General features: G+C 40.2%; 1 protein-coding gene and 3 long non-coding RNA genes across 31 annotated transcripts; 2 read left to right on the forward strand and 2 right to left on the reverse strand.

The window, feature by feature from the left end:
• Nucleotides 1–64,245: 64,245 nt before the first annotated feature.
• On the forward strand, nucleotides 64,246–418,159 carry LOC125451135 (uncharacterized). Of its 17 annotated transcripts, none has more exons than XR_009445587.1 (15): nucleotides 68,026–68,104; nucleotides 68,766–68,867; nucleotides 70,700–70,893; nucleotides 72,013–72,309; nucleotides 73,284–73,364; nucleotides 75,809–75,996; nucleotides 77,924–77,977; nucleotides 152,052–152,158; nucleotides 192,241–192,356; nucleotides 208,161–208,271; nucleotides 247,291–247,409; nucleotides 271,562–271,662; nucleotides 366,007–366,106; nucleotides 389,644–389,838; nucleotides 415,181–418,159. It is a non-coding gene; the product is annotated as an uncharacterized LOC125451135 (long non-coding RNA). The 17 variants fall into 17 exon arrangements; XR_009445589.1 differs by lacking the exon at nucleotides 415,181–418,159 and adding an exon at nucleotides 394,650–394,728; XR_009445581.1 differs by lacking the exons at nucleotides 366,007–366,106; nucleotides 389,644–389,838; nucleotides 415,181–418,159 and adding exons at nucleotides 297,031–298,626; nucleotides 300,876–301,753.
• On the reverse strand, nucleotides 71,133–75,392 carry LOC125451138 (uncharacterized). The gene is made up of 3 exons (XR_007247237.2): nucleotides 74,101–75,392; nucleotides 73,499–73,632; nucleotides 71,133–71,231 (listed from the first exon to the last, which is right to left on the reverse strand). It is a non-coding gene; the product is annotated as an uncharacterized LOC125451138 (long non-coding RNA).
• LOC125451137 (uncharacterized) lies at nucleotides 77,827–82,863 on the reverse strand. Of its 2 annotated transcripts, none has more exons than XR_007247236.2 (3): nucleotides 82,243–82,863; nucleotides 81,430–81,573; nucleotides 77,827–78,662 (listed from the first exon to the last, which is right to left on the reverse strand). It is a non-coding gene; the product is annotated as an uncharacterized LOC125451137 (long non-coding RNA). The 2 variants fall into 2 exon arrangements; XR_009445590.1 differs by lacking the exon at nucleotides 82,243–82,863 and adding an exon at nucleotides 81,868–82,116.
• Nucleotides 418,160–489,735: 71,576 nt separating the features above from the next.
• Nucleotides 489,736–565,558, forward strand: tmem161b (transmembrane protein 161B). Of its 11 annotated transcripts, none has more exons than XM_048527218.2 (12): nucleotides 489,771–489,905; nucleotides 492,709–492,812; nucleotides 514,549–514,632; nucleotides 521,813–521,910; nucleotides 528,990–529,146; nucleotides 534,841–534,992; nucleotides 539,143–539,203; nucleotides 539,828–539,968; nucleotides 553,418–553,531; nucleotides 554,559–554,733; nucleotides 559,277–559,373; nucleotides 561,974–565,558. In XM_048527218.2, exons 1-12 carry the CDS (start codon nucleotides 489,903–489,905, stop codon nucleotides 562,249–562,251), a joined length of 1,464 nt encoding a protein of 487 aa, XP_048383175.1. In that variant the 5' UTR covers nucleotides 489,771–489,902; the 3' UTR covers nucleotides 562,252–565,558. The 11 variants fall into 11 exon arrangements, with proteins under 11 accessions (XP_048383176.1, XP_048383175.1, XP_048383179.1 ...); XM_048527222.2 differs by having other exon boundaries at nucleotides 529,065–529,146; XM_048527220.2 differs by lacking the exon at nucleotides 528,990–529,146 and adding an exon at nucleotides 531,631–531,733.
• Nucleotides 565,559–576,716: the final 11,158 nt, after the last annotated feature.

Consider the following 576,716-nt stretch of genomic DNA (forward strand, 5'->3'; position numbering starts at 1 on the left):
TAAGAAAACAAATTCTCTTTTCATCTTTGTCTTAAATAAATGACGCCTTGTTTTTAAAGAGGGATGGTGATAATACACTGATGATATACTAGCAGTGATGTTGCAAATTGTAATTGAGTACAATTCTGCTGCTATACCGTGCCTCATGGATGCCCACTTTTGAACTTCTAGAATTGTTTTCTATCATGGGACATTTGTGTTGTACAGCACAATGCATGGTATTTTTCGTGTGAAGATATGGTTTCTGTCTCCACAAGGAAAATGTAATAGGTGTTCTTACAAATGCTGACATAGACAGTTGCCTCTGCAACAGCGAGATTGTTGAGGATGAGGCTAAGTATGTCTTTCGCTCTAAATTCTCCCTCACCATCTGCAGTTTGGCAGATTTGGCCTAGAAGACATGGTTAGTTTGGTCAGTATTAGGGCTAATAAGCTATGTTCAGAAATTGACACTGCCTAACAGAATACTTTTTGTGCCTCTGCTACCCTCAGTTGCTTCATCCAAATTATGTTCAACACAGAGGAGTAACGGTCCATCAGCTAAGGGTGTGGTGGAGGGGTTGTCGCATTGGAGGCGGGATGTGGTTGCCAGTGGTTGGTAATCAGCAGGTTGTTCCCTTGTCCATCTAATGGCATAAGACTTTGTGAGATTCAGATTCGATATGGGGACTTTCTAGAGAAACGCCATCAACATTCCTCATCTCTGTTCCATTGTCTTACAATGGAACAAGACGTACCTAGCAACAGTGGTAGAAGAAAATGGAACATTAGTTGAATGATGAGCATAATAGTAAGAGTAGGTCATTTAGCCCTGGAGCATAATCCAACATTCTAGATCATGCTTAATCATCTACCGGAATGCCATAATTCTGCACTGTTCCCGAACCCTTAGATATAAATTAGTAACTACATATCTATTAATTTTCATATTAACTTAGTTTAGTGACGCTTTCTACAGTTCTCTGAGGTAGTGAAATCCTAAAATTCACCATCCTTAGGGTGAAGAGACTTCTCCTCATCTCAGTGCTTTTATTCTGAAACTGTGTCACTTGATTTCAAACCCCACATCCAGGGGATCTTGATCTGGGTGTCAACTCTCAGGCTTTTATCAAGAAGCTGCTCTGCTGCAGATCATCCTCAGGTTCACTCCCTCTGTTCTGTACCTTCCTGCTATCCTTTCTCCTTTTAAATAATATTCAGTTCCTTTTTAGTTCCTGCCAAAGTGCTTAGCCACAAGATCTCCCACATTGTATTCCATCTACCAACTATTTTTGTCCTTTCACTTAATCTGTATATATCTCTCTGCAGATACTTTGTGTCAACCTCATCACTAGCCTTCTGAGCTATTTTTATGTTATCCAAAAACTTGGCTATTCTGTATTCATTTTCCTCACCCAAGTCATTACATATTGTAATTAATCATAATTGCAGCACTGACTCCTGTAGCACAAAACTAATTGCAGGTTGACATCCTGAAAATGCCTACCTTATCCCAACTCTCCATCTTCTATTAGTTAGCTAATTCTCTGTCCATGCTGGTATACTTCTTCTAATACCATAGGCTATTATCATATTAAGTAACCTAACATGTGGTGTTTTATCAAGTCCCTTCTGAAAATCCAAATATATTACATCCACTGCTTTCCTTTGTCTATCCTGCTTGTTACTTCTTCAAAGAATTCTATTAATATTTTCAGGCATGATTTTCCATTCAGAAAGCCATGCCGACTTTGCTTGATCATATTGTGTCTACTTTGCTATATTCCATCTACTATATTCTTGCCCACTTCAAATTCCCTTGAAGCCTCTTTATATCTTCAGAAAATACATTTCTACAAAGTTTTATATCACCCTTAAACTAGGAAATATGACAGTTGACCCACATATCCAAAGCATTGATGTAGATTGTAAACAGCTAATGCACTAATACACAGGTCGCAGCCTGAAAATTACTGGCTAATTCTTTATGCTTTCTGCCTGTTAACGAATCCTCAACCCATACTCGTATATTACCCCATTTTCAGATGTCCTAGTTTTTTTACAAACCTTTTTCATAAGCCTTCTGAAAATCCAAAATGCACCATATCCACTGGATTCCTCTTATTGTTTCTACTAGTAAATCCTTAATAAATCTCATCAGTTTTGTCAAACATGATTTTTGCTTTATAATTTCATGTTGAATCTGGCCAATCAATTATTTGTGAATATCCAGTGATCACATCATACTCATATGAACCCTAATACTGACATCAGTTTAAAAGACCTGCAGTTCCCTATTTTTCTCTCCTCTTCATTTCTAAACAGTGGAGTTACCTGTGCAATTTTCCAACATGCAAGTCCCTTTTCAGAATTATTAGAGTTTCTGCATTTCTGCATTTCTCCATTTCATTATTTCTCTTTCAATGCTGTAGGGTGAAAGTCTTTGGGATCACAGAAATTTTTGAACTTTCAGACCTATTAATTTCTCCCATTCACATTTTCTCAGTATTAATTTCTTTCAGTTCCAGACTATCATTCAACCCTCGGATCTTGAATACATCAGGGAGATCTTCCTCAATGAGGACAGACACAAAATGCTTACTTAGGCTATTTTCATTCCTATATTTCACATCTTAAATTCTCCCATCTCTGCCTGTAATGGATACATAGTTGACTTTGAAAATCTTTTTTGCATACCTTTCAAAGCTTTGACAATCCGTTTTGCTGTTTCTTGTAATTTTAGTTATGTTCTGTTCTCTCTTACTTTGTCAATTTCTTGATTGTTTTTCATCAAATTCTAAAATTCTCCAGTTCTCATGCATACAACTTCTGGCTATTTTATTAGCCTCTCCCTTCGATTTACTATGAGCTTCAAGTTCCTTTGTTCGCCAAGGCTTTCTTTCTTTTCCTGTTGGGTATTTTGCCAATTATTTTTTTCTTTTGAAAACCATGTGTTAATTCTTTAGCTATTAGCCATTTTTTGTCTATCATCAAACTTTTAATTTTTTTTCCAATCTACCACTGCTGGTGTCATGTCTGTGTCTTCATAATTGACCTTGTTTAGATTTAAGACCCTGGTTTCAGATTCAAATGCATAGTTTTCAGACTAATGGAAAATGCTATCATTCCATGGTCCCTATTTCCTAAAGGTTCTTTTAAACTTAAATTGTTAATTAGCCCTTTCTCATTGCATAGTATCGGATCTAAGATGGCCTATGCCGTGGTTGAATATATAGCTTTGGAAATCTTTATAAGTACTTTCTAGGAGTTCTTCCTCTACTATATTTTAGCAGTGTAGGTGAGCAGAGAGATCTCGGCGTCCATGTACACAGACCCTTGAAAGTTGCCACCCAGATTGACAGGGCTGTTAAGAAGGCATACAGTGTTTTAGCTTTTATTAATAGAGGGATCGAGCTCTGGAACCAAGATGTTATGGTGAAGCTGTACAAAACTCTGGTGCGGCCGCACTTGGAGTATTGTGTACAGTTCTGGTCACCGCATTATAAGAAGGATGTGGAAGCTTTGGAAAGGGTGCAGAGGAGATTTACTAGGATGTTGCCTGGTATGGAGGGAAGGTCTTACGAGGAAAGACTGAGGGACTTGAGGCTGTTTTCGTTAGAGAGAAGAAGGTTGAGAGGTGACTTAAAATAATCAGAGGGTTAAATAGGGTGAATAGGGAGAGCCTTTTTCCTAGGATGGTGACGGCGAGCACGAGGGGGCATAACTTTAAATTGAGGGGTGAAAGATATAGGACAGATGTCAGAGGTAATTTCTTTACTCAGAGAGTAGTAAGGGAATGGAACGCTTTGCCTGCAACGGTGGTAGATTCGCCAACTTTAGGTACATTTAAGTCGTCATTGCACAAGCATATGGACGTACGTGGAATAGTGTAGGTTAGATGGGCTTGAGATCGGTATGATAGGTTGGCAAAACATCGAGGGCCAAAGGGCCTGTACTGTGCTGTAATGTTCTATGGTCTATGTTCTATATTGGTGCTCTTAGATTTACCAAGACTAGGTAGGTTGAAGTCACACATGATTACTTCCCTCTCTTTCCCCGCAAGGGTCACAAGACCCAAAACATTAACTCTGATTTCTCTCCACATACTTCCTGAGGTTTTTCCAGCAATTCCTACTGATTTCCGGTGTCTGCAGTTCTTTTGGTTTTTATCCCCTGTTGGAGAAGAAGCTGGGCCATCATCTTGGGGAGGCAAGATGGATTCACTACCTACCTTCAGAGGAAAATGAGAGGCAGCAATGGAGACGGGCAGTAGTGGGGCAGGCAAGTTATAAAGTTCACCTCCATTAGCTGAGACATTGGACCAGTTGCTCACTTCTCCTCATCACCCCTACGTACTCCAATGTACTTTCATTTTTCTATGCATGCTGTATGCCCCCTATTAATCAAATGCCCTTCCATTACCACCCCATGCATAATCCATACTCACTCTGTCATAATTCTATCCTAATTTCATAATAAAACATTGGCAAATTTTGAAATTTTTCTGAAATAGACACAATTATGAAAAAAAGTTTTGAAAACCTCCCTTGGAGAAACTGCTCATCTTACAAATCCTTATTAGCATCGCTGACATGCAGCTATTTATAGTATAAGTGACAGAAAGTTTTAAATCATTTCATATCTCATAATCTTGAATAAATAGACAAGCATTCAAATAATCTTCAAAGAATGATTAGGTTATTATAAGGTATAACTATCAATCAAACAAAGCAACATTCCTCCTTAATATCACCCATTATTGCCTACGGCATTGAAATAATTAGCCATTCTTGGATCTCAACCAAAGAGATTGCCTGTCAACCATATCAACAGAAACAGTTTAAACGGTGTGGGGAGACATGATGGGGCTCTTACGCTTCATGTAGTTCATCCTTTCTGCGATCAAACTTCAAACCTTATGTGGATTCCACTTCTGCCACTCCGAAAGCTATTCATGCGACTTCTCTCATCATGTATCAGTTAACCAAAAATTCCCAGGCCATTGTAAAAGAAACTGCTATTGTAGGACTTTCCTCCCTGTACCAAAGCTGCTGGAGCATAGAGAAAGCAGCTGGAAATTTTGCCCTTATCAGGCCCCAGGGAAATTCTTAAGAACCTGAAGTAGCAATAGGCTAATTTAGAAGAAACGGGAAGATATTCACTTTTATAAGCCCAATCACAACCTCAAGGTGCACAAATCACAATAAAGCCAAGAAATTACTTTTGAAGCATCGTCTTTGTTCTGATGGAGGAAGGGCAGAAGCCAAATTGCACATTGTAATCTCCCACAAATAACAATGTGATTATAGTTGTAATCAATCACATGTGCATTTGTGATTTTGATTGAGGTATAAATATTAACTGGGAATAACTCATATGCTCTTTTTAAAATAGTGTGGTGGAATATTTCCCTTTCAACTGAGAAAGCCAGCAAGGCCTCTTTTTTTAGCTTTTCATCCAAAAGACATGATCTTTGACAATTCAGCCCTCCATCAGAATCTTTTGTGCATAACCTCTGGAGTAGGACTTGAACCCAAATCTCCATCTATACTTCTCACTGTCTCAGGAAGGCAGCCAACATAATCAAAAACTTCTCCCACCCTCGTTATAATCTCTTCCAACCTCTCCCATCGGGCAGAAAATGCAAAAGTTTAAACACATGTACCAGCAGATTCAACAACAACTTCTGCCCCACTGTTATTAGATTTCTGAATGACATCACAAATTTTAAATTCCATGTTTATTTTCTCAGCAGCCATAACATTGCATTCTTTGCTCTATTTGATTACCCTAATGCACATCGTATGTTATGATCTGCCTGTAGTATATACAAAACACAACTTTTCACTATAACTAGGTATATGTGGCAATAATAAATCAAATTAAATCAAAATCTTTGTGCCAAAAATGCCTTTGATGTTTACTGATTCACCTTTGCAATTATGGTACTTTCTTTGTGCCATGTTTAGACTTTTATTAACTACAATTACAGAATTGTGTTGGCAAAATATTGGAGGCCTTTTGTCATTTCTTTAGTTATATTTGTTTTTAAAGCAGGTTGGATACAATATTTCACACTTGAAAGAATGCATGAATAGAGAGAGAGAGTGTCAAGATTGGCATACAGTTTGCTAGTCTACAGCACCTGATACACTGACTTAAAGTGACTCAACTTGCTGTACAAATCAGAAGGGCAAAGCTTTGCTGCAAAGTCTATAAAGATAAAATGCAAAACTCTACAAATGTAACTCGCGTTTTCCTGTAGCCAAGTGACTTCTATCATCAGACACTGACTCAGGGCATCCATCTGGCAGCCAGACTCAATAAAGTCAAATTACAGGCCAGACTGTTGTGTCGAGAATTGGTCGTAAAGATCATGCACAGCAAACTTTTGACATCAAGTCACAGGGCAAATGTTTGGAATGATTGCCATTTGATCTGGTTATAGTTCACTATCATGTACCAAGCTGCACACATGTACATGAGAAAGTTGGCTAATGTATTACTCACAATGACTTCATTTTCATTTCATTCCTTTTGTCAACAACCTAAAGTCCACAACCGATATCACCTGTCTGATACATTTCCTACAGAGCAGGGATCATTGAGTGCTGCCAGAATAAGATTCTGACAAAGGATCATGTCTGAAGTGTTAATTACACTTTTTCGCTAAGTGTCTTCTGTTTCTGGGCTTTTACATCTAACAGAACTATTCAGCTGGAGGACACCATTCATTATAATTAGTTCAGTTCCACACAACTATACCAAATACTAACTTCAGACTTTCAGTGTGTGAAATGTATCTCGTGAGCCTCAAATCTGTATTTAAAGTTGTTTTCCAATGTATTAATAATGTCCCATTAAAGCTAATGAAGCAATTTTCCTCAAAACTGCAATGTTTAATGCACAACAAACTGTTTTAATTGCAAGTCAAACCCCTCTTCTACAGACCCCTTCTCCCACCTCCAACACACCCCATCCTCCTGCATACCACCCCAAGGCCCCCTGCCCTCCCGCGACCTCTCCATCTCCAACTGCCGTTGCGATGTTGATTGCCTCAATCTCTCTAACCCTCTCACTCACTCCAACCTCTCCCCCATGGAATGTGCAGCTCTCCGTTCCCTCCACTCCAACCGGAACCTCACTATGAAACCCGCGGACAAGGAAGACACAGTTGTGGTATGGGGCACTGACCTTTACATCGCCGAGGCCAGGCATCAACTCTCTAACACCTCTTCCTACTGCCCCCTTGATCATGACCTCACCCCTACCCACCAAAACATTCTTTCTCAGGCTATCCATAACCTCATCACTTCAGGTGACCTCCCACCCACAGCCTCTAACTTCATTGTTCCCCAACCCTGCACCACCTGTTTCTATCTCCTTCCCAAAATCCATAAACCCGACCTCCCTGGCTGACCTATTGTCCCTGCCTGCTCCTGCTCCACTGAATTTATCTCCGCTTATCTCAACTCTATTTTCTCCCCCGCACCAGGAACTCCCCACCTACGTCCGGGATACTACCCACACCCTCCACCTCCTCCAAAACGTCCAAGTCCCTGGTCCCCAACACCTCATCTTCATCATGGATGTCCAATCCCTGTGCACTTGTACCCTTAACAACTTCTATGTCAACTTCTACCTCTTCCTACAGACTAAGCAGGTGGCCATGGGCTCCTGCATGGGCCAAAGCTAAGCCTGCCTCTTTGTAGCTACATTGGCACTATACCCCACCTCTTCCTCTGCTACATCAATGACTGTATCGGCGCCGCCTCATGCTCCCACGAGGAGCTTGAACAGTTCATCACCTTTACTAACACCTTCCACCCCAACCTCAAATTCACCCGGACCATCTCTCATACCTCTCTCTCCTCCCTGGACCTCTCTGTTTCCATCTCTGGTGACCATCTCGAAACTGATATCTATTTCAAGCCTAATGACTTCCACAGCTACCTAGGCTACACCTCCTCTCACACAAATTCCTGCAAGAATATGATACTCCACTCCCAAATCCTCCACCTCCACCACATCTGCTCCCAAGATGAGGTGTTCCACTCCCGGACATCCCAGATGTCCTCGTATTTCAAGGAACACAACTTACCCCTCTACCCAGTGGTCAAAAAATGTCCTTGGCCGCACCTCTTGTGTTTCCCGCACCTCAGCCCTCAGACCCCCTCCCGCAATAAAAACAAATGCAGAATTCCCCTTGCCCTCATTTACAACTCCATTAACCTCCGGATTCAACAGATCATTCTCCACCACTTCCGCAACCTGCAATCTGGCCCCACTACGAAGGATATATTTCCCTCCCCACCCTTAGCTGCCTTCCAGAGGGACCAGTCTCTCCGCGACTCCCTGGTCTAATCCACACGACCCACTAGCTCCACCACCCCTGGCACCCTTCCCTGCAACCATAGGAAGTGCTACACCTGCCCCAACACCTCCCCCACAACTCCATCCCAAGCCTCAAATAAACGTTCCACATCAAACAGATGTTCATCCGCTACATTAGTACATCCTTTAATGTGGTCTATTGTATCCGTTGTTTCCGATGTGGCCTCCTCTACATCAGTGATACCAAGCAGAGGCTCGAAGACTGCTTTGTGGAGCACCTACGCTTGGGTCGTGAGCAACAACACCTCCCAGATGCAAACCACTTCAACTGCCCCTCCCACTCCCTGGATGACATGTCCATCCTGGGCCTCCTCCAGTGTTACAACGATGCCACTTGGAATCTGGAGGAACAGCACCTTGTATTCCGCCTTGGAAGCGTACAACCCAATGGTCTCAATGTGGACTTCACTAGCTTCAAGATCTCCCCATCCCCAACCTCATCACAAGACCAGCGTTCCCCCTCAACCCCGCCTCATTGACCTGTCTGTCTTCACTCCTCACTGACCAATCCCCACCAGTGCCTACCTACACTCACCTTTACTAGTTTCATCACTGCCCCTTTGACCTGTCTCCCATCCCACCCTGTCCACTCCACTATCTACCTGCTATCACCACACCCCCATCTCTATTTATTTCAGACACCCCTTCCCATCTGCCGTTTCTGAAGAAGGGTCCCAACCCAAAATGTCAGCTTTCCTGCTCCTCTGATGTTGCCTGGCCTGCTGTGTTCCTACAGCTCATTACTGTGTTTTCTTAGACTCCAGCATCGGCAGTTCTTACTATCTTTAAACTCTTTTAACCAGCAGCTTATGAACCAGCTCTCTTGATAAACCAGCAAAAATTGTATCCCTGAAATACCACAAAGTTTGCTGTATTATTCAGTCCAATTATTATAGTTCTTTTGTTTCAAAATTTATTTACCTCAATGTGTGTGGAGATAATACGTATTTGTTGTTCAATTGAATAGCCACACAAAATATCAAAAGTTGCTTCAATTTTGAGTCAATTTTCCTCAAATACCGTGATCTACCATAATGTCCAAGTAGTCAGTTGAGGGTGAGAGTGAGAAGGTCACTTCCAGTAAGTTTCACTTAAGGCAAAGATGCATGATTATTTAACCGATTTATGCTGTAAATTAAGACTAACGGTGATGTGTATACCCCCCTGCATTATGTTTCAATTACACCCTATGTCTATTTACATTGATTATGTGGGCCTTTTGATTATCCAGAATATTGGATCAACCAGCACACTCCTCATCCCCTACGTGCTGGTTAATAAAAAATTTGCTGCATATGTGTTACTAATTCAAAAAATAATAATCAAATGCTTCAGTCTTTCTCCATTTAAATAATATTCAGTTCCTCAGTGCTTCCTGACAAAGTGCCTCACATTTTCCAAAACTCTCTTCCACCTTCTAAATTTTGACCACATATTTAACCTGTCTATATCCCTCTGAAGACTTTTCGTGTAATCCTCATTACGTGCCTTCCCACTTAACTTTCATGTCATCTGCAAACCTGGCAATAGTACATTCATTTTCCTTATCCAAATCTTTAATATATATTGTAAGTAATTGTTTCCACAGGACTGATCACTGTGGTGCTCCACGAGTTACACAGTGCCACCCTGAAAATGGCCTCCCTCTATTCCAACAGTTAGCCAACCCTCTATCCACGCTAATAAGACTACGTCTAACACCTTGTGCCTCTTATTAAATCAACTAATGTGCAGTACACCATCAAGTGCTTTCTGGAAACAGTATTTGTGACATCCTGTGGTCATAAAACACATTCATATAAAATATAAATCTTACTTTGAAATTTTGTCTTTGATCTGTTCATTATGAAATTGCTCAATGACATGAAGCATGATAAAAACAGCACTGATGAGAAAATGAACTTCAATTGACTGATTGCTGTCTATAGTTTTTGCAGATTAAAAAAAGTGTTCTTGTCAGTTGCTACTTTCAGTCACTATGCAATGAAAGGAATCTTAAAGACAATGAGGAATATGCGATTTAATTTGATAAGGTATTGTTTCACTGTCTGTACAGTCATCAAATCATCATTAAAAATAGTGGCCCTAAATTTCCACTATTTTTCTAATGTTCAGACTCTGTGAGCTAGTGCAGGAACAATGGCAAAACCCAATCATGTTGCCATGCTGCCCATATCTTAGCACTTATATAGAGCTGATCAAACTCACAATAACATTCCCCATGAGTATGACTATGAATCATCTGCCCTCACTATTCTTTATTCTTTAATGTTGGAAAAAAATATTATGGTCTGTCCTATAAACATGACTCCAAAGAAAGTTTCAGCTTTAAAATTTGTTCAGAAATGTTGCTTGAGTCTGGCTGCATTTTAGAATATCAAAGAGTAAGTGGTGATTAAAACCTTAAATGCTTACATAAGCAAAATTTGTCATACAAAAGAGCAAAACTAGATCATGAATGGGCTGTCAAAATCAACAAACAGAGTTCAAAGCTTGCAGATTGTCTGGAGAGGGAAAGAAAGAGAGAGAAAGTACACTTAGGACTCACAATGTCTTGGTCACTTGTTCTGTTCTGTAGAGAAAACAATTCCTTCAGCATACAAAGGACCATTTGGATGGAAAACAGTCTTACCTCTCCAATTGATCCATGAATCAAATATGGCCACTAATAGTGTATATAGCAGTGCATTGCCTTTCTTACATAAGATTATGTCTGAGCACATTCCTCTCATGACCAAAATCTCACTGTTCAAATGAACATTACTAATGATCTATCTCCCCCAAGTGCATCACACAACCAGCCCAGCTCCCCCACTGCATCACACAATCAGCCCAGCTCCCCCCACTGCATCACACAACCAGCCCAGCTCGTCCCCTCCCCCCACTACATCCCAAAACCAGCCCAGCCTGTTTCTGCCTCCTTAACCTGTTCTTCCTCTCAGCCACCCCCTCCTCCCACCTCAAGCCGCACCTCCATTTCCTACCTACTAACCTCATCCCACCTCCTTGACCTGTCCATCTTCCCTGGACTGACCTATCCCCTCCCTACCTCCCCACCTATACTCTCCTCTCCACCTATCTTCTTTTCTCTCCCTATTTATTCCAGAACCCTCTCCCCATCCCCCTCTCTGATGAAGGGTCTAGGCCCGAAACGTCAGCTTTTGTGCTCCTGAGATGCTGCTTGGCCTGCTGTGTTCATCCAGCTTCACACTTTATTATCTAATAATCTATCCCTATCCAGTTGAGTACTTGGGTGATCTTCCTGATGCTTTGCTTATGCTGTGGAACATCACACAATCACAAATTTGTTATAGTTTAATGGAGGTCATTTGGCCCATTGTGTCTGCACCGGCTGTCAGTCCATTTTGGTTTGGTGACAATCTCCTGCTATTTCCCCATAACCCTGAAAATTGTTTTGATTTAAACAATCATCTAATGCCTTCTTTAATTCATCAATTCAATCTTCCTCAATCACATTTCAAGTAGTTGTCTCATTGTGTGGAAAAATGTTTTCTTTCTCATGTCATCTTTGCTTCTTTCACAAAACACTTTAAGCCTGTGTCTATTAGTTCTCAATCCTCTTACCAGCAAGAACAGTTTCTCACTTTCTTTCTGTCTTGACCCCTCAGGAATTTTAATAATTATATCAAATCTCCTCTTGCCTTCTCCTCTCCAAAGATAATAGTCCTGATTTCTCCAATCTATCCTCGTTACTGAAGTTTCTCATCACTGGAACCATTCTTGGAAACCTCTTTTGCATGTATCCTCCCTGAAGTGTAGATCTCAGAAGTATTCACAGTACCCTCGCTGAGGTCTAAACAATGTTCAACATAAATTAACCAAATCTTCCTTCTCTTGTACTCTATGCCCATATTTACAAATCCAAATATGCTGAATACTTTATTTACTGGCCTCTCTACGATTCCCTCCACCTTGAATAACTCATGCACTCATACACCCAGGTATCTCCATTCCTGTGCATCCCTTAGAATTATACTTTTTAAGATCAGTCCTGCTTCATAAGGTAACTGTTTGCTATAAAGAAGAAATCCCATGGCCCTATGAGGACTAGGAGACCCTCAAAGACTACTCAGAAGGCAATAGAGTTAATCATCCAGGGAAATCCTGGCATGTGGGTTTGAAGACCTGGACACTGTGACACATGAAGCTAAATGACCACATGTCAGCATTCAAGCTCAGTAAATGCTCCACGATATTTCATCCTTTATCTATTTTCTAATATCTCATGCTTTATGCATCACAAACTTGTCACACACTCTGTGGCACTCTCCCTGGCAGTCATGACAAATCAGATACCACATCTCCTGTTCACACACCCACCAGTATTGCCAGCCTGATTGATTTCGGGATTTGTGATCACAGTTACCTGATATGGGCAGTCAACAATTTGTGGCAAGTTTCTGATAGTTTCTTAAGCTGCAGTTTAGATATTGTACTTTAGTTAATTTGTTAAAAAAAATCACAAATGAGAATGCTTTACCGATCTCAGAGCCATTTTGTGCAATCAAGGAGTGGAGGCAGTGCACTCCCATGTCACAGTGGTCCTTTGGCCTTTTGTGGTGGTCATCTGTAGCCTTTGGTAGTCTTGGTGCCAAAGCCTTTGTTCTTTCCTGGGGCTGTTGTAGGTGAATTTCTGGCCTTTTCCCTAAAGATATGGCTTGTCTTCCTGGATCTTCTTGCACCTTCCTCCCCTCTTATCCCTCTTAACATACCATATTTTGGGAGTTTGCCTTTAATACTATGTTCATATCATGTCTAACCTTGTTTAGCCAACAGCCATGGGACAGCTCGGCATGACATCAGATGACCATTGTCCCCTTGCCAAACTCCATCTGAAGCTTAATTTTCATTCCTTCAATGACCAAAACATTCGGATTTTTGATACATTGTATTGATAATGGAGTAGGGTGGGATTGATAGATCTTTGACACGAGTCAAGACTTTGATGGTGCTTATGACCTCTCATTGGTTGTCATACAGACATTTGTTTACATTTGCAGAAAGCCAGTTACTCGTGTGGCACAGTTAGATTAAGCTTCATGGTAAACAGGAAATGCCAAATATGGAATGCTGAGTTAGCACAAATTTAAGTAGGAACCAATACTCAACAATGCCCACCTCCAGTTGCCTATAAGTCCCTCCAGCTATTCATTCAACTACAGAGACAAATTGCTCAAACATTGCCACTTACGATTTCTGATATTATTCCTTCTCCCTTGTGGGACAGGGATGCACACAATAAAAGGGAGCAGAGCAGAGCCAGTAGGGAATAAGGACACCTACATCCCCAGAACCATAGAAAGGAAATGCTTCTCCATACTTCAGTATTAGCAGCAACAAAACCCGATTCAGTATTGCAGAGATCAGCAAGAATAGCAAGATGTTTCTACTATTTTCCCCTTCTCAACTTCTAGCTCATCTTCTTGCCTGAAGCAGGAAATCAGAAGAAACAATTGGAGTCAGAGATGGAGTTTGAGTTGGGAAGGAGGGGCCATCGCTTCTCGGCCCATAACATACTTCCTGGATTACTTTATCATGATGTTACAAGAAAATGTTAATTCATTCTCACAGCAACGTATCTGTCTCCTCACTGAAAACTGCAAAATCACACAGACAGCTTGTGGAACCAAATGTGAGCATTGATCACTCCTATGCATAGACCAATGAATGCTTACTGAGTATTTTATGAATTCATTTGGTGTCTTTCTGGTACTCGTGTCCTTTCAGACTATTAATGCAAATGCAATCAATGCATCCCCAAAATTGACTGTTTTTTTCCTGTTGTGATGAACATTTCAGCATTCTACAAGGTTTTAACTTGGACCCTCCATTTTCCCTTATTCGTTTGCTGTAAGTAAGTAATGTTATCTATAGACATCTGACAAATTTGCAGGACAGGTTCAATTTGCTTATATATGCAACTCTTCAAATCAATACAACCATTCAACTCTTCAACTATAGCAACATGCTTCATAGTGCCCACCACAAAATAGTATCTCGGACATGTTTCACGTACTCCAGCCATATTCTCCCTTATATGAAGACAATGGCATCCTCATGACCATCATGATACCTTTCTGATACCTTGCAGGCCGTGTATGAAGCTCAAGCTTGGATTCCAAGTACACTAGCAACTAGGATTGAAAAAGCCAAAAGAAGTAAAAGTGGAAGTGATGTACAATTCCAATTATGGCTTTGGGAATGACTATGGTGAACAATTTCCAACAATCGATTTTGGTGCAATGCAATATGTTGAGAAGTATCTTGAAGGTATCTTTGTTCATTTTTGTCACTGTTGACTGATTTTGACAACTTATCACCGCTTCAAACGTCCTGAAAGTTTAGAGAGCTTTCTGGAATGACACTGTTTAAAGTAAAGGGTACAATACTGACATCAACAAACCCTTCTAATTTGTGAAATGCAACTGTTTGTTAAGGAGTAATAATTTCGTGCCACTCAGTGAGAAACAAGATTAAGGTATTTTCCATGCTGACTAGTACATATAACTATCTTTAATACATATGGAGGCAACACATTAACTGTTATTGCAGTGTAAGCTGGGAATGAGCGGAGCCACAATAATTCGGGGTGCCAGCGATGATGTCCATAGGTCAGAGGTCCACGTTTTATTAATTTACAAGATGTACCATCCAACCTGGCTTCAATATGTTCCATCTACAAGATGCATGCCATAATCCAAATAATAACATCTTCCAAACTTACAGCCAGTAACATCAAGAAGGGCAATGGCAACAGGCACAGGGTGCTACAGACACTGGGAACACTACCACCTGCAAGCTGTCCTCCAAGTCACATATTATTGTGACATTGAATTATGCCACGACTAGACAACTCCTCTAGCTCAGCTAGCTGGTACAATGCAACACTGGTATCTAACTCAAGATATGGATTTCACCTCATGAGGCTCTGTGCGGAGAAAATATGATAAAATCAGCCATTCTGATTTTGGCCTCATTAGTTTACTCATCAGTAAATAAATGAAAGATACCATCTATAGCACTATCAAGCATCACTTGCTTATTAATAACCTGCTCAATGATTCTCGGTTAGCATTCTGCCAGGACCACTTACTACCCTGGAATACACTGTAGCCTTGGTCCAAATATGGAGACAACTGTTTATATAATGATAGCATTTGACCAAACATGGAGGTCTTCATAAAAATGAAGTGAATCATAATTGGGGGTAAACAGTCCACCAGTTAGAGTCAACTCCAGTAGTGAGAAAGATGGTTATGTTCCTTGAAGACCAATCATATTTTAGCTCTAGAACAAAAGTGCAGGAGTTCTTAAGTGCAATATCCTAGGATAATTGCCTTCAATTGCTTCATTAACGCCCTTCCCACCATCAGAATATCAGAAGTGAAGTTCTACAATAATCAGTTCATTATCAACTCCTCAGACAGTAAAGTGGTCTATGCTCTCATACATTATGACCTGCTGATATGTGGAAAGTAACTTAAGCATTCCAAAACTGCTGTCATCTCTAACATAGGATGTTAAACAAACTCATATTCAATATGCTACCATCAACATTATGGAGATCTTCGTTAACCAGAAACCTATTGACTTCAACCACCTATGTACTTTGAGTACAACAGCAGTACTAAGGCTGGGTATTCTGCATTTTGTATTACATAAGACACAAGAAATAGTAGCAAAAGTAAACCATATGTTTCCTTGAGCCTACTCCGCTATTCAATACAAATAACCGCTCTACTGCTTTGATTCTACTTTCCTGCTCACTCACCATATCCCTTGTTTCCTGAGAGAATAGAACTCTGTTAAACTCAATCTTTAGTATATACAATGGTGAAACATCTACAAGTCACTGAAGTAGAGAATTCAAAGATTTATAATCCTTTGAGTGAAGAAATTTCCACTTATCTCAGTCTTAAATGATTGACTTCTTATATTAGAAAAATATCCTTATATTATGGATTCTCATGCCAGGTGAAGCAATCTATAAATGAGGTTAAATCCCTTCAGAATTTTGTATTTTTCTATGAGATCACCTTTTACTATTCTAAACCCCTGAAAAGAGAGGCTCAATTTACATAACTACTCAACACAGGACAACCCTCTCATCCCGGGGTCCAACCTAGTGAACCTTTGCTGCAACATCTCATGAAAGGATTTACTCCCTTTCACAGTCAGACTAAATTGTTAACAGATGTGGTCTTACTGAAGCCTTGGACAATTATATCATGAATTATTTTCCATATATTCTAGACTTCTTGCAAAAAAAGCCAACATGCCATATGCCTTTCTAATTGCTTGCTAAAAGCTAACTTTCCTCTATAAATGCATCTAATAATTTCTGAGCAGTATTAATTAAAAGTCTTAAACTTTATTTTTAAATTGTCCTTTTAATTTTTTGTTGCTAAGCTGAATAATCTCATGCATTCTCACTTCCTACTCCAGTTGCCAACTTGCTCCCCACTCACTTACTCTGTCAATATCTCTTTGCAGCTTTTTTCCTATCCTTCTCACAATTTACTTTTCACCCCACCTGTCTATTTTTCATCAGCAAACTTGGATAAATTACCCTCAGTTGCTTCGACTGAGTCATTAGTAAAGAGTGCAAACAGCTGAGGACGCAGCTTTGCTCTTTGCAACACTCCTTTAGTTACAGCATGTCAGCTTGACATGCCCTACTTATCTCTACCCTCTGCTTCCAGTCAACTACCCAACCTAATATATTACATCCACTACCATAATCCATTATCTTGTCTTTTGTCTGCTACCTTACTGAATTCCTTTTGGAATGTATATTGCATGTACTGACTTACCAATATCTACTCCATTAATCGCATTCTGAAAAAATCCTAATAAATTTGCCAGAGACAATATTCCTTAATAAAACACTAATGATTTAATCTGATAATTCTAGGGTTTTCTGTCTGAATTGTCATTCTTCAGGTAACATTGTTTATTATTTTAAGCTCGCCAGACAATTGTTCATACAGTGATTTTATTGAGGGGGAGGCCAAGCCCCAAGCCTACCTCAGCCTCAGGGGTTTGAATCTGTCTGAACAGTGCAATACCTACAGGCATTGTTAGTACTACCTTTATAATAGGTTCCACATTTTCTCATCAACTGATGCAAGATTATTGAGCCTAAGGTCCCTGTTTCACTCTTCCTCCCTTATCGAACAGCAGTGTTACTTTGCTTATAATCTACTGGGGCTATGCCAGAATTTGGGACATTTTGGAAAAATCAGAACCAGCACATCCAGTAACTCTGTAGCTTTCTCTTTTAAAGCCCTAGGATGTACACTGCCAATTCCTGAGGATTTGTCATTTTTAATCATTAAAATGTTATTTCTTTTAACCTCTGGTAATATTAATTACTTCAACTTCCTCACTCTTATTAGCTTCTTGATTACCAGAGTTCAAGTTTTAATATCTTTCTTCTGGCATGAAGACAGACACAAAACTCACCAGGTTATTCCTTAAAATATTTCATATGTCAGTAGTGTAATGGATTACTTTGCACTTGGTTGTGTATGAATAAAGCTCCCATATCACTCAAGAAGTTCAAGACCATCCAGGAAAATATAGCTCACTTAATTTGGCTGAAATAGACAGACTTTAAATCAGTTATGGAATCAAGAGTGATGAGGAAAGGGCAAGAAAGTTGGGTTACCAAGGTGTAGAGCTGGATGAGCACAGCAGGTCAAGCAGCATCAGAGGAGCAGGAAGGCTGATGTTTCAGGCCTAGACCCTTCTTCAGAAATGTCTAGGCCCGAAAAGCCAGCCTTCCTGCTCCTCTGATGCTGCTTGGCCTGCTGTGTTCATCCAGCTCTACACCTTGTTATCTCAGATTCTCCAGCACCTGCAGTTCCTACTATCTCAGGAAAATTGAGTTGATGATTTCCAGATCAGCCATGATGTTATTAAATGATGGAGCAGAGTGGATGGGTAGAATGACCTGTTCCTGCTCCTATGTCTTATAGTCTTATGGTTTTAAACATTTTATCTACCATCCATCCTGATCATCAGTATGTTGGATCTTCAAGACGCGTGCCATGATCCTTATGACTTCCAACCCTACAGCCAGTAACACCAACAAGGACAAGAACAACAGATACTGTGTGCTACAGATACTTACAACACTACTACCTACAAACTCTCCTCCAACTTACAAATTATGCTTAGGTGGATGTGTGCCACCTTTCCCGCATGATCACTGGGCCAAAATTCTGGAACTGCCTCTTTTACAACATTGTGGTAAAATTGCACCACATGGACTAAAATAGTAAAAGAAGGTAGTTCACCATTGCCTTCCAAAGAAAATTAGAATTTATAAATAAATACTGGTCTTACAAAAAGTGTCTCTCGGATTCCATTAATAAATAAAGTGTTGACCTCTAACCTAGATACACCACTGCTGGCACCCTCAATTATTTTGGCTCCACTCATTCCCGGCCTACACTGTAATAATAGCTAATGTATTGCTTCCATATGTATTAACAGATGGTTATATGTACTGGTAAGCCTGGAAAATACTTTAATCTTGTATGCCTATATCCTAGTATGAGTTTTCAGTACTGCAGCTGAGATTTTGTTGGGTCCATGGTCTTCCCAATGCATTCATCAATCTCGTTGACCGAATCAAGTGAATCAAGGGATCTGAAGTTTAACATCTATGAAGCTGTTACCTCAGGAGTGGACCAATGCATTCAGCTCTTCTGGCTGAAGATGGTACAAGCATTTTTGACTTGACTTTCAAACTGATTGGCTTCCATCATTGTGTCTCCATCACTTTCTGTTTTTCTGAGGAAGGGTCACTGAACCCAAAAAGTTAACTCTGATTTTTTATTTTCTTCACATATGCTACCAGACCTGCTGAGCTTTTACAGCAACTTCTGTTTTTGAATTGAATTTTTTTTAATTTAAGTTAGGAAGGTATGTTGGCCTTATTTGCAAGAAGCTTCAAGTATAGAGCAAGGATGCCATTCTGTAGTCATGCTCTGGTGAGACAACACCTGGAGTATTGTGTGCAGTTGTCGCATCTTTTCTTAAGAAAAATATATACTTGCCATTGATGGTTTGCAGAAAATCGTCACCATTTTGATTACTGAGTTGACAGGTTGGCCTTAAAGAAAATAATGCATCAACTATGCCTAGATTTACAAATGTTTAGAAGAATAAGAACAGATCTCTCATGACCGGATGCAGGCATGATGTTTCTCCTGGCTTGTGACTCCAAAACAAGGAGTCATGGTTTTCCAATACAAGCTAGACTGTTTTGACTAAGGCAAGGAAAAAAAACCGTCATCCAGAGTGTGGTGAACCTGTGAAATTCTCTGCCATAGAAGGCGATGGAGGTCAACTAGCTAAATAAATTTAAAAATGAAATAATTGGATTTCTAAAGATTTCTCAAGGGACATAGGAAGAGAGCAGGTGAATGATGTTGAGATAAAGCATCAGCCGTGATCATGTTGAATGCAGAGCGGGCTTGATGGCCTAAAAGGCCTACTCTACTGTCTTCTGTGATTCTACATTTCTATGAAAGTACTGGCTTGTTTCAATGAGAGGAACAGGTCATTTGGAGGGAAAAGACCCATAACATTAGCAGTGTAGTTTAGCTGTCTTCAAAACAGGCAAGGCTGATGGAATGACTCTTGAATGGCTATGTGTCAGTAAGATAAAAGTTACAGAAACAGAAGATTCAGAAAGACGAATCCAAGGAACTCATGTTAAGAAGTAAGAGCTGTGTAGGCAGCTTAAAGGTCTCAAGAAGAAACATTAAGTAAATATAGAGTATTGTCAAATAGAAAACAAATACAACAGTACCCATTGAACAAGTTACTTTAATGTGAAAACAAGGTGGTCCTTCACTGAAGTTTGAGTGCCTGTAAGGTTGTTGTTGAGGGTAAAAGAGTTGGATCTTTATTTTTGATATTTGTAAAGTTAGATCACATGAGATTCAGGGAGATCTGACCAATTGGATACCAAATTGATGGTAGCAGACAAAGGATGGCCGTGGAAGGTTGTTTTGTGGTATTGGTGCTGGATCCACTGTTGTTTGTCATTTGTATGAACAATTTGGATAAGAATATAGGAGGCATGGTTAGTAAATTTGTGGTTGATGCCAAAATTGATGGTTTAGTACACAGTGAAGAAGGTTATTTAAGAACACTAAGGGATCTGATCGATTGGGCCAATGGACTAAGGAGTGACAATGTAGAGTTTAATTTGGATAAATGTGAAGTGTTGCTTTCTCTTAAGATGAGCAAGAACAGGGCTTACACAGTTAATTCTAGGGCCTTGGGGGGAGTTACCAAACAGAGGGACTGAGGGGTTCAGATGAATAGTTCCTTGAATGTTATGTCAAAGGTCGACAGAGTGGTAAAGAAAGTAATTGGCACGCTTGCCTTCATTGCTCAGACTACTGAATATAGGAGTAGGGTCTCTATGTTGCAGTTGTCCAGGACATTGTTGAGACCACTTTTGGAGTACTGTGTAATGTTCTGGTTGCTCTGCTATTGGGAGGATATTATTAAATTCGAGAGGGTCCAGAAAAGATTTACAAGAATGTTATCGGGACCAGAGAAGTTGAGTTATAAGAAAAGGCTGGATAGATTGGGATTTTTATCACTGGAGTATAAAAGGTTGAGGGGTGCCTTTATAGATGTCTATAAAATCATGATGGGCATAGATAAGGTAAATTGTAAAAGTCTTTTCTCTAGGGTAGGATAGGTCAAAACTAGAGAGTATAACTTAAATGTGAGAAGAGAAAGATTTAAAAGTGATCCGAGGGATTACGTTTTCATGCAAAAGATGGTTTGTATGTGGAATGAACTGTCAGAGGAAGTGTTAGATACAAGTACAGTTAAAACATTTAAGAGACAGCTGGACAGGTGCATGAATAGAAAAGGTTTAGAGGGAAATGGGCCAAACACAGCCAAATGGGTTTTGTTTAGGGAAACCCAGTTGGCATGGATGAGTTGGACTGAAGGGTCAGTTTCCATGCTGTATAACTGTAAACCTGTGACTCTAAGACCATTGCAAATCAGCATTGTGGAGCTTTTTTTTCTTTTGCTTACAGTTAACTTCAGTGTTATTTTGTTTAAAGTATATTGGCAGTATCTTCTGAATATGTTCAGTCAATGATCACCATAAACAAATTCTACAAATATCATTTATGACCTATAAAGCCAGGTTTCACTCTCATATCTGACTTGTCTGGCATTACCATCAGCTGGGACCCAAACACCACTGTATTCAATATGATTCCACTTTATGTCTGCATTGTAGAGAACACTGTTTGGACAGTGCTATCTTAGCATTGCAACCAGTTAGATGATGGGAATGCTCGCTTACTGACTAATAAATGTTATTGAATAGTGATCTTCCCGACTTTAATTGTGTGTTTTGCTTTCCAGTTCTGGGAGTGAATTCTAGAAGTTTCAGTGGAATTTCCTGAAAAATTCCCATCATCAGCAATTTCAATGCTGCTAGTCAATTTGCAGCTGTTGGCAAGATTGTGTGAAAAGATATTCGGGAAAATTGTCATAGCCAAAAGCTTCAGAGCTATGGAACTATAGGTTAAGCATCTCACTGGCTCATGTTTAGCCTTTCAGAGGAACATTTCCACTCCAGTATGAGTGTGTCAGCAAATTTTAATATAAGTTTTAAAAGTGAACGTTTTTATTTGGTACAGGAACTAAGAAGGATATTGTGCAACATTCAGTTGCCAGATAAGTTGGAAAGTAAACATTTCACTCAGGTCAGAACTGACACAAATGAATGAAAAGGGAATAGTATGAAATTTTACCATAAGAATAGGCAAAATTCAGGAACAATGTTTTGGATAAATTCACTCAATCCAGCGTAGAGTTCCACTTAAGTAGACTAGCATGGGAATACAGGTTTTAAACTATCATTTCCTTTGGACTTGATCCTCTATTTGGAAATACAGGATCACTGAATCCATTTTGCATGTTCTTTTCTGTGTCTGAGATTAGACAAGGAACGTATCTTGGGAAAGAGAAAAATAAAAATACACTTTTGAATTTAGTAATATAGATGTTGTGGACTCTTTCCATTTGTTTGAAGCCAACACTAAATTGATTGCTTCTTATTCAATATTTAATGCATTACAATAGTTGAACAGCAGATTGTAAGGTACAATTGAGTTACATTATCCAATGCTCCTTGGTAAAAACTTGAATCTGCTGTTCCACATTCCATCTACAATGTATCCTTCCGCACCCTCCAAATGCTTGCTATTGATCTTTTTACACTGGAAGTGGTTCCAAGTCCACTGAAAGACATTAATTTACCAACTTCACAATAATCTCACCACCACATCTGCATTTTACTGATCAAACCCGTCTTATTTGAATTTGCCTTATCTGTTTTACTGAATCAACATCACAATGGTACATTACTATAACCCTAACATTTGGAACATTTTCCTTAGGAGATGGTGGAAATAAATAGTACTGGAAATATCTAGAAAGTTGGTAGTTTGAGATGAGAAACATGAGAAGAAAGAAGGAGAAGAATGAATTGTTCTAGCAGTATGCACAGAGTGTTATGCAGAGTGCATTGTTTCCCAAGAAAGTAGAATGGTCTGAGCAGTTTTCCCCACTGACATCTAAAATGCTGTTTGCTCTGTAAAATTTATGTCATCAGTGTAGCACACTCGCTTGAAGCTTGAAATGGTGCTTTACAAAGAGATATTGGTGTATTTTTGAATTTTAGAATTGACTAGCATTTTTCCTGCATTTGGGCAACTTCTAAAATATTTCAAAAGTACTTCTTTTGGCTGCAAAGTGCCTTAACGAATTGCAAAAGGTAAAAGGCAGTTTGTCTCGTAGCAAATATGAGGCACTGCATGACTGGGGAAAGGACAGCCAGCCCAGTCAGGGTCACGGCTACCTGAGCACAAGGAAGGCGACCGTTCACAGTGAAAATGTGACTCTTAGACTTTGAGTCCTGTGACAATGATGATAAACACCGTCCACAGGAAAGGTATAGTCCCAGGCATAAAAAGGCCAAGGAAGGGAGGATAGGATCTTCAGGTGAAGAAGGAGCTATATTAAGATGTTCATGAAATATTGCTTTACAGGCAGATGTTCAAAAAGATGTGAGTCCTCATCGCTAGTGACTTCTCATCTTGTAGCTCTGTCTGCTATGTCCTGCCAGTATCCACCAAAGTTACTCTGACCTCTAACTTCCTCCCTTTTGGCCTTGTCCCACAATCTGTTGAGGGAATTTGTGGCATTTTGCAAAAAGCACTACACCATTCACTAATCACTGTTACCCTATTTGCCAGAAATACACAGTACAATCATTTGCATTTGGATGCAGTCTCATACACACAGAATTGTTTTTGTTCACATTGCTGGAATCCTTCAGGCTCAGAACAATACAAATTACATCCATGTGGTAAGCAAAGCATCGGCTGACCATCCAGTGAGAATCATCATCAATAAGGGATTCCATCCCATTGATATCCAGTTAGTCAGTGACAACCACGAGACCTTTCTCCATTGTTGCTCACTTTCGGTGCAACTCAAATGGCTCATTTATCCTTCATCAGGATAGTCTGCCTCAGCACTTCACTCCAGAACTCTCTTTCAGTCACTATAAAGGGAGAAGGGATATCCATTGAAGGAATGACTTCTTACTCCTCCGAGAGTCAAAGGCAGAGGTTAGCAAGTAATACAACTGGAGCCATCTGGTCTCCAGCAAAACTGTTAAGCAGACCATTGGGCTTCTGAAGATTTGATTCTGGTGCCTCAACATTATTATATTCCATGTATTTATGGTCAGGCAAGTGTACCATTTAAAGAGTTAAGGGAAGACATAATACCATATAATATTCTTGGATAAAGGCATCAACTCCAAATGGAAAAGCTACCACTTACTGTGTCATCAGTCAAGAAAGCCAGTTAGTCCAACAGCTTGAGCCCAGATTATCGAGCTGTAATTTGTATTATATTTGCTCACTGGATGTAGACATTGCTGGCTGGGCCAGCATGTATTGCCCTTCCCTTGTTGCTGTTGAGAAGCAGGTCATGTGCTCTACATAGATCAACAATGCTGTCAAGGAGGGAGTTTCAGGTTTTTGACCCAGCAACACTGAAACAATGGTAATATATTTCTGAGACTTGGAGGAGAACTTAGAGGCAGTGCTATTTCCATATATCTTCTGCCTCAATCTTCTCGGTGGAAGTGGTAAGGTATTTTGAAAAAGCAGTCTAAGGAATGTTGGTAAATTTCTGTAATGCATCTTGTAGGTTGTACACACTGCTGTCAGTGAGCATTGATGGCTAATCAAGCAACTTTGTCCCTGATGTGTGAAATTTCAAATATTGGTGGAATTGCACTGATCCAATCCAGTGGGGAACATTGCATCACACTCCTGACTTGTGCCTCATTGAGACCAGACAAACTTTGGCAAGTTGTGAGATGAGTTACATGCTACAATATGCCTAGCCTCTGGCCCGGTCTTGTAGCCACTGTATCTACATGGATAATCAAGTTCAATTGCCGGTCCATGGTAACGGTCAAGCTGTTAATAGTAAGGATTCAGTGACAGTAATGCTGGTAAATGTCAAGGGACAGTGATTAAATTGGCTCTTATGGAGATATTCATTGCATGGCATTTGTGTGGTATGAATCTTATTTGCCAAATTTTACTCCAAGCCAAGATACTGGGCATGAACTTTTTGAAATGGAGGGCTGTGACTGGTAGCGTTCCACAGGGATCAGTGTCGGGGTCTCTGCTGTTCATGATCTACATAAGTAATTTGGGGGACAACATAGCTGGTCTATTTATTAAGTTTGGGTATGAAACAAAGATTAGTAGAGTTGCAGATAGTGAAGATTGTCAGAGGATACAACAATCAGTTGGAGACATGGACAAAAAAATAGCAGATGGAGTTTATTCCAGACAAATGTGAGGTGATGCATTATGGAAGGTCAAGTGCAAGTGGAAATTATACAGTGAGTGGAAAAACCCTTAGGAACACAGATGAGTGCAAATCCACAAATGACTGAAGGTGGCAGCGCAGGTAGATAAAGTAGTAAAAAAATGCCAATGGCATGCTTGTTTCATTGGAAGGAGCATTCAGTATAACGATAGACAAGTTATGCTGCAGCTTTATGGAACTTTAGTTAGGCCACACTTGGAATATTGTGTATAGTTCTGGCCACCACACTACCAGAAGGATGTGGATGCTTTGGAGAGGATACAGAAAATGTTTATCAGGATGTTATCTGGTACAGACATTTAAGATACAAAGCAAGTTTGGATAGACTGGGTTTGTTTTCACTAGAATGCAGAAGGTTGAGAAGGGACCTATTAGAAGATTATAAGATTGTGAATGGCATGGATAGAGTGAAAATTATGAGGCTTCTCCCAGGATGAGGGTGCCAATTACTTGGGGATATGGGTTCAAAGTACAAGGGAGGATGTTTAAAGAGATGTGTGAGGCACATTCTTCACATGAAGAGTGGTGAGTGCCGAGAATGCACTGCCAGAGGAGGTGGTAGCAGCAGACACAATAGGATCTTTCAAGAAACACCTGAACGAATACATGAATAAGAAGGGAATAGGGGGATATGGATCCTGTAAATGAAGACAGTTTTAATGCGGTCAGGCAAAATATGATGGCACAGGCTTGGAGGGCCAAAGAGCCTGTTCCTGTGCTATATTGTTCTTTGTTCTTTGTTCTATGAACTGCTTCAGTATCAGAGAAGTTGAGACTGGTGCTGAACATGGTGTAATCATTGGCAAACATCCTCACTTCTTACCTTATGATGGAGGATAGGTCATTGATGAACCTGTTGAAGACGTTGGGCCTAGGACACAACCCTGAAGAATACCTGCAGGATGGTCTGGATGACTGACTGTTAGAAAACTGGCCTCCAACAATCACAACCATCTTCCTATGTGCCGGCTATGACTCCAATCAACTGAGAGTTTTCTTCCTCATTCCAACTGACTCTGGTTTTCCTAGGGCTCATTGAGCTCACATTCAGTCAAATGCAGCCTTGACATCACCTCAATTCTGAAATTCTGTTTTTCTGTCCATGTTTGAACCAAGGTTGTGATGACATCATGAGCTGACTGGTCCTGGTGGATCCCAAACTGGGCCTTACTGAGCAGGGTATTGTCGAGCAGGTGCTGATTGATAGCACAGTTAATGACACCTTCCATTATTTTAATTCCAGAGTAGACTGATGGGGCAGTAATTGGTCCAGTTGGATTTGTCCTGTTTATTGAGTAAACTACATACCTATAGAGAAGGGAATTGGCTGACAATAGGCATGTATGATGCTGGAAACTTCGGGAGGAGGCAGAGATGGATCATCCACAAGGCTCTTTTGGAAATTAAATATATTACGTCCACTAGATCCCCATTAACAACTCTGCCATTTCTATCATCAAAAAAATTCCGATAGATTTGTTAACTAAGGGCTTCCCTTTCATAAACTCATACTTACCCATCTGATCCTGTCACTGTTTTCCAAGTCCTATGCTATTATGTATTTAAAATCTATAAAAAGCAGCAAATGACACAATGAGTGAGATCTGTGTGAACTCTAGTGCCAGGGTCACTCAAATTGTTCTCTTGTGTTCTTTATACTTAGTGCAATTACTCTGATAACATGAACATAGGGACAAGGTCCTTACTAAGAAGTATCAAAAGATTAATCAGTTGCTGTAAGAATAAATCTTTTGATATGTGAATGGGATGAGCTGCCAGAGGAAGTGTTGAAGGCAGGCACAATTGCAACATTTAAAAGACATCTGGATGGATTCATGAGTAGGAAGTGTTTAAAGAGATTTGGGCCAATTGCTGGCAAATGGGACAAGGTCAGATTGGGAGGTCTGGTTGGCACAGATGAATCATACTAGAGGGCCTGTGTCTGTGCTGTATGAGGCTATGACTCTATGATATTGTTTCTGCTCATAAAAGAAAAATGAATGAGAGAGCATAGAAAATAAGGGTGATGTGAGGATAAGTTTTTTTGACACAGCAAGCAGTTAGTTTATGGAATGCGCTGCCTGGAAATGTGGTGAAGGCAGGTTCAGTTAAGGTATTCAGAGAGTCATAGAGATGTACAGTGCAGAAGCAGACCCCTCAGTGCAACTAGGTCATGCCAACCAGATATCCTAAATTAATCTTGTTCCATTTGTCAGCCTTTGGCCCATATCCCTCTAAACTGTTCCAATCATATACCATCCAGTTGCCTTTTAAATGTAGTAAATGTACCAGCTTCCACCACTTTCTCCGACAGCTCATTCCACATACGTGCCATTCTCTGCATGAAAAAATTATCCCTTCGGTCCCTTCTAAATCTTTTGCCTCTCATCTTAAACCCATACTCTCTAGTTTTTGACTTCATTATCCTGGGGAAAAGGCCTTGTCTATTCATCCTATCCATACCCCTCATGATTTGATGAACCTTTATAAGTCAACCCGCAATCTCCAATGCTCAAGGGAAAATAGCCCAGTCTATTTAGCCTCTCCCTATAACCTTAAACCCTGAAACCCTGGCAACATCCTTGTAAATCTTTTCTGAACCTTTCAAGTTCCACAACATCCTGACTTATAGCAGTGAGACTAAAATTGTGTGGAGTATTCCAATAGTAGCCTAAACGATGTCCTGTACAATCACAACATGACCTCCCAAATCCTATACTTAATGCACTGACCAATAAAGGCAAGCATACCAAATAAAAACCAAAAGAATTGCGAATGCTGTAAATCAGGAACAAAAACAAAGTTACTGGAAAAGCTCAGCAGGTCTGGCAGCATCTGTGGAGGAGAAAACAGAGTTAATATTTCGGGTCCGGTGACCCTTCCTCAGAACACTCAGACCCTTCCTTCTTCACTAGCCTATCTACCTGTGACTCCACTTTCAAGGAACTATGAACCTGTACTCCAAGGTCTCTTTGTTCAGCAATACTCGCCAGGACCTTACCGTTAAGTGTATAGGTCCTGCCCTGATTTGCCTTTCCAAAATGCATTTCACATTTATTGAAATTAAACTCCACCTGCCATACCTCGGCCCATTGGCTCATTTGATCAAGATCCCATTGTACTCTCCGCTGGCTACTACACCTCCAATTTTGGTGTCATCCGCAAACTTGTGAACAATACTTCCTATGTTCACATCCAAATCATTTATATAAATGATGAAAAACAGCAACCCAGCACAAATCCTTGTGGCACACTTCTGGTCACATGCCTCCAGCCTGAAAAACAACCTTCCACCACCACCCTCTGCCTTCTACCTTTGAGCTAATTCTGTATCCAAATGGCTAGCTCTTCCTGTATTCCCTGTGATCTAACCTGGCTAACTAGTCTACCATGAGGAACCTTATCAAATGCCTTACTGAAGTTCATATACACGACATCCACCAATCTGCCCACAACAAGCCTCTTTGTTACTTAGAGTCATAGAGCTCTACAGCATGGAGACAGGCCCTTCAGCCCAAACCGGCCCATGCTAACCAAATTGCCCCTCCACAATAACTTTATTTCCCTGCACTTGGCCCACATCTTTCCAAACCTTTCTTATCCACACATTTGTCCAAATGGCTTTTAAATGTTGTTAATGGACGCGTCTCAACAAATTCCACTGGCAGTTTATTCCATATGCATACCACCCTTTGTGTAAGAAAACTTACCCCTCCAGTTCCCATTATTCTTTCCCCTCTTACCTTAAACTGATGCTCTTTGGTCCTTGATTCTCCAACCCCCGGGGAAAAGACTGAGTGCATTTAAGCTATCCATGCCTCTCATGATCTTCTACACTTCATTCAGATTCTCCCTCAGTTTCCCACGCTCTAAAGATAAAGGTCCAAACTTGTCCAACATCCCCCTATAGCTCAATCCCTTGAGTCCTGACAACATCCTTGTAATTTTTTTCTGCACTCTTTCCAGTTTAATAACATTCTTCCAATAGCAAGATGACCAAAACTAAACACAATGCTGCAAGCGCAGCCACATCAACATCCTGTACATCTGCAAGATAACTTCCCAACTGCGATACTCAGTGTCCTCAATGATGAACGCCAGTGTGCCAAATGCCTTCTTCACTGCCCTGTCTACCTGTGACTCCACTCTCAGAAACTGTGCACCTGCAGTCTGAGGTCCCTCTATTCCATTACACTCCTTAAAGCCCTACCATTCACCATGAAACTCCCACCTTGATTTGACATTCCAAAATGCAACACCTCACACTTCTCTGTAAAAAACTCAATTTGCCATTTCTCAGCCCACTTCCCCAATTGATCAAGATCTTGCTGCAATTTCTGATAACCTTCCTCACTGCACATGATACCACCTATTTTAGTGTCATCTACAAACTTACTAATCACACCTTGTACATTTTCATTGAATCATTGATATAGATGACAAACAGCAATGGGCCCAGCACCAACCCCTGAGGGACTCCACTAGTCACAGGCCTCCAGTCCAACAAGCATCCTTCCACTAATACTGTCTGCTTCCAAGCCAATTGTGTGCCCAATTTGCCAGCTCTCCCTGGATTCCATGTGATCTAACCTTCCAGAGCAGCCTACCATGTCGAACATTATCAAAAGCCTTACTGAAATCCACACAGACTATGAATACTGCCTTGCCCTCATCAACCTTCATGGTCACTTCATCAAAGAACCCTGACAAATTTGTGAGGCATGATCTTCCAAACGCAAAGCCATGCTGACTACACCTAATCAAATGTTGTCTTTCTAAATGCATGTATATCTTATCCCGTGAGTCTTTTTGAGTAACTTACTAACCACAGATGTTAAGCTTACTGGTCTATCCCAGGTTATTTTTTGCAGCCCTTCTTTGCTACCCGTGAGCCTTCCAGGACCTCACCTGTGGCTAGTGATGATGCAAATATATCCGCCAGGGCCCCTACAATTTCTTCCCGAGCCTCTTCTCAGACAAAGTTATCTTGTGCCCCCTTTTCACCCTCCTGGAGAGGCACCAGCCTAGTGGTATTATCGCTGGGATATTAACCCAAAGACCCGGATAACATTCTGTGGATCCGGGTTGAATCCCATTACAGCAGATAGTGACAATTGAATTCAATAAAATATCTGGAATTAAGAATATAATTATGACCATGAATCCATTGTTGATTGTTGGAAAAACCCACCTGGTTCATTAATGTCCTTTAGGGAAGGAAGCTTCCATTCTTACCTGGTCTGGCCTACCTGTGACTCCCGACCCACAGCATTGTGGTTAACTCTGAGCTGACCTCTTGGCAATTAGGACTGGGTAATGAATGCTGCCTAACCAGTGACGTCCTCATCCTGTTAATGAAGTAAAAAAATCCTTCCTCAGTGAACAGTTTTATCCCTTATAAACCTCCAGGGATTCTTTGATCCCAGCTGCTTATACCTGAGCCATGCCTCCTTCTTTCTTGTCAAAGCCTCAATATCTCTTGTCACCCAGGGTTACGAACTCCTGCCAACCTCACCCTTTACTCTCACAGGAAATGTAGACTTGCCAACTGCTGCCTCGTTACCGGCCCCCTCCACCTCCAAACTGGCCCCCTCTCACCTCTGAACTAGCCCCCTCTCACCTCCGAACCGGCCACCACTCACCTCCGAATCATTCCCCTCTCACCTCCGAATCAGCCCGTCCTCACCACCGAACCGGCCCCCTCTCACTGCCGAACCTGCACCCCCTCACCGCCAAACTGGCCCCCTCTCACCTCCAATACGGCCCCCCTCACCTCCAAACTGGCCCCCTCTCACCTCCAATACGGCCCCCCTCACCTCCAAACTGGCCCCCTCTCACCTCCAATACGGCCCCCCTCACCTCCAAACTGGCCCCCTCTCACCTCTGAACCAGCCCCCACTCACCTCCGAATCAGCACCTCCTCATCACCAAACCAGCCTCATCTCACTGCCGAACTGGCCTTTCCGCACCGCCGAACCAGCCCTTTCTCACCGCCAAACAGGCTCACTCTCACCTCTGAACTGGGCACCCCTCACTGCCAAACCAGTCCCTCCTCACTGCTGAACCGGCCACCTCTCACCATCGAACTGGCTCACTCTCATCTCTGAACTGGGCACCCCTCACCGCTGAATCGGCCCCCTCTCACCTGATACAGACCCCTCACTGCCGAACCGGCCGCCTCGCACCGTCGAACCAGCTCATTCTCACCGCCAAACTGGCTCGCTCTTGATCCACTGCCATTGCTCCGGCTAGTGTTCAGTTCCCGGTTCCTGGTTGTGACCCCAACTCTTTCTTGACACCTCAGTCAGGTAATTAAAAAGCGTGGGGAGAAGGGGTGGGATAGAATTACTACAGAGAGGAGGGAAAAAAAAGAGAAAAATCATATAGCCTCAGCAGTACATCTTTGTTCTTATATTGTAGTCTTCTTGAAGGAAATGCCAATATTGCACTTGCCACCCTAACAGCTGACTGAAATTGCATGTTATCCTTAAGAGAATACTGAAACAGGACTCCTAGGACCCTTTCTTGTGACTCCTGAGACTCTGAATTTATGCCCTGCTGAGCAGGGCACTGTCTATCCTCCATCCTCTGAGGGGAACTTCTCACAGCTGCCTCTGCCCCTCGTAATTCTCCTGAGCAATAAAAGCATGATCATCCCCATTCCCCCCATCTACTTGAGCACTATGTCTCACTGAGGTGATTGGGTCTGCACTGAACGAGATGTACTTGTGATGGCACTTCTACCAGTTCTGCTGCTGCTATGTTTGCCCCAGTGATGGTGCCAGTCAGGGTTAGTCTTCTTGCCTCGACATCTGCAATTCTGGGAGACACAAGAGCTAGCTTGGTCAGTTAAAGTCTCTGCAGTGCTGAGGCAACTCAATCTTTGGCATATTGCTATTGGGATGGAGTGTGATTCACGCTCCTCCTAATGTAATTCACTCTCTAATCACCTGGACACTGTGAACCACTTTCATTAAAAATGACAAAAGTAAGAGAGATCAGGCATGCCTATGGCCACCGGCAGCTGCACCTATTCATTAGATGCATATTTCAGTTTTCAGCAGCACTATGGCATTGAGAGGTCAGTAAGTGCTCTTGACATACATTTCTCCCATGTTCAGGAGCTGCAGGTGTTCTCAGGCTCCTCAGGTGATATATTCTGGAGAGTGAATACAAAAAGCCTTGTCCTGAGGGATTGATTCTCCATGCACCTTGGTATCAGGTCTTTCAACCTCTTCCTACACAGACCACAGTTTCTATAGCCACATTCTTTTTCTACTGATAGCTATCTAGGCCTTCATGTTCTGGTTAGGTGGCTTCCTTTTGCACACCATAGACGATCTTCCTTGTGCATTCATGAAGGCCAACCAGGAACACAACGGCAAACCAAGAGTCCTGCTTAACCTAGGTTTCAAGCCTCCTTTTTCCCTAAGACATTGTTTAACTTAGAACTTACATGCTCTTTCCAAATGAGGTTACAGCAATGAATAACTACTGTTGGAGGTAATAAGAACTGCCAATGCTGGACAGAGATAACACAGTGTGGGGCTGGCGGAACCCAGCAGGCCAGGCAGCATGCGAGGATTAGGAAAGTTGGCATTTCAGGCTGGGACCCTTCTTCAGAAATGGGCCATTTTTGAAGAAGGGTCCCGACCCGAATCATCAACTTTCCTACACCTCGGATGCTGCCTGGCCTGCTGTGTTTCTCCAGCTCCACACTGTGTTACCAATGACTACAGTTACCTGTTTCAAATATTCATTTTTTTAATTCACTATGGGATGTGGGTCTCACTGGCTGGTCATCATTTATTGCCCATTTCTAGTTGCCAATGAGAAGGTGGTGGAAAACTGCCTTCCTGAGCCACTGTCAGTCAATATGTTATGGGTTGATCCACAATGCCTTTAGGCAGGGAATTGATTTTCTGAAGAAGGGTCCTGACCCAAAACATCAGCATTTGTGCTCCTCTGATGCTGCCTGGCCTACTGTGTTCTTCCAGCTCCACACTGCGTTATCTGTGAGAAAAGACTGGGAGCCAAAATAAAGGGAATCCCAAAGGTATATAACAGTAAGAAAGAGATTAAAGGAGAAGTAGAACTGATTCAAGTTCACAAAGGAGATTTTCATAAGTAAGTAGGGGCATATCTGAGGTGATAATTAAGTACTTTGCATCTGTCTTTACAATAACAGGAGGATGCTACCTAGGCCATGGTGACAGTGGAGAAAACTGTCACTAGATGAGCTTAAAATCAATCAGGAATAAATTTTGGATAGATTGTTGACAAGGCATGGGCACCACATGAGACACATCCAAGATATTTGAAAGATGTTAGGGCAGAAGTTATGGGCATATTGGCATCTTTCAATCTTCCCAAGACCCTGGGGAGGTGCCAGAAACTGGAGAATTGTAAATACTATGACCATGTTCAACAAAGGTTATAAGGATAATGCCAGCAATTCTAGACCAGTCAGTTTGACTTCAGTCATGTGGAAACTTTCAGAAGCAATCAGGATAGAATTAGTAATCACATGGGAAAAGATGTATTGATTAGCAAGAGTCAGTATGAATTCCTGAATGGGAAATTGCATTTAACTTATACCACAAGAGGTTTTTTTTGAAGGCGTATTGGAAAGTCTCAGTGAGGGTAACACTGTTGATGTGGTATACAAAGATTTCCAGAAAACTTTTGATATAGTGCCACACAACAGACTTGTGAGGAACGTTATATGTTAGGGACAGTATAAAAGGGACAGTAAAATTTTGAACACAACATTAGCTAAGTGATAGAAAACAGAAAATAATAGTCAATAGATACCTTCAGGCGAGAGGAAGGTTCAAGGTGTCGTTCCACAGCTTTTCCAAATGTATAATAATGACCTGGATTATGATGTGTAGGCGACAATTTCAAAATTTACAGGTAGCTTGAAAGAATTGTAAACTGTGAGGAGGATAGTGTAGAACTCCGAAAGGACGTTGTCAAGTTGGTGGTGGATAGGCGGCAGATAAGGTTCAATGTAGAAGTGTGAAGTGCACTTTGCTCAGAAAGGCATTTAAAGACAACAGACTTAGGGGTACAATTTTAAACGGGGTGCAGGAGTAGAAGGACCTTGTTTTTTATGCACATTAACAGTATGGGGACAAAACAGGAGATTCACTCTCGATAATGATGCTCATTTGAAGAGCCATGCAGTCTGAATGGCCTCCACTATAATTCAGTGATTCTGAGTGGTGAGTTGCTTTGGGAATCATGAACGATAAGGTGGTGTGGAAATTGGCTCAAATATTCTCCATATGGGCTGAAGTGCTAACTGTTGTGGTAAATTTGGTTAGATACAATATGAAAACCTGCTCAAACTTGAAGCAAGAATTAATTCATCAAACACAATGTGACAAGCATGTGACATCAATAAGCCATAAGATTCAGCACCTGTCTAACATTTAACCAATAGCCAGTACAGTCGATCTCACAAATGAAACATGAATATTATTTTGCATTTTCAAATCCGTTCATAATATTATTAAATGGATTTATGATATCCCAAAATGAACCTATTAGTAATAACATCAGTCTGTGCAGCTCATTTATTCATCACTTGGAACGTTTTCCATTTGGTAGCAGTTTTTAAAGAAAGATTTATTGTTATCGTGAGTAGACTATACAGTTTTGGTGTTTACAAAATTGCTTGACACTAGGGTAAATGTTGTGAGGCCCTGTGTCACCAGTGGGCCTTACAAAAACTAATTCCCTGTTCTTCGCAATAGAAACATGTATTGATAGAATTGCAGTTTGAAATAAACTCTGTACGGATAGAAAATGATTCAATGGACTCGAAAAAAAATTGGCAACAAATTTTAAAATGGATGTGAAATGTAGTGGGGATATGATGGATTACAGCTTCACTTCACTGCAAAATCACTTAATAGGATGGTAAAGCTCTCCAAAATGGGTTGACATTGGCAAGTGGCAAAAACTGACTATTGTGCATTTTTAGACCACTGAAATAGACAGTTGCAAAATCAGTGAAGTCTGAATTATGCTGGCAGACTTCACTACATGAACAGATAATGGACAGCTAACACTCATGATGAACTGTCTGCTGAACGTTTATTAAAAAAAAAACGGACTCTTAATGCTTTCCAACATCTGTCATAGTGGCTAAGTCATCACACAGAGGACAACTGGGCAAATTGTCCCATTGAAATCCTATATCAGCTGTTGTAAAGGCTTTATAGCATTTTGTTTCGTTTCTGTTATCATTTTGCTTTTGTGCTTGGGGATAAGAGTAAAGGTACAGTTTTAAAGGAGATGCAGAGGCTTCCTAATGCCGAGCCTCAGAAGGTGACAGGACAGATTAATAAAGCAAATGATGAAAAATAATAGACCCTGCGACTTATAAATACCGATGTAGAAATGAATCTCATCAACTCCAAGGTGGTGGATTTGATTACTAGAAGATGTTGAAATTTTGAACAGTGCAGCTTGCGTTAACACCTTGATATGTTCCTAATTCCAGAATTTCTACCCAGAGATGAGCTCTTTGCAGCAGCACACCCCCTTAACACAGGAGAAAATCAAAAGGACAATTAACTGTCAATTGTGCACACCAATGTGATCATACACAAGCTGCAGGGGACCACACAGCTTGAAGCAGCTTCATAGTGAATGGGACCTTAAAAGTTGCTGTGTTTGTCACAATCAAGGAATCTTGAGGCCAGAATCAGAGGCTAAAATCAATCTTGTGAAGGCCAGTAAATTTCTGGGATTTCATCTTTCATAAATCCTGAGAGATCAATCAACAGTGCCTCTACTTTGAGGCACTCTTTTGCACTCTCCCACTTTGTGAGCATTGCTTGCTTCTCCCAATGGGATTGTCTGTGCTGCAGATGCTCCCAACAAGCCTTTTCCATCCATATCCCATCAATTCTCCATTAAAAATACAGAGGTAATCTGACCTTCTGCCACAGCCATTGCATGGTTGCATTGACCCACACTGACTTTGAACTCATAAGTGGTCCTGACACCTTAGAATTTTCGGAATGGATAAAATTTTACCCACGGAGTTCGAGGATCAGGAAGCTATTCCAACTTACAAAGAGCACTAACTGAGCCCCAGATGGGATATTATGTTAAGTTCTGGCCTCACATTTTAAAAACAGGCATAAAAGGAACAGATACTGCGTGTCCTTGATGGGTGTGTCCCTGTCAGGCAAGGAGGAAGCGATAAGGTAAGGGAACCGTGGTTTACTGAAGAAATTGTATCTCTTGTTAAGGAAAAGAGGGAGGCTTATGTGACGATGAGACGAGATGGTTCAGATGAGGCGATGGAGAGTTACAGATTAGCTAGGAAGGATTTAAAGAGAGAGTTAAGAAGACCAAGGAGGGGACATGAGCTGACATTAGCAGGTAGAATAAAGAAGAACCCTAAAGCTTTCTAAAGGTAAGTGAGGAATAAGAGGATGACTAGGGTAGAAATAGGGACAGTCAAAGACAGAAGTGGGAAGTTGTGTGTGGACCCTGTGGAGATCGGAGAGGTGCTAAATGATTATTTCGGATCTGTTTTCACTGAGGAGCAGGAGAATATTGTAGAGGAGATGACTGAGATACAGGCTACTAGAATTGAAAGGATTAAGGTTAGTAAGGAGGAGGTATTATCAATTCTGGAAGGTGTGAAGGTAAATAAATCCCCTGGGCCGGATGAGATTTTTCCGAGGATTCTCTGGGAAGCTAAGGAGGAGGTGGCAGAGCCTTTGTCCTTGATCTTTGAGTCCTCATTGTCTACAGGTTTAGTACCAGAGGACTGGAGGATTGCAAATGTTGTGCCCTTGTTCAAGAAGGGCAGTAGGGATGACCCAGGTAATTATAGATCTGTGAGCCTTACGTCTGTTGTAGGAAAAGCTTTGGAAAGGATTATAAGAGATGGGGTTTATAATCATCTTGCAAGCAACAATTTGATTGGAGATAGTCAGCATGGATTCGTCAAGGGCAGGCCGTGTCTCACAAATGTCATTGAGTTTTTTGAGAAGGTGACCAAGCATGTGGGTGAGGGAAGGGCAGTTGATGTGGTGTACATGAACTTCAGTAAAGCCTTTGATAAGGTTCCACATGGTAGGCTATTGGAGAAAATACAGAGGCACGAGATTGAGGGAGATTTAGCAGTTTGGATTAGAAACTGGTTTTCTATAAGAAGGCAATGAGTAGTGGTTGATGGAAAATATTCAGCCTGGAGTCAGGTCACTAGTGGTGTGCTTCAATGATCTGTTTTGGGTCAATGGAAAGATTCTTGGTAGTGTGGATGTGCAGAGGGATCTTGGTGTCCATGTACATAGATCCCTGAAAGTTGCCACCCAGGTTGATAGTGCTGTTAAGAAGGCTTACGGTGTGTTAGGTTTTATTGGTTGAGGGATTGAGTTCCGGAGCCGTGATGTCATGCTGCAACTGTACAAAACGCTAGTGCGGTCTCATTTGGAATATTGCGTGCAGTTCTGGTCGCCCCATTACAGGAAGGATGTGGAAGCATTGGAAAAGGTGCAGAGGAGATTTACCAGGATGTTGCCTGGCCTAGAGCGCAGGGCCTATGAAGAAAGGCTGAGGGACTTGGGTCTGTTCTTATTGGAGAGAAGGAGGCTAAGAGGGGATTTAATAGAGACATACAAGATGATCAGAGAATTAGATAGGGTGGACAGTGAGAGTCTTTTTCCGGGGATGATGACTTCAGCTTGTACAAGGGGGCATAGCTACAAATTGAGGGGTGATAGATTTAAGACAGATATCAGAGACAGGTTCTTTACTCAGAGAGTGGTAAGGGCATGGAATGGCCTGCCTGCCAATGTAGTTAACTCAGCCATATTAGGGGCATTTAAACAGCTCTTGGGTAAACATTTGGATAATGATGGGATAGTGTAGGGGGAGGGGCTTAGATTAGTTCGCAGGTCGGTGCAACATCGAGGGCCAAAGGGCCTGTTCTGCGCTGTATTGTTCTATGTTCTAAAGCTTCAGAGAGAGTATAAAAGAGGTTTATTGGATTGGCCCTAGAGTTAGGAATTACATTACATTGAAGTTTTCTGTTTTAATGCGTATTCTTAACTTCTATCTTTCTATTTTACTCCCAAAAAATGTATTTAATTCCCATGAAAGGTGGATGAGTGTAAAGTGGTTGTTGTGGTGGATATGGATTTCAGTGAAGCATTTGATAAGATTCCTCACGATAGGCTATTGCATAAAATACAGAATCATGGAATTGAGCGTGATTTAGCGGCTTGAATCAAAAATTAGCTAGTTGAAAGGAGACAGAGGGTGACGATTGATGGGAAATGTTCATCCTGGAGTTCAGTTACAAGTGGTGTACTGCTAGGATCTGTTTTGGACCCACTGCCGTTTGTCATTTTTATAAATGATCTGGATGAGGCCTCATTTTGTCTTTCATTTTCCAGTCTAATTAGTTAATTTGTACTGCTATTTTAAAGATTAGCTTAATGAGTGTCTGCAAATATTTTCCTCATAATGTTAAACAATCCTAACAATATTGGTTTTATTAAAAGCAATGTGGGCCTTTTGTTAGCTTCTCCTTTTTGAATTTTTCAGACATTACAGAATACGTTTAACGTTATTCATGACCAGTATTGAGATTTCAAAGAAAAGCAGTCTATAAGCACTCTGGAAGTTCTTTTTTGTTACTTATTTTTCCATTTTTGTTAATGGGGTACTATGAAAATGCTCAAGTGGAGAGAAACAAAAATTCTAATAGGAGATCTATGGGGGTATCTGATATTAGGCCATACTACTTCACCATGTCACTGATAGATTTCAATGAGAAATTAACCACTAATTTTCTGCTCTTGATCATTGCTGTGATGAAATGTCTGCTTCACCAGTTTAGGACAACAAATTGGAATGGAATTAACAGGAAAGATAATGGCAAGTTAATAATGTATTCCTTTATTAATGTACACATTGTACAAAGAATTGAATTGAGTCAGAGATTAGCCATTCATCATGAATACCCAGAAATCCCCGAAACGTCAGCTTTTGTGCTCCTGAGATGCTGCTTGGCCTGCAGTGTTCAAACAGCTTCACACTTTGTTACCCAGAAATTGTTTTTTGATTTACTCTGTTTCCTTAGTACAAGAAGCATCTTGCCCTTAATTGCTCAGGCCTTTGTAAGAATTTGATGAATTTTGCGCATAAATTGCCATTAAACTTGCCTTAGACAATTAAATCTGGCAACTAACTGCACAAGATCCTTTGAACATTGTGATAATTGTCATATTCTGATAATGAACCTCTGTTTAAATTGTACAATTTGAGCTCTGGAGTCCCATTTCTTCAGGGAGTAAATTATTTATAGGGGTTTTAAAGATGCTAGGTTTAACTTTATACATCTTTTCTTTCTTTTATCTGTCTGTCTTAATAGAATCTTTCTTCTCTATTTTTTCTTCTGTATCTGATTTGACTTTAACTCATCATACTTCTCAGTCATTGCCCTTTTCTTTCTCAATCCCTAAATCTTGCTGATTAAGGAGACACACTAAATTCCCGCTCTTCAGTGAGATCTCTGATGCTCCAATGCCCGTGCCATAACACACACTATGTTGTGGCATATAATGACACAGTAATTTTTTCAACTAAGGAATTCAGAAAAATATCTGATGCATGGACGTGCAGTGAAATGCCCATTTCACCAAAATTTGACCCAAAATGCTCAAGAATAGCATCTGTTCATAGTTTCCATGTTTCGTAGCTTTTCCTAAAATGTTTGCTTTAAATTACAAAATAGAGTTTACTTCATTTGGTATTTATTAGTTTTGGATTACTGGAGCTGCACTGAAGTCAGATCTTATCGGTAGTTCATTCTTATATGAATATGAGACCAATGCATATGTTTTATAAAACACAGAAAATGTTGAGGAAACACAGCATGCTTCCAGACCTGCTGAGTTTCTCCAGAATTTTCTGTGTTTGTTTCAGATTTCTAGAAAAATCAGTATTTTGCATCCATTTGCATGTTTAGTATTTCAATCCAGGTATATTTGCATAATACTGTGCTGCAACATTAAAATTGATGTATAAGCAGAATGTGACGCGAGTGAACTCAGAACAGAGCGTCATACATTCTACAAATGAAATGCCACTGAGTATTTAAATTTTGGACATCAATCTGAGCATACAATCCAAGAGTACTACAGATTCTAAGATACTGCTGGAATTGTGCCAGTAATATTGAACATTTTGCAAAAATATCTTACATGATTCTTCCTAAAGTTGGAAATGCCTTTCAGTGCTGGTGGAGTTTGCATACTGTCATATGAATGAACCTTGAATAACATGATATTATAACATTCTTTATAATGTACGAACATGAAAATACTTCCTGGAAGTAAATCTCTGGAAAAAGGTTTTTGCACTTTGCACATGTCTATATGGATTGTCTCTGCGAGCTTAAATTAAACATGAAAGTGATTGTCTCATTGTATTGTTGAAGCAATCTATTTTTCATGTCAGAGAAATCATTATCCAATATATCTTGCGAAATGGAGTTGTAGAATGATTCATATTTATGTTTGAGAAAATTTGGCTAAGTGTGGAACTATGCAGGTTTAGTGGTAATTTCAAACTGTAAATATAAGGACTGTGGCTTATTGTGAATTCGTGCCTGTGTTCTGCCCTTCTCTTACCTGTGCAACCTCACATTCTCTTAGGAAGTTAAAATTACCATTGGTAACTTTTTTTGTGAAAAACATGAAATACTGAGAAAACTCAGCAAGCTTGACAGGATCTGTGAAGAGATCTTTGAAGGTTAATTGGCTGAATGTAAGGTAGCCCATCACAACGGGAACAAAAACAGAAGTCGAAGGAAAAGGTCAGCAGATCTGGCAGCACCTGTAGAGGAAAAAAAAGAATCAGAATTAACATTTCGGGTCCAGTGACCCTTCCTCAGAATAGGGAATGGGAGCGTGGCTGCCTGGGCTACTTAATCAGGGAGTTGTACCATGTCAACCTGCACCACAAGCAAAACCTGCTCATGATTAATTCGAGGGCAGAAGGGGCTGACCCCAGATTCCCAGGTGCCGATGACAGGATGTCAGAAAGGTTTGTCATGTAAGTTCTAAATTCAAATCTTGATGTTAATTTGTTCATTATAGATTTTAATCAATAAGGTAACAGGAGACAGTTTAGTGCAGTAATTAATGGGCCTTCTTCAAACTGGATGCAGGATTCTTCACCTTCAAACTTCTTGTATACCTTGAGGGCTAAAAGTTATTGCTTCTTTTCCATTAACCTATTTCTCTAATGAAAATTTTCAGAGATGTGATTACATTTCTTTGGAGTAGGTAGGACTTGAGCCTGAATCTCTTGAGCTAAGGATAGGCTTCTGCACCAGAAGAGGGCGCCCACACTTAATAACACTTTCCAAGGCATATCCCATAGCATGACCAATTACATCATTACATCTGATTGGATTAGCTGAGCATGTTTTATTGCTAATTGGTTTAAGGGACATACGATTGATCACAAATTAACTCTTTACACAAAGGTGCCAGAGTTGGACTGGGGTGGACAGGGCCAGAAATCACACAACACCCAGGGTATTGTACAACAGGTTTATTTGAAAACACAAGCTTTTGGAGCCTCACTCCTTTTTCAGGTGTTAGTGAGAGAGGTAGTATCAGACACAGAGTTTATAAGTAAACGATCAAAGGGTTGCGCCACTGATGACGATATATTAAACAGACACCAGATGCTGTTAAATCATTAATCAGTTAGAAGGTTTGAATTGACAATGCAATTCAGGATGAGAATCTTTATCTCCTTTCTCATCACCCATAGCCAAAACACACACCTTTGCTTTCAGGCCCAATGCTCACATCAGGTTTCCTATATTTAACACCTCAGTGGTTTTAAGTCACCTGCAACTTAAATGTTTGGACTAGAACTACAGGCAACTTCTTTCTGGTGATATCATACACCTGCTTAAATGTATTCAGTTTTAAGCAACCTCTTCAGAGTTTTATCCAAAACACCTCCAGTCTAGGACTAACACAGATTCTTCACTGTAATGTAGACTAGCTCAATATAGATGCTTCCTTTCTAAGGAGTACAGATCTATACAGCCATCCTATTCCAACACTTCAAAGAACTGTCAAAAACTCAAAGTAAAAACTGAAATCCAAAGTCTCCCGTACTTATCTATAGGTGTTTCCCTTAAACTTAAAAGATAACATGTTCCTGAAGTCTCTAACATGTTGAGCCCCCATTATTTATCTTGCTGGGCGACAAAACAATACAAAATAAACAAAAGTCCATTTGCGCAAAGTCCCATCAACTCCAAAATTAGGCCTGTTTTAAAAATCACCATAATCAGATAAATATTTATAAATTAATTATTAACTGCAGACACACAGAAAACACAAAACCAAAATGTCTAATAAATAATACTAAAAATATAAAAAATAAACCCCACAGTTTACCCACAGTACACTGCGATCATTCCTCAAGATTCAGCCTCCTCTGTATTGGTGAGACAAAATCCAGATTAGGTAATTGCTTTGAAGAACATCATTGTACCACCCATAAACATAACAGTGAACATCCAGTGCCCTGTCTTTTTAATTCACACACTGACCTGTTTGACCATGGCTCCCTGAATTGGTTCAATTAAGCTTAACACAAATTGAGGAATACCCTTGTTTTTCTATTTGGCACAGTCTAACCTTCCAGACGAAATTTTGCAGGCCTTATGAGCAATCAGAGAAGCATAACAAATGCCAGTGATATTCACATCTCATGAAAGAATAAAACATTGGGTAAAACTTTCCCAGACCCTGAATGATATGGACAATGAAGAGATACTTGAGGAAAATATGGTGAGAGTGAAAAAATGTGTTTCTTGCCATCATGGGGAACTGGGGCAGGGCATATACAGTGTCTTTATGCCTAATTTTGCCTCATTTCTCTGCAAGTTGCTATTTTTTTCAGGCAACAGAAAGAAACTAAATGATGCCAATACCAGACATGAATGTCAGAGCAATTACATGTTGGCTGCCTCTCATCGGCCTCTTCTCCAGGAATTCATTTTGGTCATCTTTCCCCAATATCTCAAGGCATGCTCCATAATCAGCAACTGCCTGCACCATCCGTCCATGGATGTTGGCATTGGCAAAACACCAACCTCATCCCATCATCATGGAACATCTCAGACCCCCTATCAGCACTTTGGAGGTCACCTACACCTTACATTGTAATGATGCTGCTCAGCTACTCCAGTATATGCATTCATCTTATTCATTGGAGCAGGGTACATCTCAGGGCTCATAGTTTGCTTTCTAGGTTCTTGTTTCATGCTGTGCTGACTTGAATGCTCACAGCATCATGGCCTTGCCTTTTTGCATATTGTCACTTCTTTCAAAACATACAGGTTCAAAGAGTTTCTGTCTTGCCTAATCTTATAGCACAGATAGAAAGTCAGGCAGTTTGTCATGTTTATGTGCAATTAACAGTCAAAGAAATAGAAATGTAATTGTATACCATTGTGCTCTGTCAAAGCCACATCTACACATGATACTCAGCAAATATACCTCATGTGCTTCAACCTAATGGCCACATTTCAAGATCTAAAGGATGTAGCCCTTAATCCTATCAAATGTGTTTGAATCAGTCAGGGGCATAGTCAGATGTAAGTCTTTGGGGATTTATACATGGTCAGTAAATCATTTGGGATGATCAGCATCAAGGGATCTGTCATATTAGAATCCAAAGTGTGGTCATATTCAATCGTGCAGGTCCCAATGGTAAATCTGTTGGACATCAATCAGGGGTATCGCCTGTCATCAGTTGGACTGGTCATCCCAAGTCAGTGGGAGAGTGTGTGTGTGTGTGTGTGTGTGTGTGTGTGTGTGTGTGTGTGTGTGTGTGGCTGGGGGTGGGGGGGGGCGTGGGGCATTAGTAGGGTGGAGTGGTGTTGTCCATGGTCAGGCTTGGGACTGTATGCATTAAAAGCCAAAGAGAGTTCTCACCAGCCACTGCTGTAATGGGAATTTGGAAAGCTAAGTGTGAGAATTGGAAGCAGCATGTGAGGATACAGATGGGACATTAATTACTAAGAGTTGCAACTCAACGTGTAAGGATGGGAGACAATGGACCACGGGAAGGGGTAGTATTGCTGGAGAGAGGCTGAATGGTAGGTCAACTATGGTAGCCACCATAGTTCAATGGGGGGGGGGGGGGGGGGGGGGCAACACATACCAACGTTTGACAATAACTAAGCTATCAGCCTGAAGTTCAGGGGGTAACACAAAGACATGAATAGATAAAGTTAGGTGGGAACAAATTGGAGATTCAAACCTGATGGGATTGACAAGAAAGGCAAAGCAGAAGGGAGAATGAAGGTTTTGAAAGTTGCCTTGATTAAAAGACTGATCCTCAAACTCACTCTGTGCAGCATTAGTTGGGTGGCCTGCACCATAACGCAAACCACAAATTTGCAATGAAAATGTAAAATAGCTGCCAGCGCATCTGAAATAGGTGCAATAAGTGTGCTTTTTTTGTCAAGGGAGCAGGTTCCATTTGTTATTTTTGTAAAGCCCTTCATGTGTTAACTGCATGGGTCAGGTACTTGATTATTATCAGTTAAAAATATTTGTGATTACAAACTTCTGCATGTAAAACTTGTGCAGTGATCAACTGTATCAATAAAAAATCCTAGCCATAAGCAATTGCAAGAATGACATTAATCATTACAAAGTAATCCTGGCAATGTCCGTGAAGCAGAAATAATCAGAAGTTACCAATGAAGTGTCACCTGTGGTCCACAACTGATAGACTTTTCCAAAGTTCCAAAGGCTGCAAGGGTTTGAAGCTACTCCTTTCACCAACTCCTAACACCCAACACCTAAACCACCCATCCACCCAACCACTCCAACATGCTGTAGATCTTTCACAATGTGTTCCTACAATGATGCTTTTCTTGGGTCATCTGGAGTGGGACAACTGGTGAAAGGTGTCTTGACCCTAACACCATTACAAGCTCCCTGTATACGTGCAACATAGCTAATGCGGTATACATCTGAATAAAACCATATAGGTCCATGTTATGGCATGCTATTGCCCTCTCTGTTTGATGCCTGTATATCCCAATGTCACAGTTAGAATTGTTAACAGCATAGATAGACATCCATTGTGTCTGTGCTTGTCATCAAGAATTCATCTATTCTATTCCCATTTTTAGAACTTGGCCTGTAACCTTGAATGTAATGGTGTTTCAGATTTCATCTAAATAGTTCTTAAATGTTTTGAGAGTTCATACATCTAAACAGTGAGTTGCAGATATATACAACCCTCTGAATGAAAAACATTTTTCTCAAATTCCATCTAAAGCTTGTGCTCCTTACCTTAACACTGTGTTCCTTGTTTATTAACCCCTTCACTAAAGGAAAAACCAGTTCAACCAGTTTCCCCCTACCCACTCAGCTTTCTCTGTTCTAAGGAAAACAACCCCAGACTATCTAGTCTCTCTCCACAGTTGAATCGCTCCAATCCAGGAAACATCCTGGTGAATCTCTTCTGCACAATCTCCACTGCAATTGTATCCTCCCAATAGTGTGGTAATCAGAACCGCATGCGGTTGTGGTCTAACCAAGGCTATATATGGCTGTATCATAACCTCCTTGCTTTTGCATTTAATGCCTTGATTAATGAAGGTATGTGTTTCATGTGCTGCTTTAACTACCTTATCTAGCTGTCCTGCTACCTATAAGTATCTATGGACCTTCACACCATTGTCCCTTTGATCCTCTGTATTTCTGAGAGGACTGTCATTCAATGTGACTTCCATCCTCACTATTTATCACATCATCAATTTTTGTCATGAAGATTTACTGATCACAGATCCTACATTAATGTCTTGATCATGAATGTACATAAACAGCAGGGACCTAGCGCTGAACATTGTGGTATGCCACTGGACACAGGCTTCAATTTGTGGAAGTGACACCCTGAAAAAGCATTACTAAAGTCCACGTAGATTACATCAACTGCACTTTTGTCATCTATCCAACGTGTTAATTCTGTGGAGAAGTTAACCAAATTCGTTAGACACAATCTTCCACCTTACAAATGTTTGAATGATTGTTAAACTCTCATTTGTGTGCGCTGCAACTGCTGACCATTATGACATTATGAAGGCGCAGCTTGCTCAATCATCACATTCCCTCCTTTGCCTTCTCCAGTTACACGTTTCTTTGTCCCACATTTAAGATACACTGGCATTGGAGGCAGTTCAAAGGAGTTTCACAAGATTGACTCCTGGATGAAGGGGTTAATCCAGAGCAGCTAAGCGTTTATTCATTGGGCTTTAGAAAAATAACCTCATTGAAAAATTAGAAACATGAGAAATCATGAAGGTGGATAAATCTCCTGGTTCAGACCAGAAATATCCAAGAACCCTACAGGAGGCTAGAAAAGAAATTGCGGGGGCCCTGGCTAATATATTCTTTCTTCTGGGCGAGGTTCTGGAAGACGGGTTGGTAACAAATACTATTCATGAAGGGATGCAAAGAAAAACCTGGGAACTATAGACCTGTAAGCCTGACATCTGTGGTGGGTAAGTTACTTGAGAAGATTCTCATGGATAGGATATACTTGTGTGGGAGATCATGCCTCACAAATTTGTTAGAGTTCTTTAGTGAAGTGACCGGGATGTTTGATGAGGGTAGGGTGGTAGACGTAGTCTTTATGGATTTCAGTAAGGCCTTTGATAAGGTAGACATGGTGGGCTGCTAATGGAGGTTGGTTGGGCAAAGTCATCATTCATTGACTGTGATAGTTTTGATGCTAGAAAAGCAAGAAACCCCTGGTTATTAGCAAGTTCATATTTTTGGTTTGTTTGTTCTCTCTTCTTGTCGTGCAATAAGTGAACCTTAACTGTTGGAAGGCTTCACAATGATTGATACCTACACATTCAAACATGACAAGAAGTTATACTGTAACCGGCACTGGGGAAAGAGTTGCACCCTATCAGGCAGGTCTATAACATAATTTGATGTTGGAAAGGTAGCCTGTCTAATTTTAGTCTTGTAGCTGCAGGTAAAATGACAAAAAATCAAGTACATAATGAGGCAAAGTGATAATATATTTTAAAATGTGATATTTTGTTTACGTTGAGGTGTCACCCATGCTACCCATACGGTCTGGAAGGTTTCCCTTTTCCCATTACTTCCCATTATGTCTGGATATAGTCACAGGGCCTGTAACAGAGGTGGAAGCATCCAGCCACCTTGGCATTTTGGATGGTTGACTCTGGGGGTGTTTGTGGATAGAGGGCCCAGACTTGCTGAGAGTGTCCTGGCCAAAGGCAGGTTCACCTTCCTATGCTTCAACTCCTCTGAAATATCTGGGGAACATGTATGTGGTTTCTGCAGTCACTTTGCTGTTAATGCTGAACACCAGTAGATTCAGCAATAGTGCAGGTCTATGTGCATCTTCAGCAGCCAGTGAGCATTCTACTGAAAGGCAGTTTCTGCTGACACTGTGTGTGCGCTCACTTGGAAATGTGCTGTTCATGGTTACAAACTGATTCACATTGTATCATGAACAAAATTGGCACTGAGCGTATGCACAGAACATTGAAACGGAGCCCTGCCGCTGAAAAAAAATGACAAAAATTTGTCGAAAGGGCCTTCAGACACGGGGAGGTAGAAGACTGAGTGGGGGCGATCGTGATTCATTCCTTAACAAATTCCATCTGAAAATCCAAATATCTGCCCCTTCATGAAACCATGCTGAATCTACCTGATCACATTATACATGTGCTCTGCTATTACAACCTTTTATAGTAGACTCTAACATTTCCCAATATCACACAATAAGTTAGTTGGTCTGTAGTTACCTTTTCTTTTCTCTTCTCTTTTCAAATAAAGGTTTGACATTGGCATTTTTCCAATCCTCTGAGGCTGCTCCAGAATCTAAGGATTCTTGCAAGATTGCACCAGTATACCCACTATCTGCGTAGCTATTTCTGCTAATATCCCAGGATGCATTCCATCAGATCCGAGGGATGTGTTCTTCTTCATCCACATTAGTTTCTTTAGCAGCTTTTCTCAGGCGATAGTTATTTTGTTTATTTTCCTCTCCTTTTGTTCCTTGAATATTTAGTTATTTTGGAATTCTATTAGCGTCTTCTAATGTGAAGACTGATATGAAGTGTTTATTCAACTCCTCTGATGTTTCCCAGTGCCCCATTATTATTTCTTCAGATTTGTTTTCTCAGAGGCCTATGTTCATTTGGACTTCTCTTTTTTATATATATTTGAAGAAGTTCTTGCAATTTTTATTTCAAAGTTTATCATCTCCCTCTTTGTTATTGATTTTGGTCATGTTTTGTTGATTTTTAAAACTTTCACAAACCTCTATCTTAATCTTTGCCAAATATTTTGTGTTTTTATTTCAAATTTGGACATATCCTTAACTTTCTGGTTAACCATAGTTGTCTTATCCCCTTTCTGGTATCTTCTTTCTCACTGTGAGCCATAAACTATTTTCTTAAATGTCTACAATTGATCCTCAACTGAATTGTTGCTCAAGTCCTTTCTGAGTCCACTTCAGCCAGCTCTGCCCTCGTTCCCTTGTAATTACATTTATTTAAGCTTAGCACAACAGTTTCTGAGCAAGTTCCTCCCTTTCAGAGTGAATGCTAAACTCTACTGTGTTATGGTCGCTGTTTCTTCTATGAATTTTTTCTTAAGGCTGCCTGTCCCGAATTGATTTTCACAATCTACATGAAGATTAAAAGTCACCCATGATTAATGTAAATGCCTTTGTTACCTGACATCATTATCTCTTGATTTATTCTCTGTCCCACTGAACAGTGACCATTAGGGGTCCTATAGACCTTGTCTAAATGTGTCTTCCTTTCATTTTTTTATGTCTTACCTCCAACCCATGTAGATTCTCTCTTCTAAACCAAGATCATTTCTTGTTATCAAATTTATATCATCTTGTACCATCAATGCTACGCACCAACATTTCTTGCCATTCCTTTCAAAAAGGAATATATCCATGAGTATTTCTCAGTTTTCTAATAAAATGTATTTACCAGATGAGGGTGTTTCTGGCTGGATCAGCATTTATTGTCCATCCACATTTGCCCAGAGGATAGTTAAGCAATAGCCATGTTGTTCTGGATCTGGATTCACATGTAGTCCAGACCATGTAATGATGGCAGTTTTCTTCGCAAAGGAGATTAGTGAACTAGATGGATTTTTGCTGAACTCTGTGATTAATCACACTCTGTTGCTCCTTCCACTTGGCCCCATTTTTTATTTCCAGATACTTTGCCTATTCTTCTGTTGAAAGTGTAAGATTGTGTCTGCCCCAGCAGCTTGATCAGGGCCACAACAACTCATTGGCTGAAAATATTCTCCTCATCTCATCCTTTGGATCATTTACAATTATTTTAAATCTGTGACCATCTGGTTACTCGCCCACCTGCCACTGGGAATAGTTTGTCATTATTCACTGTATTAAGACTCTTAGTATAATCTGAAAACCTCCACTTACTTCCTCCTGAACTTAATTCCTGACTTTGTAGCATTGCTGCCTATGCCCAAAGTAACTCACTCTCTCTCTGAGATAATAGGAACTGCAGATGCTGGAGAATCTGAGATAACAAGGTGTAGAGCTGGATGAACACAGCAGGCCAAGCAGCATCATAGGAGCAGGAAAGCTAATGTTCAGGGCCTAAAACCATTTCTAAAGAAGGGTCTAGGCCTGAAACATCAGCTTTCCTGTTCCTATGATGTTGCTTGGCCTGCTGTGTTCATCCAGCTCTATGCCTTGTTGTCCCACTTTCTGTCTCTCTCTTTCCCTCTCGCCCTCTTTCTCTGTAAGCTGTAAACTGACAGGCATATTCCCCAGTATCCATCTGATAAATCATATCTAATTCCTTTTGAAGGCATTAATTAAGTTATCAGGAGTACAAATGCAATATTGGTCAACTTGTTTAAGGAAAGGTGTAAATGCATTGGAAGTCATCCAGAGAATGTTTTCCAGACTAATCTCTGGAATGGAGTGAACTGTTTTATGAGAAAAGGTTGGATAGGCTGGGCCGATGTCTGGTGGAGGTTAGAAAAGTCAGAGATGACTTGATTAAAATACAGTAGATTCTGAGAAGACTTGATTGGGTGGATGTGGAGAGGATAATTCCTCTTTGGGTGAATAGAGAATCAGGGATCACTGTTTAAAAATTAGAACTGGCCCCATTTAAAGTAGAATCTAAATGAATTATTTTCTCACAGAGGGTCATGAATCTTTGGAACTTTCTTTGTCACATGATAGGAGACCAGAGTCCTTGAATATTTTTAAGGAAGAGACTAGATAGATTCTGAAGAAGGAACGCTGGACTTGAAACATTGGCTCTGCTTTATACCCACAGATGCTGCCAGACCTGATGAGTTTCTCCAGTAATTTCTGTTTTTTTTGTCTCAGATTTCCAGGATTTGCAGTTCTTTGTTTTATTGAAAATAGATTCTTGTTAAGTAAATGTTAAAGATTATGAGGAAACGGCAAGGCTGTGAATGTGAGGATTTTTTTTATTCATTTGTGGGATGTGGGCACCATTGGCTGGACCAGCATTTATTACTCATCCTTAGTTTCCCAGTGTGCTGTGGGCCTCGAATCACATGTAGACCAGGCCAGGTAAGGATGGCAGTTTCCTTCCATGAAGGACTTTAGGGAACCAAATGGGATTTTCCCTAACAATTAGCAATGGTCACGACTAAACTCTTATTTCCAGAACTTTATTGAATTCACATTGTACCATCTGCCATGGTGGGATTTGAACTCTGGTCCTCAGAACATTACCTGGGTCTTTGGATAATGCCACTGGGCCATCTCCTCGTCTGATAAATTGCCTGGTAACCGTGTCTCCCTACAAGACCATGACTGTTAAACTCTATTTGTGCTATTAATTCATTTATTTTCTTCAAAATATTATGTGCATTCAAGTACCAAGCCTTTTAACTATGTTTTACCCCTTTGGGCCTATTTACTGCTGTTTTTCTATGTTTGTATATGCTATCCTTTCTTGTCCTACTCTGGGTATTGTTTTACAAATAACTGCCCTGTAATGCTGCCATAGCTTCTTGTTTTTTTAGCCTACATTTCCCAACTCCCAAACCTTCAAAGAGCAGATGGCTCAAATAGAGTTGACGCATAGTCCCTCAATTTGAAATAGTGGCACAAATAAATCCAGAACTCCCTGGGTGTCATAGGAGGTGCATGAGAAAGAAAAAGAGAGCTTATAACAGGTGTAATCCAGAAAATATAATTTAACACCAACCGGAATACTGAAGAGAAGGTGAAAAGACAAATAAGAGAAGCAAAAATGAATTATGAGAAAGGGACTAGCAACTAACAAAAAGGGGAATCTCAACACTTTCTATAGGGAATTAAACAATAGGAGAGTATTTAAAGGAGGAGTCGGACCAATCAGAAACCAAAAAGGTGTTTACAGGAGACTTATGTCAGATGTTGAATGAATACTTTACATCTGCCTTCACAGAAGATGAGGATGCTGCAGAGGTGCTGCATGGTGACAGAGGAGGAAGCTGACACTAGTTGGGCTCAAAATTAATAAGGAATAAGTCTTAGGCAGATTTATTGACATCTAATTTTGACAAGGCACTGAATCCAGATGAGATGCATCCAAGGATTTTGAAGGAAGTGAGAATCAAATTTGTGGGGCACAGGGTGTAATCTTTCAGTCTTCTCTGAATTCAGGGGAGGTGCCAGAGAGTAGAGAATTGCAACATAATAGTTTTGTTCATCAAAGCTTGTCAGTACAATCTCAGCAATTGCAAACTAGATAGTTTAACTTTGTTGGTGGGAAAGCTTCTAGAAAAGATTATTCAGGATAGAATTATTTGTTACATAAAAAAAGGTGGGTTGATTAAAGAGAGTCACGTTGGATTTCTAAAGGGAAAATCACGTTTGGCTCACTTGCTGGAACTTTTTGAAAACGTAACAGAAAGGATTGATGAGGGTAATGCTGTTGTCATGACATACATGAATTTCCAGAAGGTGTTGGACAAAATACCACATAACAAACCTGTGAAGAAAGTGATAGATTATGATATAAATTGATATTATCAATGTGGATACAAAATGGTGGAATGATAGGAGCCAGAGTAATATGGAATGGATTTGCTTTAGGCTAGAGGAAAGTTTGTAGTGGAGTGCTCCAGATATTGATATTGTGAACCTTGTTTTTCCGAGTTTATATCAGTGGTCTGAACCTTGGGATACAGGTGGTAATTTCAAAGTTTGCAGATGACATAAAACTTGGGAGAATTCTAAACTGTAAGAAGAATTGTATGGAACTCCAAAAGGACATTGACAAGTTGGTAGAGTGTGAAAGTAGGTAACTGATGAGGTTCAGTGCAGAGAAGTGTGAGGTGATTCATTTTGGCCAGAAGAACATTGAAAGAAGATATAAAAAAGAGGGTTGACCTCTAAAGTGGACTCAGGAGAAGAAGGGATAATAGGAACTGCCAATGCTGGAGTCAGAGAATACAGTGTAGATCTGGAGGAACACAGCAGGCCAGTCAGCATCAGAGGAGGAGGAAAGTTGACATTTTGGGTCGAGACCCTTCTTCAGATTTCCTGTCCTTTGATGCTGGCTGTCCTGCTATGCTCCTCCACCTGTGCCATGCTGCTCCAGATCTACACTGTGTTATCACAGGAGCAGGAGGTCCTGACGGTATATTGCACAGATGACTAAAGATGGCAGGACAGGTGGAGAACAGTTAATATAGCATACAGTGTTCTTCACTTTCTCGATTAGGGCAGAGGTATTAAGATCAGGGAGATGATGTTAAACTTGTGCATGATACTTGTTAGATCTCAGCTATGTCCGTTTGAGGTGCTATGTTATAGTAATGATGTGAATGCATTGGAGAGGGTGCAGAAGTGAATTACAAGAATGTTTCCAGGAATTATAAAGTTCATTTAAAAAGACAATTATAATCGGGATGGATCAAGTAGATAGGAAGAAGCTGTTCCCACTCATGAAAGAGAAAAGAATGAAAGGGCATAGATTTGAAGTGATAGACAAATAAAGGGTGATCTGAGAAAAATCTCTTTTATGTGGCCTTGCAATGCACAGACGGCCATTAACCTTCTTCCTGCATGGTTCTCCATTCTTCCAGGACCATGGATATTGCAGTTGCCTGGCTGGCAACCTCGAGTCAGGCTAGCAGGATTTTGTTTTATAGTCACCTCCAGCCTTCCTGAAGAAAGAGGGTGGTGCCCCTCTCCTCCACCTAGTCCATGGACAGGAGTACCAATTTGCTTCTATCAGCCATATCTCTTGCATATCCTTACACACAGCAACTGTTGACACCTATTTCTGGTCTGAAGTATTTGAGCTGGTGTGAAGTTGAGCATTTTATCGGGCCTTCTTGTGATGCAGAAGTAGTGTCCCTACCTCGGACCAGGAGGCACAGGTTCATGTCCCATCTGTACCAGAGGTGCACAATGACATCTCTGAGCATGTTGGTTTGAAAAATGTGCTAAATATGGCACCAGTAGTGTGAGCACCAGAAAGTCCTAATAGCAGCAAGCTCTTACAATACTTCTGAATACGAGGTAGGACGGGGGTGGTATTATAGAGTTGTGGTGCATACTTAATAGCCTGAAAACCATAAAATTGTACAGGAGAACTTGCTAGAGCTCATGGATAGTTTACCTCCATTAAACTCTCCAAAATCAACATTTAGCTGAATTTTGGGAAAATTCAGCCCATTGTGTTGAACCACTACACAGCATAATGCCTGCTTCATTGCATTTAATTTGTTTTTACTAGTTTTAAAATTGCTGCCAGTTTCGTTTTTTAACATTTGCACAGCAGCTGTTCATAATGTACCATTCACACTTCCTCCAGACACACATTATTTCCTTCCTTGACCTATTACCACTTCCTCGGGCTTTACACCCTTTTACTACTTTAATCTTTCTTGTCTTCCACCCTACCAACTGCCTTTCTTTTTCCCCATCTATTTCCTAGACATTAGCCCCATAACCTCCCACCCAATTCCCTTTCATTTGATTCATGTCTATTGCACCTCTAACTTTTCCCAGACTTAGCATACTTTCATTGGCCTGAAATATTACTCAAAATTTCCCCATGAATATTTTACAGCATATCCTGTTTTTATTACAGTTTTCCAACTTTTGGTTTGCTCATGAATTCCTCCATGTGCATTGTTCAAATATGCAGTTACAGTTTCAGAGCGTTTTCAACATATATTTTCAAAAACACATAGCCTAACATTTCTACAAATACAGCACAATCATTCCTGTTCAAATTGTACACTTTCGTTTGAATGTTCAGAGCAGACTTAGAATTGATAGAAAACAAGTTCAGCTATTCAGGCAATGTAAATCAGAGGGAAACTTCAGGGTATAAGAAAAATGGTAGAAAGAGAGGAGTGGGTCCTGGTGTTTTTAGGAAGCTGATAAAATACATCCTTAGTGAGAGCATGAAATGTGCAACAAAGGTTTATGGGCTCATCTTCCTAATTCCTTGGATGTATACAATACAGGCTGCTGATTTGCATTTGCCTGTTTTGCATATTTACCAAAGATCACTTTTACAGCTGCCCCCAAGCACGTTTTTTAAATCTTAAGACTCCAGGTCCTTCATAATTTTATTTGACTTTACATATTTATATAGGTACTTTAATTATACATCCATTTTCTAAATACTTAAATTTCAATCTTTGAGGGGTGAGCTCCGTCATAGTCCTTGATAAGCATGCAGCATAATTATTGTTTCAGGTGGCCAGGAGCCAAGCAATCAGAACATCTTTTTGCCTAGGTGAAAGTCCCAATTAGGGCTGCCAAATCAAGAATGAGTAACTTGTGTGAAAGTGCAATATTTCCCTTTGAGTTTGGATACGGAGCCTAGATCAAATAATAAAATGACAAATTGCTTACTTGAATGTAGGATTCCTAAAACATCTCCTTTCAACAAAGAAGGTAGAAAATATTAAATAAATGAAAGGAATTAGGCAGGTCTGTGGAGAGAAATAGTAAACAGTTCAAGTCCGATATGAATTTTCTTCAGGAATGAACCACTCCAAACTCAAAACATTAACTTTGTCATCTCTCCATAGATCATGCCAGGCCTGATGAATTTCTCCAGAACTTTATTTTATTACATAAGGAAATAACTCCATTCTTCTTCTTTGAAATATTGCTATGGGATTTGTAACAGAGCAGAACATTGCTTGGTTTAATATTTATCTGAAGGACAGTATGTCTTACAAGGCTGTGCTCCATAACAACAAAAACAGAAATTGCTGAAGAAACGTTAAAAAATAGACTGGCCTCAGTTAACACTGCATTACTGGAGGTGTCAGCCTTGACTTTAGTTCTGGAATGGGACTTGAACAAGCCATGACTTAAAGGAGAGAGTGCTACCAACAGGACCTAGCTAACACCTCTACACCGCATGGTCCTGACTGTATTCAGACCAATACAAAACCTGAAAACTAGCAATCAACCTTGTCAGCTTAACATCTTAGATTTCTTTGTTGCAAAATTAGTAGCTTTGAGATTTTTTTTGTAACTTTGACGTGGCCACATGAATCCAGGATATCAAAGAATGAGGTAATTTTCTGAAAAGTCAGATTTCTCAGATACAACTTTTGTAAATGGGATTCATATTGCATTAAAAAAGCCTTGTCAAATTTGGATTGTAGCCGTGTCACGTTAGGAAATTTTCTACTCAGAAGGAGGAATTGATATTTTTCAGAGCCGATAAACAACTTTTGCTAATTGTTTGTGTCCCTTTGAAATGTGATCACAAAGTCTGCTAAGTGTTGGTAGTGACTTATTTATTGTATTCAAATTAAACTGGCATGTGACTTAAATTTTTGATGCAATAAAAGCATAAATCTTTATCTTTTGACCTAAAACTTCCCAAAGTGTGCCAACCAAATTCTTTGTTGGAGTTGGTCAAAAGTATTGAAACAGCAGAGTGAACAAATAGCTAGATTGCTGTTTATTTGAGCATCCAATCCACCCCAGTAAACTTTAAACAGACATGATTTTCTTTCTTGCAATTTGCTTGGTTACTTCAGAGGAAATTCAGCCATTTTAATATTAATCTAGAATCACTTGAAATCCAAAAAAAAGCTTCCCTCATTTTGCAAACCTTGGGGAAATTCATATTTTGACTTCTGATTTTTTTTAAAATGATGGGACAGGATTGAAGTAATATCTAGTGTACTTCTGCCTCTATTTTCCTTATAGAGATCTGTTGAACATGTACATCATTTTCATCATTTTCATTGCAGGTCCCCAGCATCGGCAGTTTTGCATACTTTTTATCTTATTAAATGGTTTTAATGAATAAGCACAGAGCTGCAGCTTTGATGCCATATTTCTCTCTCCACAATGCATTCTGACTCCTGAGTATTTCTAGCATTACAACCTGTGATAATTTGCATTTGTTCTGTGCATTTGTTTGGCAGTACAAAGAATGGTGGGTTGGAAGGGGCATTCACAATGCAACCACAGGTGGTGCTACATATGCCCCTGCATCTCCCCTGTCATTTCCGTCCGAGGCCCAAGACAAACTTTCCATATCTGGCAGGGGTTCACCTGTACATCCTCCAACCTGGTCAATTGTATCTGCCTCCACATCGATGAGTCCAAAAGTAGACTTGGTGACAGATTCGCAGAGCACCTGCACTCTGTATGCTATAATCAATAGCACCTTCCAGTTGCTAACCATTTTTAAACCTCCCCACCTACTCTTTTGGCAGCATGTCCATCTGGGCCCTGTCCAGTGCCACAATGATGCCATATGCAAACTGGAAGAACAACACCTCACATTCTGTTTTGGGAACCTACAGCCTGATGGCCTAAACATAGAATTGACCAGTTTCAAAATCTCCAACTGCACCCCCCCCACCCCACCCCGACCTCATCCCATGTCCAACTCTCCCTCTCATTGCCACCTCCATGATCTGCCAAGTGTCCATCTCCTACCCCACCCATCCACCACACCCTTCCCACTGACCAATCCCAACCATCCCTACTTGCATCTACCTATTGCCATCACACCTACTGCACCCCATCTGCCAAGCCCATCCCTCTTCTTTCTATTTATTTCCCAGCTCCCTTCCCATTGTCCAGTCCTGATGAAGGGTCTAGGCCTGAAACATCAACTCCCCTGCTCCTCTGGTGTTGCTTAACCTACTGTGTAGCTCCAGCTCCACACTATATCAACTCTGATTCCAGAATCTGCAGTTCTTGCTATCTCTGACTGCCTGACCATCCCTGCCTGGCCTCTGTGTATACATGTGTACATGAACACATTAACTTCAGTTACGTGGAGAGTGGAGAAGCTGGAGTCGTTCTTGGAGAGGGAAGGTTAAAGATAGATGTGTGTGTTTAATATGCAGGATTTTAGTTAGGAAGAGAGACTGGAAAGGTGGGATTGTTTTGCATGGAGCAAAGAAGGACTTATGCTAGCCAAATTCAAAGTTTGGAAGTGTTTGATCTAATAAATGAGGAGAAATATTTTCCTGTGACGGGATAGTTGGTAACCAGTTTAATGCAAAGTGGTGGGGAAGAAGTTGGTGATGTACTGGTAGTGGAGGCAGGGAACTGAAACCGCATAGAAAGCAGTAAGTGTTTCAAAAGGTTAGAAAGCTGATGATTGTTTGAAGGCGAATGGGGCTCCCCTCCAGGCACAGGACAAAGAATTCAAATCTCAGACTGAAAGGGGAAGAGGGATGAATAGGGATGTCCGTGCAAAACCAAACACTCTGAAAGTGGTAGGACAGGCTAACAAAATAGGCCATCAATCATAAAGGACTAATGCTTTATTAATAAAGGTATTGGGTGAAATTTTACCACCTCCTAGGGCACACAGGGAGGTGTGGGAGCCGGAAAAAATCAAGGAGCTGTGGTAGATCAGTGCCATAAAGCTATTGCTTCATCGGGGCTTTTTAATGGATGACAAAATTAAGAGCGGGCAGGTGGAAAGACATGGAAAGGCCCTACACAGTCAGCATTTTGCCAATGCTGGGGCAACTTTCTCATGAGAAGACCATCAGCTAAATCATTAGCAGCTAAGAGTTGGGGGATGGTGGTGCTGTTGGTTTCCCATGAATGAAAGATAGGTCCAGAGAGGGGATGAGCCATGGGCATAAGCCCAACACCATTCCCCTACCCAAATGGGTTTCCCAAAGTTCTTACATCCCAAGAATTGCTTTCTTCACCAAAGGCCTATGATCTCCTGCATTCCTCAGGGCTGCTGCCTCTGCAATTGGGCTGGCAATATCTCAACCCAGTTCACTGTCCTTAATTGGTTGATGAGCTCACAAGCAGTGAATTAGAAGGACACATTTGTCAATATCACTAACCCTCTGGTGGTGAATGTAGTTTCAGCACTCACTCATTACACCAACATTGGGACTCCACTAACCTGACGACATTTAATCCATTAGCACAAAGCCAGGAGGTTATGTCAAAAGTTTATTCTTAGAGGGATTCACTTGTAAAGCCACAGTTTATGTTCAAATTGTATCAAATCTTAGCTAGACTACACTTGGCATTCTGAGTACAGTTCTCAATCTCCATATTATTGTAAGGGTCTGAAGAGACTGAAGAGAGTACACACAGAAGATTTCTAAATGTGATACCAGGACCATCAAGTTATGCCCAAGGAAAGGTGAACAAGCTGGACTTTTTTAATCTAGAAAAGAAAAGCCCAAGGGCTAATCTTGCACAGGTCTTTTAAAATTATGGACGTGTTTGGTTGAGTAGATAAAGAGGTGTTTCCGCTTGTATTGAAGAAAAAGCGAGAGAAATTGGCATGAAATTGAGAAGAAATGTAATTACCCAAAAAGTGAAGAGAATCTGAATCATGTTGTCATAGGGAGTGCTAGAGGCAAATGGTATAGATGCATTTAAGGGAAAACTAAACAAAAGTATGAGGGAGAAGGAAATAAAGGATGGCAATTGTAAATTTGAATGAAGAAATGTAGGAGGAGGCTTAAGTGGAACATAAACACTGGTATGAACTGGATGGGGTGGTTGATTTCTTTCTGTGTTGTGTATTGAATTTAGTCACTAATAGATAACATTGTGCTGTAGCATTGTTGGTAAGGTTAACAGAACTCACTGTTATTAAAGTGTAAATTGGTCAGCAACTTACAGCAACTGCAATTTGCAGTTAAACTTGGAAATAGGAAGTTGCTTTCCAAATGATCTTGTTTCTCCTGGATTCTCATTAAACTGTTACCTCATGGAGAAATTCAGCATTGAAATAAATTAATATGAAGTTTCTGTACTAATTTAACAGGTGCCCAATAAACTTGCCAGGAGAAGTGAGGACTCATTCATTGCAGTGTAAGTAAATTTTTAGCTGTGTGATGGATCTTATTTTTGCCAAACAGCCTTGCCAGCTCTGAAAATTTCTTTTCCATTCTAATTATTATTGGAAATTTTAACAAGAGGCAAAAATATTTTTAATAAAAACCAAAAGAATTGTGGATGCCAAAAATCACAAACAAAAACAGAAATTATTGAAAAGCTCAGCAGGTCTGGCAGCATCTGTGAAAAGAAATCAGAGTTAATGTTTTGGGTTGAGTCGCCCTTCCTCAGAGATCTTCTGAACTTTTCTGTCTCTTTTTAATCCTCCTCTTATTCAATTTTCTCTTCTGATTTTTGTTTTGCTTTCTGTGTGACACTGGAATAAATATTCTGCTATTTCTTGCTTTAGACTTCATAATGCTCATTTACAGTTTTTCAATGTGACTGACTAAGGAGAATACAGTTGATTACCTTGTTCACACTACTCCTAAGAGCTCTAAAATGGCTTCCCATTGTTTTGACCCAAATGTTTAGTTATTGCAATACATAATCTTATGGGGCATGTAGTAGCTGCTGAGAGCATAATCCCAGACAATCCTTTTTTCTGAAAATATAAAATGAGCAGACAGTTATCTTGAGGAAAAAGAAAACTTAGATTAACCTAATATCTTTCAGAATCTTAGACAATTGCAATAAAATATCTTTGAAATATTGTTGCTGTACTGTAGGGAAAATGCATCAACCCAACTGGGTCACGTAAGCATCAATTTAGCGATGGTCAGTGTTGGTGCATGTGGCACAATGGTGGTGTCCCTGAATAAGAGGCTATATGTTCAAGACCCACCTCCTCTGGAGTTGATTAGAAAATATCCAGTGGTCAGTACTCTGTGAATAGTTTCAGAGATAGTAGGAAATGCAGATGCTGGAGCATCTGAGATAACAAGGTGTAGAGCTGGATGAACACGGGCAGGCCCAGCAGCATATTTCTTAAGAAGGGTCTAGGCCCAAAATGTCAGCTTTCCTGCTCTTTTGATGCTGCTTGGCCTGCTGTGTTCATCCAGCTGTACACCTTCTTATCTCTGTGAATAGTGTTAGTTGAAAGATGAATATTAGTGACTGCAATGGGCAGACTCCCTTGCTCTTCTCTGGAATAATGCAGCTGGATCTTTAACATCCACCTGAGAAAGTAGATGTTACCCTGGATTAAACCCAAACGATGGCACAATAGGTTCTAAGCATTATCCTGCAGTTTGTTTAGGTTTCTGAACCATGGAATGTCATTACTATTAATCTGTTTTTCACTACCTGAGCTATTGGCTCATTAGCACACCTTTCATTACACTTTAATATCCATTGCTTTGGCCAATGTACAATCCATTTTTACAGTACTGTTTTTGTATACTGGGCAGGAGTCTAGTGAATGGGTATAGCATATTCTAAAGTCCCAGGACACTTTCAGGAGTTTGAAGCACACCATTTACACAAGGTACAATATCCTAACAGAAGCAGTGTTAATGTTTCACATCAGCGCACCATCATCAGTTGACCTTCCCGATTTCGCATCTAAAAAATACAAGTGAAGTCTGTTGAAACAATTTTTCTTGTATTTTTGGGGGTAAGCGGATGAGTAATCTCTGTCGAATTGTATTTCTCATAACCTATGATTTATTATGAATCAATACGTATTCAGTACTGTTTATTTACAAATCCTCGACTAATCACCGAAGTTTGAAATGGGTCGCAGGACCCGAAACTGTAACTCTACTTTCGCTCCGCAGAGGCTGCCGGACTTTTTCAGCGAATTCTGCTTTTGTTTCTCAAAAGTTTACAACTGCCGAAAGAAAACTTTCGGCGCGGAGCTTATTATTACTGAGATTAAGTCCATTATTAATTAAGCAAGTTCAAGCCGGTGGTTTCATGTTATCTTTGTTTTGATACCTATCTCATATTTTCATTTTCGATTCCTCTCCTTTCCGATTAACAGCAATAATCTGCTGGGAGAGTTTGCTGTAGATCACTATCCTTTGCATCCAGGAATATTGCGTCTAACCCCTCATAATATTTCTATGTAAACTATTTCAAACATATTCCATATTCGCAACAGTCGTTTGGCATACTGATCACTAAATATTTCCAATTTAAGGAAAGCGTTGCGCACCCGTGTTACGACTTGGTGTTCAGTTCTACAGGCGTTTTCTTAAAACCGCTCTGGCTGTCTAATTACATATTGCAGCGACGCTGTACATACTCAATTTAAAAACTAGTGTAATAGAAGAAAAACAAAGGACAAAGTAACCCAAAACTGTATTTGAGACAATGGGAACTGCAGATGCTAGAGAATCAAGACAACAAAATGTGAGGCTGGATGAACACAGCAGGCCAAGCAGCAGCTCAGGAGCACAAAAGCTGACGTTTCGGGCCTAGACCCTTCATCAGAGAGGGGGACAGGGTGAGGGTTCTGGAATAAATAGGGAGAGAGGGGGAGGCGGACCGAAGATGGGGAGGTAGAGAGGGGATAGGTCAGTCCAGGGAAGACGGACAGGTCAAGGAGGTGGGATGAGGTTAGTAGGTAGATGGCGGTGCGGCTTGGGGTGGGAGGAAGGGATGGGTGAGAGGAAGAACAGGTTAGGGAGGCAGAGACAGGTTGGACTGGTTTTGGGATGCAGTGGGTGGAGGGGAAGAGCTAGGCTGGTTGTGTGGTGCAGTGGGGGGAGGGGACGAACTGGGCTGGTTTAGGGATGTGGTGGGGGAAGGGGAGATTTTGAAACTGGCAAAGTCCACATTGATACCATTAGGCTGCAGGGTTCCCAGGCGGAATATGAGTTGCTGTTCCTGCAACCTTCGGGTGGCATCATTGTGGCACTGCAGGAGGCCCATGATGGACATGTCATCTAAAGAATGGGAGGGGGAGTGGAAATGGTTTGCGACTGGGAGGTGCAGTTGTTTGCTGCGAACTGAGCGGAGGTGTTCTGCAAAGCGGTCCCCAAGCCTCCGCTTGGTTTCCCCAATGTAGAGGATGCCACACCGGGTACAGTGGATGCAGTACCTTCCTCTACATTGGGGAAACCAAGCGGAGGCTTGGGGACTGCTTTGCAGAACACCTCCGCTCAGTTCGCAACAAACAACTGCACCTCCCAGTCGCAAACCATTTCCACTCCCCCTCCCATTCTTTAGATGACATGTCCATCATGGGCCTCCTGCTGTGCCACAATGATGCCACCCGAAGGTTGCAGGAACAGCAACTCATATTCCGCCTGGGAACCCTGCAGGAGGCCCATGATGGACATGTCATCTAAAGAATGGGAGGGGGAGTGGAAATCGTTTGCGACTGGGAGGTGCAGTTGTTTGTTGCGAACTGAGCGGAGGTGTTCTGCAAAGCGGTCCCCAAGCCTCCGCTTGGTTTCCCCAATTTAGAGGAAGGTACTGCATCCACTGTACCCGGTGTGGCACCCTCTACATTGGGGAAACCAAGCGGAGACTTGGGGACCGCTTTGCAGAACACCTCCACTCAGTCCGCAACAAACTACTGCACCTCCCAGTCGCAAACCATTTCCACTCCCCCTCCCATTCTTTAGATGACATGTCCATCATGGGCCTCCTGCAGTGCCACAATGATGCCACCCGAAGGTTGCAGGAACAGCAACTCATATTCCGCCTGGGAACCCTGCAGCCATATGGTATCAATGTGAACTTCGCCAGTTTCAAAATCTCCCCTTCCCCCACCGCATCCCTAAACCAGCCCAGTTCGTCCCCTCCCCCCACTGCACCACACAACCAGCCCAGCTCTTCCCCTCCACCCACTGCATCCCAAAACCAGTCCAACCTGTCTCTGCCTCCCTAACCTGTTCTTCCTCTCACCCATCCCTTCCTCCCACACCAAGCCGCACCCCCATCTACCTACTAACCTCATCCCACCTCCTTGACCTGTCCGTCTTCCCTGGACTGACCTATCCCCTCCCTACCTCTCCACCTATACTCTCCTCTCCACCTATCTTCTTTTCTCCATCTTCGGTCCGCCTCCGCCTCCCTCCCTATTTATTCCAGAACCCTCACCCCATCCCCCTCTCTGATGAAGGGTCTAGGCCCGAAACGTCAGCTTTTGTGCTCCTGAGATGCTGCTTGGCCTGCTGTGTTCATCCAGCCTCACATTTTGTTGTCCAAAACTGTATTTGTCTCGATGTCGCACATTGTTAAGCTAATCAGGCTACTGCGCCCGCCTGCATGCAGTTTGTGTAATGTACGTCACTTTCCGTGTTTGCTCCACCCTGCCACTAGAGAGCGCTGTATAATCGGTTTGGACTTCTTACAAGATAACAAAGTGTGAAGCTGGATGAACACAGCAGGCCAAGCAGCATCTTCGGAGCACAAAAGCTGAAGTTTCGGGCCTAGACCCTTCTATGTCAGCTTTCGTGCTCCTAAGATACTGCTTGGCCTGCTGCGTTCATCCAGCTCCACACCTTGTTATCTCGAATTCTCCAGTATTTGCAGTTCCTATTAACTCTGGACTTCTTACAAATTATAATTTGTATTTCTTCCACCAATGTTCAAAATGAACTTGAAAACTCCTGTAGTTGCATTGGGTTATCTCACTCCATGATAAAATGCTATAATGCCCCTGAATAAAACACAGAAACGGTTCCAGTGATTGAAAAGAGCTTCCCTCCGGCAATGAAAACTATCCTCCTTTTGCAACATTTCTGTTTAAACTGGATATTTATTTCACACGCCCAAACAGGCAAACAAAAGGTAAATGTGATACTTTTGGGACAGATATGGACATTTAAAAATAAAAGTGAAACAACCTGCCGATCGCGTTTTCTGATTTCTGGCATAAAAGCTAACTAAATTATGGGAGTGGAATATTCCACAATTCGCATTAATTTTTCCCGTAGTTCCTGAGGATGTCCGTCCCTGGGCGTAATCGCTGAAACAATGTTGAAGGTGAATGCGACACTTTTCAAATTGTGTATAGCCTTTCGAAGGGTCACTTTTGACTTCACACTTGCAACTAACATTATAGAAATGCTGTGAATAATTGTTTAGTGTTGAGTTTTAAAGCCGTGCCTGGTTTACGTGTGAAAAGGAAAGTACCAAACATGTTGAGCGCTTAGGAGAGTATCCGTTGCTAATTCCGCCTTACAGTTTCCTTCTGTCCTTTTCACTCTTGTTTGTCATTTCTGTCCCTCTTATGATTTTACCCAAAAGCGAGGTGTGAACAGAAACACGAACGTCAAGCTAGCATCCTTGACATTAATGCTCATGACTGCCATTGCCCATTACTGTTCAACTATTATTTTAGCGCGGCGGATACACCCATCAGTAACTGCATCAACTAGCTGCAAAGATGTTACTGATCATGTGTGTAGGCATCGGTTTCACATTTCATTCTCCAAAGGACGTTGTGCTACAACTTTTATTAATGATGAAACATTTGTTGAATTACTACATGCTTTAATTTATGTTGATTATATTTCGATTTTCCATGTTGCGGAGGGCACTAGTATTCGCGTGAAACCAATAAGCATGTAATCTTTTAACTATGTCTGCGTTGGCAACTTTTCTAAACGCTTATGTCGCGTTTTTTTGGCTATTCCTCACGTGACACTTTTACAGTCCATGACCTATAATGCAACCTCCTGTATAGATTTTGACTTCTTTAAGATATAATTTATTTTGCATATGTGTCGATTTACCCAGGATGACGTCTATTAATGATCTACAAATCTGTAATTATTATGGAGATCTAGATCTTTTCCTCTTCTGGCGTATCTTTCTCAAAATTTCCAAGTTGCGGAGATTCACACTTGACCGGTCTTCGCTCTCTGTATCAATTTAGCAAAGTTTAAATTTAGTATAATCACTACTTCATTTGTCCCATCATTCCTCTTGCAATTTTTAAAACTCGTGCAGTTCTTTCCGGTATGGTTCACTCAGGTTTCTGGATTAAAAAAAAAATTCTTCTAGCTCATTGTCGAATCATGTCGGGTATAATCTGAATAATACCTACAATTTGCGCTATACCTTTGTAATATAAAAATGTTTCTCTCTCTCTGGTAATAGACCCTATGCAATGTTTGTAAACGTCTGTATCCTATTGTATTGATCTGCTAATCTAAAGATATATTGATTGTCGTTGAACATGTAAAATCCTGTGTGATTTTTTAAGACATAGAAACAATATCAGAAGAAGCCGTCTCATAAGCTTCAGTATTTCGATAAATCATTACCCAGGGAGCATTAATCCGTTTGTTACATTTGTAAAGGTTTGAGATAAACTGTCCACATCGTTGATGCTGTTTTGCATTTCTTATGCATTTCCTTCACGTGCTTAAATTTCTGTTCAAAGTCCAGTGTACACTTAACTCCAAGAAACAACTATATCTCCAAGAAACAACTATATCTCCATTCACTGTCTTGAGCCATGTTACAGAGTTTGAGTATCGTACTTTCAAGGATCGGAAAAGCTTTGATGGCGTCATATATTACGTTTAACCGACAAAGGAAGTTTTTTTCTGAAACAAAAAGCAAAGCAATCTGGTTAAATTTCTGATGCAGCAGTTACTTTCTTTTTGAGATCTTTTTTGTTTGAGATGCGTTAGTATTGTGCATAGGTTATAGCTTTGTTTAACTGTATTTCATTCATCTTTTTGTACTAAAAAATACACTCTTCAAGTGGTCCAAATTGGGGAGCAACTGCCTATGTCAAAGTACTTGTAAGTAGGAAGTCAGAAAACAGGGCATCAACTTAGACATTATTCGTGCAATATTAGTTTGATAACAGTTACATTAATCTGGCGATGTGGACTGAAAGTATACAAATTCTAAAACATTGGCATTTTAAATGAATAATTATGAGCATATCCATTTTGAAATTGCATTTTACCTTAAAGAAAAATTAGTTCATTTTAAATTAGTCAGATTCACAAAGCAATAAAAGAGTTGTTCGTACTGGGTCTCAAACAGAACGAATATTTGAAATTTTCTGCTCAAAGGTTAAAAAATATTCTCATAGTACTGCTGTTCTTTTGAGTGTGGATACATGATGTACCCTGAGTAATAAACACGTTAAATGTTCAACATCAACATTCGATGAATCAGTAACATCGAGGAGTTGTTCCCTGAACGCGCACACTACACTGTTGTATGTTATTGGGGCAGTGGTATATTTTTGAAATGGAAACAATGAATAATGGCCCAGCTTGTTCGATTGTTTCAAACATCTCAAAGGGATGCGGTCCCAAAGTTGCGTTCAATGTTCCCTACACTCCGTGTTCTATTAAAGACAACATCGATGTCGTTTATAGTTGTGATGTGGCGTATATCAAAACATGCAATGTTTTTAAAAAAACAACTAATCAAAACATGTTTTCTTGTCCCAGTTTAGAAAGCTGTTCAGTTGTGTGAATATCGTCGTCGTTAAAAAGGCAACTGAAATCATCAACAATGTGCACGAAAAATCTCAAAATATGAGATGAATGAAATGAACTGAGCAATTAAAACGAGTTCCGACAAGTCCCAAAGTCCTCATGACATTTGGCTTTTGTCTCCCCTATAAGTTAATTTCCTCTCATCTACGCATTTAGTTTATTCTTGTTAAATAAAACACAAAGTTCAATGACGAATTTGGTGTAACTCTCAAGTGTGATGTTGATGTTTTACATACAATCATCGGTTAAGTTTTACATTGAGGTGGTGGCGAATTTATTTTTTTCCTAAGTTACAAAGTCGCATTGGCGACCAAACAAATGTCCGATATTTCAAAGCTAGAAAGCCTGGAATATTGGTGTTGAATGCGTTCCCTACAAAGTAGTAGTGCAAATAATACGCAAATACTGTTCTGATGTGTTAGAAATAGTACACATATATTTCAGAAGAAGCACTAAAGGGCATTATCTTCTCAAGTAGAGGTATCTTTTTGACACCGGGATGTATTTATTACTATGAAGTGGTATCGCATTGGATTGTATTAAACTGAAGGAGAAATTTTGCAAAGCGTTTAATAATGGTTTCGTCCTGTTTCTTGACCTCGACGCCCTTTCCATTGACCCAAATCGTATAGTTTTTACGATTGTTTGCCATACTGAAAAACAATCACTTTGGCCAAAGTGATTTAACAAAAGTTCATTTGACCATAAATTGCCCAAATCATTTATTATTCAGTCAGGCAATATATAACTGATGTTCACATGCGGAATAATATCTAAATATGGCTGTAGGTACGCAAGGTTATAATACAACACTCGTCTTTTGAGCGCAGATTGTACTCATTTGAAAAGGTGTGTCTTCCGGCACTTAGTGCACACGTGGAGTTTTTATACATTTAATCCCAGAGACAACTGGAAATCTGCTACAGGTAACAGCAACTCATAAAAAGCATTGCCTTGGATTTTTTTCTGACTTAAAATGCGAACCAAGTTTTACATCCGTACGGTTTTCAATTTTAGCGATAAAAAGGTGACATTAATTTAAGACTATTTTGTCGAAGTTCCACCTGACCCTATCCATGCAGCTCTGCAAAACTCAATGCTTTGTAGATTCTTAAAGTTCAGTCTTGTGTACCTGTAACACTTCCATTAAAAAAACCCGCACAAATTAACTAGAATGTCTTGTACAAAATCGCTAAAATGATGTCTAATGGTACATATTTTCATGTGCGGCATTTCAGAAGTGACACGCAAATTGTAAATTTTATTTGAGTGCTGTTAAGAAAGGCCTTTACTGCAATGGGAAACGTTTTCGCCTACGTTTTGTGGTTCTCGAATGCTAAACAGGAAAGTAAATTGTACAAAAATTCCATCAATTTTCCCACCGTTTAGCATGTCTGCATTACTAATAAGTCTAACAGTAAGGGGACGATTTCAAACAGATAGTCTTTTGTATTTTGGGAACCGTTGGTCAACTTTCAGACCTGTGCAGAATTAAATAGCCAAAAGTAGCGAGCGTCACGTTTTAGTGAGTTGCTGGTGAAATTGTCTTTTGGCTAACGTTCAAATTATTTGTCGTTGTCTCTGCAGATTACGAATATGTGATCCCAGACAGGGGATCGGGCAGGATTTTAGTTACTTGCAGTGTTCTGAGACTGAGGTTAGAACCCAGGGGTCGCTTTGCATTGCACAGTAAGTAAAGGGTCTGGTGCTCGACGTTTTGTCTTATTCGCACTTGGGCATGAATATTTAGTATGCTGTAACAGTGGCGAACTGACTCCTGCATTACGGGACATGGCCTGAATTACTCTGTGTAAACCTGGCAGGGACATTTTTTTTATATTTATAAAATAATGAAGACATATCTGGCAAAGAGAGCACAATTCTCAACAATATTTAGTAGTTTCTGTAAGGGAAAATTACAATGCAAGTAAGTTAAATTTTTGCTGGAAATTCAATTTACTGCAAATCCCAGAGCCTTAATTGGAGTAAATATTAGCATTTAATTATACACTGTCGTTTTAACGTCTTTTTAATCTCGAGTTCCTTTTTGAATTTCTCTGCGCAATTTTGATGGAATCGAGTGTACTAATGAAAATTGAGGCTTACCGTAACAAGGAAAGTAATTCTGGAAATTCCTAAACATAACTGTAAGCGTATAACTTTACCCTTCAGTGGGCATTTTAAACGCAATAACATTTCAATTTAGGATACAGAATAGAACCAGGCCTTTCATATTGCCTGGACTATGCAAACTGATGAATGTTTATTGTAAAACGTGAAACTTTTTTTATGTTAATAGGATAGTCGCGTGTTCACAAGTTACCATTCTTATGTATACAATATTGGTTTCATCTCATTAAGAGCGTTCGCTCTAATTCCAATCACACAACACAGTGGTAATTTTAAGAGCCAATATTTCGACACTGAAATAACCTCTGTGTTAAAGATAACATGTATAAAATAAAATATTCTGCTAGCATTTCTTAAGCCCTGAGGCTTACAAAACCAGCCACTTGGCAACTTACAGATTTTGTTTTGTTTTCAATAATATAGTATCACAATTCATGTCGACCGTTACAGTCGGTCTAGTCAATTTGCAATGGGAAAATTAACAGTAATAGCTCAATATGTCATTTGTTACTTTACAGAGAACGTTTATACTTTTATGCACGTTTTAGCAAGATGCTTTAAAAATTATGAATTTTGACTGTAATTTTTATTTTTTACTGCACAACTAATTTTGCCCACTTCTAATGCCGTAGTTTTGAGGCATACAAGAGGTATATTTGCTTCTAATTGTCATTTATATTGCAATAGAATATTGCAATATAAATAGAATAATGCAATAGTATTGCCAAAGAAACTACGCAAATTGTTATATGCTGCCGACGGAAACATTCGGTCTGTTTTGTGGTTTGACAAATTAATGATACGGTCAATATTTGCTGGGCCATAGTCTATTACTTCTTTTAGCGAGTTTTCCTTCAATACCTAGAAACACCCCTCTACGTAAACACACTGGAAAATGATATTTCGAAAATACAGCTTGTGTCATGATTTTGAAAATCAGAGCTGATAAATGTTTGCGTTGGTCAGTTAAAATCTCAGTTACATAATGAGAAAGTACAATCCTGGTTATGTATTACTAATACATTATTATATGAATGTAATATACAAATGAAACAGATTTCATTGTAACAGCAGCGGACAGTAACGTCAAGTATAATTCTTACGTTTTTCTTCTCGTATTGTGTGCTTCAGCTTCCTTAATGGGCTGAGCGTTTTATTGCTCACATTCTGAATTAATAACGTCGAAGTCACTTAAGTTGACACGTTGCAAATATATGCGCAATGCATGCAAATTTTAAACGAAAGTATCACATGGCGAGATATGTTGTGTTTATGGTTCGTTGTAACTCGTATAGCTCCTTTAGTGACAGCATCATCCCTATCAAAATTATACATAGAGAGCTGTTGATTCTTCACTGTGAAGGCATTTGCTTTGTTCTCTTTACTTTTAGTTTTGCAAGCTGTTTAGAAAACACCTTTTGTCACTACTGGCTTTTCGGGGTGAAAAGCAAAACCGCTGCATTTGTTTGCTGCAAAAATGGACCTGAGATACTGCCAGAAGATGTCGCCCTTCCACTGCTGGCGCCGCCCATTCGCTCCACAAATCATATCAAGGTGATACCAGTATTTCATGTCAGTGTGTAAGGTGTGTTTCTTTTTAAATTTACTCTCTTAAATTAGGCTCCACTGCCGCATTTACAGTTTTATTTAAAACATTTTTTAAAAAGCCCATCATGTTGACTGTCAAATGCAAGTTATGACTTGACTGACTTTTGTTCACGCATGTGCAATTAACACATTTTGGTAAACACATATGTATATAATCATTCTTGTATCCAGAAAACGATATAATATCTATTATTTCAAATGGAAAATGAGACTTGCTCTGCACACGTTTCCACAACGATGTTCCCCCAGCAAAGTGAATACTTCTTTCCAATACGTTCTTCATTTGGCAATGCATTGCTTGAAATTTGGTCCAATCTACTTTAAAAAATAAAGTACATAATACATATTTGTTATTTGTATGGAACTGACTTTATCAGTGGATTTTGTAAACATATGAAGTGATTCAACGTATTTAGCGTCTCTCCAATTTACGGTTTGGAGAATCCATATTTTCATAATGCAGTCATTCTAAGAAGTACAAAGATAAAATAAATAAAATATTTTTTCTGTTACCGTATAATAAGTAAGATGTTGGTAGAATCCAATCCGTGTATTGAAGCTCCCATACATTGCGATTTATATCTACTAATTCCATAAGTTAAGGCAGAAAGATTTTGGTAAAAACCGAGGCTCATATGTTTATTGTCGTATAATGCCAAAATTTTGGTGGCAGCTTAGTCTCAGTTTTGTTTAAATGTGCGAGGAAACTTTTTCAGAAAATAACGGTTAGACAGCTGTCCTAATGCTATCTTGTAAGTCACAGCCCTTTTTTTTCTAAAATCTTGGTGTTTAGCTTGAATCTAAAATAATAATATGAGCTACTCTTTTGCCTTGGTTGTTTACAACACATTCATCATTATTTTAATACAGTGAAATGAAACCTCAGACGGTTTACATATTAACGTCAATCAATTTCCGAGTTGCAAAGTTGGTATCAAAAGTGCAGAGTCTCAATGCGCCCCCCCCCCCACCCAAAAAAAGAAAATCAGCGTCTATCTATTAAATTGGATTGGAGTTTGTTGTGTATCGTTGGTTTGTGAAAATTGCATTGAAGTTCGAGTTCTGATTTAAATGACCGTTATTGTTTGCAATGCAGGTAATTAGCGCCGGCTAAAACTAAGGTCTCAACGTGCAATCTGTTCGTGGCGATTAAAGACGAGTCCGGGAGATTGCGCAAGTTAAAATAAAACTCACCGCCGGGAAAGTATAATATATCTTCAAACAAATCATAAAGACTCTTTTCTGTCATTGTGGATGTGAAGAACTTGGAATGTTTCCTGGTAATTTTGCAGTGCTTTAAAATACATGCTACATCAGCATCATCATTTAACTGGTAACTAGCTCTCATTGGGAAAGAAAACAAAGCGGTATGGAACGTCACAGTTTGTACAAGGTATATATGCAAAAAAGTTGTTTTATTTGCATGATAGAATAATAATTTGTCAATAGTGAAAAGTTGCAGTATATCCAGTATGAGTTGAAGTGTGTTGCTCTTTGTACGAACTTATGATTCCACGTTATGACTCAGCTCAACCACCCCTTGTATCCACCGAATATATGGAGCAGTTGAGTAAACTGCAGTTGTCTAGTAGAATACATCAATGTAGTGATGTAATTAATTTACACACTACATTGAAACACATTACAAGTCAAAACATTAAGTGGACTATTGGTTTCCAGTTTGGTGGTGTAGAATTACAGATTAGTTCGAAATGTACAGGTAAGGCGGGCTATGCACAAAAGTCCATGATGTGGACATTTGATGAATGTATTCAATATAAGGATGTGATTAAATGCACACAACCCAGTGTTTATTAAATAATTGATTGTGGTGTAGAACTGTAATACTAATACGGCCATACTTTCTATTTAAATAATTCTACTGCGAAATAAAGTTGGAGAATGTGAACATGGTCACATAGAGCATATATTGCTTAAAACGCATGTGGTTTTTTTTAAATTTCGCCGTGGCCTTCCGAATACTACATCAAAAGATTAATCACAATAAGACAAAAGAAATTATTTTAAATATACACTACTACAAACCAACCCGTGAAGTGATAATGGAGCAAGCACACGCAGAATTGAACAATTATTCAAATTGCTTTAACGTACCGCGCTAAAAAAAACTCGAATGAAAATTGTTGGCTAAAGTGTAGTGATAACACTAAAAAGCACAGCAACCAATTGTCAGCACAGGTCCTTGTTCTAGAACAGTCTAGTAATTCTGCTAAAGTTTCAATCGTGTATTTTAAGCAACAGTAAGAAACGCTGCAAAACCGATTTATGATAAATGTGCAATGCGATTACTGTATTAGCAGCTTCGGTTTATTAAAACACATTTGTTTTCAATGCCAATTGCTACAGATTCTGCAAATACCGTTTCATTAAGAAAAGGAAAGACGAAGAATATGTAAGAATTGTGTGACAGCTGCGAGACCCACGACGGTGAGTAATGAGTTAATATTCGCGAGGCATAATTGCTACCACAAACGAATTATATTTTACTTGAAAATAAACACTGCTATCGTTTGTCTCGTGGATATTACAAGCGCGAGGAAACGCCACTTTATCCAACGCACCTCTAAAAAATGTAACGTTTGCCTTTAACATATCATCTCTTAATCTGAATCGTCCTTGTATAATCAGAAGGGCAAGATTATCAGACGTATTGTGGATTATGAGTTGAGGCTCATTTATTGTACAAGATGCATTTCTTTTAAACAAAGAAAAAACATTTAAATTAATCAAACTACACGCTAAAGGAAAAGCAACATATTATTGACATATACAAAAAAATCCGAAAGGCCGTTACAAATATGGACATTGATGTTATAAGGCAATAACTGTTATATAACCAGAACTAGATTTCCATCTGGATCCTTCTAACTGCTTAGGCAAATGATCTACTCTGCGTTATGTAAAATCGGGATACCTGGAATAAAAGTGTCTACATGCATATCTAAATATCTTTGAAGCAGTTACTGCTGAAATCATACATATTTATGCAGGATTCCAACGGGCTAATTTTAACGTGAGCTATAACCTATTTAACTACAAAAGCCGTTGTATACGTAGAGGTATTTTTAATGAGCCCTGATACTTTGGAATAATTATATGGAAACAAACTCTTTCAGCCAATAGCTTCGGTAATTTTTTTTTAAAAAACTGAGTAAACACTTACAGAGATATACATATTAAAAATAACGCACACGTACAGCCAACAGCAGGGGTGATGGCGCATCAGCGGCGTTATTACGCAGGGATATTTTTTCCAGTCTCCCTTTATACATAAAAAATCCAGCACACTCAAGTTTTATAGTCTTCTAATTGAAAAATACAGACATATAGCCCAGAGAGAGATTTTTTGAAAAATGAAAAATAAGAAGACGCTTTCAATTCAGTTGCAGTCCCACAATAAAGTGCCAATTTGCATATTTTCCTTGTTGCTAATAATTTCATTGAGGTGTTGCCAGACGTACACTTAACGTGACGTAAGCAGACGTGACCTCGCTAATACACCGAGCGTACTGTTAAAAAAAAGCAGACGCTTGGAAAATCCTTCAGTCAAGCATCTCCAAGATATTTCACTGAGCTTCGGTTCCTGCTACGTGTATATCGTATAGAAGAGGGGGATGGGTGAAAGAGAGAAAAAAGCAAAAGCTGAAGAAAATCCTTTCTTTTTGGGTTTTTTAAAAATGAAATGCCTGCTTGCTCCGAGGTGGAGAGTGAGAAGCTGTTCCCGCCACAGGAATGAATGGCTGGCGGTGGCGGGAAAATCCGGCCTGTCTTTTATTTCACCGACTCGGGCTGGCGAGGGGAGAACGGCAGAGCCGCGCTTCCCGTCATAGGAATCTGTCTCTCCTACTGCTCACACACTTTCTCCAGGAGGAGGGGGCCTATGGGCGAGAGAGAGGGGGGTGTCATAAGTGTCAGTCGGGAGTTTGCAGATTTCTCGTTTCTAAAAATAAAAATAAGAAGGAATGGGAGGGTTGGTTCTTTTCCCGTTTTCAGTTCTGGTTTCTCCATTTGACCGTGAAGAGAGCCGGGGAGAGGGAGAACCGGGCGAACTCAGAGTGAATAAACAATTAAGTACATACAAACGGGGTAAAAAAAACTGTAAACAGCAAAAAAAGACAAACAAAGCGACTGAAAAGCGCCAAGTGCGAGTTTTCAGCTTCTCGGCTGGTCACAACAACATAAGACGAACCGCAGTCAAGGTCTGGAGTTCTTGTCTGTGGAAGAAAAAATATGAGCGCTCTTTGAAAGAGGGGAGAAAAGTTCGGCAATTAAAAGCCTCATAATAGGGGCATAAACACGAGAAGTTGCCGACAGACATTCCCCACCCCCATCAAACACCACACACAAACACACACACTAAAATATATATATTTTTAAAGAAAACAAGGGAGTTTCTTGTCAGCTCGGGTCTATTCAAGTAAATTCTCATTTGTTGTGTCTGTCAGACAGGGTCTGTGTGTGGGGAGGGGGTGGCGTGGCGCGGGGAGGGGGGTGTGTAGTGGAGGTAGGTTAGTGTTGGGTGAAGAAATACACTATTCGCCAAATGAGAGAAGGCACAGCGTATTCTGGGAATGGCCCTTCCAGAGTGAGAGCAAAAAAAAACAGATCATGCAAGGAATGAACAATAGGGCTTCAGTTCATCAGCAACAAAAGAAATAGGGAAGTAATTTGATTTTCAGACCACGTCCCCGCCAGAGGGGCTGGCCAATCTTCATCCCGGCCTCCAACCTCACTCCCCCCACCACCCCCCAAAAAAACTTGCAGACAGTACCGACACTTTTTTACTTCTTGGGCTTGGGATAGCAAAATGTTTTGGGATTTTAAAAAAAGTTACATACCTTGAAGAGTAGTAGTTTTCCTCTCTATTTCAGTGTCATTTCAACTAGAATAATGTGGAAATAAGCGGCTGTTTTGAATGAAATTGACGAGGAATTGCATTGGTTGCTCGTGGGGCCGGTGGCGAAGTCAAAACTTGCCAGGAGGACCTTTCAGCTGCAGGGTTTTGTACATGAAGATTTTTTGAAATGAAAGCACCTGGAAGTTTGCGTGCAACCAGTCTGTAAGTATCCATCTCCTTGCATCTAGTGTATAATATGGCATTCCCTGCCAGTAGCAATTTTAACGTTAGTTATAGTTTAATCTTAAATCAATGCCTCTGTTTTAATTTTGTGAATGATTTAGCTGATTATCCTGCGACTTATTTCAGTGTAATAAATTGTGAATGCACTGTATTAACGTTGGCATTTTTGTCGGTCCGAGGCAAAAGGTGAGTTTGGTTTGCCAACTAGAAGATCCAAATCAATAATGTAGAATTATCATACTTTTTCTGTAAAATATAGAGTATGCCCATTTCAATTTGCACGTGAAGAAGTGGTGTGTTGAATGGATGCTCATTGAAATTGTTTTAGTAATTATTTGCATGATGTTGAACTTGATTTTGACTGTTTATACGTACCCGATTGCAAGGTGAAAAAGCACGATTCAGTTGATCATTTCGAAATGCATCTGAAAAAAAAATTACATTGCATTCTACAGTTGTACAGCATTTTGACATTTGACCATAGAAAACTTCATCAGATGGGTATTTTGGTCAGATATGTGCCCTCCATTCACTCGATTCCATAACGTCGTTCTGAATCTACGTTTCCATTCGATCTTGTTGCGTCTCACTTTTTTCTGTGAATCTGGCTGCTATTTATCGGTTTGGATAGGGTCACTGCATTTAGCTGACTCTGGTTGTTTTAATTATGGTTCCAAAGTATTTCGTCATACGCTGTGGCTGGAACTCTGCTAATGTATTGTATGAAGTTTCTGGAGTTGTTGCCAGTCTAGATTACTGACAGGCAAGTACAGAGACAGGGTTCTATTTGCAGATCTCCACTCAAAATGCAGCTTTACCCGATATAGCAATGTATTTTCAGGAGTGAATCTCACTATTTATGTTCAAGTAGTATTTTATCAGGGTAACGTTTTCAGGTAGTAGGCTCAAAATAATCCAATGTTGTTGTCAGTGGGTGTGTTTATATTATTGACATAGCTATTAAGTTGCTTATTTCATCAGAATTGCCACGTTCTGTTTCGGAGAGAGCTACACAATCTCCGCTGACCGAGTTGAATTGAGGCTCATGGCCACGGTCAGTGGCACTGAGAGAGGCTCCAGGCTCTGACAATAGGGCAGAGAGCAGGGAGCGTTTTACAGCAAACAATCCTGTCTTTCAACGGAAATCCAGAACTAGGGCATGCATTTGTATTTTAATATGTGCGGCGAACTGAGCCTGTATTGGGTTTCTTTTGTCTGCAGAAGATCACATATATCGCCCATAGTGCATTTTAATTGTGTTTTTATCGCTTTTAAAACAAGCCTACCAGCCAATCATTTAAAATATATGTAAATATAGGGGCAAATGTGAAGATTTGAATTATTTGAAATGAAGTCCTGGTTTTAGTAGACGTAAAAGGTGGAAATCTTATAATAAGAACACCTCACAGATTTCATAAAACGGTGGATTGCATTCATTTCTTGCTGTTGACTCGTCTTCTCTTCAATTCAAACCTCATACCTTAATCTTATTTGAAGATGGATGTAGAAACTACTTCCAAATGTTAATGTCGACAATGTAGCATTTAAACCATTTCATACGTGGTTCTCTTACACCTTAGCAAGTATTTAATGTCTTTTTTATATGAAATCACTGCTGTGCAATTACAGCAAACCTCTTAAAACCGCCTTGTTGATTGCAAATTCGCGATATGTAATGCACAAATGAATATTCATGAATTTATTACACAACAGGGTAAGTGGCCAAGGTGGAACTGAATGGAACTATTTATATTTCAAACATTTCCCATGTCACAAATAACGTTACCAAAAGACTAAACGTCGACGTAGTAATTTTAAGCACTTTATTACGTATTGAATCATTTGTCAAAATTGCCGACATTCTAATAGCATCAACTAATCTTTTTAATTCGTGAATATTTTACAGGTTGAAAGTAAACCGGATACATTCATGTTCTGAAACATAGTACCGACGAAAACGGTAAAAACCAAACATATTCAGTACTTCATGTGTACAAATGCATGTGAATTGTGTACCATATTCACCGTATAAAAATTCATTTAGTTAATGACGCACTGGTCTTGTTTTTGTGTTATGTAGGGTGGTATTGACAGATTGTGTTTCCTAAAACAATTGACTTTACAATGCACAAATAGTTATAGTGAAGAATACGGCTGCTCGTCTCAAAATGCATTTGACACTAATCAGCTGTAAAAATAAGATAAAAATGCAAATTCTGCGTATAGAAAAATACAGATCAGCACAGAATGCAAGTCAAATGTTTTGCAAAAGCATTACAGATAGCTATAATTAAATGGCCCTTTATCATACAAGATGGCTGTTTTGACTAGTAGGATCTCGTTTTAGTGGTCTGCGACTTATTCAAAAGCATGACACACAGCTCCAATGAGATAGGTGATTCCTAGAATGACTCAGTACTGTTCCCTTTAATTACATCCATTTATCTAATCCAAAATTAGGGCGGCAAAATGTCGAATACAAGTTTATGTATCCCCTGCAGTGTATCATAAAGCTCATGTGCACGCGTACTTTCGCCGCCAATTATGAAAACTGAATATTAACATATGTAGTCGTTACATTATTTTAAGATCACGAGGAAGCTTCAGATCCATGCCATACAGTGTCGCTGAATCCATCTGGAAACCTATAAAAAGATTACAACAGTGACATGTAACCACGTCCCAAACTGCAAACCACGAATGATATTTTCATTTAAAATTTGACTCAACCAGCCTCTGTGCTGTGGCGACATCTTTAAAACGTGTTTTAACCAATGTTTTGCTGCATGTATATAGTTAAATTCATCTTTAAAACAATGGATATCCACACCGTAACCCAGTTATGATGTATTCGGTTTATAATACCTGTGATCATTTGGTGTTTTGAGGTGGGATGTGAGTTATCAGATTTCTGGTTAAAATAGTCCCTCTACATCAACCGCTGTGAACCAGTTTTATGGGGCGATTGCATAAGTATTGTCTCAATACACATACAAAAAGTGACCTCAAGGCAAAGTTGATCAACATTTCTGTGTTTTAAGACTTCACCATGAATTTCGAAATTCTTAATTAAATTATAAATTCAATCGAAAAGTGGCTAAAATAACCAATTAATAAAATAATCTTAAAACTCTTATTTTGTGCTAAAGGCGTATATATAGCAATAAGGCAACTAAAAGAAGATTGGCAGATTTGAAATTGGGAATATCAGTAATAGGACACGAATGTATAATCGTAACGTTCACTATTGCCACTGCCATTGCCTTTAATTATTATGCCTATTAAAACACACTGCTGCAAGTAAAAGCCAAACCATGTGACAGGTAGTCATTATTGCTGCAATCATTTTTGCCAACTAGTATATTTCAGTGACGTTGGTGCTGAAGGACTTTCCCCCCCTAAAATGGTGCTGCACATCGGTTAGGATTACATTTGCCGAAATGATTTCTTCGCGCACACACACAAAAAAACGAACAGCACATAGTTGGACTAATTCAAATTCCGACAAAAATACATTTGCATTAGAACATTGATACCTATTTAAGCTAATGGAATCGCGAAATTATTCAGTCTTAGTTTACAATGTGCTGCAGTCTTTGGGGTAGATATGGAGGTTGATATTTACACCAAATGCAGTCCTCTGCAGAACTGTGTATCGACATCAATCCACAGTTGATTTTATTGAAAACATCATGTCAGTGGTTTTTAGTAGCACTTACAGTATTCTATTATTTTGAATAGTAATGTACACCTATACATTTAAAATCGTATGACAAGTGCTCTTCGTGAATTATTTATTTTGGGAGGATGCCGCACAATGCATGTTAGTATTGCCTCTAGTTTATAGCACTATCTTCTGTGTCATCCAAGATACACAAAATTTTCAGTTTTGCTATTCAGTTTTCATCTTCCATGATTGTAAGAAAACGGTAAATTGTAATCTGTTACGCGCATGTAATAGGCCCTCTGCGACTGCCAAGTGGAAAATAAAAACAGAAGGGTTTCTGTCTGTCTGTTTGCACGTCAGTCTGCCATGCCTTATATATTTCAATAATTGGACACATTGTCATTCGCTTAAGAGCATAGTTAAGCAAATCCAAGAACATGTCAAATGGATTGAGATATTTGTATACAATTCGGTTCATCATATTTTAAATCTCTTTAAATACTACAGTATTTTGGGGTCTTCACATGTCTCAATCTCCAATCTATTAGTTGCTTTCAATGTTCAGTGTTGCATTTTACAGCGACAATGTTGTCATTTCATGAAAATGACCCTTATGATAGAAAAATTCTTTCCGTTGTGTTGTCTGGTTACTGAGCCAGCACTTAATTCAAAATGGACCTATCTGCTGCGCACTAACGTTAACGTCACAGCTTGAGTCATTTAAAGCCTTTCGTACGTTTTGATAAAACGAGTAATTGTCTCATTCTTTGGATGCAGTGATATTTTATGGGGGTTTAGGACTGGAAATTGGACTACAGTCTGTTGTACAATTTCTAACGCTTATACTTTAGTTTCATTAACCGACTGTTTTTTTTTATTTTTGTGTTTATTCATTTCTCAATTTGTTGCATTTTTTCCTGGTGTCAAAACTGTAGTGGATATCCCGAAAAGAAACTAAAATACAATTAAACGTTGGCTTAGTCTTGTTATTGCAAAATTAAGACCAACAAAGCACATTGTGTTACTATGCCAATCCTAAATTGGCTATTTCAATAGTAATAAATCCACAATAGCATTGTTTTAAAGGAGATAATTGCCATTTGAAATGTAGAGTTTGTACTGATTGAGCAATAGTTAAAATATAATGTTTGCACTTGTGTAAGTGTAAATCAGAGAGGACAATGAACAATCATAACACAAATATTAATTTAAAAGCCTGGTCAAAGCAGATAGCTTAGTCTACGAGAAGCTTGTCTTGTTGCTTGTATCGTTTAATTAAGATTTAATGCTGTCATATTACAAAGAAACATTATAACCGATGTATGAACGTAAAATAAACTGGCGCCGTTTGATTCTACGTGGGAAATTACAACCTCCTCTGTCTCTGAATAAACCCATATGCTGAACACAGCTAATTAATCTGCAAATCTAAGGGCTGTTGTAGTGTATAGTGGAAGGGAACATTGCACCCGATCAGCTACTTCAACTAACCTATCACATTTTATCTCTTCGTATCCAGACATACTCATGTGCATATCATGTTAATACTTTCTAGCTGAACAAAGTAACCAGGCCAACATCAGGCATAAATAGGAGCGGAAATCCTGCATGTCCTTCTTTTAGCCCCATTTTCTCCTGTGAGTCGATTATGACGCAAATGAATTATATATATATATTATAACGCAAATGAATTATATATATTATATAAGTATATATTTAGAGAGAGAGAGAAATAAATGTGAGACCAGTGCATGTCCTGTAACTCTAGCTGCAGGTTTCTGAATGACGGATTGTCTCCCTTTGGAAAATAATTCCTCGAATATTCCAAGTGGCATTTTTTGGCACTTACAGTCGTAGGAATAATACGGTTCATAAGGCATTCCTCTGATCTGAGAAATAAAATGACACAGAAGACTTGCAGTAAAGATCTTATGTCATATTTTACTACAAATACTAATGGAACAGGAGAACGCGGCCGCGCGTTCCGCGAGTCGCCTGACACTCAGCATTCAGCCGTTCGGTGAACTTTCCATCTCTGGTCTCATTGCACCCTGGCGATTATCCAATGCGTTTTAATCGAAGAATCCCGGTGCCAGACAGTATTTGACTACGATGGGAAGCGATTAAAAAATAACAAACAAACCGCCCGAGCAAATTCTTTGCGTATTCATACATGGACTCACTGCGTAGCGAGCTCTGATCTCCAGTTCCCCGAACAGCAAGGCCCTGTTTTTGTTAAGCAATGGCCAAATGCCTCGTAGCAACCGAGCGAGGGAACAGAAATTGAAGGAAAAGGCACGTCACCCCGTGCAGAGAAGCTCTAATCTATCCAAGAGGGAAAGACTCCTCCAGAGCTAGGATGGGCCACACATTATTTGCAGGAAGGAGAGCAAAAGGGCCGCAGCTATTTTAGGTCTGGCGACAAAATAAAGGTGTTGAAGGGGGTGGCGGGCGGGGGGGGGGGGATGGAGTCCTTTGTTTGCGGCGGGAGCTGACGGCTGATCGGCCATGCATATCAATAAACGTGTACTTGAAATTTCTCATGACATCATCATTACCTTGGTCTCCCGCGGTCCGGGACCTTTGACCTCGCCGGGTTGGTCCAGATTTCGGCACCGCAAACCCAATGATGGCCCTGATCCGTCTTCAGACCCCTAGTAGCAGCGGCGAACGGTGTGGCGGCATCTGGCTTTCCCAGCTCCGCCAGCTATGACGGGGGAAACCGCTTTCCAAATCTCTCAGCAGCCGCCCGCCGCTGCCATTAGAACAGATCGGGATCGGCAGCAGCTTTGGGGGGGGGGGGGGGCTGGCGTGCGACCGCATTGCCCGCTCTCCCGGCTTGCTGTGCCCGTTTCCACCACGGAATTAGCCAAGGGAAAATGTTGACGCGCTGTGGCCGCTTTGGATAAGTGCTGTGGGCTCAACGTCTTCATGCAGCCTTTGTGAGAATGAAGCGATTTACAATGCAAATAGAGGCCTGTGGACGGATGGATTAACCTCACTCTTAACTCTGTTCAGATCATATCGAGACTAATCCGCTGAAGGTTGTTGCTACCCACTCCCCCCCTTGATGTTAATACCTGGAGTGCTAATGTTGAATATTAAGTTCTGTGGAAGTTGAGCAAAAACTTCGAGGGACGATGCACCCTCTCAGTGCCAGTGTGCAGATAAGTACTTCTGGATCGAGAAGTAATTTGTGGGAAAAAAAGGATGAGGATGTGAACATGGCGAGATCTACTGCAGAATTCAAATACTGCGAGTGTAAACAGAATGGAAGGCACCGGCAAACGCAAGGATTGAGGAAGTTAGTTGTTATCTTTGGTTATCTAGCTGTATGAGTGTATTTGACCGTCATAAAGCTAGATAACCGAAAGTAAAAACTGCTTCTAGGATCTTCGTGGCGCTTCTGAGAGAAGGACGAATCATGGAATCGTACCGCTATCCCCCCCGCCCCACCTCCCGACCCCAAAACACCGTCGGATGCTAAACACTCAGAAAGTTAAACGATGGGATGTCTGCAGAGTTTCAATATAACACATACTTAATAAAGGTATTAGTGCTGATTGTGACAAAAGTCTTAGTGAATGCAAGTTAACTCGAACGTAAGGGTTAAATATGTGCCCTGTGGCACGCGTGGTCTGAACGTTTTGCAATAATTAGACTTGCAATAGTTATTAAAAGGAATGTGACTGAAATTGGTGTCTCCACTTCGTAGATGAAATATTAAACTGTCCCAGAGAAAATGGAAATTATTTTCGATCAAGAATTGCCTGTCCAGTATTTATTTCGCTATCTCGCAGCGTGAATATCGGAGGGTTTTGTTTTAGAATTAGGAAAGCGAATTGGATTTAAAGTTTTGTATCGGAATAAAAGGGTCTCGGGGGAGATTTTAGTCGATCAGTTGTGAAAATATCACCAGGCGAGCAGTTTACTTTGGAACATGTGGCAGAACTTTATAATTTGCTTTCCATGAGGGCGTTTGTAGTCACATGTCTTCCCAAGAAAGAAAGCCAAATACGTTTTAATGGGCTCGCCAGAAGTGTTTACGTAAATAAACCAGTCTGCCTATAGGCGACGGCATAGAGGCGAGCCGAGTTTCAATCGCTAGGTGCAGATCTGATCGCTTTTATTTTAAAATTAAGAAAGCAAAGAAGGTTTGCTCTTCCAGTACGGTTTCCTTGAGATAGGCAATAAAGCAGAAAGACACGACGGGAACGACATCACGTCCCACTTGTCAAACTGTAAAAAAAAGCGTCTTACTCCGCGTCTATCCTTGGAAATTAAACTGACATTTAATGAAGGAGACGAAAGGACGTCGTCCTGATGACTACCCACGTGGCCGCTTTTTGTTTCTTTTTTCGGGATTATCGGATATATCCAGGAAACAGTGTTGGCATCCCAGACTGAAATAATTAGGACGTGTGCAGACGTGAAAGGGCGGGGGCTGGGAGTTGGAGAGAGAGCAGAGACTGCACCTTGCGCCTAATTGCTTCCGTTAAACGGAGTTCAGGAGATGTGAACGGCCGGCCGCTCCGCTTCCCACGCTCGGGGGCGGGGGCGGGGGAACGAGTAGCAATGTCGTGCCCGAGCCCAACCGCTGACAGGCAGCTGGGATGGGAGGGGTGGGCTGGTGCTGGGGGAGAGATGTTGTAGAGGAGCGAGAAACTGTCAAGTGCACCTCTCTCTCTCTCCAAAACAAATGTGATGGCATTTCCCACCCACATCCCTCAGCACGTCAGCCTGTGCCTCCCTCTTGGGATCACCGCATCTTCTGGCCCCTGGAATTTAAGGAGTGTGATCTTACAGAGTGGACAATAGTTTCACTTAATAGCGGCCTATTATATCCCACAGGCCAACCGGGTTTGGGGACTGGCAAGCTATGAACCTTGCTACTGTCTTTTATTTACTCAATTCCCGTTAGATGTTGTTTAGTGGCGAGCTGTCTGGCACACGCCTGCTTAACTTTTATTACTGTAATAGCCATCCATGACACTTGCCTGTTTGCTTAAATTCATTGTTTGGGACAAACAACGTTTGCATTGTAAAAGTGTAAATGAGTGCGGTGTTTACTGTATGCTTCAATGGTGCTGTAATCACTAACTGCTGTTAACCTAAAGTCTTTGTTTGTTTAAAAAATTAGCATTACAAAGTACACATTTCTTTCCTTTTGAGAATAAGGAAGATTCAGTGTAAACAATAAGGTGGTATGCGAAATTGCACTTTAAATGTTCTTCCAAATGGTTAGTGTATTTCAAAGAATTTACGGCTAAATTGAAAACGATTGAATTCCGATTTTAAGGCATAATAATGGTTTCTGCAAGTTTCTCCGCAGTAAAGAATGTTCACTGTTAGTGAACTGTTCACCCTGAATGCTTTGCTTTTACGTGATGGCTTTATGAAAAATATTTTAATGAACAGCTTTTTTGTAACTTGGCATACGGGAATGAGAAACAATGGCCTTCAACTATTGAAACGCACAAAATGAAATATACAAGGCACCTTTAGGCTAATTTATCCATAAAATTGTTTCTGTTGTTATTACTAAGTGGCTTGTGGTTATAATTTCTGGAATATACTCAAGGTAATATAAGGTTTGCAATGAGTGAACCATCAGGACAAAGTTGACCAAATACGATGTGGTGTTACATTTGTATTTTAGAACGCAATCTACAAAAGCGTATATCAATACTCAGTGAAAACAAGCCGGACAAAGTTTGAAGGCTGCGTGAGTGTGCATGTTAACTAGTGGGAACCAGAGATCTTCTTTTGTGGCAAGGGAGCAGCAGATTGCTGTGCAAGGCCAATGTTAAAAAGGCAGCTGAATTTAACACCATCTGGAAGAAAGGATCCCTTCACGACTTTCTCACACCGTCAGACAAAACTAGTGTCTCTTGTTCGGAGCCCTTGTCTAAGTACCCATACAATACCGAGTCATTATACTTCGGCTGAGAGAAAATTTGAGAACACAATATGGGTAACCATTGAATGACCACATCTCATTGTGCCTGCTTAAGTCGATTGAAATCTACGTCTAGTGCTCTGAATGGTGGCATTGTTTCCCTACTGGGTCACTAAATGTCAGCACACGAAAAAAAAATGCAGTCTACAAATATCTGCCCTAAATTTAGTTTTGATATTTCCACAAACTCCTACCAGAAGAAATCAAGAATGTTACACTTCCCAGTAAATGAGATTTGGGGTGGGGGCCGTTGTTTTGACGTCTATTTAATGATACATAAAATTCGAATGTAGTAGTAGTGTTTCTGCTCTTTAGAGACTTGGTTATTGAATTTATAATTCCGATACTTTGCCTTGAAAGACAGAGTTAGATACGGTGGTGAGGATGGATTTGCATATTTTGTGTTAAAATCCAATTATTGTATTTTTTGGCAACCACAATTTTTAAAAAATCGTATATTCACACTTTTTTTAATTGCATGAACTTTCTGATGGAGACGGACCCCCCCCCACCCCACCCTATCCCTCCGTTTTGCACAGATAAGGACCAACAGGCACTAGGCAGAAAAAAAACGTAAATTATCTTCTGAAGGGTCCAAAATATCTTGTTTAATTTGAAGAACCTGATTGGTACCATGCTGCAGTAGATTTGCGCAAGGAGAATATAATGGTAGAACTTTTTTAAAAAAACGGCCTATTTTAAGACGTTTTGTCTTTTTTCCCATGCCAGGTGAAAATTAGAACCGGACCTTCTGGCCCAAAAGTAGAGACATCACCGTTGCGTGAGAAGACCCCTATGATAAAGTTCATGTGCTGGCAAATATTTGCTGCCCGTTAAAACGTAGTGACGTGAATCATGAGCCATTCTAAAGTCAGATGCCAGTCTTACAGAGGAGTTGCTTTTAACCTTTGGAGACATTTTAGACGTCGCTTCTATGGTTTCGCTTCTATTATGTCTGGTGTGCTGAAACTCTGAATAAGTTTATAATTAAATTGGTCTTGGTAGTGGACAGGATGACAATGGTTTCAAGTAGGTGCAACAATATCCATGGACCTTATGTTCTGTAAGTGTACGTTAAACGAGCATAATATGACATTGGCTAAGTATGGAGTCCCGCTAGATCATTATTTTGGAAAGTTGCTTTCTGACCATAAGAATTGAGCCTTACATGTTTTGCTGGATTAGAAAGCATTGTGTCGTTTAAGGGTGATAATGAAAAATGGGGAGATACATTTAATGAGAAATATGTCTTATAGGGATTCCTGTAGCTTTTAGTTGAAAGTGAACCATTTATTTTCAAGGAATGATGCAGTTTCACGTGCTGGCAGGCAAGAAGTGCTCTAATCTGGCTTCAGGAGGTAGATGCTTCTCTGTTTTATGAATATCTGAAATGGCATAAATGTTTATTATTCGCAAAAAGTAGGCAGTCTTTAGTGTCATTATTTTCGTTTCTACCTAGAAGCAAATCGTATCGTTGTGCAATCATTGCATTTCAACAAATATGTAGACAAATCAATAAATATGAGACGAAGGAGGAGTATATTGAACATTTTTCAAGGGTTCTTTAGATTATGTTTTAATTGGAGTTGGAATATCCCACCCACCCCCGCAAATGTGTGAAGCTCTCGTCATGGATTCTCTGGTCGTGAATTTGAACTTGTTTAACTGTTAATAACGTGCCGTCGGCTCAGTGGTTGTGAGTGAAGGATGACAGCTTGCTGCTGCTGCTGCTCTCTCTTTAATTGCTGTTGCCTGGGCCTGATGTGTGCACAGCTGCATTGCTCCGGTTAATTAGTCCTGCATTCAGCCCCGCGCCGCCGCTCTCATGCCACTGGCGCGGGAACAGCCGGCGGGCCGTCGCCGCTGCTCATTGGCTGATCCCTTGGCGACGCCCCGTGAGTCAAGCAAGGACGCGCGCGCGATAGTTTGTGCCCACGAAGTAGCGCGAGCGCCGGTGCGGTGCAAGTACTTCAAGGATCGGGAGGCGCCCATTGCAAAGTATCCGATTGCACTCTGTTGTTTGCAATTCGTTTTTTTCAAGTTACTATAATTGACATTGATACTTAAAATCAAGTCACGAAATCATTTCTTAAAAGGAGCCTCGCTTGTTTCTTTGAATTTTATGTAGCTGGCTGTCTCTCAGTACTTTGATATATAAACATCTAGTATTGGTATGGAACACCCTTAGTAATGTGTTTGGCTGACACGTTTCCAACCCCCTTCCAAACGTTAAAGAACTTAAATCAACAGTTGTCTTTTAGGTCAATTGTAGAATGTGTTTGGGAAGCGCCAGAATTTGATAGATTTGTCTAAGTAGTCAAAACAAAAACTGATAAAAAGAAGCACGTTCATTCACTAGATATAACAAGGTGTGGAGCTGGATGAACACAGCAAGCCAAGCAGTATCAGAGGAACAGGAAGGTTGACGTTATTACGTTACATTCCCGAAACATCAGCCTTCCTGCTCCTCTGATGCTGCTTGGCCTGCTGTCTTCATCCAGCTCCACACCTTGTTATCTCAGATTCTCCAGCACCTGCAGTTCCTACTATCTCTGAAACACGTTCATTCACTATGTGTGTACATCGTGTGAATATTTTTGTGGTGGGGAAGTGTGCGTAGAGTGTGAATGGAAGTCGCTGACCCTTGTGAAATCTGTAGCTCCCAGCTTCACTTTCTGTTTTTTGGGGGGAAAAATATATGCTTTAGCGGAGCTTTGCAGTTTCACAAGCACACATAATATTCAAATATCTTTGTCAAGCATTTGAACTTCTTGGAAAATCCTATTGCGAATGAAATGTGTGATTTGCTGTAGTTGACCAGTAGTAACACCTTAAACATTTAAACATTGGGCAATTCTTTATAATAAATCAGTTTTGTGTAATTCCCATGATTTGTAGCTAGTGTAATTACGTCACAGCAAACAATCTTGCTCCCTGTGTTTAGAAAGGAGAAGTGTGAGGCTGAATATTCAGGTACATCCAAAACAGCACATATTGTATCCTGGAAGATGACACAAGTCAAACTGTAATACTACTGGTAAAATAAACACGCCCCGCACTGTGGAGACACAATGGTTGGGTTTATTTATATGCTGAGTTAGTCTTTCTTGATGTGCATGTGTACAAATATGTATGCATGTAAATATAAATACATCCATATAAACTCCAAATTCAAATGAGAGAATCATTAAATAGATAGAAGTATTTCATAAGTTATTCCAATATAAGGATCCAAAATATTAGAAATGAAGTATGAATTAAATCATCCAAATATTCAATGTTGGCTGCGATATTTCCATAACTGAAATGGTACCACCATGCTACATATTTTTTTCTTTTTAAATGAATAGATCAAATGACGTTTAGAAAAATAGTTGAAAGTTAAAACACTCAAGCAGTGCATCTGCGCATTCCTGAGCACTATGCCATTTTAAAGTAAAGGTTAATCTCTACGTGTTAGTATGATACAGCACGTGACATTAGACGAGTAATGTAATAAGTCGAACATCAAAATATTATAATACCATAGTTATTTCTAAAACATATACAACTTAGCACAGTCCTACAATATGTTTCGAATATTGCATACTGATCATTGATACATATTTTACTGGAGTATCACTTTTATTTAGCAGATTTGGGATTTGTTTGAAAAATATCTCTCGATTATTTCCAACAGATCAACAGATGTTGAATGTTAAATGTGTTAAGTTGCATTTAAGGATGGCAACTGTAGAATTGTCAATTGTATGGAAGTCAACTAAAATGTTAAAAAAAAGTTTTATTGCGATAAAAGTGTAACGCCTTGTTCGCACTTTCTTACAACAGACTTTAATACGGCGCAACAATTAATTTAGACGGTCTGAGCTTGGACCTAACCTATGTCTCTCAACCAAAGATTTTACAAAACGAAATAGGACGTGAAGAATCAGAAATGTGTTTCCGTGATGACAGTTGTAAACAAAAACAACATTCTGCGAGCTATTTTAAACATAGGTTTGATTGCGTGCAACACCCGCACTTTTTTATTGTAAGAAGATCATGTAATACATTGTTAAATAAGTTAGATGTTAATACGTGCTAATTGTTTCGTTACTTTACAAATTGGGTTCAATTGGTAGTATTAGACAACGTTAAATGTAGTACAAAGTGCAGTTATGATTACTCTGACATCTGACAATATAGATATGTGCAAAACATTTATGTAATTTGTCACTAAACATAACCCAAAATATCAAAGAAAACAAAATACTCCAGATGCTGGAAACTTAAAAACAAGAACATACCGAAAGCACACAGCAAGACAACCAGCAAATGTGAAGAAAACATACAGTTGGCGTTTTGGAAGTGTTCACTATTTTCAGTTCTAAAAAAGAACATGCACTCACAAGGGGACTTGAGAACTTTGTTGATATAAATTACTAAATGTTCAGCTGCTGAAGTAACCTTAGCAGATTTAGACTAGTTGTAATCAATGAATTCCAAGGCTTTGTTTTGTCGAAGTATAGATTGACTGCAATTATTTGAGTCCAACAAATGTCTGCCTAAAATAAATTATTGTTGAAATGGGATTAACTAATTTGTAATGCTATCCTAAGTTAACATTTGAAAGAAATGTTTCTTTAGTAGGAATGTGTGTGAAAACAGATTTGTAAATGACATCAGAGAACACATGACACATCCTGTCAGTTATGCACATTCGAACAACAGTCAAAATCATCACGATAATTGAAAAAAAAGTATATATCCAAAAGAATAGGATTTGTAAATTCATTAGGAGGTATTTGCAAAATAATAGTACGATCAGGAATGTCAGACTTTATAACAATTCTTGAGAGCTGTTCCAACAGGTTATTTCTTATTTAACAATTCTTGAGAGCTGTTCCAACAGGTTATTTCTTATTTAATATTTTATAATGATCCAATTTACCTGTTTGCAAACAAATAAAACATGAATGGATTAATCTGTCAGGAGCCATACTTTTCAAAGTTAGTAGCATTCAAAGCTATCCAAACATTATTATGACGTAACATCACATCTATGAAGTTTTATGACCTGTTTGTGAATTCTATGTAACAACAAAATTATACAAATTAAACGCAGAGGCGTGTACTATACTAGCTCCTCAAATTTGATATTTTAAATTTCACGGGTTTGTAGCGAAGGCCATGTTAGAAGTCACTTTATACTTAGCATGAAAGACGCCTACAGTCAACTTTTTTATGATGAATGACTAAAGTTTAGTGCCACATAGAGTAAATATCAATAAAACCAGCAGTGCCAAGTAAATTGATTTTTAGGAAATACACAACACAAATGAAGCCTCTGAAATTTATTGGAAAATTTATAAAGAAAAACAATTACATTTCAATATATTTATATAAAATTGACCTTGTTATACTTCATAGTTCAATGAGCCATTTGAATATATAATTGTAGACTGAAGTGAATAAATTATGGATTAAAAGTACTTGACAATTCTAAAGATTGGGACCAAGTCTTGAAGCTGCAGAAAATATTCCATGGGCACCTAATATCAGTAAATTAAAATGGCAGATAATTCTTAGACAACTTATGAAAAGAAAAGCCCAACAAAAATCAGCTGACTAAATAGAAAGTGAAATAAATTTAAAGAACGCATTAAGTTAGAAACAATAAAATCAATTAATTGGGAAAAAATGACATAAGAAAATACCTGGGGTGAAAGTACATAATTCTTTGAAGTTTGTGTCACATATACACAGGGTGGTTAAAGAGGCATTTGGCATGCTTGCCTTTATTGCTCAGTCCTTTAAGTATAGGAGTTGGCATGTCATGTTGAGGCTGTACAGTACATTTATGAGGCCTTTTCTGGATACTGTGTCTAGTTCAGGTTGCCAAATTACAGGAAGGATATTGTTAAGATGGAAGGAGTTCAGAAGAGATTTACCAGGGTATTGCTAGATATGAAAGTTTTTCAGTGCTCAACAAGGCTGGATAGGCTTGAAATTTTTTCAATAGAGCGCAGGAGTTTGAGAGGTGATCTGATAGAAGTTTGTAAAATAATGAGGGATATCAATATAGTTAATGGTAATTGTCTTTTCCCTAAATTTCAAGGGGCACATTTTTAAGATGAGAGGAGAGAGATTTAAAAAAAGACATGGGGACAATTTTTTTACACTGAGGGTAGATTGTGTGTGGAATGAACTTCCTGAGCAAGTGGTCAATGTGGATATAATTACAATGTTTAAAAGACATTTGGCTATGTACATGAATAGGAAAGGTTTGAAGGTATTAGAGCCAGAAAAAGCCAGGTGGGACTAGTTTAATTTGGGATTATGTTTAGCATGGACTTGTTGCATTGAAGGTCTATTTTTGTATAGTATGACTCTCTGACTCTATGACTTAATGTAACAATAAGAGAATCCATAAAGGTGATGTAATTATGTAGTAAATTTTATGACTTCAGGATATAAAAAATGTTACTTCAGTTTATAAAGTACTTTTGAATGGCATTCACAATTGAAAAGTACCAGTGAAGCCACATACAGTAAGGTTCTTAGAAATCCAAGGACAGTTAATCTCTTTCTTAGTATGCTGTGTGAGGGGTGAATATTGTCTAAGATACCAGGATAACTCATGTTCAAAGATATCCATATGATATTCTCTGTCCATTTGAAAGAGTGGATGAGATCTTAGTCCAAAGTTTCATCCAGAACATAGCAGCTCTGACTGTGCTTTGCTTCTTCAATCTTCAACTTCTTCAACTTCTGCACTGAAGTTACAGCCTAGACATTTTTTTTTGCACAGGAATGTATCATTGAGTTGGGAGCATAATATTTGTCATATCTTGCTTGCAGTTTTATGTGATTCAAAAAGCACATTTACATATTTGCTTAGGAATGTTGCTGAAATTTCTGTAAAAATTTTCACAAGAATACACATTCCTAAAAGAAAAAAGTCTTATGCTGATCATGCACTTTTTAAAATATGCAAACAAGTTAATGATGAATGAGAATGTACATTTGTTTAAACTGACCTTGTTGATAATTGTTGACAACCCATTGACCATTAATTTAGACATAGGTTTGAAAGACCAATAATGCAAATTTTAACTGATAAATAAATTAGTGTAATTATATTTAAATACTGCTTAGTCCCTTAAGACTAAAGTACTTGAATAATGTATCACACAGTCCTAAATTATTTATCAAGAATAATTTAAAATATCTGTATGAAAGATTATATACAACTTCTTAAATTGGCATCAGAGCAAATATATTAAGATATTTTTACATTTACACCCTTCAATTTTTATGTAAATTGGGCATTACCTCTGAAATTAATATTTCTGCTGTATAGCTTTTCTGTCCTGAAGTGTATAGGTCTCTTTTTTCTATTTGCCTTATCTTTTCTTTAATTTTACTCATATCTAACTGGCCATACTTGAAATAAAAGGGTAATGTTGTTCAAAGAGCTAATTAGAGTTAATAGAGAGATTTCAAACCATAAAGATGTCACAAAATTATTGTGTTTAGGTTATCTTTTCAAACACTCAAAGTCATACTGGGCCCAAGAGCTTTATTTGGATTGAAACATGTAACAGTAGTCAGAGAACTGTTAAACAATATCAAATAATGCTTGTTACAAAAATAATTGACCTGAAACAAAATGGGAAAAGCAAAATAATTTATTGTTGTTTAAAATTGCTTATCTTACAAGTATTTTTGAATAATGTTAGTTCTTCTGTAAAATGAGGCATGCAAATATGGAAAGCTATTATCCAGAGAATCATGCAAATATTGTACATCTCCATGCCACACATACATAAACATAAATAAAGATAAAAGGCATGATTTTCTTTCTCTATACACGAAGCATTCCTGAATAAAGATATTATGAAATACAAAATATAATACATAATAGTAATATTTGGAATGGTATATTTAACACATGGTAGGAATAATGCAAATGATTTTTATTTTATGCAAATGATATAGCTGATGGTTAAAACATGTATGGTTCAAGAATTGGAGGGAATTCATAACATTCTTCTTAGCTCAAATTAATGTTTGATTAGAATGCTATATGCATATTTCTGTATGTTAATAGTGTTAGGAAGGAGTGTTTTAATCTATTGCCGAGTACTGGGCTTTTTGTGGTGCCACCATTTTATGACAATGGCTATAGTGAGCATAACGTTCGACTTAAAATGTCCGCTTATTCACATTCTTGAACTTGCGTGTGCCAATAAAAAATAAGCAAGCGTTGTCTTGAATATCAATTATTTAATTAACACCTTTAAGAAGCATGTCTTGCAAATGGCAAATTTACAACGCATAATGTCAGTGACAATTTTCATGCACGTTTTGTTCTGTTATTTCCTTAGAAGAATAGAACAGGTTTTAAAAAAAATAAAAATAAAGCAGATCTCTTGTGTGCACAAAATTGTATCCCTTCCATATTTTCAAATCTTTTCCTAGTTATGGGCATATAAATCCTTTGGAAGAAGCCTGTTATGTCAAGACATTATTTAAGTTGAACTAAAATATTATTGCATTAGGTGGAAACATAAACCTATCCTACAATTCATAGTAACTTGTTGTATTTTATGTTACACAAGAAGAGCTTATGAAATTATATAACATTACTAATCATAAATATTTGAAAATCCACAGAACATAAATTTGTTCATATGTTATATATTATTCGAAATCATTTGATGGAACTGACGTGCTATTTATTTTGCTGCCATTCTATGTTCACCTGGTGCATTTTTTGCATTGGTTAAATATAATATACTTTCTCAAGGTAATTGGATAATTACCGAGACTACACATGCAAATATAAAAGGTTAGCTATATTTATCAAAATCCAAATTTATATCCATGTTTATATAAATTAGGCATCATTGTAAATTCAGTTAGAAAGCCAAACATACAAGCATTTTAGATTCAGGTATATATGAACATCTGTGAGAAACTATATATATAATATATATGTAAGTATGTATATGATGAAACTTCAGTTTAAGGAATTAACATTTTGAATGTGTATCACAGCTTATAACAGATTCTTAAAAACAGGATAATTAATATGAATCAGTTTGACTATATTGTAATGCACTTGCAGTCCAAGTTAGGACGTATGCTCACTTTTAAACTTGCTGCCACAGCAAATAATGGACAGATAACCAAAAATAAACAATCAGACCTCTTTGGCACCAATGTTAGGCCTTAAGAAATATTAGTGTTCAGTTGTATTTTTCCCATGTTGTATAAATTGGTAATGCTTGCACAAGCTATTGAAGGTAAGGTTGACAAGATAGTTTTATAGTTCGACAGAATACTGGACTTTATAAAAATTGACATTGTATGCAAAAGCAAGTGAGCTCTTTGTCAAGAGTCATTGTAAAGCATTGGTTTGGCATCAATTGGCATATTGCATCCAATATTGAGCATCAGGAAGGATGTGAAGGTTTTAGGGAGAATGCAGGAAAGATATATGAACATGGTTCTAGGAATGAGTGACTTAAATTATGATGAGAGAGTTAGAGAAACTGGGGTTGTTTTCCTGAGAAAAGATTGGAGTAGATTTGATCAAAGTGTTAATAATTATGAGGTATCTAGACAGAGCAACTAGGGATAAACTGTTCCCATTAGCAGAAGTGTTAAGAACTAGAAGACATAAATCTATATACAAACCTACAACATTAATCATCATATCAGCATACCTTTGCTTTCCTAGGTGAAATTTTTGGCAGTCCCTTTCAAAAAGCACTGTGGGTATCCCTACACTGCAAGGACTATAATGGTTCAAAAAGATGGATTAGCACTACTTTCTCAAGGACAGTTTAGGATGAGTATTAAGCACTGGTCTAGCCAGTCAATCCCACATTCCACGCATAACTGAAAAGAAAAGTGGTCAAAGAATCAATAGACGTTTCTGAGAGAACCTCTTTATACTGCAGATGTTAGGATCAGGTTGTGAGTGTGGTGAAGGAAGATTGAATTGAGGATTTCAAAAGATAATTCGGAAAGCTCTTGAAAAGTAAAAATAAATAAGCAGCTGAGGGGACGTTGGCAAATGCTCAGCAAATGAGATATCAAGATTGTGATCACTCCAATGAAGCCTCAGACAGTTACCAAGGAACAGGATGGGGTCAGTGGTTAGGGAATAGAATTTGTGGTGGTGACTGAAGATATGAGTTTTGGTTTTGCAATAATTGATTGAAATGACTTTATGCTCATTTGTTCTTCAGTCTCACCGGTAGGAGAGTACAGAGGGTGAAGAGAGAGGGTGAAGTAGAATTGGATATCATCAACATATATTAGTGGAAACCGAATATTTGCTTTCAGATGATATCACCAAAAGTCAGCATGTAGATGAGAAAAAGAAGGGACCAAGGAAAGATCCTTGGTTGACACTACATGCAAGAAAAGGAAACAAAGTTGTTGTAGATAATTGTTCGGCTACAACTGATAAAGATAAAAACAAGCAATTACAGCCTGACCAAACTGGATTGTGAAAAAGCATTGGAGGAGGATGATTAATTGCAAAGGATAAAACTTCTCCCCCAGCTTAAGTGAAACCGTTGCTCAATCTAATTGTCTGCAGCTCTTTAGCCCCAGAAGTACCATATTTGAGAGGTAGTGCCAGGTTTGAGTCGTGGTCAAAGCTGGCAGTATACACAATCCTTGAACAGGAGGAGGTTATGTTTTTCAGACTTTGTCAGCATTGGTGGGCTAGACTGGCAGCCCCCTATAATGGATTGGGGGTTGCTGGGTTTGAGAGGTTGCTAGGTTTGGGGAGGGTAGAAAGGAAAATATGACACTGGGGAAGATCGCCACAGAAGAACAGCAAAAGGGCACCCTCACCACCTCTCATGTACCACATCAGCTCACACAGTGAGACTTTCTGGGCTACCCATTTGGCCAATGTTGTCATAATCTCAGGGGATAGCTCACAACCACTTACTCCAGGGGAATTAAAAAGAGGGGGTAAATGCTGGTCTAGCCAATGGCACTGAAACCATAAATGAATTAGAAAAAAAACAGCTTTATTCGTATGAAGCACAGATTAATGCTTATGTTCTTTTATACAGAAAAGTTGTCTGTGTGTGCAAATTTGTGTGTGAGTGTGGAGCAAGAAAGGATAGGAAATTTCAAAGAAGTAACAATCATATCCATTTACAAATATCTCAAATTTTGAGCTGCTGTTCGAATAATAGCCTATGAAGGTCAGATTGAGTTGAGAGTAAAAGGAATAAATGTTTGACAATGCACAAACAGTTCAGTTCACTTTCACAATATCTTAGGCAGGAATTCAATGGGAGGCTTAGAAAAAGGTTTGAAGTTGGATGCACCAAGTCTGAGATAACATGAATTATTTCCTTCGTCTTTCTCGGGATTCAGACTTCCTTCTACATAGATTCATTCAGTATAAATAAGATTTCAATGCTGGGCAATTAGGAACATAGAAGTGCAGCAGCAGGGTAGGCCTTTAAGCCCCTGAATCAGTTCTGAAGAGGAATCTTCTGAAGAAGAAACTGGATTTGAATCACAAACTCTGTTTCTCTCTCCACAGATGCTATCAAAGCTGCCGAGTTTCTTGAGCATTTTCTGTTTAAGTTTGTCCGCATCCACAGTATTTTGCTTTCATTTATTCTTCTTTCTTGTCTATTAATCAATTCTCAATCCAAAATAGTAAATTACTTTCTATCCTATGCACTTTAATATTGTTTGGTAACCTCCTGTGTGAAACTTTGATTAAAAACCTTCTGAAAATACAAATGCATCCCAAAACCAGTCCAACGTGTCTCTGCCTCCCTAGCCTGTTCTTCCTCTCACCCATCCCTTCCTCCCACCCCAAGCCGCACCTCCATCTCCTACCTACTAACCTCATCCCACCTCCTTGACCTGTCCGTCTTCCCTGGACTGACCTATCCCCTCCCTACCTCCCCACCTATACTCTCCTCTCCACCTATCTTCTTTTCTCTCCATCTTCGGTCCGCCTCCCCCTCTCTCCCTATTTATTCCAGAACCCTCACCCCATCCCCCTCTCTGATGAAGGGTCTAGGGCCGAAACGTCAGCTTTTGTACTCCTGAGATGCTGCTTGGCCTGCTGTGTTCATCCAGCCTCACATTTTATCACCTCATTTACTGTTTTCTAATTTTTGACTCTATTAGTAAAAGAACTCTATCAGATTTGTCAAGCACGATTTTCACTTCAAAATTCACGTTGCTCCATTCAAATAATTATTTTCTAAATATCCATAATCACACTGTTCATACTGGATGTTAATATTTCCCCTACTAGGGGCATCAGGCTTATAGACTGCAGTTCCTTCTTTTATCCTCTCTCTCTTAAATGTTTGGATTACATTTACAACTTCCATTCTACAGATATAATTGCAGAACTGATAAAATTTTGACCGATGAGAACCAACTCTGTGGCTGACTCTTTCGATACTCTAGGCAAAGCCATTGGGTCAAGGGATTTATTAAGTTTCAGTTGAATTAATTTCAGCAAGAATTTTTTTAACTAAAACCAACTTATGTAAGTTCAAATCCTCACTAAACTACTGAATCTTACTTTGTTCAGGGAGACTACTCTTGTCTTCCACTGTAAAAACAGATACAAAATACTTACTTAACTTTTCTGTCATTTTAGTATTTCCTGTTACAAATTTTCCTGTCTCTGCCTGTAATGGTTTCATATTTTTCTTTACTAATTATTTCCTTTCTACATACCTATTAAATCTTTTGTAATCTCTTCTATGTTTCTTGATATTTTACATTTGTATTCTTTCCGCGTCAATTTTCTGGTCAAGGACAGAAGTCAAACAACACCATGTTGTAGTCCAAGATAACAAAGTGTGAAGTCGGATGAACACAGCAGGCCAAGCAGCATCCCAGGAGCACAAAAGCTGACGTTTCGGACCTAGACCCTCTGATGAAGTGTCTAAGCCCGAAACGTCAGCTTTTGTGCTCCTGGGATGCTGCTTGGCCTGCTGTGTTCATCCAGCTCCATGCTTTGTTATCTTGGATTCTCCAGCATCTGCAGTTCCCATTATCTGATACCATGTTGTAGTCAAACAGGTTTATTTGAAATCACAAGCTTTCAAAGCACTGCTCCTTTGCCAGGTGAAATCCTTTCTGGTCCACTTCTGCTGAATTCAAAAATTTTCTCAATCTTGAGGCTTACAAAATTTTCTGGCAACTTTATGAGTCTCTTTCTTTAATATAACACTGTTATTACTTTGTCTTATTGGATGATAGCTCCCTCTTCACTTGCCTTATAAGAATCTTTGTTTTTATTTGTAAAAGCTAATCATTACTTATTTAAATAATAACCATTACCTATCTTCTGTCAAGCCTAGTAATGTATTTTTCAAATCCACCACAGAGAATTACCTCCTAATAACTTCATAATTGAAATTATTACAATTTATGACTGTAGTTTCAAATTGAACTACATATTTTCAAACTTATTGAGAAATGCTATCATGCAATAATGATGATTCTGTTAAGGTTCTTTTACAACAAGACTATTACTAACCCCTTTCTCATTGCATGATACTAGAACATAAGTAAAATCCACCCTAGTTTTTTCCTCAGCATATTGCTCCAGAAAAATATCTTAAGCAGATTCCAGTACTTATTTCTCCATAGCATTGGAACTCATTGGATTTACCAGTAGGTATACATAGATTGAAGTCATCCATGATTATTGCCTTCCCTTTGTCAAATAAACCTCTAATTTCATGATTCCCCAGAAGAAAGAAAACAGTAAAGCAGATGAATGTTATACATCTTATGTACTTCAAAATGGAGATCTAGTATAATTAATGCCTCTATTTTCAAGTATTGCAGACTTTTTTTTAAAAAAGCTGATCTTCTCCCTGGATTATGGATTCCTACTACTTTTTGTTGTCTCATAAACTGTATCTACTAACATTTGCTGATCCTTGCCATTTTTCAGTTCTGCTCAGACAGATTCTACATCCTGTTCTTGCAATAGGAGATCCTCCTTTTCTAGTGAACTGATCTCATCCCTTATTATCATCACCACCCTAACTGCCTTTCTTTTTTGCCTATCCCTCTTAGACATAATTGTTGAATATTGTTTAATATTCAGTAGCCAGTTTTTGTCACCCTGCAGCATGTCTTCATAATGGCAATTAAATAAGACTGTTTAACTTCTACTAGCACCAACAATTCACCTAACTTGTTTTGAAACCTGCAAGCATTCAGATGGAGTGCTGATTATTCTGTATTTGACTCTAGTGATATCAGGACATATTTCTGCTTGCAACTTTTTTACTTCCCATAAAAAAAACATGATTTTTAGTTTATCTGAATTCCCTCTTAGGTTGGCTTCCCTCTCACGAGCTATTTTAAACCGTCCCCCAACAACACTAACAAGTCTCTCCACAAACATACTTGCCTCAGTCCTACAAATGTGTGACATGTCCTCCTGTACACGTGTCACTTATCCCAGAAACAGTCCCAATGTCCAGGAAGCTAAAGTTCGACATCATTTTTTCTAGCCAAGTGTTAATTCTTTCAATCTTCCCATTTCTGTACTTATTAACATGTTGTGCTGGGAATAATTGTGTGATTTCTGCTTGGAGGCCCTGCATTTAAGATTTGCAGGTACACTGCGGTCCCAAGTAGACAAGATAGTGAAGAAGGTTGTTGGTATGCTTGTCATAATTGGTCAGTGCATTGAATATAGAGGTTAGAATGTCATGTTGAGGCTGTAAAGGACATCAGTAAGGCCACTTTTGGAATGCTGTATTCAATTCTGGTCTCCCTTCTATAGGAAAGATATTGAAACTTGAAAGGATTCTAAACAAAAGATTTACAAAAATTTTGCCAGGGTTAGAGGGTTTTATCTATAGGGAGAGGCTGAATAGGTTGGGGCTGTTTTCCCTGGAGCATCGGAGCTGTAGGGTGACCTTAGAGAGGTTTATAAAATCAAGCGGGGCATGGATGGTGTGACTAGCTTAGGTCTTTTTCCAAGGAGAGAGGAGCGAAAATCTAGAAGGCATAGGTTTAAGGTGAAAGGGGAGAAAATTTCATGCAGTGGTACTTGCATGGAATGAGCTGCCAGAGGAAGTGATGAAGTTGGATATAATTACAACATCTAAAAGATATTTGGATGGGTGCAAGAATAGGAAGGGTTTAAAGGGATACGTGTCAAATGCTGGTAAATGGAACTAGATATTCGGTTGGAATGAATGAGTTGGACCACAGGGTCAGTTTCCCTGCTGTATGACACTATGACTCTATAACTCTTAGATTCTCGCCTGGCTCCTTACATTCTGCTTTCTGAACTTCATCTCTCTTTCTGCCTGTGTCATTGGTGCCAATGTGAATGATGATTTCTGGCTCTTCATCCTCAAAAAAATTGATCTACAGTTACTTGACTCTAGTAGCTGTGAAGCAACATATTATTTTTGAGGGATGTTTTGGATACAGAAATACCAATCTTTCTCATAACTATTGAATCTAAGACCTCAAATTCCAAAGACCAGAGGTTAAAACTTTGCAGTTGGAGGTACTTCCTATATATGTGATCCTTGTCATGACGCCTCCACAACTCCTCACTGCACAATTGGGTTGAACAGCGATGCTGTAAGTACACTGTAGACTGTTTCATTTAAACTGGACAAGAGAAATCAGAAAGCATAATTAATCAATAATTAACTTTAATGAGCTCTATCGCCGACTAAATAGCTTGTGGTCGTTTTCTTGCCCATTCATTAATGTGCAACTGATTACCTGTCTGTGTCTCTCTATTACCCACTGCTCTTTGCACTGCTGGCATTCTATCTCAGGGTCCTCCCATCACATGCTCCACTCAACACTGCTCATTGCCTAACTCAATGACTCTTCTCCCCTGCTCCTCACAAATACTTCTCCATGTTACAAAAATGCCACTTCCAGCAGCTTCTAAGTTTTACCCCGCAGATTTCGGTAGTGTTGCAGTGTATTGCTATAACATCTGTAATTTCACCCCCTTGGATTTTCAGGCCAGGATAACGTTCCTCAAACCAATTTGATTTTTTACACACATGAGCTGAATCTTGGAAGAAAACTTAAAACCTTTATCATCATCGTTTCTTTAAGAATTCTTGTTTCTGACAATCGTGAAATAGAGACTGAGAGATGCATAAATAAACAAGCAGATGGACCAATATTAATCCCTTTGCAAACCAATTTTCTGGTGAGCTGGCAGCAGTATGAAATTGGTAAGGCATATAGCCTGCTAAGTTCTGGCGAGAGGTACACCCAATGCAATATTTGGATAGACTTTGAAACAGACTCTAACACAGGGCTCTCAAAGTGAGATTTGGGATTCCAAGTGAAGTTATGATCTGAAATTATAAAGTCATGAAAACTAAGGCAGAGATAACAATCAAGAGCTTCTTCCCCTTCCTTATTCTCACAAGCCTTCTTTCCTCCATCATCCCCTGATTTTGTATGTCATCTCCAGACTCTCTCAATCTCACTCTCACTGTTTTCTCCTAGGAATCATGACTTCCAGGTGTGAAAGAATTCGGAAGCACAGGTCTAGCAGATTTGCAATAGATGGAGCCTTGTTAAAATATTTCAAGCAATTCTATGCTCTTGCAGTACTTCAATGTCATTTAAGAGAGACAATTGTTCTGCCTTGGAGCATCCAAACCAAAAACTGCATATCTCTCAAAAAATAGCTATTTTTGTACTTTTGTTCTGTTTTCATTTGCTCCAACATGGCCCACAGTACTCTAGGCCACTGTCAGTTACTGTGTACCAAATCTGGACCATCAGTCAGTTTGGTGGGCCAACCAACTTCCTGAGCAGGGGACTGTGTTATATTACTGGTAAATATAAGAAATCTAATTTCTGACACTTGTGATTAATAGAATGTGGCATAAACATAGAGGTTGAATTTTAACAGCCCCATGTTGGCTGGAAAAGAGGCAGGTGGGGGTGGAGGAGAAATTGTGATGAAATGACTTCACATCATGTAAGGATGACTCTCTGATGTCAAGCAAATTTAAAAGGTTCAGGCATGCATTAGCCTAATGGCTGATTTATAGATCATAGATGGGCAAGTTATTTATGGTATTAAAGACCCAATTGGTTGAATTTTTAAAGACCTTTGGCATTTTGTCACATGTCTTCATATGGATTTTTTTTTTAAGAGATTCAGTATTTCACTTTCTCAAAAGACATGAAATTTATATCACAGCTCAGTGTCTGAGGGATGCAGCAGGCACTGTTTCCATCTTGCTTCTGAGATAGGTGGTCTGTGTATTGAGGCTGTAAGGCCTATCAAGTTTTGTTCTGCTGCAGATAATGAATCCAAATTTAAGTGCTTTTAGTATAACGGCATCTGTCACGTCTACAGCGGGCAATGGAAAAAGGGCAAAGTTCTTGAGAGATTTATCGGTGCAATGGGTTTATTTTTTGTGGGGGATCAATGCATTCATGTTTTGATTCCTCCAATGATGAGGGGAGTGAAGTAGATGTAGTCCTATAGAGTGGCTGTACAGCAGCTATTAAAGAAAGTCATTGTAATTAGACTAGGAGGATGTTTTGAGCAATAAAGTAGGCCATTACCCAGCTCAAAGGATATAATGTCAGAGGTTCAGCTTCATGGAAATGACTGCATCTTAATGTGTATGAAGGCTGTGACTTTCTAGGGAATTTGTAATGGAGCGGTGCAGTATATTTGGAGCAGGAGTTGATGTCAATGGAAAGTGGTGGACATGATATGTCTGTTGCTTTAAAATTTACAACAGCATTTAGCTATCTTGTGTATGGCTCACTCCAGGGATTGTCAGGAGATAAATGTGGCATCTATTGGTCAGCAGCTCACCACTGTATAAACAATGTTATGAATGCCATGCATGTTTGGGCTGGGAAATATATCATGTTCACAATAAATCAGGCCATTCAAGCCTAAAGGAAATCAGCATCAGAGTCACAACTGGATTCTTCTTGTGCAAGGAATCATTAGCCATAGTTGTGCAGCTGTCAAGGCTGCCTCAGAGCGTGCAGATGCCTTTGTGAATCGGAAAGGGTTCCATTTCATCAATGGTTAGGTTGACAACCAGTCTAAGTGGTTTTTCAAATATGTGGGAAGCTTCCAGGAAACTGTCATGATTTCTACTTTCTTAAACAGACCAAGTTCTTTATCTATTCAAGCCATCCAAAAGACTTTGTGACCCGATTCTGGGGACGAAGGTCATCCACTGAATGCATGATTTCTGACCAAATAAAGAAGCTGAACCACAGCCAGAGGACACATGCAACTCCTGCCATATAACTACAAGCAACAGCATTGAATAGGCCAATATTTTCATGAAGATGGGGACAGGAAGAAGACTTCAGATAGCCAGGAGGTTGTCTTTCTCATTGTCCCTTTGGTCGCTAATTCAAGTTGAGGTGCCTTCCGTAAGGAATTGAGTGCATAGCCAGTCGTACATAGCCTTCTCCTTTGTCCTGAAATTTCATGAAATCCAACTGTCTTTATAACTTGGAGGAAGCCCTCGGAAATTAATGGCCACTGCGACTGATACAGAACAGAAAGCCACAACACGGTGCAACTATTTCTTTATGATGCTTCAAAAGTTGAAGAAGAGGATGATCTAACAAGAGCTGGTACCAATTATTTCTCTTCACAGCACTGGACCCAGCAGCAAGTCCAGAGCAGTGAGCCCTCGTGTCCTGGAACACCTTGAGCAATGAGCCTGTGAGCCCCACAACAGTGTGGGGAAGAGCCCTGCAGCAGCACATGGGGAGCATTGTGCAGACAACCCAAAGTGAGCAGGGGAAGACAGGCAGCTGATGGTGAATGAAGGAGGATGCAGCCTGAGGTGGCGATGGAGTGGCCGCATCCCTGGAGCATCGCAGAGGCTGAGTCCCTGGAGTGACAGGGAGCTGAATCCTGGAGTAATTGAGAGCCTAAGGTACAAATGCCAGTACAGTGCAACTTACCGGGATACTGCAGAGTGCCGGTGAGGAGTGGACTTGGAGGCTGGAGAGATGCGAGACAATTGCAGGACGTTGGCCTGGTGCTACATACTGAGCTGCTATGACCAGACTGTAATTTAAAACCTTTTCATGATATTTTAACTACCTCTGTAAGTAATGCTTATGCTTTCCTTAAATTCTGTTTATGTAAGACCACTCTTTTCTTTGAATCTGTAAGATTTGTACCTAGGTGCTTGTCCCTAAGATGGCACCTTTAAAAGGCAGTCATTGTGAAAACTTTTTACTGTACTCCTGTGCTTCTGTATTGTAGCACGAGCGACAGTAAAGGATATTCTATTCTATCCTATTCCATTTTGAATTTCTCACTCAATCTTAAGGAATCCAATAATATGTCTCTACAAGGTTATTGTACGTCATCTTCATCATTGTCATTGTACAAACTGAAACTCCCGATAGCAGTAAAACTAAAGCCAGAGGAAGACTTTGAGTTGACAGAATCACATCTTTGGACAATAACATTGAGCACCAAGTGCCTCAATAACTGTCAGCCAATGAAGATGGTTCTCCAACATTCAGCTCTCTGGACAGGGTCATGTGTCGCTAGAGATTAATGACCTCTAATCAGCAGATGCTTCACTTACGGCGAGAGCAAGGAACAACCAAAACATAAAGTTCTCTTCAGTAAAGGCCTTGTTGACCTTTAATAACAGGTCCTGACTACGTCTTTATACCTGTTAATACGGGTGCTTACAGATGCTGACCTTTATAAATCATCCATATAGCTATATCTCACCATAGCCAACATCAGCACAAAAATAAATGTGAGTCATTAAATATCACGTCACAAAAACTTAAACGCTTGTAAGTCATTAAAGGCTTCTGCATTGAATAAATAACATTTGTCCTGTAAAACCCAAGGGATAATCTAGATATATACTTGCTGGCTTACAATTACTTCTACTGGGTGCTCTTGCTCTGTGCCTGTGATTGAATTGGAGATACATAAATAGCTTTCTTGTTTATTTATATTGGATAGGCGTGATCTGTATCCTCTAGGTGCCTGAGGCCTACTAGGCCCACACATTCCAGAGTATTTACATTTACACTGGAGCTGCCTCAGTTATTAGATGAGCAAGTAGCTTTGAATTCACTGCCATTGGCTGGTTTCAAAGTTAAGAGCACCTTGAAAGGAGACTCCATTCCCTTGAATGCTTCTCAGCTCTTTCAAGATCCATATGTCTTCCTCAAGTCTCTCCTGTCTCCATTCATGCTTACCAGCCTCATTAAGCCTTCTGATACCCACCCCAATGTCCTGGAAAAAGGATATATTTCCATTGCTTTGCTGCCCACAGGACCATGTCAAGAGTGGTGTCTCTGAATTCTGGAGCAACGCATACTCATGACAACATTATTCCCTGTGGCATTCAGTGATAATAACACGTAACTGTAACCTGTGTTTGTTGTGTGCCTGAATGCTGCAGATTTGCCTTAAAATGCGGTTTCCTACCGTGAACTGCCAATACTATAATTTGGCATTCTTAATTGGCTTGTGTCCCCTTCTACTGGCCTTTAATTGTCTCCTCTTCATAAAATTGTCAAAGCCTTGCAATGTCCTGTGTGCCAATTTGAACAAGCTTTCAATTTCAGTTCATCCACCAGATTGATAAAATTCAACTCCTTGAGAGAGAGAGAGAGAAGTAGGGGAAAGAGAAAATGAGAGGATCTGAGACAGACAAACAGATACAGTTAGCTTTCGAGCAAGCAATCACAAAGCACCAGATTGCGTATTTGCAGAGACTTATTCGAAAATTAAACACCAATGGTGTGACTAGTGTCATCCTGATCCTTGCACTACTCTTTCCTACCAGGACCTTACCTGTGAACATACCCCATCCTTCAGTTCTTCGACGCCAAAAGGATCTTTTTTCAGAGTTCTGATAACCATTTGTTCTCTCCACAAAGCTGCCTGATTAAAAGTGCCTTCCCGATGCTGCTAATCCCAAATATACAGTATTGCCAAATTCCAGAACATTTAGCCCAATTTTGTCAAAAGCAAAGATAATTCACCAGTATTTCTATGATCCAAGATTATTACCAGTGAAACCAAAAGGCAGAACTGTCCCTATAGATAAAAACCTTTCTTCAGAGGTCCATGCTGCTTCTGGTTGAGACTTTCTGGGAATTCTTTTTCCTTACATAAGTACTACCTTGTCACCTTGATAACTTATTTGCATCAATAGCCCATGTAAGGGAGAGTGAAAGATCTAGCATTTAGAAGGTCTGATGGATGTTCCCACCATGGGTCACATCTGGGACATTCAGTTTGGGCATTTCTGCCAGAGATGCAATGGGAGCATGAAATACATTCAGTCCTTCATATTTAATTTTTTTATCAAATACACCCTGCAAAGTATTGTATGTATTCTCAGCAGCAACACTGATAAAAAGATTTAACTCAACACATTTGTAAAGGAATATGTAGGATAGCCATTAATATTTTTACTAACTGATGAACAGAGTGTGGATGTCTGAATCTCCAGAAAATTCCCTGATTTTGATTTATTACAACTGAGATCTGACTTATTCAGTCACTGTCAATTAACAGTTTGATTTTATCATCTACACATTATAAACATGCATACTGACATAAAACTGTGATATTAAAAAATCCATGACTCACTGTAAGCGATGCCGTGTGAAAACTGCTAATCTCTGAAACATTTTGATGAAGTTTAAGCTTATGAAGTCTGTAATCTTAATGATAGAGAATGGAACCTTCATATATACAGAGGCAGCATTAAGCATTCTCAGCTCTGATGCAGCATGTTAGTCATAGAATAAAATTTCTAAACTGCCTAAGCCTCAAACCTGGATTCCTTACATCACTCCAGTGCAAGTTTACTCATTTCTGTTTCCCACACCAAACATGCTATATTCTTTCTGGCTAAGATTCTTGGCTTATTGTCTAGTTAAGAACAGTTTTGTACTGTCTACATTTGAAACTGGGTTCAGATAATTATGGACTAATGTAAAGCTGATTGTACTGTTTTATTCACCTGGTAAATTCAATATGAATTCAATTTCTACCAGAGCAAATGTGAAATTTAATTTCAATAAGTTTGTAAATTAACAAAAGATTAGTCTGAAAATCGGAACAGGAGGAAGACATTTAGTGCTTTGAATCTGTTCCATCATTTAGTTAGAATACGACAAATGTGTAAATGACATTTAACTGTTTTGGGTCAATATTCCTTAATAATCTTAAACAATGACAATTTTCAACTGACTGATTCTCAACAGTGTTTTGCGGGGTAGAGAAATTCAGGTTACCTATATCCTTTGTGTATAGAAATGTTTCCTGGCAATATCTCTTAATGGCTTATTTAGGATTATGCCCCATTATTCTGGGCTGCCCCACCAGAGAAAATAGTTTCCCTGCAGATAATTTATAAAAGTATTTTATCAACACAAACATTTCATGAGATCCCCCCTCATTTTTCTTTATTGAAGGCAATGTAATGGAACTTGAACACATAAGTTAATCCTTTAAACGTTGATGTAATTTTGATGAATCTGCATTTCACTTCCTGCAAGCCATTGTATACTTCTTGAAATTGAGCATGAGACTCCAGATGTAGCCCCACATGAACTTAAATATTTCTTAACTTTCAGCCTCTTTATTTAAGCTTTCTTTTGATGAAAACTACGAATGAATTAGCCTTTTTTAAAAGATGCTTGTACCTGTCCACAAACTTTTAGTGATTTATGAACTTGGCTGCCTTAATCATTCTGCACCTCCACAGTTCTTGACTTTCTGTCACTTAGAAAATAATCTCATTTCCATATTGGTTGGCCTCACTCTTTTCAACATTGAACATCATCTACCATAGTTATGCCCATTACTTTATCTATCAATGTACCAAGCTAATGCATAGTTGTAAATACCTATTTTGCTTACTTCAAGCCCTTCAGGGAAGTGAATCAACCCGTGACTTCATTATGGGGTTGAAATGTTATCTGAAGTAACCTAGCAAATCACTCAACTGTGAAAACAATTTTTATGTTGAAGAAGCAAACTCAACACCTTCTTAGGGCAACTATGGATAGACAAGAAATACGGCATTATCCACCTCCCTAAAGCAAGTACTTTCATTTCTCATGGGATCAGCATAGCCAGCAGACAGACAAAACATTTGTCCCACTGGTCTGGAACTGAGTGCAGTTTTTCACGTGAACATATTTTTTATTATAAGGCACTCAAATATAATGCTGTCTGTACTTTATCATGCTCCATTGAATGCTATTTAATGGGACATAAAACACATTAGCTAACTTTTGACAGATGGGAATGGGAGGAGGGGTTATGTATTACATTTACATAATCTTACCTTGAACAAGTTTAACAGGTTTGGAAGAAGAATATATTTCTATCTGGTGTTAAGATGTCATCATCATCAAACTGTACAGCGTCCTGATTTTTGTTTGCAATTTTGTATTTTTTCTGTGAAAATGAATTGGAACTTTTCACACAAGAAGATCATTGAACCCAACCAAGATACCAGATCAAAATATTTTTGGGATACTTTGACTAAAATTCTCAAGCATGCCTTGGTCTCACTCAAAAGATTGGCATTAAAAATTTATTCCATTCAGGCGCTCATTATATCATTTTATCCAGCAGTTCATAAAGTGTTCTTAGTAATTTTATGAAAGACTGTGGAAAGTGCAGAAAGAAATTCAACTACATTAGTTGGCATAATATGCATAACATTGAGAAATATTTAATGTTTGTGCAGTATGCAGCAAAGCATAATTAGCAAAGTCATAAGTAAATGGGTGTTGAATTATTATTCATTTAATAAGGGTAAATTACGTATGAATCTTTGATTCCAAAATTTTGTAGTAACTTTATTAAGTGTCACACAAGTGGAGAACAATCAAATGTATTCATGGACTATTCTGGTACTCTTCATATATTTGTCCATGAACCCGTTCAGGTATTACACTAAAGGTTAAGCATCGCAGCCCATTACAAACTAATGAGTTCCATCTAAGTCCCTTTTCTCCCCTATTGGCTTATTTTTGTCATAAGATCTCATATTATGCATCCCTTTCAGTAATTTTACTTCATGCCTGGACTTGCCTTTCATCATGTTTAAATTCATGTCTTTGGATCACAATTAATTTAATCTGTTGATGACTTAACTCTTCCAAACCTTTCTTTCTGTCATCTAAGTTTCAACAGCCCATTGCCTTTTTTCTCCTTTTGAATGTTGAATTCATCAGCAATTATATCCTCTCCTTTTGTTTGCAGTTCCTTTTTGTTTACTTTTTTTCCATTCTGACTTTCATTTTTCTACGCTTTTGGTTCTCAACATTCTTGTGAAGAATGCAAATCATCGTAGATGCAACTGCTAGTACTGTGATTTGAGTAACCACTAGTCCAATTTGGACCACTCTATCCTACGAATAGAACTTATTTCCTCCCATATCCATTCATGATTTTCAGATTCTGCAATTGGCCAATTCAGGGGTGAAACCAACATTTATACTGCATGAAAGGAGACTGCTGATTTGGTCTCTTGTAAAGCTGCAAGGAAGTAGTAAAAGAGTGCAATAAGATACATTTCAACAAAGCTCCTGTTTCATATACAGTGGTTTCTGCTATGATGCAATAAATGCATTCGTATGAAACGATGCATTATGGAAAATCATGCTATAGAAATAGCAGGCCCTATGGGAAAAGGGGAGTTAGGGGCAGACTAACAAAAAAAGTCACTCAAAATGACTCAAAAATCACTCAAAAATGTAATACAAAGCATTGCAGTTTGAACAGATGTGTTAATTCACATGTAATAATGAATTAACAGTAAATTTATCACTCTAAATGTAATCTTCTTCATCAAATAATTTTTTTACTATGGGAGAAAATGCTCCCCATCACATGCTCCTCATCTGTACTGGCAGCTTTGTCACATAACTTTACATTATGACGATCGTAGTGGTTCTTAAAACGAGAAAACCAGCCATTGCTAGCACTAAAGGGAAGCACATCTCCAGGATTTTCGGCTTATTTTGTTAGCTCTGCATAAATTGCTAAGGCTTTCTCTTTTATGGTGAGAAGCATGGTCCCAGATCATTTCTTTACTTTCTCTTCTAATCCACACACTTAGAAGCTGCTCCATATTTTCAAGTTCCTTTGTCCATGGCCTTACAGACTTGCTAGCACTCAGACTTGTTCCAACAATACAGCTTGCTTTAGTATTTTCTGCATTGCCTCTAATGGTATGTAAGGTAGACTCCTTCATTCCTGTTGCACGGGCAATATCACATGTTCTCAATACACTTTACAACACTTAGCTTCTCTTCCAGCATTATAACCTTTAGTTTACATACACCACCTGCAATTTTATCACCAGGATGCTTCTTGTTATCATTCTTGCCACTTTGCCCTTGCATTTTGTGGGTAACGCAGAATTGTACAGTGCCTATCACAGTGCGGGCATTGTTAGATTAGATTAGATTCCCTACAGTATGGAAACAGGCCCTTCAGCCCAACAAGTCCACACCGACCCACACAGCATCCCACCCAGACCCATCTCCCTATAGCCCATACGCCCCGAACACTACGGGCAATTTAGCATGGCCGATCCGGCTAGCCTGCACATCTTTGGACTGTGGGAGGAAACTGGAGCACCCGGAGGAAACCCACGCAGACATGGAGAGAATGTGCAAACTCCACAGGCAGTCGCCCAAGGCTGAAATTGAACCCAGGTCCCTGGTGCTGTGAGGCTGCAGTGCTAACCACTGAGCCACCGTGTCACCCCTAACATGTGTTTCGACACATGTTCAGGACAATGTCCACGAACAGATCATGTGATGTCAATGTTGGAATCGTATTACAGTCAACGCAAAGTTTGGATTTTACAAGTACCATTCCCCTATTCGTCAATCATGCTAGTTAATTTACATTGTCAGAACTTGCATTATAGGAGAACCCCCTGTACTTATGCAGACTCATGAGGTATATTGCATTAATTTAACAAAGCCAAAAAAATTGTATGGTGGCAGTGTGCGAAAAATAGTGATAGGAATGCCTCTACTATTTACAGAAAGCTTAAGTATGGCTGCAATTGGTTTCAGAGATTTGCTACACATTACATGACATTGGGCCTCACCGTGAAGGCAATCAGTGAACAGATCAGAACACTGTTAAATCTGTTATCTTCTTTGTGTCTACCTTCATGAAAAGATACAGAAAACTCCCCAGAAATATTCGGTTACCAAGGGACTTATGAAACTTAAAACCTAAAAGGAATTAATATTATGAAAGAGGTGGTGATTGAAAAGTTAATTGGGTTGAAAGTTGATAAATTCACTGGACGAGATGAACTTCATCCCAGAGAATTGAAACATGGGAACATAGAAGACAGAGGCAGGAGGATGCCATTTGGCCCTTCAAGCCTGCTCCGCCATTCATCACAATCATGACTGATCGTCTAACTCAGTAGCCTAATCCTGCTTTCTCCTCATAATCTTTGATCCTATTTACCCAAAGTGCTATATGTAGTTGCGTCTTGAATACATTCAATGTTTTGGTATTAACTACTTCTTGTGGTAATGAATTCCCTGGGCTCACCACTCTTTAAGTGAAGAAATATCTCCTCCTCTCCATCCTAGATCATCTACCCCAAATCCTCATACTGTAACCCCAGTTCTGGACACCCCCACCATCGGGAAAACCCTCTCTGTATCCACTCTGCTCAACTGTGTTAGAATTTTATAAGTCTCTATGAGATACCTCCTCATCCATCTGAGCTTTAGTGAAAACAATCACAACCTAATCAAGACAACAAAGTGTGGAGCTGGATGAACACAGCAGGCCAAGCAGCATTTCAGGAGCACAAAATCTGACGTTTCGGGCCTAGACCCTTCAACAGAGAGGGGGATGGGGAGAGGGTTCTGGAATAAATAGGGAGAGAGGGGGAGGTGGACCGAAGATGGAGAGAAAAGACGATAGGTGGAGAGGAGAGTATAGGTGGGGAGGTGGGGAGGGGATAGGTCAGTCCAGGGAAGACAGACAGGTCAAGGCGGTGAAATGAGGTTAGTAGGTAGGAAATGGAGGTGTGGCTTGAGGTGGGAGGAAGGGATGGGTGAGAGGAAGAACAGGTTAGGGAGGCAGAGACAGGCTGGGCTAGTTTTGGGATGCAGTGGGGGGAGGGGATGAGCTGGGCTAGTTTTGGGATGCGGTGGTGTAAGGGGAGATTTTGAAGCTGGTGAAGTCCACATTGATAACATTGGGCTGCAGGGCTCCCAAGCGGAATATGAGTTGCTGTTCCTGCAACCTTCGGGTGGCATCATTGTGGCACTGCAGGAGGCCCATGATGGACATGCCATTGAAAGAATGGGAGGAGGAGTTAAAATGGTTGGCGACTGGGAGGTGCAGTTGTTTATTGCGAACCGAGCGGAGGTGTTCTGCAAAGCGGTCCCCAAGCCTCCGCTTGGTTTCCCCAATGTAGAGGAAGCCACACCGGGTACAATGGATCCAGTATACCACATTGGCAGATGTGCAGGTGAACCTCTGCTTACTATGGAAAGTCATCTTGGGGCCTGGGATGGGGGTGAGGGAGGAGGTGTGGGGGCAAGTGTAGCATTTCCTGCGGTTGCAGGGGAAGGTGCTGGGTGTGGTGGGGTTGGAGGGCAGTGTGGAGCGAACAAGGGAGTCACGGAGAGAGTGGTCTCTCCGGAAAGCAGACAAGGGTGGGGATGGAAAAATGTCTTGGGTGGTGGGGTCAGATTGTAGATGGCGGAAGTGTTGGAGGATGATGCGTTGTATCCGGAGGTTGGTGGGGTGGTGTGTGAGAACGAGGGGGATCCTCTTTAGGCAGTTGTGGCGGGGGCGGGGTGTGAGGGATGTGTTGCGGGAAATGCGGGAGACGCGGTCAAGGGCGTTCTCGAGCCTAGCCGAACTTGTCCTCACCCTCAACAACTTCTCTTTCGATTCCTCCCACTTCCTACAGACAAAGGGGGAGGCCATGGGCACCTGCATGGGCCCAGCTATGCCTGCCTCTTTGTAGGTTACGTGGAACAGTCCCTCTTCTGCACCTACACAGGGCCCAAACCCCACCTCTTCCTCCGTTACATTGATAACTTATCAGCGCCGCCTCTTGCTCCCCAGAGGAGCTCGAACAGTTCATCCACCCAAACCTCAAGTTCACCTGGGCCATCTCCAACACATCCCACACCTTCCTGGACCTCTCAGTCTCCATCTCAGGCAACCAGCTAGTAACTGATGTCCATTTCAAGCCCACCAACTCCCACAGCTACTGAGAATACACCTCCTCCCACCCACCCTCCTGCAAAAATTCCATCCCCTATTCCCAATTCCTCTGCCTCCGCCGCATCTGCTCCCATGATGAGGCATTCCACTCCCGCACATCCCAGATGTCCAAGTTCTGCAAGGACCACAACTTTCCCCCTGCAGTGGTCGAGAACGCCCTTGACCGCGTCTCCCGCATTTCCCGCAACACATCCCTCACACCTCGCCCCCGCCACAACCGCCCAGAGAGGATCCCCCTCGTTCTCACACACCACCCCACCAACCTCCGGATACAACGCATCATCCTCCAACACTTCCGCCATCTACAATCCGACCCCACCACCCAAGACATTTTTCCATCCCCACCCTTGCCTGCCTTCTGGAGAGACCACTCTCTCCGTGACTCCCTTGTTCGCTCCACACTCCCCTTCAACCCCAGTACACCCGGCACCTTCCCCTGCAACCGCGGGAAGTGTGACACTTGCCCCCACAACTCCTCCCTCAACCCCATCCCAGGGCCCAAGATGACTTTCCATAGTAAGCAGAGGTTCACCTGCACATCTGCCAATGTGGTATACTGGATCCATTGTACCCAGTGTGGCTTCCTCTACATTGGGGAAACCCAAGCGGAGGCTTGGGGACCGCTTTGCAGAACACCTCCGCTCGGTGCTCAATAAACAACTGTACCTCCCAGTCGCCAACCATTTTAACTCCTCCTCCCATTCTTTCAATGACACGTCCATCATGGGCCTCCTGCTGTGCCACAATGATGCCACCCGAAGGTTGCAGGAACAGCAACTCATATTCCGCTTGGGAGCCCTGCAGCCCAATGGTATCAATGTGGACTTCACCAGCTTCAAAATCTCCCCTTACACCACCGCATCCCAAAACTAGCCCAGCTCATCCCCTCCCCCCACTGCATCCCAAAACTAGCCCAGCCTGTCTCTGTCTCCCTAACCTGTTCTTCCTCTCACCCATCCCTTCCTCCCACCTCAAGCCACACCTCCATTTCCTACCTACTAACCTCATTTCACCGCCTTGACCTGTCCGTCTTCCCTGGACTGACCTATCCCCTCCCCACCTCCCCACCTATACTTTCCTCTCCACATATCTTCTTTTCACTCCATCTTCGGTCCACCTCCCCCTTTCTCCCTATTTATTCCAGAACCCTCTCCCCATCCCCCTCTCTGTTGAAGGGTCTAGGCCTGAAACGTCAGCTTTTGTGCTCCTGAAATGCTGCTTGGCCTGCTGTGTTCATCCAGCTCCACACTTTGTTGTCTTGGTTTCTCCAGCATCTGCAGTTCCCATTATCTCTGATACAACCTAATCAATCTCTCCTCATATATCGGACTCGCCACCCATGGAATCAGCCTGGTAAACCTTCGCTACATTCCCTCAAAAGCAACAGCGTTGTTCCTCAATAGAGGAGACCAAAACAGCACACAATATTCTAAGTGTGGGCTCCCTAAGGCCCTGTATAACTGCAACAACACATCTCTGCAACTGTACTCAAAACCTCTCGCAATGAAGGCCAACATACCATTTGCCTTCTTTACCGCACTCTATATTTCTCTCCATAGTTATTGACAGACTACTGGGTTTCTCCAGCAAATTCTGTTGTTATATCAGATTTCCAACGTGCACAGTAATTTGCTTTTTTGTGAGGTGGAGAAGAGTCTATTTTGGTTATAATTTAAAAAAGATGAGTGGCAAACTCATTGAACTTATAAAATTCTTACAGACCATCATACCATGAAAGTAGAAAAATATGTTTCTCCTGGCAGGTGAATCTAAAACTTGGGAACATAATCACATGATAATGTATAGATCAGTTAAGATTATATTATGATCCAACTGATGATAATACTGGACAAGTGAGGCCAAAGAATTAAATCTTACCTGATAGATCATATGTTTATGCAGTTGTTTATTGTGGTATTGATTGCAGTATTCATTGAAACATATTCAGATGAGGCTGTAGATATTCTTTCACAACAGAATGTAAGTCTGTTATAGAAATGAAAAAAGAAACAAAGCTATAGGTTTTAAAATTAGAAAAGAATATTAGCACAAATAGCAACATAAAGTTTCAACTTGTTTCTATCACTGAACTTTTATAAAATCTTAATTCTAAAGAAATAGCACTCTTATCTCAACTCTTCAATTTTTCACTTAAGTGACTCTTCATGGTTTCTTTTCCTTGGATTGCTCAAGGTAGTTTTACAGTTCCTTTCTAAGCACTATCATGAGCCCTTCATAATTCTGATGACCTAAACCCTTTTAGTACTAGCAAGTGTAAAACTGTTGTAAAACCTACCCAGCTTTTAAGCTGCACTAAAGCTATTTGATGGGGTGATTGGTTCCCCTAAGTCCAAAACTTTACTCTCCCGACAGGAGAAAACTGTTCTGTTTCTCTCCTGAACTCATGATTCTTCTGAACTGAAGTCATAACCCCTAAGGGAAGAGTAACCATAATATGATGGAATTTTTCATGAAGATGGAGATTGACGTAATTGTTTCTAAAAATGGGGTCCAGAATCTAAATAAAAGAAAATAAGATGAAATAAAGGGAGACCTGATTCGGATAACCTGAGCTACATTAATTGAAGGAATGATGGTGGATAGGCAATGGCAAAAATGTAAAGAGCTCATGCAGATATTGTGATAATTGTTCATTCCTGTCAAGCACAAAAATAAAATGGGAAAGGTGGCCAGGCTGTGTCTAACAAGGAAAACTATAGATACTATCAAATCTATGGAAGGGACATACAAATTGACCAAAGGATGCAGCAGACTAGAGGATTGAGAGCAGTTTAGATTTCAGCAGATGAAGTCAAAGGAATTGATTAAGATGGGGAAAATAGAGTACAAAAACTGTTTGTAAAGCTTTTACAAGTATATAATGAGAAAATGAATAGTGAAGACAAATGCAGGTCCCTAATCGACTGAAACAGGTGAACGTGTAATGGGGATCAAAGAAAGCCGCACTAATTAAATCCATACTTTGGATCTGTCTTCACAAAGGATAACACAAATAACTTGCCAAAAATGTTGGGGAAACAGGCTCCAGCAAGAGAGAAGAACTGAAGGAAATCAGCATTTGTAGGGAAATGGTGCTGGGAAATTGATGTGTCCAAGGCCCCAAAAACCACATACCAAACTCCTTCAGAACATGGGGTCTAGAAATAATGAATGTAAGAGTGGTCATCTTTCCAGATTCGATAGATTCTGGAACAACTTCATGGATTCAAGGATAGCTAATGTAACTGCACTCTTTAAAAAGGGAGGCAGTAAGAAAACAGGAAATTATAGACTAGCTATCCTGACATCAACAGTGGGGAATATATTAGAGTTCATTTTAAAAGAATAAAAGACAAAGATTAGATTCCCTACAATGTGGAAATAGGCCCTTTGGCCCAACAATTCCACACTGCCCCTTGAATCTTCCCACCCAGACACATTCCCCTATAACCAACACACCACTGAACACTATTGGCAATTTAGCATGGCTGATCCAACTAGTCTGCACATCTTCGGACTGTGGAAGGAAACTAGAGGATCCAGAGGAAACCCACACAGACATGGGGAGAATGTGCAAACTCCACACAGACAGTCACCTGAGAATGGAATCGAACCTGGGTCCCTGGTGCTGTGAGGCTGCAGTGCTAACCACTGAGCCACCGTGCCGCCATTTTTCAAAGCACCTTGAAAACAGTGACACAATTAGAAAGAATCAGTGGAGTCAGATTTACTAAGGATAACCTTGCTTAACGAATCTACGAGAATGTTTCTAGAACGTAATTAATCGAGCTTTATTTTGTTCATTCGTGAGATCTAGCACCATTGGCTGAGCCAACATTTACTGCCCTTCCCTAATTGCCCAGAAGATAGTTAAGAGCAAACCACATTGTGTGGGTCTGAAGTCACATGTAAGCCAGACCAGATAATGACAGCAAATTTATCCCCTCAAGGGCATTAGTAATAGTTGATAAGGATGTTCCAGCTGATGTGGTTGACTAGGATTTTCAAAAGATTTTCAGTGAGGCACCATTTATGAGATTAGCATGTAAAATTAAAGCACATGGATTGGAGATAGTGCACTAATGTGGACTGAGAATTTTTTGGCAAACTGGAAATGAAAAATAGGAAAGGGTGGGTCTTTTTCCGAATGGCAGGCTTATATCATTGCTTGGACTACAATTACACAATATATAAATGATTTATATGATGGAGTTACATGAAATATCTCTCTGTCTGCAAATAAGTGTAAGCTGGAGTGAACTATAAAGACTTTGCAGAGAGACCAGCATGCAGTGTGATTTAGACAAATTGAGTGATTCGGCAAATGTGTAGCAGAAAAAGTATAATGTAGATAAATATGATGTTATCCAATTTGGCAGCAAAAACAAGAATGCAGATTATTATCGGGATGGTGATAGATTGGAAAAAGTGGAAATGCAATAAGACCTGTGTGTCCTTGCACAGCCACTGTAAATAAGCATGAAGGTGTAGCAGGCAGTGATGAAGGGAAATGTTGGCCTTTACAAGAGAATTTGAGTACATGATATGGGCTATCTTGCTACAATTGTACAAGACTATGGAGTATTGTATGCAGTTTTAGTCTCTTTGTATGAGTAAAGATGTTTTGGTTATGAAAGAAATGAAATAAAGGTTTATCAAACTAATTCCTAAGATGGCAGGACTGACATATGAAGGGAAGAAGAAAGATTGGATCAGTAAGGACTATATTCATTCGAGTTTAGAAGATGAGGGGATCGCATAGACACCAATAGAATTCTAACAAGACTAGATAGTGTAAAAATAGAAAGGATGCTCTTGATGAGTGGGGAATCCTGGATCGGGGTCAAAATTAATAGATGTGGAGGAGGGGGTTTAGGACTGAGTTGCGGGGAAAAATCTTCATCCAGAGAGTCATGAACTTGTGGAATTCTCAGTCATGGAAAGTAGTTGAGCCTAAAATATGGACTGTTATCAAGAATGAATTAGATATAGTTCTTAGGCCAAATACTTGACTGAAGTCACAAGCATCCTTGGAATTGATGTATTTAGGTGACATTTCCAAATGACTTTCCCACCTTGTAAGGTGGGAAAATTACTTTCATATAAATAACCAACAATTCATCTGCCTCTATTTTAAAATCCAAATCTCAAATAATAAATTTATATCTGTAAATGAGAGAGCATAGATTTGAAGTGCTGTGCAAAAGAAGCCAAGACAAAAAGTCTTTTACTCAGTGAGTATTTAGGGTGTGTAATACACTACTTGGAAGTGTGGTGGATGTCGGTTTAATTGAGGTGATCAAGAGGTTATTGGACAATTATTTGAATAGAAATAATGTGGTAGAGTACGGCGGAAAATCAAGAAATTGACACAATGTAATAATGCTCGTTCGAAGACCCTGTGCAGGGATGATGGTCCAAGTGCCATGTAACGACTTTGTGATTTAAAAAAAAATTACAACTGAAATGAGGAGGAATTTCTTTCTTCAGAGGATAGTGGATCTTCTGGAATTCTCTACTCCAGGGGGCTGCAGAAGCTCAATCATTAAGCACGTTCAATTCCAAAATCAATGTATGTCTGCAAAGTAATGACATTAAGAGAGAAGGGCATTGAGGTTGAGAATCAGCCATAATCGAATTGAACTGTGGCACCAGCTCAAAAGGCTGAATGGCTGACTTCTAATCTTTTATTCCCATGTTCCTGTATGTGATGAGTGACTGTTCAGATCATATCCTCATCCTAAGGGGCATTGATGAGGGGAAAACAACATACAATAACGTAATTAAAGAAGCAGGTGTTGACCCCAATCTGAGAAAGAATACTACTACAGATCAGCCTAAATTTAGTAAATATTCCCAACTTTAGGGGAAGAAGTGTTAGTGCATTCATAAATAATCTACGTAGACTTACAACAGGCAGAAAAATGAGCAACTTCCAAGTTCTTAACCATTGTCAAGAATATCTACAGAATGGACACAAAAGGAGACCTTCAAAAAGTGACAAAATCCATGAAGTAGATGATATCCATGATATTGAGGTACCTTTCCTTGGAGAAATCCAGAAACTAAATGATTGTTGCTGATACTGATATCCTAGGAGAGGGAAATAAAATGTAGTTGAAGTTAGATGCAGATGCAGAAGTTTTGATTCTGTTGCTGAACCATATTGGCAAGAAAAGCTCTCTTTAATCGTAACCTAAAAATATGGACTAGGAGGAATTTAACTCTAAGTCATAGGACAACCTAACACATCCCTGTAATAGTAGGAGAAACAAACCACGGAAACATTGAATGTTATTCAGGACCGAAGTTGCTCAGTGTTGAGTAGGAAGGTCTACGTTGAATTGAGCTGACTTCAGACCAGGGGGACTGAAAATGTGAGAAGATCAGTCAAAACTCTTCAGACTAAAATTTCCTCAACTGTTTGCAGGACTTAAAAACATACCTTGATGTATAAGTGATAATGGGAACTGCAGATGCTGGAGAATCCAAGATAATGAAATGTGAGGCTGGATGAACACAGCAGGCCCAGCAGCATCTCAGGAGCACAAAAGTTGATGTTTCGGGCTGAGACCCTTCATCTGATGAAAGGTCTAGGCCCGAAACATCAGCTTTTGTGCTCCTGAGATGCTGCTGGGCCTGCTGTGTTCATCCAGCCTCACATTTCATTACCTTGATGTATATATCACTTATCTCTACTACCAGAGGTAGCACACTTGTGTGCCTGTTTACACCTGGAAAAGTTCCTTATCCACACTTGTGAAGAAGATAATTGATTGTTGAAATAAATATTGTTTCACCTGTATCAGAACCAAGAAGGTGGTGCTCCAGAATGATCCCTGTGCTAAAGACCAGAGGTCTATTGGAATTTTTGTAGATCTTACACGGCTGAACAATTCTATGGAATGTGAAGTTCATCCTATATTGCCTTGCATGAACATTTAGATAAATTGAGCAAGAGTTCAACCTTCACAGAACTAGGTACAAATAGTGGCTTTGACAGCTATCCTTTTAGGAAGATTCTAAGTTGTTCACAACTTCATTACTCCATTATTTCCTTCTTTGTTAAAGGTTTTACTTCAGCAAAGTACCCTTTTCTATCACATAAACACCAGAAATCTTTAAGATGACAACATCAAGCTCCTTGTAGGATTGTGAATGTATCTGGTGTCAGATTTGATCCTCAAAACGAAATAACGATCTGGTCCCATAAAACATGACTGAGCTTGAGAGATATACAGATAGCACATAGAACATAGAACAGTGCAGCACAGTACAGGCCCTTCGGACCACGATGTTGTGCCGAACTTTTACCCTAAACCTGAGGTCTATCTAACCTCCACCCCCACCTTACACTATCATCCATATGCCTGTCCAATACCTGCTTAAATGCCCCTAATGAGGCCGACCCCACTGCCATCTCCGGTAATGCATTCTACACCCATACCACTCTGAGTAAAGAACCTACCTCTGATGTCTCCCCTATATCTACCACTACTCACTTTAAAACTGTGCCCGTTCATAATAGGTACCTCCACCCGAGGAAAAAGTCTCTGGCTGTCCACTCTATCTATACCTCTAATCATTTTGTACACCTCTATCAAGTCACCTCTCATCCTTTGTCATTCTAAAGAGAAAAGCCCTAGCTCTCTCAAACTTTCTTTGTAAGATAGGGCAAACAAAGTTACAAACGAACTGCTATCAGTGAACCAATATATCATCTTGTGCAACAGGGCAATATATAGTCCTGGGAAGAAGCAGCGTGTGAACTCATGAGAGAAAGATTGAAAACTCCCTGTCCATCACACACACTCAACCACAGGTACAAGATGATCTACTGGACAAAGTGTGATAGAAAGTGAAATTAAATGTGAAACCGTAACAAACATCACTGGGCACACAACCTGCCAGGTCTCCAACAAGGAGGTGTAGTTTAGATCCAAAAAAAGGTTCACTATGGACAAATAGCTAAACAGACAACATATCCACAGGCATACCTTATTGCCAAAGCTCACATTCCAGCAAGACAGAGCTGACATGCACAAGTTGCCACACAAAAGCAGCTCCTATTCTTTGGAAGCAGTCATGTACCCAAACAGAGATGCTGAATTCATCCACTGATCCAAAAGATAACTTGACTAGTAAATCTGAGACATCTAGTAATTCCATTCCTATCCATCAGACGCTGAGAGATCACCACATGAATCCAATCCCTAGTCTCTCCAAATGAGGACAGATTTTGTTCTAATAAATGCATGAAATCACAACTACAGTTGTCCATATAAGGAGAATTGCGAAAAAAGAACAAGGATCTAAGAAACGAGTAAAACAAGGTTAAAGACTGTAAACAGGGTGGCCAACTCTAGTGTAAAAGCTAGGGTTGTTTGGCATGACCATTGGAGGTGATGGAATTGTGGGTGGTTTGGGTTGAGGACCTGTAGGAGTGTGCACTGGGAGGAGAGCACTGTGTGCCTTCTTGAGTACATTGTGCCTATGCAGTAATCATCAGGCAATTGGCATAGTTTCTAAGTGTCTCCTATTAATATGGGGGAGGAAGTCAAACAATCCAGCGTATTGGCCAACTGCCCCTATTATTGGACCGCAGTAAAAAATTTGGGATTGTTGGTTAACCTGACTGCAATATATCAGAGTTTAAAGTTGTAATTTGTTTGATTTTCACATTGTGAAAATATGAATCAGAGACTTATTGGACGATGGAGGAGATTAAATGTAATGTGTTACAGCAGATGTTGCGTGTTAACAGGTTACTTTTAATTATACATCATCACAGGACATGATGCAACATCACATGATTTGTCTCTTGTACAGTCTCTTAGATGATATAAGGCAGAGCAGTGAGGTCTGCAGACTGATCAAGTATTTTGTAGTAGCCTAACAATGCCAAGAATATTGTGCTCATTTGCAATTTAAAATCTGTGAAGCTAATTTTCCTTTTTATCTTTCCCATTCCTGGTACCACAATCTTAAATTAAATACAAAAGCAAAACATTTTACCATTCAAAGCCAAAAGATTTCAAGGGCAAATAGAAATGGGTAGTAAATGCTAGTTCAAAAATGATGCCCCTTGTCCATTAATGAATAAATGTTTTAAAAATCACACTATCATGTATCTTAAAAATGTTGATTCTGACAATGGGCTATGAATTCTGAAATGAGATGTTTCTTTCTGAAAGATCCAAATTGCGCACTTCAGGACTGTTTGTATAATTTGCATACTAGCCACCTGCACTGTAAATATGTATAAAACTAAGTCTATAATTTAAGCAACCACTCTTGTGAATTATTCCAAAACAACACAAAACTAAAAACATTAAACTACAGTTACTGCTAAACAACTTCTGTTGATAACATCAATATTACCTTTAAGGATTATAGCAGCAGCTGCAACCTATCACACATTCACACACAGTTTCAGTGGAGGTGTCTAAGGCCATATGGAGTGCTGATCCCTGCACTGCTACCCCACTGGATCTGGGAACCTGGGGCCAACTGAAAAATCCTGTCTCCAGGAAAATGGCTGAGAGGCAGATGTAGCTGAGGCACGGACATACTGTACTATTTTCAGTTCTCACAAATCTATGTTGTAGGCCCAGGGAGGAGGATCAAAATCCAACTCCTGTTGTCCAAAATAAGGCTGTATTTGAGGAGGATAAATGACAATGGGTTGTTGTATAATTTTGCTATTTTTAGCTGGGTACAGGTTTCCCAGCACCATCCCATGAAAGTCAGATGGAGGCCAGATTGAAAGTATGCAAGCTAAGTTAAACAGAAGATCTATTAAGACCAACTTGAGTTTTCCAGATGGACTACTGTGACTTCAAGATTACATCTGCTGCCTGGATGCATTTTCCTGGAAGTGGGCTGGACAGTCAGGAACTTCTTACCTACCTGCCCACAGGGGCATCTTCAAGAAATGGTAGCCTGACAGCTGGGGTCATTCTTTAGTTCAATTCTAAAATGTTGAGAGGATGCAACCATCTTGAGGCATCCTCTGTCACCTTTATCTGGAATGACAGGCTGCAGCTTACATGCTGGAGGGCCTTGTGTGACCTACCAGCTTTGACAACTTGTCCACCATCCTTTTCTGGTTTGTGAACATGGCCTTTGGCTGCTAATTAGCTAATTCATGGAAAAATCACTACAGGGTGACAATGCAATACAGTGTTGAGAGTGTATATTTGATCTTGACACCAGGTTTCCTACGAAAACCTAAAATCCTACCATGGCAGATGACTGAAATTTTGGTGCAAGTCCTGCCACACACCATTTCAGTTTGTGAGGGTATTGGCATATTCAATGAATAGTAGTCAAAGAGTGAGGCGTGGATAGACTATGACAGAAATCCACATGCAGTGCTAATTTGGACACCAGCAATCCCATTTTAGAGTTCAAGCCTCTGCAGTTCATGTTTTTTTGTTTTTGTCAGCCCCACAAAGTTAAGAGAACATTCTCTGCAGTGTACAGGCCTTGGCAAAAAATCAGTCTTTACCATTGAAAGTCTTTCACTACAGCAGCTACTGCTCGGTTCTGGTTGACCATGAAATGCTCCTATTCTTCCACATTGGCATGTTAGAAGGATTCACACTTTGATAATGAACCTGTTTGACCAGGTTAGGAACCTGCTTTCTATAGCCATCAAGTCCTGGAATGGGACTTGAATCCAAATCATTTTGTTCAGCATCTACCTATTGTGAGGCCTCCCCAGTTCATCATTTCTGGGTTTAGCAGCAGGAAAGATCTCTCCTTCCATCAGTGCTATTTTAATACACACAATGGACAACTATTATAGAACACTTTTTTGTGAGTGCCTAAAAACATCATGCGTTGAAACCCAACAAGACACTACAGGCTAAAGGAGTGCTCTAGTTACTTGTTTGGTTGAGATGGCTTATGTGTATTTTGATTTTACAATGCATTATTGCCTCACGGGCTTTCCAAGCAAGGAATGCAGAACCAACAGATAGATACAGTTGGGTTCCTGTGAACAGCTAGTTGTTCGTGGGCCAAACTCAGAAACAACATCTTATGCTTCGTTTCAAATCAACAGTTATCTTCATCCTCATAATAAAGAATGGTCTGGTGTAGGAGTACTGGTGTGTCAGTCATAAATTCTATTTCCAAGCATTGGCACTCTAATGTTACATCAGCAGTAAATTATTGGGTAGCATTGTCTCTATAATTCCTCAAGGGGTGCTTTCCTGAATGTTCATTTCGCTGGAAAACCTCTTTGTAATCAAAGTTGGAGACCTACTCAGGATTATGCAATTTGGCAGACTGCTAAATTTTCATGTGATCTTATTCCATCTTTTCCTCCATCCGGGCCTTCATTGACAGAAGCTCATGGTAGCAAAGTGAAGTCAAACAAATGTTTTATTTAAACCTTTCCTGGTTTGAATACCTGACTGCTCCAAAAACAAAACATTTTTTCAAATAGACAGGTTTTTACTTTCCAGTGGAAGAATGATGTATTAGATTATTTCTGAGTGCTCCAGCCAGTCCATATATATGTTGTTCCATAGCTGTGGGCATTCACTCTGAGTGAAAGCTCAAAAGAGGACCATAACTACATTAATTAACTCATGATAGCTGTTATAAAATAATTGTAGATAGTCCACAACTGTCTCCAGTTTTGTGGGCATTTCCGTCATGTGAAGGTCATTCAACTTAGCTAGTCACAGCTGAGCTCATTAAGTTTTGTTTTTCATTTGTTGGGTGTGGGCATCACTAGCTGGCCACCATTTATTGCCTCCAACTACTTGCCCTTCAGCAGATTGTGGTGAACTGCCTTCTTGAACTGTTGCAGTTCATGGGCTGTAGGTGGACGCACAATGCCCGTAGGCAGGGAATTCCAGAGTTTTGACTCAGTGATACTGAAGAAATGGCATGGAGAACATGCAGGTGGTGGTGGTACTATTGGCAAACATCCCCACTTCTGACCTTATGATGAAAGGAAGCTCATTGAAGAAACAGCTGAAGACTGTTAGGCCCAGGACACTACCCTAAGGAACTTCTGCAGGGATGTCCTGAAGCCAAGATGACTGACCTCCACCAACCGCAATCACCATCCAATGTGCCAAGTATGACTTCAACCAGTAGGGAGTTTGACCCCTGATACCCATTGATTCCAGTTTTGTTGGGCTCCTTAATGCCATTCTCGGTCAAATGCAGATTTGATGTTTGGGGCTGTCACTCTTAACTCGCCTCTGGAATTCAGCTCTTTTGTCTATGTTTGAAAAAAGGCTGTAATGAGATCAGGATCTGAGGGGCCTTGGCAAAGCCAAAACTGGGCGTCAGCAGGTTATTGATGTGCAGGGGCTGCTTGATAGCACTACTGATGATATTTTCCATCATTTTAGTGATCATCGGTGGTAATTGGTTGAGTCAGATTTATCCTTTTTTTGTGTACAGGACATACCTGGGCAATTTTCCACATTGTTAGGTAAATGCCAGTGTTGTAACTGTACCGGAAGAACTTGGCATGGGGAGCAACAAGTTCCAAAGCACGCATCTTCAGTACTATAGCCAAATTTTATCAGGGCCCATAGCCTTTGCACTGTCTAGTGCCTCCAAAGGTCTCTTCTATCATGTGAAGTAAATTGAACTGGTGGAGCCTGGTATAGTGGGATCACTTAGCTGCGTCTATCACTTGCTGTTTATGCTCTCTGGCATGGAAGAAGTCCCGTTTGGTAGCTTCATCAGGTTGACATCTCATTTTTAAGCATTCGTCGTCCTGCTCCTAGCATGGGGTGGCACGGTCGCTCAGTGGTTAGCACTGCAGCCTCACAGCACCAGGGGCCCGGGTTTGATTCCAGCCTTGGAAAACTGTCTGTGTGGAGTTTGCACATTCTCCCCATGTCTGCGACGGTTTCCTCTGGGTGCTCCGGTTTCCTCCCACTGTCCAAATATGTGCAGGCTAGGTGGATTGGCCATGCTAAACTGCCCATTGTGTTCAGGAGTGTGTGGGTTATAGGGGGACGTGTCTGGGTACAATGCTCCAAGGGGCAGTGTGGACTTGTTGGGCCAAAGGGCCTGTTTCCACACTGTAGGGAATCTAATATAATCAAAAAATGCCCTTCTGCACTTTCTGTTGAACCAGGGTTGATCCCCTAGCTTAATGGTAATCGGGAATCGGAGATTTGCTGGGCCCTGAGTTTGCAGATTGTGCTAGAGAATAATTCTGCTGCTGTTGATGGTCCACAGCACCTCATGAATGACCAGACTGAGTTACAAGATCTGATTGAAGTCTTTCCCATTTTGAATGGTGTTATTGGCACACGACATGATGGAGGGTATTCTCATTGTGAAGGCAGGCCTTATCTCCACAAGGACTGTGCATTGGGCACTCTTACTGAAACTGTCATGGACAGATGCATCTGTAGCCAGCAGATATTGGTAAACATCTTTTCTCTCTTGATGGTTCCTTCATCACGTGCCATGGACACAGTCTAGAAGCTATGTCCTTTAGCATCCAACTAGTCCAACCAGCTCAATCAGTAATGCTGTTGCTATGCCACCCTTGGTGATGGGCATTGAAATTCCCTACCTAGTGTATATTTTGTGCCCTTGCCACATGTTGCTCAACATAGGGGAATGCTGATTCATCAGTCAAGGGATGTGGAATTCAGCAAGAGGTTTCCTTGTTCATGCTTAGCCTGAAGCCATGAGACTTTATAGGGTCCGGAGCTAATGTTGAACACTCTCAGGGCAACTGTCCCTTGACTGTGTATCATTGTGTTGCCAACTCTGCTGGGTTTTTACTTCCAGTAGGATAGAATGTATCCATGGATGGTGATGATGGTGTCTGGGACATTGTCTCTCTGCTTTGATTCCATGAGTATGACCACGTCAGGCTGTCGCTTGACTAGTCTGTGAGACATTTTTGGTTCCAGTCCCCAGATGTTAGTAAGGAGGGCTTTGCAGGCTTGACAGGCCTGTTTCTGCTGTCCCCAGAACATTAGCTGAGTTTTTGAAATAAAATAGTGTAGTGGTTCGACCACTAGGCCATTACCTCCCCTTTCAGTTGAACGTTTGGGCTTATATTTATGGACCACACTGAAGGGTGATGACTAATGCAATCAATACAGATCTCAGATTTCAAAGAATAGGGATACATTTAATATATACAGCAAATATCAATATGGCACAATTGATGCTAATGTTCATATATGACTAATAAAACAGCAGATTACTTCCCTTATATTTTATTGAACTAAGGTTCCGTAACTGATAGTCATTAAACTTGCTTAAGGTTTGGTTGGGAGATGTAGGGGAAATTTCCACATGATGTTGGATTTAATATTATGCAAACTATGGATGAACCACTTACCCTGTCCTATCTTTTCTGGTCAAAGTCCTTGGGGCTGTACTTGGCCCTTGAGGTATGCGACATCCTTTGTTCTTAAATGTAGAAACAGTGGGAGAGAGAAAGAGAGAGAGAGAGAGAGATGCTGCTGTGATGCTCTGATTTTGTACAGCCAAATGCTTCATGCTTCTTTCTTTCCTCCCCATTTAATGCCTTCCTTTCTGAGGCTGTCCCAGTTATACCATTTTCTGACTGCTTTATTCAGATGATGAAAACAAGCAAAAATTGCCTCAATTGGTTCTCTTTGCTTTGGTTGAATGCCTATTGATCTCCTGTCCCTCAGTATAGTGGAACAATGTGAACTCATGATCTTGAGTATTGCACAATACCTTCTGATGGGCTCTTGTCTCAATGGGTATATCATAGTCTCTTGGCCAATTTGGAGCCAGTGTCTCTGTTGGTTGGGTGGGTTTTTTGTTTAATGCTTGTAAAACTTAGTCCTCTCTGCTCTTGGGACCAACAGCATAAGTTTTAATCAGGGACACTTTTCCCAAAATCTGGATACTCCCTTGCAAAATCTTGCATTAAAATGATCCTCATTCATATTTTTATTGTTGATTTCTTCCGACAGTTTTTTTTTGATTCTATGAATGTCTGGTGCTTTCTATAGCCATTTCAATTTGCCAAAAATGACAAAGTTTACCAAGTACCCAATAAATTGTTGCTGATGCCAAAGCAGGTGCTTCCAAAATTGCATACACTGTCACCATGTCACTTCGAATACAGTATGACTTGGAGAATGTGCAGAGAGCAGGATAAGTTCTTGGAAGATGGAGGAGGATGAATGGTGAAAGGTTATCAATGAGAGGCCATACTCACACAGAATATGTGCTCAGGGAACAATTTTCCTACCTGAGCCTCCTGCAAGCTCAGAGCAATGCTGGCACTTCCATTACCAATGACTGTGAAGATGATCATATTGACGTTCTTCAATATGGGTTTTGTTCTTTCCTGGTTAGAATTGCAGGCGATTGTAATATCTCACAGTTTGCTGTTGACTGTTCTGTAAGGGATGTTCTCTGCACATTGTCATCTATCTCTATTTTATTTTCACTTGTCAGAAAGGAGTAGGTAGGCTGGCCATACACCTTTACAAAGATCACAGACTTCCCCTAAATGCTGAGAGCCATTCACTACACATGCACCATTTTGTGGGTGACATATGTCAAGTGAAAGGTATTTTATTTCTTCAACATTTGTCTGATGTATAACTATAGTGGAGAATCAAACAGGCCAATGCCTGGTGCCCTGGCATCAGTCATGTCTCCAGTATGGGCCAGTTTGCTCCATCAACTATACTTGAGTCATCATGTCAAATGAAAGGCTGAAATCTGGATATTAATGGTTTCAACTACCCCCATAGTGAGCAGGCTAATTATTATATTTGGTGACCAGGGAGGGCTTCAATTTTGGGCAATTTAAGGTGCTTCAATGGGTGACAGCATTACACAGACACCTGTACATTGAAGCTGAAACACACCTGTGGACATTACATGCAATATGAACCCTGGAAATTAACCTACAGTGTACAGATCAAATCCTTCCCCTAAACACTCTTGACTATGTCATGTAACATAACAAGTGAATCCCACATATGGCTGCGATGATGTAGCAATATTTTGCCACCTGGATCCTAGTTGCCAAAGTAGCAATAATCTGTTATTTACCCATTGCCTATACGCAATGCAGAAGCTTCTCACTTTACACCTTGACCAATAAAACATTGCCAATTGTGAAAGATGGACAGGTTCTGTATCTTCTATTTTGTAGTTATGACTAATAGACATTTGCCAACCCAGGTGATCAAGAAAACTGAACATAAATTTTTAAATAAACGCATATATTTATAATGACATGTCACCCATGTCACCGATGTAGCTTCAGAAGGTTTCTTCTCATTCTTTCCCTCTCACTGTATCTCTGTGCAGACCTGGATTCTGCAGTTCAGAGACAGCCTACACTACATTGGGGGCTCTTGACTTGAAAGTTTTGATCAGCCGTGTCTGCAGCCTTTGCATCTAGGGAGCCCAGATATGCTGTGTGTGTCATGCGCAGATGTTTGAACTTCCACAGGGCTGAGGTGGGAAGTAGAGTTGAGGTGGAAGGCGTTGATACCTCAGGGGTATGTCCTAAGAGGAAACTTCTGGTAGCAAGTGTGTGGTTCCTTCTTCAGCCGGTAGCATCCTGTTTGCTTCTGAAGAAGACACACATTTTCAAGGTCCCTAATCCACCTCTGGTCTTTCCACTGGTGATGAAGATCTAAAGCTGGAGTGATGGAGATTAATATGTGTGTGTATTCAGCAGACCCTGAGATGGCTGGAATTGATTCTCCTTGGCATCAGTCAACCAGAGACAACCAGATGCTCATGTGCCCAAAGGGACATGCCCAAGCACATTTCTGACCTTTGACAACAGAGACTGCAGCAATGCTGCTGGCATCTGCATGGAGACATAAAAGAAAATGTGCTCTGGACAAGGGTTGTTAACATGCTGTGGCATATTAAGAGTTCATTGAGAGTGGGGTAATGGGAGAGTAACACAGTAAAAGACAGTTATTTCTTATTTGCAAAGACATAGATGTTTCAGAATCAAACTAGGAGTGGTCTGGTCACTACCAGTGAAGACCAAGATCCTCTTCTCATAGGGGCCGAGCCATTCAGCCCACCAAAACTGTGCTGACATATGATTCCTTTATAAATTAAAAGACTTTTGCCTCTACATGTATCCCTCAATCTCTCCCTATTCATGGATATTTCAAGGTCCCTCTTAAACATTACTATTGTATCTACCTCCACCACCTTCTCTGGCAGTGCATTCCAGGCACTTAGCACTCTCTGCACAAAAAGGTCATCTCTCATAAGCCTTCAAATGTATGCCCTTTTACCTTAAATCTATGTCCCAATTTTACCGTGGGCAAAAGACTGCAACTCTCCATTATATCCAGCCTCTCATATTTTTGTAAACTGCAATCAGGTCATCCTTTATCCTTCCATGTTTAACTGAAAACAAACCAAGTCTGGCCAATCAGTTCCCATAGTTAATACTCTCCAAACTAACAACGTCCTCATAAATTGTTTCTGCATACTCTGCAAAGTCTCCACATGCTTCTGGTACAGTGGTAATCAGAAGTTTTTGCACTAATCCTGACCAAAGTGGCCTAACTAAAGTTCTATGCAGCTGCATCATGACTTGTCAATAATTATACTGTATGCCTAGACCAATGAAGGCAAGCATGCTGAATTTCCCTGAAACACCTTATTTACTTATGTTTCTACTTTCAAGAAACTATGCACCTATATGCGTAGATTCCTCTGACTTGAGGGTCCTGCCACTTACTGTATTCTTCCCTCTTGCATTAGATCTTCCAAAATGCATCACTTTGCATTTGCCCAGATTAAACTTCATCTGCCATTTCTCCGCCCAAGTCTTCCACCTATATATATCATGCTGCATCCTCTGGAAATCCTCTTCACTATCCAAAACTCTGTCAATCTTTTTTGTTGTCTGCAAAATTTCTAATCAGGCCACACACATTGTCCTCCAAATCATTTATATTTGTTATAAACAACAGAGGTCGCAGCACTGATTCCTGGAGAACACCACTGCCCCGGATCTCCAATCAGAAAAGCTCCCTTCCACAGCTACTCACTGTCTTCTAAGACTAAGCTAGTTTTGTATCCATCTTACAAGCTCACCATGGATTCTATGTAGTTTCACCTTTTGTATCAGCTTGCCACAAGGGACCTTGTCAAAGGCTTTGGTAAAGTTGACATAGACAACATCTACTGCCCTGTCCTAGTCAATCATATTTGTCACTTCCTCAAAAGTCTTAGTCAAGTTTGTGAGACACAACCTTTCCCACGCAAAGCCATGCTGCCTAATGCTAATAAGTTCTATGTTTTTCCAGATATGAGTGTTTCTTATCTGTAAGAATCTTCTCAAATAATTTCCCTACCACTGATGTAAGAGCCACTGGCCTATAATTTCCTGGTTTATCACTGCTTCTCTTCTTAAACAAAGGAACAGTATTGACTATTCTCCTGTCCCCTGGGGCCTATCCTGTGACTAAAGAGGATGCAAAGACTTTGTACAAGGCCCCAGAAATTTCCTTACCCTGCCTACCTCATCATTCTGAGATATGGGGATTTTTACCTGAATAACATCCAACACGTCCTTTTCCTATTGATATGTCCTAGAATATCTACACAGCACCGTCGCCCCCTCCCCAAGCCCATCCCCCCCCCCCAACTCATATGGCCACACTGGATGAGTCCTCCAAAATGCCATCCCTCAGTACAACTGTGGTATTCTCCTTTATCGGCAACACAGCTCCCTCTCCATCTTGCTTGATATATCTAAATTCTGGAAAAATCAGCTGCCAATCTCAACGGAGAAGCTGAATATTGAGCACCCCACTACCTGTCCTAGATCCATCAGCCCTATTACAAACTATTTTCCCTTGGAATGGAGGCAAAATGAGGGATTGAATGAGACCTAAATGAATGGTACTGCTGTTAACGCTGTTAAAAGTGGGAAGAAAATTGATGAGGAGCCCCGAATAAATGAGCAGGCCGCATAGTGGCCATGAAGAGCTATGAGTGTGTGTGTGTGTGTGTGTGTGTGTGTGTGTGTGTGTGTGTGTGTGTGTGTGTGTGTGTGTGTGTGTGTGTGTGTAGGGTTGGGAGGGAAGAGCGGGGAGGTGGATGGGCGTGGTTAGGCTTTGTAAGATTGTTTGAGGGAAGATGCTGCATGCAAAAATGAGAGTGATGGAGAATGGGGCTTAATAGGAAGTGAGTGCAGCCACAGACACAGAATGAATGTGAAATAGCAGAAAGAAGATAATAATACTCATCCTAGTGGAGCAAAGAAAGTAATTTTTTATCATATGGTACTGCTTTGCAATCTCTGAACAGCTGATACTACACTGACTCAGGATGAGGCTGGAAGCGTCTGCTGTTGTGGCCTTCCCTGCTAATTCTGTGGAAAAAGGACGGACTTCCTCTGCACAACTGCCTACCAGGTCTCTGTTTGAAAAGTCGGTGCCAATCTTTTCTTGTCTGCCATATCTGTGACAATTGTTTGAACTGCATAAGTGAGCTCTGGACAGCCAGTACTTGTCTGCATGCAGAATGGTCTTTGAATATCGTGCTGGTGCAGGGATTTCAGGATATTCCACCATCAGAGAGTACTTCCAACTGAGAGGAATGGGAAAATTAGTTGAGCATCACAATAAGTGGAAAGCAATAGGGGGATAGTAGCTAGTTAATGAGGTGAGTTTGGGGTGATAGCTTGAGAAAACTCATCAGGTCTTGCAAGAGAATCACACAACAAAACCTGCCAAAATGACATTTTCTGATTTTCTGGTGAAATTAAACCTAACTTATTTTCACAACTGTATGTAATTAACCTGGGTACAAAAGAAATATTGGAGATGCATGTACAATTGTATCATAAAATCCCTATAGTGTGCAAACAGGTGCTTCAATCCAACAAGTCCACACCAACCTTCAGAGCATCCCACCTAATCTACACATCCCTGAACACTATGGGCAATTTAGTATGTCCAATCCACCTTGCCTGCACATCTTTGGACTATGGGAAGAAACCAAAGTGCCCAGACACAGGGAGAATGTGCAAATTCCACATGGACAGTTACCTGAGGGTAGAATTGAACCTAGGCCCTTAGTGCTGTGAGGCAGCAGTGCTAACCACTGAGCCACAGTGCTGTCCCTAATGAGCAGAATTTACAAAGAGGGTGAACAAGAAAATACTTTTCTGAAGAAGGGTCACAGGACTCGAAATGTGACCTCTGCTTTCTCTCCACAGACTAGATGTGCTTAGTTTCTCAAGCAGTTTCTGTTTCTTGTTTCAGATTTCCAGCAGTTCTTTGTTTTACTTAAGAAAATATTGTTAGTGGCCAAAGACAAGTCAGCTCTTGAGTATCTTAGTTGCTGATGCATTCAATTATGCTGTGTTGGATTGTGGCTGTACCTTAACAACGTGAGGCATCGATGAGGTGAACGGCTATATCGAAGTCTACCAATCAGGCAAAAATAACATCAAAAAAGACAAAAGCTTTGAAACAAAATCAGAAAATGCTGGAGAAACTCAGTAGGTCTGGGAGGATCTATAGAGGGAGAAATAGAGTTAATGTTTCAAATTCAGTCAACTTTCGGATAAAGGATCTCTGGACACAAACATTAACTCCATTTAAGACAAGAACTCTATCCGCTTTCAATTCGGGGATGATAATTTGTTACTATCTTGAAAGACAATGGTTATCACCAGTGAAATTGCAGGACTGCATCTTTTCATAAGCACTCTTGCCATTCGGAGTGACATACCATTATTACTGAGTATGTCTTTGACTGAAAAATTAAATATGCATTTCTGCGTGGAAAATCACGAGACATTTCTATTTGGTAAAGTAGTAAGCTTGCAAGTGGTGGGACCCAGATATTACTGTGTTCCATTTAGGAAACCTGGAGTTACTCATCATGAGGACCAAGAGTGTTAATGACCTCTGCAAATAGGAGCCTGGTTGATAAGAGGATTATATGGAAATTGCAAAACAATTTGCTCATCCCTCCTCACAATAAAAATGAAGCTACTTTTAAAGGATACCAGAATTGTGGATAAAGAATATGAATCTCTTGTAGAAAAGATTGCATCATCATGCATTAAATATTGTATGACACAAACATGTCAAGTTGTAAATATTTGTTTAGTTGGAACTGTGGATCTGAAGATATGGGACAAAGATCACAACGTCTATCTGTTAACATTTGTAGAAATGTCGAGCAGGTTTAGAATGTCCATAGTGAAAAACAATAAAGTCAGTGCTTTTTTAGTGAACAAAGTCATGGACAAGTGGGTCTTGGGGCATCGACTAAACTCTTAATGGATAATGAAAGTGAATTTGTGAATGATGAATTTTGGGACATGACAGAACTTAAGTATTACAGTAATGTATGCTGCGACAGAAAGTCCATTCAGCAATGGCTCGTGTGAAAGAAACCATGCAAGAATTAATGAGATATTACACAAAATATTGACAGATCAGCTCAGCTGTGAGTTAAAAATGACACTGATATGAGCAATCCATGCAAAAAATTTCCTTGACATGTTATTAGACATGATGGGAAAACTTTCAGAACTCAATATGTGGTTTAGAAAAGCTTATTCCTCGTGAGTACAATGGTGAGTTATGAACTTTTGGATTTTGAGAATGTAGTAGAGGCTATTTAGGATGAGGCCCCTCTAATTTGCAAATCCATGAGTACTACAATTTGGAAACCGAATATAATAGATATAATAGCTCAAGAAATACATGCTGATATATGCACTGATCATGAAGAACACAAGAAGGAATTTCGTATGGAGATCATTTGCTCACAGTAGGCTCGTGGATAGTTTACAGATAGTAGAGTCGGATGACTGGAGTGTGGCCACAATAGTGGGATGTACAGTAAAGTCTACATGAGAATATGAAAATTGGCTAAATGCTCAAGATGTGGTTCAAGAATTGACAGCCATGAATTGGCAGCAGGAAGTACAAAGTGGGAACTAGAAATCGGAGCTCTGGTACTGGTTCAGGGATTACATTTAGGAGGTGAAGGTCAGGTACAGTATAAAGGATTTCTAGCAGATATCCTGACTGCAATAATGTAGAGTGATCTTAACACGTGAACAGAGAGCACCATTAGACAAGGTGACCTAACATCATGAGTCATGAAGAGCCTTCTTGGACAATGGATAAGAATAGAAGTCCCCGTGATTGAGAGGTTTTCATGAGTATGAGTAGGATGGAAGTAGGATTGTAAAAGAGGTTCAACTAAGTGAGTTACATCATTGAAAAGAAGTCAGGGTTAATTTAGAAGCTGATGATAAAGGCCAACCCGCTTTGTCACACAGGCAGAGCAGTGTGGAATAGGTCCTGCCAGATGGAAACTACAAGGCTAAATCAAAGTTGATAGCCAGAGAACTCAAGCCATTTGAGAGGAAAGAGAGATTAGGGTAGTTTGTCCTCAGCTGGGAAGGTTATTTTGAAAATCATTTTTTATCCATTCGATGAACTTTTGTTTTGGAAGCGTAATTCTGTAGATATCAAAACAGAATTCCATCTGCTTGAGGGGGAAGCATTTTTGCCACCCCAAAGGAATTGTGGAGAATGGAGGCAAAGCTCTGGAAATTGCATAAATACATTTATTGGTAAAATGACCCCTCTTAGGTGTGGTATTTTTCAGTAAAGGCTGTTCTGTCAACTTTGGGGCGTTAACTGAAGGCAGACTTGGTGATGTTGTATTGCATTATAGTGGAAACTTTTCTGGGATCATTGTGAAACATTGTTGATGAATTTGTATGTTTGATACCACTGACTTTGATAAAATGGTGATCTATTGTATTAGGAAGGAATTCAAACTTGACAGTCAAATTTCTGAAGTTTATAAATAATTGGGGTTAGAAAGTAAGAACCTGCACCAACAGCATAACTTAGAAAACATTGATCCTATTCCAATTAATTGAACCAGATCTGGCCAGAAAGATGAGGCTGCCAATGATGATGAGATAGAACAGTTAAAGAGTCTTTTCAGACAGCTCAATTAAATAAGACCAAATTTTGTGCTGCAACTTAAAATCTAGCCAACAAACCAAAAGTGGAGGTCTTCTCATGATTGAATAAAACTTTTAAAATATTGAAAATAGAGAAGTGATATGGGTTGATATGGGCTTGTTAGGCTGAATGGCTTGCTTCTACACTGTAGAGAATCTATAAGATTTGAATATTGGCATCACTAGCAATGCTAAATATATTGCTGGGATCATCCAAAGCTGACATGTACATTTAGTCTTTAGGATGAGGCACTATGTACTTTGCAAACCCATGAGTACTACAATTGGCTCTTGTTGATACTGTTAACATAGTGTTCTATTTGTTTAAGATCTTGGAGGGAATGCGATAATAAAGAGACTGGAAGAACAACACAAATAGAATGTTAGATAATTAATCAGTCTTTGTGGGATAACGTACATTCTACAAAAAGCATAACTTATAAAAGGCTTGGGATATATACAGCCAGTTTAAAGCAGATACAGGAGAGGAAAGAAGGCACTAAGCTAAGATGGACATTTACTAGTCAACAATCAGATCATTTCAATAATGGAATGCCTTTAAAGAAAAATTGCTGAAGGTTCTGGAAGAAGAATGTCTCACTATGTAAAAGTGGGAATATGATTCTGTTTATATCAATGTAACAGTGTGTAAATATGTTTTCTTTTCTTAAAGGAAAAGGAATCTATCAGAATTAGAAACACATGTCCCTTTAAGTTCAACAGATTGGACTCAGAGTTGACTGAGAGAAGGTGTTGCTCATTGGACTTTTATATTTAAGAGCTGAGTTTGTCCATTTTAATTTAGACTATTTTGAGTTAGTCCCTTTCTGCTTTCCCCAACTCTCCACCACCTTTGATGGTTTGCGTTGCCCACAATGGGCTTTTTCATTGCAAATACTCAATTGGATACATAGATGTTTTTACTGGTGGTGGTTGCTAGCTTAAAAAAGAAACAAAAAGAAGTCACAGTGATTTTGATGGTGGAAATGTGCCCATTTGTGAATGATAATACTTCTGGACAGATAAAAACACTAAATAAGGGACAAGTTCTTGGTGGGGGTGGGGGGTGTCTTGCAGTGCTTTGGTAGTATCTCTACCTTTGAGCCAGCAGAGTCAGGTTCAAGACCCACCTTTTCTAGAGGTGTGTAATTACATCTCTGAAAATGTTGGTTGCAAAATAGGTTAAGAAAAAGCTTAATTTTCACTGAAAGGTTTAGAGTGCATTTTCTACCCCTCCCTTGGTTACCTTGACATTTTTTTTGTCATTGTTGCACTGCCTCTAAGCACACAGTACTTGCTGTTTGTTAATTAGTTAATTGTGTGATTTGGTGGTAGGTCTTCCCTACCACCGGGTAAGAAGGCCAGGATTCACGTCTCCCCTGCTGCAAGCATTTTTCAAAAAAAATTTGAACAAGTTGATTTATTTTTAAGCAAAAAGAGCTGGGTTTTTGATTGTGGGTGGTTTTCAGGAAGGAAGACGGTACAGAGGGGAAGTTGGAAGCCTATGTTTATTCTTTACTACAGAGTTACAATATAACAAGACAAGGAAGTACTAAAGGAATGGTAAGACACTAGGAAGCTCGGAGGAAAAAGGGATCATGGAGTGCTTGTCCACAAGTCCCTGAAGGTGACAGAATGGGTTAATAGGGCAGTTAAGAAGGCATACAGGAAGCTTGCTTTTATCAGTTTTGGCCTAAATTGTAAGAGCAGGGAGATCATATTGGAGCTGTACAGAATTTTGGTCAGGCCATAACTGGAATACTATGTTCAGATCTGTTCTCTGCACTGTAGGAAGGATGTGATTGCACTGGAGGTGGAGAAAAGAAGACTCAACAGGACATTAAATAAAAACTAAAAGAGCTGCAGATGCTATAAATCAGGAACAAAAACAGAAGGTGCTGGAAAAGCTCTGCAGGTCTGGCAGCATCTGTGAAGAAAAATCAGAGTTAATGTTTCGGATCTGGTGACCCCTCCTTGGAACAGGGAAAGGACACCGCACCTGAAACGTTAATTCAGATGTTTTCTTCACTGCTGCCAGACCTGCTGAACTTTTCCACAAACTTCTGTTTTTGTTCTCATCAAGATATTTTCTGATTTAGAGCATTTCAGCTGAAGGGAAGTTTGTTTCATTTGGAGCACAGAATGTTGAGGGGGGAACGTGACTGAGGTAAATAAGATTATGAAGGGCATGGACAGGGTGAATACAACACAGCTGTTCCCCTTGGTTGAAGGGTCAATAACAAGGGGGCATGATTTTAAAGTGAAAGGCAAGAGGTTTAGAATGGATTTGAGGAAAAAGCTTTTCACCCAGAAGGTGGCAGAGGTCTGGAATGCACTGCCTGGGAGGATTGTTGAGACAGAAAAGCTCAACCTTAAAAAGTGAATGAACATTTGAAGTATCATAACATTCAAGGCCAAAGGCCTACTGTGGGAAAGTGGGACAACTGTAAGTAGTACATACAGACTCAATGGGTTGGAGGGCCTCTACTGCACAGTATGCATCCTTGATTCTATGAGAAACTTTGTAAATATACAAAAGTATGAATAAAGAACAGGAGTAAACACCTGATGTAATTTTAACCTCAATTTTATATTCCTAATCTGCGATAATCTTACGTTCATATGGTAGTCAAGAATCTATTAACCTTTATCTTAAAAATATTTAACGGCTCTATATCCACTTTTGAGGAACAGAATTCAAAAGACTTATGACTCCCTGAGAGAAAAGAATGGTTCCTTATCACTGTTTTAAATGGGCAACACCTTTTTTTGAACCTTTGACTCCAAGTTTTGGTTCTCCCACAATAGGAAACATCCTTTCCATCTCCAACCTGTGTGGATCATATATTAAAACACCTCGGGCTCTTCTAAACTCCAAACGGTATATATTTAGCCTGTCTAGCTCATTCCTCATCTCTGAATCGTGACCTTTTGCTTCCTAATTCAACATGTGAATATTGGTGAAGAAAATATCAGAGTTAACATTTTGGGTCTGGTGCCAGACCTTTCTCTTTAAGTTGTCTCTCTTGAGTTCTCTGCCGTGGAGCCTGGGTGGGAACATGCTCTCTGGCTGATTGGCACATGTGCTATTCTTGGTTTTTGGCTAGGTTACAGGCCAACTGCTTGTCTCATCTCATGCAAATCCCACCCTCAATGTCTTTTAATGACAAACAGTGTCAGTACCTGAATAGGAGACTCTGAGCCTGAAAATATTGCTGTTGCTGTTTTTTTTCCATACTTCTTCAGTAGGTTGCACTTGTTGATGCCAGAAAAGGAAAAGAAACAGGCTTACAGGAGTGGTGTGGAGATGGATGGAAAATGAAAAATGCTTGCTGAAAGCAGCTGCAGTTTTTGAATCAAACAGAATGGAAGGATAAATAGTTGGCATGTGAAAAGGAGGATTAAACCATGGTACTGGAAATAGATGGTTCAATTATAACCAAGTTCATCTTTTAGATGGGTGTCAGCACATGGAAATGTACATTCTTCTTCTGAGTACTTCTGTTTTTTGGTGACCTATCCTTCAAGTGAGAGGACGCATGTCAGATAATGTCAAGCAATCTGTCAAAATTGAATGGTGTATACAAATATTGAGATGTGGGTGTGAGGCTTGCAGCAGAACTTTATTATGGGAGTTAAGTGAGGAACATGCAGGTTAGGTATGATTCTGAACTGATGGAAATTGCTGGTAGGCAAATTGCTGGGTGTGGTGAATTGTTAAGTGACTCAGACTGGTAACATTGTTGGTAGGAAATTGAAGATGTTTTCACTGATCTTGATTGCTCATGCGGTGTCAGTACACCTCTTTTGAAGCTGCAACCTGATTGTCTGGTATTGATTTCTATGTTTGCACTGCCTTTTCATGTCATAGAGATATACGAATTGGAAAGAGGAATTGGCCACTCAGCCATCAAACTTGCTCCATCATTTGATTAGATCATGTCTGATATGATTACTCCTCCTTTCCACCTGTCCCAAATAACCTTCCATCTCCTTCAAGGATCTATTTTCTGGCATCTTAAAAAATATTCAAATACTCCATTTCCACTGCCATTTGAGGAAGAACATTCTAAAGTTTCACAGTCCTCTGGGAGAAAACATTCTTCTTGTCATTATATTAAATGGACAATATCATTGTTTAAACAGTTGCCCCTAGTTCTAGATTCTCCTACAAGAGAACATAATTTCTACATACGCCCTGCCAGACTCCTCAGGATATTTCATCTTTCCAGAAAGTCACATTTTGCTTTTCTAAACTCCAAACTTAGCCTGTCCAACATTTATTCATGAGGCATGCTGCCATTCCATGTACTAGTCTTGCAAACCTTCTCGGAACTGTTTCTAATGTATTCATATTCTTCCTTAAATAAGGAGACCAATATTGTATGCAGTGTTGCTGAAGCTTAACCTCCCTGCTTTTGTATTCAATTCTCCATGCAATAAATAATAACATTTTATGTGTTTTCCTAATTACTTGCTGTTCCTTGAATACTAAACATCTGTGAATCATGCACTAGGATGGCCAGATCCATCTGCTTCTCAGAGCTCTGCAATCTCTCTCCATTTAGATACTGTTCTTTTTCATTCTTCCTTCCAAAACGGCCATTTCTTACTTTCCCAGTTATCCTCCCTTTGCTAGAGCTTTGTCCAATCAGTTAACCTATCCACATTCCTTTGTAGCCTCGTCAGATTCTTTTAGCAATGTGCTTTCCGACCTATCTTTGTGTCATCAGCAGATTCAACAATCATATTGTTGGTCCTTTAATCAAAGACTTTTACATAAATTGTGAAAGCTAAGTCCTCAGTATTGATCCATGTGATACACCATCGGTACACCTTACTAGTCTGAAAACAAACAGTTTGTGTCTAGTCTTTTTCCTGTTAAAGAGCTCAACATCTAATCCATGACAATATGTTACCCTTATACCATAAGCTTTTATTGTCCACAATAAAGTTTGTGATGCAATCCAGCACTAACTTAGCATGGAGCTTCATATGGTACTTGGTACACATTCTTTCCATCCATCCATATACTTCTACACGCAACCATGGTCCAGGGTCTGTTATCTATTGTCTTCACTGTTTTTTTACAGCATGAGACAATGCCACCATAAGTGTGACTGTTGCAGTGGAAGCTCAAATTAGCTCTCATTGACTTACTGTAAACACATGCATGAGATTTTCACCGGAGCCATTAGTCATTTGGTCAGTGACTAACTATGTTTACCCTGGCTAGACAATATCGCTTCTCCTTTCCGCCTCCTCTGTCAAGCCTTCTCGCACCATTTTAGGTAACATTAGTGCCATGTCCCGAGGTCAGTTATTCTTCAGTCATTCTCTGGTCAATTTTAGCTTCCACACGATTCCCACCATGTACTTTCCTTTGTAAAACCATAGGATAACTTCAACTAGTGCTGGCATTCTGTTCATGCATCCAACTTATCACCAAGGCATTCCTGCACTCAAATTCAGCAGCAATCACATTTAGCTTCTGACTGCTTTCTATTCTTAGTTGATTTAATTTTTGTTGTGAGCTTTGGACTTCTTTTACTTTACCTGAACTCAGTTATTACATTTCGATATCCAACCTTGGTTTCTTTTAAAGAAATTCTTTCACAATGTCTATCTGCTGCCAAAAGCCTGGTGTTAATTTTGCTGGCACGAACACTGCTTTCGCCTGCATAACTTCTTTCTCTGAAGTTCGTAGGGGGAGTAACTGTCATTGACAGCATCTGAGCCACTTTGTTCCAACAGTATTTTAATTTATTTATAATCACCATGCCACATATCTGAGGTATGTTTGACTTAAGCCCAGACATTCTGGCCCAGAGGTAGGGACATTGCCACCACCACAAAAGCCCCTTTTTAATTTACAAGACCAGAGGAGAAAGTGAATGCAGTTCACCAATTCTACAAATTTGATTCGAGTCCCCTACATTTGGATACATTATAGGCACAATCACATCTTCAGTACAAAGAGGCAGACATGTTCTGAGAAGATCATTTTCATGATCATGGTCTCTCTGCTGTCAGAACATGATTTTACACCATTACAAGTGTTTTAATTATCTTCTGGCACTGAAAACAAATTAATGGTTGTTTATCTGAATATATGAAGTATCTGCAATATATTGGATGAACTGGTGGTGCAAATATATAAATAAGTGATTAATTACCTTTCCAGAGACGTGATGTGGAATCTTGTAAGTGACTGAATGATATTGTCTATTGTGTGATTTATGGCATATCAGGTACAATGGTTGTCTCAATGTTGAGATCAACTTCCTGTAGCTTCCCCACTTTGCTCAAGTGGCATGGCATGGCAAGTTCCCAATCAACACGCTATACTACTCATTAAATGCTTGTTAACAGACCAAATGACCCTGGTTGGCAATCTTATCAAATGTACCATACAAACTAGGCATCAGGAAAACGTAAAAAGAAATCAGAGTAGGTGGATGATGAGTTCAGCTTGACATTTCTCCACATGACCTGCATGTTGCCTATGGCCAACCCTTAAACCAGACCATGACCCACAAGCACTAGACATGAACACAATTTTACTAACAGTACTGGACTTGCGCATATCCATCACTGTAGGTATGTTGGGCGTGGGGGCGGAGGGGAGTGAGGCAGGTGTAGGCATATTTGACTTGACCTGGATGAAGTTTGTGGGGGTTGATGGAATGAGCACCCAGAATGGAGAGGATGGCGTTGCAGGTTACAGCAATGCATTCACTTTGTTTCCAACTTGGAGCAGATCAACATTATGCAATTGCAGTGGGAGGTTTAAGTGAGCCGAGGTGTGAGGGAGGGGACTGCATCTAGACTGCATTCCTTCACAAAGGAAAAGCATCGGCATCACATTTGTGACATGTTGTTGATGCAGGCACACAGGCTATCTGATCCATCGTACAGCATCGACACTCACCGTGTGTTATACCTTCCTGGTACCATCACTGCTGGAGATCTGCCTGAAAATAGACACTCTTATGCTCACAGCCAGCCAAACAGTGGGCAATGTTTAAGGGTAGAAGTTTAACGTATTAGAATGAGTCAATGGCATGTGCACATATTGCTAATTTTGCTCCCACATGATGTTATTGGTACCCATTGTTTACTCCAACATTGTACATCCTGAGGGAGTAAGGAGAGATGCCACAGAGTGCAACAAAGCATCTAGGCCCTACCAGAGATGCAGACATGAACCATGAGAAACGAACATTTATTGTAAATTCAAACTATAGACATGTGTCCACCATGGGCCCCATGTGCCCTCACAAAACCTTTCTTGTCTTCTCCCTCTACTATGCATCATTGAGCATTTGGGATGGAGAAAGCCTACGCTATTGTGGAGCACTTTGCTTCTAAAGAATTTGTAGGGTGACTCAATGGGCGTTTTTGTCTGGATGAGCACGATTCATAGACGGTCTTCGTGCATGAGGCAAGTTGACTCTTCCTAGCCTAAGCATCTGAGGATCAGACTAGGGGGAAGACAGAGTAAAGGTGGAATGTCAGGCCATTTCTGCAGCCTCCTGAGTGTGCTTTGCCAAGGTAACTGTGTGTGGTTCTTCCTGCAGTTGGGTGCCACCTGGCACTTCCCTGTCTCCATGTGAGGATGCATCACCCAGATTGCGGTCAAGGCTTCCTTCAGTACCCCCCAAAACCCCTCCCCATCCCTGGCTTTGACCATGAGCAATGCCTGCCGCAATGGAGCAGAGGTGTACGTGTTAACATGTTTCACTCCATCGTCCTTTGAGGTTGCTGGGCCAGACTGTCATGTAATCACCAACTTGTTGATGGAACAAAAACAGAAATTGTTTTCCTTCTGTTAATGCTGCCAGATCTGCTGAGTTTCTCCAGCACTTGCTGTTTTTGTTTCAGACTTCCAGTATTCACAGTTCTTCAGCTTAATTTGTAACCTGTTGATGGAGGCAGCCAAAACGTCACTGGAATGGTTGCAATGCTTCAACTCCTCAGCCAGGACAGCCATTGTGTCCTAAATGGCTGCATGCCATACTTGCTCATCTTTGAACAAGCCCAAGAAGATCCTCACCACAAGACCAACTGACATGGACAAAGCAGCTTCCCAGTCACCAGGACTCCTGGCACATTTATCCCTCACTCATCTTAGTAACTGTGGGCTTAAGGCCAACAACAGGGTCCCAACCAATGCACATTGCCTATCAGGTTAACCAACGTTTGTTGTCAGTGTCCTCACAAAACATCTAGGTTAGCCTTGCCACTGGTTTATCCATGTTTGCAGCTGCTCCTGGGATTGCAGGCTTAGTTGAAGATTTATTATAGTCTTTTTTTAATAGTTATTATAGCCATTATATCTTACGAATATAAGATTTTTATTCATTTTGTTTCATTAACATCAAAAAAACCCCAAAAAATGATTTTTTTAAACATTTTTTTTTAAAACAAGCTTTTAAGGATCTACAGTAAATGGCTAAGGTCCTTTATTCTAAATTCAGAAATTAAAAATTCTGAATGTGTTTTAGAGGGTTTTTTCATATTACCAAGGTTTTTATTTGAAAAGCCAAACAGGTTTAGTTTTAAAATAAGAATTTGTGTTTTTGTTTCAGGGAGTCCAAAGCGACGTTGGCTTTGGGGAAGATTTTTTTTCCTTCAAGGAATTTATTGAAGGGGAATTTTTTTAAATTCAGTTAATCAGCTAAGTGGTTGCTTTTATTTAAGTTTTATATATATTTAATTTTTCCCATTTTAACATTATTTTCTGGAGGTAATGAAAGGTAGTTTAGTTTTTACATAAGGTGTGATTTTTTAGGCTTAATGTTATTAAGGGCATGTATGAGGTATGGAGTGAGATGGCTAGTAGATTTAGAAAAGTTATTACACAACAGGATCAGCCAGATAGATTGGTGACTGTCAGGAAAGTTAAGGTAGTTCAACAGACTCAGGTGGCTATTCCTAGATATTCAGCTTTTGGAACTGTAGAAGTGGATAGTCTCTTTGAGGAAAATGGAAGGGCCAATCAGTTAATGGACATTTGGAATGATACTTATGTAAGGCAGCGTTTGACAAGATTTAATAGAATTATTGAAATAGGAAAATCTCCTGTCAGGGGCAGGGGCATAGATAGGAGATTCTGTGGCAGTCAGTGTGAATTTAGAATGATTTGTTGCTCTCCTGGTGCTCGGATTAAGCACATCTCTAAATGCTACAAGCATATTGTTCAATGTGAGATTGAGAAGCCAGAAATTATTGTACACTTTGGTAGGAGTGACATTTTTAGCGAAAAGATTAAAGCAATACACAGTGAATTTAAGAGGTTAAGTAGAGGATTAAAAAATGGAACCTTGAAAGGGAAGGAACCAAAGGTTAAAGGAAATAAATCAATGGCTGAAGAGCTTGTGTATTATCCATGGATTCAGGTTTTTGGACATTTGGAGTTTCTTTTGGGATAGAAACGACCCATTCAAAATGGTTGGTCTAACCTAAGTTGGAAAGGGACCAATATCTTAGCAGGGAGAATTGCTCATTCCATTAAGGGAAGCTTTATTATGATAGAGAGGGGGAGTGGAGGAATTCTCAAGTAGTAGCATAATCAGAAGGATTGATGAGGAAGGTTCTGAAAATGAGGAGAACACATCAATTCAACAAGAAAGGCAAGAGAGATTCAGAGTATATAGTAACTCTGAAGAAGTAAATTGCATTCATTTCAATGCAAGGGGTCTCATAGGTAAGGCTGATGAACTCATGCCATGTTTACGAAGATGGGGCTGGGATGCCATAGCTATTACAGAAATTTGGCTGAGAAATGAACAAGATTGAGTTTTAGATGCTATTGGAAGGATAAAAAAGGAAGCAAGAAAGGAATGGTGGTGGGTTTGGGGGGGCCGCGCGGTGCAGTGGTGGTTTGGCATTTTTGATTAAGGAATACATTACTGCTGCGACCAGGTAAGATATTTCTAAAAGACTGTCCAGTGAAAATATATGCATACAAATTACAAATAAGAAAGGAACGAATACTTTGATAGGATTGGATTATAGGCTCCCTAATATTAAGAGGGAAATTAGGGAGATCTCAGATATATGTAAGTATAATTAGGGAGATTTTAATTTTCCAACACTGACTGGGGTTACCATAGTGTTAAGGGTTTGGATGGTGAAGAATTTATCAAATGTGTTCAAGAAAATTTTCTTTGTCAATTTCTGGATGCTCCTACTGGAGGAGAGTTGAGGTATAAGTCAGGGCAGGTAACTGAATTAAAAGTGGGGAAACATTTTGGGCCTAATATTCATAATCCAATAGTTTCAAAATGGTTATGGGAAAGGATAAGCCTTCCATAACAGTTAGAGTTTTTAACTGGAGTAAGGCAAATTTTAACAGTATGAGACAAAACTTTCAAAAGTTGACAGGAGTAGACTGCTTGCAGGTAAAAAGATGTTTGACAAGTGGGAGGTGTTCAAGAGTCTGATGATGAGAGTTCAGAGGCATTTTGTGCCTGTTAGAGTGAAGGGTAGGCTGGTAAAATTAAGGAACAATGGACGAATAAAGATATTGAGGTTCTATTGAAAAATAAAAGAGAATCCTATTTTAGATATAGACAATTTGGTTCACTTGAATCTCTTCATGGATATAAAAAGTGTAGGGATTTTCTTAAAAGAGAAGTCAGAAAACCAAAGAGGGGATATGAGATAGCATTGGCAGATAAGGTTAAGGATAGTCCAAAGAGATTGTGCAAATCCATTGTACAAGATTGTACAAGAGGGTAACTAGACAGAGGGTCAAGCCTCTTAAAGATCAAGGAGGCCATCTTTGTGTTGAACTCCGGGAGATGGGAGATACTAAATAAATATATCGCCATCAGTTTTTACTGTGGAGAAAGAAATGAAGTCAAGAGAACGCAGAAAAATTAACTTGGATGTTTCGAAAATAGTCAACATGACAGAAAACGTTCAGGAGATCTTAGAGAAGATAAAGGTGGATAAACTTCTGGAACCTGATCTAATGTATTCCAGAACATTGTGGGAAGTAGGGGAAGAAATTACGAGACACCTTGCGGAAATATTTGCGTAATCTAGAACTATTTATGAGGTGCCTGATGACTGGAGGGTGGCGAATGTTGTACCTTTGTTTAAGAAAAGTTGGAAGGAGAAACTGGTGAACCATAGACCTGTGAGTCTTACTTTTGCTGTGGGTAAATTGTCAGAGATGATTATACAAGATAGGATTTTTGGACATTTAGACAGGCAAAAGTTGATTAGAGATAGTCAGAATAGTTTTGTGTGAGCAAAATCGTGTCTCACCAACTTGTAGTAAGCAAACTATGGGAAACATTTAAAGAAGCAGTTTGAAATATTCACCAGAATATATTTTCTTACAACAGAGCAACGTCCTGTTGGGGCATGCTTAGGAAGTCAATACTACTGTTGTGTCAAAAGAAGAGTTCCGCAATTTTGCGAAAAACAAGGAAGCCAACCTGATAATTTGGAATGTTTTAGAATATAAGAATAAGGCGAAAGCAAAAAGCAAGAAGACCACAGCTAAATAAGCATCAGCCCACTAGAAGCAGAGTCAGGAGAAATTATCGTGTGGAATAAAATAATGACAAATGCATTAAATAAATTGCCTCTTCGCTCTTGGGATGTGGGCAATTTTGTCTAGGCATCACCCCTATTGGCCAAGGTTGCTGGTGATGATCTGATTTCTTGGCAGTGGAGATACTCCAGTGGTTTTAGGGAGGGAGTTCCAGGATTTTGACACCATAACACTGAAGGAATGGTAATAATGTTCCAAGTCAGGCTGGTGTGTTTCTTCAAGGGTGACTTGCAGGTGGTGGTATTAGGGACATCTTCATCCCTTGCCTTTATAGTTAGTAGAGGTGACTGTCCAAAGAGTCTTGGTGAGTTACTGCAGTTAATATGTAGATAGAACAAACTGATGCCACTGTGGATCAGTAGTAATGGAAATGTTGAAGATGATGGATGAGGTGCCAATCAAGTGGGCTGCTTTTTGAGTGTTGTTGAAGCTGCACTTGTCCAGGGAAATGAAGAGTATTCCATCACACTCCTGACTTATGCCTTGTAGATGCTCAATAGGCAATGTTGGGTGTGGGGAAGGAAATGAGTTACTCATTGCAAAAGAGATAAATGGAATACGCAAGTGGAAGATCAAAAGTACATGAGGAGATGATGGCCTAGTGGCATTATCGCTGGACAGCTTATCTAGATAACTCACACCCGGACTTGAATCCCACCATGGCTGATGGTGGAATTTCAATTCAATAAAATATCTGGAATTAATAATCTAATGATGACCATGAATCCATTTCCAATTGTCAGAAAAACCCATCTGTTTCACTAATGTTCTTTCGGAAAGGAAACTACTATCCTTACCTGGTCTGGCTTACACGTGACTCCAGACCCACAGCAATGTGGGTGACTCTGAACTGCCCACTGGGCAATTGAAGATAGGCATTAAATGCTGCCTAGCCAGTGACACCCTCATCTCGTTAAGGAATAAAGGAAACAAACAAATTTGGTAGCTGAAACAGGTGAGGATTTTAGAGTAGATTTGTAGCTCTAGTTGTGGATGTTGTGGCTGGTTGGCTCACCGAGCTGGTTCGTTGTCCTGCAGGTTTCATTACCCTGCTGGGTAACATCATCAGCGCAACCTCTGATGAAGGTTGAAATGTCTCCAGAACAATGAACCAGCTTGGCGAGCCAACCAACCACAAAGAGTGAGGAAATTAAGAAAATTATTATCAGCAGAGGAAAAGTATTGCAGAAACTGAAGAAACTAAATCTGCCACATCCCCAGGACCTGATGACCTACACCTTAAGGTTGGCTAAGGAGATAACAGCAGACAGTTGGTGTGCTTGTAATGATTTCCCAGGATTCCATAAATGTGGGAACAGTCCCATTTGGTTAGACATGAGAAAATCTTGTACTGCCTTTCAAGAAGGAAGTGAGAGAGAAAACATTGAATAGATCAGTTAGTCATTGGAAAAAGCTAGAATCTACTATTAAAGAAGACTTAGGAGGATGAGAGTAATTGAATATAGTTTTACTAAGAAGAAATTCTTTTTGACAAACTTATCAGATTTCTTTGGGCATGTAGCTCATAGGGTTAGTAGGTGGAGTATACCTGTGCTTTCAAAAGGCACTCAAAAAGGTGCACATAAAAAAGTTAATAGTCTGAGAATCAGGGTCAGACTATTCAGGAGAGATGTTAGGAAGCACTTCAACACACAAAGGGTGGTAGCTGTTTGGAACTCTTTTCCATAAATGGATTAGATGCAGGATCAGTTGTTAATTTTAAATCTGAGACACATAAATTTTTGTTAAGCAAAATTATTAAGGGATTTATCAACCATGATTTCATTGAATGGTGGAACAGCCTCAAGGGGCTGAATGTCCTACTCCTGTTCCTATGCCCTTTCGTCAAGATAAGTGCTCATAGAATTGGGAGCAATATCTCAACACGCACAAGAGATTTGTAAATAGATAGAAAGCAGAAAATGGGCATAAATAGACAGGCTACAAGGGTCAGTACTGAGACTTCAGCTTTTAAAATCTATATTAATGAATTGAACAAAGAGAGAAAAAGTAATGCATCTATGTTTGCTGATGGTACAAAATTAAAAGGAAAGGACGAGCTGTGAGGAGGAAATTGTGAGGCTAAAAAAGATTAGAAAGCTTAAGTGAGTGGGCAACAAAATGACAAATATTGTAATATTGTAAATAAGGTGTAAAATTGTTTGCATTGGTTGTAAAAATAGAAAAGCAGATTTTTTTAAAGTTGTGGAAGTTTGAATTGATGATGTTCGAAGAGATTTTTGTATACTCATGCAAAGAATGCAATAAGTCAATATGACAGTGTAACAAGCAATTAGGAAGGCAAATGGCATGTTGGCCTTTATTATAAACTGAATTAGAGCACCAGCATCAAGTAGTCTTGGTAAGGTTATACAGGGTTTAGTTGAGACTGCACCTGAAGTACTATGCATAGCTCTGGTCTCCATTTTTGCAAAAAGAATTTCCTTACATTGGAAATGACACAGCAAAATTCACAAAATTGGTCCTTGAGATGACGTGTAGTCCTATGTTGAAAGTGGAATGAATTAGGCCTTTATTTCTCCCACATTAACTTGTTTTCCTTCATTTTTCATTCCATAGTTCACTTGTTATCATCCCCATCATGGGCCTATCATGTACTGCAGCATTCATTGACGTATTCCTCATCTGACTAAAAGAGAAACCTATCAGTCAGTCTGGATTGGAAACTGATTACTGATGCTGTTGGTAAAGCCCTAAATGCTGTGCTCTCAATGCCTTTCTGATGCTAAATGCTTATCTTCCCATGCTCTAGGAGGCCAGTTAAGTGAAAAAAGACATAATCCTTGATCAACAATCAAATTTACTCAATGATTTTTGAAATCTAGTCATTGTGTTCAAATTCTCCAAACATTTATCTCCCTTTTTCAAGCTCATCCAATTCTTCAAACCTTGACTTCCCCCAATTCTAGCTGTTTGTAGACCTCCAATTTCTTTCACACCATTATTGGCCACTATGCCTGTACCTACTCGAGTCCTACAGTCTAGAAATGCCCTTCCACAACCACCCCAAAGTACATACATAGCTTAAGTGCTCATTCCCCTTTTAAATTGAGTCCTTTAACTCTCTTCTTAAAGCCATACCTTCATTGGCCAAGGCCTTCATCACCTTGAACAATTTGAATCTGTCAGATTTTGTTTGATAGTTCTCCCGTAAAACACCTTGAGACAATTTACCACATTAAAAGTACCAAATAATTACAAGTATTTGTTGCTGTGCCCCGTAGGTATAATAGATCAATCACATTTATTTTATTTATATTTTCAACTTGTAAAGTTGTTTAAGTTGCAAAGTTAAAGTTGTTTCTTTTATATGTTAGCAGTTATGCATTGTGCTTTGCTAAATCATAACTAGATCAATCATATTAACTTTATTGCGTTAGCACACATATTATAAAGAATAGAACTAACTTGTTTAATTTGCAGACTATAAAAGGTGCGTCAGATTAACAAGTAGTGATTGAATTATAAATAGTGCATCACCTTTTAATTTTTGATTGTTTGTTTCAGCATGGAAGATAACTAGTAAGACTGAAGTATTACAAGAGTCTCAAATCTGGCTGTTCAGTTTTCTTCCTGGAATTAGAACAGCATGAGGCCTGGTCTGCCGATCTAAGGTAACAGTGCTGCATGTAAGAAATATGAAGTAATGTATGTCCAACCCAGTGTATTTGAAACTGTCAAACCCATCAAATTTCCACATACCTGCAGTCAAAGCTGTGTGCAGAATGGGCAGCTCTGAGTGTGTAAACATGGCATGAGGCATGGTAAATCAAAGTTGTGTGTTTATATAGTTTTGATGCAAAGTAAACCAACACAAATGCAAAATGTCCTCTGACCTCTTTTGTGGGTAATGTTAGCATTGGGACACTTCATATTAAAGCAACTTATTGATTGTGAATTCAATTTAATTGACATGGTGGTAAAGGATTTATAGCAAAATTGTCATTTTGTCAGTGAATTGACATTACTGTAGCTTATACAGATCAAGCTTAACAGTGAATTTGATTGAGTTTAAACAGTGACTGTACTTCTGACTGCAGTAACTTAGAAAACCCATAAAAGTGGGTTTTAACAGACACCCAAGTAACCCTAGTCTTGTGCTGTGCAGCAAACTTAAAGTTAATACACTAATCCTTTAGCAGAGCTGAAATACCATGTAATAAATAATTTAGGCTTGCAATAAAAATGAATTCAAGGCACAAAACAAAATTTAAGAACTTAAGTGGGCAGCAATAACACCAGTGAGCCCTGACCTGCCAACTATATTCACTGTGAATCATGCATAACATTGTTTCCTTTTTTCATGCACTTGAATTTATTCTGTATCAAAAAATTACAGTATCTTCAATACATGTTGTAGCTGTGTTTGATAGTGTTGTGGTTAATTTGTTTATTATAATAAAAATTTGTTTTTGTTCCTAAAGCAATTATCAGTAAAATAGTGTATTACAATATTCCTATGTGATTTATTGCAATAATTGATTTATTACATTTTCATGTTGTAAAGGAATGATATACAATCACGGTTTATTAAGGACTAAAATAAACCTGGAATTTTTTTTATTGTTTCCAGTGAGCATGAACAAGATAAAACATCATATAACATTATACATTCTTATTATCTTTACATTTTAGTTAATTGTGAGTATACCTTTTCCACTTAGCATTACAATCATTTAATTTTAAGGCTCTCGTTTTATTTTAAACATTTAGCATTCCTGTACTCCATTAGCACATTGTAGTTACAATAATTTCAGCTTCAAATGAAAGTGAAGGTTTCATAGATTCCAACACAGTAATGAAGAATATGTGGTAATGGAAAGTGGGCAGAATGTGATTATCACAGTGTACAGTTCAATTCCCAACTGCGTATAGTTTCTACCAATAATATTACAGTAGCATGAATTTAAGCCACACCCCCTAGAACAAAGGTTATCACCATAACAAATGCATGCCACTACTTATATGTAGTAACGTAAGTTGCAAATGGCACATTGTGATTTTACTTCAATAAAATCTATCAAACAACCAGAAAACCAGCACTGAAAACAGCATGTGGCCTGATGCTAAGAAGATGATTTCTTTAGATTTATCTTTATGTTGACCATTTTTTATTGTTATTTTTAACCACTTCAGTCTGGTTATTGTGGAACCTATGAATACAATATTCTGTAAGGCATTGATATGAATTGCAAATATGTTTGACTGCAAAACCTTCTTTTATTAACTTCATATAAAAATCAAAATCAGCAAGAAGAGTTTTGACCATGTGATGTATTTACTACTGATACTAGCCCTGCTACTAATACCTTCACATCAGGATTTTAATGTGTAATAATAATGAATAAGAAGATGACAGGATTATAGAAGGTGTGGTCTTCCAGTACTCCCAAGCTTCCCCTTACATTAACAATGTATTTGTCAAACCAAAAATACCCCTTCAATTAAAGATATAAAATGATGAATGCTTTCATTCAATTTGTCAGCAGGGCAGTATTAATTCCTTTGTTGGTTTAACCTGAAGTTAGCAGACTGCTCAGTGTTTTAACATTTTTTTTTCAACTTATAGCTCCAATGCCCATGTTATCTAATCAAAAGACATTTTTGCATATTAAAAAAAAGGATATTGAGGTACAATGGAAAATTGTTAACATAATAAAACATGGCCTTCAGCCTGTCAAAATTCACCTATTAATCATCTCTAAAATATTCAAACAAATCAGAAACAATTAAAAATAAGTTTTTTTAAACTGAAATGTAATGTGCAGACCTCTATTGTTTGTATACGGCAAACAATTGTTTTATTTTATTTGGAAAAGCAAACTGAAATATGGAAATTTGAAGAATATTGTAGCAATATTTGCGTGTTAAATCTTGATTTATCAAAAGTCTTATTGAAGATTCCCGCAGGAATATGGACATGACAGTAATACAAAACACAGAAATACACTAGCATGTGAGATTTGCAATATGGAAAACTGTAAATAAACCTGTGAATATCAAGCAGTGCAGGTGCCAAGAATGCATATTTTACCAATCTAATGTATTTATTTTAGAAACACAGAAAATGAGAGCAAGTTGTAAGATATGATACAATGAGTACTGGAACCATTTTTAAGACAAAAAGAAAATTGTACACTCTCAATTCTTGGTGCTTTAGGTGATTACGACACAAAATATCCACATATTATGCAAGAACACATTAAGAATGAGCCTTCACAGCATAATGTACTCAACAATTTATGAATTGTGCATCTTATTAACGCCTAAATATTCAGCCTACCATATGATGTCCATTCAAAAAGAACTGCATGTAATGCTATTCAGCGGCTGGATTTTTTGAAGAGTTCTGCAAAGACAAATGTATGGTGATTTCATATGTTAGCTTGATATGTTTAATCCACAGTATATGCAATACTGAAAATGAATGGTATTGTTATTTGCTCTCCTAGTCTGGCCATAGTTCTTTTTCTGCATCAAATGTCGAGTTAATTTACAGCACACAATATATGATATGTTACCTTGGTTTGTGATTTTGCCTGTAACATATGCAGCTGGGATCAAGTTCAGAGATGGGGGTGGTGCAGAAAGGGAGCTCATAGCACATAATTCAGTATCTGTAAATTGGCTGCATCTATGATGGCAGGCTGAGGGCCTTGGCACTTATTTGCATGCTGCAGAATGTAGAGGATTAAACTGAAATGATTTTCAGAGAGGATTTAGGCCTGACATTTATTATCCGGTTCATAGACCTCTCAAGGAAAGTTTGTTTTTTCTTTGTAGATTAAAAAAAATGTTAGAATACAGTACGCCTGATTTTGGGATTTGGTAAACAAATATCTGGAACATGTTCCTTAGATACTTTTTCAAAGATATGTAATGCTTAAAAAATGGTTGAATTTCAGAGTGTTTTTAATCATAGCATGGGTTTACTTTCAAACTGCTATTTAAATAACCACCGATAAAAGAGACTTTACTAGCGATTGTTCAGCTACCAAATTTGATTTAGTTTCAGAGCAACTCTTCTCCACATTAGAAATTTTCATATTTGTACTACTTTTATAAAGGAAGTGATTTAGCAGTAAACATGGGAAAAATTCTGACGTTTTAACTGCATGTCTGTATTTTAAGAAATGCCTTTTAATTTGGCTGGTATACATTGGGAACCTGAAATCAATTTTTAAACATTTCTGTAACTGATGTTTAAAAAAAAATTGATTCATTGTGTGAAAACTGATTTTGTAAAACTGGAACAAGTTATTCTTCAATTCAAAAAATGTTTTAATGATAAATTTGCATTCCCGAGAACCGAATTTAAAATTTATTTCAACTGACATTACCATTGACTTGTGTAAATGTAACTTGTTGGAAACATAACATTGTAATGGAGACTTCAGGTTTATTTTGTACATATGTAGAAAGAGTGAGTGTGAAATATTTTGTTTGATATGATGAGATAAAACAAAAAGAAAGAAAACTATTAATGTAAATGTCATAATCAAGGTTTGATTGTGATTTTGTAAATGATAACCTAGATATTAAGACCTATTACTTGTGTTGATCTGTATGAAATAATGGACAGAAGTTTGTATTACCATTCCATATGAGATTTTTGGAAGATCAAAATGATATTGTTTATTGGATTTCTGTTCAAAAACAAGGATTAGAGGACAAAATAATTTAAGTTTGAACTTTTCTTGCCCGCTATCCAATTTAACACCAAATGATCCCTGACAATATTTTATTATAGTGTTGTTTTGGTATCATGTTCAGACAACATAAATTTAATTACTCCAATATATCTTCAGTTGATTTTAGAAAAGCCGTGATTTCTTTCACGTGTGTTATCATGCAAAGCTTCACATTTTTCCTAATTTTATGGCCATTTTGAATTCTATCTAAAATATCTGCATTAAAATGATTTATACTTTGAAATAAACCCTAAGTGGTTCAATCAGGCGCTTAGTCCCGTTGTGGTCAAGTCAGATTTCATATGTAAAGAATTTAACTGACATATAACTAGACAAGAAGCACAGTTTTGCTGATTTCTTGTTGTGTCTCCATGAATTTTTAATACTGTTGATGCCAAAAAAGATGTAGAAAATTCATATGGTAGTCAGGGATTGTTCGGAATAAAGATGTGCTCATTTTCTATTTAGTACAACTTTTGATATCTGTGGAAGTAATCAACAACACTATTTGAGTAGAATTTATCATGAAATACTGTACAGATCTCTGCTTTATTTTATTAATAAAAACTTGATCCAAAAATTATACAGCGCTTGTACTTAATTTTCATGCTATATTGCACACATGAGCTATTTAATCTGACATAGATCAAGTTTTATTACCGATAGCCTCTGTTATAAGAAAGACTAAGGAGAAATATATAGGTTGTAAAAGAGGAGCTTACCTTGTAAGTCTTGAATCAGCCTAGTCAAGAATAAAATGCATTTCTTCAGAGGGAATTATTTTTTACACATTGGCTTCGCTATTTTCCTGAAAAAAATGGTAAAAGATGAATCCATTATATTGCATTCTAATCCGAAACTTAATAGGAATTTAACTCCATGAGCACTGAAGTTTATTTACTAGTTTTCAAAATAAACATGTCGTCTTTAAAATATGTATCTTGATAGCATTAAATGAGCATTTAATCTATATGCCAGTTATAAAATAAATTGTGGCTCGTCGTTTTACATAGTTTATAACTGCTACTGTTAAAGTTGTTTACTGTAAACATTGCAAAGTTTTTTGAGTGTAATCCAAGATAGTTGTTTTAGCATTATGTGTGCACTCCTACAGGAAATGGCGTTACTAGAACTATTACAGAATTTTGATTTCAAAACATTGTGTTTTTGACAAGACTTTATTTTAATAATTTATTGAAATACACTGTCCCCTTGTAGGTATTTTAAACATTATACTATTAATGAATTAATATGAATTAATTCATTGGAAACAGTCAGACCAAATGGTAGAATATTACTGTTACAATATCCAATTTCCAGGATGCCTTTGTGTTGCATGTGAAGTTGAGCATCTTTGGTCTCCATCATACTGATGCATATCCTCGTTTATTATTACTCCATTATCATCATGTCTTCTCAGCAGGCCTCACTAATTATAATCGAAATATTCATGCCAGCATGGAAGTTCTGTGATATTGAGGTTTGGCCAATTATGTAGGTGTGACCCAGGACTTGAGAGAAGAAATTCAGCATCTGTTTTCAAAGGTGGTATCATATTTTGTGGGCGATATAAATTTTATTTAACCCATACTGCTGCCTTAAATAATGTACAGAAATAAAAGTCAGTGGAGATTTAAGCACTCTCTGTGGTTGAAATAAATTTTGTTCCTTCAAGTGTAAGCTTCATGCAGAATAACTGCATGCATTAAAATGCAAGGAGGCAGCATATATTGTGCTTTTTACAAAAGTAATGTGCTAGCACTGTACGATGGCTAATTAAGTTTTTGATAAAACATGTTAATTAAAATATTGAAATATAAATAGCTACACATTTACTTTATTCCATTTAGCAGATTAATGGTATTTTATCAGTATCTCAGGACAAAATCTGGCCCATGTTTATGTTATCTTGTATGATGTTGTAAAAACCCCAATTAAAGTGATCTGCAGGTTAAAAACAAATGCACAAAGAAATGGCATTACATTTTTATTAACAGCGCTTCAGGATATTAACTCCATTTGTAAATGTATCTACTGGAAAATTTTTAAAAAGTTATAGCATGTTCTCATAAATTATTAATTGTCTCAGACTCTGAAAAATTACTATTCAGTCTAGTTAACAATGGTGCTGTTTGGAAAATTAAATAATCTGGATGCTAAAACTACTGAAATACAGATCCAGACACTTCAATTTCATTTTTGATTTTTTTAACTGCTTGGTATTGTCTTACATAAAAATATCAGCCATCATCTACTGTGTTATTTGTAGATTAATAATAATGTACTCCTCTTTGTTTTAGAATAAATCTGATAGCCCATCATATTAAACAACAGAAATGACAAACCTACCTACTTCAATGCTTGCGATATAGATATCAGTCTATGTGTAGGGATGGGGATATGGAGGGGTTTCTTTACACGAGAGGTCTCAACTGTTACTTAATATAAAGACTTTTTGAAAATGTTAGTTCAGAAAATGTTTAAGCATTTTTTATGTTTTAAAATGCTTAATGCAAACATGCAAAAAATGTTTATCATGGTTGGTTAAATCATTATGTTGTTGTCCCACAAATGTCATATCGATAACCCAGAAAAATTATAACAAATCCCCATAATTATGTGTATTCATGATACTATTTTGCATAATGCTAGCCATGCATTTGATAGGGATGAGAAATATGTATTTATCAATGCAAAGTTATTTAAATGGCAAGATGCAGATATACACCGTGAATGTCCTATTATTCTTTCATTAACAATAACACAGAAGTATTAGTCACTTGACAACTTCTGTAAATAGGGGTTGGATGTGCCAATCTTTTAATGGAAGTAGATGAATTGTCATTGTTTGGAATTATCAAGGTCAATTAAAATACTTGATTTCTTTAGTATACATTTTTCCCTACAGACTTCTGTCATAGTTGTAATGACACTAGTATTTGTTATTATTTTATCATGCTGCAGCAATATGAGGATTTGTCATACATAAACATTCTACATATGGTTGATGAGTCATGTGTAAATTGTTTTGGTAACAGTTTTGCATGCATGATTAAAATGAAGACTAAGCAATACAGTAGACTTAGAAACTGTCCAATGGCTGGTTCAATAGCTCTTTGTGTTGGAGTGCAGAACAGTTAATCAGGAGCTCAAGAAGTAATTAACAACCAAGTTTGGGTAGGGTAAATGCTTGGGTAAACAGCAATTGTTCTTAGCAAAAGATTCCAAACAGAAGCAACAATGCTGGCATTGTCCTTTATGTCTCATTAAGAGGACTCGAGCATAAGAGCTGAGTGCTCAGAGGCGGGTGGGAACCTAGCAGGCAAACTGTGTGCTGAACGAGTCTCCCATGATCCCATTACAACAATCTCTGGCTTTTGGCATCAGCAATGCCAGCTGCATTGAGAGAAGCCAAGCCTGTCATAGTGTCTTCACATCAAATTTTGTAGTATGGAGGCAAAAGCATGGTTGGAGCTTAACGACGGCCAAAATACAACAGCATCCATTAGAATTTGTTTTTGAACAAGACTGTGTTTATCAATGTATCAGACATTGTAAAAATAAAGCTTCTCCTAACTGAGAAAAATAATGCTGCTTAATGCAAGAATGAAGTATCTTTTTGAAAGTTTTCGTGATTTTTGTCAGTTCAACTGTAGAGTCTGTGATATCTATCCTTTCTGTTTCTGGTATATTGAATGAACTCATGCCAAAGTAATATACAGAGTACATGAAAATGCTGTTTGATTGTATATTGTTCTACTTTTTGCGCAATTTCAGTTATTAGTATAGTTATCACCCAATCATGCTATATATCATTTTTCTCATTTGCTTCTGCATGTTCATCGGTAAATTGACAAAGTCCCATGAATATATTCAGTTTCTAAAACTCAGTAGAAAATGGGTCTGTTAATTTTGGTGGAAATTTGTCTTTATCACTTTAAAACTCCTTCGAACAAAGGATGCAAATTCAGTGGTGAAAACAGCCAATGAACAATGATGGTCATAAACAAACAAATTTGCTCCATTCTTTAAGCAGTGGATCAAATACAAGATGGCCCATTTTTTGTTTATGCTACATTGTAGTTATATGATTCAAGTAGCTTATACTGCACGTATGACAATCAGATATTACGGGGGGAGGTTTTGACATACAAACACACTAGTTCAAAGGATTACATTGAAATTGTTGCATTTTATTGCTGTAGAATGTTTACATTTCTTAAAATACAGGACAAAATGACAATCTGCACAATGATTTGACTGTCTTAATTTGATTACTACATGAGTTTAGTTTCAATATGGGACTTCAGTCAGCAGCAGGCAAAGGAATATTCCACAATTAATATTGTAGGCACTGACAAAAAAATAAACTATTTGTGTTGCAGAATGAGGCTAATACATTCAGATGTTCTCAAACATTCCAACAAAATGCCAGATTAATTGAAAATGGCTTTGCAGTTAAAAATCTGGAGACAGTTGCTATTTTTTTTTCAAAATGGGATTTAAATTAGGTTTAGCTTATCTAAGTGCATCAGGTTTATCACAGAACAGTTTCTGTACCAGCAGGAGTTTAAGCAAAGAAGCGTTCATTTCCTTTATGTGATCTGCATAAGATGATGTCTACTACTGCTCTGTCACTGCTAGAATTCATAGCTTTAGGAATTCATCAATATGCTGGAGCAGGCAAAATAATTTTTTTCTTTCTACGTCTTATTAGTTATATGAGTAATTCCTACATTTAAAAATACAATGTACTTCAAAATCATATATAAACATATATATATCATTATATTTGAAATCAATATTCAAAAATCATGTGTGTACATATATTAACTGAACTATAAAATATTGATATCCAAAAGTGAATTAAATCTTTGAAATGAAACACATTGGGTAGAATCTTTGGCTATGCAATTAGGATGAAATTTCACCTCCCTTGGGGTGAGAGAGGTGGAAAGAAGGGGACATAACTGAGCAGGTTTGCCTTGGAGAGAAACCCATCCAAATTTTCACCACCCCTGCAATTAAATGTTGAGTGAAAATGTCCATGGGCACCTTTCTCAATTCACCACAAATTATAGCCCTTATGTTATCAATTAGTGGTCATTTAAGAGTGTGAACACATCACTTCTCCAATCACCTGCCTTCCTGCAAGGCAAGATAGGTGACTTAATTCCTCACTGGGAAACCAGGGTGAACAGACTGCCGATTTGTTGGCCCAATTTTTGATGGCAATTGGAACGTGGTAGGCAAGCAGGGCATGGACTCTGAAAGCCACTCCTGGCCTTGCTGCTGATTTTGCCCCCCACAGGCCCCACAATGACCCATACATTGTGGACAAGAAAATACAAATCACTTGCTTTCCTTTGCTGGATGCACCATGGAGTAGGCCCTGACTGGTGGACTTGAGGACCCAGAGGCCGTCAACCTTTGATTAACCAGTTACTTTTGGTGCCTTGATCATCAATGTTGAGGCCTGTGATATGGCAAGATACTCACCTCTGCTTTACCTGAGATCTCCTAAAAATCTGATTGACAAATGATCAGATAAGTTACCTCACGTATGAGGACATTTTATTAGTCATCATCTAAGTAGCCTGTCCCTATACTTTGAAAAGAAAGGGCAAGTCTGAAAGGTCATGGATGTGAATATAGAACATAGTACAATACAGCGCAGAACAGGCCCTTCGGCCCCCGATGTTGCACCAGCCTGTGAACTAATCTAAGCCCATCCCCCTACACTATCCTAACACTTCTGTTCAGAGACATGTCAGGTATTATACAGTTCTCAACTCAGTATGTATGAGAAACCTTGTGCGAAGGCAGCAGGAAGTCAATTACACCACTGTTATCTTAGAGATGCAAATCTTCTGACTTCATTGTTAGAGGGCACCCAAAAAGGCATTCATTCCTTCTCAGCCTGCACCATCAATTAACCTTTTGGAATGAATACCAACAGCTAAACATACTGGCCCTTTAGCCGTTCCCCTGTCAGCCTGCACCTTTCTTTATTCAGCCTGTCATCCTTAGCCAGACAAATTTTCATCCTTGGTTGTAAGTCCATTACACTTCCTTTCGTCATCCATTGTGCAACTTAGTCAAACACCACGCAATCTCAATTACAGAGAAATGGTCCCCAAAGAGCAGATGCTAGCTCCAAAGTGCAACAAGTACTGTACTTTGCCTGATACACATTTCACAAATGCAAGGTTCACATTTGTGCAGAACTTATTTGGGGAGGAGAACTTAATTCTGGCAAGCTTGCATTTGAATAAGTGTGTATGGCAGGTAAATGCATACAAAAGGTTTCCTGACACTTGTCATTGGGGAAACTTGACCCATCTTTACTGTTCTGAGAATTTCATTACAAAAGGAAACTGATTTTTGGATTCTTGCAAAATTAGGTTTCTCACACACCAATGCTTTCCAATCCTAGAAGCACCACAGAGGATGACAGAAGATCAAAACGCACAATGGTGATTTTTTTTTGTTTTATGCTCTTAACCATTAAGCTACACATAATTTAAATTTTGTTGCATTTAAAACAGCAAATTTAACCCAGTATAGATAACAAAATAACGGTGCTTGCATTTTTATTTAATAAAGAAATATAATTGCCACATTTTTCAGTGTTTTATTTTCCTCCAGTATTTTCTAAACCTGAATAATAAATTGATCTTCATGTTGATAATGTTATGACACTTTGGATCAGATACTATAGCTTTGGGTAACCATTGTGAACTCGGTGCAGAGATAATGCATCAAGATTTCATCTGTCTAGGTAGGGAAGTGAATAAAGAACATAGAACATTACAGCACAATCCAGGCCCTTCAGCCCTTGATGTTGTGCTGACCTGCCATACCAATCTGAAGCCCATCTAACCTACACTATTTAATGTACGTCCATATGCTTGTCCAATGACAACTTAAATGTACTTAAAGTTGGTGAATCTACTACAGTTGCAGGCAAAGCGTTCTATACCCTTACTACTTTCTGAGTAAAGAAACTACCTCTGACATCTGTCCTATATCTTTCACCCCTCAATTTAAAGCTATGCCCTCTCATGCTCGCGGTCACCATCCTAGGAAAAAGGCTTTCCCTATCCACCCTATCTAACCCTCTGATTATCTTATATGTCTCAATTAAGTCACCTCTCAACCTTTTTCTCTCTAACGAAAACAGCCTCAAGTCCCTCAGCCTTTCCTCATAAGACCTTCCCTCCATACCAGGCAACATCCTAGTAAATCTCCTCTGCACCCTTTCCAAAGCTTCCACATCCGTCTTATAATGTGGTGACCAGAACTGTGCGCAATACTCGAAGTGCGGCCGCAAGAGAGTTTTGTACAGCTGCAGCATAATCTCTTGGTTCCGGAACTCAAACACTCTATTAATAAAAGCTAAAACACTGTATGCTTTCTTAACAGCCCTGTCAACCTGGGTGGCAACTTTCAAGGATCTGTGTACATGGACACCGGAGATCTCTCTGCTTATCTACACTACCAAGAATCTTACCATTATCGCCATTCCAACGTATAAACATTTTTTACATTGTAATAATTGTTACTTTGGCACACTCTTCATGAAGCTGCCACTTTCTAATCGCATAATTACAACACAAAGGACCATCATCATAACTTATGTTTATGTTTCTTTCCATCTCTCATTACTGGGCAATAGTTTGGAGCTCCTTGACACCATTGTGGGAACACTCGCAGTACAAAATCTGTAATTGTTCAAACAGATGGCATACCACTACTGTTTTCAAGGCATCTAGAGATGGGTGGTAAATGTGGTCTTTCTATCATCAAGCACATTCTGACAAAAAATAGAAATATATCCACACAGTCATGGTATTTTGGAGAAAAATATTTTAAATTCTATTTTTTGTTCTATAAGACCTACATTAGAAGTGTTGCTTTGAGAAACATCTCCAATTATGTGACATTTATTCATTGTAAATCATTTTAACCAACATTAAAAAAAGTTACAAGTGTGCTTGAAATAACTCCACAGAGGCTGGTATCATGTTGCCAAGTCACCCCTTATTTACATGTGCATAGTACTTGACACTGGTCCAACTTCTCAGAGCCTGCTGTCAGACTAAGCTGAACCTCTGACATTCCTGTTTATATCTGTCAGCCAGGGCTCTCTCATTGAATCGGATTAACAGCCCCAATCAGCTCCACGTGGCTTACCCCACTAGAATAATCACATCCATCCCATTCCATGTCCAGGGACATAGGCCTGTTGTTTCTCTTGTAGTCTCCCCTGGGGTTGCATCAGGTTTGGTTCTTCCAACTCAGCCTCAGATACAGGTGGTGTGCATTGAAATATAGCCTACCTCTTGCACCCAGAGTGTCTCAGAAGAAACTTACCCTCTTCTTCAAGTAGTAAAGGCATTGAGGCTGTGATGTCGGCTGCATCCATCTCAAACTCTGAGGTTTCTTCAATGCTAGACAGAGGGGGAGAACCCTCTGGCTGTTCTGAGGGACAGGTATGTTTTGCTCCTGCCCTGTTTGTGAGTTTGCAACTTTCATGTGGTCCACATGCTTGTTCAGGATCACCTCACCTACCCAAACTTTGTATGTTATGGGACCTGACCTCATGTCAAGCATCCCCCTAACCCTTGTAGGGCCATTTTTGAGTTTTTGGCACCAGATTTTGTTCCCTAAAATAAACTGTCTCTCTCACTTCAGGGAATCATGTAGTTGGAATTGGGGCTCCTGATGCTGGCAAACCACCCACAACTGCCACATCTGGAAAGATCAGACTTAACCTGAATCAGAGTCTTCTCCCCATTAGCAACTCTGCTGGAGCTATCCTTGTGGTTGCAAGAGGGGTGGTTCAATAATCAAACAGGAACCAGGACAGGTATTGGTATTGAGTGATGCTGTAAGCTGTTTCTTTAAGCCTGCCTTCAACATTTGGATGATATTGAATTGTCCTTATATGCTGAATGCCATTTGACTTTAGGAAACTCATGAATTCCTTGCTGGTAAATGATAGCCCGTTGCTTGTCACCAATACTTCTGGAATCCTGTATATTGCAAAAGATAGTTACAGCTTTTCTATCATCATCCTGGTGTTTGGCGAATGAACTTTATGTACATCAACTCACTTTTGTTGGGTATCCACAATGACTAACCACATTGAGCCCGAGAGAGGACTGGCATAATCAATGTTTAATTGAGTTCAGGGTTTACCCAGCCATTCTCATGAATCTAGGAGAACTGCTGGCAGTAATTTTAGTCCTTGTTAGCACTCTGGGCACTGCCCCACCAATGTGGTTATTGGTTACCAGATATAACTTTATGCTAACATCTTCCTTTCAGACACCCCTGGATGACACTGGTGGCATTCAGTTAATATCTGGTAGCGACCTTTTCTTGGGATGATCACTCTTGCTCCCCATAATAAAATGCCACCCTCTACCGTGATCTGGTCCTTTTGCTCCCCCCATCACCACCAACTATTTTAGTTTTGCCAGGATCGGATCTCCTTGTGTCCACTGTCTGATATTATCAGCGGTGACCAGAAGGGTGTCCAAAAAGTTTAAGATCAGAATGGAGTCTTCCAGTGACAGCACCATTGGCAGTGTTTCTGCTGGCAGGAGGTAGCTCAATGCATCCGCATTTGCTACTTGGCCTCCTGGACAGTCTTCCAACTTATAATTGCATGCACTTAGATTGAGACTCTTGCACTAGCTGGGGTTTGTGGTCTGCCACCATATCAAATTTATATCCGTAAATATATTGGTGGAACTTTCTCATACCACAGATGACTGCCAAACCTTGCTTCTCTATCTCAGTGTATTTGCACTCTGGATCAGTCAAAGTCTGGGAAGCACATGGTATTGGACATTCCTCTCCATTGGGCTATCTGTGAGCCAACACTACCCAAATACCAAATGGAGACGGACTGCAAGTCAGCACCAGATCTCACTTGGGATCATAGTGTACCAACACCTTTCACGGTAGCTGCTTCTTCACTTCCCTGAAGGCTATGTCTTGACTATGAGACCATTTCCAAGGCTGACCCTTTTTCAGAAGTAGATGTTCCAGGATGGAGGCCAGGTTACACACGAACTTTCCATAATAATTCACCAAGCCAAAGAAAAACCGAAGTTCTTGTATAGATATGGGAACCGAAGCACCTTTGATCACCCTTGTTTTGTGTTTCAATGGGTGTAACCCAATCTTGTCGACTCTGTAGCCCAAGTAGGTCACTTGGAGTCTTGGAACACACATTTTTCCCTTCTGAAATGAATGCCCTCTAGAGAAAAAACATCTAAGGACTATGCCAAAGTTCGCTAAGTGCTTTTTATTGGGCTTCCCTATTATTAGCAAGCCATCCAGATAAATGGCGACGGGGGATTGACCTTGTAAAATGTTCTCCATCATCTGCTGCAAAATGGCACAGATTGATGATACCTCAAACGGCAGTCTTGTATATTAGTACAAATCCTCATGGGTATTTATTGCAGCATATGTCTGGGAAATGTCATCTGACCGCAATTGCAGGTAAGTATGGCTCATGTCCAGCTTTGTGAAGGACAGACCCAAAAATGCTTTGCATACAAGTCCTTTTATGCAAGGGATTGGATATTTATCCAGACGTGAGAAGCAGTTTACTATTTTCTTAAAATCCCCACAAAGGTGAACTGACTGTTGGGCTTCTCAATCAGTACGAACAGTGCAAGCAGTACTGGTTTGATGATTCTCTCACTTTCCAGCCTCTACAGATTTCAGCCTCTACTTTTACACATAAGGCAAATGGCACTGGGCAGGATTTGTAATGTTGTGGAATTACTTCCTGGTGAACGTGCAAAATGGCCTTATCTCCTTTGATAGCCCCTAGACCTTTCTGAAAAACACTTCCAGGTATTTAATTAGGACTTCACTCAAGCAGCCATTTTCAAATCAAAAAATATTAGTCCACTCAAGGTGATTCTCTCTCATCCAATTTCACCCAATCAGGTTTGGATCAGAACCTTTTACTACAAACTTTTACTTACTGAACCAACTGCTTCTCAAGTGAAACTGGGACCGAAGTTGTACCCTTAATCTGTAAAGGTTCCCCACTATAGGTTCTCAGTCTAGCCGAGGTCTTATGCAGACTTAAGGTTTGGAGCCCAGAGTGAATTTTGTTCAAGACCGCTTCTGCAGTCACAGATATAGCCACTCTAGTATCAACCTCCATTAGAACTGGGTAGCCACTTATTTTGATTGATTCTGATTTGGATGTTGCTAAGCAATTTAACTGTTCCAAACAAACTGAAACACCCATGTAATTCTTATTCTATTTCCTCTTTAAGGTTATATGAAGAAAAACGAGGCAAAATGACATACTATACTGAAAGCTGTAACATTGGCAAATTTACATTATTGAGCTATCGCTTTGAAACCAGGTCTAGCTATGTAACAATGTACAAAACCCACGAATGTTATGTTACCATCATTGAGTTTTTTTACAGTAATCAGTAACTTGCTAGACCAACATGGGGTTCAATGTAAAGATGATGATTGGATAAATTTAGAACAACAGCTAAGTGCTGTTACATTTTTCTATTTTAAAATTTTCAAATTTGAAACAAATGTATGTTTACACGTAATTCATTCAGAATCTCTTTCTCCAACTTCTCTGGAGTTGAAATGCCCATCAGCCATGATTAAATGGCTGATGGGCATTTAAATGGCAGAGTGGACTCGATGGGCCGAATGGCCTTACTTCCACTCCTATGTCTTATGGTCTAACATTTTCAGGGAAATCAGTTGGTACAAGTATATATTTGTATAATATTAATGAATGCTGCTGTTCTTTACTAACTGTTATTCATGAAGCCAGGAATTCTTTGAGATATTCTTCCAAATCAAAAAGACAAAAAAATCTCAAAAGCCGATTTCATTTACTTTTTTTTCTTATTTCTGTAACATGTTTTAACTGTTAATTTTAAAACAGGGAAAGAAATTGTAAGCTTCTATTATCATTTCATACAAACAAAAATATTTCATAATATTTGTTGTCATTTTTTGAGCAAACATCTTAATTTGTTCCATTAAGTAAAATGCCACATGTGCAAGGAAACAAGTTTAAACGGACAGTAAATTTTCTGTGACAGGTTTTCAGATTGAATGTGTTGAACAGAAATCAATTGTGCATTATGTTTGATATGTGGTGGTTATCTTAAAATTCATTAGCTTTCTTTAGTGGAACTTTAGGAGATAGATTTTGAAATTTGCTTGTCCCTTTTGCTTTGTTATATGTTGCACAGGATGCTCTCGCAAAGAATAATCCTGGTTGCTAATGTGATATCTCAGGTTAAGAGAATGAAAGGAATGGCTGAGTGTCAAAAAGGTAAGCAAAATTTACCAGGGTAAGAGAGCGATGGCAACACTAACCTTCTGAAGTCTGGTAAACAGAAGAGGGAGTTACCATGTCATGAAGAAGCTTAGGCCACATCTATTATTTTTTCATTCCTTCAAGAGTTGTGGGGATCATTTGACTGAGCCAGCATTTATCGCCCACCCCTAGCCTGCTCTTGACAATGTGGTGAGCTGTCACCTTGAACCACTGCAGTCCATTTGTTGTAGGTAGATCCACAGTGCTGTTATGGATGGGGTTCCAGGATTTTGACCCAGCAGCACTGAAGGAACGCTGATGTATTCCAAGTCAGGGTGATGAGAAGTTTGGACAGGAACTTGCAGGTGATGTATTTGCTGCAGTTGTCCTTCTAGATAGTAGTGTTTGTGGATTCAGAATATGCTGAATAATGAGCCTTGAAGAATTTTTGTATATTCTAAGCCACTTACAATTTCAATCGATAATGGATGGAATTTTTTTAAAGTCTCAGTATGAAGGTGGGCTTAAAAGTGGGAGGTACTTCTGCTTGGGGGCAGGGCACTCCATTTTGACTTTTCAGCACATAACATCTGAATGCATGGGTTACAAAGCAAATTTATGGACAGTTAGATTGGAGGTATTGCCCCTTGTTGAGACTTTTCAGGCCCCGATATGTGGATGCCATGGTTAAAAGGGATCTATGCTACACTTCACTCTCTGCAACCCAGGAGCATTATTTAATTCTGCTTATCACTTCCACCCACCCAGGTGGTGTGAGAGACCAGACAAAAAGTGGCACAACACTTTAGCAACACTTTGCTAGAGGTTCTCTTGAAGGGTGCCCAGAAAAGAAGCAAAGTAGAAGCAAAAGCCTGCACAGCGGTGGCTGTGGAGTTCAGCCCCCATAGATGGCTTGTGAACCTGGCCTCAGTGCTGCAAACACTTGATTGAACTGCTGTGTTCAAAAGGGTGTGTGCCACTCTCTAATCAAGACTTCACACCCCTGTGTGTGTGAGTTAGCGTTGTGAGGTTACCACTGCAGAGGACTATCACACACAAGATTGGGTGCCAGATATCTTGATCAGAAATCTCATGTGTAATCAATGTCTGTCTACCAATGTGTAAGTATATACATTACATTAGCCCTGCTTCTGACACATCTGGCCGTCTTACCACTTAAAACATAAAAGGAACTACAACAGTAAGCATCTGTTACACCATCAGCTCAATGATCTTTCTTCAAAACTGGGAGAACATGCACGTTTGATCGCTTTGCATTAAAAGCTTGCATGGGACAAGTACACTACCACAAAAGATGACTTTGGGATAATTTCCTCACAGGTATCTCAATTACTCACAGCATATGAAGCTTTTTTTTCTATAAAACTAGATCTCTTTGATTTTAGTTTGCATTTTTGTTTCATTCAGGACTCTTTCACAAGTAACTTTTCCCAAACCACAACACTCTTGTCACTAATGTACTCTACGGACAATCTGGAGATTGACATCTCTAACTGCCAACTTGGCATCTATATGGCTTGCAGTACCAAAATGAAGATCAAACACATTGATTCCACTATTGATTATATAGGGTTCAACCTTCCATATAACCTGAGGCTTAACCCAAATATAACACTTTGTGCACAAAGCCCTGAGGTCTCTATCAATTTGCTAAGGTATCCGACGATACACGATTTGTATATCTGTATACTGCTTTGATGGGAGGCTGATCATATGGTGCAGGACAAAGAACACTGAAACTGAAACTGTTGTTCCCTACTGTTCTGTGCATGGAGAGACATTTAGCTAGACATTTGGGGTTTGGAAGTAAGTTAGAATTGTCTGGACCCTTTACATCTTTATGACAGATGAATGCCTCTTGCAAACTGAGATTTGAGCCAGATGAACCAGGTCTCCATGTCATGCTGCAAAATGCCTTATTGATGCTCTAGCCAGGTGACTGGGCAGAGTGTATTGCTGGAAAATGAACTTATAATTAAGGGTAAATTAAATACCTTAACAGTTCCAAGGTTTAAAGTAAACATTCCCATTGAGGGTAAGCATATGCTCTGCACCATAATTGGCTCATACTCCTGATTGCCTACATATATTAATATAAAGTTATGTGCCCACAAATCTAGTCTTTATCAGGCTCTCTTAAAATTGTCTGCCTTGTTGTGTTGGCTTCTTCAGAATCTGCATCATCACTGTTGATTCCATCAGAATCTCCATCAGATTCTCCTCCCTCCTCATCTGAGGTGGCTGGTCTAGCTCCCTCTCTTCTAGTTCCTCCCTGCTGCCCCTTCACTGAACCAGGTTATGGAGGCCTCATCAAACCATTGCTCTTCTGGAGACTCTGTCCCATGATTACTGGAGTTCTCCTCCTGAGTGATCAAGACGACAACAGTACATCTTCAGAAAATTAATTGTCACTTCTGTGATGGCCCTAGCGATTGCACGAACAGTTTTGTAGTTGTCGTTTGGCATTCTCTGTAAGGCCATCTTTTTCTCTAAGGATTAAGTTAGAGGAGGTTGTAAATTTTTCATTTGACTTATTTACACCCCAGCTCCTATGCAACCCTTTCCTCCCATTACTGTAGATAGTCTTCTCATTTGCTCTGACGTCTGCTCTGTCCTTGTTCAATCTCCCGCTATGACCATCAGCTCTTTAACTATCTCCCTTGACATTCCTGCTCTTCCCCCAAGCTCATTACTGTCCAAAACCCAATGCACAGCCTTAGCTTTACACTGACATTTATTGAATTCATTTGCTCTTTCTCCCTCCCCAGCAAATCTAATTATTCCAACATGGCTTCTGCCCTAAATATGCAGCTCCCACTCTTCCTTGTTCTTTTTGCCCCTTGTAATTCTCCCCCCCCACATCCTAGTTTCTCTTTCCATTAGCCAGCATCCTTCCAATGTCTCCAAAAACCATTTATTTTAAGTTCCATTCCTGGACATTCCTCACAACTGAATCCACCTTTTCCTGAGTTCCATTTCTATTTGATTCTCCTTTTGAGTTAAGCCTCGCTTGTCTGTACCTGTCAGTTTTGGCATCAGCCAATGCGGAAGCATCACTTGGGCAGGCTTGTCAATCCAGGGGGGCCTCACCCTTTACACTATAAGCATTTAAGAACTACAAGCAAGACTGCATACGACAAGGACTTCTGTTGAACTGGTTGACCTGGTGAGACCCCGATCCATCAGGTTCAGAATTCTTTATAGCGCAATGGTGGCATGCTGTTGGGAAATTAGGTCTTTTTTCGCTTCCTGCCCAAAAACATTCCCTACCTGCACTTCTTAAGCCCGTGAATGGGCTCAAAACAAATTACAGCCAGTGTTAGTTTTACCCCCTGACAAACAGCAATGGATTCATGGTCATCATTAAGATTCTTAATTCCAGATATTTATGGAACTCAATTTCCACTATCTGCTATGGCGGAATTTGAACTTAGGTCCCCAGAACATTATCAGGGTCTCTGGATTAACAGTCCAGCGATTATACCACTAGGCCATTGCCTCCCCAGCCCTGTATATTCATTAGTTTCAGACAATAATTCAATTCCCTCTTAAATGCCTCAATTAAACCTGCCTCCACCACAATCTTAAGCATTCCAGGTCCAGACTACTCAGTGTGTGAGTAGTCTCCTCATGTCTGCATTGTTTCTTCGGTAAATGCCTGAAATCTGTTCCATCTTATTCTTGAGCCTGCCATCCAGCATCCTTTCTGCTTCCATCAGTTTTGTAACTAGATTTCAATGCAATTGACACAAACAATTATAAAGATTGGGGAATTTTAAGTGTCTATAAGTCACACATAAAATCACTTGAATTCATGTTTTTATGTTACTTTGTTCTGGTTCGAGATTCAATTTGCCTGAATCATGCTCTGCAGATTTAGCTCCGTATTAAATTTGTGCGGTTCCAATGATACCTTTGGTTCAGGAACACCCTTTAAAGCACATACATTTCACAGGTAGCAGTCACTAGTATTAACCTTGTTTTAAACGCCTTCACGTATCAAAAAAAATGTTCAATTTGCTTCTTGTCTATAAAAAAATTAACGTGGTTTAGCTCATTCATTTTGTGGTCATTGTCAACAATTTTAACTCACAGTGGTGGATTAGCTAATCTTATTAAGGATGCTAATTTTTGGTGATAAACATACTTCAGCCAAACTATTAAAATTGCATCAGTTTATCATTCTTAAATCAAGGAATACTTTTTAATGGAAAGTAAAACTAAATAATTGGGATGAAACCTACTTGAAGTTGGCTGCATCATTTTTAGTAAGTTCCATAGAGGGTTTATACCAGAGACATCCAGAGAGTTTTCTCAACTGACTGCTATGTTTGAAGCCCAGCCATTTCCCAGTCAAATTTTGGCCGTCCACAACTTTCCTTCCCAGTCTTTATGATGGGAGATCAACCACAAAACAGTGCCTTGCAAGGCACAAAGATGGCACCACAACACTTCATTGCACATACAATTTATGACTATTTAAGAGCCATGATACACAGGTTACTTGTCCTTAACCAATTCCCATCTTACAACCCTGTTAATGTGAGTGCTATTCTTTTCCCAGTGTAGCCCAGCATCTTATCATGACTCAACTTGTGACCATCACACACAGGGAAGCTTTTAAATGCTTCAAAATATTCACTTTTAGCAACATCAAAAGAAAAAAAATAAACAAATGTAGCTACATTTGCCGCTCAAAACAAAAATATACACTTGCCTTTCAAGAAACAATAAATTCATGGTAAATGAGCTTGCTCTTGCCACCTGGATCTAGGTGTCAATTGATGCCTGCCAACTCTTCAGAATCCATCACATCCCCTCTCTGCCTGATTCTGGCTTGTAGAGTGCAGCATGTGTCACACTCTGGATTTTATTAGAAGGCTAAACTCAGATTTATCCAAGCATCAGAATCCCATCTTTAGAAGACTTATCTGCTCCATGATAGCTCTGGTTGGAGAATGGTTGTATTATATTAATACTCTGCTTCAAGGGATTACACAACAGAGTCATTTGCTATGATTGCAGTGGTAGCTTTTGTTTCCCAATAACCATTCTTGCAAGACATCCAGCCCTTGAAACTGACCAGGAACTTGAGAGTTCCCAGGGAAACAGACATTATGGCAGTGCCTGAGCTACGTAGTGCAGACTTCTAAAATGTGATAGTGATGATCAGAGCTGACTTGCTCCTGAATTAATTCAGCTGTCTTACTATATGGCACTCTCAATGTAATGCACACGCTGTCTAAGATGCCCTGCACCTGGGGTAAACCAGCTATGTTGATATAGCCAGCCTGTAGTTCTTGGATCAAGTGAAAAGAATATTCTCTGTCAAAATCCCAGTCAGAGGTTTGCAGAGCTTAGGGTCTAAGCAGCAGGAAATGATTACCAGGAGCAAATTGTGATGAGTGAGCATCAGTTTCACAACTTTGATAATTTAAAGCTAATGTTCTTGTTATTGCAGCAACAGTTGAGTTTTAGCACATATTATGCTTGATGCAAAGGATTTTCAGTTTTACACCTATGTATGTATTGTTTAAGTTGCAAATGATACAATCCAATTTAAGTTTTGGTAAGCCTTGACAGCTGATTAATAGTCATATTGTGCCTGTGGTGATTAGACGGCAGTCACCTCCGCTCCAGCACAATGTCTTCAGGCATTCCTCAGGATAGTGTCCTATGCTCAACCATCTTAAGTTGACTCTTCATTGACCTTCCCTCCACCCTAAGGTCAGAAATGGGGATTTTTGTGAATGATTACATCATACTCAGCAACATTCGTGACTCCTCAGATGCTAAAGCAATCCTTGCCTAATTCAACAACACTTGAAAAATATCCAGGTTTGGACTGACTGGGCAGGTAACATCCATGTCACACAAATACCAAACAATGACTGTCTCCAACAAAAGGAATTTAACCATTGCTTTCTGATATTTAATTGTTGTACCCTCCTCCCAACCTCATCAACATCATGAGGGGTTATCATTGACCAGAAACTCAACTGGACTGACCAGATAAATACTACAAGAACAGGTCACAGGCTAAGAATACTGCAGTGAATAATTTACCTCCTCACTCCCCAAAATCTGTCTATCATCGACAAGGCACAAATCAGGAGTGTGATCGAATACTTCCCATTTGCCTGGATGAGAGCTGTTCCAACAGAACTCAAATGCTTGTCGTCATCATCCAGGACAAAGCAGCACACTTGATTGTCACCGCATCCACAAATATTCACTCCCTTCATCACAGCAACTCAGTAGCAGCAGTGTGTACCATCTACAAGATGCACTGCAGATATTCACCAACACTCCTTGGGCAACACCTTTCAATTCCATGACCACTATCATCTAGAAGGACAAAGACAGCTGATATTTTTGAACACTATTGCTTGGAAGTTCTTTTTCAAGCCAATTAGTATACTGACATGGAAATATATCACTGTTCCTTCACGGTCGTCCCATCAGAACCCTGGAACTCCCTCTCCAAGGCCTTTGTGGCAGAACCCACTCAAAAAGGACTGCAGCGGTTCAAGTGCAACATGGATGAGCAATAAACACTGGCCTAGACAGTGATACCCACTTTTCAGGAATGAATTTTAAAAAGTCTTTTTGCAATGCCTGCTGTAAAATTACAAACGGTGCAAAGAAAACTTAGAAAATAAGCTGCCAAGCAACCGTTTAAACCTAACCATTCATCATTTTAATAGAATGAAATTATTAACCATCCTGTTCACTCTTAGTTAACATTGGAATAAATCTGATATTCAGATGCTGGTGAAAAACTTCTACATCTATGTGTGGATATACACAACTCAGTACCCTTTGATAGAAACTGGTACAAGAACCAGTCTCAATGATTGCAAAGCTTCATAAGCATTTATGGTTCTACCCTGTTTGTGGAGAATTAATATAAATAAACACTGTTGTGAGGATAAAGAAGCAAAATTCATCCCCTCGGTTTTCCAAGAGCGCGAGGAATGTTAAATCAAGCACAACACTGCCCTAAATTATAATGCTTATAATGTTGTATTCTGATATTTTATTAACTTTTTCAGGTACTATCATAATTATTTAAAAGTTTGTAAACAGCTTCCGTGAAAATGTATTAACGCTAACTGAGGAAATCTTAAATTCCACCAATTGTACTGTACACTACAAGACAAGTCTATTAAAATAGGAGCACAAGTCAGTACTAATAACTATATTTTTGGAATGAAAATGTGATTTTTCGATGTAAAACCTTGCATGTGAAGATCTGTTACTTCAATAAGTACAAATGCTTCTGCTTACAACAAGCTATTGAAGGAAATGTAACTTTAGTGTCAGTTTTAATCATCAAGGAGAAGTCTTGATACATCCTGTTTAACTACTTAAAGAATTTATCTAAAATTTGAAAAATTGCATGTCTCATCACAAGAAAATGTATGAAATTAAGTAAAGTTGAGAATGTAGCTCTGCCCTCTGCTGTGGGTTGAGAGTAAACTAATGTCAATGCTGCTTCAATCGAATCTCTGTTGTAGGATGTCTAAATGTTTAATCTACTGCTGCAATATTTGAATAAACTATTTTATATCCCAAATATGGCAAATGTAATGTCATATGAGTTACATGTATAACTGTTATTTAGTCACAAGACCAATTGGTGAAGGCCAAATTGAACACATACAGAATGCATTTTTATTTCTTTTCAAAGAAACAGTCCATCCCTTTAATATGCCTATTCAAAAGAAATTTGTTTGTGTAATGTAAGAAATGCAGCATAGCATTATAAAGGTGATAAAGGCTGTCCTGTATGTACAATAGTTCTTTGCTTGAAAGAATTCACATTGATTGTATTGCTAGTAGCTATATAAACATAGATCATTTGAAAGCAAGCAAAAAAAATCCTTGAGTAGAACATGCCATCATACTGCACAATACCATGGTTACCTTTCATTGAAATGCTTGTGTGAAGCTTAATACAAAACACAATGGCTGACTGTGTTCTTTAATGCTGTCTTTGTTTTTCTTTTTCTTTTTAGTCACTGCTTGGACAATTTGCAATGGTGACTTAAAGAAATTAATAAAACCTTGTCCAATTAAAAAGCAAACATTCATTTTATGACCATTAGAAGTGTTCTGGATAACAAATGAAGGTATACCAGTTGGGTACTTTAGGGATGGGAGGACAGTGCCAAGACACAGCAAGGAAGCTACAAGTGATGTTGAGAATCCAGCAGCGATGTAGGTCTTTACTGTTACCGGAGTCATGGCAATGGTGAAAATGGTTGAGGTTCAAGGTCATCACTGATATACAGCTGTTAGGAGTTGTATTGTTTGTCAGTCTTCACTGGTATTTTAAGATTTTTGACAATAACAAGGCAGCGATGGAGTCATAGCATTCCATTTCTTGCGCATGGAGAGTGGTTCATAGGAAACGTCACAATCTTGGAATGGCCTAGTATGTATTCATTCAAGTTAATCAGAATTAAACCCTCCCTGAAGTATTTAATCCAATTTTGAATTTTGGAGAAGCATGATAGCAATGTAACTGCCCAGTAATGTGTTTGAGTAAACCATTACGTTTGTGACATTTGGGAATGAGTCTAAAAACTACCAGCAGTAACTCTTAATAACAATAAAGTGAAGTAAAGTGCAGTTTGAACACATAAAGCAAAGCAAAGAGAACTATGCATAAAACAGCAAAGTAAAATGAAAATTATCTGCTCACAATTTCTAAGAGACTTAATAGTGTCAAAATGCTAAGAAATGATCATAAGGTTATGCAAAGAAGAAAGGTAGAAATCTAGATCAGAGCACCAACTGTGATTAGCTCCATTGTTGAACACCGTTTGAGTTTCATTGGTCCCTAAGAAAACACCACAAATGAATCTATCTTTGCTTGGTCAAACTTCGTATTGAAGGAAAGATTTTTCACAGTGTTCTGTTCTGCCATAAATACAGGGCAAATTTGTGTACAGTCCTATTCAAGCTTAGTGACATGCTGACTCCCTTTTACTCCATTTTCACAAGATATTTTTACTGTAATTTAATCAAACAATATTGAAATTGGTGCAGTGAAAGAAAAAAACAAATAACCAATGCTAAACAGACAATAGAAACAGTTTTGCAAATTTATTTCTTAAATTAAAGATAAGATCAGAATGCACAGTTGGTAAATCAGCATCTGACAGAGAATGACTAATAATTCAGCTGCTTTTCCGATTAGTAGATTTAGTGAAGAATTTTAGTCTGAGATATTAATATTTTGTTCCTCTGAAATTCTCACAGATCTACTATAAATTTGCAATTTTTGTTTTTGTTTCACATTTCTAGTATAAGAATTATCGTCTTACTTCTAAGCTACTAATTTCATGCTCCACTTTTATTGTCAATATATTTGTTTGTCTGAATATTGTGATGGCTCTTGTCTAGTGATCCTAACTAATAATGTTAAGAATTAGTGTTGTAAAATTGTTAGAATCATGGATCTTTATTTGTAGAAGTAACATCTATATGTAAAATCATATCTCAGAATTGAATAATTTGTAATTTCAGCTCTGTTAAATCAAAAGGAATCAAGTAAAACTTGAATAACTTTGATTTTCATTTAATTGATTAAACCACAAAAAAAATCACATCTTCAATCATTAAAAAGAACAACATATTTATATGTTCCAGAAATGAAAATTTATCAAAGTTAAGCTGTTGTTTTGAAGCTATATCATATTTTATCTTTATTGAAGCAAGTAGTCTTTAAATAAAACTTGGAGAGTGAACTCATATCCTCGGCCTGGTTCTGTGAATGTCGACTATTTAGTTGGTCTTTGACATTTAGCAGAAGAGACATTTTCTCGGAAATCTGTAAGAAAACCTTTGGGCAGTGTTCTAGGGAGCAGAGTCTCATGCAATCAAGGCTGACATGTCACAACTTTTTCTCCTCCCATCCCCCCCCTCCACCAACAAAATAGTAAACCAGCAATTCTAATTTCTGGTCTAACTCTTTACTCATGTCTAAACTAAAACTTTTTAATATTCTACTAAACATCTGCAAATAAAGCCACGAAACGAAGAGTACAACAAGATAAATCAACTTGAATTTGAAATACACTGCAGCATATTAAGTGGCGCAGCCTCATTGTCAGAGAGGGTCACCCCGTGGCTTCTTGCAGTTTGAAGCTAATTGTTTTCGTCAGGATGGGAACGTCTGGAAGTCCATTGCAGTGTCCCACCAGCACAGCTTCAGTAACTGAGCTGGCCTGCAGAGAATGAGCCCACTTTGTAACGACACAGCGGGCTCAAACACCACCTATTCTGCTCTCCAAACTGTCATGCATAACAACTTTATTGTGCTAAATTGAACTTGAAAGCACCCAAAGGCTATGAGAAGGAGAGGCTATGAGAAAAGCGTGCTGTCAGCATTGGCAAAGGCTGACCTGGAAAGAAGATTCGGAGACAGGAGAATAAAAGACCAGGCCCCATGAACACAACATATTGTTTCATTTTAAAGTATGATTCCCATACAAGAGAAACAGAAAATGTGATGTAAATTTATTTAAATGGATTCTGCTGTTCCAAAGTTTGCCAGTCACTCTTGCTTAACTTTCCCAGCTCCCTGATTCGTTGCTTACAGTGGGAATATAATGACATATAGTCATCATTGTAACAGCTTCTTTGCAGGGGCACAATAATGATTAATAGCCAGCAGCAAATTTTCACATGGGTTTGAGGCATTGTGGCACTAAGCATACCAAACAATCCCAAATCCCTTTTTCTGTTCCAATCAAAAGTGCTCTCCTTGTACCTTGCAGTTATGGACAAAGCTTATCTTAATTCCAATCAGCTTTCCTTAATTCAAAGTAGATCTCCTTTTCTGATGGATTCATGTGCTGTTTTTTTTCTCTTTCAGTTCTTTTCACTTCTGTGCTTCAGAAGCACAGTGACATTTCTTTCTTGTTTTTAACGTTTGTTCCCATACAAAATGTTTCTTTTAAAAAAAACCTGAAAGTGATAAACTGTTAACTGCTGTAGAAAAGCAGGCAGCTTGTAAACAAAAAAAACTCTCTCCTCATTTCAAATGCTTCGACCATCACAAAGTTTCAAAAAACATAAAGAGGTGCAAGCCTGTTAGACATAAATCTGGGTTTGTCCAGCGTATGCAGAATCACAACAATAGGTTGGCTTTATTCATTGTATCACAGCTGGTTCCCATGAGAGACTAACAACTAAGAATAGAATAGATCAGTTTTCCTGACGGGGATGTTTATTCATTTTACGATGGTAGTCACTTCCAAATGAAAAGATTTACATTAGATTTGATATGTATGACATACATTCATAATGAATCCCAACTCAGAATGAAGTTAAATGTAAGTGTTCATACACCAGATATACTTCAAACATCCTTCATTTTAACCCTTGGAAAAGGAGGGCAATGAAATATCTGTACTTAACATCTTCATGTAGGTAATTTTATACAGTTGTCCATCAATAATTTTCTGGTACAGACCATACATCTGTGACTTACATATTTCCTTGTCAGTTTATTAGCCTGTCTATAAATGTCGAGGACAGATAAAGTTTACATAATTTAAAGATAAAGCTTTTTAATGTAATTATAGAGGAAATCCTATACAATATTAACTAGTTGCCCAAGGGACAAATAGACTATGGATGTTTGAAACAGGTGGCTGTTTAATGTGTGTAGAATCCTCGCACAGCTGAGCTCCTCTTCAGGTGAGATAATGCAGTTAACTAATAGTCTCAACATGTAATTTTTTTGTCATATGTATTTCCATTTTATTCTGTCTTTCACTTTTGCATTTTTCTTTTTCAAATTTCTTATGTTTGTAGCATTTGTGTTTTTCTCTTTACCTTATCTTTGTTTTGAAGATTATTTCTTTCTCTCTCTTACCCTCTCTCCTCACTTACTGCTCTTACAACACTCTTTCTTTTTCACTGAAAACATTGCAACAAAGCAAAGAAACATATTTGGTCCTGCAATCTATCATGAACTATCAGTGGGTAGAGTGACTGTTATAATTTCACCATGTCTTGTAAAATATATGATCTGTACAAAATCAGAAAATATGATTGCATAAGTCAACAGTCAATCATCAATATTAAAAAAGGATTCTTTAAGTGAACCTCACATTCCTGGTGGGAAAATGCATGGCTTCACCCTGTCTCAACACAAGAGTATTGTTAAGATTCAAGATGACAGTAACATTGGATAAGTCCAGTTCCAGAATGAAACCTGGCTTGGTTGATCATAAATTTTATTCTTGTAATTTGTTTACCATGGTGACCTGTTACTGATTATACTCATAAAAGTCTGGTCATATAGCTGAATAAAATGCCATAAATGCTTATTACAGACAAAAGGAATTAAAAACGAGAACTACTTGACGTGAGATAACAATGTGCGAAGCTGGATGAACACAGCAGGCCAAGCAGCATCTCAGGAGCACAAAAGCTGACGTTTTGGGCCTAGACTCTTCTTAAGAGACGGGGATGGGGAGAGGATTCTGAAATAAATAGGGAGAGAGGGGGAGGCGGAACGAAGATGGATAGAGGAGAAGATAGGTGGAGAGGAGAGTATAGGTGGGGAGGTAGGGAGGGGACAGGTCAGTCCAGGGAGGATGGACAGGTCAAGGAGGTGGGATGAGGTTAGGTGGTGGGAAATGGTGGTGCGGCTTGACATGGGAGGAGGGAGTAGGTGAGAGGAAGAACAGGTTAGGGAGGCGGGGACAAGCTGGGCTGGTTTTGGGATGCAGTGGGGGAAGGGGGGCGAGCTGGGCTGGTTTACATTGATGACTGTATCGGTGCCGCCTCTTGCTCCCCAGAGGAGCTCGAATAGTTCATCCACTTTACCAACACCTTCCACCCCAACCTCAAGTTCACCTGGGCCATCTCCAACACATCCCTCACCTTCCTGGACCTCTCTGTCCCCATCTCAGGCAACCAGCCAGAGACTGATGTCCATTTCAAGCCCACCAACTCCCACAGCTACTTAGAACACACCTCCTCCCACCCACCCTCCTGCAAAAATTCCATCCCCTATTCCCAATTCCTCCGCCTCCTCCGCATCTGCTCCCACGATGAGGTATTCCAGTCTTGCGCATCCCAGGTGTCCGCATTCTTCAACGACCGCAACATTCCCCCCGCAGTGGTCGAGAACGCCCTTGACCGTGTCTCCCGCATTTCCCGCAACACATCCCTCACACCCAGCCCCCTCAATAACCGCCAAAAGAGAATCCCCCTAGTCCTCACATACCTCCCCTCCAACCTCTGGATACAATGCATCATCCTCCAACACTTCCGCCATCTACAATCCGACCCCACCACCCAAGACATTTTACATTCCCACCCTTGTCTGCTTTCCGGAGAGACCACTCTCTCCATGACTCCCTTGTCCGCTCCACACTCCCCTCCAACCCCACCACACCCAGCACCTTCCCCTGCAGGAAGTTCTACACTTGCCCCCACACCTCCTCCCTCACCCCCATCCCAAACCCCAAGATGACTTTCCATATCAAACAGATGTTAACCTGCACATCTGCCAATGTGGTATACTGTATCCACTGTACCCGTTGTGGCTTCCTCTACATTGGGGAAACCAAGCGGAGGCTTGGGGACCACTTTGCAGAACACCCCTGCTTGGTTTGCTATAAACAACTGCACCTCCCAGTCGCAAACCATTTTAACTCCACCTCCCATTCCTTAGACGACATGTCCATTCTGGGCCTCCTGCAGTGCCACAATGATGCCACCCGAAGGTTGCAGGAGCAGCAACACAAATTCCGCTTGGGAACCCTGCAGCCCAATGGTTTCAATGTAGACTTCACAAGCTTCAAAATCTCCCCTTCCCCCACTGCATCCCAAAACCAGCCCAGCTCATCCCCGCCTCCCAAATCTGTTCTTCCTCTCACCTATCCCCTCCTCCCACCTTAAGCCGCACCTCCATTTCCCACCTACTAACCTCATCCCGCCTCCTTGAACTGTCCGTCCTCCCCGGGCTAACCTATCCCCTCCCTACGTCCCCACCCATACTCTCCTCTCCACCTATCTTCTCCTCTATCCATCTTCGGTCCGCCTCCCCCTCTTGCCCTATTTATTTCAAAACCCTCTCCCCATCCCCCTCTCTGATGAAGGGTCTAGGCCCAAAACGTCAGCTTTTGTGCTCCTAAGATACTGCTTGGCCTGCTGTGTTCATCCAGTTTCATACTTTGTTTTCTCGGATTCCCCAGCATCTGCAGTTCCCATTATCTCTGAACCTCTTGAAGTGGCTTACTTTCTCTTTTACTCTAAACAACAACTTTACAAATGCTTAAACCTCAGTAAAAAATCATTCCGTTTCCAGTTTAAAATTCCTTATTTTGTGGGCATGGCGGCGCTTTGTTCTTTCCTGCAAACCTTTGCATTCACTTGTAGCTATTGTATCTTCTTAAGATAATGTGTCTTCATGAAATACTTACACACAATAACATAGCTAACAGAACTCCTCTACTCCTTAACATTTGATCTAAAATTCCATGCATTCAACAGCTTTGTAAGAAGTGTTCCTCTCTGACAGCTTAAAGTTTTCTGTTTCTGGTCCCTGACTGCCCTGGAGATGACTAAACTGCGTTGTTATCCCTATGGGTCTATTTTCTATGAATGGCCTGCTTCTCTCTCTGAAATAAACCTTCTGAATTGTTCTATGTACTTAAATGAGAGAAAACCTGTTTCCGCCCTGTCACCTTGGCGAAAGGGGACACCTTGTTGTGAGACAACAGCCCATTTTTCTCTCTCTTTTTATTTTGGTTTCCACAGCATTAAATTTTTCACCTCAAGTTTATTTAGAAGTCTCACTTAAGTTCATGTAAAACTAGATCTCCCCTTCTTCACCAAAACAATATCGGGCTATAATTTAACATAAAACTGCACATGGCTTTATCCACTTTAGAACCCAAGTTTTCCTGTAGAGGAACAAAAATATACTTTAATCGTCATATATATTTTCCTACAACAATTTACTTTTATCACATACCTATTCCATTTATAGGGATTACATTTTGACTGTAATACCATTGACAGTAAATACATAAGGACACTTCATATATTCTACACAAGTCTGTTTTACTCACCACATTCTTTTATTGCCCTTGATAAGCCATTTCTTGTGAAGTAATTGATTTTCAAGTTGTATGGTTTTATCTTTCAACACTAATAGGATGGCAAGTTGGTTGAATGGTTAGTGCTGCTCCCGTGCAACACCAGTGACCCAGGTTCAATTCTACCCTTAGGTGACTGTCTGTGTTGAGTTTGTATATTTTCCCTGTGAATGTATAGGTTTCCTCCTATGCTCCAAAGATATGCAAGTTAGGTGGATTGACCATGATAAATCGCTCATAGCATCCAGTGATGGGCAGACCAGATGAATTAGATATGGTAAATGTAGGTTTACAGGGGAAGTGTGAGGACATGAGGGCTGAATGGCCTGCTCCCAACAATGTAGGGATTCTATGAAAAAAATCTCAAATTCTTGATATGAAACTTGGATAGAAAAGTGGAAGGTTTGTGATCTGTATAAGCAATGGATCCCACAGAGTTATTGGATACATAGATTTCAAACTCAAATGCAAAGTCCTTTTTTCCACAATTGAATTTTTTTGCGAGCATGTATTTAACTTCCAAGAAAAATTTGATATTTGATCCCCACCTCATCCTTCTGTAATAACATTGCATCATGATGACACTAGCAGTAACAGCCACTTTAAATGGCTTTGCATGATTTGGTGCTGCTAAAACTGGTGTAGGGCTTAGCACAACTTTCACTTTATCAAATGTACTCTGGCTTTTTTTTTGTCTAATAACAATTGTTGCGTTGGTTTAACAAACCTTTCAAAAGAGCCAAGATAATGCTGTGATTTGGAACAAATGTCCAATAAAATCCACTCATACTGACATATCACAAAATTTTGAGCTTTGGCAAAGGCACAGGTAATTCCAAGTTAGCCCTTATTTTTTGTTTCTGTGTTAGCTGCTCGGCCTTGTCCAGTAGTGTGACCTAAATAAGTCACTTTTCATTTGGCAATCTCATTTTTGGCCAAGTAATGACAAAAGTGCCTCTTTACAATCAGCCAAAAACTTGCTTCAAGGACTTTAAATATTTCTCTCATGTTTGGCTGATCACAACCAAGTTGGCGATATATATAACACAGTTGCATAATCCTTCAATGACCTTCTTAGTTAATCATAGAAGCATTGTTGCTGTATTAATCATTCCAGCCTGCATGACTTTACATTGATAAATTCCACCCGGAGTTACAAAAGCTGATATTTCTTTCTCTGCACCAGTCAAGGAAACTTGCTATTTCTTTATTTAAAAATGAAATTTTACAACAAGTTGCACTTGTCCTAACCACTTAATACAATATTTCTTTTACCACTGCAATTACATGTCTGTTCTGACTATCCTTCCTGTCATAGTATCCCTTTCACATATTAACATGACACATTCACTAATTTTGCATGCTGTCTGGCGTTTTCAAAACATAATTCACAGCATTGAGATAACAAGGGGTAGAGCTGGATGAACACAGCAGGCCAGGCAGCATCAGAGGAGCAGGAAAGCTGACATTTTGGGTCTGGACCCTTCTTCAGAAATGGGGGTGGGGAAGGGGATTCTGAAATAAATAGAGAGAAGGCGGAGATGGATGGAAGGTAGATAAAGTAGCAGATAGATGGAGAGGAGACGGACAGGTTAAGGAGTTTCTTTTTTATTTGATAAGGCCCAATGAGCCTTATTTTTGTGTTTCCCCACAAGCAGGCAAAGGTACTAACACCTTGACTCCAGTAACAAAATTCAGAACTTTTTAATCAGTTCCAACTTTTATTGTTTGTTGAGAATATTTCAACCTTTTCAGCCAATTGTACACTTGGGATAGTTTGTCTCAGAAACTTGACACACAGTTCAGAAGTGTAGCCTCGGAGATTTTTGTTTTATTTAATGGTGATGTCACCTTACGATATGCATCAGGTCAGAAGGACCGAATCCTGTGTACCGAGCGAAAGGAACCCAAATAGCAAGCAGTAAAAAGAAGACTTAAAGTAATAGGACATTTTGACAATAATCTTTAACTAAAATCTTAGAAGTTTGTCATTTTAACAATGCTAATTGAGACTGCGGATAATAAACTGGAGATGTGAATTGTTTTTTAAACTGATGACTATTAGATAATGACTACTCTTTTCTTAACTTGTGGCTTAAAGCTTGAAGTTTGATTTGATTATATTTATTTGAGTAATGCATAAAAATGCAAAAACCCCTAAGTCTTTCTATTACCATTTTTACTGTTTTATTCCCAAAGACACATCCTTAGGAATTCTTGTTAAAACGTCCATAATTTTAGAAGATACTGATTCCCACTTCTGGTTTTAGATGGTGGTATTACACAAGCTATTAAGACTCTGCTAAATGGTTCTAGAACATAGAACATACAGGCCCTTCGGCCCAAAATGTTGTGCTGAACTTTTACCCTAAACCTGAGGTCTATCTAACCTCCACCCCTACGTTATACTACCATCCATATGCCTATTTAATAACTGCTTAAATGCCCCTAATGAGGCCAACTCCACTACCTTCTTCAGCAATGCATTCCACGCCCCTACCACTCTCTGAGTAAAGAGCCTACCTCTGACGTCTCCCCGATATCTACCTCCTTTCACTTTAAAACTATGCCCCCAAGTAATAGCTACCTCCACCCTAGGAAAAAGTCTCTGGCTGTCTACTTTATCTATACCTCTGATCATTTTGTATACCTCTATCAAGTCATCTCATTTGTGCTCCTGAGATGCTGCTTGGCCTGCTGTGTTCATTCAGCTTCACACTTTGTTATCTCATCCTTTGATAATGGGAACCTCTCATCCTTTGTTGTTCTAAAGAGAAAAGCCGAAGCTATCTCAACTTTTCTCGTAAGGCCTTTCCTCCATTCCAGGCAACATCCTGGTAAATCTCCTCTGCACCTTTTCTAACGCTTCCACATCTTTCCTATAATGAGTGACCAGAACTGAACACAATACTCCAGATGTGGTTGAACCAGGCTTTTGTATAGTTGGAGCATAACATCATGGCTCTTGAACTCAATCCCTCTGTTAATGAAAGCTAACACACCATACGCCTTCTTAACAACTCTATGCACCTGGGTAGCAGCTTTCAGGGAACTGTGAACATGAACCCCAAGATCCCTCTGCTCCTTCACACTGCCTAGAAACTTTCCATTAACCCTATGTTCTGCTTTCAAGTTTTTCCTTCCAAAATGAATCACCTCACACTTTTCAGAGTTACACTCCATCTGCCAATTCTCAGCCCAGCCCCGCATCCTATCAATGTCCCTTTGTAATCTAGAACATCCCTCTGCACTATCTACAACATGGTCCACCTTTGTATTGTCCACAAACTTACTAATCCATCCTTCCATTCCTTCATCCACATCATTTACAAAAATCACAAATAGAAAAGGACCTAGAACAGATCCTTGTGGTACATCACTTGTAACTGTGCACTACCACCCTTTGTCTTCTAAGGGTCAGCCAATTCTGAATCCAATCTGCCACATTTTCCCCATCCCATGCCTCCTTCCATTCTGCATGAGCCTACCATGGGGAATCTTATCAAATGCCTTACTTAAAGCTATGTATTCCACATGCACTGCTCCACCTTCATCCACGTGTTTAGTCACCTCTTCAAAGCATTCCATAAGGCTAGTGAGGTATGATCTACCCCTCACAAATCCATGCTGACTGTCACGAGTCAAACTGTGCCTTTCCAAGTGATCATAAATCCTATCTTTCAGAGCCCTTTCCAATAATTTGCCCACCATAATTTGGGTGGCACAGTGGCTCAGTGGTTAGCCTACTGCCTCACAGTGCCAGGAACCCAGGTTTGATTCCACCCTTGGACAATTGTCTGCATGGAGTTTGCATATTCTCTGTGTGGGTTTCCTCCAGGTGCTCTGGTTTCCTTATGCAACCCAAAAACATGCAGGCTAGGTGGATTAGTCATACTAAATTGCCCATTGTGTCCAGGGATGTGTAGAGTAGGTGGTTTATCGGGGGGGGTGTTGGGTGGGATGCTCTAAGTGTTGATATGGACTTTGGTGAACTTCTGCAATGCATTTTGTAAATGTTACATACTGCTATTGCTTTGTGTCAGCAGTGAAAGGAGTGAACATGTCAAATTCCATCAAGGCAGGTTGCCTTCATGGGATGTGGGCATCCCCGGCTAGGTCAGCATTTATTGCCCATCCCTAATAGCACAGAGGGCAGTTATGAATGAACCACATTGTTGTGGGTATAGAGGTGCATCTCAGCCAGATCAGGTATGGCCTGCGTGTTTCCTTCCCTAAGGACATTAGTGAACCAGATGGATTTTTCCTGACAGTCAGCAGTGGTTTCATAATCAACGTTAGATTATTTTTGAATACAAACCCGGATCCCCAGAATATAACCTGGGCCACTAATCCAGTCTAGTGATAATGCCACTAAACCTTCGTCTCCTGTATGCTGTACTTATCCAGGGAACTGGAGAATATTTCATCACATCTCTGACTTGTGCTTTGTTGATCATTATCAGGCTTGGAATGGCAGGGGATGAGTTACTTGCTGCTTGTTTAACCACAGTAATTATATGTTGAGTCCACTTCAGCTTCTGGTCTTTGGTAAACCCTGGGCTGTAGATAGAGGGAGATTCAGCAATGGTAATACTACTGAATATCAAGAGGCAATTGAAAGATTTTCATTTGCCGCAGATGGTTCAAATGTTACTTGATAACCCAAGCATGAATAATACTTAGGTCTTACTTTATTTTGCCATGGACTAATTCAGTATTTTTGGAGCTGCAAATGGTGCTGAACATTGTGCAATCACGAGTGAACATCCCTACTTATGTCCTTGATATGTAGGGACAGTCATTGATGAAACAGTTATGGTCGGTGGGGCCAAGGGAAATCCTGCTATGTTGTCCTGGAACTAAGATGACTGACTTCCAGCAAAACCAACCATTTTTCTTTATGCTAGTTATGATTCCAACTACTAGAGAATTTTGCACTGATTACAATTGACTCTACTTTTGCTTGGGCTCCTTGATGCCACAGTCTTAAATACTGTCTTGATGTCATGTGCTCTTACTTTCACTTGTATGGATCAGTGACACATTGGATGGTTCCTTTACCAATTGAGACCAGGCAGTCCTGATATACCTCAAAAGGCATACACAGTATTGAAACTCAACAATTGATATATTTGATCCTTAAAAAAAACAAAATAATAATCTGCTTATAGAAAATAAGTAAAAGTTATTATTAATTATTGAAACTAAGGTTTCATCAATGACCTTCCCTCCATATTAACGGCAGAGGTGGAGACGTTCGCTGATGATTGAAATATGTTCACCACTATTTGTTAAAATAAGATGTGCAGAAAATTCAAGTTTGTGCCTTTGTGAATATGTTGGATGTGATTGTTGCACAATTTAGGTCTACATGAATACAAAAACCTATATTCATTTAAATCAGCTTGGTTTAAAGTAAATATATAAAATTCTAACTTAATTACCGGAATAGAATTGAAATAACCCAATTGCTGGAAATTGTTGTTAGTGAGTAAATGACAATCCTGTTATTGCTCTTCCATGTATAACAACTGGGTAGAATTCTCATCTTTGTGTGGCATAGCAAGTCAAAACATGCTGAATCCTGTTGCTTATAATGCGAATTGTGATTTTGCCATCTCACAACACAGACCAGTATAAATAGCACAACACTGAGCATGACGTAAGCCAAATGTGTGTGGATTGCAGGCACAGGAATTTAGAGACAAGCACAAAGGAATTTCCTGAAGAATTCACAGGCATAGTCTTGCAATATGCTTGTGGAATAAAATGAAAACGAGAGGATGGCAGTCATTATGTCTTGTTAAAGTTCCAAATTAAAGCTTTGAAGGATTTCAAAACCTCCAAACTCTTGACTATTTTCAGAGAAACAAGTTATAAAGCTCCTTTTGAAGACTATATTAATTGATTTTTTTTCCTGGCCTTTGTAAATTTGGCTATTGTTCTGCAATAATTAATTTGCTGCAATTTTGCAACATCTTTGTTTCTGATATGTGTATTTTATCACGTTACTGCCTTTCTGTGTTCTGTCAGTAACTAATATAAACCATAGTCCCAAATAATTAATTTATAGTTGCTGTGGTGATTTACAGAATAATGGAAACTGCTCATTATGAGTTCAGATTTTAATAAATCATAATTATGTTAGTCAATTTTTGTTTGCAAATTTAATTGTTTTATTTTTTTAAAAATGCATTTAATGGATGTTTAGGGTTACATCTTTATTTGAAAAAAAAACTCCAATTGATTTGAATTTAAGAAGAAATAGTTCCTAAGCTGAGTGTTGAGACTTCTGGTCAAGGCTAGTCAGTCAGCAAGGGCATGCCAGTGAAAGTTTCATTCATAGAACATATTATAATAATCGATATATATTATATTATATATTATAGTCATCTGAATTTCAGTTTTTTTGGGGAAATTTCAGCTGAATTTGGTACAGTTTTTCACTATGTGCAAGGAAATACACTTCCTCTGAAACATAGTTTGAAATAAAACTAAATGTCACTGCCGTTGAAATTACTGAATACAATGGCACTTCAGCATGAATGACAGACTTCAGTCATGAGAAACTGGTGTCCATCTTAAATCAGTCTAAATAGTTTATTATTTCACATACATTTAGATGAACAACTCAGTAAAGACGAAATACATATCCTGTAAATGAATATAAGAAGAGTATCTTTTTCATAAAGCAAAATAATACAAATGTTAGAAATCTGAATGAAAAAGGAATAAAAATCCTGAATATACACATCAGGGTCAGACACTATTTGTGTGGAAAAACACAGTTAATAGGCCAGATTTGTAGCTGAATAAGGTTGAAAATAGCAGCTAGGGACTGATTCTGTGATTCCTAATCCCATTCCTGAGGTTTCTAATTTTCAGGAGTACCTTTGAAGTGTGCAGGCTGGTTTATGTCGTGAACCCATACCCAGCCCTCTTGATCTGGCTGAGTCCATTGCAAAGATAGGCTTGACATATGCCTCTGTAATTCTCTCAAAGTTAAACCAAATTTTTAAACAATCGTGATTCATAACACCTCAGAGGTGTCTGCATAGGGAACATTTTGAAAAGAAAGCTCAGGAGGTTGTCTACTTACTCTCCATTCCAAGTTATACTGCCGGAAACACCCCATAGCCACCTGCGTATCAATGATTCTTTGTGCTGATTTGGTGTATGCTATATACATACCTTGCAGTTCTTGTTGATGTCACTGCTGATGCTCAGTCAATGTATTGATTTTCTACTGAGTCTTTTTGTTTGATATGTCCCAAATGTGAGTGATAAAGTTATTGAAGAAGATCAGGTCACAAATGTTCTGGTATAATGATCTGCCTTCTTTCAACAATGACACCTTGGGACGACTCATTCAAAACAGGCCAGTGTGATCTCATATGTTCACAGAGATGCTGCATTGAATCAAGCCATTCATCAATGATGTTTTTTTTCCAAAGTTTCTGTTGTGTAGATTTTTATGTTGTTTCTTCTTGTAGCTGGTAAGTGCACAAATCTTCACTGAAAAAGCAGTTTAACTCATTTGCGAAAAGTAGGTGACTGGGGTGTGAGTTCTGATCAATTGCAAACAAAGGAAGGTTAAAGGCATATTGTGAAAGTGTACTGCAGCGTCATGCTGGACTCAAAACATTAACTGCTTCTCCATCCCTAGATGCTGCCACATACTGCTGAGTTTCTCCATCAGTGTTTTACTGTGTTTATTCCACACATAGGATACCAGGTATGTGAGGTTGGTACCATGGCCTTTTAACCACTTATCATCCCACTGCGCACAATTCTATCAACCTCACCCACCTGGTATCTTGTGCACATAGCACTCCATACATACTCTCCCTCACCGACCTGACACACAACTGTTTTACCCACCTGCCACCCTAAACTCTACATTTATGAGAAATACTTACCCTCTCACAGGAGCTATCGATATGGTTGGCTGTGCTGCTTGACAGTCAAAAGAAAGTGTGGATTCTATGAAAACTTTCTTAACTGTAAATTGCTGGACAGCTTCATTGCAGTTGGCCTCTGCCTGGGAACCTTTAGCACAGACAACATCTAAAGGTAAGTGAATAATTGTTAATCCGATCAATGCTAGCAATGGAATTTCAGATCCTGATTGGAAATTCTGGGCTGTAGTTTCCCACTCAATAATTGAGTAATTAGACCGTCCTATGTACAGAGTTTCTGAACTAAGTGTGACCTCATTCTTTCAGTGATGAAGCTTTGCAGTGAGCTTCGGACAACCAGACAACTAGAACTTAAAGAGACCTAGACAAGAGACAAAAGATAATTGTTGTCTTGAAGAATCAGCATGGCTTTAATATCCACTATTTCACTTGCATCGCTGTGCCTGCATTGAAACGAATAGAATCAAAAAGTTCATCTGTGACACGTTGATGTGACATTTATGACTCTTGAATACCAATCTTTTGTTGTGTCCTGCTTGCATCAGTGTGTATAGATTTGGTCACGCTCTTGTTTTATCCATCTTACTACAGCAATGCCGTTGGAGACACAGATGCATCCTGGTACAGTGGATGTAATGCGATGAAAGATATCCTGGCTAACAAATAGTACGATGGAAACTAATTGAAAACAATATAGCCCAAACAAGGTAAGGAATGTTGAGATTCCTATGCAAGATGTGTGGATCAACCTTTGAGATGAATTCCACACTTTAAAATCTCAAGTTTTGCTCTTCCAAAATGAATCTTTTATATGATGATCAAAACTGCCTTTAACCTTCATAGATCAAGACACAGGCAGAGTTTTTCCATTTTCACTTGAAGTGTTCCATCAAATTAGATTTATGGCACATGGTCTATTTGGCTCAGCATATTTTCTCAGATAATTTTCAGCTCTTTATTTCATTCATTATGCAACCAGGTGTTGGGAACTGTGGCTTTTGGGCAAATCTCACACCTGGAGAGGCAGAAGTGCTCACTATCGCAAGGACTTTCTGGTATTCACATCACTGACAATTATTTAAAGTTTAGCTCCACACCACATCAGATGCTGCAAGCTGGGAATGATGCCTTACATTGTGGTGTTTGATTCGCTACATTCAGGACATGGTCCAGAGGAAAGGGAATATCCTCAATGCACAGACAGGGACCTGGTGCTCTTCGTGGATGTATGGTGAGAGAAGGCCAGTTCCTTTCTAGCTAACTTGGTGCAGGGTGGTTATGCCACCCGACCAAACTATCACAGACACGAAATACGGCTTATGTCAGTACTGTGCCCCAAGTGAAACAGGACACCTATCAGCTTGGGAAGAAAGTCAATGACCTGTGTACTAAAAGGTTGAGTGCCATCATCTGCCCTCTGTGCTTTCTATTCACTCACTGGGGAAACCTCGCCATCTCTCCTGCTCATGCATCAGCACTAAATGCTCTTCAATTCACTTCCATCATATTCAACCTCTCGCTTGTCTCTCAGGAAAAATTGACTTAGCCAAGAAATATGTCTCAACAGCGCTTCAAACAACCCACCATTGATCCCCACACTATTTGCGTTTGACTTGCAGAATAACTCTGAATTGCAGAATTGCAGAACTGTGGTCAAATTCCTGAACTCCAACGACAGAAATTCCTGGATTCTGGTGGAAAAATTGTCTGAAGGACCTGGACGAGAACTGGACGTGTCCTACAACTAAGTGTGGTGGTATCCCCGACTGCCAGTACTCCCCACTCACAACACTAAGAACTGTTCCCCTTTGACTTTCACACAGGGCCATTTGCTTGCAGCATGCTGCAGTGTGTTTGCTGCATAAACTCCTGGCTGATTCTGTCAATGTGGAATTGACGAAGCACTGTGCTGTATAGTGACATGTCCACCCTTTTGACTTCACATTGCTCTGCACCGTCACAAACTGACTGCATCTCCTTCTGCACTAAAAGAAACTGAGAGCCACAGAAGCTGGCAGGCTGAAACTGAGCACTAATGATTACGGATACAGAAAAAGCAATGCAAGCCAAATGGAGCCTGATAACCTGTATGTCAATGTTGCAATCACTAAGTGTACACTAAGAAAACAATGTGAACTGCACAGAGGCTAGCAGCCTCCAAGTAAGCACAAAGTGAGTGAATGCTAAGAAAGCAAGCTAAGAGCCGTAAAATGCATCTTGGTAGGGACATGAGATGCATGTGTGTTCCAGCACGCTCGGTGATCTGGCAGAAGCGTGAAAGTTGTAGGTGTTCCTGAGCCACAAAATAAAGTGCTGAATGGACTGAAGTGATGCCTGAGTTGGTCTGAGAGCAGGCTTGATGATACAATGAGACATGTGAGCTACTGATGCTATGAATGAAGGGTCCAGAAATATGCTGGCCACGGAATATGCAGGGACATTTGAGGAAGCAGCTGCATGATGTTTGGGAGAAGCATTTGGCAAGCTGCACCCACCAAGCACATGCTCCTTTTTATGTGTCAGGAATTTGCGCATCTAGTTTCTCAGAGAGGGAGAGGATAATGGAAAATGGAGTATGCTAAGACAAGTTGAGGCTTTTAATGAAATGCAACTACTTGGAAATCTGAAATTAATGCTGAGATTCAGAAGTTCCCATTTAAGGGTTGTTGGTTAAAAAAAGTCAGAAAGATGGTCGCAACATCAAGACCTTGCATGATTTTTATTTTCCTCATCACTGTATTTCCCACCTCTCCCAACATGACCATGCCACACCAAGGAGGGGCAAGTTCTGGTCTTATTCTCAAAAATCCATCCAACTTTATAGTGCATGTTATGGGGCTACACCACCCTTAGTGCTCCTGTATTCTTTTATGACTCTATTTCACTTCATCTAGTCTAATTTGATCTTCAATTTGTCTTTTTGTTAAATCACTCATTGGACTTGGGAGTGGCTGTCTGAGTCAGCATTATTGCCCTTTCCCAGTTGCCCTTGAGAAGGTGGACACTAGTCTTATGTGGTGGATAAATGGATGGGTCTAAGTCCTCTTTCAATTATAATGTTGAAGCTCCCATGAAACTGACAAATTTATCAAAGTATTCTGGATATTTCAGTGGCAAGTCATGAATTGAATTGATAGGTGAAGTTTCTGAGCTTGATTTGCTGTCTGATGTCTGACTGATTCCATATCTACTGCTAGGTCACAGCATTCTGGTAGATCTGCAATAGCAGCGTCTGATTTAGAAGACCTGTCACTTTCAGGTGAATTAATTATACTTGCACTGTACTTTGAGTTAGTGAACCATTGTATGCTGAAACTTTTACATTAGTAGGTTTTGGTATGGCTTCCTGTGTTTGGGAGTGCATTTTTTTTTAGAATTTGCAGGGATAGTATATTGGCATTTACTTGTATAACCATCTCAGCCTAACTTTGGAGGTTCTCTAAGGAATAAATAATTTGAATTTTTGCCAACATTTTAGATAGTGTAGCGACGTTGGCGTTTTCCACAAGATAGATAGTGTGAAATGTGTTAATCACTCACAATGTACTTTGTCAGATTCTACCTTCAAGTACAGGTAGTTCTCCGACAACCTGATAGTTGCATTCTTGTGTGGCCTCACGCTATAGAAAATCGTTGTAGAAAATTGTGTTATAGGAAAATCACTGTACCTGCACAGCAGTAAGTTCACATTATTCAAACAGCATCCACTATTTATCAATCACATTATAACCAATTCGTGTTGATGGAACACGTGTTATAGCAGAAATACGTGTAGATGCCTTTGGCAGGATACCAGATAATACTTATTGTAGTTTCAAAATACTTCTTGTGCATGATTTTTTGTGGCGGGGGGGGGATGTTGTGCCAGCTTTTATTTAAACTGCCCTCATAATTGCCCCGGTGCACTGCCTCTGCCAAAGGTACATGCTTTGTGAAATTTATTGAAAAGTGGGTATTTATTTCGTGCATAACGGCAAAACCTTTGACAAGTCTTGACATATTGAATGTCCTAGTGATTGTGTCAATTGTCGTTTTTTTTTTGCTTAGGACCTTCAAGTTTCATTGACCTTTGAGGATCGCTTTATAATTATGTTCATCCTACAGTAGCTCCTTAATGCTATAAATCTTTGTTACGTCTAGCAAGTCTTTTTGGAGAACCTTCATTAAGTTGGCTTTGATTACTAAATTCAAAAATTCTGTTTACTAGCTCTCCATATGAGGAGTCCTTTCTATACATCTGATTGCAAAATGATCTATGGATTCTGTCGGCATCTGTCTAAGTTACAGAAATTCTAGTTGATGAATTCAGAAGGCTATTATCTGACTCTAAATTGGTCTTCTAACCTGATCCATATATTTTAGACCGTTTAACTCTTCAGCTGTTGTTCTTGGATTTTTGCATTGGACACCTCAAGTCCAGAAAAAATAGCTTTTGAACGCTATTTAAACATTTTAAGTTCTGCCAGAAAGCTATTCAAACTGGAGAATTTTGTGGATATTTTGGCAATATGCTTTTGACTTTGCCTTGTTTGCTTTTGCTTTACACCCCAATCACCTACCTTTCTTGAGTGAGCTAAATGCGCCTCTTGATAGAGATTTATGCGCTTACTAGCAAGTTATGTTTTTAAAACTCTCTAACACTGTAATGAACAAACACATCAAGGGTTGGCTCATGAAGTTTAGGACAATGTAAAGCTGTCAACCATGTGATTTACCTGTAGATTATATTGTTTGTTGACTGTTCATGCACAAGAGGCCTCATCAGTATGATGTTTTTCACCACAATTCACCATGTCTTGTTATGGTAATGGTCAGGATTACTAAACTCTTTCGGTGCGTTTATTTAAAACAGCAAGGCATTACAAGTTATATAGTAAACATCACAGCAAACCAGAATCCCAACTTTTTATAAACATGGAAAATTCTCAAGGATAACAAGGTGTAGAGCTGGATGAACACAGCAGGCCAAGCAGCATCAGAGGAGCAGGAAGGCTGACGTTTCGGGCCCAGACACTTCTTCAGAAAAGAAAAAAAAATTCTAAAGCAGGGTCTAGCCCGAAACATCAGCTTTCCTGCCGCTCTGATGCTGCTTGGCCTGCTGTGTTCATCCAGCTCTGCACCTTGTCATCTCAGATTCTTCAGCACCTGCAGTTTCTACTATCTCTGAAACATTCTCAAGGATGTTATTTTTCAAGAAAACATGCATTTAAAACAAAAGCAACAACAGTGACAGAAGTGGTCTTCTACTCATTATCGGTTTATTTGTTTTGCTTTGAATAGTATGTGTATTCATATATAGAATCTTGAGTTTTATACATTTATTGTTTTTCTGCCACCAGCCTTGTTTATTGACTTACTCTTAGATTTTACTCACCATCCCTTCCTGTAATGGTCTGTTTATCATTTTTTGAGTAGATGTTGACTCTTTGATGTACTAAATCTTCCTAAAGTTAATCTCTTCTTCCCACTTTTAGTTTAAACATTTTCTACTTCTTATTTATGCAGCTCTCTAGAATACTAGTCACAACATTGTTCATACAATAGGCTTGTGAAAAAATTCATAGTTCATGGAATGAAAGAAACAGTAGTGACATGGACACAAAATTGGCTAAGTGATAGAAAAGCAAATAACTCAGAGCATTTAAGTATTGGCTTCTCAGTGTGGCTGAGTTAGCTCAGATTTAGGTACAGAAAAACAATTTCAATCTAGTTTCCCTGTCTAATTAATTTCAGTTGCTCTTTAGCTTATATATCTCTGCTTAAACCTGGATGAAATTTAGGATTTAGTTATAAATTTCAGATACATGTTAAATGTGAAATACAACAAAATTAGGTTTTTAGAAAGAGACTAAGATTCTCCTCACATCCCCGGCTTCTCGCACTCTATTCAACGTTGCCCTCAGTGAAAAATTCACATTTTTCTTCCATTATCAGGAATATTCAAATCTCCTCAGTCCCTCAGATCCTGCAGCGAGGTCTCCAGATAATAGAGAATTCATATTGACAAAGGCATACCCAGTCCAGTCAACCATGCAAAGCCTGGCTTACTAATGTTTGAGAACTTCTTTCAAATTTTGGAGAGCTGCCCAACCCCTCAGATTCATATCTTTCAGTCAATTTTCCAAATTCCTTCATCACCAAACTTTGTTGTAGCATGATATGGAGCTACAGTGGAGTGGTCTTCAAGTTTCTCAATACTGACAATGGACCATATGAAGTATCATGCCACACATCAAAGGTTACATAAAATTGCCTGCTAATTGCCACTTACCATGATAATTCAGTTGATGAATCAGTTCTCTTCTATGTTGAACACCCTCTAGAAGAAGTACTGAGGGTAAAAATGGATAGGGACGCCAACGTTCATTCTAAAAAACTGACTCATTAACACAATCTCTGGCCGAACTGTGTGTGTAAATATAACACATGAACTGCAATGTTTCAGTTAGGTTGTTCACAATCTCTTTCTTACAGGCAATAAATGCTGGCCGAGTCAGTGACGTTCACATCCAGTGTATGAATAATACATAAACAAGCTGAGTTCTGACAGACATACATAGCATACTTGGTGTATCGCAGGTGGTGAGAAAACCAATGAGAGGGAAAAACCTGTATCAGAGCTAATGGGAACTGCAGATGCTGGAGAATCCGAGAGAACAAAGTGTGGAGCTGGATGAACACAGCAGGCCAAGCAGCATCTTAGGAGCACAAAAGATGACATTTCAAGCCTAGACCCTTCATCAGGAAAGGGGGAGGGGGAGAGGGTTCTGAAATAAATAGGGAGAGGTGGGGAGGTGGATCGAAGATGGATAGAGGAGAAGATAGGTGGAGAGGAGACAGACAAGACAGGGATGGAGCCAGTAGAGGTGAGTGTGGGTGGGAAGGTGGGGAGGTGATAGGTCAGTCCAGGGAGGACAGACAGGTCAAGGGGGTGGTATGAGGTTAGTGGGAAGGAAATGGGGGTGTGGCTTGAGGTGGGAGGAGGGGATAGGTGAGAGGAAGAACAGGTCAGGGAGGTGGGAATGAGCTGGGCTGGTTGTGGATGCAGTGGGGGGAGGGGACGAGCTGGGCTGGTTAAGTGATACAGTGGGGGAAGGGGAGATTTTGAAGCTTGTGAAATCCACATTGATACCATTGGGCTGCAGGGTTCCCAAGCAGAATATGAGTTGCTGTTCCTGTAGTGGGAAAAATCTAGTTCTCCTCACCTTTTCCAATCCAACAGAGCTATGTCTGCCTCTGATTGTAATAGTTCAAGTGAACAGCACACAGTCATCAAGGAGACAAAGTCCCATTTTCACACTGAGGACAGTCTCTATCATGTTGTATAACTATTGTTGTGCTAAAATTGTTATCACTGTGCATTGTCCTCTGGTTTGGCTATCAACAGAAATATGTCACCAATCTCTGTCGACTTAATTATGACAGGCAAACTGTGACACCAAGAAGACTGCCTCAAGCTCTTTTTCAGTGAATTCTGGATTCAAAGAAAGATGTGTCATTACAGCAAGCCTCTTCTCCATTTTTCTCTCTGCGATACTGCAATTCACCTCAAATGTGTTACTCACAGGCAAGAAGAAAATTTACAGAACAGAGGATAAACTGATCAACCTTCATCTTCAATTTGAGACCAAAACCATTCCAACCTTGGTAATGGAGTTTCATTGTGTAGATGACACATAGGTGTTTGATCATTCTGACACTGAGCCTTAGGTCATTGTCAACCTCTTTTTCAATATACAATTGAAAATCAGCCTTTCATTAAACTTCTGGAAAATGAGCATTATCTTCCAAACAACTCCTACAATCTTCCTACTGATTAAGAGCAGCAGTGAGACACTGGAAAATTTCAATGAATTTCTGTACCTTTAACTTCTTCTCAAAGCCAAACATAGATTAAGAAAGTTATCTTCACCTCGAATATGCCAACTCAGCATTTGGAAAAACTGAGGAAAAGAGTACTTGAGGATCAGGATTTCAAACCTGAGACAAAACTTTGGGTTTCCAGGGCAGCAGTGATTCCCTCACTTTTATGTTTAGAACACTTGGCCAATCTACAGCAGATGTCTCAAACAGTGGGTATTTACAGTCAGTGGTGCACATGTAGGATCCTCCACCTCCAGTGATAATGAAGGCAGCCCAACAGTCACATCCTCTCCCAAAACAACTTGTCCATCATTGAAGTGCTATGTACTTAACACTGGCTGCAATAGGCAGGACCTGTTCTTCCTACATCTGACACCAAACTCCCATTGCAACTGTTTGACTTGGAACACAGTGATAAAAGCATAGAAAATAGGAGTAGGAATCAAGGTCAGGCCATCCAACCCTTCGGGTTTGTTCCAGCATTCAACATGATCATGGCTAATCATCTGACAACATACATAGTTGTGTTTTCTTTTCATGCACTTTGATCCCTTTAACCTTAAGTACTATAAACATTCAATGTTATGGCCTCAGCCATTTCCTGTGGCAGAAAGTTCCACAGTTTCACCACTATTTGGGTGAAGAAATTCCACCTCATCTCAGTCCTAAATCGTTTACCCCATATGTGACTGCATGGTCTCGACTCCTTGACCTTTGAGAACATCCTTCCTGAATTTACTTTGTCTTGACCTTAACTTTCCCAATATTGATTGGAACCTCCTTCGAGCAGAAGATTTGAATGGAGCTTTTTTTTAAGGTGTGTTCAGGAGGGTTTCCTAACACAGTACATTGACAGGCCGATGAGGGGAGAGGCCATTCTAGACTTAGTGCTCGGAAACGAGCCGGGGCAGCTATCAGATCTTGTGGTGGGAGAGCATTTTGTTGATAGTGACCATAACTGCCTCACATTCTACATAGCTAAGGAGAAGGAGAGGATTAGGCAAAATGGGAGGATATTTAATTTGGGAAGAGGAAACTATAATGCAATTAGACATGAGTTAGGAAGCATGGACTGGGAGCAATTGTTTCATGGTAAAGGCACTATAGACATGTGGAGACTGTTTAAGGAACAGTTGTTGCGAGTGATGAATAAATATGTCCCTCTGAGACAGGCAAGAAGGGGTAAGATAAAGGAACCTTGGATGACGAGAGCGGTGGAGCTTCTCGTCAAAAGGAAGAAGGTAGCTTACATAAGGTGGAGGAAGCTAGGGTCAAGCTCAGCTCTAGAGGATTACAGGCAGGCGAGGAAGGAGCTCAAAAATGGTCTGAGGAGAGCCAGGAAGGGGCACGAGAAAGGCTTGGCAGAACGGATTAGGGAGATCACAAAGGCATTTTACACTTATGTGAGGAATAAGAGAATGGTCAAAGAAAGAGTAGGGCCGATCAGGGATAGCATAGGGAACTTGTGTGTGGAGTCTGAGGAGGTAGGGGAAGCCCTAAATGAGTTTTTTGCTTCTGTCTTTACGAAAGAAACGAACTTTGTAGTGAATGAAACCTTTGAAGAGCAGGTGTGCATGCTGGAATGGATAGAGATAGAGGAAGCTGATGTGCTGATAATTTTGTCAAACAGTAAGATTGACAACTCGCCAGGCCTGGACCAGAATTGTCCTTGGCTGCTTTGGGAAACGAGAAATGCAATTGCTTCGGCACTTGCGAAGATCTTTGCATCCTCGCTCTCCACTGGAGTCGTACCTGAGGACTGGAGAGAGGCAAATGTAATTCCTCTCTTCAAGAAAGGAAATAGGGAAATCCCCGGCAATTACAGACCAGTAAGTCTCACGTCTGTCGTCTGCAAGGTGTTAGAAAGGATTCTGAGGGATAGGATTTATGACCATCTGGAACAGCATGGCTTGATCAAATGCAGTCAACACGGCTTTGTGAGGGGCAGGTCATGCCTCACAAACCTTATCGAGTTCTTTGAGGATGTGACTAGAAAAGTTGATGAGGGTCGAGCTGTGGATGTGGTGTATATGGACTTCAGTAAGGCATTTGATAAGGTTCCCCATGGTAGGCTCATTCAGAAGGTCAGGAGGAATGGGATACAGGGGAACTTAGCTGTCTGGATACAGAATTGGCTGGCCAACAGAAGACTGCGAGTGGTAATAGAAGGAAAATATTCTGCCTGGAAGTCAGTGGTGAGTGGTGTTCCACAGGGCTCTGTCCTTGTGCCTCTACTGTTTGTAATTTTTATTAATGACTTGGATGAGGGGATTGATGGATGGGTTAGCAAGTTTGCAGATGACACGAAGGTTGGAGGTGTCGTTGACAGTATAGAGGGCTGTTGTAGGCTGCAGCGGGACATTGACAGGATGCAGAGATGGGCTGAGAGGTGGCAGATGGAGTTCAACCTAGATAAATGCGAGGTGATGCATTTTGGAAGGTCGAATTTGAAAGCTGAGTACAGGATTAAAGATAGGATTCTTGGCAGTGTGGAGGAACAGAGGAATATTGGTGTGCAGATACATAGATCCCTTAAAATGGCCACCCAAGTGGACAAGGTTGTTAAGAAAGCTTATGGTGTTTTGGCTTTCATTAGCAGGGGGATTGAGTTTAAGAGTCGTGAGATCTTGTTGCAGCTCTATAAAACTTTGGTTAGACCGCACTTGGAATACTGCGTCCAGTTCTGGTCACCCTATTATAGGAAAAATGTGGATGCTTTGGAGAGGGTTCAGAGGAGGTTTACCAGGATGCTGCCTGGACTGGAGGGCTTATCTTATGAAGAGAGGTTGACTGAGCTCGGACTTTTTTCATTGGAGAAAAGGAGGAGGAGAGGGGACCTAATTGAGGTATACAAGATAATGAGAGGCATAGATAGAGTTGATAGCCAGAGACTATTTCCCAGGGCAGAAGTGGCTAGCACGAGGGGTCATAGTTTTAAGCTGGTTGGAGGAAAGTATAGAGGGGATTTCAGAGGCGGGTTCTTTACATTGAGAGTTGTGAGAGCATGGAATGCGTTGCCAGCAGCAGTTGTGGAAGCAAGGTCATTGGGGTCATTTAAGAGACTGCTGGACATGCATATGGTCACAGAAATTTGAGGGTGCATACATGAGGATCAATGGTCGGCACAACATCGTGGGCTGAAGGGCCTGTTCTGTGCTGTACTGTTCTATGTTCTATCCTGTTCAAATTTTATAGGATTCTATGAGATCTTCCCTCATTCTTCTAAACTATGGTGAATGTAGTCCTAACCGATCCAGTGTCTGTTCATAGTCATGTCATCCTACGAATCAGACTGGTAAATATTCACTGCATTCCCTCACAACCAGAACATGGTTCTTTGGATAATGAAACCCTTCCACTGCACACAATACTTCATGTATCATCTCAGCAACAGTCATGGCATGTGGCTCCCTGGACATCAGCAGAAACACATTAGGGATGTCCTCACAATATTTCTAAAGAGGCCAAACATCCCTGGAGGCTCTTTGGAGTTGTTGGCTCATGATGAACTAAAATGGAAAAGATTCATCAGGAAGACATTGAATGTTTTGAGAGACTTTACAAGGAATATGCAAAAATTGGAGTTCAGTCATAAGTGGAAGTGGGAAAAATTGAAACAACCCCTCTGTCCTGATAGTTACACCTCCCTTGCAACAGGGAGAGTGTATAGGGTATGCATTACCAACTATCTCAGAACACATTAAAACAGAGTGGAACCAAGTGACCCTAGATACTGAGGGACAATCTAAGAGGAGAAGATGCTAAATAGAGAGATTTTGAACAGATCCAGTAAAGATTTTGGCCTCAATAAGTGCCAACTTTACTGCTGAACATTTGTACTTCTAAATTGTTCTGTCTTAAACTTATCTGTTGCAATGCAATTTTACAGTCAATCTCAAAAAGTGGGAAATTACCACAGTACGCACTACTCCCAAATTTGCCCATGTGCCCACCCTAAATTATCAGAAAATTGATGGAATTCAGTGCTATCAGAGGCAGAAATTGTTCAACAAAAAATTGTACAATTCTCAGATTGTGTTCTGCCATGACCACTCTGCGATAGACCTAACCACAACTTGGATTCAAGCATAGAAAAAGAAGCTCAATTCCAGACTAAGGAATGGCTGCCCTTGAATACCAGGGTATATTTAACTAATTGTGACATCAAAGAGTTCAAGTACAAATTAAGTCAACAGGAATCAGGGGAAAGCTCTTCACTGGCAGGAGTCATATGCTTCATTTATCTCTGAGTGAAGTAAACAAACGTGTCTGGAACAAAGGCCCGAGAAGCTAAAGCTGTGAACATGTATAGAAATCTTGTGATTGCAAAGATATTGTAAAACATTGCAAACAAACATATTGCAGATTTAGAGCTAGGGCCATTTCTACACTCCCCTGAGCTCAATCAGATATATAAAATATTCAACCAACCTGTAGATAGCATCAATATCCTTCATCATTGCTGGGTCAAATCCTAGAACTTCTTAGTCAACAGCACTGCTAGTATTTTTCAGTGACTAGAAAATAGAAAGGACTTCAGATGCAGGAAGTTAGAATCGATAAAATGTGGAGCTGGAGCACCTTAGCAAGTCAGACAGAATCTGAGGAGCAAGAAAGACAATGTTTCAGGTCTGGACTCTTTGTCAGTCCTGCTCCTCAGATGCTGTCTGACCTGCTGAGCGCCTCCAGGTCCACATTTCATTTGAGCACTGCTTGTGCATTGACATCTCAGAAATTGCAGTGCTTTAAAGATCAAGCTCATTACCATTTTCTCAACGTATTTAGAAATGCTGATCTTACCAAAGACTCTCATATTCAATGAAAAATAAAAAAGAAAATTTCTTTAGCATGTTTTCTGTGTCTCAATGAATGGAAACTTCTCATTATAATCGTCAAGTATCACTTGAGAAAAGGTAGGGTATTATTGAAGCTGTTTTCATATTTATCATGGCTTCCACCAAGACTGAATACATATTTTAAAAATAATTTCTTTAGGTAAAGATAGTGACTTTTTAAAATAAAAATAGAATACTATAATGTTGAAACTGAAAATTTCATTTCAAGCATAGCAAAATTCTATGCAAGGCGCTTACAACTTTGTCATAAGAACTTCAAAAGTAGGTGCAAGGTTGGCTGCATAGCTCCTCAGCCTTGCCTTGTCATTTTGTTTATTATACTGAACTCCACTTTGTTGCTAGATTCGTATATCCTTTCATTCCCACAGCATTCCGAAAGGTTATTAAATTCCGCCTCAAATGATCTCAGCAGTGAGCTCTCACAGGTTTTTTGGGGCAGAAACTTCCAAATATTCACGACGCTCTGAGTGACTAAGTTTCTTTTAAAATTGGTAATGAAGAAAGAAACATTATCCTGAGAGTATGCCCCTACTCTGCAGCCAGGAGAAACAAATATCTAAGAACCTCAACTCTCAAATTCTCTCAGAAACTAAGGTTTCAATTGGATCACCTCTTACTCTTCTAAATGCCAAACAATATCAGCCAATTCCACTCAATCTCTCCTACTGAAGCAACCCTCACATTCCAGGGATCAATTTTGAGAGTTTTCATTACATCCCCTATAAGGCAAAGATATTTTCCCTTTGATACACGGAACAAAAGTGCACGTGGTATTCCAGGCATGCAACCCATGTAGGATTGTAGCAAGACTTTTATATTATAAGATTCCTGGCCTCTTACAGTACTTATATGACTAGTCCGTGTCAGCTTCTAGTCAATGGTAATCCCCAGGATGTTGATAGTGAATAGTTTAGTGATGGTGATTCCATTGAATTTCAAGGAGTGATGGATTAGATTCTTGTTGGCGATGCTCATTGCCTGGCACTTGTTTGACACGAATGCTACTTGTCACCTGTTAGCTCAAGCCTATGATCTGGATAGTTCCCAATCCTTTCCCTTCCAGATTTTCCTGTGTTACTGACAGCCCTATGGGGTATAGCAATTTGGTTAATCATCCTTCAAAGCAACCATTTGTCAGGGGAATTGAAGGATGATAACCCAACAGCAATAATCATCCTTAATTGACATTTCACCACAGCTAAAAACTAGAAATACACCTCGCCTCTCTGCAGATGCATAAGAAGTGCAATAAGTTGCTTCCAATGTCGAGATAAGCTTTGCCTGATTTTCAGCCTGACTCTACCATAAATTTTGGCGAAGATCACATGGCTGAGACTTGGAGGAGCACAGCAGGTCAAACAGCATCTGAAGAGCAGGACTGACAAAGGGTCCAGACCTGAAACATCAACTTTCCTGCTCCACAGATGCTGTCTGATTTGCTGTGCTCCTCCAGCTCCACATTTTATCGATTCTGACTTCCTACATCTGCAGTCCTTTCTATTTCCTAGTCACATGGCTAAGACTTGAATTTACATTTTTTTTCCTTCTAAATTATTCTTGAGGCTTAAAGATTCATTGTATAGAAAAACTAGAAAAGTGTGTAAGTGGTCAACTTCTGAGCTTTTCATGGCATAGCAAATGTCCAATAACCGTACTCATAATATGTTCTGTAAAAAAACGAGAGCTATGTCATGAGTTATCAGAGGTAGAATTATATATATTGAAGGTAGTTCTAAAACATATTCAGCTGAGAATGGAGCCAAAGTGTTGTTTGTTCTAAGATTTAGTCTTGGAGACATATAATATTTTGAATTGGGAGGTGTTTGTGGGTGTGGAAGTGGCAGGATACGTGGTCCCAAGATCTGGCATCACTAGGAGTGGTAATCTCGGGACTCCAGGAACATTGAGAAGAATGACTTAGGGTCACTTGTTCTGGTATTGAGGAACATGAAAACAGTCCACAGGCTTGTGAGTACTGAAATTAGGCTCCAGGAATTGAGAATGGAAAACATGTACCTCGACTTGGTGGGTCTGGGCAGAAGATGGCATACAAATGTTGCCTCATCAGGTACAAATGCTTTGCTGGAAGCAAAAGCCCACATCACAGTGACGGATTAGAGTGGGCCCAGAAAATAAGCTTCAATCTTTGCAGGTTTTAGTCCTCCACGTCTCTGAGTTTCAACTATCACCATCTTTCTCAACCTGCTTCCAGCCCCTGTTCAATTTACATTCTCCACATCATTAATCAGTTCATGTTTATCTGTTTCTAACCTAAAACATGTTAGCTACATAAACAGAGAACTGTGGGTGTGCAATTTTCTGATGTGCATTCCCAGCATGTTACCCAAGAAGAAAAGGAACAGAAATCACTCTTTACTATTCTATTAGAGCATTTTCTGACTTCAGCAATCTTTAATAAATGTAAATTGCTTCACATAAGCAAAGATTACCTCTTAATGTTCAAAATTTTGACTGTTTTACAACGTTTTCAAGGTTTGTGTAAAGGTTTGTGTGTAAAAATAAATTCTTTAAACTTTAAAATAGGTCAGAAGAGAGGAAAAAATTAATTCAATTTTCAACCACAATAGACAGCAGTGACAACAACAGAAATCCAGTCTCCATGAACAATCCCTTTGTTTTCTTTTCTGATGCTCAACAAAGAAACCAGACCTGCTCTAATCAGAGGCGTTGTCTGTCTGTCTGTGAGCAGCTCAGAACAGCCACACAGCTTTGGTAATAAATTTAAGTGCCATCACATGTCTGAAATAAAGCTAACAGAATTCATGCTTCAGTTTGCATTCAAAGATAATACTTTGGGCTCTTTTCCAACCTGTTTTTAAGCTCCAGAAAATATTCTTTCTCATCTTCATAAGCAAAGCTTTCCTAATTCCATTTTTCTGAGTGGTTCCCGAAATTAGCAGGCATGACTTCCATTGATATTAGGCCTGGGCTCCATTCTTATATGCTCATCGGGATTTTATGATCTAGATAGAACCTTGATGTCATTTGTTCACCCAAATGTACAGTGACACTGTTTCACAAGCCTTATTCATTAACTCTAAGTGGAAAGCAGCTCGCCCAGAAGCAGAAGTTGAATGATTGCTCTTCTTGCGCCATCACAAAAATCCTCTTGATCGTTGTCCTACCTCCCACTACAGCATCCTGCTCCATCTTCACAATCAGCCTGCACCATAACCTTCAATGCTTTTCTGTTGCTAAAGGTCTGCAGGTGGGCCATTGAAATTTCCACCAGCCAGGCAACTTGTTAATTGACATTCTGTGCTTGTTTAGCACTGGCAGCCTGCTGCTTTCAGTCGAAGAAGGTCTAAGCATGAAAAAACTATGGTGAGCTACACCAGGCAGGCATTAAAATTAGAGATAATGGGAACTGCAGATGCTGCAGAATCCAAGATAACAAAGTGTGGAGCTGGATGAACACAGCAGGCCAAGCAGCATCTCAGGAGCACAAAAGATGACGTTTCAAAGGGTCTAGGCCTGAAACGTCAGCTTTTGTGCTCCTGAGATGCTGCCTGGCCTGCTGTGTTCATCCAGCTCCACACTTTGTTATCAGGCATTCAAATTATTCTATCTACTGACTAACATATACTTGATACCAAAATTGTCTCCTATGTCTTTTGGAAAAGAAAAGAACATTTTCAAAGAATGGAAATAAACTTGCATTTTTAATATTTTTGCAAATTTTGTTTGCTCAAAATGTTAGAAGTTTGTTGTAAGATAAAGAAAAATTCAGTTAAAGACAACTTATATTTACATAGCACTTTTCTCATACAGAAGTCTCTCAAAAGGCTTCAACAGCTATAACACAATTGAAAAAGAACGGATATGGAGTCAAAAAAGCTATAAGAAACAGACATACCGAAGAGTGGCTGAATGTCTGGAGAAGTAAGTGTGCTTTAAGGATAGTCTTTAAGGAGGATAGGGTGGCAGAAAGGTAAAAATGTTTAAGGAAATGTCCCAGAGCTTGTGAGTGCATGGAAAATTCAAAACTAACAGTAAGGGTGCTCATGTTTTAACGGTAGAATAAAGTTAACTTTAAAACTTCAGTTTAGAAATCTCTAAAACAAATGATTTATTTAATCATGTTGATTTACATCATTTTAAAATTTTGTTTAATAACTTTAGACTTAGAAAGTTTAAATGTAGTAAAAAAAAGTAGAGAAGGTTTGAGAAATCATTTTAAATAATTCGGTGTATTTAGCAACATGTTATGGCAAAACGATTTGCTTTTCTTTCAATTATAAATGCAAGGGCAGGTTTACAATGCACCAATATAAATACACAAAGTGGTGTTAATACACAAAAAGGATGGGTGAGGTACGAGCACAAATAGCCATGTGGAAATATAATTTTGTGGAATATAGAACGAATAGAAGTGTGGCTTGAAAAGGTGAGGACTCAGTGCTGAACAGTCAAAGATTTAAAGTGTTCAGAAATAATAGGAAAGGGTAAATGGAACAGAACAAGTTGAAAATGGTCAACAAATCAGTCAGTATCTATAGAGAGAAACTGAGTTAATGTTTCTTATCAAGTGACACTTCTTCAGAATTCAGAGATGGATTTGTTTATGAGGGACAGGGAGGGTAATATATGCTTCAAGTTGCAGGGCAAGACAGAATACTTAATGATTGCTTAGACTGGTCTCTAGCAAGGAAGGAATGTATGATAAAAGCTCAGCTGACAGAGGTAATAAATAAGGTGAGAATTGATGAATAGGATGTGCTGGAAAGACTGCCTATGCTTAGAGTGGATAATTAATCCAGATGGCTCCATGCAAAAGGCTGTATATTAAAAGACACCCAGGTGGAACTAACAGGTGGCCATGCTCCTACTACAATGTCACTCCTGCGGTGCAACGGTACTGCTCCTATCTCTGAGTTAGGATGTCCAGATTTAAGTTCCACCTGCCCCAGAGGTGTATATAAGAATACGTCTGAACATGTTGATTAAAAAAATGTATTTTTTTTAATATTCACTAGATATGGGGCAACTGCCAGAAGTTTGGAGAGTGCCAAATGTGACACCCTTATTTAATTAAAGCTGTAAGGACATCCTACGAACTGCAGGCTGGTCAGTTTAATACCAGTGGTGGTAATGTTCTGGAAAGAAAAATCAGGGGAAGAAATTAGTGCATACTTGGAGAGATCAATATTACCAGGGAGTACCAGCACTGATTTGTAAAAGGCAGGCTGATAAAGAGACCACAAGGAATATTTTCGATACGGAGTTTCAGAAAACATTTTGCACAACTCCACATAAAAGAATGATTCACAAAACTGAGGTTATAGGATCGGTGCGTGATGATGATGATGTAGTGGTAATGATGCTAAGCTTGTAAATTAGTAAGCCCTGTCAATTGATCTGGGGTGAGGCTTTCAAATCGCATTATATTTGGTAATAATTAAATTCTTAAAATTAATTTTAGTCTTGGTAACCATACTTGTATGATGGCTGTAAAAACTCACCTTGTTCATTAATGTTTTTTAACAAAGGAAATCTCCCATCCTTACCTGACTTACATGTGACAAAAGATCAACAGCAATGTAGTTGACTCTTAAATGACGTAGCAAGCCAATCAGTTCATGGCCAATTATGGATGGATGACAAATTCTGGCTTTTCCTGCTGGGCCCTCATCCCACCTAAAAAACAAGATCAGTGCTAGAATAGTAACTTTAACATGGAAAATCACAAGTCCTGGTAGACAGTGTGTTCCCCAAGGCTCAGACCTAGTTCTGCTGCTTTTTAACAAGTGTATATATAAATGACTCAGCTTTTGGAATGCAAAGTGCAATTTTGAAATTTACTGATAATAGCAAATTTGGAGATTTATGCAACTGTGAGAATAGAGTTATGCAGAAAAGAAGGGGCCCTTTGGCTCATCTAATCTGCAACAACCTATCTCAGATTCCAGCACTAAATACTGTGACATTTCAATTGTACATCTGTGTACTGTTTAAAGGATGTCAGATTTCTCACCTCTGCTACCTTCCCATGGAGTGCATTCCAGATTCTCACCATCCTCTGGTTGGGAAAGGTTTTCCTCAAGTCACCTCAAAACCTTACCCCTATCAATCTAAAACTACGCCTTGTCGCTATTACCCTTTGATGAAGGGGAGATGCAGCTTCCTATCAACACTATGCATGCCTTTCATAATCTTACACACCTCAATCAGGACACCGCTTCAGCCTTCTTAGCCTCAAGGAAAACAATCCAAGCCTACCCAGCCCCTTTTTATAGCTAAGACATTCCATCTCAGGCAACAGCCCAGTGAATCACTTTTGTAGTCCGTCAACTTCAATCACATCATTCCTATATTGAGGCAACTAGAACTGCACACAATACTCCAGCTGTGGCCTAAACATAGTTTAGTACAGTCCCGACATAACTTCCCTGCTCTTAATCTATGCCACAACGATAAAGGCAATGATTGCGTATGCCTTCTTAACTTACCCTATTAACTTGTCCAGTAGCCTTCAGGGATCTATGGAGAAGCACCCCAAGATCTCTCTGTTGCTGGTATCCTGCAATTCATTAAGTACTCCCTTGGTTTATTACTTCTTACAAAGTGCTTCAGGTCACATTTTTCTGCATTAAATTCCATCTGCCTCTTATCTGCCCATCTGGCCAACCATCTATATTCTTCTGTAACTTATGAACTTCCTCTTCACTATTAACCACCTAGCCAATCTCTGCGTCATCCGCAAACTTATGTATCATCCCTCCTGCATTATGATGATACTAAACTATTGCATGGATAGATTAGCAGATTTGACAGACAGGTAATAGATGGAATTAACTACAGAGACATATAAGGTGATGCATCTTGCTAGAAAGAATATGGCAAGACAATATAAACTAAATGACACCATTCTAGATATGTGCTGGAATAGAGGGAGCTCTTTTGCCATGTTCATGGATCTTTGAAGGCAGCAGGACATTTTGAGAGAGTAATTAGCAAAACACATGGGTCTTGAGCTTCTTACATTCTCATCCCAATCATCTTAGCCCTGGGACATCACTTCAGGAATTTCTAAGCTTAATTGCCTGGAGTCAAATATTGTTGGTGCTCTGAAGCATCAGGCCAGAACTGAGGATTTTCACTGATGTTTACAACGAGGACTGTGTGCACAATCACAAGTAGCCAAATAACCTATCCTGCCATTTGCAAATCTGGATTACATTCAGACTTAGGCTGTAAAGGGACATATAATATTTGAGTCACGTAAGTGTCAGTTAATGGCCCTCTCCAATGAGAAATTACGTAGATGTCCAATAACATTAAGATCACTTAATCCTCCATCATCGACAAGTTATTATTCAGAAACTTAATTGGCCCAGCCATGTGTATACAGTGGCCACAAGAGTAAGCTAGAAACTGAAAAATCTGCATTGCATGAATTGCTTCTTGATTCTCTTAAACTATCCAAAATGCAAAGGTCAGAAGTATGATACCTGGATGAGAGCAGCTCCAACAACATTCAAGAGTCCTGCCATACAAAACAAAGCAGCCCCTTGAATAGCACCCTTCCTCACTTCTTAAATGTCTTTCCTCTTCCAGCATAGTGGTGGTATATGAGCTTAAAAATACACTGCAACAACTTAGCAAGGTTCTGTCATCAACACTTTTCAAAGTGGTGAACCTACAGCCAGAAGAACAAGGACAGTATTCACATGAGAAGACTGCCATATGATTTGATACTATATCATCATTCTGTCACTATTGCTGGTGAAAGCCTGGAACTCCCTTTCCAGCAGCATTGTGGGAGTGACTGCACCATATAGTCTGCAGCAGTTCAAGAAAGCTGTTCACTATCACCTTCTCAAAGGTAATATTGAAATATTCCTGGCATGAATACACATAAAATGTCAGATTATTTTTCAGGAAAGACTTTCTTTCGCAACCATTTTTGCATTGTAAATAAGTTATGTGCTCTCTCAGACAGATTTCAGTATAAAATAAGACCATACATCTTATGCAATTCCTTAAGATTGGGATTTTTTGCTTCTGTTCTAGTTCAATGGGGTTTGAGATGGTCAAAAAAGTCTAATGTGTGATCTGCAGACTCTGCCATAATCAGGTGAGGTGAGATGGTGCTGTCAAAAGCTCGCAGTTATGGCATTTGGAGGTCTGCCCTATCTCCAGCTTTGTCTCTGTATGCATCTGATAAAGTCTACTGATCTGTTTGATGTTTTCCCGATTAAATCTTCTCTGTTTTTTCAGCTACAGGCTAGGAACTCCCTTGAATTGACCAGTACATTTGATCCTTTCAGGAATGCTTTGGGGATATCCCTAATACATTTCTGCTCTCCTCCTATTTGACTCCTGCTATGATCAAATTTCAAGTAGAACAGATGCATTGGTAGTTGTGTTAAGCATAAATTACGACCCATCCAGCAGCAGAGCTAGTTTTGAATAATTAGTGCCTTGATGCTAAGCAGGTTGGTTTGGGAGAGGATGCTGCTGTTGGAAATCATTTCTTATCAACTTAGAGGATTGTGTGAAGACACTGTTGAAAGCAATTCTCCAATACTTTGATATTTCTACTGCTGATTATCCAACTCTTCAAAGCACGCAGGGGCATGGGGTTACTTCTGCTCAGTAAAGTCTTGGTCTTCGGTTTGAGAACCTGGTCTACAAATACTCTTTTCTCTAGTTTGCAGAAGACTGTTGACCTTTTGGAAACAATGTAAAATTTCATCATCCATCTCTACCTTCATTAAAAGAAAGTTTCTCAGGTACTGAAATTGGTCCATATTTTTCAATATCTCGTTATTGATAGTAATCAATAAGATGAAGTGTTTGGAAAAGATTCAACAATGGCCTGGAGTGCAGCTTCTGCATAATGAAGTTCAATGTTTGAGATTGCAGTCAATTTGCTTTCAACTAGAGGTGATATTGATTAACAGTTTCCCATCTTATTGATCATTCCATGCCTGTGGATAATTTGTCAGAAGTGTAGTATTGAAGTGAGGAAAGTGAAGAGGGTGTTGCCATGACACAACATTGTGGGACCACAATTTTTACCAGTGTTTGTGGTGATACTGTCTGTGTGGATTATGGCTTACATGTTGTCATGAAGTAAGCAGAAGTTAGTGGTAAATTTTGGATTACAGCAAAATTTGAGCAGTATCCTTCACATTCTTTGAGATCAACAGAGTTACAAGCTTTGGTGAGGTTGAAAAGAGTTCAACAGTAGTTCACATTTTCTTTGCACATTTCCCACATTTCATGTGCAATGGGAGTCCTGCACAGTCTTTTTACTCAGATTTCTATGAATTAGTATGGCCCCAGCCCTTTCTTTTGAGTTAACTCATGTTGCACATGATGTTTGGATGTGAAAGATGGGAAGAATGGGAATGACAAGTGACATTTTGCGATAAACATGAAAGGCTGGTGTTTTATACTGCTTTGGCACAAGAACAGAATTTCTTTTCCAATCTGGAATTGTATTTAGACCTGGCACAAAAATGGTCAAACAAGATCCACATTAAAAGTAATGTGGACTGGCAGTAAGATATTGCATTCAATGTTCATTGTTGGCTTTAAACTTTAAATGGTGAGGCTAAAATTATAAAGAAAAATGTGATGTATTGTTTGGATATTATGATAGCTCTTTGTAGCTTTTAGAAATTTCACTGGCATTTGCTTTGGTAGTTAGCATACCTCCTATGCATTTGCAGTGATTTCTAATCATAGTGTTGCCAAAATATAATTTATTTAGGGCAGTAATGTTAATTTAACAACAATGTACATGCATTTTGTACCTTCAATATTGAAAAACATCCAAAGGTTCTTCACAGAAGTGAATTAGGAAAATAAATACTGGACCAAGGAACGGGGTATTAGCCATTTTGAAAACTTTTCACAGGCAGTGGGCATTGCTGTTTAGGCTAGCATTTATGGTCCATCCCTAATTGCCATTGTGAGGGTGATGATGAATATTTCGTTGTATGCCTGCAGTCCATATCAGGCCCAAATTCTTGGGTGAAGAGTTTAGTTTGAGAAGGGGGGTGGGAGGGTTGGGCAAATGTAAGGAGTTAGGAGAGCAATCTAATTTTGATTCCAGCCAGCTAAGTACTATTTGCCCCTCATGATGTGCATGGAGGTCAGCATAGGAGGCTCAAACTTCTAGGAGGGCATGAAAGGTGGTGACTTTAGGACTTGACAATTCTGCAGGGATACAGGCAGAAAGCCCCTAGAGAAATTTAAACTAAGAATGAGATTTTAACTTTGTGTCATTTGCAGTCCTGAGCAGGTTTGGCAGTGAGTGTAAAGTATGATCTAATGGACTTATTGTGGAAATATTGTCAGCAAAAACAAATATCAGGAATTGGCCTCTATTTTAAGCAAGAGTAGTGGGTGGCAGCTGTACTGGAAATCTTTGGGATAGTCAAGTCTGCCAGTGATAAAGGTATAGAAGAGGATTTCAGCGGTAATGGGCTGAGGTAGGGAGGCCGTATGCAATGCTATTGAGATTGAAGTAAATAGTATTTTTCTTGGGGGTGCTATATATTTATAAGCACTGCTGAAACTTGTATAGGACCCCAAGGGTTACAACAGAGAAACTGACAATACATCAATAACCAGGAATGGAGGGTTTGAGTTATGGGGAGAGACTGGCTAGGCTGGCACTTTTTTCACTGAAGCGTAGGAGGTTGACATGTGACCTTATAGAAGCTTATAAAATCATGAAGAGTATATATTAGGTGAATGACAGGTATCTTTTCCCTTGGGTAGTAGATTTCAAGGCTGGGGGATAATTTTAGGATGGAAGACAAGAAAGATTTTAAAAAGGCACTAGAAGCAATATTTTTAACACAGAAAATGGTTCATGTGTGAAAAGACCTTCCAGAGAAAGTGGTGTATACAGGTACAGTTACAACATTTAAAAGACATTTAGATGCGTACATGAATAAGAAATATTTGGAGGGATATGGGCCAAGTGCATGCAAGTAGGATTAGTTTAGTTTGGGATTATGGTTGGGCTGAAGGGTCTGTTTCTATGCCATATGACTCTATGGCTGAACCAGTTCCAATCTGATGTCATCAGCATTTAATCTTTGAGTGCAAGTGTGGCAGAGACAGGTTGTCAATTTCAGTATATATTTACACAATGACAGTGTTATTAATATAGATTTTGCAATTTAAAAATTTTATGATGCATGAGTTTCCTCAAACTTGCCAACTCATAGAGTCAGGCAGAAGCTAAGATTTTACATCCTCTGTGACAGGATGCCAGGCAGTAATGGGTAAGGGAGGTATATAATTGTGTGTCATGCTAATAATGCCATGACTGTGGTAGGGGAAGAAACATGCAGCCCCACATGACAATAAACCAATTGCAGCCCTCATGAGACAAATTATTGGTTGCTTAATGACCTGTTCCTGCTCCTCTTGGAATTTGCCAGCAACTGGTCTTCGCCAGCAGCTGGTCTTCAGGTGAAATCTGGAATGCCAGACTGGGGATGATACCCCCTTGCTGGACATGCTATAAACGTTGGATGCCATCCCTATGGTGCAAAACGCTTCCCTCATATTATCTCCCTTCGCCTTTCCAACCGTGATCCCAATAGAAACCCCTGCTCACCATCGGTTCCTCCTGGTGAGCCACAAATTCATGCTACATCCCAGATTCATCACTGAATCTTTTCAATGAATGAGGAATTGGCTAGACAGAGGTAAGCTTGCTCCTGATTTTTATGTAAGGAGGAGGAACCCTCACCCCCAGCATAAAATTTACTCCGTAGAATCAATACAGCACAGAAAGAAAATTTTAGCTGAGTCCAAGCCAGGTCTCTTTAGAACAATCTGGATGGTCCCAGTGCAGCTTTTTTTACTGTCACCCTTCTCTAAATCTGTTATGAACTAGTGTATCTCTGTCAAATCTCCCATCAATCTCTTATGCTCGAAAGAGAACAATCCTAAAGTCTCCAGTTTATTCAAATAGCTAAATTCCAGGATGTGTTATGGTAAATCCTCTGCACCATCTCAATTACACGTAAATTGTGGTGACTTGAACTGAACTCAATGCTCTAATTGTGGCTTAACAAGTAGTTTATAAAAGTTCATCATAATGTCTGTGGTTTTAAATTCAATGCTTCACTTCATTAAGCCAAAGATTCCATATTCATTGCGAATTACTTTCACAGTATGTCCTGCCAGCTTCAATAGTCTATGCTCACGAGCACATCCCATTATTCAGTATATTTTGCCTCACCCTATCCCTTCTGGCAAAATGTGCTCCTTTGTATAATATTCCAGCTGCCCTTTGTATACTTGTTCGGCTCACCTGTTTATGTCTATTTCAGCTGGCTGAAAAAAAACATGTTGGCCTACCACTCTATTTTCAGAACACTACAGCCTGAGAAACAATTATTTACCACAACTCATATTTCCATCCTCAAGAAAATTTTTAATCAGAACTGACTCTGATGCCCCATTCTGTGAGCACAGATTTCATGAAACATTCTTTTATGTAATATTTTCTCAAATGATTTCTTAAAATCCATAGAAACAACATCCTTCATTTTCCCTTTATCAACTTTCTCTGTGATCGTGAAAAATTCAATTGGATTAATCAAATACAATCTTTCCATGAAAATATATGCTGGCACTATTTAAATTGCTGAAATTTCTTCAAGTTGTTGTGAATCTTTTAGCTGACAACAATTTCTAAAAACTCAGTCACTGCTGATATTAAGCTCAATGAATGTGGTGCTGGAAAAGTACAGCCAGTCAAACATCATTTAAGGAGCAGGCAAGTCAATGTTTTGGGCCAAAAACCTTTGTCAGACCCACATAATATTCTGGGGACCTGGGTTCAAATCCCACCATGGCAGATGGTGGAATTTGAATTCAAGTAATATCTAGAATTAAGAGTCTAATAATGACTGTGAATCCACTGTCAATTGTTGGGAAAACCCATCTGGTTCTCTCATGCCCTCTAAGGAGGGAAACTGCCATCCTTCCTGTTCTGGCCTACATGTGACTCCAGACCCACAACAATGTGATTGACTCTTAACTACTCTGTGAGCAATTAGGGATGGACAATAAATGTTGCCTGGTCAGTGACGCCCTCATCCAGTGAATGAATAAAACAAAACGCAGAGCTTCAACTACTTTTCTAGCACCACACTTATTCCACCATGTCAAATTCCAGCATTTGCAGTCCTTGCTGTCTCCTGGTTGCTAATATTAAACTGCTGAGTCTGCAATTACTAAGAATACCCTTATGTCCTTCCTTGAATAAAGCAATCACTTTTGCTTGTTTTAAATCTCTAGCACCTACACTGAACCTTGGGAATATTGGAAGATTATGGAAAACCCTTCAATTATTTCCATCCTGCTTTCCTTAGTAACCTGATCTGAGATTGACACTTCTCCCCTTAGAACTGAATGTTAAAATTGTATATTGTCATGATCACTGTCACCGATAGGCTCCTTTACCATGCGGTTGATTTTATTCTGTTTCTGGCTCATTAGAAGGTCCAGAAAAAGATTGCTTCCTGGTTGGCTCTAGAATGTTCTGCTCTAAAAAATTGTCACAAGTACACTCTATGAACTCATTTTGTAGTCTACCTTTTTATCTGTTTCACCCAGTCTACATATAGTTTGAATCATTCATAATAATTGCTATGACTTTCTTACATGGACCTCCATCTGGGGCTCACAATGATGCCTGCAGGAAAATGTGCCTGTCCTCCTAACTATGGAATACCCTGTAACAATCAGATTTCTATGTAATTCTGTGCCTCCCCGACCCCTCAACTGTACAGCCCACTGTCCAGTAGTGCCATAGCCCAGACTGCACTCTTTCAAGTCATCATCACTCCCAGTAGTCAACAATGCCGAGAACCTATTTGAGATCGAGACACAATCTGAAGTCACATGCGACTCTTGCCTCTTCCTATTCATCCAATTGGCTACTGTCTCCTGTACTGAACTCTCTCTGTTTGTGGGCTACCCACCTTCTGGAAAGTATGATCAAGGAAACTCTCAGCCTCTACAATAATTCGTAGTGAATTAGTGTCCCATAGTCAGAAACCCTGACCTCTTATCAAACAGCTGGAGACAATTTTCTCACCCACATGATTCCCAGACCATGAGGTTTTCTGAAGTTCTGAGTGGCAATGCCAGAGGATCATTGGTGGTTCCTGCCATTATGACACCCACCCTCCTGTTTGAATACATGTATAGGAAGGGAATACAGATCCTGTAAGTGAAGATAGTTTTAATATGGAAGGGCAAAATGTGATGGCACAGGCTTGGAGGATGAAAGGGCCTGTTCCTGTGCTGTACTATTCTTTGTTCTTGTTCATTGTTGTTAATTCTCAGCTCAAAGTTGAGTGATAATGCGAGGAGTCTGTGAGGGTGGGTTGCGGGGCATGTGAGTTGGCCACGAGGGGGGATTGACTTTCAGTACTGAATGGCTTTAATAAGGGATTTGATTATGATAATTTGTTTAGTATTACATGTCACTTTGTTTCCAAATCTTCCACAATGCTTTCAGTTAACTCTCTAGCTTGGAAACCCTGAGCTTGAGTTTAAACAGCTAGAAATATGTCTTGCATTTATGATTTCCCAGGATGCTGTATGCTTTATTAACTGCAGTCAACTTGCCCTGCCACCTTAAATGATTAATACACCCTGTACCCTTTGCTCCTGCATTCCCTTTAGAAATGCATATTTTGTTTTATGTGCTGTTTTTATACAGTCCACACTGCTCCTACCAAATTTAATTAGTTCATCTTTTTCACTTTAACTTTCATCTGTTACTCATCCACCCAATCCACTGATCTGCCCATAACCTTTAGAAGTTCAGAATTAACTTCTCAGTACTCACATTAATTCCAAATTTTGTTATCATCTACAAAGTTTTGTCCTGCAAACCAAGTCAATTCATTACCATACATTAGGAAGAACAGGAGGACTAATACTGATCCTAATGAACTTCACTCTAAACTTTCCCCTAGTGTGAAGAACAGCCTTAGACTATTGCTTTTAGTTTCCTGTCAATCCAGCACTTCCATTTCTGTTTGTTCTGTGTATCCTGTGAACTTTAATATTCCTCAAAACCTATTCTGCAACACTTTACTAAAAGTCTTTTAGAGTCCATGTGTGTACAGCAGCCCCTCAGAAAGAGTATGATGTATGCTCATGATCATAACAATATTTTGATGCTTTGCACTTCAGTTACCAGATGTTTTCAGCTGACCAGAAAACTCTCTTACCAACAGTTATAGGTGTATTGGAATGATTTACAGACAGACAAGTATTTGCAACTGTGACATACCATCAATGGCCATCAGGTCCTAAGGTAGGACTTGAACCCTGAGTTTCTGGCCCAGAGACATGAAAGTCCAACTGTGCCACAAGATCTCCATAAAGTTCATGTATTTGACATCAACAGTATTATCCTCACCAACTCTCTTCGCTACCTCATCAAAACTCTCAAGCAATTAAGATATATTCAAACTTGCTCTGAATAAATCCATTTCAACTTTCCTTAATCACCTGCATTTGTAGAAGTGATGATTAATTTTCGCCTGAAGCATCATTTTAATGGCTTCCCCACCATTGAATCAAACTAATTGGCCAATTGTTGCTGAGCTTATCTTTCTTTATACTAATTTTTGAAGTATGGTACAACACTATATTTCTCCAAGATAACAAATTGTAGAGCTGGATGAACACAGCAAGCCAAGCAGCATCTTAGGAGCAGAAAAGCTGACGTTTCAGACCTAGACCCTTCAACAGGTTTTCGGATTCTCCAGCATCTGCAGTTCCTATTGTCTCTGATTGTATTTCTCCAGTTCTTTGGCATCACCCATGAATGTTAGGAAAATAGAAAACATATAGAAAACTAATGCCTCTGCAATTTGCGCTGTCACTGCCTCCAGTCTGTTGCAAAGCTCAGTCAAGCACTTGTGCTGTGGATGGCAGGAAATTAGAATTTGGTGTTTTTAAAATACTGGGGGGAGAACGATATGTGGTCCCTTTAAAAGATGATGTGGGTTTTTCTATGCTTAGGGGCTGAGAAAGGATATCTATGGGCAGCAGCTTGCACCGACAGCACCAGAATTAAAACATTTATATCAAATAGCAGTACAGTTCACAGGCCAAGCAACAATTTTGTTTTGTTATCAAGACAACAAACTTTGAAATTAGACAATCAATTTGAACCAGGCACTTAGATGCAAGAGAAAATTAAATTTAAATCTGATGGTTTTGACAACATAGGACCAATCCTATTGTAAGAAATATTGATATGTCATCATGTGGATAAAAGAAGGGGCAGCTGGGCAAAGATAGGTCAGTGAACTGCCATCTGCTAGAAATAACAGTTCTCAGCTCTTATAGTAAATGCCATCCCTTCACAATGATACCACAGCACTCCTAGATAAGATTCCTGACAGAAGAATTCAGAGAGAAAGTGTTCCTAACAGGACATTCATCAGAGAAGGCACAGAGCATTTCAGAAGACACGTAATCTGGCTGTAATTTCTAGAAACTACTTTTTTTAAAAGTTATTTTATATAAGTGGGATTTATATTTATTGGAACAGCATAGTATTAGAATCTTGTTTTATTCAGGGTTAGTGGTTAGAAGGGGTTTATTTGGCTTGTTAATAGTTTAGTTAATTTATTCACCGTTAGAATTAGATAATTAAATTGTTGCTTGTAAAGTGAATGTCAAGGATTTATTTTATTTTACCACTGGAAGTTGCTAAAAGACAGGTTACATCACTTTTCACACTCCTTTTACAAATTATAGAGTGAGGTGCTCCTCTTTGGGTGTTTCAGTTATAGTTTTCAGAGTGGAGGGTGTTCAATCTCCATTTTATAACAAGTCTCATTGGAGGCATTCCATTTGGCCCCTGTATCTGGTTAGCTTTAAGTAGACTCAGCTTAAGTAATATGTTCTTGTCATCAGTTTGAACCTTTCAAGTATCTGAATAAACTCCCATGCCCAATCAGTCTTTTCCCATGACCTCTGCAGCGTCTTTTTCTATGTTAAAGACAAATGCAAAGAACCTATTTAATATCTCAGTCATACTTCCTGCCTCCATGCATAAATTCCCTTTTTGGCACCTCATCAGGCCCACTCCTCCCTTTAGCTCCCTCTTATAATTCTGCTTTTCGAGGATTTTAGGATTCCCTTCAATGTTAGCTATTCATCTCATCTCATGTTCTCTCTTTGATTCCCTTCTTTGAATTATCACTGTCCCTCTGAATCAACTAGATTTGGACTGAGTCAGAATTGTATTATCCGCCTGATATGTGGCATGAACACATGCTTTCTGATTTGCCTCGATTCCCATCTCTTTCATCAGTTAGGGAGCTCCAGATCTGTTTGCCCTACTTTTCCCTTTCATGTGAATACACGCTGACTGTACCAAAACTACCTCTTTAAGGCAGAGCATTGTTCAGTTAGTTTCATATGCTAATCTTTGTTTTAAGTTTCTCTGGGTTCATGTCCATTTTACATCACTGAAGTTGTCTCTCTCCCATTAATTATTCTTACTTTATGTTTCTCCTTGTCCTTTGCTTTAGCCTGTTTAAACCTGATGATAAAATTGTCATTCTCCAGTGACTGTTTCCCTCCATAGACATGATCTGCTTCATTCCCAAGAATTAGAACAAGCAATTCATGTTTTTGGTTGACTGAAAACATACTGCTGTATGATATTCTTCTGAACATATGTTAGGAACTCTTAGCTCTCTGCCTTTTGCACTATTTCAATTGCAGTCTATGTTCAGATAATGGAAGCCCTCTATTGTAACTGTTCTATACTTTTTGCTCTTTGCAATTTTCTTCAAATTTGTTCTTCTACATCTTTCACATTATTTGGTGACTTAACAGATTACATTGGGCAGTGTAATTACACCTTTGTTGTCCCATAATTACAGACAAATAGATTTTGCCCTTCAGCCCTCTGGAATGCTGTATCTCTCCGGCACTACAATGTCCTCCATTATCAAAACTGCTACTCCTCCTTTCCTTCCCCACCTATCTTTCCTTATATATCCTGGAATATTTACAATTTTTTTCTTCAATGAACCAGATTATTGTTATCTCTCAAAGCATATTTCCACATTGGCCATCAGTGCCTGTCACCCATTTATATTAAATTTACTGTGTGTACTCACATCTTCCAACGATAGTCCTAATGTAGACTTTATTACTCTCACTCTCTTACTGAACCACCTTTTGGCTTACCATTTTCTATTCTAGCATTATCTGCCGCTATCAAAATCTGATGCATGAGAAACAGGTTTGAATTCATGGGACATAGACATTGGTCCTGCCAAGAAATTGCGCTGTTTTGATAGGATGGGTTTCACCTGAATCATGCTGGGGACAGGGTCTTGGTGAATTACATAACTAGAGTTGTAGGTAGGACTTTAAGCTTAAACCGCAAATGAGAAAAGACTCTGATGGGAGTTGTGTACGTGTCCTGGGAGTAATCAGCCTGTGGGGAAGAAAATAAATCGGGAGATAAAAAAAGGCATGTAAGAAAGGCACTAATGTAATAATTATGGGGGACTTCAATATACAGGTGGACTGGGAAAATCAGCTTGGTAGCGGATCTCAAGTAAAGGAATTCACAAAATGTCTAGGAGACGGTTTTTTTGGAGTGGTTGTGATAGGACCCACGAGAGAATAGGCAATTCTGGATTTAGAGACGTGTAATGAGACAGACTTGATTAGAGAGTTTAAGGTGAAGGAACTCCTAGAAGCCATTGACTATAATATGAAGGAATTCACCTTGTAGTTTGAGATGGAGAAGTTGGAATCAGATGTAACAGTATTGTAACAAAGTAAAGGTAACTACAAAGACATGAAGGAGCTGACAGAATCAAGGGGCAGAGGTGAGTGTAGTGGCCATCAGTAAGGAGATAGTGCTGATAAAGCTGAAAAGTTGGAAGATGGATAAGTCACCAGGGTCAGATAGATTACATGCCAGAGTTCTGAAAAAGATAGCTGAGGAGATTGTAGAGGCATTGGTGGCGATATTTCAGGAATCACAAGTAAGGAACAGACCCAGGAGGCTGTAAAATTATTAATTTAATACCCCTGTTTAAGTAGAGAGGGAGACAGAAGACGCAAAATTGTAGGTCAGTTCGACTGATCTTGGTCATTGGTAAGTTCATTATTAACGATGAGAATGTAGAGTACTAGGACACATATGGTAAAATAGAGCTGTGTCAGATCAGCTTCATCAAGGCAAGGTCATGCTTGACACATGTTAGAATTCTTTGAGAAGGTAACAGAAAGTTAGATAAAGGAGACCTAGTGGACATAATCTATTTAGATTTCCAGAAGGACTTCAACAAGGCACTGCACAGGAGGCTGCTAAATAAGATAAGATCCCGTGGTGGTAGGGGCAAGGTAGTGGCATGAATAGAGGGATTGGCTGATTGGCAGAGACAGAGAGTAGGCGTTAGGGTGTCATTTTCAGGATGATAGCCTGTGACTAGTGGAGTTCTGCAGGGACCAAAATTATTCACATTACACTTTAACAATCTGGATGAAGGGACTGAGGGCATTGTTGCTACATTTGCAGATGACGCAGAGATAGGTGGAGGATCAGTTAGTGTTGAGAAAGTGGGGAGACTGTAGAAGGACAGGCAAGGAAAGTGGGTAAAGAAGTGTCAGATGGGATACAATGTTGTAAAGTGTGAGGTTATGCATTTTAGTAGGAAGAATAGAGGTATAGGCAATTTTCTAAACAGGAAAGGCCTTAAAAATCTGAAGCACCAGGGGACTTGGAAGTCCTAGTTCAGGATTCTTTTAAGGTTAACATGCAGGTTCAGTTGGCAATTAGGAAGGCAAATGCAATGTGTCATTCATTTCGAGCCAGCAAGTATATAAGATCAGAGATGTACTACTGTGGCTCTATAAGGTTCTGGTCAGACCGCACTTAGAATATTGTGAGCAGTTTTGGTCCCCATATCTAAGGAAGCATGTGATGGCATTGGAGGAGGTCCAGAGGAGGTTTACATGAAAGATCCTGGGGCTGAGGGACTTGTCAAAAGAGGAGTGGTGGAGGAGTCTGGGCCTGTACTCAATGGTGCTTAGAAGGATGAGGGGAAAACGTCATTGAAACTTACTAAGTGTCTCTCTTCCCTGCTGTTGGAAAGGTCTTTCATCTGTTCACTGTCTCTCAAAATGAGTCGCTAAATGTGAGCTTGTCCCTGCAGGGAACTAAAGGACATGAATTAATTGTGCAAAATTAAAGTAAAATTAAGCATGTAAACATTTTAAATTTCAGTCCTTATAGGTCTGAATGTAGAAAAGGGTAAGGTTTTACAACTAAATAAAAAGTCACTTGAACTGTGCTGTCTTTTGTTTATGGAGAAAGCATAGATTCTATTTCCATTTTTCAGCGTATGCTTTCTTCTAATATCCAACCTGTGTTTATCATAGGCAAAAAAAAATGCTTGTTACGCTAGCCTCCTCTCAAAACTTGTCTCAATACATCTCATTGTTCGGATGTAACCAGATGCTTAACGAAAATACTTGATCTTTTCTCAAGAGAAAGCTTTTTCTGCACAAAGATACAAGGTGTTCAGGGCAGAATTGGTGCCTCTTTTTAGGAGGCATGAAACACAGAAAAATCACTTGATGTATGGGGTATCTTAATTCACACACATGAACATGGTTATGTCCAAAGCTGGTTTCAAGTTTAACGTCTTCAATTTAACAGGGGACTACCTGAAATTCTATGCCAGTCTCTGCTGACAAGTAAAATTCCTAATAACTTGTATAAATTTGTGCGAGACTAATTGTACAATTCAGTTAAACTTTATCTCTAGGAACAAACCTTTTGGCTACTGCAGCTGAAATTGCCATAACATACCAGTACAAGCTTCATGAGTATTGTTCATAAGTTTAAATCTGTTGTAAATTAACTTTACTACAGTTAATGCAATTTATACAAATCAAAAGGAAACTAGAAAATCCATCATTTAGTCTAGTTTGGAGGGAAATTGGACATTAAATGATATTGATGACAGGATGAATAGTAGTAGCTTTATTGCAAGCAGTGTTGTTCGAACACAATAGTGGTTCTGTTGCATTTTATAATGGTGACAATGTCTATTTTCTTTGCAGATAGTTGCGACATAGTACAGCTTTTATGTACTTTTCGTTTAGTGCAAAAACAGGGGGCATTCATTGTGCAAGCCAACATTTATAGGCACATTACAAAAAAATGTTCCAGTTTTGTTTTGTATAGTCAGCATGATCCTTTGAGTATATTTCGATTGTTAGAAACAGAAACTTAAACAGTTTTTTGACTCAATGCAAATAATTGCTTTTTTGTACTCATTCATAATGTTTTCATTGGTACAATGGGGAAACAAAATATCAAGCAGTTCTTTGTGTAGTTATCACATTTCTACAAAAAGACAATGAGTGAGTAATTGAGATGAATGCCAAAGGCATTTTTATGCCTTTTGGAGTTCTCAAAAGTAGGAGGCAATGGAGCAGGTTTCATTTATTGGAAAAAAGATCCCTCCCAATTTTGACATATAATTCAGCATTAAATGAGAATTGTGTCCCACTACCCTGGTCTCACTAAGTACAGATCATTTTAGAAACCTTTACTGTATTAGCATGAATTTTTTCTGATTGTGGATATATAATTATGTTGAAGATGTATACATGTAGTTTGGGTCACTGTGAAACACATGTTTAATGTAACACTAAACTAACATATGAAAACAGCAAATCACCTTCTTAGCTAATAAGTAATATAGAGCAGTCAACTACATCTCCTTGCATGTTGTCAGTGAGATTTGTTTTATTTTACGATAATGAAATAATTGCTTTATTTTGCAAGATCAATGTATTTTACATGAAGAACACAATTGCAGGACATGTAATCCTTGAATGTTGAGTGCCCCCTAATTTTAATTAGGTAACAACTTGGAAAATCACTTGGCGGACCTGGTTAGTTTTAAATACTGTATAATTGTCATAAAAATATGAAAATAAATTATTGTGATGCAGTGTATTGAAAGAAGAAACCATTGCACCATTGGAACAATTGAATATACATCCATGGTCATAATTAATGCATTCTGAGTTCCTTTCTTTAGTCATTCTAAGGATGTGGACATTGCTGACAATGCCATCATTTATTGTTTATCCTTATTGTTTTTGAGAAGATTCTCATCAGCCTCCTCTTGAAACACTGCAGTCTATGAAAATACCTCCACAATGCTGTTAGTGAGGAAGTTCCAGGGTTTTGACCCATGATGATGAAGGAACAGAGATATGTTTCTAATTAACTTCCTGATTTCAGCAATGCTGCTGCAGAGTAGGACCGTAAATGGTGACCATGTGTCTCCACACAGTACAGGAAGAAAATTCATTCAGGCATCCTAGACTTCTCTCATTATTTCTATGCAGATTTGACTGCAATAAAGAAGGTTGTCCCACAGTCACCTCAGTCATCAGTAAATACAATAAGAAAGAATTAAGGAAGGGAAAAATAAAGGAGATTCCTGCTCAATGAAAATCTATAAAATTCATTTAAAGCAAGAATTCCGGAAGTGCAAAGAAGACACTTTAGCGTCAATGCAGAGAAAGTTTCATTAATGTATAAAGATGCATGCACTTTTGTCAGAACCAGAAAGTGGAACATGCAGGAACTCCTTTACAGGGCTAAAGAGGTTTTATTTGTCATTCAAATAGAGCTTGCTTATCTTCCAGTTTCCTGTCTCTACAAGACACTTACATTTCAAACATTAATGATCCTTTGTATTTTCAAGTAGTCAGGGATCTTCAACTTCTCAGAATTTTAAAATTTGTACATTTAATTTATACTGCTAATTTTCTAAGTTGTATTGCTGCTGGGAAGCTTCACCTGCCATCTAGCTCCATGAGTAATTGACCACTCTTTGCCATTATGGCAGAAACTCTCATGCCATTTACCTGCAATTGCCGAAATGCAAAGCTGATGAAAATAGATATTAGTTATTTTATCTATTTAAAAAAAAAGACTTTGGACATGTCATATTATTTGAAGAACAGTGTGTAGTCTTCTTGTATTTAGGTCAGCAAACTTAACACTTTTTTTTGGCAAAAAGCACAATGCCTATCACAATGTATCTATTTGATATCTCATAAAAGAGCATTCTATTGAGTCCTCATGCTGCAGTTCACTACCTGTATCTAAAGAGTACAATTCACAGCCAGCAATGCCCTAGTTGTTGCAAATCATACACTATCTACTAAATGGAAATTATACGCATACATGGTTAAAAGCTTTCACAGGGTTGCATGTACAGTGAAGCTTTTAATTTGGGAAATTGTAGATGAAAACAGAGATTTTCTCAAAATATTACAATTTGCTTTTCTTCTGTGAATAAAATGGTCAGAAATGAACAAATTATCTCAGAACTTTTGCATACATAATGTTTGTATAAACTGGAGTAACTCTCAACATCACACCAGGCCCAAACAATATGAGTCATCTTTCACAAAGACCAAACAGAACTGATTTCTGGCAATGCAGAAGTGACAGTATAATTTTATCATTAAATTAACATATCACAAATTATTTAATTGGGACCTTTGAGTTAGAAAGTGTGATATTAAAATGGAAACCTTTAAAACATTCATAACAAATATATGCTATACTAAAACTTTTATTCTTCTACTATTTTAACACCTCCATCAGAATGAAAAACAATATATTGCAAGTGGACATGTAAAGGATTAGATGTTCACAATGTCAGCACTGACTGCACAGAAATTTACACTGACTACATATTGGGAAGACTCAAAGCGTTGCCTTTACTCTGAATGACAGTATCTCCTAGCCATGAATTTCATCCTATTTGGCAATTATCTGAAGTTAAACCAAACTGTTTGAAAATTTGGTGTCATATCAGACCCTAAAAATGAGCTGCTAACTCCACATCCATGCCATCATGACAAGTACTTATTTCTGCCTGCATAACATCAGCCATGTCTGGTTCTGAGTCTACTTATCTGCTGTTGAAACTGACATCCACATCTGCTAATTCTGAACTTGATTTTTGCAATGTGCTCTTCGAGGCTACACAAACCTATACTTGCAAACTTAATGTCATCCAAACTCTGCTGCTTATGTTCTAATGCACGCCAAATTATGAATGTTGATAATACGCTAAGAAAATAATTCTTCAGATAACTTCCACTAGCACCATTTTAGCAGGACTCTTGATGACTACAAGGAAGATTTTCTGCCACCATCTTCCTTTTAGTTTAAGATCTACAGAAAGTGCTTTGTCAAGGGTCCTAAAGGGAAACCACGAGATAGTCTATTGAGAAGGAGCCTTTATCTTAAATAAGATGTAGTTTATTGCATGGTGCCAATTAGGTACAATGATATGATTGACATTGTTACACAATCTAGGACTATCTCCTTTGAGACTCAAAACTATCCTGCATTTCCAAAATTGTTATGACATCATCAGGTTAATTGGAGCTGATGGCAATCTTCAACATTAATTCCTACAGAACAATTACTTCATGCATCATAAATATCTTTCAGCTGTCATTCCCGTGCCTGTTGGCCTACATTGACTTCTGGTTAAGCAGTGCCTCAATTTTATATTGCATTTGCACTGTCCACCACTTCACAAACCATGCATGCCGGTATCCCTGGCAAACAGCTTCTATTACAATGTACACAGTGTACAGATTTTTACACATGTCTGCTACCCTTTTTGTACGCGCGTGCAAGGAAGCTTCTTCTGGGTGCATGCAAGTTGCCCCTGTTGCTGGGAGTCAGCAAGCAGTCTGTTCCTTCAAGTCACTTCTGGCTTTGCCTTTTCTTCATTTTGGTATATTGCATAGTCCGACACCCTGCTGAGAGATGAGCAATAAAAGGGAAAAAGTCACTTATGGAAGTAGGTGTACAGTTGGCATTATCCACAAGGTAGCATAAAGCATAAAGGAAAAAATAATGGGAGCTTGTGAGAAAGGCATGATGATAATCATGGGGGATTTTAATCGACACGATGACTGGAAAAATCAGAAAGGTAAAGATGGTCTAGAGAAAAGTTCAGAGGATGTTTTTCAATAGTTTCTGCACCCAATCAGGGATTAGGCTATACTAGACCTAGTACCATGGAAGGAGAAAGGATTAATTAATGATCTCGTAGTGAAGGTATCCCTAGGTAGCAATGATCATTATGCGTCAATTTTACATTCAGTCTCAGAAAGAGTGGCCCAAGTACAATATTTTAAATTTAATTAAAGGCAATTATGAGGCATGAAACCAGAGTTAGATAAAATGAACTGGCAAATTAGGACGGGGATACATTGACAAAGATGTAGTTACAGGCATTTGTTCGGATATTTCAGAATGCATAAGATAGACACGTTGCAATGAGAATGGAAAATTCCAGTATGAGTAATCACCATCTGTTGAATTAAGGTAGTTAAATATAACATTAAACTTAATGAAAAGGCATATACTGAGCAGTGATGACCTGTGGTCAGAAGATGGGACAAAATGCATAAAAGAGCAAAGATTGACAAAAGGATTACTAAGGGGAAAAAGACAATAAGAGAAAGCTAACTAGAAATATAAAAACAGATAATAAGATTTGCTGCTGATATTTGAAAATGAAGAGTTAACAAGTTCAGTGTTGGTCTTATAAGAAGTGCAGCCGAACAATTAATAGTGGAAAATAAAAGGATGACAGATTAATTGAACTGCTAATTTGCACCATTCTTCACTTTAAAGCATACAAGTGAAACCACAGAATTAGCAATAAATCAGGAAGTGGAAGGGAAGCATGAACAAGAGAATTACATTCATCACCAAAATGATACTTAGCAAATTGTCAGAGGTATAAGCTGACGTGTCCTTGATTCTGATGGACCTCATTGTCGTATCTTCGAAGAAGTGGTTAATGTGATAGTTGAAGAATAGCTTTAATTTTCTGAAATTCCTGGAATTTGGGGAAGGTGCCATAACATTGGAAAACAGTGAACATAACAGAAGGAAGACAGAAAGCTGGAAACTGACAGCCAGCTATTGTAGGGAAATATAGCTATTATTGTTGATGGCATAGCATGGTACTTAGAAAATTTCAAGATAAATAGACAGAGTCAATATGGTGTTTATGGAAGGGCAATCATGATTAACCAACTTATGGGGATTCTTTGAAGGAGTGACAAATAATGTGGATGAAGGAGAGCCAGCGGATGTACTGTATTAAAATTTTCAGGAAGCATTTGGTAAAGAGTCAGATCAAAGATTATTGCAGAAAACAAATATTCTATGGTGGAAGCAATAGCAAAAAGGCATGGATGGAAAATTATTTAGATAACAGAAAACAGAGGCTAGGTATTACTGTTATTTTCTAGTTTGAAAAGGCACAGGGCTCATTGCTGAAGCCATGTCATTTACTATTTATATAAATGATCTGGATGTATAGACCAATAAAGGATTGCTTAATATACTGATGATACAAAGATAGAGTCATACAGTGATAGAGATGTACAGCACTGAAACAGACTATTTGATCCAACTCATTCATGCTAACCAGATATCCGAAATTAATTCGGTCCCATTTTTCAGCATTTATCCCACATCCCCCTGGAACCTTTCTGTTCATATAACTATCCAGTTGCTTTTTAAATGTTGTAAATGTACCAAGCTCCACCAATTCATCTGGATGCTCATTCCAAACAAACACTACCCTCTGCATGAAAATGTTACTCCTTAGGTCCCTCTTAAATCTTTCCTCTCTCACCTTAAACCTATGTTTTATAGTTTCGAACTTCCCTCCCATGGGGAAAAAAAACCCTTGACCATTCATCCTATCCATGCTCCTCATGATTTTATAAACTTCTATTAGGTTACCCCTCAGCCTCCGATGGTCCATGGAAAACATGCCCAGCCTATTTCAGCCTCTCCCTATAGTTCAAACCATCCAACTTTGGCAATATCCTTGTAAATTTCTTTTGAACCCTTTCAAGTTTCACAACATCTTTCCTATAGTATTGAGACCAGAATTGAATGCAGTATTCCAAAAGTGGCCTAACCAATGTCCTGTAGAGCCACAACATTACCTCCCAATTCCTATACACATTGTGCTGACCAAGTGTAGCAAAAGCCTTCTTTATTAACCTGCCTACCTGTGGCTCCAGACTGCAAGTTATGTGAAGGACATAATGGGACCACGTTGGATATGGATAGGTCCAGAGTATAGTTAAAGATCTAGCAAATCGAGGATAATGTGTAAAGTTTAAAATTGTTCAGTTGGGCTGGAAGAATGAAAAAGAAGCACACTATGTAATGATTAATGAGCTCTAAGGTATAGGGGTTTCTGGGTTCCCCAGTACATGAATCACAAATGGTTATTATGCAGGTACAGACTTGGACTGTCAGGCCACTTGAGTTGCTCCACCATTCAATAAAGAAAATGTCTGCTGACATGCCCAAAACTGAGCTCCTGTGCAAAATATGCATGTGCATTATCCTTTACAATGACATCTTTCCACCCCATTCCATCAAATTTACTGGAATTATTTGGATGCCTTGTGTTTCCCACTGAAGGGCGTTTCATAAAGTTTGCATGAACTTTCCATATGCAGCACAGCCTTCAGTAAAATAAAAGCTAATCTGTTTGTGCTTTGCAACCCACATTCCCATCAAATGATTCACTCGCCTATCGAGAAACTATCACCGCTGTCTTAAAATATTCAAAGGTCACACTTCCGTAGCCTTCTGCGGCAGAGAATTCCAACATTGCACAGACCTCACAGAAAAAAAATACTTACCTCTGTCTTGAAAGAGAAACACACAATTTTAACACAGAGTCCATAGTTCTGGACTCATCCAAAAGAGCAAGCATCCTTATCCTTTCCTCTTGCAACTTGTCAAGACCATTCAAGATCTAATACACTTCAATCGAGTCATCCATCTTTCCTCTATAGCCCAGTTGATTCAAACCAACTCTTTCCAACCTATCCTCATAAGATAATACATTCATTCCAGTTATGAGTCTACACCTTTCCCTAAATAAGGACATCTAGACTGCATCCCATATTTATGATGTGGGACTGAAGCTTATCAGAAACTGGCTAAGTGTTAATTTTGGCAAATTTGATTAATTGTTTCTCTCCACAAGCTCTAGTGAGCCCTTTCTTCCCAAAACATCTTCATCACCAATGCACCACACCCTAATGTCACCACACTCATTGTATTCAGCCAATTGCCGCAGGAGGAACTACTGACCATTGCTAGGAACTTGGGATCCCAGGGTTTGTGGCATGTGGTGCCATCTTTGAAACCCTGCCACGGTCCCCAATAAGTATTGACAAACCTCAGATGCCCCTGCACAGTTTGCATTATTTGCCTCAAAAGTCAATGCCTGTGCAAAATATGCATGTGCATTATCCCTGATGGTGATATCTATCAATTTTATTTACTAGAATTATTTGTGTGCCTCATGTTTTTCACCAAAGGCCATTTCATAAAGTTTGCACAAACCTTCCACATACAGCACAGCCTTCAGTAAAATCATAGCTAATCTATTTGTGTTTTCAACAGAGGGTCATTGGCACCCTAATTTTCTCGGTAGACCTGGAGGTCATGCTGGATGGAGGGTGCATGTGGTCACTGCCTATGGGGCATGTACTGAGATGTGGTCTAACAAGAATCTCATTTTGCTGGTCAACATTTGGTTGAAAAATGGGACATTTTACAAAGCCCTTTACCGTCTATCTCAAGAGATTCTGCTAACTTTCATACCAATGCCCATGCCATATTGTATCTGGGAAGATTCCGCCCATGGCCTCACCAATGTCTCATTATAAGTGTGCCCTTCTTCCTCAGAAAAGCAAAATTTTTGAATACTTTTAAGACAGAGGTACCTTCTTGTTAAGGATGGCCTACACTTGATCCAAATTCATATATTTCTATATATTAGCTACACTCTCCTAACTGTCACTTCTTAAGCATAATAATTTTTATTATTCCACCATTGGAAGCTGTGCCTTCAGACGTTCAAAGACTTAAACCATGGAATTCCCTCTTCACACTTCTCCACTTATCAAACTTTCATCACTCCATTGAAATTTTCCTTCAAACTTATCACTTTTTTAATGATCAGTCTAGGGATGTGGGTATTGCTGCCTGGTCCAGAATATATTACCCATCTCTGGTTGTCGTAAAGAAGATGGTAGTGAGCTAACACCTTGAACCACTGAAGTCCACGTGGTACAGATAAACCCCCAATGCTACAAGGGAGAGAAATCCAGGATTTTGACCCAGTGACAATGAAGGATAATGGAAGGGAAGGGAACTTGCAGGTGGTAATGTTTTAATATAACTATTGCCCTTGTATTTCTAGGTGTTAGACGTTGCTGATTTGAAAGGTGTTATTGCAGTTTTGCTGAGTTGTTGCTCTGCTTCCTGTAGATGTTAAAGGCTACTATTGCTGCATGTTGGTAGCTGAAGTTCTGGATATTGAAGGTGTTGGAGGTGGTGCCAATCAAGCAGACTGCTTTGTCCTGGATGGCATCAAGCTTCTTGAGCGATTTTGGAGGCATCGAGGCATGAGAAAAGTATTACACCTCACTCCTGACTTGGGACATCAGTTATGTTTCACATGGTAGAATAATTTAACTTCCCAAATTAGACTGCTTTTGCAGACTGAGATAGGAAACAGTGATTCTTTTGCAAAAAAAATGTCCGGCATCATTTTGTTTATGATTATTGGACTGAATTTAAGATTTTTGACATCACCTCCAATTACTTGATGGGAGCATTTTTAGATAATGGATGGGTTTGGAGGAGTCAGCTGGTGAGTTACTATTACAACAGGGAATCGCCGAAGCCTTCTGATAATTAAACTAAAACACAAGGCTCAAAGCTGCTCAATCTGCTGTGGCAGGATTCGATGTTCCCTTCTAATAAATACCTCCCAAACGGCCAGAAAAAGATCATCTTTTCCCTCATAATTTGTTAAAAGAAAAAAGTCCCTGATATCCACTTTATAAGTAACAAAAAAAATGTATTTATTTAACCCAAGAATGAACAAATTAACAAAATTATCCAAAAAATGACAATTCCCCCTTAGACTACTCTCTAACTGGTCAATATTCTACTAGAATGCTGTTTAAATAAAGACAAGTTCCACTAATATAAATCCAATCGATAAGAAGCAATAAATTATAACTTAATCTCTCCAAATTCACACAGACTGTCTGCTGGAATATTCTGTCATCTCTGGTCTCTTCACAAACTCCTTTCTTCTGTTAATTCTGTTGCAGAGATGGGTTATTTATATAACTTCTTCAATGAGGACATTGGACTAAAATGCCATGTTATGTTTGATAAGTTAGATGGGCTATCTCTGAGAGCTGTATGGTCCTAATTCTGACAGGCAGCAGTTGTCTCTCTCTTTCAGGTGGTAATTGGTTCTCCCAGATTTTCCAAATGTCCTTGTCTTACATACCAATAATGACATGAACAAATTCTTATAATATGATTGGTTTCAGTTTGTCAACATCATTAGATTTAAATTCAATTGGTTTTCTGCATCTAGGTACTTCTTTTAAATAATTGGCCAAATTCAAACTCGTCACAGCATCAAATCAAGACTGTGCTGTTCTGCCTGCCACCTGTAAGGCTTTTTTTGATACATTTGTTTCACTTTTTGAGGCTCTGTGTACTGGGAACTTCAGCTGCTGCTCACAGACAGACTTTTTTAAAAATTTCTAAATAGAAAGCACAAATCTCTGAAAGGAACCACACATTTTAGCTTCCTGCCTTCCACCTCACAATTACTCTAACCAACTTTGTAACATTACTCAGCACAGGATTCCTAGCTCTGAACTGGTCTTGTAGTTACAGTATTTATTGATTATTCCAGTTCAGTCTCTGGCTAATGGTAACCCCCAGAATATTGACTGTGGGAATTCAATTATGATAACACCAGTGAATATCAAGGGGTGTTGGTTAAATTCTCTCTTGTTGGGGAACACAATTGCCTAACACATGAATGTCACTTTTTATTTATTCGCCCAAGTCTGAATATTGTCTCGGTCTTGTTGCATTGACGTGTACTGCTTCAGTATCTGAGGAGTTATGAAAAGCTCTGAACCTTGTACAATCAACAAGGATGAAGAGAATGCTATAATGAAGCACCCAAATGTATTCAAATCTAGGGCACTAGCCTGATGGGCTCCTGCAGTGCTGTCAAAGAGTCGAGGTGATTGAGCCATTTTCCTTTATGCTGGGTATAACAGCAACCAGCAGACAGCTTTCCCCCAGTTCCCATTGACTTAGAGTTTTGCTAGGACTCTCTTATGCTGCACTTGGTCAAATGCAGTCTTGATGTCAAGTACTGTCATGGTCAGCTCACATTGTGATTTGAGCTGTTTTGTCTATATTTAGATATAAGTTGCCTGGTGGAACCCAGCTGACCATCAGTGAGAAGGTAATGTTGTTTCAACATTATATGAATGTGCTGTCAATGACATTTTCATTCACTTTATCAATGACCGAGAGTAGATTGATGAGGCAGTAGTTGGCTTTTTCGACAGAGGAAACACCTGAGCAATTTTTCTTATAGATGGCTACAATGGATTTCTATTCTATTCTATTGAAAAAGCTTGGTTTATGTTGCAGTCAGTTGTGGGGTACAGATCTTCACTGTTATTGTAGAATTTTGTCAGGGCCTGGACATTTGCAGTATCCAGTAACATCAGCCATTGTTTTGATTTTACATGGGGTGAATCGAATTCTCTGAAATACTGGTCATCAGAAGGAGTTCAAAATGGACCATCCACCTGGCACTTCTGATTTATCTGATTATTATTGAATTTTAAATTAATATGCTCCTTGAGGAGCCTAAGAATTTCTTATTACTTTAGAGCTAAGCAGCTGAACTGAAAGTAGAAAGTTCAGAGGGGAAGTTAAATAATAAATGAAAAACCTAGAGAGACAGTGTATTACACTACATCCAAAATAAAAGAAATCCAAAAATATCCAGTCAGCATATAAAAGGGTAAGTAAAAGTGTAAAGACAAGAAGGACCTTGGCCCACAGGGGACCAGAAAATACATTTACAGATGGAGGCAGATGGCAAGGCTAAAGTACCTAATGAATACATTGTATCTGTCTTTCCCAAAGAAGATGTTGCCAAGAAATGGCCAAGATTCCAGGTGGTTAAAAGTGATAAAGGGGGGATATTAGAAATGTTGGCCATATTTTAAGTTGGTAAGTCACCACGAAGGATGACATATCTGAGGATAACGAGGGAAGGAAATGTAGAAATTGCAGTGATGCGAGTCATAGTTTTCCAATCATCTTGAGATTGAGGATGATGACTGGAGACTGAGAAAATGTGTAAAGGTAAAGCCGTCAACTACAGGCCAATATGCTTAACCTCAGGAGTGGGAATATACCTTTGCAAATGACAGTACTGGACCAAATTAACAGAGAATCCTCAGCCAATAAATTTCATATTGTTGTCTCTATGGAAATTCATTTTGTACACATTGTTTGTTCATTTACAAAATTAGTAATAACCAAAGCATAACCTTCAAAAAGGATAACACTCTAAAATACAGATATGTAAGGAGTTTTATAACTGTGGGATCTACACAGAAGGATATTGGTGGCAATTGGACAAATATCAGTTAATTATAGTAAATTAACCAGAATTCATTTGCTCAGGACAATTTGCATTTAAGTAATTCCGTTGAGGATTTCGATAAAAGAAATAATTTTTGATGAAGGTACTGCTATTGATGTGATATCCAAAAAACAATTGATAAAAATTCCTCATAACAGGCTTATCAATGAGATACAAGTTTCTTGGACTGGTGGACAGTTTATATTTGTGTTCCCTAAGGCTTTATTTTAAACTACTAACATTCTTAATCTATGTTAATGACTAAAACTTGGCATATAGGCTATAATTTCAAAATTTATGGATGACACAAAACCTGCAATTATGTTGATTTGTGAGCAGGATAGTGATGGATTTTAAAAGGACATAGACGAGCGGAATGCATGAATGTAAAGCAGATGAAAGTCAATGCTTTGGTAGAAAAAATGAGAAGAGTAACATAAAAAAATGGATGCTGTTCTAAAATGAGAGCAGGAGCTAAGGGATATGGAGGTAAATATGCACAAATTGTTAAAGGTAGCAGAGTAGATTGAGAAAATCTATTATAATTGCTTATGGAATCTCAGGCTTTATAAATAGAGGTATAGAGTACGAAAATAATCATTCATTGATTTGGCCTGAACTGCAGCATCGCACGTGGTTGTGGGCACCATACTCTACGATGGATGCAAAGGCATGAAAATGGGTAAGGAAAATATTTACAGAATTATTCCAGTTATGAAGGACTTTAGTTATGTATGTAGCTTGGAAAAGTTTTAAAAGAGAGTTTACAGAATTGTTCAAAATCATAAATAACAAGATGTAGAGCTGGATGAACACAGCAGGCCAAGCAGCATCAGAGGAGCAGGAAAGCTGATGTTTCATAAGTTGCTTGCACTGAGGCGATTGAGAAAAATAATTTTCATTGCGGCAGTAGAGTCAATAGTCAAATGATAATTTAAGGTGAATCTAAAGAACTAGCGTTAATGTGAAGAAAAACATATTTTATACAGCTAATCGTTCAGATCTGGAATATACTTATTCGTGGCTGTCCCTACATCAGTTTGACTGCTGAGGATCAGAAGACAGTTCACCACCTACTTGTCAGGAGCATCTAAGGACATGCAATAATCGCTGGCTCAGCTAGCAACACCCACGCTCATGTCTGACTGAAGAAAGATATTGCCTAAAAGTGCAGAAATGGCAGATTCAAACTATATTTAGATTATTATCTGAAGAGAAAGAAAAGCAGGGATATGGGAAAAGGTAGGAGAGCAAATGTTGTTGGACTCCTCTTCCAGAGAGCTGGGCAGAGCATGGCAGGCCAAACAGCTCCTTTCTGGTCTATGATTTCAGGTTCTAGATTCTATATTATTACAAATGGTTGTAAATGTTCTTAGACAGTGTATTACAGATATGGTCAATGGATGAGTCGTTCATACCTAGAATTACAATATTTACAACACAGAGAAAAGCCACTTGACTTGACTTACCTGTCACCTTTTAACCACACACAAGAAATTATTCCTAATAACATTCAATTGCCCTATTCCAACATTCATTTACCCACTTTTCCTTTATACAGATGATATCTTGAATGTTGAGAGTTTGCGCCTCAGGCATTAACCCTCGAAATGAATTCCAATACCCCACAATGCTTTGTGTTAAGAAGTTTCCTCTCTACTCTGTTCGAAATAACTTATACTGCAGTTGTAACTATAGCCCTAGGTCAGCATCTGTCAAGAAAACACAAGTCACTTAATGCTGAAAGTATAGACTCTTCAACAGAATTGAGCTTCATTCAAATAAAAGGAATTTAAGATGACAAGTGAGAGGAAGGAGGAGAAAATATTCTTTTGATGTTTTTATAATTTTCAATAATTCTATTATATGCTCATATAATCGGCATGTTTTTAACCAAATAAGCCTTAATTTATCAAATATTTAGTTGTATTTTATCATACATATCAACAACCTACTGAGTATCCTTCCTGTTTTGTGACACCTAATTTTGATAAAGTGCTCTAACTGAGGCATGATCAAGATTTGATATGGCCTTGTTTTTCCTTATTTCTGCTTCATCCTCCAGCCCTATAACACTTCTAGATCTCTGCACTATTCCAGATCTAACCATAGAATAAAAGAATCATATCAGACAGAAAGACACCATTCAGGACTTCATGTGCATGCTGATTGTTTGCGAGAGCAAATCTGCTCATCCCATTTCCCCGCACTTTCCCTGTAGCCCAGGAACTCTTATCTTCAGGTAATTATCAAATGCCACAGGTGAATTTGCTTTCACCACACTTTCAAGCAGTGCATTATGAAAAGGTTTTTCCTCATCTCAGCTTTGTGTCTTTAGTTAACCGCTTTAATCTGATGCCCCATGTTTCTCAAATCTTCTGCTGTTGGGAACAATTTCTCCCTATTTACTTCTCAGATTCCTCATGATTTTGAACACCTTTATTAAATCTGTCAACCCCAATTTCAATAAGGGAAATTGCCTCAGTTTTGCCCAGTCTGTCCATATGACTTAATTCTCTCATCAGTGAACAAAAGTACCCTCTCCAATGCATTCACAATTGCCCTATAGTTGGAATTGAATCTGTACGCCAGTGGAAGCTAAACTAGTGACTGTCCTGTAAATGTTCACTATAAACTTTTTGCTTTCGTACTCCATTGCTTATATTTATACATCCTGGAATCCTGTATGCTGTTATTAAGCAGTTACTCACTTTCCCCTGCTATTTTAACAATTTGTGCATAAGTATCCCAGGTCCCTCTGTTCCTACAATACCTTTAGAATTGTAAGCATTTGATATTATCTGTCCCCGTTAGTTCTTCCAAAATGTATCACTTTACATTTACCTGCATTAGAATTAGCCTGCTACATGTTCACCCACTCCTCTGGACAGCCTACATCCTCTTGAAGGTTATTATTATCCTCTTCACAATACTTACATGTTTTGTGTCATTTGACCATTAAACCAACCTCTGGGATAGTCCACTATGTATTGTGGTCCAGTCTGACAACAATTGTTTACTATTATTTGCTACTTCCTGTTACTCTGAAAACTTTGTATCCTAAGGTTTTGGAGTAGACCTGTAGCTCGGGTTGTGGGTGTTGAGGTTGGTTGGCTCGCCGAGCTGGTTTGTTACTTTGCATCTGTTGTTCCTTTATTCCCAAGCCCTGAACTGTGCTAATAAATTTTATATGGCACTTTGTTAAATGCCTTTTGGAGTTAATGGACACCATACTATCGTCTTCAATTCTTTCAATTACGACATGAATATCTCAATTGGATTAATTATACAAAATTTTCCCTGAATAAAATCCATGCTGCATTTCATTAAATAATACAAATTTATCCTAATAATTGTTAAATTTTTTCTTGTCTTTTTGTTGCTTAAATCTTTCCCACCACTAAGATTGAACTATCTGGCCTTTAGATCTTTGGTTTATCCATTCAGCCTTTTCTGAACCAATGTACAACATTTGCAGTTCTCAGGTCGCAGAACAAAGAGCAGTGCAGAAATAGATCCTACAGCACACCAAGAATGTGCCAATACATGATGCTTTTCTAAACTAAAAGCCTTTTGCCTTTACATGGTCCGTATCCCTCTGTTCCCTGCCTATTCATATATTTGTCAAGATGCCTCTTAAACAGTGCTGTTATATCCACTCCCACCACCTCCACTGGCAGTACATTCTAGGCACTTACCACCCTCTGTATAGAAAATCTGCCTCTCACATCGCATTTACACTTACCCCCTCTTACCTTAAACCTATGTCTCCTAGCAATTCGACATTTCCACCCTGGGAAAAAAGATTATGACTATCCATCCTATCCAAGATTTTCGTGAAACTAAAAATTTTCAAAATTTTTCATAACTTCCATCAGGTCACCCCTCATTCTTCAATGTTCGAGTAAAAACAAACCAAGTTTTTCCAATCTCTCCACATATCTAACAGCCGCCAAAACAGGCAATATCTCAGCATAACATTTTTGCACCCTCTCCAAAGTGTCCACTTCCTTCTGGTAGTCTGGTGACCAGAACCGTACACTATATTCCAAATGAGGCCTAACTAAACATGACTTGGCCCCAATTAATGATGGCAAGAACACTATTTGCCTTCATGACCACTTTAGCCACTTGCCCCTTCTAGGAAACTGTGGACCTCTATGCCTGGATCCCTCTGTAAGTTGATGCTTCTAAGGGTTCTGCTATTTACTATATACTTCCCTCCTGTATCAGACCTTCCAAAGTGCATCACCTCACATAAGTACAGATTAAATTCCCCCATCTTCCATTTCTCTGCCCAAGTCTCCAGCCTGTGTATAACCTGCTGTATCCTCTGACAATCCTCCTCACTATTCGCAGTTTCACCAATCTTTGTGTTCTATAAGCTTAATAATCAAGTCATCTACAGTCTCCTTCAATTCAGTCATAGATATTGTAAATGGCAGGAGTCACAAGCTGAGGAAGTTCTGAGGAAGGGCCACTGGACCCAAAATATTAACTCTGTTTTTTGCTTCATGGAAGCTAACAGATCTGCTGAGCTTTTCCAGCAACTTTGTCTTTGACCGTACTTCCACTACTCTCTGTCTTCAATGACAAAGCCAGCTCTGTATCCATCTTACCAGCTCACTGTGGATGCCTTTTGACTTCAGCTTTTATATCAGCCTGCAATGAGGGACCTTGTCAAAGGCCTCACTGAAGTCCAGATAGATAACATCTACCACCCAGCCTTCATCAAACATCTTTGTCATTTCCTCAAAAAAACTCCATCCAGTTTGTAAGGCACAACATTCCCTGCACAAAGCAGTTACCTATCACTAGTACGTCTGTGTTTTGCCTAATGTGAGTAAACCCAATTCCCATGAATCTTCTCCTATAATTTCTCTATCACTGACGTAATGCTCACAAGCCTGTAATATCCCAGTTTATCTCAGTTTCTCTTCTTCAAGAAAGAAACAACGGTGGCTACTCTCCAGTCTTCTAGGGCCTCTCCTGCATAAATAGGACACAAAGATTTCATACAAGGCCCAGGCAATTTCATGACCTACCTCCCTCAGCATTCTAGGATAGATCCCACCAGGTCCCGTGGACTTGTCTATCTTAATACCTTTTAAAACACTCAACACTTTCTCCTTTTCCACATTGACATGCTCTAGAATTTCAATATACCTTTCCTGAAACTCACCATCCACCATTTCCTTCTCCTTGATGAACACTGATATGAAGCATTCATTAAGGATCTCAACCACTTCTTCTAGCTCCATGCATGAATTCCCACCTTTGCCCTTGGGTTGTCCTACCCTTTCCCTAGCAATACTCTAGCCCCTTAAATATGTATAAAACAACCTGGGATTTCCCTTAATCCTGTTTGTCAAAGACATTCCATCATTCCTTTTAGCCCTCTTCATTTCTTGTTTGAGTTCTTTTCTGCTGTCTTTCTATTCTTTGAGGGCTTTATCTGTCTACGCATTCCTAAACCTTAAATATGCCTCCTCTGGCATCACCCTTATCTAAGGGGAATTGAAAGATAATGACCCATTCTTCACTAATTTCTATCTTTACTTACTTCAGCACCTCAGATGCATCTGATTTGGTCCTGATCTTTTATCAACTATAAGTACAACGAATCATTCTAACATCTCTTCATAAAATTTTGTCCTATCCAGTTTTCGAACTAACTCCTCATTCATTACAACTTTGACAGCTTCATGTTCCTTGAAAAGATAATTATAAAGAGTTCAGTTACTATCTCAACCATGCTATTTCCCTCCATGTTTGAAACCTCTCTCTAATTCCTAGTTGGGCCTGTGCCTTCTTGCTGGTACCCAGTCTTTTCTCATATTGTCACTTTGCTTCTTTTTTTCACTTTCCCTCTTCTGAATCTTCCATATTCAGCCTGTTTATCACACAAACCTAACATTTACAAACCCTTTTTGTGCTTACATTACACTCTAATCTTTTTTCGCCCAGGAAGCATGGATTTTGTTTGCCCTGTCATAGTAATGTACTTTGACTGTACCAAAACTATCCTTTCTTTAAAGGCATTCATTGTTTCCTTTCAAACTTCCCTATCAATCTTTGACTTAAGTTTACCATTGTCAAATCTGTTACACCTCATTAAAAGTGGCCTTCATCCAATTATTTATTCTTACTCTGCATTATTTTTGTCTTCATTTTCCACAGAAAGCAGCAGAGGGTGGATTATTGGATATAATCAAGATTTTGTCAGGTAGCAGTTTGATTGAAAGTTGATACATTGGTTATGAGAAACAAGCCATTAAGTGTTGTTATGGCCACAATCAGAGCAACCATGATCTTACTGGGAAAGAAATCTTACGAGGAAAGAAATTGAAGTACAGGTCCTCAAGGGTCATAATCTTTGGATTACTGCCCGATTGGCATAGGGATAAGAAAGTTAGGGAAGTAAACACGTGGCTGAGGGATCGGTGTGGGAAAGAGGGATTCCATTTCATGGGGCATTGGCATCAGTTTTGGAACCAGGAGGATCTGTACCATTGGGACGGTCTCCACCTGAATCGATCTGGAACCAGTGTTCCAGCGAAAAGGATAAATAGAGTGGTCAGTAGGACTTTAAACTAATGAGTTGGGGGGAAGGGAAAGCAAAAGAGACAGGGAGTATGGAGTTAAATGGAAAGATAAGCAGCAGGATAGCATGTGTACAGGTGGATTTAAGCTTGAGGCAGACTAGGAATATAGCAAAAAGGAAGGATAACTTAAGGCATCTTGGGATTTCCAACCTCTCTAATAATGATAAGCATTTATCTAAATGCTAACTCTCTTAGACACTTTATCTAAATGCTCGTAGTATTCGCAAAAAGTAGATGAATTAACAGCACAAATCCTCTTGAATGATTATGATGTGGTAGGCATCACAGAGACATGGTTGCAGGGAGCTCAGGACTGGCAGTTAATCATCCAAGGATTCACAACATATTGAAAAGACAGGGAGGTGGGCAGAGGGGGTGGGGTTGCCTTGTTAGTTAAGAATGAAATTAAATCTACGGCACTAAATGACATAGGGTCAGTGGATGTGGAGTCTGTGTGGGTGGAATTGAGGAACCACAAAAGCAAAAAAACTATAATGGGAGTTATGTACAGACCTCCTAACAGTGATCAGGGCCAGGGGCGCAAGATGCACTGAGAAATAAATAGGGCATGTCAGAAAGGCAAGGTCACGGTGATCATGGGGGACTTCAATATGCAGGTGGATTGGGTGAATAATGTTGCTGGTGGATCAAAGAAAGAGAATTCATGGAATGTTTGCAGGATGGCTTTTTGGAACAGCTTGTGATAGAGCACGCAAGGGAGCAGGCTATTCTGGACTTGGTGCTATGTAATGAGCAAGACTTTATAAAAGACCTTAAAGTAAGGGAACACTTAGGAGGCAGCGATCATAATATAGTAGAGTTCAGTCTGCAGTTTGAAAGAGAGAAGGCAAAATCGGATGTAATGGTGTTACAGTTAAATAAAGGTAATTACAGGGGCATGAGAGAGGAATTGACGAAAATCGACTGGAAGCAGAACCTAGTGGGGAAGACAGTAGACCAACAATGGCAGGAGTTTCTGGGTGTAATTGAGGACACAGTACAGAGGTTCATCCCAAAGAAAAGAAAGATTATCTGGGGTGGGATTAGACAGCCATGGCTGACAAAGAAGTCGGGAAATGTATCAAAGAAAAAGAGACAGCCTATAAAGTGGCCAAGAGCACTGGGAAATCAGAAGATTGGGAAGGCTACAAAAACAGACAGAGGATAACAAAGAGAGCAATAAGGAAGGAGAAGATCAAATATGAGGGTAGGCTAGCTAGTAATATTAGAAATGATAGTAAAAGCTTCTTTCAATACATAAGAACCAAACGAGAGGCAAAAGTAGATATTGGGCCGTTCCAAATTGATGCTGGAAGGCTAGTGATGGGAGATAAGGAAATAGCTGAAGAACTTAATAAGTACTTTGCGTCAGTCTTCACAGTGGAAGACATGAGTAGTATGCCAACAATTAGGGAGAGCCAGGGGGCAGAGTTGAGTACGGTAGGTATTACAAAAGAGAAAGTGCTAGAAAAGCTAAAGGGTCTAAAAATTGATAAATCTCCTGGCCCCGATGGGCTACATCCTAGAGTTCTGAGGGAGGTGGCTGAGGAAATAGCGGAGGCTTTGGTTGTGATCTTTCAAAAGTCACTGGAGTCAGGGAAAGTCCCAGATGATTGGAAAATTGCTGTTGTAACTCCTTTGTTTAAGAAAGGATCAAGGCAAAAGTTGGAAAATTATAGGCCGATTAGCCTAACCTCGGTAGTTGGTAAAATTTTAGAATCCATTGTCAAGGATGAGATTTCTAAATTCCTGGAAGTGCAGGGTCAGATTAAAACAAGTCAGCATGGTTTTAGTAAGGGGAGGTCGTGCCTGACAAACCTGTTAGAATTCTTTGAAGAGGTAACAAGTATGTTAGACCAGGGAAACCCAGTACATGTTATCTGTCTAGACTTCCAAAAGGCCTTTGATACAGTGCCTCACGAGAGGCTGCTGAGCAAGGTGAGGGCCCATGGTGCTCGAGGTGAGCTACTGGCTTGGATTGAGGATTGGCTGTCTGACAGAAGGCAGAGAGTTGGGATAAAAGGCTCCTTTTCGGAATGGCAACTGGTGATGAGTGGTGTCCTGTAGGGTTCAGTGTTGGGGCCACAGCTGTTCACCTTGTATATTAATGATCTGGATGAAGGGACTGGGGGCATTCTGGTGAAGTTTGCTGATGATACGAAGATAGGTGGACTGGCAGGTAGTACTGAGGAGGTGGGGAAGCTGCAGAAAGATTGAGACAGTTTAGGAGAGTGGTCCAGAAAATGGCTGATGAAATTCAATGTGAGTAAATGTGAGGCTTTGCACTTTGGAAAAAAGAATACAGGCATGGAATATTTTCTAAACAGTGAGAAAATTCGCAAATCAGAAGTGCAAAGGGATCTGGGAGTGTTGGTCCAGGATTCTCTAAAGGTTAACTTGCAGGTAGAGTCTGTAATTAAGAAAGCGAATGTAATGTCGTTTGTCTGAAGAGGGTTGGAATATAAAAGCAGCGATGTGCTTCTGAGGTTTTATAAGGCTCTAGTTAGGCCCCATGTAGAATACTGTGTCCAATTTTGGGCCCCACACCTCAGGAAGGACATACTAGCCCTGGAGCGTGTCCAGCAGAGATTCACACGGATGATCCCTGGAATAGTAGGTTTAACGTATGATGAACGGCTAAGGATCCTGGGATTGTACTCATTAGAGTTTAGAAGGTTGAGGGGAGATCTACTAGAAACTTACAAGATAATGTATGGTTTAGAAGGGGTGGATGCTAGGAAGTTGTTTCCGTTAGGCGGGTAGACTAGGACCTGTGGGCACAGCCTTAAAATTAGAGGGGGTAAATTTAAAACTGAAATGAGACGACATTTCTTCAGCCAGAGAGTGGTGGGCTTGTGGAATTCATTGCCGCAGAGTGCAGTGGAGGCTGGGACGTTGGATGCCTTCAAGGCAGAGATCGACAAATTCTTGATCTTAGAAGGAATCAAGGGCTACGGGGAGAGTGCAGGGAAGTGGTGTTGAAATGCCCATCAGCCATGATTAAAATGGCGGAGTGGACTTGATGGGCCAAATGGCCTTCCTTCCACTCCTATGTCTTACGGTCTTATGGTCTTACTGAATAAGAGATGCAGTTTTTTTTGGATAAATAAACTCCCATTTATTCTGATGTTATAGTTAATCTGAACTTTATGATAGACTGATCACTGTCCCCTAAATTATTCCCTACTGATATGTGATGCTTTTATCACATCTCATTGAAGTGGCAGATCCGCCAATGTCTCTTGCCTTGCTGGAATGGAAGTATGCTAATATAAAACATTTTTATGAACACAATTTAGAAACCCATGCCTCCCACCTTCCCCTTTATGTCATTATTATTGTTGCTTATATCAAGATAAGTGATCTCTCCATTATAACTACCTTATAGTTTTTGGGCTGCACTACAATTTCCTTTCCAATCTGCCTCCTATTACCTTTCCAAGAATTGGATGGCTGCATTGAATACAGCAAATAACGTTATTGTATCGCTATTGTTTCTTAGCTCTTATCAAACATATTCTGTCAATACCCTCTTTAAAACATAATTTCCCTCTCCCATATTGCAATTGGAGGTGAAATTTATTTTTATGACATCAAGGCCCTATCCTTAATTTTGTTTCTGGTTTTCATGTCTAGGTCAGCAAATCTGCCTTTCAAAAATAGTCTTGGACACTACCTTGAGGAAGCCCAGCTGTGATACCCTAGAATGGAGATATTTGACCCCCAGTCAACACAACCATTTTAATTCGTACTGGGTATGATTCCTTACCTCTGTATTAGCACGAACACTAAACATCACTAAACATCAAGCCAAAGTGTATATTCCTCAGATTGCTGCTTGGTTATAAGGAGCCTAGTGACTGGAGAAGTTTGTACTCATGACAGCATGAGACAAGAAGTCTATCCAGCCAGATACATGCCTCATACAGAGAATCAGATCTTTGAACATGTTTCCCACTTTTGAATGATTGTGCCTGTGAATGTAATTCCAGAAACCAGAATGTGTGACATGCTAATTATGTCAAAACAGATTCTCAACCATGAAAGCTAGGAGCACCAATCCACCTGAAAGGCTCTAATAACTTAATAGCCAAGCATTAACTTGCCACTGGGAAATTGCACTTTTGCTTCCCATCCAATTAAGCTCCCTCCACCAGCATTTCAAACAAAAATCTAGTCAGGCCCAGAAAAGTCCTTTATAACCCTTTATCCTTTCCTTCCTTCTCTCATTTTCCTGAATACGATGTGCCCCGGAATACTTAACAGCAAATCTTCTTTATCTATGAGCCATGTCTCTATTGTCACCATGACATTAAATTCCCACATGATTACTTGAGCCTGTACTTGTCACACACCATGAGCGCAATTTCCCTTCTTTCTTTAAAGTGTGGCAGCAAGCATGTTAGATGGTGACTAGCACACCAGCCTTACTCCTGAAACACAACTTATTGCATTCCAATGAGCTTATTAAGAGCTGATAAGCAGAACAGAGGTGAGTTTCTCAATTAATCACAAACTTTACACTTGTGACCAGCAATCTCTAGATTCCAAAGACGACCAGTTGGGTCTACTACTCTGGGGATTCAGTGACAAGAAGATAAATCTTTTTTATATTGTTGTCATGTGATGAATATCTTGAAAGAGGAGGTCCCAGATTAGGGCAATTTGAGGCTCCTCCCCATCCTGGCAGACCTGATTTCTTGGTCAGCCATATTTTGGATTCACCAGGAAGGGAGGTTACCAAGGAGATAGGGCGTTCGGGTTCTCAAGTAGTTATTAATTCATTACTTAAGTCACTTAATTGGTGGTGGGTGGAAAACGTCCCATTGGACTTTCTTGCCCAGAGCTTAATTGATGAGGGGGTGAGAAGGAGGTAAGTATCTCACCAGGGCCAAATCTGAATATCACCTCTCTTTCTGATTACCCCTTTTTCTATCTCTAGGGAAGGGGCAATTGTGATTCATGTGTTCCCATTTATATAACTTTAATTTCCATCTTTCCACTGTGTATTAATCCACCTAAACCTTGTTTTGACAGTCCCCATTTAAACTTCCCTGCCTCTCTACCTTGTTCTCTTCTATTAACATGTCACATAAAAGTTACTTCTTCAATGAAGCTTTTAGGCACCAGTTCTAATTTATCCTAATGTGGCTGAGTGAACCTGCACATATTTCATAGGAACACATCTCTACAGAGTTTCTGTGAATTTCCATAGAGATGTGTTCCTACATAATACATGCCTTATGAATGTGCTTGTGTTTTTGGTAAATTTCAGGCATCACATTATAGCATATTGTAATCAATATCCTTACACAAAATCCTTTAATTTTGTAAAGAATTAATCATACCTCCTCATTTTGCTGTCTACTGAATATTTGATTGGAGGTAGAAGCTGTGGTCAACAATTTTCAGGCTGCAGAGATATTGACAGTGATAGTGCACCATAAACTGTTGCAGAAAATGTCATTCACAACTTAGGCTAATGTTGTTCTGGTATTGTGACATGGATTTCGACAGAATTTTGTGTGAGAGGTGGTCACAGATATGGAAAGCAAAAACACATTCAAGGACCTTGGATAAGAAAAACAATTTGGAGGTAATGATAATTAGCTGGCCAGAGTAATTAAGAATTTCTTGTTTCACTTTTGAAAGGAGCTAAGTACAAAATGGTGCTTGGGAATAATTGAATTATATATAGCTTATCACAATCAAAGATAGGAAAACCAGCTCAAGTTCAATATTCTCTACAATCTGCCAACAGTTTTATTTTAAGAAAAGATCTTCAGTTGTTACAATTGGCAAGCCACAAATGAAACAGCAATTTTAACCAAGTTGCAAATACCACTGAACCCGAGATTTCATATGAAATCAGAAGTTTGATCCCTTCCTGAATCACGTCGCCAAATATTAATTTATGGAATTTCTTGGCATTGCTTTGTGTTAAGGCCATCCCTGAGAGAGAGTTCCCAGTTCATTATGATCCCAGGATGGAGGAATTGGCTTCCCTTCTTTATACAACTCCCTGCTTTTGTTGATTACAACAAGGCTAACTTAAAACAAAAGATCCCTTGTGGATAACATTTCCATTTCAGATGTTTTAAAAATAACCAGTTTAACCAGGATTCCTTAAGAGCGAGTTTATCAGTTACTAAAACGTGAGGAAAAAATTAAAATGCAACACACATATACACAGATCAGCAGTTAGAAATTAGTAAAAATATAATCATTAAACAAGATATATGACTCAGTCTTCGGTTGGCCTGTATAGGGTAGATGGTGAAATGTCAAAGTTGTTAAGTTGAATGATTTCAGTAACGTTGGCTCTGGTGATTGTTTTGGAGATTCTGGATTCTGCAGATTTGCTGAGAGTTTGTTGTCCAATTTCTTGTGGCTTTTGATAAGCATCTTGATTCGATAAATCAGAGAACAAAAGTGAGAGAAAGAGACTTCCCATCTTTTCCTTTAGACTTGCAAAAGAAGGGGTGTCCAGTCGTGTACTTCAACTGTGACCTTCACAGCACACTCTAGCATAGCAGCCCTAGAACATGAGATTAGTGCACTGGCACAAGAGCTCCAGACTAGCAGAGGTACAATTAGTTTTTAATCCCCTCTCTTGTGAAAATAAAGGCATGACTTTTGCCCAGTCTTTTTGGCAGTATGTTTTGCGACTCCTTGACATGCCAAAGAGTTGTGAAAAATTAACAAAGAAATTCAGACTCTGTGAGGTGGCTAAGTCAGTGTTTATTATCAACAGTTGACTTCCCAACAGGTAAGTATCATATGATTATAAGATGGGGCTTTTGGAACATTCCCTTTAGGCCAACAAATTGTTTAAAATATGTTTTCCTTGAGGCATTGAGGTTACACACTTTTCTAGAAACCTGAAACATGTGCTTAGCAATCCAGGGTTAACTGAGTTCTAAATCTCACTTGTGCCCAGAACAATTGAGGAAGTATCTTCAGCAAATTGTGTACACTTCCCAATAACCAGTTACGTAGAAGGTATAATCAATATAAATAATACTAAGTTACTTTTATTAAGATGGTCTTGCCAGGCTAAAATATCAATAAGAGTGATATTGAATCTTTTTCTGACATTGGAAAATTGCATACCTTATTCATTAAGAATTCAATTTGAGTTTGCATTCATAAACAAAAATGCATGAATAGTGCAAAGATAAATATGCTTATAATGCTGTTTTTACCCAGCATATAACTGCTGAGTTAGTGAATGAAAATACTATCTTGTATAATGACTTTGACCCATTGAGCAACAACCTTGTAATGCCAATGTCAAATTATATAAAATACCATGACCATAATTGGGGAATTAAAGTCAGTCAGTTTGAATAATCTGAAGATATAATTTAGAGTCAATTTTACCTTTCTATTGATGAATAGATTATAAGGTTTAACTGATGGCTAAGCTTAGACGAAAAGGTTACAGTACAATTAAGGGTTAGGGTAGCATTATAATGTAAAAGCCAAAGAGTTTATAATTATCCAGGACCCAAATCTGTCAGTCCACCAAGCACATTCACAGTCATGTTTTAATTTTTTAATATCAGATATATGTTGCTTCATTTTGATTTTAATTAACCTCTCTGAAAGAATTAACCGTGACACAAGTATGTAAGGGTGTGAAAATATATATGCGAAGGAGTGCACTAAGTGTCATTCAATCTGATGATGTCGTACAGACTCATGCTTTGGACCTTGACGGAATAAGACTTAACACTACGGTCTCCTTCATTGTCTTAAACAAGACACAGCACATAAATCTAACTTCTTCCCTATTGCTATCATATGAAAATCTGCATTTTGTTTAAGACGATTGCCTCTTCTGATTAGACTAACAAGTGTTTCCTTTACAATACTAATCTAAGTGGCCTTGTTGATCTCTGCCAGAGAAGATGATGATGGCAGAAAATCTACCAGATGTAAAATTTACCAGGATTAGTTGATAGAGACTTGATATTACAGGTCTGAGGGCGGGAGATTGAATCCCACCATAGGAGATGATGATTCCTGAATTCAAAAAAAATCTGTAATTATAAAAGGAACTGCTCTAACAGTGATCATTGTTGATTACCATAAATGTTTGTCTGGTTGACTAATGTCCTGTATGAAAGGAAATCTGCCATCTTTATCTGGTCTGGCCTACATGTGAATTTGGATCCACAGCAATGTGGTTGACTCTAACTGCCTGCTGCAATGGTCTACCATGGCATTCAGTTCAATGGCATAAATACCAGCTCATCTAATGTTCCATGAATGAGTTTTTCTTTAGAATAACAACACTAATTTGTGCTGGTATTTGACTAGATTAGTACCAAATATCTGACTAATGTTTCATTGAAGCAGTGTTTCCTCGAGTTTGCTTCTGAATTATGACTACTTTTGGACAATTCAAGCATAGTAAACAACACAGTCAAGCCAATGTCCATTCAATTTAAATTTTTCAACAGAAATTATTCAGAGCCATAAGGAGCTAGAACCATGGGGTTCTTTTTTATATTGTTTGGCAGACAGACATGAGTTCTTTGCGATGGTCTTACCTGCATTTTGGCTCAGGTCAGGTGGCTCAGCACAGACTGGGGGCTGATTCTGAGACTTTGCTGATATGAATGACCAGCATTGTGGTTGTGTAATGTATTTATCCGATGAACCATCAGGATGCAGACACAGCAATTTTGTTGACAAAACTACTGCTTTACTAAAATAAAAGCAAAATACTGCAAATGTTAGAGAACTGAAGTCAAAACTGAAAGTGTTGGGAGAAATTCAGCAGGTTCATCAGCATCAGTGTTGAGAAAGGGAAAATAAACATTTCAGTTTTGAAAAAGAATCATATTGGACTTGAAAAGTTAACTCAATTTCTCTCTCCACAGATGCTGCAAGACCTGCTGAGTTTCTGCAGCATTCTCTGTTTTTACATCTTTACTAAGTTATACAACTGTTATACCTAATCATAGAAGAATATTTGATGCTGTTCTGCTCATGATTTTAGATGTGGTTGTTAATAGGTTTTCTGAACTTGACAGAGCATGAGCTTATGGATGTGTGTTAGAAGATAAAGCAAATGCTACAGACACTAAAATACAATTTGCATATCCTGCATAGCCAATTTATCTTTGCAACATACTTTGATACATCTATCACATTGGATAAAGAATAATTTTGTTAAGTACACAGTTCAATATGTTATACGGTATTTCAGAATTGTTTTCAAATAAAAATCTTGCATAAAAATCTTGAAACAATAAATCGAAACTAGCCTGCTAGATGCAATTTATTACATTTGTTAAAAAAAAGCAGCCTCCTTAAAAAACACGGACTATTAAACAGCGTTATAGACTGCTGAAAATAGATTGGCAAAAAGTGCTGGATACTGTGTCTGAATTTGCATATAAATAATCAAGTGACTCTCAGGATTCACAGTGCCATGTGAAAACTGAGGAAAGCCATTTGCTGGCACATACAAGATGCCACCGCCATTTTGTGAGAACAAACAAAAGCAGCAGCGCCACTAAAAGAAATATGAAGCTATTGAATGAACGACATTTACAAAGAAGGAACATATGTACAATACTGCCACTGACTACAATACACTAAGTCTTAGGCTTGGTAAGCGTAAAACTATTTCTCACATTCTCTACATACTTAATTGAGACCCTAAGAGAACTTCCCAGTACAGATCATTTAACTGAATTAGGTTTACCTCTGCCTTTGTTTCAAAAACTATTTCATAAAAGATACAAAGAAAATCCCATAAAGTAATATTACTGAACAAAAATGACCACATAGCTTAATAAAAGTTTATAAAAATGGCAATGTTGATCCTGTCTGTTCAGGAATGTGCCAAATGCCACATTTTAAAAATGTATGTACACAAATTTGTATAAACATGTTAAAACTTAATTGAATGCACAATTGAAAACTGGGTTTAACCAAAAGGAATTTTTCACTTCAGAACAAAATGAAAGACACCCTTCACTTTTTTAATTTTTTTTCAAGATTATTATTGAGTTCCTTCTTTTTTGTTTTAGTGCTGCGCAGATATATGACAACTATTTACCCATGTCCTTAAAACAATTTCTTACATTATTAAAAATTCTGAGTACAGAGTCTTCAGTCATTCTCTCCCATGAGGTCCAGCTGTCACAGTACACCAGTGACATTATTATGTAAATTATTATGGAGCTTTCTCTTTCATTGAGTTAACCTTTTGCAGACTGAACTTGATTCGAAGCTGGAAGCAGTAACATGCTTGGCATGATAAATAGAAAACTTTTGTTCTCACAATCAATGATTAACTGTTAGAACAGTAAGGATATTTTAAAATAAAACATAAATTATTAATTATAAGTTTACAGGTTTTATAAAACACCACAATAGCAACTTTGTCATTAAAAATGTTTCTAGATGACTTAGCGTGCCCACATAGACAGTCGTATTTACACCTAAAAATTGATCATACACTTAACTAAAATGCAAATTGGCATCAGAAAAGCCATTTGTGTGCATATATATAGTTAGTTGTCATTACCTCATTAGTTTACATTTGGAACTTCAATAAAAACTCAGTGATAAATTTAATCAACTCATAAATGTGGATTGTTTCTTTAACCTTTTTTACATCACCTTGTTAAATGTTTGTTTTTTTTATTAATGTTAGTTACATTTTTTATTTGTATGATTGAATACTATTAATAATTGTGTAGAAAGCATCTGCACTATTGCACTGCAGGCACGTTTCTTTTAATTTTAAATATTGGCAGTTAAACGATGTAGAAGATAGCTGAGAAACTGAAAGCACAGAAATGATTTCAAGATTTCAGTCAATCCAATAATTCAAGAATATCAATGTTTCAAGCTTCTTTCACATGTGGATTAAATTCTGCAGTATACTTTGTGTTTTCCTCACATTCCCACACTTAATAGAAATAATTAATATAAATTTAACTTAAAATGAGAATGATTATAATTTAATCTGCATGCCTCAGTAGGTCAGGTGACCTGCGTCTTAATTTGGTCCAGCATCAAGCAGCTGCCACTTTCCCTTGTAGAGATGTTCAGAAACAAAATTTGTGAGATTACTTAAATCAGAAACAAAATATAATACAAACCCAAGCAAGATTGGTTTTGGCATTTAGTTTTGTGACTCAGTGTAATTTTTTTTTCGAAAATAATTAAAAATATGTTTTAGAATCAGAATTTGATCCTTATCTCTTGGGAATTAAAATGAATTTTTACATCTCAAAACAAAGCTTCATATTTTCACTTGCTGGAATAAAAACACCGAAAAAAGATTGCTTGGCTAGAGCAGCAGTAGGTAGACAACCATTGGACTCAGTCCCACTGGAAGAGGGGTAAAAGTGAGGTTGTTGACTTGCTCACCAACCTGGCTGGTTCTAGTTCAACCGGCCAGCTCAGTTAGCAAGTCAACAACCTCACCCACAACCTGAGCTAGGAATCATCCCAAGAACCTTCAAGGGGTATAACCTTTTCAAATCAATATTGGCACAACTAATTGCTCATCTCTGACACATTTGAATCACAATGAAACCTTATTAGTCTATTCAAATCAAGGCACTATTGATCTTTGTAGGACTTTGGTACAATTCTTCTGACTGACTGTGTGGAACTGTAGTTGTGAATATTCTCTTCAGTAGAAGATTGTGAAGTCAGGAGAAGCAGAACCATTCCTGTGGGCTTCGTCACCATAAGTCAGGCTGTTATTCTCCTAGGCAATCCTCCAAGACCCTGTCAACCCCTTTCACAACAGATCTATTTCATCATTCACCAGATTGACCTCTGGCTTCCCTTTACCAAACTTCCAATATAGCCTTGGATTCTTCATGAATAAAAAAAAACTAACCTCCAACTCTGTGAACAACACAGAACAAAAGAAAGGTGCATTTGTAAGATTTATTTTAATGAAGATTTTGTTTATTAGCCATTAAAAATTAGAATGGGCATAACAGTTCTCTGATTAACTGAAGAATCATCCAATCTGATGACGGTGAGTCAATTTGATTGGTGTAGCAAGGTGGCACATAAAGAGGTTGGACACATCAGGTCACCAATGGTGGAAAACTATGGTAATGGGAGAATTGAAGAAAAGATGTCAATTTATGAGATCTCCAACAGCATGCCCAATTGGCCTTGAAAACACCAGAGCTGTCTGCTATTATGCCAGCCAGCAATGGTGAGTGGCAGGGAAATTGGCATTTTGGTCCTCACATCCAGTTAGCAGAGGGGAAATCAAGCCAAGTATATCAAAATAAACTGAGCCTCCCACTGGCACTTTTGGATGGCCAGCCACCATGTGATGGTTAGAGACAGTAGGAACTGCAGATGCTGGAGAATCTGAGACAACCAGATGCAGAGCTGGATGAATACAGCAGGCCAAGCAGCATCAGAGGAGCAGGCAGAGTCTAGGCCCGAAACGTCAGCCTTCCTGCTCCTCTGATACTGCTTGGCTTGCTGTGTTCATTCAGCTCTGCCCCATGTGATGGTTAGAATCCACCTGTGTCCAACAGCCACCAACATCAAATCTTACTTTTGTTTTTGTCTTATTCTCTTGGCTTCTCCCATTTAAATTGTAGTTGTCAAAATTCTAGTTGTTTGCCCTTTTCTGTCACCTCCTATCAATTAACAACTCCTCTCCTAATCCCATTGAGTTTAAGGTCTATAAACAACATGGTCTTTCATCTGAGATAATAAAGTGTGAAGCTGGATGAATACAGCAGGCCAAGCAGCATCTCAGGAGCACAAAACCTGACGTTTTGGGCCTAGACCCTTCATCAGACAGGGGGATGGGGAGAGGGTTCTGGAATAAATAGGGAGAGAGGGGGAGGCGGACCGAAGATGGAGAGAAAAGAAGATAGGTGGAGAGGAGAGTATAGGTGGGGAGGTAGGGAGAGGATACATCAGTCCAGGGAAGACGGACAGGTCAAGGAGGTGGCCTGTTCTTCCTCTCACCCATCCCTTCCTCCCACCTCAAGCCGTACCTCCATTTCCTACCTACTAACCTCATCCCACCTCCTTGAACTGTCCGTCTTCCCTGGGCTGACCTATCCCCTCCCTACCTCCCCACCTATACTCTCCTCTCCACCTATCTTCTTTTCTCTCCATCTTCGGTCCGCCTCCCCCTCTCTCCCTATTTATTCCAGAACCCTCTCCCCATCCCCCTGTCTGATGAAGGGTCTAGGCCCGAAACGTCAGCTATTGTGCTCCTGAGATGCTGCTTGGCCTGCTGTGTTCATCCAGCTTCACACTTTATTATCTTGGATTCTCCAGCATCTGCAGTTCCCATTATCTCTGGTCTTTCGTCTGATGTTAGTTCTTCTTTTCTTCCTTCCTGGCAGTTCCAGCTCATTTTTTTTGTCTCACCACATTTCCTCTTTCTCTGCAACAGATGGCCATTGCATATCAATCCCTCCTTAACTATTTTTATCGGTGCTTCCAGAAAATACGTTGACCCTCCTGATGTGCTGGTTTCTGGTATTCTCCTTGTTCATCCTTCCAAACATCTATCTCAGCTTCCACATCACATTAGTATCGAGTGATTGTTCTTCTTTGTTCCATGTACCCATGTTTCTACACTATATAACAAGACTAGTCTCACAACTGTCTTGTAGATTCTACTTGCAGTTTCCAGTGATATTTTTCTGTGACCTGTTATTCTACTGTACGTCTTCCAATTACTTGAACCAGAGCCAATATGTTGCTTCAGTTCCAGTTTTGTATTTCTATCATCTGACACCAATGACCCCAGACACTTGAAACAACTCAGTTTCTCCAAACCTTAACTCATAATCAATACAGCTCCACTCCTTTCTTCTCCCTTAGACTCAAATGAACAGCGTTTCTCTCGTTCTCAAGATACTCAGTCTATTTCTCATCATCCCCAGCGCATAGCTCAATGATATTTGCAAACATCATTGTCTGTGAAAATTCCTTACTAATTTGCAGAGTTAGAGCATCCAATGTCATGAGGAAAAGAAAGGAGCTTATTGCTGGTCCTTGGTGTAACTCAAGTTTGACTAGGAAAGTCTCGCTCTCCCTCATATATTTCCTTACTCTAGTAGCAGTCATTCATGTACAATGGTGCAAATTTTTTGGATGGACAGTATGCAGGTGGCCTTGTTGATCTTCCATAAGGTCAGGAATAATGCCATCAGTTCATATCTCTGATATCAAAATGCCAAAGTATCATGGAAGGTGAGTGTGGCAATAAGTTGGAAACCTGCTCACCTTAAGATTAAGACCATTTTTGAGTTATTTATGGTAATCAAATTAATAATTTGCTATTATTTTTCAAAGCCTGCACAATTTACACTAACCTGGGCTGCACAATGAGTAGGAATCACAACTCGCCATCCAATGTACTGTGCACACCCATCCCAAATCCCATCCCGTCACCAATTCCCACCCTCCATTGATGAGAGGCACTGCTTAGGAAATTTACAGACCCAGCATAACTCGCACCCTTGACTTCCAACCGACCTCATACTCACACTTGAGATGTTCACTAGGAAAATGTCGGTATATATGCAGAAGATAGGATTGGGGGAGGGCTTATGGAATAACTGACAGATGGGGATATGTTATAGAGAGAAGAACAGTTGGGCAGACAAAAGAATGGATGACGAGCTGGCTGGGAGGGTAAACACCTATTAATAGAGACTGTTAGTGGCTAAAAATAGCTATTGTGTAATGACAGATTGTGATAACAAGGCCTGATGTATGGGGACAGGGGCGTGGTCGTGGGACAGTTCAGGCCCCAAAATTATTAAGCTCAACATTGAGTCCAGAGGGCTGCAGGGTCCCCAAGTGGAAAACTGAGGTGGTTTTCTTCCAGCTTGCACTGAGCCTCACTGGAACACTGCAGCAAGCCTGAGGCAGAGATGTCAGCCAGGGAACAGGGTGGTACATTAAAGTGGCAGGCAATAATTAGTTCAGGGTCTTTTTTGTGAGCAGAACATGGATGCTCTGTGAAGTGGCCACCCAGTCCATGCTTCGTTTCTCCAATGTAGGGGAGACCACATTGTGAGCAGTGAATGCAGTAGCCTAGATTGTGTGAGGTGCAGTTCCTAGCTACCATCAGTTCTGCGGAAGGGCCACCAAACCTAAAACTTTAATTCTGATTCCTCTTCACAGATGCTGCCAGATTTGCTGAGCTTTTCCAGCAACTTCTGGTTTGGTTTCTGATTTACAACGTCTGCAGTTCTTTTATTTAAGGTGCCCACCTCCAACATCTTCAGCTCTGACAGGTTTGACACTGCCACAACTATTCTCAACGTTTAATGGGTGAATTGGGCCATTTTCTCTTTTAAGTCAGTGGGAGAATGAAAAGTTCCATACCTGGATTGACCAATTCCTCAATTATATACCTACAATCTCTGGTGCTGATCCTTTGCATTGTATGGCATGTCCCCTGAAATGTAACCTTCCCCATTCCCACATTTACCTGTAGTATGTGCACTACCTACAGCACGTAATTGTATTTAATCCCCATTCCTCATTGCCCAGATGGCAGTTAAGAGTCAACAACATTGTTGTGGGTCTGGAGTCACATGTAGGTCTGACCAGATGGAAACAGCAGATTTCTTTCCCTATAGACATTAGTGAAACGTTGAATCATAGACATGTACAGCAGAGAGGCAGACCCTTCAGTCCAACTCATCCATGCCAACCAGTATCCTAAACTAATCTTGTCCCATTTGCCAGCATTTTGCCCATATCCCTCTAAACCCTTCCTATTCATGTACCCATCCAGATGCCTTTTAGATGTTGTCATGGTACCAGCCTCTACTGCTTCCTCTAGCAGCTCATTCTATACACCCAACACACTCTGCATAAAAAAAGTTGCCCCTTTGGCTCCTTTTATATCTTTTCCCTCTCACCTTAAACCTATGCCCTCTAGTTTAGGACTCCTCCATCCTAGGGAAAAGACCTTGGCTATTCATGTGGACTGGAGTGGTTCAAAAAGTTTGCTCAGTGTCATCTTCTCAAGGACAACTAGAGACGTGTGATAGGTGCTGGCCCAGCCAGAAACACCTACATCTCATGAATGAATTTAAAAAATAAAGTCAACCAAGAATGTGGCAAAATGACAGGGCTTCTTGAACTATTACTGTAAACAATTATCACACACTCCGTGATAATCCCCTGCTAAATACAAAACATGCATTCCTTGCCATAAACGTGAGCCAACATTGAGAGTTTGGATTTTCACTCACACTTACAACTTAGAGAAGTCAATCAATATTTTCTATACCGTAGCCAGGTCCCAATGATGACCCCATAGCTAGTGGCCTCCTCTGATATTTCCAACAAGGCTTACTTTATCAGATGAGGACGTCTCAACTCGCCATTCTACGAGAGGAGAACCTTTCATGTTTCAGTGACATCAGCTGGACAACACGTTGTGAGTCTTCATTAATCTAGGGGGCTGTTTGTGAGCATTCCTCTGCCATGGCTGATGATCGGATGTTTTGGTTGATCTTCCTCAAGCTCCTGGTTTTTCCTCAGTGTCTAATGGTTTTCAGTGCTTCAGAAATGCTGGGATTAACAATATCCCCACTGCCTGCAGCTGAACTTACAATGCCTTCCCCTGAATTACAATATCTTCCCCTGAACTGCACTCTACCCATCTCCTGCAGGCTCTTATTTCTGCTCATGCACACTGTAACATAACTTTTACCCCACTATCCCATCACCAGCTGCTTCTGCAATGTGTGTCCACTTCCATTGCAGTCTTTCAGCACATTCTGGGTCTTTCACTCACCAGAGGCCTTGTTCGCCAGCTGACGTGTGATAACTACACAATCTTTGAGTCTGGCAGGAGAGGCTGAGTTCTGCTTCCATCCACATCTCCCACTGGATCAATGTGAGATGCTGTCCATGGTGTTTAGTCAGTTGGTCAAGATACCACAAGTCTGCCAGTCCATGTGAAATATTTTAACATTATAAGAATAAGTGCTTTGAGGAAAGTAGTAACTCAAGCCTAATTAGTGAAGCAGAATTATCTTTGAGCTCTATCATTCTACATTGTGAACAATTTTATTTTAGCCTGAGACAATCTCCATGAAATTATGTTCTCATCCCCAAAAAAGAGATGACAGCCCACCAGCTGTTAATCGGTGTCAAGGGTCAATTGTAAAAGTAGATCCATTTGTGATATGGCAAGTAGTGCTTTATGGTAGTTTTCTACAAGATTGAAAGAGAACAGATTAATTTTTTAAAAATTTATCCACAGTTTAGTCGATATCCAATTTACATTTCCATTAAGCCCTGTCCCATACATTGTAGCAAAGTGCTCAGATATATGTTCGCACAATGATTTCTCACAGACTTCTTGATCTGATTACAAAAATATTTCCCAGAGAGGGAGCCTTGTATTGGGTCGTGTTTAGGAGCTTATCCATGAACAATGATAGAGTAATTTTTGGAGAGATTTTCGGTGAGGTCCCCAAGTGATCCCATCAATTGAAAATGTTGGGTATACGATAACAAAATAGAAACAGAAACAAAAGGAATCCAGCATCTAGATAGTTGTTTCAATACAGAAAATAAACAGATGTATTTGCTGGAATTATCGGAGGGTGCGCTTTCAATTATTCTTACTATTAGATAGCAGTGATCATTTAGCAATATAAGAACTTGAAGCAAATTTAGAATGTGTGGCATTTGTAGCACAATGATTTTTCCAAGTTGACTGTCATTGCTTCTTTACTTATAACTTCAGATTTATAAAGTAAAAAGTTATTTTCAAGTTTTTCATGTTTTTAACTATCAAAACAATATTTGTATATAATACAAAATATGTCACGAGTGAAGTATAATGTTATTGTTTTAATGGAGTAATTAATTAGTGTCTGAGGAATTCTATTACCAGTACACAGCCACTAAGCAATCACAAACAAATAAAAAACCCAAGATCTGAAGAAGGATCACTAAACTTGAAACATTGACTCTGTTTTCCCTTTACTGGTGCTGCCAGATCTGCTGAGCTTCCTCCGGCAATTTCTGTTTCTTGTTGGTTCCAGATCTTCAGCATTGTTATTTTGTTTCACATTAAGTAATCATAACTTATCTTTATGAAACAAGTAAATGTTTAGACATTTTCAAGGCACTTCACAGGAGTTGAACATTTGAAATAGTCAGCAGAGATATGTGAAATGATGCTCCAATTTGACACTAGGTTGATCTTGTAATAATTTTCTCAATGTAACCAATAAGAACCTTATTACAACACCTCAAAGCTAATGTCTGGCAAACCCAGCCATTGTAAATCTTTTGTACTTCAATAGAAGTTCCTATTTCTTTCTCTGGAGCTCCAGAAAGTGTCTTTGTAAGGGTGCCTTCTGAAAACCATATTTCATACTTCATATAATTGGTGAGGAAGAGTGAGAGGAGATGAAGGCATTACAGAGGTCAAACTTGAACGTGAATAGTACATCTAGTATATCTGATCCATGCTATTGTTACCTCTAGACTTGACTATTCTGACGTTTTCCTAACATGAATGTCCTTTTCCACCCTGGAAATAATTGTGCTCATTTAAAATTCTCCTGCCTGCACCCTAAACCACTATTACCCTGTCCATGGACTTAAATTTGCTCTGTTCTGGCAGCACCTCAATTTTAAGGCTCCCAACGTATTTTCAAATACCTTCTAATTCCCACTCCTCCGCGTATCTCCAATCTCTTGCGGACCCACAACCTTCCAAGAATTTTATCCTCTTCTACATTGAGCTTCCTCAGCATGGTTTATTTTAAGCTCTACACCACAAGTGGCTATGGCTTCAATTGCCATCATTCTAATCTCTGTATCTCCTTGAAGCATCCAACCAATCCAACATTCTCTTCCTCTTAAGACACTGCTTAACAGTCAGCTCTTTGGCCAAATTTTAATGTGTGCACTGCTGGTACAGCCTACTCCTGAACCATGCTAAGACTTATATTCCCAGCAGCTGTATATATAGGGAATTAATGAGTGCTTTAAACTAAACAAGTTGGAAGAGGGCGGCAGGGTGAGAGATCGAGCTTGAGAAAATCTAATAAATCAAGAGATAGAGTTGAGGCAGGAACACAAAATACTATTGCAGAAATAGTACAACGAGAATGGTAAGAATGGTCAGAAAATTAAAACAAGAATCTATCAGCAGTCAAGACTGTATGATATAAAGGTAGCAAAAAGAAACAAAATTTCTGTATCTGAATGTGGATTCTTAACAGAATAAATGAATCGATATCACGCATTGAAGTGAATAAATGTAATCTGACAGACAATAAGGAGATGTGGCTGCAAGCCATTAAGGATTGTGTCCTAAATATTGAGTGTATATGACATTCAAGATGAACAGGAAGCTAAGTAAAGGTGGAGGCGTGGTCAAAGATGGTAATCAATTGGTTCAGTTGTTAGAAATGGTTCAGGAGATCAGAATGTAGAATTGATGGGAGTGAACTTCAGGCCCCATGAACTATAACCATGATGTCAGATGAGTTATAAAGGAATAAGTGTTTGATAAGGGGATGGCAGTATATATGGATGATTTTAATTAATATATAAACTGGAAAAATCAGGTTGGTATTGGAAGCCTTGATGAAGGGTTCATAGATTACTTTTGAGACAGTTTCTTAGAGCAATGTGTTCTGGAACTGGCCACAGCACACTCTAGTAGACTTAGTATTGTGTAATGTGACTGCTTTATTTAATGACCTGTGAGTAAAGGTAGCAATCATAATTTAATTGCATTTTACATACAGATTGAAATGGAAGAATGCGTCTAAAAGTAGTATTTTACGCTCTAAAATGGGCAACTAAGGGAACATGAAAGCTATGTTAGCTCAACTGGAAGGTTAGACTAGAAGATAGAGAATCAGTGACAGCTATCTAAAGTAATATTTCAGATGCATGTGACATACTTACTATTATTAGACAAAGCATTGAATATGAGAACAAGGTTGATATAGTGGAGGTGTGTATGATGTTATTTAGGACACAACTGGACTCCTGCATGCAGTTCTATCACCACATTATAGGAAAGATGTGATTGCAGTCCAGAGGGTGAGGAAGACATTCACCTAAAATTTCCTAGGTTGGACAATTTAACTATGAAAGGAGGCCAACAGGCTGCAATTGTTTCCCTGAGAATAAAGAAGGTCAACTGGGTGTCTGTTTGAGATGTATAAAATTCTGTGGAGCATAGATAGGGAGAAACACTTCCCCTGAATAAAGAGTTCAACTTTGCAGTTTGCAGTTTTAAGGCAAGTAGCAGGCTTTTAGAGGGGGTTTGAGGGAACAAAAAAATTCACACAGAGTGTTGTGGGAATATAGAACGCAATACCTGAAGCATGGCACAGATAAAAATGCTCAGGATGTTTGAAATTATTTAGATGAAGACTTGATGTACCTGAGCATGCAAGGCCAAGTGATGGAAAATGAGATTAGAATAGTTGGATGTTTGATAACCAACACAAGCACAGTTAGCTGAAGGGCCAGTTTCTATATCGTAAAACTTCTATGACTCTATTACACAAAATAAATATATTTCAGCAAAAAAGAAAGATTCCACCCACCATCCATGATTAACTAATGAAGGAGAGCACAAACTTGCAGAAAAAGTATATCATTGTGCAAGTTTGATTACTGGCCAAAGAATACGAGAGAATAACTATATGATTAATGTAGAGAAATGAATAAGATCATGTGAGGAAGTAAATTGAGTGTTAGCCTTCTAAAAGGTGAGAATAGGGAGTTAATATTAATGGTTAATAGAGTAATAGTTAATAAATTAATGGTGTGTGATGAATCAATATTTTATTTTTCTCTTCACTGTGGACAATCTAAAAAGGTCCCAGAAATATTTTTAAGTCAGGAAGTTGAAAGAACAGAGAAACTTGGTGAAATTATAATCACTGAGGAAGGGGTACTGAACAAATGGACAGAGATCTGCAGGTGGATCCCCATAGACTTTATCCCAGGCCCCTAAACAAGGTAGCTAATAAAGTACTAAATGTGTCAGTGTTAATTTTCTGAAATATGCTAGATTCTATAAAGATATCATTAAACTGAAAAGAATAAGTACAATCTCTCTATTAAAAAGCAGCTGAGCCATAGAATCCCTACAGTGTGGAAGCAGGCCATTCAGCCCATTGTGTCAACACTGGCCCTCTAAAGAGCATCACCCAGACCTGCACCACTACCCTATAACCCTGCTTTCCCTATGGCTAATCCACTAAGCTGCACATTGCTGGACACTATGGGCAATTTAGCATGGCCAATCCACTTAACCTGCACATCTTTGAACGGTTGGTGAAAAATGGAGCACCCAGAAGGAACCCACACAGTCACAGAGAGAATGCGCAAACTCCACACAGACAGCCACCCAAGGGTGGAATTGAGCCCAGGTCCTGGCACTGTGGGACAGCAGTGCTGACTACTGAGCCACCGTGCCTAACTAGAATCAGAAAACAGGAAACTGTAGGCTAGTTTGCTTCACATTTCTCATGGGGAAAATGTGGGAATCAATCATTATTGGTCACTTGGCAAAATGTAATATAATCAGGAAGTCAGCGTGACTTGCGATAGGGAACGTGTGTTTAACCAATTTATTGGTTATTGGTGCTGTGCATAAAGCGGAGCCTACTGATGTGTTACAGAAGACATTTCACAAAGTGCCACATCAAATGTTATTGTGCAAAGAAGGAGCTTGTGTTTTAAGGAGTTACATGTTAGCTAGATAAAAAATTGCCTGGATGGTAGAAAACAGAGAGAGTACGCATAAGTGGGTCTTCTCAGTTTGGCAGGATATGATAAATGGGTTCCAGTAGGGGTTGTGCTGTGCCTTCATCTGTTTACAATTTATATCAGTGACTTAGATGAAGTAATCATAAGCATAGTGGCTTAATTTATAAATGACATAAAAGTTAGGCAAGAAGGTTTGTTATGAAGATGACATAACAAAGATACAAACCATTATGGATAGGTTAGGGGAGTAACTAAAAATAAACTTTCCCCTACATCTTTGCCTCATTTCTTAGGCAGTCCATAGAACTGGAGCAAGCTCACTGTCACATGCTTCATTGTATCTGACCCAGAAATAGGACAGCCAAAGCTAGTGAAAAGTGGGTTGGGGACAAAACAGCCCAACTGTTTGTAACATCCCAACTGGCAGATGGGATATGATGTGGAAAACGTGAAGTTGTTCACTCTACCGGGAGTAGTGAAAAGGCATCATATTATTAAACAGCGACAGATGGCAAAATTGTGAATAGGATCTAGGTATTCCAATGTATTAGTCCATAAGACCATAAGACCATAAGACATAGGAGTGGAAGTAAGGCCATTCTGCCCATCAAGTCCACTCTGCCATTTAAGTTATGGCTGATGGGCATTTCAACACCACTTCCCTGCACTCTCCCGGTAGCCCTTGATTCCTTTTGAGATCAAGAATTTGTCGATCTCTGCCTTGAAGGCATCCAAAGTCTCGGCCTCCACTGCACTCTGCGGCAATGAATTCCAAAAGCCCACCACTCTTTGGCCGAAGAAATGTCGTCTCATTTCAGTTTTAAATTTACCCCCTCTAATTTTAAGGCTGTGCCCACGGGTCCTAGTCTCCTCAGTTAAAGGAAACAACTTCCTAGTGTCCACCCCTTCTAAACCAAGTCAGTCTCAAATATTAATTTGCGCATACAGCAAGTAAGTCAGAGACGAATGTAATATTGACAATGGATTAGGATTGAATGATTGATGTTTATAAAATCCTGAATGGCCTTGATAAGGTGGGCATAGAAAGAATGTCTACTCTTGCAGATGAATCCAGAACTCAGAGACACTTATAAAACTGAGGATCACACATTCAGTCTAAAGATGGTGGGATTTTGATTTTCTTTCAAAGGGTGGTGTAACTTTGCAGCTCTGCCTTGGAAGGTGTTAGAGGTGGGCTAATTGAATAATTTTAAAAGTGGAGGTAGATAGGTTCTTGTTAGGCAAAAGACTTAAAGCTTATTAGGGATTGATGTGAATATAGAATCTGGAACAGAAAAATAATCAGAGATAATGGGAACTGCAGATGCTGGAGATTCCAAGATGATAAAATGTGAGGCTGGATGAGTGCTCCTGAGATGCTGCTTGGCCTGCTGTGTTCATCCAGCCTCACATTTTATCATCAGAAAAATAATCAGCCTTGTTGAATGGTGAAACAGAATGGCCTACTTTTGCTCCTACTTGCATATATTTATGTTTATAAATTAGTATCACAATGTGCCTTGGTATCATTCATTGTTTCATGCTCCTGCGAAACACTTAGGGATGTTTTATAATGCAAAAGGTGATGCACAAATACAAATTCCTGTTATATATCAGCATTCAGCAGCCTATTTAAAGGAACATTATGCGCTAATTTTGTATTATGACTATTACAAGTGTTTTAGTTCTACACTAGCAATATAGGAGACTACATTTCTGGTTTTTGAAAATCACTCACATTTTTAAAAATCTGCTGGTACCACCCTTGGATCGCTGCTAAGCACAGTCTTCCAAAGTGAGTTGCTCGAGAAAAGAATAGTGTAAGTGAATGCTTTCCCCTACATCTTTGCCTCATTTCTTAGGCAGTCCATAGAATTGGGGCAAGCTCACTGTCACATTCTTCATTGTATCTGACCCAGAAATAGGCCAGCCAAAGCCAGTAAAAAGTGGGTTGAGGACAAAACAGCCCAATTGTTTGTAAATGAATGTTAAATAAAAAAAGTTACTTTCTGTATTAAATCTATTTTTTTCCATAATGAACATTTCTTTTAAATTGCATCGAAAACTGCAAAAAGAAACATTCAACAACTGGGTCACAAAAGTATGATTTACCGCACAGGCTTCAGGACACTGCTGCCATGATCTTGCGAGGATCAGAAGCTCACTCACTGTGGGGAATGATCAGTCGGCAGTAACTTACTCTGAACTGGCCAATTAATGACCAGATGGTGAGTTTGTCATCCAATTAAATATGGCCGATAGGCTCCCAAATCTGAAGGGAAAATAAGAGACCCTCCAATTCTGAAGAAGCAAAAGGATGCCTCTGCATGTAAATGTGGAAACACACTCCAAGATGGAGATGCCCTCTGTCCAAATTTTAACCTTAACTTTAAAAATGCCACAGCAAGCAAGCCACTATTGTGGAGAATAGCACAAAGGCAGACAGGAAGTGTACCTCAAGACATTTATACTGTTCTCCACTAGAAAATCCCAGCCAATCTTCAACAATAGGTTTATAAGCCTTCAACATGTTAATAGGCTGCCCAGTTTGTCGGTGGATTGTCTGATTATTCAATATCCATCCTCTGGGAAAATGTGATGTGATCGAGCTGGGAAACTAGCACACTGTTTGGCAGAGAAAATATATTTGCCAATCTGTCTCTATGCCTGCCTTTTGCTGATGTCTATGCCAATCTCTAATTGGGGCATTAAAAAATCAACACTCTACTTTTATAAAGACCTCGCATGGCAGTATGAGGACACTCTGAAATTGCAGATTTGTTTTTAAAACCATAATAATCCTCTAAATTCTGATTTAAGATCTGCTTTGCACTGCTAGATAATTCCTGGGAAACTCAAATACATTGGAGTTGGTGTCAACGTTAAACAGCAACAAGATGTTTCATTTTGCATTTTTATTGCCGCATAGTGTAACTGTACCTGGTTACAGAAAAGTTTCAGTAATATTTAAACAATGCAAAATGATTGTTATACGTAGATAGTTGTAGATAGGATTTGATTGACCAATGACAAAAACTCCCATAGCACCAAAATATATTCTGGCATCCTGTAATCATTGACACCTGATTGCAGGATATCATCACTGTAGAAACTGAGCAGAACTGAAACAGACTAATTTTCACATCAAAGCACAGCAAAAATGTTGTCATCCAATTCTTTTTTTGAGCAGCTCGAACCTGCTCCCCAATGGTTGATAAAGAAATTGCTAAACTAAGCCATAAAAGGATGGAGTGACTTATACTATTGATTTCAGCTGGTTAGCAATTATGACGCATAAAGGTGCCGATCACAATGGAAATGGCTGTGTCGTTACTGAACGAGAACAGGATTGGTGTCAGCCTACCCAAAGCAGTGGAATAACAAATGAAAATTGTCTGTTTGGTATCACGCTGAAGATAGGCATGCATTCCATTCTGGATTGCTACCTTCAGAAGAACACAAATCAGAGTGTAAAAGCAAAATCTAAAAGAGAAATGATCAAAGACATATGTTGTTGAGCTGAGAGATGCAGGGGTTCAGGTACATAGTTCTTTGAAAGTTGTGTCTCCGGTATAGACGGTGCAGAAGATGATGTTGGCCACACTTGTCTTCTTTGCTCAGACCATTGAGTATAGGAGTTGTGATGTTATGTTGCAGCTGTACAGGATGTTGGTGAGGTGACTTTTTGAGTACTATATACAGTACTGGTCATCCTGCTATAGGAAGGATAATATTAAATTGGAGAGTGTGCAGAAAAGATTTACAAAACTGTTACTGGGACTGGAATGTTTGTGTTTGGAGAGGCTGGATAGAATGGGAGTTTTGTTCATTGAAGCATATAAGTTGAGGGATGACCTTATAGAGGCTTATCAGATCACGAGGAGGATAGATAAGGTGAACGGCAAAGGTCTTTTCCCTCGGGTAATGGAGTTCAAAACTTGAGGGCATAATTTTAAGGTGAGAGGAGAAAAATTTAAAAGGGACCTGAGAGACAACTTTTTCACACAGAGGGTGGTTCCCATGTGGACTAAACTATTAGAGGAAGTGGTAGATGTAGGTACAATTGCCAACATTTAAAAGACATTTAGACAAGTACATGAATAGAAAATGTTTAGAAAGATATGGTCAAATACAGGTAAATGGGACTATTTTAGTGTGGGAAATTTGGTCGGCATGGACAAGTTAGATCAAAGGATCTCTTTCCATGCTGTATAATGCTGTGACTGTACTTGAGAGTTTCTAAATTTGTTGTTTAATTTGGAAATCTACTAAATAAACAATATATTTCTGTGGTGCCTTCTTCGTTAGCAGTTTTTCAGTCTCAACAGGGATCTGTGAGGAATGCTATTTGTATATTGATGTCAGTAATGTAAGTGGGTACCCATGACAACAGTCTAATACCATAACAGAAATAAAGAGCTTGTCTGGTAGCCAATAATCTAACCAAGTCACTTCGCTGTTAGTACTTCCAGTTCAACAAAAACATTGATCAAATGCATGTTCATAAAAGAATATTGGAATGTACACAAATATTCTTCCCTCGTGTGAAACGTAGGTTCATCTCCTTTACTGAACAACTTTATATATATATCTAAAATTAAGGCATAACAGGCAGCTTAGTTAAGGGACTGCAAGTCCTGTATTATGTGGGAAATCATTACCAGTTCCTTGGAAAACCAAACGTACAGGAAGTGGGACCAGCTTCAAAAACCTGACCTCTAGCTTCTGGGGGTCAAGCAGCAGCTGGAATCACTATGGCACATTTGTGAAGGTGATAGCTACATGGATAGCATATTCAGGGATGTGGCCACATCACAGGTTAGGAGTGTGCAGGCTAATAAAGAAAGGATGACCAATGGGTAGCCTAAGAGATCCAAGAGTGTAATGCAGAAATCTGATGAGATGATCCAGCTTGCTAATCAGTTTTCTAGTTTTGATTTTGATGACGATGACTCCTCAAAGCAATACACCCAAGACCGAAATTTTTGAAACTATAGGTAGTGGAGGGTAGGAAGAAGAGTGGAAGAGCAGTAGTGATATAGGATTCATTAGTGAGTGGAATAGATAGGCTTTTCTTTGACAGTAGACGTGCCATCAGGATGGTATGTTGCCCAGTCCGGATGGACCTCATTTTAGGGTCTTAATGGAAGATGAAATGTTTTCTTTTTCTCTGAGAAGGTCATGAGTCTTTAGAACTCTCTTTCAGAAAAGATGGTGGAGACAAAGTCTTTGAATAATTTTAAGACACGGGTAAAAAAGAATACAGGCATGGACTATTTTCTAAACGGTGAAAAAATTTGTAAAGCAGAAGTACAAAGGGATCTGGGATTGGTGGTCCAGGATTCTCTAAAGGTTAACTTGCAAGTAGAGACCGTGATTAAGAAAGCAAGTGTAATGTTGTCGTTTATCTCAAGAGGGTTTGAATATAAAAGCAGTGATGTGTTTCTAAGAATTTATAAAGCTCTAGTTAGGCCCTATTTAGAATACTGTGTCCAATTTTGGGCCCCACACCTCAGGAAGGACATACTGGCACTGGAGCGTGTCCTGCGGAGATTCACATGGATGATCCCTGGAATGGTAGGTTTAACGTACGATGAACGGCTAAGGATCCTAGGATTGTATTTATTTGAGATTAGAAAGTTGAGGGGAGATCTAATAGAAACTTATGAAATAATGTATGGCTTAGAAGGGGTGGATGCTGGGAAGTTGTTTCCATTAGGCAGGGAGATTAGGACCCGTGGGCACAGCTTTAGAATTAGAGGGGGTAAATTTAAAACAGAAATGAGAAGACATTTCTTCAGTCAGAGGGTGGTGAGCTTGTGGAATTCAATGCCACGGAGCGCAGTGGAGGCCAGGACGTTAAATGTCTTCAAGGCAGGGATCGATAAATTCTTGGTCTCACAAGGAATCAAGGGCTATGGGAAGATGCAGGGAAGTGGAGTCGAAATGCCCATCAGCCATGATTAAAATGGCGGAGTGGACTTGATGGGCCGAATGGCCTTACTTCCACTCCTACGTCTTATGGTAAATGGATCCTTATTAAGCAAGATGCTGAAAAGTCATCAGGGGTATGTGGGAATGTGGATTTATGGTTACAATCAGATCAGCCATGATCATATTGAATATGTTCTTGTCTTCCTAGTGCAAGAGACAAGATGTCATGGAGTGGCTGAAGGACATTCTTCTGGGGCAGAATAAACAACCAGAGATCATAGTCCATCTTCGTTCCAATGACTTAGGAAGGTAAGGGAACAAGGCCTTGGAAGCAAAATTTGGGGATATAGGAAGGAAATTAAAAATCAGGAAAGCAATGATATAATGATTTCCTCTCCCACTGGTGAGTAAACATTGGAATAGGGGAATGTATTCCTTAAACACATGTTATTTGGGTTGGCCAGTAGAGGCATGTGAACCTGCACTGGGGCAAAGGGAACATGTACAAGATGGACTGTTTGCACTTCAGCAGAATTGAGATCAGCAGAGATTGAGAGAACTCAGCAGAATTATAATCACAGGGAGATTTTCTACTGTTGTTGGATGGGGCTTTGATCAGGTTATATGGGAAAGGGCACCTGAGAGGGGCTCAGATTGGAGAGAAGTAAAACTGATAGCGGGAAGTAAAATGTCGTAAGCAAAATTAGAAGAAAGATGAAGCAAGTGGAAATAGGCTCGGAATGGAAAATAATGCTTAGAAGAGAGAATTTTAGGCACTTCATGCGCATTTTCATTTCATTACAATAGCAACATGGGTTTAATGAGTAGCATATTTAAGAACCAACTCGAGATTGGGCTATTTTAGATTTAGTCATAACTAATAAGAATAGGTTGATTAACAAACTTGTTGTGAAGGAGCCTTTGGGAAATAGTGACAATAATGTGATAGAATTTAAGATTAAATTTAATTGTAAAGTAGTTAATTCTGAAACTGTGATCTTAAATGTAAATAAAGAAAACCATAAAGGTAAGAAGCTCAGCTTGGCTCATGTGCAGAAGGATATACTTGCTATAAAGGGAATATAATTGATGTTCACTGTTTTGATCTCTGGGCTTGTTTTATGAGGAGATACTGAGAAAATTGAGTCTGTATTTGCCAGAGTCTGAAGAATGAGAATCATCTAATTGAATATTCTTGAGCACATGGTAGTATGGATATAAATAGAATGGTTCCCCTTACAGATGAGTCTAGAACAAAGAGATGCAAACTCAGAATATTGAGTAAAACCATTAAGACTAAGGAAGAACTTCTTCACTCAGATGGTTGCAAATCTGTTAATTCCCTACCCCAGACAAATGTGGAGTATATTCAAGATAGCATGATATTTCTGCATTTCATGACATCAATGGATATGGAGATATTTCAGGAAAATGACATTGAGGTTGGTGATCAGTCATGATCGAATTAAATAATGGAGGAGGATCGTTGAGCTGAATCGTCTTCTGTTCCTGCAACTACTTTGAAAAATGTCGCAGTCGAGTGTACATTTCAAAATATCATTTCTTTTAGAATTTATCAACTTTTCAGTAAGCAAGAGGACGTTAATTATTTAGCCATCTCTTTTTAAAATGAGGCTCACAATACGAACAGTTTTTGTTCCACATGTCCATATGCAAAGGATTCCAAAAGTATCCTTATTTAGATCTGTGCATTGTGCACAGATTTTTGAGCTGCAAGGGATTTTAAACAGAGCATTACATTTGAATTCACAGGCCCTTTCAACATGCATTATTTCATTTGTCCATGCGATGAAAACTCCAGCCGATGCAAAGTAGGATGATACTGTTCCACCCTTGCAGTTTGAAATTTTCTAGGGTCTTCTCCCCTCTAGTTGCAGATGTTTTGTTGGGCTCTCACACTGATAGAGGTTGAAACTCACTTGTTCCTCGTATGCCCTTCCCCCACCAAAAAATTTGTGACCCAGCAGGTATTCACATGAAAGACTTATCTCCAGGCAGGTCTGTGTGACAACTGGGTAAATTGGTTCTCCAGATGCTCATACTCTTTCTCTGCGTACAACCTTGCCCAGCCTAGAAGCTGAAAAGCAGGGGAGTGATTTCCAGCTATTGGGGAAACAGCTTTTGTTCTTACAACAAAAAGAAATTATATTTGCCTCAGCAAAATAGCTTTACTGCCCAGCACAATGAGGCAAGGCACACATACAGTGAAAGTAACAGAATAGCACAACATTAATATTTGATGGAAGGATTTTTTGCAATACTGAACTTGCTGTCTTTTGGAACATTACCTGTGTTAGGACAAAATCCTGTGGAATAAGCCATTCTATTTCTAATGTTTTAGTTTATTGCTGTACTGGCCAAAGAGAGATACAAATTAGTGACTTTAAAAATAATTTTCAACCAATTTGTAATCCAATGATAGAATAATGGATTGTGTATTCCCTACGTTACTACAATTTAACTTTTATTTACTATTTCCCTAATTAGAAATTCAATTCTTAATATGTATTAAGCCTTGAAATTGCACAAAAGAAATCAAGACCAACTGTAGACGAGAGGATTTTTCTGGATATTGTGGAAAGGCCGCTTCAGGTCTATGACTGCTATTTTTAAAAAAATTATGAGATGAAAACATCATTCACAACATCAACGTTTGTCACCCACTCCTAACCACCTTGGAGAATTTGAGCTGTATTCTAGCATCATCCCGAGACCTAAGAAAGCAGATGCAATGTGCTTGAATGACTACCGCCCAGTGGTTATCACCTCAATAATCATGAAGTGCTCTGAGAAGCTGGTCATTGCCCACATCACCTCCAGTCTCCCAACTTGCCTTGATCCCCTACCACGTGCCTACCGATGTAATAGGTCCACAGAGAATGCCATATCTCTGGCCCTGCACTCAGCACTGGAACATCTGGACAACAAAAACACATACATCAGATTCTTAGATAACAAGGTGCAGAGCTGGATGAACACAGCAGGCCAAGCAGCATCAGAGGGGCAGGGAGGCTGACATTTCAGGCTTAGACCCTTCTTCAGACTCCTTCCTTGTTAACTACAGCTCTGCCTTCAACACCATTATCCCCTCCAGACTGGTATCAAAACTCTACGACCTTGGTCTTGACTTTCCCCTCTGCACCTCGATACTCAACTTTCCAACCCACAGGATGCAATCAGTGAAGATAGGTTCCTGCACCTCCTCCACAATAGCACTCAACATGGGAGCCCCCCAAGGATGTGTCCTCAGCCGCTTATTGTACTGTCTATACTCCTCGGATTGTGTGTCACGTTGGCTGATGACACCACCCATAGTGGGACGGATGTCTAACAATGACGAGTCAAACTACACAAGGGAGGCAGATGTCTTGGTGACGTGGTACAATGAAAACAATCTGTCTCTCAACATCAGCAACACTGAACAATTGATTATCGACTTCAGAAAAAATGGAGGAGAATATGACCCCATCTACATCAATAGAACTGAGGTTGAGAGACTGAAGAGCATCAAGTTCTGTGGAGTGACAATAACCAACAACCTGTCCTGGATTTCCTACATAGATGTGACAGTTAAGAAGGCACATCATGACCCCACCCCGAGCACCAAACCAGCATCAAAATCAAGGACCGTAACTACCACCCACCTCCCCGCAGTGGTCGAGAACACCCTCGACTGTGTCTCCCGCATTTCCCGCAACTCATCCCTCACAACCCATCCCCGCAATAACAACCAAAAGAGAATCCCCCTCATCCTCACGTACCACCCCACCAACCTCTGGATCCAACGCCTAATCCTCCAACACTTCCACCATCTGTAGCCCAACCCCACCACCAAAGACATTTTTCCCTCCCCACCCTTGTCTGCTTTCTGGAGGGACCATTCTCTCCGTGATTCCCTTGTCTGCTCCACACTCCCCTCCAGCCTCACCACACCCGGCACTTTTCCCTGCAACCGCAGGAAGTGCTACACCTGCCACCACACCTCCTCCCTCACCCCGATCCCAGGCCCCAAGAAGACTTTCCACATCAAGCAGATGTTCACCTGCACATCTGCTAATGTGATATACTGCATCTGCTGTTCCCATTGTGGTCTCCTCTACATCGGGGAAACCAAGTGGAGGCTTCAGGACCACTTTGCAGAACACCAACGCTTGGTTCGCAAAGAACAACTGCACCTCCCAGTCGCAAACCGTTTCAACTCCCCCTCCCATTCCTCAGACCGCATGTCCATCCTGGCCCTCCTGCAGTGCCACAAGGATGCCACCCGAAGGTTGGAGGAACAGCAACTCAAATTCCGCTTGGGAACCCTGCTGCCCAATGGTATCAATGTGGATTTCACAAGCTTCAAAATCTCCCTTCTCCCCACTGCATCCCAAAACCAGCCCAGCTCATCCCCGCCTCCCTAACTTGTTCTTCCTCAACCTATCCCCTCCTCCCACCTCAAGCTGCACCCCCATTTCCTACCTATTAACCTCATCCTGCCCGCTTGACTTGCCCATCCTCCCTGGACTGACCTACCTCCACCCTACCTCCCCACCTACACTCAGTTTATTGGCTCCATCCCCGCCTCTTTAACTAGTTTGTCTCCTCTCCACCTATCTTCTCCTGTATCTATCTTCGATCCGCCTCCCCCCCCCTTCCTATTTGTTTCAGAACCCTCTTCCCCTCTCCCATTTCTGATGAAGGATCTAGGCCCGAAACGTCAGCCTTCCTACTCCTAAGATGCTGCTTGGCCTGCTGTCTTCATTCAGCTACACACCTTGTTATCACAGCCTCTTCTTCCTCAGGCAGGTCAGGAAATTTTATGTCCATAAGGTTCCTCACCAATGTCTTCAGATGCACCAGTGAAAGCATACTGTCTGGGTACAGACCATCATGAAAGCTTACTTTCCATCCATGTGCTCCATTTACATGGCTTGCTGTCGCAGAAAAGCTGCCAACATCATCAAAGACCCATCGCACACTGGTAATGATCTCCTGCAACCTCTTACATTAGGCAGAAGGTACGGAAGCCTGAACACACACACGAGCAGGTTCAGAAACAGTTTCTTCCCAGCTGTTGTCAGACTGATGAATGGACTCTCAAGCCTCAAATAATGCTGATCTTGCTAACGTTGATCTCACCTTAGCACATGTCCTGTGCAATGTAACCTGTGTGCCTCTGTTTAAGTCTTTTTGATCTGTACATCCTTTACTTACAATGATCTGCTTGTACCACTTGAAAACAAAGATTTTCAGTGTATTTCGGTGTACATGGCAACAAATCAATCAATCATCTTGAATTGTTGCAGTCCCTCTGATGTTGGTACAACAACGGTGCTCTTTGGGAAAAATATTTCAAGATTTTGATACAGTGTCAATGAAGGGATGGTGGCATCACTCCACATCATTTTGGTTTCTGATTTAAGAGGGAATTTGCTGAACCTGAAAGTTAAACATGGTTAAAATTTATCTGTTTCACTGTGGACATTGGTTGGACAACAATCTCTGGGCTCGCTGCATCCTTCATTAGACTTTACACTTTATGATAATAGAAACATTAAACAGAGGGATTCCTCAGCCCTCAGTTTTTACTCAAATATAGGTGAATTAGTATCTCATCTTCAGATTGTTGGTGTATTTATTTCAGAGTTTCAAAAAGGGATCTACAATATCATCCAATGTTTTTCGATTTGGAGCTAGGTAAGTCACACACCTTGAACACAGTGGCTCCAGAACTTCAAAAGCTACAATTTCTGTATGTTTGACTTATTAGCATATTATTTCTGTTGCCACCTAATGACTGCACACATTTTTTTTGCATCAAAAGTATGTGCCTTCTATTGGATTGGTGATCTGTCTTCCCATATTTAGGCCTATAGGTCCCAAGGGTTCTTCGCACAGAAAAGTTTTTAACTGTTAATTCCATTGTTGCAGTGTCTTCTTTACTTATCAGTACAAACCAATCCTTCAAAGTTTGCTTCTTATGAAGAAAGAAGTAAGTACATAGATAGAGCACCTTTTCACATCTTGATGATATTCCAGAGCATCTTACAGGCAAATTTTAAATTATTGTCACCACTGTTGTATAGCAAAACTTGCATAAAATAACATCTCATGAATGGTATTGAGGTAAATGTTGGGGAGGTGATGGCCTAGTGGTATTAGTTCTGGATTTGTTACTCCAGAGATCCAGATAATGTTCTGGAGACCTGGTTTCGAATCCTGCCATGGTGGACGGTGTATTTTGCATTCAAAAAATATCTGGAATTAAGAGGCTAATGATGACTGTGAATCCATTGCCAATTGTTGGAAAAACCCATGTGATTCAATAATTCCTTCAGGGAAAGAAACTGCATCCTTACCTGGTCTGGCCTACATGTGACTCCAGACAATGTGACTGATTCCTAACTGCCCTGTGGGCAATTAGGAATGGGCAATAAATGCTGGCATAGCCAGTGACATCTTCAACCTCTGAATGAACAGAGAAAAAAAACTAAATAACATTGAAAGAACTTTAACCCAATGGCACAACTCTCCTTAGAGTCAGAAAGATCTTGGTACAAGCTTTAAAGAAGTGCTTGGAGCACATCAGGGACATTTAACTGCAATAATGATAGCTAAAATGAGGGAAATGCCATCTCTTGCAAGTGATGTTAAAGGGATACCCCGTCTGCTGTTTCAGAGAACAAGAGCAGAAGAGTTCCCCTGATAGTCTAGCCAAAATATACCCTTCAATCCCACCACCAATAATGTTGATTATTCACAGAATTGTTATAGTTTAGATTAGATTAGATTCCCGACAGTGTGGAAACAGGCCCTTCAGCCCAACAAGCCCACACCACCACTTGAAACATCACACCCAGACCCATCCCTCTATAACCCACATACCCACTTCTATAGCCTTTTCTTATGAATGAAGGTTTTCAACATTGGAACAATTCTTCTGCATTCTCTCCAGTATATTCATATCTCTCCAAAGGTGTGGTGCCCAGAAACGTATGCAATACTCCAGCTGAGGTCTAACCAGTGTTCTTTATAGGTTCAGGATAACTTCCATAGTCTTGTACCCTGTGCCCCTATTAAAAACCCTGAGAATACAGTGTGCTATTTTTAACTGCACTTTCTACTAATTCAGCTGCCTCTAATGACTTATGCACACATGCGTCTAGTTTGTTTGCTCTTGTACACTTTTTAAAATAGGACCATTTATGTTATGTTGTCTTTCCATGTTCTGTGTAGCAAGTTGTATCAGCTCACACTCCCCCTCGTTGAACTTCGTCTGCAATTTATCCACAATGCCTCCAACTTATCAATGTCCTTTTGAAATTCTACATTATCCTCCTCACCGATTGTAATTCATCTCATTGTCATTGGTGCAATCCATCTGGGAGCAAATTGGCTGTCATAATTCCATAGGTGATGACAGTACATACATTCCACAATCACATAATTGGACATAGTATGTTCTGAAGTCTTGGAAGGTATTATGAATAGAAGATTGTTTATTTATTGATGTATTACCTGCAGAAATATGAACACATTCTTTCAGGGCTTCTTTGTAACTTCACTGGAAGTAATAGATGCACTTGTAATGTTGGGCACATTATGATGAGAGGAATTTTTAAATATTAATGACTAATAGTTAACGTATATTGGATGGGGTATTCCGATTTTAATCAGATTGCAAATGTGCACGTTTCTTAATATATCAGTACTGAGCTCTGCATTTCTAGCCAGGAATTCTGATCCCATTTCCTTTTGGAGGTGTGGAGCATAATTAAAATAAATACAGCTTCCCTGCAGTCCAGGATAGTCAGAAAATGTCAAATCATACCCCATTTTGCACCATTCAGTGCACGAAAGCCTGAGATTTAAATGACCAACAGCATAGCCAGACAATTTGACAGCTGCTGTGACAAAATATACATTTCAGAAATGAGTAAGTTTGGGATAGTATTTGGTTTAGAGGATTACTGTTAAGTAAGGTGTCAAGTGGGTAAGCATCCAGTGTGATGGATGGTCAGGATGCTAGGTTGGGTAGGACGTCAATGGGCAGAATGTCAAGTGAAGGTTAGAGGACTGAGGGTAGGTCTTGTTGGGCAGTTGCCATCATGAACCTGGGGCATTTAGGGTCAGGGGCATGTTGGGGGGCAACTTAATAGTTACCTAGGAATTGGGCAAAGTTTTTATAATCATCTATCAAACTTTGGGTGGCTAGATGAACTCCCCGAACTCTCTGATATTAAGGATTTTTTGTGAAGGTTCCAGTTGCAGTGGATTGTCCATTGGAGTCTGCTCTACAAGGGTTTCCACAGTGGCCCAATGTGCAATTCCAGTTTACGCTGGTCTAATGACTATCTTGTTTCAGAGCCTTATTTCTTTATCTTTTCACAAGCCAAACTGGTGATGTGGATGCATTCCTTGTGTTGATAACACACTGTAGCATTTTGGATTTCTTAGTTGATTAGCCAATGTACCGGTACGAAAAGCCCTTGTGTTACTTAAATGTACGCTTGGCTTCTGATGAGTGATGTTGAAAATTAAGACTTGGTTGGAATTTCATTCAGACAATACCTAAAAATTCTGCTGTTAAAATATCGATAGAACATGTGGCATGAGAAACTTGTCTCATAAACGCCTGCATTACTATGTTATCAGTACTATAAGTGGTGCTTATGGCTCTAAAGTGAAGTTTGCAAACCATTAGAGGTGTTAGTGCACATGCAAAGAATGTCCACAGGAGTATATTGGAAAATGCACAGCAGGCAGATCATTAGGGCAAACAGTGGGCAGTGCTGCTTTTGACAAACTACCAACTTGCAGCTCATCACTCCTATCAATGACCTTTTCTATCATCACAAACTGGCTCAGCAGCATTAAGAACCTCCCTAAAGCACTACTGAAAATGCTCGTCACCAACTTCGAAGAAAATTCCTTGATTTCTGTTTTCAGCTATTACAGCAATTCCACAAGAGATTGATATTTTCTATAATTGTTCCAAGTTGCAAAGATCTGTAGAGACCTGCGATCGGCTCTGCCAGACTCTTGGCTGTCCCCAAGGTTTCCACACAAAGCAGTTGTTCCCAGGCATTAATTTTTTTTTAATACATTAGTAAGAAAATAGCACTGGGGAGAATTAATGGGGTTAAAGGCTGACAAATCATCAGGGCCGGATTATCTACATCCCAGTGTACTAAAGGAAATAGGCCTAGAAATATTGGATGCTTTCATGGTCATCTTCCAGAATTCCTTAGACTCTGGCCCAGTTTCTCCACACTGGAGAGCGTCAGAAGTAATGCCACCAGCTATAGAGGAAGGAAAGAAAAAGAGAAAATTACAGTGCTGTAAGCCAGACATTGGAGGAGCAAATTACCAACATCTGCAGGAATTTGCTTCTCCACTGCAGCATTCTCAAGTCTGTTTCTGACACAAAACTGAACGTGATTTTGAGTTGTGAGAAGGATTCAAAGAGGCTTTTTGATGATTTAGACAAGTTAAGTGAATGGGCAAACATACGGCTAAATGTGAAGTTATATATGTGGTGCAAAAATCAGAAAGGCAAAGAATTATTTAAATGGTGACACATTGGGAAATGTGGACGTTTCAAGGAATCTGGGTGTGCTCATATGCCAATTGCTGAAAGTTTACAGGCAGTTGTAGCAAACAATTTGGAAGGGTAATTATAAATTGGCCTTTATTGGAAGATGAGTTGAATTCAGAATTAGGGATGTCATATTGCAGTTTTACAAGTCCTTGGTGAAATACATAGCAACATAGAAACAAGGAGCAGGAATTGGTCATTTTGAACTTTGAGCCTGTTCTGACCTTCCATATAATCATGGCTGATCCTGCATCTCAATGCCACATTCCTGCTTTCACCCCTTACCCTCTGATGCCTTTAAAATGTTAAAAACAAATCTCTTTCTTGAACATATTCATTGACGGTCTCCACAGAGTTCTGTGGTAGAGAATTCCATAGGTTCACTCCCCTTCGAGTGAAGACATTTTTCCTCATCTCAGTCCCAAATGATCTAACCTATATCCCAAGAATAGACTGCCCAATGATGGAAAATATCCTCTCAGTGCCTAGTCCATCCTACACTTTAAGAATTTTATGTGTTTCAATCAGAGCCCCTCATTCTTTCTGAAATCCAGTGAACTCAGGGCAATCAAACTAGTCTTCAGATCACACATGCAGTATCTCACGCAGTTTTGGTCATCCTAATTAAGAAAGGATACACTTTTCATCAAGAGAGCGCAGTGGAGGTTCACTAGACTGATACTGAGGACGGCAGAACTGTCCAGTGAAGATAAATTAGTTTGAATGGCCCTACTCCTGCTCCTAGTTTCTATCTTTAAGGAAAAGGTAGGTAGATTATTGACAATCAAGGGAGTGAAAAGTTACTGGAAATAAGTGGGAAGGTCAAGTAATCATAATCAACCATGACCTTATTAAATGTTGGAGATGAGCTGAAGGATCAAGTGGCCTACACCTATTCTTAATTCAAATATCCATATGTTTGTCATAAACTATTGCCTAAAAGACGTTACTGGAGCTCTCTTTACCTTGAAAGTTAACTACATTTCCTTTTCTTGACAAAGACCAGAAAATGAGCAGGCAACTATACTAAGATCTCTAGTTTCACTGTGGTATCATGTGCCATTGAATGCATTCACAGCACTTAATAATAACATTTAATACACACCATGATGCCTCTGCCCTGTATTTAAATTGAAGGGATTCAGCTTCTTCAATGTCTAGTCCATGTCTGAATACAGGCAGCAAATCAGGCAGGTCATTGTCCAATAACCTGGCAGAAATTGTGATGCCTTGATTTGATCGCAGTTTCCTGTGTTACCAAAGTGTGCATACTGTGCAAGAGACCCTTTGGTGTACAACCTATGCACATATTAGCAGCATGAGTACAATAACCTCTTGCCAATTGAACTATGATGCTGTAAATCATTGGCCTGCTGGACCACACGAGGGGAGCACTGCAAAGCAGATTCTGTGGTTTATAATAGTGTGCTAAACAATCTACAATCTCCAGAACAGACAAGCAATATGTGAATGAGGTGAGAAGAAAATAGCATGTTAAGGAAGAAGAGGAAAGGAGAAGGCAACCTAGACCATCATGTTCTGTTATGGCTGTCCTTAAATAGTGGAATTGGAGTAACCATTAACAATCCCACACTTACTGCAAAATGTATCAGAGATAATGGGAACTGCAGATGCTGGAGAATCCAAGATAATAAAGTGTGAAGCTGGATGAACACAGCAGGCCAAGCAGCATCTCAGGAGCACAAAAGCTGACGTTTCGTAGGCCCGAAACATCAGCTTTTGTGCTCCTGAGATGCTGCTTGGCCTGCTGTGTTCATCCACTTCACACTTTATTATCTTACTGCAAAATGTTCCAGTCCCGGAGGCAGTAGACTTAAGAGGTAGAATGGAAACTTTAATTGGGGGGGTGCGGGCTGCATAATAGTGAACCACACCCCATCCACCAGAATTAATTCTTAGTGTGAAGGCAGGATGACAGAGCTGGACTTCTGAACTGGTAAGTGCAGCAGGCAGGCTCTCAGTTGCTGGCAGGTATTGGTGGTGGGGACACTAAAATCTACACTGAGCTGTTCATGGTCAAAGGGCTGGACAAAGACAGAACAGTGACATTGCGAGCCATACCCCTGCCCTTGCTTTCAGACATCAAGTGCACACTGTATCTGTGACACACCTCCATCCCACAAGAACCACCCCACACACACAGGCAGCTCTTGTCATCTCATTATACGGTATACAGCCTGCCAGCTACCAATTAGGTACCTGATTACTGGAAGATCCAGTTTTGCTTTCAAATCCCAGCAGGACAATTTTATCTATCTGCTAATCTCTCCTGCTTTCTGAGTTAGTTGGAAAGCGTGAAAATACTGCCTAAAGCTTTTGTCACTGACTATCACAGTAACTGCTTGGCTACATTACAAACATAAAAGCTAACATAAATTAAGAATTCCCATATTTATGAATGAAATCATGGCATGTTGTAATAAATCTCCAATTCCTTCGTGTTAATTTTCTGTCCATCTGTAATTGTACTTGGCTAATACTTTCAAGCAGCATTACTTTAGTTGCTGCAGCATGGCTAGTGTAAGGCTGCAGAATTTCACTGGAGAAGACCACAGGTAACCTTGGAGGACGACCTTGAGCAACTCTAGCCTAGGGCCCCACCTACGGACTACTCCAACTTGAGAAGGGTAGCAGCAGTTGGGACTTGCTAGTTGGCAGGCTCGAACAAGGGCACTGGAGAGTGGCAAGAGTGCATGGTTGAATCATGACCTCTTGAGAGAGGACAGCAAATTCATCTGCACTTTGCCACTGAATATTCGCTCGAGTAGCAAATTAGTAATTGTATTAATCTGCCAGAGGATAAATTGTTGAACTACTGTGACATCTTGAAATACCCTTTCTAAGTAATAATTCCTATCCATGATGGCAGAAAGTTACTTGCATAGCATCAAGTTGCTCTTACATGACAACAACCTGACCTACCACCACAGGACTAAATTATTAGAGGGCTGTTGGTGCTTACACGTGTGCTGTAATGTTGATTATCAGACAGTGCAAGGTCCAAAATTGTCTAAATAGAGATGACCACTACTTCTATGCTGCACGTATCACTGTGCCAAGATAGTGTCAAACTCCTTTCTGTTCCTAAACAGCGATTGCAAGGTTTCTAGAAGGCTTCCTAATCTATGAAGAATTTTATTTCATCTACCCCTCACCATTCTGCTATTGGTTACCCAATCAAGGTTGAGTCCTCTCCTATGGAACCTATGTGTAATCTCATCATCAGTCAATCTCCAGTTTCTCACCACAAGTAGATCTTATTTGTCTGCGATACTAGCTGTGTTAGTATTGGTGCAGATAACTGCAGGTGCGATATCTTCATATTCACCCTGCAGACATGTGAAAGGAATCCTTTCTTCCTGTGGATCACTCACAGCACCTGCTTCATGGAATGCCTCTCCAGGCTAGTAGGCTAGCTTTAAGTAATACATGCCAAATTTAAATATGCTCGTCCCCTAATAATCTGACAAAACAGTGGGCATTATTGGTTAATGCTGGTTAAACACAGAATGTCAAATCAATTAACAGCACGATATTACATGGCTCTTGTGGTACAATGGTAGTGTCCTTACCATTGAGCCATGAGGTCTATGTTTATATTCTGCCTGCTTCAAAGTTGTATCATAACAGATCTGAGCAGGTTGTTTAAAAACATCAACAGAACAAAATTGCTATGCTGCCTGTATTGCAATCCACGGATATAGGTTAATCATGTATCACAATGCACATGCAAGTTTTATGGGCTTATTCAATACGGCCCTTTTAATTCATCTTGTGATTAATTCAGTAGGAACTAATTATTCAGCTGTCTCTTTTCATGTAATATTACTTCTTATGGTATCTCTAAAAGAAATCCTTTTAACCTTTAAAATGTGAATCTAAAACAGCAGACTTAATTTATTTGGTTTCATGGTTTTTCAAAAAACTTTCAATAAGACACAACTTAATTGGCTTATGACTAAGATAAACATTTATACAGTATGAGTGAAGTAGGAAAATGCATAGGATGAGTTCTGGGATCATTTTTATTCACTATTTGCATTAAAAATTGGGTTATAGAATCAGAACTTCAAATTGGAAGGTATAGTTAGTACAGAAGAGGACTATGACAAAGTACAGAAATAAATACACGAAGTAACTCGCAGAAGAAGTGTGCAATTTGGAAACAAATCTCAATATAGACCATGTAAAATGGTATGCTTTAAGAAGAAGAATAAGAAAGTCAAATATGAATGGGTTACAGGAGTAGAGGCAAAATAGGGTCCAGGCAAAATCAATTAAAATGACACCACATGTGATCAAGATTGTAAAGCAGCAATCAAAATATTGGGCAAGCCCACCGACTCCCACAGCTACCTAGAATACACCTCCTCCCACCCACCCTCCTGCAAAAATTCCATCCCCTATTCCCAATTCCTCCGCCTCCGCCGCATCTGCTCCCACGATGAGGCATTCCACTCCCGCACATCCCAGATGTCCAAGTTCTTCAAGGACAGCAACTTTCCCCCCACAGTGGTCGAGAATGCCCTTGACCGCGTCTCCCGCATTTCCCGCAACACATCCCTCACACCCCGCCCCCGCCACAACCACCCAAAGAGGATCCCCCTCGTTCTCACACACCACCCCACCAACCTCCGGATACAACGCATCATCCTCCGACACTTCCGCCATCTACAATCCGACCCCACCACCCAAGACATTTTACCATCCCCACCCTTGTCTGCTTTCCGGAGAGACCACTCTCTCCGTGACTCCCTTGTTCGCTCCACACTGCCCTCCAACCCCACCACACCCGGCACCTTCCCCTGCAACCGCAGGAAATGCTACACTTGCCCCCACACCTCCTCCCTCACCCCTATCCCAGGCCCCGAGCTGACTTTCCGTATTAAGCAGAGGTTCACCTGCACATCTACCAATGTGGTATACTGCATCCAATGTACCCGGTGTGGCTTCCTCTACATTGGGGAAACCAAGCGGAGGCTTGGGGACCGCTTTGCAGAACACCTCCACTCGGTTCACAATAAACAACTGCACCTCCCAGTCGCAAACCATTTCCACTCCCCCTCCCATTCTTTAGATGACGTGTCCATCATGGGCCTCCTGCAGTGCCACAATGATGCCACCCGAAGGTTGCAGGAACAGCAACTCATATTGCGCTTGGGAACCCTGCAGCCCAATGGTATCAATGTGGACTTCACCAGCTTCAAAATCTCCCCTTCCCCCAACGCATCCCAAAACCAGCCCAGTTCGTCCCCTCCCCCCACTGCACCACACAACCAGCCCAGCTCTTCCCCTCCACCCACTGCAACCCAAAACCAGTCCAGCTTGTCTCTGCCTCCCTAACCTGTTCTTCCTCTCACCCATCCCTTCCTCCCACCCCAAGCCGCACCTCCATCTCCTACCTACTAATCTCATCCCACCTCCTTGACATGTCCGTCTTTCCTGGACTGACCTATCTCCTCCCCACCTCCCCACCTATACTCTCCTCTCCACCTATCTTCTTTTCTCTCCATCTTCAGTCTGCCTCCCCCTCTCTCCCTATTTATTCCAGAACCCTCACCCCCATCCCCCTCTCTGTTGAAGGGTCTAGGCCCGAAACGTCAGCTTTTGTGCTCCTGAGATGCTGCTTGGCCTGCTGTGTTCATCCAGCTTCACACTTTATTATCAAAACATTGGGGTTAATTTTTAATGGATGGAATTGAAAAGCAAATGAGTTACAGTTATACTGTATAGAATACACACTAAAAATACTATGATTAATTCTCATCTCTATGTTACAGAAAGGAATTAAAGACACTGCAAGATATATTTACTGGAATGATACTAGGATTAACAGTCTGGGCTCTTTACTCCATATAAAAAAACCTTGAAGGCTAACCTGACAGAGGTCTGTAAGAAAACAAAGGCTTTGCTCGCTCGGGCAGGTATAGGGAATGGATTTCTACTTGCAAGAAAACTTGAAATAGAAGTCATAAATATAGGATACATTAATAAATCCACCTGGGAATTCAGGAGAAGCTTCTTTACTCAGAGAGTGTTTAGAATAAGGCACTCAAAAGCGCAAGGAGCAATTGAGGTAACTTACCATTTAAAAGAAAATAAACACATTGGTACAGGAAGGAATTCAAGGATATGTTGATATTAAATGCAGAAGAGAGAGCAGGACTCTATATCATCATGTTATCAGGATGAGTTATCCAAAATATTAATTCATGCCATATTTTAACTGGGCATACCTATATTACATATATATTTTCAAGTTTTAGGGATGAACACCACACACATTGCGACCAAAAACAAAAGTTTCTGGAAAAACTCAGCAGGTCCGGCCGTACCTGTGCAGAAAAAATCAGAGTTAATGTTTCAGGTCGGTGACCCTTCCTCAGAACTGTTTCTTAAATTTCTCACTTCTGAGAAGGGTCACTGAACCCAAAATGTTAACTCTTTTTTTTTTCTTCAAAGATGCTGCCAGACCTGCTGAGCTTTTCCAGCAACTTCTGTTTTTGTTCCTGATTTACAGCATCTGCTGTTCTTTTGGTTTTTACTTACCATACAATATGAAATATATTGGGTACAACTGGAATAGTTGCGTATTTACGAAGAACATGCTTCTTAGCGACGCCGTGTCAATAAGACTTTCAGAGAAAAGTAACACTTTTGAGTTTGTGGATGGAAAAACACGTGTTGGATTTGAATACACACAGTCTGAGAAATAAAAACAAAGTTGCTGGAAAACTCAGCTGGTCTGGCAGCATCCTTGAAGAAAAAGAATCAGAGTTAACTTTTCGGGTCTGGTGACCCTACCTCAGTCACCAGAGCAACACGGAGCAATATCATTGTTTTGCTCTCTTTTCTCTGAAGACCATCTCATCAAAGTTTGTGAGTTGTAAGTCCACTGGAAATACCTCATCAAAGATGAGAGTTCCTCAAGCAGAATTTGAATTCTATACCACTGACTCCAAAAATGTGAATTCAGTGAGCCAAAACTGATCAGGGAACACATCAGCGCTAATAGCTTACGTGAAAGTCAACATTTGGACAATGTGTCAATAATTCTTTTATCTGAATCTAATTGTTTCTTATTTTTTAAGAAAAATGCATTTATATGTGTTCACACAGTTTAAATATTTCTTTTGAGAATAATCTTTCCATCATTGATTAAATTTTGTTTGCTATACATATTTAAAATTGGCAAAATAACTTACCTTTTGCAATTCAGTCTTCACAGTGATCAGTGAAGGAATGGGACAAGGAAATATTTGGCTCATTCCCTCCAAATTCAGTCAGAGAAAAAAGTGATTGATGAACCTCTTGGACCAAGTGATCCATTTCTGCCTTTAAATTCTATGTAACTTACTGAGCACTAGTTTAATAAAATTTTTAAAATGCCACAAAAATTGCCCAACTGATTTTATTCATGTTATTACATAGGCCATGCAATAATTGCTTTGTGTGAAATATCCTCTCTCACTTGCTATTTGTCCCTTACAATCCACTTAAGTTGTCAGATTTTCATAGAAAATACACGTTTGAATCAAGCAAGTTAAGTAAACCTTAATCTTAATTATTGCAAAATGCTACAACATCTCAGTGACAATCTGATCATCAATTCACTACAGAGAAATGTTCTAATATGTCTATGGTGTAATCAGTTTCTGAGAAAAGATGACAGACTAAAAAGCACATCCAATAAATTAGTGGATAAATGTTGAATACACTTGTTTTATGTTCCTCTGTCTATTATATAAGTGGAGGCACAAATTCATTTTTAATAAGGCTGAGCTTCAAAGTCCACAGTCAACACATTTCCAACCAAGACAATATACTTCCATCCTTGAAATATTGTTTATCTTTATACGAAATCACCTCCAATACGATGGAAACTCTTAACTAAAAGATCAAAGTTTAGAGTATACTATTAGTAGTTCCTGATTGCCACATACATAAACTTCAACTTATCCAGATTTCTGTTACACATATATAACTTATACACCCAAAGATGAAAACTTAACAAACTCCTCATCACTTAGTGCATCTGTTTCAAATTTCTCATTCACACCTTCAATCTCTCCCCCATTACTATTATGAATTCTTCGGTAGCCCCATGATTCTCGATACAACCTCCATTATTCTACCATTAAACGTGATTTTCCCATCTCTGGAAGTGGTGAAGAAGATTGTAAGATGATCAGATAATTCAGTTGTTTCTCCAAAGAGATACTCCCCTACATCTTGATTGAGTGCAGGGCTAGAAAGTCCATAGGTACCTTCTCAACTCAAGGCTAACTGGGGTCCTTAAGAGATCAATTAACAGCCTTGAAAAAGCCTCATCTCACCAAATACACCATCTCAAGTGCAAAGAAATGTGGCTGATTTCCAAACTGGATTACCTATTGGTGGCCTAGCTATTGGGTTTCAAGGGACTTCCATTTTTTACAGTGTTGGGCCAATCAGGGTCAGGGATGAAAGGCTGCTGATGGCCACCCGTACTCTTGTCTCTGTCCCCACTGCAATCCTTTCTCCACATTCACTAACCTGCAAAACCTGAAAGAGGAGCAGTTATCTCAAACCTGTTTAAACCCTTGATTCCTGGGCTTCCAGCGATCATATTAAGAATCCAGAAGCTGCTGGTCTTTGATGATATGGTGACATTCCAGCATTAAGGCTTGTGATTTCCCAAGAAACATGGCAGCCAGCATTTAATTGGCTAATTGGAGCCTTATGCAGCAAGATTTTAGAGCGCTTAGTGGTAGGCATCTAAATCACAGCCATAACTTTGCTTGCTTTCTTGTGCCTCCACAGTGTGAGAATGTTAAGTCAGCATAGTGCAATCAGCGATTAAGTAGATTAACCATGGCATATGGTGAGTTATTTGCTCACTTAAAATTTCCAAACTTGTTTTTCTCTTCTAGTGTTAAGTCTAGGTCACCTGCATAGAAAAATGATGTGCCATAATTTATTAAATTTCACTCATTATATTCTTTGCTACAAACTCTTCAACAATGAATTAGATCCTGAACCTAGTATTTATTCTCCTACAGTGATCCATTTGGCAGCTCTGCTGAAGTGAGTTCTGTAGATTCAACCTTTGGGATTGCTGTGAGTGAATGTAAATTGCAGAGTCTTGTCTCTGTAGAGTCCACAGTATTACAGACAGCTGCATTATATTATAAAGAAAATAAATAGCATTGAAAATTTTCCATCTCCTTCGTTAAACAAGAATATAGATGGGGAGAACAGTTCTCAGTCCAAAGAATAATTCTTCAACAACTGTAGTGCCAGCTTATCCTGCCTTTGGAAGAAATGGAGAAATTGGAGAAAATTAGCTAAGAATTAGCAATAACTTCCCCATATGTTGTAATGGCTATCATATACCATTTGTTTCTTACATGGCAATAACAACTTGCAATACAGAATTTAAATATTTTTGCCTTTCAGAAAGTTGTGAGCCATTGGCGTTCTCTTTCTGAAAGGATGGTGGGGTGGAGTCCTTGAATATTTTTAAGATGTGGAGGTGCTGGTGTTGTTCTAGGGTGGACAAGGTCAAAAATCACACAACACCGAGTTATAGCCCAACAGGTTTATTTGAAAACACAAGTTTGCAACGCCTTGCTCCTCCTTCAGGTGTTAGTGAAATGGGTGGCATCAAACACAGAATTTGTAAGCAAAAGATCAAATGGTCATAGAACTGATGTGAATGTAATGAAGAAGCCGAAGATGGCTGTTAAATCTCTAATCAGTTGGGAAGAAGATGTAAGTTTTGATTGATTAAAATGCAAATCCCAGAGTTCCTTGCAAGTCACTGCCCGAGATAACTAAAGGTTTTATCAGAGGTGACATCTCAGGGCAGACAGTGCATTTCAGGTGCAAAGCCTTGTTTAGAAGCTTTGTTTTAACCTGGAGTCAGACTGGTTTTATTTCCAAAGTAGGAATTTATAAAATGCCACATTGATGGTCTACAAATTGTGTGCTTTATGAACAAAATAGAATGTTTTACAAATTACAAATTTGCAAATGAAAGTCACCCCATAGATTTTTATGTGTGCATGTGTGAGGGAGAGAGACAGTTTGTGCGTGTGCGTGTGAGAGAGAGTGTGAGAGAGAGAGAGAGAGTGTGTGTATGTGTGTGTGTGTGTGTGTTAGAGAGAGAGAGTGTGTGTGTGTGTGTTAGAGAGAGAGAGAGAGAGAGAATGTATGTATGAGAGGTTCTGTGTGAATGTGAGTGTGTGTGAGTGCATGAGTGTGTGAGAGCGTATAGTGTGTTGGGGTCACCTGTAGCGCGTCATGAACCTGAGATCCCATCTGAGGCCATCTCTGTGGGCACTGAACTTGGCTGTCAGCCTCTGTTCGGTGATTCTGCGTTGTTGTATATCCCGAAATCTGCCTTGGAGGAGGTTTAGCTGAAGCTTTGAGGCCAAATGTCCTTGACTGCTGAAGTGTTCTCCCACTGGGAGGGAACATCCCTGTCCAACGATTGTTGTGTGCTGTCCATTCACCCACTGTCATAGCGTCTGCATAGTTTCACCAACATGCCATGCTTTGGGGCATCCTTGCCTGCAATGTGTGAGATAGATAATTTTGGCCAAGTCACACGAGTATCTGTCGTGCACATGGCGGGTGGTGTTCCCACATGTGGTGGTCGTGTCCATATCAAAGACCTGACATGTGTTGCAGAGGTTGCCATGACAGGGCTTTTTGGTATTGTCGTTGATGTTAACCCGAAGATTGGATAGTTTGCTGCGAACAAGTGTCTGTTTGAGCTTTGGCGGTTGTTTGAAGGTGAGAAGTGGAAGCATAGGGAAGATCTTGAAGAGGTGCTCATCATCATCAATAATTTGTTGAAAGCTGCATAGAGCATGGCACAGTTTCTCCACTCCCAGGAAGTACCAGATGATGAAGTGTACCCTATTGGTCATATCCCATGTCTGTCTTCTGAGGAGGTCATTACGATTAGCTGTGGCACGTCAAAACTGGCAATCAATGAGCTGAGAATTCTTATCAGGGTGCGCTTCAACACCTTGAGGTGTCTGTCACATTCCTCTTCATCCAAACAGATCCTGTGTATGTGTAGGGCTTGTCCGTAGGGGATGGCTGTTTTAATATGGGCCAACTTATGACATGGGCATCAAAATAAGAAAAAGAATAAAGTCAGAGCCTGGTATATCTGTGTAGCAGTATTTGGTATTAATATTTCATAAATGGTGTTGCTTGTAAGTCTAAGTCTAAAGACAGTTCTTAACTTTATCTTCTCCTTGACCATTCTTTGAAGAACTGAAACTCATACTGTGCATCAAACTTCATGATGAAAGAGCAGAACCTCTATCTTAGGCTTAAATTAGGAGTGTTTTTTATTCACATTCAAAGACAAGATGCTCTTCACAACTTCACACATGCAGACACACAGACATACATAAAAAAATTGAGTTTATATCTATGAATATCATAACCCAAAATATAGGTATTAATTCACATAATTATCAGAGTCTATATGTTCTTTTACCTGAAAGGTACAGTCTAAAAGTCTGAAGGCAAGGTGATGCACAATTGCTTTAAAGTTGGATGATGCAGCAAGATGATAAACAACAAATCAGTCCCCCTTGCAAAAAAATGCAAGAATATATTGTAGAACTAGATTTCAAGGAGATGTGGACTTGAGGAAGGCTTAGCTATCAGCCTAGAATGATGTTTGCTGTTCACTTTTTTGATGTTAAAAGCAGACTCATATTTGAAGCAGGCTTACTATGAACTGAGAGGCTGGCTGTCCTGTTACCAATGAGGTAGATTCTTAACAGGCTGTAAAGCAAGGCTTCGGAAAAGTATAATGAAAGATCACATGATTTTTGGCCTTGTGATGGGCCTATCAAGAAGCTGTTTCAATTTAACAATCAGTTTTTGTATCATTGGTCCTGATAGGTTGTTCACCTTAGGGGATAAATGGGTCTAATAACACTTCTGTGAGGTTTGATGATTCAACCTTTTTCTTAATTTAAGTTTTGAGGTGGGCTGTTTGTGCCATCATTGTCACATTGAGTTTACATTGTCGATAAATTTTTAAGTGTGAAACACCACAAGGATTATTATTTAGCTTTGTCCACTGGACAGTTTTAGAAAATATAATCAATTTGTTAATCATGTGATCTGTAGTGGCCATTTTTGTTTTTCAAAATACATTTTAAAATTAAACAAGAAAATCTAGACTTTGTTTTAACAATTTATGAACTTTCATGTCTTATCAACATGACAATTAATTTTACCCAAATAGTTTTCATAAAAAATATCAAATCCAATAAATTTAGTCAAGAATGCAAGGTTATTTTCATCACTGTTATATCATTTAAATCTGATAAACATTTACATAACAATGCTTGTTAAATTGCAAGGTTTTATGTCATTTTATTGTTGTAGGTTATTTTTGTCATGGTCAACATTTCAAACTTCTCTTCTAAGTGAGCCTTTATTCTTGCAGTTCCAGTGGTTATTTTCACATGCCCAGATGTCCAGGTAAATTAGTAGCAGAGTAGGAAAAAAACTTCTCTACTCAAGCTCAAGTCTATGGGTCACATAAGTGGGAATAACTTATATGATCTGACAGTACTTCTGATCCCTTCAGTCTGACACGTGAACTCAGTGGCCTTACCAGCTCAGACCCAAGTTAGCATGGAGGACCTAAATGATATTACATCCTAAGCAGAGGAAGAGGGACCAGAGGACCGAGTACTAGGGCATTTTAATTATAGGACTGTGGGTGCAGGAGTAGACCATTCAGCCCACAGAGGCTGCTCCTCCATTTAATATGATCATGGCTGATTAGACACTACCTTTAACCCAGACTATCCCCATACCCTGCCATGCCATTTGTAATCAGAAATTCCGCAGTCTCAACTTTAAACATACTCAAAAGAGCCAAGATTCCACAAGATTTCTGGCTAGACTACAATCATATTTCATTCTCCCCTTCCTTTTCAGTTTCTTGGCCCTCCTTCGCTGTATTGTCAAAATCTCCCAATTTCCAGTTCTACTATAATTTCTAGCACCTTTATAAGCCTTTATTTTTAATATTATACAATCCTTAGCTTAATTTGATAATCATGGTTGATTGACCTGTTTTGAGTTTTTGTGCATTGAAGGAATGTACAGTTGCTGTCAGCGATGGAGTAGTTCTTTAAACAGTTTCCATTGCTTATATATAGTAATGCTTTTTAATGTATTTTACAATCAAATTTGTGCTTCATGTCTTCATAATTTCTCTTATTAAAATTTGACACGTTTTTCAGATTAAACTACTTCACTTCTAAACATTACATAAAAAATATCATATTGGAACACTCATCCCCAAAGATTTTCTTGCAGCAAGTTTATTAATTAGCCCTTTCTCGTTATATAATACTTCATTTAAAATTGCCTGTACTCTTATCAACTTTCAACATACAGCTCTAGAAAATGATTCTGATTATAACTCCAGAAACCCACACTCTATGGCTTTAGAACTGGTATGGTTTTCTTTTTTAAAAAAGTTTAAACTATTTTTCTAATCAACCTGTTCAGGTCTATCTTTACACATGTCTGGAGCAGGTGGGCCTTGAATTCTTACCTTGTAGTCTAAGGGTAGGGGCTCTATGTTTGTGCCACAAAATGGGCTAAATGGCTTCCTTCTGGGTTGTAATAACTCTGTCATTCGTGATATGAAGATGTTCCAAAATGTTTTAAAGTACTGAGATATTGCAATTTATGTTAGAATGTATCAAATACAGCAGACAATTTTCAATGCAATGCTACTAGATCTTGTACGTCTGCTGACAGTACAGAGAGGATCAGAGATAATGGGAACTGCAGATGCTGGAGAATCCAAGATAACAAAGTGTGGAGCTGGATGAACACCGCAGGCCAAGCAGCATCTTAGAAGCACGAGAGCTGACATTTCGGGCCTAGACCCTTCATCAGAAAAGGGGGATGGGGAGAGGATTCTGAAATAACTAGGGAGAGAGGGGGAGGCGGACTGAAGATGGATAGAGGAGAGGATAGGTGGAGAGGAGAGTATGCGTGGGGAGGTAGGGAGGGGATAGGCCAGTCCAGGGAGGACGGACAGGTCAAGGAGGTGGGATGAGGTTAGTAGGTAGGAAATGGAGGTGCGGCTTGAGGCGGGAGGAGGGGATAGGTGAGAGGAAGTACTGGTTAGGCAGGCTAGGATGAGCTGGGTTGGTTTTGTGATGCAGTGGGGGGAGGGGAGATTTTGAAGCTGGTGAAATCCACATTGATACCATTGGGCTGCAGGGTTCCCAAGCGGAATATGAGTTGCTGTTCCAGTAACCTACAGGTGGCATCATTATGGCACTGCAGGAGGCCCAGGATGTCGTCGAAGGAATGGGAGGGGGAGTTGAAATGGTTCGCGACTGGGAGGTGCAGTTGTTTACTGCGAACTGAGCATAGGTGTCCTGCAAAGCGGTCCCCAAGCCTCCGCTTAGTTTCCCCAAAGTAGAGGAAGCCACACCATATACAGCGGGAGCAGTATACCACATTGGCGGATGTGCAGGTGAACATCCCCCCACTGCAACCCAAAACCAGCCCAGCTCGTCCCAGCCTGCCTAACCAGTTCTTCCTCTCACCTACCACTTCCTCCCACCTCAAGCCACACCTCCATTTCTTACCTACTAACCTCATCCCGCCCACTTGACCTGCCCGTCCTCCCCGGACTGACCTATCCCCTCCCTACCTCTCCACCTATACTCTCCTCTCCACCTATCTTCTCCTCTATCCATCTTCGGTTCGCCTCCCCCTCTCTCCCTATTTATTCCAGTTCCCTCTCCCCAAACCCCTCTCTGATGAAGGGTCCAGGCCCGAAACATTAGCTTTTATGCTCCTAAGGTGCTGCTTGGCCTGCTGTGTTCATCCAGCTCCACACTTTGTTATCTTGTACAGAGAGGATCTCAGTTTAAAATTTCAATTGAGATGGCACCTCCAACTGTATTGCACAGGAGTGGCAAGTTTTGCGGTCAAGACTCAGCATTGAGACTTGAACCAAAATAATTCAGGGGCTAAGAAGCCTGCTGCTGTGTAACAGACTATGTACTAAAAAGTGTTCCATTAGGTGTCTCAGGAAATATATTGTTTACACATGCGAAGCAAATGAGTTATACTCTTCTTGTCACATGTTTAAACATTTTTGCTTTCCCTGTACCACTGGTTCCTCATTTACATACTTGATATATATTATATACTAAAGGCAAGTCAATTTTAATAAAACCATATAAATAAAATAAAAGTGACATCTCTATATCTCAAGATGCAGCAATATGATCAGTGTTATTTCAACAAATATGTCTCATTGAGTGTACTTCATATATAAATTAATTCCAGTAAAACACAAAGGTACTAGCTCATGGATATCACAATAATTTCAAACAGTTATGCCTGCAGAATTAAAAGGGCCTACAGAATTAGTCCCACTGGCCTAATTTTATCTGTGTTTTCTGTGTTTTTCTCATTCTTATTTGTATTTATTCCCATTGGGTTAACGCCTGTTAAAATAGCTGACAAAGGAAATGCATGTAAAATGTATTAAGCACCCAGATGTTAATCTTCATAGACTTACTCTAATTATGATTGTAAAATGTCTACTCACAGGCGTCTGAATTAAAAGACTCTCCAGTCTATAAATGATTGTGCATCTCTTCCTCATTTTTGCTTTGATATTCTAAGAGTCATTAATTTAAAGTGACTAAGGCAAACGCAGGTTTTATTTCAAGGCAATCTGGCATTTTTGCCAATGTTTTCTGAGTCACTTTACACAATTCTATCCATCAATCATTCGAGGCATTGATTTGTAAAGAATGAATAAACTAAATTCCGTCTGAATTAATTCGAATTTCAGGATTTTTGAAAGTGCTTTGAAGATATGCAAGTCATTCTTTTGTTGTTTTATAAAAACTAGTTACCCATAATCATTCAGAATATTATTTTTGATGTTTTGAAAGCTCTTCTGCTCCATGTTCTTAGATTTGTGCAAATGTACTTTGTCATCTGTCTTTCTATGTCTTTTCTTTATTCATTCACAGATTTTGGAGCCCATGGCAAAACTCGCATTTATTGCCCATCCCTAATTGCTCTTGAGAAGGTGATAATGAGTCACTTTTTGAACACAACAGATGACAAGCTTGGACCATTGAAAAGGAAAATTAAGAGCCAACCTGGAGTTACATAATAGCCACACATTGAAATTATGGCGGATTTCCTCCCTTAAAGGATATTGTTGGAACTAAATGGCCTGCGTTTTTTATCCCCTGTATGTTACCTGCAATAGTGCTTTTGTATTTCCTTTCATGTAAATATTTGTGTTCATAGCATTTTTGTAAATGTGCCTCAGTCTGCCTGCATTCATATGTGCATGTGTATCCATGTATTTGAGAATGTTTTTGTGCATATTGTTACCTCAAAAAATATCATTTTATAATCATCCAGAATCCCAAGCATAAAATCAGTGATGCAATGTTGTCAAGACCAATCCTATTAAATTTAGGGTCGAAGTGTTAGGCATTGGAGGCTTGGTGAAGTTTAAGATTACTCAGAGACAGAAATAATGATTGCAGGTTTATCAAAAATGAAAATGTTGAATCTGGAGGAAGGAAATCTGTAAATGAAAATCTATGACTCTTTAATAATATTTTTAGCTATTCATATCTAATGTGATAAAGAGGTGCATGCATATGATATCTTTTACATTGAAGATTATACATATAGATCAAATAAATTGTGCCAGACATTAGCTATCATTGTGAAATCTGATTTACTCTTTACATCCTTATCAAGAACACCAACTGCAGGCCAAGACAAAATTAGTGCCCCAGTTCTAATGGGGCTATTTAGAAAAGAATCTGTGTTAACAAACATTTCCTATTGGTTTGTGTGCCTTTGCAGCTCAATTCCCCAAGTCTAAACATCCAATGTAATTGTCTTATTCAGAGATATTTTCTTTCAGATGTGCTCTTGAAATGGGAGTGAAAGCAAGAGAATGCTAACATAGAGAAAATGACCTAACTCATGTGAATGGAAAAGGGGATGTTACATGCATAGACCTGATATCTCCCACTCATATTTTCCTTCTGACAAGAAAATAAGAGTTTAACACTGAATCTCAAAATGCTTAATAGTCAAAATAGAGGGAAAGTAGAGACAATGTGAATATGGAAATGAGAAGCAGACAAATGGGGCCTGTAAACGTTGATACATAAGAAAAGAATATAGTCTGGCAGTTCTCTGTGAACTATATGCCAAAAAGGAATTGCTCAAATGTACTCTCCATCCAACATTAACAGAACTTCCATAGAAATCAGAAAGTGCTGGAGAAACTCAGGACACCTGACATTATGTGGAGAGTTAATGTTTTGAATTCAATATGACTCTTTTAGAAGAGTCATATGGGACTCATCACGCTGGATTTGACACATTAACTCTATTTCTGTCTCCACAGATGATGCCAGTCATGCTGAGTTTCTCCAATGTTTTCTGATATTTAATTTAGCTGGGTTTCTTTTTGTTCCAGTGACATGTAACATCTTTGAGCGATTCGCGAAATTGCGTGTTCTTCTTGCTTCCTCCAGAGGTGACTGTGATCTCAAAAGCCAAAAAGAACAAGTAGCAAAAAGACATAGAAGGTAATTTTGTCAATAGCACTTGCTTCCTGATGTCCACTGTCTTGCTATTTCTTATCTCAGTTCTGTACTGCTACCTCACAGCACCAGGGACCCGGGTTCAATTCCACCCTTGGGTGACTGTCTGTGTGGAGTTTGCACATTCACCCCATGTCTGTGTGGGTTTCCTTCAGGTGCTCCCACAATGCAAAGATGTACAAGCTAGGTGGCTTGGCCGTGCTAAATCACCCACGGTAGCCAGGGATGTTTAGGTTAGATGGGTTGACATGGGGATATGCAGGGGTAGGCAAATGAGTCGGGGTGGGGTGCTCCTCAGAAGGACAGTGTGGACAAATTGGGCCGAAAAGCATATTTCCACAATGTAGGGATTCTATGATTCTAATTGCAATTAAAATGTAAAGTCTTAGTTGTATGCATGGGAGATCTGAGGAGTTCTACAGCAGAAGACTTTTATTGTGGTGAAACCTGCTGTCAGCTGATAATACAGCAGGTATAAATGGGTTATAAAAGGTCTCCTGATCATGCATCAAAAACAAAACTTGCATACCCAATTGTAACACAGGTATTTATCAAATATAAATTTTACTTTAAGATATTTCACATTGTATTGGCTCCATATTATTCACATGCACATCACCATTATTTGTTGTGCCTGACTTAGTCGTGAAGCTGACTGAATTACCACACTTCATGGTTGGCATGCATTGGTAGTTGCAGAGATAGTAAGAACTGCCGATGCTGGAGGGACTTTATGAACTTCAAAATCTCCCCATCCCCGACCTCATCCCAAGACCAACCCTCCCTCTTGTCCCTGCCTCCTTGACCTGTCCATCTTTTCTCCCATCTATCTGCTTCTCCCACTTCACTGACCAATCCCCTCCCCAACTTCCCACCTACACTCACCCCTACCAGCTTCATCCCTGTCTCTTTGACCTGTCCATCTTCCCTCCCACCTACTGGCCCCTCCCTCCTCACTGACCAACCCCCATCCTAACTCCCTACCTACACTCATCTTTACTACCTTCATCCCCACCTCCTTGACCTGTCCTTCTTCTCTCAACCTATCTGCTCAGGGATCCACATTCTATCATCGTGACCTCTCACTATTTACTTCAGAGCCTCCTCCCCCTCCCCCATTTCTGAAAAGATGTCCAGACCCGAAACGGCAGCTTTCCTGCTCCTCTGATGCTGCCTCGCCTGCTCTGTTCATCCAGCTCCACACCTAAGTAGTTGCAGAGTTGCTGAGAAGATTTCATTTTTTTGTTGAAGAAACAATGTCTATTTTTTGGTCATTTTTTATTGAATCTTGATGTTTGTGCCCAGTATTATTCTCATCACTGTGTGGCATATTACTGAACTTGCAGTCTCAGTTGGCCCTTCCTTCTACGCAACATGAAGGAGATTGTCTAACTTCATTTTCAGTGTGGATAAATGAGCCACTGTAGTTGAACTCAAAACTCTGCAAGGACGCTGTCAGACAGTGCACTGAGATGGGCACACTGAAAACACTGAAACTGTCCTTTAAACCTCTTATTTTCTGATTTTGTCTTAATGATACCATCATGCTCCACTCCTAACAATACCCAGGGCACCAGCCCCATCCTCCTCCATGCCTTTTGTCCTGCCCTCTACCTTCCCTAGGTTTCATCCTCCACTCTTCTATGCCCCTGATTGCAACCACGCGCACATGCTATGACCATTGACCAATCCTTACCTTGATGTGACTGCCATTCATCTGTCCCCTTTCCTTGTCCTTTTGAATTAAACAAGGAAAGCCACTGACCTTATGTACAATTGCACAAAGTCAATGGGTGCAAACTACTTGGATGACATAAGATTCATAACTTTATCCTGAAGGACATTATTTTTAAAAGTTTCACAGCTCTGAGTGTTCATGGTATGTAAAACTAGTATGAACTCACCACAGGATAGAGTGAGGCTTGACACACCGCAAACATGCCATTTCATTTTTGCATCTCAACCTGCTATCAGGAGACGGTGATTTTGCACCTCACCAAATTAAGTCACTCTGCTTGGTATGATTTCTACTCTTGCAAGTTCCATGACATTCTCCCTGGGGTGGGGAAAAGCTCACATCATGAATACAAAATGGAATGGTAGTGAATTAATTTCATTGGAAAAGAAAATCAGATTTGATATAAAATGATCTGCTAATTCATAATGAACCCATTTTATGCTTTTGATAAAGAAAAATTTCATCTTTATAACAAGTAATTTTTTTATTATTACAGTATGACACTGACTCCACTGGGACAGACATTCCCTCCACATCACATCTACTGCAGTTTAAATGAAACTGGGTGCTACACCAGAGCAGGGTTTCTTTTATAACTGCAGGACTTGCACACTTAAAGGAAGCTTTTTGGCACGGTTGTACAAAAATACGCAGAGAATTTATAGAAGGATAAAAGATGAGCCCTATGCCACAGAATTCCCAGCCAAAAAGTGAGACCGCACAGAGAAAGGCACGAGGCAGATCACTGGAAAAGACGTCAAAAGGAGAAATTAAAGGAAGAAGACCTATCGCGGTAATTGCTGGTATTTTCAGGTTGTGGGCAGTGAGATCTCAGGGAAGTCTTGGGGCTATAAGCTGCAGTCAAGAGTCAGGTTGGGATTCAGGGGAAGGTTGAAGAGCTGGTTGGTATAGTTTTGGTTAATAAAAAGCTATCGGGAGCTGAGAACGTCATGGAAGATTGAGCAAAGATAGGGCAAAGGTAACACTTCTAACAAATGGTATCAGCTCAGAGTTGCTAAACAATAGAAGTATACCAGGGAGCTTGAGCTGGACTGTAGTCTTAAGAATAAGCAGGAATGCAGTCCTCAAAAAGGATATTGAATACCTGGAAAGTGACCAAATGTTGAAGTGGTTTGAATCGGAGTGGCATTGATGGGAAATTCAATGGGTACATGTAAATAGTTGAAATCCCTTACGAAAAGACAAAGGTTTAACAAGATTTTGTGATTCAAAGTAACAAATGATGTCTGAGTGGATTGGGGACAGATTCATGGGATCTGACTTGATGATATCTGTCATTTAATGTGCAAGGTGGTGTGTTTGGTCAAAGTTTGTCTCATTATACATATGTGCACATTCTATTAATAAAGGATTTTAGAGTGCAAACAAGACACTGTAGATTGTTTATTTTTAACTTTGTATTTTGCTTCTTTGGAAACTATGGAATTGTGTGGCTTTATTTTCTCAGTAAGTGCCAAAGATTTCAATTTTTTTTGCCATCAACAAAAAATGTTGCTAACCCCCAATCATAGAATCCCTACCGTGCAGAAAGAGGCCATCTTGCCCATCAATTTATGCACCAACCCTCTAAAGAGCAAGCCCCATCTGAGACCCATAACCTTGCATTTACAATGGCTAATCCACCTAGCCTGCATAAATCTATACGCTATCAGGCAATTTAGCATGGCCAATCCAACGAGCTTGCACATCCTTGGACTATGGCAGGAAACCAGAGCACCTAGCAGAAATGGGGAGAGAATGCAAAATCCACACAGGCAATTACTCAAGCCTGGAGTCAAACCTGGGTTTCTGGCACTGCGAGACAGCAGTGTTAACCATTAGCCCATTGTCCCATCAGATTGCAGTAGAAATTTGGTGATGTCAACAAGCACTGAGGTTCCTCCAGGATTGTCTGCAAGGCTAAGCTGCAGACCATGAGGCATTTGCCTCTGCCACTCTGCATCTAGGTTCTGAAGCCAACTCAGTTTCAACTGGCAGGGGGACCTTACCTGATCCTTTGAAAAGAGGCTTTCCTATCTCTTCGGGCCGACTGATCCATGTCCAATTGCTGTTCATAGGGAACCTTTCTCCACTTTGGCTTCCAAAGTTCTTATTTGAATATTTGATACTCACACAAAGATCTACACCTGCAGAAGCTTATATCCTGAGCTTCTATGTTCACTGCAGTGACCCTCCTACTTATCATGGCTTAGCCCATGCAGGTTCTCCATTGCTGGCAATGGCTGATATCCCAGTGCCATTTATTTTGCACATTTTGTAAACATCAATTTCACCTCCATACTTGGATAAATTTTTATTTTAACTGCATTACAGTTTTCCAGTGTGACTGATGTTTCCTCCTAATCATCTCTGAACAAGTTTAAAGGAAGTGCCATGCAGCACAACTGAGTGAGAATCCAACAGTGGGCCTCACTGTCCTGTTTCCTGTTACACCTCACCTCTTTCAAGCTTGCTTATGTGATGTAGCAGAGTCACACATAGGCCTTGCACTATTTTCTGATCTACCGATTAGATAAAGCTGGAGATGCAAAGTTTATTTTTGGTCAGTCTGCTACAAAAACATTCACATTTGTCCATATATTCTCAAGGGCAGCATGACAGATTAATAGGGTGCGTAAGAAGGCATATAGGACATGCCTTTATCAGTCATGCCATTGATTATAAGACCAGGGAGGTTATGTTAGAGCTCTACAAAACTTTGGTTTAGGCCACAGTTTGAATATGGTGTGTAATGTTATGGGCCAGACTAAACACTCACAAAATATATTAAGAAGATAGCCTGGACTCTAACATTTTCTTATTTTAAAGTTAAGTGTAGCATTGTGCTCCCGATGCAATTTGATTGATCAAACTACTCAACTGTAAGTAAAACACATTCTTTTAACATTACAATTGAAGTACAGATAGAATAAAAAGAAAAGAAATGAATGGGGTCAATTGTATCTCTATCAAAATGTTTAACAAAATATTAAATATATTAACTACTCCTAATTAGCTGTTCTAATACAGTAACATCCCATGGCCATATCCTTAGCAAAAGCAAATTCAGTAAAATAGATTAACTCACATGCAATTCCAGCAGCAGGAAGAGAATCCTTGTTTTTCTCTGTTACAGAGAGAGAAATAAAAGCTTCTACATCCAGCTTCAAGGCTTCAGTGACCACAAAAAGCTAAAATTAAAAATCCTGGTTATGTGGGAGCTTGATCCAACCCATTGAGGCTGCTTCCATTATTTCAACTTTTAAAAAAGGCCCCAAGGCCTCACAAGCTGTTTACTTTAAGATAACAAAGTGTGGAGCTGGATGAACACTGCAAGCCAAGCAGCATCTCAGGAGCACAAAAGCTGACGTCATCAGAGAGCCTCTCTATTATCTTTTGTTATCTTGGATTCTCCAGCATCTGCAGTTCCCATTATCTCTGATCGCAATTATAAGCTGTTTACTTTAATGGCTTTGAGCAGACCACTGTGTAACAACCTTTCTTCATTAAAAAGAACTAGGACAAATTACACCTCTTAAAGCTACAGTATCACCACAGGAATTTGATCACCGTTCTAAAGGAAGGATGAGATTGCACCAGAGACGTGCAGAAAATTCACCATGACTTTGCTTGAGATGGAATAGTTTAGCAATGAAGAAAGGCTGGATAAGTTGAGGCTAGTTTCTTTAGAGACGAGAAGGCTGAGAGGGGATCTGATTGAGATGTACAAGATTATGAGGGGCAAGGATAGGGTGGACAGAAAACAGCTATTCCTCTCAGTCAACAAGGTGTAGAGCTGGATGAACACAGCAGGCCAAGCAACATCAGAGGAGCAGGAAAGCTTGATGCCGCTTGGCCTGCTGAGTTCATCCAGCTCTACACCTTGTTATTTCGGATTCTCCAGCATTTGCAGTTCCTGTTATCTCTGAAATATTCCTCTTAGTTGAAGGGTGAATAAATAGGGGTCATAATTTTAATATGAAAAGCAGAAAGTTTAGAGGAGATTGAAAAAAACATTTTTCACTTTAAAGATAGTGGGGATCTGGAATGTACTGCCTGGGAGGTAGTTGAGGTCGGAAATCACACAAACTTTTAAGAGAACTTGGATGGGTGCTCCAATTGTCATGACATTCAAGGCTATGGGTGAAGTGCTGGAAAATGAGACAAATGTTGATTTAGAATAGCCTTTATTGTCAATGTAGACTCGATGATGACTTTCTTCAGCGTTTATACCAGCATAACTTCAGCAGGCCAAATAAACAATCATGTTATGGACGAGATCAAATCCCCTCAAAAACTATATGAAGATAATTTAGGTCCTAACCTTTTCTTATTTTAAAGGCAATTGCCAGAAGTTGCATTCCAGATGCAATTCAATTGGTCAAACAACCAGATTTGAAGTAAAACACAACTGAATCCTACACTATATTTAAAATACAACAAAAGGAAGAATAAGTCAAAATAACTTAACTCTACTGGAAAATTTAACATAATAATATATTGTTTTACTACTAAACAGTAACAGTTCCAATATAGTATCATACCATGAACGTACCCTTGGCCTAAGGCAAGTTCAGAAAAATAGTTTGTCTCAGAGACAATTCTCCAGCCCAGGAGGAATGTATCTAGGGAAAACTCTGAGAGAGACAGTATTAGGGTGAAACTTCCACCCAGCTTTAAGACCCAGCAACACCTGCTACTGAAAAACTGAAAAATTAAAAATCCTGGTTCTATGGGAGCTTGCCTCACCCATTCAGGCTGCTTCTATTGTTTTTGCTTTAAAAAGAACTCCAAGGCCTAAGAAACCATTTACTCTAATTGTTATGAGTAGACAGCTTGGTACGCCTGCCTTAAAACCTTTCTTGATCAAAAAAGGACAAAGTACATCTCTATTGACACAAGATTGGTGTCATTCTGCTGGTCAACTGATATGCATTGCCAGCGGCAGCTACTTCTAGAACTTCCTCCCAGAAATTATGGTGGATATTTGGTTAGTCAACCTAGATGTTGTCAGGTGTATCATAATGGCATGCAGGCTACAGGATTGCAGCAAACACTGCTCTCCTCATCCGTTTGTCAGAAATACTTAGAGATTTCGTTTTTACTTAGCTACCACAGAACATTGCACTTGCAGTAAAAACCAAAAGAACCGCGGGTGCTGAAAACCAGGAACAAAAACAGAAATTGCTGGAAAAGCCCAGCAGTTCTGGCAGCGTCTGCGAAGAAAATATCAGAGTTAACATTTCAGGTCCAGTGACCCTTCCTCAGAAGTCAGCTGAGCTTTTCTAGCAACTTCTATTTTTTGGTCCTGTGTTTGCACTTGTAGTATCTGCGCAATGTGGTTATCAGTCAGAAAGCCCAGAGGATTTCAGATTCTTGTCTCACTAGCAATTTTCTAATGAGCTGTGGGCACTAAATGAAATTCTATCAGTTTGCTCATGGTGGAAGACTGGCCAGTCATATCACACACCACAAAGTAGGTCAGAGTCCTTGATTTAGGGGAAGGGGCAGAGACCGGGCAGACAAAAGGATGAGAAGTCCAGAAGCAGGGCAGAATGTCTGGAAGAGCATTCATTCCTTGCTAGCTTTCCAAAAATCTTTTAATTAAAAAGCACAACAATGTGTCTTTTAGGAGAGGCCTCCAGTGATCATTCGAAGTAGAACCACTTTAATTTTTCAGCATGTAAAAATATTTCATCCTTGTGTTTCAGGAGTATAACATTGATTTTCCATACAAAAGAAAATTTTAACTATAAATGTCCAGAAGGGAGTGTAGCAATTATGCTCAAACCAGTTGCTAATTTGATTTTTTTTACCTATAGCCGCCTCTTTTTTTTGCCCCAAGGCTGTTGCACAATGGTGGGAATTGTGGTGGGAATTCCACAAAGCACTCTCTTAAAAAAGACAATGGATGGATGATAGTCCCACATTGCCAAAGTTGCATCAACATAGTCTGGAAAGGAAAATCAAACCCTTGGTATTTAGAAGGCTATCTCATTGAGGTAGAAAACTATTAAATGGCATGGATAATATAAATCTCAAGAGCTTACTTCTAATTAAGCCAGGAAAAAAATACCAGAGGACATAAATTTAAATTGGTTAGAAATAGCTTTAAGCTAGATATTAGAAAGAATTTGTTCAATCAAATGGTGATAAATATTTGGAATAATTTACTCAGCAGTCATGGAAGGTATACATTACAGCCCTTCGAGATGAGACTGATTTCTATAGTGGGGAGTTAGGGTACTTGAGGGATGAATTTCAATGGTTTGAATTACCCTTTGTCATCCTTGACTTTTGTCAAAGCCCTATTTCTTGAATTTGTGCTGAGCTATATTTAGATGCCTGTTTTTTCAGTCATAGCTCTTGATGGTTAAATGTGTCCTTTAGCGACCTCCTCAATAATCTATCAATGATTATGCATTCAAGAAGGAACAGAAGTATTACATTTTCCCCTTATAGTCCTAAATGTAACCTTTACTGTCAAAATTCCTAACTACTGGTTATTTCCATCTTTATATCAGAATGTTACTTAACGTCACCACCAACGATGACTATAATTCACCAAGCAATTAAGTTGAACAATTCGAAATTTTCTTTACAATCTTATCACGCTGATTAAATCAGATGTAAACACTTGCAGAGTACACATTTCATAGTAAATGACCACACTTCTGCAACACCAAATCGTTGTTGTTCCATTTTGAAACCCAAAGGAGATAACGCTAATTAACATGTTAAGTAGTACAGTTCATACAAAATAAAGGAGGGCATAATAAAGTCTTTTCTCAAGGAAACTGTAGAAGGATGTAGTTAGGATGACTTGTAATTCATGCTGCATTTGTCACACTTATCAGTACATCCCAATATAGCAGCTATGATGTCAAAACATTTTGACAAATTTTGATTCGTAAAAATTCATAATGCTTGAGCCATAAGATCAGGAATTTTGAATAAATACTGTGTTTCAGCACTTCTGATACCTTATGGTATTTTAAAATCTTTAAATCATCTGTGGTCATTTAATATTTCCCAGTTCCAGGTTTAACTTTCAGACCAGAAAGAGTTTTCTTTGAAGCAAATGTTTGATTTGGACAAATGGTAATTATCAATGTGAAATGAAAGGACGGCCATATCAACAATTATCTTTCATCTGTTCAAGCTGTATTAACAGCATGCAGAATGATTTTGTAAATAAAAAAGAAAGCCCTGTAGATCGAATCACAACGGAGTAAATTTGAACTTTGTTTGAAAATGTAAAAGAGACAACATTGCAACAGAAGTCCATTTTATATCTCTTCATATTTTTATTTCATTTGATTACAAATAGTTGTCACTTTTCTGCCATTCATTTTACACAATTACACCAAGTCCAATGTTATATATTATACCACAATGACATCGTTATTATTTTCAATGCATTTCTTTATATTTCACCAAGGATAAATCAGTACAGTTTATATTAATGTACCATCTCTTGTGCCCTGGATACAGTACTGCAATACAGATGAGTTGTGCTGAATGATATGCCCTTTCTATATAAAGAAGCATAGTTGAAGATTCAACATGATTCATTGCAGAAATTTTGTGACAAATTGATACTAAACTGCTGCAAATTCTATACAATGATACAGCACAAGACAATGTGAAATGAAGCTACAATTTTAGGATCATAGCGGTAGCGGAATTGGACCATACCCCAAAGGACAAAATGCAGTACTATTTAAGGTTAGTGAATTTTCCATTCTTTTTAAATTTGTTTCAGATTGAATAAATGAATGAGCCTGATTCATTGGGGTCTGCGTGTGAACCAGCTCTATGTATGTGTCTAGGCGTACTGATGTGAGAACTACGTATGTTAATGTCTGAGTATGAAAGGAGTATACATGAGGACACATTTGTTGATAATTGAACATTAGGAACGAATGAGTCAGTCAGTGAGTGATTGGTTGAAGGTTTGAAGTTGGTGCACTAAACAGTAAATGAACTTGTCCATAATAAAGTCATCATTACAAAACCAAATTAACATGGATGCTGGAAATCTGAAATTAAAACAGGAAGTGCTGAAAGTACCCCATTACTGAGATGGGTTGCTCAAGTGGGAAATTTCTGAACAGCAAACCTACCACGTCACACATGTTTTACACCCAGTTAGAAGGACGCAAGATTGAGTCATGTTGCCAATACCAGAAGCAGATCGAAGTCATCCATACAGCTGGGCAACAACTGAGTCAGGCTAGTCAGAAAGCGAGCCTCGGTCCTCTGTAGCACTGCCTCAGTCACCTTGAAAAATGTGGGTCTCCTAACACTCACCGCTCATACCCTTTCATTCCTTACCCACTCCATATTGCCTCTCATACTCCCATGGCTGCTCTATGCTCCGTCATATCCTGTACCACATCTGTAAAATCTAATAGCCCTATGCAACCTCATGTGCCCATACCACCTCCAATATCCATTATGGGAAGACCTCAGGTACCATCTTGAGATGTTGAGATGTAAAAGGAAATAAACTAACAATATTGTGATCAGAGATAATGGGAACTGCAGATGCTGGAGAATCCAAGATAACAAAGTGTGTAGCTGGATGAACACAGAAGGCCTAACAGCATCTCAGGAGCACAAAAGCTGCTGATTGGCCTGCTGTGTTCATCCAGCTACTCACTTTGTAAACTAACAATATCATTGAGCTCTTACTCAAATGCAGTGGAGATTTTGAAATTCAGCCATGTACTTCTAATGTATACTGTTATGACAGCTTTTGAAAAATGTCACCAATGCATTGTACTGAAACTACAGGTGTAGATGGAATTTCTTTTTAACTAGGTTACACCAAATGGACTTTCAAAGCAGTCCACCAGTAATTTTTGTATAACAGATAGGTATAGTCTGCCATCTTTTTCTACCATGTTTAAAGGTATTGATTTTAATAACTATCTAAAAACAGTGGGGAGGTGATGGTCTAGTGGTATTATCACTGGACATTTAATGTGGAGACCCAGGTTATGTTGTGGAACTCAGTTTCCGATCCTGCTATGGCAGATGGTGGACCTTAAAGTCAGTAATTCGGGCAGCACGGTGGCTCAATGGTTAGTACTGCTGCCTCATGGCAGCAAAGACCTGGAATTGATCCCAGCCTCGGGCGATTGTCTGTGAGAAGTTTGCACGTTCCTCCCAAGGGTTTCCACTGGGTCCTCCAGTTTCCTCCACCGTCCAAAGATGTGCAGGTTAGGTGGATTGGCCATGCTCGTGTAGTGCCCAGAGATGTTTAGGTTAGGTGGATTAGACATGGAGAAACCAGGGGTAGAGGAATGTTTCTGGGTTGGGATGCTCTTTGGAGGGGTAGTGTGGACCTTTTGGGCTGAAGGGCCTGTTTCCACACTGGAGGGATTCTATGATTTGAACTATTGATTATGGCAGATCTTATCCTACTGTCCAAAACATTTCCCCCTTAAATTTATGACTAGTGCTCTAAGGGTCAAGGAACTTAGAACAGGAAAAATTGTAAAGTTTAGCTGTATTTTCAAATGGCCCAATAGGTTTGTGTTTTGCATATATGTGACCAATGGCCCACACCTTTATCCTTACTGACAAAAGTAGTAATAACCAGAAATGGGAGAAGGATTTCCATATCCAGGACCTACCTGCCATTTTAAAGCGTCATATACCAGTAGATAGGGTCCTGTTCTTTGCAGACAGAAAGACTCAAAAATAGGTATTGCCATTCATTCATTCATTTCTTGGGAGATTGTTCTGATTGATAGGAGTCATCCTGCCTCTGCAAAAATTCAGACATAACATTCCTGTTTGATTATCTTCAACTTAGGTAAAATAAATGTACTTTCTCAATGGCTTTCATCTTACAGTCATCAGGACATGTTACAAGAATGCCAATTCAAGAGGGGAAACCAATATTTATACTGATTGACAGGAATGCACCGGTTGGTTGAGAAGTGGATATTGATTGGTAGATGCATAGCCATGGAGAATGCATCCATTAATGCTGATTGTCAGTTAACTGCAAGACTTTGTTTAAATTTTAAGCTAGGCAGGATGACTCTGATCAATCAGAACATTGCATCAAGAAATGAACCAACGAATGGTGATACCTATTTTTTGAGTAGAAGCATGCTCAGTGTAAGTACATATTCTTTCTGTCTGCAAAGAACAGCGCCCTATCTGTTGGTACATATAGCTTACAATGCACACAAGTTATCACAATGTGAGACTGGCTGATGATCCTAATCTTAGGTATCTCGGCTTCTTCCACCAGCTATGCTACAGCAACTGAAGTAACGCTGCTTGAAAGCATTAGTCAAGTAGAGGTACAGACGTACAGAAAACTAACATTAAGGGGTTAGAGATTTGTTAGAAAATAACATGATTTCATTCATAAATGTGGGAATACGGGAGCTTTGCTATAACACGATAGTTGCATTCCAGTGCAACATTGCATTATAGAAAATCGCGCTATAGAAATAATGGGGCCTTTGAGAAAAGTGGGGTTAGGGGCAGACCACCAAAAAAAACCACTCAAAATTCTCCCTCACCACACTCCTGTACGTATTGGCGCCAAGCTAGTCACCTGTGTAAGCCTTGACACTTATAATTAAATAAAATCTGCTCACCTGCAACATAGTCTGCATCACAGCCTCATCCATTGCTGATCTGACTTAACACTCTAATTCTACACACTTTTCGATAGATTTTCAGATAAGTGAAGCAGAGGAACCTGACTTTTCTTTCCTATGTGGCCCATTGACATTGAAGTTAATTGCAGGATTAAAACGTGTTAGATATCTGAATAAGAGATAATGGGAACTGCAGATGCTGGAGATTCCAAGATAACAAAATGTGAGGCTGGATGAACACAGCAGGCCAAGCAGCATCTCAGGAGCACAAAAGCTGACGTTTCGGGCCTAGACCCTTCATCAGAGAGGGGGATGGGGGGAGGGAACTGGAATAAATAGGGAGAGAGGGGGAGGCGGACCGAAGATGGAGAGTAAAGAAGATAGGTGGAGAGGGTGTAGGTGGGGAGGTAGGGAGGGGATAGGTCAGTCCAGGGAAGACGGACAGGTCAAGGAGGTGGGATGAGGTTAGTAGGTAGCTGGGGGTGCGGCTTGGGGTGGGAGGAAGGGATGGGTGAGAGGAAGAACCGGTTAGGGAGGCAGAGACAGGTTGGACTGGTTTTGGGATGCAGTGGGTGGGGGGGAAGAACTGGGCTGGTTGTGTGGTGCAGTGGGGGGAGGGGATGAACTGGGCTGGTTTAGGGATGCAGTGGGGGAAGGGGAGATTTTGAAACTGGTGAAGTCCACATTGATACCATATGGCTGCAGGGTTCCCAGGCGGAATATGAGTTGCTGTTCCTGCAACCTTCGGGTGGCATCATTGTGGCAGTGCAGGAGGCCCATGATGGACATGTCATCAAGAGAATGGGAGGGGGAGTGGAAATGGTTTGCGACTGGGAGGTGCAGTTGTTTGTTGCGAACTGAGCGGAGGTGTTCTGCAAAGCGGTCCCCAAGCCTCCGCTTGGTTTCCCCAATGTAGAGAAAGCCGCACCGGGTACAGTGGATGCAGTATACCACATTGGCAGATGTGCAGGTGAACCTCTGCTTAATGTGGAATGTCATCTTGGGGCCTGGGATGGGGGTGAGGGAGGAGGTGTGGGGACAAGTGTAGCATTTCCTGCTGTTGCAGGGGAAGGTGCCGGGTGTGGTGGGGTTGGAGGGCAGTGTGGAGCGAACAAGGGAGTCACGGAGAGAGTGGTCTCTCCGGAAAGCAGACAGGGGTGGGGATGGAAAAATGTCTTGGGTGGTGGGGTCGGATTGTAAATGGCGGAAGTGTCGGAGGATAATGCGTTGTATCCGGAGGTTGGTAGGGTGGTGTGTGAGAACGAGGGGGATCCTCTTGGGGCGGTTGTGGCGGGGGCGGGGTGTGAGGGATGTGTCGCGGGAAATGCGGGAGACGCGGTCAAGGGCGTTCTCAATCACCGTGGGGGGGAAGTTGCGGTCCTTAAAGAACTTGGACATCTGGGATGTGCGGGAGTGGAATGTCTTATCGTGGGAGCAGATGCGGCGGAGGCGGAGGAATTGGGAATAGGGGATGGAATTTTTGCAGGAGGGTGGGTGGGAGGAGGTGTATTCTAGGTAGCTGTGGGAGTCGGTGGGCTTGAAATGGACATCAGTTACAAGCTGGTTGCCTGAGATGGAGACTGAGAGGTCCAGGAAGGTGAGGGATGTGCTGGAGATGGCCCAGGTGAACTGAAGGTTGGGGTGGAAGGTGTTGGTGAAGTGGATGAACTGTTCGAGCTCCTCTGGGGAGCAAGAGGCGGCGCCGATACAGTCATCAATGTACCGGAGGAAGAGGTGGGGTTTGGGGCCTGTGTAGGTGCGGAAGATGGACTGTTCCACGTAACCTACAAAGAGGCAGGCATAGCTGGGGCCCATGCGGGTGCCCATGGCCACCCCCTTAGTTTGTAGGAAGTGGGAGGAGTCAAAAGAGAAGTTGTTGAGTGTGAGGACGAGTTCCGCTAGGCGGATGAGAGTGTCGGTGGAGGGGGCCTGGTCGGGCCTGCGGGACAGGAAGAAGCGGAGGGCCTTGAGGCCATCTCCATGCGGAATGCAGGTGTACAGGGACTGGACGTCCATGGTGAATATGAGGTGTTGGGGGCCAGGGAATTGGAAGTCCTGGAGGAGGTGGAGGGCGTGGGTGGTGTCACGGACATAGGTGGGGAGTTCCTGGACCAAAGGGGAGAGAATGGAGTCCAGATAGGTGGAGATGAGTTCGGTGGGGCAGGAGCAGGCTGAGACGATGGGTCGACCAGGGCAGGCAGGTTTGTGGATTTTGGGAAGGAGATAGAAACGGGCCGTGCGGGGTTGGGGAACAATGAGGTTGGAGGCTGTGGGTGGGAGGTCCCCTGAGGTGATGAGGTCATGAATGGTGTTGGAGATGATGGTTTGGTGCTCGGGTGTGGGGTCATGATCGAGGAGGCGGTAGGAGGTGGTGTCGGAGAGTTGGCGTCTGGCCTCGGCGATGTAGAGGTCAGTACGCCATACTACCACTGCGCCACCCTTGTCTGCGGGTTTGATGGTGAGGTAGGGGTTGGAGCGGAGGGAGCGGAGGGCTGCCCATTCTGCGGGGGAGAGGTTGGAGTGGGTGAGAGGGGTGGAGAGGTTGAGGCGGTTAATGTCTCGACGGCAGTTGGAGATGAAGAGGTCGAGGGAGGGTAGGAGGCCTGGGGGTGGTGTCCAGGAGGAGGACTTGTGTTGGAAGCGGGTGAAGGGGTCAGTGGAAGGAGGGTTGGGTTCCCGTTTGAAGAAGTAGGCATGCAGGCGAAGACGGCGGAAAAACTGCTCTATGTCCGACCGTGACTGGTATTCGTTGATGTGTGGTTGTAGGGGTTGTAGGGGTTGTAGGTTGTCCCCCTACAACCACACATCAACGAATACCAGTCACGGTCGGACATAGAGCAGTTTTTCCGCCGTCTTCGCCTGCATGCCTACTTCTTCAAACGGGAACCCAACCCTCCTTCCACTGACCCCTTCACCCGCTTCCAACACAAGTCCTCCTCCTGGACACCACCCCCAGGCCTCCTACCCTCCCTCGACCTCTTCATCTCCAACTGCCGTCGAGACATTAACCGCCTCAACCTCTCCACCCCTCTCACCCACTCCAACCTCTCCCCCGCAGAATGGGCAGCCCTCCGCTCCCTCCGCTCCAACCCCTACCTCACCATCAAACCCGCAGACAAGGGTGGCGCAGTGGTAGTATGGCGTACTGACCTCTACATCGCCGAGGCCAGACGCCAACTCTCCGACACCACCTCCTACCGCCTCCTCGATCATGACCCCACACCCGAGCACCAAACCATCATCTCCAACACCATTCATGACCTCATCACCTCAGGGGACCTCCCACCCACAGCCTCCAACCTCATTGTTCCCCAACCCCGCACGGCCCGTTTCTATCTCCTTCCCAAAATCCACAAACCTGCCTGCCCTGGTCGACCCATCGTCTCAGCCTGCTCCTGCCCCACCGAACTCATCTCCACCTATCTGGACTCCATTCTCTCCCCTTTGGTCCAGGAACTCCCCACCTATGTCCGTGACACCACCCACGCCCTCCACCTCCTCCAGGACTTCCAATTCCCTGGCCCCCAACACCTCATATTCACCATGGACGTCCAGTCCCTGTACACCTGCATTCCGCATGGAGATGGCCTCAAGGCCCTCCGCTTCTTCCTGTCCCGCAGGCCCGACCAGGCCCCCTCCACCGACACTCTCATCCGCCTAGCGGAACTCGTCCTCACACTCAACAACTTCTCTTTTGACTCCTCCCACTTCCTACAAACTAAGGGGGTGGCCATGGGCACCCGCATGGGCCCCAGCTATGCCTGCCTCTTTGTAGGTTACGTGGAACAGTCCATCTTCCGCACCTACACGGGCCCCAAACCCCACCTCTTCCTCCGGTACATTGATGACTGTATCGGCGCCGCCTCTTGCTCCCCAGAGGAGCTCGAACAGTTCATCCACTTCACCAACACCTTCCACCCCAACCTTCAGTTCACCTGGGCCATCTCCAGCACATCCCTCACCTTCCTGGACCTCTCAGTCTCCATCTCAGGCAACCAGCTTGTAACTGATGTCCATTTCAAGCCCACCGACTCCCACAGCTACCTAGAATACACCTCCTCCCACCCACCCTCCTGCAAAAATTCCATCCCCTATTCCCAATTCCTCCGCCTCCGCCGCATCTGCTCCCACGATAAGACATTCCACTCCCGCACATCCCAGATGTCCAAGTTCTTTAAGGACCGCAACTTCCCCCCCACGGTGATTGAGAACGCCCTTGACCGCGTCTCCCGCATTTCCCGCGACACATCCCTCACACCCCGCCCCCGCCACAACCGCCCCAAGAGGATCCCCCTCGTTCTCACACACCACCCTACCAACCTCCGGATACAACGCATTATCCTCCGACACTTCCGCCATTTACAATCCGACCCCACCACCCAAGACATTTTTCCATCCCCACCCCTGTCTGCTTTCCGGAGAGACCACTCTCTCCGTGACTCCCTTGTTCGCTCCACACTGCCCTCCAACCCCACCACACCCGGCACCTTCCCCTGCAACCGCAGGAAATGCTACACTTGTCCCCACACCTCCTCCCTCACCCCCATCCCAGGCCCCAAGATGACATTCCACATTAAGCAGAGGTTCACCTGCACATCTGCCAATGTGGTATACTGCATCCACTGTACCCGGTGCGGCTTTCTCTACATTGGGGAAACCAAGCGGAGGCTTGGGGACCGCTTTGCAGAACACCTCCGCTCAGTTCGCAACAAACAACTGCACCTCCCAGTCGCAAACCATTTCCACTCCCCCTCCCATTCTCTTGATGACATGTCCATCATGGGCCTCCTGCACTGCCACAATGATGCCACCCGAAGGTTGCAGGAACAGCAACTCATATTCCGCCTGGGAACCCTGCAGCCATATGGTATCAATGTGGACTTCACCAGTTTCAAAATCTCCCCTTCCCCCACTGCATCCCTAAACCAGCCCAGTTCATCCCCTCCCCCCACTGCACCACACAACCAGCCCAGCTCTTCCCCCCCACCCACTGCATCCCAAAACCAGTCCAACCTGTCTCTGCCTCCCTAACCGGTTCTTCCTCTCACCCATCCCTTCCTCCCACCCCAAGCCGCACCCCCAGCTACCTACTAACCTCATCCCACCTCCTTGACCTGTCCGTCTTCCCTGGACTGACCTATCCCCTCCCTACCTCCCCACCTACACCCTCTCCACCTATCTTCTTTACTCTCCATCTTCGGTCCGCCTCCCCCTCTCTCCCTATTTATTCCAGTTCCCTCCCCCCATCCCCCTCTCTGATGAAGGGTCTAGGCCCGAAACGTCAGCTTTTGTGCTCCTGAGATGCTGCTTGGCCTGCTGTGTTCATCCAGCCTCACATTTTGTTATCCTAGATATCTGAATAACATTGTATTCAAAATAGTGCTGAAAAAGAACAGGTTGTAACACAGACAACTTTTGGTATAAATGATTTATATGAGCAAGTTCAAAAGTTCTACATATTAAGTATGCAACAATATCTAGGCAAAAGTTCTACACACAAAGATGTATGTTTTAACAGCACTAATTTTATTTTAAGATTCACTTCATTTTTTGCATTTAATGTATTTACCACAAACGCTTCATACTAAGACATCACATATTTTCCTAATAAGAGTTGTTCCCTCATATTTATATTTGGGGTTTATGACACACAATTCAATTACCTTTTCCAAATGAGCTCATTATGACTAACGCTGAACATTTGCACCATCCACAAGGATTGAAGAAACTTACCTTTGACAAACCCAATGATATCGACACGTACTCGTTTGAATTGCGTTATAGCCAACACAAGTTTACATTTTAGAAATAGCCTTCCCTTATTCATCAATTGCATTATACCAAATTTTCATTGCTGGAACACATGTTATAGCTAAACCCCAGCACTTATTTTATGTTAGCTTTTATTTTTGTATTGTAGCCAAACAGATACTGTAATAGTCAGTGACAGAAGCTTCAGGCAATGTCTTACTGTTTCAAGCTAACTCAGAAAGCAGGAGAGATTAACAGATAGAAAACCTTGTACTAATCTTGAAGAAGGGCCTAGGCCCAAAACATCCGCCTTCCTGCTCCTCTGATGCTGCTTCGCCTACTGTGTTTATCCAGCTCTACACCCTGTTAGCTTAATGATAACTGGCAGGCTCTATACTGGTATGAGGATCCAAATGAAGTGCTCAGAGCTGCCAGTTGTACAGAAACAGAATCTGGCAGCTGTAGCATGCAACATTGCCACAAAGAAGGACGCAACTGTTGCCAGAGCAAAGTCCGCAGAAGTCATCAGCGGGGGACCTCCTGGAACAGGTGAAGTGTGTGTGTGTGTGTGTGTGTGTGTGTGTGTGTGTGTGTGTGTGTGTGTGTGTGTGTGTGTGTGCATTTGGGGGGTGGGTGGTTCTTCTGGGGGTGGAGGGGTGTCACACATAGACAGTGTTGATGGCAGTGTTGATCACTTGATGACTGAAAGCAAGGACAGGGGTATGGTTCGCCATGGTCACTGTTCTGTCTTTGTTCAGCCCTTTGATCATGAGCAGATTACTGTAGATTTTAGTGACCCTCTCATATCCCCACCACCAATACCTGCCAACAACTGAGAGCCTGCCCACTGTACTTGCCAGTTCAGAAGTCCAACTCTGTCATCCTACCTTCGCACTAAGAATTAATTCTGGTGGATGGGGTGCGGTTCACCATTCTGCAGCCCCCACCCCCCCCCCACCCCCAATTAAAGTTTTCATTCTACTTCTTAAGTCTGCTGCCTCCAGGACTGGAACATTTTGCAGTAAGTGTGGGATTGTTAATGGTTACTCCAATTCCACTATTTAAGGACAGCCATAACAGAACATGATGGTCCAGGTTGCCTTCTCCTTTCCTCTTCTTCCTTAACATGCTATTTTCTTCTCAGCTCATTCACATATTGCTTGTCTCTTCTGGAGATTGTAGCATGTGCAGCACACTATTATAAACCTCAAAATCTGCTTTGCAGTGCTCCCCTCGTGGGGTCCAGCAGGCCAATGATTTACAGCATCATAGTTCAATTGGCAAGAGGTCATTGTACTCATGCTGCTAATATGTGCATAGGTTGTACACCAAAGGGTCTCTTGCACAGTATGCACACTTTGGTAACACAGGAAACTGCGATCAAATCAAGGCATCACAATTTCTGCCAGGTTATTGGACAATGACCTGCCTGATTTGCTGCCTGTATTCAGACATGGACTAGACATTGAAGAAGCTGAATTCCTCCAATTTAAATACAGGGCAGAGGCATCATGGTGTGTATTAAATGTTATTATTAAGTGCTGTGAATGCATTCAATGGCACATGATACCACAGTGAAACTAGAGATCTTAGTATAGTTGTCTGCTCATTTTCTGGTCTTTGTCAAGAAAAGGAAATGTAGTTAACTTTCAAGGTAAAGAGAGCTCCAGTAACGTCTTTTAGGCAGCAGTTGGTGACAAACATATGGACATCTGAATTAAGAATAGGTGTAAGCCACTTGAGCGCTCAGTTCTGCTCTAACATTTAATAAGGTCATGGTTGATTATGATTACTTGACCTTCCCGCTTATTTCCAATACCTTTCACTCAGTTGCTCATCAAGAATCTATCAACCTTTTCGCTCAAGATAGAAGCCAGAGGAAGGCCCATTCCAGATAACAAGGCACAGAGTTGGATGAACACAGCAGGTCAAGCAGCATCACAGGAGCAGGAAGGCTGACGTTTCGGGCCTAGGCCCTTGATCAGCCTAGGCCTGAAACATCAGCCTTCCTGCTCCTGTGATGCTGTTTTGCTAGCTGTGTTCATCCAGCTCGACACCTTGTTATCTCGGATTCTCCAGCATCTGCAGCTCCCGTTATCTCTGAAAGCCCATTCCAACTAATTTCTTTTCATAGGCTGAAACTGCATGAGATACTCCAGATGTGATCAAAGATTATTTCAAACTGACCCTGAATTCTAACAGGGCAGGACAGACTAGGTACAGGGAGGATATTTTCCATCATTGAATATTAGATTCTTAGGATATAGGTTAGACAATTTGGGACTGAGATGAGGAAGAATATGTTCACTCAAGGGATAGTGGACCTATGGAATTCTCTACCACAGAACTCTGTGGAGGCCAAGTCGCTAAATGTGTTCAAGAAAGAGATAGTTATTTTTTACATTTTAAAGGCATCAAAAATTAAGCAGAGAAAGCAGGAATATAGCATTGAGATGCAGGAAAAGTCATGATCATATGTAAGGTCAGAACAGGCTCAAAGGCCCAAATGACCAATTCCTGCTCCTAGTTTTTGTGTTGCCGTTATTCATCAAGGAGTTGTATAACTGTAATATGACATCCCTACTTCTGAACTCAACTCATCTTGCAATAAAGGCCAATTTATAACCTTGCTGTTCAAATTGCTTGCTACAATTCCTGTAAACTTTCAATGATTGGCATATGAGCGCACTCAGATCACATTTCCCAATATGGCACCGTTTAAAAATCTCCCACCTTTCTGTTTTGTGCACCACATTTATATACTTCCTTCCACAATAATATTATATTTTGGCAACCTGATAAATAGGCCCTCTCTGATGAAGGGTCTAGGCCCGAAACGTCAGCTTTTGTGCTCCTGAGATGCTGCTTGGCCTGCTGTGTTCATTCAGCTTCACACTTTGTTATCACGGATTCTCCAGCATCTGCAGTTCCCATTATCTCTGATAAATAGATCCTGATTCTTTGCCATGCAAAATTTTTAGGTACATCAAAGATCTACAGTTGCATAACAACCACTCTGATTAGATTATTCCTCACTGCCTACCATGCAATCTTATGCATCTTGAAAAGTGTCCAATCTACCTCAGAATATCCTAAAGATTAAGATATGACTTGAGAAATAGGCAAAGCTTGCCTGATTCATAACACAAGTGACATTTGCCATGAACAGAATGCTGCCTTCAAGCCAAAGAGACATTGTGCCTATCACATAAATGAATAGCGTGGTAAGTGAATTTCAGTGTGGGTTTGATGCCGGGTACACCGGTTTTATATCTCAAAGACTGGTGGATCTATCAAGCAGCATATCTCTTTAGTTGTTCATAGCAATTGAGGAACTAGCTGTGCCAATCAGCCTTCTCTTGCAGAACTTACAACAGCGTGCAGCATCAGATGTGATTCTGCAATTAGACAACATTTGTGGATAATTCTGAGTGTATGAAGAATTACACTGATAATCAATTTAGGATTTCTATCCAGGTTTACAGTATGATGCACTGGCGTGTTCTCATTGCTACATTTCTTTATACACCAGGCTAAGATTTTTGCAGACAGAAACAAAATGTACATGTACTTTTCCTATTTCAAGCCAATAAAATAGGTGACACCAAACACTGTCTTATTTCTTAGGGCAAAGTCCTGACCAATTGGAATTAGTCTGGTTTAAAATTTCGACAAAGTCTGGCAGTTAATTTTCAAACAGTAACAATTTCCATGGTAATCTTTGTCGGTCAGAATCCATTTGCGAACCAATCAGCACTCTGCTCTCATTCAATATTAATGTTGGTTTTCTTGGAATTGGAATTCTTGTGAAATGTCCTGTGAGTGTAAGATGAAATGTTTTGACAAAATGTGGCTTTTATCAGCAATTCTCATATTTCATACAACCAAGTGACTACTTGATGATTTTTCATAATTTCTGCATTTCACTTCACAGTTGCTGCCAGCCATGTTAAATAGTTGCAGAATTTTCTGTTTTTATTATAAAACTTTTGATGGTCTATTCACAAAATCCAATTTCATTATGGAAACAGTGTGGATGGTCTCACAGTCCTAAGCTGATTTTGTAATTCCACTGATGCAAATTTTCACAGATTTGCAGAAGTCCTGAAGAACAGTGATACTGGACTTGAAATATTTAACACTGTTTCTCTCTATACAGCTTCTGACAGACTTGCTGAGTTTCTCCAGACTTCTCTGTGTTTGTTTCCGATTTACAGCATCCATAATATTTTATAGTTTTCATATAGGTTGACAATTTAGAGACCATGGAAGTGTCAAAACAGGTGATAATCGGTTAAGGGTCATTAGACATAAATATATTATACGTATACATTTTTTTGATGGTATCAGCGAGTGGCAACAAAAGAAGTCAAAAATAATTTCTTGGAGGATACCAGAGGCAACTGTGTTGAGGCAGAAATAGAAATATTACAGGAGATTTTTCTGGCTGCAACAAGGAAGAAAAATAGTGGAACCAGACAATTGCACTCTCACCCAGCTGGATGGCCGTACATAGGTATTGGAGTAGATGGTCTGGCCAATTGTATCAAAGGCTGCAGAAAATCCAGAAATAGAAGGAAGGATATTTTATCCTGTTCATAGTCCCCCAGAATACATCTTTTGTGTTTTTGTTCAGCGCAGATTTAGTATTATGGCAGAAATAGAAACCTGACTAGAAGTATTTAGGAATTTCAAGAAAGATGAGCAAGGATTTGTGTGGCAAACAGTTTTGTCTCGCTGTATCTGCTTTCGTTATGCTGGCTGTTTGTCACACTATACAAGAGAGAAAGAGTTTCGTTCCAAGCTGTTGTACTGCTGCTGCTGCGGGACTTCACTTCAGCTCAGAATTGTGAACAGTGCCAGGAATGACCTTAAGCCTCCAGACCAGCCATAATTGAGGGGTCCCCAACAGGCAGAAGAACATGAGACAGAGATAATAGGAACTGCAGATGCTGGAGAATCCAAGATAATAAAATGTGAGGCTGGATGAACACAGCAGGCCAAGCAGCATCTCAGGAGCACAAAAGCTGACGTTTCGGGCCTAGACTCTTCATCAGAGAGCTTATCGGTTTTCCTAGAAAGGCATGAGATTTGTTGCTTTTCTTTCCGTTTTTTTCTTTTCCATTTATTATTTCCACTGTAATAATTTATTATTGCCAATATAGTCATTTATTATTACTTAATAAACATTCATATTTAAGGAAGTTGCTGCTGTTCAGCCTTTCCTTAATTATATTGACCCAAATCTGAAAAGAACTGCTTGAATACAAGCTGTGATCCTAGGCACGTTTTGGTGACAAGAAATGGAATATGGGAAAATATTTAAGAGAGAGGAAAGGCAACCTGATGCTCCGGACACCTTCGGTATTCCAGGATGGAATGTGTCAGACTCTGGATTCAGGTCTGTAGCTAATTTGTTAGCACAGTTAGGGCTCCTGCAAGAATGGGGAACAGTGTTAACCAGAAAAAAACAAGAAAGGAGGGATATTCATACAGGCCTCAGTACGCGAGTACTTGCAGAAGACAGACTTCCCCAGAAACAAGGACAATGTACCACAGTGGGATGGATACTGTTAACAGCATTGCATTCTGCATGTAGGGAATTGGAAGAGTGCCAGGCTAGAAACAGGCAGTTTGAGGCCACATTGATGGCAGTAGAACAGCGTAACATTATCCTAACAGAAGCAGTTCAGACAGCGCAGGAGAGCACTAGGAAGGCAGAGGAGAAACAGAACCAGATAGTGTGCCATCTGGCGACTGTACAACAGAAAAAGAGAGCAAAATGGCACAATTGGAAAGTTGACCCAGTCAAAGTGTGCATGTTATTAACCTCACAATGGGACCCTGACCATTAGGATGTGGACATTTAATATTGATCTGATTCAGAGTCTGAATGGATGGACGGGGAAGGGTGGTCCACCTCTGGAGCCATTCTCAGAGAAGGGACTCATAGCATGACCCCTAATAAAAAATAAGGCAAAAGAGGTCAGAGGACAGAATCCACAAAATTCAAGAATAATGAAAGATTACCCTATGTCCAAATTGCAGTATTTAGCGTCAAGCTTTAAGCAGAAATCGAGCTGAACCCTTGGCCTTTTGGCTGACGCGGTCATGGGAGCAGGGTGCTACCATATTATGCTGAGTGCCACAGAGCGAGGGAATCTGGGAGGCCTGAATGTTGATCCACATGTGAATATTATTGTTAGAAACATTGAGCAAATGAGATTGTTGTGGAATGCACTGACACTAGCAGTAGAAAATCCTTCCCCAGTAGACTGGGAAGGTGCTGTTGAAAAATGGGAGCACATACTAGAAGGTATAAAACATTTGAGAGATTTGGCTTCATATTCTCCACAGTGTCAGGATCCAGATCAGGAAGCTTCCACCGCTGGAATGAAGAGCCAAGTAATACGAAGTGGTCCAGGCTGCCCTGTTCGCCCTATTAGGGCCAGCCCAGGTGGCAGGCAGTTGAACAGGTATGTTTGCTATTAGGAAAGATAGATTTTATGGAGGCTGGCAAGCAAAGATTGAGGCCCACATGAGCAAGTGACAAACAGGGACAACAAGAGATGGGTTGGGTTCGAAGGTGAAACAAAAATTAACCAGAAGGGAAATGTTTGTTGCATTATTGAAAGCAGGAATAAACAGGAGTAAGATGGGCGGAATACCGACAGATATCATGTACAACACATGGGGAAACGCACTGCTTTCCAAAGGGTAGGGAAGTATGCCAGACCAAATCAAATGTGGAGAGAGGAAAGGAAAACCAACAGAAGACAGGGTTTGTACTCACTCCAACACAGAAAATGTTGAAACAAATTAGCATACATACGGAAGCTAAAGCTGTTCCAAATCAGAATACATTCATTAAAGGTCTGTATGCCTTTCCTATTGATAAGTAATGTCCTATTGCAAATAGATAAATTCCACAAAGCAAAATGCATCCACCTTTTATGAAAGATGTATGATTTCCAGTGCTCCTTGTGATCAGTCAGTTAACACATCTGTGACCTTTGCAACCAGCCTAAATTCAACTTTATGATCAGAGGTAATGGGAACTGCAGATGCTGGAGGATCCGAGATAACAAAGCGTGGAGCCAGATGAACACAGCAGGCCAAGCAGCATCTCTCTCCCTACTTATTTCAGAATCCTCTCCCCATCCCCCTTTTCTGATGAAGGGTCTAGGCCCGAAACATCAGCTTTTATGCTTCTAAGATGCTGCTTGGCCTGTTGTGTTCATCCAGCTTAACACTTTGTTAAATTCAACTTTATTTTCAGATTGGTTTAAAAGGCATGTTACTGCTATGAAACAAGTTGATTGCATCTCACATAATTTATGTGCCTCAAACCTGTCTACAATGTCTACTATAAGATAACAAAGCACCCTCTCCAGTTACTGACTCAATATTTGTGACACAGTCAGAACCTGTACCTTCCTTTCACACAGATTGCTTCATTATCAAACCCAACACCAACATGTTTGGGCCTGTCAAGAAATGCAAACCCAAGGTTCAGAAAGATGAGTGCTTACACAGTTCTCTAATGGAAACTATCCAATCAGGGCAAAGCAAAGAACAGCTTAGAAAGATTTCTGATACAGTGATAAATGGTAACCTTAAAAAAAAATTCATTATTGCACTGAGAATGAGCACTCTGTATGTTTGGCTTCAATTGGAGCACACAATGGAATTACAAAACTGAAACAGTCAACTTCTGCAGTATCAAAAGAGCTACAGGACGTAAGGAAATATTCTCAAACAGGACAACAAGCCACTGAATCTTGCACTCCTCCTCCTCCTCCTGCTTGATCTCCAGATTTTCCAAAAACTGAGACGTTTACCACCAAAGATAATGGGAACTGCGGATGCTGGAGAATCCAAGATAACAAAGTGTGGAGCTGGATGAACACAGCAGGCCAAGCAGCATCTTAGGAGCTCAAAAGCTGACATTTCGGGCCTAGGCACTTCTCTAGGCCTGAAACGTCAGCTTTTGTGCTCCTAAGTTTACCACCAAGCCTATTATGAATATAGAAGAGGCATGAACTGCATTATTAAAGGCAATTCAATCTGGCAGCGGTACAGCTTGTTTTCAGGACCCCCGAAAGGATGGGAGACAGTTATAACTGGGAAAAGCAGAGAACTAGAAGTGAGGTTTCTGTGCTGTGCAAGTGCCCTGAACCTTGTAGAAGTGTTAATTCTTTTGTGGTCTGGTTTGAATGTGCCTTTGTTTGTTGGTTGCTAAATGTTGCCTCATTTAATTTGTGTCTTTTTGTTCCCTGGAGCTTGAGATTTAGGGATACACTGAAGTTTTAGTTAGCATTTTGGGATTGTCTGGTGATTTGAAAATGTCTTGTGTGCCTGTATCTATTTGGAATATGTATGGTTAATGTAATGTCCTTTCAAGAAACTATCAGCGGGTGTGTAACGGCAAAATTTATGAAATGTTGATTCAAAAATTTGGTTCATAAAACCCAATAGACATTTACCTTTTGAAATTGGCTCTGTGTTGTAAATTTTAATTCCAGAAATTACCATGTTTGGAATTTAATTTACTGTCCAGAATGATCCTCCAAATATTGCTTTGAGATGTGAGTGAATGTGTTGAAGCAGCAATTCAGGTTAAAATGTTACAGTAGTGAAAAAAAGCTTTAGGTGAGAGCATGAAACTGATAGCTTTCTCTTGATGATGCTTGTGCCCCTGTCTTGCCTTTTAAGAGAACTGATTTAGTGATCAAGCCACTACCCGAGGCATTGGGAGCATATGCAGAGAGATGAATAAAACCTCATATATCATTTGTTAAGATCATGTGGGAGTCAAAAATGTGTGACATGGTCTTGGGATACCAAAGTAAGTGTGCAAAAGTGAATGTTACCTCAGAGGTAGTAAACATGAGACAGTAAAAGACATGCACTGAAGAATGGGTCTCAGACATGTATACCTATTGGTGTAAGGCTTAGTGTGGCCTGGAAGAGCACAAAACATAGTTTCGGAAATAAGACACCAACACAAAATCTATGGAGAAACTGACATTGAAACAATGAATGTCGAATTAGTGAGAAAGAATGTAGGCAATATTCTGGTCACCTCAATCGGGTGCCATGACTTGCGGATTCCAATACGGCCTTTTTTTAAAACAGTTGATCCCCTTAGGCCATTGCAATCATTAATTTGATGATATACCCTATCGTTGTTTTATTGGTATTGATGATAGTTATTTTCATTGTAGTTTTAATGTTTGGGTGTAGATTACACACTCTTATTATATGTTCTTTTGCAGCTATTGCTGATTTGCATTTGCATTTGAAATTGTAACATGCGCTGTAAAATATCATTGGGGTGATATGTACAGGATGGGCTGAAGAGCTAAACATTAATGATCATATTTGACAGCTGCATGAGAAAATAGATAGTAGAGGATGAGAAAATAGGCTGGCAAAGTTTAGAAAAGTTTAGAATGACGTTGAACGAATCCTGTGATGATTCGTTTACAAGCCGAAGATGACACTTGCACTTGCTTTCCTATCCTGTCTTGTTTGTACCAGCCAACAGTTTTGTCTTGAACAAAAACAATGTTGCTGGAAAAGCTCAGAAGGTCTGGCAGCGTCAGTGAAGTAGAAAACAGAGTTAACGTTTCAGGTCCAGTGATCCATCCTCAGAGCACAGCAGTTTTGTCATGTTGTATCTGCTTTCTTTTTGCTGGCTGTTTGTTACATTGTATAAGAGAGAAAGGGTTTCGTTCCCAGCTGCTATTGCTGCTGCTGCAGGACTTCCCTTTGGCTCAGAAGCGTGCACAGTACTACGGACGACCCTAAGCCTCCAGACCAGCCTTCAACTGAGGGGCCCCCAACAGGCAAAAGTACATGAGACAAAAGTTCTGAGGAAGGGTCACCGGACCCGAAATGTTAACTCTGTTTTTTCCTTCACAGGTGCAGCTTGAGCTGCTGATCCTTTCCAACAACATCTTTCTTCTCGTGGAACCTGAGACTTGTTGCTTTTCCGAGAAAGGTGTGAGATTTGCTGTTTTTTGTTTCCTCATTTCTGAAAAGAACTGTTTGGATAAAAGCCGCCTCACTCTGATAGTGGAGGAGGCCAGGGATGGACATGTCACCAGGGAAGTGAGAGGGGCAATTAAAATGGATGGCAGCTGGATTGTTTGGGCTGATTGGTGCGTGCAGAGCACAGATGCTCTGCGAACCAGTCCTCGAGTCTGCGTTTGGCCTCTCCAGTATACAGAAGACCTCATTGGGAGCAGCGGATACAGTGGATTAAGTTGGATGAAGTGCAGGTGAATCTCTGCCAGATCTGGAAGGATTGTTTGGGGCCTTGGGCAGAGATGGGAGGTGGGAGGGGAGGTGTAGGGGCAGGTGTGGCACCTCTTGCAGTTGCAGAGAAAGGTACCAGGTGTGGTGGAGAAGTTGGTGGGGAGTATAGAGCTGATGAAGGAGTTGTGGAATGAACAGTCCCTGCAGAAAGCTAACAGGGATGGGGAAGGAAGTATCCTTTTGGTGGTGGGGTCTTCTTGTAGATTGCGGAAATGTTGGAGGATGATGTATTGGATTTGGAAGTTGGTGGGGTGGTACTTGAGGACTAAGGGCACCCTATTGTTGTTGTTGGGGAGAGGGGTTTCATACAGGAAATGGAGGAGATGCGGTTGAGGGCGTCCTTAATTACAGAGGAGGGGAAATTCTGCTCCCTAAAGTAGAAGAATATCTGTGATGTCCTGGTGTAAGATACCTCATTCTGGGAGCAGGTGCGGCACAGCCAGAGAAACTGAGTTTATGGGCTAGCATTTTTACAGAATGGTGGGTGAGAGGAGGTGCAGCCCGTAACTGTCAGAGTCGGTGAGTTTGAAATGGATGTCAGTCGTAAGTCAGTTTCCAGAAATGAAGATGGAGAGGTTCGGGGGGCGGGGTGGGGGAAGGTCAGAAAGGGTCCAGGTGAATTTAAGGGTGAAAGGGAAGGTGTTGGGAAAGTTAACGAACTGCTGGAGCTCCTCGTGGGAGCATGAGGCAGCACCGATACCGTCATCAATATAACAGAAAAAAGAGGTGGGGGATGGTGCCAGTGTAGTTGTGGAAGAGGTTTGTTGGAAGTGGGAGGAATCAAAGGAAATATTGTTGAGGGTGAGGATCAATTCTGCCAAGTGAAAGAGAGTGTCAGTGGTGGGTGGAGGGTTCAGATTGGGCCTATGGGAGAGGAAGAAGCAAAGTACTTTTATGCCTTCCATTGGGGGATACAAACATAAAGAGATGATGTGTCCATGGTGAAGATAAGGTGATCGAGGACAGGCAATTGAAAGTGGAGAGCATGGGTTGTGTCACGAATACAGGTAGGGACTTCCTGGGCCAAAGGGGAATGAATAGCGCTGAGGTAGAAAGAGATGTGCTCGGTGGGGCAGGAGCAGGCAGAGATAATACCTTTTGAGAAGAAGTAGTAATGTGCGTATTCTGTTTAAACCAAATACTGAACTTGAGACTAAATTAGAGAAGGGCAGAATGATAATAAGGCAGAATAAATAAGAAGATATTGAATCTTGCTGGACTATTTCAGGAAGGACCTATCAGTTGCAGGCAAGAGAGAAATTGAGCCTTAGGGAATGAAAATGACTGATGGGTAGACTCAGGAAGGGAAGACATTTCGTTTTGGAGCAAAATGTTGACAGGTGTGAGAACTGTACAGATTAGCCAATAAAGAAAGTGAAATCCATAAAAGCAAAGACATCTCTAAGTCCATGTGCTGTATAAGGTATTGCAGCTTTTTGGAATAATCTCCCTTTCACTCATCTGTAATCTTGGAACATTTAAAGTAACACTATCATTAAAAACCTTCTACTCAGACCAAACCTGTGTGGGAATGTGATGGACAACCTATTTCAAATAATTCTTTAAATGTTGTTGCAAATCGTTTTAGTAGTCTTTTTGTGTGTGCAACATAAATGGACAAGATCTTATTATGATGGCAATGTAATTAACTTAAAAGCTTATGCGAAAAAACGATTTGGGCATTACGGTTGGCAATTAAGAACAGTAGAAAATAACTAATTAGAAATTCAAAAATGTAACACTTTACTGAGGGTGGATTCTCAAAGAAAATTAAAGAACTTTCAGGCATTGATCTGGAGTTTTCTCAGATCAAATCTTTCTCATCACTTCAGCAGAGATACAATGGAAAATCGACATTTCATTAATGGAGTTTCTGTTTCACTGGTGGCAAATCTACATGAACAGATCAGGAGTGGCTCTGACAAAAGTATTATATATGAAGAACATGATAGGAACGTAAACTGATAACAACCTCAAATTCAATAAGGTATAATGTTCATATTAGCAATTATTGGAGAATCATCCTGACAGTAAAATTGAATGTAACAGTTGTTGCCTTTGTATTAATTAGTATGATGTTAAATGGCGCAAAGAATTTAGAAACACTTCTTTCATTCTTTCATTGGATGTGGGCATCACCAGCCAATGTCAATCTTTTATTCCCACCCAATACAATAGGCTATTTCAGTCTGAGATGAGAACAAATTTATTCTTTCAGAGTTTGATGAATGTGTGGAATTCTCCATTCCAGGAGGCTGTGGAGGTAGTCACTAAATTATTTATGAAAGAAATAAATTTCTAGAAGTCCACCATGTCAAGGGGACTGGCAAAAGAGCAGGCATATGGCGTTGAGATAGAAAATCAGCCATGATCATGTTGAAAGGCTTGATGGGTCAAAAGACTAGCTCCTGATGCTATTTTCTGTGTCTTTGTGCTATCCCTAACTGTCCTTAATCATTTCAGAATGTGGTTAAAAGTTGCTGTATTGCATGGGACTAGAATCAGATATGCAGACCAGTTAAAGATGCTAGATTTCCAAATGGACCAACTGGGGTTTTTACAACAATTTTGATAACTTCATGGTCACCATTACTGATGATGAACTTTAATTGCATTTTATTGACTAATTTTAAATTCTACTATCTGTCATGGTGAATTTTGGACCTATGCCAACAGACCATTGGCCTTGGCCTTCGGATTTCTAGACAAGTGGCATTACCCTATGCCACCTCCTGAATTGCTTTCCATGGGTATGTCTCATTGACACAAGATTTAGTTATAATATTATCCCAGCGCTGTCATTGCACAGGTAATCCATGTTGGTCCAATCATGAAACCTCATATAAAGGATACATTTTGGAAAAGTACCCTACAGTTCAAGCTCCACAGTGGAATGTGTAAGGCAGGTATTTCTCCTTAGCTCTTGGCTAACTACCCTGTAGAACTCACCTGCATTTAATTCTACTTATCAATCTACATTGTTAGATTACTATCCGATAGGTGTAAATGAACATTCATCTTATAAATCAGACTATTTTAATCTTATGTAAAAACTTATTTCATTTATTCTCCAGTTTTTCTTCTGGTTTCCTCACTTCACTCTTCTTACAGATCAAATGCTATTGTAAAGAAAGTCTTCTTAGCTATACACTTCACATGTGATTCTGAAAGGTGAGTCTTGGCGTTTTAGTTGATGTTACAATAATTACAGACGGGTTTTATTCATACTTCTTGCAGGGAATAGTAAATGATCTGGAAAATTGCACAGTTATGCATCTGTCTAGCCCGTTGTGAGCTATATTTCTCTTCTATGGCCAATCATTGGTAATAATTCGCTAATGCGTATGTTAGTCCCCGTTGAAAATTTCGTGTCACTGGTCACGTGTTCTGTGGGTTCTTGTGTGGCTGATGAACCCAACCCTAGAGCCACATGTCCCACCACACATTTGGCAGATGTTTCTGGGAGGTGAAATTGGTCCTTGGCCTCAAGATTGTTGTTATTCTTTTCTCAGATTTCTTTTCCATGCTTCCTCTTAAAGGCAGTTTTCTTAAAGAATTATGTCCCTCCACACAAGAGATTCCTCCAAGTAAGTTTCTTCTGAGGCCCAGTCTCTCAGGCAATGAGGCTCTACAATGAATATGTGGTTCAAGTTTCAGAGCCATATAGAAGAATCAGAAGGGCAAATTTTTTATACACAAGAATTTTTGTATCAATAGGGATGTCGCAGTCACTGAGGACTCTCATTCTTAGGCGCCCAAAGTTAAGGTCACACACTGGATGTGGTATTGGGACTCCATATTGAAATCAGCCTTAGATGAGACGTGTTTCCCCAAGTAGGGAAATGTTCCACATTTGGGAAGATTTTTCCTATCAACTTAATAGAGGGATAGGCCAGAACTTGCCCTTGGATAAGATGGTAATAACTTCAGTTATACTGAAGTTGAGGCTGAGACCAATTCTTTGGTCCATTTCCACAAAAGTGTTAAGTAGGGTTTGAAGATTCTCATCCAAGAATGTAGAGATTTATATCCTGACATTCCATGAGTGATGTCAGTGTTGTTTCCTTCTTGGATTTCATCTGGTTGAGGTTGAAAGATATTCTATCTATCCTGTCGACAGTGTCCACATGGCTGGGAACCTATTTCTTGACAAGATGAAGCTCGTGGAAATGATGATGAAGAAAAGCTTGGGTCTATGACACATCTCTGCTTGGCACCTTTCTTGACCTCATATTATGTTAGTGAGAGCCATCACTGATATCTTGTTGTGGAGGAGATGAAAGATAATGCTAAATTTTTCTGGACAGCCAAACTTTGATTGATTGTCCCATAGCTTTTCCCAATTAACTGAGTCAAAAGTCTTGGTCAGATTAATGAAGAGTATGTAGAGCGATTGATATTTTTCCTGGCATTTCTCTTAGTGTTGCTGAGAAGTGAAAATCATGCCCATAGATCCACAGTTTGGTTGAAAGCCAAACTGGCTTTTTTGGAAGGAATCCTTCAGAGAATAGGAGAAGGTGCTTAGAGAGGATTTGAATAATGATATTCCTGGTGCTGGAGAGTACGGAGATACTTTGGTAGTTCACACAGTTCACTTTGTCCCCTTCCTTGAAGACAGTTGCAATGGAAGAGTTCCTGAGATCTGCAGATATTTCCTCTTGTCCCAGTCTTCCAGGAAAATTTTATGGAGCTGACAAATAAGCTCTGTTCCTCCAAGTTTGAAAATCTCTATCAAATCCTGTCTATTCCTGTGGATTTTCAGTTATTTATGTATCTAATGGTGGCTTTGACTTCTGCCACATTTGGGAGTCCAAGATTATCTTTGATGGTGCGTTGGGATTTCTTCAAATATATCCTTGTTTGCAATTGCATTGCAGTTGAAGAGTTCTTTGAAGTATTCTCTCCATCAATGGCTGATGTTTTGTCTTTGTCAAAAAGAATCTGTCCTTACTCTGCACCAGCTTGCCAGTGCTTTGATTGTAGATGTCTCCAAGAGGTCTTGAACTTGTCTTTATGGTGGAACAATGTGTTGGCAATGATCAGCTTGTGTGCTGCATAATTGGTAAGCAGAAGAATTCCAATGGAGATAACACAGCGTGGAGCTGGAGCTGAAGAAGGGTCCCGACATGAAATGTCAACTTTCCTGCTCGTCTGATGCTGCCTGGCCTGCTGTGTTCCTCCAGCTCCACACTGTGTTATGTCTGACTCCAGCATCTGCAGTTCTTAATACTGCTGAATTCCACTGGATTCCTGACTCCTTCCTTTCTAATAGTTCCTATCCAGAGTTGGGGTATATTGAGGAGAACGTATGCTCAAACTTCAGTTCAATCACCATACACTAAGAATAACACCTTGCCTCAGTACCAGCTGATGCATAAAACTATATAGGCACTTTAATAACAGCTGTCTTTTATCCTTTCAGAACTATTTAGCTCCCTGATGGCATTTCTCAAAGTAAGTTAGATAATAAACTGTCTTATGAATGAGTGTTACACTATGTAATATATATTTACTTGTTCCACTGATGTATTTAATCTAAGCTATCCCCTTAAAGACATGATGTTTAATCACCATACATAGGCAAATCTTGAGGTTAATATGTACTTTATGTTTTGCTCATGTTAGTGAAGAAAATTTGCAGATGTTTACAAATTATAATTTTAAAGTTGGAAGGAACCAGTGTGAAACATACTTCTTAAGTGTGGCAGAAACATAATGGGCTGAAAAATTTGATACAAAAATATTTGGCAAGCATAATGCAATCAAAGTTAATTCCCTGGAGGAGCAGCATAGCATGAAGCAGTAAAATACTTTCTATGTACTATATATCCTACATGTAAGTTTCACGATATTCATTCCAGCAGACTTAATAAAAGGTAAAGTTGCCTTAGTCCTATCAAACCACAAAGCTGCAGTTACATTAGAGAGAGACTATTGGTGGTGGTTTAACCTGAAGGTGAGTATGCCTCAGGTAAGGGGAGCAGCTGAGAAAAAAAGACTCTTTCATGGTCACCTCAGCCAGTGCAGGAATTGAGCCCACACCGTTGGCATCACTCTGCAAACCAGCCAACTGAGCTAACTGACCGCACACAAAGTTACTAATACTCTCAGCATATCATGAACAACAAGCAGGAGACCATGCTCACTGAACTCAGTCCTATACTGCTTCATCTCAAATGTGAGTGGTTATATTAAAGTAATTATTTTTAGCATTTTAATTAAATAAGGCCCATTGGAAATTTTAGGCTTCTCATTCCTTTGCAGCACAAGTGGACTCAGATACATGACAAAAAATTAGAGTCATACAGCACGGGAAACACTTCGGTCCAACTCGCCCATGCCGACCAAGCTTCCCAAACTACACTAGTCCCACTGGAGATTGTTAAAGAATCACACATAGATTCATTGGATGCTGCCTTGCCCTTTCAACGATTTTATAGCTCTGATGTTAAAATAATTCAAAATGATTAAATGAAAGGCTATCAATATGTATTACTGATATATATTAATGATCACAGTTTTGATGCACAGGAAACATTTTCAAAGTTTATATATGGCATGCGAATTGTAAATTGTGAGGGGGAATAGTGTAGAATTTCAGAAGGACGTTAATGTTGATGCAGTGGGCAAGCAGATGAAGTTCACTGTAGAGAAGTGTAAAGTGATTTTGTTTTGGTAGGAAGAACATTAGAATACAATATAAAATAGTGAGTATAATTCTAAAGGGAGTGCTGGATCAGTGGGACCAGTATGTACATGTACACAGATCATTGAACATAGCAGAACAGAATGAGAGACCAATAAAGCAGACAGTATCAATGGCTTTATTAATTGTGCCATAGAGTACAAGAACAAGAATGAGTTGTATTGCATTTATATAAGACATTTCTAAAAGCTTCTGGCTTTGTTGCTCTAATGATTTGCAATCCGGTTCTGTTATAAACATGTACGATGTTCCCAATAAATGAAACCAATTTTTAAAAAAATTTATTCATGTCACATATCATAGCAGTTTGGTTACGATTAGCAAATTACTAAGAATATGTCTATATTATGGGGGCAGCAAAGACTTTCATCAACTATCAATGTTTTAGTTGCTTTTGTCAATATACATCACATTTAGTAGTTTTAAAAGCTAATTAAAATGGTCTTAAAATAGCTTAAATGTTGGTCATTGGCCCAAAAGTTTTAATATCGCAACATGGTGCAAGTATGTTTTTCACGATATTTCTTCGGTAGAAATTATGCCTGCACAAATAATAATTATTTCGAAATAACAAAATCATAGTGATTGATTAAGGACATTACAGAATGGTCTTTTCATATGATCTGAATTTGCTGGCTGCATCTTCTTCAATGATTGTGGATTTGCTACATCTGAGTGAAACTGCCTAGTGTAAAATGTGTTCTTTTCAGATGAACAAAGTGACAACATTCAACAGTGATGGCCAACGTGAAGAAGTATACTAAACACATTTTATTGATTATTTCATCAAACTGATCTAAAATACTGAAATAATTTTGCATTAGTCGATTGAAATAAAAAGGTAGAAATTTTTATTTTATTTGATGGATCGAGCTTCAGAATTTAAACAATAATTTATGAGCAACAAACTGGAGAAGGCCGTTTGGCCCTTTTCTAATAGTTTTATCTGAAGGAAATATATTAAAAAATCAAAATACTGGTAATAAAATTGCTACAAATTTTGATCTACCTGAACTCTGAGAATGGAACCTTATTTTTCCAATCAGCTTCCTGGCTATCGGACAACCATTCCACCTTTTAATTATCCAACATTTTCAGTCCATAAATATTTTAAGTTATACTTGATTTGACTTTCAATTATTACATTTGACTATAACCATCCATGAAACCTCCAAAAAAAAGCCTGCATTTTGGCTGAAGTGAATGCAGTGTTAGTCAGAAATGTTAGAAATTATCACCATCAATTGATATCACTATGAGGTTTAAATAGGTGAGCTATTTAGTTCCTTCTCATGATTCAAACAGAGGTCATCCATACTTTTGAATGATTATTATCGTGGAATATTCTTAAAGACAATAGTCTGTACTTTGGTATTTCAAGCCTTTCTCTTTTGTAATTATAAATAAAGTAATCGAAATTATTTTATTAGCAGCAATCCCTGCTGCAGTGCGAGTATAACCCACAGAAAAGCAATTCCTAAATCCTGGTACAAAATTTCACTGATGGTTTGGTCATGTGCATAAAACATGTGACAATAAAGGTTATTGCTAATAACCATTATCAATAAATTTATAACATATGCTACGTACAGCTTTTGTAACACCAGCAAAGCAATGTATAAGGTTCCATTGCTTTTGCACAACAAATCATGCACAACATTTCTTTTCATTGTTATTTGTTTGAACCTAAAGTATTTGCTTCAAATTGTCCACAAAATGTGGACTTCAATATTTATGAAAAACTTTGAATGTTATTGCAATGAGAGAATTACCCCTCTTTCCCTTCAAGTATTTGACTGGTGAATTAATTTTTCCAATAAAAAGTGTTGTTCCCAAACAATTTTTTATACAGTTATGGTTAGAAACAGAATATCACTCCTCTTTTGAAAGGACTTGTGTGCTTACAGGGGAGGCAATGACCCAATGATATTATCGCTGAACTGTTAATCCAGAGGCCAAGATAGTGTTCTGGGTTTGAACCCCACCATGGCAGACGGTGGAGTTTGAGTACAAAAAAAAATCTGGAATTAAACAAGCTCATGATAGCCATGAATCCATTGCCTATTGTCAGAAAAACCCATCTGGTTCACTGATGTTCTTTAGGGGAGGAAACTGCCATTCTTACTTGGTCTGACCTTGATTTGATTCCAGACCCACAGCAATGTGGTTGACTCTTAACTGCCCTCTAGATAATTAGGGATGGGTAATAAATACTGCCTAGAAATGATGCCCTGATCCCATGAATGAATAAAGGAAAAAAAAATTATGACATGATCATTGACCTTTTTAACTAGGAATTACATTTTAGACTTTTCTCTGCAATTGTCAATTTGTCCCGATGGAACAAGAGCTGCAGTTTGCTTTTCATCTGAATTTAATCTGAATATTTTATGATGAGTGTTCACAGGTTTCTTGACCAAAATAAAAGATGTCATTTGAAATAGTATTCTATTGGTATTAATTACAACACATTATGATTGCATGACTATCTTATTTTTCGATGAATAACTTCCTTTAAACACATGGTGTGATTTCTGAAATATCCTACACTTACCACATTTACAATATGGTAATAGAACTGTAAAATGTTTTAAGTGCAATACGTCCATCAAAGAAGCCAACTCACCAATAGGGTAAGGCCTTAAAAATGTTATGAGTTGTAACTACATTTATTAGTTTTTAAAATGTTTTGGTGAATAATGAATGTTCATCACATTATCAGGGGATTTGGCTTTGAAGAGTTATCTAGCAGAATCTTACGATGGAGTATATTGTCATAATGATCAGTGCAATAAACTAGATTAACACTTGTGTGCAAGACTAACAATTCTGCTTTCTTGCTAACACTATTTTTCATACTGATTTTCCTAGCAGTATAGTATTGATTATCATGAAAACAAACTTATTGGCAGTACATTTTTCTTTAGATGCGAGAAAACACTTCAATTTTGAAAGTAAAAACCAATAGTAAGGTTAAATGGTAGCGTATCATTTTTAACCACAACTTTTACTCATAAATTGTACACCTTGAAGAGATCATGTTTTGGCATACTGCCATATTCATCTTCAATGCAAGTTATGAACCTTTCGTCTGCAGTTTCATGGAATCTCATTCCGAGCTGAAATTAGTTTATAACTCCAACTATCTGTTGACTCTGGAACTTTTTACTTCAATAGACACTTACAAAAAATTGTGTATCAGGCATCTGGAAATCTGTTTACATGTATTTGCATGCCATGCTCATTAAAAGATTAGCTCACCACAATCATGCTCCCCTTCCCATTAAGTTCCCACAAGTGAGCATATGTGCCTTCCAATTCTTGAATGTATACAAGGGGCATGCAGGCAGTGGAGGTAGTGGACATACTAGACTTTAGAATGAGTATCTGATGTTTTCTCTTCGTTAGGAAGTGGCATGATTGAGATTGGGACACAGGGCACAAAGGATGACTGAGGGAAGGAGATGGTATGAAATAGACCTGGGATAATGTGAAAAGTCAAAGGAGCAAGATTGCCTGGTCTATGGGGACAGGCTGACCAAGGAAAGGAAGTAGGCTGGCTGGGGTAGGGAGAAAGGGCCAGAATGTTTTTGATGCCAGGACCTTTGACCCCATGAGGTAATGAAATGGCCACTGACATTCCACATGTCCCCAGCACAGGATGCCATGCTACCTGCGCATTCATATGTGGTAAAGTGAAGAGAAAAGTCAACCTGTTTCAATGTAGAAGTGTCAATCACTTCCACACCCAAACCCAAACTTAGCCTACACAACGTACAAAATAGGAGCAGAAATGGACAAGTTGATCTTGCAAGTCTACTGCGTCATTCAAAAAGATCTTAGCTGGTTTGTTTGTATCTTAAATTCAATATTTTCATTTACCCTATTAACCCATGATTCCTTTACCTAACATGAAGCCATCTACCTTTGACTTAAATATATTCAATGAACAGAGGGACCTAGGGGTGCAGGTACATAATTCTGTGAAGTTTGTCTCACATGTAGATAGGGTGGTTAAAAAGACATTTGGCACACCTGCCTTCACTGCTCAGTCCTTTGAGTACAGGAGTTGGGAAGTCACGTTGAGGTTGCACGGCACATTGGTGAGGCCTCTCCTGGAATATTGTGTCCAGTTCTCCTCGCCCAGTCGTAGGAAGGATATGATCAAGCTGGAGACAGTTCAGAAGAGATTTACCAGGATGTTGCCGGTTATGGAAAGTTTGAGTTATAAAGAAATGCTGGGTAGGCTGGAAATCTTTTCACTGGAGTGTAGGAGGTTGACAGGCAATCTGATAGAAGTTTATAAAATAATAAGAGGTATAGATAGAGGTAATGATAGCTGTCTTTTCATTAGAATGAGGAATTTCAAGGCTCGGGTGCACATTTTTAAGTTGAGAAGAGAGAGATTTCACAGAGGCATTTTTTTTAACAGAGCGTGGTTCATGTGTGAAATGAATTTCCTGATGAAGTGGTGGATGCAAGTACAATTAAGAGTGTAAAAAACATTTGGATAAGTGCATGAATAGGAAAAGTTTGGAGGGATTTGGGCCAGGAGCAGGCTGGTCGGACTGTTTAATTTGGAATTATGTTTGGCATGGACTGGTTGGACCAAAGGGTCTGTTTCTGTGCTGTATGGTTTTATGACCCTATGACCTGACCTCCACTGTCTTCTGAGTCAGGGGTTAAAAAATTTCACAACCATCTGAGAGAATAAAATTCTCCTAATTTCTGTCCTGAAATGATGACCTATAATTTTAAAATCGTATCAACTAATTCTTTCCTGACTTACAAGAGTAAACATCCTTTACATATCCACGTTATTAAAACCATTCAGGATATTGTTCTCTTCAATGTATTCACCCTTCACTCTTCTAAACTCCATTGGAAATTTGCCCAAATTGTCTAATCTCTCCCCAAAAGATAACCAGCTGATTGCAGGTGTCAATCTCGTAAGCCTCCTCTGATCTACAGTCAATGCATTTATATCTTTCCTTAAATAAGAGGGCCAAAACTGCACAGAGTGACACAAGATGTTGTGTCACCCATATCCTGTACAACAGAAGCTTTCTGTTCAATTCCTTTCATAATAAAGGAAAGCATCTCATTGGTCTCTCTGATTATGTTCTGTACCTGCACACTAATATTTTGTGATTCATAACACCAGAACACCCACAGCCCTCTGCATACCCAAATTCTGCAATTGTTCTCAATTTAAGTAATAATCTTGCATTTTCATTCTTCCGGCCAAGATGAAAAACTTCACATTTTGCACATTATCCTCATTCTGCCAAACTCTTGCCTATTCACTCAAACTACCTAAATCTTCCAGATGTCTTCTTCACAGCACACTTTCCTATCTTTCATCTGCAAATTTAGCTACCATACCTTCACTCCTATATTTTAAGTCATTGATGTAATTTGTGAGAAATTAAGGCACCAACACAGATTCCTGTGGGGATTCACTTGTCATATCTTGCCAGTCAGACAACGATCCATTTAGGCAAATATAGTGTTTATACGATTTAGCCAATCTCCCACCCATACCAGTATGTCATCCCTTCAGTGTGAGCTTTTATTTTCTGCAATTAGCTTTGGTGTGGTGCCTTATCAAATGCCTTCTGGAATTCCAAGAACAATACATCTACAGGCTCCCCTTTTTCCACATTGTGCATTACTATCACCAAGAAGAAAAGGTTGGTTAAACTTGATTTTCCATTGACAAAACCAGATGGATTCTTTCCAATTACCTTGAGTTTTTCTACGTTTCCAGCTATAATCTCTCTAATAATTAATTCTAACATCTTTGCCATGACAGGTGTCAAACTAACTTGCCTATAGTTTCTTGTTTACTGTCTCCCTCCATGAATACAGCATTTATATTTGCTACTTTATGGCACAATGGAACCATTTCTGAATCTGGAGAACCTTGGAAAATTAACACCAACATATCTTCTAGCTCATTAGCAATGTTTTTAAGACCTTAGGTGAAGTCTATTTGGACCTAGAGGCCAGTCAGCCTGCAGTTCCAAAAATTTGATTGGTACCACTTTCCTTGTGATTATAAATTATAGCTCCTTTCCACATCCTGATTTACAGCAATTACTGGAATACATTTTGCATTCTCTCTAGTCAAGAAATAATTCATCCTCCATTTCCTTATTATCTAGTTTTAACTTTCCAATCTCACTCTCTAGAGAGTGCCAGCACATAGTTAACTGACACTTTTTCTCTTTAAGTACCTGTAAAAATTCATGCTGTCTATTTTTACAATCCTAATTTCCTCTCTTTCAATTTCATCCTCTTGATATTCTTTTAGTTAGTTTTTGTCACTCCTTATATTTTGATCAATCATCTGACATGACAGTCTTTGTGCAGTGTATGCTTGTTCCTTTAGTTTGATGCTTTCCCTAAATTCTTTATTTAACTATGGATGTCTGCCCTTTAAAAAATCTCTTATGCTTATTCTGAGTACTCTAAGATATCTTCTTAAATGTCTATCGCTGCTTCTCTTTATCCCCTAGTTCTTTTCAACTATCACAACTTTCATGCCCACATAATCACCTTTATTCAAATTTAAAATACTAATCATTGACTCAGTTTCCTCTCTTTCAAACTGGGAGAATCATATTGTGGCCCCTGTTCCTCAGGGGGTGCCGTAATTAATTATTTGATTCTGTCTGATTGTACAACACAAAGTTTAATATGACATGTTGTCTGAACCCCTTATGCATGCTGTAACTGCTAATCTGCATTTTCCAGTTTATATGTAGGTTAAAGATTGTTATTAAAGATTGTAGATTATTGCTACCCTTATCATGACCACTCCACATTTCTTCTTGCAAATTTTGTCTGACATTGCAGTTACTGTGAAGAGACCTGCCGGCCACTCCCACTAGATACTTCTTTCCCATATTATGCCTCATCTCCACTCAAAACAATTCCACAGCCTGATTGTCTGAACCAAATCAATTTCTAACTAACTCTAAAAGAAGCAAGGGTAAAGAGAAGAAAAGCTTTCTCATTCAACTACTAGCTAAGGTATGAAATGCACTGCCTAGAAATGTGGTTGAGGCAGTTTCAATTGAGGCATTGAAGAGGGCATTAGATAATTATAAAAATGACATGGAAGGGTATGGAGAGAAACTAGGAGATTGGCATTCAGTAATGATACTCATTTAATGAGGAAGTGCAAGCACCATGGCCTACTTCTGTGAAGTAACACTTGTGTGGTTCATGTGATTCTATTGCACAAATTAATGGTGCTAACCCTTCAGCTCCACCTGACTTTATTTTTCTTATATTGAATTGAATGTAAAATACTCCTCAATATTCATGACCCAATCTTTGCATGTCTCCATAATGGTTATCAGATCATAATTATTTATTTGTATCAATTCATTTGTTATTAATGCTATGCACATTCAAATACAGAGCCTTTGGTTTTGCCTTTTTTACTGGCTTAGAACATGCAGTCTTGATTTTTGATGTCTCTCGAAGATTTTTCATTCTGCCCCTCCCTGCCAATCCTTGACCCTCATTTCCCCTTATGAGTATTTTACCTTCCTAAATTGTATCTACGCTTCGATATATTGCACCATTTCATATTTGTTGTCTTGTTCCCACCACTTACTTGAAAATCCTCTCCTCTTCATTGGTTATGAAGTGGACCCATCACATTTCAGGTGTATAATAAAATGTGAGGCTGGATGAACACAGCAGGCCAAGCAGCATCTCAGGAGCACAAAAGCTGACGTTTCAGGCCTAGACCCTTCAGGTGTAGTCTGCCCAATAGTTTAGCTCCTACTATCCCCAGTGCTCATTGCCAGTGTCTTTTCTCCCATACCTGTCTTTCAGTCACATATTTGTTTCTTTAATTTTATTCCAATTGGCACACAGCTCAGGTAATAATTTGGAGATTATAAACTTTGAAGCTGTGCTAGTTTTCATGGTCTTTATGCAGTACCTCTTTCCTACTTCTACCTATGCCATTGATACCTACATGGGCCATGATAATTGAATCCACCGCTTCCCATTGCAAGTTCCTTTTCAGCACTGAGCAGACATTCCAATCCTGGCACTCAGCAGGTAATAAAGATTTTCTGACTCTCACTCTTTACTGCAGAGAATGTTATAAAATCATCATATTATATTATCACTTAACATAACATTCCTTGTTGATTACCTCACATGAATGGCTTCCTGCAAAACAGAGTCTTGGTTAGTTTGCATATCTCAACCAAACAGGCTGAGAAAACCTCAAATCTATTGGGAAATTGAAGACACTGAAATACCTGCACTTCTGCCTCCTGGAGCCCCTTATCTGCTTTACTGATAGTGACATCCTCTTTTCAGGGACCCCTCACAAAATCAGAAGACCCAACCCTGAGTGATATGATGCCTCCCTGGTACAAAGGGTCCAGGTAACTTTCCCTCCGTGGTGTGTCAGTGCTTGTTGTCTAGCCTTCAGCTCATAAACTCTCGGGCAAAGCTGCACAAACTTCAAACACCTCCCACAGACACACTTGCTCTGGACCACAATGTTATCTAGGCCCTCTGCAAGCTTCAAACATCACCTGAACTGCCATCCGAATTGGATTCTAGTTAGTAAATTATTTGCGCATTCATTTATGTTGACTTTTACATACTTTACTTTTTGTACCACCATCTTATATGTGATAGTAGAATGTAAGAATAAGAAAGATGTTAATCACTTATCACAGACACCACCTTTATAGTAGAACGAGAGACAATTCCAGTCAGCTCTCATGAATCAAAAGGAGAGAGACTGCCTTTAATATTGAATTCATTGAAGCAACATCATGGTAAACCAACGCATTTTGCAACAAAGAAAATAAAGAAAATTATCCTAGGCATCCAACAATGTTGCTCTTGAATCAACCACAAAAAGGAATATTAAAAGTATAGTAATAGCCCTAAATTTCAATCCCTGGTCCAGTGCACTAAGAAGGGATAATTTTGGCACCAAAAACTTGACCATGGTAAATGGTAATGTAGTCCCTATTTTTGCTATGGGATCATAGTCTGGATTAGAAGTCAAGTCACGAAAACCCTGGAATAATGGTCGAGCTTGGCAGAAACCCCACTTTGGGTTCTAGCACAGCTTTCAAACATTAAACTAAAGGATTAAAATATAAAATTTCCTTTCAGCCTTTGCTTCGCACACCCTTTTCATTTTCCCCTAACCCAGTGTATACCAATACATCACCAATGCTGACTCATACTTCCTAAGGTCTTTCTACTCAACCTCCATGATCCTTTCTATCCACAATGACACACTAAGCTGCACAATCCTTGTGCTATGTGGTCTTACATCTTTCGTGTCAGCAGTGCCTACTTCCACCCACCACCTTTTCCTCTTCAATCTATGGTGATGAGCATTTAACATACGATGAACGGCTGAGGATCCTGGGATTATATTCATTAGAGTTTAGAAGGTTGAGGGGGGATCTAATAGAAACTTACAAGATAACGTATGACTTAGAAAGGGTGGACGCTGGGAGTTGTTTCTGTTAGGCAGGGAGACTAGGGCCTGTGGGCACAGCCTTAGAATTAGAGGGGGTAAATTTAAAACAGAAGTGAGGAGACATTTCTTCAGCCAGAGAGTGGTGGGCCTGTGGAATTCATTGCCACGGAGTGCTGTGGAGGTTGGGATGTTAAATGTCTTCAAGGCAGAGATCAATAAATTCTTGATCTCACAAGGAATCAAGGGCTACGGGGAGAGTGCAGGGAAGTGAAATTGAAAAGCCCATCAGCCATGATTTAAATGGCAGAGTGGACTTGATGGGCCGAATGGCCTTACTTCCACTCCTATGTCTTATGGTCTCATGGTCTTATAGTATCTACAAATACCATCCAGGGTGAAAATCAAGTTGTATAACCAGGAGTTATATCTTCTGACTGCATTCTGTTGAATTTAACACTTATTCATTAAAAGAAAAACATACGTTGAAGCTTCTTAATCAATCTTTATAGTTCTTAACAGGCCTTGGGCCTTCATGACAGTTCACTTCACTCCATGAGGAAATTGCTGGAGCCTTGGCCAAGATTTTCTATCGTCATTAATCACTAGAGAGGTCCCAGACGACTGATGAGTAGCTAATGTTGTTCCTCTATTCAAGAACAGGAAACTATAGACTGGTGAGTCTCACATCAGTGGTTGGGAAGCTATTGATGAGAATTCTTAGGGTCAGGATTTACATGCATTTGGAAAAAGCATAGCCTAATTAGGGATAGGCAGCATGGCAGAATGCACTGCCAGCAGTGATGGTGGAGGCAGATATGATAGGGGCATTTAAGAGACTTTTAAATAAGCACATGAATATGCGAGGAATAGAGTGATATGAACCAAGGGCAAGCAGAAGAGATTAGTCTCATTTAGCGACATGTTCAGCATAGCATCATGGAATGGCCCATTCCTGTGTTGTATAGTTCTATGTTCTCTGTTCTATGTTCTATGACTAATCTTGACAGTTCAACACTTTTTGACCTGTCTTGACACATCTTGACAAGGTTTACATTTCTTGAAATGTCCTGAAAATTTCCATTATGTTTGACAATTCTTGACACTTAAGAAGTTTGAACTCCTTAACAAGTCTCAAAGTTTCCTGATAGGCCTTGACACTTCTGGGCACTTTCTGATACTGCTTTGTATGTTTGACAGGTCTTTTACAGATTTGATATTTTCAAGGGGTTTATGCACCTTTTTTCACAAGCACCTTTTTAACTATCCAAAAGGATTCCTAAAGCATCCCAAAGGCTGTTTGACTCTATCCACTGCCCCAACCTCACCTCGCCCAGAAAGGATAGAAGATTTCCACCCCATGATTTTCCTGGAACTATATTCACAGGGATCCACCAGTTCTTCAATAAGGTGACCAGGGTATCCAAATAATTGCACTAACAACAGATTTTTTTCTTACCTGATTTAATCTCCATACTGAGTGTCCAGACAGCAGGGATTACAAATTTTCATTTGATCAATGGCCACTGATCACTTAAATGCCCAGTCACTGCTCCAAACAATGCATGATTCAATAACAGCTTGCTTCATCAATCTGGAAGCACTTCTGAAAAGGGTAACACCCAAAACGGTGACTTTTCCTATCCTCCAGATGCTGTCTGGCTTGCTGTGTTCTTCCAGCCTACTTATTTTCTTATCAAAAGGGGTGACATTGAAAACTATACACTCATCACCCCCAATATTTAAATGATGACAGGGGAAACTTTCCCCTCTCACCTTAAATGCATGCCCCCTAGTTTTAGACATTTCATCATGGGAAAAATATTCTGACAACCTATGCATCTCACAATTTTTTGACTTATCAAGTGTCTCCTCAGCCTCCACTGCTCCAAGGAAAACAACCCTGAGTTTTTCGAGCCTTTCCTTATAGTTCATAGCCTCTCATCCAGGCAGCATCCTGGTAAAATTAGAAGCCAAATTTAACAGCAAGACATTTTTTTAACTAGTTCTATTCAGCCAACACCCAGCATGACAGACTGGGACCTAGGTAGAAATGTGATGCAGTCAAGCTAGTTCTTGACATCACATGAAGCCAACTGAATTGACTGAAGACTGACATCCAAGATACTGAACATCTTAGGAAGCGATTGAGATTGATCATTCAGTCAGAGTTTCTGGCTGGCAATCAATGGAAATGCTCCAGATCTGTTGTTTGCCCTGATGTACTGGACTCCACCTCTTTGTAGATGAGGAAGCACATTGATCTTTCTGTTCCTGTTAGTTACTTTATTGATCACCATCATTTATGACTGGATGTGACAGGACCGCAGAACTTTAAGCTGATCTGTTGGTTTTGATGTCGTTTGGCTCTGACTTTGATATGCTGCTTTCACCATATAGCATGCATACTGTTCTGAGTGGTATCTTGACCAGGAAAGTACCTTACTTTCTGATATACCTAGTGCTAGTCTTGGCATTTTCTCCCAAATTTCTCATTAAATGAGGATTTGTTATAAGTTCTGACAGTAATTATAGAATGAAGGGTATACCAAGCCATAATTTTACAGAATGTGGTGAAATATAATACTATTGCTGCTGATGGCTCACAGTGCTTCATTTTGAGTATTTTTAAACTAGAGTATTGAGTGTGCCACACATCGTGATAGAATATTCTCTAATCTGGTGAGATTTTGTTCCCATGAGGACTATGCACTGATCATACCTGCCAAAACGGTCTTGAATTATTGCATCAGTGATACATGGATTGGTGAGAATTAGGTCAAGTGTTTTGATTTGGATGTTATTGTCCACCATCTGATGTATTTTCTGTGTATTTGCTATCCTAAGTGCTTCTTCCTGTTCATCATAGGGGGAGCACTGATTTATCAGTTCAGGGAAATGTTAATCAATGAGAGGTTTCTTTTCCCACGTTTCACGCCATGAAATCTTACTTGGTCTTAAGACAGTGTTGAGAATTCACATGGCCACTCTCACCAATGTATACTAATGTAGAACCAGCTCTGGACCATTGTCTTGTCAGGCGAAAGGGAGAATCCCAGGAATAATGATGAGAAAAGCTGAGAGTTTGGCTGTAAGATATGATTCTGTATGATTCTGTCAAGTTGTTTGACTAGTCTGAGAAACAGTTTCCAATTCCTGAGAATTGAAAGTTCAAAGATGTTAATGAAGAGGGCTGTTTTTTTAGATAGATTGAATGAGTTGTGCTTTTTCTGTGATTTGGCTTTTGTTGTGTGCTGTCCAGCAATGTATCCCTTATTAAAATTTTCTGTAGTAGTTTGATACAACTGACTGGCTTGATGGGTTTGGTCACCATTTCAGAGGGAATTAAAATGGACCATAGTGCTGTGATATCACATAAGATGGATATCTTCCATCAACATTACCTTTGTAAGATACTGGGCATTTCTTGGGCAAAAGTTAAGAAGTGCTACTGAAAACTAGTCAGAGGCACTGATTGGTTATCATGACAGGAGACAACTGAATTGACAATGTATGTGTTTCATTCTCCTGGATAACATCCCATCTGAGTGACAGTAGAATGAAAACTACAGGATGGGAAAAAAGAAAATGGAACTGCCAAAGGAGTCCTTGGGAATTATATTTAATGTGGACCTTTAGGTATGGGACATCACCTGGCTGGAGTAAAAAAGATTGCATGGATCTGAATCGGGGATGGTGTCTTGCTGCAGATGATCATATACAGGACTAGAGAAACTAAGTCAAAGAGAAAGCTGTAGGTCTGGAGTGAGCCAGACTGGTTAAGAATATTAGATTTCCTTTCCTAAAGGACATTATTGAGCCAGCTGGGTTAATTAACTTTATGTGGTGCCAGAGATCAGGACATCTGCTCAGCACTAGAGAGGAACTTGCAGTGGGAGGGGGATGGCCTGATCATTGTAGTCCGTGTAGGAACCAATGACATAGTCAAAGCTAGAAAATAGGCTTTAAATTGAAGGTATAAAGTGTTAAATACCAAATTAAGAATCAGAGCTTCAAAGATAATAATCTCTGGATTATAACCTGAGTCATGTGCAAATTGTCATCAGAAAAAACAGATTAGCGAAGTGAATGCATGGCTCAAAGACTGTATGGGAGATTTGTGTTCACTATCATTGAGTATTGGCACCAGTATAGGGGAAAATAAGGCCTATATTGTTGGTTTACACCTGGACTGAGCTGGGGCCAGTATCCTAGTGAAATTTAACTAGGAAAATGGAGAAAATTTTAAATTATATTGTGAGGTCAAATTTGGGACAATGTGATGAATCAAAGAATCAAAACAAAACAAGAGAGAGATGTATTATTTTGGGTAATAATAAACAGACCATGACAGGAAGAAGTGGATGCCACAAATCAAAGAGCAAATCAACAGATTAGGTTATAAAACTAATAAAATAACCCAATTAAAGGCCCCATATCTTGATGCATGTAGCAGTCAAAACATTATAGATTAACAGATGGTGCAAATATAAATAAACAAGTAGAATCTGATAGGCATTACAGAAACACAGCAAGAAGATTACGGAGATTGAATCTAAATACTGAAGGACATATTACATTTTAAATGGACACAAATGTGGAAATAGCTGGAGAGTTGGATTTGTTAATAAGATCGTCTAATAGACAGATGGCTCAGTTTGAAAAAGTTTGATGTGGATCAATTTGGCTAGAAATGTGAAATGGTAAAGGTAAAATGTCACTTATGGAAGTGATGTATAGGTACCCTCACAGAAACCAGAAAACAGAGTATTAAAAAAACGAATAATGGGAGCTTTTCAGAAAATGTATGGCAATATCATAAGATATTCTAATCAACATATAAACTGGAAAATCAGATGACCAAGCTAGCCTAGATGAAAAGTTAATAGAATGTTGTCAGGATAATTTCTTAAAACTTTAATTTTTGGAGCCAACCCAGTGACAGGGTTAATTAGTAATCGCATGATGATAACAAACATATATAACAGCAATCATAACATTATTTAATTTTTCACTCAGTTAGAGGAATAGAAGAATGGCTGAGACTAGTACTGTAAACTTAAATAAGGGTGATTATAATGTCACGAAAGCAGAGTTAGCTGAAGTAAACTGACAAACAAAAATAAGACATATGTCAAGTGTAATGTAGTGACAGCCAACTATGCAAATGTTTCAGAATATGTAGAACAAATACAATCTGATAAGAAAAAAAATTCAATGGGAGGACCTAACTTCTGTGGTTAATTGCAAAAATTAAAGATAGTATCAAACTTAAAGTATATATTTGTGCAAAAGATTGTTGTTAGGAGAAGATTGGACAGAATATAAGGAAAGAAAACGAATTACTGGATTATTAATCTGGAGGGAAAATTAGGGTTTCTACAAATAGTTCAAAAGACGAGTTACAAAGCGAGTGTTGGTCTGATATAAAATAAGTCTTGGGAACTAATTATAAAATGTAAGCACATTAGATAAATTGAACAGGTATTTTGCATCCATCTTCACTACAGGGGATACAAATAATATCCCAGAAATAGCTATAAATCAGGAAGTGGAAAAGAGGAAAGAACTCAAGAAAATTATATTCACCAGTGAAGAAATCCTGAGCAAGCAGTTTGTACCGCAAGTAAACAAGTCCCTGGTTCCTGATGGGCTTCAATCAGGATCTGAAACAAAGTAGCCAGTGAGAAAATTGATGTATTGGTTTTAATTTTCCAAAGTTCCCTCGATTAGGAAACATTTCCTCTTGATTGGAAAAGAGTAAATGTAATTCCTTTATATGAAAAGGGAGGGAGAGGGAGAGAAGAACACTTCAGGGCAGTTAGCCTCTGTCATAGGGAAGAAATCAGAAGTCATAATTAAAGATGTTGTAGCAGGGCATGTGGAAATGTTTACTGTAATCAGGCAGAGACAACATAGTTTATGTTCAACTGCTCTATTGGAGTTTTTAAGGACGTAACCAATAGATGAAGGGAGCCAAATAAAGTATGAAGAATTCAAGAAAGCATTTGGTAAGGTCAAACATCCATGTCTATTGAGGATATTTTAAAAACAATAGGTATGGGTGTAACATATTGTCATGAATGGTGGTTGGTTAGTTAACAGAAAGACAAGAATAAGCATGAACGGGACAAGTTCTGGTCAATAAGATATAGCGAATTGTGTGCCACAGGAATCCATGCTGTAGTGTCAAATTTTTACAATCTATATAAATGACTGTGATAAAGGAAACTAAGTCATGATTGCTAAATTTGCTGATGACACAAAGATGCGCAGGAAGATAAGGTGGGAAGTGGACATAGTGATATGTCAGAGGGGCATAGTCAGGTTAAGTTAGTCAGCAAAGATCTGGAAAATGGAAGACAAAGTGGAAAAATGTGATGTTGACGATTTTGGCTGGAAGAATAAAAAGGAAACACATTATCAAAATGGTGACAGATTACAGGGCTTTGAGACAAAGAGGAATCTGGATGTGCTATTGCAAAACATGTGTACAACAAGTAATAAGGAAAGCTTATAGAATGGCCCCATTTATTGCAAAGGAAATTAAGTATGAAAGTATTGACATACTGCTTTAATCGAGGACATTGTTGAGACAACGTCCAGATCAATGTGTATAGTATTGGTCTCCTAATTTAAAGAAAGGGGCAGCACAGTGGCTCAGTTAGCACTGCGGTCTCACAGTGCCAGGGACCTGGGCTCAACCCCATCCTTGGGGAACTGTCTGTGTGGAGTTTGCACATTCTCCTGGTATCTGGGTGCTCTGGTTTACTCCCAAGGCAGGTGGATTGGCCATGCTAAATTGCCCATAGTGTCCAGGGATATTTAATTTAGGTGGGTTAGATATGGGGAAATGCAGGGGTAGGAGAATGAGACAGGGTGAGATAGTCTTTGGAAGGGCAGTGTGGACTTGTTGAGCCAAATGGCCTGTTTCCACAGTGTAGGGATTCTATGAATCTATGGCATAAATGCATCAGAAGCAGTTCAGAAAAGGATTAGCAGAATATTACCTGGAATGAGTGAGTTGTCTTATGAGAAAAGGTTGAACAGATTATGATTGTATCTGCTGGAGTTTAGAAGAGTAAGAGATGGCTTTCAAAGGATTCTTATGGTACACTGATAGTGGCCCTATATCTGGACCAGGAGGCTCACATATGTAATTGTATCTCTGAGCAGGTTGATTAGAAACTACTGAGAGATGGTTTTATTGAATCATACAAATTCTTTGGGGGTGGATGCTGAAAGGGTGTTTATACTTGGGTGAGAATCTAGAACTAGGAATCACTGTTTCAAAATAAGGGATTGCCCATTTAAGACAGAATAAGGAGTTTTTTCACACAGAGGGTCATGAGTCTGAAATTCTCTTCCTCAAAAGACGGTGGAAGCATAGTCTTTGAATCTTTTTAATGCAGAGGTAGATAGATTCTTGATATGTTAAGGAGTGAAAGGTAATTGGGGATAGGCAGGAATATGGAGTAATCATGGTCTATCATGGAGGCATACAGCATGGAAATAGACCCATCGGTCCAACTCATTTGCACCAATCAGACATCAGCATTTGGCCCATATCCCTCTAAACATGTCCTACTCATGTAATCATTCAGGAGCCTTTCAAATGTTGTAATTGTACCCACCTCCACCACTCCCTCTGACAGGTCATTCCATACAGTTACCACACTCTGCGTAATAAAGTTTCCCCCCAGGTACTTTTTAATTCTTTCCTCTCTCACCTTAAACTTCAGTCCTCTAGTTTTGGACTCCTCACCCTCAGAAAAAGACCTTGACTATTCACCCTATCCACGCCCCTCATGATTTTATAAGACTTGAAATGGTCACTCCTCAGTCTTTGATGTTCCAGGGAAAAATACTCCAGCTTATTCAGCCTCTCCCTTTAGCTCAAACCCTCCGTACCCCAGCAACATCCTTGTAAATCTTTTCTGCACCCTGTCAAGTTTAATATCATCCTTCCCATAGAAGCGAACAGATTTGTACGCAGTATTCCAAAAAGTGGCCTCACCAATGCCCTGTACAACTTCAACATAACATCCCAACTCCTATTGTCAATGTTATGTCTCCCTACAACTCCACTTTCAAGGAATTATGCAGCTGCACCCCTCGGTCTCTGTTCGGCAACACTCTGCAAAGCCCTACTGTTAACGGTATGAGTCCTGCCCTGGTTTACCTTGCCAAAATGCTACACTCATATTTCTCTAAAGTAAACTCCATCGACCTGTCCTCAACTCATTGGCTCACCTGGTCAAGGCCCTGTTGTACTCAGAGATCATCTTCTGTCCACTACACCACTTATTTTGGTGTCATTTGCAAACTTATTAACTATACCTCCTGTAGTCACATCCAAATCAATTGTACAAATGACAAAATGCTGACTTATTGAATGTTAGAGATAACAAGGTGTACAGCTGGATGAACACAGCGGGCCAAGCAGCATCTTAGGAGCAGGAAAGCTGACAATTTGGGCCTAGACACTTTATCAGAAATGGGGGAGGAGGAAGAGGGTTCTGAAGTAAATAGGGACAGAGGGGGAGGTGGATTGAAGATGGATAGAGGAGAAGATAGGTGGAGAAGAGACAGACAAGTTAAAGAGTGGGGATGGAGCCAGTAAAGGTGGGTATGGCTGGGGAGGTGGGGAGGAGATAGGTCAGTCAAGGGGATGGACAGGTCACAGGGGCCGGATGAGGTTAGCAGGTAGGAAATGGGGGTGCACCTTGAGGCGGGAAGAGGGGATAGGTGAGAGGAAGAACAGGTTAGGGAGGCGGGGACGAGCTGGGCTGGTTTTGGGATGTGGTAGAGAGAGGAGAGATTTTGAAGCTTGTGAAATCCACATTGATACCATTGGGCTGCAGGGTTCCCAAGTGGGAATGGGAGGGGGATTTGAAATGGCTCACGACTGGGAAGTGCAGTTGTTTATTGCGAACCAAGCGTGGGTGTTCTGCAAAGCAGACCACAAGTCTCCACTTGGTTTCCCCGATGTAGAGGAGGCCACAACGGGTACGGCGTATGCAGTATACCACATTGGCGGATGTGCAGGTGAACATCTGCTTGATGTGGAAAGTCTTTTTGGGGCCTGGGATGGGGGTGAGGGAAGAGGTGTGGAGGCAGGTGTAGCACTTCCTGTGGTTGCAGGGAAAAGTGCTGGGTGTGGTGGGACTGGAGGGGAGTGTGGAGGGAACAAGGGAATCACGGAGAGAGTCACCCTCTGGAAAGTGGACAGGGGTGGGAAGGGAAAAATGTCTTTGGTGGTGGGGTCGGATTGTAGGCTATGGAAATGTCAGAGGATGATGCGTTCGATCTGGAGGTTGGTGGGGTGGTATGTGAGGATGAGGGGGATTCTTTTTTTGGTTGTTATTGCGGGGACAGGGTATGAGGAATGAGTTGCGAGAAATGCGGGAGACATGGTCGAGAGCGTTCTCGACCACTGTGAGGGGAACGTTATGGTTCTTGAAAAACGAGGACATCTGAGATGTATGGGAGTGGAATGCCTCATGCGGCGGAGGCAAAGGAATTGGGAATAAGGGATGGCATTTTTGCGGGAAGGTGGATGGGAGGAGGTGTATTCTAGGAGGCTGTGGGAGTCAGTGGGCTTGAAATGGATATCGGTTTCTAGGTGGTTGCCTGAGATGGAGACAGAGAGGTCCAGGAAGGTGAGGGATGTGTTGGACATGGTCCAGGTGAACTTAATGTTGGGGTGGAAGGTATTGATGTAGTGGATGAACTGTTTGAGCTCCTCATGGGAGCACGAGATGTCGCCAATACCGTCATTAATGTAACAGAGGAAGAGGTGGGGCTTAGGGCCAGCGTACGTTTGGAAGAGGGATTGTTCCACGTAACCTACAAAGAGGCAGGCATAGCTTGTGACCATGTGGGTACCCATAGCCACCCTCTTTGCCTGTAGGAAGTGGGAGGAATTGAAAGAGAAGTTGTTGAGTGTCAGGACGAGTTTGGTTAAGTGGATGAGGGTGTTAGTGGAGAGGAACTGGTCAGGCCTGCAGGATAGGAGGAAGCAGAGGGCATTTAGGCCATCTGCAATGGGAATGCAGGTGTATAGGGACTGGACGTCCATGGTGAAAATGAGGTGTTGGGGACTGGGGAATTGGACGTTCTGGAGGAGGTGGAGCGCTTGTGTGGTGTCACGGACGTAATTAGGCAGTTCCTGGACCAAGGGGGAGAAAATGGTCAGTCCTCAGTAAGGGACTCGCCTTTGTCCCCCTCCACCCACACATCAATGAATACTGGTCACATTAGGACATTGAGCAGTTTTTCTGCTGCCTTTGCCTCCACGCTTACTTCTCTAACTGCAAACCTAACCCTCCCTCTACCGACCAGTTTCCCCACCTCCAACACAAGCTTCCTCCTGGACACCGCCCCCAAGGCCTCCTATGCTCATTCAACCTCTTCAGTTTCTTTACTCAGAGAGTAGTAAGGGAATGGAACGCTTTGCCTGCAACAGTAGTAGATTTGCCAACTTTAGGTATATTTAAGTCGTCATTGGACAAGCATATGGACGTACATGGAATAGTGTAGGTTAGATGGGCTTGAGATTGGTATGACAGGTCAGCACAACATCGAGGGCCGAAGGGCCTGTACTGTGCTGTAATGTTCTACGTTCTATGTTCTATCTCCAACTTCCGTCGAGACATCAATCGCCTCGACGTCTCCACTCCTCTCACCCACTCCAACCTCTCCCCCGCAGAACATGTAGCCCTCTGTTCCAGTCCCAACCTCACCATAAAACCTGCAGACAAGGGAGGCACAATTATAGTATGGCGCACTGACCACTACATCACTGAGGCCAGGCACCAACTCTCCGACACCTCTTCCTACCGCTCCCTGGATCATGACCCCACCCCGAGCACCAAACCATCATCTCCCAAACCATCCTCAACCTCATCACCTCAGGTGACCACCCACCACAGCCTCCAACCTCATTGTTCCCCAACCCCGCACCGCCTGCTCCTAGCTCCTTCCCAAAATCCACAAACCTGCCTGCCCTGGTTGACCCACTGTGTCCACCTGCTCCTGCCCCACCGAACTCATCTCCACCTATCTGGTTTCCATTTTGTCCCCTTGGTCCAGGAACTCCCTACCTCCTCGTCCATGACACCACCCACACCCTCCACATCCTCCAGAACTTGCAATTCCCCGGTCCCCAATACCTCATTTTTACTATGGACGTCCAGTCCCTATACACTACCATTACCCATACAGAAGGTCTAAAGGCCCTCTGCTTCTTCCTGTCCCGCAGGCCTCACCATTTCCCCTCCAGTGACACCCTCATCTGCTTAGCCGAACTCGTCCTCATCCTCAATAACTTCTCTTTCAATTCCTCCCACTTCCTACAGGCAAAGGGGTGGCCATGGGTACCCACATGGTCACAAGCTATGCCTGCCTCTTTGTAGGTTACGTGGAACGATCACTCTTCTGGCCCCTAAACCCCACCTCTTCCTCCGTTACATTGATGACTGTATCGACGCTGCCTCATGCTCGAACAGTTCATTCACTTCACCAACACCTTCCACCCCAACCTTAAATTCACCTGGCCTATCTCTAACACCTCCCTCACCTTACTGGACCTCTCTGTCTCCATCTCAGGCAACCTAGAAACCGATATCCATTTCAAGCTCACCGACTTTCACAGCTACCTAGAAAACACCTCCTCCCACCCACCTTCCTGAAAAAATGCCATCCCCTATTCCCAATTCCTTCGCCTCCACTGCATCTGCTCCCAGGATGAGGCATTCCACTCTGGTAAATCTCAGATGTCCTCGTTTTTCAAGGACCACACTTAGCCCTGCAGTGATAGAGAATGTCCCCGATCGTGTCTCCCACATTTCCCGCAATTCATCCCTCACACCCCATCCCCGCAATAACAACCAAAAAAAATCTCCCTCATCCTCACATACCACTCCACCAACCTCCAGATCGAACGCATCATCCTCTGACACTTCCATAGCCTACAATCCGACCCCACCACCAAAGACATTTTTCCCTTCCCACCCTTGTCCACTTTCCAGAGGGATGGCTCTCTCCGTGACTCCCTTGTCCCCTCCACACTTCCCTCCAGCCCCACCACACCCAGCATTTTTCCCTGCAACCACAGGAAGTGCTACACATGCCCCCACACGTCCTCCCTCACTCCCATCCTAGACCCCAATAAGATCTTCCACATCAAGCAGATGTTCACCTGCCTATCTGCTAATGTGGTATACTGCATCCGCTGTACCTGTTGTGGCCTCCTCTACATCGGGGAAACCAAGTGGAGACTTGGGGACCACTTTGCAGAACACCTATGCTCGGTTTGTAATAAACAACTGCACCTCCAAGTCGCGAACCATTTCAACTCCCGCTCCCATTCCTTAGATGACATGTCCATCATGGGCCTCCTGCAGTGTCACAACGGTGCTGCCCGAAGGTTGCAGGAACAGCAACTCATATTCCGCTTGGGAACCCTGCAGCCCAATGCTATCAATATGGATTTCACAAGCTACAAAATCTCCCCTCCCCCCACTGCATCCCAAAACTAGCCCAGCTCGTCCCCGCCTCCCTAATCTGTTCTTCCTCTCACCTATCCCCTCCTCCCACCTCCAGCAACCCCGCCCCCCCCCCCCCACCCTGTTTCCTACCTACTAACCTCATCCGGTCCCCTTGACCTGTCTGTCCTCCCTGGTCTGCCCTATCTTCTCCCTACCTCCCCACCCACACCCACCTTTACTGGCTCCATCCACGCCTCTTTAAATTGTCTGTCTCCTCTCCTCCTATCTTCTCCTCTATCCATCTTCAATCCACTTCCACCTGTCTCCTTATTTACTTCCGAACCCTCTTCCCCATTTCTGATGAAGTGTCTAGGCCCAAAATGTCAGCTTTCCTGCGCCTAAGATGCTCCTTTGTCTGCTGTGTTCATCCAGCTCTACACCTTGGTATCTCAGATTCTCCAGCATCTGCAGTTCCTATTATCTATTGAATGATAGAGTCAGCTCAAGGGGCTGAGTGACCTCGTCCTGCAACTTATTCGTTTGTCCCTATGTTCATAGTAAATGGCCATGTCATGGTCACCATTTCTGTGAAGTGCTTTTTATTCCAAATTTATTTAATTAGCTAAATTTAAAATTCAAAAGCAGTGATGGATTTTGCCATATCTTTCTGGCACTAGTCCAAGTTTTTGGATTACTGTTCCATTAAAATTAGTATAATGCTGTTGTTCGCATAATCATTGCATTTCAACAGTGCTTAACTAGCTTAAATATTTTAACTTTTGATGACCAACATCCAGTCAATAAATATTAAATGCTATTCCAGTATCATCATCAGTTCATCATCTTTTTCCAATGGGTTTTTACTGTCTGCTCACAATCCTATTGCTTATCTGTGAATGATCAGATGTTTTGCTACCTCCACAATTCTCGTTGTTTATTCAACTATTCTTAAGTGTCACATAAAACAGAAATGTGTTGAGTTGCAGGTTGGAGGATTGTTATTTATTATTGAAGACAATGTCTACATGGCAATGAAATACACAGCAACAATTTCTATTGTGAAATTACTCACTAATCGTAGATAGTCACCATATGCTTCTTCAGTAAAGTGATAAAAGATCAGTCTTTATTTTCCTTTTTTGTGATAACGATAAGACAATTTTAGCAAATACACATTGAAGATATTTATATACCCAAAGAATGCTTTAAAATGTTTAGGGCCATCGCTAACACAGATGACATCATTATTACAAAGATGAAGTGAGTATATGTCCCTTGGGGCCGTTTTCCACATCGGTACAAGAAGCTGCACTATGCACACAATCTGTCACACTTATTATTAGTTGTCAGTCTAGCAACAATCCACAAAAGAGAGATAGCAAGAACTGCAGATGCTGGAGTCAGAGTCAAAAAAGTGTGGAGCTGGAGGAACACAGCAGGTCAGGCAGCATCAGAGGAGCAGGAGAATCAACGTTTTAGGCCTAGGCCCTTCTTCAGGACTGGGGAGGGGGAAGGGAGCAAGGAAATAAATAGAGGGAAGAGGGGTAGGGCTGGGGGAAGGTAGGTGCAAAAGCTGGATGCAGATAGGGGTAGTGAAGATTGGCCAGTGGGAGGGTGGGGGCAGATAGGTGCGGAAGAAGATGGACAAGTAGTGCCAGGTCAAGGAGGTGAGAATAAGAGGGAGGGTTGGGCATGGGATGAGGCTGGGCGAGTGGTGGAGAGGTTTTGAAACTGGTGAATTCTATGCTTAGGTCATCAGGCTGTAGGCTCCTGAGGTGGAATATGAGGTGTTGCTCCTCCAGTTTGGGTGTGGTATCATTGTGGCATTGGAGGAGGCTCAGAATGAACATGTCACCAAGGGAGTAGGAGGAGAGCGCTAAAATGGTTAGCAAGTAGAGGTGCTGTTGATTACAGTGTATGGAACATTGGTGTTCCACAAATCTGTCACCAAGTCTACTTTTGGTCTCACTGATGTAGAGGAGGCCACATTGGGAGTAATGGATATAAGAGACCAGATTGGAGGATGCACAGATATGCAAGGTTTGTCTTTGGTCTCAGATGAAGGTGAGAAGAGTGGCATAGGGGCAAGTCTAGCACCTCCTGCAGTTGCAGGGAAAGATGACTGATATGGAGGGGTTGGTGAGGAGTGTGGAGTGGACGAGAGATTCATTGAGAGAACGGTCCTTACAAAGGCTGATAGGGGTGGGGAGGGAAATATCTCTTTGGTTGTGGGGTTGGATAGTAGGTGGCAGAAGTAGCAAAGGATGATGTGTAGGTTGGTGGGATGGCGCGTATTACTTTGTGACATGTCTGTCCTGAGCCTCCTCCAGTGCCACAATAATGCCACATGCAAACTGGAGGAACAATACCTCATATTCTGCCTCGCGAGCCTACAGCCCAATGGCCTAAACATGGAATTCACCAGTTTCAAAATCTCCCCACCCCCAGCCGCATCCCATGCCCAGCCCTCGCTCTCATCCCTGCCTCCTTGACGTGATACTACCTGTCCATCTTCTTCCTCGCCTATCTGCCCCACTTTTTCTACTGACCAATCCCTACTACTCCTACCCTGCATCCATCTATCACCATCCCACCTACCTTCCCCCAGCCCTACTCCTCTTCCCTCTATTTACTTCCCAGCTCCCTTCTCCTTCCCCAGTCATGATGAAAGGTCTTGGACTGAAGCATCGACTTTCCTGCTCCACTGATGCTGCCTGTCCTGCTGTGTTCCTACAGCTCTACTTGGTATCAACAATCCACATAACATAGATTTTGCAAGTATATAAACCTTAATGAACCTTAACATTCAAGCAACAACATTTAGAGTTATTACAGTGCAGGGAATTCTTATTATGCTTCTCATTCATTCTTGTTCTCGAAGTATGGATGCTGCTTCAGTTAGATATCTGCTCATATAGTCAATGTTTCCCAACACACAATCTACATATAATGGAAAGGGGTAGCATTTTGCATGTTTTGTAGCCAACTTGTTTAAGTGCATGAGATGATAAATTCTTTTGCAAATCCACACTCCTGGAAATAACTGCAGAGCTGCCCATACTGGAAACATACTCATTATTTTAACTTTTTTGTGTAATGCAAGGAACATTTTGTACAATATATTTTTGAGTTCAAAGACATAACTTAAAGGTTAATCTCATTGACAATGAAATGGAAATAAGAAGAAGGCAAAAGAGAAATTGAAGACAGGCTTTAGGACTTTTACACATTAGGAGAAGACAATAAGGTATAAGAAGGTATATATTTGCTAATACAACTTTAGATCTCTGACATCTGAAATGTCAGTGTAGGTATTTGCATTTGCAGTTTGCATACCTCACAAATAAACAACCTTATTATATAACGGTATACCAAACAGTGCCATTGAGAATAATTCTTTGGGAATATCTTGATGAATGAAAGTGTAAATGGGAACATAATCAGCATTGATGAGCAAAAGAGTCAGTCAGCTAAAGATACAATCTGTAAAAATAGGCATATCACCAAAGCTTTTCATCTTATAGTCACCAGGATATTTGCTACAATGCTAAATGCCAGACAATCACCATAACGTATACTACCTGAGCTTGTAATAGTTTGAAATTTAATATTCTTGTGCATGTCCTGATGAGTGTAAGTTGAACATCTTCAGCAATATATCTCTCTCTTCCATTATAATCAACTTCTGCACTATCAATTTATTGTAGATATATTTGCATTAACATAGATGTCTCCAACATTTACATGAAATCTGCGTGCAAAGCCACATACCATCATAGTATCAAAAAGGGCATTTCTGAAATCTTTTGGATCTTTGGAAAATGTAAAAGTGCTAAATGCAATATTTATGGACAAATGTTTCAGGCATCCATTTGATGTTACATTATTAACTATTTTAATTCAAGTTGTAAATTATGTTGGATTTTCACTTTGAATCAGTCATGAGTGAGCAGTGATAGGAACAATTGGAGTCAACGGTGAGAATCCCTATCTGATATGATGGCTGAGTTTCATTTCAAATTATGAAAACATCTCACACACGTGGGCACTTTGCCTTTTGCAGAAAAGGCACTCTAAGTTATGCCCTAAGTTGGAAGTCTGGAATTGAGACATAAGGAGGGGCAATTGTGAAGAGTAGTGGTCCATGAAAGAGTACGTGATGAATTGGAAGGTTTGTCAGGGACGTGAATCACAGAATCAGAAAAGTATTATGATACAGAAGTAGCCCTTTTGGCCCATCAGAACTATATCAACTCCTCACCTCCTGGTGTCAAACTCCTGTTTCTTTCATACCATTGCATAGTATTTTTACCCAAAATAAACATTTATTATCCTCTCAGATGAACCTTTCTCCACCACACTTCCAGGCAGTGAATTCTAAACCTGAACTATTCCAAAACTAGAGGACATAAGTTTAAGATGAGAGAGGAACAATTTAAAAAGGGCCTGAGGGGTAACGTTTTCTCGCAGAGGATAGTACGTGTATGGAACAAACTACCAGAGGAAGTAGTGAAGGTGGGTACAGTTACAACTTTTAAAAAGCATCTTGATGGATACATGAATAGGAAGGGTTTAGAGGGACATTGACCAAATTCTGGCAAATTGGAGTGGGTCAGAATGGGATGTCTGATTGGCACAAATGAATTGGACTGAAGGATCTGTTTCCATGCTATATGATTCTATGGGTAGGTACATTAGATAGTCCAGTGGTCCCTTAAAATGGTTTTGCAGTCCTAGTTCTAGCTTCAAATCCTATAAATGTGTAGCTTTTCGCCTGAAATATACAGGTATTCTGGGCAACCATTTTCACCATGGTTTGGATGTTGCATATTAAGAGAAATAAAGGAATAATTAATTTAATTAATTGTCAACATGTGTTCAGAGCATTTTTTTTCATAAGAATATCAGGTGAAATGGAACGAAGATCAGTAATTGATTTGGTCTACAATCTGCTATTGTCTAATGAATGAGAGAAAGAAATAAGCCATTTAACCCCTTGAGCATCTGTGAAACACAACAAATAAGTCAGGGCTTAAATTTAGACTCATCTCTTTTTATTCTCATATGGGAAGTGGGTGCCACTGGCTAAGCCAGCTCTTATTGCCCATCCCCAGTTTCTTCGAGCTGATTGACCCTCTGGGCCATTTCAGAGGGCAGTTAGGAGTCAACACATCGCTGTGGGCTTGGAGTCACATGTATATCAAACCAGTTAAGAACAGATTTCTTTCCCTCAAGGACATTAGTGAAACAAATGGTTACATGGGGTGCAATGGTTGAACTGGCAACAATAGATTAGTTTTTAATTCCGGATATTATTGAATTTAAATAAATGATTTGCCATGGTGTGAATTGATCCCATCTTCTCAGATTATTGGCATGGATCTCTGGGTTACCAACCCAATGGCACTACTATGATGTCACCTCTGTTATAAAGAAATATTAACAGTACTGAATCATTCAAATATGTTTTTGATCCATCAATTAATATCAGCAAATTATTTCTGGCATACCTTCCATAACTGTAATGAGCATTAAAAGAAAACACAATTTATTTTTAACATCATTATCAATAATTCTTTAGAGCTTTTATTCACCAGAATCATAGCTGAATCTGCTATCAGCTCCATGCTGAAGGACACACATAGGAGTATAAAATTCTGAAAATTGTGCAAATAAGTCAAACAAAAAATAATATTTATATTTACTTCAGCATCATGTAAAATGATTTTTTTTATTTTCTGTTATCGTGAATCCCATGTAATTTGAATATTTGTATATCGAATACTTAGAACTCAGTTTCTGAAATTCAGAGGCTAATTCCAAAATTCTGAAAAGCAGTTATATATCTTCCCCTACCATAGAATCCCTACAGTATAGGCATGGGTCATTCAGCTCAACGGTTCAAACAGCATCCCATCCAGACTCATCCCACTACCCAACCCTGCAGCCCCACACTTCCCACAGCTTATTCACCTAATCTACGCACTCTGAGCAGTTTAGCATGACCAGTCCACCAAACCTGCAGGTCTTTAGACAGTGGGAGGAAAGCAGCGCACCTGGAGAAAACCCAAGCAGAGACAAGGAGAATATGCAAACTCCATGCAGACATTGCCCAAGGCTGGAATTAGAATCTGGGTCCCTGGCACTGTGAGGCAGCAGTGCTAACCACTGAGCCACCCTATGTACCAACTTTGTTTTGTCTTCCTCTGCATGTTATACCTGTGTATGTATGAATGTACTAGGAAATGATATGCAAACAATAGGCTGCTTCTGCACTTTTCCCCACTTCTTCTTACTTTTACATGAAGATTTTAGAATCATACAATAATATGTATCACCTTCTGCTTACTCTCATATTACTTTCCTGTCACATTTTGGCATCTTAAATTTGTTGATATCTTTGGATGCCAACATAGGAATTATTCAAATCTGGCAGATATGTGATTCAAAACAATGACTTTTCTTTTCTCTTCAGAGATGTAATCAATCTGTTGTGTAAATTTTGGTTATATTTCGAGAAATTTCTGTGGTAATGTGCAACATTACAAATAGAATCCCTCATAATTACATTAAAAGGAGTTCAATTGTTTACAAGAGCTGGGTTACTGGCTGCATTAAAATCAAGAGAAATGTATTAGAATTCCATGCCCTATTATCAACAATCTGTGATTGTTCTTTCATCTTGTCTACTCTTTTACTTTTATTCTCACCTTTTGTGTCTCTTATTCTTCACACCTCAATTCCTAACAGCAATAAATTGATTACAGAAGATATACATTTTCAGACAATTACAAAAATGATAATGTTAGCAAAAACATTTTTAGATAAAGAATTGTTATAAATATCCTACAAAATCAGTGCTGAGGGAAAGTCATAATCCAAAAGAGAAGTGTTTAAATATTCAAAAAATAATTCTTTGGGGACTTCTAGGGAAATGGGGATAGAATTGAGCGGATAGCTCTTTCAGGGAACAGCGGGGAGACAGTGGGTTGAATAGTGTTAGAGATGTTTTAAATTGATTAAAAATAATAATCAGTTCCTGCATTCATTTCATTTTCTCTTTTTAGAGATAGAACAGATGAGAAAGGAAAGGACCATAATCTAGTCTCTGCACATGAACAATAGGTCTACGGAATGACATAAATAATTGCCCTAAGCACTTATGAGAATACGCAAAGCTTGTAGCACAGTGTCAAGCACTGAAATGATTATAAACTACAGCTTCAGCTAAATGTTCAAACTCTGTATTATGGAAGCACAGGTTAAGGTTATTTTAAGAATGGAACAAGGTCGTCTTTAATTCCAGGTCATTCTTATAGGTCTGGAGAAATACAGCTGTGAAAAAGGCAGCAGCCTTCCTTCAAAGGCAAGTGTGGTCACTCTGACACAAGGAGATAGTCTGGAAAGTAATTGGTGTCTTCTGTTATTTGCATGCCATTTAATATAAATGGTATACCAAATCAGTCATCGTAATAAAGCCTGTTATTACAAAATCTACTTATGCATGAATAATAAGTGCAGTTACTGTTGCCGGATAAACAAATGTATGCTGCGATGGTAACCACTAAGAAATCTGCTACCAAGTAGTCTCGACTGTGCTGTAAAATTCCTTGATATGAAATTTTAAGAGTTTTTCTTCCTTGTTACATAATCCATGAGAAAAGCTGACATTTCTACAGTGATATTTGGATATAGAAATATGTCTCAAAATGGTTTACAAAGAAAATAAAAAGCAGTAGAGTTGAGCAGAAAGAATAAAAGGAAAATGGAAAGAACATGGGGGTGGTGAAGAGAAAACTTTTCAAATTTTGAAAGCAGAAGGAATTCCAAACCATATTAGTTGAAAGAGCTAGCATTATGCTAGAACAGAAAGAGCATTGAACAAGGAGTAACATTGTCAAAAGGAGTGAAGAATATAGTTTCCGTAAATTAAGATAGACCTTATTAACAGTCAATGCAGAGCAGAGAATCAGAATAAAAGTCAATTTATCAAATTGGAACCATACAGTTAGCTACCTTGCATTTGTGTGACTTTTGGTAGTCATTTTGTGATGATCTCCTCCTTTTACTATATAGTACAAAAAGATCACAAAATTTAAAGGAGCGAAGTAAAATTACGTGACTAATCAAGAAGAGATTTCAGATTGTGACATTGAGCAATGTCCTGCCTGTGAGTGTGAAGGTGACCACTGCTACAATCTCACTTGCTGGAGAAATAATTTAACAAGACCATGAACAATCTCTAAAATTACTTCTAAACTGATTCATGCTTTCCTTAAAGGGACACATTAAACCCCAGCACCGCATTTCCATGAGCATTAACAAAAAACCAAGGATGAACTTGTGCAATTAATTGATTCTCAGAAAAGGCATGAACATGGGAGATAAGTTTAAACTTCAATGCAACAAGCATATCAAGACTCTTTTTCTCTGATCAGAGCTTGGCAGATTCAGATGTATATTTGGAACCTAAGAAGGATACTGATTTTGTTGACATTAAACGTGGGGAAATGTTGATGGTGGGAAGCAAATCACTGTACTCATACACCTATTTATCCATCCTACAATATTCACATCTGTATTCACAAGTAAACTCTTCTATTTTATAAAGATGTAGTGGGTATATAGCACTAAGACTGATGTATGGATATATGAATACTAACTACTCTATTTGTCCATAAACTACTTATTTTCTCAGTTCAATATTCGGAAAGAAATTTTGACAAACAGAATATAATAGAGATGACCGCCCAAATATATAGTAATCTCTAAGATTATGGCCAATGCATCTGTGCTCCTTTCCATTAATACCAACTATTTCTTTCAGTTCCAGGTGAAAATGGTAATTCTAATATAATTTCTGATGTCTCTGGACCTGTATATGAATGAATCACATATCCCTCCTCAGAAACAAGTATTGAACTCCTAGTCTTTTTAGGAAATATGCTGCAGGCTGGCTCACATTGGCTTACAAGAATCTTCCAATTTGATTCAACACTTTTTAGAAAATTCCTTTTTAATGAATTTTACAACTGGCTTTCAAATAAGAGCAAGTGATGTCCACACTTTGAAGGGATGATACATTTGTTATTTTGAGGTGAGTATTGGCCCCAGTATAAGTAAAGTAAAATGGACTTCTAAAGCCATAACACTGAGTTGATTTATTTAAACTAAAAATGTATGCTTGCAATGCTTTTATGAATAAAGATAATTGGATTTTAATGTAAGAGATATCTAGTGTTCAGTTAGGAGGTGGTGTTGCAGTGAGAGCAAGAAGACAGTAACTTTGCATATTAAGCAGATGTTCACCTGCACATCTGCCAATGTAGTATACTGTATCCACTGTACCCGATGTGGTTTCCTCTACATTGGGGAAACCAAGTGGAGGCTTGGGGACCACTTTGCGGAACACCTCCACTCAGTTCACAATGAACAACTGCACTTCCCAGTCGCAGACCATTTTAACTCCCCCTCCCATTCCTTAGACAACATGTCCATCATGAGCCTCCTGCAGTGCCACAATGATGCCACCCGAAGGTTGCAGGAACAGCAACTCATATTCCGTTTGGGAACCCTGCAGCCTAATGGTATCAATGTGGACTTCACCAGCTTCAAAATCTCCCCCTCCCCACTGCATCCTAAAACCAGCCCAGCTCATCCCCACCTCCCTAACCTGTTCTTCCTCTCACCTATCCCCTCCTCTCACCTCAAGCCACACCTCCATTTCCTACCTACTAACCTCATCCCGCCCCTTGACCTGTCCATCCTCCCCGGACTGACCTATCCCCTCCCCACCTCCCCACCTATACTCTCCTCTCCACCTATCTTCTCCTCTATCCATCTTCGGTCCGCCTCCCCCTCTCTCCCTATTTATTCCAGGACCCTCTCCCCATCCCCTTCTCTGATGAAGGGTCTAGGCCCGAAACGTCAGCTATTGTGCTCCTGAGATGCTGCTGGGCCTGCTGTGTTCATCCAGCTCCACACTTTGTTATCTTGGATTCTCCAGCATCTGCAGTTCCCATTATCTCTGAAGAAAGTAACTCTGTTAGTTTGCCTTTATTCACACAGGTTAGAGCATAAAAGAGTTACATAAAACATCAAAGTGACATTTCTGCTATTTGATACCTTTTGAATAGCAAGAAAATAATACAACATAGTTAAATATGCCAACCTGCCCAGCACTGAATGCTCATGAACCACATATGAGGAAGTAATAACTTGACAACTTTTTCTTTGTGCCCCAGATATGACCCGGATGTTGAGGAGGTAACAAATGACAATGACAATTCAGTACATTATGAGAAGCTGAATCCAAAGGTGTTCTAAAGAATACAACAAAACAAGGTAAGAAAATCAGTACGTTGACCCCTTAGCATTATTCTTTGTATGGGCTCTGTACAGGTTAATGTATTATGCAGTCCACTGAACCAAAGGCATTATTTGAGGAAAATGTCTGCATAAATTACTTTCCTGCCTTCTTAGAGAATCAGGTTAACTGTTACAATCCCTAACCAAAGGAAAATTTGAATTTACCAAATGACCCCAAATAGGAAACTAATGGACATTATTCTACAATGTCATAGATTGCATTGTCTGCATGTTTGAATCTAACTTCTCCACAAAGTCCTTCAAAACTCTAAACTTCCTCAGGTAGAATACCTGTTCGTTTTCTTCAACACATTAGTCACCAATCTTCATCCAATGTTAATTCTAAACCAACCTGTATTCCATAGGCATAGTTTTCAGCAAAATGGCACATTTCTACTGAACTACCTCAGCTCTGCACACAACATGTCAGATGATGTGCAGCACCCAGAACATATTTATCTAAACTCTGTAATATGTGTGTGCACTACATGACTGGTTATGGTCAATCAGCTCCCACAAACAAATGGAAACCAGAACAGCAATGTTATTTTCTTTATCTCCACTCCTTGATTCAACTTTTGTGTTCACTTTTTCTGAACTACACCGCAATCTCTTCTCTGTTCAGCAGAACATAGACACGTGGCTGTTTTCTGGCTGGCTGGCATCAAGTGGGTTTGTTTTCAATTGTTCTTTTTTTTCACTCACTGGCAATTTTAACAGGGCTGTTGACTCCTCCATTCCTTCCCGCACCAGATCCATGGAGCTGTTTATTTTTCCTTGGGAGACTAACTGCATGATCTCCTTGTTGAAGTTAGTTGCCAAGCCCCAACAGATTTAACATAATAACCTTGTATTCCACGTTAACCTCACATCCTTCAGGCTGCAAATTCGTGTCCACAAAAATGACTAATGTGGTGTCCTCGTCATAGAAGTGTTTGCACATGTTCTCCTTGGAGAAATCATAAACCACCAGGTATCTCCTTCAAAGAAAAACAACAGCATTGTAACCAGAGATGTTTACAGTTCTACTTGCATGTTCTTTCACCTGTAAGTTTATGACATCAAATATAAACAGCGAAATTATAAACCAAGGTTAAAATGTACCATTTGGAATAGTGGAATAAAGGTCAACATTTCAACAAGAGATGAATATTCAGCAAAACTCTGTGCATAACAAGCACCTCTAAGGACAAGTGGGAAACACGTAATATATCAAAAACTACTTAGCTGTCAGATAGCAAGAACTGCAGCTGCTGGAGTCAGAGATAACTAAGTGAGGAGCTGGAAGAATGCAGCAGGCCAGGCAGCATCAGATAAACAGGACAGATAAACAGGAAAGTTGATGTTTCAGGCCGGGATATGGTCTCTTCGTGACTCAAGCCAGGTTGTTCTGTTGGCAGAACTATGTATCCCTTCAGGCTATAGGAAAAGGGCATGGAATTTGTACAAAACATTTTTGGCAATGAATGTAACCATTTCTTTAAGTAGCCACTAGAAAAAATGCATTTCAACATTTTTATTAGATCAAACCATCCAAAATTGGTCAGCATGCTTTTGCATTAGTTTATTGCAAGGTTAGATTTGTGACCACCATCAAGCAAGCTAAAAAATGTAATCTCTTCCTCCAGGACAGAATAAGTACTACTACTGGTGCAATATTTTGGTATCACAATTCTTTCTAACCTCATGACTACTTCTCCATAATCTATGTATAACTAGCACTACTGATCACTTGAGGTCTGTTGTATGCTTTGAAGTTGTTTCTGCAAGGTCTAAAGAGTAATGAATTGTAGCAGCGGGAGCACTTTTTAGCTAAGATCAGGAATAATAATGTTAACTATGCAATTTATACATGAGGCTACCAGAACTGATAAATAAAGCAATAAGAGAAGGCAAGAAGCTAAGAATGATGAGTCTCATTACATTGTTTCCTATTAGATTTGTCAAAAAGACTGAAGTAGTTAACTGGCCACAATGATGACAATTATTGCTAAGTGATGGAGAAATCTCTGAAAAGTCCTAGTCTCCATTATATGTGATGCATCAGAACCAATGAACCTAAAACAATATTGTTTCTCCACTAAGTTTCATTAAGATCAATATTCAAATTTTTATAAAACTTAAGTTGAATTATATTGTCTTAACTGTTCATTAATGGATATATGAATCAAGTTGAAGAACAAAACTTGCATTTGTAAAGAAATGTTCATATCCTGAAGATATTCCAAATCACTTTGCAACTCGTAAATAATTTTTTCATATGTAATGAAATGAAAATTCAGCAATTAACATCTACACATCAAATTCCAATAAACAATACTGACATAAACAAACAGACTATACTAGGGAATATTGAAGGGCACATATAGCCAGAACACAAGAAGAACCTCCCCACACTTCTTCCAAAAGTCTTACCCTTACATACTGCACAGAGGGCAAAAGGAACATTTGTTTATTGTCTTCTCTGAAAGACAAAATTCCTAACCATTAAACTAGATTATCTGTGTGAGTTTTCTGGGTCAAGCTTTCGAACTCGCCATCTTCTGACTGCAAAATCCAAGAGCATTTGCATTAGTTCAAAACCAATATTCATCAAATCATACAGATTGCACAAGTGCAGATTTATTATAAAATTTAGAACTGGGAGGGAAATCTCAATAACTCATTATATTTGAAGTTTACAACATTCAGATCTCCACCTAGCCTTCTTCTCTCCAAGGAGAACAGCCCTAACTTCTTCAGTCTATCATTATTACTGAAATTTCTCATTCCTGGAACCATTCTCGTAAATTGCTTCAGCATTGTCTCCAATTTATTCACATCTTCCTTATAAAATGGCACATACAACTATACACAAAACTCCAGCTGAGATCTAACATGTGCTTTGTACAACTTCAACATCGCCTCTTTGCTCTTGAACTCTATGTCTTTATTAATGAAGCTGAGAACACTGGATGCTTTATTATTTGCTCTCTCAACATATCCCGCCACCTTCAATGATCTGAGCACACGTACATATAGGTCTTTCTGCTTCTGTGCCCTCTTTGGAATGACACCCTCTACTCAATACTGTCTTTCACTGTTCTTCCTACTGAAATGCATTACCTCTCTCTTCTCTGCACTGCACCAAGTCTGCTACCTATCTGATCACTCCACCAAGTTGTCATGTCCCTTTGACTTTGAAACTGTTCTCCTCACAGTTCATGATTCTTCCAAGTTTTCTGTCATCTGTAATTTTGAAATTGTTCACTGAACACCACGTTCCTTCCGGCAAGAATGGCAGCAGGGTAAGTTGCTCCATTTGGAGATCCACTCTGCTCACCAGTTCTCTTTCTCTTTCTTTCGTTGTCCTTCCTTTTTTTTCCCCCTTCTCCTATCTCCTTCTGCGGTAATCCTATCCTCTCCCACCCCTTTTAGCTACCTACCTAAAGAGCCAGGAAGGAACCAGGTTGCAACTGGGAACCACACGAAGGGAGCTGAACACACAGGTTGTGTCCTGCAGCAACAGTGAGTTGAGCGTGGGCCAGAGCAATGGCGTGTATTAAGAGTGGGCCAGCAAGACTGGGCCAGTGCAGCAGCGGCAGTGAGAGCAAGCCAATGAGTCAGACGAGAGAGTGTCGGTGAGACAGTCCAGAATGGGACACAGACAGTGACATGGCATGAGCTAGAAAGCCTGGAGCGGGATTCTGGAGGAGAATGGCATGGGCTGAAAAGCCTGGAGTGGGACTCTGAAGGAGGAATGGCATGGGCTGAAAAGCCTGCAGTGGGACTCTGAAGGAGGAATAGCATGGGCTGGAAAGCCTGGAGTGGGACTCTGAAGGAGGAATGGCATGGGCTGGAAAGCCTGGAGTGGAACCCTGAAGGATGAATGGCATGGGCTGGAAAGCCTGGAGTAGGATTCTGAAGGAGGAATGGCATGGGCTGGAAAGCCTGGAGTAGGACTCTGGAGGAAGAATGGCATGGGCTGGAAAACCTGGAGTGGGACTCTGGGGGTGGAACGGCATGGGCTGGAAAGCCTGGAGTGTGACCCTGAAGAGGAATGGCATGGGCTGGAAAGCCTGGAGTGGGACCCTGAAGAGGATTGGCATGGGCTGGAAAGCCTGGAGTGGGACTCTAGGGGTGAAATGGCATGGGCTGGAAAGCCTGAAGCAGGGCTCTGGGGTAGGATTGGCGAGGGCTGGAAAGCCTGGAGCAGGGCTGTGGCAGTGGAAAGGAAAGTTGGGCTCTTATTTTAAGTTAATATGAATAGCGCCATGTATGTACTACAAAAGAACATGATTTTCACTGGATTTTTACATTGAATACATGTGACAATAAATGATTTAATTCAATAGTTAATACATATCAAGAAAATAAAGCGTCCCAACACCAACCCTTTTGCTTAGCCTGAAAAATATCAATTAATTTCTCTGCTCTGTTTTACTTCACTGAGCTAGGTTTCTGTCTGTGTTGCTACTGTTTCTTTTTTTTTAATGGCGTGTACCTTTCTTAACAAGTCTATTGCGTGGCATTGTATCAAATGTCTTCTGGAAGTTCATTAACACCAAACCTATAGTACTACCCTCATCAAGCCTTTCTGTAACTATTTCGAAAATTCCAGCAGATTAATTAAACCCGATTTCCTGCTTAGAAATCAATGCTGGCTCTTCCCTATCAACCCACCTTCCTTTTCCACGTGACTACTAGTTCTACCTCAAATAAGAATTTCTTCCCACCACTAAATTAAACTAGCTGGACTATATTTGCTGGACTTATGCTTCCAACCTTTCTTGCATAAAATTGCAATGTTTGAAATTTTCCAGTCTTTTGGCACTTCCCGCAAGCTTCATTCTCACTCTTTCTCAAAATCTTATCTGTTGCTGGTACCGAGTCAACTTCTTTCCTATCAGTTTTGAACCTTTCTCATACAGAGTTTTCTCCTCTGTCACCATGGACTAGGTATCATCTGACTCTTTGTGAAAGACAGATTCAAATTATTTACTTAACATATCTGACATGCTCACTCACTCCATGTGTAAATCCACTTTTTGGTCTTCAATCAGACCTACTGCTCTTTTTACTAATCTTTTATTATGTATGTGTTTATAAAAGATTTTGGACACGCCTTTATGTCGGCTGCCTGTCTTTTCTGTTCTTGATGATTTTCAATCAGTTCATGTTTTAAAGACTCACCTGACTTATTAATGAAAACAAATATGGGCTAAATCTTATTTGCTACAGCTCTGCCCCTCTGACCAGTCTGTTGATATCATCCTGCAACTTACAGATGACTTTCTCATTATTTGTGACTCTATCAATTTTCATGCTGTTTGCAAAGTTCTTGATCAAGCCATTCCTCCACTGCACATATAAGTCCAAGTCATGAATGGACACCCCAAGCAGCAAGGGCCCAGCCCTGATTCTGCCGAATCCTGCTGGAAACAGCCTTGGAGTCACAAAAGTATGCCTTTACCATCATCTTCTACTTCTTGCTTCTCAGTCAATTTTGGATCCAACTTGCCACTTTCTTGATCCGTCTGCCATGAGGAGCCTTGTCAAAAGTCTTGCTAAAGTCTTTGTACACCACATCAAATGCATTAACTTCATCAATCCTCCTTTGTTACCTCCTCAAAAACTTGGATCAAATTTGTCAGATATGGCCTTGTCTTAACAAATCCATTTTATCTATCCAATTATTATTCAGTATTTCTGAACACTCGGAGATATTTTCTATCACTCAGAATATTTCTAATAGCTTCCTCCACTGTGGTTAGATTGGCTGGGAAGTATTTTCCTGATCTATCCCTTTTCCGCATTTTAAAAAATGCAACGTTGTTAGCAATCCTCCAGTCCCTGGCACATCGCCTACAGCCAGGGACCCTGATATTTCCTCCCTTGCCTCACTCAACATCAAGGGACTTGTTTCACGTGGGTCTACAGGTTTAAATGAGTGAGTGTTGGTTATCTAGCAAATCAGAATGGTAAGTTAACAATAGACAAGAAGGATATGGAACTACTTGGTACAGATCATTGGAGATTAAGAGCAGGAGTATGCTGTTCAGCCTTTAAAGTCTGCTTCACCATTCTAGATCTCAAGAGCACAGCTGACTGTCTACCGTAATATCAATTTCCTTCACTATACCAATATCTCCTGCTCTCATTGGTATCTAGAAATCTGTTAATCTCTATCATAAACATAGTCAATTACTGTGCTTCCACAGCCTTTAAATGATGAAAATTCCAAAGATTTGCTTCCCTTTAATTGAAGATATTCCTCTTCATCTTAGTCTTGGAATATTGTTTAACCTTTGTTCTGTAACTCTATCCCCTGATTCAAGGCATGCCCCACCATCTCCTCCCATACCCAGCCAAGGGAAACTTTCTGCATCCCCCATCACACCCTTTAAAGTTCTAAACGTTTCAATGCAATTACATCTCATTGACATTAATGCCATGGAGGCTTGGGTCTTTATGCACATCTATAATGTTTAAAATTCATGCACTCACTGTACAGTTCTTTGCTAAGTCCCTCTCATAGTGCCGCATTTTACATATCTTTACACTGAATTCCATCCTTCTGCCCAGACTATATTATTCTAAATTTTCTTTGAATAATTTATTTACTCAAAAAGTAATGTAGATTTTCTTTTTCAAAAACTCCACTATTGATAGTCAAGAATCGATCGGGAAGGATTCTATCAGGGATTTATCCTAGTGGCGGTGTGCTGGCATATGTTAATTCCTAGAAACAGACAACACGACAGACCACTATATTCTTGAGCTACAGCTGACTTCCTTTATTACCAGCATGGCTAGCTGCACTATTTACTTATTGTAACCCAACATAATTCTCTATAGCTCCCATAGATGCAAATAAATATCTCCTCTTTGCTGTTTTCAATTAATATGGAAAGGTGATGGACCCCAAGAATGTTTTGAGTGAATGCATACAGTGTCAGAACAATATGTTATGCAAGGAAACCTCTTGAATACAACCAAAGACTTCTAGCAGCAAATCTAATAATGCAGCCCAGTTATTCAACTGAGAGAGGAATTCAAATGCCTAGGAAGTCAAATCTGAGTGGAGCTCCAAAAGAGAAGACTATAAAGCGCACTAAAAGCTTGTTTGGGATATCTAATGTACTTTGTACATGAGGCAACTATGGCCTGTATTCTAAGTTGAAATGTAACCACTATTACTGGAAGGAAATTTTAAACAAAGAGGGAGAGGAGAATATGTGAAATAATGGCAATGATGGCCATGGATAAGTGAGAAGTTTATTAAAAACCTGCCAGCTCAATGCAATCGTACCTGAGGACTGGAGAGAGGCAAATGTAATTCCTCTCTTCAAGAAAGGAAATAGAGAAATCCCCGGCAATTACAGACCAGTAAGTCTCACGTCTGTCATCTGCAAGGTGTTAGAAAGGATTCTGAGGGATAGGATTTATGACCATCTGGAACAGCATGGCTTGATCAAATGCAGTCAACATGGCTTTGTGAGGGGCAGGTCATGCCTCACAAACCTTATCGAGTTCTTTGAGGATGTGACTAGAAAAGTTGATGAGGGTCGAGCTGTGGATGTGGTGTATATGGACTTCAGTAAGGCATTTGATAAGGTTCCCCATGGTAGGCTCATTCAGAAGGTCAGGAGGAATGGGATACAGGGGAACTTAGCTGTCTGGATACAGAATTGGCTGGCCAACAGAAGACAGCGAGTGGTAGTAGAAGGAAAATATTCTGCCTGGAAGTCAGTGGTGAGTGGTGTTCCACAGGGCTCTGTCCTTGGGCCTCTACTGTTTTTAATTTTTATTAATGACTTGGATGAGGGGATTGAAGGATGGGTCAACAAGTTTGCAGACGACACGAAGGTTGGAGGTGTCGTTGACAGTATAGAGGGCTGTTGTAGGCTGCAGCGGGACATTGACAGGATGCAGAGATGGGCTGAGAGGTGGCAGATGGAGTTCAACCTGGATAAATGCGAGGTGATGCATTTTGGAAGGTCGAATTTGAAAGCTGAGTACAGGATTAAGGATAGGATTCTTGGCAGTGTGGAGGAACAGAGGGATCTTGGTGTGCAGATACATAGATCCCTTAAAATGGCCACCCAAGTGGACAGGGTTGTTAAGAAAGCATATGGTGTTTTGGCTTTCATTAACAGGGGTATTGAGTTTAAGAGTCGTGAGATCTTGTTGCAGCTCTATAAAACTTTGGTTAGACCGCACTTGGAATACTGCGTCCAGTTCTGGTCGCCCTATTATAGGAAAGATGTGGATGCTTTGGAGAGGGTTCAGAGGAGGTTTACCAGGATGCTGCCTGGACTGGAGGGCTTATCTTATGAAGAGAGGTTGATTGAGCTCGGTCTCTTTTCATTGGAGAAAAGGAGGAGGAGAGGGGACCTAATTGAGGCATACAAGGTAATGAGAGGCATAGATAGAGTTGATAGCCAGAGACTATTTCCCAGGGCAGAAATGGCTAGCACGAGGGGTCATAGTTTTAAGCTGGTTGGAGGAAAGTATAGAGGGGATGTCAGAGGCAGGTTCTTTACACAGAGAGTTGTGAGAGCATGGAATGCGTTGCCAGCAGCAGTTGTGGAAGCAAGGTCAATGGGGTCATTTAAGAGACTGCTGGACATGCATATGGTCACAGAAATTTGAGGGTGCATACATGAGGATCAATGGTCGGCACAACATTGTGAGCTGAAGGGCCTGTTCTGTGCTGCACTGTTCTGTGTTCTATATTCTATGTTCTCTGTTATCAAAAGTCAAGGAAAGTTTTCTTACTGTCTTCTTGTAAATAACTGGTTTCGTTATGTAGTGTCATGTGAAAACTAAATTAATTCTATAGAAAGTAATTATGTTCTGTTCAACACTGGCCTTAGCAAAACCTTAGGGTTAGGGCAGGAAAAGAATATGCAAACCATAGGAAATGAGAACCAGCTTCCCAATTGTCTAGGTCACTGAAGACTCACCATTTTAACTAAACATTTTGTAGGGAATGTGTGATTCCGATCGCCAAACCTTATTTTCTGTTTACCGGATTCTTATTCATGATTTTTCTCACAAGTTAACACTGTAAATTACAATGTCAACATTTCCCATTCAATCTTCCAATGAATTAGTAGCTCTGCCTATCAGCTGTCGCTGTAAAGTGAGTTCCTAAAATTTGTCCTTCCACACTGTCTTGCATGAAAATTAAAGTTTATACTATTTGTCAGCTGTCCTTGGGCAACATTGCAGGGTGTTTATACTTTGTGAACAAAATTGCTGAACGTGGAGTAAAGAACATAGGTTTCTATGGAAAGATGAGCTAGATGCATGGAATGATCATTGGGTACTTACCTTTATGAAGCATGCATTGTGATTTTATTTGTAGCTTTTGTGAGAGATGTTTATCAAAAATAGCAACCACAGTCTTGTCACATACGGACTCATTTTTGCATGCTCTGAATTCTAATATGCAGTTGGTTTGTAGAAATTCAAAAGCAAATTTTATTCTCAGTACTGTTCTTTGGGGTAAGTGCTAAATGGATGACACTTGCCAAAATAAAATGCTGACTTTCCAATGGAAATCTATCCTTTCAAAGTTTGTAACAGTGAGGCCTTCATTCAGATGGACAAACACTTGAAGTGTAGATATTTTTAATCAACCTGTTTAGAGACAGTAATGATACCCTCAAGAGTAAAATTGACTTGAATGTGGGCCTACTGATTACCTATAATTTTCAAATTGACCTGATCAGATCTGTTATTATACTCCTGTAGAGCAGGTTGAGCTTGAATTCATGGCTGTTAAGTCAGAGGAAGGGGCAATATTGCTGCACCATATGAGTCCCTCTATTAGGAGCCTGATTAATACGATGAAATAGGAGTCTGGTGACAAAATTAAGATTTCCTCCACATCCGCCTCCCTGCCTCCCCCTCCTACCAACAGGACATGGTCAGAAGACATTTCTAGTTTTGATTAAATTAATGTTCTCAGCTCTCATTTAAAATGCTGTAAAGGTTGAGAAGAGAGGATCTTGCTACTTAATGATAGTTATGGGTATATTACTTAATTTTAAACATTTGTAGTGTCTGAATAATGAGTTGAAAACTCAGGGGAGTGTTGGAATTGAATAGTTTTGAAAATGGACATTATTCTTTCTAGCTCATTCTAGGTGAAAGGAAGAAGCAATTGATGAAAGAAATACATGCAGCTTAAGGAATGGCAATATAAAGGAATCCTTACTCATCTCTTTGCCAAAGCTATCTCATGTCCCCTTTTTACCCTCCTGACTTAAGTGTACTTTTACTACCCTTATAATCTTCTAGGGATTCATTCAATCCCTATCTATTCCTGACACATGCTTCCTTATTTTTCTTGACCAAAACCTCATTCTCTTTAGTCATCCAGCATTCTGTACACCTACCAGCCTTATCCTTCATCCTAACCAAAACTCATTGTCTCTGGGCTCTCATTATCTCATTTATAAAGGTTTCCCATTGTCCAGCCATCCCTTTGCCTGTGAATATCTTCCTCCAAACAACTTTTGAAAACTCTTACCTAACATCATCAAAACTGGCTTCCCTTCAATTTAAAATTTTATCTTCTGGGTCAGGCCTATCCTTTTCCATCACTATTTTGAAACTAATAGAATTGTGATCACTGGTCCCAAAGTGCTCTTCCACCAAGACCTCAATCACTTGCCCTGCCTTATTTCCCAAGACAAGGTTAGGTTTTGCTCCTGCTCTAGTTGGCACATCCACAGATTGAATCAGAAAATTTTCTTGTACACACTTAACAAATCCCTCTCCATCCAAGCTCTTAACACTATGGCAGTCTCAGTCTATGTTAGGAAAGTTAAAATTCCCTACCTACTACCACCTCATTATTCTTTCTGATAACTGTGATGTCCTTACGGATTTACTTTTCAATTTCACACTGACTATTGGAGGATCTATCACACAATCCCAATTAGGTGATCATCCCTTTCTCATTTCTCAGTCCCAATAAAATAATTTCCCTGGATGTGCTCACCAGAATATCCTCCCTAAGTACAACTATAATCAAAAACATTTCTTTCCCTCCTCTCTTGCTCCCCCTTTCTATTCTTATTTTAGCATCTACACTTTGGAACATTAAGCTGCCAGTCCTGTCCATCCCTGAGCCACACCTCTGTATTGCTGTGAAATTCAAGTCCCATGTTCCCAAAGAATGCCCTAAGTTCATCTGCCCTACCTGTTAGGTCTCTTGCATTGAAATAAATGCAGCTTAATTTATCAGTCCTACCACGTTCTCTGCTTTGTTCCTGCCTGCCCTGACTGGTTGACTTGCTCCTTTCCCCAACTGCACCAGTCTCAAACTGATCGTTTTTCTCTCTATCCCCCCATCCTCCTGTAACAGATTTAAATCCTCCTGACCAGCTCTAACAAATCTCCCCACCAGTTTATTCGTCCCCTTCCAATTCAGGTGCAATTCGTCCTTCTTATACAGGTCATTTCTATCCCTGAAGAGATTCCAATGATTCAAAAATATGAATCCTTCTCACCTCAGCTCCTCAGCCACCCATTCATCTGCTCTACCCTCCTATTCCTATGTCACTAGCTTGTAGCATTGGGAGTAATCCAGATATTACTACCCTTGAGGGCCTTTTTTTTTAATCTTCTGCCTAATTTCCTACATTGTCCGTCAGAACTAATCATTTTCTCTTCCCATGTTGTTAGTTTGAATAAGTACAATGACCTCCTGCTTGTCTTTCTTCCGTTTGATATTACTGTGCACCCTCTCCAAGATATCCTGGACAATGGCATCAGGGAGGCAACAGATCATTCTGCTGTCTCATTGTCTGCCACAGAAACATCTTTCTGTGCCTCTGACTGGAGAGTCCCCAATCACAATTATTCCCTTGGAACCTGACATACCCCTTGTTACATTACAACCCGCCTTGGTACCAGAAATTTAGCTGTCAGTGCTACGTTCCCCTGAGAATCCTTCACCCCCTATATTTTCCAAAACAGTATATTTATCTGAGATTGGAGTAGGCACAGGAGATTCCTGCACTGCAACTTACTGAAGAACATGAGCAGACCTGCATAGAGCAGTGATGAAGTCACAGACAATCTGCACATTTTTCGAGTGCTGAACTTTCCTGTTCATGAAGCCTGCTGGCTGCTGATCAGGTATTTCCATGGCTATGTGGATACAATCAATTACATTCTGTGCCTTCCCTTGCCATGCCTGGTTTCCATCATTTTGCTTTCAACAGAGCTGACCTGTGTCCTACAATTAGCACTTGCTCGTAACACCTACTTCAATCCCATTCCTCTTCTCTATAACAATTAACACTCCCCTTGCCATTCGCCCTGTGAGACCTGTGGCTTCTAGTGTCCCTACATTTTTAACCTTCCGAATCTTCCCATCTGTCAGTTTGTACTTCTCACCTTTTTCCAAAATATAGCACCAAATACCTGTCTACCACTCTCTTCAATTGTGAAGAAGAGTCGTATTGGGCTGGAAATGTTAAATATTTCTATGTCCATATTTGCTGCCAGACCAGTTCCACAGCATTCTGTTTTTATTTCATGTTTCTCATTTCTGTAGCATATTGCTTTTGCTTCAGTACTGGTAACTGGCTTCTATCATGATGATTTCTCGATCAGCACAGGATCAGTTTAGTCCTCATCTGCCAGCAGAACTGCAACTTCTTCAACGGGAGTGAGGAGTGAAAAATCAAAAAGCCCTCTGTCAGTCTTGGGCCTCTCCTTCCTACTGTGCAGCAACTTTCCTTGCAATAAAAGGAAGTGAAAGGGTGAGTGTGATGGTATTGTGTGGATGAGCACTTGATGAGAATGCATAGTTCTCCTAAGTAGTTATGGAGGTGTACAGCACAGAAAAAAAAGCTCTTCAACACTTCATAATCCCAGCAGTCCGAAAAGACTTTAAATATTCTCATCCCATTTTTCCGCACTTGGCCCATAGCCTTGTAGGCCTTAGCACTGCAAATGCACATCTATGGCTTCTACACCTATCACACCCAAAGGAAGTGATTTCCAGATTCCCACCACTATCTGGATAAAAAGAGATTTTCCTCACACTTCCTCTAACCTTTCTGCCCCCTTACCTTCTATCATGCCCTGGGCCATTGATCCATGCATCAAAGCAATAAGGTTTCCTCCTGTCTACCGTATCAATGCCACTCATAATTTATAAGTCTCAATAATGACCTGCTCAATTTCTTCTATTCTAAGGAAAACAATTTCTTCTGTTCTAAGGAAAACAACCTTAGTCTGTCCAATCTCTCTTTATAAGTTAAACTCTCCAGTCTAGACAACATCCTGGTAAATGTCCTTTGCTCCCTCTCCAGTTCTATCACATCCCACTTACTATGTGGATTCCAGAATTGCACATAATACTCTACTGTGGTTTAACCAGCATCTTATACAGTTCCAGAATAAACTCCCTGCTCTTAAACTCTATGCCTCCACTAATAAAGGCAACTAGACCATACGCCTTCTTAATCACTTTATCCATCTGTCCTGATATATTAAGGGAGCACTGTAAGTGCATATCAAGGTCCCTCTGATCCTTGAGTACTTTTCTGGGTCCCATCTCATCATGTCATGGGTTCTTCCCTTTGCTATCGGTCTTGGGACATTTCAAAAGTCTGCTGAAGTCCAAGTAGACTACATCAAAAACATTTCCTGGCCACCTCTGAAAAATTCAATCAAGTTGGTTAGATATGACTTTTCCTTAACAAAACCATGCTGACTGTTTTTGATTAATCCCTGCCTCTCCAAATGCGGATTAATTCTGTCCTCAGAATCATTTCCAATGTTTTCCCCACCGCTGAGGTTAAAAGTGACTGGCCTGTCATTTCCTAGTCTATCCTTTGCTCCCTTCTTGAATAATGCTACCATATTGGCCATCCTCTAGTCATTTGGCACCTCTCCTGTGGCCAGAGAGGAATCAAAAACTTATGTAAGCACACCTGCTATTTCCTCTCTTGCTTCCCTCAACCACCTGGGATACATTTCATTTGGATATTTATTTACTTTTAAGCCTGTCAGGCCATTCAGAACTTCCTTTCCATCTATGCTGATTTCTTTAATTGTATCTCAAATGTTCTTCCTGATTTCTATACCTATGTTTTTCCTCACACTAATGAACATCAACCAAGCGTATTTGTTTGGAATAAGCCATACCCCCGTTCCCATTAAGTTCAGTACCTGAGTAGTGTTAGAAGATTAGGAATAGAAAGTGGGTGTGAGCCCTTTACTGATGGTGATGGTGAGATTGGCATACCCCTGTGATATGGTTGTACAGTGGCAGAGATTGACCAAGTGGAATTTCAAAGAAAAAGGCAATTACATTGAAATATATAAAACTCTGATAGGACTGGACAGACTGGATACAGAAATGGGTAGGGAGTTAAGAGAAAGGGGTCATTGTCCCATGACACAGAGTAGACAAATTCAGACTGAGATGAACTGAAATTTCTTCACTCAGCAGTGATGATCCTATGAGATTCTCTATCACAGAAAGCAACGAGACTGAAGTCACAAGTACTTCAGAAACAAATGGATAGATTTCTAGAAGCTAAACATGTCAAGGGATATTGGGAAAAAGCATGAGTGCAGTGTTCAGACAAAGTATCAGCTATGTTGGATGGTAGAGTGGGCTCAGCAGGCTGAATGGCCTCCCCCTGCTCCTATTTTCTATGCTTCTAAGTGTGTTGGCCCTCTGAGTGTGAGGTTACATTAAGAAGACAGCGAATCTTGACCTTGTGGAGTGCAGGCGATTATATTTCATCTTCCTGCACTGGGACATACTTCTTAAATTGCTGCTTCAGTCACTGACCTTTTGTGTGATCTGAGCACAGGCTGCCTAGATCTGATAGAGGACATCTTTCATCCAGCAATGAGGAAGAGGACTTTCTTTCTGATCCGGATGCCCTGAAGCAGTGTGTTTAATGCAGCATCTGCTAAGCAAGGAACCACTTCCTGGAACTTTGCTGACACCTTCATGCAGGCTGCTAGAAATGATTACAAGTTGGTGTTGATCAGTGAGCAAAGGGATACTTAGATGAACTTTAAAAATGGTGCTGGAAACTTCATGATCCTGGAAGGTGCAAGAACATCTGCCTTCTATCTACATACGATTCACCATTTAAGTGTCATCAAACTTGTTCTCATACAAAGTGAACCAAAAGGCAGATGATTGCTTCAGAAAACTCGCCATGGGCTACAGTGTATGAGACACCATCTAGTACATCCACCGCCATGTTTTAATGACAAAGCAAGAATCCTATATATTGTAATATTATTGCTAACACTATATAGTTTACTGTAGCCCTAAATGGCTTCAGGCTCTATCTAGGCTGTCATAGGAGAATGAGTATGAGTCTCTCCACAGTTCATTCTTGATACAGTAAATATTTTAATCACTTTCTTGATAGGAAACAGCAGGATAGAATTCATACAGATTTCTAGCTTATCCCAAGTCTAGGGTGCCATTTATTGCGTTCTCATTATCTTGTAGGTCTTCATGCATTATACGAAATACCGCTCCATTAACAAATAACTGGTAAGAGAACTTGTAAAGACTTCATCTTGCAGGTCGAACCCACTTGCTGGCCAGTTGTTATCACCTTCCCCTGCACAGGAACTGAAAGGCTAATTGTTTGAGAATAATATTCCCTGCACATTCGTTTCTAAGTTCACTGAGGAACCCACAAGCTGAAGCTAATGTGCCCTACTCCAAATTTACGACTCAAGAAGAGACGTTTTGGTTAACCGTAGTAACTTGCATTTACATAGTAACTTAATAATGCAAAACATCTCTTGGCCATTCAAAAGAATGGTAACAATCAAATTACACACACAGTAAGCATATAAAGCTGACATCAATGCAGCTGACAGTATGCTTGGTCAAGCAGATTTTAAAAATGACATTTAAAGGAGGAAAATGGGTTGGAGATGCAGAAAGATTCAGCAAGAGAATTTCAAAGCTTAGGTCTAATTGGGCTGACGGCACAGTTATCAGTAATGGAGTAATTATTGAGCAATTTGGATGCATAAGGTACCAGAATTACAGATGGGCAGAGATCCAAAATGCTTGTAGGGCAGGAGGAGTTTACTGACATTAGAAGGATGGTGACATGGAGGAACTTGAAAACAATAACTGGAATTTTGAAACTGAGGCATTGTTGGGTCAGGACAGAAAATAGGTCATCAAGTACATGGGAGATGTGTGACTGGGACTTGTATGAGTTAAAAATAAGCAGAAACAGTTCTGGGTGTCTGGACTGTCATTCATCAAAATAGTCATGTCTAAAGGTAAGAAATTGAAACTTTCAGAAGTGGATGAGCTGAGGTAAGGTCAAGTGGGGCAATGTTATACATGAAAAAGCATATATTCTTGGTGTCAAAACAGATACGTCATTAAAACTTAATTCAGGTCAAACAGAACCAGCAAAGTTGCAAATGGCTCAGCTTCATTCAAACAGCTACTAATAAAGGTTCATATTCTGTGGCCAAGGTACAGAACTTGTGGCTGAGACCAAAGACTGTGCGCCATATAAAATCTTCACCATATCCAATTGGAGGAAATATCCTCTAATCCAAAACAATATGCTAAATAAGTAATGTGACAAGTCAGGGATGATAAAGAGGTGAAGAGAGGTGTCGGCGGGATAGCAATGCATGTTAGTGCATAACGTAATGATTCAGAATGTACAGGTTACAATAGCTCCACTCGTTCTAATGAGGTCATGCACAGTCAATGAGTAGACACAAGGAATTCAAATCTAGCTTTCGGACAAAGCAGTTGAAGTTGTTCTACTTCCCGAGGTCACAGTAATTATGCCTGTCCGGACATAGTTGTACTTATTACTATCATGCAATAATCCAACTTGTTTTCTAAGAACAGTGCCTTTCCTGCAAAAAACTCTATAATAGTGCATTTCTATCATAATCATTGGATAGGCTCAAAATATAACAACTATAAAGGAGGATTGGTGGCAGCAAACTATCTCAAATAACATTTTCCTAGTTTCATAAACCGTAGGGGTGGCAAATACCGTAAAGTGTCAGGAATGCGAAAGTACCACAAATGTGATGGATTTTCGATTAGATCGCTGAAGATAAAGGGCTAAATTATTTAGAAACCCTCGTATCATAGTGTGGGACTGGGAATGGAAGCCACTGCAAATTATTCTTTGTCAATGAGTCAATAAATAAGAATAGAAACAGGCAAGATGAGTTCCATAACTATAACGTTTCAAAGTTCACGTGACAAAGGAAACTTGGATCGGGAAACTGTTCATGTCACTCTACTATTTAGGAAAGATCAGGAATATAGATTAGTTAGCCTAACATTTGTCACAATGTCATTGAAATTCAGTTTTAATGGCATAGAGGAGGTCATTTGGCCCATTATGTTCATTGCCTGTTCGCTGTGTACAGAAAAATTGCCTCCCAAGTACCTAAGGATGAGGGTGACTGAGCCCTTGAAAATTTTCAGCTGTTCAGAGTAAGACAACACAGATTTGTCAAGGGCAGGTTATGCCTGATTAACCTGATTAAATTTTTTTCATAAAGGTCACTAAAGAAATGAACAGGGAAATTCTAAAGCGTGTGCGAGAATACAGCATGTGTATTTGTGTCAATCTTTAAAAATGACATTGAGAGGGTGGTTAGTAATGCAATTGGGATCGTCACAAATAGAATAATTGAGTGCACAAACAGAGATAATGTTGACCCTTTATAAAGCTTCACATAGGCCCAACTAGTCTATTGTAGTTCTGGTCACTACACTTAGGCCAGATTTGGAAATGAAAAGGAGATCTACCAGAATGATTCCAAATTGATAAAGGCTGTGGTTGTTGGATTAAAGGTACTTTTTCTATAAACAGCAAACTAGCAGCGAACATGATGGGCCAAATGATCTCCTCTGTGCCATTAAAACTGGGTTTCAATGACATTGTGAATAGGAAATTCTAATGAACATGGAATTAACTTTGAAAAATAATTTACTAATTATTGCATTCTGTTAAATAATAGATTTTGTAAACTTTATTTAATAATTTTGTTTTTTCAAAAATTCTCACAGTATTTCGTACAATGGCAAAATTTCAGAAGTGTTTTTTTTAATACTTTTAGGTTCCTGTCTGGCATTATGTTAAAGTCCTTTAATGTGATTGGCTGCTTGGACAGCCTGACTACAAAACTGCTACCCTTGTACTGTGAATGCCCAATAAAGTACATTGTCATCAATTGCAGAGTGTTCCATGGTGCTACAGATTATTCTCTCAACAAGACTTACTCCACAGGCAGCAAAGAATACCCTGGATTTTCAGCTGCTGCTGACCTTGAAAACTGGACCATTAATCTTTAAGGGGGTGATCTATTCACATTAATCCTGGACTCTAAGCATTAAAGTATGACAAGAGATTATATGAGCAAAGGTTACATTCCCTGACAAATTAAAAGGTTATGGAATAACTTGAATGAGACTTTCATACAATTAAGGAAAACAAATAGGGTATGTAAAGATAAACTATTTCCATATACTGGAGAATTTGGAAGCTTGGTCTAAAACTTTTCAAGTGTGAAGGGAAACACATGTAAAGAATGGTATGAGTTTTTCTACAGAGCAATTGAAGCGTGATCAAGTATTAATTTTAAATCTGAAAGGGAGAGACTTCCGTTAAAACCAAAAGTACGAAATGATGTTCATTAAGACTTGGTCTGTGGAGTTGGGTCGCATTTCATTTAGTAGCAATGTCATTGTCCAACAGCATCTGTAGAGAGAGATAAAGACTTTATGGTCTGAATTTTTGTGAAACCCATCCAATTAAAATTGGTGGTTTGGAGTTGGGTACAGACATCCTGTCCCATTTCCAACGGAATCAACTTTGGGAAAATGCAAACTCAGCAAAGTCATTTGTGCTGATTCAAGTAAGACCCTATTTTGTGTGTTCAAGGGACCTTAGCCCACAATGCAGATTTGACCAATTGATCGTGTGATATAAATGCCCTTAAAGTGTTGATAAGCTCTGGTTAAGTATCCAGAGCTGAAAGTTTTTAAATCCTCCATTCACTAAACATGAGAAAACAAATCTGTAAGCTTTAATCTTGGTTATCAACCTCCTTTGTAGGAATTTAACATAAACTTTCTGAAAATCCAAATATGTCACATCCACTTGTCCTCTCCAATCTGTTCTACTGGTTACATCCTGAAAAAGTTTATGTTAAATTTGTGCAATCCTGTTGATATTTTCCAAGTGTCTTTTTTATTGCATCCTTAAAATGGACTTCAATGTTTACCTAACTACTGAGAGTACACTAACTAGTGCATGTAATACTATGTTTCCCTCCTTCCTCCTGTTTTTAAACAGTGTAATTACATTTGCCATCCTCCAATCCAACAGGGACTATTCCAAACTTAACAGAATTTTGGACAATGCCAACCAACACATCTTTATCTCCTTCAGCACACTGTGATGTAAACCATCAAGTCATATGGATTCATCAGTTTTCAGCCCCATCAGTTCCCCAAGCATATTTTTTAACTTTCTTTTTCAATTCCTCCTTCCCAATAGACATTTGCTTCCCTAGCATAGTTGGGAAGTTATCTGTGTCTTCTTCTGAGAAGACAGAACTAATATAATGTTTAATTGTTCTGCCATTTTCTTCATCTCCATCATCAATTCTCCCATTTCAGGCTGTAAGGGGCTGATATCTGTCTCACAATCAATTTTTTGGACATACTTAGAGAGGGTCTCATGGTCCATTTGTGTGTAACTTGTAAGATTCTTCTCATAATCAATTTTTCCTCTCTTAATCAAACTCATGGTCCTCCTTTGTTAAATTCAAAACTGTTCCCAATTCTCTGGTGTGCTATTTTTATTGCAATTTCATATGATTTCACTTTAGATCAAACACAATCCTTAATTTCATCGGTTAGCCATAGTTAGGCCACTTTAGTTGTTGCATGTTTGCACCAGGAAGGGCTGTATAATTATTGCAATGCATTCATTCATTCATTTCATAAATATTAGCCTTTGCCTTTATCCTGTCATGCTTTTTCATGATGTTACCCTTTCCAGTCAATGTTATTTAATTTATCTAGGCAACTCATGCCTCATACCGTCATAGTTTCGTTTGTTTATATTTAGCACCCTAGTTTTGATTAGGCCACTTCACCTTCTATCCCAATAAAGAATGCTATCATGCTATGGCCATTTTTTTCTTGAACGACCTAGGATAACAAGAATAACACTTACCTACTACTTCTTCAACTATACTGAATCTAGGATATTTTGTTTCCTATTTGGTTCCTCAACATACTGGTCCAAACAAACTGTTAAGCATGCTCCAGGAATACGTCCAACATGGTATTAGTGTTCCAAGAAAGGGTCACCAGACCTGAAACGTTAATTCTTGTTTTATTCTTCACAGATTCTGCCAGATCTGCTGAGCTTTTCCATGGTATTATTGTTAATGTGGTTTGTCCAGTTTATATTTAGATTAAGGTCACCGATAATTATTGCTGCACTCTTGTTATATGTGTTTTACTGCTACTTCTTAACTTACCACACTGTTTGGAACACAACATACACATTAATGTATTCCATGCCTTGTTGCTTCTTAATGCCATCCAGGATAATTCGATACCTGGACTTTCTGAATTAAAATCCTTTCTCACGAATGCACAGAATTTATCCTTTATTAACAATGCTACCCGCATCTGTCCTTCCTAAATATTGAATGCCCTTGGAAATTCAGTTCCCAGCCATGATCATCTTACAGCCATGCCTCTGTAATCACAGTTATATCTTATTGATATACAGCTATTTGCAATGTTAATCCATTTATTTTACTATGTGTGCTCTACACATTCAGACTTCCGTTTTTATCACTTTGACACTTTTGTTGTATGATAGTGCAATTTGTTGTGAACTCTTGTTCCTCTATCTTTCCCTTTTGCTTCCAACTATTCTCTCTAACATTCCTTACATTATTTCCCATTCAGATTTTCATTCTCCAGCATTCCTAGTTTGAACTCCGCACCATAGTACTAGCAAATGCCCCACAGTGGCATTGGTCCCTGTCAATCTGGGCTACTAGCTGCAAAGGTTGTGTAGGCACCATCTTTCCCCAGAATTGATCCCATTGCCTCAAGAAGCTAAATCTCTTCTTTGCATGCCATCTCTACAGCCAGCAGTAATCCAGTCTGTTCTCCTATTCCTGATTTCACTAACATGTGGCACTGTAAGTAATCCTGAGTTAAATATCTTGGATATCCTGCCTTTTAATTTGTATCATAACTCAATTTACTGAAGCTTTTGATTCCTACATGGACTACAATGCCTGGCTATTCATCCTCATCTTCATAATGTTCCATGACTGGTCAGTGACATCCTTGATCCTGGAACCAGGGAGGCAACATGCCATCTAAAACATCAGTGCATAAAATATGGCTGAAGTGTTGTAAAAATATTCAGCCAGAAGTGTCAAATGATTTATCAATCTCAGCATCTTCAGGACATCTCCACCATCACAGTTGCTAGTCTTCAGCCAATTTGACTTACACAATATGATATCAAGAAACAGCTAATGGCACTGAATGCTGTAGAAGCTATTGTCCCCGAGAACATTACAACAATGGTTCTGAAGGCAGATGATCCAAAACTTGTTGCACCCCCAGCCAAGCAGTTTCAGTTCAGCTAAAACACTGACACTGAAATTACTGTCTATGTCCTGTGCAAAAAGTAGGATAAACCTTATTGAGCCAGTTATATCAGTCTATTCTTGGTCATCAGCAAAGTGATGGAATAACATCAACAATGCTATAAAGTAATACTTACACAGCAGGAAACTGCTCACTGATGCTCAGTCTGCATTCTGCTAAGGCCATTCAGCTTCTGACCGCATATAGCTTTGGTTCAAACATGGACAAATGAGCTGAATTCCAGAGATGAGAGGAGGTGGTATCCCTTGACGTCAAGGCCACATTTGAACAACAGTGGCATCAAGAACAGCCAGCAAAACTGGAGTCAATGGGAATCAAGGGAGTCATAGTTAGCATAAAGGAACATAGTTGTGGTCATCAGATGTCAGCCCTCTTAATTCCAGAACATCTCAGCTGGTATTCCTCAGGGGAGTTTCCTCGACCCACCCATCTTCAGCTGCTTCATCACTGACCTTTATTTTAAAGTCAGAAGTCAAGATGTTTACGAATGATTATAACAATGTTTGGCACCATTCACAACTCCTCAGTCACTGAAGCAGTCCATGCCTAAACACAGAAAGACTTGGATAGCAATCAGGTTGGGACTAACAAGTGGAAAGTAACATTTGTGCCATATAAGTACCAGGCAATGACCATTTCCAACAAATGAGAAAGTAACAATTGCCTCTTGCCATTCAATGAAATTACCATCACTAAATCCCCTACTATCAATCTCCTGGGAGTCTTCATTGGCCAGAAACTGAACTGGGCCAATCTTATAAATACTGCACCTACAAGTACAAGTCAGATGTTGGTGTCTGTCCTTCATCTACGTGTGATGGAACACTCTCCATTTGCCTGTATAGGTGTAGTTCCAACAACAGTTGACATAATCCAGGACAAAGTAGTCTAATTGATTAGTGCCCTATCTACCATCTTCAATATTTTCTCTGTTTACCACCGATGAACCATGGCCACATTAAGTACCATCTGCAAGATGAACTGCAGTCAGTCACTAAAGCTCCTTAGACAGTATATTTATAACCTCTATCACATAGACTAATAAGGACAGCAGTTGCTTGGGAGTACTACTACTGCGTTCTCTTCCAAGTGCACACCATTGTGACTTGGGACCATATTCATGTTTCCTTATTGTTGCTGGATCATTCCTTATAGCATTATTGGTTCCCTATACCCAAGGACTGCAGCAGTTCAAGAAGGCAGTTCACCACCACATTTTCCAGGGCAATGAGAGACTGCCCCTAGCCAGTAACATCTATGCCCCTGAATGCATTTAAAAAAAACAAGGAGGCACTTGTTGGTGTCTTAAACGAAACACTGAGGACAAAGGCATAGAAAATGTTTGGATATGGTCAAAGATCTTGACTATGGTGAAGAAGAATCTTCTTTTGAACAATACAGATTGACAGCTTAGTTAGACCAACTGGGAAAATGGAAGAGAGTCTGCACAGGAAATAGTATGAGAGTAAGTATAATCACTGACAATGAAACAGGGATGGAAATTTGAAGTGAAGCTCATTAAACGTTGCCATTAAGGGTGTGATCAGGAAATAGCAACTATATTGTCCACTTTGTTTTGTGCTCCCTGAAATCTGAAGTAATAGCATTTTCAGTTATAGATACTGGGCTTATCACTGAATTTATATTTTTATATCACTTGATCTGGATGGTGGACTGACACACAAACGAGAGTGCAGCAGTGAGTGATGTGACAGCTGAATAGTCATGTATGCATGTGCATAACAATATAGTTCCTATCTCTTATAATAATCATCAAAATAATTGCTTCATCATTCATCAGGCAGTGTGGCATAACTGTGGAGATCAGTTGTGATCTTGATGACTCCCAGCAAAGACAAACTGAATAAACAGGAATCCATCGAAGACTGGTGAACAGCAGGAACCAGCAGCAAGACAGTCACTGCATCCAGGAAATCAGGCGCAAAAGGATCTGATTATCTGGCTCTCCTTTCTGTAAACCCTGCAATTTGTGCACGTAAGTGGATGTACTTAATGACAGGAAGCAGAAACTGACATTTACTTTTTTTCTTAGCACTGAAATATCTTCAATTGCTTTATTTTTGCAGAAGTGACCCTTAGGTTAAAATGGACAATAAATAGACTGCTACATACATTCAGAGGAGCAAAACTTAATGACTTTCAGTGCAGAAGTTGCTGGAGCACATGTGGTATAAGTGCAGATACTATTTATGTGAATGTGGTGTTTCAGTGCATGTGTTTGAAGAATTAAATCTTTTTTTCGGAAGCAATCCTCACTTCTGGTACACATAATTATTCTTCCTGGATCTATAGATGGCTTGATTCTAAGTGCTTCCCCAGCTAACAGAGTGGATATAGTATGTCCACTCAGACTAATGACCAGATATATGAGATTCAGACACATGCGAGTTTTGAGGTATCCTTGTTCCTTTCTGGAATTACCATATAATCGGTCCTTTTGAATTTTGCACCTGCAAGTCATTTATGCATGTCTACACAATATCACAAAACCTGCACTCAAGTGAGAAGCAGCTGCTCTCGAATGCATGTGATGGTATGGCCCTGAAATTGGACAGGGCCCAAAATTGAGTGTCAGAATCATGGTGCATGATTACCCCACACCTGTTCCCACTCAGATAGAGAGCATGCAAACTTAATAGTACCCAGCAGTTTAAATGATTGTGCTTTGCAGTTCACCAGTGTGAAGCCTGCCTTGCAAATCCACGAGTTAAAGTTAGCATGCACATCAAAAGCCATCTTCTGTCTCTGAAAAGGAAAATGCATTCTGGCTGGAGTGCATTTTGTTTGGAAGATTCTAACCTGAGAAAGACATAAGAATAGCATAACATGACACAGACTGGTTTTCAAGACTTTCCATCCCTGCATTTGAGGCCTTGTTGAGGGAAATGGAGACATGAAGTATGTCACCTGTTCAGTGGGGGAGCTGGAAGCCTTCCAGGTGAGCTTTCAGAAAGCAGGGTGACCCAATAGCTGTTGCAGTTAACGTCAGAAATAAAACTTGAGCCCTTGAATGGAGTGTTGCAAAAAGTTGAATGAATCACACAATGGTCAAGATCGGTGGTGTATTATCAAGTGTCCAGTTCTGGGCGCCCTATTATAGGAAAGATGTGGATGCTTTGGAGAGGGTTCAGAGGAGGTTTACCAGGATGCTGCCTGGACTGGAGGGCTTATCTTATGAAGAGAGGTTGACTGAGCTCGGTCTCTTTTCATTGGAGAAAAGGAGGAGGAGAGGGGACCTAATTGAGGTATACAAGATAATGAGAGGCATAGATAGAGTCGATAGCCAGAGACTATTTCCCAGGGCAGAAATGGCTAGCACGAGGGGTCATAGTTTTAAGCTGGTTGGTGGAAAGTATAGAGGGGATGTCAGAGGCAGGTTCTTTACGCAGAGAGTTGTGAGAGCATGGAATGCGTTGCCAGCAGCAGTTGTGGAAGCAAGGTCATTGGGGTCATTTAAGAGACTGCTGGACATGCATATGGTCACAGAAATTTGAGGGTGCATCCATGAGGATCAATGGTCGGCACAACATTGTGGGCTGAAGGGCCTGTTCTGTGCTGTACTGTTCTATCTATGTTCTATGTTGTACCCCAGCAACTATATCACTAGCCTCAAACACTGCTCAATGCATGCATTTAACATTAATAGACAGGTGACTTGGAAGGTTATAGATCAAGGCCCACTCTAAGACATATGCATGTTTGTCAAAGCTGTCAGTGCCAGTGTTGAGGCAGCATATTGTCTTAGGTGAACCATTAAAACATAGGGTCATTGTTACTTCAATAAAACATTCCATGGTGCTATTTTGAATAAGCAAGGAGTTATCCCTTGAGTCCTGGTCAATATCTAATCTCTCAGGCAATGTCCCAAAAGCAAAATTAACTGGTCATTACTGTATTTCTGTTTCTGTGAGTTTGCTGTTTGCAAATTGTGTTGGGTTTCCTATATTGTAACTGTGACTGCTTCAAAAATACGACATTGACTGTAAAGACATTTGAAATGTCCTGTGGATATGAAGGTGCTGTATTTGTTTTCGAAGGCACCATATGCACATCACTCATCATCCAACATGCTCTATCAAGCGTAACTCATACTTAACCGTCATTGTTTTCCTTCAGCCCTGCATACTTTACATTGCAGCAAGTCTGACATCTATGTCACACAACTTGCTCACACCATCAGCGTTTCAACGATGACAGCAAGGGTATTGCATCAAATGTACTAACACAATTCCCCTATTCTTGTAGGCACTGGAAGCACAATGGTAATGCCACTTGACCAATAATCCAGAACTCCAAGGTGATGTTCTGGGGGCCTGGGTATGAATTCTAGAGTGGCAGATAGTGGCATTTAAATTCAATAAAAGCTGGGAATAAATGCCAGTTGAAAGGCAACATGTATTGTAAAAAAACTAATCTCAAATTCACTAATGTCCATTTGGGAAGAATATCTACCATCTATGGCTAATCATGTCTACATGCCACTCAAGAACAACGGCAGCGAGATTGATTCTTAACTGTTCTCTGAAATGGCCTAGTATGCCACCTCATTGAATCAAATTGCTGGCAAAGTTTAAAAGTAATGAAACTGAACACACCCAGCATTGACATGGCAATGGTAAACTACAATGGCAAATCCAGACCTATCAACTCTGCAAAGTCCACTTTTTGAACATCTCAGGGCTTGTGCCATTATTGGGAGAGCTGTTGTACAGACTAGTCAAGAAGCAGCCCAGACATAATTGTAGCCTGGAATCATACATTACATACAATGTTTAAAAAGCCATCCCTGAGCATGTCCTGTCCCACTAACAGCACAGATGGCAGCACAGTGGTATACAGTCGGAAGGAGTTGTACTGGGAGTCTTCATCACTGATTCCAGAGCCCATGAAGTCTCATGGCATTAGGGCAAACATGGACAAAGAAACCACCAGGCATGGTAACAGAACGTCTGCAGAACAACAAACCAGCTCGATGAGCCAACCAACCTCAACACCCACAACCCGAGCTATAGATAAACTCTAAAACCTTAAAGTAACCATCTGTTGATTACCATATACCTCAGCCCATCAGCTGCTGAACCAGTACTTTGCAAATGTGAACATCACTTGAAGGAAGCACTCAGGATGGTAAGGATGCAGAATGCGCTCTGGATTGGGGAATTCAATGTCTGTCACTAAGTGTGGTTCAATAGCATCACTACTGACTGAGCTCATTGAGTTCTAACCTACAGCTTGTAAACTGGAGCAGCAACAGGTGCAGAGGGAACCAACCAGAGGAAAATTCTACTTGACCTAATCCAATCCACCTGCAACACCTAACAAATGAGCAACCGCACGATTGTGAAGATGAAGTCTTAATTTCACATTGAACATTCCCTCCATCATCATGTCTGGTTCTACCATCATGCATTCTGGATAGATTTCAAATAGATCTAACAACTCAAAACTGGGCAGCCACTGAGGTGCTGGGGTTGTCAGGGCAGCAGAATCTATTCAACCAAAGAGCCCTGGCATATCATTCTTTTTGCCATTACCATCAAGCTAAATATCAATCCAATGGATCAGATCAAATCTCTGCAGTCCAGCCTCACCCAGTCTGGAAGAGCGGGCAGATAATTAAACAACTAACAAGATATAGAATCTCCTGAGTAATGGAGGGCCTCAGCACATCAGTGAAAAAAGTCAAGGCTAAAGCATTTAAATTCATTTTGAGCCAGAAGTGTAAAGTAGATGATCCTCTTCAGCCTCCTCTTAATGTCCATCATCACAGATGCCATTCTTTAACCAATTTTATTTATTCCATGTGATATCAAGAAACAGTTGAAGAGCTAGATATTGCAAAGGCTATTGTCCTTTTAGCATTGCCACAATCATCTGAAGGGTTGGGTACTAGAACTAGTCGAGCCCTAGCTCAGCTGTCCCAGTACAATTAGCATCTACTCAACAATATGGAAAATTGCCCTATTATATCCCAAGGTCAAAATGCAGGACAAATCCAACCTTACCAATTCCTATCCTATCAGCCCACTCTTCATCGTCAGCAAGGTGATAGAAGGAGACATCAACAGAGCTATCCCATGGCAATTACAAAGGCATAAACTGCTCATTGATGCTCAATTTGGATTCTGCCAGGGCGACCTGGCTCCTGACTTCATTACAAATTAGCCTGAACATATAAAACATGTGAGTGATTGTCCTTGATGACATGGCATTATTCAACTAAGTGTAGCATTAAGGAACGCTTATCATACCAGGTGTTGATGGGAATCAGAAAAAAGCTATTGCTGGTTGGAGTCATGCTTAGCACAACGAAAGATAGTTGTGGTTGTCTGAGGGCATCACTACAAGATTTCCTCAGGATAGCGTCTTGGGTCCTAGATCCAACCATGTTCAGCTGCTTCATCACTGGCCTTCCTTCCATCATACACTTAGAAGTGGGGATGTTCACTGGTGACTGCACAATGTTCAGCACTATTCACAACTCCTCAGTTACTTATGTCATCAGTGTCCATATGCTGCAAAAACCAGCTCAAAAATTCAATTGAGAGGCAAGTTAAACATAGAAGGTTAAACAGGGGAGTGTAAAATACTAACGAGATTAATGAAGATGGGTTGTGGAACAAAAAAACTTGTGTTTAACATGAGGGGAACTCTTAAAGTCTTCTATAAGCACTTAAATGGTTTAAAAGTGGTAAAAGAAGGAGTAAGGCAGATTAAGGGCTAAAAGGGAGAGGTACAAGGCATAGCTGATGTGTTAAATGAATACTATGCATGTCTTTCCCTCAGAGTCAAATGCTGTCCAGACCGCATTAACAGAAAAGGAAATATAGTCGTTGGAAAGGCTCAAAGTGGATCAACAGCAGGTATTAAATAAGTTGTCAATACCTAAAGTTTATAAGGCGCTAGGGCCAGATGACATGCATCCAAAGATATTGAAGAAAGTAATAGTGGAAATTGCAGAGGACTGATGTTAATATTTCAATTTTCCCTGAATTCTGAGGTGGTGCCTGAGGACTAGACAAATGCAAACATTAAGTCCTGTTCAAAAATGGTTGTGATGGTAAGCCCAGCAACTACAGACCAGTCAATTCAATTTCAGAGGTAAGAAAATTTCTAGAAATAATTACTCATCTCAGAACTAATAGTCACATGGAAAAATATGCAAAGAACTTGAATGAATTGCCAAGGGAAAATCATGTCTAACCAACTTACATCAGTTTATTGAAGAAGTAACAGTAGGATGAGAACAATGCTGTTAATATGGTATACATAGACTTTCAAAAAAAGGGATCAAATTTGTGGGAAATGTTATAGCACATGGAATAAAAGAGAAAATAGCGAATTGGATTCAAAATCGACTGTGATAGGAAACAGAGAGGAATGGCCAATAGATATTTTTCAGGCTGTTGGATATTTTGTAATGGAGATCACTAAGGGTCAGAATTAAGAGTTTTGCTGTTTCTGGACATTTTGTGTATGATCTAGATCTTGATGTGCAGGGGAGAATTTCAAATGTTGCAGATGTTACAAAACTGAGTTGCATTGTACACTGTAATGATGACAGTGAAACTTCAAAAAATATTGACAAATTGGTAGAGCTTGTTGGTAGGTGACAAATGAAGTTCAAGGCAGAGAAATATAAAGTAATAATTTTGGTACATTGTCCAAAGAAAGTGCTATTCTAAAGGGTTTTCAGCAGCGTAGAGACCTGGGTTTACACATGTATCAGTCATTAAAGGCAATAGGACAGGTAAAGAAAGCATTAATTAAAGTATGCAGTATTTTAGGTTTCATGAACGGGGCATTCTACAAGAACAAGAATGTTTTGATGAATTTATCAAGTACTGGCTAGATTTTGGCTTGATATTGCATAAAGTTCTGAGTGATACAATAAAGGAAGGATGTGAATACATTGGAGAAGTGCAGAAAAAGTTTACAAAAATGGGTCCAGTGATGAGAAACTTCAGTTATGAGCATAGATTGGTACAGTTGGGGTTGCTTTCCTTGGATAGGAGGTGGCTGAGAAGAGATCTGATGGAGGTTAGGTGTAATTAGGAGTCTAGCCAGAGTAGATAGGGAGAAACTGTTCCTGCTTGTAAAATTATTGAGAATCCAAATTTAGAATGGTGCACAAAAGAAGAAAATGAAAGTGAGAAAAAACATTTTCACACTGTAAATGTTTGGTTTTGGAATGCACTGCCTGGAAATGTGGTGGAGGGATTCAATCGAGGCACTCAAGAGGGAATTTGATGATAATTTGAAGAGAAACAACATGAACGGTTATGCAGAAAATGCAAGTGATTGGCAGGAAGCCAAAAAGCTCAGAGAACAGGTGAAGACATAATGGGCCAAATGGCCATCTGCGCCACACCAATTCTCATCACAGTTGGATGTGTTGATCAGGGACAGTCAGACCACCCAGAGGCTGCATAAGGTACATACACCCTTCACTCTGTTCCTCCTCCTTCTCTTCTTCCGGTCACTGTACAGTTGGTATTAAGCACCGTGTCCGCATGATAGCTAGGTATGCAGCTTTTAACAGACCTCAGATCCTAAAATGTGCTCTGCTGAGTGCTGGAAGACTCTTTCAGAGCAGTGCAGTACAGATACATTAAGTATTTGGGTGATCTGCTAATTCACATTCTGGGGGGGTAGTTTGTCTTACATTATATTTCTCTAAAGAGGTGACAACCCCTGCATAGTTTACATTGACAGAAAGGATCAACTTTCTCAACATGACAGAGTAATAATGCTTTTCAGGTGGCATAGGTTTTCATGGCAGGCTCTTGCTGATACATGGACACTCTGGGAGCACAAGTTCCTTCCAAGCAGACTAGGTGAGGAACATTGTCAGTGGCCATTAAATACATCTCAACCCGGAACTACTACCCCTCTAACTTGTTCTGTGAAACTGCTAATGACTGCAGGATTTTACACTCTGCTGTCAGCCAAGACAGCAGCAGAGTAGCAGCACAGCATGCGGGCTCCTGCGCCCAGCAGCCTGGAGTTTGTCTGCTCTATCTACTTTGACTTTGCTTTTCTTTCTTCTCTCCCTGCTGTTTTTCTTACATGAACCTTACTTACCTTCTGCAGAGAGTTCAGATGACTTCAAGGCATCCAGCACATCTGATACAAGGTTTCTTCCCAGCTGTGGTGACAGACGGAGGCAAGATTGTGCTCCCTGCAGTGGCAGAGGGAACTGAATCTGGGCTCAAGGCCTGAGGGTCTCGACAGCTTCAGCAGTGACTGCACTGCCAAGATTGGCCCAGCGTGGATTCACGGTGATGACATCATCAGTAGAGGCAAGATGGCACCAAAGAATGATGACTCTGTTCTGTGGGGGAGGTACAGCCAAGGGACTCAAGGCTGGCAGACTGCTTCCTGCTGGTGTTGGTCTCAGCATCGGGGTGGAAGAGGTCACATCCAGGCCCATAGCTAAGCACTTAAGCAGGACTGTAATGTTGAGTTTTTGACTTTTTTTCTTTATTTTTCTGCTTTGTACCTAAGATTTTTGTACCAAGGTACCTTTGTTCCAAAGACGGTGCCAGGAATGGTGACTTTGTACACTTTACACAGTACTCCTGTATCCTTGTACTTGATTATACATGACGAGAAAATCTGACTCTAAACTCTAATGTATTATCCAGGTCACCAGTGTCATGTTTATCAAGCCATTGCTTATCTCCATTTTGACATTAATAAGGTCAGCTAGGCACAGAGTGCTCACAAAGTTGCTGAAATAGCTGGATTCCCCCAGGTGCAGGAAGCTATTGAAATCAATTTTGCCACAGACGTTGAATTCTACTCAATATGTTCAGAGATGGAAATGCCAGCAAATTCACATCGGAAGCCAATGTGCCAGTTGCCTAATGTGTTGTTATCTCTATATAAATATCCTAAAGATACATCTCAGGGAGGATGTCTAACGATCAGGAAGTAATGGAATGTCAATTAGCCTCATTAGACAGCCACTGGAGGAGGAATCTCCTGAACATGTGCAATTTTATCAATAGTGCATGAGCTCCTCACTCCATCCAAACTTCCTACAGGTAGATGAATTTGATGTATTGCAGGATACCATTGAGTTAAGTAGCAGATATTTGACAGTTCATGTTTCTTAGATCTCAGAAATATCTACTCACAGTTGTGATTGCCCAAGTATATCTTGTTCACAAAACAGAGGACAAATCCAAACCAGCCAATTGCCAACCAACCAGTCTACTCATTCATAACAACTCATTCATCAGCAGCTTGACAAAAGATATAATTGACAGTGCTATCAAATGGTATACACTCAATAATAACCTGCTCACTGCACTCAGTTTGAGTTCTGTCAGTCCCATCTGGCTCCTGACCTCATTGCAGCCTTCAAAATGTGGATAAAAGAGTTGAAGCCAATAGGAAAAGTAGAGGTGATAGTCCTTGACATCAAGGCTGTTTTTGACTAAGTACAACATCAAGGAACAACTGAAGTCAGTAGCAATCGGGGAAAACTTTTTAGTGCGTAGTTTCTTGTTGGTGGGCATTCTCTTCTTACACTTTGTATCTGCCTTGGTAGCCCACGTCAATATCTTCTTGTAATTTGCCTCTATTAACGAACTCCAATCTAGGACCTTCTGATGTTCAGGATGGAAACACACCTTCAACCATCTGAGGAATGTTGAATGATTCCCTTTTTTGTCATCTGGAGAAATCATAATAAGCAATATACTTTCTCACTGCATAGTCATAGGCATTTCACCCTTGTTCTGTGTTATCTTCTTGAACAGATCAACACAACAGAAACTTTCCAATACCCTTTGTATCTCTTCCTTGAATCGGTCAAAAATCTGTTCATTCATGAGCTTTTGAACAATTCACAGTCACCCTTTTGGACTTTGTGAAACATTTTGGCACAAAGACTATGGGGAATTTTTGTCCTGACTTGTACATGAATATCATGGTACTTAAATATAGGTATTGTATTTCCTCAACTTTATTCCAGAAATCTGTATTTGCATGTTGCTGTTTAGCCAAAGGCAAAACTCCCAGTAAATTGATTTTTGGCCAGGCGGAAGGAGACCTGCTGTCCCACTGTCTGCGCATGATCCTGTTTGTGAGTCGATCCCTTTTGCTATATGGGGATCATAGCCACTGTTCTTATTGCTTTAGGAAGCAGGGATGATGGTATCATGAGTTCATGATCTGGCAGCTCCTCCCAATCATCACCACACCTGCCATGCTCAGCTTGAGGGCTCATGCCTCAGCTGGTTATTGATCAAGTATTGGTGTTAATAGTTATTGCTGCATTTTATTATCCTGAATATTTCAAACCCATGGTTTGTCATGGCTGAAAATAGTGAAATTGTGAGTGTATATATGTGTGTGTGTATCTTCTTTCTTTCTCCCCAGGCAACATCATCATTATTGGTTGGGGATGCAGTCACAATCGTAGTGCTTAATTTGTGCTTATTTAGCGGAGTATAGGAAGACACCTGACATGAGACAACAGTAGAGTATATCATGTGGAATTTTACTAATCAGTACATACAGGGAGGATGCCTTCATATGACTCCAAGAGATATCTCAATGTTTAAAATATTCTTTTATACATTTTTATCATTCTTGTGATGTTTCAACGTACAGCATAAAAACATCATGGACCATGCCTTTGTTCATACTTTCAGTTCCACACATACATCTTTGTGTAAAGATAAATTACACCTGACCCTCTATTGTTCTCCTTGTGTCAAAACATTCTGATCCTCCCTTTGCCCTTACCTTCAAGCTTTGATTTCCCTCTTTCGATCCTCTTTTTTTTCTCAAGAATGGTAATTTATTAAAAAATAACAATGTCCCAACCCACCAAAGCTGATACTTGTCACTATTTATGCTCCCTTACATGCTTTTATATCTACACCTGCATCTGGTGGGTTATCTCTAATTAGTCTGTTCATCCCAAACTGTTGCTTAAGTTCAGCAAAGCTAAACAAAATCTGAAATCTCATGCATTTATGTAACTCCATGCATTAACCCCTTCAAATACTAAGAATCTGGACATCACCAAGGATAATTTGTCTGTTTGATTGGCAATTATCAGCTTAAATATTCATTCCCTCCACCACCGACATATTGTGACAACAATATGTACTATATATGAGACACACTGCAGCAATATACAAAGTCTCCTTTTGTAGCAGCTTCCAAATCCGCAAGTTTAGAAGCACAGCAGATGCATAGGGACACCATCACCTGCAAGCCACTCACCATCCTGACTTGGAATTATATTGCTGTTCCTGTGGCATCACTGTAGGTGTACTTACAACAGATGGACTGGTGTGGTTTAAGATGAATACTCACTACTGCCTTCTCAAGTGCAGTTAGGAACCATCAACAAATGTCAGCTTAGCCCACATCCCAGTAAATAAGCCTCCTGGCTTTTCAACTGGCTCCTTTCTCCCCGTCACATTGAGGAAAGTCTTCTGTCAATAAAACGTGGAGCTGGAGGAGCACAGTATGTCAGGCAGCATCAGACCAACAGGAAAGTTCACATTTCGGGTATGGAGGCTTCATCAAGATTCTAGTGTGCTTTGAACTGTACTTCATTCAATCTTCTAAGTGTCCAGGTCAGAAGTCAGATGACACTCATCACTTCACCTGATGAAGGGGTACCTCCCAAAAAGCTTGAGATTTCAAATAAACCTGTTGAACTATAACCTGGTGTCATCTGACTTCTGACCTTGTCCACCCCAGTCCAACACTGGCACCTCCATATCATTCTAAGATTCCTGACTTAGCTCAGCTATTTGACATGTTAGGACTGCCTTAAGTCCTAATGGTGGTCATGGCTTTCATCTATAATTGTGGGGCTACAAATTGGCCGGTAGGACTCTAAGGCAACACTTCCTCCCAAGTAAGTTTCAGAACACATGTCCAAGGACAAGTAATACTGCTGCCAATATTAAATTGTTATAGCACAGCTGTCAGGATCATGGGTGAGCTCCCATTGACATTTCCACTTGGTTGTAGGCAGTGGGATGATAGCAAGGGTTATGGTGGCCTGTAAAATTTCTTTCTTTCACCCAATATTTTGTCAACCACATCACATCCTAAGTGTTGCAGAGGGCTCATGCCTCGGCTGGTTATTGATCAAGTATTGGTGTTAGAAGTTATCGCTGCATTGTATTATCCTGGATACTTCAAACCCATGGTTTATCATGACTGATAATAGTAAAATTCTGAGTATGCACGTGCACATGTCCATGTTGTTTTATTATTGTACACAATATTAATTATCTGCTGAGACATTTTAAAGCTGGACAAATTCAAACCATGCCAGCTAATATCCTATTAGTCTGCTTGCAAGCATTAGCAAAGTGGTAGGAATGGTCATCAACTGTGAAATCAAGTAGCCCCTGCTCATCGATAACCTGCCTACTGATGATCAGTTTACATACCTCCATATCCACAGAACTGCTGACCTTATTACAGCTCTGGTCCAAATATAAAGAAAAGGGCTTACTCTGGCGGGAAGATGCCAGAGACTGAAATTGAAACTGAAGTCAATGGGAATCAGGAGAAAACTCTGTTGGTTGATGTCATGCCTAGCAAAGAGGAAGATGATTATGGATTTTAGAGAGCGCTCAACCCAGTACAAAGACATCAGTTCAGGGAATCTTCATGTAGTGTATCTATATTTAGGAATGATTATACAGAAATCATAGTTTCAGTTTTAAAAAATTTGCAATCTTCACATCCTTTTGCAGCCAAGGACAGACAAATCTCCTGAATTGATCATGAGGGACACCAGCATCTCCTATAATCCTGCAAATAATTCCTAAAAGCTCTGAATTTTGAATTTTACTTTGCTGGATGCCTTAACTGTAGGGGCCTGTACATATGCTTCCAAGTAATCACACTCTGCCTGCATCAATACTCTAGAGTACAGATTTGAGAAGAGTGCCGAATTGAAGATTTTAAAGCACATTGCTTTGCCAACGGTTAAGCCTGGATCAATTGTGTACGATTGCACACTGGGCTGATGTTGGGTGTTGCAGAGTGACAAAGGATGCGGAACCAAATTTTATGATGGAGTCTGATGGAAAGTGGATTTAGGACACTCAAACCCATGCCTAAGAGGCCCTGAGGATAAGAAAAGTTTCAGTGTCTGCGAATCAGTCTTGGGTCAGATATTCTTCATGTCTCTTTGGAATATGGGATATTGCTCCATAAAACTAAACCTTGCTGAATGTAAATAAGGAATACGATAGATTTTGAGAAGAATTTTGTCGAGTCTCGAATGAAGTTTACAAATAAAGTGTCACGTTATGTTTGAAACAAAAACAGAGTGCTGGGACTGTGCCTCCCACCCCCAAATTGCTCACACTGACCACCTCCCCCCACAGCATCCCACCAGCTCCCATCATCATCACCCTGGACACCCAACTGATCCCTAACCTACCTGGCACCCTGCCCTCCTTCCCTGACACCTTACCTTCATTTCCCTGGCACCTGTATCCTTCACCATCTGTACATCATGCACCCCGCACATCCCCCAAACCCACCACTACCCCCAAACTCAGCCACACGTTCCTTTCTGTCAGTGGCTGTGAAATGTCTTTGAGGCTTTAAAAGTGGAATATGGCAAATAATGACATAAATACAGTCTGAGGATTCTTCAACAAACCACTACACTGCCACTTGTGTGGTTTGTTGAACTGCCTCTGTCATAAAAGGGCCCACTTCAGAAGTCCTGGTGCAAAATGCCTGGAAAAATTTCCAGCATCCACAGTATTTTGCTGTTGTTTGTACAAGAGGGAGAATGAAATGAATGAGGGACCGGGAGACCTCTGATGTAGCTTGACGTACTGATTGATAGAGAGGTAATGATCATGCATGTGGCACTGAATGTGTATCTCAGGATGATGCGGGAATCATACTGGACTCGAAATGTTAACTCTGTTTTCTCTCCTCAGATGCTGACAGACCTACTGAGTTTCTCCAGCTGTTTCTGTTTTTGATTCGCATTTCCGACATTTGCATTTCATTTATTTATTGTCAATTTATTTTTTGAAAGAAATAGCAGCTTGTGATTTTATACCAAATCTCTTCATTTTTAAAACCTTGTTTTCTGATTTAACAAACATTGGGGTTGGCCTTACTGCAGCCATTTTATCCATTGTTACCATCACAGTGACATCCTTACTTTAATCTGGTTTCCAGGCTGTTTTATTTGCATATGTTTCTAACAGATGTAATGTTATGTTCATTTGGCTCCAGATGGATTGTCATGATAATTCTTTGTCCGTTACAGGATTTTGTTGCTTTGCATTATCATAAAGCATGTTGTTTCCTTGCAGTATTTTAAAAACAAAATCTTGAACGTACAGGAAGGATGTTCTCAATGGTGGGGGTGTCCAGAACCAGGAGTCACAGTTTGAGGATTCAGGGTAAATGATTTAGGATGGAGATGAGGAGATATTTCTTCACCCAAAGAGTGGTAAGCCTGTGGAATTCATTGCCGCAGAAAGTAGTGGATGCCAAAACATTGTGTGTCTTCAAGAGGTGACTAGATATAGCACTTGGGGTGAATGGGATCAAAGGTTTTGGGGAGAAAGCAGGATTAGGCTGTTGAGTGGATGATCAGCCATGATTGTGAAGAATGGCAGAACAAGCTCAAAGGGCTGAATGGCCTCCTTCTGCTCCTATTTTCTATGTTTCTACATTTCTACATCCTCGTCTGTGTATCTAACATTAATAATTTGGCAATGAACCAAAAGCAGAATTCTATTTTTTCTTTCTTATCTGCACTCTTGTACTCTTGCCTGAAAGAAAGTATTAAAATTAATTAAAATTGGCAGGCAATTTGGAACTTTATGAAGTATTAAAACAGCATGATTATGAACAAGGAGTGAAGTGGCAGCCTTCAAGCTTCTGCCCCTCAAGAATGGTTTTCAGGAATTCAGTGCTGGCCTAAAAGTTGTTATTGTCATTTTAATTATCCAGTGTAAAGCACTAAACTAACCTTAGTAACAAGAATCACTTCACTAAATCATATTCAATGCTTTCTGTCACCATTCAGTTCCTATGTTATGAATACTCACTTGCCTACTTGTTTTCTGTTGTCTCATATTTTATAAAGAACATGTTCAGCAAATATTGAAAGGAATGAAGAGCTAATTTTCAAGCAGTTATCAGAGATAATGGGAACTGCAGATGCTGGAGAATCCAAGATAATAAAGTGTGAAGCTGGATGAACACAGAAGGCCAAACAGCATCTCAGGAGCACAAAAGCTGACGTTTCGGGCCTAGACGCTTCATCAGATGAAAGGTCTAGGCCCAAAACGTCAGCTTTTGTGCTCCTGAGATGCTGCTTGGCCTGCTGTGTTCATCCAGCTTCACACTTTATTGTCTTTCAAGCAGTTATGTCTGAGTAAGAAGATTGTGAGCTCTTAATATCCTTCCGCAAGTTCCATTGCAGAGCAGCACTACACATATCTAGACTAAGAGGCAACTACAGTACTGAGAGAGAGCTGCAGCAATGTTTTTCACATGAGAGGTTAAAGACTCGGATGAATATAAAAAGTCCCATGGCATCATTATGATAAAAACAGGGGAGTTATTCCTGGTGTTGTGCGAACATCTATCCCTCAATCAATATCATAAAATACATTCACAATAGATTCTTGGAACAATGTTAGGAATAGAATTTTAGACATTATATAATTATACATATTTAATTATTAATCTCCTAGGAAGGGATTGTGAGGAAAGAGTGATCATAATATATCAAAAATAATTCTCATTCAATTTGAAGTTAAAAATGAAATTGGTCTGAAGATAGTTTCAAAAACTCGTGGGCAAGACATTACAAAAGCGTGAAGAGTGATTGTTAAAATGGACCGCCAAATAGATTAACAGTTATGATGGTAGGTAAGCAGTGCTTGGTATTTAAGGAGACATTTCACAACTCTCAACAAGAATGTAGTCCATTGGGTAAAAATGAATCTAGAAGGCAAATGAACCATCTGTCCCAACTGAAGAAGTTAAGAATTATGTTGGAAGAAGAGGCATATAATGTTGCAAAGATCATTGGTGGGCCTAAAAATTGAGAATATTTTAAAATATTGTTTAAATAAATTGAGCAAACTTTAACTAAATTAATGGAGAAATGAAAATATGAGGTACTAGTGAAAAATATAAATCTTCTGATGGTATGTAAAAAGGAAAAACAACAGCTAAAGTAAATATTGATCGCTTAAAGGATGAGACCAGGGAACTTAAAATTTAATAAGCAAATGACAAGGACTACCTAGCTTCTGTTTTCATGTTTGAAGGTGCTGAAAACAACCCAACGATAAAAGAAAATCCAGGGACAAAGGAACAGTCAAGATCACTAGAGAAAATGTGTCAGGAAAACTAGCAAGCTAAATTCCTTGTACCTACGGCCTTGAAAGAAGTGGTTACAAATATGGCAGATGCTTTTGTTGTAATCATTTAAGTTTCCACCCATTCTAGGAAAGCCCCAATGAATTAGAAAATCACAAGTTTAATACTTCGATTTAAGAAACATGTCAGAGCAGAAAATAACAAATTGTACACCAGATCTGTTGGAAAGTTTATAGGATTCTTGACAAAGAAGTAGTAGTAGGAAGTTGAAGTTCTTAAGGTGTAATGGTGGTGACCTTGCCTCAGAACCAGATCCTTCTACTTTATGTATTTTTGATTCTGGACTGAAATGGAAAAATAAGAGTTTTACAAACCAAAGATTACTGAAGGATTGTCACATTTTTTAAAGGCAAGTAGCCTCACATTCACTGTTTTTACAGCTGCTTGTCCAAGCATTTATTGAAGTGTAGTTTGCAGAACAGCTGGAGCCAAGAGTATGTAAAAATATATATTCAACAAATAACAAGGAGCTTTTTGTCTTTGGACTATGAAGAGTTACTGATTGCAAAGGCTTTCCATCTGCCAACAACTGTGTGATTAGTTCTGAGGTAGCAGAACAGCTCAGGATTGTGAACAAAACACTGAGAAAACTATCAGGGCCCCACCAGCTCTGCAGCTCTCTCTGTCCTCTGCAGCAAAATCAGTTAAATTCTGAAGAAAAACAATTTATCTATCCTCCAGCAGTTGCTGAAAGCTATGACTTTTAATTAATAATTTAGAGACCTCTTATAGTGTGATCCAGCTGCACCAAACCTCATGCACACCAGTGAAAACATCTGAAAAAGGAAGATTAAGAAACAGCATTCTGATTGGCATAACAACCATTTTAGTATATCCTGTTATCGGACAGCACTGAACTGCTTTTCCACTTTCCCCTTCAGCCATAACAATCTTTACTTTCCTGTCTGTGACTCTGTAGTGAGTGAAAAGTGAGTTTTTAAAGGATTTAGAGTTTTGACTGGTAGAGTTATAAGCCTACGGTTCACAGTTGTTTAGAGTCACAGAGTCATACAGCACAGAAACAGACCCTTTGGTCCAACCAGTCCATGCCAAACGTAATCCCAAACTAAACTAGTTTCACCTGCCTGCTCCTGGCCCATATCCCTCCAAACCTTTCCTGTTGATGTATCTGTCCAAACGTCTTTTAAATATTATAATTGTACCCACATCCACCACTTCCTCAGAAAATTCATTCCACACACGAACCGCCCGCTGTGTAAAAATGAAATGCCTCATGTCTTTTATAAATATCTCTCCTCTCACCTAGATAATCTAGATAATCTAGATGGCCCAGGTGAACTGAAGGTTGAGTGGAAGGTGTTGGTGAAGTGGATGAACTGTTCGAGCTCCCCTGGGGAGCAAGAGGCGGTGCCAATACAGTCATCAGTGTAACGGAGGAAGAGGTGGGGTTTGGGGCCTGTGTAGGTGCGGAAGACGGACTGTTCCACGTAACCTACAAAGAGGCAGGCATAGCTGGGGCCCATGCGGGTGCCCTTGGCAGAGGTTCACCTGCACATCTGCCAATGTGGTATAATGCATCCAATGTACCCGGTGTGGCTTCCTCTACATTGGGGAAACCAAGCGGAGGCTTGGGGATCACTTTGCAGAACACCTCCACTCCGTTCGCAATAAACAACTGCACCTCCCAGTCGCAAACCATTTCAACTCCCCCTCCCATTCTTTAGATGACGTGTCCATCATGGGCCTCCTGTAGTGCCACAATGATGCCACCCGAAGGTTGCAGGAACAGCAACTCATATTCCGCTTGGGAACCCTGCAGCCCAATGGTATCAATGTGGACTTCACTATCTTCAAAATTTCCCCTTCCCCCACCGCATCCCAAAACCAGCCCAGTTCGTCCCCTCCCCCCACTGCATCCCAAAACCAGCCCAGCCTGTCTCTGCCTCCCTAACCTGTTCTTCCTCTCACCCATCCCTTCCTCCCACCCCAAGCCGCACCTACTAACCTCATCCCACCTCCTTGACCTGTCCGTCTTCCCTGGACTGACCTATCCCCTCCCTACCTCCCCACCTAGACTCTCCTCTCCACCTATCTTCTTTTCTCTCCATCTTCGGTCCGCATCCCCCTCTCTCCCTATTTATTCCAGAACCCTCACCCCATCCCCCTCTCTGATGAAGGGTCTAGGCCTGAAACGTCAGCTTTTGTGCTCCTGAGATGCTGCTTGGCCTGCTGTGTTCATCCAGCTTCACACTTTATTATCTTCAATTCTAGTTTCTTTGCTATAGGAAAGATGTAAGGGCTCAGAAAAGATTTGCAAGGATGCTACCAGGTTTGGAGGGTTTGAGCTATGTGGAGAGGCTGAATTGGCTGGGGCTTTCTTCCCCTGAAGAGTTGGAAGCTGATGGGTGACCTTATAGAAGTTTATAAAATCACGAGCAGCAGGGATAAGGCGAATAGTCAAGGTCTTTTCCCTGGAGGGAGAGTCCATAATTAGGAGGCTTGTCTTTAAGGTGACAGGAAGGATTTAAAAGGGTCTAGGGGGCAACATTTTTGCACAAAGGGTGGTGCATGTCTGAAATGAGCTGCCAGTGGAAGTTGCGGAGGCTGGTACAATTACAACATTTAAAAAGGATTTAGATAGGTATATGAATAGGATGGATTGAGAGGGATATAGGCCAAATGCTGGCAAATGGGACTAGATTAGTTTAGGATATCTGGTTGGCATGGATGAGTTGGGCCAAAGGGTCTGTCTCCATGCTGTACATCTCTATGACTCTAAGGTTCTATAGACAGGTAGGAAAACAGATTTTGAAGATGGTTCAGGGTTCTACGAAGGAGGAGGGAGGACCTCTGATATTGAGCATCGCAATCTTGCCTGCGCATCAGGAGGTTCAGTTTCAAGTATCACACCAGCAATTGGTCGAGGAAGGTACATTCATTGTACAGTCAAACAATTTGATTATTCAGCTGGAAATCCTTCTAAGACATCCACTGGCAAGCAGTAAGTGCCTGCTCATCCATAAGATTGAAAAAAATGTTGGAGCTTCTACCATTACTAACCATAGCTCCAGATTTCAGCATGAATGTAACAATGCATATTGCAGCAAACTGAGTAATCTCTATTTTTGTTCTCTGCATTTCATCAAGTATCAAATTTCATTGTGTTCAAAGAAGGTTGATTCCTTGATTAAGAGATTGTTTCATGAGTAAAGGTCAAGTAAGTTGAATCAATTCTCTGGAGTTTAAAGATATGAAAGATGATTTTATTGAAATGTGCAAAATTTTAAGGTGTCTTGTCCAGATGTTGCAGAGAGGATTGTTCCTTCCGGAGAATCTAGACTTACTGGCATTTTTCATCGTGGTAGGTTCCTTTTAGAATATCCTTTTATTGGCATGTGTACTCAAGTACAGAAGTATAGGAGCACAGTGAAAAGTTTTCCAATGTTGCCTCAAATGGCACTATTTCAGGTACAAGTACCTAGCTATTAGTCTTAGACACAAAAAAGAGCATTAGAAAAGAAAAGTTGTTTCATTACTTTACAGTAATTCATAGTGCAAATTAGAAACAAGACAGTTAAAAGGGCAGTCATTAAATAAACATTACATTGCAATAGCACAGCGCAGGTGCTGCCGCATACGGTCTGACTGCCTGTGCCAGACCCCAGTTCAGTAACCATCCCCGGTCCGCTCCAAGCCTCCAATCTACTCCACATCGGCTCTCAGCTGCTCCAAGGTAAGTTATCTCCAGGGCTTGCTCCCCATGCCGGCTTCCACCCAGGATTGCTTCCCCTTGCCAACCTCCACTCAGAGACTCACTTCCCCGCACTGACCTCTGCCCAGACTGCTTCCCCATGCCAAATGCTGCCCCAGTTCTGTTTGGTCTTGCCAGTCATTCCAGGATTGCTTCCCTTCATTAGTCTCTGCTCCAGGACTGTTTACCTGTTCCAGTCTCTATTCCGGGACTGCTTGCCCGCGCCTACCCCACCAACCACCACTCCAGGGCTGCTATCCCACGTCAGTCTCCACTCCAAGATTTGCCTCTGGGGATCATCAACTCTTGCATTCCCCTCCAGGTAATTCCAAGTCTTTAGTTGGAAAAAGATGTGGTAAGGTGGAAGAAAAGAGAGAAAAAAGAAAAAGAACGAGCAGAGCAGAGGAACTCCAGCTGGAGCTTTCTACACCGCTCCCATCTTGCTGGAAGAAAATTGTGAGGAGGAATTTCTTCTATCAGAGGAAATGAATCTTTGGAATTCTCTCTCTGAAATAGTGAAGGAAATTTTGGCTTTCATGACACTGAATGGACTGTACCAGTTAACGTAATGCCACTTGGCATGAAAACTGTTCTAGCCACATTTCAAAGACTAACCAATAAAGTCATTTCGGTATTATCCAATAGTGTGGTGTACTTTGGCAATCCGGTGATTTTTAGGAAGGAACATTTGGAGCATCTATTGGAATTGTTTGATTGACTTTAGGAGATGGACTTGGTGATAAAACTCGCCTAAGATTGAGTTCACAAAAGCCCAAGTCATGTTTTTGGGCCATATTTTGGACACGGACATGGACAGATAGCCTCCCGGAATGTGGAAGAAAAGGTTATTAGGGAGTTTCTACCGATGAAGAAGGAAGTACTCCAACTCCTGGGATTGTGTAGTTTTTATTGGAAGTTTGTATTGAATTTTAACAGTGCAGTTACTCCACTGACTTAGTTGTTGAAGAAGGGCAGAGCATTACAGTGGACAGAGGAATGTCAGAAAGCATTTGGCAGCCTGGAAGCTGTATTAACCATTATCCCAGCATTAGCCACACCTAATTACACAAAGCCATTCAATGTGGCTATCATGTGGTTGTCAGTGTTGTATTCTTGCAAGTAGATGATGAGAAGATTGAAAGACCTATTGGATATTTTTCCAGAAAAATGCACAATCGCCAATAGAAATAATCCACAATTGAGAAGGTGACCTTGGATTTGGTGTTGGCATTGCAACATTTACATTGCCAGTAATGAGTCTGAGACAATTGTATGTACTGATCATAACTCCTTAAAGTTTTTGGAAAAATTTAAAGATGAAAATACCAGAATATTTAGATGGAGCTTATTATTGCAGCCATTCAATTTAAACATTATACACATGGCAAGACAAGAGAACATAATGTGTTGTCGTTACTTTGATGAAAGAAGATAAAGGTTTTCAATGGCGAGAAAACATTGAAATGGACTGTAATCATGAACATTTGCATGCTTAGAGTCAATATATATATAGTAGCATACTAATAGCATAAGGCAAAGTGTTTATAAAAATGAAGCCATCTTTGTACATCGATGGTGTTTTTGGGAGGGAAGGTGTGACAACACAATGGCTTTAAGAGGTGTGGTTTGCCCTTTTTTTTAATCAAGAAAAATAAAGACAAGGTAATGTGCAGTCTGCTCACAGCCAACAGAACAAGCGGCTTGTGAGGCCATGGTGATTTTTCTAAAAGTTGGACCAACAGAAGCAGCCTGAATGGATGAGGTCAAGCTCCCACAGAACCAGAACTTTTAGTTTTAGCTCTCAGCTGTTGCTGTGGTCTTGAAACAGGTTAAATAACTGAGATAAACAAATCAGTCTCACTCTGCCTTTCTATCCATCAGGGACTTTGGCAACGGCAGCATTCTGAGCTTTATCTCAGATCCCATGGTGAACCCCAGGCTGATGGTGTCAAGTCCAAAGAGTGGACAAAGTCCCTGATGTCAATACTGTTCTGAATCTAACATTATGTATTGAATCCCCATTTAATAACTTGAGAACCTTTCCATCTCTCAATGATAGAAGAAAAGATAAATCCAGGAGACCCATGCAGATGGCATAAGCAGGATCCAAAGATCGGGCAGATCCCATCCACATGAGCACCCAAACCCCCACCTCACCCCACACATATAGGACCACCCTCAAAACAGGTTGTTTATGTATTTGGTCTGTTTATCATGTACTTTTCCATTCTACTTCAATGGCATAAGGCCACATCCAATTAACCCTTCGTGATTAACACTTAATGGTCTGGTTTGAAGATATCATTTTAAGCCCAACACTACAGATGCCTTATGATCATGAAAGGCTCCAGACAAATGCAAGCCGTTCTTTAAAATGAGGCTATTGAACAAAGCTTTGTAAAGAAAACCAAATATCTTGCAGCAAAAAAAGCTAGTTGTTTTTGCTTCTATGCATAACTACTTAGGAAATGATGAAATGTACAATATAATTCTGCAGAAATATGATAATATAGCTGAATTCACTGTTATAGGAATGACTTGTTAGCCACAGAAAACTACGAGCAGAAGCATTTCTTACTGTTGCTTTTCTGTTTTTTTTCTCAATTGATATTGAAAGTAGCATTTTATGGAACAGCATTCTCGCCTGATTAATATTTTAACCGGTACCGTCTGGCTGTCAATCCTTCCACCCCAGTCAATTTTTTTTCCTTTCTGTAAGTCTATAGAAGGCATAATTATAGTCCCAGACATGAATTAACCATGTGACGCTGGGGATGACTTATCACTGGTATTATGTGAGGGTTCAAATTAATTTACTTCCCTAATTTTCAGGGTGCAAAACAGCAACGTTTCATCGAGATTTGTTATTTTTTAACAGGAGATATAAAGTAAACGTGCAAGTGAGCAGTGTCATATACCTTTAAGTTGTTTAATATTTGTAGACTAGTTTGGAGTGAGCATTTTGCACTATTGGCATGTTCGAGTTTAGAATTTCGAGCATATCGATATCATGTAAATATCCATATAAGTAGAAAATGTAAACGTTATCACAAATATTTTCAAAACAGGATTTAAGCAATTTTGGATCGATGCAAAACAAAATAAAAACAAAATATGCTAACGTTATGTGGAGCTACATTGTTTAGAAATATATATAAACAAGATAGTTCCTTTTAAATGATACCAAAACACGTGCATATTTTATTGCTCTTGTCACTTGCAAGCAAGTCTAAGGTGCAGAAATAACGAGGCAGAAGAGGATGGGACAGCATCCACACTGGAGATCAGAAAACTAACTATTGAGCTTAAAAAATGTGCACTGGTAAATTGGGTTCACAAAGTGGCTCGTGGCCACAAATACAAATTTAAAGCGCAATGGCTTGAAAGTAAATACGCAAAAAAGTGTGCGGTGATTTATTCTATATTTTTCCTCCAGCCATCACGTGCTTTGAAACTACAAAATTCTCCACATTGTCATATTTTCTTTTTTGCTTGAGGAAAAATATATTTGGATTCGTCATTTTACAGTGTATGAAGGGACCGGAAAATTTATAAGGGTTGAATAATGTTGTCCCTATCAAGATCTTTTAAGTGATGCAATCAAGAGCTCCGTAAGATATAAAACAAACTGCAGATGCTGTAAATCTGAAACACAAGGAGAAAGTGTTGAAGAAACTCAGCCGGTCGGGCAGTAAGTGTTACTATGCGGTATGAGTCAAACAGCTATTTGCAAGAAAGCAACCAGCTCTTCAAGAGCAGGAACCTGCAGGTGGGCCTATCCTGTGCCCCCTGCTACACTTCATACCCTGGAACACCAGACATACGATGCGCACCATCAGAACAAAGTTTACCTACTGTATTTTAATGTGTAGCTTATTAAGATGCTCTGGGAAATAAATCCATTATTTGTAACTTGAGTTAATCTGTTGAAGAATCTGTGAAAAGTAACGCCATTAACTGAATGGACTAAATAACGAATATGGGGATCCCTAGTGTACAAAATTTGTCAATCTGTTCGTTTCGATTTCCAATGCAACCAGTATATAAACTTACTGTCCATAATACTTCGTGTCCCGTAGTTATGGTCAAGGCCATTGTCGTTCCAAACAGATGAAAGGTTAGGAATGTACCATCCTGGAGTGTGGCGCTTGAACTGGAACTCAAGGGGGAGAAAAAAGCAGCTGCGCAGCGTTAAGGTTCATAGATGATAACCGCTGGATGCTTTTGGAGGGTGTATTGCCTTAATGAAGGAATCTCTTCAGAGGGGCAAGAAAACCTAGCGCGGAATGCAGCTATGACAACAGCATCACTGACACTGTGAATGTTGCCATTAATCGAACCTGGAATGAAGTACTAAAAAAGTGAATGTTCTGGTGAAAAGGAAGTAGCGCCCTGAACAGGAATCAAAGTCGTACTTATAACCATCATTATTGAATTACAGCGGTGGTAAAATTATGGGAAATCCCGTTCAGGAATTGATTTCTGTATTTCTTTGAAATTAAGGATATGTTTTTATTTAGCCATCAAAACTGATTTCCCCAGCACACTAATAGCTCCAGAATTTTTCAAGTAAAAAAAAACCTTTATTGTCCTGACTGGTGGGTTGTTCCACATATTCAGCATTCCCTGAGTAAAGAAATTATTTTTGATAGATCTGTTTGAAAACTTCCTTTCATTCGTTCCCATTGGACCTGACTTCACTTTGAAATATTAACATTGGATAACCTTTTGAATACTATTGAATATTTAAAGGAATTTCCTCTTTTAATGTTGTAGAACTTTTCTGCAGTTCTCTCATAACTCATTTCTTTTGGACATGGAAATAGAACTGTTACACGCTTCTGTAACTTTCAATCCAGCTATATCTTACTGTGGTATGGCAATCAAGACTGAATACAGGAGAGTGAATGTCTGAACATTAGTTTAATATCTAAGATCAAGGGCCCAATCTCATTCATTTAGCACTGTTGGACTCAAACCAGGAATAATCACACCTTTCTGGAATTATAATCTTGACGTAAAGATACAGGGCCATAATACATAGGAACAGGAGTAGGTTGTTTGGCGCTTTGAACCAATTCCGCCTTTCAATAAGATAATGGTTGATCTGGCATTCCTCATATCCACTTTCCTACTCTTTCCCCATAACCCTTCAATCTCCTACTGATCAAGAATCCATCCATCTCAGCCTAAAATGAATGCATGAATTGTGCCCCCAAAGTACTCAGTGGCAAGGAATTCCAAAAGACTCACAATCCTTTGAGAGACGAAATTCCTCCTTATCTCAATATTAAATTGTTGGCCCCTTATTCTGAGACAATACCCTCTGGTCCTAGACTCTCCCATGAGGAGAATGACTTCCTCACTTATAAAATAATCTGGCATTTGACAAAAGCAAAATATTATGGAAGTAGCATGGTTGGATCTACATATGTCACTACATAGAGCTAATCACCTTTAGTGTAGCAATTTTAGATAAAATAGATTGGCAAACACAGTGCTGTAAGAGAACCGAGCACAGTACTGTTCTGAATTTGATTACTTAATTATTTCAGGCACTTCCATACACAAATTCTGCTTCCTCCAGAAGCTGTGAAGCCTGTTGGCAAGATGGCATCAAGAGTGCATTTACATATGAAGTTCACCAAACAAGAAACCATTTCTCGTGATATTATTAAGAGTGACATCTTATTGGCTAATGACATTTTAAGACATTTCTAATTTATCTCCTTGGTGGCACAACAGTCAGCTATTTCCTCATGTTTAAATGTTTTTTGCAGAAGGGTACATCACAACCTAGAATCTTCACCTCATGTATAAATTCTCCAGATTCTGAGAGTTGTACTTCTTCATTTCCAGTGTATTCTGTTCTGAGATTGCTGATTTCAAGTTCCATGTATGTTAAAATTCTGTAATAGAAAGAGCATTATATAACAACACTGAAGCTGGTGTGGAAATACACCTTTCATATTATCAGGATAACGCTATAGTAAGTGTGGAGACAACATTTGTCAGTTAATGCCACAGGTAACACATATATGTATTTTCACAATCTATATTGCCTTCAGTATAAACTGTAGTTGAACTGCAGTGCACCACAGCAAGCACCGAAGCTGTCAGTCTTGTAGCCATATGAATAATCTGGCAACTGAATGCCTAAACTTGCTTCTTGTTTCAGATTCTTCAGAAAAATTGAATCAGGCACAACCATTCAGCAGCCCCTAGAGCAGTTCAACCAAAACTCCCAAAGAGAATATGTGGTGAATTTGAGAAGGAAGCATCATGTGATACCTCATACCTTAGAGACTGACAACTGATGAGTCATGATAGAATTGAATTCAAGACATTGATTCCTCAACAATTCTACATCTGGATTCAGACCACACTGCACTGGCTTTGAAAAGGACAATGAAGTGTTGCTGTATGCGTATTTAGTTTGCTGCAAAACATGCTAGAAAATACAATAACTCTATGTGATGATATAATTGTAACTGTAGAAATAGATGTATTGCACATATAAATGCATAATTTCTAGAATTGACAGAATGCCCACATGTCCCCTAAAAATTCAAATTATTGCCATATAAATATTGTTTCCAGGATTGAAACACTAATCTTTTTAGATGTACATGTTTTATGATATGAAAGAATACACCCATTTAGGCTAATCTGAGACATATATTCTTGAATTTTGTATGTTGAAGTAACCTAATAACAAAATAATATATTGGCTCCTTAATGCTTCTTAAGCTGTTTAACTTTGGTTATTTTATCTTTTGCACTTTGATACTAAGATTGGTGAAATTGATGAATCAAAACTTACAAAATGTCAGCATTATTTCATTTGTTTCCAAAAGGATGACTTCAAAATTCAGACTTTGATCAAAATTAAAATGAAAAAGGCATTTCTACTGAAAGAAGACTTCTAAATGTGAAGTCTTGTGAACTGTAGCTATTAAGGTGGACTGCAGCATTCAGAGCTGGAATATATTTAAATTATTAATCACATTAATACATTTGAGAAATTGTTGAGGCTAAACCAACTTTTGGGCCAAAAACTATTCTTACTTGTTCATTTCTAGTGCATTTGGTTTTCTGCTCAAAACCAAGTAATAATTACATTACAAAAATTTCTAATATATATGATTGAATGTAGGTACGCTATGTAATAGTAATGAGGAAAATATTAGGATTTACACAATTTACACTGTATAAGGATAGTTCATTATGAACTTAGATTTGCATAGCTTATCTGTGTATGTAAAAAATAGGCTGATAAGGAATAAGCATAACAGACTGCTTAATCCTTCTTCATAGATGACCTTACAAAGGCTAAAGAGTGGATCTGCTTAGTATTCCCTCTATGATCGTTTGTTAAATAACTTACTTGTAGCACTATCAAAGTTATTGTGTTTGACTAGTAAGTTACCATTGGCAACAACAACAATGTCAGTGGCATCTGTAATCAACACAAAGTGCAAACTTACATTAAGAATATACAAAGAGAATTTTTCATATTTGCCCACAACTCTTGTCTACAATGCAGATTACAATGAAAAGTTACACAGTTACCTGCTTTTGTAAACCTTCAACTACATGATGGTCATTTGCCCTGAAGGAATTCAGGTATGGTGCAGCCATTTCATTAAGCACCCTGCAGCAATGCCATTAGGCAACATTATATAGGCAGAGGTCATTGCTGGGGATTTAGTGTCCAAATTATTGGTCATAAGTCATGTCATAAGTAGTTACTCAGCAAATTTTAAAGCCATTCCCAATACCTATTTCAAGAAAATATTCAGGTATACATAGAATACAATATAGATACATTTCTCTCATAAATTCATGGACGGCAGACATTGCTGGCTAAGCTAGCATTTCTTGCCTAATTGCCCAAAAGGGGCTAGGAAGCTGATTTGTTAACCACTGCAGTCCTTGGAGAGTAGGGACAGCAATGGAGCAAATAGGATAGGGTCTTGTCCTGACAGAAATGAAGAAACAGAGATACAATTCCATGTCAATTTTTTAAAAAATTCATTCATAAGATGTGGGCATCACTAGCTACGCCATCATTATTGCCCATCCCTAATTGCCCGGAGTGTACTTATGAGTCAACCACGTTGCTATGGGTCAGGAGTTGCATGTAAGCCAGACCAGGTAGGGCAGGAGATTTCCTTCTTTAAAGGACATTAGTGAGCTAAATGGGCTTTTTTGCCCCCTGAGAATCAGCAATTGTTTCATTGTTATCATTACTCTTATTTGCAGATTATTATTGAAATCAAATTCTACTATCTTTGAACGATTGGTGGGATTCAAACCTAGGTCCCCAGGACATTATCTGAGTCTCTAAATTAATAGTCTAGCAATAATACATGGGTCCATCACCTACCCAGTGCCTGATGTTGGCTTGAAGGGATATTTGCAGGTGGTGTTGGTCCCATTCATTGGACACCTTTGTCTTTTTATGTGGTTGTGATCACTGCTTTGGAATATACTGTTGTAAGAGACTTGCTAGAATGTATGTTGTACACATTGCAACCATTGTGCTTTGGTAGTGAATAGATTAAATGTTCAAACTAATGGTTGGAGTGCTAATCAAGCAGTCTGCTTTGTCCTGGAAGGTGTCAAACTTCTTGAGTGATATTGGAGCTGTACTTATGCATGTAAGTGAATAATATTGCATTAAACTGCTGACTTGTGTATAGACTCACTACAGTATGGAAGCAGACCAATTGGCCCATCGGGTCCACATTGAGCATCTGAAGATCATCCCATTTTTTACAACCAGACCAATTATATACCTGGTCCCATTTATTGTCTGGTCAATAGTAACCTTCAGGATATTTCCAGTGGGGAATTAATTAATGGCAATATCATTGAATGTCAAGGGGCAACAGTTAGGTCATTGTTGGAGATGATCATTACCTGACACTTGTATGGCAAAAATATTGCTGTAACAGAAGGAACAAAACTTGAGCATATTCCAATATATTTGGTTGGATATTGTTCTGACTTTAGAGATTGTCAGTTACTTTTTGGTAAATTTAATATATAGTCAAGCAAATTAATGACAATATGGGATATACAGAAACAACCTTTAAAAGTGGTACTCTACTGAATGGATTTCAGGGTGGTTTACTGTTGACATGGCCATGTTTATGCATCAATCAAAAATGCCATCAATCAAAGATTGTAAAACTAATCACTTACCTACTCTTCCAAAATCTGTAATGGAAGTGTCTGATATGCATTTTCAGCTTTCACCTCTTTATATATAATTAAACTTGTTTATAATATTACTTTTCAAAAATACAACAATTAAGTATTCATTGATTGCAAGGTGACAAAGAAATTTATTGCCAGTCCTTTTGAGAAGTCAATGCATCAGAAATGTTGCCTCAAATTACAAATGTCTACTGACTCAAACACCTACAGATGGCTGGTGAGTTGTATACATTTATTTCTTGCAATTGCTTTTCTACCAAGTATCCATGCCATCACTGAATTCACCTCTGTAAGACTGACCAACTCCACACCAGCTCAGATCATCTATGTCTTAGATATCCCAGTGTACTTATGGCCATTTCCCATGTGGTACTCAACACAATCCTAAGGTCATGCAAAGCTCTTTTTCTGGATCTTAACTCACACCAAGTCTCAATTAACCATGACCTTCTTTCTAACTAATCTGAATTGGCTCACGGTTAAGCAATAACCCTGAATGTTAAAATTGTCAAGCTTGTTTTCAAGTACGTGATGTCACTGTTTCCTATTGCTAGAATATCTTCCAAAAGCAGAACTCCTCATTAATTTGGTCTCTTTTGAATTATGCATTTTAACCACTTCACCATTCTTAACTATACCTTCAGCTACTGAAGCCGTAAAATCTGCAACCTTGGCAAAACAAAACCTGTCCCTCTGTCACACCTCTTCTTTGTAATGTTCCTTATAACTAACTCAGCATCAAGTTTTACAGGGTTCCTGTGAAACATCTTGGGATGCTTTATATCACATGTGCTTTATAAGTAGAAGTTGCCATGCTTTCATTGTTACAATTGCTGGTGCTTGAAGTCAAAATGTGGGTGTCAGGAGTTGGAGTTGCACTCAATATGCATGGGTTCTAGAGCCAACTCTTTGATTGAATTGTGCAAAAAACTTTACTTCAAGGTGTGGGCATCATGAATGGGCTAGGTAAGAGCTTGTTGCATCTTCAATGCATAGACTGTTTGAATGTATATTTCAGTATTAACTATAGAATCAGTGTTACATTTTGGTATTTTGATGGTATTCAGCCTGATACACCTGGTATTTGGAAACTATGACCACCATAAAAGTAAATATTACTTTTTTTTCTGCTGGTCCTTTCTGAATTGAAGAAAATATTGCAGTTACTGAAAGAATTCAGATTGTTAAAAAGAAGCAGTGTGTCATTGTTGTATTGACTTTCAGTCTGCCTACAGCGTAAAGTATAAAGTTCTGACTATTTCTTCTACCTCTTTCCATAGGCTTCTAATGCAATAATTTTCAAAGATGTGAAAGGATTTTAGGTCCAAAACAAGGTTAAACTGCAAATGTCAATCCATAGTCAGAATCAAGCTGACCCCAGCGCCTAGTGGGCCCTAAAGACACAAGCCACACACCACTAAAGCTCAGCACGAGAGATAATGGGAACTGCAGATGCTGGAGAATCCAAGATAACAAAGTGTGAAGCTGGATGAACACAGCAGGCCAAGCAGCATCTTAGGAACACAAAAGCTGACGTTTCCGGCCTAGACCCTTCATCAGGGCCTCTGATGAAGGGTCTTGGCCCGAAACGTCAGCTTTTGTGTTTCTGAGATGCTGCTTGGCCTGCTGTGTTCATCCAGCTTCACACTTTGTTATCTTAAAGTTCAGCACCAATTGGGTTTAAATCCCATGGGCTGCTGGGCACTTTGGGAATATTTAACCTTGATTTCAAATATTCAAAGAACGAGACGTTTTCGCTCTTTTTTACCAAACATGCATGTTCAGCGTGAGAGAGCTTTGCCCCAGCTCGTGTCTAAGGGCGAATGCTTTCGCCCCGGTTGATTTTTTTTAGAATACCGTATATTCTGCATCCATGCCGTGTAGACTAAGTCACGGGACTGTATTTGCTTTTCCCAATGACATATAAGATGCTCTTAAGACTTCAATGGGTGTGACAGACACGTTGCAGGAAATGTTGATTAATGTCTGCGTCCTCCTGCACTATCCTAAACACGGCCATCCCACTCGCACCTTATTAATCAGGAACGTGGATAAGATGTCGTGAGGCGCTCATACTGTGGAAAATTCAGGAACATGTGTTTTGCGTAACGTTTCATGGTGCGCCACTGCAATAAGCTGCAACTCTTCTGCAGCTTTTCAAAGCCACGTAATAAACAGACATTATTCAATGTGAAACATTCATTATCTTGCGGGTCCTATATTCATGTCAACAGCAAGATTTTTCGAGAGGCTTCAGGAATGTCAAAGAAAAAGAAACGTTTAAATAAATTTCCTAATCCTACAGCCAGAAGGATCACTAAAAATAGTCGTTCGATTTCACCAATGCCAAGTACAATTTCGGATACAAAAATTGAACGTGTTAATGCTCTTTGACAGTAGGAAATGCTTTTCGAAATTTATATCATCTGCAATCATTTTCTAAAGAAAAATGTTTGAAGTGGCAGTATAGCAAGTCAGTTGTTTTATAGAGAAAGATCACTCGTTTGCTTTTATATAAATTCCCCATAAGGGTCATAATTTCCTCCCCGCTGACAAAATGGCATTTGCCAAGTATAAGTGTATGAAATTAAAGTGGATGCTACCATTTGCATATCCCCATTTTAGGAGTGACCAATTTTGTGTACATAGCTTGACAGATAGATCGATAAATACATACACACATAGTTTGTTTGAAGATTATGTTCATGTCTTATATTTACGTTTTATTTTCCGTTTTTGCAAAGTGTTTTCTGAGGCAATGATTCTGGGAATGAAATCAAAGAGCCCTAGTTGATGTTTTATTCTTCCACTAATAAGCTGATGCTCCTCCCGCCAATCTCTTGAGTAGTGCAGTCGCACAATATTGCGGTTCCCTGTAGGAAGCAACATGGGAATTAATATGTAAATTACCGCATTCAAAGGGAAGCAAGTGTGGGCCTTAATGAACACTACAGCCTGGTGTTGACTTTTCTCTGTGATCATTCTTTTTTTAAATAAGTCAATATAATGTACACTTTTTATTTTCGTTGAGGACGCGCATTTCGAATAAAGGCTTTATCCCCTCCGTCCCGTTCCACCACCCACCATATAATTCCGTTGTCAGGTACAGTACTGACTGTGCTGCAGCCTCACGCTATGAAGGCCGACGCTATAAACGTGACAGCTGAGTACGGAAGCACATTAATAAACCAGCATCTTTGTAGTCTTTAAGATTCAACGAGACCTGTTGTATACCCGAATGAAATTCAGTTTGAGCACAGTCACAATATAGAAAACATTCGCTGGCATATTTTCAGCGCTACATTAAAACGTGCTGTAAATTAGCAATATTTTTGATCGTCGAGGAAACCGACGCGTAAATAATATTAGGATGCAATTTCGCAAGCGTTGTGACACCTCTACCTATTTAAAAGCAGGTTGGACTGTGTAGCAACTTGCTAAGTTCTGTTCTTACGGACATTTGAGTTACGTTGACGTATTTATGTTAATTATGGTTTCCATTGCAAAATATCGCAGACAAGGAAGCTTTTCCAAATTAATTTGCTACAGCTTTTTTAAAAAAAAGTTGTTGATTTATTAGTAGTTGATGTGACATATTGTCACATGACTTTGGTGTCAGCTTCATTTGCATTTCAGGGATCTTATGCAAGTCACATTAAAAATATTGTCAATTCACTTGTCCATTTCTGAACCAATGTGTTAGATTGTAACAACAAAGGTGCAAATTTCTCAAGTGAAAACCTTAGTTTATCCTTTACAGATTACCACAGTTGAACATTTCAGCCCTGTACAAATGCCTGTCCATCTACCAAGTCAATGTTAAAAAAATATAAGGCTACTTTGAAGCAGTGCTTCGTTATTTGCGTTTAACAACACAGCCTACGTTAATCTAAAAAGAAAAGCTGTAGAATTTCTGCGGATGTTATTTTAATCAAAGTAGCTCAAGTAAAATGTGTGAAATAACAAGTTCTGTCAGATTTTAAAATCAAGCCGCCATCTAATATCATAAAGGTTCAGTTCAGATTCCTTACTAAAATCGAACGCCCAACAATTTAAAATAATGAGCCTGGTCCTTAAATGCCTGTGCTTAAATCATGACATGTCTACTCTTCACTAAATCACATGTGTTTAATCACAAACTGAACAGCTATCGAGGTTGCTGTCTGATATTTTATGCATTGCATCAGGACTGTTTTAATCCGTCAATGGCAAATAGATCAAAATAAATCCGATAAACGTAATTTCAAAACTTTCAAACGGGGTCAAGTACAATATTTAAAATGCATCCGGATGGGCATATGAATAGGAACGGTTTCGAGAGACATGGGCCAAATACTGGCAAATGGGCTAGATCAGGTTGGGATGTCGGCACGGACGAGTTGAACTGAGGGTCTCTGTCTATGCTGTACTGTATATTAAATGTCTTTATTAAGCTGTTATTTTACAATGTTGTTAAAATACTGATCTTGGCTGTCATTGTTTGTTGCATTTTTAAAAGTTTTTTTTTTCTGTTTTGCAATCTCTCCTCGTTTAATATGTTACCTGATTACCAGATATGAGTTATTATTAATCATTGACTTTTAGTTTTGATTATGTAGTCCCCCACCCAGCCGACGCCCCCAAGAATAATTTAACATCCACCAAATATACGTTGACCCATGGTCGCTTTCATTACTGCTTCGCCTGGCTTCACCCACACATTGCCCATCTGACTATACGAGGTTTTTTTATTGTATTTATCCGAAGCTGCTTTCTGTACAAATTCAACTGAAGCCCATCCCTTCTCCTACAAACAAACAGCAAGTGTCTTCGCCTGAAAAAGTTGCTGTGTTCGTATTTTGGAAGAACTTTTCCTTGCTCGAAATCTGGTTGGAAACGGCAAACTTATTTCCACTCACATCGATCAAATAGAAGAACTGGTGTCAATGTGCTAGTCTTGATGGACCACAATAAAGCAGAAAGAAAACAGCTGATCCACAAAGTGTCTGTCTAGACGAAGCCCCATCAGTCTCGCCATTTTTTTTGTTGTCATTCCCATAGGGAGTGTAATATTATTGTTCTGATGTCTGTGTTCGTTCCCTGGGCTAAACGCCACTTAGAATGCAGTCATTACATAGTGGCAAAAACACCTACTACAACAATTCGAGAGCTTGATTGGAATAGATCAATGATAGTAAACATCTTGCAAAAACTAGAACCAGACATGGTTTAAAGACGTTATTGTTATGTCTTGACTTGGCAAAATTATATTTTAACATTCCGAATATTTTACTTTTCAGAACACATTGCCAAGGTTTTTTTTATTTCAAATTGCTATGGTTTTACAAATTAATTTCTTAGTCACTTGAAGGAATGCAAATAAAGAACCAAAATTCTTTCTTAGTTGATAAAGGGTGGGATATCTGGATTATAACGCAAAGAATCTAACAAGTAAAAGAGGACAATCAAGTTTGATTTTGGCGGATTTATCCAAAACAAAATTAAGTCCGTGCAAAATACCGAGTGAAACAAATGTGTAAGATAAATCACTAAGCCTTGAAAAACTCTTCCTGTGCTTATCTGCCTAAACCTTTCCCCGCACCCACCCCAATCTGGTCGGTTCAATATTCAAACTTATGATGGTCTTTGAAAGAGATGGGGTTGGGGGTGGAGAAGCTTTCTATGTAATTGTGTTCTATAAAAAGTTTTAGTCATAGTTACTTCTGACATGGAACAGCTATCATGAAAGAAAAACATGTGAGTGGGAAACTGATGCACATGGCAACCGGTGAATGCATTTAGGGGTTAAAGCCTTTACAGCCTCAAGCGATTTGGGGTCTTCTTGCAAACCATTTCTCTCCAAATTTACACTTTGCTTTTATTTGCGCAAGTTTGAACATTGTATGTTTCAAGAGAAGACGCTTTACGTGCTCTTCGACAGCATTGTCAACCACAACACAACTGTTTGATAAGGAAAGTTACTGTCGCGAAACAACTTCGAACCAAATTTGTTGAAAGATACATTTTAGGAAAGAGGGAGCAGGCTTCTGTATCAAATCCCCGTCAGAATGAAGCCAACCTCGAGCTATGTGCTTGGAAGCCCTTGTTTCACACTGTATGAGCTTTAAGTTCAGTATGGGATAAACTTTTGCAACAGCGACATTCTTTTAAAAAAGACAGTTCTGCGTAGTGGACTTGCAGCTGCCTCATTTAAATTGAATGTTTTTCTTCGCGGGGTCTGGGGGTAGTGGAGATGGAAGGCGGATGAAGAGCAGGCTGTGAATGCTTTCAAATGAGAGATGAGGCATATTGAAAACTATATTAAATTACCCTGATTAACAATTTAGCCACGAACATGGGAGGTTTGCGCTCTTTATACCCAGGACTAGGGACTATTCATGCAAGCAGCTTAGAGGTCGAAAGGTTTCTGAAGTTCACAGGCTCGCTCTTTTGTTATGCTAACAGACAATATAGAATCAGCTGCTCAGCGGACCGTGAAATATAAATGATTCCTTGAGAACTTCGAATAACATGTCAGTCTGTCCTCAAATACCAGCGTTGTCTTCTCACTTCTGTCAGGCTCTGGTAGATGCGGTGTCTTATAAGACCTAATAAAAGACCATTTTGGCATCCAATAATTATTTGGGAAGATGATAAATCCGAGGCAAAATGTGTTTTGGTTTGTCTAATTAAAGAAAAACCCTACAAAAAAGCCCAGCCTTGGTCAGTTGAAAATTCTCAAAAGCTGGTCGATGATTTTGAGACGGTGTCAGGTTTCTCATCATAAACTATTAACAACCACGGCAGGGTGCTGAGGCATCTATAACGAACCATCAATTGATTTACTGCAAAAAGTTAGTCACACGCAAAACTTCAATGCGAAGATTTACATTGTGGGCCACAGGCGCGCATATGGCTGTTTACATTTGTAACGGAATCTCTCAAGTTTAGAAGGAAAGTATTTTTAGCAAAACATTTGTTTTGTTCGAAGCATTTAGTTTTCAAACGCAACCCCTTTGCACTCAAAAAAAAACCTCACAAGCAACAAGCAAAAACTGCGCAACGATAATAAAGTTTGTTGTAGATTGCTCCAGAGAGAAAACTTTCTCAGATACCCAGAAGACAATGCGGTTTTGTACATGCTAATAAGATTACTGGTGTATTTCACAATGCGACAATCTTTATAGATAATCAAGGAAAAAAACCCGAAAATGTGTAAGGACTTTCACGAAAAAAAAACAAAGAAAGCAATTTCCTACCCTTTTGAAATATGTTATCGCACAGATCGATGGCAAGTGGCCGGTCTGAACTATTTGGATTAAGAGGTTTCCTGTTTGAAGCAAATATATTAATTGAACAGAACAATATCTTGTCCAATCTATTGAAATGCTTGTTGTTTCCTAAACACATTTATTTAAATCACTTAGTCCAAATAAGTTTGCAAAAGATCATAGCATTTGTGTAAACTATATTATAAAATCAGACTTTCAAATCTATTTTGTTGATTGTTGGCTGGAGAATGGTCGATTGACATTTGGGAGACCGTATGCAAATATGTAGGGATGTTTGTACATTATGTTTCTTAATAACTCAGTTTTTCAACAGAGAATTGTTGGTTTTGTGAAGTTAGGCATAAATAGTGGTATCAATGTTGACTGCAATAATCGATCAATCAACGCAATGGCAGCGAATACGACCCCACCTTTCAATTTTAGGTTTCTATTTACGAATGAACAGGTTTAAATGCAATTATTTCAATTATAGAGTTTATCATACACAAATTTTTCTGTAAATATATGCTTTAAAATGTTTCCATAGTTATCAGAGCCTATATGCAATGTTCTATAACACTATAATTGCATCGCTATTAGTTAGAGCATTTCTGCTCAGTCCTAAAAATAGAAATATTGATAAGTTGACATTGTTTCGTCTTAACAGTAAAAAGCGCTAAAGTTAGGAAGATCGTCGTCTCCTCAATATGAAAAAAAGGAAAATCTAAAAGTAAAGATAGAAAAGAACACAGTTTTCACTGTTTTACATTATTTGACTTGTTAATCATCGTGAATGTTGTTTCTTCGTTTTTGTATTGCTTTTTTAATGTATTTAGTAGTTCAAGTTCAATAGCAAATCGCATAATTCGACAACGAAAAATGTAATTAAATGCACAAAACTTAATTATTCAGTAGCTATTGCCGTATAATATTGAAAACTATTTCTGTCTAAATGAATAATAGTGGCGTGTGTTCCTTCAAACACGTCAACCACACGTTTATGGGTGACAATCCTAAATTAGGATAGTGTGACTTTCTCACTTTGTATATCATACATGAACTTTCATGTAGTGTAATTAAAGATGACAATGTAAAGAAAAGTAAGTTTGGAAATCAACAGCAGTTAAGTAATTGATTATCTCAATAGCTATCAGGACGAAGTACAATCAATTTCAGAATTAAGTTTTCACAGATTATCATAATTTTAAAATCGATTTCTTATTATATTATCCTTCTTATAAAATGCATTACGCTTTTCGGACAATTTGTTGTACATTTCCGATCTGTTTAATTAAGGGGATTTGAATTTAGAATCTAGAGCGTTGGTGCTAGCTGTTTTTGCATACACTCTTGGGACATATGTCACTTAATACTGGTTATCACTACAGTCAGGACGATTAGAGTTTTACAATACTTTCCTTTAGTTCTTGTTTTAATTAAAGCATTTCTTATCCAAGAATACGCATAGTGAAATGGAATGAGAGCAGAATATTTTGGGATGAGGTGGCCGAACGTTCTAGAAGTTAAAAAATTACGTAGTGATTTCTTTTAGTGTTTTAACTCCTCACTACAAGCACTTAAATTACATTATCAATCCACAGGCCGATCGATTTAATGCAGGCTGGCAGAGTAGGATTTTTGAAACCTGGGATTATTTGTAGATGACCTCAGAATCCAATGGAAAGCCTACTCTATATTTCCCCCTTCTCTATTGAGTAGAGTGTGACCATGTATAACAGGAAAGGATGAGTAATGACATTAGAAATGTGTGTATTGATAGCATATCGGTTTTGTAAAACTCAAGGCTTTTACAACACTTCATTCTTGAGCAAGATAACAACTTGCTTGGATTGAAGATGTGAGAATTTGCTGTGTGAATCAAATTGTGCGAATTTACTTTTTGTGACAGTAGTATGTGAACGGTCTGCGTAAACACGTGGTGTAGCTAATCCCTGTATGAGCTATTGAGTGTAAAAGATACACGCTTAAGTTAAACATATTTCAACAAATCAGGACGATAAACGCACGTAGCACCCGTCACTATAACTATATCCACCCATATATTCCGACCCTGAAAGATTTGTAGGAAACTAACATCTGTAACTCACAATTATGTGCTCGCCTGCACAAAAATTCTACAATAGCTATTTATTTTTGTAGGGGCGGGGGGAGGGAAGGCGTGAGATAAGTTTGCATACGTTATTTCAGTAACACGAACAATTTTGTAGAATTCGAAGTGCCGTTTTTAAAAAATGATATCTTTTAAAATAAGCCATGTTCAGTATGTACGCATTTTGAGCTGATTGACCCCCCTCCCCCATATCCACCCTTAGCATTACAGCAACTGGCAAGTTCATTGCTCGGAAGCGCCTTCTAAAATGGCCACCCTTAAACTTAGTGAATACTTTCAGAACAGCAAATCCCTCGATTGTGTATGTGTATCGTAGGCAATTGGTCAGTCAAATGAAAAAAGTCTAATTGAATACAGCTTAATTACGTCTTGAAATACACCTTTTTAAACATAATGTGCCATCTTCGTGCCGTGTGAAAACCAGCCTTTATGTATCACCCACAAGCAATCTGCTCCACACTTTGTTATTTGATGCATACGTTAACTTTGTGAATTTTTTTAAAAGCTGATTCTTACACTGGGGCGTTCATGTTTAAGAACGACATGATTTTAAATTTTGTTTTGTTAGATGAATACTCGAACTTGTTTTTCACCTAGTAATGACAATCAAGCATAGAAAACCAACGTGCATATACAGAATCTCTGTACGAGTACACACCTTAATTTTTGTACCCTTCCGGTCACTTTCCATTCAGACTTGAGACTTCGGCAAATTAATACCTATAGCAAAGTGGAATCCAAGTAAAATTTATAAGTATTTATTGTTATGTCTTTTTAATGTCGTTTGCAATGAATTATTTTGGAAAAAAATCTATCACTTTTGTATCTACTTGGAACAAAACATAATTGTTTTCCCATTGTATAACAAAGCAGTGTTTATTTGATATAGTTTTTTTTTGTTTCCAGTCCATACTTTGAATCCTTTGCCATAATGCTAGATGATTTGCTGTTTTAGTGACACAGAGATTAACTCAAGTAGATTTTATTGCGAGGAAGACTGGATTTTTTCTACAAATTTGTAAAGCGAGTGGTATGAAATGTGCTTATAGCTTAGAGTTTTGACATATTACAAATACATTAACAATTTTAGCATATTTTGTAGGTTTTGTTTCCCTGTAAGGTTGGATTTCTTGTTCCTGCACTGCGTAAAGCTCTACCCAGATTCAGTGTTTACCTTGTTTTCAATAAAATGTATTTTAAAGCATTTTGGTTAAAAGAAAACTTGTGAAAGCTATCAGGGAAAAAAAAGCCTCCCACAAAATGAAATTATGCGCCTGCTATAAACGAACGTTCCACTGAGATTTTTAAAAAATATATTTAATATATTTACGATACATTAAATTTGAAAACACTGACACCTGGGTGTACTCACCTTTATTTGACAACCTTTCTGTTCTAAAAGTCCATTTGCTGCACAGAAATCCCAGTGCATTAAACAAGGTCTAACCGCCTGGATTCAGTTAATGTTTGTAAAACCAAGCAACCTTAATCAGCATGCTGATTGCATCGCCAGCTAACAAATAATTTACTACACAGGGCATTGCATTCAATTCCATTAAAACCTCGTTAGATTTTCTGTCCTGCAGTGGTGATTTTCTTCGTTCTTAAAGTGCAGACTTGGAAAGAATGAACATATGCAGGGTCTCCACTAAATATTTCACTTAAACCATTTTGGACAAATACTTGAAAGCACAAGAAATCGAGATTGTGCTTGAAGGTTTAGATAATATGGATATCGCATGTATTCCAGGCAAAACAGCGGTAGGCATTGTGCATGAGAAAATGACTTGAGGTGTTAATTTTGTGTCATATTTTGCACGAAATTGAATGGGAATCTCTCAAAAGTGCGTTATATATAAAGTATGCAGGCATACAGACGCATACATGTGTACATGTGGCAATATACCCGCTTGCGTTCACGTTTGTATATTTGGCGCTAATAGAAAAAAAAGGCGCATCAGATTCTGGTGTTTTTTTACACGAAGCGTACAAAGTTAACGTCCACAAACCTGTTTTGCCTTTGTCTTGGCCACCACCCCCCGACAACCACTATCCCCCATAAGAGACCATAATTCAGGAAAAAAAGCTACAGCAATGTAGAGCACCAGCGACGAAGTTTAGAATTTCATTCTGTTTGTTTCTCTGCAATATCAAAAAACATCATATAATTAATCTGAATCGAAATCTTTTTGTTACATGAATAGGCAGCAATGTCAAATCCCATGTTGATGGTGATGAAGGATTGGAAATACAGGAAGGCATTGAAACACAACCTACATTTCTTCATTTGCTCAGTGGATTGATCGCACAAAGCCATTGCATACAGCTATGATCTTTGCACTTCAAGTTCTTCTGTAAAATTTTACGGTGTGGAATGACCTTCGTTCGTTCCAGCTTTATTTATAGAAATTTCTCTTTGATTATACAACCAATGGTTTTAAATCCAAATGTCTGCGATTCGTTTCTATAATAGAAACACGTTACCGTTGAATAATTAATTTATTGCACTCATCATTTTCAACTGGAAAATATCTGTATCAGATTATGATCATTTAAGAAAGAAAGTTAGAATACGTGTAATTTTGAAGATGGCTTTGCCTCAACTGTAAGGCAGATTTTAGTGTGAAATCTAACATGTCAATTAACATACAGTGGTGAACTACTAATTATGTTCATGCACATTTGGGTCATTGTGCGTGAATGGTTTCCATGCGCCGAACAATCTCAGCTGTTCACATTGTTGCTGTACTGCACTGCCCTCTGCTAATACAGAAATCGCTGCCAGTGTCAGGTGTAGTTCTGCATGCATCAGTAGTTATATCATTTGCATCCATTCCAATAAACCAATTCCTACAAATAATATTTTAAACGTCTGTAGCTTATGCTACAGCAAAGTGGAAAACACGCAATCTCATCAAAGACTGTATTTGTTCCCAAATACGCACTCGATGACACCCTGCTATAATACGGCACATCCTAGCCACCAATACTGATTGAAATTCAGTTACATTATCATTTCAGTGCGTCTTGCAGAGACTTTGTAAAAAGTTATTAATTAACCACTCTAGCGATTTCAAGAGTTGAACCTCTTGCAGAGAGGGATTTGTTGCAATTATTGTACAGTGAACTTGAAAAATTATATCATGTATCATGCAAAAAAAACAATTATTACACCATAGATGCTGGAAATAGCAATTGTTTTTCTCCCAGCTATCTGCTTAAGTCCTTGTTTCAAAACAGAAGGAGTTCTACCTGGTTCAATACATTGTCTAAGATATTGAAATAATCAATTTTACATTCTATTTACTGATAGATAATGCATAAGTAAAATGTGTGATGAACTATGGTGATACCTGCTGTTTAGTTCTCTGGGTCATTATGCAGTACTGCAATAGGATAAATCCCTGGTGCTGGTGCCAATATACCTTCTATATTAAATTATTAGCATTGTTTGAAAGTGTGAAGCAGATAATCATACAGTTGAAAAATACCTTGCAAGATTACATGATTTAGCTGTAAGTGACAGTATCTTCTCAAAACAATTTTAGCAATAGCAATTGCGCCTTGATCTATGATCTCATGTTAAGCACAACAGCTTATTTTGCCAACACTAAAATGTTTATTGGAATTTCAGATTAAAGGGTAGTTTGCAACAATTTACTCAAATTGTATACAAAGCACTGGTATAGCTTGTTCTTATAGAATTAGTGCACACTTTCGAAAAGCCAGTCTTCACATAAATCTGAAGTTTAGATGATAATGAGAAGCCTGGAAAACCCAGTTAAAATTATTGCCACAGGATTTGACTTACCCATCTTTAATATCCTTGCTGCTTTTGCAACGATAATTTGTTTCTGTGCAAACTCGAGAACAAACTTTGAAGTCAGTTGCTTTCTAGTTGTTGCCAAACTTCATGTTGTTGTTATGAGCAAGTCCAGCACCTGAGCTTGAAATTAAAATTACTTTTTCATCTTTTTCTTGGATTTGATTTGTTTTTCTATTTGGGAACTGTATATTGCTGCAGTTCTTCCCTAATTCTGTAAAAGCAATATTATATCTTTGCACAGAGATAGTAAGAACAGCAGACACCGGAGTCAGAGATAACAGAGTGTGGAGCTGGAGGAATATAGCAGGCCACGCAGCATCTGAAGAAAGTTGATGTGCCTGAACAAGGGCTTTGACCCGAAATGTCAACTTTCCTGTTCCTCTGATGTTGCCTGGCCTGCTATGTTCCTCCAGCTCCACACAGTATTAAACCTTGGCACTCTGTTGAGTTCAGATGTAATGAATTGGTTTCCCTCTAGATGAAGGAACTCAAAATTAATTTCAGTGTTTCATTTTTCTGGAATATCATCAGACTTTGTAACTATTTGGACTGACAAAAGCTGATGATGCAGATGCAACTGCCTATGTTTAGCAATCATGGAATTCTATAAAGATGATATATTGAGCTAAGGGAACATTACATTACGTGGTGGACCTAGACCCCATCATTTTTTGGTGTCCAGTTTCATACTCCAATCTTTTTGGTCCTAAAGGGATATAACAAATAAATGGGCTCCATGTGTTTCTCTGGTTTCATCTCTTCTTCTAATTCTGTATTTCTGTGCTGTTCTCCCTCCCTTTATCACACTAATGGCAAGAAAACCTTCAGTTAAATGAGCCCTACTTTGGAATTCTGATGCTAAAATTTTTCCATCCAGGCAGCTCATGCTCCTTTAAAAAGTTAACAATACTACGCCTCTTTGCAAAGTGTTAGAATTTCCTCAAAATCTTTTGTGGCTTGTGCCTATTTTACATAGATGTATTTGTGAGATGCTTTGGGAATTTCTCTATGCTATAACTTTTTTTAAATCTAAACTATTGTCATTGGCTGAAAACTTAATGGCACAGCATATGTGGCCTCCAATATCACAAAGTAGAAAGATCATTGTGGATCGTTCTGATGAAGGACCTAGGCCCGAAACGTCAGCTTTTGTGCTCCTAAGATGCTGCTTGGCCTGCTGTGTTCATCCACCTTTGTTAGCTCAACCTCCTAATGTTTCCTTTGCATCACAACTTGCTGTTGAAGTCATTAGAATAGGCCTCCATAACGTCACTAATTAAAATAGAAAATGCTAGAAAATCACAGCAGATCCTGCAGCATCTGTGGAGAGAGAAACAAAGGTAGTATTTCAGTCTGATATGACATTTCTTCAGAATTTCTTTTCAGCATTTGCAGTATTTTGCTTTTATTTGAGTATTTAATTCATTGCCATTTCTCTTCCAGGTATGCCCATCTTGAAGAAGTTCTGCTCTTTTCTCTGACTTCATTTCAGAATTCCAGCATGCACAGTGCTTTGCTTCTGTCTGAGTGTTTAATTCCATGAGATCAGAGATTATTTCAATGGTGGCATATTGACCACTAGTCAAGATTGGAATGACCAATGTATCAAACTCTTGACACAAATAAGAATTTCAATGGCAAAATCTCAGAAATGTTTAAATAAAATGGTTATGGTGGAATGTAAGGCAGAATTGGATGCTCTGAGAGGCCGATCTCTATGTTGGGAGCATTTTGCTCCACCTTTAATGCTTTTAACAAGTGGGGTGGGGAGTTTCTCTAAACAGCATCATGTTGCCAAATAAGGAGGATTATAGCTTGTTAGGCACCTTGTTAATGGATGAACTCACTTTTTAAATATTCAACATTCTTTCTTAACAACCTTGCCAAGCAAACTCAATGTCTAGAAAACTTAACTTGGAAATCAAAGTGGACATCTTTTGGCTTCATCTTGTCACTTGGTCTGAGAGACCCATGTGTTGGGCATTAGGCACCAATACCTCAAGGCACACTCCAAGAGTTCCACCTATTTGCACCACCACAGACATTGGCATCCAATACGTGTCAGCATTTAAGAACCCTCATGCCATAGCTCTGATTCACACACAGGACGCTTCTACACTTTAAGGTGGCACCAACAACTATAATTGCAATACTGCAACCGTGTGGTCAGGGACACTACTGGACAAGGCTGCAACTCTTGGCTCTTCACTTGATTTCTTAGTGTTTACTCATTCTGGGCACACCTGGATGTTCACTGAATCCCTGCTTGCATTGCACTGCATTGATTTGCATTTTTTGCATTTTGCCTTATCAGCCAGGGATACCAGCCTATATTATTTCTATTTTACCTTATCTTTAATGCAGACATACAGGAAGGAAGCTTATTGTGGTTATCAGCAGTCCTCAGTCAATTCAAAGAGGATAGTCTTTAGACATGGTGTCCTGGCACCGTAAGTTAAGAGCAGTCTCCAGTACAAATCCAGGAGCTTGCAAACAGTCAGAGGCAGTACACTGTCTATGTAAGGAGTAAGGAGTAAGGAGATGAATGTCAGATAGTCCCAACAACTGTCTTGAGTCTTTCTGGCTTATTCACAACTCTTTCCCGCCTGGAATAAGAGAGAAGCAGTCATTAAGGAATATGAAAGTGAATCGCACAGCTAGTGCAGCTTGGGAGATATTCCAAGCAAGTGTTTAGACAACGCAGGGGACTTGCAACTTTAGTAGGATTGGGATTTGGGGTGCAAGTGAGTGAGGGAAGATGTTGCAGGCATTATTGAGAGTGGTAGAACATGGCACTCACAGTGGTGAGACATGGATGCAGTAGCAGCGACAGAGTGAAATGTTGGAGATAAAATGGTAGCATTCACAGAGTGGAAAAAGTCATTGAGCTTCTTCGCATAGTGTGAGATAAGCCTCCTCAAGAGACTGCTTTAAACCAAGTGGTAACCATGGACCAAGCAGGCATGCTCTGGTGCTGTGGCCTCCAATGCTGGTCCAGGGGAGAAAGAAATCCTGTCTGTGCACGACCCTGTACAGTGGAACTGTAGGTCCCTGCCTACAAAGTGGGGCATGGAATTACCCCTGCTTGCCATGTCTGGTGCAAATGTCAGAAATTGTGTAGGGCATTTCTGACACGAAAATGCCTGTTTGGGTTAATTATGGGATATCTGCTGAATAACAAATTGTTCTGGGAACAGTATGTGGTAAGATGGAGCTGGGGTCAGACATAAGGATGCCATGGCACAGGATACATAGTTAATGTGATGTATATGGTAAGATACAGTGAATAAACTAACTGGGCTTTGTGACATAAATCACTCCAGAAAACTCAGCTTAGCCAACAAAATGCAAGATTTGGGCAAATGATTCTATTTTTTGATCATTATGTTACATTTCCTTGTTGCCAGGAGGTTGCTGGGCTCCCAGGTTAAAGAATTGGCTAAGTGAGTGGAAATATAGGATCTACGCAAAACTGATAAAAGATTTGTTAAATAAACTCTCTGCAAACTCTAGACTGTCTGCAAATTCAATCAAGCCACAACATCAGGATGTGAATGAGAACATCCAAGCCCAAGTGAGGGACAATGGGCACAACAGTTACCTGATACAAGTAGAAATAAAGGACACAATCCCTCCCCTGGGACAGGACAGCACTTGATTGTTACCCCTGGACTGGAGCATCAAAGCTATCTCTGACAGAACTTCCTGAAAATATGCCAAAAAGTTATATTACCCTGGATTTGATCTTGGAAAAGCAGCAGAGACTCCACCAACTGATTGAAGTTGTTCAAGGTGAAAGGAAACCCTAGCTGGATAATTTAACTGTGGTACAACACCTACTTCTGCAGAGAAACAGAGTCCACCTCACTCCAGAAACTTTGCCAACATGTCTACAAATTTGAATGTGCATGAGAAATACTTCTGGGAGCCTTGGGTAGTTAGAAAATGTTCAGTAATGTAAAAACAAATAGCTTGCTTATTTTTGAAGATAGGTTTAATAAAGTTTGACTGTTTTACCGGAATCTGATTTGTTCCACTTTGTTCGCTTTGACACTACAACGTACATAGGCAAATGTGTTCTAAACAATGTATTGGTTGAAATATTTGCACATGCGCATTTTGCCAAGGACTACATTGGGTGCCCTGATGGACTTTGATTCGAAACAGAATTAACTTTTGGGTCTGGTCACCCTTCCTCAGGACAGTTCTGAGGAAGAGTCACCAGACCCAAAACGTTAACTTTGATTTTTTTTCCACAGGTGCTGCCAGGCCTGCTGAGCTTTTCCAGCAACTTCTGTTTTTGTTCCTGATTTACAGCATCTGCAGTTCTCGGTTTTTATTGCTGAAGCCAGGATAGTGGCGATATGGGAGAACTCTGTTAGTCAGCCTAGAAGAGGACCATTTGTTTATTTCTTGCGCTGTGATTTTAGGGGGTTTGGAAAAGAGTATTGTCTGGACCATTCTCCATATCCACAACAATCACTAGAAAGAGAGGAATTATGGCACATGGTAAAGTTAGGAAAACGTATTTGTATAAGAAGTGGCCCAAGTAAGTAGATTTTTGTAGCAAGCCAGTATCTGATCTGAAATCCATAGCATAGGAGTGTTGGTTGGAAGCACATCAGGAGCTAGGGAAATAAGGGCCTAGATTAAGCACAGCCATAGCAGTAGCCTGCTACCTAGAACACTCATTTGGCAAGGGTGTTGAAATTAGACAGCTCAGAAAGCGATTAGAGGACACAGCAGAAGACTTAGCAAAGATTCGGCTAATGGAAGAGGAACATGAACAGAGGATCCAGGACGTTTTAATTCATTTGGGACAATTTTACTCACCATGTGAGAGACCGTACTCTAGAGAGAGAGAGACACAGAAGGAGCAACAACATATTTCCAAGTCAGGATAGAGACTGGCCCAGAGGGAAATTTGTAGGTGGTGCTGTCTCATCCATCTGTTGTCCTGTGTTAATAGATGGTAATGACTGTGGATTTGGAAAGCACTACTCAAGGAGCCAGTGTGAATTTGTGCAGAGCATTGTGTAGACACCGCTGTTTCTCTATGTCAGATGGCGCAGGGAGTAAATGGCTGAGGATGTTATGCCAATCAGTGGGCTGCAGTGTCCTGGATGGTGTCAATCTTCTTGTGTATTGCCCTCTGCATTCTTCACTGAACCACGGTTGATCCCTGGCTTGATGATAATGGTAGAGAAGGGAAATATGAGGTCATGAGATTTCAGATTATGTTTATTTCCATTCTGCTGCTGATGGTCCTCAGCCACTCTCAGAGCTTCCACTAAATGGCATTTAACATGGGGGAGTACTGATTCATGTGCTGAAGTTTTCAGTTTGTGAGAATCAGCAGGAGGCTTCCTTTGCCTATGATTGACCTAAAGCTAAGGACTTCATGGGTCTTAAGTCAACATTGAAGCATTCCAGGGCTACCCCTCTCAACAGTGTACCACCATGCTTCCACTGTAGACACACTTAGAGGAAATTAAAAACATAAAATGCTGGAAATATTATTCATCAAATCTAGCAACATCAGTGGACAGAGAAATTGCATGATCATTTGAGGTTAATGGCCTTTCGACAGATTTGGGAAAATGAAATGACTTGGGAAATATAATACCTTAAACCAAGAATGGATTCATGAAAAGGAGGAGTGAGGAAAGAAATAAAAAGAAGGGTTATAAGCAGGGGATATTAATTGACAAAACAGCTGATTCTCCAAGGTCAGAGGTGATCATGAAAACATGGCAGAGGTGAGTTTTGTTGAAGGGATGAGGTGAAAGGAAATTGTTGATCATTTGTGGTCACTTTCTCTCACCTTCTGTCTAATCATAGACTTACCAACATATGCAGCATTTTTGATTTTCTAATAATATTTGAGGAAATCTATTTTCACAGTCACAGCTTTGTTGACAGTCTGCTACAGAGATGGGCTATTATAATGAGGTGGAAGTGACAGCTGTTGACAACAAGGCTGCATTTAACTGAGTCTGGCATCAAGGAGCCGAAGCGAAAGTGGTATCAAATGTATTTGGGGGCAAACTCTCTTCCCATGGGAGTCATACTTGACACATAGTAACATGATTCTGGTTACTGGAGGTCAGTCATGCCTGCTGGTGTTCCTCAGGGTAGTGTCGTAAGCCAAACCATCCTCAACTGCTTCATCAATAACTTTCCCTCCATCATAAGGACAAAAGTGAGGATGCTTGCTGATAATTGCACTATGTTCAGGATCACTTGCAACTTCTCAATACTGAAACATGTGATGTTCAAATGCGACAAGATCTGGCCAATATCCAGGTTCGGGCTAATATGTGGCGAGTAACATTCACAACACACAAATGTCAGCCAATGACCATTTCCTATTAGAGACAATCTAATCACCGCCCCTTGACATTCAATGGTGTTACCATCACTGAATGTCCACCATCAACATCTTTGGTGTCACCTTTGACCAGAAACTCAATTGGACTTGATGCAGAAACACAATGGCTACAAGGACAGGTCAGAGGCAAAGAATACCGAGGAACTCATCTCCTCACTCTCTAAAGCCAATCTGTCATGTACAAGCACTTCAGCTGATGAAGAAGCAGCATTCTGAAAGCTTGTGATTTTAAATAAACCTGTTGGACTATAACTTGGTATCGTGTGACTTTTGGCTTCATCGTGTATAAGGCACAAATCAGGAGTGTGATGAAATACTCCCCACTTGCCTGGATGGGTACAGCTCCAGCAACACTCAAGAAGCTTAACACCATACAGGGTAAAGCAGCCTGCTTGATTGGCATCACATTCACAAGCAGCCATTCCCTCCACTACTGATGTTCATTAGCATCAGTGCGTACCATCTATGGAATGCACTGCAGAAATTCATCAAATATCCTGAGCCAATGTCTTCCAAATCCACGATCACTTCCATCTAGAAGGATGAGGACAAAAGATATATGGGAACAACACCTCCCACAAGTGCCTCTCCATGCAGTTGATGTAGATATGGGCATGTCTTCCTGCTTTCTCCCTGAAAGCAATGATCAGTTCTATTGTTTTGGGTTGTACACATTGTTATCAACAACATAGGAAGAGATAGGGACAAGGTTCTGCAGAGAGAATATCTGAAATTAGACAGGACATTAAAAGTTAGGCCCTGAAGGATAGTATTATCTGGATTATTCCCAGTTCCATATGCTAGTGAGAGTAGAAATAGAATGATAAGGCAGATGAATGTATGGCTGAAAAGCTGATGCAGGGGACAAGAATTCACATTTTTGGATCATTAGAATGTCCTCTGGGGTAGAAATGACCTGTATAAGGAGGAAGGGTTGCGCCTAAATTGGAAGAGAACTAATATCCTGGTGGGGAAGTTTGCTAGTAAGGGGTAGGGTGGGATGCCCAAAGAGATAGTGAGAAAAGAGATAAATTTGAGGCTGGTGAAGTAGAGGAGAGGAGCAAGTTAACTAGTAAAGGCAGGGAAGAGCAAGGCAGAAAATGAGTAAGACTGATAAATTAAACTGCATTTATTTCAATACAAGGAAGCAAATATGTAAAGGGATCTCAAATATTTGTAAGAATACTGCGATTTTAATGGTAAGGGATTTTAACTTTCTCAACATAGACTGGGGCTGCCATAGTGTTAAGGGTTTGGACGGAGAGAAATTTGAGAAGTATGTACAAGAAAATGTTTTTATTCAGTATGTAAACATATCTACTAGAGAAGGAGCAAAATTTGACCTTGTTTTGGGAATAAGGCAGGACAAGTGAATGAGATCTGTGGGAAACACTTTGGAGTCAATGATCATAATTCTGTCAGTTTAAAAATAGCTATGAAAAATGATTGACCTGACCTAAAAGTTAAAGTTCTAGATTGGTGTAAGAGACACTATGTACCTGTTTGTGGGAAGGGCAAAGCTGGTAGGTGTATCGAATTCTGGATGACTAGAAAGTTTGAGGCACTGGTCAAGAAAAATAAGCAGTCTCCCTACTATATGTCAGGTACAAAGAACTGATATTGAGTGAATTCCCATAGGAGAATAAGAAGTATGGTTAGTAAGTCTGTAGATAACACTGAAAGTGGACAGTGAAGAAGGCTATCTCAGAGTACAATGGGCCTTGATCAGATAGGCCAAGGAGTAGCAGGTGGAGTTTAATTAAGATAAATGTGAGGTATTACACTTTGGTAAGACAAACCAAGGTAAGACATATACAGTTAATGGTAGGGCTCTTGGCAGCATTACTGAACAAAGATATCTCGGGGTGCAGATGCAAAGTTCCTTGAAAGTGAAATTGCGGGTAGACAGAATGGAGAAGAAGTGGCTTCATTGGCAGGGCATTGAGTAAAGGAGTTGGAATTTCATGTTGTAGCTGTTCAGGACATCAGTTAGCCCTCTTTTAGAAAACTGCTTTCAATTTTCATCTCCCTGCAGTCACGAAGGCGCTGTTAAACTTAAAAGGGTTCAGAAAGGATTGACGAAGATGTCAGTGTTGGAGGGTTTGAGTTCTAGGGAGGGCCTGAGTAGGCTGGCACTACTTTCCTTGGAGTGTCGAAGACGGAGAGGTGACATCATAAAGGTTCATTATAAGTGGTATGGAAAGGCAACATGACTTTCCAACTCCTATACTTAATGCATTGACCATTAAAGGCAAGCATACCAAATGCCTTCTTCACTATCCTGTCTTTCTGGGACTCCACTTTCATGGAACTATGAACCTATACTCCAAGGTCCCCTTGTTTAGCAAAACTCCAGAGGATCTTACCAATTATCTGTAAAAGTGAATAATTTGCCTTTCCAAAATGCAGCACTACACATTTATCTAAACTAAATTCCACCTGCTACTCATCAGCCCATTGGCCCATCTGATCAAGATCCTGTTGTACTCAGATGTAACCTTCTTTGCCTTCCACTGCACCTCCAATTTTGGTGTCATCTTCAAATTTACTAAACATATCCCTGACTTTCACAACCAAATTTTTTTTACAAATTATGAATTGCAGTGAAACCAGCACCGATCTTTGTGGTTCATTGCTGGTCACAAGTCTCCAGTCTGAAAAGCAACCCTCCACCACCACCCTCTCCTTTCTACTTTTGAGCCAGTTCTGTACCAAAATGGCTAGTTCTCCCTGTATTCCATGTCATCTAACCTTGCTAGCCTGTCTACCATGAAAAACTCATGGAACAAGCTACCAGAGGAAGTGGTGGAGATGGGTACAATTGCAATATTTTAAAGTCATCTGGAATGGTACATGAACAGGAAGGGTTTAGAGGGATATAGGCCAAAAGTTGGCTAATGGGATTGGATTTATTTAGGAAACATTGACATGGATGAGTTGGACCAAAGGGTCTCTGATTCTAAATGATCCATTTACGCCTAATCTATTTCCTGTTAGCCCACCAGTTTCTATCCATGGTAATATATGAACCCCACTATTCTATGAGGTTTTATTTTTCACAACAACCTTTGATGTGCCTCCTCATCAAATGCCTTCTGGCTACCTAAGTATAGAACATGCATCAATTCCTTTTGATGCATAACATTCTCCTTCCTCAAAGAACTCCAATAAATTGGTTAAACATGATTTCTCTTTCATAGAACCATGTTGGCTCTGCCTGATTACCTTGAAACTTTCAAAATCCCCTGCTATGACATCTTTAAAGATAGCTCATAACTTATTTTCAATGCCAGATGTTGCTAAGTAAAAACTGTTGTCAATCAAAAACAAAAACAGAAGTTGCTCGCAAACCTCAACAGGTCTGGCAATATCTGTGAAGAGAAATCAGAGTTAATCAGAGTTTAATCAGAACTGAGGAAGGGTCACCAGACCCAAGAAGTTAACTCGGATCTCTCTTCACAGATGCTGCCAGACCTGCTGAGCTTTTCCAGCAACTTCCATTTTTGTGTCAGATATTGCTAACTGGCCTGTCGTTTCCTTCCTTCTGTCTCCGTCCATTTTTGGATATTAATTCTTTATCAGTCTAATGGAACTTACCCTGGAACAACGGAATGTGGGAAAATTAAAACCAAAATTAAAACTATCTCACTTGTCCCTTATTTAAGATCCATGTTAGGCCACAATTTCAACAACTTACTCAGTATTACTCCCAGGTGATCATAATTTGCATGACTTCCTTCTCCCTTCTGTTTCCTGACTTATAAATGTTTCGGTGATGTTTCTTGCGTCTTCAATTGTGAAGTCTGATGCAAAGTATGCATCCAAGTAATCTGATACCTCACTATTTTCCAGAGTTAAAATTCCCAGGACCAGTTCCTATATGACTAACACTTACTGGGTCTTCCTCTAGGAACTTTTTGTTCTTGTTGGAATGCCAGTATTCTGAATATTAAGGGGTGTTTTCTCAAATTTCTGCACTGTATTTCTATTGTCCTATATCTGAATCTAATTTGTTGGTTCACTTTAGCCAGCTCTGCTTTCCTATCCTCAAAATTGCTCTCATTTGAGTTTAAAATGCCAGTTTTCAATCAACTTTCTTCTCTCTTAAACTAAATGCAAAATTCAATCTTAATATGATCGCTGTTATCTATGTTACCTTCATTATAATATAGTTAATTAATCCTATCTTGTTGCACAATATTGTCACTTTAAAAAGGTTATTTTGCCCTTTCTTTGACAAGGGTTTGTAAAGGCAGAGATGATGAACTGACCACTGGAACTACTTGTGTAAATAACTTCGAAAGCCTTCGGGTTCTTTTTTAAAGCAGTTGTAACAATAGAAGGGGAGTGGCCAGCTCTCACAGACTAGGCTTTCTAGTTTCTCTTAGTTGTAGCAGTCAGAAACTTTTTGGGTCCTGGAAGAGTTGGAGCTTCAGTAAATGATTCCTGGCCGCCATTTTCTCTGAAATTTCTCAATGTTTTTTCCTCCTGGATTGGAGAACTGTATGTAAGAATTTTTGTCTGAATTTACCTTTTTGCCAAGGGGTATGATTATGAGATGTTATTGAATTGGAACAGTTAATTAGTAATAGCTTTTGTATCTATTTTTCAGTTAAGTTTTCCAGTAGTTATGTTATTCTGAATTCCTCTTTCTTATGTTTGTATTTGTTCTTTAACTTTAATGTTTCATAAATTGTTTTGCTTAACTTGAGTAGTTTGACTAGTCACATCATATCTGGAACACGCACTTCACACCTACATTTAAAATAAGGAAAAATTATGGTCTAGACTAACTTCTTAAAATATTTTGAGAGAGTCTGGTCTGGTGCATAACACAGGTTAGTATTACTTGGTCTCCGGTCAGCTCCAGAACACACCATTCCCAAAAAAATCCCAAAAACATCCTATGAACACCTTATTTGGGCCACACTTGCCCAGTCCACATGTAGATTAAAACGTTTCATGATTTATGCTATAGCATAATGGGATCCAATGGGATCTTACTGTTATTTCCTTTATACTTTGTCCAACCTTGTATTTGCTCTTAGGGGCCTGTACGCTACTTCAACAGGTGACTTCTTGTGTTCTCATTCTTATATTTCAACTAGACCACTCCTACAGTTCTATTTCAAGAACTTCAGTCAACCCCCTCTCTAACATACTAAAGCATCATTAATTAGTAGGGATACCTCTTTACATTTTCCTAACCTCCTGACCTTCCTGAATGGCATATACTTAAAACATCAGTTTGCAGCTATGACTCTGTGACAGTTATTAGATCGTACTTATTTGTTTATATTTCTGCTATCAGTTTGACGGTTTGTTTCAATACATCTTGAACACGCATTAAAGCTATGAATTGCACATCAGCTAAATTTTATTGAATTGATCAAATTAAGGAGTTTCATTATTGAAACTGAAAAAAGTTAGGCTTAAAATGTGTAAAAGGCAATATTTTTCTTAAATAAAACAAAGAACCTCAGATGCTGGAAATATGAAACCATAACAGAAATTGCCGGAGAAGTTCAATTGGTGCAGCAGCATTTGTAGACAGATAACAGAGTAACTGTTTCAAATCTAGAACAAGAGTCAATAGATTCTGTTGTGATTGCAACACTGTTGGCCAGGTGGACATCATAGAATATGAATTCCCCGCCTGGAGCTATCAACCTGGAGTTTCATAGGTTCTACTCTCTGTGAGAATTAGCTCTGAGGAAGTCGGAGCAGTGTGAAGTACTATGTATATCTAAACAAAGGGTGATTTGGTGATGGGATACTCGTCTTTGTGGAGTTATTTCAGATTCAATATATTAAATCTGTTATCTCTCCACCTGACCTGCTGAGTTTCTCCAGCAAATCCAGTTTTCATTTAATGTTTTTCTTAATTTTTTTATGGGCATCTTTAGCTAGGCAGCATTTATTGGTCATCCTTAATTGCCCAAAGGGCAGTTAGAAATCAACCACATTGCTGTGGGTCTGGAGTCACATGTCAGACAGACAAAGCAAGGACAAAAGACTTACGGACATTAATGAACCAGATTGACTTTTGTGACAATTGGCAGTGGTTATATGGTCACTATTAGGCTAGCTTTTTATTCAATTCAAATTTCACCCATTTGGTGGGATTTTTAACCAGCCCCCAGAATATTATCTGGGTGCTCTGAGCTACTGGAACACTGTACCAATGCATCTCCATAGGAATGGACCTCAAATTCCATGACAAACGCATGCTAGCAAGGAAGCATACAAGGTGAAAGGAGTTCAAGATTGAGAAAATATTCTCCTGAACGTATTTGCACTGATAAGATTTCAATGGTGACAATATCTCAGGGTGCATGTGATTTTCTCTCAGAGTTTATCACCTTTACAGAGCTAAATATACCATTTACAAAAGGAGACTGTCCTTCTTCTTGATGTTCCTAGATTCCACTGGATGTTAATTATCTTCTTTAGCAAAAAGATACAAGTTACACAAGTTTTTGGGATACTTTTTGGGATGGTATGTTCTAGATCTGACCAGAGACTAAATAATACTGACCTGTGTTTTGGACCAAGTTACACTGACGGTATCTCACGGGGGAAGCCTTAGATATGTGTATAATTATTTATTCAGGAAATGTGGGCTTTGCTGCCTAGACCAGCATTCATTGTCCCTCTCTAATTGCCCTTGAAAAGGTAGAAGTAAGCTGCCTTCTTGAAATACGGTGGTCCATTTGCTGCAGGTACACCCACAACAGTTAAGGAGGAAGTCCCTAGATATTGATCCAGTTTGAATTTTGTCTGCTGGCTCACCTTTTAACAAAGAGCTTTGATGGTCCTTTGTCAGAGTTTCCCTGTTATCATTTAATATTGATTGGGAGAGGGCAGGAGAGCATTTCAATCCATTTATTTGCATAATAAGTTTTGTATTTATGTCCTTGTTCTAACATTATCTGCAGTAGAGAAATCTCATCTCCAGAGACACTTGAAGATTTCATTGTGAGTCTTCCATTCCAGGATATGAATTTTATTGTTCCGGTGATTACCCCAAGGATTACTTTTTCAGGGTGTGTAGATAGTTTAGCAATGTTATTTAATCATTCCTTCGTAAACTCTTATGATCGTGGCTAATTCCAGGTCAGATGGCTTTGGTGGCCATTTAATGAAGGGTCTAGGCCCGAAACAGCAGCTTTTGTGCTCTTAAGATGCTGTATGGCCTGCTGTGTTCATCCAGCTCCGCACTTTGTTATCTCCAGCTAATTTTTCCCGTTTTCTGACAAAACAAAGTCCAAGAACGGTCTAGACCCAAAACACCAGCTCCTCTGATGCTGCTTGGCCTGCTGTGTTCATCCATCTCTACACCTTGCTATCTAAGGCTTTTAAGTTATTTGATAAGAATAGAGATTAATAGCCTGCATCTTAAATCATCATGACAGAAGCAACAAAATAAGCACCAATTGGTATAGAGATATCACCAGGTTGCACTGTTTCTTTAAATGTAATACATCCCAGAGGGCATCCAGAAGAACAGGAAGACTCCTACTATGGCCTAATAAACAGCAAAAGTTTGCAATTAATGAACATTCAGTTAAGATCTGAACACAGAAACACCACAGATGATTCACCAGAAAGCAGTTCTTGATAAATACTTTGAAAAAAATACAGAAAGTCAAAATCTGAATATAAAAAGTGTTTGATTTTTCATTTTTAGATATATGCGCATTCCGCATGCCTTGTATGATCCTACTTCTATGCCATCTTTCATACTGCCTTTTTTGATTCATACAAATATCATTTCTGCCATTAACTTCACTTAAACACTTTATAAGTCAACCTGTGTTGTTTCCTCTGTGCGTGTGTTGTGTCATGTTGTAGTTAAGGCCTCAAAAATGCACATTGTAGTTATCTTTGCTTCCTTCCTGATACCACCAAATATATTTTTCATTTGTAGTCAGCTACAAAAAATACAGTTGGTGCATTAATTCAATCAACAGCTTCTCATGCATCTTTAAGCTGTACATTTTCAAAGGGATAGACTTCAGCCATAAATATTCTTCTTTGATGTATATCAGCAACTCTTCAGCTTCAAAAGAAAAATTACTCACATTTTCATTTGTTTCACTGTATTATAATGAACATTTTTCTGCTCTTAACTAATTTCCTCTGCAGATGTTTCAGAATCAAAAGATATCCTTTTTTGATATTATGCTCCCCTTTAAAGTTAAATGGATCCCAGCATTGATGCTTTATCACACTGAATGCAGAAAAACAAGGTCATTCTGATATTCAGCACAGCCAACTCCTTCATACTGGGATGTAATCAACCTTATATTTGATGGGCCATTCACCTCGATGGAACAGTCAAGAAAGCACACCAATGCCTCCACTTCCTCGGAAGGCTAAGCAAATTCGGCATGTCCACACTGACTGTTATCAATTTTTATAAATGCACAATAGAAAGCATCCTATCTGGATGCATCAGAGCTTTGTATGGCAACTGATCTGCTCAAGATTGGAAGAAATTACACAGAATTGTTTTTGCAGCCCAGTCCATCATGAAAACCAGCCTTCCTTCCATTATTTCCATCTACACTTCCCGCTTCCTCAGGGAAGCAGCCAACATAATCAAAGACCCATCCCACCCTATTTATACTCTCTTCTACCTTCTTTTGTAGGGCAGAAGATTCAAAGGTTTGAAAACACGTACCAATAGATTTAAGAACAGCTTCTTCCCCACTATAATCAGACTTGTGAATGGGCCTCTCAGATTTATTTATTCATTCGTGGGATGTAGGAATCACTGGCTGGCCAGTATTTATTGCCCATGCTTGGTTGCCCTACAGAAGGTGGTGGTGAGCTGCCTTCTCAAACCACGACAGTCCACCTGATGTGGGTTGACCCACGATGCCATTAGGGAAAGAATTCCAGGATCAGTGACAATGAAGGAATCGTGATATATTTCCAAGTCAGGCTGGTGAGTGGCTTGGAGAGGAACTTGAAGGTGGTTGTGTTCCCATATATCTGCTGCTCTTGTCTTTTTAGATGGAAGTGGCTGTGGGTTTGAAAGGTGCTTTATGAGAATCTTTGGTGAATTTCTGTAGTTCATCTTGTGGATAGTCCACACGTTTAGGAGAGTTGATCTTTCCCTGTACCCTCTCTTTAGCTGTAACACTACATTCTGTATTCTGTTCTATTCTCCTGATGTACGTATGTAAGGTATGATTGTCTGGTTGGCACTCAAAACAGTACTTTTCATTGTATCTCATACATGTAACAGTAATAAATCGAATAAAATCAGATGAAAATGGAGTAGAGGTAGATTGCTGGGGAATCCCAGTCTTCTGTGTCAATCCATTAAACCTTGCCAATAAAACGGACATCTCTGCAAAAATATAAACAATCAAAACTTTGTGTGATTTTTTTTTGAGGAAGTCTAGAGCTCCAATTAAGAAATATGAGTTAAATTGCTCCTAATAGAAATAGGTGGACTATACTCAGATTTCACCCAATAGTACCAGAATTTGACAGTTGAGGTCCTCTTACTGACTACATATGGCAGCAGGCAAGCTGTTGATGGCCTCAATCACTAAATTCTACCTAAGCCCAAAAAGGTAGGGCCTGCATTTCTTTTATTGTCAGTAGTGGAAGCAGAAAGGTAATGGACAAGGACAGTTGCATCATGAGTTATGAATATATAATGAACAATTTTCCAACTTTGCACTTTTAAAACCATGCTTCACTTGTTGATAGACTAGGAAATGGTCAATCCCACATAGGGTACACCTAAATTTCCAACACATTTATCAGCAGATGAGGCTCACTTGAAGCATGAGGTCAGAAAAGGTCAGGTAAGAGGCAAGGTCCAGAGTACTTGGAAGCTCGGAGATAGACCTAGAGATGTAAGTCTGTTGGTAACCACACAAAAGAGTAAGCGGTCAACAGCAATTAGTATTGTTACACTCTGAGAAAACTGACACATGTTCCGAAACCCATTGTAATAATTCTTTCAGAATATTTTCTGTCAAATTGTCAATGTGTCGCTGAAATTCAATGCAGAGAAGTGTGAAGTGATACGTTTTGGTACAAAGAACATGGAGAGACAGTGTAAATTAAAGGGTATTATATAACATCCCAATTTATAATGTTCTAATGCATGTATCTGGTTGTCTGTGTTCATTATTTGCTGAAAGTGGGAGGAAACTTGGAGATAGCAGTTAGTAAAGCATACAATATTGTAGGTGTAGCAGTGATACACATTCTTTTTATACAATCTAGTCTACCATATATCTTCTGTTCCAAAGAAGAGTAACTGGACCCAAAGCATTAACATTTCCAGCATCTGCAGTTCTTTAACTTTGAGATTACTGTAGTTGCTGCTGATAATGCAGTCTCCTCCACATTGGGGAGAAGAAATGGAGACTGGGCGACCGCTTTACACAACATCTATTTTCTGTCAATAAAAATGATCCTGAGCTTCCAAATAAAAGCCAAAAGAATTTCAGATGCTGTAAACCAAAAACAAAAACAGAAATTCCTGGTAAGGTCAGCAGGTCTGACAATATCTGTGGAAATAAATCAAAGTTAACATTTTGGGTCCAGTGATGCTTCTTCAGAACTGATGGAAGCTAGGAAAGTGATTTTTTTTTAATGCAAAAGAGAGGGTGGGGGAGGGGGAGGGACTAAATGGTGATGAATGTGTGGCTTGTCAGAACAGATGCGCTGGATTTAGAGGAACTGAGAGATTGGAATAGAGTCCTAACAGGAAGCAAGATGTGAGAATGTATAGTCAAGGTAACTGTGGGAGTTGGCTGATTTAAAGTGGATATTGGTGGCTAGCCTATCCCCAGAAATGGAAACAGAGATGTCAGGGAAGGGAAATGAAGAGTCAGAGATAGACCAGGTGAAGGTGAGAGTGGGCTGCAATTAGAAGTGAAATTGATAAACTTTTCCAATTCCAGATAAAAGAGGGAAGCAATACTGATGATATCATTGATACACTGGAGAAAGAATTGTGGATGGAGCTTGGAATAGGACTGGAACAAGGAATGTTCCATGTACCCCCAAGGGGGCAGGCATAACTGGGGCCCATGTGGGTACCCATGGCCACCCCCTTGTCCTAAAGAAAATGAGAGGAGTTAAAAGAGAAGTTATTCAGGGTGAGGATGAGCTGGGCCAGGCAGAGGGGATTGGTATAAAAACAGAAGTTGCTGGAAAATCTCAGCAGGTCTGGCAATAGCTGTGAAGAAAAAATCAGAGTTAATGTTTCAGGTCTGGTGACCCTTCCTCAGAACTGAGGAGGTTGTTGGTGGAAGAGGACTGTTGAGGCCTTTATCCCAGGAAGAGGTGGAGAGCCCTAAGACCATCCTGATGGGGGATAGACATGTAAAGAAATGAAACATCCATAGTAAAGAGGGGGCGACTGGAGCCCGCAAACTGGAAATTCTGAAACTGATGTAAATTGCGGATGTAAGTTGGAAGGGACTGGACAAGGGAAGTATAGTTATTTTAATGAGGTCAGCCAGATGAACTTCACAGAAATTGAGTTCGCTGACTGGGGCTGTTAATCTGGTCTAATCAGGGAGCTCTAGATGACAGATATAAACAGGATTGTCAGACTTTCTGATGTCCTGAGAGTTCACTCTGAGGGAGCTGGATCAGTGTCAAGGACTTTCCACATGTAAGTAAAGGGTGACTTAGTGATGGGATACTGGCTTCTGTGGAGTTATTTCAGGGAGAATAAAACTGAGTTGAGGTACCAAGAGATGGGTTTTATGGGGCAGAAATTTGCAGAAATAATGGATATGTCTGGGCAGTCCTGTTTGTGGATTTTGGGAAGAAAGTAGAAGCAATCTGTGCAGGTTGGGAGACTATGAGCTTGGAGGCAGTAGAAGGGGAGAGCACTGGATACAATGAGATGAGTGACCACTGGGGACACAATGCCCTGGTGTTCCTTGGTGGGGTCATGGTCCAGGGTGAGATAGAAAGAGATATCTGAGAGCTGGTGCTCAGCCTGAACAATGTTGAGGTCAATCCGCCAGACAACAACAGCACCATCTTTGGAGATAGTAAGAACTGCGATTGCTGGAGTCAGTGTTAACAGTGTGGAGCTGGAGGAACACAGCAGGCCAGGCAGCATCATCTGAAATAACACAGTGTGGAGTTGGAGGAGTCTGAGATAACACAGTGTAGGGGAAGTGGAGGAGTCTGAGATAACACAGTGTGGAGCTGCAGGAGTCTGAGATAACACAGTGTTGAGTTGGAGAAGAGATAATAGGAACTGCAGATGCTAAAGAATCCAAGATAACAAAGTGTGGGGCTGGATGAAAACAACAGGCCAAGCAGCATCTCAGGAGCACAAAAGCTGATGTTTCGGGCCTAGAGCCTTCATCAGAGAGCTCTCTGATGAAGGGTCCAGGCCTGAAACGTCAGCTTTTGTGCTCCTGAGATGCTGCTTGGCCTGCTGTGTTCATCCAGCCCCACACTTTGTTACCACCCTTGTTGGCAGGCTTGATGGCAAAGTCAGTGTTGGATCTGAGAGCACTGACTGAAGTCAGCTCAGGGGAGAGAGGTTGAAATGGTTGAGGAAGGGCAGAGAATTTTGAGGTGACCAATTTCACATTGACAGTTCTAGATGAACAGATTGACTGCAGGTAAACAGTCAGAGGAAGGGGTCCAGGTGGACGGAAAGTGTTGGAAGTGAGCAAAGGTGTCTGTTAGATGACGATGATGGGACGAGAACTTCTGTCTAAAGAAATGGGAATGGAGGCAAAGGCAACGGAAGAAGAGTTCAATGTCATGCCATTCCCAAAATTTATCAAGGTGGGGACATGGGGAATTCAAACCGCGACCTTTGCTCAGTACAGAATGCTGAGAACAGCATCAGAGAGCAGAATTTACGAAGGAATAGTAAATAGATGACAAGGGATTGGGTTGTGAGAAGGAATGGAGTCAGAGGGAAAAAGAGGGAGGAAGGTTTCAGAGGACCATGGCCCTTGTTATGACATACATTTTTTCCAGTACAGTCCACCCATTCTCACCCACTTTTTGTGCTCTAATCACATTATATGAGTTGTTTTCAGCGTAGCCTACCCATTCACTCCCATTCTTAGCCCTCATTATTGCTTATTCAGCTTCTCTTCTTTCCTGGCTTATGATCAACAATCCCCTTATCTGTCTACCTCTTTCATATCTTTCTCTATCTCTGGGTTCAATCTCCACCGATCCACTCATTTCGCTCAATCCCACCCCAACATTGTTTTCACCATAAATGCTACTTTTTTTAATAGCTGCTATCTGTTATGATGAAAAGTCAATGGACTCAAACATTAACTCAGCTTTCTTCCCACAAATGTTGCCAGACCTGCTGAGTTTCTTCTGCATTTCTATTGTTGTTTCAATATTCCAGGCTTTATTAAAAGGGGATTGAGCACAACAGCAGGGATATTTTACTGGATGTTAGAGGACATTGGTTAGACCACAGCTGAAGTATGGTGGGCAGTTCTGGGTTCCACACTTTTGGAAGATATGAATGCTTTGGAGGGAGCACAGACATTTACAAGAATAGTCCCAAGGATGAGAAACTTCAGGGGATGTATTGCCTAAGTTGAAACTATTTTGAGAAGGCTAAGAGGAGATTTGATAGAAGCTTTCAAATTCATGAAGGATTTGGACAGAATGGAAACAAACTAATCCAGCTCATAAGAGGATCAAAAAGCAAAGGGCACAGCTTGAAAGTGTTCTGCAAAAGAAGCAAATATGACATTAGTAAAAACGTTTTCACCGAGGGACTAGTTAGTTCTGGAATGCACTATCTGGACATCCTGTGGAGGCAGGTCAAATTGAGCCATTCAAGCAGGCATTATGGGATAATTTAAACAAAAATAATGCACGGGGTTATGAGGAAAAGGCAAGGGATTGTTACTAAGTCAAAATGCTCAGAAGGCCAGTGTAAACATGATGGGCTGAATGGCTTCCTTCCTCAACTTAACAATTCTGTGACACTTACCTTCTTGTTCCATTTAAAATCCTAATACATATAATCATAATACAAAGTGCAAATGAAAATGCAGATTATATTTCATGGGTTCTGTAAGCCCATTCACCAGCAACCTTCAAAATACCATTGCTGACAGAGCTTTGAATACCCTGTCATATGCTGTACCATAAAAAAAATCATCCAACAATATTAAGCATACTTGACATGCAGTTTTTCAATAATTGATCAAGAAGGTTCCACTCATTGGTGTATTCAAGAATGTGACTGGCATAACAAATATTTGATCAAGGCCAGCACCAGAAATGTAATCTGATTTTCATGAATCTCGTTCTCAAAATTCCACGTGCCAGCAATCACAGGTTAAAACGAACAGTAAAAGTCAGCAAAAATCTAAAGTGTGCCCAACATATTATTTTTGGGTGGAGGTGATAACAATTCTGTGATTCTGGGTTGAATTTTATGGTCCCAGTACGGTGAGTGGTGGGCGGGGTTGCTGTGAAATCGGGTGCTGTGACAACATCAATATCCTTGCTCTTACTTGCCTCCCTCACCACTTTTGATTTTCGCAGCAATGAGGGAAGCTTAGGAGGCCAGACTAATCTATTGAGTTCCTTAATGAAAGAGGTATCATGTCTGACCCAAGGGGAGGGGATGGCCTAGTGGTATTATTGATGGATAATCCAGAAATTATTAATCCAGAAACACTGCTAATGTTTTGGGACCTGAGTTCACATCCTACCGCACATTCTACAGGTCGAATTGGAAATCAATTATGAAATCTACTGATGACCATCTCAACCCATCTGGTTCACTAAAGTCTTCCAGAGAAACAAATCTGCCATGCTTACCTGATCTGGACTAGATCCAGAGCCTCAGCAATGCTGTTAATTCTCGAATATCCTCTGAAACGGCCCTGAAAACCATTCAGTTGTATCAAATGCTATGAAGCCTCAACAAAAAAATGAAAATGGACAGACTGCCTGGCATTGACCTGAGGACTGGAAATAAAAACAATCCTTTCGATCCTCCAAAGTCTTAATCATTTAACATCTTGGAGTTATTGCCAAAACTGGAGAGAAATTTCTTATTACCTGTCTTGAAGCCTCTTAACAATTTGATAGTTCAATGAGATAAACTCTTATTCTTCCAAACACCAGGGAAAACGAGACTGGTCTATTCAATCCCTCCTCACTGGAAAGTATCCTCATTCCAGGGATCAGTGTGGTGAACATTTAATGATCTCTAAGGCTAGAATATCTTTCCCTTCAGGAATTTTAAAACCGTTAAGTAATTTTATGCAATAGTTTCATCTTCCTTAGAAATTTTTGAAAAATCATTTTAAAAGATTGCACCCAGTGTGATGGAATTGGGAATCTTTGTAAAGGAATACAGGAGTACAATGAAAAAGATAAGAAGTTGCCGTACTCTGGCATCATCTTAAATACAAAATACGAAACCAGAACTTACAAACAAAAAACAAGAGAAGAAATAATAGAAACAGAACCAAAAGGAAAAGAAGTATGTTCAGATCTTAAGGTCCTTATCGAAAAGGAAAGGAAAAAGCCAAGATTTTAAAGTCTTATCTTCCTGTAACTAGTCCTGGCCTGGAGTTTCGGTCAGTCTGCTCTAATGCTCTGCTGAGAGGCTTTGCTGCTGTCACTGCTGCCACCAAAGGCTGGAACGAGCCACTTCCATTGCTGTTGCTGTCACTGTTCAGCTGAAAGAGCCGCCACTGTTCATTGATTGATTTATCATCGCGGACCAAAATAGATTGAAAATCTTTGTTTACAAGTGGTACAGTCAGATCACAGCAGGCAAAGGATGTACAGATTAAAATGACTTACAGGCATACAGATTACATTGCAGGTTACATTATTTTAGGCTACCGTCCATACAACAGTCTTATAATGGCCAGAAAGTAGCTGTTTCTGAACCTGCTCATACATGTGTTCATGCTTCTGTAACTTCTGCCTGATGGAAGAGGTTGTACAAGATCAGTACCAGTGTGCGGAGATGGCAAGAACTGCAGATGCTGGAGTCAGAGTCAATGCATTGTGGATCTCGAGGAACAAAGCTGGTCAGGCAGCATTAGACGAGCATGAAAGTCGGCATCTCGGGTTCCTGATGAAGGATGTAAACCTAAAACGTTGATTTTCCTGCTCCTCTGATGCTGTTTGACCTGCTGTGTTCCTCCAACTCCACACTCTATTACCAGGGTGCGATGGGTCTTTGATGACGTTGGCTGCCTTTCTGCAGTAGCGAGCCATGTAAATAGAGTCCATGGATAGAAGAGATAACAAGGTGTGCAGCTGGATGAACTCAGCAGGCCAAGGACTATCTTAGGAGCAGGAAAGCAGACATTTCGGGCCTAGACCCTTCCAGCTCCACACCTTGTCATCTTGGATTTTCCTGCATCTGCAGTTCCTATTATCTCTCCATGGATAGAAGGTTGGCTTCCGTGAAAGTCAGGGCAGCGCACACCACTTTCTGTTGCCACTGCTACCTCAATGGTTCCTCAACATCCAAGTCACTAATAACAAACCTTTACAAATAACCTACGTATTTGCTAAACACAATTACAATTCTTAAAGTTTTGTTGACCTGGCACAACCATAAAATGATTTTTCTAAGTGATCTGCTGGAACATCCCGAATATATCCCTAATAACAGAATCGATTAACTACCCTGAAAGTATTATGGTTAAATTGTCTCTTTAATTCAACATAAAATGGAGCACGTGAGTCATATAATCTGCTGGGAGTGATGCCTGACAACAATTCTCTGCGGTTTAGTTACCATGGAGATTAAGACCCAGGCAGAAACTTGCTGAGAACAAGGTGTTTCCCATTTGAAACTGTAGGTGGTATACATACTGGAGTGGAAATAAATAAAGCCCAGGATTGTGGTCTTACCACAGTTACCTTTGTACCCTGGGGATGAACATAACAGGAGGCCATAAAATGATTGGTTGGTTAGAGTAATAATGTGCACATGAAATACCACGCAGTGATCAACTGTTTTGAGCACAGCTCTTCATCCCAAGAACCCCTTGATCATGTTGGGGGAGGTGATGCCCTATTGCTAGGCTATTAATCTAGAAACTCAGGTAATGTTCTAGGGAGAACAAGGTGTACAGCTGGATGAATACAGAAGCATCAGAGGAGCAGGAAAGCTGATGTTTCGGGCCAAAAACAGTCTGGAATTAACAATCTTAACCATGAAACCTTTGTTAGGAAAAAGAAACCCATCTGGGTTACTAATGTGTTCCAGGAAAGGAAATCTGCCAACCTCATCTTCTCCAGACTACATGTGACTCCAGGCCCACTGCAAAGTGGTTGACTCTCAACTGCCCTCTGAAATGGCCAAGGAAGCCATTCAGTTGCATCAACAGCTATGAAGTCTCAACAAAGAAATGAAACTGGATGGATCACTTGGCATTGACCTAGGCACTGAAAATGATAATGACAGAAGCAGCCTTCTTGATCTTGCAAAGTCCTCTTTAATCACATGAGGGGGCTTATGCCAAAGTTGGAACAGCTGTCACACAGATCAGTCAAGCAAAAGCTTGACATATTCACACTGAAAGAATCATATTCTACAATATCTCAGACGCCACCATTACCACCTTCCTTGGTCCTGTCTAACCGGCAGGCCAGACCCAGTAGAGGTGACCAAACAGTGGTTTACAGTCAGGAGGGAGTTTATCTGGGCATCCTCAACATTGAATCCAGACCCCGTGAAGTCTCCTGGCTTCAGGTTAAATGTAGGCATGAAAAGCTCTTCTGATTTTACCAAGTATCAACTTCCCTTGGCTGATGAATCAGCATCCTCCATGTTGAACAACACTTGGAAGAAACACTGTGGGGTTACTCTGGGTGGTGGGATTTCAATATTTACCAACAAGAGTGGCTCAGCAGCAGCACTACTGATCAAGCTGATTGAGTCCTGAAGCTCATAGCTACTAGATTGGATCTGTAGCAGGTTGTGAGGTAAACAAAAAGAAGGAAAAATATGCTTGACTTCATCCTGGCCAATCTTCTGGCTGCAGATGCATGTCTATGACAGCATCGGTAAGAGCGACCACTGCACAGTCCTTTTAGACATGAAGTCCTACCTTCGCATTGATTGTCCCATCCACCTTGTTGCATGGCACTATTACTGTACTTAATGGGAACATTTTGAACTGATCTAGGATCTCAAGACTCCATGAGGCATTATGGGCCATCAGGATGCAGTCCAACATGATCTGAAACCCGACAGACTGGCATATCTCCCACTCAAACATTACCATTAAGCTAAGGGATCAACCTGGTTCAACAGAAGGTGCAGGAGGGCATGCCAGGAGCAGCAGCAACACCCCTAAAATTAAGGTGTCAACCTGGTGAATCTACAAAACAGGACTACTTGCATGCCAAACAGTGTAAGCAACTAGTGATATACAGAGCTAAGTGAGCCCACAGCCAACAGACCAGAACTAAGCTCTGCAATCCTGTCACATCCAGTTGGGTCAGGCAATAATTGTTGGCCAGTCAGCGATGCCCACTTCCCACGTGTGAATAAAAAAAGCTTGATCAAAAATAGGCTTAGCTGCAGGAAGCAGATGGTGATGGTCGAAATTTGTTTTTGTGATTGGAAGCCTGTGTCCAATTGCGCACTGCAGGATTCTTTGCTGGGTTCCTTGTTGTTTGTTGTGTACCTCAATGATCTAGTCATGAATGTACAGTTATGCTGAATAGATTAATGTTGATGAGTATTAGATTAAATTCCCTACAGTGTGGAAACAGGACCTTCGGCCGAGCAAGTCCACACCGCCCCTTGAGGCATCCCACCCATACCCATCCCCCTATAACCCATACACCCCTGAACACTATGGGTAATTTAGCACGGCCAATCCACTTAGCCTGCACATCTTTGGACTGTGGGAGGAAACCGGAGCACCCGGAGGAAACCCACACAGACACGGGGAGAATGTGCAAACTCTACACAGACAGTTACCTGAGACTGGAATCGAACCCGGGTGCCTGGCGCTGTGAGGCTGCAGTGCTAATCACTGTGTCACTGTGCCGCCTTTCTTAATTTAGCTCTTAGCTGTTCATTCTCCCTAAGCAGAAATCTTTGCTTGTCCTATCTTTGTCTTCAGTACCTACATGGATGATACCTTTTTGTTCCATTCTTTTCCAAAGCCAAACTGATGTTCCAAAACCTCAGAACGGGCAGACAGGCTTGTCAGATGATTGGACAGTGGCAAATGGAATTTAATCCTGGAAAGTTTTTTGGTGAAAGATTGATGGAGGGCTAACAAGGCAAGGGAATGCACAAAGCCCCCGCAATTGTTCAAAGGATTTGAGGTTATCGTGTTTTGAGTGGATGAGAGTAAGAGTTCCAGAACAGATGAACAAACTAATCATAAGAAGTTCAACGAGCATTCATGCAGGAAAAATAAATAGAAAAGCCGTGTTAGTTGGGGATGATATAGTCAAGATATGTAGCTAAAACTGAAAGCCCAATCAACTTTGTTGTCTGCCTGGTCTGAGATTTTGGAACATCAGTTTGGCTTTGGGAGAGAATGGATCAAACAGTTATCATCCATGTAGGTACTAAAGACAAAGTTTGGACAAGCAAAGAGTTCTGCTCAGAGAGAATGAACAACTAAGAGCTAAATTAAGAAAGGAGAACTTCAAAGTTCCTTGGTTACTACTTAAACAGCAATCAAATTGGATTGGGATAAATAAGATTATGGTCTTGAATGCCCAGTTCAAAAGTTGGTTTGAACTATAGAGGTTTAGGGATGGAGTTAGTGGAAGACATTGAAGCGTTCAATAAACCATAATTACAATAAATGTTGGGGCAGGCTTAATGGGCTGAATGGCCTACTCCTGTTCCTAAATACCCAAACTGTACTGGAATCTGTGTTCTAGTGACCTGTATGACTCAGGTAGTAGAGAGGGATTTAAATTAACTAATAGGGGTAGGAAATCACATGATATTAATGGAAAAGGGCAAAATACCATCAAAGGCTACCATAGAAAATAGGAGCTCCTGGTGCAATAAGTAACATAATAACATGAATAGATAATTCATTAACCACTGACATGTTGTAACTAATGGAGTGCTACAGAGATCAGTGCTGAGTATGAGAATGAAAGAACCTAATGCAAATTTGCTAAATTAGCAAGAAATTAGGTGGAAAAGTAAGAGATAACACAGTGTGGAACTGGAGGAACACAGCAGGCCAGTCAGCATCAGAGGAGCAGGAAAGTGCTTTCCTGTGTTATCTCTGACCCCAGCATCGGCAGTTCTTACTATCTCTAGGTGGAAAAGTAAGTTGTGAAGGGGTCATACGAGATTGCAAAGAGATATGGGCAGGCCATGGGCATGGGGAAAACTTTGGCATATTGAGTATAAAATGTGAAAAAATAAACTTGTCTGCTTTGGCACTAAGAACAGAAAAACAGAAAACTATTTGTTGGACAGAGTTGGAGAATTAAGGGTCATAGAGAGATGTGCATAGTCTAGCACAGTAAGTTTGCAGACAGGTACAGTAAGTGCTTAGGAAGGCAAATGGAATGTTGCTGCTCATTGCAAAGGAGATCACATCTATAAGCGAGAAAAATGTGCTATCGCTTCACAAGGCACTTATGAGATCATATTTAGAATGCCACATAGTGTGTCAAAAAGTGGCACTGAAATAAATGACCAGCCATGATCTAATTGAATGGCAGAGCAGAATCAGGAGTCTGAATGGCACACTCATGTTCTTATGTATAGTTCTGGACTTCCTACATAAGAAAAGATATAATTGTATCAGAAGCATAAGTTCAAAGAAGATTCACTCGATTGATTCCTGGGAGCTACCCTAAATTGAAAGTTTAGCCAGGATGGGTCTGTATCCACTGGAGTTTGAAGAATGGGAGGGGAATTTATTGAAACATATAGATCCTGAGGGGCTTGAGAGGGTGGATACTGAGAGGATTTTTCCCATCATGGTAGAGACTAGATCTAGGAGATGTAATTTAAAACTAAAAGGTCTCTCAATTAAGTTGGAAATGGGAAGAATATTTTTTTCACTGAGGGTCATTAATCTGTGGAATTCTCTTCCCTCACATTGGAGGCTGGGTTATTGAATATTTTTAACATTGAGTTAGATAGATTCTCCACTGACCAAGAATCAGATGTCATAAACAGAAAGGAAATTAGATTTGTGGCTGAAATCAGATCAGCCATGAACATATCTAATAGCAGAGCAGACTTGGAAGACTGAATGACCTACTCTTAATTCAAATGTTGGTTTGTAAATATTCACACTGAACAAAGGCAGGATGCAATTGATTTAACTGAGGACAGTCTCATCATTTTTGGACAAAAAGAGAGAGGAGGAGGAAGAGAGGGATCTCACAGAAATAAAATCTGCAACTGATGTGATCTGTAGAAGGAAGAAGGCTGCTGGTTCTCTGAGAGCTTCCAGGCAGAATCCAGGAACGGAGACTGCAACTTCTCATCGACCCAAATCCCATGGCAATCTAAGGCTCTGAAAAATTTGGATTGGTGAAATGGAAAATAAAATCACTACTGTGTGCTTTATTGCTGGCAGTTGTTTTGGGAATTCTCAGAAAATTGAAAGCATGGGTCGTCACTGCACACCAGAAATCATAGCCCATTGAAAACTGTGTGAGACTGTGGACTACTTCCTATAAAAGCTGTAAGCCTGCAGCAAGCATGTATTAAATTATAGTAATCCAGTGTGGGTTATCTGTCATGTTAAAGCATGAACAAAGCTTGTTGTTTTAATAGTTTAGAGTAATAAATATCGGAGTAATAATAGAGTAATAAGTAAAGTTTAGCTGTTTTTAGTTTGTTTTTTAACAGGATAATTGTCAAGCTTAAGTTCCTGGTGACTTCAAGGAATTGCACAATAAGATTTTAAGCATTTTTTAAAAAAAGTTATTAATCACAATGGGGGAGTCAGGGAAAAACTCTGCACTGATTGGAGACATATCTAGCAAAAAGGAAGAAACCACTCACGATCTTGACTTGGAAATACATTGCTGCTCTTTTAGAGTCACAGAGTTCCAAAATCATGGATCACCATGCCTAACAGGATTTATAGAATCTGTACAGTGCAGAAAAAGGCCACTCAGCTTGCAAACACCCCCAAGGAGCAGGCTGTTTTTGTTAGAGAGAAGAAGGTTGAGAGGTGACTTAATTGAAACATATAAAATAATCAGAGGGTTAGATAGGGTAGGGAGAACCTTCTTCCTAGGATGGTGACGGCGAGCACGAGGGGGCATAGTTTTAAATCGAGGGGTGAAAGATATAGGACAGATGTCAGAGGTGGTTTCTTTACTCAGAGTAGTAAGGGAATGGAATGCTTTGCCTGCAACGGTAGTAGATTCGCCAACTTTAGGTGCATTTAAGTCGTCATTGGTTAAGCATATGGACGTACATGGAATAGTGTAGGTTAGATGGGCTTCAGATCGGTATGACAGGTCGGCACAACATCAAGGGCCGAAGGGCCTGTACTGTGCTGTAATGTTCTATGTTCTATGTTATATGTTCTATTCCATACATTTAGCTAAAATTTGAACACATACTTAAGTGAATGAACAGTTTTCTAATCCTCTTCCAAATTTGGTCTCATGGACTCCAATGAAGTGTGTATTTGCAGTTTACATCGTGGAAATGTGACTCAAAAAACTTCATATTAATAAATGAGAATTTCCAATTAGCAAAATTTACATGTAAACGTGTTGTGTGTTCATACAGTGTTCTTGTATTAATTATTTTTAACACTGTCACAAATCTATTTACTTTGAAAACATTAGCAATTGCTTAGAAGTAGCATGTATAGGAACATAGCATAAGTACCTCAAAACTGTTGTCATTCCATTCACTGATTGAAATTTCTACCTTAATACATCTATTATTTTGGGATTAGAGCAGTTGTAACATTTAATGACTTTTATTAACAGCACCAGAACATCATTCAAAGTAAAGTCACCTGATGCTGAAATGAGTTGTCTTGAAGTGACATTTCTTATGGTAAATCACTAGTTCAGCAAATCCTGTTGCGCCTGAGATATAACGGAAGTCAGACTTCTTTGTGAGTGACAGCAACATGGTAATGATGCCAAAGGCTTACAAAGCCTCTGCTCATTTCCCTGGCAACCATCAATAACACAGCACCAGAGGTATTGTCTTAAAGAAAATCAGTATGATGTATTTGTTGGCACTGCTGAATCAAGGAAACATCAAGAAGTTTATTGTTGATGCATTTTCTTAAGCATAAAAAACATGTGGGAAGAATAAATATTGATGAAGCATTTTAATGAGGATGACAAATTCCAAGTTCCTAATATTTAAATTTATGGGCATTGCACACACAGACCGCTGCAGTGGAAGGGATTCCTCCTGGGTTGGAATGAATCTCCCAACAAGAGCACATTCTCACAGCAGTATGAGACTGTTAGCTCCAATTTCGGATAAAGCCAAATACCTTGCTTACGTTGCTTCAAACAGACTTGATTGTACTCCCCATGTGAAAGCTTTCTGTGTACTTACATACTTTCATGTACAGAGTTCTTTTTTATTAATAGTTACATTTTAAATGTGTGGTTGCTGTGAGCTGAAACACTGCCTTTGCAAGTGTTGCCAGGCTATCCACAGAATGCTGTGATACTTTTCCCACGTTTTTGACACAAGCCACTAATTAAGGTCAAAAAGAAATATGATTAAAATTCTTCTTCAGAGAGTCTCATCTATTTATTCTGTACTCAGGTCAGGCCTCAACTCCTACTTTACAAATCCCGTGCACATAAGCCAGCCACACCATTCATACTGACAGTAAGGCCAGGGATTTAGTTAGAAGGAAACAGGGAGATTAATTCACTCTCCTGGATGGTGGAAACTGAGATGCATCAAAATGGAGCCTTTCCATCGAACTGGAATTAATACCCAGAAAGCCTGAATGAAAATTGGGCTTTGCTCCCTTTACAGCAGCCCTCTGCCGTGAGAGGTTGATGTGGTACAGGAAGAAGATTAGAGATTTGGTTTGGGGTATATGAAGCTGAGTTGTAGAGAGGTCTATAATCAGATGGGGAATGTTATCCACGTTTTTTAAATGTAGGATTTAAAGCACTCTTGTTTGTACAACAGTGTCTGCACTTCAGGTATACTTAATTGACTGTTATGTACTTTAAGATAGTGTGAGTTTCTGAAATGAGCTTTATAAATGTGAGCTTTTTTTAATGTATTAGAGGCAAGTATATACATCTGTGTTTGGCTGCTATGGACACTGGTATATGCTGAGTTTAACTACCTGATTAAAATCTTTCTGATGGTTATGTAGTATAAGAAATCGCAGCTCAGATGTTGACAAAAGCACAAGGAATGATAAAATTAGGAATGAGAAAGGCACACATAGTACATGAGAATTTAAGGTGTAGTTATCAGTTATTAAAGATGTCTTGTACTTTTATGAAGCTAGCTCTATGCTGCAAATCTGAACAATGACTCATCTTGTGAGACAATTTAGAATCTAGGGATCATAGCTTAAAAATAAGTGGTGGCCTACATTACAGATTCTTTTTTTTAAAATTCACTTGTGGCACATAGACATCTCTGGATGGCCAGTATTCATTGCCTATCCCTAACTGCCTTTGAGAAGGTGGTGGTGAGATGACTTCTTGAACTGCTGCAGTCTGTTTGCTGTAGGTTGGTGACAATGCCCTTAGGGAATTCCTGGAATTTTACGATATTAGAGGAGTATATATTTCAAAACAATTTATTTCTGAATCAGGTTAGTGAGAGGCTTAAAGGGGAACTTGAATGTTGCCACATATCTACTGCCCTTGTCCTTCTAGGTGAAAGTGGATGTAGGCTTGAAAAGCGCTGTCTAAGGGTCTTTATGAATTTTTCTGCACAGCTTCTTGTAAATAGTGCACGTTGTTGCTACTGAGTGTCAGCGGTGGAGGAAATGGATGGTTGTGGATGTGGTGTCAATCAGGCAGGCTTGTTTTGTCCTGGGTAATGCCAAGTCTCTTGAGTGTTCTTGGAGCTGTACTCATCCAGGCAAGTGAGGAGTATTGCATCACACTCCTGACTTGTGCCTTGTCGATGGGGAACAGGCTTTGGGAAGTCAGAGGTGACTTACTTGCTACAGTATTCTGAGCCTCTGACCTGCTCTTATAGCCATTGTGTTTATGTGGAGTCCAGCTGAGTTTCAAGTCAATGGTAACCCCCAGGATGTTGATATTGGGGATTCAGTAATGGCAATACCATTGAATGTCAATATTAGAGTGTCTGTTATTTGAGATGGTCATTGCCTGGCAGTTGTGTGGAAGAAATGTTACTTGCCACTAATCAACCCAAGCCTGGATATTGGCCTGATTTTGTTGCCTTTGAATATGGACTGCTTCAGTATCTGAGTTGTACCTGGCGCTGGATATTGTGCAATCATCAGCAAACATCCCCACTTCTGACCTTATGATGAAGAGAAGGTCACTGATGAAGCAGCTAATGATGGTTGGACCTAGGACACCACCCTGAGGATCTCCTGCAAATATGTCCTGGAGCTGAGATGCCTGAACTCCAAAAAACAGAACCATCTTCTGATGTGCCAGGTATGATTCCAACCAGTGGAGAGATTTCCTCCTAGTTACCCATTAATCCCAGGTTTTCTCAGGCTCCTTGATGCCACATCTGGTCAAAGGTTGCCTTGATATCAAGGGCTGCCACTGTCACCTCATGTCAGGCATTCAACTCTTTTGTCCATGTTTGAACCAAGGCTGTCATGAAGTCAGGAGTGGAGTGGCCCTGGAACACCAAAACTGAGCGTCACTGAGCAGATTATTACTGAGCAAATACTACTTGATAGCACTGATTATGACAGCTTCTGTCACTTTACTGATGATGATCATCATACCAATTGCTTGGCTGGATTTTTTGTGGACAGGCCATACCTGGGCAACTTTTCACACAGTTGTGCAGATGGTAGTGTTGCAGCTGTACTGGAAGAGCTAAGGCTAAGGGAGCGGCAAGTTTTGGAGCCCAAGTCTTCAGTATTATCGCTAAAATCTTGTCAGGACCCATAGCCTTTGCAATATCCAGTGCCTCCAGCCATTTCCTGATGTCACATGGAGTGGGCTTAGACTGATATCTATGATGCTGGGGACATAGGAGGAGGCCAGCACTTCTGACTGAAGATTGCTGTCGGGTTTTTTCATCACTGAAGATGGGTATATCTGTGGAGCCTCCCCCTCCAGTGAGTTGTTTCAATGGCCATCACCTTTCATGATTGAATATAGCAGGGCTGCAGAGCTTAGATTTGATCTGTTGATTATGGGAATCGTGTCCCTCTGTCTACCCCTTGCTGCTCATGCTGTTTGGCACATAAATTGTTCTGTTTGGTAGGTTCACCAGGTCAGCCCTCATTTTTAGGAATGCCAGGTGCTGCTCCTGCGCTCTTCACTGAACCAGGGTTGATGGTTTTTCGCGGGCTAAGCCAGGCCAGGTTGCAGATTGTGCTATTGCCTCTTCTTTTCTTAGAATCCCTACAATGTAGAAGCAGGCCACCTGACCCATCAAGTGTGCACCAGCCCTCCAAAGAGATCCCACCCAGACTCACCCCCTACCGTTTCACACAGACATGGGCAGAACTTGCAAACTCCACACAGATGCCTGAGGGTGGAATCAAAACCAGGTTCCTGGTGCTGTGAGTCAGCAGTGCTAACCACCAAGCCATCATGCCACCTCCTACTGGCTTTGCTACCATCAATTATTGCTTTTCCCCAATGCTAATTCCTGTTATACTTTTTCTGAGTCTTCTGAAGGTTCTATGGCTCCTGTTCATGTTGTTAAGTTTAACAGTTAGTACATAGTGGGCATTCATCATGTCATCACTATATCCTAGTATATGACCCGAGGGTATAAACATCTCAGAGTTGATCTTAATTGGGGCCATTTGATGTGTGTCACATTAATGGAAGTCAGCTCTTGTTTGTAGCTGAATAGCTTAATGTTAGCCTAGACACTGAAGTGCCTGCATCTATAATATTTGTATGTACTAGGAGCTGTAAGTGATGCCTATTGAATAGTTCAATATTATGTTACCCATATTTAGTTCTATGTTACAGGAACTATCATAAGCATTGCCATATCAAGTACAAATACCCTACTGGAGGCAAAACCTGGCACCACGGTGGAGGTTCGGTTTACATGATATGAAGAACCATTTTGTTGGTGACTATGCATATTACATTTGTTTTAAATGTAGAATGTGTCTTTTCATTTCACACTACAGAAACATGTTGAGAGTATTTTGTGAACAAGGGAAAAGAAACTTCTGTCTGTAAATATTGGTATATTCTTAACTCAGCAACTCGTGAGAATACATTTTTCTACAGAAGTGACAAAATCAGCAGTGTAAGAAACAGCAGGAGAATCTGCAAATTCAGAGCTAGCTATAACCTGAAATATGTGTACATTGGGAGTGGGGAGGAGGCTGGTGTCTACATGTGATACATAAGACTTTTATTGTGAATTTATTAGTTAACACAGATATCTTGTGCTCTTGCTGCTGTTGCCATCTCTATAGTTACAGACCTATCTTTCTCTCCAAGTGCCATTACCTCTCTCACTCCTATGGAAACTAATCAGGGTTAACAGAGAGCACCAATGCATTTGCACAATTTCTTTTCAAGAAATGAAGGATAACTTCTGTCACAATTTTACACTAAACAAGCAAAGAATTATTGGATAACCTTGCACACAATGTCAGTGTATTTTCAATGTGACTTGTGTGATACAGGCCTTCGTGCCGTAGATTTTGAGCTCAGCCTTTTTTGGATTATGTTGATCTTTTGTTATAGGTTACACATTGCTAATTATTTTGTTTGGCATACGTCAGTGTTTTGCTGCAAAAAAGCAGTGTGAAGACACTGCACATTACCCCAGTTGATTCCTCCTTCTGCAGACAGATGGTATGGGGTTATGATTGAAACTCTTAATTTTTTCTGACTTTCTGCATATTAACTGAGTCTTTGTAAAAAGCACACTTCAATGTATATGCCTTTAGGCCTAGTGCTGGAGTGTTTCTTGAATTTGATCCAGTTTCGGGTTAGGGGTTCACAGTTCTCTAATGTCCTGCAGGCATATTCTGTTGTAGTGATCATATTTCAGTTCAATATCTCACGTACCTCTCATTTCAAACATTGTGCTGCCTATTAGCTGGTGCCAATTTAACAAAGCACATAGAAACAGACTCCTTGCTGTTTAATTAATCTGTGCAATTTCTCATTTTTGTCTATTTAACACAATTTTGATGATTTAAGAAACTATTTTTGCAGACTGTTAGCCTGTACTAAATGCATTACATCCTCATTGTCTCAAACGTTGTTTTCTGCTTTGATAGAACAAAATAGTTAACTCTTTATTTGGATTAATCAACAGCAAAAAGCAATGGGTGAGCGACCTTGTATACCATTATGTATGGGCTGTGGTATATATTGTCATGATAGAGTTTTAAGTAATGAATACGTAAGTTATGACAAAACAACATTTCAAAAGACTTTCCACTATTTTTGTTTTGAATCAAGGGGAAGGTGATGCTCAAGCTTATTAGACACAAGGCAAGACATAGAAAAATGCTACAAGTGCTGTATGGAAGCTTTATTACATTAAAGACAAGAGACAATTTGATTTAGTGATTGAAAACCATACCAGTCCAGAGCTTGTTACACATAAGAGAACAGCAGAACTAGCTCAAATCCAACAACGGCTTCTCAAATCCTAAAGCATGTAAGTTGAAATATGAGCTTTACAGTTAAAATGCAGGAGTTCGCAGAGGATTGAAGACTCATTATGCTTGAAGCAAATTGATTTACAACTACATTTATCATGAAGCTATTTCTAAACACCAAAACTTACTGGCCAATAAGGACTGGCTTCAGAGACTCCAGTCACCTTGATAACAATGACAAAACTTATGCGACTTAACACTAATTTTCCTGCCCCACCTCCCACTAAAAACAGATGATGGATGGCTAGGTTCAAAATAATACGTACCTAACATTGTAACCATGTCTCTGCCATTCTAAAAAAAAATCACTCATGGAATGTGAATATCGCTGACTGGACCAGCATTTATTACTCATCCTTGGAAATGTAATGATAAGCTGCCTTCCTGAACTGCTGCAGTCCATGTGCTATAGGCAGGCCCATGATGCCATTAACTAAAACAGAAGTTGCTGGAAAAGTTTAGCAGACCTGGCAGCATGTGTGGAGAGAAATCAGATTTAATGCTTCAGGTCAAGTGACCCTTCCTCAGAAGTGATTTAACTCTGATTTATCTCCACAGATGCTGCCAGGCTTGCTCAGCTTTTCCAGCAAATTATGCTTTTATTTGTGATTTATAGCATCTGCAGTTCTTTCAGTTGTTAGCACAATGCCATTAGGAGTTCAACGATCTCGACCCAATGACATTGAAGGAATGGCGATGTATTTCCAAATAAGAATGGTGAGTGGTTTGGAGGGGCATTTGCAGATGGTGACATTGTTATGTATCTGCTGCTCTTGTCCTTCCAGATGGAAATAGTTGTGGTATTAGAAGGTGCTGTCTAAGAAGCCTCAGTAAATATCTCCAGCGCATCTTGTAGATGGTACACACTACTGCTATTGACCTTCAGTATGGAGGAAGTGGATAGTTGTTGATTCTTGCCAATCAAGCTTGCTGCTTCATCAAAGAACAAAAGAAACAAAAAATTACAGCACAGGAACAGGCCATTCGGCCCTCCAAGCCTGCACTGACATGCTGCCCATCAGAACTAAAACCCCTTACGCTTCCAGGGACTGTATCTCTCTATTCCCATCCTGTTCATGGATTTGTCAAGACGTCCTTTAAATGTATCTATAGTATCTGTTTCCATTACCTCCACAGGTAGTGAGTTCCAGGCAATCCCACCCGCTGTGTAAAAAAACCTGCCTCGTATATCACCTTTAAACCTTGCCCCTCACACTTTAAACCCATGGCCCCTGGTAACTGACTCTTACACCCTGGGAAAAAGCTTCTGACTGTCCACGCCTTTCATAATCTTGTAGACCTCTATCAGGTTGCCCCTCAACCTCCGTCGTTCCAGTGAGAAGAACCCAAGTTTCTCCAACCTCTCTTCATAGCTAATGCCGTCCATACCAGGCAACATCCTGGTAAATCCTTTCTGTACCCTCTCCAAAGCCACCATATCCTTCTGGTAGTGTGGCAACCAGAATTGAAGACAATATTCCAAATGCAGCCAAACTAAGGTTCTATAAAGTTGCAACATTACCTGTCAATTTTAAAACTGAATGCCCCAGTAATGAATGCAAGTTCGCCAAATGCCTTGTTGACTACCTTTTTCACCTGCATTGCCACTTTTGGTGACCTGTGTGTACCTATACATCCAGATCCCTCTGCCTATCAGTACTTCAAAGGGTTCTGCCATTAACTGCATATTTTCCATCTGGATTAGACCTTGCAAATACATTACCTCACATTATTCAGGATTAAACTCCATCTGCCATCTCACTGCCTAAGTCACCAACTGATCTATAACCAGCAATGTCCTTTGATGGTCCTCATCACTATCCACAATTCCACCAACCTTTGTATCAATGGCAAACTTACTAGTCAGACCAGTTACATTTTCCTCCAAATCATTTATATATCACATACAGCAAAGTTCCCAACACTGAGCCCCGAGGAACGCCGCTAGTCACAGCCCTCTATTCAGAAACACACCCTTCCACTGCTACCCTCTGTCTTCTATGACCGAGCCAGTTTTTTTATCCATCTTGCAAGCTCACCTCTGACCCTGTATGACTTTACCTTCTGAGTTAACCTGCCATGATGGACCTTGTCATAGGCCTTACTGATGTCCACGTTGACAAAATCTACTCTCCTCCCCTCATCGATCATCTTGGTCACCTCCTCATTTCCTCTAGTTCCACATATAAATTCCCTTCGCTGTCCTTGAATGGGCCAACCCTGACATTAATAAACAGGCTTTGGGAAGTCAAGAAGTGAGTTACCTGCTACAGTATACTGCCTGTGACCCGGTCTTGCAGCCATTATATTTATAAGGCTAATTCAGCTCAATTACTGCTCAATGGTAATCCCCAGGATGTAGATAGTGTGGGATTCAGAGATGGAAAGGGAATTGAATGTCAAGGGATAGTGCTTAGATTCTGAGATAATGGGAACTGCAGATGCTGGAGAATTCCAAGATGATAAAATGTGAGGCTGGATGAACACAGCAGGCCAAGCAGCATCTCAGGAGCACAAAAGCTGACGTTTCGGGCCTAGACCCTTCATCAGAGAGGGGGATGGGGAGAGGGAACTGGAATAAATAGGGAGAGAGGGGGAGGCGGACCGAAGATGGAGAGTAAAGAAGATAGGTGGAGAGAGTATAGGTGGGGAGGTAGGAAAGGGATAGGTCAGTCCAGGGAAGACGGACAGGTCAAGGAGGTGGGATGAGGTAGTGGTAGATGGGGGTGCGAATTGGGGTGGGAGGAAGGGATGGGTAAGAGGAAGAACCGGTTAGGGAGGCAGAGGCAGGTTGGACTGGTTTTGGGATGCAGTGAGTGGGGGGGGGAAGAGCTGGGCTGGTTGTGTGGTGCAGTGGGGGGAGGGGACGAACTGGGCTGGTTTAGGGATGCAGTAGGGGAAGGGGAGATTTTGAAGCTGGTGAAGTCCACATTGATACCATATGGCTGCAGGGTTCCCAGGCGGAATATGAGTTGCTGTTCCTGCAACCTTCGGGTGGCATCATTGTGGCACTGCAGGAGGCCCATGATGGACATGTCATCTAGAGAATGGGAGGGGGAGTGGAAATGGTTTGCGACTGGGAGGTGCAGTTGTTTGTTGCGAACTGAGCGGAGGTGTTCTGCAAAGCGGTCCCCAAGCCTCCGCTTGGTTTCCCCAATGTAGAGGAAGCCGCACCGGGTACAGTGGATGCAGTATACCACATTGGCAGATGTGCAGGTGAACCTCTGCTTAATGTGGAATGTCATCTTGGGGCCTGGGATAGGGGTGAGGGAGGAGGTGTGGGGACAAGTGTAGCATTTCCTGCGGTTGCAGGGGAAGGTGCCGGGTGTGGTGGGGTTGGAGGGCAGTGTGGAGCGAACAAGGGAGTCACGGAGAGAGTGGTCTCTCCGGAAAGCTGACAGGGGAGGGGATGGAAAAATGTCTTGGGTGGTGGGGTCTGATTGTAAATGGCGGAAGTGTCGGAGGATGATGCGTTGTATCCGGAGGTTGGTAGGGTGGTGTGTGAGAACGAGGGGGATCCTCTTAGGGCGGTTGTGGCGGGGGCGGAGTGTGAGGGATGTGTTGCGGGAAATACGGGAGACGCGGTCAAGGGCGTTCTCGATCACTGTGGGGGGAAAGTTGCGGTCCTTAAAGAACTTGGACATCTGGGATGTGCGGGAGTGGAATGTCTTATCGTGGGAGCAGATGCGGCAGAGGCGGAGGAATTGGGAATAGGGGATGGAATTTTTGCAGGAGGGTGGGTGGGAGGAGGTGTATTCTAGGTAGCTATGGGAGTCGGTGGGCTTGAAATGGACATCAGTTACAAGCTGGTTGCCTGAGATGGAGACTGAGAGGTCCAGGAAGGTGAGGGATGTGCTGGAGATGGCCCAGGTGAACTGAAGGTTGGGGTGGAAGGTGTTGGTGAAGTGGATGAACTGTTCGAGCTCCTCTGGGGAGTAAGAGGTGGCGCCGATACAGTCATCAATGTACCGGAGGAAGAGGTGGGGTTTGGGGCCTGTGTAGGTGCGGAAGAGGGACTGTTCCTGCGCCTCCCAAATCCCGACTCTGTCCCTGCCCCTCCCCCACCATGCACCCGCCGCCATTGACCATGAGGACACGGCCGGAGACCCCACCGATGACGTCACATCCGCCTCCGCCGGCCACAGAACTTCCGGAACCGCTGCTGCAGTCACCACCTCCACATCCAGGTACAACACCCCACACACGACCCTCACCGCAGCTGCTGCCGCCCACCCCGATCCTTCAACCGCCGCCGGAACCCCGCCCACGGTCGACGCCGACGGAACCCCACCCGACAGAACCCCGCCCACGGCCGACGACCTCATCGCTCCGCCCACAACCTCCACAGCCAGCAACCCCAGGGAAGACAGCCACACTGATCCCTGCCGCATCTTCACCATTCCCCGCAGACCTCCCACTGACTGAGGACGAACGGTCAGTCCTTAGTAAGGGGCTCACCTTTGTCCCCCTACAACCACACATCAACGAATACCAGTCACGGTTGGACATAGAGCAGTTTTTCCGCCGTCTTCGCCTCCATGCCTACTTCTTCAACCGGGAACCTAACCCTCCTTCCACTGACCCCTTCACCCGCTTCCAACACAAGTCCTCCTCCTGGACACCACCCCCAGGCCTCCTACCCTCCCTCGACCTCTTCATCTCCAACTGCCGTCGAGACATTAACCGCCTCAACCTCTCCACCCCTCTCACCCACTCCAACCTCTCCCCCGCAGAACGGGCAGCCCTCCGCTCCAACCCCAACCTCACCATCAAACCCGCAGACAAGGGTGGCGCAGTGGTAGTATGGCGCACTGACCTCTACATCGCTGAGGCCAGACGCCAACTCTCCGACACCACCTCCTACCGCCTCCTCAATCATGACCCCACACCCGAGCACCAAACCATCATCTTCAACACCATTCACGACCTCATCACCTCAGGGGACCTCCCACCCACAGCCTCCAACCTCATTGTTCCCCAACCCCGCACGGCCCGTTTCTATCTCCTTCCCAAAATCCACAAACCTGCCTGCCCTGGTCGACCCATCGTCTCACCCTGCTCCTGCCCCACCGAACTCATCTCCACCTACCTGGACTCCATTTTCTCCCCTTTGGTCCAGGAACTCCCCACCTACGTCCGTGACACCACCCACGCCGTCCACCTCCTCCAGGACTTCCAATTCCCTGGCCCCCAACACCTCATATTCACCATGGACGTCCAGTCCCTGTGCACCTGCATTCCGCATGGAGATGGCCTCAAGGCCCTCCGCTTCTTCCTGTCCCGCAGACCCGACCAGTCCCCCTCCACCGACACTCTCATCCGCCTAGCTGAACTCGTCCTCACACTCAACAACTTCTCTTTTGACTCCTCCCACTTCGTACAGACTAAGGGGGTGGCCATGGGCACCCGCATGGGCCCCAGCTATGACTGCCTCTTTGTAGGTTACGTGGAACAGTCCCTCTTCCGCACCTACACAGGCCCCAAACCCCACCTCTTCCTCCGGTACATTGATGACTGTATTGGCGCCGCCTCTTGCTCCCCAGAGGAGCTCGAACAGTTCATCCACTTCACCAACACCTTCCACCCCAACCTTCAGTTCACCTGGGCCATCTCCAGCACATCCCTCACCTTCCTGGACCTCTCAGTCTCCATCTCAGGCAACCAGCTTGTAACTGATGTCCATTTCAAGCCCACCGACTCCCACAGCTACCTAGAATACACCTCCTCCCACCCACCCTCCTGCAAAAATTCCATCCCCTATTCCCAATTCCTCCGCCGCATCTGCTCCCACGATAAGACATTCCACTCCCGCACATCCCAGATGTCCAAGTTCTTTGAGGACCGCAACTTTCCCCCCACAGTGATCGAGAACGCCCTTGACCGCGTCTCCCGTATTTCCCGCAACACATCCCTCACACCCCGCCCCCTCCACAACCGCCCTAAGAGGATCCCCCTCATTCTCACACACCACCCTACCAACCTCCGGATACAATGCATCATCCTCCGACACTTCTGCCATTTACAATCCGACCCCACCACCCAAGACATTTTTCCATCCCCACCCCTGTCTGCTTTCCGGAGAGACCACTCTCTCCGTGACTCCCTTGTTCGCTCCACACTGCCCTCCAACCCCACCACACCCGGCACCTTCCCCTGCAACCGCAGGAAATGCTACACTTGTCCCCACACCTCCTCCCTCACCCCTATCCCAGGCCCCAAGATGACATTCCACATTAAGCAGAGGTTCACCTGCACATCTGCCAATGTGGTATACTGCATCCACTGTACCCGGTGCGGCTTCCTCTACATTGGGGAAACCAAGCGGAGGCTTGGGGACCGCTTTGCAGAACACCTCCGCTCAGTTCGCAACAAACAACTGCACCTCCCAGTCGCAAACCATTTCCACTCCCCCTCCCATTCTCTAGATGACATGTCCATCATGGGCCTCCTGCACTGCCACAATGATGCCACCCGAAGGTTGCAGGAACAGCAACTCATATTCCGCCTGGGAACCCTGCAGCCATATGGTATCAATGTGGACTTCACCAGTTTCAAAATCTCCCCTTCCCCTACTGCATCCCTAAACCAGCCCAGTTCGTCCTCTCCCCCCACTGCACCACACAACCAGCCCAGCTCTTCCCCTCCACGCACTGCATCCCAAAACCAGTCCAACCTGTCTCTGCCTCCCTAACCGGTTCTTCCTCTCACCCATCCCTTCCTCCCACCCCAAGCTGCACCCCCATCTACCTACTAACCTCATCCCACCTCCTTGACCTGTCCGTCTTCCCTGGACTGACCTATCCCCTCCCTACCTCCCCACCTATACTCTCTCCACCTATCTTCTTTACTCTCCATCTTCGGTCCGCCTCCCCCTCTCTCCCTATTTATTCCAGTTCCCTCTCCCCATCCCCCTCTCTGATGAAGGGTCTAGGCCCAAAACGTCAGCTTTTGTGCTCCTGAGATGCTGCTTGGCCTGCTGTGTTCATCCAGCCTCACATTTTATCATCTTGGAATGCTTAGATTCTCTCTTGTTGAAAATGATCATCACTGGCGCTTGTGTAGTGCAAGAGTTTCAGCACCAGCATGGATTTTGGCTATGTCTTGCTGCATTTGGAGATAGATTGCTTAGTATCAAGAGAGTCATGGATGGTGTGGTATATTTTACAATCATGAGCAAACCATTAGAACATGAGATCATAAGATATAGAAGCAGAATTAGGTGATTCAATGCATCAAGTCTGCTCTGCCACTCAATCATAGCTGACATGTTTCTCAATCCCCTCCTCCTGTCTTCTCTCCATAACCCTTGATCAAGAACCTATTTATCTCTGTCCTAAACCCACTCAATGACTTGACCTCCACAGCCTTCTGCAGCAATGAGTTCTGTAGATTAATCACTGTCTAGCTAAAGAAATTCATCCACATCCCAATTCTAAAGGGTCATCACTTCATCCAGAAGCTTTCCCCTTGGGTTTTGGTTTCTCTTACCAGTGGAAATATTTTCTCCACATCCATTCTATCCAGACCTCTCAGTATTTCACAAGTTTCAAATAGAACCCCCCTCAGCTTTCAAAACTCCATTACATACAGATCCGCAACAGTCCTCATATGACATGTCCTTCAGCCCTGGATCAAGGTCAGCACAACCTTCCTTAGATATGGAATCCAAAGTATTCACAATATTCCAAATGTGGTATGCCCAGAGCCTTATACAGCCTCAGCAGTACATCTCTGTTCTTGTATTCTAACCTTCTTGAAATTAATGCCAACATTGCATTTGCCTTCCTAACTGCCAACTAAGCCCACACGTTAACCTTGACAGAATCCTGAGCCAGGACCTCCAGGTCCCTTTATGGTTCAGATTTCCAAAATCTTTTCCCATTTTGAAAATAAAGTATGCTTCTATTGTCTTCCAAAGAGGATGACCTCACTTTCCCACATGATATTCTATCTGCCACTTCTTTGCCCATTCTCTGACCCAATCCAAGTCCTTCTGCAGTATCCCTGCTTCCCAACACTACCTGCCCCTCCACCTATATTTATGCCATCTTCAAATGTAGCAACAATGCCCTCAGTTCCTTCAACCAGATTGTTAATGTGTAATATTAATAATTGAACTCCACTAGTCACTGGTTGCCTTCCCGAAAAAGACCCTTTCATCCCCACTCTCTGCCTTCTACCAGGCAGCCAATCATCTATGCATGCCATACCTTGTTCCTAACACCTTGGGCTCTCATCTTATTTAGCAGCCTTCTGTGTGGCATCTTGTTGAAGGCCTTCTGGAAGTCCAAAAAGTTCACGTCCACTCATTCTCCTTTGTCTAATTTGCTCATCACTTCCTCAAAGAATTCTAACAGATTTGTCAGTCATGAACTTCCCTTGGCAAAGCCATGCTGACTTGTCCAATTTTTACCATGAACTTCCACAATCTCATCCTTAATAATGGAATATAAAATTTTACCAGCAACTGAGGTCAGGCTAACCAGCTAATAATCTTGTGTCTTCTGCCTCCCTCCCTTCTTAGACAAGGGTATTACATTAGCCTTTTTCCAGTCCCCTGGGAACATCTCTAACTCCCAGGCCCTGCGCCATCACTCATAATGGCCATTAAACTGAAGATGTAACCACTAGATATTGTATGAATGGGTTCCCTTACCAAGACCAGAGACAAGCATCCAATGCAACTAACACAATCACAATGGTGATCATCCATCACAGTCAACCATCGAAATTACCCAAGTGTGGTTATTCTCTTCTTCTTGATTGCTCGGAATTGTCTTCAAGAATCACTGACTTCTTACCTCTTATTTATCTCGGTGGGTCTCTCAGTTTGGCCAGTTGTTGGTCAGGAAACTGAAGAACAAGGTTATATTGAAGGACTGCAATGTCACCAACCATTCTAGTTTGTTGGGCTAATTCAGCCTCAGTGCAAGTATCCCATCCTCCTGTAGAGATTAGGGCCATTAGGTATGCTCGAATAAAACGTATAGATAACCTATCATGAAACTACACTTGCTAAGGCAGTCAAGGACATAATAACTCTGAAAGTTTAAATCTAGGCCTCATTCCAAGCAACCACTGAGGCATTAACAGCATCAATTAGTCTACAGTATGAAGCTGTACCAAATAAATCACATACATGGTACTTGTCATGATAACTATCTTTATCACTTTCTGCACGGAAAATATGCTGAGCAAGTATAATTTGTTACAATTTTTCCACAAACTGTTGTGATCTATATCCCAGGATTTTGCAACTGAGGAATAGTGCAAAGTGGGCTTCAAATTACCATAGTCCTGCAGTTAACTTCTACTACCATATGTTCTTGCTCATTGATACTCAGCATGCCACCAGTTTGAACAAATTATCAATATCCCTATACTGGAACTTGTTATGCAATGATTAACATAACATTCTTTGAGGTGTGTGGGTTACTTGTTATCTGGGCAGATATGATTGATTCTTTACAATTGTTAATAAAAACAGATACAAATATGTGAGAAAACTGGTTTCCAAAAATCCAAGCTAGTTGAGCACAAATAATAGTAGATAATTAGAGGGCGAGAATGTCAGCAAGTGAGTGGTGGAATAATAAAAATGTAACTGGCACAATGTACTAGATAATGAATTCAAAGAGGCCTATGATTTTATCTAAGAACTCTTCACTATTCTTCTGCCTCTGAATATTCCACACAGCTTACTTGAAAAAATTTAAGGCATCAAAATTCCAGCATCTTTCAAGTTGCCTAAGTAAGCAACACCAGATCCTTCTTATGGTGCTATCCAACGTCCCAAGGATAAGGTCATTTAAAAATTTAGATTTGTCATCACACCTATAGAGAAGCAATATAATCAGGGAGGATAATTTTTTGGTAGTACTGCAAAATTGCTGTGATGGATTTCTGACAGCACGTTTCACATTCAGCCTGATTTCCTTTTTTAGGCACATGGCCATATGAACTAGCAGCAGAAGTGGCACCTTCGGCCCTTCAAGCTTCCTCTGCTATTCGACAAGATCATGGCAAATATGATTATTCCATATATCAGCCTACGATCAAGAATCCATCTAACACTGTTTGAAATATATTCAAAGACACTACTTCCACTGCATTTGGGGAAAGAAAATTCTAAAAACTCATGACTCGCTGAATGTAACTGCTTCCAATGTATTTGCATTTTCCAAGAAAAAAAAATTCCTGCTGATCTGTATTAAATGGGCTCCCCTTACTTTGACACTATGTCATCTGATCCTACACTCTCCCAAAATGTGGAACAACGTCTCTGCATCAAGCCACGTAATAATCTTTTATATTTCCAATCAGGTTGCCTCTTATTCTGCAAAATTCCATAGTACAGACACAACCTACTCAGTCTTTCACAGAAAAACCCCTTTGTACATAGGATCAACATAGTGAGCCTTCTTTGGAATGCCTCCAAAGCTAATGTACCTTTGCTTAGATAAGAGGACTGAAACTGTTCATGGAAATATAGAAAATAGGAGCAAGAGTGGGCAATTTTGTCCTTCAAGCCAGCTCCATCATTCAATATGATCATGGCTGATCATCCAACTCAGTAATCTGTTCCCACTTTCTCTCCATACAATTTGATTCCATTATCCCAAAGCACTATAATGCAGCTCCTTGTTAAAAACATTTCGAAATTTTGGCCTCGATTGTTTTGTGTGACCAGGAATTCTATAGGCTTGCAACTCTATGGGTACATAAATTTTACCACATGCCAATATGTGCAACTGCAGGAAATGGGGGATACACTAACCCAGTGTTTTGCAACAGTATTTATTGTGGAGGAGGACAAGGAATCTAGAGAAATTGGGAAAATAAATAGTGACATCTTGAAAAGTGTCCAGATTACAGAAGAGAAGGTAATAGCCATCTTAAAATGCATAAAGATGGAAAAATCCCTGCGACCTGATTAGGCGCTCTGTAGAACATTGTGGGAATCTAGGAAAGTGAACAAAACTTACTGCCAGCAGCACCCCCACATTCATTGGAATGGCCGAGTAAACTCTAGGCTTGATTATGTCAACTGTGCAGGTCCTTTCATTGGCTGAATGTTCTTAGTCATTGTTCATATCTGTTCAGAGTGGCTGGGCATGCAGACAGTTCATCCATCAAACACAGAGATGATAATAGAAGAATTGCATATATGTTTTTGCAATACACAGACTCGCAGAAGTGTTTATCCCAGATAGTGGGCCATTGTTTACCAGGAAGGAACCTAAACATTTTCTGAAGTGAAATGGTATGACATTTAAGGGCAGCAGTAGGAACAGTCCAACTTTGAAGACTGGCTTAAAGAAACAGCCTACAGCTTCACTGGATACCAAACAGGCCCAGTTCCTATTTGATTATAGGACCATCCCCAATTCAATAATAAGGATAGCTCCAGCAGAGTTGCTAATGTGGAGGAGACTCTGATCTTCCTGGGCCTGGTGGAAGAGGGTAAAATGGCATCAGGAATGCCAATGCCGTACACAAGTGGTAACTGAGAGAGACATTTTACTTGAGAGGATGAAGTTTGCTGTAGGAACCACGGGAATGGCTCTGCATGGCTAAGAAACATAGTCAATGTGAGGTCAGGTTCAGTGATGTATAAAGTTCAGGTATGTGCGATGTTCCTGAACAAGCATGTGGATCGTATAAAAGCTGCAAACTCAGAAACAGCTCACAGGCAAAACGTGCCCAACTCTAAAATCCTTCTGACTGTTTCAGAACTTGTAGATTCTCCCTGTCCATCTTCATGAAAATACCTCAAGGGTTTCTAAAATGACACAGAGATGGTGGGCGTCACTACCTCGATGCCTTTACTGCCTGAAGAGAATATATTTCTTTTGAGCTGACCTGTGGGCCAAGAATCAAGCCACTATGCCTTACATGCTGCCTGCATCAGAGGCACAGTTGGAGCAACCTCATCCAGTGCTATAATGCCCCAGTGGGAGCTACAAAATAAAAACTGGTCTTTGTCCTCTGTCTCAAAAGGAGAGGGACGTAGTGATTGTAATGAGGTCAGCAGATGGACTTCACAGAATATGAGTTCCCTTATTAAACCAGATTAACAGCCCCAATCAGGGAGCTCTGGCTGACAGATAAGAACAGATGTGTCTGACATCCTACCACTCTGACAGCTGCCTCTAACGGAGCTGGATCAGTGTCAAGGACTGTCCATGCGCAAATAAAGGGTGACTTGGTGATAGGATACCAGCCTCTGTGGAGTTATTTCATCCTGTAATCTTGTTGCTCTTCAGCCTTCTTGATCTAAATAATATTTACCTCCTCTATATTTCCTGCTAAAGAGCAACATCCTGTAATGTTAACAAGACTTCCCATTTTTAAACTTCCTAATATTAAAGGTCAAAATTCAACTTAACCTGTTAATTACTTGCTGTAACTTAGCCACTCATCCCATAAAATCTGTTCCTTGTAATGATATTGTCATCTTTGGATTACTTCTGCTAACAATAGTCAAGTGACATTTGCAACTGAACTGCCTCAAGTGGGACAGGCTTCTCCTTACCCCATAAGTTGGTCAATAACAACAAAACAATAAGTTTTATCCTGAGTTAGTGGAATTGGTCCTATGAAATTAATTTGTAACTGCTCCAATGACTGCATATTTTTTAAACATTCCCTCATTATCTCGAGTTAATCTCAGTCCTGCAGTAAAGATAAATGACTGGCTAGCTTATAGGTAGTAGAATGCAGGAGTAACTGAATCATTTTCACATTGGCAAGATGAAGGGCATATCATAGGATCAATGCTGAAGCATCAACTATTTAAAATCTATAACAATGTCTTCAATGAAGAGATTTTATAAGGCGGAATTTATGAGGGCCTGGGTGACTTGGGCTCTGACATGATCTGTGACAGACTTAGGAGGGAAGTTCAGCAAGGCCCATCTTGACTTTTAGTGCATCTCCCATATCCTTGCCGAGTAGCAAGACGAGTTTCTCACTGGGCAGCAGTGAGTTACCAATTAAGGGGGAATATAGCTTGTTAAATGCCTTAGTAATGGATCAACTTACCTCATTAATATTCAGCTTCCTACCTTACTCAGTGCCAAATAAGCTCGAGGTCAATAAATCTCAATCTGGAAATCAGAGCGAGTGCTGGTGCTCAGCTGGCTGTGAGGAGCCTCCATGTTACTCAGCACCAAACAGCAATCTCAAAATGAGATTCAAGGCCACCAGCCACATACTTCTATTGACAAGGAGATTGGTTTTGCTGACCCCTCATGGCCATCATGGCTCGTCTTCAATCCATTCACATGGGATCACAGCCGTGCATTGCATTGTGCACTGAAAGCACAGTTGGAAGGCTGCAACAGGGACAAGCATCAACCTCACACACTGTACTGAGGACTGCTCTCTGGACTGCTCACAGATTCCATGCCTTGTCATGCCTGTTAGTTGTTGGTAACTCAGCCAGAGTCAAAAGCAATAACTACAGCTATATTGACATGGTCTTTTGCACAGACTCAGACAGTTTGTTATGCTCGTCAGCAGGAAACGGTTTGGGACACAGTGGAATGTGTCCACGTAAGACACACTGAGACATCAGTTTAACATGTGCAGCACATGCCAGCTGTCCACATGTCAAACATACAGCAACACTGCAATTCAACTAAATAACCATTTCAATCAAGAGATGGGCCACTGTCAGTTAGGAAGCCCTGGTACTGTACCAGAATCAAAGTCCACAAATAGTCCTGGAGTTTGGTCACGGTCACTTGACTAATTGAAATGCTCACTCACAAGATGTTTGTTCAACTCCAGCCAGGGAGTGGACAACAGTCTATCCTGTGGTAGCAGCCAGCCAGAGAGGTCCATACAAAGTGTCCCTGTTGCAGCCTTTCAACAGTGTTTTCAGTGCAATGCAAGGCTGCGATCCCTTGTAAGTAGATTGGTGATGAGTCATGATGGTCATGAGTGGGTCGGAAATGCTCGTTGGTTGGAGTCTCATCAGTCAGGTCTAGCGGCTGTATGAAGTAGCTCAGAGATTTTGGGAAAATACAGTCCTTGGAGATCCATTTGTAGATCAATTAGGACAGTGCAATGAGGGGCTGTAGGGTCAATAGAACGATCACTCAGAAGAGGGGTGGAGCAGTCACGGTTTGAGGCCATTGATAGGATGTAGAGGGAGCCGAGGCAGTTGCAGAACTCGGAACAATGAGGAGAATTCAAGGTGTATAGAAGAATGAAGTGGATCGGAGGCATGGTACATATGGGGAGTGGGTGTTAAATTATCGTCATGGGCATCCACCACCATCACCTCCACAGCAAGAGTGTAGCTGAGCTGGGTGGGCACTATTAATATGTTATGTCAGGTTTCAGAGGCAGCGAGGACGATTGGAAGTGAGGTTCGATGTGATGCATCTTCATAATGGAGGGATGGATGGAATTAAGCTGTTGGGGTAGTGTCACATATAAATGGAGTAGGGAGCTACAAGGGCATACCTAAGGATATAATTTGTGGAGTTTCCAAGGGTGCTGTGGGACAACAGTAACACCACTGACTCAAAGTCATATAAAAAATTATGATGGACTCGAACTAATGTAATGGAAAATGGAATGGTTAAGGTTGCTCTAAAATGGGAAGCGGTTTAGGGAGGGCTGGGTGTGGAAATCAGAGCTCAGTACACATTCCCTTTTGGATGTCATGCACTGTTTAGTCAGCCAGGGTAGCACTTTCACCAATTTGGCACACATGCTGCAAACAGGTTTGCTGAATGTCTGGTTCAGAAGACATCCTCGGGTCATTCAGGAAGAGGAGGAACAGCTACTTGCAAGAAAACAGGCTTCAATTACTACTAGGATGGGGATAATGATTAAAGAGGTTATTCTGTGCAATTTCAGGCACCCAATCATCAAAAAGGACATTGATGCATTGAATAGGATTAAGGGAGTGAAAAGCATGATGATTCTGGGACTCAAGGCTAAACATTATGAAGAGTCTCAGAGAATTAAAACATGTTTTTGTTGGAGAAAAGAAGATTAGGTGGGACATGACACTTAAATTGCTGAAAGGCTTGGATAATATAGTTCTAAGTAGGTTATTTAACTTAACAGTGTGAGCACAAAACTAGAGAACCAATTCCATAATGAACAAACCTGAAGCAAAAACACAAAATTAGAACAAATACACTTCACACATTGCAATAACAAAAAAAGTGTAACTGCCTTGCAGAGAAAATAATAATGTTGTGTCCATTCAATTTTATAAAGTTAGATATACATCTAGTTACAAACACCATCACAGAAGTTATTTCATTGCTGAACTGTATAAATTTATGGCGAGGCACAGGCTTACATCAGTAAATTAATCTCAAATGAAAGCAGGAGTAGGGCTGCTAAGCTTGCACAAGTTCCCCTGCACAATGAACCAAGATGGTGCTGGCACAATAGGTAGGCATTCAATCTTGTCAGAGCTTGTCCCCTCCAGCTGACAACATCGTTTTCTCCATGCACTTTTTGTTTTTTTCTTTTCTTCTTCATTTTCAACACCAAAGCAGTGTCAGCAGGGTGGTGCTTCAGCATCAATGGTGTGGGACAAGCCTCCTGACAGCAGTGGCACTGATTGGAGCCTGGTGGTGGCAGTAGGCTCTGAGTGAGGATTCTTGGTGACAGTAGGCCCAGAGCCTTAAGTCAGGGCAACATCAGTGAGGCAGTGACAGCAGCAAAGCCGGGGTCTCCTGGGGCATTGGCATTGTTGTTGCTGTTCCTAGAGCAGGACTTTGCGAGGACCGGAACACGTTGCAGAGATATTGCAGAAGACTTGATTTTGAGATTCCAATTTGAATGGAACATGAACTCAATTATTTAAAGTAATTTGTTTTTATTCCTATTGTAAGAATAAACAGCACCGGACTGTGGTGACAAAATGCCTTTCGTTGCATCTTCAAGATACATGCAACAATAAAATCATTCATTTATTCACACTGAAGTGAAACTGTGCAAGTATTCCTGGTCTTGATCAGTATGCACCCATGTCTATTGTCAAGATAAGGTAAAACTGGATTGTGATACCTCAAAGTAAGTAACTTGAGTACCATTTCACTGGACGATTACCCTCCTTGAAACACAACCCAGTGTCAACATCTTCAAAACAGCTAACAATAAAATGAATCAATTAAATTATGAGATTAAGAACTTGAAGGACAACAATGAATGTACCGTATGAAAGACAGTCAACCTACCTTAATACAGGATGAGGTGGAAATCTTGTACGGAACTGTGAATTAGTGAACCAACAGATTTTAATTGCTAGTGATAATGGGAACTGCAGATGCTGGAGAATCCAAGATAATAAAATGTGAGGCTGGATGAACACAGCAGGCCCAGCAGCATCCCAGTGTGCTCCTGGGATGCTGCTGGGCCTGCTGTGTTCATCCAGCCTCAGATTTTAATTGCTAAGCTTCTTTTGAATGCTATTGGTCAACTGATTGACTATTTTTGCTGCAAAGATGAGAAAGTTACATCAGAAGGTGGCCATCAGCCAAAAGATATTTTTCAATTGAAAGTGATTCTCTGGGGGCGGGGCGGGGAGCGAGCCATTAGTTGCAGGGACATGGACCTTTCTTGTGGGCCATAAAAGTACACCTGTTCCTCCTGCCTCCACTCAGAAATGTTTCCTTTGTGTTACCTTGGAGGGTACCCCACTTTCTTGACAGCTTGACTAAGCCCAGTGGCCCAAATGAAGGACAAGTGAAAATGCCAGAATCCAGAGAATGTCATTAGATCGAGTGAGGCACTTGTTCTGGAAGGAGAATCAAATACTGCAAAACCTATCTGCATTAACCAACAAGCCAGCATGAATACATAGAGAATTTAACCTGTTCTATCTTCAGCTACTCCAATTTTAAGTGCTTACTACTTTTATTCCCAATAAATCAAGAGATTTAAATTTATCCCCAGTGACTTGGATGTTCCTGGAACCAAGAAAATACATCTGAGTTTAAGTAACAAGAGTTGCAACATTAAATCACATTAAGTTACACTGAATACAAAGCAACAATTCTGTTGATCATAAAATGCATGAACACAATAATAGAGTGATATTAGCGAATACATGTCCAATAGCACACATTTGAGCTGCACTATACAATGAAACTGGTGTTGCCAACAAAGGCCAAACAAGTACTGGAATAACATTAGCTTTAGAAAACAAGACTTTAGTCAAACTATTCTTTCAAAGAGAACAGAAATTTTGCACCTGGAGTCAGGATTTTCAATATTGTGGTGAGTACCTCAAGTCCTTACTCAGCAGAGCCAATTCAATATAACCTCCAATGTATCATCTCCAATAACTAAGTGCAGTTTTCAGCTGACTGTATCGGAGGAAAAGAACTGCAAAGACTAAAGACATGGTTTAATGGGCAGCAATGATCTTAGAACTATTAAATTATTCACAGACCTGGAAACCTCACAGTGGGCACATTAAGGCATTGGAGAAATACCATCAGTGGTACCTCTAAAAAATCCTCCAAATCTGTCATGAGGAAAGACAGGCCAACAGCAGCATCCTCTCCCAAGCTAATTCGCCACGCATCAGGGTGCTAATCACTCAAAGCCAGCTCTGGTCAGGAAATGTTGTTCACATTCATGATGTCAGAATTCCGAGGAAACTTCTTCTCTGAACTGGGTTGCAGCACAAGACTCCCAGATGAACAGAGTAAATGTTTCAGAAATGTCTTCAAAACATTCCTGAAAATGTCAAACAGCCACAAGAATGAATGACAGTTGTCCTTCAAGCCTGTAACAAACTAAATGGAAAGGGAGAGTTAATTTAGAAAGGTACCAAAAACATTGAGAGACTTTGCCAGAAGCATGCAGAGGCAAAATTGAGGCCTACTAAGAAGTCATCCACACAACCATACAAATACTATCCATGTCACACATAACCAAGTCTGTGGATTTGGCATCACATTAATCAGCTATCTCAGAAAATTTGGAAACATGACATTTTCCTATCCTGAGGGATTGCTCAGGGAGATTTGTTCCACAAATATTTGATAGAGATTGCCGTCGCTTGTTACTTGCATCATAGATATCCAGTAATTTTGTTTCTATTATAATGAAGTGTGAGGCTGGATGCACACAGCAGGCCAAGCAGCATCTCAGGAGCACAAAAGCTGACGTTTCAGGCCGAGACCCTTCATCAGAGAGGGGGATGGGGTGAGGGTTCTGGAATAAATAGGGAGAGAGGGGGAGGCGGACCGAAGATGGAGAGAAAAGAAGATAGGTGGAGAGGAGAGATAATGGGAACTGCAGATGCTGGAGAATTCCAAGATAATAAAATGTGAGGCTGGATGAACACAGCAGGCCTAGCAGCATATCAGGAGCACAAAAGCTGACGTTTCGGGCCTAGACCCTTCATCAGAGAGGGGGATGGGGAGAGGGAACTGGAATAAATAGGGAGAGAGGGGGAGGCGGACCGAAGATGGAGAGTAAAGAAGATAGGTGGAGAGAGTGTAGGTGGGGAGGTAGGGAGGGGATAGGTCAGTCCAGGGAAGACGGACAGGTCAAGGAGGTGGGATGAGGTTAGTAGGTAGCTGGGGGTGCGGCTTGGGGTGGGAGGAAGGGATGGGTGAGAGGAAGAACCGGTTAGGGAGGCAGAGACAGGTTGGACTGGTTTTGGGATGCAGTGGGTGGGGGGGAAGAGCTGGGCTGGTTGTGTGGTGCAGTGGGGGGAGGGGACGAACTGGGCTGGTTTAGGGATACAGTAGGAGAAGGGGAGATTTTGAAACTGGTGAAGTCCACATTGATACCATATGGCTGCAGGGTTCCCAGGCGGAATATGAGTTGCTGTTCCTGCAACCTTCGGGTGGCATCATTGTGGCACTGCAGGAGGCCCATGATGGACATGTCCTCTAGAGAATGGGAGGGGGAGTGGAAATGGTTTGCGACTGGGAGGTGCAGTTGTTTGTTGCGGACTGAGCGGAGGTGTTCTGCAAAGCGGTCCCCAAGCCTCCGCTTGGTTTCCCCAATGTAGAGGAAGCCGCACCGGGTACAGTGGATGCAGTATACCACATTGGCAGATGTGCAGGTGAACCTCTGCTTAATGTGGAATGTCACCTTGGGGCCTGGGATGGGGGTGAGGGAGGAGGTGTGGGGACAAGTGTAGCACTTCCTGCGGTTGCAGGGGAAGGTGCCGGGTGTGGTGGGGTTGGAGGGCAGTGTGGAGCGAACAAGGGAGTCACGGAGAGAGTGGTCTCTCCGGAAAGCTGACAGGGGAGGGGATGGAAAAATGTCTTGGGTGGTGGGGTCGGATTGTCAATGGCGGAAGTGTCGGAGGATAATGCATCCTCCGACACTTCCGCCATTTACAATCTGACCCCACCACCCAAGACATTTTTCCATCCCCTCCCCTGTCAGCTTTCCGGAGAGACCACTCTCTCCGTGACTCCCTTGTTCGCTCCACACTGCCCTCCAACCCCACCACACCCGGCACCTTCCCCTGCAACCGCAGGAAGTGCTACACTTGTCCCCACACCTCCTCCCTCACCCCCATCCCAGGCCCCAAGGTGACATTCCACATTAAGCAGAGGTTCACCTGCACATCTGCCAATGTGGTATACTGCATCCACTGTACCCGGTGCGGCTTCCTCTACATTGGGGAAACCAAGCGGAGGCTTGGGGACCGCTTTGCAGAACACCTCCGCTCAGTCCGCAACAAACAACTGCACCTCCCAGTCGCAAACCATTTCCACTCCCCCTCCCATTCTCTAGAGGACATGTCCATCATGGGCCTCCTGCAGTGCCACAATGATGCCACCCGAAGGTTGCAGGAACAGCAACTCATATTCCGCCTGGGAACCCTGCAGCCATATGGTATCAATGTGGACTTCACCAGTTTCAAAATCTCCCCTTCTCCTACTGCATCCCTAAACCAGCCCAGTTCGTCCCCTCCCCCCACTGCACCACACAACCAGCCCAGCTCTTCCCCCCCACCCACTGCATCCCAAAACCAGTCCAACCTGTCTCTGCCTCCCTAACTGGTTCTTCCTCTCACCCATCCCTTCCTCCCACCCCAAGCCGCACCCCCAGCTACCTACTAACCTCATCCCACCTCCTTGACCTGTCCGTCTTCCCTGGACTGACCTATCCCCTCCCTACCTCCCCACCTACACTCTCTCCACCTATCTTCTTTACTCTCCATCTTCGGTCCGCCTCCCCCTCTCTCCCTATTTATTCCAGTTCCCTCTCCCCATCCCCCTCTCTGATGAAGGGTCTAGGCCCGAAACGTCAGCTTTTGTGCTCCTGAGATGCTGCTTGGCCTGCTGTGTTCATCCAGCCTCACATTTTATTATCTAGGTGGAGAGGAGAGTATGGGTGGGGAGGTAGGGAGGGGATAGGTCAGTCCAGGGAAGACGGACAGGTCAAGAAGGTGGGATGAGGTTAGTAGGTGGGAAATGGAGGTGCGGCTTGGGGTGGGAGGAAGGGATGGGTGAGAATAAGAACAGCTTAGGGAGGCAGAGACAGGCTGGGCTGGTTTTGGGATGCAGTGGGGGGAGGGGAAGAGCTGGGCTGGTTGTGTGGTGCAGTGGGGGGAGGGGACGAACTGGGCTGGTTTTGGGATGCGGTGGGGGAAGGGAAGATTTTGAAGCTGGTGAAGTCCACATTGATACCATTGGGCTGCAGGGTTCCCAAGCGGAATATGAGTTGCTGTTCCTGCAACCTTCGGGTGGCATCATTGTGGCACTGCAGGAGGCCCATGATGGACATGTCATCTAAAGAATGGGAGGGGGAGTTGAAATGGTTTGCGACTGGGAGATGCAGTTGTTTGTTGCGAACCGGGCGGAGGTGTTCTGCAAAGCGGTCCCCAAGCCTCCGCTTGGTTTCCCCAATGTCGAGGTTGCCACACCGGGTACAATGGATACAGTATACCACATTGGCAGATGTGCAAGTGAAGCTCTGCTTAATATCGAAAGTCATCTTGGGGCCTGGGATAGGGGTGAGGGAGGAGGTGTGGGATCAAGTGTAGCACTTCCTGCGGTTTCAGGGGAAGGTGCCAGGTGTGGTGGGGTTGGAGGGCAGTGTGGAGCGAACAAGGGAATCACGGAGAGAGTGGTCTCTCCGGAAAGCAGACAAGGGTGGGGATGGAAAAATGTCTTGGGTGGTGGGGTCGGATTGTAGATGGCGGAAGTGTCGGAGGATGATGCGTTGTATCCGGAGGTTGGTGAGGTGGTGTGTGAGAATGAGGGGGATCCTCTTTGGACGGTTGTGCCCTTCCCCTGCCAAATGCGGGAGACATGGTCGAGGGCATTTTTGATCACTGTGGATGGGAAGTTGCTGTTTTTGAAACAAAGAGGACATCTGGGATGTTCGGGAGTGGAATGCCTCATCTCGGGAGCAGATGCGGCGGAGGCGAAGGGTTTCTCTTCTCACCCACCTTCCTGTAAAAATGCCATCGTCTATTCCCAATTCCTTCACCTCCGCCGCATCCACAGTGATCAAAATGCTCTCGACCGTGTCTCCCGGATTTCCTGCAACTCATCCCTCTCCCCCGCTATTCGCAATAACAACCAAAACAGAATCCCCCTCGTCCTCACGTACCACCCGACCAACCTCCAAATCCAACACATCATCCTCCGACATTTCCGCTATCTGTAATCCGACCCTACCACCAAAGACATTTTTCCCTCCCCACCCTTATGTGCCTTCTGGAGGGACCACTCTCTCCGTGGATCCCTTGTCCGCTCCACACTCCCCTGTAGCCCCACCACCCCTGGCACCTTTCCCTGCAGCCGAAGCAAGTGCTACACCTGCCCCGCTACCTCACCCCCCCACCTCACCCCGATCCCAGGCCCGAGGAAGACTTTTCACATCAAACAGATGTTCACCTGCACATCTGTCAATGTAATATACTGTATCCGCTGTTCCTGTTGTGGCCTCCTCTACATCGGGGAAACCAAGTGGAGGCTTGGGGAGCACTTTGCGGAACAGCTACGCTCGGTTCGCAGCAAACAACTGCACCTCCCAGTCGCGAATCATTTCAATTTCACCACCACCACCCCCGACTCCTCGGACGACATGTCCATCCTGGGCCTCCTGCACTGCCACAATGATACCACCCAAAAGATGCAGGAACAACATCTCATATTTCACTTGGGAATTCTGCAGCCCAAGGATATCAATGTGGATTTCACGAGCTTCAAAATCACCCCTCCCCCAACCAAATGCCAAAACCAGCCCAGCTCATCCCCGCCTCCCTAACAATTCTTCCCACCTCAAGCCCCAACCCCATCCCCTACCTACTAACCTCATCCCGCCCTCCCTGGGCTGACCTATCCCCCCCACATTCACCTTCACTGGCACTAACCTCGCATCTTTGACCTGTCTGTGCTCCTCTATCCACCTCCCCCTGTCTATTTCAGAATCCCTTTCCCCTCCCCCATTTCTCAAGAAGGGTCCCGACCCGAAACGTCAAGCTTTCCTGCTCGGCCCGTTGTGTTCATCCAGCGTCACACCGTGTTATGTCAGATTCTCCAGCGTTGGCAGTTCCTACTATCTCGAAGACGCTAGGAATCTGTTTTTTTTTAAAAAAAGCTGTTCTCCATTTCATTATCCCACCAAAGAGTCTGGTTTGCACAGATTTGCTTTCAGTCCAGCAGTCCTGTTCTCTACTCTTAACAGCTACCAACAAGCTCAAGCAGGAGTTTACCGTCATTAACACTCACCGTTTGTTCCACTCGCTCTTCCTTCCTCTCTAATCAACGGCATTTACAAATAAAAAACTATTTTCCAGGCCCCCATCCCGTTCTGAAGAACAGTTATATCGGACTCAAAATATTAATTTTTTTGCCTCTGTTCGGAGATACTGTCAAACGTAGAGTTTCTCCAGCGTTTCTCTTGATTTCAGCTCCTTTACCAACATGGCACCTAATGCCGGTTGGCAGGGGAACGGGGGTCCTTTCTAAATTCTCGGTGCGTCTAGGTGTGACGTCCGATCATATCCCTGTAAAAGTCATGTGTTTTTAAAAACACATTAATTAAAACTCACCGATTCTCCCGTGGCCATTTCCTGGTTCATACACTAGTATGATAAAGAAGAAGACATTGCCAAATCGTCGTGAATATTTGAGTGGGCTGTGTTTACCAAGAGGCGGCAGTGTGGACAAGGACAGCCCTAGGTCCTTCATGACCTCTACTCGAGGTAGAGGTTGAACTATGGCGCCTGTTGGTTACTTCGAGCCGGTTGATAGCCGTGGCGGGGATTTATGAGCGCTGGGGGAAGGCCCGTCCTGGCGGTCTGTTCGTTGATCCTTCTGCAGTTGAGTTGTCCGACAACATGGTGAGTGCAGTGGTGGCTGCGGGCCGATTATTGTTTTCTCCCTCTGTTACTCAGCCGGGGTCCTAGAGCGGGAGATGATGATCGTTCTTGGCCTGTTTCACGGTGGGATTAAAAAACCAACCAGGATGGCTGTCACATTTAATGCCAGTAAGGAGATTGCGGAGTAGGGCCCGTTTGCCTTATTGCCTGGGGAAACCAGCTATCTTGTGCCTGTGCAAATCGTGCTCTATTTTTAAATATATTCTGTCACACCTGTAATCATTCCCGATAAGTAAATCGTCTGGATTTGTTTCTGGCTCATGAAATACTTGAGTTGTTATGTCACATCCTAATCCCTATCGCCTGTGTACAATCAGAAGGCGGGCATATTATTGTCTGAGGTGAGGCTGAATGAACAAGATACCGCAAGTTTTTGTTTTTAAGTATTTACGCTTGTCACATCCAAAGAGAACTGAAAGTTGTTTCAAATTTGGACATTGAAATTAAGACAATAATTGTTTTTATAACTCGAAGTAGATTCCATCTGTTTTATATGCTTAAGTATATTATGACAGTGGAATAGTACAGATGTTAAAATGGTTGACTTTTTAAAAAAAATCGGTCAACACTGTCAATACCTTGATGACTTTCAGGGATGTGATTTTTTTTGATGCAAAGGTTTTTAATCTGGAAGCAAATGAGTCATGTAGAGTCTAGAGTAGGGAAAATGGACTGAACGTGATTGGGGTGGTTTACCTTCTGATCTATTGGGGTGAATGATTGTTTTATGCTGTGACGTTTCAATGTCTGGCTTCAATGTGAAGGGGATTAAAACCTGATTTCCTCATCTCTATGGCTGTTAACCCATCTGAAAAATTACTCGTTTAAAAATAGTTACCATACATATTGAGGGTTTCGTTGTACAGCATATCTCTAAACATTTTAAAGCTTTAAAGACTAATAAAGATCCTTTTGAAGCAAAGCCAGAGAATGGAGAAAGTACTTAAGATTAATGATCTTTCATCTGATTTAACTACTAAGAGTTTCAATGACCTGTAATACGAAAGCAAATACAAGATTGTGTCAGGTGAGGCAAGAACTTGTGGATTAAACTGAGGTGTTCAGGCAAAGGAACCACCCAGGATGCATTTAGGCTTCCCAGTGTACAGGGGAACTTGCATTAGAGACTAAGAGCATAAAGTGCTGACTTGAAAGAATTATAATTAATTCACTGTTTCAATTGTGACATGTCTGGGTTCCTGGATGGTGGGAAGGTGGAAGGAAAAAGAATAAATGTTGCATTTGGTGTACATGTATGTTGGAGGGGGAGATTGGAGTGCTGTGGGGAAGGGAGTGGGTTAGAGCAGTAATTGAAAATTTGATTTGATCGATTTATTGTCTTGTGTACCTAAGTGCAGTGAAAAGCTTTGCAAGGATATGCAGATCGTAGAGTGACAAAAAACTTAGGTAGACAGGTTATGTTGCATGTGACCTGCACGCTGCAATATCAATATCGGCAGGATTCGCATTATTTGATATTAGAGTCCATTCATCAGCCTAATAATGGCCTGGAAGAAGCTGTTCCTGAACCTGCTGGGGTGTGTGTGTGTGTGTGTGTGTGTGTGTGTGTGTGTGTGTGTGTTCAAGCTTCTATATCTTCTGCCTAACTTGAGAACCAGCCCTGCTAATGCCGAAAGGAGAAGGACAGATGTGTTTGGTGGAGATAATGCTGGAGGTATGAGAAATCACTGAGGATGGTCCACTGAAGGAGACTGATGGCCTGTTTGCTGATGAAAAGTGGAATGTTTATTAGATTTAGAAATCAAGCTGTGAGGGCAGGATTGTGAGAAATGGAATTAAAATGCTCGGCCTTGCTGTCAACTACAACAGTATGACATCTTTAGTTGAGGAAAAGGAAGAATATTGGAACTACTGTTATGGAAGGTGACATGATTGAGTAAATATAGCAGGGGAAAGATACCACCTTGGAACAGATGGTGAAAAGAGAGGGGTGTAGCTTCGTGGTTGACACAAAGTAGACTATCCATCTAGTGGCACTATGTAAGAACGGTAATGCAACAAATTCCATAAATGTGTCAGGAATTTGATCTTGACACTAGAAGGAAAATAAATATGAATGCATCTAAAAGAACCATGTTGATATCTAGCTTGCCTGAAATTCATACTTTTGTGAACTAAATGTCTTAACGTAAAAAGTTGGATTTAACTATCATGTCTTCCGGGGCTGAAACAGTTTCCTAGAAGCTGACAGTTTGCATGTAATTCTGATTGCAAGCCTATACGTGGCAAAACTGTATATGTATCCAATATTCTTTGAGTTCTGTTTGCAGAAGAAAAAATGGTAATAATTACAAATGAAATCAAGTCATCCAAATTAAATTTGCGTCAATATTTACTTTCCATTCGCTAACCAACCTAATGCTGAACGACAATATTGTCCTGTCTCAACCACAGACCTTGAAGGTGAACTTCAAAGTGCAACAGCTGTATGCGCAAGCGACTTTATTTGGCTTGAAAACGCTTGCGTTGAATGATGTAGAAATGGCCCCTCTTTTCTCCAGTTCAGAAAACAGTTTTGTTTGTGAGCAGGTTATGTGAAAGATACATTTACCATTTTGAAATGTGTGTACTATGAAGAATAATCCAAACTCTCAAGGTCAAAGGCAGTTTAAGATTATGTACTAAAGTTTGGCTACTTTAGAAATCCTTTGGTCACTGAAATAAAATTAATTTATTGTGAGATGTTATCCAACCAGTGGACCAACTTTTACCTATGGTTCATCCTGATTTCTTTCACTTCCAGGGTATTATAGGCGTGCAGTTGGTGGTTACTATGGTAATGGCCAGCATCATACAGAAGATCACACCTCACTACTCACTTGCCCGCTGGTTGCTTTGTAATGGAAGGTATGGGGAATATTTTTAAATAGGATGTGATTGGACCGATGTTTTAGTATTTGCACCTCATGTTCATATGTCGTTTTAGGTCAAATGGCCTTTTTGTAACACTAATGAACCTCATATAAGAAGGAACTTCCTCATTCAGTCAGTGTTTTTATTTATGCCCAATTAGATTACTGCCTACCATCTCTGAATAGGGAAAGAACTCTGTTCTTTTAGAACATTGACATAAAATTGACTTGGATGGAGGTTCTGAAATCAAAATTTTGCAGATGTTCAAAATCTAAAACAAAGCCTTTGAAGCATTCAGCAGGCCAGACAAATGGCTATCAAGAGCCCAAGTTCGCACTTGCTTCCTGAGGTACACGGGGTTCTACTATAAAATGATAGATGCATTCCAGTAAAATAAAAAAACGTGGATTTCAAGGTTCTCCTCATCCTGGATAATGTGCCAAGCCATCCTTCAGCCATTGGTGAGCTCTCTGAAAACATCAAAGTGCTATTTCTACCACCAAACACAACATCTCTCCTTCAACCCATGGACCAGGGTACAATAGCAGCTTTTAGAGCTTATTATTTAAGGCATACATTTAAGAGGCTGATTGCAGCCACTGAGGGAGATAAGGATAGTGTTCTTCAATTTTGAAACAGCTTTAACATCAAGAATGCAATTGACATTATCTTGGAGGCCTGGGTGATGTCAGCAAGGACTGTTACAGAAAATTACACTCCAGAAATACTAGTGCCTGTGGGAAAGGGAGGATTAGGAGCAGATCAACAAAAAAAATCACTCAAAAGCATAACACAAAGGATAGCACAGTTTAAATAAATATTTTAATTCACATGAAATGACAGTAAATTTATCACCTTATCTTGGAAAAAAATGTCAAGATGACTTGTTGGCGGGGATGGGTGAAGGTTCTTGGGTAGCTTTGTTGTTAATGCAGAGCTGAGGGTTGTCATCATTATCATCATCATCACCTTCAGGAGCAGTTGTGGTTTGCAGGATTCAGGTGAAAAATAGTTAACCCAGAAGTGGCTCATTGTCTTCTGACTATTTGTTTCTTGGGGGTTTGCTTAAAGAAGAAATCCAGTTTTAACTGCTTTGCCCTTTTTCTTTGTTCACGAAGAAGCAGTTCACAGGTTACCAAAGAAGTACTTACTTTACAGACTGCTACCCTGCCATGTTCTGTATTGTAATTGTTGTCTACTAATCAATATAGCTGCTTCTCAATTTCCTTCAGGATAGAAGACAAAACAGAAGTAGAAAGCTCTTGTGGTGGTGCATGCTGGACTAATACTACTTCATCTCCAGCTTCCATTTCCCCCTCGGTGACAAGTTGTTGTAGATCAGCAGTAGAAAAGTCTTCAGAGGGACTCAAGCATGTCTTCAACATCCTGACTCTCCACTTCATCAAATCCAGCTTCCTTTGCAAGATCAATACAATGTTCTTTCATTCTTGGAAACTCCTCTGATGGATCAAAGTCTCTTTAAAATCTTGAAGAATCTGGGAGAAGCTTCTGCCAAACTGTATGTATGCAGTCCTTGCTGACATCACCCAGGCCTCCATGATGATGCCAATTGCGTTCTTAAATGTATGCCTGAAATAATAAGCTCTAAAAGCTGCTACTGCACCCTGGTCCATGGATTGAAGGAGAGAGGTTGTGTTTGGTGGTAGAAATAACACTTTGATGTTTTCAGAGAGCTGACCAATGGCCGAAGGATGACTTGGCACATTATCCTGGATGAGGAGAATCTTGAAATCCATGTTTTTTTTATTTTCCTGCAATACTTTCCAAACAACATCTTTGAAAACATCAACAATAAGGTTAGAAAAAAAACTGCCCTGTCATCCAGCTCTTTTGCTTGACCTAAAGTAGATGTTAGAGTAGACTTAAGGTAATCTTTGGAGGCTCCTGAGTTGGCAGAGTGTTACGCTACCACAGGCTTAAGTTTAAGTCACCACTGCCATTGGCATCTGGCAGCACAGTCATACAGTCCTTTGCCACCTTTTAAAGCTTGGAGTGTGTGCTTCATTCATAGAAATGTAGGTTTTTGATGGCATTTGCTTCCAGTATAAACTTGTCTCATCCAAACTTAAAAGTTGGCGTAAGTTTTAGCCTCTTTGTCAGTTAATTTTTTTACAATGGGAAGAAAGGCGTTTGCATGCTTTTTGTCTGTGCTGGCAGCATTGTCACGTAACTTTACTAGCGAGTTTTGAGAAGATTTGTAGCTCAGGTTGAGGTTCTGGATGTGAGTTTGCTCGCTGAGCTGGAAGGTTAGTTTTCAGACGTTTCGTCACCATTCTAGGTAACATCATCAGTGAGCCTCCGACAAAGCGCTGGTGTTATGTCCCACTTTCTATTTATAAATAGAATATAAAACTAATAAATAGAAAGTGGGACACAACACCAGCGCTTCATCGGAGGCTCACTGATGATGTTACCTAGAATGGTGACGAAACGTCTGAAAACTAACCTTCCAGCTCAGTGAGCAAACACACATCCAGATAACAAAGTGTAGAGCTGGATGAACACAGCAGGCCAAGCAGTACCTTATGAGCACAAAAGCTGACGTTTTGGGCCTAGACCCTTCACAGTTGTTTTTCATGGAATGATAACTTGTTGCCAAGAGAGGAAGATCAAGAGAATAAAATTCTGACAGAAAGAAGTCAAAAATGAAATATCTTTTGTCTAGCAAATATTTGATCTGACTCTCATCCATGTTCCGCCCCTCATTCGGGAATATGATGGATGTATACTACTTCCGATAACGCGCACAAGGTGGGATACATGGCTTTGGGTTTCTAGCGTTTGAATCATAGTGTTATACAGCATAGAAACTATCCCTTTGGTTCACCATGTCAACAAAACGCCAGAGTAATCCCGTTTACCTGGACTTGATGCATAGCTTACTATGCCTAGTAATTTAAGATGCTACTTAAATGTTGCAAGAGTATCTAGTTTAATTGTTGCTTTGGGACCACCTCCCATATTTCTGCCTACTTCTGGGTTAAAACATTTTTAATAGAGTCATACAGCATGGAAACGGACTCTGTGGCCCAACTCGTCATTGCTGACTGAGTTTCCAACCTAAACTAGTCCCACTTGCCTGCATTTGGCACGTATCCCTCTAAACCTTCTCCTATTCGTGTACGTACCCAAATGCCTTTCAAATGTTGTAATAGTACCTGCATCTACACCTTCTTCTGGCAGTTCATTCCACCTTTGAGCCACCCTTTGTCTGACATGCTGTCCCTCAGGTCCCTTTTTGAGTCTTTCTCCTTCACCCTAAAAATATGCCCCTTAGATTTGATCTCCCCACCCTAGAGAAAAGACATTTGCTATTCACGTAATCTATGCCCTCATGATTTTTAAAATCTCTGTAAAGTCACTACTCAACCTCCTACGCTCCAGTGAAAGACGTCCCAACTTATCCAGCCTCTTTATAACTCAAACCCTCTAATCCCAGCAACATCTTGGTAAATCTTTTCTAAACCCTCTCCAATTTAATAATATCCTTCCTATAGAAAGGCAACCAAAACTGTATACAGTACTCCAAAAGTGGCCTCACCTATGTCCTTTACAACCTCAATGACATCCCAACTCCCATACTCTCTGGTTTGAGCAATGAAGGCAAGCATGCTAACTGTCTTCTTAATCACCCAGTCTACGTGTGACGCAAGTTTCAAAGATCTATATACCTGAACCCCTAGGTCAGTCTGTTTTGACAATGCTACTCAGGTCCCTACCATTAACTGTATAAGCCCTGCCATTGGTCATTTTACCAAAATATATTTACTTTACATTTATCCAAATTAAACTCCATTTGCCACTCCTTAGCCCATGGGCCTGGTAGATCAAGATGTCTTTGTAATCTTAGATAACCTTCTTCACTGCCAACTGCACCAGCAATTTTAGTGTTATCTAACTTACTCACCATGCCTCCTAAATTCTCATCCAATTCATTTTATTGTAAATGACAGGCAACAGTGGACCCAGTATCAATCCCTGCAGAACACCACTGATTATAGGCCTCCAATCAGAGAAAGAAGCCTCCACCACCATCCTCTGTTTCCTTCCATCACGCCAATTTTGTTTCTATTTGGCAAGCTGACCTTGAGTCCCATTTGATCTAACTTTACTAATCAAAGGATTTATCATGTGGAGCCATGTGAGAGGCCTTACTAAAGTCCATGTGATAGCATCTACCATGCAACCCTCATCACTCTTTTTGGTTACGCTGTCAATCAGTCAAGTTTGTCAGACATGATTTCCCACACACAAAGCCATGTGGAATATCCCCAATCAGTCCTTGCCTCCCCAAATGCATGTAAATTCTATTTCTCAGAATCCCTTCCAACAACTTACCCACCACTGATGTCAAATTCACTGGTCGGGTGTAGTTCCCACGCTTCTCCTTACAGCCAAGGCTCAATATTAGTGACCCTCCAGTCCTCTGACGCCTCACTGGTGGCTATCAGTGATACAAATATCTCTTCTAGGGGCCCCACAATTTCTTCTCTGACTTCCATGACATCATTGGATACACTTGTTCGTTTTCCTGGAGATTTATCCATCTTTATTTATTTTAAGACCTCCAGCATCTTTTTGTCTGATCTCCTGAACTCCTCACCTTAAACCAGTTCTTTCTAGTCTTAGATATGTCTGCTATTGAGAAAAGATTCTCAATCTACCTTGTCAATGCCCCTCATAATTTCGTATGCCAGGATCAGAGTTCCCCTCGGCCTCTTGTGCTGTAAGGAAAACTAGCCCAGCGTATCCAGTCTATCCTCATAACTGAGACTTTTCATGCCAAGCAACATCCTGGTGAATCTTCTCTTCACCTTGACAAGCGCGTTCTCATCTTTCTAATAGTGCTGCAACCATAACTGCACACGGTATTCCATCTGACGCCAAACTGATATTTCATAAAGTTGCAACTAGACTTCGTTGCTCCTATGTTCTACACCCTGACTAATGAAGGCAACCATCCCACACACCATCCTCACCCCCTTGTGCTGACATCTTCAGGATTCTATGAACTTATACGTGAAGGTCCCTTTCTTCCACGGTACTCCCTAGGGACCAAACATTCCATTTGTATATCCTTCCCTGATTAGATCTCCCAAATGCAACACCGTGGACTTTATCGGGATTAATTTCAATCTGCTGTTGCTCTTCTCAGTTGATCAGCCCCCTATATTCTTGAAGAGCCTTCTCTGTTTTAGTCACAGAATCGTTACCGAGTGGAAGCCAGCCATTCAGCCCATCGAGGTAACATCATCCCTCCCAGACTCAACCCCTGCTTTGCCGTGGCTGATCCACCTAGCCTGCACGTCTGTGGACAATTTTGCATGGCTAATTCATCTAACCTGCACATCTTTGGACTGTGGGAGGAAACCCATGCAGACATGGGAAGAATGTCTACATGGAGTTTGCACAATCACCCAAGGCTGGAATTGAACCTGTGCCCCTGGTGCTGAGGTAGCAGTACTAACCACTGTGCCATCAGTCGTACCTTCTTTCTTTTTCTTCAACAAACTTTCTATTCCTTGACATCTAGTGCTCTTGTGACCTGATTTCTCACTATACTACTTTCAAAAGACTCCCACTTTCCAAATGTAGACTCACCAGCAGCTCACAATCTATGTTTGCCTGATCCTGTCTAATATTTGAAACTTGCCTTCCCCAAATTAAACTTTTGCACTATCTGTACCTCTTTACATAATGACTTTGGAGCTTACAATTATGGTCACTATCCCCAAAACACTTGTCCACTGAAGCTTCAACTATTTGACCCACCCTCATTCCCTAGGATTAGGTCTAGCACTGCCCCATCTCATGTAGGACTATCTATGTATCTGTACAAAAAGCTCCCGCTGATGCAAACAAAAGCTTTACCCCATCTAATCCTTTCACACGAAGGTGATCCCAGTTAATGTTGCCAAACTTGAACACCCTTACAGCTATAACCATTTATTTCTCTCATCTTTCTGTTATTTGTTTACATATCTGCTCCTTTATTTCCTTCTGATTGTTGGGAGGCCTGTAGTATAATTTAAGCAAATTGATCACTTTTTTTTGTTATTTCTACTTTGGTAGCCTAATTTGAAGACCTTTGTCAAACATTGTCCCTTTATTACTGTAGTGATGAGTTCCTTCATCAATGAGTATTGAGTACCATGCATTCAATCCTGTATTTTTATTTTGCAACCTATAATAATATTTTCCACATTACAGTTTAACATGCTGTTGAGTATCTTCCTTGTTTGACCCATTTTCAATATCTCTTGAGCTGTTAAGATTTTAATTTTTAGCCGTTTTTGACCACTGTAGTTTGCTGTTTTGGGATTGTGTAATACATTATTTTCTGCTGACTGTCTCAGGAGTTATAACTGAATCAATTTTCTTTTGTACAGAATCATTTAAACCGATGTTACTGGTTGTTGCCTTCTTGACCTTGGGCAACTTATTGTGTTTCATTAGTTAATGTTTGACACTTGATTTCTTATCATTGGTTTTCAGGAGGTAAATTGAAAGCAAACAATAACCTTGCCAAACTTAGATCCTAAGGTTACCAAGGTAATAATCATTGGCATTAGTTTGAAACTTCTATTGGTGCTGGGATAAAGACAGAAACCTAAGAGTGCAATCAACATCCAATTCAGGCAATTATTTTGTTACCTGAGGCAAATATTTGAATTACAGTCTTTTGTTCATTGCAATAGGTCAATGAGTTTGCTTTCTTTGTTTTAAAAAATGCTTTAGTGTTTTAATTTGTTTTCTTATTTGGATGTGTTTGCTGGTAGTTTGTCCAAATCCTGGCACTGTGATCCTATTTTGTTGCCTGCTGCTGATATGTGAGAATCCATACCCTTTGCTTCTCTTCCCCACCTCCACCCCCATGCATCAATGTATACAACTGTTTGATTCTGCTATTGATTGGAAGTTTGGTGGTATTATGAAGCACTAACCTGCTCAAAAACACAATGGGAGCAACCGAAGACCAAACATCCTATTGTGCCCGTTCTGCCATTCGGTATGATCATGGCTGATTTTGGACTTCAGCTCCATTTTCTAGCTTGCCCTTTGTACCCCTTAATTCGCTGACACCACAAATCTGTTCATTCCAACTTCAAATTATGTAGTTTCTTTAAGTTGAAGTGCTTTCTCCTTATCTTACTTTGAAAAGCTCAGCCCTTTATCCTGAGACTGTTTAGAGTCCCAATGAATGGAATCAATTTCTCAGTCAACTCAGTCAAGCCTTTTCAGGATTTTATATATTTCAGTGAGATCATTTCTTATTCGAAATTCCAGATGTGTTGGCCCAATATACTCAACCTTCCATCCCAAGGACCAATTTGCTGAACAGTTTTTGTACAGCTTGAGTCCAAGTGTAACCTTGCATCCAGTACCTTTGTCCCAAATATTATGAGTAACACCTTCAAAAGATCTTGTAAATGTTTTGGTGGGAGAGGTGGTCTAATATCTTAATCTTTAATCTTAATTTTAAACCAACACTACCATCATTAGATTGGCTCTGGGTGTAATCCGCTTTGGAGGATCAATGCAGATGTTATGGACTGAATGGCCTTTTTCTGCACTACAGGGATTCTACCTCAAAGGCTTGATTAAGAAGAGGAGAAAAGATCCTATCTTGACTGTGGAGACCAAAATTCAGCACAGTATTGCAGATGATCTCTTACCAAACTGTACAATTGTCACAAGTCTTCTTTATTCCCATACTCCAAATCCCTTTCTGTGAAGGCTGACATGCAATTTGCCTTCCTAATTGCTTGCTGCATCTGCATGCTAACTTTGTGCACCTTGCACAAGCACACTTTTTTTTAAACATTAACAATTAAAGTTTCACCCTTTTATAAATAAATCTGCTTTTCTATTCTGACAGCCAAGATGGCTAATATCACATTGCCCTACATTGTATTCCATTTGGCATCCTGTTGCCCACTGCCATAACCGGTCTGTACCCTCCTCACAACCTGCCTTTCTACCTAGCTTGGTATCATTGTCTTTGATCCACTATTCTGTCTCTACATCCAAGTTATTAATTTAGATGGTAACATCACCGCTTACCAACTTGAAAATACCCTGTCTATCACCACTTTCTGCTTTCTATTCATTAACCAGCTCTCTATTCATGCTAATATATACTCCAAACTCCATGATCCTTTGTCTTGCTTAGCAACCCTTTACATCACACTGACAGTCTCAGAGCTGTACAGTATAGAAGCAGACCCTTTAGTCAAATCCTCCATGCTGACTAGATATCCTAAATCAATCTAGTCCCATTTCTCATATCCCTCTAAATGCTTCCTATAAATATACTCATTCAAATGCCTTTTAAATATTGTAATCATACCAGCCCATACCATGTCCTCTGGCAGCTCATTCCATACACGCAGCACCCTCTGCTTGAAAAAGTTGCCCCTTCAGTCCCTTTGAAGTCTTTCCTTCTCGCCTTAAACCTATGCCCTCTAGTTTTGGACTCCCCTATCCCAGGGAAATGACCTAGGCTAGTCACACTGTTTGTGCCCCTCATGATTTTATGAAACTCTATAAGGTCACCGCCTCAGCCCTTGATGTTGCAGGGAAAATAGCCCCAGTCTATTCAGCTGCTCCCTGTAGCTCAAACCCTCCAATCCTGGCAACAGTGTTGTAAATCATTTCAGAACTCTTTCAAATTTCACAACATCCTTCATATAGCAGGGAGAACAGAATTGCACACTGTATTCCAAATGAAGTGTGAGGTGATTCACTTTGTAAGGATTAACAGGAATACAGAGTACTGGGCTAATGGTAAGATTCTTGGTAGTGTGGATGAGCAGAGAGTTCTTGGTGTCCATGTACATTGATCCCTGAAAGTTGCCACCAGGTTGATAGGGTTGTTAAGAAGGTGTATGGTGTGTTAGGTTTTATTGGTAGAGGGATTGGGTTTCGGAGCCATGAGATCATGTTGCAGCTGTACAAAATTCTGGTGCAGCCACACTTGGAGTATTGCGTACAGTTCTGGGCGTCACACTATAGGAAGGAAGTAGAAACATTGGAAAGGGTGAAGAGGAGATTTACCAGGATGTTGTCTGGTATGGAGGGAAGGTCTTATGAGGAAAGGCTGGGGGAGTTGAGACTGTTTTCGTTGGAGAGAAGAAGGTTAAGAGGCAACTTAATAGAGACATACAAGATGATCAGAGGATTAGGTAGGGTGGACAGTGAGAGCCTTTTTCCTTGGATGGTGATGGCTAGCACAAGGGGGCATAGCTTTAAATTGAGGGGTGATAGATTCGGACAGAATTCAGAGGTATGTTCTTTACTCAGAGAGTAGTAATGGTATGGAATCCCCTGCCTGCAACAGTAGTAGACTCACCAACTTTAAGGGCATTTAAATGATCATTGGATAAACATATGGATGATAATGGAATAGTGTAGGTTAGATGGGCTTCAGATTGGTTTCACAGGTTGGCGCAACATCGAGGGCCCAAGCGCTGTAGTGCTCTGTGTTCTGTGTCCAATACAGCCACAACATGCCCTCCCAACTCCTATTCTCAATGCACTGACCAATAAAGACAAGCATACCAAAAGCATTTTTATCTATCCTGTTGACCTGGGATTCCACTTTTAAGTAACTGTGAACTGCACTCCCAGGTCTCTTTGTTCAGCAACACTCCCCAGACCTTACCATTAAGTATATAAGTCACGATTTTGCCTTTCCAAAATGCAGCACCTTGCATTTATTTAAATAGAACTCCATCTGCCACTCTTCAGCCAGTTGGCTTATCTGATCAGGGTCCTGCTGTACTCTGAGGTAATCACCTTTGCTGTCTGCTACACCTCCAATTTTGTTGTTTTCTGCAAACTTACTAGCCATACCTCTTATGTTCACATCCAAATCATTTATATAAATGATGAAAAGCAGTGGACCCAGTACCAATCCTCGCGGCACACCACTGGTCTCCAGTATGAAAACCCTCTACCACCACCCTCTGCCTTCCACCTTCAAACCAATTCTGTATCTACGTGGTCAGTTCTCCCTGTATTCCCATGTGATCTAACCTTGCTAACCAGTCTACCATGCGAAAACTTGTTGAACACCTTACTGAAGTCCGTATGGATCACATCCACTGCTTTACCCTCATCAATCCTCTTCGGTGGTACTGCAATCAATTTCAATACCTGCTTTCCCGTTTACAAAGCCACATTGACTATCCCTAATCAGTCCTTGCCATTCCAAATACGTGTAAATTCTGTCCCTCCAGATTCCCTCTAACAATTTGCCCACTGCTGACACAGTCCTGATAAAGGGGCTCGGCCCAAGACGTCAGTTCTCCTACATCTGTGATGCTGCCTGAGCTGCTGTGTTCCTCCAGTTCCACACTGTATTGACTCCGACTCTAGCATTTGCAGTTCTTGCCATCTCTGCTATGTTCACCACTGATGTCAGGCTCACCGGTTTATAGTTCCCTGGCTTTTCCTTACCAGCTTTTCTTAAATAGTGATACCTTGTCGACCCACCTCCAGTCTTCGATGCCACCTGTGGCTGTTGATGATACAAATATCTCAGAAAGCAGCCAAGCAATCACTTCCTTACTTCCACAGAGTTTAGGGTACACCTGATCAAGTCCTGGAGATTTATCCACCTTTATGCATTTTAAGATGCCCAGCAACACCACGTGTGTAATATAGATATGTTCAAGATGTCACTATTTATTTCCATACATTTTCTACATTCCACATCCTTCTCCCTGGTAAATACTGATGCAAAATACTTGTTTAGTATCCCCCCATCTCCTGCAGTTCCACACATAGCTGACCTTGTTAATCTTTGAGGGACCCTTTGTGTCCCTTGTTACTCCTTTGTCCTTAATATATTTGTAGAATCACTTTGTATTCTCCTTAACCCTATTTGCCAAAGATGTCCCCTTTTTGTCCTCCTGATTTCCCTCTTAAGCATATTCTGCTGCCTTTATACTCTTCAGGAATTCACTTGATCCCTGCTGTCTATTCTTGAAATATGCTTCCTTCTATTTCTTGCCCAAAACCTCAATTTCTTTAGTCATCCAGCATTCTCTACGCCTACCCTTCACCCTTACGGGAATATATTATTGCTGGAATCTCATTATCTAAATTTTGAAGGTTTGAAATACCAGATGTAGTGTAACTGTTGCCATCCCTTTATTTAACTGTTACATCTTAAATAGTTAAAAAATTTAAAAAAGAATACAAAACATGTCAACATGGCTTTACTACCATTCCTACTGTGCTGTTTAAAGTGCATGACTTCCTTAGTAGATTCCAGCATTTTACCAATAACTGATTTGAGGCTAACTTGTCCAGTTCCTTGTTTTCTGTCCCCATTTTTGAAACATCCTGTAGTATTTATCAACATTAAATCTATTAGTATCATTCCCAAATCCAGGGCATTTAGGAAAACCATAACTAGTACATTCATTATCTCTGTAGCTATCTCTTTTAGGACTCTAGGCTACAGGCCAAGGATTTGTTGGATTTTCATCCTTTGAGTTTTTCAAATATTTTTACTCCGCTGATATAAATTTTTACTCTCTCATTTCAGCCTCTAAAGTTACCATCTGCTTCTGGTATGAAACTTGTCTGACTTCACAATAGAAAATACATAAAAATATTTGTTGACTATATCTACCATTTTCTCACTCCCTTAATAATCTCTGTCTCTGCTTTTAAGGAGCCAACAATGCTGTCCCCTTTTATAGATATTTTCTAATTTGCCTGTTTGCTCTTACCCAGCTCTGGAGCAGATGGGACTTGAACCAAGGTCTCCTTGCCAGAGGACTTTACCACTGTGCCATTTGAGCCCTCAACCATTTTTTATACACTTAACAGTTCTTCCAATCTACTTTTTATAACAAGCTAACCCTTTTTTCTCCTCTTTTTTTGAGTTAACTTTTTAGTGGCCGTGTGTTGGGTTTTAAAACACTCCCAATACTCAGACTGGTTACTGCTTTTTGTTGCAACTTTGTTAGCTGCATCTTTTAATTTAATACTGTCCTTAACTTTCTGAGCTATGAAATGAATTTTGTTGGTGATGTTTTATTCTTCAATAAAGTATATTTTTATTCACTGTTTTGAACTATTTCTTTAAATGTTTGCCACAATTCATTTATCTCCAAACCACTGATTTTATTTGCCCAATTGATTGTAGCCAATTCTCTCCTAGTAGCTATGTAGTATGCTTTCTTTAAGATTCTTGATGGTCATTAGAGTGTGCCACTTTCAGACTTCACATGGAATTCAGTGATGGTATGATCATAATTTCTTAGTGGAACTTTTACTTTACTAATGACTTTACTAATGAATGTGCTTCATTATACAGTTCTATATCAATGATAGCTGTTGTAACTAAAGAAAAAGTAATGTGTTGCTTCAAGAAACTTGGCTTATCATTACACCAGTTGGCATGTAGTTTTCTCAAGAGCTTGTTGATAAACTCAAGAGTTCTTGAAGTGGTGTTTGGCTGTTATAATGATGGATTGTAGAAGAGGATACAAGTGCTGTCCAGCTAACTTATTGCCATATAAATGAAACGATTTGACATTGTGAGGTCATGTGCTGTTTCAGATGCCGAACTCTTGCTTTTGCTAATGCTCTCAATTCGATTTCTAAGGTAATTTGAAAACCAACTCTAAGTAAAAGATCCCGGTGCAAATAGACCTCAGTCTGTAACAGTTTGTCTCGCAATATCTAGATTCTGGCTTCTTCAAAAATTTATAATCCTCGCTGCCCTTGAAATGGTAGTGGTGAGCTGCCTTCTTGATCTATTTCAGTCCAAGTACAGTATGTTGACCCAGAATGCTGTTAAGGAAGGAATTCCAGGGCATTGACCTAGCATCAGTACAGGAATGGCGATAAATTGCCAAGCCAGGATGACGAGTGGCTTAGAGAGGAACTCAAAGGTGGTGGGGTTCCTATGTATCTGCTGCCCTTGTCTTTCTAAATGGAAGTTGTCATGGGTTTGGAAGGTGGTGTGTGAGGATCTTTGAATTTCTGCAGTGTAGATAGTACACACTGCTGCTTTTGAGCATCAGTGGTGGGGGGAGTAGATGCTTGTGGATATAGTACCAGTCAAGTGGACTGCTTTGTCCTGGATGGTGTTAGTCTTTGTGACTGTTATTGAATTTGTACCCATCCAGAAAAGTGGGAAATATTCTATCACACTGTATTACTTGTGCCTTGCAAATGGTAGATAGGGTTTGGAGAGTCAGGAGGTGAGTTACTCGCCTCGGTATACCTAGCTGTGACCTGCTGATGTAGCCACTGTAATTATGTGTTAAGTCCAGTTGAGTTTCTGGTCAGTGGTAACCCCCAAGATGGTGATAGTGGGGATTCAGTGGTAGTCACGCCATTGAGTGTCAAAGGGCAGTGATTAGATCATCTCTTATTGGAGACTGTCATTGCCTGCATCTTTGTTGTGCAAGTGCCAGCCCACGCATGAATATTGTTCACATTTGTGTTGTCTGAACATGGACTGCTTCTGTATGTGACAAGTCACGAATGGTGCTGAATGTTGTCTGACCTTATTATGGAGCAGCTAAAAATGGCTCGGCTAGGACACTACCATGAGGAACTTCTGAAGAGATGTCCTAGAGCTGAAATAACTGACCTCCAACAACTACAATAACCATCCTTTGTGCCAATCATTACTCCAAGCAGTGGGTTTGCCCCTGGATTCCCATTTGGAGTGTAGTCGTATGCATGTGAATTAAATGTTGTATTCCACGCATCTCCTTTGTCGAACTGCCCACAAACAACCTCTGCCCACTGGCCCTTTTCAGAATTGATAACTTCAATTCTGTGCAGATGTAAGACAAATTAGAAATAAACAAAAAAAAAAATAGCTTTACATATGACTGACAAATGTACAAAAAACAAAGGGTGGCTGAACTCTGCCTGTGGCAGGACAAAGATAGGGAAAACAATACCGATTCTACAGTTATGAAAACAGGTGTTTTCAATATGGGATTTTACAGTTATGAAACAGATGTTTCTGCAGCCACTGATGTGAATCTAGAATCAAATGTAGTTTCCCTGGTATATGGATTGATGTTGTTACTAAGTGACTGTGGAGCACTTTAAGAGGTGTTGTGAATATCTAGCTCTTGGTCCAAGTGTTTCCGTCAGAATATAAAGATGAGGTTTTGGAGTTAAAGTTTGAAACAGAAGAAGTTAGCATACAATTGCAGCGAGTAATGTAGAAGGCAAATGGAATTTTAGCCTTTACTACCAGAGATTTTGATTTTTTTAAAATAGGGAAATCTTATTACAACTGTACAGAGTTGGTGAAGCCATACCCACAGTATTGTGTGCAGTAGGGTACTTGTATTTAAGAAAGGATATATTGGCATTGGAAGCAGTTTAAAGAGATTCAGTAGGCTGATTCCTGGGATGAAGGGGTCGACTTATCAAGATCAGCTAAACAAGTTGGGTCTTTGTTCATTTAGAGTTTAGAATTAGGGTGATCTTCTTGAAACAAGTCCTCAAAATCTTGAGAGGGTAAATAGCAAGAACTGCAGATGCAGGAGCCAGAGACAACACAATGTGGAACTGGAGGAACATGGGTCAGGCAGCATCAGAGGAGTGGGAAAGTTGACGTTTCGAGTCAGGACCCTTCTTCATTTAAGTGATAATGGGAACTGCAGATGCTGGAGAATCCAAGATAATAAAATGTGAGGCTGGATGAACACAGCAGGCCCTTCTTCATTTAAAACTGTTTTGAATTATGAGGTCCATTGATAAGTCCAACAGAAGGAAAGATATGCAGAGAGCAGAGAATAGGAAGGGTTCAAAACCAGTTGGTTAAGATAGCATAAATGGGGTAAAACTGTTCCCATTGACACCAGGATCTGGAATCAGATTTGAGGTGGTCAACAGAAGAAGCAACAGTGTGACAATGCGTTTTTATGCAGCGATCTGAATGCATTACCTGAGAGAGTGGTGCAAGTGGATTCAGACGAGACCCTCAAAAGGAAATTGGACATTTATTTGAAAAGAAAAGAACTTTGACGTGAAGTAGGGGGAGTGAAACTAGGAAAGGTGCTTTTGCAGAGAGTTAACATGAGCACAACAGCTCAAACTTTCCTTGATAACAAAGTATGGAGCTGGATGAACACAGCAGGCCAAGCAGCATCTTAGGAGGACAAAAGCTGACGTTTTGGACCTGGACCCTTCATCAGAAAAGGGGGATGGGGAGAGGATTCTAAAATAAATAGGGAGAGAGGGGGAGGCGGACCGATGACGGATGGAGGAGAAGATAGTCGGAGAGGAGAGTATAGGTGGGGAGGTAGGGAAGGGATAGGTCAGTCCAGGGAGGATGGACAGGTCAAGGGGGCGGGATGAGGTTAGTAGATAGGAAATGGAGGTGCGGCTTGTGGTGGGAGGAGGGGATAGGTGAGAGGCAGAACAGGTTAGGGAGGCAGGGACGAGCTGGGCTGGTTTTGGGATGCAGTGGGGGGAGGGGAGATTTTGAAGCTTGTGAAATCCACATTGATACCATTGGGCTGCAGGGTTCTCAAGTAGAATATGAGTTGCTGTTCCTGCAACCTTCGGGTGCCATCATTGTGGCACTGCAGGAGGCCCAGGATGGACATGTCATCGTAGGAATGGGAGGGGGAGTTAAACTGGTTCGCAACTGGGAGGCGCAATTGTTTATTGCGAACCGAGTGGAGGTGTTCTGCAAAGCAGTCCCCAAGCCTCCTCTTGGTTTCCCCAATGTAGGGGAAGCCACGCCGGGTACAGCGGATGCGGTATACCACATTGGCGGATGTGCAGGTGAACATCTGCTTCATGTGGAAAGTCATCTTGGGGCCTGGGATGGGGGTGAAGGAGGAGGTGTGTGGGCAAGTGTAGCACTTCCTGCGGTTGCAGGGAAAGGTGCCGGGTGTGGTGGGGTTGGAGGGGAGTGTGGAGCGGACAAGGGAGTCCCGGAGAGAGTGGTCTCTCCAGAAGGCAGATAAGGGTGGGGATGGAAAAACGTCTTTTAGTGGTGGGGTTGGATTGTAGATGGCGGAAGTGTCGGAGGATGATGCTTTCCTGACTAACTGCTACTCAGGACCAAAACAATTTATACCTAGTTTCACCAGCAACATGTAAATAGCTAGTTATTGTAACACACTTGACCTTAATAAGAGCAGAGAAAAGGAAAGATTTCTAATCTATTACAGTTGTACAATTTACCTATATCTCTTTGTAAACTCCCAAATATATACGCTTTCAATCACGATTAAGATAGACAAAAGATAACACGTGGGTGAAGAAAAGAACATAACAGGATAAATAAATTTTCAAAGATGAAAAGCCCAAACCACAATGTGGCAAGTTATTTTCTCTCAGCCTTTTGATTTTAACAATGATTACACGTTGTCTGTAGTGTGACAATTGTTCTTTGATTTGATGGTTGATTTCGGTGGACCTGTGACCGTTTGTGGTTAGAGTTTTTCTTGTAAGCATTCTTGGTTTTTGTTTGTTGTTTAGTTTTGTTTTCTCCCCGTCACAAAAAAAATGGATGTTTTCTGACTTCAGGCTCTGGGTATTTTCTCTCTGCTGTTGGCAGCAATAGCTCTTTAACACTTTGCAGCTCCACCAGCTGTTGCCAGGCCGAATTTATTTAACTCAAGACTTTTGGTACTGCTAAGTCCCAAATCGACCCCTCATTGCTTCCAGAGGCAACATTGTATTGCACAGCTCAAAAAAATGCAGCATTTAGCTTTCAAATTGAAAGGCTACCCTGATATTTCAGGTGTAGCAATCCAAATGCCATGTCAATTAAGTGTGGGCAACCAAAGTCAAAACTGTTTGGGTGAGAAAAGGAATTGGGAATTGGATGAATCAGAAAAGGTGAGAGAGAGATACTGTCAAACTACTTCTTTACCCACTTTCCTCTGACACCACAGTTTTTGAACTTCTTTTCTAATGCACAATCTCACCTGCTAACTCTTCATTGCTGTTTTCAACTATTGTTCTCTTGGACTGTTCTTTCTCAGGCTTGCTTGCTCTGATGCACTTCCAGAAGAACATGGAATGGGTATAGAGACTGTTTTTGATAAGATAGACAAAGAAAAGCTGTTCCTGTTAGCTGTTGGTGCAAGAACTAGGAAATGATTCAAAATTTTTGGAGAAGAAATACAGGGGTATGTGAAGACCATCTTTTTTTGATTATATGCAGTAGGTGGTAATGCCTTAAGCTGGGGGAAGTACTGATAATAAAACACTTTAATAGGACATTAGCTGGACACTTGAAAATAATCTTGCCGAGTATTGCGGCTAAAGTGTTAAAATGGGGCTAAGTGGATTGTTTTATACAGAACCAGCATGGAATTGAATGACCAGAATGGCTTCCATCCGAATTGAAATGACTCCTTGACTCCTTGAGGGTTATAGAGAATGTGGAATTGTCCTTCTTGGAATAAGGAAGGCTGAGAAAATTTGGTAAATAGATTTTTTAAAAAAATGAAGCGCTCAGACAGAATAATAAAGGAATGAAATGCCTTTAGTGGCTGAAGGGTGCATAATGAGAAGCACAGATTTAAAATTGGTAAAAGATCAGGTGGAGAAAGGAAAATAATTTTTATTTGAATGAATGGTCGGAATTTGTTATGCGTGATGGACTGGTGGATATGGATTCTGTTGCGGACATCGAAAAGAAATTGGGTAATCACTTGAAGAAAAAAAAGAACTGTGAGGTTACAGGTAAAGAAGTGGATGATTGGAACTAACTGTTGAAAAGCCTGCACATGTTGAATGTGTCAAAAGGTTTCTGTGCTGTACCGTTCAATGATAAGTTTTATTTTGTTTCTGTCACAGCTGTGAAACAGATTGCATGAATTACGCTTCTTCTGCTCCTTAGTTTAATGTGTTAGATTTTCAAGTCTGACTGTGATATTTCATTCTCTCATTTAAGATACATGGGACCAATCCTTTAGCCAAAAAGTAACAGACAGATTTTTAAAATATTTTGTTATTCTGGTTGACTTACTGAGTGCATGTTTAGATATCAAGGCAGGTGTTGAAATTTTAATTGTGAGGCTTATAAATTCAGCAGGAAAGTATAACCATAATGGTCTTTGGCATTCCATGTGGAAAGATTAATTTCTGGACGAGCTCTGAGAACCTAAGCAAACATTTGCCTGATTTAGCAATGAAAGACCCTGAAGCAGTTATATAAATGAACAGGCCATTATGCAAACGCAAGAGCATTGATGCCGCAGCTACCGAGTAGGTACTTTAGCTTAGTCAAGCTGTGGCATTGAGAATCAGAAGTTCATGTTTAATGGGATTTTCTTACAGCAAGAGAATTAGATGGGGCTGAATTTGTTAAGTGCATCTAAGAAGGCTTCTTGAAACAGTATGTGGATAGCCCTAACCAGAGGAGGGGCCATACTGGACCTTGTATTAGCTGATGAGCCTAGCCAGGTAACTGACCTTTCAGTGGGAGAACATTTTGCAAAGAGTTATCACAACTCCTTAAGTTTTAAGATAGCTATGAAAAATGGTAAGTCAGAACCTTCCAAGAAGGTACTAAATAGGGGGAGGGCAAATTATGCCAGTATTAGGAGGGAGCTAGGGTGTGTTAATTGGGAGGAGCTGTTATTGGGCAAGTCACATTTGATGTAGTTGTTTAAAGACCTGCTGATCAGAGTTCCGGACTGGTATGTTCCAGGATGGAGAAGGATGATAAGGTAAGGGACTCTTGGATGAGGAGTGTTGTGAATCTATTCAAAAGGGAAAAAAGAAGTATATGTAAGGTTTAAGAAGTTAAAATCAGACCAGGCCCATGAGGAATATAAAGAAAGAAATATAAAGAATAATGTAAAGGAAAGGACTTGAAAGGAATTGAGAGCAAGAAGGGCCTGTGAAATGTCCTTGGCAAGTAGGGTTAAAGAGAATCCCACGGCATTCTATACATACATTAAAAATAAAAGGGTAACTAGAGAGAAGGTAGGACAACTCAAGGAGGCAGAGGATGTGGGCAAGATCCTAAAAGAGTGTTTTGCATCAGTATTCTTCCAGGAGACGGAAATGGAGGATGGTGAGATTTGTATGGAGAGTGCGAATATGCTGGGGCATTTGACATCAAGTAGGATGTTTTGTTGGGTTTTTTGAAGAGCATTAAAGTGGATAAGTCCCCAGGGCCCGATAGTATCTTTCCCAGGTTATTCATAGAGACAAGAGAGAAGATTGCTGAGGCTTGACCATCCTAAGGATTCATAGCTGAGGCTTTGCATCCTCACTAGCCTCTGGAGAGACCCTGAGGATTGGTAAGTAGCTAATGTTGTTCCTCTGTTCCAGAAAGGAAATAGAGACAATCCAGGAAGCTACAAACTGGTGAGTCTCACATTGGTGGTTGAAAAGCTATTGGAGAGAATTCTTAGGGATAGGATTCATGTGCATTTGGAAAAGGATGACCTAATTAGGAACAGTCAGCATGGCTCTTTGCGGAGCAGGTCATGTCTTATTAAGTTGATTGAATTTTTCGTGAAGGTGACAAAGATGATTGAGGGTAGAGCAGTGGATGTTGTCTATTTGGATTTTAGTAAGGCTTTTGAGACCCTCATTGTAGGTTCAGCCAGAAGATTAAGACGCATGGGATCCAGAGTGACTTGGCCATGTGAATTCAGAATTGGCTTGCCTATGGAAGGCAAAGGGAAGTGTTAGGGTGTGGTTATTTTTTTGCTGGAGGTCGGTAAACAATGGATTTTTGCAGGGATCCATACTGGGACCTCTGCTGTTTGTGATATATATAAATGACTTGGATGAGACTATAGATGGGTGTGATAGTAAGTTTGCAGACGATACAAAGATGAGTGAAGTTATGAATATTGTGGAAGGTTGTCAAAGGATACAATGGGATATAGATCTGTTGCAACTATCGGCGGAGAATTGACAGACGGAGTTTAATCCAGGTAAGTGTGAGGTGCTGCATTTTGGGAAATCAAATGTTAAGGAACAGCACAGTTAATGACAGGGCCCTGAACAGCATTGATGTACAGATGGATCTTGGGTTTCAAGTCCATAGCTCCTTGAAAGTGGTCGCACAAGTAGATAGGGTGATAAAGGTGGTGTATGGCTTGCTTGCCTCTATTGGTCGGGGAATTGAGTACCAAGTCAGGATGTCATGTTGCAGCTTTATAAGACTTTGGTTAGGCCACATTTAGAGTATTGCGTTCAACTCTGATCACCACATTACAGGAAGAATGTGGAGGCTTTTGAAGAGGATGCAGAAAAGGGTTGCCACGATTAGGGGATATGAGTTATCAGACATGGCTAATAAAGTTTGGGTTGTCTTCTGGAGTGGCAGAGGCTGAGGGGAGACTTGATAGAAGCCTATGAAATTATGAGATGCATAGATAGTGTTGACGGTCAGAATCTTTCTCCCAGAGTTGAAATTTATAATACTATAGGGGCATGCATATAAGGTGAGAGGGTGAAAATTCAAAGGAGATGTGAGGGGCAGGTTTTTTAGAGTAGTAGGAGTCTGCTGCTGAGGTGGTGGTGGAGGCAGATACAGTAGGGACATTTGAGACTTTTGGATGAGCCCGTGAATTTGTAAGGAATCTAGGGATATGGATCAACTGTGCATTGAAGGGATTTATCTTGGTGTCATGTTTACCACTACATTATAGGCTGAAGGGCTCGTTGCTGCGCAGGTACATGTTCTATAGAAAAGTAAAATTAAAGCATTAGCCTGACACTAGGCAACTTTTGATTGGTCAATTATAAACAAGCCCAGTGTAAGTAGAAAGGCACAAGATCCATTTTCAGACAAGCACTGAACCAATGAAAGAAGAATTTTGCCACCCTCTCTTCATAGAAACTCATTCGAAAGTAACTCTGGCACTGGGTGCACATAATATTGATGCCAAAAAGAACAGCAAACAATCTGGAGTAAAATCTGGAGTAGAAACATGAGCTGTCTTTAAAGAGAAGTTGATTCAACTAGAGGCGATGTACATTCCCTTGAGAGAGAAAGATAGGGCAACCAGATCCTGACCTCCCTTTATCACAAAGGCGATAGAAAATAAGATGAAGCAAAAAAAGTGCACGTAACTGATGGAATAAATGATAATCAGCCTGTATAAAGAAAGTTCAGGGGAGAAGTGAGAAAGGAAATGAAAATGTGAGTAGAGACTGACAACCTATTTCGTCGTTTCTTTTTGTATGCCTGCAATGATTTTGTGACTTCAGATTGGTGTGGATCTTATTTCTTTTGTACTTCTGCCTGTCTCTATGCCAAGCATATTTTGTGTTCAAGTTTTGTGTTTTTTTGCCTTTTTCATTTGCTCTTTGTTCACATGGAATAAAAGTAGAATGAATTAGAATACATTTTGAAATCCCCATCTAATTTGTGGAATGTGGACAAGGAAATTCAGATTGGGCCTGGTAGTCCAGCACTAGACTTGTAGAAGAAAATAATAATGGGATAAGAGGAATATTTAAAAAGTGAAATAGTTAAATACAAAGAATGTGAAAGTAGTAAAATGGCTGGTTTGTGTGACTTTTAGAGATGCTGTTGATTATTTGTGATTGAGTCTGGGAACAAATTTACCTAACAACATTGTAAGATCCATAGTCTACAAAATTATATTTGTTCAAAGTAGAACATTTTTTTTCCTCCAATGTGCATGTGATTAATTTAGTGATTGTTGGGAAGGAAACCATTTTGAATGTCAGTAATTTTACATCTATATTGTTGCAGCTTGAAATGGTATCAGCATCCTACGGAAGAACAACTTCAGGCCCTTGCTGGAAAGCACCAAAAAGCAAAATCTAGGAAAGACAGGTAATGGTTGCTATGTTGTCACTTCCAGAACATTTGACAGTAGGTTATCTGTCCAATTATCATTAAATTAATCAAGAGCCAAGGAAGATTTTTGTTTCCATTTCTTTTGACTCTTTGATACTCCACAGTTGTCATCTTCATGTCTTGCAGTTGGGTGTCGGCAGAAGCTCAATTTGCTAGTGTTGGCTCTGCCTTGTAAAGTTTTGGATTCAAACCCCATTCTAGAAACTTCAAACATAGAACAGATCTTTCCAACAAGATGTTAAGCAGACACTCCTTTTAAGATCATAAGAAGTAACAGCAGAATTAGGTCAATCAGGCTATCAAATTTGTTCCATCATTGAGTAAGATAGTGACTGATCTGTTTGTGGCCTAAACTACAATTCTTGCCTGTTCCCTTTCACCTTGATCTTCTTTGGAGATCAAAAATCTAATTAAGCCTTGATTATATTCAATGGTTCAGCTTCGGACTAAGAGCTCCAAAGACTAATGATTCTCTGATAAACAAAATACCTACTCATCTCCTTCTTAAATGGGAGACACATTATTTTTAAATGCTGTCCCTACTTTCAGGTTCACCCTCGATGAAACATCTTCTCCATATCTCAAGACTCCTCAGCTTCCTTTGTTTCAATAAGATCACTCATCATTCTTCTAAATTCCAATAAGTATAGGCCCATAAGATGACATTTTCATCCCAGCAATCAGTCTAGTGTCCGTAGAAAAGTACAGCACAGTACAGGCCCTTCGGTCCATGATGTTGTGCCATGGGACAAATTTGAAATCCCCATCTAATTTGTGGAATGCAGACAAGGAAATTCAGATTGGGCCTGGTAGTCCAGCACTAGACTTGTAGAAGAAAATAATAATGGGATAAGTTCCTGAAGTGTTTCCAATGTAAAAATATCCCTTCAGTTAGAAGACTATAGATTTTACTGTAGGTACAACCTCAAAAATGCCCCATACGGTTGTAGTGAGACTTTCCTACTTTTATATTCTCTTGCTTTAATTGCAAGGGTCCTTTTTGCCTTCCTAATTACTTGCTATACTCTAATACCTTTTTTTTGTGATTCATGCGTACAGGCACCCATGTCCCTTTTATACCACACTGATTTGCAGACTGTTCCCATTTCAATGGTTTCCTGCTCAGGTTGGAAATGTCAATCTCCTACATTATTTTACTGCATTTACCATTTCACATCTTAACTCACCAATCTATATCTCCTCTTAAACCCCTTGTATCCTCCTCACACCTTGCATTTCTGTTTATTTTTAGTCATCAGCAGCTTTAGGTACAGTAGAGTAGGTGTCTTCATCCAAGTCATTAATCTAGATTTTTATTCAGAGTCCCTAACACTGATCTCTGTGGCTTTTCACTGCTACAGTTCAATAACCTGAAAAAATGATATTTATGTCTACCCTCTCTCTGTTGTTAGCCAATCCTTCAAATTACACCCCAACACCCTGAGCTGTTACCTTGTGTAGTAACCTTTTCTGTCACACCTTATGCAATGCCTTTTGGAAATCCAAATATTTTACTGGCATCACTTTGTGAATTTCATTTCTTACTTCTTTCAAGATTTCTAGTAAATTTTGTCAAATGCAACTGTTCTTTCTCAAAAAGCCATGTTAATTTATGCCTGACTGTATTATAAATTTCTAAATCCAGCATATGCCTTCTTAATTCTAGAATTTTCCCGACTAAATTCTGTTAACTGGCTTATGGTTTCCTGCTTCCTTTGTCTCTTCTATCTTGAACAGAAGTACTACATTTGCCCAGTTAAAAGCACTGAGACCTTTAAAGAACATGGGTAGTCTTAGAAGTTTACAACCAATGCGAGCACTAAAAGCCATGCTTTTAAGAACCAAGAATTCAACCCTTCAGGGCAGGAGACTTTTGTCAGCCTTTAGCATTACTGGTTCTGCTCATTGCTGAACTCCAAGCCTGTCTATGCTCCAGCTACATGTTAAAAATTCCATGTGCTACTTCAAACAGAGGTAGGACAATTCTCACTGGTGTTCTCAGATGATATTTATAGCTTGACTAACATGTTCCATAGTAAAGTAAGGCAAGTGACTGAGATGTTAGTGGGGGAGTGCTTCGGGGCCAGTGATCCTAATTCTATTAGCTGTCAAGTATGTATGGAAAAGGACAGACCTGATCTAAAAATTACAGTTCTAAATTGGTGTAAGGCCAATTTTGATAGTATGAAGCATGAACTTTGAAAAATTGATTGGGAGAGGCCATTTGCTGTTAAAGGGACAGTTGAAAAGTAGGAGGCTTTCAAAAATGAGATAACAAGAATTCAAGTACAGTATATTCCTGTTAGTACGAAGGACGAGACTCATTGGTGTTGGCAATGCCTGATGACGAGAGAAATTGAGGCTGTGGTCAAGAAAAAGGAGGAGGCATATGTAAGATGTGGACAACTAGGATCCTTGGAGCAGTATGAGAGCAGTAGGAATATGAGGGAAATCGGGAGGGCAAAAAGGTGATACAAGATAGCTTTTACAAATAGGGTAAAAGAAGAATCTATAGAGATTCTACAAATATATTAAGGGCAAAAGAGTAACTAAAGAGAGAATTGGGCCCATTAAAAAAATCAGCAAGGTCATCTATACGTGGAACCCACAGGAGATGAGTAAGATATTACATGAGTATTTTGCATCAGTATTTACTTTGAAGAAGGCCTTGCAAGCTAGAGAACTTGGGGAAATAAATATTGAAAGCATAAAGTGTCCATATTATTGAAGAGGAGATGCTGGACACCTTCAAATGCACAACGGTGGATAAATCCTGGGACCTGATTAGGTGTGTCCTAGAAATTTGTGGGAAGCTGGTAAGGAGATTGCATGGCCCCTTCCAGAGATATTTGTATCATCAATAGCCACGGGTGAGGTACTGGAAGATTGGAAGTTAGCTGATGTGCTCACATTATTTTAAGAAAGGTGGTCAGGAAGATCCACGGAATTAAAGATCAGTGAGCCTGCATCAGCATCAAAGTTATTGAAGTGAATTCTGAGGGATAATATTTACATGCATTTGGAAAGGCAAGGACTGATTAGGGATAGTCAGCATGGGCTTGTGCATGGGAAATCTTGTCTCACTAATTTGATTTAAGTTTTATTTTGAAGAAGTGACCAAGAAGATTGAAGGCAGAGTGGTAGGTGTTGTCTATATGGACTTCAGCAAGGCATTCAACAATGTTCAGCTTGGTGGTCTGGTTAGCAAGGTCATATCACATGGAATCCAAGGGTTGCCAGCCAATTGAATACAAAATTGGCTTGAAGGTAGGAGAAAGAGGCTGGTAGTGAAGGGTTGTATTTTTTTTGGACAGGAGGCCCAAGGCCAGTGGTGTACTACAAGGATCAGTGCTGTGTCCACTGTTTTTGTTTTGTGATTATGTAAATGATTTCGATGTGAATGCAAGAGGATTGGTTAGTAAGTTTGCAGATGACACCAAAAATTGGTGGTGTTAGTGAACAGTCGCGAAGGTTATCTCAAGTACAACAAGACCTTGATCAGATGGGCCAGTGGACCAAGGAATGGCAGATGGAGTTTAATTTGGATAAATGTGAGGTGCTGCTTTTGGTAAGGTGCATCAGGGCAGGACTTGTACGGTAAATGGTAGGACCCTAGCAAGTGTTGCTGAACAAAGAAACCTAGCGGTACAGCTGCATCATTCCTTGAAAGTGGAGTCACAAGTAAACAGGGTGGTGAAGAAGGTGTTTGGCACACCTGCCTTTATTGGTAAGTACAGCGACTATAGGAGTTGGGATGTCATTTTGCGGCTGTACAGGGCATTGATGAGGGCAGACTTAGAACACTGTTGAATTCTGCGATAGAAAAAATGTTGTTAAAGTTGAAAGAGTTCAGAAAAGATTTCAAGGATGTTGCTGGGATTGGATGGTTTGAGCTATAGAGAGAGATTGAATAGGTTGGGGCTTTATTTCACCTGGAGTATTGGATGGTGAGGGGTGAGGTGATAGAGGTTTATAAAATCATGAGGGCATGGATAGCGTGAATAGCCTGGGTCGTCTTCCCAGGGTAGGGGAATCCTAAACTAGAGGCCTTGGTTTGAAATGAGAGGGAAAAGATTTAAAAGGGACCTGAGGGGCAACTTAATCACAAAGAGGGTTGTGCGTTATGGAATGAGCTGCCAGAGGAAGTGGTGGAGTCCAGTACTATTATGTAATTTCAAACCCATCTGGATGGGTTTAGAGGAATGTAGGCCAAGCGCTGGAAAAGGGGATTAGATCACTTTAGGATATCTGATCAGCTTGATGAGTTGGACCAAAGGGTCTGTTTCTGTGCTGTATAACTCTATGACTCTGTCTTGAAAAAAGATGTCTGGTTATTATCCTTTTCCTATTTGTAGGGCCTCCCTGAGTCCAAATTAACTTTTTTATGTTTCCTACATTAAACTCATCTCTGCACTTCGGAACAGGAATTCATTGATTGCAAAGCACTTGTGAGCATCTTTAGGTCATGAAAGATTTTATCTAAATGTAAGTCTGTCTTTACTCCTCTGCCCTCACTATTTTGTTCTTTTCCTCTTCTACTTGCAAAGGGAGTAGTAGATCCAAGTGAAAGATGGAGAGGGCAAAAGGTGACCAAACAAGAGTAAAAGAAAAAAGGTGGTTGGGGAGGGCAGTTCTGTAAGGCACTGTCAAAATGGGCCCAATTTAGAGCAGTTGGTTATTGATGGAAGGTGAGGAGGAGCTGAGGGCTGCATTAGTGATTAGTGGACAGTGATTAGACCGCAGTTGTACAGTGATTTACTTGGGTAGGATGTAGTAGGCACAGGATGAGAGAGGGAAAGGATAATTGCAAGATGTGGAAGGAACAGTAGTCAATGTTGAGTTGCCTGTCTTTTGGCCCAGATCGTGTTCTGTATGGGCAAGCTTCTTAAACACATGAATAAACTCAAAAGCAAATTCCTTCCGTTCCAAAGCTTGTTTGTGGCCGTCATTGGAAAGCTTTAATTTCAACATGGACTTTTTTTTCTCTTTTGCATACAACTGTAGCTCTCTCATCCTGCAAGTAATGTGTTTGTACCAAACCAATCTCGAGCAACTGTTGGTATCTGCTACTGAAGTAGAAAAATATAGGTTCAGTTTCATATCGTCAGCTATAGTAATTGGGTAAAGCTAAGAGCTCCTAATGCATATATTGATTCAATGTGGTCATTCTTGTCAACATTGTATGCTGAAGTATAAGTGCTACACTCTGTTTCTCAACTAACTACTTGACACCTTTATAATGTATTGCACCAGTTGTAATTAGTTTTTTTGAGAGAGACCGCACTCGCATTCAAAGTAGAACCTAAACTTCCTTTGTAGTGGGGAAATGATATCAAAGAACTGGTGATTAATAACCTTTATGCTCTTTAATTAGTATTTTGTTTCCTATCAGTGTACTTACTAATTTTGAGATTCTGTTTCTTTACTCTTTGATGGGATGTGGGTGTCACTGGGAAGGCCAGAATTTGTCGCCACTTGCCTTTGAACTGAATGGTTTGCTTGGCCATTTCAAAGGGCAGTTAAGAGATACTCTCCACATTGCAATGTGTCTTGGTATCTTGGAGGCCAGACCAGATAAAGATGGCAGGTTTCCTTCCCTAACGGGCAGGAGTGCACCTGATAAGATTTTACAACAATTAATAATAGGTTGCTGGTTGACATTACCACGACTAGCATATAATTCCAGATTTATTAAACTAAATTACACCAGCCTCAGTTTTGTGGTTTGATTCCATGTTCCCAGAACATTAGCCTGAGCTTCTTGATTACTCGACCAACAACACTACCACAATGCTACCATTGCCCTTTGACTTGCTACAGTTAGATTTGAATTTGTCTGGTTCAGCACCATTAGCACGAGGCTATTGTACCCTTTACTTCTCTTGGTTGGTGTTTTGAAACATCTATTGTCATACTTTTTACCTCTAAATTTATGGAAGTAAAGGTGAATATCTGGAAAATTCTTGCAGTCAATAACTACCCAGTGATGTCCACATGCCATGAATGAATATTTAAAAAGTCACAAATTTGCAATACTATTTTAGAATGAAAGCCTGTTAAAGATGGAGGGATCAATAAAAACATAAAGTTAAGTTTATTTAAAATAGTTCTTTGTTAAATGTAACCATGAAGCTAGCAAGATGATCTTTGGATTATAGTGCATGCTGTTAAGGTGTGACCATGATGCAATCTTCTCACTAGATAATAGTAAACTCTCTGCCTCGTTCACATATACACACACACACCATACTTGCTGTTACTTTTTGAAGTCTTAGTTGTGTGCACACTTTCTGGTGCTATTGATTTTCAACCCATCCAGAGTCACTTTCAGGATTGGAATTTCAATCTTGTTCAACTTCAACCTATCCTAGATCCTCTCCATCATGGAGATCCTTCTCAGTGTCATCACCAAACTTTGCCTCTCTGTTTTATATTCAAACTCCGAAATTTCTTCCTTTCCATTCTTGATCAATGCAATGGTAAAACACCATTCCTCACCCTTTTTATATAAAGTAGTTTGTTCAAAATGTCTGAATCATAGGCAAATTGAACATGGTATGCATATCATCCCCAATTTTGATGACTTCTGACTACCTGGCCATTAACGTTTCCAATTCAAAGATTTTGATTTTGCCCTTGAATCTATCTAATAGCTCTTGTATGTCTTATGAACTGCTAATTTTCCTGTTTCTCCCTCAGTTAACCTCCCTCAGATCTTCACCTGCATCCCTGACACTTTCACTCAATTATTGAGGCATTTGGCTTCCTTGATCCCACTCTGGGATTCCCTCATAAATCCTTCTATGCTGTATCTTCTTTTTAAGAACCTCTAAAACTGCACCTTTACCAAGCTTTTGAGACCTCAAAACTCAAAACAATCTTTCTTGTCTGTTTTTCTGTTTTATCTAATCATTGACAACTTTAGTATTTCTTTATTTAAGTATTCTTATATGAATGCAAATTGTTGCTGTAGCAATGTTTACACCTTTCCAAGTAAGATGGAAGAGCATCAGTGTTTGTTTACAGTGTTTAGGCGTGCTCGAAATTAATCTCTGCGAGGGATGAGAAGGTAAGGATCTTCCATCTGGAATCAGAGTGAAGGAGCATGAGTTTCCATTAATAGACTTACAGCCACCTTATATCGTGGTTTTGCCAGGAAGTACAATGGGCACATAGAAAGCAAGCCACTGACTGTTCCTAAGGATATTGATCTGCATTTGGAAGCAAAGACCATTACAGAGTTGGATACACGAGGTAGGATATATGCCTGAAGATGGACATTTAATTATGTAATTGAAAATCCCTTTGAACTTAATGTGGTGAGTACTTCACACTCACTAATTTTCTTTTACTGTAACTGAGAAATTAGCTTTTATTTTTCAACATCACTGTAGTGTATGTGGAAATATTTCAACTAATGTTGTATTTGAGTACATCTTCGTTTATTTTTATTAGAATTCTACAAATATTGGAGAGATTCATCAGAATGTTTTGGTTTTCCTGAACAAAGCAGCCATCTCTAGTTGATTTATCTTGTTTAAAAGCCAAGATAAAACAAGTTGTCATAAAATAATTCTTCAGGCATTTTTATTTACTGGAGTCATGTGAAATTTTTTGTGACTGCCTTAGTACGAAATGCTGACCAATTTTTAACTTCTGTCGATGTTCCACAAATAATTTCTTTGCTATTGAAATTTCTCAGCTGTAATACATAATTTATTTCTTTCATTGACTACATCACAAGCTTTCCCCTCATGTGTACAATGCCAGCTTTACCCTGACGCAGCCCTACATTTTTTTGAGTTGAGATGTTCTCGTGCTTACAGTTTGTTTCATCACAATAAATTTGGTGATCAGTTAGTTAATTTTACTTGCTGGAATACCTCTTCCAAGCAGTTATCTTCCCTTTACATCACTCTTTCCCTTTGCTACTGACTCATTAGCATACACTAATTTGGTAGGTATTCCTACCAAATCATAAGCGTGGCTACTTAGTGTGACCAGGTTATGTTGAATATAAGATAATAAAGTGTGAAGCTGGATGAACACAGCAGGCCAAGCAGCATCTCAGGAGCACAAAAGCTGACGTTTCGGGCCTAGACCCTTCTTCAGAGAGGGGGATGGGGTGAGGGTTCTGGAATAAATAGGGAGAGAGGGGGAGGCGGACCGAAGATGGAGAGAAAAGAAGATAGGTGGAGAGGAGAGGATAGGTGGGGAGGGGATAGGTCAGTCCAGGGAAGACGGACAGGTCAAGGAGGTGGGATGAGGTTAGTAGGTAGGAGATGGAGGTGCGGCTTGGGGTGGGAGGAAGGGATGGGTGAGCGGAAGAACAGGTTAGGGAGGCAGAGACAGGTTGGACTGGTTTTGGGATGCAGTGGGGGGAGGGGAAGAGCTGGGCTGGTTGTGTGGTGCAGTGGGGGGAGGGGACGAACTGGGTTGGTTTTGGGATGTGGTGGGGGAAGGGGAGATTTTGAAGCTGGTGAAGTCCACATTGATACCATTAGGCTTCAGGGTTCCCAAGCGGAATATGAGTTGCTGTTCCTGCAACCTTTGGGTGGCATCATTGTGGCTCTGCAGGAGGCCCATGATGGACATGTCATCTAAAGAATGGGAGGGGGAGTGGAAATGGTTTGCGACGGGGAGGTGCAGTTGTTTTATTGCGAACGGAGCAGAGGTGTTCTGCAAAGTGGTCCCCAAGCCTCCGCTTAGTTTCCCCAATGTAGAGGAAGCCACACCGGGTACAATGGATGCAGTATACCACATTGGCAGATGTGCAGGTGAACCTCTGCTTCATATGGAAAGTCATCTTGTGTCCTGGGATAGGGGTGAGGGAGGAGGTGTGGGGGCAAGTATAGCATTTCCTGCGGTTGCAGGGGAAGGTGCCGGGTGTGGTGGGGTTGGAGGGCGTGTTGAATATAACACGGTTTGAAGCTGGAAGAACACACGGCAGGCCAAGCAGCATCAGAGGAACAGGAAAGTTTGACATTTCGGGTTAAGATCCTTCTTCAGAAGAAGGGTCTCGTCCCGAATGTTGAACTTTCCTGCTCCTTTGCTGCTTGGCCTACTGTGTTCATCCAGCTTCGCACCGTGTCATCTCAGATTCTCCAGCATCAGCAGTTCCTACTGTCTCTGTTGAATATATCTGACTTTACCCTTTTACCTGACATCTAAATGTATTTTCTAGCATTATTCACCAATTGATGACCAAAGGGAGGCATCTTTACTGTTATATTCCTCTTTCCTCCACGTACTGAACTGCTCCACCCCTCCAATTTTTTTGATTTAAGGATACTGAGATCAATTTTGGTTCTTCTGCCATGTGACAAGATGACAGAGACTAAATTAATTCTGGTACAATCCCAGTCAAATGGTGCAGAACCACTGACTCTCAAAATACTGAATGAATCTTACAAAGTGCTTGCCATTTTTTTTTCAAGATGTTTACTTCAAAATTCTTTTGCTACTCTTCCATTAAAATTGAACACATAATTAAATGCAATTTTGTTTTACATAGCTTGATACAAAAATGTTTGCAATCCCATTTGCTCAGGTTTCTTTATGGTAAGGCAGTTTAAATTCCAATATATAAAATGTCCACAAAAGACTATGATGTGGTTTGATGCTAATTGGTACACAACTTTCAACATTAAGGAGTGAATATGAGTAAAAGACATTGGTGCTGGACTGTAAAGATAAAATTTGAGTATGGTGAGAAGGAATCTCCAAATTAACTGGGCAAGACAATTTGCTAACAGGTTGAGGGTAGAAAAAAATGTGACATCTGAGATAAGAAATAAAATCACATTCTTTCTAAGGTGGTTATTATTCCCTTGAAGAGAGGTTTAAACTAATCAAACTTAAAAGGAAGCCATATAATAAGTTAAGACCTAACAATACTCAAGATGATTGACGAATTTAGAAAGGCAGAAAGTTAGAAGACCCATAAATGATTAGTTGAATACATTAGCCTACAAAATACAGGATTTATAAACATATGAAATGAGAATTCCCTGCCTAATGTTTCTTGAGACACATGATCTCAGTTCCAAAGGAAAGCCACATTTGACTGAAACATTGACGCTGTTTCTCTCACCATAGGTACACAGTTTTAATTTTGGATTTTCACCTCCGCAGTGTTTTGCTTTTGTTTTTAGTAGTTATCCAGAGGCCTGCAGTAATGCTGTGAGACTTTTGTAATCCCAGCTGATGTCACTACCTGACAAGTGAGATCCCAGACTGAAATCTGGCTTGATAGATCATATTTTGCCTTTGGTTTTAATTTTTGTTTTCATTGAAACGCAATCTCAATGTTCTAGAATCGGGTTGGACCATTTTCAAAACAGAAGATTATAATGTAAAATAAACCAACCTATTTATTTCTGATACACATTGAAAAATGCTAAAACATATGGTAAAAATACAATCCCAACAGCATCTATTTACAATACTTAGAAAATCTCCAGTATTTATCTCAATAGTAGACAAAGTTTGACGTACCTGTGGCTTAAATTCCTAGTCATGAGAATCTGATAGTGTCTTCCTTTAATAGTCATGTACCTGAATGTAAATATTTTTGGCTTCATGGGCCAGCCCTTCAGGATTTTAATCAAAAGTTCCAGTATGGAACTTTTTAAGCTAAACTCCATACACTGACAAACTCTTTCTTAATAGTCCTGAATTATCTCCCTTTTCTAGGGGCAACTGTTTTGCATTTCCATCTTCTGGAAGAGCCCTAGCCCAAAAACACAATTGCAGAATAGCCAGTTTGAAAGCCTTGTGTGCTATGTTATTAACTTTGTTTGCTCATAAACTCTACCAATGTAAACAAATGCCATTATAGAATTGAAGCATAGGCTGTTTTAAGGTTTCAGAAAGCTGAAGCACAAAGGGACTTGGGAGACCTAGTCAGGATTCTCTTAAGCTTAACGTGCAGGTTCACTTGGCAGTTGGGAAGTTAAATGCAATACTAGAATGCATTTAGAGAGGTTTGAATACAAGAGCAGGGATGTACTGCTGGGGCAGTATAACGTTCTGGTCAGAGCTCATTTGGAATATTCTGAGCAATTTTGAGCCCTGTATCTAAGGATGGATGTACTCTCTTTAGATAGGGTCCAAAGGAGGTTTATAAGAATGATCCTAGGGTTGAAGAGCTTTTCACATGAACAGTTGAGGACTTTGGTCTGTACTTAATGGGGTTTTAGAAGGATGAGCAGGATCTCATTGAAAGAGAGGCTTAGACAGAGTAGGTAAGGAGATTTTTCCCACAAGTAGTAGAGACTAGGAGCCTCCAAGTGAAAGAGTTACTCTTTAGAACTGAGATGAGTAGGAATTTCTGAAAACAGTGGTGGTCAATCTGTGGAGCTCGTTGCTGCAGAAGACTTTGGAGGCCATGTCATTCAGTGTATTTAAGACAGAGATAGGTTCTTGATTGGTAAGGGGATCAAAGGTTACAGAAAGAAGGCAGGAGAATCAGGTTGAGAAGTGTATTAGCCATGATTGACTGGTGGAGCAGACTCGATGGGCCGAATGGTCTCATCGTGCTCCTATGTCTTAGTCATTACCCTTTAAGAAGCCTGTTTGGAATGCTGTGTTTTCTAGTAAATTACCAAGAAATACTACAAAAAATAAATACTTACAAGTTAATCTTAAACTCTTTCATGTACACAAACTCATGTCACTAATTCAAAATAGAAAAGTCTTAAGTAAGTGGTACTTAAAATATAAGTGAATTTCACAACTTGCATTTCTCAGATATCAGTTAAAATCCCACTATTGCATTTAGTGGAATTTAAATTAATAGAATCTGGAATAAAATGCTGTTTTTAATGAGACTGAGTTTTTCCATGATTATTACTAAATTGTCACCATGAAATCTGGTTCACTAATTGTTAAAAAATCTGTTCTCCTTACCCAGGTAGTTCTACATGTGACATCATGGAGGTGATGTCCTCGTGACATTACCGCTGCACTGTTAATCCAGAGACCCAGATAACATTGTGGGGACCCAGGTTCGAATCCTGTCACGGCAGATGGTGGAATTTGAATTCAATAAAAATTATCTGGAATTAGGAATCTAATGATTATCACAAATCCATTGTTGATTGTCAGGAAAAAGCCATCTAATTCACTAATGTCCTTTTAGGGAAGCAAACTGCCAATCTTTGCTTGCTCTGGCCCATGTGATTCCAGACTAACAGCAATGTGCTTGACTCTGAATTGCCCTCTGGGCAATTAATGCTGCCAAGCCAGCAATGCCCTCATCCCATAAATATTTTTTTTAAATCCACAGCAATGTGGGTGAGCTATAACTATCCTAGCAAGCCATTGACATGTGTCAACCATTACAGAAAAATGAAAAGGATAAAACCAATGTGTCATCCATTACTGACCTAGACACTAACATCAGCAAAGTCACAGCATATTCAGCCAAACCCTCAAAATCTTCCTCGGTCACATTTGTGGACTTGTGCCAAAAGTAAGTGAGCGAACTGCCACGCACTCTAGTTGAGCAGTAGCCTGATACAGACATACTCTCTGAATCATACTTGTTCTTCTTCCTTTACCGGGGCACGTTAGTAGTTTTGTGTGTGCCATCTTCAAGATTACAGCCAAGTCTCCAATTCAAACTGAGCATTTTCCAAGCCAATAGTCTCTACCATCTAGAGGAACAAAAACAGAACCTATACGGCATGCCAACACTTGAAAGATCCTTTCCAGCTTGTCACAATCCTAATTTGAAAGTATATTGCTGTTCCTTCACTGTCGCTGGATTAATTCCCAGCACTTACATTCCAAAAGCACTGTGTGTGTTTACATCAGAGTGAATCAGGAAGACAGCTCACTGCCACTTTCTCAAGGACAACAAATGACCACAAACACTCTTCTTTCCATTGGCTCTGAAATCATTACCTGGAATTTCCCAGAGATGAGAAAATATATCTGAGAGACTGGCAAAACTGACAGTATTTCTCTCGGAGAGTAGAAGGCCAAGAGAAGAGTTAAGACATGTTAAAAATTAAGGACAATTTATTTCATGTGAGGTATCGGTAATGATAACTTGTTAGTTTAACTTATTAGTGAAGGTAAGGAAAGGTTAGAAAAAATGTTTGCATAAACTTAATAGATCAATTAATAGTTTGCCATGGGGAGTGGTAGAAGCAGGTATCATGGCACCTTTTAACAGAAAATTGGTTTGATACAGATGATATTGGCTGCACAGAGAATGTAATGCAGTGGAACTAATTCTCATTGCTCTTGCAAAGAGCTAAAATAGACTTGATCCAACTGATTATATTTTGCACTGTAAACTTGAGCTAAAGAGCATCGTTTGGTGCCGGATTTCTGATGATTTGAAAGATGAGTTAAAGTTATTGATTTGATTTATTATTGTCACATGTACTGAGATACAGTGAAAAGTATTGTTTAGTGGCTAACCGGACAAATTGTACCTTACTTGAGTTCAACAGGATAACAGAACAGAATAAAGTAGGTTAGTTTAAAATTGTAAGAATATTGAGCTGAGGAAACTACAGATACAACTTAGTTTTTTTACATGTGGTGGAAAAGGTAGATGGAATATCTGTGCCCCTCCCGTGCATAAAAAGCTATAAATATTATTTTAAGAATAATTTAGAGTTGATTTAAAAATTTGAGATCAGGTTAAATAAACTATAAACTGGAAGGGACCTTTTGGGTGTAAATGGAAACAAGATTAAAATAATTTAACGAAATAAGAGCTATTTTGAGATTAAAATTGACTAGAAGTAGGAGTATTCTTAGGAGCAGAAACTAGAGAGTGTGGGAAGAGGAGAAATCAAATATATAAGTGCCAGATTCATAAAGACTTTGATAGAGCTTCAAATATTGATCAATTTATTAAACAAAGTGAACTCCATTCCAACAACGGTTCTATAAGGAAAATATATAGATGAATAAAAATAAACCATTGTATCAAAATGATTATGTTCCAACAAGGAGCAAGATTATCATAAATATTTATTGGATTGGCAGGGCATTTTCAATTTTATGGCAAGTTATTTGTAAAGTGCATTGCTGTCTCATCTGTGATATCAAACTTGTTTGGAGTTGGCATTAGAAAATAAACATTTTCTTTCTTCCCTTTTCATTGACTCCTGGATCACACATGAAGCCTGAGATAGTTGAATGTAATATCCATTTATCTACGGCAACGTAAATTGAATGTGCAAATGGTTGGTTATGTTTTTTAAAAGTAACTGGATGTGGTGTAAATAGCTAAGAGATGGTACTATTTGACATCTTTTTATGAAAATTTTGAAATACCCGCTTGTTGAAACGTTTACTTTCTTCTACAGTTCTCCATTATTTCCCTGAGTACCAGTGGTTGGTGGATTTTGCTGCTTCAGCTACACTTGTTTATATTATTACAGAAATCTACTACAGCCTGACAAACCCTCACAATGAGATGAATATTAGCATAGTTTGGTGCTTGCTTGTCCTTGCCTTTGTCTTGTATCCTTTTAATAGCTGAAAAATGTAGCATTTGATTTCTGTTTTGACTTTTAATTTAGTTTACAATGTGCACAGGTTTAGCTTAATTTGCAAGCTGCGTTGCACAGCTGAAAAAGAAACTCATGGTTTCTATGGCTTTTATTTGTTTGCCCAAAGGCTGCAGTATTCAAATTGGACCATTTTTCTATGGTATGTTCGACTTTTAACTTGGATCAGTTTGTTATATGACCAAGTTATTTGCTCTAAAGAAGATTTAAACAGACTTTAAATACTATTTCTCTCTTCATGGATGCTGTCAGCACTGCTGAGTTTTTCCAGTACTTTGTTTTTATTTCAGATTTCCAGCATCTCCAGCATTTTGTTTTTATTTTGTTAATCCAGTCCAACTTCAAAGGAAGACAAATAGTTACTTTTGTTTCTGTATTTACATTTTTATGCAACATACATTATGCATTCTATTGTGATGATGGTTGTTGTAGCCTTATTAAAAACATCATAAAGGCTTGAATTCTGTCCTGCAACTTCTTGCTTTTTCCGCAGTCACAGTTATATCCCGAGAGATAGAGAAAGAATGGAGAATCATTTTGATGATGGCTGTGATGTCTGTATGATCAGCTAGGTAAGGTACTTTGATATGTGCCAGTGTTAGTGAATAGGGTGAATCATGGCATATTACAGTAGAGGGAGTCCAACAATTTTATTCAAGAGCATCAACATTTAGATGAAGTTTAAAAAATAACTCCATGATAAATTGATGAGCCACAATACTCATGAGTTTTAAATAATTTGGATCCTTTCTTAGATCAGAATATAATGATTTGAGCTGTTCCTCAATACAATAACCTCGTTTATTGATGCTTGCATGTTTCAAGAAGCAAATTCTTGTTGGCCAATGCAGAAAGGTTATTTATTAATATAAAATATTTAATATATACAAAAATATTTTTGATCAGTTGAGACAAGTACAAGGATGATCACATTGTGTTGTGAGAAGAAATAGCAAAATATTAGTAATTGCACTTCTGCAGTGTTGTATTATCTGAAGTTCTTGACTTCTGAAGTTTTTGGTTGATTCATTGAGTTGACTAGTTTTTAAGCAAATATTTCGTCTTCCTTCTCGACGATATTGTCAGTGCTGTGTTGTCTCCATGAAAGTGCTGTTATTCTGCCCCGCTCTGAATTTATTCGGTCTAGTCTGTCACGGTAGGCAGTCTTGTTTTCAATTTTGTACTATAGTATTACTTAGATGGGGTCTATTCCCACATCTACATACCACTACAGTACAAAACTTGGAAGTTTTTATTTCTCCTGTTTAAGAACCTTGCTTTGTAGATGCAAAAAATAGGATTCACCCAAATTAAAATGATTGAACTGATGAAAATGCTATATTTCTTGTATTGTTTCAAGATTGATACACATCACGATTGTTCCTTTTTTTGCATAGTTAGTTAATATGCTTATTACTCAATTATGATTGATTGTGCATTATTAACGATTTTGCAACTTCTATTTCCCATAATTGGTGCCCTGATTAAGCTTTTTTCAAAGTTGTATATTTCACTGTTATTTTGTGCCCTTGTTACCCTGCCATTGTTTACTAAACAGCTGGGAAGACTGTAGCATGATCCAATTTAGATACAGCCCTTTGGCAGGCAATATATGCTCAACCTACATGATGCTTGTCTTAGTTAGTGTGGAAAGCAGCAATTTTTAGATCATCAAAGCAACTTCAGACACACTTATTTTTGTGCTGTTTTCAAAGATGCATTGTACAGTCTATACAAGAAGAATCTATAACAGATTTTGAGAGTCACCTTGTTATATAGTGCATAAAAATGGGCAGCTTCCAGAAGACAGGAACAGTAACTGGATAGTAATGAGATCTCAATGCTGAGTTGGATGTCTGGAGTGACTAGAAAGGACAATATTAAGGGACTGATTAAGGTTGTGAATGTTTTGAAGTTGGGTAGAGTATATGTAGATTGAAAGGCAGAACATTACAATTTAATGTGTGTTAAATGATGGGGGGGGGTTGGAGTGGGAAAGAGTTTGTGGTCACTTTAAAAGATGTACTTTTTTTCTGTCCTTTAGAGATTCAAAAAATATGTCTGTGGGCAGCTTGTGGGTTGTAGGTGCACGGAGAGGCCCTGAAATTAAAACATTTGTACCAAAGGCTGTATAGTTAGCAATCTAGGCTGTGGTTTTATTTTGTTAGCAAGGCAACCTGTTTGAATATCAGCTAATTAATTTAAACCAGGCATTTAGAAACTAAAAACCAATTAAATTTATATCTAATGATTTGACAACATAGGACCAATCATTGTAAGAAATTGATATGTCATCAAGTGTATAAAAGAGAGAATTTGAAAATCGGATGAGAGTAATTGCTATATGATAGAGTTAACAACCATCAGCTGTAAAGAGAAAACCACTGGCTGTTATAGAATTCTGTAAACGCTCAGAGTAACCATCATCTAACTAAAGGTACAGCGGCACTCTTAGCTAATATTCTCAACACAAGAATTCGATGGAGAAAGGTGTTCCTGACTGAAGATCAGCGGAGAAGGCACAGAACATTCCAGAAGACGTATCCTGGCTATAATTTTGAGAGACTGAGGTTTTTTTATTATTTTGGTTTATTTAAGAGGTACTTATATTTATTGGAACAGCATACCATTAGAATTTCACTTTAATCAGGAACAGTTAGTCGTCAATTGGGAATTGTTTGGTTTGTTAACGGTTCAGTAAATTTACTCACTGTTAGAGTTAGATAAATAAATTATTACTTGCTGATTATAGAGTGAGTGAAAGGAGTTCATATCATGTAACCACTCCTTTGTAACAGCTTGAGGGTGAGAGGCAGGTTACACCTCTTTTCACATTTCTTTTAACAGATTATAGGGCAAGCCGAGCCCCTCTGGGTGTTTTGATTTGAGTTACCAGTGGGGTGTTGACCTCTCCGTTTATAACATGAATATATCAAAGAAAATAGGTGAAAATAATTGGAATGGAATGAAGAAAACTTAGTGTGGAGCTGGAGAATCACTGCAGACTAGAGGAGCAGGAAAGTTGACATTTCGGTTTGGGACCCAAGCATCCTGACCTGAAACATCAACTTTCCTGCTCTTCTGATGCCCCCTCGTCTGCTGTGTTCTTGCAACTCCACACTGTGTTATCTCTGACTCCAGCATTGGCAGTTCTTACTATCGTTGGAATCGAATGAACACCTGTTATGGAGTGAGACAGAGCATGTGGTGAAAGGAGTGACGGAGATGGGACTGTTACGAAGAAGAAATAGGGGAAGGTAAAGGAAGAATGCATTGGAAGAGGCGTAGGTGACTGAAAGGAAGGAATGGAAAAAGCTGATCAACTAACAATGTGGTGACCTCAAAATGAGGAGAAGGTGAAGAAAAGTGACTGCTTAAAGAGCTGGGTTCGCTTGTTTTTAAAAAGCCTGTGGAACGACATATTAGGAGATCAGAGTTACATTTATCGATTGAATCTCACCTACAGGGAGATTAACGTACAAATAACGGAAAGCAGGATCTTAACTTGTAAAGAGAAGGTCATTTGAATCAAAAGCAAAATTAATACAGAGAATGATAGTGAATGTAAAATATACCACTTAATTTCTGGATCAAATTTTTAATAGTGGTCGGCACTCAAGGGTAGATGCACCTTTTTAGATCATTTACTTTTGCACCATGCATAGCCAAGTATTAACTGTCATTATTTATTTATTTATTTGTTCATTGGATGATGACATCACTGGTTAGGCCAACATTTATTGCTCATCTCCAATTGGAGTCAAGCATTGCTATGGGTCTGGTGCCACCTACAGGCCAGACAAGATAAGGATGGTGGTTTCCTTCGCTAAAGGACATTAGTGAATCAGATGGGTTTTTCTGACCATTGGCAATGGGTTCCTGGTCATCATTTCAGCTAACCTTGCTGAAACCTTAATAAAAACGCGTGAAGCCAGCACCTGTCAAGCCTAAGAATTCTTTGATAATAAAATGTGAGGCTGGATGAACACAGCAGGCCAAGCAGCATCTCAGGAGCACAAAAGCTGACGTTTCGGGCCTGGACCCTTCATCAGAGAGGAATTCTTTGCTTGGGTTAGTAGATGGAAGCATCATCTTCAGCGTAGATCCTGCAATAAAAAAGTCCTCATGAGTAATTTGTTATTTATGTAATATTTGACCAATTTCTTGGAGTTATTTGAGGAAATAATCCGTGCTGTGGATGCAGCAGAAGCAATGGATGCACTCTATTTACATTTTCAGAAGACATTTGATAAGTGTGATACCAAAAGTTATTGTGGAAAATAGAAGTTCTTTACATAGTGTATGCATATTGGTGTAGGCAGAAGATTGATGAGCTAACAGGAAGCAGAGTCAGCACAAATGGAGTATTTTTTCTGGTTGGCAAAGTATGTAGCAAGTGGTGTGCCAGAGCTTGGTGCTGGGCCCTCAGTACTGTATATGTACAGGTTTCCTTATTTAAGAAAGAATGTATCAGAAGCAGGTCAGAAAAGTTTTACTAATTTCTGAAATGCACAGGTTATCTTATGAGGTGAGCTCAGGCAGGCTAGACTTGTATCTATTGATGTTTGGAATACTAAGGGGAACTTGATGTAAAGAATTTAGATTCTGAAAATCTTAACAGGATGATTATGGAAAGGATGTTCCCTGTTTGTGGGAGAATTTAGAACTAGGGGTCACTTTTCAAATAAGCTGCAACTTATTTTGAAGATACACTTGAATCCCCCCCCCCCCTCCCCGCCCCCGCCGCCAAAAGGTGAAGGAAGCAGTTTTTGAGTAGTTTTAAGGCAGAGTTAGATCCTTGTGGCATCCGTCAGTCTCGAGAGGCCATGGATCTGCGCCTGGAGAGTTTTGATTCAGCTCCTGATGATAGCACAGCATCTGTTGTGGCTGTACAGGCCGACACGGGAGTGACAGTCTCGGTTGCAGCGACTGCATTTGAAGATACTCTCCTCCAGTGTTGCTGTGTTGATGTCTCTCCGAGTGCGCTTTTCCTCAGCGACAAGCCTCAGTTTCTCCTCTCCTCACTCCAGCCCTCTGCATAGTTCCCTTCTCCAGCATGAGCGATCGTTTGTGACGTCTTCCCATCTCTCGACGTCCAGGTCCATTGACTTCATGGCCATCGGCAAGAGAGGTAGATAGCTTCTAATAAATAAGGGGGTTAAAAGTCAGTGGAATGTGACAGAATGTAGTGTACTCAGATTAATCATAATCTTATTGCATGACAGAACTGCTTTAAGGGATTAACTGGCCTTCATTTGCTTCTTGTTCATAGGGACCGCACCTTTTTATTTAATGGTTAAGAAATGGACGGCACACTGGAATCATAGAATAAACATTCTCCATTTGACTCTTAGATGTACAAAATTCAGTGAAAAATCACATTTAAAATGTTGACTGTCCCATTTGAAATATTCACATAGAAGGAAGTGAAAAAGGATTTATGGCAAACATACTACAAGTAACAAAAGACCTGAAATTTCTGTATGATAGCTTTTGCTTTGAATTATTTTGTAGCACTATAACCACGTTAGAAATCTATTTTTACTTATCGCCAGGTCCTTTTGTCTCCCATTTGACATATTCTGTCTTAACTACTTTGAAATTCTATCTTGATTTTAACGTGTTTTCCTTAACAAAAGTTCTTCAGTAAAGCACTGTTTTCTCTGACAACTCACTACTTCAAAGTGGAAGAAGGTGGGGAGAGGTCAGTCTGCATCACATTTGGCTTCTTCTTCTTTGTAAAAGCCATGGCAATCCTAATTGTGACTGAGAACTATCTGGAGTTTGGACTCGAGACAGGTACTTGAGGCATTAATTCTATAAATTTTAACTAATTTTGTATGCTGCAGAATCACATTCCAGCCTTAAGTAAGTAACAACCTTGTAACTCAACTTTATTTTGGCATCAGTGCGAGTATGTTTTTAAAATGTTGATTTGCTTAAAGCTGCTCTGGATTTTTGTCAGTTGCTTTTGGTGGCTGGTCATCTATTTTTCTTGCACTTCATAATCCTTTCATATTGTTTCTTTGAGGTACATATTTGCTTACCTTCTCGCCACTGACAAACCTCTGGCTGAGAAGAGAACAATGGGGGGAGAGAGGGGAACAAAAAAAGCAACTAAAGAGGCAGGATGGGCTGGCACTATCAACACGGAGATGTGGGATTGAGTAGGTGGTGACTAGAGCCAATTAAGTTGACAGTGCTTTTACACTCTGTATGATATTGATGGCTCCACATAGAGATCAGAAGGCATCAATAGAGGCTTGACCTGCACTAGAATAACCTTTTGATGTTAAGACCAGAATGAACTGGGCAACAACATGACCAAAAATAAATTAGTCAAAAACAGCCAAACAGCCTTTGAATATTTCATGTGCGATGTATAGATAATTGCAAGCTCCATATTTCCTGTATCCATTATTTTATTCCTGGTTCGGTTTGATAAATAGCTAATTTGTAAGGAACTTTTTAAAAAACTCTTCATTGATGTAGAACCAGCTGCATAACCTTGGTATTATGTATAAACAAAATTGTGCTGAGTTCTGGATCAATTTGAAACCTTAGCAAATACATTGGGCTGATAATATATCTCTTTCAGCACTGTGCACACCTGCAACGCAGTTAGCTGACCTGTTGATAGTGTCACCACAGTCCATGTGCTGGTAGGACTCTCTGGCCAAGGGATGGAATAACCACCTCCAGCAGCTCTCAAAGGTATGCTCATTCCCTTAAACGGGGAGGTAAATCACCCCACCAATGGAGTGATTGAGAACTGCAGCTTTTAAACAATGTTAGCCTGAAGATCCTGCTGCCATTGGACGTCTACAGAACACTATTATTATTTGACAACTGAGCATAATCATTCCGTGTAGTCGGGCAAATGGTTGCCAAGCAGGAGCCCCACAGTTCACATCTGTGTATTGCTGTATAACTCCTTGCCTAGCATGTGGACTTGCTGGAGAGTCTGATCATGCTGCAGCAGATCCTTCTTTGGCTTAGGGTCCTTAGTTGAGTTGTGGTTTCTGCAGGAAATTATTTGGCATTCTAATAACTTTGGGCTTTAATTTGCTGCAATCTTCTTTGTCTAGATTCACTTTCAGAGAACGTGGTTAAGGCAGGAAAAATGCAGAGCTTAGCAATGCAATTGTGGTGGCTTTTGGGTAGACAGTACTTCAGCTACACTAACTATTTGCAGATACCAGTGAGTTTCCTGCAACATGTACAGTTGGCGGACTTAAAATTCCATAGCAAAACAACAGCTGATGTTGAAGCTTACCATCAACTTATGAGTTCAGGTATTACCCTGAAGAGACTTGAGCATAAAATCCAGATTGACATTGCAGTGCAGTACTAAGTGAATGCTGTAATACTGGAGGTCCTGACTTTTGGATGAGGTGTTAAACTGAGGCAAAACCTGCAATCTTGGATGGATGTATTAAACATTCCGTAGCTTATTTTTCAAAGAAAACCAGACATGTTCTCTCCAGTATAATAAAATGTGAGGCTGGATGAACACAGCAGGCCCAGCAGCATCTCAGGAGCACAAAAGCTGACGTTTCGGGCCTAGACCCTTCATCAGAGAGGGGGTTGGGATGAGGGTTCTGGAATAAATAGGGAGAGAGGGGGAGGCGGACCGAAGATGGAGAGAAAAGAAGATAGGTAGGGAGGGCATAGGTCAGTCCAGGGAAGACGGACAGGTCAAGGAGGTGGGATGAAGTTAGTAGGTAGGAGATGGAGGTGCGGCTTGGGGTGGGAGGAAGGGATGGGTGAAAGGAAGCACAGGTTAGGGAGGCAGAGACAGGTTGGACTGGTTTTGGGATGCAGTGGGTGGAGGGGAAGAGCTGGGCTGGTTGTGTGTTGCAGTGGGGGGAGGGGACGAACTGGGCTGGTTTTGGGATGCGGTGGGGGAAGGGGAGATTTTGAAGCTGGTGAAGTCCACATTGATACCATTGGGCTGCAGGGTTCCCAAGCGGAATATGAGTTGCTGTTCCTGCAACTTTCGGGTGGCATCATTCTGGCACTGCAGGAGGCCCATGATGGACATGTCATCTAAAGAATGGGAGGGGGAGTGGAAATGGTTTGCGACTGGGAGATGCAGTTGTGTATTGCAAACCGAGTGGAGGTGTTCTGCAAAGCGGTCCCCAAGCCTCCGCTTAGTTTCCCCAATGTAGAGGAAGCCACACCGGGTACAATGGATGCAGTATACCACGTTGGCAGATGTGCAGGTGAACCTCTGCTTAATATGGAAAGTCATCTTGTGTCCTGGGATAGGGGTGAGGGAGGAGGTGTGGGGGCTAGTGTAGCATTTCCTGCGGTTGCAGGGGAAGGTGGTGGGGTTGGAGGGCAGTGTGGAGCGAATAAGGGAGTCACGGAGAGAGTGGTCTCTCCGGAAAGCAGACAAGGGTGGGGATGGAAAAATGTCCTGGGTGGTGGGGTCGGATTGTAGATGGCGGAAGTGTCGGAGGATGATGCGTTGTATCCGGAGGTTGGTGGGGTGGTGTGTGAGAACGAGGGGGATCCTCTTTGGGCGGTTATGGCGGGGGCGCGGTGTGAGGGATGTGTTTGCGGTAAATGCGGGAGACGCGGTCAAGGGCGTTCTCGACCACTGTGGGGGGGGAAAGTTGCGGTCCTTGAAGAACTTGGACATCTGGGATGTGCGGGAGTGGAATGCCTCATCGTGGGAGCTGATGCGGCAGTCCCCTGATCAATGTCTGTTTCTCTGCCAAACTCACTAAAACTCGATTATGTGAACGTTGTTGTTTATTACTTGTGGCTTCTTGCTGGGCTGCTGCTTTTTTCATTCATTTAGGGGATGTGGGCATTGCTGACAGGAGCAGCATTTTTTCTTTTCTGTCCATCCTGAATTTCCTTCGAGAAAATGAGGGTGAGCTGCCTTCAAGAATCGCTGTAGTTCATATGGTGTAGCTACACCCACAATGCTGGTAGGTGAGGGAGTTCCAGGAATTTGAGCTAGTGACACTGAAGGAGCTGTTATATACTTCAAATTTAGGATGATGAGAGGTTTGGAGGGAAACTTGAGTGGTGGCATCTGCTGCTCTTGTCTTTCTAGATGGTGGTCGTGGGTTGGGGTGGTGCTGACTAAGAAATCTTGATGAATTTCTGCATTGCAATTTGAGTCGTACACACTGCTAATGTGCAACAATGGTGAAGAGAGTGAATGTTTGTAGATGTGCCAATTGAGAGGACTGCTTTGTCTTTGATGGAGTCAAGCTGCTTGAGTGTTGTTGGAGCTCCATTCGTTCAGGCAAGTGGGGAGTATTTCATCACATTTCTGACTTATGCTGAGTAGATAGTGGACAGGTTTTAAGGACGCAGGAGATAAATTATTCCTGTAGATTTCCTGGTCTTTCATCTACTCTTGTAGCCACAGTATTTATGGAGGTCCTCCAATTCACTTTCTGGTCAGTGGTAACCACCGGGATATTGACAGGATTTCCTGCATAACAAAGATGGCTTAATTCAAAAAATACTTAATTGGCTATAAGGTGCATTAGAATGAAATGATGGGTGCCAGAAAATATGTTTTTTGTTTCATTTTATTATTCATTTTATTATTCTTTGTTTAAGAATTTGTGTACTTTATTTAAAATATAGTAGTTAATACTTCAGAAATGTATCAAAAAGTTTTGACATTTAATTTTTCCCAAGTAATTTTACAGATTGAAACTGATGTTTTTCTTTTTAACAAGAATTTTTTTTAATTGGTAAAAGCATATTCTTGATGACAATTATATCCTTTTTATTTATTCACCCCACATTATATCAATGGCTGAATGCACTGGGTAGAAGGCTATGGGACCTGGCAGTGTCCTCACTGTAGTACTGAATACTTGTGCTCCGAAGCTAACCATGCTACTAGTTCAAATATTCCAGCCAAATTTACTGCTTTTTTTTCTCACCTTCTCTTTTCTTCACTGCTCACGTTTAGGGTTTGCAAACTTTTCGGACAGCGCTTTGCAGTTTCTTGAGAAACAAGGCCTTGAATCTCAGTAGGTTGAAAAACTTGTTCTTTTTTTGCTAAAACTCTTCGTTTGAAATGAAATAAACATATGTGATTTATCCATGGCATTGTATGTTTTCTGCTACAATACATTGCTATCATAGTGCATATTTTTCCAATATAATTTGAAGGATGTCAATAACCATTGTGTGATATTAATTTAGTGCATTAACAGTTTATTCTGAATGATAGATCTCTATCAGCATTTGTTTGATTAATTTCTAAGTTATTTTAACATGCAAAGATAACTTATTCCATTCGCCATTCACCCACCCGGTGTAAAAAAAACTGGCAATAAAGTTTAGATAGCTGACGTGCTCTTCTGCTTCAATATTTTTGCTGAATTGAGGAGTTTGATTTATAATGAATTAAATGCCATTTTGACCCTTTTAATTGTTTGTCATTAGATCGCTATGCAGTGAATTGTTAGTATAAGTGATTCATTAATTTTTTTTAAAGAAACCTACGTTCCACTTTGTTTGTTAACTGATAATCTATTGGAGTCTTTGTATTTGAAGGATATATTTTAAATAGTATTCCCGTTTCTGAAAAAATACTTCACGATTTCTGTACATGATTTTTTTTAAAGAAAATCTTTGTTTTGTTATTTCAGGGGTCCTGTCTCGAAACTGACCTTTAAAATGTTCCTGGCTGTTGTCTGCGCTTTCATTGGTGCATTTTTGACATTTCCTGGCCTGCGGTTAGCTCAAATGCATCTGGATGCCCTGAATCTTGCAAATGAAAGGCTGACACAGTAAGAAATTATGATCATGGAATTAATTAGACTTGTCCTAAAGCAACACAGTAATGTAGAATCTAAGCAAATTATCTGGCCAATTGTGGAATTTGAAGATTGTTACCAGGAGTAAATATACTGTTAGAAAAGCAAACTGCTGCAGTGAAGGAACTCTGAGATTAACAAGTGTACTGGAAAGACTCAGTAGGTCGTGTTGATACACTACATTTTGTAAATGGTGTACACTGTTGCCATTGTGTACTGACAGTGAAGATAGTGGATGTGGTGTCAGCTTTGTCCCAGATTATTTGTTGTGTTGACCTGTACTCATCCAGGCAAGTGGATAGCATTTCACCAAATTTATTACTCTCATCTTGTGGATGATGAACAGGCATTGGTGCAACAGGAGGTAAGTTACTTGCTGCAGACTTCCTAACCTCTGTGCTGCTTTGTAGCCACAGTACTTAGAGTCATCGAGTAATACAGCATGGAAACAGGCCCTTCAGCCCAAACTGGTCCATACTCAACATGGTGCCCACGCATTTAGTTCCATTTGCCCATATTTGGTCCATATCCCTCTCAACCCTTCGCATCCATGTACCTATCCAAATGTTTTTAAATGTTGCTGTTTTTCTTGCCTGAAACACTTTCTCTGGCAGCCCATTCCTTATACCCACCTCTCTCTGCGTGAAGAAGTTCCCCTCAGGTCCTCCGTAAATCTTCCCCTCCCACTTTAAATCTATGCCCTTTAGGTTTTAATTCCCCATCCCTGGGAAAAAAACGATGTGCTTTCATTTTATCTATACCCGTCATGATTATATACACCTCAATAAGGTCACCCCTCATTCTCCTTTGTTCCAAGGAATAAAGTCCTATCCTGGCCAATCTCTCCCTATAACTCAGGCCTAATAGACCTGGCAACATCCTCGTACATCTTCTTTGCACACTTTCCAGTGTAACCATTTAATTCCCATAACAAGATGACCAAAACTGTACACACTACCCCAAATGTGGCCTCACCAAAGACTTATACAACTGTAACATAACGCCCCAACTCCTATACTCAGTGCCTCGACTGATGAAGGCTAGCATACTAAATGCCTTTTTCACCACCCTGTCCACCTGTGATGCCTTTTTCGACAAACTGTGTACTTGTGCTCCTGGGACCATCTGTTCCACAACACTGCTCAGGACCTTACCATGTACTGTATAAGTCCTACCTAGCTTGACTTTCCAAAGTGCAATATCTCAAACTTATCTGTATTGAATTGCCTTTGCCGGTCCTCAGTCCAAGATTCCTCTGTAATTTTTAATAACCTTCCTCACTATCAACGATGCCTCCTAATTTGGTATTATCTTCAAACTTAATTAATCATGCTGTGTACATTCACGTTCAGATCATTTACATAAATAACAAAGGTCCCAGCACCAACCCTTGTGGGATACCATTAGTCACAGGTCTTGTATGATTTGATCCATTTCAGTTTCTGATCAATGATAAAATGCCAAGGATGTTGATGGTGGTCGATTCAACTGTGTTGATGCTTTGAGCATTGAGGGCTTATGGTTAGATTCTCTTTTGGCAATGGACACTGCCCAACACTTACGTGTTACAATTGTTCTTGGTACATGAGGCCCAAGGTTGAATATGGTCCAGTTTTTGCTCTTTAGGACCACAGTGCTTCAGTTTGCAATTATTGGCAAACATCCTCTGTTGGAACTGAAAATGGTTACATCTGGGCCACTACCCTAATGAATTCCCACAATTGTTTTTAGATTGTGTTGATTGACCTCCAACAACCACAAGCAGCTTCTATCGTGCTATGTATGATTGCAACTAGCAGAAAGTTTTTCCCCTGATTTCCATCGACTCTAGCTTTGTTCAGACTTCTTGATGCCACAGTCTGTCAAAAGCTGTTTCACGTCAAGGGCATCATTCTTACCTAATCACTAGAATTCAGCTCTTGCTTTGTCCCTCTTCAGACCAAGGCTTTAGTGAAGTCAACAGCCACATGCTGTTAGCGGAATCCAAGCTGATTTTCATTGAGTAGGTTATTCCTTTGAAGTGCTACTTGATAGCATTGTTGACAACCTCTTTCCATCACTTTGTTTATGATGAAGAGTAGACTGTCAGGATAGTAGTTGGCGGGATGGATTTGTACTGCTTTTTGTAATAAGTCATATCTGGGCAATTTTCACGTTATTGTATTGGCTAGGTTTGCGGCTACTTCTGTAGCATAAATCTTCAGTCCTATTGCCAAAATGTCATCAGTGCCCATGGGTTTTATAATATCTAGTGCCATCAAACTTTTCTTGATATCACATGAAGCGAATTGAATTGATTGACTGACATCTGGAATGCGGTGGCTCTCATGAGGAGGCAGACAGTGATCATCCATTTGCCACTTCTGGCTGAAGGAGGATGTAGATATTTCAGGCTTAACTTTTGTGCTGATTTGCTGAGCTTCTGTATCGTTGAGAATGGAGATATTAGCAGAGCTACATCCTTCAATGGGTTGCTTAATTATCCACCACACTCGCAACTGGATGTGGTAGGACGCCAACGTTCAAGATCTGATTTTTTTTTGTGGGATTCCTTGGCTTTTTCAATTGCATGCTATATTGCTGTTTGAAATGCGAGTAGCCCTTTGTTATAGCTTTACCAGGTTGACTTGTTTTTTTAGGAATGCCTGCCCCTCTCCTGGCCTACCCTCCTACTGTCTTCTTTGAACCATTGATCCCTGGCTTGATTGTTTGGTAGAGTGGAGGTTTTCGTTTGTGTTTGAATGCAGTCATGCTGCTGCTGGCCCAAAGTGTCTAATGGATGCCCAGCTTTGAGTTACTAGACCTATTTGAAGTCACAATGATGCCACCCGAAGGTTGCAGGAACAGCAACTCATATTCCGCTTGGGAACCCTGCACCCTAATGGTATCAATGTGAACTTCACAAGCTTCAAAATCTCCCCTTCCTCCGCTGCATCCCAAAACCAGCCCAGCTCATCCCCTCCCCCGACTATATCACAAAACCAGCCCAGCTCGCCCCCGCCTCCTTAACTTGTTCTTCCTCTCACCTATCCCCTCCTCCCACCTCAAGCCGCACCTCCATTTCCCACCTACCAACCTCATCCTACCTCCTTGACCTGTCGCCCTCCCTGGACTGACCAATCACCTCCCCACCTACACTCTCCTCTCCACCTATCTTCTCTTCTATCCATCTTCGGTCCGCCTCCCACACTCTCCCTATTTATTTCAAAACCTTCTCCCCACCCCCCTCTCTGATGAAGGGTCTAGGCCCGAAACGTCAGCTTTTGTGCTCCTGAGATGCTGCTTGGCCTGCCGTGTTCATCCAGCTTCACACTTTGTTATCTTGGCTTCTCCAGCATCTGCAGTTCCCATTATCTCTGATCACAATATTTCAAACTTTTTGTCCTACAGGACAAAAGTAACAGATGAAATTTTATGACAATCAGCGGTGGTTATGTGGATCCACTTAGGCTTGTTTATTTCCAGAGCTTCTTGGGCTTGAGTTTCATCATCTTTCTATTGAGTGAAATCCAAACCTCTGTCCCCAGAGTGTAATGCTGGTATTCTGGATTACGGATCCTGTGTCATTACCACTGCAGCATTTTCTCGTTACATTATACTGTACCATTCCACAGTTTTGTTATCTTGCATATTATATAACATTTGTACCTTGCCATCTCTGTTCTTTTTAATCCTGTTCATATTGTATTTGCTTCGATTCTCTGTTTTAAGAAAAGTCTTTACAGCTGCACTGTGTGGGCACAAGATGGCCCTAATTTCTTGACAGTTTTATTTCAGTTCTCAGGACTTTATCTGATCAGCTTTTTAAGACATCAGTTACAACCAGATTCTTCACATTATTTCCACAAATAACATCTTATTTTGTGGCAGATTCTAGATCAGATACAAGAAATCTGTCCTTTGCAATTAGAAGAATCACAGTCTCCTATTGGCTGTTTCATTTTACAACTGTTATACCATTTCAGTGGCATGCCTCTTTTTACAACGTGCATTGATTTACCCCCAAGTATGATTGATTTTAGAACCAGGTGAATTTGTTGCAATTTTCAGAGTTCAAATTATCTGAAACAAAGTACTTGTACTGAAGAAAATATTTTCGGACTCCACCAGTTTGATAATAAAGAGACTGTCATTGCTGGATATGTCCACTTGTTCTCTGAAAGTTGGTGCTTATAAAAGTGAGATCTCACAATGTGACTGATGGGTAGTTGAATACTGAAACTGATGGATAAGAATCAAGTCCTCCTACAGTGGCCTTGAATTGATGAGTTTGGAAATGCACTTGATGGACTAGCTGATGCAAAAGCCCTTTGATTGCTTTAACGTTCATTACCAAGTGAGGTTATTGCTTTGTCCTGTTGCTGAATGAGTCCTGCCCAATACTGAAATTCCTTGGAAAGTAAATCTTTTAACTTTTATTTGCATTTCTCCAATGCATCATTTGAATTTCAAACCCATATAAGGAATATCAGGAATCTGGACAAGTTTCTTCTGGAGAAATATAGCCTCAATCTTGAAGATTGGTTAAACATTGAGGATCTCCTTTTCTGTTGACAGGGTTCCAATTAAGGTCTTTGAAGAGCTAAACAATTGGGTGCACCCTTGTTATTGGAAAACTGACCAATCAATTTACTATTAGAAAAACCAAAAAGCACTCCAGACCATATTTTTACAATTAAAGCAATTGCTATGCTGTAAAGAAACAAATTTGTAGACGCCACATGCCACTCATACTGTATTTCTTCCAGAAGAATGTTGTTTGGATAATGATGAGTATGTGACTTTTTATGATTTTGCAGCAATTTAATACTTGCACTCAACCCCAGACCTTGCAGCAATTTAATGTTTACAGTCAACACCGGGCTTCATTACTGACTTGGACCAAGCATGAACATGAGCTAAATTCCAGAGGACGGATTAAAGTGACTGAATACAACATCAGGACAGCATTTACCTGAGTGTGGCATCATGAAGTCCAAGTAAAATTTAAGTCAGTAGGAATTAGGGGAAAGCTCTCCACTGGCTAAAGTCATAGCGATCACAGTAAATGAAAGGTGTGTTGTTTGGAGGCTAAGGATTTCAGTTTCAGACTATTGCTAAAGCTGTTCTTCAGTGCCCTAGACTGCAGTTTCATCTTGATCGCCATTTCAAAGGAATGCTATTGTTCACTGGGAAATGTTCAGTTCCTTTCATAATGCTTCAGATAATGAAGTAGTCCATATGCAAGTGCAGAAACACCTGGATAGCATTGATACTTGAGGTCAGAAATGGTGGATAAATTAATATCGTGCAATTGCTAGACAATGACCATTCTGACCAGACTGAGTTACCATCTGTCTCTCTCCAATGCTTAATGCAGTTTACATCATTGAAACTCCACCATCAGCATTCTCAGGATTACCATTGACAATTGGATCAGAATAGATGCTGTCACAAGGCCAGGTCAGAATGTTTTCAGGTGAATAAACTCTTAATCTGATTTCACAGAGCTTTTTCACTATCTACAAGGCATAAATCAGGAATGCGCTGGAAATTTACCCAATTGATTAATACTACCTTGAATGGTCGCTCCTTACACTACCAACCCATTATCTGCAACTTGTATTGCAACAGTTGATGAAGACTAACTCTTCAATAATACCTCTTAAAACAATGATCTCCACCAGCTTAAAGAACAAGGGCAGCAAGAACATGGACGACTATTAACTTGTGATCGGAGATAATGGGAACTGCAGATGCTGGAGAATCTGAAATAAGAGTGTGAAGCTGGATGAACACAGCAAGGGTCTAGGCCTGAAACATCAGCTTTTGTGCTCCTGAGGTGCTGCTTGGCCTGCTGTGTTCATCCAGCACCACACTTCGTTACCTCAGACTACTAACTTGTATTGTTCCTCTAAGTCATGCACTACAGTGACTTTTGTTGTACCCCCATGGTCATTAAAACCTAAAATTCCTTCCCTGTTGGCAATGTGTGTATACCCTCACTATGTAATGTAACATTTCACGAAGACAATTCACTACCACCTTGTCAATCAGCAATTGCCCACATCCAATGAACATTTTTTTTTAATAAAATCTTGGTTCGTAAGCATAAACTGAGAGTAGATTTGTTGATTATTACATCTTCAATAATGGCTTAATACAAGTTAGGTGCTTTAGGGTGTTCGCAGCTTGTGGAGGACCATGTATGAATTAAAGTTCTGTCACTTTTCCACTCACATTTACAAGACACAGTGGCAATCCTCAGTAACTTTATTCTTGTGAAAAATAAATGATTGTTTAGAAGAGGCACTTAAACATAGTCTTTACTTTTGTACCACATATTACGTGGAACTAGTGACAGTTGGTGAATAATGCCCATATTTAATTGGGAAACAATTTATGGAGAATGCATTTATCATAAGTCAGCAGCACAGAAAAAAAGTCCTTTGGCCCATTGAGTTTGTGACAGTCAAAACACTTACCTATTCTATTCCCATTTTCCAGCTCTTGGTCCATAGCCTTGTAAGCCCTGGCATCATAAGTATACATCTAAATGTTTCTTAAATGTTATGAGGGTTTGTGTCTCTACTACCCTTCCAAGCAGTGAGTTCCAATTCCCACCACCCTCTGGGCGAAAAATATTTCTTCATATCCCCTGTAAACTCCCTGCCCCTTAGTTTAAATCTATAAATCACTGTGGAATTGATTATTCATATAAATATTTCAGTAGTTTTTTCAATATTATGTTTTGAATCAAAGTTGCGACCAGTTTGCTCTATACACTTTCAGAATTAAGCAGGCTGGTTACCTTGCCTTTTAGCTACTCTGTTGTCTAGCTTCCACAGCTTTGTGCCTTTGCAGTGGCTTCTTCTGAGTTGAACACATTTCATTACTTCCTGATCGTACAACTTCTGCCATGCAACTAGATCTGTATTCTGTAATAATGCATGTCATTTATTCTTTGTTACCCTCACAACATTTTTGTTTTTGCACAGTGTTCCAAAGTTATGTATTATCTGCTCCTTAGCTTATGAAGGTTTAGGCCTCGACAGCAGATTTATAGTCAACTCCAGAGAAAGTAATACAAGCATAGAATGGGGAAGGAAACTGCAGGGGATGGGCACAGTAGAAATGTGCAGCTTATTCAGGGAAAAGCTCCTGTGTGTCCTAGATAAATATGTACCTGTCAGGCAGGGAGGAAGCTGTAGAGTGCTGGAACCGTGGTTTACGAAGGAGGTGGAATCTCTGGTCAAGAGGAAGAAGAAGGCTTATGTTAGGATGAGATGTGAAGGCTCAGTTAGGGCACTTGAGGGCTACAAGGTAGCCAGGAAAGACCTAAAGAAAGAGCTCAGAAGAGCCAGGAGGAGACATGAGAAGTTGTTGGTGGATAGGATCAGGCTAAACCCTAAGACTTTCTATAGGTATTTAAGGAATAAAAGAATGACAAAAGTAAGATTAGGCCCAATCAAGGATAGTAGTGGTAAGTTGTGTGTGGAGTCAGATGAGATAGGGGAAGCGTTAACTGAATATTTTTCAACAGTATTCACTCTAGAAAACGACAATGTTGTCGAGGAGAATACTGAGATACAGGCTACTAGACTAGGTGGAATTGAGGTTCACAAGGAAGAGGTATTAGAAATCCTTCAGAAGGTGAAGATAGATAAGTCCCCTGGGCAGATGGGATTTATCCTCGGATCCTCTGGGAAGCCAGGGAGGAGATTGCCAAGCCTTTGGCATTGATTTTTAACTCGTCATTGTCTACAGGAATAGTGCCAGATGAATGGAGGATAGCAAATGTGGTTCCCCTGTTCAAGAAGGGGAGTAGAGACAACCCTGGTAATTATAGACCAGTGAGCCTTACCTCAGTTGTTGGTAAAGTGTTGGAAAAGGTTATAAGGGATAGGATTTATAATCATCTAGAAAAGAATAAATTGATTAGGGATAGTCAGCACGGTTTTGTGAAGGGAAGGTCGTGCCTCACAAAACCTTATTGAGTTCTTTGAGAAGGTGACCAAACAGGTAGATGAGATAAACCGGTTGATGTGGTGTATATGGATTTCAGCAAGGCGTTCGATAAGGTTCCCCACAATAGGCTATTTGTACAAAATGCGGAGGAATGGAATTGTGGGAGATAAAGCAGTTTGGATCGGAAATTGGCTTGCTGAAAGAAGACAGAGGGTGGTAGTTGATGGGAAATGTTCATCCTGGAGACCAGTTACTAGTGATGTACCGCAAGGGTCGGTGTTGGGTCCACTGCTGTTTGTCATTTTTGTAAATGACCTGGATGAGGGCGTAGAAGGATGGGTTAGTAAATTTGCAGACGACACTAAGGTCAGTGGAGTTGTGGATAGTGACGAAGGATGCTGTAGGTTGCAGAGAGACATAGATAAGCTGCAGAGCTGGGCTGAGAGGTGGCAAATGGAGTTTAATGCAGACAAGTGTGACGTGATGCACTTTGGTAGGACTAACCAGAAGGCAAAGTACAGGGCTAATGGTAAGATTCTTAGCAGTGTAGATGAGCATCTTTTTGGCCAAACTCCTTTTCCAGTCCATTCCAGTCAACACAGTTCTCATCCCTCTGTAATTACTCTTATTTAAGTTTAGTAAGACCATAAGACATAGGGGTGGAAGTAAGGCCGTTTGGCCCATCAAGTCCACTCTGCCATTTAATCATGGCTGATGGGCATTCCAACTCCACTTACCTGCATTCTCCCCAAGCCCTTAATTCCTTGAGAGATCAGGAAATTATAAATCTCTGCCTTGAAGACATTTAACGCCCCGGCCTCCACTATGCTCCGTGGCAATGAATTCCACAGGCCCATCACTCTCTGGCTGAAGAAATGTCTCCTCACTTCTGTTTTAAATTTACCCCCTCTAATTCTAAGGCTGTGCCCAAGGGTTCTAGTCTCCCCACCTAACGGAAACAACCTCCCAGTGTCCACCCTTTCTAAACCATGCATTATCTTGTATGTTTCTATTAGATCTCTCCTCAACCTTCCAAACTCTACTGAATACAATCCCAGGATCCTCAGCTGTTCATCATATGTTAGGCCTACCGTTCCAGGGATCAGCCGTGTGACTCTCTGCTGGACATGCTCCAGTGCAAGTATGTCCTTCCTGAGGTGTGGGGCCCAAAATTGGAAACTCTAGTCTAAATGGGGCCTAACTAGTGCTTTATAAAGTCTCAAAAGCACATTGCTGCTTTTATATTCCAACTGTCTTGAGATAAATGACAACATTACATTCGCTTTCTTAATCACAGACTCAACCTGCAAGTTAACCTTCAGAGAATCCTGGACTAGTACTCCCAGATCCCTTTGTGCTTCGGCTTTATGCATTTTCTCACCGTTTAGAAAATAGTCCATGCCTGTATTCTTTTTTCCAAAGTGCAAAACCTCACATTTGCCGACGTTGAATTTCATCAGCCGTTTCCTGGACCACTCTCCTAAACTGTCCAAATCTCTCTGCAGCCTCCTCACCACCTCCAGTGCTACCTACCTGTCCACCTAGCTTCGTATCATCAGCAAACTTCGCCAGAATGCCCCCAGTCCCTTCGCCCAGATCATTAATATGAAGAGTGAACAGCTGCGGCCCCAACACTGAACCCTGCGGGACACCACCTGTCAGTGGTTGCCAAACAAGCTAATATATTCAACTGAAAAATTTAGAAGGGTGTATACTTAGAAGAAGCAACTCCAAACATAAAAAGCACCCAGTGAAGTATGTTAAGCTGCAGTGATAATTATGCTAAAAGATAAGATTGTCATTATTTTCTCTAAAAGCTACACCGAAATGATTTGTAATACAGTAAATAAAAATAGACTAGTCTATTCCATCCGTCAACTTTTTACGCCTATTCATAGTAAGGTTCAGTTGTATTGTATTGAAGATATCCCCAACAATGACAATAGGGACTGTGGAAATTGAGTATTCAGAATAATTGCTTCAAAATAAAGACAACTCTTTTTGGTATGCAGCATGAATTACAAAGCAAAAATTGAACTTGAAAAGATATGTGATATGATCTTAAAGAGCTACCACTTGAAGTAATACAGCCCAAGTAACTTAGACAATATAGTACTTCAAGGCATTTCACTGAAAGCAGTAGAAATATTATTAGAGAATTCCATGAGAGCTTTTTAAGTGGTCTTTGAAGGCTGGAAGGAAATGAACAGGTTGATTAGAAAATAGTTTTTTTTAACAACAGTTTTAAAGTGAGTGCTCCAAAAGGTGATGGATGGCAGGTATGCAAACTATTTTAGACAGGGGGAGGTTGGGGAGCCCCATAATCATGCAATCTTCAAGAGCGATTGCAAAGAGAAAAGTTAAAGAAAAAAATTCCTCAAATCTTCATATAGCCAGAGGGGGAATAATAATTTTTGTTCTAAATAATTAGTTAATTAAACATGACCTGCTGCTTATGAATCTGTTCCCTGACCCTGATATACTGTATTCTGGAGTTGAGGAGTTTACCTGCAATTTAAGAAAGCACCTACCAGTTTTCTGGCAGATCTTTTTTGCCCTTTTCTTGGAGAGGATGTAATGTATGCTGAAGGATTTTGCAATTTCATCACATCCTTTGATTTTATAGTGTTTTTTTTTCATTGAATTAATTACACATCCACTTAGATCATTTCTCAATTACAATTTCATATTTGACATCACTTCTTTGAATATATTACTTATTGGGCTAGGTCCATCTTTTCCTAAGCGCTGTACTGCTTTCTCATTGTTCAACTGCCTTGCTTTGATATCCAACGTCTGATCCAATACTGATTCTTATCTGATACTGAAACATGCTAATTGAGGGAGAGATCTAAGTGCATTTTAGAAATCTTCCCACTTTTAACCTCAAGCCTGTGCCTTGTGCTAACTACCTTTTGAATATATGGGTCCAGGTTTTATGGCCATGGTGACGTCCCACTGATGACACTGACCTCAAAGAAAATTGTCTGCAAGGCCTTTGATGTGAATTCCATGTTACTGATTTTAATTTTAATATGGCACTAATAATCAGTGATCTCTGGACTCTAACAATAATAAAGTTTTGAGAAAAGGCTACGCAACCAATCAAATTGAAGAAGTCACACAGCCAGCAAAGCAGGAAGTAAATGCAGTGAATATCTCTTAAATTTTAGTCATCTTTGAGACAACAAAATAAACATTGAGATATATAATTGGAGTTAAGGTAGAATCTAAAATTTCATTTAAAAGTTGGATCTGTGATATTTATTGTCATTGCAGGTTGCCTAGGCAGCTAAAGGAAAGGCCACCACTGGTGGAGCAATTGTGCTTAACTTGAAAAGGAGAAACCTGTGTAACCACAGGGATAGAACTAGAAGGAATGGGGTTAATTGAGGTTAAGCTGGTTGGTGGGTGATAGATCAGGTGATTTCATTAAATGCTGTGTCATGTCTATACCTAGTAAGACTGAACTCAAATTCAAATCATGGCAGACAACAGCAGCAAACTGGAATGTGTGACCTGTCATAGGTGGGAAGTCATGGATCCTAGATTACCATGAATGCAGGAAGTGCTCCCAATTTGCAGAAACTTGAGGTCTAGCATTTTGAATTCGAGTAGTAACTGGAGAGGCAGGCGTATCCATGTGGCTGAGAGTTACGTTTATAGCACATTTAGAGAGATGGTCACTCTGCAGCTTAAAGAGCTGGGAGAAAGAAGGGAATGGGTGACCTCCAGACAGTCAAAGAGGAACAGGCAGGTAGTGGAGAATTCCCCTGGGGTTCTGTTCACAAATCAATTTTCCACTTTGGACAGAGCCAAACTTCTGGCACCACAAGTGGCCTAACTGCACAGGAGATGAGGAAGAAGAAAAGAGGAGCAATTCACTGGGGGAACAGACAAGCATTTCTGCAGTTACAAATGAGAGTCCAGGATGATGCCTCCTTGGTGTCTGGGTTGAGGATGTCGCTGAGCAGGTGTAGGGCATCCTGAAGGGGGCGTGTGATGGTGAGATAGAGGTTGTGGTACACATTAGTACCAATGATACAAGCATCAAGAACAAAAACAGAAGTTGCTGGAAAAGCTCAGCAGGTCTGGCAGCATCTGTGAAGAAAAAAATCAGTGTTAACATTTTGTGTCCAGTGACCCTTCCTCAGAACTTGTATCAAGAGTTGAGGGAGCTAGGCAGTATACTTAAAAAAAAAAGTTATAATCTCTAGATTACTCCCAAGCCACGTGCCAATAAGTACAGAAATGGGAGTACAGATGAATACATGGCTCGCGTTGGTGCAGGAGGGGGGAGGATTTTAAATTCCTGGGTCATTGAGACAGTTTCTGTGGAAGGTGTGATATCTATAAATGGGACTACTGTGCTATGCTACTGCTATTGGAGGAGATTAACCTAGTTCAGAGCAGGGGATAGTGTGTTAATTCTACAGTGACACAATATAAAAATGAACTAGGCAGAGGGAGTTCAGCTATTTTAATAGCATCCCTACAGTGTGGAAACAGGCCAATTGGCCCAACAAGTCAACACTGACTTTCTGAAGAGCATCCCACCCAGCCTCACCCCCGTACCCTATTCTTGTAACCCTGAATTTCCCATGGGTAGTCCATCTAACCTTCACGTCCCTGGAAACTATGGGCAAATTAGTGTGGGCATTCCACCTAACCGACACATCTTTGGACTTGGGAGGAAACCGGAGCACCTGGAGGAGATTCACCATGATGTTGACTGCATTGGAGCACTTTAGCTACAAAGAAGGCTCAATAAGACCAGTTGTTTCTTTGGAGTTTAGAAGATTGTGTGGGGTGCTGCTTAAGGCATATAAGATTATGAGAGGCAAAAACAGAGGTGGGTAGAAAACAGCTGTCCCCTTAATTGAAAGGTCAGTGACAAGAAAACAATTTTTAAAGGTGGAAGGCAGGAGGTGCAGACCGGATTTGAGGAAATGTGATTCTGGAATGTACTGCTTGGTGGGGGTTGGGGTGGGTAGTTGAGGCAGGTCATCTCAACATTTAAAAATTACTTGGATGAACATTTGAAATGTCATTTCATTCAAGGCTATCTGCCTAGTGCTAGAATGTGGGACAAGTGTAGATTGTGTAGTTTTGGTGGTGCAGACTTGATGGGCTGCAGGGGCTGTTTTAATAGCTTTGTAAATAGCCTGCAGTAGTTCAAGACAGTAGCTCACCATCTTCTAAAAGACAACAAGGGATTGACAATAACTGCTGGTACAATCAGTGAAGTACACGTTCCGTGAATTAATTCAGAAATAAAGTAAGATACCTGCTTAATCATATACCTTAATATTTTTATGAAGAAGCGTCTCGACCTGAAACATCAGCTTTCCTGCTCCTCTGATGCTGTCTAGCCTGCTGTGTTCCTCCAGCACCACACTATATTATCTCTGACTCCAACATCGGCTGTCCTTACTGTCTCTAATCATGTACTTTTTTGGGTTTCCTGACTTGTAGGACGCTGTTCCATATAAACTTCCTGTCACCACTAATTATAGTACTCCTCTGGGTGAAGCCAATTACCAAGGACTATATCATGAATCCACCACTTGGTAAAGAAAGTATTCCTTTGTAAGTATATCTATTTGATAAAAATCCTATTGCGTAATAAACTGCATTCAGTTCACTTTAGAATGTGAGTTTGAGTTTGCGCCATTTTGACTTATGAGATGGATAGGACAGCTTTCCTTACCAGTTCATATATATTGAGTTTTTCCACTGAATAGTAGAAACAAAAGAAGTAACCATGTAGCATTCACATAAGTATGATTCAAATCTTTTGTAACTGTAACATTTTCAATTTTCAGATGTATGAGCATTTCTGCTAAGCTAAGTCAGGCTGGTTAACAATGTGCTGATTATGCTGAGAATTTCTATAAATTATTTGTGTTGCAAGCACAATATAAACTCAGCTGAATACTTATTTAATTTTCCCTCACTTAAACAGGGAGTCAGTGAATCCAGCATCAAAGAATTATTGTAATTTAGTGGTTACAGTACAGAAAAATGTTTCCTTATTTCACAAATATTTCTCATTTTAATGTTCATAAACCAGCATTAGATTTTAAGAATAGCTGAAAAATTGTGTAGATTACAGTTTGTGGAAAAACTGGAAGACGAGGAGGGAACTTGGGGGAAATTGCAGATACGCTGAATTAATTCTTCATGTCAATCTTCATAAATTTAAAACTAGGTGTAAATCTAATTAAAACGCTTTTTAAAAATTTCCAGAGATGATTACTAAACATATATAAGTTAAAACATCTTCAGTTTTAAGTAGTTAGTATAACCATATTAAGCCTAGGATGTCATTTTGATCCAGCCACAAAGCCCTCTTTATTTTTAGGAATAGATTTCAATCAAAACATCTAAATAAATTAATTGACACAAGTTAACAAAAATAATTGCTCAAGAATTGAAGTTAACAGCAGTCACTATAGACATCCATTTAGATATTGCTTATACAGGCTTCAGTGAACAGTGTAGGAAAGTTCAGTTCCAAAGTTAACTAGAGTAATTTATCTATTCCGAAAGGTTTCAATCTTGGATTTCTTTGAGTCCTTCGCTTTTGAAACAAATGTTGTTAACTTACTTGCAGAATGTCAGAGACTGCATACGATTCATTAAGATTGTGGATTATTGTCCTGCTTTGTGTTCTCCGACTGGCCTTAATTCGACAACATTTGCAAGCATACCTAAACTTGGCACAGAAGGGTGTAGAGCAGATGAAAAAGGAGGCAGGGCGAATCAGCACTAAGGACCTGCAAAAAATGGTAAGTACATGAGCCCATGAGTACATGAGGTAAAAGAAAGACAGGACTCTATTGGTATTTGAGAATTGTGAATGGGATGACATTTGAGAAAGAATTGTAGGGATCATATTAGTGTTAGATTTATAGCGGGGTGTTTCCACTGTATAATTGGTTTGTATCTATGCACATATAATAAAGTGTAGGGAGCAAGTTGAGGTAATGAGCTGTTCCAGTGACCACTTATTTAGTTGTTGCAGATACTTTTTGTTCCATGAGCAATTTTTCTTGTGCCTGGACATAGAAAATATATATGCAAGCTCAAGTAAAATTTCAGTACGATAAGCCTTTGTTTAAAGTTGCCTTGTTCCGTGTTGTTTTAGCATTGGTAAGTCAATGGGGCCTGAAATTTTTGAGTGTCACAATATTCATTTTAACAGTGTCTGTGTGACCTTGTTTAGTGACCTTCCGCCTATTGTCTGAGCAACCTGTTACTCACTCCCAACCTCTAATCTGTAGCCTTAACCCTCCTCCCTGATTCACTCAGTTGCTGCTTCCCTCTCCTGTACTTGCATTCCATTTAAGATCCAGGTTCAGTTTAAAGTTGGAGCTCTGACGTTTTGAAAGTGAGAATCCCAACAGTTTAGAATAACTGGGGCTTTTACAATCTTGCTCCTGATGCACTGATTTTCTCCCAAGTCCTCGCATTCATTGTGGGTTCAGGAAAAGGAAGCAGCAAGCAGGATCATTTTAAAAACTTCTTGAATGTAAGTGTACAATCACTTCTGAATCATTGAGACTCTCAATTCCACAGTATCAGTGTTTCACTTTTGGATTAAACTGGATCTCAAATGGGAACTTAAGTCCAGGAAAGGAAAATAGCAAGTGGAAGCGTCAAGGCAGAGGCGAGGCCATAACTCCAGTTTGGGGAATGGAGGAGAGACCATAGCTAGAGGTTGGGGATTCTGCAGCGATCACAACGTTGGGAAGGAAACCAAATGCAATGTAGTTGATTCTTAAATAATAAAATGTGAGGCTGGATGAACACAGCAGGCCAAGCAGCATCTCAGGAGCACAAAAGCTGACGTTTCGGGCCTAGACCCTTCATCAGAGAGGGGGATGGGGGGAGGGAACTGGAATAAATAGGGAGAGAGGGGGAGGCGGACCGAAGATGGAGAGTAAAGAAGATAGGTGGAGAAGGTGTGGGTGGGGAGGTAGGGAGGGGATAGGTCAGTCCAGGGAAGACGGACAGGTCAAGGAGGTGGGATGAGGTTAGTAGGTAGCTGGGGGTGCGGCTTGGGGTGGGAGGAAGGGATGGGTGAGAGGAAGAACCGGTTAGGGAGGCAGAGACAGGTTGGACTGGTTTTGGGATGCAGTGGGTGGGGGGGAAGAGCTGGGCTGGTTGTGTGGTGCAGTGGGGGGAGGGGATGAACTGGGCTGGTTTAGGGATGCAGTGGGGGAAGGGGAGATTTTGAAACTGGTGAAGTCCACATTGATACCATATGGCTGCAGGGTTCCCAGGCGGAATATGAGTTGCTGTTCCTGCAACCTTCGGGTGGCATCATTGTGGCAGTGCAGGAGGCCCATGATGGACATGTCATCAAGAGAATGGGAGGGGGAGTGGAAATGGTTTGCGACTGGGAGGTGCAGTTGTTTGTTGCGAACTGAGCGGAGGTGTTCTGCAAAGCGGTCCCCAAGCCTCCGCTTGGTTTCCCCAATGTAGAGAAAGCCGCACCGGGTACAGTGGATGCAGTATACCACATTGGCAGATGTGCAGGTGAACCTCTGCTTAATGTGGAATGTCATCTTGGGGCCTGGGATGGGGGTGAGGGAGGAGGTGTGGGGACAAGTGTAGCATTTCCTGCGGTTGCAGGGGAAGGTGCCGGGTGTGGTGGGGTTGGAGGGCAGTGTGGAGCGAACAAGGGAGTCACGGAGAGAGTGGTCTCTCCGGAAAGCAGACAGGGGTGGGGATGGAAAAATGTCTTGGGTGGTGGGGTCGGATTGTAAATGTAGTTGATTCTTAAATTGCCTGTCAAGCCACGCAGTTGCATTAACCATTTAAAAAGTTCTTCAAAAAAGATGAATTCCAATGGACCACCCAGCAATGACTAAGGCGCTGAAAACAACAGCTAACAAGTGCTCTCAACTCTGCACCATTTTTAACATCTGGGTGATAGAGCCAAAATTTTAGCAGAGGGCAGCGACAAAGCTGATTGGCGGTTGTGACGAAGATTTGCATTGGTGCAGTCACCACTACCAAACAGAGGTTTGTGGAGTGTGAAGCTGGATGAACACAGCAGGCCCAGCAGCATCTCAGGAGCACAAAAGCTGATGTTTTGGGCCTAGACCCTTCATCAGAGAGGGGGATGGGGTGAGGGTTCTGGAATAAATAGAGAGAGAGAGAGAGAGAGAGCGAGAGAGACGGACCAAAGATGGAGAGGAAAGAAGGGTCTAGGAGAGTGGGCAAAGAAGTGGCAGATGGAGTACATCTTGGGAAAGCGTGAAGTCATGACCTTAGTAAGAAGACTAGAGGTGTGGACTATTTTCTAAATGGGGAGAAAATTAAGAAGTCTGAAGTGCAAAGAGACTTGGGAGTTCTAGTCAAGGTAAACTTGTAGGTTTAGTCAGCACTTAGGGAGGCAAATGCAACTTTGGCATTTATTTTGAGTGGACTTGAATATAAAAGCAGCGATGTACTACTGAGGCTTTATAAGGCTCTGGTCAGGCCACATTTGGAGTATTAGGTTTAGTTTTAGGTCCCCTATCTCAGGAAAGATGTACTGGCCCTGGAGCAAGTTCAGAGGAGGTTCATTAGATTGGTCGCAGGAATGAAAAGCTTAACATACGAGGAACTCTTGAGGACTTTGGGTCTATACTGTGTGGAGTTCAGAAGGATGAGGCGGGATTTAATCGAAACTTACATAGCCTGGAACAGGGTAGATGTTGGGAAACATTTCCATTGGTAGGAGAGACTAGGATCCGAGGGCATAGCCTTAGTGTAAAGGGAAGACCTTTTAGAATGGACATAAGGAGAAACTTCTTCAGCCAGAGTAGTAAATCTATGGAATTCACTGCCACGTAGGCTATGAAGGCTACGTCGTTGAGTATATTTAAGACAGATATAGAGCAGTTCTTGATTGTCAAGGGGATCAAAGGTTATGGAGAGGAAGCAGGAGGATGGGGTTGAGAAACTTAGCCATGATTGAATGGCAGAGCAGACTTGATGGGCTGAATGGCCTAATTTTTGCTCCTATGGTCTAACGAGGAGAGCTGTATCTCAGACTAGCAAAGGAACAGGTTGACATAGTCCTGCTGACAGAATTGTACCTTACAGATGTCCCAGACAATACCATCACCATTCTTACATGTGTCCTGTCCCATTGGCAGAACAGACCCAGCAGAGGTGGCAGCAGTTGTATACTGTTGGGAGTCTTCAATATTGACTCCAAACCCTGGCATCAGGTCAAATATGGGCAAAGAAACTTCCTTTTGATTACCACTATATACTCCAACAGAATCTTCAACCTCATGACCCTGCAACTCCCTCACACTATCACAACCTTCAGGCGAGGTAATCAACCTGGATCAATAAAGAGTGCAGGAGGACCGTGCCAAAAGCAGCAGAAGGCATACCTAAAAATGAGGTGTCAACCTGAAGTGACAAAATAGGACTACTTGCATGCCAAAAACAGGACAGGATTAAGCGATTCCACAGATCAGCTATAAGTTCTGCAGTCCTGCCATATCCAGTTGTGAATGATGCTGGACAATTAAACAATTCGCTGACAGAGGAGACTCATAAATATCTCCATTCTCAGTGATGAATGGTAAAACATCAATGCAAAAGATAAGGCTGATTTGCCACACCCCCTTCAGCCAGACATGTTGAATGAATGACCCATATTTCCTGCAGAGGTCCCCAGCATTATAGATGCAGATCTTTAGCCAAGTCGATTCACCCCAAGCAATATAAAATGGCTGAGATACTGGATACTGCAAAGTTCATGGGTCCTGACAACCTTCCAGCAATGGTATTAAAGACGTATGGTCCACAACTTGCCACATCCCTTGCCAAATTGTTCCAGTACAGCTATAACACTGGCTTCTACCCAATAGTATGGATGTTTGCCTGTGTGTGACCTATGCTGAAAAAGCAAGATCTGTTCAACCTGGCCAATTGCCTGCCATCAGTCTGCTGTCAATCATTAATAAAATGATGGAAGGAATCATCAGCAGTGCTAACGAGCAGCACTTGCTTTGTATTAACCTGCTCACTAATGCTGGATTTTAGGTTTCACCATAAGTAATAAAAACAAGTGTTTCGTTTCTGTCAACTTTATAGAGCATTTATTATGTCTTGCTTTATCATCTCATCTGAAGGGGAATTTGATGAAAATAAGTGTAGTCCAACTATCAACGTAACTATTGATATTTTAGCAAAGAAACCCTGGCTCCTTGGTTTCATTTTCACCATTTGCAAGGAATCCTGTAGAATGAAAAGGATTGTTGTTTTAGGAAGCAAAGTATTGAAGTAAATGAATTAAGTTATTTTTTTCTCTGCTTGAAGGTTGCCCGAGTTTTCTACTATCTTTGTGTGATTGCACTTCAGTATGTAGCACCTATGATTATGCTTCTTCATACAACACTGCTTTTAAAAACCCTGGGTAAGTGCAAATTATCAGTTCTTTTTTTCTGCTCAACTTTGTTTCAGGCATTAATCATATAAGTGGTATTATAATCAGTGATGGTGATATCGTAAAATTTCAAAAGAATATCGATTAGACAAGGTGTCTTGGCAAAACAGTGGCAGATGGAATTTAAGGATAGATCAGGGTACTTTCTGGATGGTATGAAGTTAGAGTGGATGTGCAAAGTGACTCGGGGTTCAGATGCACAGATTTTTAAAATGCAGAAAATAATCAAGAAGGCTTATGGAATGCAGGCCTTCATATATGGAGGATAGGAGTACAAGATACAGAAGTTATGCTGTTGCTGCACGAAACCCTAGTAAGATCCCACTTAAATTACTGAGACTAGATCTCAGCAGTGCACCTTAGGAATGAAACATTGGTCTTGGAAGGTGTACAATGTATGTTTACAAGAATGATACCTTGACTTCAGATTTTAAGTTATGAAGGGCCTAGGCCCGAAACGTCAGCTTTCCTGCTGCTAACATGCTGCTTGGCCTCCTGTGTTCATCCAGCTCCTCACCTTGTTATCTCCAGATTCTCCAGCATCTGTAGTTCCTGTTATCTCTGATACAAAATAGGCCTGTTTTTTCAAACATTTGGATGGTTAAGGGGTAACCTGATGGAAGTCTTCAAGTTGTTAACTAGAAGAGACAGGGTAGATAAACTATTTCCACCGATTGGAGATTCTGGAACCAGGGGCATCACCTGAGAATTTGTTCCAGACTGCTCAGGGGTGATTTGAAGAAACAAACGATGGTCAAGGTTTGAAACTTTGTTCGACAGATAGCAGCTGATGCTCTTAATTAATTGTAATTTTAAATCTGGGATAGATAAATTTTTGTTCAGCAAAAGCATTAAGGGATATGGGTCAAAGGCGGATATATGGAGTTAGGTTTCATTCCTGATTTTAGCCAGCGCAGTGATAAGAACAAACAACTGAAATGTTAAAACTTAGATTCACAGCCTCCTAATCCATGTTGGAAATTGTGCTTACATGAAGGTCAAATTCATGTTTTGATATTGTCCATGATGCTGCTATGGCATGTAGTCTTGTGGCTTACACATGAAGAATTGGCTTTTGGGCATGTTATTGGATGGCTGCCAGCATCCATGCCAAGGTGTTATTAAGCTGGTACTTTGCCAAGATGAAAGAAATAGTGGCAACAGAGAGAGGTGATAGGGGCAACAGAGAGAGGTGAGGATCACTTTTAAAAAAAAATGAACTAAATATGTCTGAAAGTTTTTGCCATAAGGTATTCTGCTGAACATGTTTTGTTTGAGGAAGAAGGTATGAATCTTTAAACATTTTAGGCAATTGCTACTTTTTTTATATAAACAATGTGCTTAAACACATTGAAAAGTTTTTTGTTCTCTTTCTAATAATGCTTAAAAAGGGCAAGACTTAAGACCGTTTGCTCCATCGCTAATAAGATTGAGAGTGCCCCCTGTTGGTTATTTACATGTGCAATTTTTGGGGGTTGTAATAACGCTGTTCTTACTATTTAACTTTTTGTTTATAATTTTTGCTGCCTTTCTGGCAAACGTTTGATTCAGTGAAATGCAAGTAGCACACTTTAATTCCTGAGAATGATCTTAAAATGAGCTTTATTGCAAATCGCGTTAATCTCAATGAATTCAGCAGCCAGTGGAATTTTACTTATTCCATCTCCAGTGGACAATGTTAGGCATAATTTTTATATTTTTATCTTGCAATTTAAAGAAAGAACGTTGGAAAAACCATTGTAGGCAAATATTCTGAGAGAGAATGTAGTATCAAAAGTAAATAGAGAAAGGAGTAGTGGCAATAATGTTGGGAATGGAGCTTGTGGTAACAGTAAATGTGCGAGGCAGAGGAAACAAAGTATTGTGTGAATGAGATGGTGGCAGCATTACACTGGTGGGAATACATTATTAGTAGACATAGAGAGAGGTAACAATGCACAGAAAGGAAGGAACAACAACATTTGGGGCAGGAATAGTGGCAACAGCGCATGTAGAGAGGGCCACTTTTTTCTTTTCAAATGAAAATGGGACATAATTGAATCATGCAGGGTCAACCACTTTGGACTGGCATGAAGAAAACTTTCTTCACTCAGACAGTAGAGAACGTGTGGAATTCTCTATCACAGAATCTTGTGGAGGCCACGTCACTGATCTCTTCAAGAAATGAATTTCTTGACTTTTAAAGGCAACAAGGGATATGAGAAGAAAGTGGGAATATGGCATTGAGATAGAGGATCAGCCATGCGTGTTGAATAACAGAGCAGGCTCAAAGGCCAGTTGGCTTACTCCTGCTCCTAGTTACTATGTTTCTGTCAATCTCTCTGTCACTCATATCCATCTGTCAGAATTGCTTGTTTTAATCAATGATGGGTTAGCTCACAAATGTTTCTTCTAGGAGGATGGGGAAGTTGGGAGAAAATAAAGACCTCATTGTGTTTGGGTATGCAGGATGCAGGTATTTGCTATGTCTTCTTTTCCTCTTTGTTAAAATGCCCTATCTCATGGGTATGGGCAAAGGTTTGAAAACATGGTAAACAAACTGATGTTTCATTTTGTATTTCTTGAAACAGGTAACCAGTCCTGGGGTGTCATCTCAGAAGCTTCTTGCGTGTCTCCTACGGAGATTGCTGAAACCACCAATGATGACCACTCAACTACCCTTATCGCTAATGAAAATGAGAAGTTAACAGTTACACAAATAACATTAGCGTTGGGTGGCCTGCAAAATGTTTTCACTCCATTACTGTTCCGAGGTCTGCTGTCGTTTCTAACATGGTGGATTGCAGCTTGCCTGTTTTCCACAAGTCTTTTTGGTCTTTTCTATCATCATTACCTGACAGTGGCATAAATTAGCATAATAAAGCTGGACTTCAGAAAACTCTTCTAGATTTGAACCTAAATCAAAGTCACTTCTTTGGGGTTAGAACAAAAGGGAAACTTTAAATCATTTTGGAAACAACAGATTGTTGATGCACAGTACAGATAAACCTGTTCACTTCAAATGCTTCCTATGGGCCTCAGGGTGAATACATATCTTAAGTTGAAAACTAAAACTAAAAGCGGAGATGATGCCATTTTCTAATATCATTGGTCATTTATCACTAGTCTTTGACAGAACTTTGGGATTACTGGAGGTTATCAACGCAAAAAAACTTGCCCTATTTGGTTGGTAAATCAGCAGGATAAAAATAATGCGATAACCGTGAATAAGATTAAACTTCGATCATCTTAAATTCCCATCTTCACTAATATATTTGCATTTGCTATGAAATCATAGTTTATCTGAATTTCAAGTACAGTCAAAATTTAGCAAAGACATACAAGGGCAACAGAATACATCTCTTGCAATTAATTTTACAAAATTCCGGTCTGGCTAATGTAAATTTTAACCAGCATAACACCATCTACTTACCTTTCAGTATTTCTCAATATGCAGTAACTGGACCCTGTTTCTTAATTTCAGAAACATGGTTACATAAATGTAAATGGGAAAGATAATCTTTTCCTTTAAAGTCATATAATCATTGAGGTCTACATCACGGCAAAAGGCCCTTTGGCCCATCGAGCCTGTGCTGGCCAAAAACAATCACCTAACTGTTCTGATCCCCTTTTCCAACAGGTTTACCCGTAACCTTGGTTTTGCAAGTGTGCATCTAAATACTTCTTGCATATTTTGAGGGTTTCTGCTCTACTGCCTTTACAGGCAATGAGTTCCAGATTCCCACCACCGTCTGGGTGTAATATCTTATATACTTATTCCCTATAAACCTTCTATTTCTTACCTTAAATCTATGCCCATAACCATTGATCCCTCTACAAAAGAGAAGTTTTTCTTCACTTTCCAATTGTATATGGGCTTCATTGTATCCCATAGGATTTTTAAATATAGCTTGATGGATTAACTTTTAAATGGTTATAAATTTTGAACCAATGATGGTAAGCAAATCTAGTTTGAGTAATAAAAAATTATATTGACAGATACCTTAGCAAAAACTGAGCCATAAGTTAAAATCAGTCATGTTTATCGTTCTGTTGGACAATCCAGCATTTTTCACTGTGAGGGTGGCATTCCACTTTGCAGTTGGAATGTAAGTATAACTACTGTATATTACAGTAAAAGTTAAATATTTCAGACTTTTAAGGGAACAAATTTATTTGAATTTGTCATTATAGCTGTAAGAAAGTTTGATTTATTGTTTGATATGCAGTGACTGTTTTCAGAGCTTATTGCTTTGGTATTGTCTTAACAAGCCTTGCAGTTCTACAGAACTGATACTCTGGCTGTGTGAATACGGGAAGCATGTGTTTATACAGCACATCAACAGTGACTGCATTAAGTGGAAAGATGTTCCCCAATTTTTACATAACACTGTCATATCTAGTGCATGAGTCATCATTTGCTGATTGTTGAATTCTTTTGCTTGTTTGATTTTGCAGCAGCTGAACTTCTCCACGTTATAGTCTGCTGCTGAATTCTTATTTTTCTTTTAGACAAAGTCGAGTTTTAAATGAAATCTTTAAAATCTTTTTTAAATGCACTAATACCAATAAAAATGTGTTGCAGTCATGTAATGCTTTTCATATACCAAAGACCACAAATGATTGGATGATATTAAGCAAGTAGAAGTCCATTGAGTATTCCACGTGATAAAGACTAGTGTAATTAAACCATTCTCCATTAAGTTATTTAACAGTGAACTAACATTTCCATTGCAATTTTAACATTTTAGGGATGTTGAACAATGAAAAGCTATGATAGATACCTTTTGAATCTACACAAATGACATTCAAATATGTTTTAACAATCAAGTTGTCTACAAAAGCCAATGATTGCATGATCCCATATTATGCTGAAATTCAATGTTGATACAAACAAATTATATTTTCTCATGTACAGTCTAACAACTAATGTGCCAGTTAGTTTTTCCCTTTAGTTTGTTATCCTATTTAACTTGTCTTTATATTTGTTGCTAAACAACATCCTTTCTTATGGACCAATTAAAAGCTGAGAATTCAGGAAACTGTCTAAATTCAAATTTATTATCTAATCACTTATTGAAATGCTGCGGGTGATTAAATAATCCGCAAACTGTAGATTTTAATCCAGTTAACTGTGGACAGGCAAAGAAGGAATTAATTTCAAGCTTCCGATAATGCTATTGGATTCCGTCATTTTAAAGTACAGATTGTTATAGCATCTTTGAACAATTCTGATTTAAACATTATAATCTGGTCAAAAAGTGAAACATTACTTTTATCCATCTTTTTCTAATGTAAGTCTTTTGATACATCACTGATCACAATATCAGTCTGTTTTAAACAATGCAGCCTTTTGAATGGCAAGTTCAATTTTACATCTAATTTTTTTGTATACGAAACATATTTACGGCGGATGCAAAAAGAAATAATTAAAATCATCAGGCAGGTAATGCTGAACTTCTGTTTGCAGAAAAGTGCCAAAAAATCAGAGCATGAGCTCATCTGACTGTTTGAGTCCTGGTTGCTTGTTACACTTCAGATTAGGTTGTAATAACTGTTGCATGAATGTGATTCTTTCATTTTGCTAGTTGACTAGGCCGACACCAAAAACTTGATTGAATCCCCATTCTGACTCGGGTAACTATGGACTTTCCTTCTTCCTCCTTACCTATAGGGGAAAATAACAGTCCGGTCACTTTACTTGGATTTAACAAATAACTCTAAAAAACTGCTTTTGGGCAGATAGATGAGAAGAAAATTGCTAATTTTCTTTACAATTCTCTTCCTAAGCAAATAAAATTGTCCATTTCATATTTTTTTTTATTCTAATGACATCTTAGTCCATGAATGTAACAGTTTTATTGACCTCATAAGTTTGAGGGAAGTATGGCCATGCTAATGGAATAGTTGTCACATTTGAAGTCAAAATTAATTGATTTTATAATTTGTTCTTGCAAACTGATCTCTATAATCAAAACTGTGTAGTTATTTATCAGAGATAACAAAGTGTGGAGCTGGATGAACACAGCAGGCCAAGCAGCATCTCAGGAGCACAAAAGCTGACGTTTCGGGCCTAGACCCTTCATCGGAGAGCTTATTTATCAGTTTCTGTTCCACATTATAATACAAAAAGACATAAGTAATAGCAAAGATAACCAAGTGTAGAGCTGGATGAACACAGCAGGCCAAGCAGCATCAGAGGAGCAGGAAGGCTGACGTTTTAGGCCTAGACCCTTCTTCCGTCAGCCTTCCTGCTCCTCTGATGCTGCTTGGCCTGCTGTGTTCATCCAGCCCTACACCTTGTTATCTGAGATTCTCCAACATCTGCAGTTCCTGCTATCTCAAAGTAATAACAAAGCTTTGTATGCATCAATGACAATGTAGTAAGCAATCATTGCCTGATTGATCTTTCTTTCAAAGGCTGTGGATAGATGTAGTTTGCATTTGGTCAGATAATGTACATTTCAAACACTTGCTTACCACTGTCACAGTACTGTAGTAGAGCTATAGCAATTAAGGCATACCTACCCTCAAATTAAAGCAACTATTTTAGTTATTACTAAAGTACCTCACATAGTGTGGCCACCAAAAAGGTAAAATCCCATCTTTTTAGTTGTACACCTGAAATGGAATTCAAAAAGTGAAGGCGAATTTAATTAAACAAGGACTGTAAATTCTGTGAAGAGTATTAATGACTATAAATCTCTCTTGTGTACATTGAATTTCAATATCAATATCCTGGTGAAGGCTTTAAAGTTAGTAAACTCAAAATTCCAGGAAAGCATTTGAACACTTTTCGTTCTGGATCATGGCCCTGAAGTTTGCACACTAAACATAAATATGTAATCAGGTAATCTGCGGCGCACGGTTGACTATCCGTAGGCAACAGTAAATGTGTGAGGCCTTTCTAAAGAATTATATAATTACACTTGATGTTTAGTTAGTGCAGCATTGCCCTCCACGGACTTGTTGCTTTTTTTTAATAAATCACCTTTTACTGATCTGAATACAACAGCATATTTCCTTTCTGGTGCATGTGTGATAGCTGTTGCTTAGGAGAAGATACATGTTATGGTTAAACCGGTATAAATTGGTCACCTTGGGGAGCTGCGCTAAATTGGTTGTGTAAGATGCATGTTCTTTTAATCAAGGTAATATTCCTTTGATTTATATTCTAAATCAAACCAAAATCATGCCTGTAAATGTTCATTTAGCACAGGTTCATTATTCAATTTACTTATTCTGTAGTGAAAACAATGTTGGTCCCTTTAATTTGTTTTTTTTTGACTGCATAGTAAGTATATTTTTCACAGAATGAGAGTTGCATGATAGTGTTGGGCTGTTGTGGGCATGCTAAGTTTAATAGCAATATTGATTGAAAGTATTCAGTTGAAATAGCTAGTAATCCAGAGAACTTACCTAGTAATTCAGAAAATATAAACTGCATTTCAATCATTTTAATTCAGTTTTATATTTCACTGTCAAATCTGAGCAAAAATAATGTTGAGTCCATAAAATTGTATGGTCTTGTTTTGTAAAAATCCAAATGTCAGTGAAAGAACCTGGCAACTTTATCTGACCTGTATGTGACTGTGAACCTACAACAGATATGACTGACTGTTAAATAGCAAGCCACCAAGTTAGGTCAAACTACTGTAAAGAAAATTAAAATGATTCAGGCAGTTGTTCAACTGTTGCCTTTCTTGGTGAAGCAAGGCATAGACAATAAATTCTGGCCTTGTTATCAGTGCCCACATTACAAAAACGAATTGAGTCAGAGCTCTACTGCCCTTCAGCCCATTGTGTCTGCACCAGTCTAAAACAGATTCTAGCTATTCTAATAACACTTCTCAGCATTCGATCCATAACTTTGTATGCCTTGACATCACATATAAATACAACAAAATTTGTTTTAACCACTTTATGATCCGGCACACTCAATAAACCCGCATAAAAGTATACCTGAAACACCAGACATTTACTGTATTATTGTGATCTCTGCGATGTCTGAGTAATCAGTTGAGCATGCGAGTGGGAAGGTTCTCTGCCAGTAAGCTTTATTTAAGGCAAAGATGCATTATTAAGTGATTTATGCTCCAAGTATAACAATGATGTGTAAACCCCTTGCATTACGTTTCTATTACTTAGTGTGTATTTTTACATTGATTATACGGACGTTTGATCAAGCAGAATATTTGATCTATCGCCACAATCCTGCTCCCAAATGTGTCAGTTAATAAAAGGTTTATTGTACTTAAATGTTATGAGGGTTTCTGCCTCTACCACCTATAGAAGCAGTGATTTTCAGATTCCCACCACTCTCTGGGGGCAAATGGTTCTTCTTCATATCTCCTCTAAATCTAGCTCCTCACCTTTAAATCCATGGCCTCGGCCATTGATTCTTCCTTCAAGTGGCTGTTTCTTCCTGTTCACCCTGTGTATGCCCCTCATTATTTTATTCATCTCAATCATGACTCTCTCAAACTTTTGTTCTAAGGAAAACAACACCAGTCTGTCTAACTGTCTTTCATAATTGAAGCTGTCCAGCCCAGGCAACATCCTGGCATATCTCTTCCAAGCCCTCTCCAGTGCTATCACATCCCTCCCATTATGTGGATTCCAGAATTGGACACAATACTTTAGCTATGGCCTAACAAATATTTTATAGTGTTGCAGCATAAACTCTGCTCTTCAACTCTCTGGCTCAGCTGACAAAAGTAAGTGTACAATGTACCTTCATAAACGCCTTTATCCACCTGTCCTAATACCTTAAGGGACCAGTATACATGCACCTCAGTACTTCCCAGGGTCTTACGTTCATTATGCATTCTCCTTTCTTGATTGCCTTGCTTAAGTGCATCACTTCACTTTTCTCTGGATTAAATTCCGTGTGCCATTGACAGGCTGGTTTAATGGGTTGATCAATGTCCTCCTGTAAACTAAAGCTATTCTATTCCCTGTTTACATCCCCGCTTATTTTTGTAACATCTTACTGATAAATCCTCCTATATTAAAGACAAAATCATTTATATATGCAAGCACATTTTGGATGCTAGTAGTGACTTGGAAATAGTGCTGATATGTGGCTGATGATTCAGAGCTCTTTTTCCACTTCTCCTATTTTTCACTCTAACTTAGGATATTCTTTACAGGAGAATTATTGATCCTTAAACTTGTATTTACTGTTCACTTCTTACAGAATTATATTCATTATATTCTGTTGTATATTCATGTATACATGTTTCTCTGCCTTTTCTTGAAGTGTTTTCCTATAGAATATCACCAATATTGCTATTTTATAATGCATCTCTCCTGTTGCAAAACTTGCCAAAAGATAAGCCACATATTTTCATTCTCGTCATAAAAAGTCTTCAGTGACAGACTTTTAAACCTCAATATTACCTAATAGCCCAATATGCTCAGAACTAATTATAATAATTCTTTAATAACCAAACTTTTACCCAGTGGTTGTAATTACATTAGCATGGTCGCTTGTGATTCAGATTTTGTTCTGTTAAGTTGATAAATATTGGGTTTGGAAAAATATCAAAGTGATCAGGTTTCACTGCAACACAATTGACCTGGTTTTCAGAATGGGATAGAGTTTTTAAAATTATTTATAGATGCCAATTATTATTTGAATGAGTTTTCTGTTGAATGTTTGTAAATTATTCTCATCTTTGCATGTTTAAAGTTGTGATGTGGTTACACAAGTAACTTTTTTCCCCTAAAAAATATTGTAAGAATCTGTCAATGAGGAGCAATGGTGATGTATTTCATCCATTATAAAATTTAGGATTGGATTCTGTACTTAAAACATTGATTAAAATACAAAGCAATAAAACAAGCATCTTTTGCATAAATGTTGTGCCTAGTTCAAAGTACTAGCAATTAGCCCCTGTTAATGAATGAACAGTGAGATCAATGAAAGACCTCATTATATTTTACTATGTTCATCCAATAGCATTTGCAACTAAACTGAGGTAAAGGTACAGTTACTGTTAGTGATTATTCTAAAATGCAGCATGTTTGCTATTTGTCATGCTTTTTATTTTCAAAACAATGCTGAACTTAAACTAGTTATCATACCTGAATCCATACAATGACAGTGGAATCTGCTTCACTGAATAAGCCATTTGCCGGTGAAACATTTTAGTCATTAAAACGTATGCCACTGGAGGAAAAAATAATCCTAGTCAGATGAAAACTTCTAGCATAGAATTCAGTTTGCACTATATTACAAGTATTCTTTTCAACAAAAGTACATTTACTCAAAAAGGCATTGTTTTATCATGGCCGTTTTCCAAAATAACATTTATATTTTCCTCATAGCCCTTGCATGTGTGTACTGATTTACAATGGCAATTTGCAACATCTAACTGAACAGCTGACTATTGACCAGTATTCTAGTAGTGTACGTTGTCTGGAATGAATATAGGCTCCAGGACTTTCAAAAGCATACGGGTGATTTCAAGAGTGGGCTGAGACAGTGAAGTGGAATGAAAACACTACCTGTTCTGGTGGAGACAGCATAGCAGGTGTGGTTTGGCTGTACTAGAGAAGAGAGTAGTGAGAGCCACTGGAACATATTTGTCTTCCATAGCATTATTACAAGTGATGTGTATTAAACAGAGACTTCCTTTCTTTCATATGGAGGTAGAAGGTCCCATTGTACTATTCGAAGAAAAACAGTGGAGCTCTCCCTGGTATCCTGGCTGAAATTTATTCCTCAACAATAAACAATTTATCAGGTCATTATCTCATTTCTGTTTTTGTGAGGTTGCAGTGTGCAACTTTACTTCTGCAGTTCCAATATTACAACTGTGATGCCACTTCAAAGATATTTCATTGCCTTTTGAAGACATCTTAAATATAATTTAGTCACGGAAGGTGCCATTATATAAATGCATGTTGTTACTTAACAGTTGCTGCTTCTGAAAAGATTTTGGCTAGGCGCAGTGCCACTTTAAGTTCATTAAATAGATAAATATATTCAAAAGAAAATAATTTAATTGGGAGATGTTTACTTGCCAAGTATTAACATAATTTGGACACAGTTACAAGCAAAACACAAAACAGTAGTAGCATATATAAAAATAACCTATTTATTTATGTGGGTCATGTTCCATGAGTATGATTTACCAGTATTTTACTCCAGTCTGGAAGACCTTCATGATGTCTAGTTAATGCATACACCAGTGGGTTATCAAAGGTGGTCTTCAAAATTGTACACAGTGTATATGTTGCAGTTTAAAAATAGACTGCAATTATACATATATTTCTAAAAGCATACATCAGCACAAATTGCTGATAAACCAAATGATGTGTCACCACAATAACTCCTGTGTAACTCTGAAATTAACTGGCATAGTCAGTTCACAGTCGTAGTCTGATGGCCTACCAGATGGACCAAGACACATTGTACACAAATAAAGCTTCATGAGAGAAACTCTAAAGAAAAAAAAACTGATATCATGTTCACCATTTTTGATGCACTGTCCTAGTTTGGACTTTTTTAAGAAATTCTCTCACACATCTAAGCTGCCTTTCACTTTGGAGTTCTGATAACCACCTTAATTGAAACAAATGGCTTTCTAATGTCCCAAGTATTACATTACATTTTACTTGACTGAAGCTGCTTAAAACTTGTGACTTTTGTTATCAAATCCATAAAAACACCTCTGTGATTATTGCACATTAAGTGTATTTTGTTTTAAAATGTGTTCACCAGTTTTAGGTGCAGATCTTGCCAGTCCTCTTCAGTGACCAAGTTAAAATGCGTTTTTAACAACTAAATGCAATATAATATGATGTTACCACAATCCAAGTAGTTTAGCAGACATGGTTGCTTAGTTACACTTTGAATTGAAACAGACAAATTTTGATGAAAAGTTGTCTCAACTCAAAACAGGTTGCAGTCTCTCTATGGATGCTGTCTGACCCGCTGTGATCTCCAGCATTGGTTGTAAGTATCTAAGTATTTTCAGTTTTTAATTACTTTTTCAAGATCTGCAGCATTTTGCTATTTGTAGCAAGACTAATGCATGAGTCTTTGCATTCTGTTAAAGTCTTAAAATTTAACAAAAGCTATTTCTTTTTCTGAAGATTGGCTGTATTTTTAGTAGGTGCATTAATACAATGTAGATTCATCATTCACAAAATACTATAACTGCTGTTCAGGTAATTTTAGCTGCTGTAGTACATGTCCTGGCTGAGTTGTTACGCCCATACCCATGAGTTCAAGCTCTGCTCCAAGACTAAAACGTATATTGCAAGCTGGCGCCTTAGTGTAACACCCCACATATTGTCAGAGATCCCATCTGCTTGTTTTGGTAGACATAAGATCCTGTGGCATTGTTCAAAGTGGGAATCTCTCCTTGTATCTTGCTGAAGTCACCATAGTCCCAGAAAGCAATCAAACTGTTCTTTCATTAGAGATGATTAGTGGTTTAACCTGAAGGTCACCATACCTCATACTTTCATGGTAGCCTCAGCCAGTACGGGAATTGAGCCCACACAGTTGGCATCACACTGGCCAGCGAACTGAGCCAACCGACCCCTCACAAATAACCTGTATAACTAAAACTGGCTAGTTATCTTATTATTAATGGCACTTTGTGTGTATTGATTTTATTGTGGTTATCCACGTAACAACAATTACAACATTTCAATAGTACTTCAGTGACAACAAAGCACTTTGGGATGGCCTGATTACGTGAAAGATTATTTATTAATAATAGTTCATTTTTTTATATGTTATTAGTAGAATCATAAGTCTTTCATGGTTGTAAACCAACTTTTCCCCTAATTTAAGATACATTATTTATGCTGTTGTGTGCCTTAAAGTTTAAAATAAGAAATTTAAGAATTCTAGCAATTTAAGAAATGAAAATGTAATTTTGCCTATAAGTTTGCAGACAAATATTAGATTGTACTAACTGTGATTATAGAAAGTTTTCATAATATAATAAACCTTTATATAATTCAATGTTTGTGCATATGAAATTTATACCCATTGAGATTAAAGTTCATCAATAATGTAAAGAACACGTAGCAGGAAACATACCAGTTAAAAAAGGTCACCAAGAAGTTTGCTTGTGGAACTGCCTCTGATAGATTTTAATTTTGTGCAGATTCAGTAAAGTTCTCACTTCATCGCAGCTTAGAGTGATTTTTGCTTTAAAGACATAATCTCTAACAAAATATCTGTAACAATTAAATGTCCAGTACTGGGTATCTACATCTGTAACTGTTTTTGACCTATCCCCTGTGGTTCTGCCCTTGCCCCTTCCCATCACTTAAAATAGTGTGACCGGGCCCTCTTTGTCCTCACTTTCCATTCAACAGCCTCCACACCGAAGGATCGTTTGATGTGACATTTCAGACAACTCCAAGAGCACAGCAAAACCAAACACATCTTCCCCTCACTCCCCCATCTGCATTTTGTGGGAACCATTCCCTCCAGGATACCCTAGTTTATTCAGAGTTAACGTTTCGGGTCCGGTGACCCTTCCTCAGAACTGGGTCAACAGCCCAGAAACGTTAACTCTGTTTTCTCCTCCACAGATGCTGCCAGACCTGCTGAGCTTTTCCAGCAATGTTGTTTTTGTTCCTGATTTACAGCATCCGCAGTGATTTCTTACCCTAGTCTATTCCTCAATGACCAAAAACACCATCCCCCTTTTCCGACAGAACCTCCAGTTTCTTGCCTCAACTCCTTACAGGGAGCTGCCAGAGACATATCCAGGGTGGCATGGTGGCTCAGTGGTTAGCACAGCTGCCTCACAGTGCCAGGGACACTGGCTCAATTCCACCCTCGGGCAACTGTCTGTGTGGAGTTTGCACGTTCTCCCCATGTCTGCATGGGTTCCTTCTGGGTGCTCTGGTTTCCTCCCACAGTGCAAAGATGTGCAAGCCAGGGGGAATGGCCATGTTTACTGTATCATTGAGTGAAGGATTGGTATGTCCAAGACTTGCAGCTGCACTTTTGTACTTGTTAACTAGATACACCAAAATAATCATAATGTGCTATGTTCTCTGCTGCAGGAAGGATTAGAACTGCAAGAGGAACAAGATGCAGAACACCCATCACCTTCAGGTGGAACAAAGAACAATACAGCACAGGAACAGGCTTTTCAGCCCTCCAAGTCTATGCCACCACATTTTGCCCTTCCATTCTAAAACTGTCTTCACTTACAGGATCTATATCCTTCCATTCCCTTCCTATTTGCGTATTTGTCCAAGAACTTCTTGAATGCTGCTATTGTGTCTGCTTCTGCTACCACCTCTGGAGCACATCCCAGGTACTCGCCACCATTTGTGTGAAAAACAGGCCTCGCACATCTCTTTTAAATTCCGCTCCTCCCTCCCCGCCCCTACCTTTGCAGCTTGAGTCTGTGTCCCCCAGTAATTGACCCCTCAATCCTGGAAAGAAGCCTCATACTTTCTACTTTATCTATGCTGTTCACAATCCTATAAAATCCTGTCGGTTGCCCCGTCAACCTCCTACATTCCAGTGAGAACAGACCTAGTCTATCTTAACTTTTCTTCATAGCTAAAACGCCCCCCCCCCCCCCCCCCCCATACCAGGCAATGACCTGGTAAATCTTTGCTGTATCCTCTCCAAAGCATCACATCCTTCTGGTACTGTGGTGACCAGAACTGTATGTAATATTGCAAGTGTAGCCTCACTCAAGTTCTATAAAGCTGCAGCATAAGTTGTCTGTCCGTGTACTCAATGTCCTTTCCAATGGCATGTTTGCCTTCATAAATCTTTTTATTACTATATCTATCTGTGCTGTCACCTTCAGTGATCTGTGGACCTGCATACCCAAATCTTCCTACATATCAATACTACTAAAGGTTTCTCCATTCACTGTATAATTTCCACCTGTACTTGACCTTCCAAAATGCACCACCTCATGTTTGTCTGAATTAAACTCGATCTGCCATTTTTCTGATCATGCCTCCAACTGATTTATATCCTGCTGTATCCCATGATATTTTTCCTCACTATCTACAACTCCACCATTCTTTGTATCATCTGCAAGCTTACTAATTAGACCAGCTATGTTTTCCCAGTGGAACACCATTACCTCCATTCTGCAAAGCTTCCTTCCACCACTACCCTCTGTCTCCAATGACTAAGCCAGTCCTGTATCCATTTTGCCTGATATCCTGTGACTTCAACTTTTATACCAGCCTGCCTTGATGGACCTTGTCAAAGGCTTTAATGAAGTAAGAAGCATAGAAGATGGGTGCAGGAGGAGGCCATTTGACCCTTCAAGCCTGGTCCACCATTCTTAATAAACATGGCTGATTGTTCAAACCAATAGCCTGATACTGCTTTCGTCCCATAACCTTTGATCCCATTCACCCCAAGTGCTGTATCCAGTTGCCTTTAGAATACATTCAATGGTTTGGTATCCACACTTCCTGTGGTGATGAATTCCACAGGCTCATCACTCTTTGGGTGAAGTATTGTCTCTTCATCTCCACCCTAAATTGTCTACCCTGAATCCTTGTACTGTGACCCCTGGTTTGGGATATACTTATCATCGGGAACATCCTCCCTGCATCTACCCTGTCCAGTTCTGTTAGAACTTTATAACTCTCCATTTGTCTGAACTCTAGCGAAAACAATCATAACCTAGTCAATCTCTCCTCATACATCAAACCCACCAGCCGCTGGAATCAGCCTGGTAAACCTTTGCAGCACTCCCCTAAGAGCAAAAGCATCCTTCCTTGGAAAAGGTGACCAAAACTGTACACACTATTCCAGGTGTGGCCTCACCAAGGCACTGTACAACTGCATCAACATATCCCTACTCCTGTACTCAAAACCTCTTGCAATGAAGGCCAACATGCCATTTGCCTTCTTTACCACCTGCTGCATCTGCATACTTACTTTCAGCAACTGGTGCACAAGGATTCCCAGGTCCTGCTGCACACTCCCCTCTCCCAATTTACAGCCATTCAGGTAGTAATCTGCCTTCTTGTTTTTGCTTCTGAAGTGAATAACTTCACATTTATCCACATTATACAGCATCTGCCATTGATTTGCCCACTCACCCAACCTGTCAAGATGATGCTGAAAGATCTCTGCATCATCATCACAGTCCACTCCCTCCACCCAACTTGGTATCATTGCAAATTTGGAGATGTTACATTTTGTTTCCTCATCCAAATCATTAATATATATTGTGAACAGATGGGGTCTCAGAACCAATCCCTGTTGCACCACACTAGTTACTGCCTGCCAATTTGAAAAGGGTTTATCAATTCCTACTCTGTTTCCTCCCTGTCAACCAGTTTCCTATGGGTCTCAATACACTTTCCCCAATCCCATGTGATCCCTTATGTGTGACTTTGTCAAACGTAAGATTCACAGGTCTATAATTTTGAGGATTATCCCTGCTATCCTTAAACAATGGGACAACGTTGTCCAGTCCTCTGTGACTTCACCTGTGGTCAAAGAGGATGTAAAGATGTACAAAGTACTCCAGTAATTTGTTCTCTTGCCTTGATCATTTTTCCGGGCTAAATCTCATCAGGACCTGGGACTTGTCCACCTTAAAATATATTAAGGTAGATATCTCTTCCCTATCCATGAATATCTTAAATCTCACACTATTATGGTCACTACTCCCGAAATGTTCCCCAACTGAAACTTCACTCACCTGGCCAAGCTCATTTCCCAAAACCAGGTCCACATCTCAGGGTAGGGAGGGTAGAGTTTCTAAGCCAAGTCACTATTAAAAAGGAAGAGGTGTTGCCCACTTTAAGAATTATTAAGTTACTGGATGTGAGTTTGCTCGCTGAGCTGGAAGGTTAGTTTTCAGACGTTTCGTCACCATTCTAGGTAACATCATCAGTGAGCCTTCGATGAAGCGCTGGTGTTATGTCCCGCTTTCTATTTATCTGTTTAGGTTTCCTTGGGTTGGTGATAGAAAGCGGGACATAACACCAGCGCTTCATCGGAGGCTCACTGATGATGTTACCTAGAATGGTGACGAAACGTCTGAAAGCTAACCATCCAGCTCAGCGAGCAAACTCACATCCAGAAACTCAACCTGAGCTACAAATCTTCTCAAAACTCACTAATTATTAAGTTAGATAAGCCCCTGATTGGATTATTTACAGATTGTGTCAAGAATCCCTTCTAAATGGTCCTTACAAATTCTCCCCCATCCAAGCCCCTAGCACATATTGAGTCCCAGCCAATCTTGAGGAAGTTAAAATCACCCAGCACAACAACCCTGTTGTTACATTTTTCCAACATCTGTCTATATATTCCCTCCTGTATCTCCCGCTGGCTGTTGGGGGACCTGTAGT

Source organism: Stegostoma tigrinum, chromosome 3 (genome assembly GCF_030684315.1).
Source record: "Stegostoma tigrinum isolate sSteTig4 chromosome 3, sSteTig4.hap1, whole genome shotgun sequence".
Classification (NCBI taxonomy): Eukaryota; Metazoa; Chordata; class Chondrichthyes; order Orectolobiformes; family Stegostomatidae; genus Stegostoma; species Stegostoma tigrinum.

Bases quoted from the DNA above. Each gene is read 5' to 3' on its own strand.
- tmem161b (XM_048527218.2), top strand. The intron at 514,633-521,812 runs GTAATGGTTGCT...TGGTTTTGCCAG, and splicing joins GCAAAATCTAGGAAAGACAG to GAAGTACAATGGGCACATAG. The intron at 559,374-561,973 runs GTAAGTGCAAAT...TTCTTGAAACAG, and splicing joins ACTGCTTTTAAAAACCCTGG to GTAACCAGTCCTGGGGTGTC.